Below are 559,523 nucleotides of genomic sequence, written 5' to 3'. Positions count from 1 at the left end.
TAAGCCTAGAGACATCAGAGCCAAAGTGTCATGTTTAGCAATGGAGATATTCTATGAGGCCATCTTGTAATATTGGAGAGAATGGAGAATGGGGAGATTTAAGGAACTGCATCTAGTAATGTTGTCCTATCCCCATTCTTCCTGAGTGGCAAAACATGTATCTCGGTCTTGATTTCTTCACTGTGTGGCCCTACCCTTTTCAGCAAAACCTTAATTTGGCTCATTCATTCCCATGGCTCATCTGCACTCATGGCCAGCCATCCAGAAGAACACGGACCAAGCACAGGAATGAATGGGATGAGCAGGGCACATACACAGCTATGTATTTTACTACCTAGGCTTCAGAGAGGGAGGGAGTTGTCCGTAAACCTCACGTATAGTCTCTGTGAGTCCTACAAGAAGTGAGGGGTGTTGGTTGCCTCCATGATTGTAAGGCACAGACAGCAATAAAAACATCAGATGTTGTATCCCTTCCACACTCTACTGAAAAGGTGTTTTCGTGTCCCTGTTGGAGACATTTCCCATCACTTCCTGTCCTGACAGGAGTTGAACGCCCAACTGTACCCTTTTTTAAATCAGCTAAATACATTCCAGCTTCATTCCAACTTCTTATGGTTAGTGTTCTTTCTAAAGCAACCACAGTACGAGTAGAAAAGCCTGTTCCCTGCCAGAAACTGCAGAGTGAAACTCTTGCACTTTGTGTGGAAACAGTAGTTTCATTTCAGATGTCTGACACATCTTCTACTGAGTCTGACCTATTGTTCTGCAAGCAACAAAGCCCCCCCGATGAATGGAAAGCTCAGCTGACCCAGTAGATGATGTGTTGAACCTCTGCAAAGAGATCACTGCTTCCACAGAGAAAGCAAAAGTGCCACTCTGTAGCATGCAGCCAGGTGGTAGGCATTTCTACTCAGACTGTGGCTGCTTTCTATAGAAAACTAATTGTACATCTTTGCACTTGTACTTAGCTAATTTAAACCAAAGGTTCACTTGATGTTACTGAACAGGGATATTGCAATAAAAGTATAAGATAATAGATTTGCCACTTTTGCATGACTATTTTGGCGTGCGTGGTGATGTCACAAGCGCGAACTCCTCCCTACGCAGTTTGTTAGAGTTGACGTCATGATAAAACGCGTAGGACAGAGTCCAAGCTCTTGATGTCACCACACAGGCCAAAACCATGAGATGGTGGGATTGGTTCCTGGGACCAATGTTTTTATTTACAGGCTGAATTTTATCTTCTCCAATGTGACTTACTAATATTATGTTATTTTAACAAATATGCTATACAGTTTTACGCTATGTGGCCATTTTCCATTCATCCATAATGTACACCATGATGACGTCTTCCTTATTATAAGTTTTGGTACCACTGTTTCCAGTAAGGAGGCAATTTTTACCTTTGGTGGAGGTGCACTCTGGTGACTTACTGATTGATTCGTTATCCACACCCACAATGCATGTACACTATAAGAGTTTTCAATTATTGGAAATTGCACTTTCTGATCTCCTGCAAGGAATACTTTAATGAACTACTTTGTGCATAGAACTTATTTTTTGCCACTTGTTTTTGATCACACTACTATTTTTTTTATCATACTATCCATTTTTTTAGCGCGGCAAACCTGTTAACTTAAACTTACCAATCAGAAATGTATCCTATTGTGTTGTTGCTAGCAGCTTGTTTGTTCTACCAGCGCAATATATATATATATATATATATATATATATATATATATATATATATATTTATATTGCAATAAAAACCTAAAACTTTAACCTATCCCTTTCTCTGTTATGGCACTGTTGCATATTACAGATAAGATTGCTTCATAACAGAAAGTAATTGTTTGTTTTCAAAAGCTTCTACTGTACATCATAAAAGCCTGAAACAGCCTATAAATCTAGATATAAAATATTACAATCACTATTATCCTCGCAAGGCCTTTGATGTGCTTTCATCAGAAAAGCACCGTTTGTAACGCGTGCGTGGCTTTATCATTAAGAGCAAAATTTATCTGGTTCTGGATACTTTTTTAAAGTAGGTTTGTTAAACTTTCTTTTAGTGAAATCTTCCTGAAGATTTTTAATTTTAAAGCCACATAAAAAAATATAAAGTGTGACAAACTTGTAGCTTTTTTTTACCCTTTCATCCTTTTTAATTGGTAGCTGTAGCATTAGTTGCACTAATTATATTTTCTGACTTTATAGAAAGGTGGTGAATATACAGTATATACAGGGAACTCGTTACGCAGAAAAATGGGAGCTGCCATTAACTACTCATAAAGTGGAACTCCAGTCATCATTTTTTTTTGTTATTTCAGAGTGGGGAAGGGAACAACTGTCAGGTTTTAATTTTTGGGTTTTTTTCACATTTTTCTGAAAAGTATATTGTACCTCTGAGATGAGAAAGGGGTTGAAAGTAGGCAATGGACACACCCCTGCCACCCCCTAATTGTGGAGCACCCAAAGAAGTAATACGCCAAAAATGGTTGTTTAAACCTAAAGCTGCTTTTTTTCACTGTATTGCGCAATTGGCTGCAGCACTTGTAGGCAGGTTCAGTTTGGCCTCCCTGCACAGGTGGTGCTGGAAGTGGGAGAGCCTTCCCAAAATGGAGATAGTAATGAAAACTCATCTGAGGTTTTAGGGCTCGTTTATATGTGTGGCTTTGGACACGCTTTTTTAAAGCTCTCTGAACACGTCAAAACCCCTGTCACTAAATAAAATGGTTAGCTTACAGTCATGTTTACCTCTTGCATTTGCTTTGCTTTGCTTCAAAATTTATGCCTGATGTCGCTTTAGTGGTGCTTCAAAGTGTCTTCAAAGCCTCCATAAAAGTCTATGACAAAGCTCGCTTGAAGCACCTGAAGCTTTTGAGAGGCTTGCATTTGTCTCTTGCATTTGCCTCTTGCATTCTCAAAAGCTTCAGGTGCTTCAAGCGAGCTTTGTCATAGACATTTATGGAGGCTTTGAAGACACTTTGAAGCACCACTAAAGCGACATTGGGCATACATTTTGAAGCAAAGCAAATGCAAGAGGTAAACTATTTAGCTTTTGCTTCGCTTTGTTTTGGAGAAATTGCAGGTATGAGATATCAACACAAACACACAGGGCATCTGCCAAGCTTCATTAAAGCTTTAAAAAAGCACCACCAAAGCATCATCAAAGCCTTTTCGAAGCATCACAGAAGCATCAAAAACAGATCAAAAAAGCATGTTGAAACGGTAGGCGCTTTAATGTGCATTGAAGTCGAAGCAAGTGTAAATGAGCCCTTAAACCTTTTTTTAAACCCCTTCTGTAAGTTTCCCATCATTACCTTTAGACAACAATCTCACGGTTGGTGTCTGCACTGCCTAGTAAGACCAGACAAGGGTTCGTTTACACTTGCTACAAAACATTGCTTCAGACATGCTTTTTTTAAAACTCTCTGAAGACTAGTCAAAGCTCCTGTCACTAAATAAAAGGATTAGCTTACAGTTCTGTTTACACCTTGGTTTTGCTTTGCTTTGGCTTCGCTTAAAAAGTTATACCCCGTGTTGCTTTAGCGGTGCTTCAAAGTGTCTTCAAAGCCTCCTTGACAAAGTTCACTTGAAGCACCTGCAGCTTTTGAGAGGCTTTGATTCAGCTTTTGATTCACTTTGTTTTGGAGGTATTGCAGGTATGAGATATCAACACACACACACAGGGCATCTGCCAAGCTTCATTAAAGCTTTTAAAAAGCATCACTGAAGCAACATTGAAGCATCACTGAAACATTGCAGAAGCATCAAAAATACTTAAAAAAAAGCATTTTGAAGCGGTAGGCTTTTTAATGTGTGTTGAAGTTGAAACAAGTGTAAATTAGCCCGATCTCCTATCTTAAAGCAGGATTTCGGCCAGCGAAAATTTTTTTTTAAAGTCAGCGGCTACAAACACTGTAGTTGCTGACTTTAAATAAGTAGACTTACCTGTCCTGGGTGCCCGCGATGTCGGCAGCCCGAGGCCGACCCGTCCCTCGGCTCTCGGGTCCCGGCACCGCCATCCTAACTAAGGGAAACAGGCAGTGGAGCCTTGCGGCTTCACTGCCAGTTTCCTACTGTGCACGCGCAAGCGGCGCAGCGCTCTGTGAATGGCCCCGTGGTTTTCTGGGAACACACACAGTTCTCAGAAGGCAACGGGGCCGCTCACCGAGTAACAGGACACGCCACGGAATAGGAAGAGGCAGATTACGAAGACTGCCTAACAACAGCGGTTCAGGTAAGTTTAAAAAATTTTAATTTTTTTTTCAAATTTTTTTTTTCAATTTTTTAAAGATTTTTGGTGCAATTTTTTTTTTCAGGGTGGCTCTCCACTTTAAAGTAGAACTACCTAAACCAAAACTTTCTTTCCATTTTGTATAGAGTAAAAAAAAGGTTATAACTCCATCTTTTTTTTTTTGTGTTCTATCTGTGTTCCTTTGGGACATTTACCTCCACTTATTGTCCCATAACCACAACAGTAAGTGAAAAGTAATCCCTCCAAATTAGAGAAAATCCCTGGTTGTCAACAGAGTTAATGGGGTTGATTTACTGAAGTCAAATAAACTCTGCACTTTGCAAAGTGCAGTTGCTCCAGAGATGAGTAAATTAACAGAAGCTCTGCCGACTGCCATCATCCAATTATGTGCAAGCAAAAATTATGTTTTTTTTATTTTCCTTGCACGTGATTGGGTACTCTTTGAAAAGTGAAGCCTTACCTCATTTACTAAGCTCTGGAGCAACTGCACTTGCAGAGTGCAACTGCACTTAGCAAAGTGCACAGTCTATTTGCCTTCAGTAAATCAACCCCAATGTATCTGTTGGAAGATTTACCTTCTATTCCAGGGGTAGGCAACCTGGGGCCCTCCAGCTGTTGCACAACTACGAGTCCCATCATGCCTCTGGGAGTAATTGTAACTGCCAGCCTTGCAAATACCTCATGGAAAATGTAGTTCCACAACAGCTGGAGGGCCCCAGGTTGCCTACCCCTGTTTTCTGGTGACCACTCAAATGTTAGGTCTCTCTTTCACTTTTGATGATAATGATCACCAGGATAAATAGAGGTGGTGAATCTCCCTAATGGGAACACACAGCAAAAGCAACCAGGCAGGTGTCCTCTCTAAAAACTAGAAAAAAGTTTTGGCTGCAGTTGCACTGGCCTTAGACAGCTCAAATGATGTCTGATTTCTGCTGAATTGACCATCATTTGAGTTGGGGGTGGCCCTGTCAATACCACCTGGCTTGAAAAAAGTTAAATTAAAAATGGACTGAGCTGGGTGGAAAACAATCAGTCAAACAGTGATTTCATCGTATCGGATACAGTCACTGCTTGCTTTAAACGTTGGGAGGGTAGGCGGTGGTTAGCAGCACACTGGATGTAGTGGTGTGGCAAAGACCACAGAGAAAAAAAAAACAATAGTCTCAGAAAATGTGGTCACACACACATCAAAATAAAACAACCATAAGAAAGAATAATAGACCATTTACACAGAAAAAATATAGATTTTATAGCAAGCAGTGTCTGCTTGGTATGATGTTTTATTATTATTCCTTTTTAAAATAAACCAGATATCATCATTGTGCCAACATTACACTGATATGTATACAGATAATATTTGGGTAATAAACTATATACATACACAGATTTAGTAAAATTCCTTGTCTCGCAAATAATAAATAATTTTAAACATTGCACATTGAAGTCACAAGAGTTTCACTCTTTCTTCAATTCACATGAAGAATCTGATTTACTAAAGTGGGAAGTGAAGTGCACTTCAGACAGGCAGTCATATGTAGGGCTGTATGTAGACACCACGCTTCCTGAGCCCTCCAGAATGATGATGTCGTGTTCTACAAGCTCCATCCCTTGTTTCATGTTATTACTTTAACTATAATCTACTTCTTGGAAGCACTATTGGAGGCAGCATGGAGGCATGCTTCATACACTGGAAGCTACCAAACAAGAGAAAGGAGACATGTTTTTATTTTACCAACCTTTAAAGAGTCTTCTGATTCCTTTTAACATCCCCTGCATCCCCTTTTCCCCCTACAATTGCTGTATTTATTCCCATATGTCCAGAGGAGTGCCAAACATAGAACAAAATAAGAAAATGTTAAAAAAATAATTACATTTTGAGTCAAAAACTGGCCATAGAAGATTTTGACTGGTTCCTGATGAATTGGGCAAAATTCAAGCCATGGGTTACCCTGTTGACATCCTCCTGCTCAACAGACAGGAACCAGGAGGAAAATCGTAGGCCAAACAGTGGCTGCATCCATTCAGATGCAGCCACTGTTCAGGTATTCTGACAGCTGTGGGAGCCAGCTGTCAGAATACAAGGACTGGGAGGGGAGCCTCCTCCATCTATGCTGTTTAGTGCATTTAGGGGCTGAAAGAGAGAAATCTTACAACGTATGGCCAGTGTTAGTGCTGCAATAATAACTGTGCTGCCATAGGCTCTGACCTTATTCTGTATAATATGATGCAGCCACTGTTCAGCTGAAAGTTTTTTCAACCAACAAATGTTAACCAGTGAACCACTGTTGTTCAGCCCTCATTTTTTTAATTGACAGATGTTGGACGACAAAAGGGTAATAGTGTATGGCCATCTTAACTCTCCTTTAGGCTTTCTTTTGGTTCGTTAAATATACAATTGAAACTATTTTGTTATATCTGATAAATACCAAAAATACCTGTGGATCTTGCCAGAACACTTGTGAACTGATAACTGCTGCCTTTACTGACTGTTATAATAATAATAATAATAATAATAATAATAATGATAATATTGATGATATTTTCTGCTTTTTCTGATTGTTATCAGACACTATTGTAACTTAAGGCTAGGATTACATCTGTGCTGGTGGTGCCACTGTGGGACTCGCACAAATACTGGCACCCGCAACCACTCACACAGAGAAACGCGGGACTCGCTGGCAGGTGCCATTAATGCTAATGGCATGGCGCCTGTACTGGAAACCACATCCGTACTGGGAACCAAGGTTTCTGTGCAGGCTGCAATGAATGGGCTCTCATGCCCACACAAACTGGCCCCTAAAGTGATTGTAAATTTTTTTTCTTTTAAAATTACAAACATGTTATACTTACCTGCTCTGTGGAAAGGTTTTGCACAGAGCAGACCCAATCCTCTTTCCCTGGGGTCCTCTTCTGGCATTCTTGGCTCCTCCTGCCTTTTGAGCGCCCAAATAGCAAGCCACTTGCAATGTGGGGGTACTTGTGCACACTGGATCCCGAGCCGAACTGTGTGCGTCCATTGACACACACAGTGCTGCATGGCCCTGCCCCCCTGCTCCCTTCTTACAGGATTCGATTGACAGCAGCAGGAACCAATGGCTCCCACTGCTGTCACTGAATTTAGTGAGGAGGGAGATAGAGGGCAGCGCTGCTGCTCTCGGGTACAGCACCAGCTTGAGATCTGCTCAGGTAAGTATTTAGGTGTGGCTGCAGGAAGCTGCACATAAAAGGTTTTTTGCCTTAAAGTGGATGTTAGCCCTCACATATACCAAGTGAAGTGAACAGCCTCAGACGATACACAGAGATGAAACAAATCTCCCTACATAAGTTTTATGTATATCTGCTGTCTTCAGCTTTATATACTGTTTAGAAAGTGCACATCCTGTTAGAATTTTCTCTTCCTGTTCCAGAAGGGAGAGGGAAGTCTTGTCATACACTGTGAGACAGCTGATTGGAGGAAAGGCACACACACCCCCTCCACATAGGCAGAGATTTGCAGAGCTGTGCTGTGAATTGACCAGCTGTCTGCTAATCTATTGCTAGCACCCACCCTGACACAAATTTCAGCCTGATTTTATCACATGTGTCAGAGAACGTGTCAGAAGTTATCATGTTGATAACAGAAGAATGGAGCAGGAGAAAGCCACGGGACTTAGGGCTTTGGAGAGAGATAAGAAAACACTGAAGATATATGTGCCCAGCTCACATTTCATGAATCAAGTTTACATCCACAATGCAGAGAATGCATTAAGGTAAAAAACCTTTAGCCTTTACAACCACTTTAAGGAACTGCAGAACTAAGCCCCTCTATGTTATGAAGAAGTTAATGGATAGTAGAGTCCTATAGTCCTATCCTGTTTCTGTTGTCCAGATACAGTATGCTGAGTGTTGTCATCCTAAGACTGGAAGTGTATTACTGGCTGCACCAGGTCAAAGAAAACTGGTAAAAATACTGACACCAGGGAAAAACAAGGGGAAAAAAATACTGCCACCTTATCTAAGGACTGTTGAGCTGCAACATTATAATTTTTTTTGTTTTTGGGGTTTAGATACACTTATAGTGCACTTCACACTTCAGTAGAACAGACTGACTAAAAGTGCTCAGACAGAAAACACACATTTAATATTCGTCAAATTCTTCATCATCCGAATCAAGCTCGTTGAGAAAGGAAGACTCGACGGCTACGGCAAAGTTTGCCACCAAGGACATGAACTCTTTGAAGTCAACTTGACCAGGGTGCTTCCTGTCCATGTTTTGAAGGATTTCTTTGAATTGACTGTTGCCTTCTAAACACTTTGAAAGAAAAAGAATAAAATGATAAGATAACTGGGAAATAAGGCACTTACACAGAAACATCACAGAAAATAACAGTGGCACCCCGCTAGCTTCTGAGGATCACAAGATTGGGTGAACGCAATCACAAGTCTTTTGGAAGAGGGACCAGTTTACATATGAGTATTTCAAGTGCAGTTCGGCTATTTACGAATTATGTATCTAATTATGGTGACTCTTTGAAATACATGTATTATACATGGCGGTACTTTTTTATGGCAACCAAGGTGAATATGCTAAAATGCGCAACCCCCTATCCTCCCTCTGAGTTGAGACAGGTGGAGTTTGCACACCCAAACATACAATAGGTGGTCTGGTGCAGAGTGCAGAAATGAGAGCTGATGTCCACTAGTTCAAGGGTTGCCACATTTTGGTCCATGGAAAACCAAGCAGGATAGGGGGATATGTTACAATGTCAAGATCAATTCGATTTTGTCATAATTTAGTTATTACAAGCACCATCAATTTATGCAGTGCTATCTTACAAGCACACATACAGTAACTAGGGCCAATTTAGGCAGGTGCTAATTAACCTACCAGCAGGTTTTTGGAGTATAGAAGGAAGCTCATGTAAGCACAGGCAGAACATGCAAACTCCATGTAGATAATGTCCTGGTTGGGACTCAAACTGATGTCCCCAGTGCCACAAGGCAGATGTGCTAACCATTGGACCGCTGTGCTCATAACGAGCATAGGGAAACAGAGCCAGGTTCCCATCATGATTATCAAAAGCAAAATTTGTTATTTTGGCAATGAAAATAGGTTATAACTCATCAAAGGTGCAAATTATATTTTGGGATCTATCCAAATTATAAAGGTTCTACATTTATGTTTTCCAGTACAAAGCACTTAATTTAGAATTAAAAAGCAAATGGAATTTCAACGTTTTACTGTACAACGGAACAGAAATCTTAAAAAAAAGGGGAGATGGAAATGAAATTGAGGGGCCCATTTACACCATATTGTATTGTATTGAATTGTATGGTACAGTCTCCCTTATATTGTATAGCGCTATGCAAACAGTTGGTGCTATAATAAATCATATTAAAAATAATAAAATGCATTGGGTTGTGCTGGGCAGCCTTGCCCAATGCCGTCCTAAAGTATAGACAAGGCAATTTGCCTTATGTTTTAGTAGTTCATCTCACATCACTGCACTGCACTGCAGTGGTGTATGCCGAAAAGAAGTAGGATATGCTGTACTTTTTTTTCAGTGCAGCATGTTGCAGTGCATTACACTGCATTACAATATTCTGCAATGAATAAAGATGAATAACTTTGTGGCATTTCAAGTAAAAAAAAAAAAAAAGAAAAAATTAAACTGCGTAATGTGTCATATATGATGCATCTGTATCACTTCCTTCCTAGTGCACACCAGTGGCCGTGGTATAATGGTATAACGCAGCTGCTGGCATACATCCCTTAATAAAAACTAATTAGAGGTAACTGAGAGAAAATAAGGGACTAAAACTTTCTTGCAAAAAAACTTTTTTTGTCTGAACTTTACATATAAGGCCCCTTGCACATGGGGCCAAGTAGGTGAGGTAATAGGGTTGCCACCTCATCCCTTTAAACCCAAACACATATTAATTACACAGGTTCTGTGGCTGATTAACCGCTTCCCGATCGCCTGACACAGATATACTGCGACAGAAGGGCACAGACAGGCAGATTAACGTACCTGTATGTTGCCCTTTACAAGGCAGCTCGCGGGTGCGTGCCTGCCGGGAGCTCTGTGACCGTGATCGCGGGTCCCGCGGACCCGATGTCCGCGGGGATACCCGCGATCGTCTCACGGTGAGGAAGAACGGGGAAATGCTGATGTAAACAAGCATCTCCCCCTTCTGCCTAATGACACTGTCACTGCTCCCTGTAATTGGGAGCTGTGATCAGTGATGTGTCACACATAGCCCCTACAGCGCCACCTAGTTTGGTTTGGCTGTACTTCTCCTGTGGACTCCTATAACATCATAGTGCCGATCCAGGCTCAGGAAAGATCGTGACCATATGGTCAGGATCCGCCCACCTGCTGGGACTGACACCCGGCTCAGCCTCTCAGCAAGCTGCTGAGTGCCTGAGCTGTCTGTTCTCGCCCCCTTCACAGGCCGGCGTTCCAGTGAGCGCAGGGGGGCAGAGCAGAGAGGCGATGACTGACAGTCACCAGCTCTCCGATCAGGGAGCTCTGAGAACCAAGCAAATGGCGGTCATTCATCACTCGGTCTCAGTGTAAGTGCCGGACCGATGGACTGATTGGACCGCTGCCGCATCCACCTAGGTAAGTATGATGCCAAAAAAAATAATAATAATCTCATACTTCTCTTTTATTGGCCACAAACCGAGCCATATTCAGATTGGTTTACAGACATAGTGTACAGAGCCAATCTGAGTGGCTTTGACCATGTGAACACTCTGATGACCAATCACAGCAATCGCAGATGCAAACAGTGCAGTGCTACCGTGTGAGAGCCTGCACCTTCCACTTACAACTGATGAAGGGGTGGAAGGAGGAACTAATGAAATAAATACATCATTCATTATTTCCAGATCAGCAGCTTCAGCAGATTCAGGGTCAGTGGGTTGGTTGTGGGAATGTTTTTTTTTTAACCCTTTCAGAGGCGGCTCTAGACTTTGTGAGGCCTTAGGCAAAACTTAGACATGAGGCCCCACTCACGCCACAAAGATGCAGGAGACAGTCAGAGACTATGCAGACAATGATACAGGAGACGGTCAGAGACTATGCAGACAATGATACAGGAGACGGTCAGAGACTGTACAGAGAGTGATACAGGAGACGGTCAGAGACTGTGCAGAAAATGATACAGAAGACGGTCAGAGACTGTGCAACCACGATAACAACAGAATGAGCATCGTAGATAACTTATCAGTGTAATGCTTCTTCATTATCAGCAGGTTTAGGGAGAAGGTAAATAACACTGCTGTATTACTTAACTGTAATAAAGAAGGTGGTGCACCATTCTGGCTGTACTGTCTGGCAGAGGAATATGAATCACAAAAATCGCAGCACAGAATTATAAATCTTTTGGTAGATGAAACATTTCACATATGTGTGTGAATAGCTGTTTGCCTGGCGTTCATTTTGAAAGCAAAACTGCAGCAAGATGAATAAAAAAAGCCCATTAAATAAAATAAGCCCTCCAGTTTGAACGACAGCCAGCCTCATTCAACGGCCTTCCTCGAAGCCCACACTGGAATGTACATGCCCTCAGCCTGTCATTCAACAAGTAAGGAGAAGCAGCACAATGATGATCCCATCCATTGGCAGCTGGTGCTCAAAATTTTTGGGGAGGCGCAAACAAACTGAAAAATTCAGGAAAAAACATCAATTGCAGCTTCAGTGTGCCCATCAAACTCAGCCACTGTGCCCATCAAACTCAGCCACTGTGCCCATCAAACTCAGCCACTGTGCCCAATCAAATGCACCCTCACTGTGCCCATCAAATGCAGCCTCACTGTGCCCATCAAATACTGCCACTGTGCCCATCAAATGCCGCCACTGTGCCCCATCAAATTCTGCCACTGTGCCCCATCATATTCTGCCACTGTGCCCCATCAAACGCAGCCACTGTGCCCCATCAAACGCTGCCACTGTACCCCATCAAATTCTGCCACTATGCCCCATCAAATTCTGCCACTGTGCCCCATCAAACGCAGCCACTTTGCCCATCAAATGCTGCCACTGTGCCCATCAAATGCCGCCACTGTGCCCCATCATATTCTGCCACTGTGCCCCATCAAACGCAGCCACTGTGCCCCATCAAACGCAGCCACTGTGCCCCATCAAATGCTGCCACTGTACCCCATCAAATGCTGCCACTGTACCCCAAACGCAGCCACTTTGCCCATCAAATGCTGCCACTGTGCCCATCAAATGCCGCCACTGTGCCCCATCAAATTCTGCCACTGTGCCCCATCAAATTCTGCCACTGTGCCCCATCAAACGCAGCCACTGTGCCCCATCAAACGCAGCCACTTTTCCCATCAAACGCTGCCACTGTACCCCATCAAATGCTGCCACTGTGCCCATCAAATGCTGCCACTGTGCCCATCAAATGCCACCACTGTGCCCCATCAAATTCTGCCACTGTGCCCCATCATATTCTGCCACTGTGCCCCATCATATTCTGCCACTGTGCCCCATCAAACGCAGCCACTGTGCTCCATTAAACGCAGCCACTGTGCCCATCAAATGCCGCCACTGCGCCCATCAAACTCTGCCACTGTGCCCCATCATATTCTGCCACTGTGCCCCATCAAACGCAGCCACTGCGCCCCATCAAATGCAGCCACTGTGCCCCATCAAATGCCGCCACTGCGCCCATCAAATGCCGCCACTGCGCCCATCAAATGCCGCCACTGCGCCCATCAAACTCTGCCACTGTGCCCCATCAAATTCTGCCACTGTGCCCCATCAAACGCAGCCACTGTGCCCCATCAAACGCAGCCACTGTGCCCCATCAAATGCCGCCACTGCGCCCATCAAATGCCGCCACTGCGCCCATCAAATGCCGCCACTGCGCCCATCAAACTCTGCCACTGTGCCCCATCAAATTCTGCCACTGTGCCCCATCAAATTCTGCCACTGTGCCCCATCAAACTCTGTCACTGTGCCCCATCAAACTCTGTCACTGTGCCCCATCAAATTCTGCCACTGTGCCCCATCAAACTCTGTCACTGTGCCCCATCAAACTCTGTCACTGTGCCCCATCAAATTCTGCCACTGTACCCCATCAAATTCTGCCAGACTGCCACTGTGCCCCATCAAATGCCACCACTGCGCCCATCAAAGTATGCCACTGTGTCCCATCAAATGCCACCACTGTGCCTAATAAAATGCTGCCACTGTGCCCCATGATGAAACCATAGACAGACACAGGATACAGATAGCATGTAGTGAGATGTACCTACCTGCTCCTCGCGTCGGTCCCCTACTAAAGGCAGCAAGAGAAGCACATGATGTTCTCTCTGAGTGCCCTGCAGTGCAATCTGGGAGTTGTAGTCTCTGCAGAGCACAGGCACCAGAGGGCCAAGTTTAAGTCTGTGCTGTGGAGAACTACAACTCCCGCCATGCATTGGGGCCGCCGACTGTGGGGGGAAAGGCTAGGAGAACGGCGCCGCGGCGGTGGAGCCTGCTATTGGACGAAGCAGCAGCCGAGATGACGGTGTGTTCTTCTCCCTCGGTGGCTCAGCTCAGACAGGCGGCCGCGGCGTCAGTCTGTGTGCAGCGCCAGCCGCCCGCACACTCCGCCGGCTTGCATGGGCTGCGCAATTCCTTCCACTCAAATTAGGCGAGCGCGAGGCCCTTCTGGGGGCGAAGCCTAAGGCAAGTGCCTAATTTGCCTAATTAAAGAGCCGCCTCTGAACCCTTTCACCACCCCCTCATTTCCTGTACATGTAATCTGTATCCAGTCTCTCAGACCGGTAAATTAAAGCGGAACTAATCCCTCCTAGCCTTTACAGCCAAGGAAGCTGCCATCTTGGCCTCTGTTTGATCTGCTAATGTCCCGGTGCTGCACATGTGGACAGCTATGACACCAGCCATTTGATGGCTTCTATTGAGAGCATAAGCAACTGTGACAGTTAATGTTCACAGCATGCCTTGAATGTAAATGTTTTGGGAAACAGTTAAACCAAAGGATTTAGTTCAGTTTTAACCCCTCGCCTCCCTTATCCTGCACATCTGTACAATAACCACTACATCTCCATCTCACACTGTATGTTACCTTTATAGTACTCCTTCACCTCCTCCCTCTGTGTATAACTAATGGCACGTACATACATGCAGAATTTCCGACAGAAAGAGTCCGATGGGAGCTTTTCATCGTATATTCCGATCGTGTGTATGCCCCATCTGACTTTTTCTGTCGAAAATTCAGACGGACTTAGAACATGTTCTATATTTTTCCAATGGAACAAATTACTATCGGAAAAACTGATCGTCTGTATGCTGTTCCGACGCACCAAAAATGACGCATGCTCTGAAGCAAGTACGAGACGGAAGCTATTGGCTACTGGCTATTGAACTTCTGTTTTCTAGTCCCGTCGTACGTGTTGTACGTCACCGCGTTCTGGACGGTCGGAATTTGGTGTGACCGTGTGTATGCAAGACCGCTTGAGTGGAATTCCGTTGGAACTTCGTCAGAAAAACCTTCAGAGTTTATTCCGACGGCAAAACCGGTCGTGTGTACAGGGCATTAGTGTACCATTACCAAGCTCCTTGTTTTAACTGCATCAATGCCACCATTTCTACATTTGCAAAAAAAATTGATAAAAAAATTTGATCCCCTTGGGGTGTCTACTTTTCAAAAAAAGCACCATCTCACGTGGCATTTTCATTTTAAAACAAAAAGCAAGTATAGCAAAAAAAAACAAACAAACAAACAAAAAAAAACAGTGGTTATTAAATGCCACCAAAAGAAAGCTCAATCTGCCTGGTAACGAAGGGATAATACATGTCAGTACTAAAACAGGTAAAGAGACGCTGTCCCTTTAATTTCCATAAAACAGAAAATCTGTTTGGGGAGTATGGTAAAATTATTATCGAGTTTATAGAATTTGTCATTGACCAATTAAATTAAAGCTGTGGCCATCGGTCATTTTTATTTTTCAAAATAAAATTAACTTTTATTTCTTGGCAGATTAATTACTTGGTTCTTAAATTTCTTCCATAAATAACAGAAGATCTACAGATTATCCCATCTATTATATCATTTGCAATGCTCAATAGAAAATGTTGTTTGTTTCTTGAAAACACAGCACAAAATATCATTTTTGAATATACTGGACATTGGCTCATTTAATAATACCTTCCAGGAATGCACTGAAATATGTTTACTTGACATATTTAATATGTACAGATTAAAGAGGATCTTTAGCCTGTTTGCAATAAAAATAAATGTCAGAAGCTACAAATACTGTAGCTGCTGACTTTTTATAAAAAAGACACTTAACTGTCCAAAGACCCAGTGCCGTCCTCACCTGGGCCATTTCTTAATTGGTCTTCCGGTCCCTGGCACTGGCATGTTTAGTGTGCGAAGCCGGCTGTGACTCCTTGTGGCTTCAAGCCGGGTTTGCACTGTGCATGCATGAGCTGCGCCATGTGAATGGTCCCACAGCCTTATGAGACCTGGGGGAGGTAGAACTTCTGGTGGAATCGCCTAAGCGATTCATCCGAAAGTGGGAGCAGATACCTACAAATGCCCAAAAATGCTAGGAGGGGGGCATAAAGCATAATTTCCCCTTTAGGGTGATGTTCTGCTTTAAATATATGCCGTGAGCACTTAATTAATTGCCAATTTATTTTGGTCAAAATCTTTGACCATGGCTGATGATGACACTTGACAGATGAAGGCGCATGACATGAGATATTACATGACAGATGATATGACATTGTAATTCCCTCCTGTAATGATAAAAAAAGTACACTGTCGTTGTTGAGTTGTCCTGAAAATTCTTTGACTTCGATACTTTCACTGGCCTGTCAGATTTTTTTTTCGCCATCTCTGTCCCATTGTGCAGATTTACCTTCACTTCCTGTCCCATAGCCAAACAGGAAGTGAGAGGAAATCCCCAAATGAAGGGTATTCCTTGGGGACCCTCAAGTCACCAGAACCAGTGTCCCCATTGGAACATTTCCCCTCTATTGCTTTTTTTGGGACAACCCAAAATGTTGGGATTTTCTTTTACTTTCACTTTCAATGATAATGGTAAACAGCAGAATTAGAGAGCTTGCATCTCCTTAATGGGGGAGCAGACAGCAATACAAATTGACAGGTGATCTAATCTATCTTTACTTTATCCAAAACTAAAATAAAGTTTTGCCTTTAGTTATACTTTAACCTGACAAAACTGTTATAGGACAATTTCTCCATATATATAGTTATCTATATAGTTTCTGAAAGCAATAATTGCATTGAGTTGCTTTGAAAAACAGGGATCTAAGCTGGTCATACATTATACATTTTTCGTATACAATTTCCTTTAGATTTGCCTTCAACTATGTAGTGCAATAGCCTGACTGATTGCATACAAATGGAAAGTGTTGTTTAGGTTTGACTTCATATTATTTGGTTTTGCTAAATCTAAAGTAATATTATACAAGAAAATTCTTTAATGTATGGTAGGGGCATATGTACAGGGGTCGCAGGTGGGGCCAATTCCCTTCCCCCCCCCCCGTACGCCTGAATAGGTGGATGTAGAGAAACCAATCCCTCTATGCAGCTGCTGAACCCACCTCTGGCTCCCACAGACATTCAGGAGCTGCAGGAGGGAAATGGAGGGCATCAGCTCCTCCACGTGCCTCTTTTGTCACCTCTCTAGCCCTGTCCTGCTGCTGGGTTCCCCTCTCTCACCTCCTGCCGGCTAATGCGGGGATCTGTCAGGATGGAGAGCAGGCAAGGAGCCGGTAAATGTGTAATTTACTGGCCCCTTCCTTGTTTTAAGGAATAGAGTCAGTGATCCCTCTGTTATTTTGTTTTTTATTTAATTTATAGCTAGGGCATAGGAAACTATGTTTATGAATGAATGGGAAGCTCTGTTCAGAGCTATTCCTGTTCATTCATTCTGTAAAGCTGAGGCTGCAGAGAAAAGGACTGATGAATATGTCCTCAGTCCCTGAGACATCAGGGGTCTTTTTGGACCCTTGATATCTCACAAAAGCACCCAACAGGGGTCCTAGAAAATATGTAAAAAAAAAAAAAAAAAATACAAAAATAAATAAATAAATAAATATAATGGTAAAAAATAATTAAAAAAAAAAAAAAAGAATGACACCAGTGGCAGAACTACCAGGGCCAAACTTGTGACTGGGCTCTGGCGTTCTGGTGCCATGGGGGGGGACCCAAGACGGCAGGAAGTTGGCCCGGTGTGGGACCGTAAAAAGAGGTCCTACGATGGGAGTATAGGGCCCCGGGATCAGTGTGAAGGGCCCCAGTTGGAGGCCATGGGGGCTTTCATGATTTTTTGCACTGGGTCCCTAAAATTTAGAGTTTGGCTGAGCAACCCTTGGTGTGATACGACACCTCATCCCAATAGTTTGACAATCAAATCAGAGGGGGAAGAAGTATAGGGATTATGGCGGTGCCAAGAGAAACAGGATACAGTACTTGAGAATAAAAAATTGTATTTATTTAACAAAAATCAATAAAATTCGACATGACAATCACATAGACAAGGTGTGCGGAAAATTCTAAAATCAATTCTGTAGCAAAAAATATTTCACATCACTTGGCCTGATGATTGTGACAGCCAGTTCAGTGAGTGGGTATTCAAATGCCCGACATGTTTCGCCAGTATTGGCTTCTTCAAGGACAGTTGTTTGATACCTAAACGCTACAGAGTTTTCTGCAATTCACCAGGGATGGATGCTGCATGCCTCCGGAGCAAGGCCTCAAAAACAGAGATCACAGTAAATGGCTGCAGGGGACAATAAGAGGGACCTGACGGAGAATATGCAAGTAAGCTATTCAAATTGAGAGACAGAACACCGTAAAACAGCCATTATTAGGGGTGGTTCATCATAGGATGAAAAGTGTAGAAGGTGTCACAGTAGTATAATCAAGAGTGGAAAACTATGGCTGAAAGGAAAGACCTCCAGCCGATAGAAGCACCAATTGGACCAAGCCGATCGTGTGGCAGTTAATATGACCGTGTCCTGTGATTCCCTGTAGTTCTACCTACATTAAAGAAAGAAAGAGAAGAAGCAACGCCTAAGTGCAGTATTGCAAATGGACAGATGGGGAATAGGACACAGCAATAGACAGGTGACGTCCCCCGGTGACGTCACATCCTCCCGTGAGCTCCATGCTGGTTGGTGTGGATTTCCTGGCTTTCCCCAGGCTTTCCAGCCTGAATACACCATCTACAGCTGTTGGGAAATCCACTGGCGGTACAGAACTACACCACATCTATTACAGATGAGCTTGTTTTAACATTTTATCCTGTGAGTGTTCTTAATCTTTGCAATAAATAAGCATTTGCAATATTGCACCTTTCCCAATTTTATGTTTTCACAGAGTTGGCTCAATCTCTGAGGATAGCAGCACCCAGCGCATATTGTTACCCCCCCCCCCCCCCCTCCACAACACCAAACAGTGGTAGCATTATATGTCATAGTAATAATAAGCATAACAATCTTACAGGATATAGTGTTGGCATCTGTTTCCTTAGTAGCTGTCGCAGCTCCATTGTCTCCAGGGAGAGGGGATTTCCTCCCTTACCCGCATACTTATAGAAGACCTTAATCAGGGTAACAATTGCTTTCTCTGACCGGGTTTGGGCCCCAAACTTGGGAGGTCTGGAAAAAAAAATGAAACTCAAAAACTGTTTTAATAAAGAGACAACTAACAGGATTAACATCAACTATAAGAGTAACACCAAAAACAAAAGGAGACAGTTAAATATATAGTCCAAGAATGACGGGTCTTGGGGAGCGGGACATAAATTTCTACAGGTTATCAAAAGGCAGATTAAATCATTACTTGAGTGAGATGGCTTGTGTTCAGAAGCTAACCACAACTGGGGACTCCTCGAGAGAGGAGGTTCTTCTGAATTGATAAATCCAGTTGTAATAGGTCATGGGGGAGTTTTTGGCCCCTAAAATGTGCTGGCTGTTATTTGCTCTTCTTGGTGTAACCAGATAAATAATGAAACAATTAAACTCTCATTGATATATTACAAATAAATACAGTAATTGAGAAAAAGTGCTGCTCACAAAGCTTCCAAAGGTCTCAGTAATACCTTAACTTACCTTCTAGCCGAAACTTTTTAAAACTTTGGATAGAGTTTTGAAAGATTAGAGCCATCGATTTTTAGCAATGTGCGTGTTCCCCTCACTTCCTGTGCTGTCTGTCGCACACCAAAAAGACAGGAAGTGGTGACACATGGCAAAAAACATGACCTAGGTTCTAACCCTTCTTCACTCGATTCAATATTTGCAAAAGTTAAGCTTTACGCTAAAGGTGTGTTCAGTATGTGGAGGTGATAGCTCATGGTGGTGAGCCTTCACAACCTTCATAACCTAAAACAATCACAAGTTAGAATCACGAATTAGCCAGTGGAACAATATTTGAAAGTGCTTCAGAAAACTAGAGGTGCCGCTTAAGGATCCTTCATCACAATCCAGTGACTCGCATTGTGGGTGCTGGCTGGGGAGAGGCTTCCCGGCTCAGTGCACTGAATCCAGCAAAGAAAATGTCCCGAACGCCGCAAACCAACGTGCCTGAAGGTCACTTGAGTAAAAGCAGTCTCAGTCCAGCCCTGCCCAGGCTACGCCCCTGATATATTTCGCCCCACCCACGGGGCTAAGTCATGAAGGACTTTAGGGGGTGTGGCCTAGAGGGAGCGGGGCCGAGGCTGCTTTTACTCAAGCATGTCGGGCATGTTGGTGTGCAGCATTTGGGACATTTTCTTTGGTGGATTTTTTAAAGTGGTTATCACTGGTTAAAGTGTAAGTATCCCTTACAACATGCCCTCCATTGGTCTGTTAAATATACCATTGAAAGCATTTTGTTACATCTGTTTAGATACAAAAAACACAGTCACTTCCAGTGGTAATAGGTCTTCCAAGGTGAGGAGTAACAGATGTCAGATAAAATGGTGGTGTGAAAGGTATATATGGTATCCCAGAACTAGGTAGATGCTACCTTCCTCAGATGGGGTAATAGTTACATAGTTACATAGTAGGTGAGGTTTAAAAAAGACACAAGTCCATCAAATCCAACCTATGTGTGATTATGTGTGATCATGTGTGATTATGTGTCCGAAAGGAACTACAAGAAAAACAGAAACACACGAAAAACAACTTCCATTTCTGTTTTTCTTGTGTTATATCTGTTCGTGCAAAGAAAATATACCTGCTGATCATGCCAGAAATTAATGAGCTTGTAACTTATCTCAAGAAATTTTATCAGCTCAGCCCAGTTTTCCCACTAAAACTACACAAACCTCCCCTTAACTTATGGAGATAGGGTGGAGGAAGGTTTCTGTAGGCCCGTCCTACAGGAAAAAAGCTCCTTCATAGAGACAGTAGACTTGTCACCCTGGCACAGGAAATGTAGTACTGGAAGGATTACAAGGTAAAAAAAAAATGGGGAAGTCTTAAAAAACAAAAACAAATACAGCCATCACATCTATGGATTGGTAAGCTCAACATATCAAATTCTTGTTCATGGTTTTAGATGCAAAGGATGTTCTCTTTATTTCCCTTTATTAAGAGGGTGTGTTTTTTTATATGTATATTTAGGGTAGCTTAATTCATTTCATTTAGTGTTCTTTCTATTTCTGTTTTTTCCATACAGTATGCACTTGATTGTTATTAAAGTGTTACTAAACCCACAACAGTAAAATCAGTCCGTATATGCAGTAAAGCATGCTTGTTATACTCACTGTGAAACATAAGCGGTTAATCCTCCACATTGTTTAAAAAGGCTGTGTGATCCTGTCTTCTCTGATCCTCCCCTTCTTCCACTGTTCCCAATCCATCTGCTGATGGTATAGAGCCTTGGGGGCACTCTGCACATTCTCAGATTGATGTGTATTGCTAGAGAGTTTTTTGTTTTTGTGGGAGGGTGCATGTGATTGGTACGGGGGGGCAGCAATCAGCACTGTCCAGACAGAGGGTCAGGAGTCTTTGCCAGTGCTTGGCCAGACACTGATAGAAGTCACAAGACAGCTATATACTGCTGGTGTGAAAAGGTATTTAGCAGCTTATATTTCTAAAATAATTGCATTTCCATGTTCTGTGTACTGTGAGAGACCAGATATAGGGAATGCAGGGTCCTGGGTTTAGTAATACTTTAATATCCTGTTGCCTTTATTTTTATTTTTTTTTTCCCCACTGAAGCTAAGGAAATGCCTTTTTGGGCACACGAACAGGTCCAGTATAGTTTGGTAATCCCACGCCACACAGGCTAGCTATACAGCCTATATAAATAGGCAATAATTTGTAGCTCAGGAATATTTTATTATATTTTTCCATATCTAGGATAACTAAAAGGAGCCTCTGAATCCCCCAGGAACTTTTTTAAAGCTATGTACATTCTTAACGTGACTCTGAGTGAAAGAAGTATGAAGTTAGCCATTGTTGCTTGTTGCTTGGCTGTGTCTGGTGTTAGACTTATCCCTGTAATTTTGATGGTTAGTGACTCAGGTCAGACAACAGTTAAAGAGATCTCTCATAAGTTAGCTTCCTAGGATTGCAGTCTGTGGCCACTAAAAGTTTGAATACTTTTGGCCTGATTGACTAATTTCAAAAGTCAACCTTGAGGTTGTAGGCTCTGCTCTGTGGCAATGCAGAATTTATAGATCCCTAATTAGATGGTGTAAAACTTCTGCAAATTTTCGAGGCTCACATCTGGAGTTTCTCCCTGTAGTGATTCTATAAAAAACTCTCATCTGTTAAGAATATTTCATTGCAATTTGTAAGTACTGATCATTATGATCTACATTAACCTCATGACCAGTAATTACAGAAGAGATAGGAGGCCGCTCCCCTACTGAACTCCTCCGCCTTTGTCTCTAGCTGAAAAAAATTCAGTTTCAAAGAAAAGTTGGAGCCTTAAAAAGCAGAATAATGACTGCACAGCTTTTATAATCCAGCCAAATGTATGCCAGTGCTATGTGCTTGGTTTCTGTGTTAGCAAATCGTTAAAGTGAACCTGTTGCAATGCCAAAGAATTGCTACAAGTTTACTTTAATCCCCCCACTGAGTTGTTAGGGACAGCAAGAAAACGATGAGTTGCTTAGATCGTAGCTTATGCAGGGCTATAGCCTGTCCCCAGGGGCTTGGTGTCTGGCCCATCTCTGTCATATGGAGTGAGTCAAATACTCCTTCATACCCAAAAATTTACCAAGCCACCCCTCATGCTCCATACCCATTCCCCATGGTGCAATTGCAGAACTGTACTTTGGGTCCCACTCCGTGCCAGGAGCACCTGCTGTGACCCCTGCACAAAGGAAGTCTGCAACTTGCTCCATTCATAAATAAATTGTTGCAGTATTACTATTTTTACAATATACTTTGTGTAGCAATGAAAAGTTAGGGCAATTCCAAATGTCTCTTTTATTGGTACACCGCTAGTACACACTGCAATAGTCTTCCAGGTCCAGGTGTTAATGTCACACATATGGGTGGGATACTTTTCTTTGTCCAAAGAAAAAATCACATTCTCATGAGTGGTTCACATAACTGGAAAGAAAGAATGCAAGGGAAACCCTCATGGCTTGATTCTTGTCCAACAACTGAAAACTGAACTTGTATTGCTTTTCAAGGTTAGGCGATATATATCATTGATGTATAGCAATCCATTGAGTACATTGGTCAGTGGATTTATGTGCTTCATCTATTCAGACTTATGTTGTGAAGGTTCTCATTTATGCAGGTAGTAGGTAGTACCATTTAATTTAACTAGAATTTTTTTTTTTTAACGCTGCCACTCATGGCTTCCTCAGTTCTAATAAGTAGCTCGCTAGGGTTGGAGGCAACACTGGGCTGACTCAATCAGTCACTGGTCACTGGTGGGTGGTGAGTAAGAGCAACATGGAAGACTTCACTTCCAATGGTTTATGCCGAACTTGAAAGCAGGTGAAGAGTAGCCCTTTTTTGGGGCCTGGGTTGCTACCTCTGGGTATGGCCTTATGGTTGTGTTCACATGTGAAATAAGAAGTAGGTAGAAAGTGCCCGGTGTCCAGTACATGCAAATATAAGGTGAGTTTAAAGGCGTTTTTTAGAAATCATAACAAGTATGACAAGCCTACTTGTCATACTTGTGATTTCTAATATAGGTCTTCAAACTCACCTTCCATTTTTCAATTTCTAGACACCAGGCGCTCCTTTCTACCTACTCTTCTCAGCTCTAATAAGTGTCATACCCCAACATTTATAACCACATGCATAACTCAGCCACTTTTATCCATTCTAATGCCCTGTACACACGGTCGGACTTTGTTCGGACATTCCGACAACAAAATCCTAGGATTTTTTCCGACGGATGTTGGCTCAAACTTGTCTTGCATACACACGGTCACATAAAGTTGTCGGAAAATCAGATCGTTCTAAACACGGTGACGTAAAACACGTACGTCAGGACTATAAACGGGGCAGTGGCCAATAGCTTTCATCTCTTTATTTATTCTGAGCATGCATGGCACTTTGTCCGTAGGATTTGTGTACACACGATCGGAATTTCCGACAACTGATTTTGTTGTCGGAAAATTTTATATCCTGCTCTCAAACTTTGTGTGTCGAAAAATCCGATGGAAAATGTCCGATGGAGCCCACACACGGTCGGAATTTCCGACAACACGCTCCGATCGGACATTTTCCATCGGAAAATCCGACCGTGTGTATGGGGCATAAGAGTGCCCATGTGGTTATACATGCTGGGGTATGTTCCTGACACTCATTTGATCTGAGGAAGCCTCTTGGACAAGTAGTGAGATATCTTTAATATTATAGATCAGGCATAGGTTTATGCTCTCTATTGTGTGTTAGCGACAGACTCGCTTTCCGCAATGGAAGCGTATTTTTCATGACAAGTCAATTATCCACTGAGCAGACACTTTATTGAAATGAGTTCAAGGACTGCAAATGAGTTTTCAGATTAATAGTGAGCAGCATTCCATCAAATACAATTAGAAGGGAATAGCTGAGCCACTGAGTTTCAAATGTCACTAAAACCCTCGTGAATCTGATGAGAACTTTAAAGGATGCCAAGTCCGAGAAATGCATTTCTTTAGCCCTGAAACTTTTTTATTTTAATTTTTTTCATTTATACAGTGCCGGGAATTCTGCAACGTTTAAAAGAGATTATAAAAATATTCATCAGTTCTTTCCTTTGAAGGAGCTTACAGTCAAGTGTTTCTAGATCACACAGAGATACACACTAGGATTAATGTCTAGTTGGAGTAAATTAAACTATCAGCATGCATTTGGGTTGCAGGAGCAAGGTGGGGTACCAGGAGAAAACCTACACAAACACAGGCAGAACATACAATCTCCATGGAGAATTTGTCCCTTGTGGAATCTGAACCCCCCCACCCACAATTCTACAGCGATAATCACTAACTAATCAAGTTGCCTATGTGTGGTAATACTATCTAAAGAAATATTATTATAGTTATTTAAATTATACATGTCCTTTGGCTTGTAGTATGAATGCGTTAGAAGACTTCATACCTACAGTAGATGAGATTCTAATATTCTACTTTAACAGCAAGATTCGCCCATCCACCAGGGTGCATATCGGTTTTTAAAAAGTAATGCACCTGTTCTGCTTTTCAATGAGTGACTTTGGACATCCCTAGGAATCATATCAGTACAGTGTATCAAGGGTATCTGGGACTTTTAGGCAGTAAATCAAAGAACACATACATATCTTCCACAAATGTTACAAATTTTATGTTTACATAAATTAAAACATTCAATGCAAAAGCTGGCTGCTATAACAGTATCATTGCTTATCTCTTATAGATACCACTTTTCTTATGAACTTTAAATGTCACTTTAAATGTAGTTATGTCTAAGGAAATTTCCACGCAGTATGCCCACCGCGTTTCAAACAGACCTTCATCAGGGACAAAACAGCGTTGATTTATTTACCAAGGAAAGGTAAATACCTAAAGTGTTACTAAATCCTCAACAGTAAAATCAGACTGTATATGCAGTAAAGCATGCTTGTTATACTCACTTTGGAACCTAAGGTGTTTATCCTCCGCATTGTGTAAAAAGTCTGTTTGAACCTGTCTTCTCTGATCCTCCCCTTCTTCAGCTGTCCCCAATCCATCTCCTGATAGTACAGATCCTTGGGGGCACTCTGCACATGCTCAGGTTGGTGTGTATTGCTAAAGAGTTTTTTTTTTTTGCTTGGGAGGGTGCATGTGATCAGTACAGGGCCAATTAGCACTGTCCAGACGCAGGGTAAGGGGACATGCAGCCTCATAGGACGGTTAGGGCAGAATGAAAATTCCTCCTACAAGCTTTAACCAGACACTGATAGAAGTCACAAGACTGTTATATACTGCTGATGAGAAAAGGTATTTAGCAGTTTATATTTACTAAAATAGTTGCATTTTCATGTTCTGTGTACTGTGGGAGACCAGATATAGTGGATGCAGGGTCCTGGGTTTAGTAACACTTTAACAGTCATGTACAGATAAAAACATTCCAGCCTGCAGAGCTAGAGAATTCCTAGATGAGTGCGTGAGAAAGGAAATGCAGACGAGGACCTGGGAGCATATCCATACATGTGTAAGCCTGGCAATATAGAGAATGCAGGCACACTTATGAGTGATGCTGGTCAGGACTCCTGAGTTTGCCTGCCATCACTATATTGCCATACTTGCATGTGTATGGATATGCTCCAGGATCCTTGCATTGATTTTCTTTCTCACGCACACTTCCAGGCATTCTCCAGGTCCACAGGCTAAAATGTTCTCTGGCAATATATCAATGCTATTCTACCCTGATGAAGATCTATTTGAAACGCGTTGGTGTGTTGCATAGACTTCTTCATCGACATAACTACATTTAAAGTTCATTGCTAAAGTGGTATGTTTGTATCTATGAGAGATGAGCAATGTTACTGTTATAGCAGCCAGCTTTTTTATTGATGTTTTTTATTATGCATAAATAAAATTTGTAATATTTATGGAAGATATTTGTGTGTTCTTTTATATAATGCCTCCCAGATACCCTTGATACATTTTATTGATAAGAAGAGATCGCTTAAAAGACAAGATTAAGAGCCAGGCATGGAAGATTTACTTTGCTGAGATTTTAGCTGTTACAATGCATCAGCAGATGTTGAGAGAATCAGCTCACTGTTCTAAGGCCTTGACAGTTTATGGGCACAAAGAAACGATGGGCAGGATATTCCTCCTGCTCTCTTTGTATGGTTTCCCTTTATGTGAAATACTTGGTGACCCTGACAGTCCCCCTGCTTTCTTATTTGAAACTAACCACACTAGGCATAGAAGCGCATGGTTAGTTTTCTGGCTGTGCTGGGAGAACAGCTCGCCTGTTTTCCAATGGCCAAGACATGTCCCCATACATAGCCATTTACTGAGAAGATCAGTGTACTGCTGTTTCTTCACCTCTACCTCTGTAACTCCCATGTGCAGCTGAGAACAGAGGTTATGGGATCACTTATAAAAAGGGAAAAGGGTACTTATATTGTTTTTCTATATATATTTTTTGTATATATACTGTGTATATATATATATATATATATATATATATATATATATATATATATATATATATATATATATATATATGTACACACACACAGATGTTTTTCCTTTGATTTCTATTTTAAAGGTGCCCATGCAACAGTCTCTCTCAGCCTTTATAACCCAGAAGAACTCTTTAAATAATTTTCTGGCCTAGGAAACCCCTGATATTTATAAATAAAAATGTGACCATTGCAAGAGGTGCACCTTTATATTGGTGATCATCAGTAAAGAAATGCAACCTGAACCTTCTATGCTGGGAGAAGGCCCACTTACATTTGTAGCCAGTGAAGAAAATTCCCTTTATATTGTTGAGCAGTAGAGAAAGGTCCCCTACACTGGTATTTAGTGGGATATGTGTTTCCTTACTTTGGGGTCAATGGAAAGACTGCCCTTTTTATTGGTGGCAGTGAAAAAATGCCCCTCTTACAAACAGATTAAAAGTTAATTGATATACATAGTTATTTATCTGGTCCCATGCAGCTTGCTCTTGCGCAGTGAAGTCAGCTCTGGGAGTATATAGGCACCATCAGATGGTAGATCAATCCTGCACTGATAAAAGAACCCCAACCAACCTTTTTGAGAAAGGCTTCCATAAACATTATCCTTCTGGTTCCTTAGAGAGAGAGAGAGAGAGACAATCAGACATTGACAAGCTGGAACCAGGGGGACCTTCAAAGATGCCTGGGGAAAGTAAAATTTTGCTTACACTTTGACTACCTTCTAATATCTATTTGCTGATATTACAAGTCTTTAATCCCTTAGGGGAAACAAGATTTCTAGTTCATTGTATTCCTCAAGAAAAAGGCAGTTTTTAAAATGATACTTAGGAAAGCCTCCTTTAGAAGCTACCTTGTCATACCCTGGCAAAGTTCAGCTAGCTCCTGAATACGACTCTTGTCATATGAGGGCCCACATGCACTTCAGTTCTTAACCAGTCCCCCTACACTCTTCTCCTTCAGTACACCTAGTGTGACAAACTTGCCTACTCTTAAATGATCTTAAAGTTTGAAAACTTACTTTTTGAAGACTCCCACACATTTACTCCCTTGAATGCAGTGACGCATATTCACTATGCACTGTAAGTAGGCACTGCTGTGTCACACATTTCATAGAACATGCTGGCTGAACTACAGAGGTTCTTGGAGGAGGAGTTTCATAAGATAGAAACAGTACAGGAATCTCTGCTGGAAGGCAACAAGGTATCATTTCTAGGGATGAGCCGAACACCCCCCGGTTCGGTTCGCACCAGAACCCGCGAACGGACCGAAAGTTCGCACGAACGTTAGAACCCCATTGACGTCTATGGGACTCGAACGTTCGAAATCAAAAGTGCTAATTTTAAAGGCTAATTTGCATGGTATTGTCCTAAAAAGGGTTTGGGGACCCGGGTCCTACCCCAGGGGACATGTATCAATGCAAAAAAAACTTTTAAAAACGGCCGTTTTTTCGGGAGCAGTGATTTTAATGATGCTTAAAGTAAAAAAAAAAAGTGAAATATTCCTTTAAATATCGTACCTGGGGGGTGTCTATAGTATGCCTGTAAAGTGACGCGTGTTTCCCATGTTTAGAACAGTCCCTGCACCAAATGTCATTTTTAAAGGAAAAAATCTCATTTAAAACTGCTTGCGGGTTTAATGTCATGTCGGGTCATGGCAATATGGATGAAAATCAGTGAGACAAACGGCATGGGTACCCCCCAGTCCATTACCAGGCCCTTTGGGTCTTGTATGGATATTAAGGGGAACCCCGCACCCAAATTAAAATAAGGAAAGGTGTGGGGCCACCAGGCCCTATATACTCTGAACAGCAGTATACAGGCGGTGCAAACAAGACAGGGACTGTAGGTTTGTTGTTAAGTAGAATCTGTTTGTAATTTTGAACATTTTTAACGTGTTTAGCTCCAGCCAAAAAATCTTTTCTAAGCTTTTTGGAAAACATAGGGAAGGGTTATCACCCCTGTGACATTTGTTTTGCTGTCTTTCCTCCTCTTCAGAAGATTTCACCTCACTTTTTTGTCCCAATGAAAAATGTTTTTTGAAAATTTGGGTTTTTTTGTGGAACAAGGATTGGAAAGCATCAGTGGAAAGGAGAAATTGTTTTCCCATATTAACTCTTACAGGAGAGAATTTCCCTTCCTAGGGGTAGATTTCATCTCACTTCCTGTTGTCTCCTTCCGTTTGCAAGTAGGAGTCGTTTGTAAGTTAGATGTTTGAAAGTAGGGTCCTGCCCTATATACTCAGCAGAAATTTGGGCCTTAGGTGTTGCTGTGGCCACAACACTGTAAGCCCTCACAGGGCCCTGCTGTGAAATATTAGATCAAGAATTGTAATTACATGCCCCTGTTGAACAGGAGCTGAAAAATTAGGCCTTAGGCACTGGTGCTGGTGCCACAACACTGCAACCCCTCACAGACACTCTAGTTGGAACGCAGGAACGAGCCCTGCTGCAAAGTATTGCATCAAAAATTGTAATTACACGCCCCTGTTAGACAGGGGCAGAAAAATTGGGCCTTAGGCACTGGTGCTGGTGCCACAACACTGCAACCCCTCACAGACACTCTAGTTGGAATGCAGGAACGAGCCCTGCTGCAAAGTATTACATCAAAAATTGTAATTACACGCCCCTGTTAAACAGGGGCTGAAAAATTGTGCCTTAGGCACTGGTGGTGGCGCCCAGAACCAAAAATGTTCTTACAAGCTATCAGCGTGATGATTGAGGAGGAAGAGGATAATTACTCAGGGATAGTCACTCAGCATCAGCATAGGCAGTCTTTGAAGGGATCTGAGATTTCAAAAAAAATTATTCGGTTACATCAGCATCAGGTGCTTGGTAGCTGGTGGTGATCCAAGACTCATTCATTTTTATGAAGGTCAGCCGATCGACCGAGTCGGTGGACAGACGCACCCTGTGATCGGTTACCACGCCTCCAGCAGCACTGAATGTGCGTTCCGAAAGAACGCTGGATGCAGGACAGGCCAGTAGCTCAATTGCATACTGTGCAAGCTCTGGCCAGTGATCCATCCTCAAGACCCAGTAACCCAGAGGATATTCGGTGGGAAAGGTGTCCAAGTCTGATCTTGCCCCTAGGTATTCCTGCACCATGTAAAACAGACGCTGGCGATGGTTGCTGGAACCGATCATACCATGGGGCTGCGGACCAAAAAATTGTCTGAACGCATCGGTCAGACGGCCACCTTCTCCACCGCTCCTTCTTTGACTGACCGAAGCCTCAGCAACACGTTGTCCAGAAACAGGAGTTTGTAACCTCCCAGTCTCTGGGAACGCGTTGCACAGACCTTTCTGCAAGGCCTCCCGAAGATGTTTCATCCTCTGCTCCCTCTGCGATGGCAAGATAAGGTCCGCAACCTTACCCTTGTAACGTGGATCAAGGAGGGTTGCCAGCCAGTATTGGTCCTTCTCCTTGATACCACGAATACGAGGATCCTTACGCAGGCTTTGCAGGATCAGGGAGGCCATGCAGCGTAGGTTTGCTGAGGCATTCGGTCCGGAGTCCTCTGGGTCACTAAGAACGACATGGTCCGCAGCCACCTCTTCCCAGCCACGTACAAGTCCATGTGTTTCTTGGGACTGATCCCTTAAAGACTGCTGCTGATGCTGAGTGCCAGGCTCCACCTCCATACTGACACAATCTTCCTCCTCCTCCTCTTCCTCCTCGTCCTCTTCCTGTGTGATCGGCGGGCACGCAGGAACACTGTCTGGATAAAGGGGGCCTTGAGAGCTAAGGAAGTCCTCCTCTTCTTGCCTCTGTTCTGCCTCAAGTGCCCCGTCCATTATTCCACGCAGCGTGTGCTCCAACAGGTGGACAAGGGGGACAGTGTCACTGATGCATGCACTGTCACTGCTCACCATCCTCGTGGCCTCCTCGAATGGTGACAGGACAGTGCATGCATCCCTGATCATGGCCCACTGGCGTGGGGAAAAAAAACCAAGCTCCCCTGACCCTGTCCTGGTGCCATAGTCGCACAGGTACTCATTGATGGCCCTCTGCTGCGTGTGCAGCCGCTGCAGCATGGCCAACGTTGAGTTCCACCTGGTGGGCATGTCACAGATTAGGCGGTTCTTGGGCAGGTTAAACTCCTTTTGGAGGTCCGTCAGCCAAGCACTGGCATTATATGACCGGCGGAAATGCACACAGACTTTCCTGGCCTGCCTCAGGACATCCTGTAAGCCCGGGTACCTGCCCAAGAACCGCTGCACCACCAAGTTAAGGACGTGAGCCAAACAGGGCACATGGGTCATTTGTCCCTGTCGGAGGGCAGAGAGGAGGTTGGTGCCATTGTCGCAAACCACCATTCCTGCCTTAAGTTGGCGTGGCGTCAACCACCTCTGAACCTGCCCCTGCAGAGCTGACAGAACCTCTGCCCCAGTGTGGCTCCTGTCCCCCAAGCACACCAGCTCAAGCACCGCATGGCATCTTTTGGCCTGCGTACTTGCGTAGCCCCTTGAACGCCTACGGAGCACCGCTGGTTCCGAGGAAGAGGCCATGGAGGAAGAAGAAGAGGAGGGGGTGGAGGAGAGAGGTGTGTCACAATCAGCATTTTGGAGGCGTGGTGGCGGAACAACCTCCAACACTACTGCACCTTGTCCTGCATCCTTCCCAGCTGCCAGCAGAGTCACCCAATGCGCCGTGAAACTTAGGTAACGTCCCTGTCCATGCCTGCTGGACCATGAGTCAGCGGTAATATGCACCTTACCGCTGACCGCCCTGTCCAGCGAGGCATGGACATTGCCTTCCACATGCCGGTAGAGAGCCGGAATCGCCTTCCGTGAGAAAAAGTGGCGTTTGGGTACCTGCCACTGAGGAACCGCACATTCCACAAACTCACGGAAGGGGGCAGAGTCTACCAACTGAAAAGGCAGCAGTTGAAGTGCTAGCAATTTTGCCAAGCTAGCATTCAACCGCTGGGCATGTGGATGGCTGGGAGCAAACTTCTTTCGGCGGTGCAGCAGCTGGGGCAGGGAAATTTGCCTGGTACAATCTGACGTCGGTGTACCAAAAGCAGATTGCCCACAAGTACTTGGCTGTGACACACCTAATTCTACACCTTCATTCCTCTCACTGCAGGTCTCAGAGAGGACTGAAGGTCTAGTGGGGTTGGAAATCTCAGCTGATGAGGAGCAAGGAGAGATCCTCTTTGTTCTTTGGTGTGGGTCTTTTAGATACGCTTGCCAACGAACTGCATGGCAGGTCAACATATGTCTGGTCAAGCATGTGGTACCCAAGCGGGAGATGTTTTGGCCACGCGAGATACGCTTGAGACATATGTTGCAAATAGCAGCGGTGCGATCTGATGCACTCGTCTCAAAAAAGGCCCACACCAAAGAACTTTTTGAATAACGCGCAGAGACTGCAGCGCCCTGCACATGTGGAGCTTTGGGGTGTGATGCAGTCAATGTGCTGCCCTTAGGCTGGCCCCTGGAGGGCATCCTGCCTCGTTGGTGATGTGCCGCCGCCTCCTCCTCCTCCTCCTCCTCCTCCTCTCTCCTATCAGGCACCCACGTTGAGTCAGTGACCTCATCATCCCCTCCCTCCTCATCACTGGAGCAAACCTGGCAGTATGCTGCAGCAGGGGGAGCATGACTGCCAGATTGCTGTCCTTCTTGGGCACCCCCTCTGTCCGTGCTCATGTTACTGCCTTCATCGAGCTCAGTATCGTCATCAGAGCCTTCCAAACGCTGGGCATCCTCCTGGAGCATGTACCCAACACTGTGGTCAAACAGTTCGAGGGAATCCTCATGAGGACATGGTGGAGCTAGGGAAGGAGTCACTGATGACATTGAGCTGAGGGAAGAGGCCGCTGCTTTGCCAGACAAAGCACCCTGGGCATGGGTGAGAGAGGATGAGGAGGATGAGGACGGCTTGGTCATCCACTCGACCAAGTCTTCCGCATGTTGCGGCTCAACACGGCCAGCTGCCGAAAAAAAGGCCAAGCGTGTCCCATGGCCACATGCTGATGAGGATGCACCGTCTCCACGACCAGCACTAGACACAGAGCCTGCTTGCCCTCTCTTATTGGCTTGTGACTGTCTGCCTCTCCTTCTTGGCCTTCCAGACATACTAATGGCCTGTAGCTGCACTAAGCTGGGATAGAACACCTGTAATTTTCTTCAAGTAGCTTTATATACTGTAACCAGACAAGCCTGCCTGTCAGTAGGAAGATAACAGGAACGGATCTAGCTGAACACTGTGAGCAGGACGCACTGTACTAAATGTAAATAGTCTAGCTGCCTGACCGTGGTACTAATAGGATCAAATAGAACACCTGTAATTTTCTTCAGGTAGCTTTATATACTGTAACCAGACAAGCCTGCCTGTCAGTAGGAAGATAACAGGAACGGATCTAGCTGTACACTGTGAGCAGGACGCACTGTACTAAATGTAAATAGTCTAGCTGCCTGACCGTGGTACTAATAGGATCAAATAGAACACCTGTAATTTTCTTCAGGTAGCTTTATATACTGTAACCAGACAAGCCTGCCTGTCAGTAGGAATTTAACAGGAACGGATCTAGCTGAACACTGTGAGCAGGACGCACTGCACTAAATGTAAATAGTCTAGAAGATAACAGGAACGGATCTAGCTGAACACTGTGAGCAGGACGCACTGCACTAAATGTAAATAGTCTAGAAGATAACAGGAACGGATCTAGCTGAACACTGTGAGCAGGACGCACTGCACTAAATGTAAATAGTCTAGAAGATAACAGGAACGGATCTAGCTGAACACTGTGAGCAGGACGCACTGCACTAAATGTAAATAGTCTAGAAGATAACAGGAACGGCTCTAGCTGAACACTGTGAGCAGGACGCACTGCACTAAATGTAAATAGCAGGAACGGATCTAGCTGAACACTGTGAGCAGGACGCACTGCACTAAATGTAAATAGTCTAGAAGATAACAGGAACGGATCTAGCTGAACACTGTGAGCAGGACGCACTGCACTAAATGTAAATAGCAGGAACGGATCTAGCTGAACACTGTGAGCAGGACGCACTGCACTAAATGTAAATAGCAGGAACGGATCTAGCTGAACACTGTGAGCAGGACGCACTGCACTAAATGTAAATTGCAGGAACGGATCTAGCTGAACACTGTGAGCAGGACGCACTGCACTAAATGTAAATAGTCTAGAAGATAACAGGAACGGATCTAGCTGAACACTGTGAGCAGGACGCACTGCACTAAATGTAAATAGCAGGAACGGATCTAGCTGAACACTGTGAGCAGGACGCACTGCATTAAATGTAAATAGTCTAGATAGAAGATAACAGGAACGGATCTAGCTAAACTGAATACAGTGTATATATATATATATATGCAACACCTGGGATGCATATATATACACAATACACTGTAAGTGCAGCTAACTGACTGACTGTTCTGCCTAATCTATCTAACTCAAATCAAATGACACTGTCTCTCTCTCTCTCTATCTCTCAGCACACCGGAACACACACTACACAGGGCCGCCGTGCAGGCGGCCTTATATAGTGTGGGGTGTGTACTAAATCCCCTGAGCCATAATTGGCCAAAGCCACCCTGGCTTTGGCCAATTACAGCTCTCTCTACTGACGGCGCTGTGATTGGCCAAGCATGCGGGTCATAGTGCATGCTTGGCCAATCATCAGCCAGCAATGCACTGCGATGCCGCAGTGAATTATGGGCCGTGACGCGCCACACGAATTTAGCGCGAACGGCCCATAACGTTCGCAATTCGGCGAACGATCGAACAGCCGATGTTCGAGTCGAACATGGGTTCGACTCGAACACGAAGCTCATCCCTAATCATTTCCTTCTAAATCAAAAGTAAACCAAAAGAAATGAGCATAAGAGAAGCCACAGAGCATGCCAGGAATCCAGGAGGTTGTTGAAAAACATGGCCAGCAGATAGGATGCACCCACAACATTTTTTGAGTAAGCTTATATTGGATTGCTAGAAATAGTTAACATTTGTATTGCTGCTAAAATGCTGATGTTATAAAAATGAAAGTGTATACTGTGACTTTAGGATTGACACCTTAATACTGGCTTTACAATATCTTTCCAGTTCATAATATTGGTAACAGGTCAAATCAGCCAGGTGGTGATCCTACATGCAGGTGAAGTGTAACATTTGTGTTACCCTGAAGTCTTTCATAGTCCATAACATGCAATTGGAGTCAGACCCAGCCTTCACTTCCAATCCCAATAAGATAAAGAAAAAATGAACAGAGGATTCCCCTTGTCTCAGGGCCGTTCAGGTAGGGTGTGAGGTGATCATTTCTTGACACCGTTTGGATTTTACAACCCAGGAAAACAATTAGGTCATCATGAAGCATGCATCCTATTTCTAACTTGTCCTAGACTTAAGCAATGCCCAGGCCCACAGTATGTGTCTTAATCTGATATCCATCTAAAGCTTTTTTCCTGATTATAAATACTCTGTGACAAGCATTTGAATCCTGGACTGAACATTGATTACCTTGCCACACAGCGGATATTTGGATCTTTCCAGTCTGTTACCTGCCTTCTGATCTTCAACATATTTGACGATGCATTCTACCTTGTAAATAAGATATTACCTACTATTGTGCTGCACCATTTTGGCATTGCCTCACCAGATCTTTGTCAAGATCTTACCATCTCAGCATTTTACATTAATCCAGCCAGCATTGGCAGTCACCAGCGGTGGCCCTACCAGGACATTGTTCTGGTGTCATCTGGAGGTGCTGCGACACCTGAATCTCCAGTTAAGCAGACATCTAATAAAGCTAAGTATGACATTTTTTGATAGAGTCCCATTTAAGAAAAAATACAAAAGCACTTATGTATTCCTTCAAAGGTCTTGAAGCTGTTTTTCAGTTTACTTAGTGTAGTTACTTAACCAATAATAGCCTAATTTTCCTATATAAATAATCCTATAAAATGTCTGCACAAATTGCAGTCATAATTGTATGACTGCAGAACCCGTGTCACAAATGTGCTGTCTGATTCTAGCTCATGTTCCCCTGAATCATTTATAGCCTGATGGGAAACATAAGCATGTCTTAAAGATTTACAGGCTGAAAGATTTAGCACCACAGCAACCGTGTGACTTGATAATAGACCTATAATGACTTTTCTTTTGTACTTGACAGCCAAGCTGTGGCAAGCCAAGTCTTCTATTCTTGGTGGATATCAAAATACAACACGCCTGGGCTTACTTAAAAAGGGACTCCAATTAGTAATATTGAGTGAACCTAAAACTCCAGGCTCTCATGCAATTTCAGAACTGAAGGAACATGAAACAATTTGCATTAGGAGGAGCCCAAACAGATGGGGAATGTCCCATTATAAAACCTTTAAAAAGCTTTAGGCTTTAATACAATCTTAGAGCTGAGGAAATTGTAAAGCCTCTGCAATAGTCCTAGGGTTCTTTAAACAGTTTGTATATGTTTTTTATAAGTTTCACAGCCATCTTCACCAGAGAGTGACAACTCTTATGCCGCGTACACTCGGTCAGATTTTCCAATGGGAAATGTTGGATGTGAGCTTGTTGGCTGAAAGTTCAACCATGTGTACGCTCCATCGAACATTTGTAGGACTTTGCACCAACAAATGTTGGCTAGCAGGTTCTCAAATTTTCCACCAACAAAACTTTGTTGTTGGAATTTCTGATCGTGTGTACACAAGTCCATCGCACAAAAGTTCACGCATGCTCGCAATCAAGCAGAAGGAGCCGCACTGGTGTTCATAATTGTTGGCCAACATTTGTGTGACCGTGTGTATGCAAGACAAGTTGGAGCCAACAACCTTAGAACAAAAATCCACGGTTTTGTTGTCGTAAAGTCCGATCGTGTATACGGGGCATTATACTAAACTGCATGGTCAGCTGGCTTGCCAGACAGACTAGTCACAAGACACTCTCAGGCACCAACAATTACTACTCCCCCCCCTCACCATTTCCAACAAAAATTTAAAAGTGTGGAAACTTTTTGAAGGCCCCTTGTATATGGGGGGAAGGGGAAAGCAAATAGGGAATTTACCATTATACCCCCTTTGAAAAGCTTCAGGCTCTCATACAATCTTAGAACTGTAGGTATAGGAAATCCTCTGCATTAGTATAAGTAAGAGCGTCAACAAACTAGGGATTTCCTATTAAACCACCTTTAAAAGCTCCAGGGTCTAATGAAATCTTAGAGCTGAAGGGATAGGGAACCCTCAGTAGTAGTATAAGGTGAATCCTGAAACAGATGGGAAATTTCCAATTATGCCACCATTAATAGTGCCTAACATGATCTAGAAAATGTTTTTGTAAACATTTGGCTATAACTATGACCTTAAAATATATAAGGTGACAACAGGTCTGTTTTAAACGTGGACTGGCAGCTACCAATCCTAAGGACCCTTGTTACAATGCAGTAATATGTCCTCGTTTTTGATTTGTGGTGGACCCAAGGAAGGTGTTTACTTTTTTCTTGGAGCGGAAGTAAGGTGTGCAGCTCTGTGGGAGAGTGACTCGTGATTTGCTACTGTGAGTGACACTGGTTCGTCTATTTGGCAGCTAATAGGGTAGATTGCTTGATGGAGAAGTGATTTCCGAATGTTCATGATGGTAGTTCTTGCTAGTGAATGTTGACTGGGTCCATGCAATTTCAATGAACTTTAAATTGCTAGGACTATCCGTAGATCCCTGCTTAGGGATCAGGAGGCAGTAGAACATCTGTCCAATGTTCCCAGAAGTTCTAATTTAAAAAAAATTAAGAGGCTGTGCCAAAGGGCTTTTGTTCTTGTCAGATCTGTATCTCTCCCTACACCTGCCAAAATGCAGCTTGAAGCAGGATTATGCAGCTTAGAAGGAAGTCAAATGCATGTCAGAAGACTGTCAACTGCAGGCCAAAACAATTGTCATTGAACTCGGTATGATCTAAGAAGCATCTCAAATTGATCTCAATTACAATCTGAATGCACCTAAAAGCAAGTTGCATTTGTCCATTCACAAACGACTTTAATGTATATACAACAGTTCTTTTTTTTATAGCTGTCTCTTGAATGGCTGGCATCAGAAAGAACTGGTATTGGTCTATAAGGGAGTAAATTGCATTTTATTGTGATGTTGAGATACAGTATATGTATTACAAGAACTACTGTACACTTTTGAACTGAATAAAATAATGATTTGCATGGCTTCTCCAACTATCCTAAAATAATACACTCCTTATTTTTGGGGTTGGAGATGGAATGAGACGGGCAGATATCTTTCAGCTAAAGCTGGCTATTCACTGATCAAAATTGAATTAGTGTGTGGCAGTCCACCCTTGACAAAAGTTGCTCCTTTGATCATTTGAACTTCTGTCAAAGGGACATTGGGAATTTTTCCTTAATCAGCTTCCACTGGGGAAATTGCTTTATTTACAGTACCTCAATTGTGTGGATGGAGGAACCTGTTTGTTTTTTTTTCATTTAGCCTTTAACAAACAATGTATTGCTAGCTTAAGAAGGCTTTATTGTGCTTGCTTAGTGGAAGGCTTTTTGGTTCATTCTGACCCACTTCTGTGTGCTTTCTACCTGGTTTTCAAGCTCTACTCTATAAAAAGCTATTTTTTCCATGTTCTGTACTGATTATGGCTACATAAAACTGTTATATGCAGCTTGGGATGCATGAGTCCTACAATGAAGAATAACCCCCTTATTTTTAGGATTTGTTATGGAATGAGACAAGCAGATCTCAGAAGGCTTTACTTTGCAAAACTTTCGAACTAGAAGTTGCTAGGGGAAAATAAAGCATATCTAAACACAAAAAATGCAATATATTGCAGGTTTGGCAGCCCTTAGATGAGGTGGCTGCATTATTTATCTTTTTTCTGGTACAATGATTTTTATTGGCATATAAAGAAAGAACAAATATAACATTCACATGCAGGGGATATGAACATTAGACAAAATACAGAATTTTCTTATAAACACAGAAAAAGATGTGTCACAGAGTACAGACTATTAACTAACAATGATCCACTGACCCAGGTCGGAGACCAATGCATAGTGCCTGAGCCATAGGACTCAGGGGCTAGAGTAAGCAAGGGAAACAGACGCGTCCACCACAGGTGGGGCGACCAAAACAAAACAGAAAGACAACACAAAATTAAAAAAAAAGGGGGGGAGAGATTGCTAACTAAAGCAGGAGGCAAGAAGAGGGAAAGAAGAACAGAGTCGCCTACTGGGAGTCCAGAGAAGAGAAGGTGGGTAGTGAGAGAAGGTGGAGAAAAGGAGAGGAGCAGAGGAAGGAAAGGGGGGGTTAAGGGGGATTAGTTTGGGAGGCCTAGGCTGGTTGGCAGCAGGTTTGGAAGGGTGTAAGACCAACATGGAGTCCACACTTTAAGGAAATTTAGCATGAGTATCATTGACATTTTTTCGTGGATCACGAGGGTCGTCAAGGCGCTCTTTACCTCTGCGAACGAGACAGCCATTTTCTTCCAGGCCCTTGCTATTGTATGTTTAGCAGCTATAAATAGGTAGGTGGCCAAATGCTGCTGGTAGGAAAAGAGGCCCAGGATCAGACAATGGAGCAATGCTAGTTTGGCATCCTTGTGTATGGGTACATGGAAAAGGGTGAACAGAAGCCCGAAAACCCCTGACCAGAATCCAACCAAGCGGGGACAGGGCCACCAAATATGGATTTGTCTCCTTGCTGATCGCAGCCACCTATCACTATAAATGGATTCAACTTGCCAATGTGGGCCAGGACTAAATACCATCGAAGGAGGACCTTATAGGCTGCCTCCAGCATAGCTCAAATCTGCAAGGTCAATTGGGGATAGATCTCACTCCCACTTAAGCACATAGGAATAGAGAAGCAGAGGTGCTGCTAGAGTTAAGGGAGGAACATATCATAGAGATGGTGCCAGGGGCGAGTGCAGGCATGTTCGAAGGTGGTTTTCTGATTGGGTAAAGAGTCATGGTGGTGAAGGGAGGTGATCCAATGCCACAGCTGAATATAGCGAAATAATTTGACCAAAGGAGCTTCATGGGTCTCTTGGATCGAGGACCAGGAAGGAAAAGTGCGAGATTCGAGAAACTGTCGGACCTGCGAGAACCCATGAGCAGGCCACCACGAGAAAACATGTGGTTGTTCTAAGCCAGGTGAAAACATGGGGTTCTTCAGGTGGGGGAGCAGTGGGAGAAACGGCGACATAAGCTTGTCGGAATACCGTACCGAGTCCCACAGTTTCAGGCTATGTGCCATTAGGGGACTAACAGAGTAGTTAGTAGTTTAGGAGTTTAGGAGGAAGTCACAAAAGGGCGGAAATGGGGACCGGTGCGCAGTTCGGGACCTCCAGGTGGACCCAAAGAGGGGTGTCTGATAAGACGTGGAGCATGGTAAGCTGAGAGATTTGCACCGTTTGATAATATTTGGAATGCCCAGTCCGCCTCGCAGTCTATGGACGTATAAAGACCCTGGGGGGCTTGTGGGTCCAAATGAAAGAGAGGAGTCTGTTCTGGAGGAGATGCAGGTAGAATGCCAGGAGTCGAACAGGCAGAGTCCTGAAAAAATATAGGCTCTTTGGGAGTTTATCTTTTTTCAGGCTTTCTTTCTTTTATGTTCTCCTGGTAATCTTGTGAACATGACAGTCTGTCCTAGAGTGGCTAAACACACTCTTTCTATATACCGTATGTATGTAATGCAGGGTGAATTTAAAATATGTCTTTTTCTGTTCATCTCCTTTATGTGGTTTGTGATTTTAGTTCAGCTCACAGGAAGTTACAATGACACCGCCCTTCTTGCAAGATCAACAGATATTTTCCAGATCTAGTAGGCTGCAAAATATAAAATGTTTATTATTTGGTTAAGATATCCTTTAAAGAATTACTGGCCTTGTTAATGGCAGTAACTCTAGGTTCACACTTGTATGGAGTATTTGTATACACACTTCAGGGGTACAGGGGCCCTTTCATTTGAATGGACTCCTGCAAGAAACATGGGGAAAGAAGTTCCTGGCCCCAGTGAAACACCTGGTGCTGGTGTTTTTATGATGCATGGAGGTACCTTTAAGCATTAATGGCACCCCTGCATATCTGTTAAACAGCAGAACCTAGCCCAGGGTGTATCCGGTGCAATATATATTTAGAAGTGTGCAATCTTTCTTTTAGTTGGGTGTTTTCTGCTTAAAAATGTGAGGTTCAGTAAAAAAAAAAAATCTTTAGTTTAGGACTGAATTGTAAATATATTTAATTCTTAGACATGTTATCCTTTTGTGGCCAGTTGTGTTATTGCTTGGTTAACAGCAGACTTTTCGCAACCCTTTACTTGCTATCCAAAAGGGTACCTTAAACTGCCTCCCTTCTATCACAAAATTATTATAACCTGTGTTTGCTGCTTTTGCTTTCCTAGATACTCACATTTATAACACTTTTGCTTCTCTTTTTCAGCAGTTTACCTTTTGTATCTCCGGATATTATTCAAGTACATGCTCTGGAGCTCAGTGGTGATGTCCGTTATGAATTCAATGAACTCCATGAAGTCAACCTGCCCATCACCATCCAAATCCAACATTGCCATTGCATCATCCTAAAAGGAAACATGTGAAATGTTAAAATGTCTCATTCATAATTTCATATCATAAAGAGGGGTCATACTGAAATTAGGAAATTAAATAAATATAAACAGGGAAAGCAAAGGTCCTAGACAGACAATGGTGAAGACACATATGGGCCCTTCTTCTGCTGTAAAGGGTCCTGAAGTAAATACCTTGCCTATAGTTTTGCTATACTGTACTGTCATAGTAGCCAGTGTACCTGTAATATGCAAAGACAGCTCAGTGTGGCATACTTCTTCCCCTTTCTGAAAGCTTCCTTTGTGGAGTACTGTACTCAGTATACTGTTTTGCTGTCATTTTCAAACATGCAAAGGAGATCTACCAAAAAATAAAACTTTTACAGTAGTTAAAAAGTGTACAAAAATCTAGATTGGGGAAGTTTTTGATAAAATTGGGGAAAGGATAGACCTCCTGTCAGGTGTGTTATTGCTTGAATTGAGAGAAAGTATGAGGACACTAAGCTGTAGGGATTAGTCCAGATACATCTTATCTGGACCAAACCTATGGCTTGGTGCTCCTATCCTTTCCCTCCATACAAGTTAACTCTCCTATAAACCCAATTAGAGATCAACATAGACAAAACTACCACCAAGCTCTGAGTCCAGTGCTCCACCACACCAGTTCCTGAGGTTTTTATTTATGTTTGTGTTCCCACTCTGGAGATTCAGCCTTGTATTCATTCTTGTGACCAAAAAGTGAGAATAAATCTAACTTTTTAAAAATTTCACTCGAGTAAGAAATTAAGAAAAAGACTTCCAATTGGGACACCTCTTCCAATGATAACTCTAAGATAGGAATTATGTTCTCTTTGGAAAATATTTTTTCTCGTTTCCTGTTTTGTCTCCAGGATAGGAAGTGAAGAGAAATCTCCCCAGTGGAACACAAGCAGCAAAAATAACCTGATAAGAGTTCCCTTCCCTACTTTAGCTGAAATAAATAAAAAAAAAATCACCCTGTTGCATGTCCTTCCAGTGAAGGTCATAGCAATGATCATTGCATAGGCATGTTCTGCAAAGAGGATACTGGAGATCAGCAGTACTGATATGCAATAAATTCTAAAAAAAAAGGTAAAAAGACATGCCAGTTGTTTATGATACATTGTGCTTTAGAAAAATAAATGTTATTCATTTAGGGTTTACATCTACTGTAAAGTAGACCTTGAATTTTACACATACTTAAAAAAGGTTTTTTTTTCTAATGTTACCTGTGATTCTCTGAATTCAGTTGCATGCTCATAAACAGTACATGTAGAATGGGCCACGTGGGGCTTCTTCTCAGAATTAGGCAGTCCAGTCTCATTAAATCATATCTAAACCCAGAAGCAAAATGTGTAATATATTGCAGCTTACGAGTACTGGTGTGGTGGCTGCATTTGTTTTCTTTTCTCAGCCTTTTTATCTTTTTATTTACATTGCGTATTCCTGAATATATAATATACTTCCTATCCTGTTGTGGCTCACTTATCCACTGTATCTATAGAAGGAGCCATGATTATCAATGGACTTCAGAATGTCTGCCTTTGTTCGTCTCCATTACAAGCTAAATGAGACAATGGTGCTTTTTTTAGACTCACAGAAAGTGACAAGGACACTGCATTATTGGCAAGACCAACAGGTTTTCTGTACTTACTGAAAAACATTTGTAGCCACCCCATCAAAGGACTGGTAAGCTACAATACATTCAAATTTAGTTTTTGGGTTTAGGTAGAAATAATGGGTAGACCAGTTGGGTCATCCATATGAAAATAAGTTGTAGCAATTATTTGAGAGTTGCATACACGCATCAATATGTCCCTCAAATGTTCATACTTTTCATCTGAGTGAGTCAAAAGTCGGAGAAGCCCCCACATGATTTTATTATTCTTTAGTGCAGGTAACCTACAGCACGTTCTTGTGCACCACGTCTGAAGGCATCTAAGGACATACAGTAATTGCTGGTCAGATCAGGCTACGATTATTATATCTACAGTTGGAAGCAGTAACCACCTGGCAAATAGTTCTCAAGGAAACAATGGATAAGAAAGGTTACGTTTTTTTATACATTGTGTGTGGGGGTGGGGTGTTTAAGGCAATTTTAGCCCTTTGGAGGTATCATACATTTCATAGTATATACAGAGGGTGCAAAAAAGTAGGACTTTGTGTATACCTCCACAGGTATGATACAGACAGACAATTGAATTATATAAAATATTAATTAAAAAAAAACCCAATAAAGTGTTGTAAATATATTCTATATAATTTAATTGTCTGTCTGTATTATACCTGTGGAGGTATTCACAAAGGGGTTGATTTACTAAAGGCAAATAGACTGTGCACTTTGTAAAGTGTAGTTGCAGTCTGCAAGTACAGTTGCTCCAAAGCTTAGTTAATGAGCAGAAGTTCTGATGACTTCCATCATCCAATCATGTGCAAGCAAAAATACAGTTTTTTTTCTCTTTTCTTGCATGTGATTGGGTATTCTTTACAAAGTAAAGCTTTAACTCATTTACTAAGCTCTGGAGCAACTGCACTTGCAGAGTCTATTTACCTTTAGTAAATCAACCCCAGTCCCACTTTTTTGCACTCTCTGTATATACATTTTTTTTTTACACTTGGTTCAGTTTTCTGTTTGAAAGTGGTCCACACTTTCCTCCAGTGTTTGACAACCAACCACTATGTGATGTCTTCTGTGTCTAAATTGGGGCTCAGTTTGGAGAGCAATGATCAAAATGATATCATTCAAAAAGGCTATATTGCATGTGAAGACAGCAATACTCACCCGATAACAACAGGGCAGTTCACTGGCAAGTAATGTAGACAGTTCTGACCGATTCAGTTTTAAATTATCTCCCTCCTCGGCTGAGTATTTGTGAAAAACACCCAGGAGATTGTAGACTGCAGATTCCACCGCTGCCATGGTTCAAACTCAATTCATCGCCCTTCACTGAATGTCTATATAATCGAGTAAAAGCTTGATGAACACCAATAGCTATCACAACTAATGTGTCTTCTGGTCACGCCTATTGTCACGTCACCTTATAACAAGTAGACAGCTGAAGGCTACAATATTAAATGACTTGATTGTTAATGTATATGTGACACTGCCAGCAGTACTACAAAAGAACTGACTGTGGGCCTCAAGTTTCAAAACGCCATTAGATATCAACACTGTAAAAAATGTAGGTCAGAGAGCAAAAGTATCCCAAGAGTATGAAAACATACCTTTGTCTAAGGACATGTATAGTCCTACATGTATTAAAGAAGTATGAAGGCTGCCATTGCTAATCTCACCTTTTGAAAATGCTAGTTCCCCAGATGTCATGCTGATCCAGTGGCTTCATTACTTTCTAAGTCAGTGACAGCCAAACAGAATAAACAGAGCAGGACCTATTACTGAGCCTTGCGGCACATCTCTAGTGACTTGACTCTGTTCCAAATGTACCCCCTTTACAACTACACTCAATATGTCTCCTTTAGCTAACTGCATTTCTACTAAACCATCCAGAAGTCCTAGCTTGTACAACTTTTTTATGAGCTCATCATGTAGAACCATATCAAATGCTTTATGGAAATCATGATAGCTGCCCTAAAATTTTCCACTCGCCTACTCGCATTTTGCGAGTGAAAAATGGTTTCTGGCGAGCGTGGGCTGCCTTAGAGCGGGGGTGGGGGGGGGGGGCGAGCACTGCTGGCAGGTGAGGTTAAATGGAAGCTGTTCTCCCAGCTCCCAGTGATCGCACCTGGGGTAAGAGAGAGTGGAGGAAGAGGCGAGCTGGCTGGATCACAGAGCGGGGATTGCCTGCCGTAACAGCTTACATCTGAATTACCGTCCGTTCATGGTCACACACAGCCCCGCCTCCTGACACCTGTGACAGACAAAACACATCCCAGCATTGGACCGGCGTTCTGTCTGTCACAGGTGCCGGGTCAGGAGGTGGGGCTGCGTGTGACCATGAGTAGACGGTAATTCAAATGTAAGTTGTTATGGCGGGGCAATCCCCACTCTGTGATGATCCAGCCACCCTCTCTCTTCCTCTGCACAGGTCACGTTGCAATGATGGGCACAGGCGAGGCTGCATTGGTGGGCACTGATCACGCTGCATTAAGGGGGACTGGTCACGCTGCATAGATGGGCACAGGTGAGGCTGCATTGATGGGCACTGGTCAGTCTGCATTGATGGGCACAGATGAGGCTGCATTGATGGGCACTGGTGAGGCTGCACTGATAGGAACAGGTGAGGCTGCTTTGATGGGCACAGATGAGGCTGCAATGATGGGCACAGGTGAGGCTGCGTTGATGGGCAATGGTGAGGCTGCATTGATGGGCACTGGTGAGGATGCCCTGATAAAGTTGTTGTTCATATTTATTTTTGTAACTTAATTCTGCATAAAACATTTAAGTGTCATTTCATGAGATGATTTAGAAGGGCATGTTTAGGGGCGGAATTAGGATCTGGGCTGGGTAGGAGTTCTGTGGTGCAACTGGTGGCGAGTAACCCTTAAGGTCTGACTAGTAGCTCAGGACTTGAAATTTTGAGCCCTGATGATGTTAACAGCACCACCCTCCTCCAAAATATATGTAATATAGACAAAAAAAAAATCAGGGCTCATTCTGTTATAAGCAGTCCATTGCTTTGTGTTACTGCACGTGTGATAAGATGTCAACTCCATGGACAAAACACATAACCAAACTGTGCTATTGTTGTAATGCAGGTCACAGGCCATGTGTTTTGATGTGCCATAGAGCAAGCATGTTGGCAGCTACTGCATTTGTGAGTAAGGGTCCAATTCTAAATAATGGCACTGCAATGCCTCACAAAAACATCATGGGCCCCTGGGCAAAGTAATGCAGTGGGGCCCTTACCAGCCTGCCCCAATATACGCACCTACTTTCAAGAATTAAAGTATAAATAGTTGTTCGAATTAAACATATATTTATTAAAACTTTCAATAAAATCGATTTTAAACAATAAGAAAACATACCATAAATCAAAGACTAATCAACACAAAGGGCACAGTTGAGGGGAGGAGGCAGAATGGCACAATACTGGGATCCAGAGGGCACAGTACAGGTTCCAGGATGCTGCCTATGACACAGCCACCCAGGGACAGCTTAATAGAAAGTCTGACTATCCCAGCAAATTCGGGACAGTTGACAAGTATAATGTAATCTAAGATTATCATGGGGCCCCTGGGCACTGCCAATGCATTAAGACAGCCTTGCGATTGTGTAGCCCACTGTAACATACACAGGTGTGATACTAGCCATAATCAGATTAGTCTAACTTTCTGGGATTTCCAGAAGGTAAATTAGTGGCCTGGGATTTTTAATTGCCACCAATTCTGTTGTTGGATTCTGGATGCCTATCGATGTTGTGATCCACTCTTGTTGAGACCATTCAAGTTAACTTCAATGAAGCCTTTTATATTACATCTTGCTGAAGCGAGGGCCACTCGGTCACCAGCAGCCCTGAACCTCCCGCCATCAACCGCCGGAATGGACACAGGCTTACACAGGCTCTCCACAGAGGGAGAGCGCACCTGTCAGTTCCTCCCCCTCCTTCTCTCACTGGCTGACTCAGGAATGCGAGTGGCGTTCGCACAGGCATCCGCCCGCTCTGCTCTCTCCTCTGTGTCCCTATTGGTAGGGAGAGGGAGCCAATCAGGAGCCAAGGAGAAGCAGCAAAGGACCCTGGGACATAAAGTCTTATCTAGTGAATTGAGAATAATTTTGCAAAGTAAACCAACCCCATTGTTTTTGCTGTACTTATCTTACCTCAGTGTAATACAGTGTTAAAGAGAAAATGCTTCCTGTAGCCTAATAATATTATACAGGATTTATATAGTGCCAACAGTTTGCACAGTACTTTACAACATGAGATCAGACAGTACAGTTACAATACAATTCAATGGCAGATGAATAAGAGGGCCCTGTTCATTAGAGCTTACAATCTATATTTTAATACTTGTCCTGCCCACTCACCACCATTATTGTTGTCTTAAAGAGCTAAACAGGCTTAAAGTGATACGAAAGAGGTTTATATTTACCTGCTCTATACAAGGATATTGCACAGAGCAGTCCCTTACCTCCTCTTCTAGGGTCACACGCCAGCATTCTCTGCTCTTCCTTTTCTGTGTGCTATGGGGACACACATGCAGGCATCCTCCTTAGCTCGGCTGTGTGCATCTATATACACACACAACATAGCTTAGTCCTGCCCCTCACACTCTCTTCACTGGATTTGACTGGCAGCAGCAGGAGCCAATGGCTCCCGTTGGCATCAGGGTCTCCAGTGAATACAGGAAGAGGAGAGAAGAGCTGCTGCAGACAGCACAGCGCTGGATTGAGAATGGGCTCAGTTAAGTGTTTAAGGGGGGCTGGAGGAGCTGCTATTGAAAGGCTTTTAACTTAATGCAGAGAATGCATTATTATTATAATTATTTTTATACAGGATTTATAAAGCGCCAACAGTTTGTGCAGCACTTTACAACGTGAGGGCAGACAGTAGAGTTACAATACAATTCCATGCAGGAGGACTTAAGGCATTAAGGTAAAAACCTTTTAATTAGCACCAATTTAAAAGTCTTTAACATTTGTCTTACTTCCACTAGTGTTGGATGCCTGACCCCCCACTTTGCGCTGTGCCTCCCTCACCCACCCTTGCCGGAAACGGTGGTGAAGATTTGCAGGATGGGCGGTGGAACTGATACGTATTACGGCCCCTTTCACTTGTGCGACTTGTCCTGCGACTTGGGACTGCAAAGTCACATGATAAATTGTACCCCATGATTTCCAATGAGTACTGTTCATATCTGTGAAACTTCAAATTAGTCCCTGCACTACTTTGATCCGACTTTAATGCGACTTGACTCAACATTACACAGGCATTGCTTCAAGTCGCGTCAAAGTAGCACAGCAAAGTCACGTCAAAGTCACACGACTTTCAGGTTGCACAAGTGTTAAAGGGGCCTAAGTCTCTTTTTTAAGAGGGATCAACCTAATTTATATCCATAATGATTACCCAAACACGGTGCAATTTTTTTTGTAACTTATTTTATCTGAGTTATCAATTAGGAAGGTTGATGACTGTGCTATTGGAGAATGTAACAGCCTCTAGAACAGAGGCTCCTAACCTTTTCACAATTAATGACCCCCAATCGATTTGTCAATAAATATGTCCCTATGCCCCCTTCCTCAGACTGTTAAAATTATCATCTTTACCAGAAGAATCATAAGGATTTATTAAAATAAAAATGACAATTTAAAAATACACAAGCTATCTACAACTAATGAGATTTTTGCAGTTGTTTTGTGCCATCAATACATGGAATGGAGGTCAATTACTCACAATTTTACTCATATACCATCAATAATGCAGAGCATTCTGATTCAATATTGTTAAATTATTCAGAGATCCAAACCTATAATTCCATCATTTGATTTCCATAACCCCAAGTGGTATAGCTACCTCTTGATAATAATGTCTGATCTAGATGTTAGCACCTACAACTACTATAGTACAGTATAAAACACGTGTAAAATGCGTATATATGCATTAAAAATGGCTTTCAAGTCCATTCCAAGTTTTTATTCCAAATCCGTAATTACTAAAACTGCATTTTAGATTTCCTTTAAAGCGAACCAGTTAAATCTTCAGAAACACATACCCTGCAAAAGAAGGGTGTAAATACTCACCATTTATGGTACCCACACTGCCAAACGTCACTCTACTCCAGCGGAACTGTCCACCAAAACCAACTGGGAAACCAATACTTCTAGAAGTGTCAGTTTTCTTGGTCCCAGGAAGCTCTCATTCAGGCTATCAATAAAGAGGAATTAGGTCAGCAGAAGAAACCAATGAGAGCGGTTTCCTCAATTTTGGGAACCAAGGAAATTGTTAGTCAATAAGTTTCCAGTTTCCCAGTGGACTTTTGGGAGCCATTATTACAGGGAAAGTAAGTATTCATAGCATTCTTCTGCAGGGTATTTGTTTTGGAAGATTTAAAGCTCAGGTCGGGTTTGCTTTAAATGACATCTCAACTACACTTATGAACTTCTTGACCTAAAATTATTTTTTTTTACCAGGATTCTTCTCAAGGATTTAAGTTCTGGAAAAAAAAATGATGTATGAAATAAATGGATCTTTCCAGGGTATGAGAATGAAAATTAACCTAGGCAAAGGGATTTCACAATGCCGTTAATAGTACAATATAAGCCATAGACTAATACATTTTATTTTGTATTCTTAGTTTGTCTGATTTCCAGGAAGAGGTCAGATATCAACAATACACTCAACAGCAACACCACAAAGTCTTCAAAGCTCATAAGTCCTTCACTGTCTTTTTCCAAGTCTTCCATTAGTTCTTTGTACTTTGGTTTTGTATCTTGACCCTGCAATGAAAACAGAGCAGCTGTTATGTTTAAAATGACATTGTTCAAAAAAATTAGCAGTCAGCCATGACACCTTCTCCTGAAAAACGTCTAAAAGGTTAACAGTGGAAGAAAGAGGATTACAGAATAAAAGTCTATATGAGGTTTACCAAGAAAAGTGCATATCCAGTGAGGCAAGAGGAGGAAAGAAGGAGATTAATCAGCTGAGAAGCCTGGATATATACCCCAGAAGAGGAAGGCCTTTTTAGCCCTGGAAACAGGTCTATATTGGAGGTGAGTGCAGTGGTAAAAGGTGGTGGGAGTCACAGCACATTAATGCTATAGAAGTCTCACAAGGGTGAAGGACTAAGGAAGACTGGCACAAGATGTACATCTAGAAGGAATATTATCATTTGAGTGGAAGAATGATGTGCCGCACATGAACTGTGTATTCACATATGGATTGTGTATCTTATTTTTAGTTTTAACACATGAAGGAATGGATCATGTCACTGAATAATTTATTTAGATTTATTTGAATTGATTCTATACACACACACTTAACGTTTAATTTGTTTTTCCAGTTATGAAAGACGCAGCCGATATATATATAATTTTTTTACTTAGTGGGAACACAATAATTTGGCCTGCTGCCATCTGATAGCACTTATCATTTTGAAACACATAAGGTAAGGGAGCGTGGGATAATACACACTGGTCTAATAAAATGAACATATTGAAGTTATATATGATTTTTTCCCCTTTCTTTATTATGCTTGGAACAAAAATAAAATTTTTAAAACTATATATATTTTTTTTTGGTCAAGTAATTTATTGCATATGGATATTTTGTGTTTTGCTTTTCATCCAGAAGGAAAAGCTCTCATCCCCTTTTCAGTTTTTCATCTGTTTATTTTTATCTGCTCTGTTGAAAAAGGCTTTCGGGCTAGTTTATACTTGCTTCAAAACATGGCTTCAGGCTTTGTTAAAGCTCTCTAAACGCCAGTCAAAGCCCCTGTCACTAAATAAAATGGTTAGCTTACAGTTTACACCTTGCGCTTGCATGGTGCTTCGATGAGGCTACGGTGGTGCTTCGATGGGGCTTCAATGAGCCTTTGGTGGGGCTTTGATGAGGCTTCGGTGAGGCTTTGGTGGGACTTTAAGCAAGCTTTGCCATAGACTTCTATGGAGACTTTGAAGATGCTTTGAAGCACCACTAAAGCTACATGGGGTATAATTTTTGAAGCGAAGCCAAAGCAATGCAAAGCAAAAGCAAGGTTTAAACAGGACTGTAAGCTAACCATTTTATTTAGTGACAGGGGCTTTGACTAGCGTTCAGAGAGCTTTAACAAAGTGTGTCCGAAGCCTTATTTTGTAAACTAGCCATTAATGTGTGTTGAAGCCGAAGCAAGTGTAAATGAGCCCATACATATTTTGATAGATCAAGTGGAAATTGACAAATACAAAGAAATGATTTAGACCCCTTTCACACTGAGGCAGTTTTCAGGCATTTTAGCGCTAGAAATAGCGCCTGTAAAGCGCCTGAAAACTGCCTACCATGCCGCCTGAATGTGAAAGCCCGAGTGCCTTCACACTTGGGCGGTGCGCTTGCAGGACGTTAGTATAAGTCCTGCAAGCAGTATATTTGGGGCAGTTTGGGAGCGCTGTATACAACGCTCCCAAAATTCCCCTGCCCATTGCAATGAACAGGTAGCGCTTTTGAAGCGCTTGAAAATCGATTTGGAAGCACCGCAACATGGGCGTTTTTAACCCCTTCTTCGGCCGCTAGCGGGGGTTAAAAGCGAGCGTCACTTTACCGCTATTGCACTGCGGGCCCCAATGTGAAAGGGATCTAAGAGCAGTATCTCTCCTCTGCCTTTTCCTGACGAAACCTTGATTTTTTTACTCATAGAGCAAGAGTCTGAAGGCAAACAGCTTCTGCTGTGGTCTTTTTTGACAGTGACGCTAGCGCCATGGATTCACCCTGCATTCAAATATTTATTTATAAAACAAATTATGCACAAAAAAGCAAATATAGCACATCACTTTAACAATGTATCAACTTAAAAAATTTTAATAAAAAGTGTAAGTATATTTTTTTTAAAAAGCGCAAGAGATGTTATTTATTATCAGTGTGATGTGTCCTTTGTGCTGCTGTCTTTCCAGAAATCTTCCACCCCTGATTTCCCTCATGCTTGCCACCATATTATTCTAAAGAGATGGGGGTAAATAGAGCTGAGAGAGCTGTGACAGGCAATCATGCAGAGTGCCGACTATGTCCCACCTATATTCAATGTAGCACCCTCAGTGTACAGAGTAGGAAAATTTAGTTGGGCTCCCCTATAAGCAGAGGAGCTGGGGTTAATTTGTTTGTCTTAGCTGAGCAGAGCTCCAATGGTGGGGCCTCTGTTATCTCCCCCTGGTTTCTAGAACTTACTGGAGGTAAAGCCCTGAAGGTGGGGAGACTGACCACAAATGTTCTGGAGGTCCAGGGTCCAATTGCCTGGGGGGGGGGCTACTGAAAGAAAGAGAGAAAGAGCTGCAGACTCACACCCCTTTCCAGCCTTCCAGCCTTAGCTAGGCTTAGTTGGAGCTACCTTGACAGTCAGGAGCTGGGCCTGTTCAGCAGGAAGTCTGCGCAGCAGCCATCTGGACTTCAGGATTAATTCAACAGGGATTTAGTGAGTAACCTTCATTTTTCACACTCCAAGCTTGGACAGAGGTGGGGGGGACAGCAGGGTGCAATACTCTGCTAGCCTGTAACCCGGAGACAGCTTAGAGACAGTTCACAATTGTTAAAGCCATCACACACCTCTAGCCTGGGTCCAAAGTCATCCGGGTGCATCAGCATATCCTTATGGATCAGCACCTGCACTCAACAGTTGGGACTTTCTTTTTGTTATTTGGTTAGCTGATCTATCAATCCTATGGGAGGACAGCATATTGATGTTAATCTCTAGCAGCCAGAGAGAGTATCAGGTCCTCAAATTTGTTTTCAAGCTCCACAGTTTGGGCAACCCATGCTCCCATTCCCCATCCACATTTTAACAAAATACCCTGGACTGGTCCTTGAAGTCTGTGTTAACGTTGCAAAATATCTGTTGCCTGGCTGTATGTGTAAGGGGGAGACGAAAATCAAGCGGCCCTTACTATAGTTTCTATGAATGAAAGGCAAGCTAAAGAACGGAGGATGGGGAGAAGAGCCTCAATTCATGGATGATAAAGATTTCTACTAAACCAGGCTTTAAAAAATAATTTTCACCTATCTTAATAATGTAACACAAACCTCGACTGTAAACATGCTGATATCTTCAATAGATAAAATACCTATTTGAGATCAAACCCTGCCTCCCTACAAAAAACTCAAAACAAAGCAAAACATATGTTGTTCAGTTTTTTTGAAGAATAAATGATGTCTGATGAAAATATTGTAATTTTGCTAACTGCCAAGGAGGCACAGCTACGCTATATAGCCAAAAGTAAGTGGACACATGACCATCACACCTACAATATAAAAGCTTGTTAAATATACCATTCCAAAACCATGAGCATTGATACACAATTGAGCAGCACTTTGGGGCTATAGCAGGTTCCACTGGAAAGCGTGTCAGGGTCTGTGGCCCATTTAGTAAAAAGAACATTTTTTTTCAATAGGGTAGAGGTCAAAGCTCTGTGAAGGCAACTCAAGTTTCTCCATACCAAGCTCATCAAACGATATTGTTATGGACCAGACTTGTGGGCACTGTCATGCCCAAAAACTGCCATCACAAGGTTGGAAGCACACAATTGTATAAAGTGTTTTTTGGATGCTTTAGCATTAACAAGAACCCCTTATTAAAAACACCTGAACTCAATCATTTGGAGGGCTGTCATATACTGTTCGACCATATAATGTGTGAGATTATCAGGTAGCCACAAACTTTTGATCATATAGTATATGTATGCTTACTGGATGTGTACTGCAGTGACACAGTAGAAGGGAATCAGTTGAAGTTCTGTGGTTTCTTGTTTTACATAAGTTTAATTTGCACTGATTTAAAGTTAAATGAGTCCTAGAAGTACAGTGGGAATGTTTGAATGAAGGTACCCATGATGATACATAAGGCTTGAAGGTTTCTTCCATACACACACAGTAGTGTACATTGTCTGCAGAGATTCACTGAGATTCATGCTGCAGTTTAGTATGACAAGTGCTCTTGCTGAAATGTGATCTTTGATGGCTGGAGCAACTTAATGTACTGTACAACAAGGGTTATTATAAACTCACTTCCAAAGGGTGGAAATAGGGTAGCAATGTGCACATAATGCAAATATAGAGATATCCTTTATTTCAATAGCAACATTTTTAAATTATGCAAAATCTCAAATACTAGTGCATTTCCGGAGGGCATTCCTGTTGTAAACTGAGAATCCCCTGTAGGAACACAATACTGAACACGCTAGCTGTTACAAAGTAACTGAAGCAGGTGGCTGGAACAGTGAGTTTTGTGACCTTGTGGGAAACTGACACAGAACAATGACAAGAAATCTGGTTTTACTTCCACGATCTTTATTTTTGCTTGTACATGTAGTTCCACAAAGGAGAATAATGTCAGCTTATAATACTGTCTTACAACACTGCACATTGCCCTGAACGTTGTGGGAATGCTTTTCTTCAGCAGGGACAGGGAAGCTGGTCAGAGCTGATGGGAAGATGGATGAAGTCGAATACAGGGCAATCTTAGAAGAAAACCTGTTATGCCGCGTAAACACGATCGGACTTTTTACCGCAGACTTTGTCAGGCGGACTTTTCGACGGACTTTACGACGGACTTTCCAAATAAACGGACTTGCCTACACATGATCAACCAAAGTCTGACGGATTCGTACGTGATGACGTACGACCGGACTAAAACAAGGAAGTTCATAGCCAGTAGCCAATAGCTGCCCTAGCATCGGTTTTTGTCCGTCGGACTAGCATGCAGACGAGTGGACTTATCGACCGGACTCGAGTCCATCGGACAGATTTGAAACATGTTTCAAATCTAAGTCCATCAAACTTTTGAGAAAAAAAAGTCAGCTGGAGCCCACACACGATCGAATTGTCCGACGGACTCCGGTACGCCGGACCAAGTATGCCGGAAAGTCCGCTCGTATGTACGCGGCATTAGAGTCTGCAAAAGACTTGATACTGGGGCGGAGGTTCACCTTACAGCAGAACAACAACCCTATACATACAGCCAGAGCTACAATGAAATAGTTTAGATCAAAGCATATTCATGTGTTAGAATTACTCAGTCAAAGTCCAGACCTAAATCCAATTGAGAATCTGTGGCGATACTACTATTTATTTGTAGAAAAAATTTGAAAACCATTTATCATTTTCCTTCCACTTCACAATTATGTGCGACTTTGTGTTGGTCTATCACATAAAATCCCAATAAAATACATTTACGTTTTTGGTTGTAACATGGCAAAATGTGGAAAATTCAAGGGGTATGAATACTTTTTCAAGGCATTGTATGTCATACATTACATATATGACCATAACGTTTTATTAGAATCACTTTCAATCATTGTTTTTTGAACATATATGAATTTGGTATTAGTGCTGCACTAATACCAGTTATTACTTATAATATTGTCTTGAAGGTGCAAGTTCCCTCTGAATGGTAGTTTCATGATGGGTCTCTACACCAAAGTCATGTGAAATTGCAGGTGTGATGTAGATCATACTCAACAAATTGGAGTAAAATAAGAGTACATAGTAAATAAGACATACACAACACCTAGCAGCCCCTATAATAACCTCTAAACATGGCTCTCAATTGGCAGTATGTTTGCTTTCAGTGCCCAGTACTGGTATATTTTGGCACAGAGCCCCTGGCTTAGAGAGGGATATCCCACTGTAAAGCATCCCTCACACTAACCATTCATGTAATCCTAGCCATAACATTACCTTCCATGTAACTCTAATGCCGCGTACACACGATCGGACTTTCCGACAACAAAACAGTGGATTTTTTTCCGAAGGGTGTTGGCTCAAACTTGACTTGCATACACACGGTCACACAAATGTTGGCCCAAAATTCCGAACGTGAGAATGCGGTGACGTACAAGACTTACAACGAGCTGATAAAAAGGAAGTTCAATAGTCATGTGATATCTCCATTACGAATGCTAGTTTTACAAGACTGAGCACTTCCGGCTCGTACTTGGTTCCGAGCATGCATGAACTTTTGTGCGACGGACACATGATCAGAAAGTCCGACAACAAAGTTTTGTTGGCCGAAAATTTGAGAACCTGTTACCCAACATTTGTTGGCGGAAAGTCCGACAACAAATGTTCAGCCAACAAGCTCACATCCAATATTTCCCATCGGAAAGTTTTATGTGTACGGGCCTTAACACTAACTCTGGTCTGTCTCAACTATTGTCTCTTCTGGTCCTATCTACTGTCTCCTAGTAACAAACAGACAGCTGGAAGATATGGGGTTAAATACCTTGATAAATAATGTATACATGTCACTCCCTACTGTCAAAGTGTCTGTGTCAGAAACACATGTAGATCTATAAAAGACCTGACCGCGGGGCTCAATTTCCAACATGCCATCAAATAATAGTGTTATCCATGAAAAAAAAAATGTTGGAGTTGGATTTTGTATTAATAAACTCCTGGCCAACCATTGTTAACATTCCAGGTGGAATGCCTGTGTCTTGATTTCATAATTTAAAAAATTCACTAAGCCCCACTTATATGTAAATCCCAGTTTTAGAAACTGAGAAAAAAAAAGTTAATTGGCGGTATTAACAAATACAAACATATTTAAATTTACAGAAACTATCCTTATACTCATATTAAAGCGGACCTATGCTTTATGGTTTAGCTCTGCTGTATGATAAAAATAATGTCTTAAAGGGAGGCAAATTGCAGATAGGGCAGTCCTGAATTGATTAAATGGACCTGTACCTTGTAGGCAGCTAAGGATGAGCCGAACACCCCCCTGTTCGGTTCGCACCAGAACATGCGAACAGGCAAAACATTTCTTCGAACACGCGAACACTGTTAAAGTAAAGTCTATGGGACTCGAACATGAATAATCAAAAGTGCTAATTTTAAAGGCTAATATGCAAGTTATTGTCATAAAAAGTGTTTGGGGACCTGGGTCCTGCCCCAGGGGACATGTATCAATGCAAAAAGAAGTTTTAAAAACGGCCGTTTTTTCGGGAGCAGTGATTTTAATAATGCTTAAGGTGAAACAATAAAAGTGTAATATTCCTTTAAATTTCATACCTGGGGGGTGTCTATAGTATGCCTGTAAAGGGGCGCATGTTTCCCGTGTTTAGAACAGTCTGACAGCAAAATGACATTTCTAAAGGAATAAAAGTTATTTAAAACTACTCGCGGCTATAATGAATTGTGGGTCCGGCAATACACATAAAAGTTCATTGATAAAAACAGCATGGGATTCCCCCACAGGGGAACCCCGAACCAAAATTAAGTAAAAAAAATGCGTGGGGGTCCCCCGAAATTCCATACCAGGCCCTTCAGGTCTGGCATGGATATTAAGGGGAACCCCGTGCCAAAATAAAAAAAATGGCGTGGGGGTCCCCCTAAAAATCCATACCAGACCCTTATCCGAGCACGCAACCTGGCAGGCCGCAGGAAAAGAGGGGGGGACGAAAGAGCGCCCCCCCCCTCCTGAACTATACCAGGCCACATGCACTCAACATTGGGAGGCTGCTTTGGGGTAGCCTATGAAGATAAAATTCGCACCGCGCCATAAGAATTCGCATCACACCGCAGTCAACACGCACAGGACCTTTTTTTTTTCTCGCACCAAAGTCGCAACGCATAGATGTGAACCAAAGCCATGGAGTACTATGCTTTTTACATGACCTGCGAATCTGTGTGTTCCTAAACGCATCAAAGCCACTGTAAATTTGCATCAGTGTGAACCCAGGCTAAATAAAGAAGTATGAGAATCTTCACTCAAAAATTGTGTGAGTAGTCACTTAATTTATCCAACCATGTAAAAAACTAATTCCCATCAACTTTTAATACCCAATCATGTGCAAATGCTTTTCATACAATTAAATTGTTGAATTGAATATTTACACAATTTTTGGAGTCCAGATTTTTAGCTAATCAGTCCAACCGACACTTTCTCTGTTAGATATCACGGAGAAGACATTTGGTCCACATGCAAATCCTTATTATATGGCCTTATAAAAATTACAGTGAGACCAACAATTATCAAAAGATGTACTTTGATATGTTATTAGTAAAATGACATTAAAGTAGAGAAGGGATTGAGAAAGATTGACTATAAGAATGCTGCTTCTGCATCCGTGCTTTAGAAAGTACTGAAGTAAAACACAGCTAGATAACTAATGTTTTTAGATGGAGATCAGCAAAGGCAGATTGCATAGGAAGAAGTGGCAGTTACAGTTGGGAAAAAAAATCACAGGCTGCCAAACATTGGCCAGCTTTTATTGAAGTGGTTTAAACCCTTTTTTCTTAAAAAAAAAAAAAAAAGTCTATAGCTGAAACTTTTTAACCTCTTGCCATACATATACTGCATGGCAGAAAAGAGGGTGGCCTTTAACCACTTGCTGGCCAGGAATTTTCTGAAACTTTTTGTTCCACAGATTGCTCCACAGAGGCACTGAACGGGGATCTGCCAATGTAAACAAAGCAGATCCCTGTTCTGTCAAGGGAGTACAATGTGATCGTCTGTTCCTAGTGATTAGGAACGGCGATCTCTCTGTACTCCCAGTCAGTCCACTCCCCCCCACAGTTAGAAACACCTCCCTAGGACACACGTAACCCTTTGATCTCCCCCTAGTGTTACCTGCTTCCCTGCCAGTGTCATTTATACAGTAATCAGTGCTTTTTTATAGCACTGATCGCTGTATAAATATCACTGGTCCAAAAAAAGTTTCCGATCTGTCCGCCTGCAATGTCGCAGTCCCACTAAAAATCACTGACCACCACCATTACTAGTAAAAAAAAATAATAGTAATAAAAATGCCATAAATCTATCCCCGCATCTATCTGATGTGGAAAAATAAAGGATTAACTGAAAGAATTCAACAGGTCTTAAAACTAAGTTTCAGGGGAGGCTCAGAAGAAAAACTGCAGTGTTAATATTACGGACTAACCACATTATATATATTTAATTTTAAATTTGCTCATAGTTGCACTTGAAGATTTGATACAATTTTTAAATGATTTAAATTTAAGGAAGTTATAATTGTATTAAATAACAGTCTTTAATATCTGTCTGGAGATCAGGTTTATTATTTTATAAATTCAAATTTAATAAAGAAGTCTTCATTTAATTGTTACGAAGACCTCTATTAAATTAATTTAACAGAAAAGCTCCACATAGGTTATTTTAAATGTTGGGAACAACTTGGCAGATGCATATTGTTATTACCTGTATGAAGTGCTGGAACTGTGTGTGCAGCAAATCCTTAGCACAAGCCTTGCTTATTTTCCCATCGCTGTCTGCGTATGAATTATAAACAAGCACCATGGTGGCCACGGATTTCTCCAGCTCCGAGCCTTTCCCCAGAGCTAGGTAGGAGACAAGAGAGGAGAGATTGAGTGGAACGGTTGGTTTATAGCATTCTGTTCTTTTGTTCTTTTCAGCCTATAATTATTGCACAAAATCTGTCAGAAAGTTGTCAGTAACAAAAGAACTTGATAACAGAAATTATATTAAAAGTTCTTGCATTATGTAATCTCATTTATTATGGTACTTAATTTTGTTAAACTTGAAATATTGTACAAGAAAATTATGTTTTATATATTCAATGGCATTAAACGTCGGTTTCTTCCAAAAATAAAATTTGGTTGGATTAGGGGGCATTATTTCTATTTTACTACCTACTGAACATCATGGACTTTCTATCGGCAATGGACACAAATGGCATGATTATTGGAGGGTATGCATAAAGGCAACTGTATAAGCATGCCCCCACTTTGGCATTAAAGCAGAGAGCGAGGGCATGCATATAAGTACTGCTGGTAACAATTGTATCATGTAGACGTGCAGTAATGACTGATTTAGATTGTTGGAAGTAATTGCTAATAACTGCAAAAAAATGTTTGTACCTGCTTTTCTATGGAGAAAAGGGAACAATATTTTTACTGCATGGGTGCTGCATCCATCAGCCAGTTAGGTCTAGGTACGTCATTCTTGATGTGGCACCTGCCCAGGTATTGTGACATAATGGCAACCGATCATTTTTACCACTTGACCTCTGGAAGATTTACCCCCTTCACGACCAGGCTATTTTTTGCGATACGGCACTGTGTTATTTTAACTGATAATTGCGCGGTCATGCGACCCTGTACCCAAATAAAATGTATGTCCTTCTTTCCCCACAAATAGGGATTTCTTTTGCTGGTATTTGATCACCTCTGCGGTTTTTATTTTTTGCTCTATAAATAAACAAAACCCGACAATTAAAAAAAAAAAAAATATATATATATATATTTTTGACTTTCTGCTATAAAACACATCCAATAAAACGTGAAAAAACCTAATTTCTCCACCAATTCAGGCCAATATGTATTCTGCTACATACTTTTGTTAAAAAAAAAATACCAATAAGCGTATATTGATTGGTTTGCGCAAAAGTTATAGCGTCTACAAACTATGGGATATTTTTAATTTTTTTTTTTTTTACTAGTAATGGCAGCAATCAGCACCTTATAGCAGGACTACAATATTGCAGCGGACAGTCAGACAATAACTGACACATTTTGGGGACCGGTGACACTAATACAGTGCTAAAAATATGCACTGTCACTATACTAATGACACTGGCTGGGTTAACATTAGGGGCTTTAAAGGGTTAAATGTGTGCCTAGCCAGTGTTTTAATAAACTGTGGGAGGTACTTTTACTAGAAGAAGGCATCTTTGAAGGATCAATGCCTTCCCTACTGACAGAACAGCAATCTGCCTTGTTTACATAAGCAGACTGACGTTTTGCCTGTGTAACGAACGATCACCGGGTGCCGATGGACACGGAGTCCACGGTACCCGCTGTGTATAATCACAGCAGGAGCGGGTCACTGGCGGCACGCCTGCGCACCCCCAACTTGAAAGTGCTGGATCATGTACTAGGTACATGATCTAGCGTAGTAGAGCCGCCTTGCCGCTGTATATCTAAGTGATACGGTTGGCAAGCGAATAATCAGCAAAAGTAAAGGTGCGCATGGGCTGGGCAATACACTGAACAATACAAATATTCACCCGCATTCTGCCTAGCTAGTCAGCACAAAAAAAACAAATTACTGTTTCAACATCTCAGGTTTTTTAAAAAAAAACCTTTACAAAATATTTTTTACTAACCCGAACTATCTGAGCTTTCAACATGAAGAGCCAATTTGCTCTTTCGTGAACTGGTGAAGAGGTCCTTTGGACTTCCAATTATAAGTGAGAGCCCCAATGGGAATTTTTACTCCCAGAGGGGATTATGCATTGGGATCCCTTGTCCCCAGTGTTAAATTTGGCAGCAAATTTCGATTTAGTTTTAGTCTGACTAAATTATCACTGCTTGTCCCCTGTAACATTACTGCCCTGATACGGATTCACCATACTTGATTATTCGATGAGCAGTAAGGGGCAGGGAGACGATGCTCCTAGATGGAGTGCAAATTCCCTCAGAGAACTAGTAAAGGGTCAGAATAACCTCTCTACTGGTTTTCTATGTGTCTGGCAGATTTTTAATATCTGGCAAGTGATTTTTGCTATTCACCGGTGATGACTCTTCAAGCCCAATAGAATGCATGGCATATGTGTTACTAAACCCACAACAGTAAAATCAGTCTGTATATGTAGTAAAGCAGGGGTAGGGAACCTCGGCCCTCTCCAGCTGTGGTGAAACTACAAGTTCCATGAGACATTGCAAGATCCTGACAATCACATGACTCCTAGAGGCAGAGGCATGATGGGATTTGTAGTTTCACCACAGCTGGAGTTCCGAGGTTGCCTACCCCTGTAGTAAAGCATGCTTGTTATGCTCACTGTGGAACCTAAGAGGTTAATCCTCTGTATTGTGTGAAAAGGCAGTTTGATCTCGTCTTCTTTGATCCTCCCCTTCTTTTACTGTCCCCAATCCATCTGCTGATAGTACAGAGCCTTGGGAGCACTCTACAACATGCTCAATTTGGTGTGTAGTGCGAGAGTTTTTTGTTGCATGTGCATGTGCAGGTGCATGTGATCAGCAAGGGGTCCAATTAGCACTATTCAGACAGAGGGTCAGGGGTCATGCAGCCTCATAGGACAGGCTGAGGAGTCAGAGGAGAGTCCTCCTACAAGCTTTAATCAGTGCTCAGCCGGACACTGATAGAAGTCACTAAACTGCTATATACAGTACTGCTGATGAGAAAAGGTATTTAGCAGTTTATATTTACTAAAATAATTACTTTTCCATGTTCTGAGTACTGTGGGAGACCAGATATAGTGAATGCAGGGTCCTGGGTTCAGTAACACTTTAAACTGAGTAAATCTGGAAGGGGCTTAATAAACTACTTATCCACCGATTCCTCACCAAACACAATAGTGTTTCTTTTTGGTTACAACAGACAACACACAGAGTGTGTATTTTTTATGCAAATAACCGTTTATTCAATATTAGAAGGCATTTCCCAAATGTACAATATAAAATGGGCGGTTTGTTTGCCTTGTTAAAGAAGAATCTCAGGTATGGATATGTTTACAGTTTCACATGACATCACTGCCCCAGCTCTCCACTCATCCAATCAGGAAACACTTTGCATTCTTTGAGAATGGCACCCGTGTTGAGTGGGAGACCTTTTGTTTTCATAATGCAGCAGGAAAGCCACTCGGCATGGGAGACCCGGAAGCATGTGGAGTTTAATGTAGAAGTGGTGTTTACTATAGTGATTTCCAGCTTCTAGCGAGATCCCACGGCCACGGGTATGGTATATGAATGGTTGTATGAATAGTTACATTTGTTTGAACTGGATCAATGTAGCTAAAAAAAATCCATACCTGGAATTTTTTGTTTAAAGGAAAGATGTACTGATGGATAAATATTAAAACTGCTATTGGGGTGTACAGTGGGGCTTGGGGAGCGGCAAAGGGAGTATTGGGCAGTAATAATATTATACCTCCCAACAGTCCCGGACTGAGCGGGACTTTCCCGCATTTCTGCTTCTGTTCCGCTGTCCCGCTGTACAAGGGCTTCAACTCGGAGCCCTGAGAACCATCGGAGCGAGCGAGCCATACACACCAGCGATCTGGATCACACTGAGAGGTCACCCATGTGACATGCCTTTATCCATTTCTCCTTTGTGAGTTGCCACTTTTTATTTATCAATAAATCATGTACTTTATATGACCTACTACACTCAGATGAGCGCTGCTGTGTCTCTCTGCTTTATTGAAACTGATATTGCAGATCTAAAAAAAATGACATGTATCTGGCTGTCTCTGGGCTCAATCGCTCAAGACACTGACCTAGACCAAGCATACAGATTATGAAAGTCACATAGAAGTCAGTTTATCTCATGTGCATACTTGTTATGAGCCATTGACTAAGAAAATACTGAAGCCACGGGATAATTATGACAACCGAATAACTAGCATGATCAAAAGCAGAGATCAGTGGTCAGTAATGCTTTCTCACTACAGGTTTCCTTTAAATGCGTAGCATACGTTCCATGAGCTGTTTGAGGATCAGACCCACCTTTGATAGAGGCCAGCTGTTTGGCGATTGGGATTGTGTTGCTGCATTATATGAAAGAGAAAAGAAAGACATCAAAGTGAAATATGAAAATCTGAATATTGGTGTTAATTTAAATTCATGAATCTTTTTATTTTCTGCCGTGATATATGAGAAGAAATTGAGACATGACAGGCATCAAACCCCATGTCTGAAGAACATATCGTTAGAATTAAACTTGTGTATTTTTAGATGATATTATATCTTGTCATACAATGTATTACTCATAAATTGCTGTGTGGGAATTAAACATTACTTTTCATTTTTCTTTTGTTTGAAACTAGACATCCATGAAAAGGTATTCTGTACATCCATCTGTATTTTAAAGGGGAACCAATCATATATTTGGCACCAGTACTGTAAAGTTTCACATTCAAGGGGTGGGTTTGTAATTGTCCCTTTTAAATTAATGGTGTATAGTCCAACCACAAACAGTATATCATAACATCTATAATATATCCTAAGTTGGCTCAATACAAGCACACATTATATGTAAGATACTGGCTTAAAGCTTTTAATTCATTATTGTAATAAAGTGGTAAAGTAAAGACAATCTAAATACTAAATACTAAAATCTCATGCAAACTTTAACATGGTGATGTAATTTAAAAATAACTTTTGAACACACGCACATATATATATATATATATATATATATATATATATATATATATTTTTTTTTTTTTAAATCTGCAGCTTTAATAAAAAATAATATTTAGTGATCCGGCACTTCCCGTTATAGGATGACAACTCTCTGTCTCCTAATTGTGCTCCTGCGTTGTCAGTGTCACCCTGTCACATAGATTTCTGATGGAAACCCAGCTTTAATAACGTTTATTTGTGTTGAGCACTGTTAAATTGTTTCTAAATGTAGCAGTGTCGCTGAGTGTAGTAGTTCCACTCGTCACCCTGCTCAGCCAGGCATTCACTTCCAGTCACACGTTGACAGGCAATAAACAGTCCTTGAGCTTGTTTTTGTTGTTTTTATTGAGGGGATTTAGCTTGGATGGGAAAAGGGATACAGGATGCCCAGATAATTGATCTTGTTAAATTGAACAAAGGATTTTGGATCCATATTGGCAGTCTCTAAAGCTCCTTACTCCTCCAGCACATCACTTGAGTCAACTCCACATTCTCTACTGCGCAATCTTAGATTCCAGTCACAGTTAGCACATGGTTAGGCCTCACTCTAAATAAGTCCCAACTGTTCAATATCTGCCATTTGCTGGCAAGGGTCTGAAGCCCCCTTTGGTGTAGCAACCAATAGCGATGAGAAGGTACTTTTGTGCTAACTGAATCTTGGTGGATTACTGATCCCAGAAAGTCCAGGTACAAGTCCTGCCAACCCTCCTGGCTGCAGCAACTTGACTCTAACACTTGCGTCATCAGAGTCTCTCCCTCTGGCTTCACATCCAATCCTGGCATGTCTCTCCCAGAGCTTCTCACTGTGCCTGTCACTCACCGACCCCAAAATGGATCCCTCCTAGTGACTTGCACGGCAATTCTCCCCGCTGTCCTCTTCCTGCTCCTGTTCAGGACACCCTGAGATAGCGTTGTATGAAGGGGTTCCTTCCCAGCTCCCAAGCTACAGGCCCAAGGTCAACCCCCCCCCAAGAAAGGGGGCTTCCTCCAAGGCCACAACAGCCTAACATAACACTCCATCACTAGTTCTTCCACCTGACAACAACTCCTCCCACAGCAGGCTGACCATGAGTATACTGTACAGTGGGGACGGAAATCATTCAGGCCCCCTTAAATTTTTCACTCTTTGTTATATTGTAGCCATTTGCTAAAATCATTTAAGTTCATTTTTTTTCCTCATTAATGTACACACAGCACCCCATATTGACAGAAAAACACAGAATTGTTGACATTTTTGCAGATCTATTAAAAAAGAAAAACTGAAATATCACATGGTCCTAAGTATTCTGACCCTTTGCTCAGTATTTAGTAGAAGCACCCTTTTGATCTAATACAGCCATGAGTCTTTTTGGGAAAGATGCAACAAGTTTTTCACACCTGGATTTGGGGATCCTCTGCCATTCCTCCTTGCAGATCCTCTCCAGTTCTATCAGGTTGGATGGTAAACGTTGGTGGACAGCCATTTTTAGGTTTCTCCAGAGATGCTCAATTGGGTTTAAGTCAGGGCTTTGGCTGGGCCATTCAAGAACAGTCAGTGAAGCCACTCCTTCGTTATTTTAGCTGTGTGCTTAGGTCATTGTCTTGTTGGAAGGTAAACCTTCGGTCCAGTCTGAGGTCCTGAGCACTCTGGAGAAGGTTTTCATCCAGGATATCCCTGTACTTGGCCGCATTCATCTTTCCCTCAATTGCAACCAGTCGTCCTGTCCTTGCAGCTGAAAAACACCCCCACAGCATGATGCTGCCACCACCATGCTTCACTGTTGGGACTGTATTGGACAGGTGATGAGCAGTGCCTTGTTTTCTCCACACATACCTCTTAGAATTAAGGCCAAAAAGTTCTATCTTGGTCTCATCAGACCAGAGAATCTTATTTCTCACCATCTTGGAGTCCTTCAGGTGTTTTTTAGCTAACTCCATGCGGGCTTTCATGTGTCTTGCACTGAGGAGAGGCTTCCGTCGGGCCACTCTGCCATAAAGCCCCGACTGGTGGAGGGCTGCAGTGATGGTTGACTTTCTACAACTTTCTCCCATCTCCCAACTGCATCTCTGGAGCTCAGCCACAGTGATCTTTGGGTTCTTCTTTACCTCTCTCACCAAGGCTCTTCTCCCCCGATAGCTCAGTTTGGCTGGATGGCCAGCTCTAGGAAGGGTTCTGGTCGTCCCAAACATCTTCTATTTAAGGATTATGGAGGCCACTGTGCTCTTAGGAACCTAAAGTGCAGCACACGTTGTTTTGTAACCTTGGCCAGATCTGTGCCTTGCCACAATTCTGTCTCTGAGCTCTTCAGGCAGTTCCTTTGACCTCATGATTCTCATTTGCTCTGACATGCACTGTGAGCTGTAAGGTCTTATATAGACAGGTGTGTGGCTTTCCTAATCAAGTCCAATCAGTATAATCAAACACAACTGGACTCAAATGAAGGTGTAGAACCATCTCAAGGATGATCAGAAGAAATGGACAGCACCTGAGTTAAATATATGAGTGTCACAGCAAAGGGTCTGAATACTTAGGACCATATGATATTTCAGTTTTTCTTTTTTAATAAATCTGCAAAAACGTCAACAATTCTGTGTTTTTCTGTCAATATGGGGTGCTGTGTGTACATTAATGAATAAAAAAATGTACCTAAATGATTTTAGCAAATGCCTGCAATGTAACAAAGTTTGAAAAATTTAAGGGGGTCTGAATACTTTCCGTTCCCACTGTATTTAAGGCCCCTTTTTACACAGGCCGGATCTATTTCTCAGCAGGGGTTCTGTCTGTTGATTCCCTGCTGAGCAGAGTGGGCGGATAACAGGTCGGCGCCTGTTCTGCTTATGCTGATGATTTTAGCAAATGGCTGCAATATAACAAAGAGTGAAAAATTTAAGGGGGTTTGAATACTTTCTGTCCCCGCTGTATATAGGAGGCCTGCCCACTACCAATCCTACTTGGGGATTGGTCAGGGCTCCCAGATACACTCCATGCCACTCCAACCCTCTGCCCTGCCTCTTTTCCAGAACCTTCCAGAAACAGAGGAGGCGCCAAAGAGATTAAGTACATGTCAGTCACCTGCTGCTACTCTCAAAACCACTCCCAGCCCCCACATCAAAAACAAACAGGCCTAGTTCACAGCTAGGCCTCCCTAAATTTACCTGCACTGACTGTAAAAACAAAACCACAACCTCTAGCACAGTGGTTCTCAACCTTCCTAGTGCCTTGACCCCTTGATAAAATTTCCCAAATTGTGGGGACCCCTAACAGTAAAATTATATTTGTAGCATGGATTGTCAGCACCCAAGGCAAGACAAGTAATTTGCGCCCCTAACCCATGGACATTTAGCGCTCCCTGAGTCCTTTTAATGGCAACTATAATCACAGGTAGTGTAACTCACTGTGCCTCCGGCTTCACTGTGTCTCCGAATTTGTGATGTCTCATAGTAGTGACACCTATGCCGAAATCAGGAGATAGGGTCTCCTCCAGCCCCTCCCACTTCAATTTCCTCACCAGTCAGCTGACGTCTAGTCTCTGCCCCCCCAGCCATGCCGTGAACTGAATGGGTGCCTGCGAAGAGGCTGAGTGGGCAGCCACGGGCTCCAGGAACAGCCCAGCTGGGCGGCCACAGGCTCCAGGGATAGGCTGGGAGAGTGTTGCGGGCTTCAGGAACAGCCCAGCATTCGTTGACCCCTGGCAAATCATCATTCGACCCCCAATGGGGTCCCGACCCCCAGGTTGAGAACCATTGCTCTAGCACATCCTACCTACATGAGGTAGAGAGTGCTACATAAAGGTACATGTCTTTTTTTTTACAAAAATAACAAACATGTCATACTTACTTGCTCTGTGTCATAGTTTTGCACAGAGCAGGCCCAATCTTTCTCTTCTCATGTCCCCCGCCGGTGCTCCTGGCTCCTCCTCTCCACCCATTTCCCTCAATAGGAAGCCGCTTCCTATTGGAACATTTGTGGGGCTAATTCATGTGCCTGCGTCCATAGATTATGGGTTCAAGGGTTTCCCAAACTGGTACATTTCTGCAAATTATGCAGAACTACTTTCAATAATCAGGCCCCTTTTGCCACCTGTAGAATGTGATCATTGCACACAAATGTTTTTCAGCTCTAATGGTAAAGTGGGGAGGCTGGAAAAAAAATCTGCTGTCACACAATGATAGACCTCCAGAAATAGGATTCAGGACAGGAAGATAACCTCATGTACAGGATAAATTATTATTATTGGCCACCCAAAACTAAGCCCAGGTTTGCACTAACACTGAAGAGAACAGAGGCACAATAATGCCCCACTATAAAACACAGCATGTAACCACAAGAAAATATTGAATATATAGGGAGAAGACCTCAGCTCAGAACTGGTAGATTTTGACACTAATCTTTCAGGTGCTGGATAAAGTAAACCTGATGCTATAATTAAGTGGACAGAAAGTGTGCAAAAAAATAAAAATAAATGGAAAGTTTGTCATTTTCCCGAACCTTGTGGCAAAATATAAAATATTCCTTGGACTCAACATGCTTATCAGCAAATATCTTGGAGTGTCTACTTTTCAAAAAGGGGTCATTTGGGGGAGTTTGAACTGTCCTGGCATTTTATGCACAATATTAAAAGCTTGGCCCAACACATCACCCACTCTTCTAACCACTTGAAGACAAAGCCCTTTCTGACACTTTTTGTTTACATGGAAAAATATTTTTTTTCTTTTGCTAGAAAATTACTTTGAACCCCCAAATATTTTATATATTTTTTTAAAGCAAATGCCCTACAGATTAAAATGGTGGGTGTTGCAAATTTTTTTTTCACACAGTTTTTGCGCAGCGTTTTTTCAAATGCAATTTTTTTGGAAAAAAAACACTTTTTTTTCATTTTAATGCACTAAAACACACTATATTGCCCAAATGTTTGATGTAATAAAAAAGATGACCTTATGCCGAGTACATGGATACAAAACAGGACATGCTTTAAAATTGCGCACAAACGTGCAGCGGCGACAAACTACATACATATTTAAAAGCCTTTAAAGGTTACGACTTTAGATTTACAGAGGAGGTCTACTACTAAAATTACTGTCCTCGATCTGACATTCACGGTGATACCTCACATGCATGGTGAAATTGCTGTTTACATACGACAGGAGACCGACGCTTGCGTTCGCCTTTGCGCGTGAGCACAGGGGGACAGGAGTGTTTTGTTTTTTTATTTATTTATTATTTATCTTGCTTTTTTTTTTTAATCAGTTTTTATTTGTTATCTTAAGAAATGTAAATATCCCCTATGATAGCAATAGGTAGTGACAGGTACTCTTTTTTGAAAAAATTGGGGTCTAATAGACCCTAGATCTCTCCTCTGCCCTCAAAGCATCTGACCACAGCAAGATCGGTGTGATAAAATGCTTTCCCAATTTCCCAATGGCGCTGTTTATATCCGGTGAAACCTAAGTCATGAAATACTCGTAGCTTCCGGTTTCTTAGGCCATAGAGATAATTAGAGCTGTTCTGGTCTCCGATCAGCTCTATGGTCAGCTGGCGGAACCACCGGTTGCATTCTCGGGTTCCCTGGTGGGACAGGAGAGCCAGAGAAAACCATTGAAGATGATGGGGGGAATGTTCCCTCCCACTGCTTGTAAAAGCAGTCTAGAGGCTAATTAGCCACTAGGATTGCTTTTACATTAAAGCTGACCACTGGCTGAAAAGAATAATACCGAGATGATACCTAAACCTGCAGGCATCATTCTGGTATAACCACTCAAAGTCCAGCAACATAGCAGTACATTGCTGGTCCTTGTTGGGAATATATTGTAATGTTCTTTTTTTCATGCAGCCTGTGGGTATGCCCACCATTAGATTACCGCCCTTCATCCATCCATTTCTAATGATGGGCATACATGCACCATTTTTTTTAACTGTGGTGGTGAAATCACCTCTTACGGCGCAGGAGTCGCTGATTTATGTATCATAACAGCAAATGCTGTTGCTGTCAAGATAAATAAATCAATGCTGCAGCTGAATGGTGAAGCTGAAAAGCAAACAATGGTAACAATAAAACATTAACTCAATAAAACAACTTACTTTTTTATCGCAATCTGTGCCTAAAAAATATATACTAAAGCATGGGGCAATCCACCCCTAATGTTTGGAGCAAATCGGCCCTCCACCCCTGCCCCCATGCTTTGGCATATATGCTTTTTTTTTTTAACTGTGGTGGTGAAATCACCTCCTACAGCGCTGGAGTCACAGCTTTACGTATCATGGGAGCAAGCGCTGTTGCTGTCAGAATAAATAAATCCATGCTGCAGCTGAATGGCATACCTGCTAAGCAAATGATGGTTGACAATAAACAAAGTAACATTACATAACAACAGTAAGATATACCATACCTGCAAAGCAAATACAATAAAACACAGTTAAAAAAAAAAATTACAGTTCTAAAATACAGTAAATAGAGAGAGAACAATAGATATAGAACAATGGAGAGCGAACAATAGAGCAGACAATAGAGAGCGAACAAAAGAGAGAGAACCATAGAGAAGGAAGAAAGGTAAAACAAGAACTCTTTTTGGCTTTTTGTTTATTTTTTTGTGTTTTTTTTATGTTTTTTATTTTTTATTTTTATTTTTTGCACTTTTATAAACTGTAACTGTAAATGTTACAGATTAGGGTCTCTCAAAATGTGATGGCCATCTCATCTTTCGAGACCCTGTGTAAGCGTGCCCTAGGACTGTGTAGTGCTGTACCCTACGCTAATACTCCACTAGTGTGTGGTAGCATTTAAAACAGTCACCGATGCAGAGACCAGGTTGGTCAGGACAGGAGGGACAATAAAAGCGGGTTTTGCCTAAATCCGTGTTTTCTGCAGACATGACATCTTCTTTGGGGTGTTCTTTGGGCAGGGGTAGCAGGGAGGAGATACGAAAAATGCATCTCATGCAGCCGGATCACTGCATTTGCGTTGGGAAGTTGGGCCACAGCACCATCTGTGCCAATTTCACAATCAAAAAGGTGACTAAAAAGTGGCACGCTTGTGTAATAATTGTCCACATATAAGTGGTACCCCTTTCCGAATAAGGGTGACACCATGTCCCACACAATTTTACCAGCGCTCCCTATATAGTCTGGGAAGTTCTCCGGCTCCACTTGACTATCTCTTCCCTCCGTAAACCATAAAACTATATGTATAGCCTGTTGCCCTGTTACAGAGCTTATACATCTTGACCCCATATCTGGCACGCTTGCCGGGAAGATACTGTTTGATAGACAAGCGGCCAGAAAATTTAATCAGGGACTCATCAACGCAGACAACTTGATCAGGAGTAAACAAGGCTGCAAACTGTTGGTTGAAGTGGTTTACGAGGGGCCGAATTTTGTAGAGCCGATCAAATCCAGGGTCACCCCGAGGACGACAGAGTTCATTGTCGTTGAAGTGCATAAAACACAAGATCTGTTCATATCGTGTCCTGGTCATGCAAGCAGAGAACACGGGCATATGATGAATTGGGTCAGTGGACCAATATGACTGCAACTCACTTTTTTTAGTTATGCCCATGAGGAGGGATAGGCCCAGGAAGGTCTTAAATTCGGAAACCGTAATAGGTTTCCAATCTCTGGCAAGGGCCAACTGGGGATTAGCGGCAATGAATTGACCAGCATACAAATTGCCTTGGTCCACAATAGATCTATAGAGATCTTCCGTGAAAAACAGCAAATAAAAATCAAGTGATGTAAAATCAACTGTTTCCACCTGAATTTCGGGTTGGCCAGTGAATGGGGGAAGTATGGGCGCTGCAGAAGTGGTGGGCTCCCAATTCGGATTGCAGCGGGAAGGGCACTATGCGCTTGACGGGCCTGTGTTTGTCTTCTTGGTGGCTGCGGGACACTACTTGTGCTAGCCACCGCACCAGTTTGAACTGCACTTATGGGACTCACCACATCACCAAGTGTTACTGCAGTGCTGGATGTACGACCAGAATGTACTAGGCCGCTGGTGCTTGCCAGTTCACCAGAAGGATGAGCGGCACTAGTACTGGCTCTCTGCTCCATATGAGAGCCCTGCGGTTCTTTCACTTTAACAACAGCAGACGAACGGGGTCAGGTACACCTGACCTTGGCAGAGAACACTACTCCGTCGTCAGAGCTATCTGTCAGGGTGCTGCTGCTGTCTACCGGTTTGTATTCTGAGCCTGAATCTGACAAAGCCTGAATCTGACACTATGGTAACTCCGCCGGTACCATACTTCAGTAAATTATTAGTGAAGTATGGTAAAAGTAATCCTCAGTGCCTGCAATTTACCTTCACACCTCTTATGCCACTGCCTGCTCTGTAACTGACCCTGGCTTCTTATTCGACCACGCTTCTGCCTGCTGATTCTGTACATACCTCTGCCTGATCTGGAACTGACCCTGGATTTTTATTCGACCACGCTTCTGCCTACCGCTTCTGTACATACCTCTGCCTGATCTGTAACTGACCCTGGACTGTTATTCGACCATGCTTCTGCCTACTGCTTCTGTACATACCTTTGCCTGATCTGGAACTGACCCTGGACTGTTATTCGACCACGCTTCTGCCTACCAATTCTGTACATACCTCTGCCTGATCTGGAACTGACCCTGGACTGTTTGACCATGTTTTTTGCCTGCCTCTTGGACTGATCTTGTACCCTGCTACTGGACTAGTGGGATTCAACATAGGGATCTCACATATGTGAGGGGCTCCAGAATTGTTTTTCTGGTTGAAGAAAACAATTTTTTTGTTTTCTCATTCCTAGATTAGGGTCTGGAGACTCAGAGGCTTCAAAGAGATTTGGGTGGGAGAAGCCTCTACCCCCGTCCCCATTCTGTCCTGAATGAGGCCCTACTTCTGCCTGCTGCCTGTAGGACTTACTGCCATCATGCCTCTGCCTGTCTCACTGACCACACCACATGGACCATATCTCTGCCTGCACTGACCCTGGACTGTATATGGACAGTATCCCTGCCTGCTGCCAGGACAAATGTGTTCGCTGTTGCTGACCAAGTCCCTGCCTGCTGCCTGGACCAGTGCTATCCTCCTGTGAACAACTGCGCTACTAAAACCACAGGTAATCTTTTGTTTACCCTTTGATCAGCATAATGTATTTTGGCATGTAATTCTTGGTATGTGCATGCTATGTGTCCCTGGAACACCTGACGGTGTTCCTTGCATGTTGGGCCTCTGTTTGTTGCCAGGCTATGTAAAAGTCTCACACATTTGGTATCGCCATACTCAGAAGGAGTAGCAGAATGTATTTTGAGGTGTCATTTTTGCTATTTAAATGCTATGTGTTGGAAATATCTTATAAACGGACAACTTTGTGTAAAAAAAAAGAGCTTTCCTTTTTTTTCCCACATTTTCCAAAAGCATCTGGAAAAAAAATTAACCGTTCAAAAGACTCATTATGCCTGATTATACGTTGGGATGTTGGCTTTCCAAAATGGGGTAATTTTGTGGGTGTTTCCATTGTCCTGGTGCTCCAGGGCCTTCAAAATTGTAATAGGTGGTTGAGAAATTAGATGTGTAATTTATGCTCCTAGAATGACTGAAGGTGATACTTCAATGTTGGGCCTCTGTATGTGGCCAGGCTGTTTAAAAGTCTCACACATGTGGTATCGTTATACTCAGGAGGAGTAGCACAATGTATTTTGGGGTGTCACTTTTGCCATGTAAATGCTATGATTTGGAAACATCTTATAAACCGACAACTTTGTTAAAAAAAATGCGTTTTCATTCTTTTTCCACATTTTTCAAAAACTTCTGGAAAAAAATGAACTGTTCAAAAGACTCATTCTGCCTCACAGATTATACGTTGGGGTGTAAGTTTTTCAAAATGGGGTAATTTTGTGGGCGTTTCCATTATCCTGGTGCTCCAGGGTCTTAAAAAATGTAATAGTTAGTCAACAAGTTAGATGTGTAATTTATGCCCCTAGAGCACCTGATGGTGCTCCCTGCATGTTGGCCCTCTGTATGTGGACAGGCAGTGAAAAAGTCCCACACATGTGGTATCGTCATACTCAGGAGGAGTAGCAGAATGTATTTTGGGGTGTCATTTGTGGTATGCACATGCCATGTGAGAGAAATAACATAATAATGACAATTTTGTGGGAAAAAAAAATCTTAATTTTGCAAAGAATTGTGGGAAAAAATGTCAACTTGCAAAAAAACTCACCATGCCTCTTACTGAATAACTTTGAATGTCTACTTTCCAAAAAGGAGTAATTTGGGGGGCATTCGTCTCAAGAAATCAGATAGGCCGCCAGTACATCAGATATGATAATTTTTTTATGATTTGCATCATAGCTTGTAGACTCTAATACTTTCACACAGACCAAATAATATCCACTAATTTGGGTTATTTTTACCAAAGATATGTAGCAGTATAAATTGTGACCAAAATTTATGAAGAAAAAAGACTAATTTGAAATTTTACCGCAGAAACTAAGAAAAATGCATTTTTTTTATTTCTATTTATAGCGCAAAAAATAAAAAACCCAGTGGTGATCAAATACCACCAAAAGAAAGCTCTATTTGTATGAAAAAAAGGGACAAAAAAAATTATTTGGGTATAGTGTTGCATGAGTAATTGTCATTCAAAGTGTGAGAGCGCTGAAAGCTGAAAATTGGTCTGGGCAGGAGGGGGGGTTTAAGTGCCCAGTAAGCAAGTGGTTAATGAATTTACAACATTTAGCAACATATTGCTACACTTAGAGGCGCCTCAATTCTCTTTTATACTCTGTAGCTCCTGCTGGATTTTGCTTCTATTCCCCTTGTAGAGGCTTCCAATTTGTGGATGGACATTTTATGGTTACACAACCTGGTCACATTGCTATAATCTTTTTATATGGACTATAAACTGAAGGACCTATGATGGTTGTGGAACGAATCATTTGAGTTTCCATTATTTCTTATGGGAAAATTCGCTTTGATATACAAGTGCTTTGGATTACAAGCATGTTTCTGGAACGAGTTATGCTCACAATCCAAGGTTTTACTGTGTGTATATATATATATATATATACATACATACATACATACATACATACATACACACACACACACACATGCATATATAAATAATAAAATATTAAATCCAGTGGTTCCCACTGCACACAGCAAAGCCTTTTAGTACATACAGTTGAAAAGAGAGCGCGGCATTCACGGGTCTTGAGAGGTGAACGCACAGTGAAGATTTCATTTTGATGTTTCGATGAGGCACAGGGTCCTGAGGAAGACTAGCCTGTGCCTTGTCAAAATAAAATCTTCGCTGTGCCGCTCTCTCTCTTGGGCTATATACTGTCTATATATATATATATATATATATATATATATATATATATATATATATATATATATATATATTCACATTCATATATCCACACATATAAGTATCTACAGTATAGTATATATATATATATATATATATATATATATATATATATTTATTTATACAGTATTTATACACAAAACGGCTATAAATGTATTTCAAGAAAATGCTCAGATTTTTCTCTGGAAGTAAATCATATGTTCCTCAAGCCATGAATAGCTAACTCAAATAAGTAACCTATGCCTGTCACTCAAGGGATGCCTATTGGGACTCTGAGATCTGATTAGCTAGTGGTACACCTCCGAATATATATAATATAATTATGAAGATATCCTTTGTGGTAGCGTATAAGCCACCCTCCCAGTAATGAAGACTTAACCCCTACATTACCTCTTTGGCATGTTTCTGAGTTGGTGCGTTCCTTGGGATCTAATGGAAATTCCTCTACGCTGCAGCAGGATAAATCATAATTACGTCTTGGGTTTTTTTTTTCCTCTGCCTGATTTTTTGTTGACTTGGTAATTTTGCTAAGCAACTGCTGCTTCAGAAAACACGGACTGAGCAAAGTGTACACAGCGGCATTAATTATATTTACTGAACGTGTCCAAGGTTTATTTAGCTTTGTCTAAGAAGAAAAGCTGCCAATGGTATACAATGTTCATGGTAAGAGCCAGCTAAAGGTGTGGTAATAGTCATTTGTCTGACTGTGAGGTAACTGCTGAAGAATGCATTGTTATTAACAAATAGGAATAAATACATTTAGTACAGTTCAAGTCAAGCTGGAGAACTATGGATTAGTTAAGGTTAGCTTCAAGTAGATTAGATTTTATTTAATAAACTATCAATGGAAACATACCATTGTTAATGTAAATAAGAATTGATGGAACAGCTTTAGTTTTGTGAATGGCTAAGTGAGATGTAGTTTTCTGGCTACCATAACACCAGTTAGAGATGGTAGATGGTATTCAAGCATACAGCTATTCTCTAATTGTATTTTTATATTATACCTGTTATTAGGGATCCCTGTAGATATTTATAGTGGAAATTACACCAAAAATAAATCTTTCATCTCCTTCCTTCCCGCTTCCCCCTTTCTAAAATATATATTTTTTTAATTTTATAGCTAATAATCAAATAAGCTGGACTAAGGAAGAGCAGAACACCACACTTCAAACAAAATACATTAATATTACATTATTGATTATATTGGCTTGAACCTTTGTATCTGTTAAACTTTATTTATCATCATATCTGTTTTTTGGATCGTTTAGTGGCTCCTTTAGATTTCCTTAATCGTGGCCTAGGCAAGGTTGACATGTATTTTCCCCTCCCACTGCCTCTGGGGATAACCCATATCCCAGGAGGCTGTAGTCTCCATTCCCCAAGAATTCCCGCAGTATCTTGCTCCTGGCACTGGATAGAGAGATCTGGTGGAGAAGAGGAGAAGAGAACAAAGCAGGATCACTGCTCTTGTAATAGGTTTATGCTGCAACAACAAGCACCAAACATAATGATGATAGAGAGAATCATTTTTATCGGAAGGTGCAGGGTCTGCTTTAAAATAACTCTTTCTTGTTCCAAGAAACCACTACCAAATTTTAAAGCTTAACTCCGAGCAAAAATAACAAATTCAAAGCAATGATCTAATACTGAGTAATAGTTCCCTTAAAGTGATATTAAACTCTCAGTTTTAAGACACCTTCAGTAGCTGATATAATGAGTATGCAGCTTTATCTTATGATCGTTTTCTGTCTTCCAGTTGGTGTCATGACTGTTTCCCCAGAATTCCCGTTTCACAGTTGGTCCTTTCTCTTGCAGCATCCTGTGGAGCCACTCTTGCATGCAGAGACTAGAGTTATGTGCCCCCGCACTGTGTGCATCAATAGAAACACACAGCCCCATAGCCTAGGATAGAAAAGCACTCTACTGCTCCTCCCTCCTCCTAGCTAACAGACTGGCTGGAGACTACACTGCCTACTGTTAACTCTTTACACTGAAGACTAAAAGTTCATGGAAGCAGCACTGGTAGAGCAGAAGCCATTTGCATTGAAAGTTGCAAACTACAGTTGCTGGGGTGAAAAATTCTAATAAATTGCTGGGGAATGTTTATTTTGTTGTGCTCAATGTGTTAAACTAAAAAGTGACAAACTCAATAGGGATGATTCACTAAAATTGGAGAGGGCAAAATCTGGTGCAGCTGTACATGGTAGCTAATCAGCTTCTAACTTCAGCTTGTTCAATTAAGCTTTGACAAAAAAAACTGGAAGCTGATTGGTTTCTATGCAGAGTTGTACCAGATTTTGCACTCTCTGGTTTCAGCAAATCAACCCCATTGTGTATCTAAACAGAGGAAAAAATGAATATATGACAGCTTACCTGTGTGTTTTTTTTTTAGACTTTTCCCTTCTTCTTTCTTCTGGTTATCCTACCAGTAATAGTTTTTCTACGGAACATCACCCCCTTTTCGTATCTTCATAACATAGAGGGGAAATTTTCTCTAGTCTACAGAAGTAAACTGGGCAATGTATCACAAACAGCAAATACAGGATGTTGGGAGTCCACTGAACTCTGTCAGGATCAACGGGTATTTTTTGCTCTTATGAAATGTATACCTACTGTATAACAAAAAGATTTCAGGTGTATATATTTTTTTTAATAATCATTGTTTATTGAAAGTTTGTACAAGACAATAGTACAAAAGAAAACACACATGTATCAAATAAAGATAAAAAAGGAACAACATTTGAAGTATAAGTCCTGACAATATACGATAAGACAGAACAACAGGGTAGAGTGCATATCAACAGATTTTTCCCATAGGCCAAACAAAGTACATCAATCGATATACTTACCCAAATCCAACCTGTAAACTGGAAGGACATACCCAGATAGGGGATATCATATATATCGTGGGTACCGTCATCCATATTAAAATGTACCATACGGGACCATCACTAACATACGGTTGATAAAGGGAAAAAGAAAATAATAATAAGAAAAAAAAACAACTATGATCTCAATAGGGGTACACCCAATACCAACCACCAGGGATTAACCAGTTCCAGAAGAACACAGATCTAGAGGCAGGCATGTACTGGCCATCGGGACTACCGGGAGATTCCCAGTGGGCCGATGGCTCAGTGGGCCAGTCAGGTGCAGTCCTGGAGCCGCTCCTCTCTGACAGTGAGTGATCGCAATTTCACTCCTGTCAGGAGGAGCAGCTTCCGTCATATGCTGGAGAGAGCATTAGGCTTTCTGCTCCCTCCAGCCTGCAGGGGGAGATAGACCAACGGTAGACTTTCCTTCCTCTCTCCCCTTAGCACTTGTTATCACATGACTGGAGAGAGGAATGTAAGCTGCCTTCAAAACTGTGAGTACATGTGGGAGGGGGAGGACACTCTGATGTGAAGGGGGCTGCTGATGGGGGCTCTCTGATGTGAAGGGGGCTGCTGATGGGGACTCTGATGTGAAGTGGGCTGCTGGTGGGGACTCTGATGTGAAGTGGGTTGCTGGTGGGGACTCTGATGTGAAGTGGGTTGCTGGTGGGGACTCTGATGTGAAGTGGGTTGCTGGTGGGGACTCTGATGTGAAGTGGGTTGCTGGTGGGGACTCTGATGTGAAGTGGGTTGCTGGTGGGGACTCTGATGTGAAGTGGGCAGCTGGTGGGGACTCTGATGAGAAGTGGGCTGCTGGTGGGGACTCTAATGTGAAGTGGGTTGCTGGTGGGGACTCTGATGTGAAGTGGGCTGCTGGTGGGGACTCTGATGTGAAGGGCTTCTGATGGGGACACACTAATGTGAAGGGAGCTGCTGGTGGGGACTCTCTGATGGGGACTCTGATGTGAAGTGGGCTGCTGATTGGGACTCTCTGATGTAAGGGGGATTCTGTTGGGGACACTCTGATGTAAGGGGGATGCTGTTGGGGACACTCTGATGTAAGGGGGGCACTGTTGGGGACACTCTGATGTAAGGGGGACGCTGTTGGGGACACTCTGATGTAAGGAGGACGCTGTTGGGGACATTCTGATGTACGGGGGGCGCTGTTGGGGACACTCTGATGTAAGGGGGATGCTGTTGGGAACACTCTGATGTAAGGGGGACACTGTTGGGGACACTCTGATGAAAGGGGGACACTGTTGGGGACACTCTGATGAAAGGGGGACGCTGTTGGGGACACTCAAATTTAAAGTGGGCCCGTCATGAGGAAGTCCAGGGCCAAATTTTTGTCCCAGTCCAGCCCTGTGTAGAGGGGATGAACACCTTGAAATATATAACAGAAGAACAAAACCAGGAATGGCTGTGAAGTATCAGGAATGCTTCAGCAAGACCTAAAACTGCATAGAGGCCTAAAATTCAGAGAGGGATTAAGATGTGGACGTAGAGGGGCTACTATTGAATCCAAAAAGGATATAATTAAGCATCAAGGATCAAGGAGTAGTACATCCAACCTGACCAAATATCACAAAAATAGTCCAGCTGTCAGGTGTCCTAATCCCTCCCCACTCAAAACTAATAAAAGTTTTGGACATTGTTGATGGGAAAAATAAGCAACCTGTAGTGGAAAGAAAGTTGCAAAATCTCTGGCCTACTTTAGTTCACCTTTCCAAGAATCTGATGAAGCCAACTGTGTACTGTGATTAAAGCTGAGTTATGCCCCTTCTGTTGGTGTAGGACAGGGGTAGGCAACCTGGGGCCCTCCAGCTGTTGTGGAACTACATTTCCCATGAGTCATTACAAGGCTGGCAGTTACAATTACTGCCAGAGGCATGATGGGACTTGTAGTTCTGCAACAGCTGGAGGGCCCTAGGTTGCCTACCATTTACGTACCTCTCAGAGATGCGCCTATCCTTTCCTGCCTTAATGCTAGTATATTGCTAAGATAATTCCTGTGCATGCGTTGTTTGTGCTGTCCTCGGTCAGAGGAGCACTGAGCTTAGAGCTACTGTGACTGAGGGAGTACACATGTGCAGGGATTTGTAAGTAGTAACGCCAGGGATCGCCCTAGCAACATTCTAGCAACAAGGCACACAATATTAGTACAACTGTTTTATCAATTTTCAGTAAAAATACACTACTACGAAGTTAAAAGTAAGTTCTCACTAAAGGTGAACCTTCTGCAGACAGCTATATACCCTTCTAGCAAACTTTACATAAAAATAGGGATTTTTAGTTCACATGCATTGCAATGCATGTTTAAGCTGGCCAACTGCGTCAAAGTAATCCCTCTCTGGCCAGGCCCTACACTACACTATACTAAGCTACACTACACTACATTACACTAATTTACTCTACCCTAATCTGCTCCACCCTGCCCTAATCTTCTCCACCCTGCCGTGATTCACTCCACCCTGCCCTATAACCCAGCCGTAGTCTGCTCCACCCTGCCCTCTAACCCAGCCCAAATTCACCACTTTCTTAATCCCCTCCACCCTGCCCTATAATCCAGCCCAAATCCCCCCTGCCTTAATCCCGTCCACCCTGCCCTATACCCCAGCCCAAATTCACCCTGCCTTAATCCCCTCTACCCTGCCCTATAACCCAGCCCAAATTCACCCTGACTTAATCCCCTCCACCCTGCCCTATAACTCAGCCCAAATTCACCACTTTCTTAATCCCCTCCACCCTGCCCTATAACCCAGCCCAAATTCCCCCTGCCTTAATCCCCTCCACCCTGCCCTATAACCCAGACCAAATCCACCCTGCCTTAATCCCCTCTACCCTGCCCTATAACCCAGCCCAAATTCGCCCTACCTTAATGCCCTCTACCCTGCCCTATAACTCAGCCCAAATTCACCCTGTCTTAATCCCCTCCACCCTGCCCTATAACCCAGCCCAAATTCACCCTGGCTTAATCCCCTCTACCCTGCCCTATAACCCAGACCAAATCCACCCTGCCTTAATCCCCTCTACCCTGCCCTATAACCCAGACCAAATCCACCCTGCCTTAATCCCCTCTACCCTGCCCTATAACCCAGACCAAATCCACCCTGCCTTAATCCCCTCCACCCTGCCCTATAACCCAGACCAAATTCGCCCTACCTTAATGCCCTCTACCCTGCCCTATAACTCAGCCCAAATTCACCCTGTCTTAATCCCCTCCACCCTGCCCTATAACCCAGCCCAAATTCACCCTGGCTTAATCCCCTCTACCCTGCCCTATAACCCAGACCAAATCCACCCTGCCTTAATCCCCTCTACCCTGCCCTATAACCCAGCCCAAATGCACCCTGCCTTAATCCCCTCCACCCTGCTCTATAACCCAGCCCAAATTCACCCTGCCTTAATCCCCTCCGCCCTGCCGTATAACTCAGCCCAAATTCACCCTGCCTTAATCCCCTCCACCCTGCCATATAACCCAGACCAAATCCACCCTGCCCTAATCCCTTCCACCCTGCCTTAATCTTAATAAATATACATTTTTACATATATAAGCAAATTTTTTTTGTTTTGTTTTTTGTGTACACTATACTATTATTGGCTCCTCCCTGCCCTAATCCACACACATTTTTTTATAGATGTAAGCAAATATACAGTTGTGTTTTTTTTTTTTTTTTAATAGTGTACACCGGGCATCACTAAATGGCGGGCCGAATGCAGACCGAGTCACTGTCCCATCCGGACCGCTGCGGTTCCACCATTTAGGAGCCAGTTGTTTATCGCTGCTGTCATCGCGGCATGGCAGCCTCAGGGACAATGCTAGACATAGATTGGGAGACAAAGCAGCTTTGGATGGAGGGCGGGGACTGCTGGAGTTACCATTTTAAGTGTCCCAGCAGATGATTTGTTAGGATGAAGGGCTATTCTAGCAATCAATCACCTGCTAGGACACTTGAAAAGTTAACTCCGTCAGTGCCTGCCCCTGCCCTCCATCCAAAGCTGCTGTGTCTTTTGCTGTATAGAGCTGAGTGGGGCTGCGCTGTGAATGAGGGTATAGAGCTGAGGTGGGCTGCACTGTGAATGGGGGGGACAGAGCTGTTGGGTCATCTGTAATGTGAATGGTGGGGGCAGAGCTGTGGGGGGCAAAGCTGAGGAGGGCTTCCCTCCTTAGAGGGAAGAGCTTAGAGGGGCTTAGAGCTTAGAGGGGCTGCATTGTGAAGGGGGTCAGAGCTGAGAGGAGCTGCATAGTGACTGAGTGGAGCAAAGCTTAGGGGGGCTGCAATGTGAATATTAAGAGCAGAGCTTAGGGGGGCTGCAATGTGATAGGGGGGCAGAGCTGAGGGGGGCTGCAGTGTAAATGGGGGGAACAGAGCTGAGTGGGGCTACAAGGTCAATGGGGGGGCTGAAGAGGTAAGGGGGGCTGCAATATCAATGAGGGGCAGAGCTGAGGGGGTCTACAATGTCAATGGGGGAGAGGGTTTAGGGGGGCTGTAATGTGAATGGGAGCAGGGGACATTGCTGTGGGTGGATGTGAAGGTGGGAGCAGAGGACACTACTGGGGGGGGTTGATGTGAAGTGTGGACAAGGGACACTACTATTAGGGGGGAGTGATGTGATGGGGACAGAGGACACCACTATCAGGGGAAACTGTGGTGTAAAAGCAAGATTGTGATTTCAAAAGAGGGGACTGTGATGTAAATAATCTTAGTCATCGCACAAACAGGCGATTAGTTCGGACCTCGGCTGGAAGAACATTTTATGGATTGGACCTCCGTGAATTTTAATTCAATAACCCTGGTGTACAGTATAATATACGCTCTACCCTGCCCTAATCTACTCCACCCTGCCCTAATCTGCAATGTTGTAACAAATATACATTTTTATAAAGTTAAGCAAACATTTTTATAGACATAAGAAAATATACATTTTTTTGCTATATAATGTATACACTATACTAAAATCGTCTCCACTGTAAACTACTCCTACTCCTCTGTGCCACTCTGGGCTGCGCTCCATCCGCCTAGTACCCCTCCGGACTACGCTCCATCCGCCTAGTGCCCCTCCGGACTGCGCTCCATCCGCCTAGTGACCCTCCAGGCTGCGCTCCATCCGCCTAGTGCCCCTCCGGGCTGCACTCATCCGCCTAGTGCCCCTCTGGGCTACGCTCCATCCGCCTACTGCCTCTATGGGCCACGCTCCATCCGCCTAGTGCCCCTCTGGGCTGCACTCCATCCGCCTACTGCCTCTACGGGCCACGCTCTGTCTGCCTAGTGCCTCTACGGGCTGCGCTCCATCCGCCTAGTGCTTCTATTGGCTGTGCTTCATCCGCCTAGTGCCTCTACAGGCCGTGCTCCATCTGCCTAGTGCCTCTATGGGCTGCGCTCCATCTGCCTAGTGCCTCTACGGGCCTGGCTTCATCCAGTTAGTGCCTCTATGGGCCTGGGTCTATCCGCCTAGTTCCTCTACGGGCCTGTCTCTATTCGCCTAGTGCCCCGCTGGGTCTGGCTCCATCCGCCTAGTGCCCAGACGGGGCCTTGCTCCATCCACCTACTGCCTCTACGGGCTGCATTCCATCTGCCTAGTACCTCTACGGGCCTGGCTTCATCCAGTTAGTGCCTCTATGGGCCTGGCTCCATCCGCCTAGTTCCTCTACGGGCCTGTCTCTATTCGCCTAGTGCCCCGCTGGGTCTGGCTCCATCCGCCTAGTGCCCAGATGGGGCCTTGCTCCATCCACCTAGTGTCCAGATGGGGCCTTGCTCCATCCGCCTAGTGCCCAGACAGGCTGCACTCCATCTACCTACTGCCTCTACGGGCCGCACTCCATCCACCTAGTGACCATCTGGGCTGCGCTCCATCTGCCTACTGCCTCTACGAGCCACGCTCCATCCGCCTAGTGCCTCTACGGGCTGTGCTCCATCTGCCTAGTGCCTCTACGGGCCATTCTCCATCCACCTAGTGCCTCTATGGGCCATGCTCCATCTGCTTAGTGCCTCTACAGGCCTGGATCCATCCGCCTAGTGCCTCTACGGGCCTGGCTCCATCCACCTAGTGCCTCTACAGGCCTGGCCCCATCCACCTAGTTCCTCTACGGGCCAGTCTCTATTTGCCTAGTGCCCCGCCGGGTCTGGCTCCATCCGCCTATTGCCCAGACGGGGCCTTGCTCCATCTGCCTAGTGCCCAGATGGGGCCTTGCTCCATCCGCCTAGTGCCCAGACGGGGCCTTGCTCCATCTGCCTAGTGCCCTGCCAAGCCAGGCTCTATCCAGATAGTGCCCCGCTGGGCCTGGCTCTATCCACCTTGTGCCACTACGTACCTGGCTCTATCCGCCTAGTGCCTCTACGGGCCTGGCTCCATCTGCCTAGTGTAGAAAAAATGATCCGCACGGTTGTTGCTCTTAAAATTCCTTCATTTTATTGAATAGCAACACCGAACAAATGCAGATTAAGTCAGTTGATGCGTTTCAGCCTATAAGGCCTTAGTCATAACCACCTAGTGCCTCTACAGGCCTGGCTCCATTCGCCTAGTGCCCAGCCGGGCCTGTCTCCATCCGCCTAGTGCCTCTACTTGCCTGGCTCCGCCTAGTGCCTCTACATGCCTGGCTCCATCAGTCTAGTGTAGTGCCTCTACGGGCCTGGGTCCATCTGCTTTGTGCCTCTATGGGCCTGGCTCCATTTGCCTAGTGCCCAGCTGGGCCTGGCTCTGTCTACTTAGTGCCCTGCCGGGCCTGGCTCTATCTGCCGAGTGCCTCTACAGGCCTGGCTCCATCCGCCTAGTGCCTCCACGGGCCTAGCTCCATCTGCTTTGTGCCTCTACGGGCCTGGCTCCATCCGTCTAGTTCCTCTACGTGCCTGTCTCTATTCGCCTAGTGCCCCACCGGATCTGGCTCCACCTGCCTAGTGCCCAGACGGGGCCTTGCTCCATCCACCTAGTGCCCAGATGGGGCCTTGCTCCATCCGCCTAGTGCCCAGACGGGGCCTTGCTCCATCCGTCTAGTGCCCCGCCGAGCCATGCTCTATCCGCCTAGCGCCGGGCCTGGCTCTATCCACCTTGTGCCACTACGTACCTGGCTCTATCAGCCTAGTGCCTCTACGGCCCTGGCTCCATCCGCCTAGTGTAGAAAAAATGATCCGTACGGTTGTTGCTCTTAAAATTTCTTCATTTTATTGAATAGCAACACTGAACAAATGCAGATTAAGTCAGTTGATGCGTTTCAGCCTATAAGGCCTTAGTCATAACCACCTAGTGCCTCTACGGGCCTGGCTCCATTCGCCTAGTGCCCAGCCGGGCCTGTCTCCATCTGCCTAGTGCCTCTACTTGCCTGGCTCCGCCTAGTGCCTCTACATGCCTGGCTCCATCAGTCTCTCTCTACGGGCCTGGCTCCATCCGTCTAGTGCCTCTACGAGCCTGGGTCCATCTGCTTTGTGCCTCTATGTGCCTGGCTCCATTCACCTAGTGCCCAGCTGAGCCTGGCTCCATCTACCTAGTGCCCTGCCGGGCCTGGCTCTATCTGCCTAGTGCCTCTACGGGCCTGGCTCCATCCACCTAGTGCCTCTATGGGCCTGGCTCCATCTGCCTTGTGCCTCTACGGGCCTGGCTCCACCTGCCTAGTTCCTCTATGGGCCTGTCTCTATTCGCCTAGTGCCCCGCCGGGTCTGGCTCCATCTGCCTAGTGCCCAGATGAGGCCTTGCTCCATCCACCTAGTGCCCAGATGGGGCCTTGCTCCATCCGCCTAGTGCCCAGATGGGCTGCGCTCCATCCGCCTACTGCCTCTACGGGCCGCGCTCCATCCACCTAGTGCCCATCTGGGCTGCGCTCCATCTGCCTACTGCCTCTATGAGCCACACTCCATCCGCCTAGTGCCTCTACGGGCTGCGCTCCATTCGTCTAATGCCTCTACAGTCCATGCTCCATCCACCTAGTGCCTCTACGGGCTGTGCTCCATCTGCTTAGTGCCTCTACGGGCCTGGCTCCATCCGCCTAGTGCCTCTACGGGCCTGGCTCCATCCGCCTAGTGCCTCTACAGGCCTGGCTCCATCCACCTAGTTCCTCTATGGGCCTGTCTCCATTCGCCTAGTGCCCCGCCGGGTCTGGCTCCATCCGCTTACTGCCCAGACGGGGCCTTGTTCTATCTGCCTAGTGCCCAGACGGGGCCTTGCTCCATCTGCCTAGTGCCCAGACGGGGCCTTGCTCCATCTACCTAATGCCTTGCCGGGCCTGGCTCCATCCATCTAGTGTCTCTACGGATCTGGCTCCATCCACCTAGTGCCTCTACGGGCCTGGCTCCATCCACCTAGTGCCTCTATGGGCCTGTTTCCATCCGCCTAGTGCCTGTATGGGCCTGGCTCCATCTGCCTAGTGCCTCTACGAGCCTGGCTCTATCTGCCTAGTGCCTCTACAAGCCTGGCTCCATCCACCTAGTGCCTCTACGGGCCTGGCTCCATCTGCCTCATGCCTCTACAAGCCTGGCTCCATCCACCTAGTGCCTTTACGGGCCTGGCTCCATCCGCCTAGTGCCTCTACAGGCTTGGCTCCATCTGCCTAGTGCCTCTATGGGCCTGGCTCTATCCGCCTAGTGCCCAGACGGGATGCGCTCCATCCATCTACTGCCTCTATGGGCCGCGCTCCATCCACCTAGTGCCCATCTGGGCTGCGCTCCATCTGCCTACTGCCTCTACGAGCCGCGCTCCATCCGCCTAGTGCCTCTACGGGCTGCGCTCCATCCGCCTAGTGCCTCTACGGGCCATGCTCCATCCACCTAGTGCCTCTACGGGCCTGGCTCCATCTGCCTAGTGCCTCTACAGGCCTGGCTCCATCCACCTAGTTCCTCTAAGGGCCTGTCTGTATTTGCCTAGTGCCCCACCTAGTGCCTCTACGGGCCTGGCTCCATCCGTCTAGTGCCTCTACGGGCCTTGCTCCATCCGCCTAGTGCCCAGACGGGCTGCGCTCCTTCCGCCTACTGCCTCTACGGGCTGGGCTCCATCCGCCTAGTGCCTCTACGGGCTGCGCTCCATACGCCTAGTGCCTCTACTGGCCATGCTCCATCCACCTAGTGCCTCTACGGGCTGTGCTCCATCTGCTTAGTGCCTCTATGGGCCTGGCTCCATCCGCCTAGTGCCTCTACGGGCCTGGCTCCATCCGCCTATTGCCTCTACAGGCCTGGCTCCATCCACCTAGTTCCTCTACGGGCATGTCTCTATTCGCCTAGTGCCCCGCTGGGTCTGGCTCCATCCGCTTAGTGCCCAGATGGGGCCTGGCTCCATCTGCCTAGTGCCTCTACGGGCCTGGCTCCATCCGTCTAGTGCCTCTACGGATCTGGCTCTATCCGCCTAGTGCCTCTATGGGCCTGGCTCCATCTACCTAGTGCCTCTATGGGCCTGGCTCCATCCGCCTAGTGCCTGTACGGGCCTGGCTCCATCCGCCTAGTGCCTCTACGAGCCTGGCTCCATCCGCCTAGTGCCTCTACGGACCTGGCTCCATCCGCCTAGTGCCTCTACGGGCCTACCTCCATCTGCCTCATGCCTCTATGGGCCTGGCTCCATCCACCTAGTGCCTTTACAGGCCTGGCTCCATCCACCTAGTGCCTCTACAGGCCTGGCTCCATCTGCCTAGTGCCTCTACGGGCCTGGCTCTATCCGCCTAGTGCCTCTACGGGCCTTGCTCCATCTGCCTCGTGCCTCTACAGGCCTGGTTTCATTCGCCTAGTGCCTCTACGGGCCTGGGTCCATCCGCCTCATGCCTCTATGGGCCTGGCTCCATCCACCTAGTGCCTTTACAGACCTGGCTCCATCCGCCTAGTGCCTCTACAGGCCTGGCTCCATCTGCCTAGTGCCTCTACGGGCCTGGCTCTATCCGCCTAGTGCCTCTACGGGCCTTGCTCCATCTGCCTCAAGCCTCTACAGGCCTAGCTTAATTCGCCTAGTGCCTCTACGGGCCTGGCTCCATCCATCTAGTGCCCCTACGGGCCTGGCTCCATCCACCTAGTGCCTCTACGGGCCTGGCTCCATCTGCCTAGTGCCTCTACGGGCCTGGGTCCATCTGCCTAGTGCCTCTACGGGCCTGGGTCCATCCGCCTCATGCCTCTATGGGCCTGGCTCCATTCGCCTAGTGCCCTGCCGGGCCTGGCTCTATCCGCCTAGTGCCTCTATGGGCCTGGCTCTATCCGCCTAGTGCCTCTATGGGCCTTACTCCATCCACCTCGTGCCTCTATGGGCCTGGCTCCATCCGTCTAGTGCCCCTACGGGCCTTGCTCCATCCGCCTAGTGCCCAGACGGGCTGCGCTCCATCCGCCTACTGCCTCTATGGGCCACGCTCCATCTGCCTAATGCCTCTACGGGCTGCGCTCCATCCGCCTAGTGCCTCTACGGGCCATGCTCCATCCACCTAGTGCCTCTATGGGCTGTGCTCCATCTGCTTAGTGCCTCTACGGGCCTGGCTCCATCCGCCTAGTGCCTCTACGGGCCTGGCTCCATCCACCTAGTGTCTCTACAGGCCTGGCTCCATCCACCTAGTGCCCCGCCGGGTCTGTCTCTATTCGCCTAGTGCCCCACCGGGTCTGGCTCCATCTGCTTAGTGCCCAGATGGGGCCTTGCTCCATCTGCCTAGTGCCCAGATGGGGCCTGGCTCCATCTGCCTAGTGCCTTGCCGGGCCTGGCTCCATCTGCTTAGTGCCTCTACGGGCCTGGCTCTATCCGCCTAGTGCCTCTACGGGCCTTGCTCCATCTGCCTCGTGCCTCTACAGGCCTGGTTTCATTCGCCTAGTGCCTCTACGGGCCTGGCTTCATCCGTCTAGTGCCCCTATGGGCCTGGCTCCATCCACCTAGTGCCTCTATGGGCCTGGCTCCATCCGCCTAGTGTCTCTATGGGCCTGGCTCCATCTGCCTGGTGCCTCTACGGGCCTGGGTCCATCCGCCTCATGCCTCTATGGGCCTGGCTCCATTCGCCTAGTGCCCTGCCGGGCCTGGCTCTATCCGCCTAGTGCCTCTACGGGCCTGGTTCTATCCGCCTAGTGCCTCTCCGGGCCTTACTCCATCCACCTTGTGCCTCTACGAGCCTTGGTCCATTCGCCTAGTACCTCTACGGGCCTGGCTCCATCCGTCTAGTGCCCCTATGGGCCTGGCTCCATCCACCTAGTGCCTCTATGGGCCTGGCTCCATCCGCCTAGTGTCTCTATGGGCCTGGCTCCATCTGCCTGGTGCCTCTACGGGCCTGGGTCCATCCGCCTCATGCCTCTATGGGCCTGGCTCCATTCGCCTAGTGCCCTGCCGGGCCTGGCTCTATCCGCCTAGTGCCTCTACGGGCCTGGTTCTATCCGCCTAGTGCCTCTACGGGCCTTACTCCATCCACCTTGTGCCTCTACGAGCCTTGGTCCATTCGCCTAGTGCCTCTACGGGCCTGGCTCCATCCGTCTAGTGCCTCTATGGGCCTGGCTCCATCTGCCTAGTGACTCTATGGGCCTGGCTCATCTGCCTAGTGCCTCTACGAGCCTGGCTCTATCTGCCTAGTGCCTCTATGGGCTTTGCTCCATCTGCCTCGTGCCTCAACGGGCCCGGCTCCATCTGCCTAGTGCCTTTACGGGCCTGGCTCTATCCGCCTAGTGCCTCTATGGGCCTTGCTCTATCCGCCTCGTGCCTCTACGGGCCTGGCTCCATCTGGCTAGTGCCTCTACGGGCCTGGCTCTATCCGCCTAGTGCCTCTATGGGCCTTGCTCCATCCGCCTCATGCCTCTACGGGCCTGGCTCCATTCTCCTAGTGCCTCTATGGGCCTGGCTCCATCCATCTAGTGCCTCTACGGGCCTGGCTCCATCCACCTAGTGCCCCTACGGGCCTGTTTCCATCCACCTAGTGCCTCTACGGGCCTGGCTCTATCCGCCTAGTGTCTCTACGGGCCTGGCTCCATCTGCCTAGTGCCTCTACGGGCCTGGGTCCATCCGCCTCATGCCTCTATGGGCCTGGCTCCATTCGCCTAGTACCTCTACGGGCCCGGCTCTATCCGCCTAGTGCCTCTACGGGCCTTGCTCCATCCACCTCGTGCCTCTATGGGCCTGGCTCCATTCACCAAGCGCCTCTATGGGCCTGGCTCCATCCGTCTAGTGCCTCTACGGGCCTCGCTCCATCCGCCTAGTGACTCTACGGGCCTGGCTCCATCTGCTTAGTGCCTCTACGGGCCTGGGTCCATCCGCCTCATGCCTCTATGGGCCTGGCTCCATTCGCCTAGTGCCTCTACGGGCCTGGTTCTATCCGCCTAGTGCCTCTACGGGCCTTACTCCATCCACCTCGTGCCTCTACGAGCCTTGGTCCATTCGCCTAGTGCCTCTACGGGCCTGGCTCCATCCGTCTAGTGCCTCTACGGGCCTGGCTCCATCCGCCTAGTGACTCTATGGGCCTGGCTCATCTGCCTAGTGCCTCTACAGGCCTGGCTCTATCTGCCTAGTGCCTCTATGGGCTTTGCTCCATCTGCCTCGTGCCTCTACGGGCCCGGCTCCATCTGCCTAGTGCCTTTACGGGCCTGGCTCTATCCACCTAGTGCCTCTATGGGCCTTGCTACATCCACCTCGTGCCTCTACGGGCCTGGCTCCATCTGGCTAGTGCCTCTACGGGCCTGGCTCTATCCGCCTAGTGCCTCTATGGGCCTTGCTCCATCCGCCTCATGCCTCTACGGGCCTGGCTCCATTCTCCTAGTGCCTCTATGGGCCTGGCTCCATCCATCTAGTGCCTCTACGGGCCTGGCTCCATCCACCTAGTGCCCCTACGGGCCTGTTTCCATCCGCCTAGTGCCTCTATGGGCCTGGCTCCATCCGCCTAGTGCCTCTACGGGCCTGGCTCCATCTGCCTCATGCCTCTATGGGCCTTGCTCCATCTGCCTCATGCCTCTATGGGCCTGGCTCTATCCGCCTAGTACCTCTACGGGACCGGCTCTATCCGCCTAGTGCCTCTACGGGCCTTGCTCCATCCACCTCGTGCCTCTACGGGCCTGGCTCCATTCACCAAGTGCCTCTATGGGCCTGGCTCCATCCGTTTAGTGCCTCTACGGGCCTCGCTCCATCCGCCTAGTGACTCTACGGGCCTGGCTCCATCTGCTTAGTGCCTCTACGGGCCTGGGTCCATCCGCCTCATGCCTCTATGGGCCTGGCTCCATTCGCCTAGTGCCCTGCCGGGCCTGGCTCTATCCGCCTAGTGCCTCTACAGGCCTGGCTCTATCTGCCTAGTGCCTCTACAGGCCTTACTCCATCCACCTCGTGCCTCTACGAGTCTTGGTCCATTCGCCTAGTGCATCTACAGGCCTGGCTCCATCCGTCTAGTGCCTCTACGGGCCTGGCTCCATCCACCTAGTGACTCTATGGGCCTGGCTCATCTGCCTAGTGCCTCTATGGGCCTGGCTCTATCTGCCTAGTGCCTCTACGGGCTTTGCTCCATCTGCCTCGTGCCTCTACGGGCCTGGCTCCATCTGCCTAGTGCCTCTACGGCCTGGCTCTATCCGCCTAGTGCCTCTATGGGCCTTGCTCCATCCACCTCGTGCCTCTACAGGCCTGGCTCCATCTGGCTAGTGCCTCTACGGGCCTGGCTCTATCCGCCTAGTGCCTCTATGGGCCTTGCTCCATCCACCTCGTGCCTCTACGGGCCTGGCTCCATTCACCTAGTGCCTCTATGGGCCTGGCTCCATCCATCTAGTGCCTCTACGGGCTTGGCTCCATCCACCTAGTGCCCCTACGGGCCTGTTTCCATCTGCCTAGTGCCTCTATGGGCCTGGCTCCATCCGCCTAGTGCCTCTACGGTCCTGGCTCCATCTGCCTCATGCCTCTATAGGCCTGGCTCCATCTGCCTCATGCCTCTATGGGCCTGGCTCCATTTGCCTAGTGCCCTGCCGGGCCTGGCTCTATCCGCCTAGTACCTCTACGGGCCTGGCTCTATCCGCCTAGTGCCTCTACGGGCCTTGCTCCATCCACCTCGTGCCTCTACGGGCCTGGCTCCATTCGCCTAGTGCCTCTACGGGCCTGGCTCCATCCGTCTAGTGCCTCTACGGGCCTTGCTCCATCTGCCTAGTGACTCTACGGGCCTGGCTCCATCTGCCTAGTTCCCGCTGGGCCTGGCTCCGTACACCTAGTACCCCTCCAGGCCTGGCTCCATACGCCTAGTGCCCCGCTGGGCCGTACTCTGTGCCCCACCCTCCCCACAAAAATAAATTTTTATTGATAACAGCAAATATACGTTTTTTTAAATATATCACACAGTACTACACCACAGGAGCAAGGTAGTTGGTGGTCCTGTTTCCCTCTTTATTGCGGTCTTAGCAGGTGTCATCTGATTTCCGGCATCTAGACAAACAGAAGAGATGTTACACATAGAAAACTAAGTTGGAATTGCCAAATTCATCAATTTCATAGAAGAAACCAAAGTTGATGGCGTCTTCTCCACTGAGGAAGGGTATATCCCAGAAGTCGATCCTCCGGATTTCTCTTCTGTTGACATCCTGCTGAGGAAAAAAATCAATTATTGCTCTGCAAAGAGGGCAGGTATTGCTTTGTGCCCTCCATGTATCGATGCAGTTTGAATGAAATTGGTGGGAGCAGGGTAAGGTAGTGTCCTCTCCCACTTCAATTTCACTTAAACAGATGGTACATGTAGGAAGCGCCTGATACTCCCTGGCCGGTGGTCTGGCCGGTGCTGGCTGGTCCTCAGCAACGATGCGGTCTCTTGGAGATCGACTTCTATTGGACCTGGCGTTCTCCTGTTGCTGTCGGCGAGCTGTCCTAGACCGTGTGCGGTTTGCAATGGGTGAATCCATGCCTGTAATAACAATGGCAGAGATTTCAGCATTTCTGTCATGTAACCCATTCTATCACAGTTTTAATCATTAAATGACTAAGGCAATTTTTAACAAATTTCAAGTGCGCATGTGGCTGTCTCATAGGCAGGGGCAGACTGACCATTCGGGGTGCACCTCATCCCAACAACGAGAAAAAAAAAGGGGAGGAAGCGGAGGCAGACTAAGGGCACATCGAAAATGGTGAGGTTGCAATTGATGGGCACTGGTGAGGCTGCATTTGATGGGCACGTAACATAATGTCGTTTCGCCCAGCCATGCCATTCTGCTGCAGTAAAACTGCTGTGGCTGGTTGGCAAGTGGTTAAGTACCGTAGTTTGTCGCCATCCACGAGTGTGCATAATTTTAAAGCATGACATCTATCTATTTACTTGGTGTAACATCTTTCACATCTTACAAACAAAATGGGGTATATATTGTGTTTTTAAAAAAAAATGTATTCATTAAAATTATTTCTTTCTCCAAAAAATTGCATTTAAAAAATTGCTGTGCAAATAGCATAATAAACATAAAATATGACATAAAAAAATGCAACAATCTCCATTTTATTCCCTAGGTTCTCTGCTAATAAAATGTATAATGTTTGGGGGTTCTAAGTAATTTTCTAACAAATACTGATATAAACAAAAAGTGCCAAAAAAGTCTGGTCAGCGAAAGGTTAAAGCATGTTGTAGTTAATGTTTTTTCACAACTATCCATGACAAGGGATACTTGTTTCTTATTTTACCATCAGGTATAAAAAATAAATTGGCAATGTCTGGAACTTATAAACATAAAAGTGTTGATACAAAAAGAAAATTAAGTAGGCAAAGAAGACAAAATGAGGCATCCACTAGCAAAATTGATTCATTCTTTGGTAAAAAAAAAGATGATGTTCCTCATGAAGATGCTCCTGTTGAGATCAGTGATGAACCAATGGAATCAGTGGCAGAAGAAGATGTTGTAGATCTTGAAACAGAGTTAAATGTTGAAATTGATCTACCGACTGGAGAAAATACACAGGAATCTCTGCCTGCCAAAATGCCATCTGGAGTAGAGAAATCACCATTAAAAGAAGACTACTTTCTTTTTTCCCAAGACTTGCATAAAGCAGGAATTTCCATGGAAATGTTTTGGGACTTCCGTCCTAACCAGCCCACAGAAAACATACCATTTAATCGTAATGTTGTTTATTACCGAAAAGGCATACAAGGATCCAGCGTTCAAAGAAAATGGGTCACTGTTAATGAGAAAGAAAAACTGTGTACATTGTTCCATCTGCATACATTATGGCCAGGAAAAGTATAAGCAGACTCAGTTAATACAAGGTTGCAACGACTGGAGACACATCACAACAAGATTATTGGAACATGAAAACTCTCAATGTCATAAACTTGCAAGTAATGCTTATTTTGTTTATGAGTGGCAAATCCATTAAGCACAAATTGTTAAGTATTCAGATGTCTCTAAGAAATCAGCAAGTACTACAACGTTGTGCTATTGTAAGCCACATAATCAATATTGTTTTTTTTATTGGTGTTCAAGCATTGCCTTTCAGAAGCAGTCATTTAGAGTCTGTGGCAGGTGTGTTTGACGAGGACCATCTTGAAAATCAAGGTAATTTTTTGGCGATTGTGAAACTTCTTGCTGACTACAGTCCAGTCTTAAAGAAGTACCTAACTAATATTGTAGGGAAAGCAAAGAGCCATGATACAGTGAAAAAGGGAAGAGGGAAGTTTGTAACTTTCCTTAGTAAATCTACTATAACAAAGTTATTTGTGATTCTTGGTGACATGATCAAGGAGGCAATAGTAAAAGAAGTGGAGAATTCTGGACTATTTTCAATTCAAATGTACTCCACACAAGATGTGTCAACTCAAGATCAGTGTGCTATTGTTGTTCGGTATGCTGCTGGTGATAAAGTTAAGGAAAGATTATTACGTCTTGTTACTATTGCAGATTCCAGCAGTAAAAGCCTGCATGCCTTACTCACTGAATCACTGTCTGCTTTAGGACTAAATCTAGAAAAGTACATAGGTGATTATTTTGATGGAGCAGCTAATATGAGTGGAACTTAATCAGGCTTGCAAGTTTTAATGAAGGAAGTTCGCCCTACGCACATTCACACATGGCGTTATGCACATGTACTCAACTTGGTTATTAGCAACCTATCAACGTTTTTCATGGATTCATACAAAAGGATGAAACGCTGGAAAGACCTGATGAAAAAAAAGACTGGCAGTTCTAAATTCAAAAGCTGGAACATATTGGCAGAACAAGGTGGTCAAGCAGAGCTAATGCACTTCGAAAGTTATTTGGAAGCTTTGATGATCATTCCAAAGAGTTATGCTCTGATCTCATAACTATCTTAAAGCAAATAAGCGAATCCCCTGATTTTGGACCCTCTGTTCGCCACAAAGCTCTGAAATTAATTGAGAATCTCTGTAAATTTGAAACCATCCTGGTAGCTTTAACCTTTGTTCACACTTTTGACATCACTACCCCAGTATCAGATTATCTGCAATCAACAGGTCGTGATTTTATCCAGGCATGGAGAATGGTGGATGATGCTGTTAAGCCTTTGAATAAAATATGCAGAGACTTTGCTGGAGTTTTGCAGGCAGCAACTGATTTTATAGATTTTATAAATGAGAAATTGGCAAGTGAAAACATCTGTTTGAAAAAGAGAGGCCAGGAGTAATGCCGCACATATTCAGCATGGGGGCCGGCATGACAGGGGTTAATGGGGCGGAGCAACAAGGGGAAGTGACAGGCAGTGGGGGGCTGGCAGATCCTGGATGTATAGTTGGACAGGAAGGGGAGGGGCCAGTCAACACGAGGAGCCGTGAGAGTAAGGAGCTTCTTCCTTCCCTGCGGCCGCTTCTTACTGTCTTGCGCTTTCCCCTGTCTGCCAAGTGGAGTCGTGTGGGTAAGGAGCTCATTCCTTCCTGGCGGCTGCTTCTTGAGTCACTGGCTGCCGTTCCAATCGTTCAGGCCGAGTCATGGTGGACGTGGAGTGGCTGCTACAGCAGCTGCGGGCGGCAGCGGCTGTGCATGGCACCGATTGGCTGCACGCCTAGGTTGGGGGGTTACTGATGGGTGCCGGAGAAGGGGGTGATGTCCCTATACCCCCTGCTGCATCACGGGTTAGGAGGTCTAGGCCTCCAGAGCGCCTCAGCCTGGAGATTTTGCCCAGAGTCCAGTGCCACACTAGGAGCCCCACAGAGCAGGTCTCCAGGGACCCTCCGGCGCCCACACGCAAATGACGATCCCGGCGGTGGTGGCAAGGGAGGAATCCACTACCTAGGTGGGCCTTGTGGGATGGGGTCGCCCGTGGCCCATTCCTCCTCAGGGGATCAAAAGTGCAGTGCCACCTGGGCGGCTCAGCGGGGGAGAGCTCAGGCCTTGGGAACCGGCCTGGTGCCTGGAACGGCTGGTGTCCCTCCCATCCAGGAGGGGGGGCCAGATGTCTGATGGCAGTGGTGCAGCTGGGGGCATTCGGAGTCAGCCTGCGAGAAGTGTGGGGAGAGCGGCGCCGTCCCCACCGACCATGGCGAGTGCCCATCGTGTCAGTGATGAACAACAGCCTGGGCCCTCCTGGAGACTGTCAGGGAGTGACGTCATGGACAGCTGCAGTGGTTTCCAGCAGCCTTCGGGTGTTATGAACCGGGGCAGTGGTGGAGATCGTGAGGACACTCCCTTGTCCGAAGGGGAGCTGGAGGACGGGAGCGAGGATGAGTCCGTTGTGGTGCCGGCAGCGATGGAGATCGTGGCGACAGCTCGTGGAGGTCCACTTCCGCGGCAGCCTGGTAAGCGGCCATGTGGCCAACCCTCTTTGTCTTCTATGTGTGCGCCTGTGGTTGGGGGAACGAGTGCTGTGGGGGGTGCATGGTGTGTCTGTGTCAGGGACGCGGGGTGTTGGATTCTGGAGGGTCAGCGTCCGCTGCACAGGATCTGGCGCAGTTACTGGCGGGTTTGAGAGATGGCTGGCTCCGATACCGGGGGCTGGGTTGCCCACAGCGGGTTAGGTCCCCCATTCGTATTCGGGCGCTAGTGGAACGGGGCCCCAGGCAGTGGCCGGGGGCTCGTCGACGGTGGGTACGGTGTCCGTCCCGCCGTCAGCAGCTGCAGGGGCGCCTCCTGCCCTGGGAATGGGGGGGCATGGGTGGCGGGAGCTGGGGAGGTGAGTACGGCGGACAGCGGTCAAGGTAAGACACCGGAGAAGGAGGTGGAATGGGTGCGTTTGGCGGACTCTGTCAAATGTGAGGTGTATGTTTGTTTCGAGGGGCCGCTGGGAGCAAACCTCAAGCAGGAAGTTCGGGAAAAAATATGGCAAGGTGAGTACGTCAAGATATTTTCCCTCCTTCTGCTGGAGAAATTTAATCTGGACAGAGGTAAGTTGGATGACAGCAAGAAGGAGGAGGAAAAGAGGAGATACAGGCTCATTTCCTGGTCATTTGCAAATTGGCTTCAAGCGTTTGCAATTTTAGCTACTGTGGTGGGCGAAAAAACACAATAAATGCAAATTTGTGAACAATCTATATAATACAAGCAGCGATTCCTCTGCACAACAAAAACAGTGTATATAAAAAGAAAATAATGGAATCGCGCTACAACATTAACGAAATAATGTAATCAATCAATGATACTATCCGTGAAATATAAATGACATGAAAGAGTCACCACAAAGAGATGTGGTAAAACATGAAAAACAAAATAATCATTGAGAATAAAATTTGAAGAATTAAACGAATAAATATATAGTGTCCAAAAATATATATATAGTGATTCAACACCAGTGATCAAATAAAAACTATATGTTGAAAAAAAGAAAGTCCATCAAATAATGATGCATATGTAGTCTTCCATAGCGTGAACGATACTGTGTTAAATCCACCACCAATGATGAAAATTAGCCGCTTACCAGAGCCCCATGACCCCCCACTACAGAGGGTCCGGGGAAGCTTGTACAGAGATAGCCCTCCGGAGCTAAACAGATAAACTCAGATCCAGAGTTTTTTTCAACCTGATACCCCTGTCGTTATTATTGAGCGACGTCATGAAGCTGCGAAGATCAGATTCACAACCGTCCCATAGGAGGAGGACATCTTCAATATACCTAACCCACAGGACCACTTCTGGTCTCCTGGGGGCATCGATGATGTCCTCCTCCCATTTGGCCATAAATATATTGGCCAAGCTGGGGGCATATTTAGCGCTCATGGCAACTCCTTTGTCTTGACGATAAAACTGGTGTTCAAACCAGAAGTAATTGTGGCTGGCAGCATATTGCAATACTTCTAATATAATGTCGATTTAAGGTAATACCAAACTGGAATCTCTAACTAAAAATAACTTCACTGCTTCCAGGCCTAGATGATAAGGGATAATGGTATAGAGTGAAGTTACATCCCCAGTGACCATCCATAGTCCTAATGTTAGAGAGTATGTTGATAACTTGTTTGGTGTCCTTGATGTAAGAAGGAACTTTCTGAACCAACGGTTGCAAATAATGGTCGATGTACGTCACTGAGTCTATGCCACTCACTATGGGGCATCCCAGGGGGCAAGTCTGATCCTTATGTAGACGGTATATGTTTCACTATCACTCAAAATGCGATGCATCTCTTTCAGATAATCGCATCGGTCTAGAACCACAATTCCCCCCCCCTTTATTGGCTGGTCTGTAGCTAAAGTCTTGTTGTTGCAAAGTGATTCCAGGCTGATTTCCAGATCCCTCTGCATTTTAACTTTCTTGACTTTTATCAGGTCAAGGTCTCATAAGACAACATCCCTAAATACCCATATGGCTGGGGCCAGGGAACGCGGGGGGTTGAAAAGGGAAGAGTTAGAAAGGTTAGAGTGCTGATACTCCATTCTGATCGTACTATTCTCCCTTAGATTCTTCTTAGATAGCATATACCATTTAATGTTTAATTTCTGGATGTACTTGTGTACGTCCATGTTGGTTTGGAATTTGCTCAGACTCCTTGGTGGAGCAAACTTCAAACCTTTATCCAACAATTGTTTTTCAGAGTCCGTCAGTACTTGTTTGCTCAAATTAAAAATGCCTGTTCCTATGTTCTTTTTCTTTTTGATTGACCGCGCCCTCCTCCCCCCTCTGACTCCTCTCTTAGTTCTACGGGACGTTTCATGCCCTGGGAAAACCCCAGCCCTGGTTGTTCCTATTGATAGGAGGACCAGAGTACTGGCTAGGTCTTGAATGATTGTACTCTTGTTGATAATTTCCCAGGTGGAAACCACCTGCACCGGTGCAGGTGGTTTCTGGTTTCCTGGCTTCCCGCCCAGCTGGGCCGGCATGACAGGGATTAACGGGGCGGAACAACAAGGGGAAGTGACAGGCAGTGGGGGGCTGGCAGATCCTGGATGTATAGTTGGACAGGAAGGGGAGGGGCCAGGCAACATGAGGAGCCATGAGAGTAAGGAGCGTCCCACCCACCCGCCCTATGTTTGGGGGAGTCAGAGGCTTTAGCGACTTGAGGCCTGAGAAGTGACTAGCAGGTACAGTTATGGGTTATGCCTAATGGACCTTGTGCCCCATTGTTGTGATAAAGCTGGATGTATATATAAAAGGTTATTGTTATTGTTATTATTATGTTAATTATGGAGATTTATATATTTGGTTAATAAAATGACTGCTATGGCCAATTCACTCCACCTAAGTGTTGTGTGGTTATTAGAGGAAGGGATGGTGTTATTGGATAGCAGTATAAGCTGTAGTTAATACCATAGTCAAGAGCTTTTCTGAACTAAGATCCACAAGAACTGCAGAAGGTACAGATAATAGGAAACATTTTGAAATTTCTTGTTACAATGTTATCCTCGACACTGTTACAGAGAGTGTGAAGTCAAGATTTTCCACTCATGAAGAACTTTATAAGCAAATTTCTTGCTTTGATCCAAATAGGTTTCAAGCAATACTGGCCTCTTCAGACAAAATTCAGTTGAATTTTATATCAGAAGCAATACCAGAGATAGACCCAGTTGCTCTACGCGAGGAACTACTGTATTTATCGGCATATAACATGCACAGGCATATAACACGCACCTTCATTTTTGGGGGGAAGTTTCAGGAAAAAAGCTCAAATTTTAAATAAAGAACTTTGAAGCAAAATAAGGGTCAGTGCCCATCAGTGCAGCCTGATCAATGCCATCTGCAGCCTCACAATTGCCGATCAATGCAGCTTGATCAATGTCCATCTGCAGCCTCACAATTGCCCAACAATGCGGCCTGATCAATGCCCATCTACAGCCTCACAATTGCCCCTCAATGCAGCTTGATCAATGCCCATCTGCCGCCTGATCAATGCCCATCTGCAGCCTCACCTCAGATTACTGCTGCCTCGGAGGGGACAGGGAGGGGGGCGGGACGAGTGCCACCAGATTACATACAGCGAGAATCTCCTGTTTACTCGGCGGCCTCTTTAATACAAAGTCCCGCCTCCTGGACCGGCTTCTATGATAGACAGAACACTGGCCCAATGCCAGCCCAGGAGACGGGACTTCCTATTAAAGAGGCCGCTGAGTAAACAGGAGATTCTCGCTGTATGTAATCTGACAGGGCTCGTCCCGCCCCCCCGTTCCTTCCAAGGCAGCCCAAATTGCAGTATCGGCGTATAACACACACTATTTGCACCCGATTTTCAGGGTGAAAAAGTGTGTGTTATACGCCAATAAATACAGTAATCTCTTTTGGGTCCAACTACAAAAATATTCATAAAGGCCTGTTGAATGACAGTGATGATGAAGAGAGTGAAGAATTGGATTCAGATTTGGAAGAGCAACAGACCAGCTCTAGTGCTGAGCCACCCACTTCTACAGCTGCTGTAAAGAAGGACTCCTGCAAGAACTGTGTGTCAAACTTCTTTATCAGTACCGACTGTGTTCAGTGGCCTTTGAGAATCTCTTTTTGGCATATAAATATATAAGTACACTGAGCACTACACAGTGTACATGTGAAAGATGCTTTTCCAACTTAAAAATCTTAAATTCAAGATTAAGATCATCATTGTCACAACAAAACCTGGAGTCATTGATGCTCATTGCAGTAGAAAAGCACGTTGCACTAAACAGAAAGAGTGACAAAGATAAAATCAGATTTGCCAAGATGTCACCTGAACTTAGTTCTTTACTGCTTTTGTAACATGCTGGTCATGTATATATATATTTTTTTATTAAACTGTTCAGCTAAGAAGACATTTGTTGCACCTGTTATGTTGTGTACATTTATGAAAACCTTAATTTTGAAAATATACCATTGTTGCAGTTTCTTTAATGTAAGTTTTATTTTTCTTTAATTCCTATAATAAACATTTATTTTGAACATTAGTGTAGAGAAATTCTTTGAACGCATGCAATGTGAGCAGTGCAATATGTAGGTGGGACTTTGTGTGGATGTAGCTTAAAGAGGAGTTCCACCCGAGGGCCAGTCAAAAAAAAAAAAAAATTAAAAGTCAGCAGCTACAAATACTGCAGCTGTTGACTTTTAATTGGACACTTACCTGTCCCAGGGTCCAGCGATGCAGGGGAACGAAGCCCCGCTGGTCTCCCCCTCCGTTCAGCGGCACCGGCATTGCAACTGTGGGCGCCGGGCTGTGGCTTTACAGCCTGGCACCCACTGCGCATGCGCGAGCGGCGCCGCGCACCGTGATTGGCCACTCAGTCACCTGGGACCTGTAATGGGTCCCAGATGATTGACAGGAGGGAGGGAGCAGAGCTGAGCCCTTCCTGTGCCGAGGGGAAGTGATGTCACCAGCCCAGGCACTGGAAGAGGCAGACTACGAGGAACCACCTAGCAACAGGCATTTAGAGGTAAGTAAAAAAAAAAAAATATCCAAATGTTTTTTTGTATTTTTTTTTAGGATTTTTTATGTAGTTTTTTTTTTTGGGTGGAACCCCACTTTAAGCATGGGTGGGGACACAGGGGGCCCCATGATCTCCTTTTGCCTGGTGGCCCCATGAGCTGTCAGTCCGCCCCTGCTCCATAGGTAAACCAGAAAATTTGATATTATTTAAGACTTAAAGTGGTTCTGAAGGCAGGTTTTTTTTACCTTGATATGTCCTCTGCACTAAAGTAAAAAAAACCATCTGCATGCAGCTCTTCCCCTTATACTTACCTGAGCTTGATCTCAATGCAGCTCTGTGCTCTAGATCAGAGGCTCCTGTAAGTTAATTCTAGTACACAGTATAATACCCGATATTTATTTATTTATTTTTTAATAATATGAAAGATGTTTCTTCAAGTAAATCGATATCAAATGTCAATATTTAGAAGTGCGTATTCCTGTGAGATGGCAACAAACTACAGTACCTGAAATGTTCCATAAGCAACACTTGAAAAGCCTTTACAGGTTATCCATTTAGAATTACATGTGAGCTCTGGCTCTAGAATTATTGCTCTCACTATGAGGTTCGCAGTGATACCTGTATACATGTGTGATGCAATCACGGTTTACATAAGTTTGCCAATCTATATGTGTGATTGCATTTGCATTGAGGGGGGGTGCTTTACTTTTTCGTTTTGTTTTGTTTTATACTTTAAAATAGTTTTTTCCCATCCAACTTTATTACAAGCGCGTAGACAAGACCCCTTGTGATAGCTTTGAGCAGTGACAGGTATTCTTCATAGAGTGATCAGGGAGGCCTCCTCTGCTCTCCAAGACAGCCGATCAAACAGAGGTTTGAATTTAGTACACAGAAACACAATATAATACCCAATCCAAAAGATTATGCTGTGTTTAATAAATCAATAACAAAACCCTTTTTATGATTTAGAATTGCGCACTCCTGTGAAATGGTGACATCTATGGTACCTAAAAGTGCCCATAGGCAATGCTTTAAAAGCCTTTACAGGTTATCAGATTAGAGTTTAACATGAGCTCTAGCCTTAGAATTATTATTCTTTGATGTTTGCGTCGGTCCCTCATGTGTAATCCAATCATTGTTTTACATATGCGTGCCAGACCTACATGCGCATTTGCACGGGGACAGGGGTGGTTGAAATTTGTTTCCTTTTATTTTATAAATGAACAAAAGTGGTTGCGCGGCTGTAAAATTTGATACTTGTATCATGGTTGCTGCTACACCCATTAAAGAGGAAGTCAATTTCCATCTTTAAATTTTACCTATAGGTAAGCCTATAATAAGGCTTACCTAAAAGTTGTGTAAATATCTCCTAAACATGCACCGTTTAGGAGATATTTACTGTACATTCAGCCAGCGACATCACTGGCGCATGCGCTCTGAAGGAACTAGCACATTATGCCTATGCCTTGCAGGTAAGGAAAAAAAAGTGCAGTGGTTTACAACCGCTTTAAAAGATAGTAATTTTTTTACAAGGGTTGAAAAAAAAAGAAAAGTTAGTTTGTAAGTTTAACTGTATATTTTTAAGACCTTGTGTACCACCACCAAAAAAAACCTACACAATAAATTTCTCCTATTCCTGACGATACCACATATGTATGTGATTTGTTTTTTGTGCCCATAGTAGGGCCTAGAAACAATAGTACTTTTTCTTTTTTTGTCCTAGCTAAACATACTGACACTAAATATAAAACATTAACACTGCCACTGAAACCTACATTGACACCAACACTCTCTACACTAGATCAAGCCCTAAACAAATTCATTTCTTTATTAACAGATAGATTTTTATTTTTTTTAATTGCAGACAAATCATCTAGCGAGGAGGAAAACCACAAAGAGCAGGCTACAGATTGAATGATCACTGTGATAGCCAATTAGAGGCCATCACAGCAATCATGTGTGGTTGGGATCCAGTCCCCCCCCCCCCAGCTCCATCTCAGTATAGATACAGTATAGATACATGAACACATATATGCAGTGCCCAGGTTTAAAGCCCACTTCCTGGACACCTCATATATGTCTAGCACGGTTATGAAGGGGTTATTATGGTATAAATGTCATACCTGTTGGGTCCTCCACACGTGATGGTCTTTCACGGTTGTTGCGCCTTGGACGTGGCATCCTGATGGTATAAGATGCTGATGGAGCTGAGTCACTGGTGTACCTAGAAAACACTCTAATCTATTATAAGGCAGAAAAATGTATTATAATAATATATAATCGCTGGAAATCGCTGGAAATCACTGGAAATCGCTGGGGTTGAGCTTCAGAGACTGCTCGGGGGAGGTCCTCTTTCGCTGTGTCCGGCTAGAGAGAGACTGATGAATATGTAAACAACACTGGGCCCTCTCACCTCACAACAGCTGCCCTGATCATTTGCCTGGCAGTTATTGGGTCATACAACACAGTACCCTAACGAACTGGTACCATTTTTATTAGACAAATACAATTTAAATATTACTTTAGTATTTAATAAACACTGGGGTTTATATTTTCACTGTTTAAAGGAACTGTGACAGTTGATCTGGTATCAGGCAGTGAGAAGGACAAACTGTGGATCCTTTGTGGGGTCCTGAGGGCCTTTAGGGGAACCAGGAAGTGGGTTATGAATGGAGTTGGGCTGAATGTTGATCCAGTCAGTACATATATCTGTGTTCTGTGTGTGTAGTACTGTGTATGGAGGGGACCCGGGTCACGTCTGTCCACAGGCAGGCTTGGCTTTCATATTGTGTGGTGACTGAGCCCTTCCATGTCTCAGAGAGGGGTGAGTGTCAATGGTAACCATAGCAACGGTGTATACACTTCATCCCTATGTGTACTACATAACCCTGTGTGTGTATGGAGCCCCCTAAAACATACATACCTACCTGTATACTGTGTGTACAGAGCACCCAAATCTACCTTCCTGTATACTGTATATATAAACCCTGCTTCTGTATACCTACCTGTATCCTGTGTATATAGAGCCTACTCATATATGTAGGGGTGACAGTGATGTTCTCTAGGGATGGGAAAGAGATGACAGGTCACAATGTCCCCCTTCCATCACCCTAATCCCCCCAGTGTACACAGGAGGGCAGTGTTTATACAGAGGGGGGCGATGTGCACGGGGGGGGGGGGCGGTGTGTGCAGAAGAAAAGGGGGGTTGTGTGTAAAGTGGGGAGGGGGGTTGTGCTGAGTAAAATGGTGGCAATGTGTACAATCAGTGAATGTCTTTTTTTGTTGTAAAGGTATGATGTCACTCCCGGCCATGATACATTGTACTGATCTCTACGCCCATGTAAATAAACTCTTCTTTTTTTACTAACATTCAGATGTACCACCAGAGCATCAATATAATCTGCCAGAGTAGTGCTAGGTATACATGTGCAATTTAGGACATGTATCCCTTTACATGTTCCTTTGGTAGGTGTATTTCATCAGTTTATATATTTGCCAGTTCAGCTTGAGCCTCGGTTCACACTAGATGCAGTGCGAACCGATTGTGGAGTGTATGTTGAGTGTATATTAACCACTTGCTTACTGGGCACCTAAACCCCCCTCCTGACCAAACCAATTTTCAGCTTTTAGTGCTGTCACTCTTTGAATGACAATTGTGCGGTCATACAACACTGTACCCAAATTACATTTTTATAATTTTTTTCCAACAAATTGAGCTTTATGTTGGTGGTATTTGGTCCCCTCTGGGTTTTTTATTTTTTGTTAAAAAATGAAAAAAGACAAATTTAAAAAAAAAAAATACAAAACAGTTTTATATTTTGTTAATAAATTTTGCAAACAGGTAATTTTTCTCCTTCATTGATGTATGTTGATGATGCTACACTGATGGGCACTGATAGGCTGCACTAATGGGCACTGATAGGCTGCACTGATGGGCACCGATAGGCTGCGTTGATGGGCACTGATAAGGCGACACTGATGGGCACTGATAAGGCGTCACTAATAGGCGGCACTGGTGGGCACTGAGGGGGTGACACTGGTGGGCACTGATAGGTGGCATTGGTGGGCACTGAGAGGTGGCACTGATGGGTGGCACTGATGGGCGGCACTGAAGGGCATTGATAGGTGGCACTGAAGGGCACTAATAGGTGGCACTGATAGCTGGCACTGATAGGTGGCAGTGATGGGCACTGATCTGCATTGGTAGGTGAAACTGATAGGCAGCACTGCTAGGTGCCACTGATGAGGCACTGATTGGCACCACTGGTGGGCATTGGTAGTTGGCACTCGTGGGCATTAATAGGTGGCACTGATTGTTGGCACTTATGTACTGGAAGGATTTACCCCCTTAATGACCAGGCCATTTTTTGCGATACGGCACTGTGTCGCTTTAACTGACAAATGCGCGGTCGTGTGGCGCTTTACCCAAAAAAAAATTGACATCCTTTTTTTCCCCACAAATAGAGCTTTCTTTTGGTGGTATTTGATCACCTCTGCGTTTTTTATTTTTTGTGCTATAAACAAAAAAAGCACGACAGTTTTGAAAAAAACACAATATTTTTAACTTTTTGCTATAATAAACAACCCAATTTTTTTTTTTAACAAACATTTTTCCTCAGTTTAGGCCGATATGTATTCTTCTACATGTTTTTGGTAAAAAAAAAATCACAATAAGCTTATATTGATTGGTTTGCGCAAAAGTTATAGGGCCTACAAAATAGGTTATTGATTTATGGCATTTTTATTATTTTATTGTTTCACTAGTAATGGCGGTAATCTGTGACTTTTTATTGGGACTGCGACATTGCACAGGACAGATAGGACACTTTTGATTCTTTTTTGGGACCCTTTGACGTTTATACAGCGATCAGTGCTATAAATAGCCACTGATTAGTGTGTAAATGTCACTGTCAGGGAAGGGGTTAACACTAGGGGGTGATCAAGGGGTTAAATGTGTTCCCTCAGTGTGTGTTCTAACTGTGGGGGGATGGGACTGACTGGGGGAGAAGAGCAATCGCTGTTCCTATATACTAGAAACACACAATCTGTCTCCTCTCCCCTGACAGAATGTGGATTTTTGTGTTTACACACACAGATCCCTGTTCCTGCTATGTCAGGAACGATCGCAGAGTGCCAGGCGGACATCAAGGCCGCCAGGCATGCACATCGGCTCCTCAGTGATGCGGTGCACACATGGCCCCTATACCCCTTAAAGCGGCCGATACAGCTATGGCGATTCTTGCAGGGGAGCCATACTGCCACTGTCAAACAATGGCAGGCGGTCGGCAAGTGGTTAAAGTTTTCTTCTTTAAAGGCTAAGTCCACCTTCTACACAAAAAATAAAATCACGATGGCACCCACTGATCTGCTTCTGCTGTGACTAATCACAGCAGAAGTGGCGCAACCCATACCAGGAAGTGCATAATCACGTATTCTACACAGAACGACTGCTCTGTAGCAATAAATCTGCTATGGGGTGGTTGTTAACTGGTTAATAAAATCAGATACTATTTCTTTTGTGAAACATGTGAACTGCACTTTGCAGAATTAGCAGTAAGAAAAATTGTTAGGCCAAAACCATCAGCCATTGTGTATCTCTATCAACTTTCATGATATACAGTTAGGTCCATATATATTTGGACATAGGCACAATTTTCATACTTTTGGCTCTGTATGCCATCAGAATAAAATTAAAACGAAACAATCCAAACTAATTTGAAGTGCAGACTTTCAGATTTATTTCAAGGGTTTGAACATAAATATCAAGTACAAATTTTAAGAACTGCAACAATTTTTATACACAGTCCCTCCATTTCCAGGGGCTCAAATGTAATTAGACAAATGAATATAATCATAAATAAAATGTTCATTTTTATAATTTTGTTGAGAATCCTTTACTGGCAAAGGACTGCCTGAAGTCTATAACCCATGGACATTACCAAAGACTGGGTTACCTCCTTTCTTATGCTTTGCCAGGCTCTAACTGCAGCTGTCTTCAGTTGTTCTTTGTTTGTGGGTCTTTCTGCCTTTAGTTTTGCCTTCAGCAAGTGAAATGCATGCTCAATTGGGTTGAGATCAGGTGATTGACTCGGCCAATGCAGAATATTCCACTTCTTTTCCTTCAAAAGCTCCTGGGTTGCTTTTGCAGTGTGTTTTGGATCATTGTCCATCTGTACTGTGAAGCGCCGTACAATCAACTTTGCTGCATTTGGCTGTATCTGGGCTGACCGTATATCTCTAAACACTGCAAAATTCATCCAGCTGCTTCTGTCACATCATCAATAAACACCAATGACCCAGTGCCAATATGAAGCCATGCATGCCCATGCTATCACATTGCCTCCACCATGTTTTCCAGATGACATTGTGTGCTTTGAATCATAAGCTGTGCTAAGCCTTCTCCACACTTTTTTCTTCCCGTCGTTCTGGTACAGATTCATCTTAGTTTCATCTGTCCAAAGAATGCTTTTCCAGGACTGGGCTGGCTTTTTTGGATTTTTTTTTGGCAAAGTCTGATCTGGCTTTTCTATTCTTCAGGCTTATGAATGGTTTGCACCTTGTGATAAACCCTCTGTATTTGCTCTTGTGAAGTCTTCTCTTGATTGTAGACTTTGACAATGATACGTCCACCTCCTGGAGAGTGTCTTTTACTTGTCTGGATGTTGTGAATGGGTTTTTCTTTACTATAGAGAGGATCCTGCAATCATCCACCACTGTTGTCTTCTGTGGACATCCAGGCCTTTTTATGTTGCTGAGCTCACCAGTGCATTCTTTTTTCCTTTAGAAAGTACCAAACTGTTGATTTGGCCACTTCTAATGTTGCTGCTATCTCTCTGATGGATTTGTTTAATTTTTGAAGCCTTATAATGGCCTGTTTCACTTGCTTGGACAGCTCCTTAGCATGCATGATGTAGGTTCACAGCAATAGATTCCAAATGCAAATACCACACTTAGAATCAACTCCAGACCTTTTACCTGTTTAATTGATTTTGAAATAACGAAGGAGTAGCCCACACCTGGCCTTAAAACAGCTTTTGATTAAATTGTCCAATTACATTTGGTCTCTTGAAATAGGGGGATGACTATTTTTAAGAGCTGTAATTCCTAAACCTTTCTTCCGATTTGGATGTACATACCCTCAAATTAAACCTGAAAGTATGCACTTTCAGCCCATATCCATTATATATATATATATATATATATATATATATATATATATATATATATATTCATATATTCTAGCTTGAATATGTTTTGGTAAATACCTGAAGAATACTAAAATTGTGCCTGTGTCCAAATATATATGGACATAACTGTAACTGTGGTGTCTCCTCAATATTTAGATTCAGATTTGCAGTGGAAAATAGATGATGGAGATCTAAAGTTTGATGTTGGTTCTCCCTACCTGTTTCCAATTGTTCTTTTCATATAGTGCAGCTAAGTCACTCAGGGACATACGATGCAAAGTGAAGGAAGTTATAGGGGATAATTGATTAGGTGTGGAGGAAGGGGTTTTTGTATCATTATTTTACAGGCTTTTTTCTTTTTCTGATGAGTTACTTTGATTGATAAAAATGTTGATGTTATCCCAAATGACCACGAAAAAAACACTTTTGCCTTCCTGGCCCCTCCTGTTGACTGCTAATTACCCCATCCTTTTCTACCAACTGTATCTGATCTGAGTTTAGTCACACTGATCTAATTGTATGCATAAATATAGGTTTGGGCATTGGACTTTATGGGCACAATAATCACTATTGTATATTAAAAAAAATAATAATTTATTCAAAATTTGTTTTTTTTAAAAAGAAGCGAGAGTACAAAAAGGACAGATACAGAAATCAGTTCATAGAAACACAATTACAATTATACACTCCATACATAGCTCTATATTGTAAAAATGGGTTAATGAAAAAGGAATACCAATCCTTCCACTGTGAAGTTATTTTGTAGTTATAAAAGAGCTATGCAGTTGATAGTAATCGATGTCTATAGCTTGCTCAACATGTTGCACGCCAGAGCGCCTCTTCAGGAGAATAGAACAGATTACTGAAATGTACAAAACATCCAATAAATATACTTAAAATACAATAACTAGAATAACAATAATCGAGTGGTAACAAAATATTGCGAATTTGATATCACTGAAATGGGAACCCACAAGGAGGTGCCAGTCCAGCAAGGCCTAGGAAGTATTCATACACTATGGGGACTATGTAACATAATAAATATGGAAATAAGTGGTAATAATTATACTTAGATAAATGCATAGATGTGGCTGCAAATACGGTGGTATTTAACTGAGTGAATGAGAGAGAAATGAGAGAGAAAAAGAAAAAGACAGAAAAAGAGGGGGGGGGGAGGAGGGGGAAAGGAGGGGGAAAGGGGAGGGAAAGGGGGGAGGGGAATGGAATCAGAAGTGAGGAAATATAGGAGTATGCAGCCTTGCCCCTGTGCAGTCTTGTTAGTGCAGCCTTGCCCCAGTGCAGCCTTGCAATCCCCGCCGATCTCCGCTGATTGTTTGCGATCGCGCCGACATACACATCTGAGTGTACAGAAATATGGCGCTGGCGGACTCGGCAGAGCAGAGCAAGCGCCACCGAGATCGAAGGGACTGGGCGGAGCCGAGATACACATAGCCGAGAGTACTCAGCTCTTCTCGGCTCTGCTCACAGTCACGCCCAGTCCCGCCCTATGATGGACATAACACAGGTCCAATGGCGGATTGGGCGTGACTGTGAGCGGAGCCGAGAAGAGCCGAGTACTCTTGGCAATGTGTATCTCGGCTCCGCCCAGTCCCTTCGATCTCAGCGGCGCTCGCTCTGCTCCGCCGAGTCCGCCGGCGCCATATTTAAATCTGTACACTTAGATGTGTATGTCGGCGCGATCGCAAAAAATCAGCGGAGATCGGCGGGGATCGGCGTATAACACGCACCCACGATTTTCCCCTGATTAAAAACCCTTTCATGACTAAGCCTATTTTTGAAATTTGGTGTTTACAAGTTAAAATCCGTATTTTTTGCTAGAAAATGACTTAGAACCCCCAAACATTATATATATTTTTTTAGCAGAGAATCTAGAGAATAAAATGGCGATTGTTGCAATATTTTTTATCACACGGTATTTGTGCAGCGGTGTTTTAAATGCAAATTTTTGGAAAAGTGACACTTTCATGAATTAAAAAAAATCCAAACAGTAAAGTTACCCCAATTTTTTTGATGATGTTACGCCGAGTAAATAGATACCAAACATGTCACCCTTTATAATTGCACGCACTCGTGGAATGGCGACGAACTACGGTACCTTTGAATTTCCATAGGCGACGATTTAAAAATTTTTTACGGTTACCAGGTTTGAGCTACAGAGGAGGTCTAGGGCTAGAATTATTGCTCTCGCTCTGACAATCGCGGCGATACCTCACATGTGTGGTTTGAACACCGTTTACATATGCGGGCGCGACTTCCGTATGCGTTTTTTTCGCTGCGCGAGCTCGCGGGGACAGGGGCACTTTAAAAATTTTTTTTTTAATTTAATTTATTTATTTTTGTACTTTATAAATTGTGTTTAAAATTTTTTTTTTTTTTTTTTTACTTTTATTGCTGTCACAAGCAATGTAAACATCCCTTGTGACAGTAATATGTGGTGACAGGTACTCTTTATGGAGGGATGGGGGGTCTAAAAGACCCCCCATCCCTCCTTTACAATTCAAAGTATTCAGATCGCCGAAAACGGCGATTCTGAATACTGTGTACTTTTTTAAATTCGGCGCCATTGGCAGCCGAGTAAACGGGAAGTGACGTCATGACGTCGCTTCCGCATTTACAACAAGAAGGCTGGAACGAAGCCGCTCGCAGCTTCGTTCCAGCCCGCCCCCAGCCGCGAAGGCAGCCGAACGGACACCGGGCCTCCCGATCGCACGGGAGGCCCGGTAACAGCGGCGGGAGGCGGCGGGAGGGGGGGGATGTCCCCTCCCGCTCCTCCGGTATAACAGCCGAGTGGCTTTTAGCCGCATCGGTTGTTATACTCGGGTAGCCGATCGCCCGCTGAAAACAACGGTACCGGGATGATGCCTGCAGCTGCGGGCATCATCCCGGTATAACCCCGGAAAGCCGAGTACGCATATGTGCGTTCGGTCGGCGGGAAGGGGTTAAGGGGAAAAAAGTGCGTGTTATACGCCGATAAATACGGTATATATTATAGTTAGCTAACATGGTTTGTGGTGGTTGTCGTTCCATATCTAAGAGGTACAAATTGCCCATTGCTCATAGAACCCCTAGCACCTAGCAACATTGGAAGAAATCCTTGGGTTCCATGGAACTCTGGTTGAGAGAGGCTGGAATGGACTGTTGGCAGTCTAATGAAACCTCTTTAGGCTGTAATGTACCTGAAGAATATTTGTCTTTCTATCTTTGTGCCAAGGGTGCAGAGTGGTAAAGTTCTAGCTGGTGGTCTTGCCAATGTCTTGAAGTAGAGAGGCCAGCTGTGACTCTGTCCCTACCTATGTTTCAGTAAGTACAGGGGGGCTAAGAGTCTGGTTAGCCAACGACATCCAATTATATTCGAGCTATCATTTCTTATGTGCTTTATAATACACTGAAAGCTGGAATTTGGTAATTTGGTCATGCTGGAACTCACCAATAACCTTCAGATATCTGTTATAGTTCAGGTCCCTTCAGAGCAAATCAAATCCATAGACTTGAAATAATAATAAAACATGTGTAGTGAAATGTTAGTCTTCCAATGATTCTGCTTCTTATGGAGGTTGATTTACTAAAACTGGAGAGTGCAAAATCTGGTGCAGCTCTGCATGGTAGCCAATCGGCTTCTAACTTCAGCTTGTGCAGTTAAGCTTTGACAACAAAAAAAAATCCTGGAAGCTGATTGGTATCTATGCGGAGCTGCACTAGATTTTACACTCTAATTTTACTAAATCAACCCCATGGTGTCCAATAAGCTAAAATAATCTTTACTGGCTCTGTGAAAATAGCTGAATATCTGTGGACACTCTCTGACCTCACCAGATACATCCAAATTGATTCTTTTTTTTTCTTTGAAAGAGTTTAGGAAGGATGTTCCTATTTCCTCAACCAGTCACTAATGTAATTCTCTGAGATAAGCAGTGCCAAATATGTCTGTCTCCTCCATAGAAAGCATTAGTGAGTTTCTTTGCAAGTAAAGTAGTCTGAATTTTGGGGTCAGATATGAATAGACCAAGCCTTGCAGCATTTCATGTAGTTATTGGTGCAACAGAACATATTCACACAGTGTCCTATGATGTTGTCTCACACACGGCCACCACTACCACCTAGGCAGTAACAACATAATGAAATGCCCCGATTTTTAAAATGAGCAGCTTTAGTGGAAGCAAAAAAGAAGCTCATCCTGCTCAGAATATATATAAAATGGGGGGAAAAGGGACTAAGTCGCATCCATATGTTTAAAGTAGTTGACTTTCAACAGCGTCTGTTCTTTGAGCCACACCCCCATAGAGGGGTGTGGCTTAGGGCCGGGACTGCATGAGAAGCCAACTACTTTTGATTAAACCTTAAAGTGTGACTGGTGTGAGTCCGTGTAGTTTTTGCTATAGAAACAGTATTTGTTTTCCCTTTTATGATACCGTGTCTAATGTCAATTTTGTATGCTGCTTATAAAACTATTAGATGAAGATATACAAAACACTGCGCTCTGTAGTGTAAAACAAAAATATAACAGCAGCCACATACGTTGTGACATACAATGAAGATCAAAAAAAGAAAAATGCAGCGCTATAAAAGTGAAGTAAATGTATAACAATGTGTCCAGTCCATAAGTATTAACCCTGGTGGTGAATCATGTGTTAAATAAATCATAAATTCTTGTATAAAAAGAAGTCCACTTGTGTCAACACATTAAGAAAAACACTTCCGAAGTGGATGATAAAAGTCCTAGGAGGACCAACAGGGATGGTGTGAGTCCATAGATGGAAAACAACATCAGTGATATTAGACATCAATGAGTAGAGAAGGATGGGTACTCTTACCGGATGAGGTGGACTCCCCTGTCTATGACATGGAGTCAGTAAAGCAGTAAGCCCCACCCGGGCTATAGAGGGATGTCCGGAAAGCTGGAACTCGCAGGATGCACTTCAACCAATGAACCTCAAATGATCGTCAGGATGGATCATCAAGGCAGGAATTCCAAGACCGTGTAGCTCAAATGGCCAAAAATATGCAATCTGAGAGAAGAAGACCTTCCCTGCATGTTTCCTATATTTCCTTTTTTTTTTTAAAACTATTAGGTTTTAATTATTTTACAGTTTTATAATAATAAAGCAGTTCATTAACAGGAAAATTCATTCTTTGTAAGTTAGGTGGTACTTTATATCCCAGGTTCTATGAACTGCAGGTACAAGGTAGGTACAAGAGATATCCGTCCTCATAAAAAATGAACAGGATGGATATCTCTTGTACCTATTTCATTGGGAACAGCATAGAAAAGTACCCTGAGCGGAGTGGTTATCCCTTTTAATGAACCAAAGGTGTGTTTACACCAATATCTGGTGAGTGGCCAATCCATATGGTGGTGGTGGTGTTGTTACTAAATTGGTGGAACAGTTACATGGATCACAGATGTGGGATAAAAGTGCACAGAAATAGCCTATTCACAGCTGAAAGATTGCACTGGGACTTATTAATTAGCTGGCATTAGTACTCCAGCAGAAACACTGGACACTTATTTATTTTCTTTACTGAAAGGGGTTAGCGCAGTCAACTCTCTTTGTTTTCTATTTTTTTCCACCTAAAGGCGGAACATATTTTTGACAGCACCGAACAAAAATAATTTTTTACATTAGCTGGTTATATATATTTATTATATTTTTTAACTTTTGCGCCGGTGGCTCACATATTTGATGTCCATTCTATACCTAGTATGTACTGCAGACTGCTGTACATTATCTTGTACATTACACTAAAAATCTGCTATTCATACTCTACTGTACATTACATACTCTGGATTGTTGTACTCTTAATGTTGTGCTATATGTTTCATAACCCAGATCATGCATGCTGTGCTATACATTCCATAGCCCCAACTGCTGCACATTTACCTTCATACAAGATTGGATAGAATACATTTATCAACTGTAGTGTAGCACCCTCCTAGCTAGGTTGCTATAGTTGAGGCAAATTAAATTTGTGGCTCCTCTGTAAAAGAGGAACAGAGTTCAGTTGCTTTTGACTGTTCTAGGTTCTGCTGGTGCAGGTTCAACTACTTCCCCCTGCATTCCAGTACACTCTGGAACATAGTGTCTGGGAGAAGCAGACCCTAGGCTGTATATTTATGCAGCCTCAGCCAGTACCTGATTGAGGGGGTGACTGGCAAGGGGCTAGTGTGTGCATACATAGCATAGGGCCTAGAAATGCAGGGCCTTATTCCTGTGGGAGAGGACCCAACCTGAGGGCTGAGGCCCTCTGGGCTGCTAGCTGCATATTAGAAGAAATCCATCTGAGTCCCAGCTCCAGCTATAGCTCGGGAAACCACGTCTGGAGTCTCTAAAAGCAGTGCAGGAAGTCCACAGAGCACCTGACTTGGAGGCATCCAATATAGAGGCTGGCTGGTACTACAAGAGAGTATTAAAGTACCCAGGACACACTGAGTAAAAGCCTTAAGGATCCTAGAGACTCTCCTTGTCATCTTTGGGAGAGCTCACTTCTGTTCCTGACTCAGGTTATACCTTCTCAAAAAGGAGTCCCCTGAGTTGTATTTCACCAGAGACAAGATACAAGAGGGTGGATGCACCCTGAAGAGACAGAACATTTAGAGGTGTCCTCCATCACATTTCTGTCTCATTTGAAGTATCCCAAGGCTCACCCACACCCTACCCCAGATAAACAAGAAAATAAACCACAAAAAGACATGCACTGCCTGTTTTCTGAATTGAGTGACTGTGAACTACAGTGTGCCTGGTTGCCATGTGCCTAACAGGGAATGGAGCCTGGGATAATACAACCAGTCCAGTTTGGGGGTTGTGTTACAATATTAGTATGAAGGTATATCACAGTATACAAAGTGCAGCAACCTGAGATATGTAATGTATAGCACAGCATACAGGATCTGGGGTATAAAACATATAGCACAGCATTTAGAGTGCAAAAGTCTGTAATGTGTAGTGTACAGCAGAGAGGAAACAGGCACACATTTGCTAGTAACTAGGTTTGTGTGCTCTGTCCTTTGTTCCCTTACCTTCTTTTTGTTTGTTGTTTAATCAGCAAAGACCACTGAAGTATTGTATACAAGATACGGTGAATCTTTGGGTGTTTAAGTGCTCAGTTGGTCAGTTCAAGCTGTATAAGAGCATTAACAAAACACAAAATCTAAAAAAAAACTAAAAAAAACTATTGTTCAAACGTCTACTTTACAGCACTGCAAAACACATTACAGAACTTACAAAATTGTGAGTTTGGTGGAAAAAAGAATGGGCATGGGAGAAGGATTGTTTTAAAGAAATGGTGGTTTACTCTAAGCATAGGCTGGAATCAAAATGCCCTCTGTTATAAATGTCTAAAAGAAAAAAACAGAGAATGATGTAATTCTGAAAGCAGATAAGGAGTTGAATTATAAAGGATTAGAAATGATTGCCTACATGGAAGAAAACAAGTACTAGTCAACTGATAGGAAATTTGGCCCCTGCATCATTGAGTCTCAATTACTAATAACCCACTTATGTCAAGGGATAGAAATGTAATCCCAAAAGGATGAAGATCTGAAATGCTAAAGATGATACACAGAGCTCATCAAAGCATTCAGCACACCAAAGCATGTGTGTGAATTGTAATGTGCTGAATTGATATGTCTAGAGACATTGAACATATAGTGGGAAACGGCAAAGTGTTTTACGAGATGCAGATAGGACAATCAAAAAGAAACTTATGCAGCGTACACACGACCGGTTTTTCCGTCGGAAAGAACTGACGTTTTTTTTCGACGGAGTTCCGACGGAGTTCCGACGGAGTTCCGCTGAAACGGACTTGCCCACACGCGATCACACAAAAGTCCGATCGTTTAGAATGCGATGACGTACGACGGGACTAGTAAAAGGAAGTTCAATAGCCAGTAGCCAATAGCTGCCCTTGCGTCGCTTTTGGTCCGTCGGAATAGCATACAGACGAACGGTTTTCCCGATAGGAGTTGATTCCTTTGGAAAGATTTAAAACATGTTCTATTTCTAGGTCCATCAGAATTTTCGAAAGGAAAAGTCAGATGAAGCCCACACACGATTGGAATGTCTGATGGAATGATTCCATCGGACCTTTTCTGCCGGAAAGTCCGGCCGTGTGTACGTGGCATTAGACATACCCGGGCTACCATAGCACAAGCTCATCATGGATTTCTTAGAGAATTCTTGCTGATTTTTAATTATCAAACCCAAACCTTAATTTGCAAGGCACAGCTTTCCAAATTCCAGCAGAGATAGAAACTGTTGCATCGCAGTGAAGAACTCAAGAAAACATGGGTTCAATATATCCCTGGATAACACTGTCCAAAACACAAACTGGGAAGATAATTCAAACTGCATTTTTAATCATGTATTGATCCACAATTTGAACATCTCCATCTATGTATGTAATATTTATTACATATACAGTATAAAGAACATGTGTTTTTCCTCAATAGTTACTAACTGACAATGTTTAAAAGTACTCTACTTGAAAAAGAACAGGTTCGCAGTTATCAAATATTATCACTCCTGGAGGGGGACACTTCAGCAGTAATAGATGCCATGCAAGACAAGATGCAGCTAAATCTACTGCCCAGATAGCAAGCAATTGTGCTGCAAGTTTGAAAATGAGTGGCTGAGCTATTGCTAGACTTGCCAAGCTTCACAAGCTTGTTGCACAATTGCAGTAAGTCCACATTCCATGACTCCAGATCAACTTGTCTTTGCAAACATTCTACAAGTCTGCTGCAAGTTCTGGTTCAGTTATGTTGTGCAATAGTCATCCCACCACAGGGGTCACTGTGACTGAATTTTCATGCTGTAGGCTTGCAGAGCTCTTACCACTGCAACTTTGCTTTTGCTAGAGACTTGCCACGCAAATTTGCTACACATTGGAAAAGTGTCAACTAGAACTTGTGCTTCAAGTTTTCTGCAAGTGTACTTGCCAGTGAAAATGTGCAGCAGCTTAACAGACTTACAATTCAATACTGCCACAAATTTGTGGCAAGTTATCCTTGCTGTCTGGGTGATGATGAGTTATAAAGACAGAAAAATGTAAACAATCTATTTAGTTCAAATCAACTTGATCTACTAGGTAGTGGTTTGAAGACCATCTAGTTACCAAGTTGGCCATAGAAGATCAACATCCATCCTGGTAGGTTGTTAGGTGCAAGTATTACCATTATTCTGTAGGACTTTGCATAGGTTAGCACAGCCTATTGCGTATATATATATATATATATATATATATATATATATATATATACATACCCTTATAAATAATTGTAAACAAACATTTAAAAATGTATTTAAACATGGACGGTGTCAGCAGAGCAGTGGATGGTGTCACTAGGGCAGTGGACAGCGTCAGTAGGTCAGTGGATGTGTCAGTAGGACAGTGGAAGGGGTCAGTCAGTAGAGCAGTGGACTTTGTCAGTAGGGCAGAGGTTGGTGTCAGTAGAGCAGTGGAATTTGTCAGTAGAGCAGTGAACTTTGTCAGTAGGACAGAGATTGGTGTCAGTAGAGCAGTGGACCATGTTAGTAGGGCAGAGATTGGTGTCAGTAGAGCAGTGGACATTGTCAGTAGGGCAGTGATTGATGTCAGTAGAGCAGTGGACTTTGTCAGTAGGGCAGTGATTGATGTGTCAAGTTGAACCTTGAAATAAAGGACATCAACGCCAATAGAGCTGCATTCGTCTCATGTATGTTTACTTCAGAATATACACTGTACATACAGCGGATCACACCTAAATCGATCGTGATACAGATTACATAGTGGTTCAGACTTTTATAGAAACTCCTAACATTACATTCTATGGCGGGCAAAAGCCCAAAGTTACACGTCACATGTACGCATTTTACTAAGTATTTCAACACAGCTTTTGGCCAGTTTTCTGGGTCATCTTGACCTGACTATTTTTAATTAACAAATTATTTTGACAGAAAAGGAACAATAATTATTTGGGAAAGGTTAATTTGACTTTTAGACAGGGACTGTCACTGTCAACATCTACCCATATCACATCCTTTCCGAGAATTGTGTCAGGTCATTGGCAGAACATTTAATTGTCAGCTGGTCAGCCACTTGTGTTGCAATACCAAAAGAACCATCTTAGAGAAAAACAAGAATAATAAGAAATATCGGAAATACAAATTCACGTTGAAGAGGAACTCTGGATACATAGAAAGAAATGGTTCATATATTTCATATCTTCACAGCCCCTCCTGTGTTTAGAAATCTTTCAGTATCCCTTTTAAGCTTCTTCTGTATCTTTAGGTTGATCTCCAGGTATACAGACCACCATCTCATGAGCAGTTCTGACTCGAGACCTTAAGGGCTCAGAAGAACCAATATTAGTACCAGCACGTGTGATTATCTTCAAACAACATTTGCATAACATAGGTGCGCATTTAACTATCAGGATTATGAGGACTATAATTCCTACAATATATAGAATACCATGTAAAATTCCAGAAAACCATCCTGCAATACCAGAAAACCAGTTGAGAGGATTGAGCCAGGAAAGCCAGCTTTCCCAGCTACCTTCAACCCAAGCAGTTTCGGTATGTTCTTTGCGAAATTTGACCTTCATTTGTTGCACCTTTTCTACATGTGAAATGATGGCATCTTCATCTTTCCAATGTAGTTACAACAAGTAGTTCCCACTATGGTGCATATTCCTCCTTGACTGGCCGTGAGATAATCCAGCACCAGCCGGTGCTGCAAAACCTCTTTTTTGATCATTTTCAATTCTATAGCAAGGGCTATACAGTTTCTATCATACAAGGCAGTAATGTTATCCATCAGGTCTGATAAATCAATGATGAAACTGAAAGCCTTTTTAATACAACATCTATTTACCCAAGGAATAGAAAACAATGGTTTAATCTCTCTGTCATGTGATTCAATATTTTTGAAGTTATCATCTAACTTAGGATAAAATGTAGGCCTATCAGGAGAATCGTCATTTTTCACATTAATTTCAGAGTCTTCTTCTTCTTCTTGTCCTCCTGGGGTTTCATCTTCTCCTGGATCTGACTGATCAGTGAGATCCCTTTTAACAAGGTAAAATAGAAAAAAAACTGCGCTTGGAAAATAAAAATAAAATAAAAGCTGCGGTTATAAGTGAGGTGCACCAATACAGAAAAGAAATTAAAAAACCGCGCTGAAAAAATAATACAAAAATTGATAATCAAACTTAGTGAAAATATATAGTCCTATACAAAGGAATGTCCAACAATCACACAGTGAATAACCTGAAGTTCTTCAATTTTCATAGGTTGTTGGGTGAAAATTCAAATGAAACAAATCTATGTGGTGAAATGCATACCAGAAAGTAAGCCAAACAGGTAAGTGGCTTAAAACCCAGCCTGGGCCTTTGTGGAAAATGATCCAAATGAAACAGGATAAGTCACACTTGTACCATGCATTCAGATCCACGAAAGATTACCCAGAAAATATTTTAAAAAACATAGCGTAATACTGACAAAAATTTGAAATCCAAAAAAAGAAAAGAAAAATTGTGCAGCACTCAACAAAAGACAAAATCATATATACTCATAGGAACACCCAGTGTATATAAACACACATAGGATCGTTATGTGAGTGACATGCAATCATGCAATAACGTGTATAATCCCCAATAAGGGAAGAAAGTGCGTAAACCTTACAAAGAATCTGCTTACCAGATTTTATAAACAAGTGAGCATATAGCTATCCCCCAGATGAAAGGTTGGAAAGAAGTACCAGAAGGTGTAGCAAACCACATAAAAATCCTGCTTACCAGATGGCAATTTTAATGTGAGCAGAGTCCGCACAACCACAGACTATCTACCAGAAAAAGGTTGCAAAGAGGTACTAAAAAGTACAGCGAACCTCATAAAAATCCTGCTTACCAGATGTCAACTTTAAGTGAGCAGACTATCAAAAACACAGACCGAACTTCCTGACAGGAGCAGCGTAGATACGTCCTGGCATCCATATCCCGAACTCAGCAGTGCATAATGTATAAAGAAGCAGCCAATAGTGTGATACTGTATCAAACTTCATAACTGGAGAGTTTTCCACAAAGGCCCAGGCTGGGTTTTAAGCCACTTACCTGTTTGGCTTACTTTCTGGTAAGCATTTCACCACATAGATTTGTTTCATTTGAATTTTCACCCAACAACATATGAAAATTGAAGAACTTCACGTTATTCACTGTTTGATTGTTGGACATTCCTTTGTATAGGACTATATATTTTCACTAAGTTTGATTATCAATTTTTGTGTTATTTTTTCAGCGCGTTTTTTTTATTCCTTTTAACAAGGTGCACAGAGTCTTTTTTAAGAAAGTGTACAGGTATTTTGTGGAGTTGTGTTTCTTGAAAGTCATTATCCTCCATATACCAAGTAGCAGGTATGACTCTACCAAAGTAACAAACCCCATTAGAATTCAAAGGAACCCAAGAATATGCTTTTTTTCCACATATGAAATAATAACCTGGTGGGGCAGCACAAGCTTTATTGAAATTATATCCTTGCAGGCACATCAATAGCTTCATATTGTTCTGCCGGGAATGTTGACGATGTACGTAGTCATGTAATTCCTGATATTTATCAGTTTTCCACACAGTATCCTTACCATCAAACCAGTACTTGATATCGGCATTATCCATGCAGTTGGAGTTCCTAATCGGTCAGGTAGTACTCTGGTAATCCTGGGAAAGTAACTCAGGTATATAAGTTCGAGTAAAGTTAATGCAGTCTGCTGGTTTTCTCAATGGAGCATTTGTGAACAGTAGAAGTGAAATAGCTCTGTGAATCATTGTTCTACTGACTTCACCAAAGTGTGCACTGTCCTCTATTTCAGCTAAAGTGCTAGGTATTCCTAACAAAGGTATAGTCTTATGAGAAATAGGTGCATGTGTGCATTATCAGCAATTAGTGATATTCAGTTTCTTGGCAGCTTGCAGGTGCATAGATACAAAAGAGTTATGGAAAGGCTCTGCTAGTTTGGCATGATATTCATGTGCGACTTCCCTCCGTGCTCTTAGATCAGCATCTGAAACCGGTTCAAGTTGTGACATTTCTTCCATTACAGTAGCATTAAAAAGAAAAGTGTCTTGTATCTTACCCTTTTCTTTCTTGTATGTCCATTCATATGCCATGACTGTAACTTCTACCACCGCTCCACCGCAGAGGATAACACTCCAGAGCTTCACATTCATCTTAGGCCCTAGGAGATTCATTCTGCAGTTTTCTTGCTCGCACACGAGTCAGTGGAGGAGACCTGGAAGGTAAAGGTACAGAACAATTCTTGCCAGTAGCAGACCGGCTTATATTCTCTTTTGGAACCACAGACTTCTTACAGTGTGAACCATGCACCCAATACTTATAGTCTTTCAGCTTCACTGCAGTTGGAGACACAAGAATGACCTGAAATGGTCCTTTCCACTTAGGGGACAAAGTAGTACGGGGTGTGTGATTCTTAATATACACCCGATCTCCTGACTTTAGTCTATGAGTTCCTTCACTCGTGTCCACAGGTTGTCCTGCTTCGGCTCTGGAAAAAGTATCAGAAAACACATTTGCCAATTTGCGAACATATTCTATCATGGAATCTTGACCATTTATTAAAGTCACTGTCTCTGACTGCACAAGAGATGAATGTAGTCTTTTAGGCGGTCGCCCAAACAATATGTCAAAAGGTGACAGTCCATGTTTCTCTTTAGGGGTAGTCCTAATGGTCTCCAAGGCTATAGGTAACGCTTCTACCCATGTGCTTTGTCCATTAGCAGTTATTTTGGCTAAATACCTCTTCAGGGTTTGATTGCTGCGTTCCACCATCCCACTAGCCTGAGGTCTGTAAGGAATATGCAATTGCTGTTTCATACCCAAAATATTCACTACTTTTGCCATAAGTTTATTATCAAAATGTGTACCTCTATCTGAGGAAATTATTGACCCTATACCAAACCTTGGGATCAATTCCCTCGTCAGACATTTTACCACAGTTCTGGCAAACCAAAAGATACTTAAATCGACCACAAGGGGGCATATCCGAGAAGTCAATTTGCACAATTTGAAATGGCTCCTCAGTATGTGGAATATGCTTCATGGGAGTGGGCACTGACTTCCCAATGTTCAGTCAGTAGAGCAGTGGACTTTGTCAATAGGGCAGTGATTGATGTCAGTAGAACAGTGGACTTTGCCAGTAGGGCAGAGATTGTGTCAGTAGAACAGTGGATTTTGTCAGTAGGGCAGAGATTGGTGTCAGTAGAGCAGTTCACTTTGTCGGTAGGGCAGAGATTGGTGTCAGTAGAGCAGTGGACTTTGTCAGTAGGGCAGAGATTGGTGTCAGTAGGGCAGAGATCGGTGTCAGTAGAGCAGTGGACTTTGTCAGTAGGGCAGAGATTGGTGTCAGTAGAGCAGTGGACTTTGTCAGTAGGGCAAAGATTGGTGTCAATAGGGCATTGGATGGTGCGACAAGTATGTATTTAAAAAGAGTAGTCTGCACTGCTATTAAGGAGATGGAATTGTGAATGACAGCTCTGGTCTCTGGCAGCAGGGGTGTGGAAGCAAAAATGCCGTTTTTTTTTTTCTTGGAGGTGATTGTTTTTTTTTTTTTTAAAGTGAAGATTTTCTCATTTACTAAGTCCTGGAGCAACGGCACTTTCAGAGTGCAACTGCAGTGCACAGTCTAATTGCCTCTAGTAAATCAACCCCTGTGTGTCTACCTGCACCACAGGCACTATGTGATCTTTTTTAATTTTAAATAAACAATTAGTGCTATAACGGCAGCACTGATTGTTCATTTATTAAAGTAAAAGAACAGTCAGCTTAGAGATAGGGTGGGGGCTCAGTGCTGGCTGAACCTCCCCTCACAGGAACACCCATAAATTGGGCTTCAGAATGGAATGTAGATAATGCCAGCAAATGGTGCTTTTGATCTGCAATAAGACCATTAATAACAGCAAGGCCAAGCGCTTGGTCCCCTGGGGGATGAAATAAAAGCTTAATGATTTTTATAAGGGTCCTTCTTTAAGTGGCAGTTCATTAAAGCTTTGTCATAAACAATAAGCTGGTATATGGTTCTTTTATTAGGTAATCTCTTTTTCTGTTCTACAACAATGAACTGTCACACAGATGGTTGGCAGGTCTAAATGTTTCCAGAACGAAGCTGGCTGGCACTGGTGGGTATTAATGAACAGGGAGGATTACCTTCTCACATCTTTTCCTTTAATTTGCCATCTGACAGTGTCATTACCCGGATAATTGAGAAGCATTACTCGATGTTTAAACTGTACATTTCCCGTTCTTGCTTCAGCAGAATGCTAAATTACATGCTATTTTAGAGACAAGACAAACACATACATATTACTGGTGTCCATCAGAAGGAAGACCTTAATTACTGATGAAACAAAGCATTGTTATTTTCTTAAGCACTCATCTGACAGGACAAAATAAATTGTTTTCCTTTTGGTTAAAAATATTTTTTGCATCTGTTTCACATCCAGCCTGTAGAGTGGTCAGGATAATGTTATGGACAGTCAAGATGGAAAATAGTTGGTGCTAACGGGCTTATGAGCTAACATGTATTTAGTAGTCAGATTTTACATCAGGGCATAAGGTAAGGTGCAATTTTTGGCTCGGGTGGTTCCTCAGAGGAACTGACTGTAACAACACTTTGGAAGTAACACACAGCTGGAGACATTGAAAAATACTTAACTGCTAAATGTTCTCGTAAGGTAGATGTAACCTAAAGCGATGATGTCGCTGGGTGGCCCTGTCCTTTAACTTTTTGTGACAGACCCAACCAGGACATGGGGTTTTGGAAAGGACTAGGGGCAAGCATCCTACCCACTGATTATGGCCCATGGAGAGAGTAGATCATTCTGCAATGATGGACACCAATGTAATGGACGCTGAGAGCAAGGCCTGGATTGATTCTCTAAATAAGGACAATAACGCTTCCCTCCTGGAGTGGAAGGCTAATGGTCAGTGGGAATATGGTGGCCCTCCTGCAGACTGGGTTGGAGAGACTTGGGACAGAAATATTAATCAAGCATAATCCTCAAGAGATCTATGAAGATAAATGAATTCTACTGAATTAGACTGCCTGGACATTGTTTGTCTTAGGATGACTTTTCTAGTGGACAGAATACATAAGTTTGTGTCTCTCCAATTGTTAATTGGATCACCTATTGTTTCTGTCTGTCTGCTAGTATTGTGTCCATTCAGCAAACTATTGTGGGATGTTATATGTTTGTTAATTGGATCACTGGTTAACCACTTGCCGCCCGCCATATAGCAAAATGATGTCAGCAAAGTGGTTTAGTTATCCTGATCAGACGTCATATGACGTAATCAGGATAACTAGCCCATGCGCATCGCGGCAATCGGTGGTGCGGAGTGTCAGTCTGACACACTGCAACTCCAATTTAGGTAAAGAGTCTCTGACGGAGACTCTTTACCACGTGATCAGCTGTATCCAATCACAGCTGTTTACGGCGTAAACAGAAAAAGCCATGTATCGGCTTTTTCTCACTACGTCTGTCAGACACGAGGAGAACCGATAAGCTGCTCCTCTGACAGGGGGGTCTGCGCTGATAGATTATCAGAGGAGCATCCCAACCAGGATGCCCACCCAGGACCACCAGGGACACCACAGGACCACCAGTGACGCCACCAGGACCACCAATTGTGACCACGAGGTATGTCACCAATGGCCACCAGGGATGCCAATCAGTGCCCACAATTGATGCCAATCAGTGCCAATCACTAATGCCTGCCAGTGTCTGCCAATCAGTGATGCCCATCAGTGCCATCTATCAGTGTACATCAGTGCCACACATCAGTGTCCATCAGTGCTGCCTATTAGTGGCCATCAGTGCTCATCAGTGCTGCTTTTCAGTGCTCAACAATGTAGTCTATCAGTGCCCATAAGTGCCACCTATGTGTGCCCATCAATGTCACCTATCAATGCCCATCAGTGCTGCACATCAGTGCCACCTATCAGTGCCCATTGGTGACAAATATTAGTTCCCATCACCAGTGCCCATCAGTGCCATCTCATTGGTGCCCATAAATGCCACCTTATCAGTGCCCATCAGTGCAGCCTCATTAGTGCCCATCAGTAAAGGAGAAAACTTACTTATTTACAAAGTTTTGTAACAGAAACGAAAAAAAAACCTTTTTGTTCAAAATTTTCAGTCTTTTTTTATTTGTTTAGCAGAAAATAAAAATCCCAGAGGTGATCAAATATAACCAAAAGAAAGCTCTATTTGTGGGAACAAAATTATAAAAATTTTGTTTGGGTACAGTGTAGCATGACCGCACAATTGTCATTCAAAGTGTGACAGCCCTAAAAGCTGAAAATTGGCTTGGGTGGGAATGGGGGAAAGCGCCTGCTATTAAAGTGGTTAAATAAGATTACTGTTAGTTGTTAGCTGTTAATTGGATTGGTGTTTGAAGTTGCATTGTCATGCTATTTAGGGATGGGCGAACGGTTCGGTCCGAGCATAAGTTCGGGCCAGACGTTCGGCGAACAGCCAAACAAACGGGATGTTCAATCGTTTGTTTGGCCCCCCGAACCGACTACAATGCATTGCGGCACTGAACAGTGCATTGCAAGCCCTGAATGGCTGAAGCAGTGAAAGCTTCAGCCAATCAGGGCCAGTGGCGTCTCCAGCTTTCAAATTTAGGGGGGGCACATGGGGGGACAGGGACAAAAGTAGGGGGGCAACTATTAAATGCATATATATATATATTATATATATATATATATATATATATATATATATATATTTATATATATTTATATATATATATATATATATATATATATATATATATATATATATATATATATATATATATATATATATATATATATATATCCTGGGGCCCTTTACTACGACCCCACAACGGGCCCTTTCACATGTTCTGCAGTGAGCTCCCTTCCTACTGTATAAAACAAGAGATATATGTCACCAGCATATCAAGAAAATATAAGGATCCAAAGCAGTGGGAGAACTATCAGGGTTGCAAAGGTTGTCTTGCCTCCGGGCCCTGGTGTTCTGCCACTGTGGGGTTCCCCAGCCTCCTCTTGCTGTCCTGCCCCTGCTATTGACAGCTCTGGTCTGGCATCTCTTGGAATTTACAGGCTGGTCCTCCTGTCCTAAGGACAGGAGAAATCAGTCTGTTTTTTCAGTAACTGAAAGTCCTGGTGGAGTCCTTCCTGCAACTCGCTCTTCTCCCTGCCAATGAGGATGCAGGTGAAGGAGCAGATCAGGCAGCTGTGGTTGTGTGAACGCTCGCATTATGCAGTGTCAGCGAGCAGGGGAGGGGGGAGGAATCACCCGCAGGAGCTGACTGGGGACTCTCTCCCTCTTAGACATTGATTTTTTGTAAAAAAAAAAAATTTTTTTTTTTTTGGGGGGGCATATGGTGGGGCACAGCATAATGTTGGGGGGGTCAGGGCCCCCTCTGGCCCCCCCCCCTAGGGTCGCCATTGATCAGGGCACAGAGCACTGTCAGAGTCATGATTGGACACTGTGATCATGACTTTATCCAATCATGACTCATTCCCGCCTCACAGTATAAAAGTATTCTTTCAATGGCAGCCATTTTCAGTGTGATTTTGGCTTGGAGAGAGATAGAACAGGGCTCTGTTCAGTGCTATTAGTTAGTTAGTGTGCTATACTGTGCTATTTTGCTTCAATTGTCAGTGTAGAATATTAGTTCAGTGTCAGTCTAGGGATAGTGTGAGTGTAGTGACATTCAGCTTTGCATAGTGTGCAGCTAGAGTAGGGACAGCTCAGATCGTTTCACTGTAGTGTAGTGAGACCGTGTCATTCATACATACATTAGTGTAGAGAAGGGACAGCTCAGATAGTTTCAGTGTAGTGTAGTGAGACCGTGTCAGTAATCTTTACATTAGTGTATAGCTAGAGTAAGGACAGTTCAAATAGTGTCAGTGTAGTGATGGTTGTACACCGTCTATTTGTTTCATTACTGCCAGTTTAACGTCATTTACGTCTGTGTGCGTTACTGCCAGTTTAACGCCATATAGTTTTGTGTGCGTTACTGCCAGTTTAACGCCATATAGTTCTGTGTGTGTTACTGCCAGTTTAATGCCATAGAGTTCTGTGTGCATTACTGCCAATTCAACGCCATATAGTTTTGTGCGTTACTGCCAGTTTAATGCCATTTACTTCTGTGTGCATTACTGTCAGTTTAATGCCATATAGTTCCGTGCGTTACTACAAGGTTAACACCATTACACCGTTACTGCTAGTTTAAAACCCTATAGTTCTGTGCGTTACTGTACGTTTGGCGCATTATATTGCAGTATATTATAGTGTATCCATTGAGTGTGTCTGTGTAGTGTGAGTACTCAAATTAAAGTGCACCAAACACCTCTTTACATTGATTAAAGTGCATCTACGTACAGATTTCAACTTCTTCTTTGTATTTGCTTATAAGCACCACCCCCTCCCTCCCAATAATGTCTGGGAGGACAACAAGGAGAGGCAGACATTCCCATGGCACTGTAAGGGGGCCAGCAACAAATGTGTCCACAGACAAAGGTGGACATGATGGTCAGTCCTCAGGCAGGGCATAATTTCCTCTGTTTAGTGAGTTTGCCCGTGCTATCCAGCCACAGCATGCAGAGGAGGTGGTGGACTGGCTTACTAAACCTTCCTCATCCTCCTCATCCTCTGTCACACAAGTAGAGACAAGTGTGCAGTCCCCTGCAGTTCCCAGAGCAGATAAACCTGCCTCCTTGTCCACATCTATTCCTGCCATAGCCCCAACATCAGCCATTGAGGAGTCAGCTGAGTTATTTGACCACAGCGTTAGCCACTTGCTCCTTGATAATGCCCAGCCATTACTGGATTCAGATGTTGTTTCTGAGGTTGAGGATGACAGGGAGGAACACTGGTAGACAAATTGGCATTCATGTTCCCCAAGCCGCAGTGTTTTGCCAAGTTGTCTCCAGTGGTAAGGATGAAGATGGAGGAGATGATGATGATGATGATGAGGTCACTGATGCGACTTGGGTGCCAGATAGAGCAGAGGAGGAAACTAAAGGTGAGGCGGCACAACTCCAAGGAGGCCGACATTAAGAAAGAGTAGAGAGCAGCCACCCCATTCCACTGATAGGTGGCACAGATTGGCAGCACTGGGGGCACTGTTGGGACTGCACTGATAATCAGTGCCCTTTTACATAAGCCTGTTATCAGCTCTCTTCTCCCTTCCTCATGCTGTCAGCGTGAGGAAAGGGAAGTCGATAACTGCCTTCTGTTTACATCATGATCAGCTCAGCTGTGATTGGCCACAGCTGTTCATGTGGTAACGCTGATTGGCTTTTTACCTCAATCTGTGATCAGCAGTGCACAGAACGTGGCGGGCGCGATCACTGGAGAATGTCATATGACAGCCTCCCAGAACTGACCTTCTGCACTGCAGCCATCATTTGGCTATAGCACAGTTGGCAAGTGGTTAAATACCTCCTGGCCATGTCACTTTAGAAAATTATGAACTGTGCATGGGCAGTCTAGAGCCAGCCAATTAGTGAACTGCTGAGCTTGGTTTCTACTTGTGTGGTGGGGGTGTGTGAATTTAAGCCACATTCCACTGCCTGATCTGGGGCTGAGCCCAGCAGTTCTCTAATCGGCTGGCTTCAGACTGCGCATGCACAGTTCAGAATCACAGACAAGGATTTTCTTTTTCCAAAATGTTTTACTGCCAGCCACTTGTGAGTTGTGGTCGGCAAGGCCAGCAAGGGAGCCAGATGTACTCGCCGCTCGCTTCCCCTTTGTCTTGCCCGCAGAAATCGCAGGTGCAGCAGAGTGAGGGTAAGGTCCCTTTCACACTTTTCCGATCAGGTCCACCTGTTAGTTTTTCAGGCAGACCTAATCGAACCCTCCATTCAGCCATATGGAGTGGCGGATGTGACATGTCTACTGACACCCGCTGCTATCTGATCCTGTCCGTGAAATCCAGACGGATGGAGACCCTATTTTCCATCCATCTATCAGATCGGATTGGACAGGCGGTCCGTTTTCATCCAATCTCCCCATAGAGGAGAACAGGACTTTGACAGGTCCATCTCAGCACAGTAAGCAGAGACAGACCTGTCATCCGCCTGCTCAGCAGGGATCAGCAGATCGATCCCCCGATGAGGAAAGCAGAGTCCGCTGAGCGGACCGTCTGTGTGAAAGGACCCTGATAGGGGCAGAAATTGTGATGACAGACCAGGCCCCAATGTGCCCCATCTCCTATTGTAGTGTTTGAGGGAGCTCAGGGAGATTCAAAGCACCAGGTATGCAGAGAATGCAGGGACAGGAGGTCTGCAGGCTGTGAGGCAGAAAAAAAGTCAGTGTAGTGACCTCTGTTATCAAGCCCGAGCAGAGGAGGAGGAGAGCACGGGAAGGATCAGAGAGGCATGGTGCAGTGGCTGGAAGACCAGCAGAGACAGTAGCTGGCTGGAGCAGACTTCACCTCCATTATCAAGCACAAGGAGAGGAGGGGGGAGCGCGCAGGAAAGGTCACAGAGGCATCTGTTCTGCGGTTGGGTGACAGGCTGGGTCAGTGTGATATCAAGTGTACTCATGGCTTTTCTAATTGTAGTTATGCCTAAAGGAGTGAGAGAGCAGAGTCAGCAGTGTGCAGCTCCCGGTAAACCTGCAGATGGGACCAGCACAGCTCTCTCTCCATGTGTCCGCGCCGGATGTTTAGCAACACAGTCAGGGGTGGGCCCCCTAATGTCCCCGGGCCCTCGGGCAGTGCCCGAAATGCCCGAATGGTCAGTCCCCCCCGGTTGAAATACATTTATGTGAACTAATTTACCAATCACAAGGAATTCAATTTCGACGAATAGTTAAGATAAAGTCAAAACTTATCATCTGTTTCCATCATGTGATGTCATAGTCTACTGAAATATGACTGTACTCATGAACAAAGTATCTCAGTGCGGTTGATCAATACAAAACCACCAATCATTTTCCGTCCTCGCCGATCAACTCAGTTTGATCCAATCTGAACTCATCTAAATCAATCGGAAGAGTAGATTTTGTAGATTCAATCCTTTCGATTGAATGTTAAAATCAAAGCATGTATGGCCACTATTAGGGTCACCATACACATTACAAGCTGGCCATACAACCTCTGTACTCATTTAGACTTACCAAAAGTATGCAAACTGAGGGCATATGGTACCTAAACAATTAATTGCAATTAAATGAAGCAGGTCCTTGCACTACTACTATACAAAATCTTCTAGTATATGGCTAGCTTTAGGATGGCTGCTGTTATGGGGTTCTGTGAAAACAGAGGTAGTGTACAGAGCTAAGGCATACTAGGATAATCTCTATTTGAACATCTCTGGGAGGCAGGGCCATCTTTACCGCAGGGCAAAAGGGCCAGCTACCCAGGGCCCAGTCATTGTTGAGGGACCCAAAGCAGCTGCCCCTTGAGCCCCTTGTCATAGGGTGTCATGGACCGGTGGCTGCAGGAGCAGGGAGAAGCGAGAGCCTGGGAGGGAGAAGAGCTCCCTGACCACCAGAGAGTTGAGGAGCAGCAGGTGCAGCAACCCCGACGAGGCGGCACCACCCAGAGGCTGGATTCCTCCAACCTCCTCTCCACTCTCAGCTGCAACAGCCGCCCGGAGAACAGGCTGGTCGGGGGCACCAAGGACCGGTGGGAGGCGAAGGCAGCCAGGGACTGCTACTCGGGACAGTCAGTGGTCTATCACATAAAAATGGATCAGCTGGAAGGAACAGAGCCCCCTCATCCTCACTCAGAAGGAGAAGTGCCCTGCCTGCTGCTGGCCAGCACGAACATCCTAAGGAACGTAACGGGCATCACACACATCTACCCACAGACAGGGATTGGAACGGGGGGAGCACAGAAAGGTCTGAAGACATGGCTAGGGGTCTCTCTGTCTCATCCTCACCTCTCAAATCTCTCTCTCTCTTATCCCCACCCATCTCTCTTACCCCCTCACCCCCTTTCTCTGTCTCATCCACCTTCACCTCTCCCTTTGGCCCCTTCTCTCTTACCCCCTTCTCTCTCACCCCTCATTCTCTCCCTTACCCCCTCTGTCACCCCCTCTCTCTCACCCCCTCTCTCTCCCTCTGTCTCACGTCCTCTATATCTAACCCTCTCTCTCTCTCACCCACCCACCCTCTCTCTCTTTCTCACTCCCTGGCTCTCACACCACTCTCTCTCACACCCCCTCTCTCTCCCCCTGTCTCACCCCCTCTATCTCCAACCCTCTGTCTCACCCACCCACCCTCTATCTTTTACCCACCTCTTTTACCCACCCTCTCTCACCCCCTGGCTCCCACACCTCTCTCTCTCACACCCCCCCCTCTGTCTCTAACCATCGCTCTCTTTCACCCACCCATCCTTTCTCTCTCACCACCTCACTCTCACACCCCTCTCTCTCACCCCTCTCTCATCCTAGTCTTTCATCCCTCTCTCATCCCCCTCTCTCTCTCATCCCAGTCCCCTCACTCTCATCCCCCTTCTCTCACCCCCTCTCTCTCACCCCCTTTCTCTCAGCCTTCTCTCTCTCACCCCCTTTCTCTTTCACCTTTCTCTCTCACACCCCTTTCTCTCTCTCATACCCCTCTTTACCTCTCACCACCTATCTCACACCACTCTCTCTTTCCCCCCTCCCCTACTCTCTTTCACCCACCCCCCTCTCACCCCTCTCTCACCCACCCTCCCCCCTCTCTCTCTCTCTCGCTCACACCCCTCTCTCTCTCACACCCTCTCTCGTCCCCTTCACCCCTCTCTTATCCTGCTCTCACCACCATCTCTCTCTTATTCCTCCTTGTCCCTCTATTACCCTCTCTCTCTCAATCCCCCTCTCGTTCATCCCTCCCCTCTCTCTCACCCCCCTCGCTCACCCCTTCTCTCTCTCATCCCTCTCTTTCTCTCTATCTAATCCCCTCTCTCTCACCCCTCTATCTCTAATCCTCTCTCTCCTTCACCCACCCCTCTCTCTCTTTCACCCACCCTCCATCTCTATTATCCCCTCGCTCTCATTCCCCTATCTCTCTTAACCCCCCTCTGTCTCTCTCACCCACTCTCTCTCTCACCTCCCCCTCTCTCTCTCTCTCTTTCACCCAGCCCCTCTCTCTCTCACATCCCTCTCTCTCTCTCTTTCCCCCCTCGCATGCAGGCAGGGGGAACTGAGTGGACACTGACTGACAGGTGACAGTAAGTGAGTGTCACTGATCCCATCTCCACTCAGCCCTGCCACTGATCACATCCATCCCAGCACTGCCACTGACCCCCCCAGCACTGCCACTGATCCCATCCCCCCTCCTCAAAACTGCTACTGATCCCATTCCTACAAGCACTGCCACTCATCACATCCCCACCAGCACTGTCTTCACTCATCCCACCCCCCCGCCAGCACTGCCACTGATCCCATACCCTCCCAGCACTGCCACTGATCACACCCTCCCCACAGCACTGCCCCTGATTACAATCCCCCCGCCAGCACTGCCACTGATCACACCTTCCCCCCAGCACTGCCACTGATTACGCCCTTCCAGCTCCCCCCAGCACTGCCACTGATCACACACCCCCTAGCCCCAGCAACCAATGGGTGAGTGTTAATGATGTATAGTAACCTCTGGCAACCAATCAGCGAGCAGAAATGATGTGCTGTAACCCCTAGCAACTAATCAGTGAGCTTTAATGTTATGCTGTAACCTCTGGCAACCAATCACAAACTAATTTTGAGTTCAGCTGCTATTTATTGTATATTTCAAAGCAGGTGGAGAGCAAAATTTCATGGGGGGGGGGGGGGGGGGGGGGGTTAGGATAGAAGACCCATCCTTAAAAAGTCATGATTTAAAAATATCTTGGAAAATTTTGGAGGGGTTGGCGTTTGGTCTAGAGGGTCTTATTAAAAAATTATTTAAAAAGTATTAAAAAATTGGATCTGAGCAGACAACCATGTGGCAGTGTTCAACTGTAAGTCTGTTAACTTGCTGCACATTTTCACTGGCAAGATCACTTGAAGCACAAGTTCTAGTTGACACTTTTCCAATTTGTAGCAAATTTGCGTAGCAAGTCTCTAGCAAGAGCAACGTTGCACTGGTGAGTCTACAGCAAGAGCTCTGCAAGTCTACACCATAGAAAGAAAAGAAAGTTTGCAAAGAAAGTTGATCTGGACTCATGCAATGCTGACTTGCTGCAATTGTGCAACAAACTTGTGAAGCCTGGCAAGTCTAGCAATAGTTTAACAACTCATTTTCAAACTTGCAGCACAATTGCTTGCTATCTGGGAAGGACTCATTGGTCTAAAGGCTAATCCCCTCATTTATCACAGTTTCTCTCAAAACTCCCTTCCCAAGGTTCCACGGGCCTATTATCCCAGAATTTAACAACAAAATGCACCCTCTATACACTTCAGCTGGATTCCCTCTAAGTTCAGGTTTGCCAAACTTTGAACAAGATTCGTCTACCCTTTGACACATTGAACTCGGACAGATTTGTCTATTACCAACCTAGACACACAGGTATGGGTGTATGTGGGATGCAGCAGCTAATCATGGTGCTAGGCTGGAGCACTACCAGGTTTATATAGTAGCTGAAGTGGTTAACAGAGAGCTGTGATTGTTTGATAGTCTGTTCAGTATGCTCTGATGCTGATTCATGCTGTCTTGATTTCTACACTGATCCAATAGCAATGAGGCATATTGGATAGTAGGTGGAAATCTGACAGTGGAGAGCATGGATGTCCATACAGCCCTGGCCAATTAGAAGGGGATGTGTCCCAAGGAATCCTGGGTACCTGTTATTATATCTGAAGAGCATATGGGCTCCTGGTCCAGTTCCCATCCAGTCTACCTCAGAGGGAGGTCCAGGTGGGGAGGTGGGCTGCTGCCTCTCCCCAGCACAGCCTGCCATGCGGCCTCAGGTGGGAGACCTGAGGGCCAGAAATACTGAAGCTACAACCCATGGTTCTCTTGCATGCTGACACAGGGAGGATGTCTACGGGTCCTGTCTGGTATCACTGGTATAGAGTGTTGCTTGTAAATTGGAAGGAGGCTACCAGCTGTCCTGGACATTGTGTGAGTACAGACCCCCTAAAGGGATCCCTGAGACTGTGTGTGTTGCTGAAAACCCCCCCTTGGTCCTAGAAGTCAGCATACAGGGTGTGGGAGCTAAAGGAGACACTGGCTAGTTCCGGCAAATTCTCTCTGTTTAAAAAGGGACTTGTTCCACCCTATTCAGCCTGCTGCTTAGTGCTACTGATAGTCTTGCTACACAGTTCTATTGAGAAGTTGTCATTGTGAATAGTTAATTTGGAGTATCCTACTAATTCCCTTCTCCTATCCAGGTTCCAAAAAAAAAACAAAAACCCATCCCCTAGACTGGTTATTGGAAACAATGAGCAGAAGGGTGTATGCAACTGGCTGTGGAGTAATCAGTGGGAGACCCGGAAAAATTATTCAAGCAGCTCTTTCAGGGGGACCCATTACATTTGCGTGAATGCCAAGATATGTTCTTTTAAGTATGAATTAAATATGCAACAATAATAAAATAAAATGTTCTTGTGTTTATATTACATTTTATGTTGGCTTTTAGGATACAAAATTACTTTAGTTACATATTTACTTTTCTAAATTTGCACCTTTGAAAAAAAACTTTTTATTTTACAGGTACTGCTTTTTTATTGCCACTACAGCCTTGTCCACAGCACTGCTGCATGAGAAGGAATTTGCAGGGCATAAAGGATGTTGCAGTCTAAACGAATATCAAATGTTCCCCTAATTTTTTATTTTTATGTTTTTTTTTACAGCAGATAGGCTATCAAACGAATTTAAATGTATAAAAAAAAGTATTTTATTGTACAAATGTTAAAATCTGCAAAGGTTTTAACTGCTTCAGATCCGCGCTATAGCCGAATTGACGTCTATTGACGTCCTCCCCTTTGCAGGCTCGCCTCGCCCCCCTGAGGGGCACACGCTGTGATCACCCGAGTCAATGAGACTCGGGTGATCACAGATCGGAGTAAGGGGTCAAACCCGGGCCCTTACCACGTGATCAGCTGTCAGCCAATGACAGCTGATCATGTGATGTAAACAGAAGATCGGTAATCTTTTTTTTTTTCTTCTCATGCTGACAGCCCAAGGAGAAAAAAAGTCGATCACCGCCTTCTGTTTAAAGGGACATCGGTCCCGAAGAGGAACAGCCCTGTTATGTGCCCACCAGTACCACCTGCCAGTGCCACAAATCAGTGTCCACAGTACAAAAGTGCCAGCAATCAGTGCCACCTATCAGTGCCCACAAGTGCCATCTATCAATGCCCACCAGTGGTGCCTCAACAGTGCTACCTAGCAGTGCTGCCTATAAGTGTCCCCCTACCAGTGCCGATCAGTGCCCTTCAGTGCCACCTATCAATGTCCTTCAGTGCCACCCATCTGTGCCACCTCTCAGTGCCCACCAGTGCCACCTCATCAGTGCCCACCAGTGCCGCCTATAATTGCCCATCAGTGCCGCCTTATCAGTGCCCATCAGTGCAGCCTCTCGGTGCCCATCAGTGCAGCCTATCAGTGCCCATCAGTGTAGCCTCATCAGCGTACATCAAGGAAGGAGAAAAATTACTTGTTTGCAAAATTTATTAACAAAATATAAAACAATTTTGTTTTTTGTTTTTTAAATTCGGTCTTTTTTAATTTTTTAACAAGAGGTGATCAAATACCACCAAAAGAAAGCTCTATTTGTGGGAAAAAATGATAAAAATTTAATTTGGGTACAGTGTTGTATGACCGCACAATTGTCATTCAAAGAGTGACAGCACTAAAAGCTGAAAATTGGTCTAAGCAGGAGGGGGGGTTAGGTGCCCAGTAAGCAAGTGGTTAAAATATGAGCTCTGGTTACATAGATTCTTGTCTAGATATGTGCAGGACAAAAAAAAGTAGTTTTGTTTCATTTCAATTCGTTATTTAAATAAATACGTTTAGGTAAATTCGCTATAGTCGTTTCTTTCGTTTTTGGAATTCATTTGGTTAAGTTTCGTATTCAAATTCGATCGGTAATTCTAATCGGTATTCGAATTCAGAAACGCATTCAAATTCAATTTTTTTTTTTCTATTTAAATGCTGCTGTTGCATTAGACTATTGATACTGACTGGCTGACAATTCGAAAATTAGAACAGAATAGAGTAAAATAGAAAATATACATAAATATCTTCCAAAATTCGATTTTGAATAGAATAAATTAGGATTCGAATATAAATAGAAAAGAATAGAATAGAAAGTAATAGAAAAGAATAGAAAATAAAAGAATACAATAGACGAGAAAAGAATAGAATAGATAAACAATAGAATAGAATAAAATAGAAAGAATATAATATATAACTATCTTCTGAAATTCGAATTTTGAATAGAATTAATTCAAATTTGAATAGAAAAGATCAGAATAGAATAGAAAATAATCAAAAAGAATAGAATAGAAAATAAAAGAACGGAATGGAATAGAAAAACAATATAACAGAATAGAATAAAATAGATATATATATAACCATCTTCCGAAATTTGAATTTGAATAGAAAAGATTAGAATAGAATAAGAAGGAATAGAATAGAAAATCAAAAGAATAACATAAAATAAAATAGAAAAAATATAAGTTTTATTAGTTGTTGATATCCGCAGTAATCCTCAGTAATGAGCTGGTCACATGGAGGGAGGCGTTGGAGCTGTCACACGCTTTGAAAACTCCTCAGCTTGTGACAGTTACAGCCACAGCCAGGGACACCTGCACTGCTTCAAACTTTTGATTGACAGCTCAGCCAGCCAATGACAGGAAGTTTAAAAATAAAGAGTCTACTGGCAGGGTCTATATGGAGGGCTCAGCAAAACCAAATGATTGTGTGAAAGTTATTGATAATCTGCATCATATACTGTATGTAGCTGATTGATTCTGTCCATATTTCCAATATCTTCCCAAAAAGTGTCCTATTATTTTCTACTATCTGACTTCTGTTTAATATGGAGACACTCTGTACTACACAACAGGCTGAATTCAAATTAACCTCTTCAATACTGGGCACTTTTACTCCCTTTATGCCCAGGCCAATTTTCAGCATTCAGCACTGTTGCACTTTGAATAGCAATTGGCAATTGCGCGGTCATGCAACACTGTACCCAAGCCAATTTTTTAAAATTTTGTTCACACAAGTAAATCTTTCTTTTGGCGGTATTTATTCATGACTGGGTTTTTCCTTTTTTTCGCTAAATAAACGAAAAAAGACAGAACATTCTGAAAAAAACCCCTGCATTTTTCTTTATTTCTGTTATAAAATTTTGCAAATAAATTATTATTCTTCATAATTTTGGCCACAAATGTATTCTGCTCCATTCATTTGGTGAAAATAACTCAAATTCGTGTATATTATTTAGTCTGTAAGAAAGTTATAGAGTCCACAAACTATGGCCTATCTCTTTTCCTGAGGCCCACAAAGGTCAGCAAGTACAGATATCCCCCAAATGACCCCTTTGTGGAATGAAAGACAGTCCAAGGTATTTAGTAAGAGGCATGGTGACTTTTCTGAAGTTGGAATTTTCTGTCACAATTTTTTTGGAAAATGAATAAATTTAAAAACATACTGTCACCAGTGTAGTACAGCAAGTGTAGTACAGCGTCATCATATAGCTGGTGTGGCGGTGATCAGGAACACTGACTGGTGACAGTACGGGAAAAAAAAATTATAACATTTTTTTAAAACATTTTTTACATTTTTTTTTTTTATTATTTTCTTATGTTTTTTTAACACACTTGGACCAGAGCTATATAATGTTACCATAGTAACATTGTATTACTCTGGGGAACTGATCAGTATGTTTTTTTTTTTTTACACATTATGTTTGCATATAACAATGTAATACTTTGCTATAAGCAAGCATTTTACTGAATGAAATTGATTCATTCAGCTTGTTTTGTTCTGATTAGCTGTGATTAGCCCAGTCTGTACCATGTTATCACTGTGACCAATCACATTTATTAATTTAGTGGGTGGCAGTGGGTAAGTATTGTTCTAAGAGGGGAAAAATTTGGGGGTGGGGGGGATTTATGTTGGTAGGGGGATGGAGGAAAGAATATTTGTGCTAGGAGGGGGGATTTGGGGGGAATTTGTGCTGTGAGGGGGGATTTGAAGTGTGAAGGAGAAGATGTGTACTAGGAGGGGAAATTTTTGTGATAGAGGATTTGTGCTAGGACGAGTACATTTTTTTGGGGAGGAGGGGGCATTTGAGCTGGGGAGATTTGGGGGATGGGGGGGGCAAAGACTGGTGCTGAGAGAGGGATTTCAGCAGGGGATGGGGGGGAAATTTATACTTAGGGGGTCAGGGCGATCCTAGGGTCACAGACGCCTGGGTGCAGAAATGTTTCTGGTGCCCCCACGTGGGCGTGGTCATCTTACTAACTCCTCCCCTTTACAAATGTTTCAATGGCAACGACTCAAACACAGAGATGCTCCCCTAAGAACTCTTTGTTACCCTGGGATCCTCCCATGATCTTTTAACAATAAAGAAAATACAGGAAGAGCGTATACTAATGAGACCTGAAGCGGAGTCTCTCTGATGCACACAGAGAGGGCTTCTGTTAGAGAATCTGTTAGAAAGAGCCCCCAGACATGGTACAGGAGATGGTCAGAGAGTGCAGACATGTTACAAGAGATGGTCAGAGACTGCAGACATGTTACAAGAGATGGTCAGAGACTGCAGACATGTTACAAGAGATGGTCAGAGACTGCAGTTCCTATGGACGTTGATAAATAATGGCCGATTGGCCCTCTGACCCAGCGATACAGCAACAACGGTTATTATAGGAGATGGTCAGAGACTGCAGACATAATACAAGAGATGGTCAGAGACTGCAGACATAATACAAGAGATGGTCAGAGACTGCAGACATAGTACAGGAGATGGTCAGAGACTGGAGATACAATATAGGAGATGGTCAGAGACTGCAGACATAGTACAGGAGACGGTCAGAGACTGCAGACATACTACAGGAGACGGTCAGAGACTGCAGACATACTACAGGAGACGGTCAGAGACTGCAGACATACTACAGGACACGGTCAGAGACTGCAGACATACTACAGGAGACGGTCAGAGTGTAGACATACTACAGGAGATAGTCAGAGACTGCAGATATGATACAAGAGATGGTCAGAGACTGCAGACATGTTACAAGAGATGGTCAGAGACTGCAGACATGTTACAAGAGATGGTCAGAGACTGCAGACATGTTACAAGAGATGGTCAGAGACTGCAGACATGTTACAAGAGATGGTCAGAGATTGCAGTTCCTATGGACATTAATAAATAATGGCCGATTGGCCCTCTCACCTGACCCAGCGATACAGCAACAACGGTTCCTCTGATCAGGAATCAGCTCACTCTGAATTGCCCATGGCGACTCTGCTGGGTAGAGCCCAGATCTGTATTCTGGCAATGACTCCATTCCTTTCTCCACCAGGGATGGCGCCAGGCTGTGTGGCTTTCCCTCATGTGGCGCAGGTCAGCTGGGTTCTCTCTCTGATGATGTTCCCTCAGCACTGTCCTCTCCCTCTGGAGTCCTGGGTGCACTGAAAGTTTTCCCGGGCTCCTGGCTCTCTCTCTCCCATTCAGCTGAGCATGCTGTGTGGGCTGCAGTTTCTGTGTTGCAGTGGGGCTGCCAGTCCTTGGGACTATATGTCCCACAATCCTCTTCCTTTTTTTTTTCTTCCCTGGCCGATATGAAGGGGGGGAAGAAACATAGTGCGCCGCTCACTAGTACAGCAGCGTGCACGAGGAGGAGAGGGAGAGGGGAAACAAGAGCCCACGGCTGCAGTGGCGTCACTAGGGTTGGTGTCACCCGGTGCAGTAAAACATGGTATCACCCCCTCCACCAACTATAGTCGCCCCTCAGTACAGACCCCCCTCCGCTAAATATAGACCTCCCCTCTGTCAGTGCAGACCCCCCACTAAGTATAAACCCCTCCCTCAGTATAGACCCCCCAGGACAAAACACCCCCCTTTATCAGAATAGACCCCCCTCAGGACAAACCACCTCCCCTCCATTAGTACAGACCCCCCTCAGGACAAACCACCCCCTCCATTAGTATAGAACCACCCCCCTCTATTAGTACAGACCCCCCAGAACAAACCACCCCCTCCATTAGTACAGACTCCCCCAGGACAAACCACCCCCTCCATTAGTACAGACCCCCTCAGGACAAACCACCCCCTCCATTAGTACAGACCCCCCCAGAACAAACCACCCCCCTCCATTAGTACAGACCCCCCAGGACAAACCACCCCCCCTCCATTAGTACAGACCCCCACAACAAACCACCTGCCCCCTTTCATTAGTACAGACCCCCCCAGACAAACCACCCCCCCTACATTAGTACAGACCCCCCCAGGACAAACCACCCCCCTCCATTAGTACATACCCCCCAGGACAAACTACCCCCCTCCATTAGTACAGACCCCCAGAACAAACCACCCTCCTCCATTAGTACAGACCCCCAGAACAAACCACCCTCCTCCATTAGTACAGACCCCCCAGGTCAAACCACCCCCCCATTAGTTTAGACCCCCCAGGACAAATCACCCCCCCTCCATTAGTTCAGACCCCCCAGGACAAATCACCCCCTCTACATTAGTATAGACCCACCCAGGACACACCACCCCCCTACATTAGTATAGCCCTCCCAGAAAACTCCCCCTACATTAGTACAGACCCCCCAGGACAAATCACCCCCTACATTAGTTTAGCCCCCCCGGGACAAATCACCCCCCTACATTAGTATAGACCCCCCCAGGACAAACCACCCCCCTACATTAGTACAGACCCCCAGGACAAATCATCCCCCCTACATTAGTATAGACCCCCCAGGACAAACCACCCCCCTACATTAGCACAGACCCCCAGGACAAATCATCCCCCTACATTAGTTTAGACCCCAGGACAAATCACCCCTCCTTCATTAGTATAGACCCCCCAGGACAAACCACCCCCCCTACGTTAGTACAGACCCCCCAGGACAAATCACCCCCCCTACATTAGTACAGACCCCCAGGACAAAACACCCCCCACATTAGTATAGACCCCCAGAACAAACCACCCCCCTACATTAGTACAGAACCCCCAGGACAAACCACCCCCCCAACATTAGTACAGACCCCCAGGGCAAATCACCCCCCCCCTACATTAGTTTAGACCCCCCGGACAAATCACCCCCCCTACATAAGTATAGACCCCCCAGGACAAATCACCCCCTAAATTAGTTTAGACCCCCCAGGACAAATCACCCCCCTACATTAGTATAGACCCCCCAGGACAAACCACCCCCCCTACATTAGTACAGACCCAACAGGACAAATCGTCCCCCCTACATTAGTATAGACCCCCTAGGACAAACCACCCCCCTACATTAGTACAGACCCCCCTCCATCCAGGCTAATTAAAAACACCCGGGCGGCAGCTGGAGAGGAGAGGACAGTGTGCAGCTGCGCTGCCAGGGTGGAGAACAGAGCGTGTCAGGCTTGGGCAGCAGGCGGGAGTTACACACAGGAGGAGAAGTAGAACACGTCGGGCTCGGACCGCCCCCCCGTGATGTCACTGCGCGACCGCGGCTGGTCTCTCTCTGCACACAGAGTCAGCCGCTCTGGTCTCCGACTGTTTCGCTCTCCTCCTCTGACAGGAGGAGGGAGGGGGGATGGGCACAGTGGCGGCAGTGGCGGTGACAGGCGGAGAGAGCTGCCTACGGACAAGGAGAGGAGGAGGGAGGGGAGGACCGCTTCAGCGCCCCCCCCCCTCTGTGGCGCCTGGGTGCACTGCAGGATCGGCCCTGTAGGGGGTAAGCATGCAGATTAGCACTTTAGTGCTCAGTGTTTTTGTGTGGGGATTTTTGCTGACACATAATGCGCATACATCTTTGGGGGGGTGGGGGGCACAATTTGGCATGTTCGCCCTTGGCTCTAGATGACCCTGTCCCGGCACTGTGTGATGCTATCAGGATAGAAATATGGGAGCTGCCATTTTCATCCTTCGTCAATCAGAGTTACTGAGCAGGTTTGCAGGAGTTTGGACTTCGTTGTCTGCCTCCATATCTCTATCTTGGCAGGTTTTCTTTACTGGAAGTGGTGTGTCTGGGTGAAACAAAAGAGAAACCCTGAGCAGGTAGATTGTCAGATGGGTGACTTTACCACCTTTGTGGTAATATGTCTCCTGTCCAAGACTTTCTCCTGAACAGTGTTGCCAACCTCCCACAGCATTTTTTACTGACAAAACGTGAGGAATTTACTGACAGAGCACAATTTTTACTGGCAACCTGAAAAATGACAGAACTCCTATTAAAATCTAAGATAACCAATATTTAAACAGTATAAACACAATATGGAAACGGTGACGATACCGATATCAAGTAATTTGCCTGGTTTACACTTTAAAAGTCATCAGCCCCTGATATTTACAGACAGTTGTAAAAAATTACAGATTTTTACAAACTCTCCATAAATTTACTGACGGCTAGACATTTTTTCTTCTTCGTTTATTTCGTATTACTTCGGATAATTCATAACTTCAGATGCATTCGTACTCGTTACGTTCACTAACAGTTACTTAAGACAGGTTGCTTAACCACTTCAGCCCCGGAAGGTTTTACCCCCTTCCTGACCAGAGCACTTTTTACAATTCGGCACTGCGTCGCTTTAACTGCTAATTGCGCGGTCATGCAATGCTGTACCCAAACGAAATTTGCGTCCTTTTCTTCCCACAAATAGAGCTTTCTTTTGATAGTATTTGATCACCTCTGCCGTTTTTATTTTTTGCGCTATACACGGAAAAAGACCGAAAATTTTGAAAAAAAATGATATTTTCTACTTTTTGTTCTAAAAAAAATCCAATAAACTCAATTTTAGTCATACATCTAGGCCAAAATGTATTCGGCCACATGTCTTTGGTAAAAAAAATGTCAATAAGTGTATATTTATTGGTTTGCGCAAAAGTTATAGCGTCTACAAACTAGGGTACATTTTCTGGAATTTACACAGCCTTTAATTTATGACTGCCTATGTCGTTTCTTGAGGTGCTAAAATGGCAGGGCAGTACAAAACCCCCACAAATGACCCCATTTTGGAAAGTAGACACCCCAAGGAATTTGCTGAGAGGCATGTTGAGCCCATTGAATATTCATTTTTTTTGTCCCAAGTGATTGAACAATGACAAAAAAAAAAAAAAAAAAAAAAAATTACAAAAATTTGTCACTAAATGATATATTGCTCACACAGGCCATGGGCATATGTGGAATTGCACCCCAAAATACATTTAGCTGCTTCTCCTGAGTATGGGGATACCACATGTGTGAGACTTTTTGGGAGCCTAGCCGCGTACGGGGCCCCGAAAACCAATCACTGCCTTCAGGATTTCTAAGGGCGTACATTTTTGATTTTACTCCTCACTACCTATCACAGTTTTGAAGGCCATAAAATGCCCAGATGACATAAAACCCCCCCAAATGACCCCATTTTGGAAAGTAGACACCCCAAGCTATTTGCTTTGAGGCATGTTGAGTCCATGGAATGTTTTATATTTTGACACAAGTTGCGGGAAAGTGACAAATTTTTTTTTTTTTTTTTTTTTTTTGCACAAAGTTGTCACTAAATGATATATTGCTCACACAGGCCATGGGCATATGTGGAATTGCACCCCAAAATACATTTAGCTGCTTCTCCCGAGTATGGGGATACCACATGTGTGGGACTTTTTGGGAGCCTAGCCGCGTACGGGACCCCGAAAACCAATCACTGCCTTCAGGATTTCTAAGGGCGTACATTTTTGATTTTACTCCTCACTGCCTATCACAGTTTCGGAGGCCATGGAATGCCCAGGTGGCACAAACCCCCCCCAAATGACCCCATTTTGGAAAGTAGACACCCCAAGCTATTTGCTGAGAGGCATGGTGAGTATTTTGCAGCTCTCATTTGTTTTTGAAAATAAAGAAAGACGAGAAAAAAAATTTTTTTTTTTCTTTTTTCAATTTTCAAAACTTTGTGACAAAAAGTGAGGTCTGCAAAATACTCACTATACCTCTCATCAAATAGCTTGGGGTGTCTACTTTCCAAAATGGGGTCATTTGGGGGGTTTTTTTGCCACCTGGGCATTCCATGGCCTCCGAAACTGTGATAGGCAGTGAAGAGTGAAATCAAAAATTTACGGCCTAAGAAAGCCTGAAGGCGGTGCTTGGTTTTCGGGGTCCCGTACGCGGCTAGGCTCCCAAAAAGTCCCACACATGTGGTATCCCCGTACTCAGGAGAAGCAGCAGAATGTATTTTGGGGTGTAATTTCACATATTCCCATGGCATGTTTGAGCAATATATCATTTAGTGACAACTTTGCGCAAAAAAAAATAAAAAAAATAAAAAATTGTCTCTTTCCCGCAACTTGTGTCACAATATAAATTATTCCATGGACTCAACATGACTCTCAGCAAATAGCTTGGGGTGTCTACTTTCCAAAATGGGGTCATTTGGGGGGGTTTTGAACTGTCCTGGCATTTTATGCACAACATCTAGAAGCTTATGTCACACATCACCCACACTTCTAACCACTTGAAGACAAAGCCCTTTCTGACACTTATTGTTTACATAAAAAAATAATTTTTTTTTGCAAGAAAATTACTTTGAACCCCCAAACATTATATATTTTTTTTAAAGCAAATGCCCTACAGATTAAAATGGTGGGTGTTTCATTTTTTTTTTTCACACAGTATTTGCGCAGCGATTTTTCAAACGCATTTTTTGGGGAAAAAACACACTTTTTTACATTTTAATGCACTAAAACACACTATATTGCCCAAATGTTTGATGAAATAAAAAAGATGATCTTAGGCCGAGTACATGGATACCAAACATGACATGCTTTAAAATTGCGCACAAACGTGCAGTGGCGACAAACTAAATACATTTTTAAAAGCCTTTAAAAGCCTTTACAGGTTACCACTTTAGATTTACAGAGGAGGTCTACTGCTAAACTTACTGCCCTCGATCTGACCTTCGCGGCGATACCTCACATGCATGGTGCAATTGCTGTTTACATTTGACGCCAGACCGACGCTTGCGTTCGCCTTAGCGCGAGAGCAGGGGGGACAGGGGTGCTTTTTTTTTTTTTTTTTTTTTTCTTTATTATTATTATTTTTTTATCTTATTTTTAAACTGTTCCTTTCATTTTTTTTTTTTTTTTAATCATTTTTATTGTTATCTCAGGGAATGTAAATATCCCCTATCATAGCAATAGGTAGTGACAGGTACTCTTTTTTGCAAAAATTGGGGTCTATTAGACCCTAGATTTCTCCTCTGCCCTCAAAGCATCTGACCACACCAAGATCGGTGTGATAAAATGCTTTCCCAATTTCCCAATGGCGCTGTTTACATCCGGCGAAATCTAAGTCATAAAATGCTCGTAGCTTCCGGTTTCTTAGGCCATAGAGATGTTTGGAGCCACTCTGGTCTCTGATCAGCTCTATGGTCAGCTGGCTGAATCACCGGCTGCATTTTCAGGTTCCCTGTTGAGACAGGAGAGCCAGAGAAAAACACGGAAGACGTTGGGGGGGGAGGGGCATTCCCTCCCACTGCTTGTAAAAGCAGTCTAGAGGCTAATTAGCCGCTAGGATTGCTTTTACATGAAAGCCGACCGCTGGCTGAAAAGAATGATACCAAGATGATACCTAAACCTGCAGGCATCATTCTGGTATAACCACTCAAAGTCGTGAATGGCGTACCTGAAGACAAAAAAATGGTTAACAATAAAGCACAGTAAACGGTAAGGTATAAAAAATTGCATACCTGAAAAGCAAACATGATAAAACATAATAACAATAAAACATTGCAGAATAGAATACAGTAAAAAAGAACAGAACAATAGAGAGAGAGAATAGAGAGAGAAAGAACAATAAAACGACAACTATTTTTTTTTTATTTTATATTTTTGTATGTGTTTTTTTTTTTTTTTACACTTTTTTTTGTAACTAACTTTTATAACTGTAACCGGTTCCAGGTTCGGGTCTCTCAAAATGCGATGGCATCTTGGGAGACCCTGTGAAAGTGTGCCTAGTCTGTGCAATGCTGTACCCTACGCTAATACTCAACTAGTGCATGGTAGCGTTCAAAACATTCACCAATGCAAAGACCAGGATTGTCAGGACAGGAGGGACAATAATAGCGGGTGTCACGCCTATATCCGCGCTTGCTGCAGACACGACATCTTTTTTGGGGGGGGGTTCGTTGGGTAGGGGTACTCGGGAGGACATAAAGAAAATGCCTCTCATGCAGCCGACTGCATTTGGTTGGGGATGTGAATGGGGGAATTACGGGCGCCGCAGAAGCGGTGGGTTCCCAATTAGGATTGGCGAATGCAGCAGGAAGGGCATTATGGGCACGACGGGCCTGTGTTCGTCTTCTTGGTGGCAGCGGGACACTACTTGTGCTTGCCACCTCACCAGCTTGAACTGCACTTATGGGACTCGCCACGTCACCAAGTGTTACTGCAGTGCTGGTTTGACTACGACCGGGGTGTACTAGGCCGCTGGTGCTTGCCAGTTCACCAAAACGCTACCAAAAAAACTGTTAGCGATCGCAAGGATCAGGCCTGACTCTGCGAACGCTGCAGTTATGCGTTTAGTGTTTTGTAAGTGACAGTGATCGATCGATACTGCACTTGGGTGGGCTGGGCTGGGCCGGGCGGAGGGGCAAAACGCAGGTGCTAGCAGGTATCTGGGCTGATCCCGCTAACACTGCGTTTGTGGGAACCCTAAACTGCTGGGGACGCTAGTATAGATCTGATCAGATCAGATATTGATCCGTTCAGATACTATACCACTAAGGGAGGCGTATGCTGCGTGCGTGGGTGTTAGCGGTACTGGCGCTAACCTGACGCTGCCTGGGGCTGGTGCTTGCCAGTTCACCAAAACGCTACCAGAAAAACTGTTAGCGATCGCAGTGATCAGGCCTGACTCTGCGAACGCTGCAGTTATGTGTTTAGTGTTTTGTAAGTGTCAGTGATCGATCGATACTGCACTTGGGTGGGCCGGGCGGAGGGGCAAAACGCAGGTGCTAGCAGGTATCTGGGCTGATCCCGCTAACACTGCGTTTGTGGGAACCCTAAACTGCTGGGGATGCTAGTATAGATCTGATCAGATCAGATATTGATCCGATCAGATACTATACCACTAAGGGAGGTGTACGGTGCGTGCGTGGGTGTTAGCGGTACTGGCGCTAATCTGACGCTGCCTGGGGCTGGTGCTTGCCAGTTCACCAAAACGCTACCAAAAAAACTGTTAGCGATCGCAGGGATCAGGCCTGACTATGCGAACGCTGCAGTTATGCGTTTAGTGTTTTGTAAGTGACAGTGATCGATCGATACTGCACTTGGGTGGGCCGGGCAGAGGGGCAAAACGCAGGTGCTAGCGAGTATCTGGGCTGATCCCGCTAACACTGCGTTTTCGGGAACCCTAAACTGCCGGGGACGCTAGTATAGATCTGATTGGATCAGATATTGATCCGATCAGATACTATACCACTAAGGGAGGCGTATGCTGCGTGCGTGGGTGTTAGCGGTACTGGCGCTAATCTGACGCTGCCTGGGGCGACGCATATCACCGCCGGGCGATCAGGGGGCTAAACCTTTATTCGGTAATAAACGGCGGGTGCCCTGACACTATAAAAAATAAACAAACTAACCAGCGTCACTCGTAACAGTTATACGGTGATCAGTGGTGAAAGGGTTAACTAGGGGGCAATCAAGGGGTTAAAACCTTTATTAGATAGTATATGGGGGTCCCTGACGCTATAAAACGCTGACGGCGAACCTAAATATTTACGTCTCTAACTATCGTCACCAGCGACACTAATACAGCGATCAGAAAAATGATCGCTTAGTGACACTGGTGACAGGGGGTGATCAAGGGGTTAAAACTTTATTAGGGGGGGTTAGGGGGGTATCCTAGACCTAAAGGGGGCTACCACTCACTGCCCTAACACTGTAACTGTCACAAACTGACACTATGCAGTAATCAGAAAAAAAAAAAAAAAATACTGCTAATGTCAGTTTGTGACGGGGGGGGGGGGTGATTGGGGGGGGGTCGGGGGGCGATCGGGGGGGGATCGGGGGTGTAAGGTATGCCTGGCATGTTCTACTGTGTGTGTTTGTGTGTTGTGCACTTACATGTCTTCTCTCCTCGGCGCTGGACGGAAACTGCCAGACCGAGGAGAGATGACATCACATCCTCTGCCTGTGTGAAACTATACACAGGCAGAGGAGGATTCCCATTGGCTGGGAGCGATCGCGAGGGGGGGGCCACGATCGGATGGTCTCCCCCTCGCCTCCCGACGCTCCCAGTCAGATGCCGACCGCCGATGGCACCGGGGGGGGGGTCCGATCGGACCCCCCGCCCGCGGGAGGCAGATCACGTACAGGTACGTGATTCTGCCTGCCCGTGCCATTCTGCCGACGTATATATACGTTAGGCGGTCGGCAAGTGGTTAAGTAAGCCCAAAGCAGCTGACCCTTATGCCCACACTGCCTGCAAATAGTTGATAAGTGGATTCAGTGGGGAAAGTGTTTGCCCAGGGTCCAATCAATTAAAGACGACAATGCCTTCACATCACCAAATGACCGCACATAAAATTCACTGACTATTCATTATCAGAGACAGCAGACACACATCCAAGAGATGGTCAGAGACTGCAGACATGATACAAATGATAGTCAGAGACTGAGGACATACTGCAGGAGCTATCGGAGACTGGGGATATGCTTCAGGAGCAGGGTTGCCAACCGTCAGTAGACATGTGCAATTCGTTTAGTTACAAATTCATTTTCGTATAAAATTCGCCATATTCGTTCATTTGGAAGCATCCGAATGAACAAAAGACTCTTTTGACGAATGCATATGAAAATGAATTGTCAGATAGGTGGAGGTCAGGTGGACTGAAGTGAGCCCACCCCTTCTTAAAAGGTATAGGAGCACACTGAACACCTAGCAAGTCGCAAAAACCCTGTTTTAACGCATACTGTTAGATAGGTTGATTCGGTTGTCAGCGGGCTGGCCTGTGAGTAAGCTTGGATCTTTCCTTGGATTTATCCGTGGCCTTGTTTATATCATATGTTGCCTTTCAATGCTACTTGCTGCAATGGCCAGTTATAGGTGGGGGGTAGTGGACACCTTTTTTTTGTATTAATATTACTGTTATATTCAGGTCAGGCAACCCACTGACACCTTTGCAACCTTTAAGAAGGGGGTGGCTCCCCTTCAGTCCACCTGACCTCCACCTATTCATCAAAATGCATGTGCTTCCATTGTGGAGTCACTCATAAGCTAGTGATAGGACCACAGATACCAGGTGTGGCTTACGCATGTATTTGCAAATGCGTGCAGACTAAACCCCTGTTTTAACGCATACTGTTAGATAGGTTGATTTGGTTGTCAGCGGGCTGGCTGGTGAGTAAGCTTGGATCTTTCCTTGGATTTATTCTTGGCCTTGTTTATATTAGTTGTGAAGGCACTCAGACCTGGGGAAACTAAATCAGAAGCTAAGGTCAAACCCTATAACAGGTGACTGGGGACCATCTATTTCTGTCAGTCCTCATAGGTTCTCAAAACAGGGAACTAACATATATGATGAGCTTCCTTCTTCCTGAACTGCCTATTTAAATTGCCAGTACATGCCATCAACTGGCCTCTAGGATATCTTAGGATGATCAAAGCCCATTTGTGTAACTTCAGAAGCAGAAATATCTGTAGGTTATAAAGCAATATCCTTGCCCATGTAACCCCCACCTTCTTCTCCAACCTGTTTACACTCTTTGGCCCCCACCTTCTTCTCCACCCGCTCCCAATCTTCTCCTCCTACTGTAGTCCAACAGAAGAATTCCCCTGCTCCTCCATACCTTCAACATACTATCTTCCCTTACTCCCACACTAATAGCTCCCTTGGTCAAGCTCTGTGACCCACCTTTTTTCTTTGTTGCATTTTGTATTACCTAAGTGTTAATAACACTAGATACCATTGTTGTAATGTGCATATTAGACTCCTTACATAATTGCATTCAATACAGCTCACAGCAAACCCGGAAAAGAGGCAACACGTAATGGTAAATATAAAGAAAGTTCAACCCTTCTTATTTAACATTACAGAATCTTGCCAAGAACTAAAATGATCAAAGAGTTATTTTTAAAATAAGGTATATCAAAATTCAATTTTACTTTATTATTTTCTCAGCTGTGGTGGAGGTGGAGCTCCACTTGGACCTTACCTTAAAGCGGTTGTAAACTTAGGGGGAAAAAATTAAAAAACCCTGCAAGACAAAGGCATAATATGATGCATCGCATCCTAGCACTTTATGAAATACTCACCTTAGAACGAAGCCCTCTCAGCGGTGCCCAGTCACCGCTGGGAGGGCTGACATCTTCTCCCGTTCTCCCTTTCCGGGATTGCGGGATCCGACGTGGGGGGTGTCCAGAGCCACGATAATAATACAGTATTTACTATGTCACAAGGATCCCCTAGAAATGTTTATTGTTTCCTGAAAGTTATAGCTTTAAAGTGGTTGTAACCCTAAAAAAAATTGATCCTCTTCCTTCAAAGCATGAATAACAGCACAGTGCTTGTGCTGTGTAATTTGTCCCTTTCTATCATCTAAAATACCTGGTTGATCCTGCCTGGTACTGCCTTGCCCTCTGTAAACTGACCACATTTATCATGGCTGCTGAGCCCTGACACCGTGGTCAGTTTATGTGTCTCCGTCATCCCGCTGTCTTTACTTGCTCCCTCTCTTCCCCTTCCTCTCTGCCTGTCAGCTAGTTTCTCCTGATCTGTTCTCCGTCCCTCCCCTCCTGCAGCTAAACTAACTTTGTTATGTTCATACAATCTCGTGTTAGATAACGCTATGTGCTCCAGTGTATGTGCTTTATAAAAAATATGCAGATTTATACCTTATTTCGGAGCACCGCTCTGCACTCACATGACTGCCCGCCGCTCTCCTCCTCTCCTCCCGGCTGACATCAGTCGGGGATTCTCAGCCCCTTCTGCTGTAGTTGTCAGATTGGGAGAGGAGAGCAGCGGGCAGTCATGTGAGTGCCAAGCGGCACTCTGAAGTAAGGTACAAATCCGCATATTTTTTATAAAGCACGTACACTGGAGCAAAAACATTACTTCAGATTACACATTACACACTACACACTACATTACAAAACATTATCTAACACAGGGGATTGTATGAACAACCTTTACAACCATCTTAAGCCAGCCATACATGGATCGAATTTCATCCGGTTCAGCAAGATTTGATCCATGCATGGGAAGGCTGATTGTACCCAGGTTGATCCATCAATCAATTTGGGTAGAACCAGCCTGTTGGATTTTTTTACATGCTATTACTGCTGGTGGCTATAGCCGCCAGCAGTAATCATTCTGTTCTGCCGTCCAGGAGGGCTCCCCGTGCCCCCCGCTGCCAGAACACAATTGCGCTGCAGGAGGCACAGTCAGTTCCTTCCTGTGGTGGAATGAAAGGAAATTGAATCATCTATGGTCTACCTTAGTATGAAATTCCTCATGAAAAATAACAGTGCCCTACATGCTCCCTGTATTGAAGGTTCTGGATGCACCATTAAGTCTTCTGATCCACCTTACCTATACATTGTACAACCGTTTTGTATGTTAAAAAACCTCAATAAATATAATTCAAACAGAAAAATAACAGTGCACTTCCTCTGTGTAAACACTCCTGTGTTTTCAGCCTAATAGCTGTATACCTGCTGTTTTAAAGCTGCTAGTGTCATGAAGTTTACAGTGAGATTTGGTTGATGTCACTACTGTGTAGGGATGAGCCAAACACCCCCTGGTTTGGTTCGCATCCAGAACATGCGAACAGGCAAAAAATTTGTTCGAACATGCGAACACCATTAAAGTCTATGGGACACGAACATGAATTAATCAAAAGTGCTCATTTTAAAGGCTTATATGCAAGTTATTGTCATAAAAAGTGTTTGGGGACCTGGGTCCTGCCCCAGGGGACATGGATCAATGCAAAAAGAAGTTTTAAAAACTGACTTTTTTTCAGGAGCAGTGATTTTAATAATGCTTAAAGTGAAACAATAAAAGTGTAATATTCCTTTAAATTTCGTACCTGGGGGGTGTCTATAGTATGCCTGTAAAGGGGCGCATGTTTTCTGTGTTTAGAACAGTCTGACAGCAAAATGACATTTCTAAAGGAAAAAAAGTCATGTAAAACTACTATTGCTAGCGTCGGCTATAATGAATTGTCAGTCCAGCAATACACATAAAAATTCATTGATAAAAACGGCATGGAATTTCCCCACAGGGGAACCCCGAACCAAAATTTAAAAAAAAATGCGTGGGGGTCCGCCTAAATTCCATACCAGACTCTTCAGGTCTGGTATGGATTTTAAGGGGAACCCCGAGCCAATATTTAAAAAAAAATGGCATGGGTCCCCCCAAAAATCCATACCAGACCCTTATTCGAGCACGCAACCTGGCAGGCCGCAGGAAAAGAGGGGGGGGACGAGAGAGCACCCCCCCTCCTGAACCGTACCAGGCCACATGCCCTCAACAATGGGAGGGTGCTTTGGGGAAGCCCCCCAAAGCACCTTGTCCCCATGTTGATGGGGAGAAGGGCCTCATCCCCAAAACCCTTGCCCGGTGGTTGTGGGGGTCTGCGGGCGGGGGGCTTATCGGAATCTGGAAGCCCCCTTTAACAAGGGGATCCCCAGATCCCGGCCCCCCGTGTGAATTGGTGATGGGGTACAAATGGAGGGTGGGATCACCAGGTGGCCCCCGTCCTCCGTTATATAAGAAGTGTCAGAAGAACCGAAGCGTCACACGACGGTAGACTCCCACTGAGGCGGATCGTGCGGACGGAGCGGAGAAGAAGCCGGAGGAAGAAGAAGATGCAGAAGAAGAAGATGCACAAGAAGAAAAAGACCAGAAGAAAGAGGATGGAAGAAGAAGCAGAAAGAAGAAGAAATTAATAAAGGTCAAAAACCGTTTCTTGTGTTTTTTAATCTTTTTGACACTTTTTTTGTGAAATGGTAGGGGTACATTTGTAGCCCATTACCAATTCACACGGGGGGGCTGGGATCTGGGGGTCCCCTTGTTAAAGGGGGCTTCCAGATTCCGATAAGCCCCCCGCCCGCAGACCCTCACAACCACCGGCAAGAGTTGTGGGGATGAGGCCCTTCTCCCCATCAACATGGGGACAAGGTGCTTTGGGGGGCTACCCCAATGCACCCTCCCAATGTTGAGGGCATGTGGCCTGGTATGGTTCAGGAAGGGGGGGTGATCTCTTGTCCCCCCTCTTTTCCTGTGGCCTGCCAGGTTGCATGCTCGGATAAGGGTCTGGTATGAATTTTTTGGGGGACCCCACGCCATTTTTAAAAAAAATTTTGGCGCGGGTTTCCCTTAATATCCATACCAGACCTGAAGGGCCTGGTATGGAATTTAGGGGACCCCCACGCATTTTTTTTTTCAATTTTGGTTCGGGGGTTCCCCTGTGGGGAAATTCCACGCCGTTTTTATCAATGAACATTTATATGCATTGCCGGACCGACAATTCATTATAGCTGGCGTTAGCGATAGTAGTTTTACATGACTTTTTTTCCTTTAGAAATTTAATTTTGCTGTCACTGTTCTAAACACGGGAAACATACGCCCCTTTACAGGCATACTATAGACACCCCCAGGTACGAAATTTAAAGGAATATTACACTTTTATTGTTTCACTTTAAGCATTATTAAAATCACTGCTCCCGAAAAAACTGCCGTTTTTAAAACTTTTTTTGCATTGATAAATGTCCCCTGGGGCAGGACCCAGGTCCCCAAACACTTTTTATGATAATACCATGCATATAAGCTTTTAAAATGAGCACTTTTTATTTCTCCCATAGACTTTTAAGGGTGTCCCGCGGCTTTCGAATTTGCCGCGAACACCCCAAATTGTTCGCTGTTCGGGGAACTGGCGAATAGCCAATGTTCGAGTCAAACTCATGTTCGACCCGAACATAAAGCCCATCCCTACTACTGTGTTGTTCACTGTCCTCTTTGCTGGAGAGGCAGCTTCACCTTGGACCTGCAGTGCAAGAATCTCCCTGCTTCTTCTTTATCCTTTCTGTGGATCTGTGCTTTCTACATCAATCCTGTCCCTTCTTAAATATTACCCCGTCAGTCATTGGGGTTCAGCCCTAACATGAGTAAGCAAAGCCACCACGACACAGAGACACGGTACAGAATAAGATATGGTAAGTCAGTATTGGGAAAGAGATCAGCTGTACAGAGACCATAGGCAATACTGCCTACCAGACCTTTTCCCACAGGTTGCCTTTTTTCAGCACACCTTCCACAGCCGAGGCATTTTTCAATAAACACACCAAGTAAATCTTTTGTGTACATTTTATGCAACAACTTTATTTGGGTCATAATGCAATTACAATATAGATTGTCCACTTAGATCAATACATTGTTAACATAATATGCATTTAATAGTAACTACACCATTTGTGCTCAGATTTAGCCAAAAGTACAGCAAAATGTACAACAAATCAATGGACTAGGTAGATCACATCATCTACGATGCCCTGGGTTAGTATTAAGAACTAGTATATTCATTACTTACTTATAAATTGTTCATTATTGATATGTTTTCATTTAAAAAAATCAAAAACACGGACCACCAAATCAATGGCAGCCAGTCGCCACAAGGCCAGATTATAAACCACATTGCTGATGAAAATACAATAGAACCTCTTTATTTCTGTATAAATACCTCACATGGTCTCTGGACAGGACAATTTCATTATTATGTGATCCAGACACTAAAAGACCCAGTTCCAAGATATGGCAATAAGGTTGTATTGCACCAGCTTACAGAAAAACAGACAGCTAGTGTCTAATGGGAGCACAGTTCAAAAGACGAAGAAGTTAAACAGCAGAGGCAGCCATTTTGGAAGCTGGCTAAAAAGTTGTGAAAATGTGACCTATTAATTTATTAGGGACAGCTGTACAGCTGAACAAACCTCCCAACCTTCTTAGAAGGGTTAGAGGTACACAGTTTCTTGCTCAAACTTCATAGAGGAAAAGCACACTCCACTACTACAACCCTAGTTACGAGGATCAATGGGATTTCGGATGCAAAAAAAAGATTGGTTAAAGCCCAAATTCATGTTTTCTAAGCCCCCCTCCTTTAAGCATCTTCCATGCTACAAATCTCACTTTATACATACCTTAAATTTTGTAGTCTTTTGGTGATATTCACAGGCTCCTCTAATGGTGGTTGGGTGGTCTTCATTCCTGTACAGTGCGACTCTTGCATAATGACATGTGAGCACTGTGCTGTCCTAGAGCACTTTGAACCTAGGCCGGGGTGATGTTCATGATGGGTTGGGCCCACAGGATGAGTTAAATGATGCTGGTTATTACTACATCATGAAATGTATTTTTGAATGCAAGCGGAGTAATGCCCCGTACACACGGTCGGATTTTCCGATGGAAAATGTCCGATCAGAGCGTGTTGTCGGAAATTCCGACCGTGTGTGGGCTCCATCACACATTTTCCATCGGATTTTCTGACACACAAAGTTTGAGAGCAGGATATAAAATTTTCCAACAACAAAATCCGTTGTCGGAAATTCCAATCGTGTGTACACAAATCCGACGGACAAAGTGCCACGCATGCTCAGAATAAATAAAGAGATAAAAGCTATTGGCCACTGCCCCGTTTATAGTCCCGATGTACGTGTTTTACGTCACCGCGTTCAGAATGATCGGATTTTCCGACAACTTTGTGTGACCGTGTGTATGCAAGACAAATATGAGCCAACAACTGTCGGAAAAAATCCTAGGATTTTGTTGTCGGAATATTCGAACAAAGTCCGACCGTGTGTACGGGGCATAAGTATCTGAAATCAACTTGGTATCTCTTTTTTGCAAGTCCCTGTAAAAAAAGCTCAGATTGGGAGAGGAGAAGCACCCTGTTGTGCTGCAGTATGTCATGTCAAAGAGCATGCTGCTGGGAGGAGAGAGCAGAATAAAAAAAGATGAGCTCATCAGTCTATTGGTTCTCTTTCATTGGCCAGTCACAGGCTGTGGAAAGGACAAGACCTGTAAGTGTTACTTAACTGCTGCACAGAAAAATCAGGTCTCCTGCCCAGCCAGGACTGTGCTGTGTGGCAGAGCTGTGTAAACCACAAGACTGGATCGCCAAATATACAAATCAAAACAACTTACATATATGTGTTTAATCTGCATTTAGCTGTTTGCCTGGAGTTCGGCTCCAAACCCACTGATGATTTGTTTCATCTATACTGATGTTTCTTTGAGATCAATTAGAGCAGCCATTGTCAAAGAGAGTTCCATTGAACCCCAGTTTTCCTCCAGAGGTTGGCAGGGATTCCTTGAGCAGATGCTGATTGTCCTCCCATCTGATGGTGTCGGCATAGTTCCAGAATCAGTGCCACTTGGCAGAGCCAGATGCATGAGCTTTTTAACTGTCTGTAAGAGTGGCATTCTGACCACCTCTGTAGGGGGCATTTTTCTCACTGTCCACCAATAAATTTTTTTTTCAAGAGTTCCCAGAGGCCTGAAAATTATTTCAAGGGTTCCTCTGTGGTGAAAACATGACAAACTGAAATATAGGGACAAAAGAGAAGGGAAGGACACAGGGATTCCCTAAAACAGGGAATTTTTTGGAGATATAGGACAATACTTAGATAAAATTGTAACCACTGACAAACTGAAATATAGGAACAAAAGAGAAGGGAAGGACACAGGGATTCCCTAAAACAGGGATTTTTTTTGAGATATAGGACAATACTTCTTAGATAAAATTGTAACCACTGAGAATAAAGAGAGGTTCAACTGTCCAAGGAACTATGAGATATTGGGCCCAAGTGTAAGGTGGATGCCCATTTATTACTTGGTTGGTTATGTTATATTATGTTGGGGCTTGATTTATTAAAGGGTCAAGTGATATGGGATAAGATGAAAATAAGTGAACCTGCGTCTGATTTACCACAGTATTGAGGTCAAGTCAACCTGTTTGCACTCAAACATCCAATCATGTGCAGAGGAATATAAAAAATTATTGAGCTTCTTTCCACCAAATGTTTGAAGTGATATGGAGGAGGAAATAATAGGGCCCCAATTAAAAGTCCTTCCATGGATAGAACCCCATTTAAAACCAAAAAGAAGCGAGCTGACACTATTTGTAAGTGCCACGTTAAAGGTGTGGGACGGTATAATGAAAAAGGGGAAGCTCTCTACAATAATAGGTCCCATGACTCCTATGTTTTATAACCCCGAATTCCCTCTAGCAATGATGAGTAGACATTTTTTTAAATGGAATAGGTTGGAAGATACAAGATTGGTTCAAGTCTTGGAGAATGGGAAAATACCCACATTGAGGGAAAAGGGAGAGGGAAACGAAAAAAATGGCTGCAGTACCAACAATTACAGGCATTTATTGAACCCAAAATAGTTAGGATAAATAGACCATTGACCAGGTTTGAAAAACTATTGCTGGGAGAACAGGTCCCAATCAAGAAATTATCGAAAATATATGACGAATTTATTCCGAGTAGCCCCCTCAAAGAGTTAACAAGCATAAGGATATGGGAAGAAGTAATAGGAAGACCTTTATTGGAGGAAGAATGGGAAAGGGTTTTCGAAATTATGCACAGAGGGACCATTGCAAATAAATATCAAGAGAGAAATTATAAAATCGTGATGAGGTGGTATAGGTGCCCAGTTACCTTAATTTCAATCAACAAAGGAAATACAGATTTATGCTGGAGATGCAAAGTAGAAAATGGAACAATGGAACATATATGGTACGGATATCATCTGGTGAAAGGATTTTGGAAGAAGATATACGAGATCTATTATAAGGTATCAGGAGTGGAACTGACCCAGAGTATGGAAATTTCATTACTGTCTGATACCAAAGTCAATAAAATCAATTAAAAAAGACATCATTCACCATATGACATCAGCAGCGAGAACAATAATAGCAAAAAACTGGAAAAAAACAAAGAGTCCAGCCTTAGCAGATTGGATATGTGAGATGAACGAAATACAATACATGGAGGAACGTATCAGAGAGGAAGGAAATATAATAAATCAATTACCCGAGAATTGGAAAAAATGGGAGGAGTTTCGGTCATCGAGAGCGGTAGTAGAATTTATATAGGGAAGGAGGAATGAGGATATGTAGACCTTTTGAAATTTTTTTTTTTTCTTTGTATGAATGAAGCATGTATGGGAAGATAGGTAAGAGGGGGGTGGGTAAGGGTAAGAGGGTAAGTTGTTTTTTTAGGGGTATAGAAAGAGTAGGATAGGATTGAAGGATGTAGGCGCTTACAGCCTGTTAAAAAGTAAAATCTTTTATGTAATAGAAATAAGAAGAACATGTTGTAAAACGCTTGGTTTAAATGGGATGTAAGGATATTTATGATTGTTTTAAATGTAATGGAAAACTTAATAAAGAGAGATTGAAAACAAATGTTTGAAGTATAAACAGGTTTAGTTCACCTCACACCAAACTTAACCAGGCCTGCTCTGTGAATACTAAATCAGCCTTTCTCTATCTCGCAATGGTTCTTCCTGCCAATAAGGACACTTATTGTTCAAGCTCATTGGACATGTTACACTTTTTGCTAAGTTTTCAGTAAGTGAAAAATGTATGGACAATAAAATACATAATTTATTGTATCCCCACACCTTTCATGGGCCTACAAATTCATCAGGGCTAAAACAACAATAAACTATAAACCCTTATTGCAGTTTTAGCCCAGATGAAAGGGGTATTTCTAGGCTCCTGAAGCACACTGGCATTCATTATATTAGGAAATAAATGTCTTGTTTTACACTTATAACAGATGTTTTGACCGCCACCTTGGTGGCCTCTTTTTTACGTTTATTGCTGTTTTGCTGGGTATATTGTACTTCCTTTCATAGACATTCTCTATTAAAAAGGAACCCAACACAGGATCCAGAACATCTGATCTACAGCTCCACAATTATAGTAGAGGCAGGCCTTGGTAAGAATGCCCTCTGTTAAGTTCTAGGTCTGTGGAAAGGTCACATAGGCTATGGCTTTGGTAATCAGATGCAGACTTTCCCCTGCAGTACTCCATGTTGGCCCTAACTCTTTCACGACCATAGGTCGGTAATACCTAGAGACCCTGGCTAAATTTGACAGTGTTAGCATGCGTTGGTTACCTTGACAATACTTTTATAACAAACTTGCATGCTTAAATCATTTTTATATGATTTTTTTAGGCATATAAGGCCTTTGGTACACTGTTTTAACAAAAACCCTGTTTTATTAAGCAGGAAGCTCTGCTTCTGTCTTATCAGTGCTGAACAGTGCTGTGCCTTTCTGATCCTCTTACATCTGCAAGTCAGGTGTATCTGGCTCAACACAATAGACAGTTTGACATGTAACATCCAAATGCTCATGGTAACCAGAGACCATTTGATATCTGCCCTGGTCTTATTTTAATTGCAGTAGCTCTAGAGCAGCAGTTTTTTCTACTCATATACAAAAGAATTTTGCTACTTGGCATATTTTATGATATCATAGGTGTGTGCAGCCTATTGCATTTGGATTTGCACCCCAAAGCTCAAACACACATGCGTGTGTGTGTGTCTATATATATGGCCCTGGCACATTGCTCTCCCCTGCTGGCACAGTGAAAGAGGAGTGCGTAAGCACTTCTCTTTTGGCAGAGTTGGTAAGAGGGAGATCTTTCCCATCTCCCCACTGCTACACAGAGTGATAATGCTAATGCACACTAGGTTATTAGGGTGTGCTCAGGCACAACTGGCACACGCCTATGAATGATATTGTTATTTGGTAATGTTGTGCCTTACAGATTCATGTTTAATGTGAGTTTTAAGAATAGGCCCAATTTAACATATTATAGTGTACAGATGCCAAAAGTGGCGTTCATAGTCATCAAAGGCCCCCTGTGCATGTAGAATTTTTGTCCCCCCCCCTATTAAACTTTTCCCCAAGTGAAAACACTTATTCACTTGTACACACATGCAGGTAAAGAGCAGCCTTTTTGATTCCCTGAATTCTCTAGCTGGGGTCAGACAGAACACTACTCATAACCAAGCACCCACCTGAACCACACCTATTATAAACGGACCCCTACCTCCCAGGGCTTCCTTGTGCAGATGCACAGTTTGCACCAATGACACGTTCTCCTTAGGTATCAGTAAGATACCTGGGCCTGTTCATAGCCATATAAATCAAAATTATAAAGTCCAAGGTCCTATTTAATCTCTGATTCCTAGCCCTCATAAATAAGCCGCACACTCTGCCATGAACATTGGCTTGTCTTCGTCCTCCTCTGCTTAGGTGTTGTACTTTTATTGTGCTTTAGTAAATATTTTTTGTGCTCTTAATGTATACATATATTTATATATCTATATTTATATTCCCTGGAGAGTAGCTACAGTATACCATAGACTGTAAACATATACCACAGTAACTTGGTCCTCAATTCACACATACAGTGGAAATCACAACTCATTGGATAGACATTGGGTGATGCTGATGTCTGCTTCTGAAAGATTGGTAAAAGTACAAAGACTTCACAAGTGTTCCTAACCTACCAGAAAAAAGATCCATATTGACATGGATGTTATTGGGTTCACATGCACAAATTTCAATTCGTGGACTAGAATTGGAGTCTGGAAAGGCTCTCAAATGTCCCAAGGTAAGTAGTTCCATATACACAGGTCCCCATTTACGCTGGGTGAAAAATATTGTGAGTTTCGCATATAGAAATACCCAAAACTACAACGAATAGTTCAACTCGGCACAATGATACGGCATATATGGTTACAGTACAGCATCTGTTTCATTTAACTGTTAAAAAGTTATAGTATGGAGCAATAGTAACAGTGTCCAACCATACTTTACAGGATCATGCGGAAAAAAAAAATGCAGGCAAAATAGGAGTAACATCAAACACGCAACTTCTGAGAATAATGTAGCATGCGGGAGTCGAGGGAAAGGTACTATTATTAGCACAATAAAATTAGCATTTTTTGTCACATATTAGGATGTCTAGGTAAAACACAAAGAACTGGTATTTTCTACATTACTGATCTTCACCGTTTCCTATACGTACTAGAATACCATGATTCACCATTTGTACTGTGGCAGGTTCAAGAAACTGCACCGAATTTGAAAAACACTGTATCATTCCTCCTGGAATTAGATTTCGTCAAGGTGTCTGTGGTCGGCACAGAGGAACACATTAAATCTGATTGGCAAAAGATGTTGGGCCAGTTTGGTTATACCGTGACTGGTTATAGTTTTGTTGTCCAAGTCCAACGGGCTGTCCAAAACTTGGCTGCTGGCCGAAGCCTGCTTGTGGTTGATTATATGGTGGAGTTGGTCCATAGGGGTCTTGATTGTATCCACCCTGGTTTAAAGATTGGCTACCAGACTGTTTCTCCACTGGCTCTTGGGGATATCTACTCCCAGAAGCGTGCCAGCCTGTCTCCTTAAAGACAAACCATATGTTTCCAGCCCACAGAATAAAATTCAGGAACCCAAACACCTGAAAGTAAAAAAAAGAAACTATAAATATGACAATGTATACACATATAAGGCGGAATTGAACCAGAAATTCAGAACTATGATTATTTTGAAGCATCTCATATTTTGTGTATATATTGCCAGGATTTTTACTATTGTAAAGAAATTAAAGATCCAATGAAGTTTGTTGAAAATCTCCATAATGACCAGTTGATATTCCTTAGTGAAATTGTTGTGCGTTTAAATTTAATGTATACTGGTATTGTATTTAGTTTTTTATTTACTGTCTGGAAAAAAACAACATTTTTAGAAAGATTTTTTTTTATTTTTAGTTAGGTAATTATGACATATCACATGTTAATATTTTGATTTCTGCTTTTGCACCAGCAGGTGGAGCTTTAGGCTGCGTATAACATTTTCCAATCTCTCTATTGCTTCTTTGATGTGAAGCATTTTGTTTAAGCTGGTCACATGGTAGAATACTCACTGAAGGACCGTATTTAAAAATAAAAGTTTTAGGCTGACCTAAGTCTCAAAATAGGCAGCTGCTGCTATGCTGTCACCTTATCTAACCCATAGTACTCTAGAAATCCTTTTGTTATGTAGGAAAGGGCAAAATGGCAGATTCCCTTTAAAGTAAACCTCTACTGGCTAAAAAAGTAGTGAACTACCTTGTAGCATATATGGACAAATGTTTCTGGACAACTGGCCATCATAAACTATATAAGCTTGATGAACATCTTATTCCAAATCCATGGCCATTGAAATTAAGTTTTTCCCTCCCCCTATGTATCTATAACACCCTCCAATCTTCTGGGGTGGCTTTCAACAACATTTTGATCCAATTTATCCCACAGGTGTTCAGTAAGGATGAGGTCTGGCCTCTGTGCAAGCCACTCAAGTTCCTCCACACCAAACACGTCAATCCACATCCTTATGGAGCTGGCTTTGCCCACAGCAGCACAGTTATGCTGGAATAGAAAAGGGCCTTCCCAAAACTATTGTCACAAAGTTGGAAGTAAACAATTGCCTAAAATATTATTGTATGCTATGCCATTACCTCTACCATTCACAGGAAACACAAACTCAATAATTTGGAGAAATGTCCACATACTTTTGGTCATAAAGCATGCATGATGGTCAGGTTTCCAAAAACCTTTAGCCATAGAGTAGAAACAATATTGCGACCATGCCTTACATCAGAAGCACAATGACTCTTCCACATGAACATAATAATTTACTGATGTTTATATGTAGGATCTACAGTTATGATTCTAAACACCTCTCAAAAGAAGGGGCACTTTACATTAAAATACCACATGGAAATGGCAAAAGAAATTGGCAAGTATTTACAGAAGGGTCCTATTGACTACAATTGACACGCATGGCAAGCAGCCCCACATGCCAAATGCAACACGCTGTATAAAATTTGCCGAATTGTAATGTAGCTGCGACAATGTGTGCAAACCTGAGCATGCTTAGACAATGCATGATTGTAGGTAGGTGGAAGGGGGCAGGAAATTGAAGAACAACCACCTATTTTTACTGTTTCTTTGCTCCCCGTGCCAGCGAGGCCTAAAAGGAAATCTCTACTCATCAAATCTTTGGATTAGTTTTGGGGAAGGATTCTTTAAATTGGACTGGAATCCTTTTTCTTACAACTAACAGCATTTCCAGCTCTAATTAGAAGAATGCATCAGCTCACTAATGGGAATTATTCTGACTGCCGTTGACGGAGTTAAGGAACGTTTTTCCCTCTGGGAGGATAAACTGTCAGCAGCGATGCCGTTTTTTGATTTTCCTTATTTCTGGATCAACAGCATCAGACTAAGAATTGTAAGGACTTCATGAAGCGTCAAATATTTTATTATATCATAAACTAAATATAGTATAATATAAATGTACAGAAGGTTTGTAAAGAGAGAGCCAAACATCTTCTACCCTTTCTAAATCATTGGGCAGATTTATAAAAATCGTGACGTAGCAACCACTTACAAAATCTGTAATTTTTTTAAAAAGAAAAACTGGAATATGATTGGTTGCCAAGATGGGCACTTCATTCTTCCACTAATTCTAAATGATTTTAAGGTCATAGCAGATGCTCCTTAATGACCCTTAAATAAATAATAATAATAAACCTATAAGAGAACACCTGGTTAGCATTGGGATCGGCGCTCCTACAGAGAAAGGATGTTTTATCTCCACCAGAGAGCACCCCAATAAAATAAAGCGTTTATCAGCTTTGTGCTGTTCTGCGGAGATGGTGTATAGTGTTACCTTTCAAGTTCAAATTGAATTTGGTGATGAATGAAGATGTGAGTGACTCCCTCATCTATTATTCATCTCCCTGGTACATCTGTCACACGCCTGGCATTTATATTCAAATTATTGAGTGTCACAGGAAAATGTAATCTTAAATGCTTTTTAGATTAAATTTCTAGACTGTATGTGTTCTAGGGGGGATTATAATTAGTTAACCTTGACACTGCGTGATTTATTGTGCCTAACCCAATTCAAACGACTCCAGAAGTGTAAAATGTTCCTATAGCTGGGTAAAATATTTTGTTTAAAGGCACTGAAATATTTGTATAGTAATGATGTTTGGGACAAGAACCAAGTAACTCAGTAAATAAATTCCTGGCAAACATCTAGAATGCTTTTCTGAGTGTTTAGCCCCATTGCCTGTCAAAGTCTATGACATGATGAAATATGCTGCGACTGGATGCAGCTGGACACTGTACCAAGTTGTACTACAGGAACACAGGTAATATGCATTCTGGGCATAGTTCCTGGATCACATAGGGCCCTAAGCACGGGCACCACTCAGTGTAGCATAGAATTTGACAGGCTGCAAGCAGCAGGGGTTGGATGCTACACCTGTGTCTCCCAGGTGCATGAAAAGCTGTGATTTAGCACACAGGTGCTAAACGCCCAGTGTGAATGTGGCCTAAGAGGATGTTTTACCTACCAAAGGCTTTGTATTTCTATCCATAAAGTCCTGGGATTTACACATATAGCGCTAACCCCCATAGGAGCTGCTGATTTGAACTGATTATTTCCCAGACAGTGAAGAAGCCACAAGTCACACAATCAACAGTCTATTTACTTCACCTATTTAGTCTACTCACTTTGGTTTCAATAATCTAGGGGATGTCTCCAAAACATTTAAGCACAGTTAATAGAGGACACAGTCTATCTCTCACAGCTGGGGACCATGAGATAGTTTGCAGAACAGTCTATTGGCACACAGCTGGGGACCATGAGATAGTTTTCAGATCAGTCTATTGGCACACGGCTGGGGACCATGTGGTAGTTTTCAAAATAGTTAAAGTCTCAACTCCTTGAGCAGATACATCCATACGCTTGATTCTCTTGATAGAATAGCTCAGCAATCAGTCCAGGGACACCTCAGGAGCAAGCAGCCCTCTGAAGCTCAGATTCATCCCTCATAGGGAAAAAGACAGTCTGCTCCAGACTTCAACTTATTTATCACCCTCCCAGACCAGCTCCTGGACACACCTCTCCAAGGATTTCCCAGGGTATAGTACATATTCAGGCCAGTAATTTGAATTTACCACCCTAAGCTCTGGAAGCTTCTCCCAGAGGCAGGGGGAAACAATCAAACTTCCAGCCTGTAAAACCATGAACAGACCAAAGCAAAAGATGACTGCTCCTCTAAATACAGAGCAAACCAAAAACTAAATTTACCTAGCATCTATACTAGGAGGGTGCTATACACAGCTGTGCCACACAGCATTGCCAGTTGGATGATACTACTCACTCTGTCTCTCTATTCCAGTACAGGAATACAGTGATGCCATCTTTTTTACCCTTAGCCTGCTGAATTGGACAGTAAGGCCCCTTTCACACCAGACTGATCAAATTTGCCTGTCCGTTTTTCAGGCAAACCGGATCGGACCACCCATTGTTCTCTGTGGTGGCGGATGTCAGCAGACATGTGTCCGTTGTCACCCATCGGCATCCGGTCCACTAAAAACAGACATATAGGGATACGTTCACAGTCCGTTAGGCAGATCGGATCGGAAGACAAATGGATGGAAATGGACATGCAGTCCTTTTTCATCACACCTCCTCATAGAGAACAGGGGGCTGTGCAGCGCGGACACGGACCTGTCATCCGCCTGCTCAGCAGGGATCAGCGGACAGGTCCACGCTGTGCAGGCGGATCCGCTTGGACAGATTCCATCTCGTGTGAAAGGAGCCTAAAGGAGCAGCGGCTGACTAATGAGGTCATCTCTCAGCTCAGTCTGCTCTCTCATCCTGTCAGCTTGTTCTTTGTCAGCACCTTGACCTACAGCATATCTGAGTGTCTCCCGAACCTGCCCCTCCTTCTCCCTGTGCTGCTTTACAGGGAATTGCAAGAAGCTGTTACCAAGGGGCAGGTACCCAATAACGGTTGTGTATAGATATTACTATACATTTTATAGTGCCAAGTCTCCTGTAACATTAGGCCGCTTTCACGCAGCTGCAGGGCGTTAAACAAGGGGACCCCTAGATCCCGGCCCCCCCTGTGTGAAATGGTAAGGGGGTACTTCCCTACCATTTCACTAAAAAACTGTCAAAAATGTTAAAAATGACAAGAGACAGTTTTTGACAATTCCTTTATTTAAATGCTTCTTCTTTCTTCTATCTTCTATGTTCCTTCATCTTCTTCTGGTTCTTCTGGTTCTTCCTCCGGTGTTCTCGTCCAGCATCTCCTCCGCAGTGTCTTCTTCCCTTCTTCTCCTTGGGCCGCTCTGCATCCATGGCATGGAGGGAGTCTCCCACACTTCTCTTCATCTTCTTCTCTTCTTCATCTTCTTCTCTTCTTCAGCTTCTTCTCTTAATCTCTTCTTCATCTTCTTCTCCGGGCCGCTCCGCATCCATGGCATGGAGGGAGGCTCCCGCTGTGTGACGTTTTTCCTCTTCTAACGGTTCTTAAATAACGGGGGGGCCACCCGGTGACCCCGCCCCCCTCTGACACACGGTGACTTGATGGGACTTCCCTGTGACGTCACGGGGAATGCCACAGGGAAGTCCCGTCATGTCCCGTGCGTCAGAGGGGGCGGGGTCACCGGGTGGCCCCGCCCCCGATATTTAAGAACCGTCAGATGGGACTGGAAACTAGCTCCGAGTGTGCGTCCCACCTCTGGGACGCACGCTCGTAGCTAGTTTCCAGTCCCATCCTTGCCTTTAGCTGTTTCTGTATTGGATCTACGATTTGTTACACTTGCATATTTTAATAAACTGGACATACTTCACGACGGAAGCCCCCTGTTTCTTTCTTTTAGTATAACGGAGAATAAAACAGATTGATGGTGGGAAGAAGTGGAGGAGCCCAGTTTTGGAACGCACGGTCGGAATTCTAAATCATTGGAGGGATCTTAAAGAGCAGAGAAACGGAAGCAGTACCTGGCCGAATAACCACCCCAAGTCACCCACTCTGTCGCTCGGTACCCCTGTGGGGGTGATTGTTTCTGGTGAGTGGGGAAACACGGGGGGGCGAGCACCTCAAGTCACCACCTGATATGAGCACAGAAGTCACTGCTTACTGTTCCTGATATCCCAGATCTGCATATTTATCAAACTTTGCTCCTCATTCAGTTTGGCCATAGAGACTTTCTGTTTTTTAAATAACATGTTTTAGAGCCTTATCTATATCTGCTTATGCATATACACGGCTGGATAATTTAAGTTTGATTTTATGGTATTTGTATTTCACTGTGATTTAATATATATTAGCACAGAGGCCAAGACACTAATAATATTTTTGGGAGTCACATATTTGCTCTGATATTGACACCTAATATCTATACATTTAGTTCATTTAAGTGGCACTGGTCCCCCAGGGGGCGCTACACTGTCACAAAACTTTAGAACTCTGGGGTTAATTTTTTTTATAAAATAATTCACTCATTTATTCACAATTTTTACATATGTAGGCACATAACTATGTATATATATGGCACTTATGCTCACTGGTTTAACACATATAGACTATTTAGTCCCAAGGAGTTGTATTTATTTATTTTTCACACATATGGCTATTTTATTTTTATTATTTTTTTCAGATCACAATTAGGTGCCCAGCTGGTTTATAGTAATTTGTTTAATTAATTTTTTATTTATATACGGTACTGAGTACAGCTCGTGTTATATGGATTCTACATCCATAAGTAATTAAAGAATGTGAAATAGGGCAGCACCAATTTTTTCCAATTTTTCAATATATTTATCAATTAGCCCCTTCGAGGAACTAATTAGGGAAAGGCAGTAGCTCTTTTTACTGTCCTAAGCGTGGATTCTTTAATTTATATTATAACATGTGTTTTATGATTGGTGGACCTTCCAGTAGTGTCAGTGTATTAAAGTGGAACTTAAATCCCTCAGCCAGAATGAACTATTTTGTATCCTTTTGCTGATGGCATTAGTAAAACTATAGGAAGGTATATTATATTTACTTTAAAACTTTTTTTTACATTTCTTGAGTTGCTTTCTGGTTTCTGGCTTAGGCCAAAATGATCTTATATGTCCCAGGAGTCTTCATGGGCATTTTTTTCTTTCATCTGGAGAAGGGGGGATGGGCTTTCTCAACTAAGCATGGCTTCCTGTCTGCTTACTATACAGCATAGTCCCACTATAGGCCCTCCCATGGATGGGAGGAGCCTGTTTTAGGGTTACATGGGTCTCTGCCAGACCACTATAAAAAGACCAGCTGCATGCATTCCAAATTCAGCTCTAAGGAAGAGGGGATACTCCTTGAAACACATCAGCTCTTTTGGACTCTCATCTCCAGATTGGGACTTGCATAGCAGACCAGGCTGGGCTGCACACCTCTTGGACTGTATTAGGCTTGATTCATATCATTGTTTGTGAGTATACACCCATATTTATTTTAACAAATAAATTGTGGCAAGGGTAAAGGGCTAGGCTGGTGCGCCCTCTGTTCCTATCTTCCTGTCTGCATGCCTGAGCTAAGGGCAGATTGATTCCAGGAAGTAAATGGTACTTACCCCTTACTCAAGATGGCCGTGGCTAGAAATTCTAGGAGGGTGTTTTTCAAAGCGATTTCTCAGCAAAATAAACCATGGAGACATGGATAGATGGGTGAGTTTGCTTTGAATGGTAATAATGAATATAATAGATTTTTCAGCTTGTGGTGCTTAGATACAGTTTAGTACTGGCCAGAGCTGCTGGAACAGGAAAGGAGATCAATGTAATATTTATCTCATGTCAATTGCAATATTCACCTTCTGTGCATGCCTAACATTTAGAAGGTTGCTGCTGCTGTAGTTGCCCATGCGATTGATAAACAGATTGGTATAAAATAATTGGGGGTTGCTGTTTGTATAGTGCGATATGAACATGCAGCAATACTGCCTTTACTCTGTACTTCCAACAAAAAATATTAGAGTAATATTTGTTGTTCTATACAGTATACAGCAATAAATGCTGTGCTCATTTACTGTAAATCTGAATTCAAGGCGGATATAAGAGACGCAAATGAATGCACTTTGCATTTAAAATTGCATTCACTGTAAGAACCTGGATGTGACCTGTTTTTAGCCTATTGCAGCAGGGCTGCTGTGGGAGAGGGTGAAGCAGCACAAGGAGCCAATCAGTTCATATACTGACAAGAAGCATGCTGATAGTCGGAGAAAGCAGAGAGATGAGCTAATCGCTGTGCTGTTTGCACTGGGATTTATAGATAGGTCCTAAAGGTCTTTACCAAGTTGCTCAATGGTGAAGTTTAAGGCTTCATGTACACTAGCAGCTCCTAAACTTGAGTTTAGGAGCTTTTGGTGTTTTTTTTGCCCAAGCTCCTAAACTCAACTCCATAAAAGCCTGTGGGGTTAATTTACTAAAGGGAAAAAGTTGCCTTCTTCAAGAGCAGTTGCTCCAGAGCTTGGTCAATGAGCAGAAGCTCTGCTGACTTCTATCATCCAATCATGTGCAAGCAAAAATGCAGTTTTTTTCATTTTCCTTGCACGGGATTGGGTACTCTTTGCAAAGTGAAGCCTTACCTCATTTACTAATCTCTGGAGCAATTGCACTTGCAGAATGCAACTGCACTCTGCAAAGTGCACAGTTTTTTTGTCTTTAGTAAATCAACCCCTGTGTGTCCATGTACACATAGGCTTTTACCAGAGTCTAGGAGCTGCTCCGGATAGGTGAGGTTCAACCTCTTCCCTCCTGAATGCGGAAGAATCATGTTCAGGATAGGAACGTTTTGACAGCCAGCAGCGGGAAAACGCAGCAAAACAGATTTTGCTGCGTTTTGCATTTTCCAGCAGCCGCAGTAAAAGATGGCTGAGTGTACATCCCTTAAGAGGTTTTTGCACAACATTTTTAAAGGTAGTCCCTACATGGCAGTGTAGGAGTTTTTGTTTTCTTTCTTCTAATCAATCTTTGTTTTGCCAGACCACAACATAAGAGGTGAAATATTTACCTACTAGTTGGCCACTGGGAGCAAAGTCATGACCATGAGCTTAGGCATGGCTGAGGATTTTCACCCTGCTTTTGTGTGACAACGCTTGTTACCACCCCCTTTCCACAGGTTTGTCCAAGGCTTTGAAGTTGAAATTCAACTTACAGATACTCCAGTTATAGGAGAGTGAGAAACCCAGGTCCATTTTTGCGGCACACTACTTCCCGGTCCAATCCTGTCAGGAGATCCGCTTGTCTTGAGAGGCTTCTCTATTCTGGTAGCTCCAGGGAGCGTGCAACTGTCCACCCTGACCACCGGGATGAGTGGTCAGCTTCAGTTAATTGCAAACCAAGGTTGACTCCAACACAGAGGGGTTGATTTACTAAAACTGGAGAGTGCAACATCTGGTGCAGCTGTAAATAGAAACCAATTGGCTTCTAACTTCAGCTTGTTCAATTAAGCTTTGAATAAAAAAAAACGAAAGCTGATTGGTTTCTATGCAGAGCTGCGCTAGATTTTGCATTCTCCAGTTCTAGTAAATCAACACCAGTCTCCTACTTGGGCAGGCCAACTACCCGTTCCCCACAGGGCCCATCAACAGCCTCTTCAGCCAACCACTGGCTACACCATTGCCTTCTCATAAATAATGAGAGACTAATCCATCATACTTGGCTGCAGCAAACTTTTCCTTTGCAACGTGTTGAAAGCGTACATCTTCAATGACTTCTCATAGCAGCAAAGAACTGTCATTAACAGCGCTGAGCACAAAAATTTCAATATCTAGGTTCAGGGCACATTTTACTTACTCCTCAAATGGCATTGTCAGTGGCAGGAGAGTCCCTGTACCTACATATGGTGTACAGTCTCCAGTCCTCTTTTTCATCTAAGAAGTAGTTCATAAAGCATCTGTTCCCAACTGGGGTAATTTTGAACTTTTCCCAAGAGGAAAGCAATTCAGCACAGCTACATATTAGTGGTGCAGGAGTAGTGCATGAGGTCCAGGAGGGTGGGTCTTTTCTGTTTTTGACAGAAACTCTCTTCCTGACCCCTCCCATAGAAGGCTTTTTATTCCCCCTTAGTGAGCATGGATAATTGAAAGGAGGGTACCCTAGCACCCCTAAGTGGGACTATGCTGTAAAAAGGGGATTTACACCCCATTACACACTGTATCCCTGAGCAACCAATTACCAAGCCTCAATATTGTCATATGGGAAGAAGGGGAATGAGTTATATGCTCATTTAAAAGTACAAGTATTGCCTTGCCCTACATGAGCATAGCACAGATACACTATCAATGAAACCTCTTACCTTTGACACCAATTGAACCTAATCTCTAACACAAGATTAGCCCACAGCAATAATTACCTTGTTCTGTAGTTGAAGAAGCAGCTCCAAAAGTAACCCAGCTCATATCAGACACAACACCAAGATATCAGCACTGCAAACCACTGATCTACTTTATCTTAGATTTGACATGCTTAAAGCCCAACTCCTACCAAGTATATGATGATATATTTGGTCACCACATGACCTTGTTTTTTTCCATTTCTAACAGTTATGACAGCGGGAGTACCCTGCTTCTTCACTTGCCCTATACACTGTATACTACTGGCCGATAAATAGGGTCTTGAAGCATATTTCCTCTAAAGTTTAAAAAACCTATGCCAAAGGCTGTATGCCTACAGAAGTGTCAGGTGACGTTCTCTCCAAATGAAACCTGTAGTACTGGGTTGTCAGTCTGGCAGCTCAATGCTGCACAGTGCACTAGGCACCTGTTGAGCAGGAGGTCCGGTTGTACTGTCTTATAGGGATGAGCCAAACACCCCCCTTGGTTCGGTTCGCACCAGAACTTGCGAACAGGCAAAAAATTCGGACGAACACGCAAACACCGTTAAAGTCTATGGGACGGGAACATGAAAAATCAAAAGTGCTAATTTTAAAGGCTTATATGCAAGTTATTGCCATAAAAAGTGTTTGGGGACCTGGGTCCTGCTCCAGGTGACATGGATCAATGCAAAAAAAAAGTTTTAAAAACTGCAGTTTTTTCAGGTGCAGTGATTTTAATAATGCTTTAAGTGAAACAATAAAAATGAAATATTCCTTTAAATATCGTGCCTGGGGGGTGCCTATAGTATGCCTGTAAAGTGGCGCAGTTTTCCAGTGTTTAGAACAATACCACAGCAAAATGGCATTTCTAAAGGAAACAATTTACGAACGGCAAATCCACTTTGCACTACAAGTGCACTTGGAAGTTCAGTCGCTGTAGATCTGAGGGGGACATGCAAGGAAAATAAAAAACAGCATTTTAGCTTGCACATGATTGGATGATAAAATCAGCAGAGCTTCCCCTCATTTCAGATCTTCCCCTCAGATCTACAGCGACTGCACTTCCAAGTGCACTTGTAGTGCAAAGTGGATTTGCTTCTCGTAAATAACCCCCTATGTCATTTAAAACTGATCATGGCTGTAATGAATTGTCGGATCCCTTCAATATAGATAAAACTCATTGAAAAAAATGGCATGGGTTCCCCATCAGTCAATTACAAGGCCCTTTGGGTCTGGTATGAACATTAAAGGGGAACCCCGTACCAAAATTAAAAAAAAAAAAATTGGGTGAGAGTCCCCCTAAAATCCATACCAGGCCCTTCAGGTCTGGCATGGATATTAAGGGGAACCCTGCGCCAAAATTTAAAAAAAAAATGGCGTAGGGGTCCCCCTCAAAATCCATACCATACCCTTATCCGAGCATGCAACCTGGCAGGCTGCAGGAAAAAAGGGAGGACGAGAGAGCGCCCCCCCCCCCCCCCCCCCTGAACCGTACCAGGCCACATGCCCTCAACAGGGAGAGGATCCTTTGGAGTCGGGGTTCTGCGGTTTTCGAATTTGCCACGAACACCGCATAATGTTCATTGTTTGCCGAACGTCCGAACAACCAAAGTTAGGCCCAAACTTATGCTCGGGCCGAACCGTTCTCCCACCCCTACTGTCTTATTGCAGACACTGATCCTCTTCTGTCTCCACCTGCAATGCTGACAGCTTCTCCTTTTCTTTCCTCCTCTGGCTGCACTGCAGGGGGATTGGTTGCAGTACATGCGCCCCTTCCATCTGCTGTCCGGACCCCCTTTGTGTGCCCCCCCCAGCACTGCCGGCTTTCCTCCTTTCCTCTCCCGCCGGCAGCTGCTGCGGACACAGAGGGGGATGTTTCAAGATAGAGAGCAGGGGAAGGGGCCAATAAACATACCGGTCCTTTACTGGAACCTTCCTTTCCTAAATGAACACAGTGAGCGATCTGTACCAATCACTCTTGTGACCATTCATCATCGAAGCACAGTAAACTGTATTTACACTGCTTGAGTTTGTGAAAGCCTCGGAGTGCTTCCAATTCATTCATCTGTGCAGCTGAGGCTACAGAGAAAGGGACTGATAAATCTGTCAGTCACCTTCAGACAGGGGCAGGGGGCTCTGTCAGGTAAGCTGCATAGCGCCCCGTGATTTTTAACAGCAGCCCTGCCTGCTCTAGTTGTGTAAAAATGGACCCCCTTAGCTATCGTTGGTCAGATCTGTTCCAAGAAAAAATCAAAATGCCAAATTATTTTATTCTTTGCTAATAAAAAACATAACAATTTGTGTTCCTACTGACTTTCCTCAGTTCTGGTTCCTCTTAAAAAAAAAAAAATAAAACTCTAATCTTTGCAGCTAACTTTATGTATGTTTAGTTATAAGCCAACTTGACCTTTAAAGTCATATCCATGAGTCATGGCACGACAAGGTGGTAATACAATGCTTACAGTCTTCCCCCTCCACCCTCCTGCCATCTGAAACCAACTTACCACTGAAGTATTCAGGCTTGACATGACAGGACTCCGCACTGATGCACATTTGTTCGACGGTTGTTTACAAGCTGATATCAGTAACAGAACTTCATCAGGATCTGTGGCCACTTTTACATCAGAAAGTCCTTTAGCCCAGGCCGATGAGCTTACAAGCCACATGAAGGAGAAGACCACGGTTACGATAAAATCCTAGGACAACAGAAAAAAGGTTCAGCACAGGACCCAGGAGCATGTACATCACTAGAGTAGTAGTGTCTACTACAGCGATTTCCAAATTCCATGGGAATTGGCCATGTATACTATATACATAATCACATTGGTCCGAGCTGGAACATACTGATATCTGGAATTCTTTACATTTTCCATTTAAATCCGCTGAATACATTTCAGGTTTGTTTTCTTTAGAAAGCAGCCACAGCCCAATCTGACTGCATACTGAGAAGGATGCTTGCTCTCTGTATGGAAGCAGTGCTCTTTGTCCAGTGGTCCAACATGCCCATGTGTTGTGTGTGCGATATGTGTGCCTACAATGTTCAGGTGTCGTGTGTAGGCATATGCACCTACATATATGTGGGTATTCTGTTATTCAGGCATGTGCTATTTTTGTATAGTGAGTCCATGTCACACAGGCATTATAGTTAAGGGCCTGGGAGACCAACTTTATTAAAAGGGAAAAACAAAAAAAAATTTGATCCAGGTTCTAACGCAGGGGTTTCAACGTCAGTAAACCCAATTACAAAATACAGAGCCACCTGGCTCTTTGGTGAGCAGTACCTCTGCTTGTTTTGATCTCCCAGACTACTTGCTATTCAGGGTTTCTCATGGCCTATGTGGCAGCCCCTTGCTGGTCAGGCCCACATGGTCTCTTGACAAGGTTTTACTTCTGGATTCTCTCCAGCCGCTGGACTCACTGGCCTCCGCAGCTTCCATAGTCTCCAAGACCCACTCTTGGTCTCTCTGGCCAAACTTTATCATTCCTTGGGCATGGAATCCCCCTCACACAGGCTGCAATCTCCACAAGATACTCCCAGCTCACCTGACAGGGTCCTGTCTTCAAACAGCTCCAACTCCCACCATCTACTGCTCTAACCAGCTCATCGTTAAAGGGCCAATCCAATTTGTTATAGTATATGTATGTGGCAAGCCTCAGCCTGTGCCTCTCTGCAAGCCAAACCCTCTGACGTGTTTCGCCCCACCCATCTGGGCTTAGTCATAGAGGTAAAGGGCAGAAGTAGGAAAGAAGAAGTTATACATCACATGGCCATGAAAACCATTTGTGAATAATTGCAGTGATGAGGTGAAGTAATGAAAAGGGGAAATAAAGTGTGAAAATGAAGGGAAAAAAAACGGACAATATACATAAAAGGAAAAAATATACTGAGAGATGTGGAATGTATGAAATGAAAAATAAAAAATAAAAGATTATAGAAAATATATATATATTTTTTTTAAGGGAAATTAAGAAAATTTTTCCTTTAAAATGGTCTTAAAGTGGAGTGGTGTTGGCTGAGGCTGCCACATACATATACTAATAATGATCAGACCGGTAGAGCGGGGGCTTTTGCTTACGAGATTTCTTGCTTGTTCTGTCCACCGATCTACAGTGTGGCACAAAGCAAGTACACAAGACCGCAGAAAATAGAAGTGCAAGAAAGGCATTTAACCAAAATATTTCAATCTGATCTTTAGACTATTGCTTCTATTATTATGTCACCAGGTGAAAAATATCAAATAGTTTAAATAGATTTATTGACGCTTTAAAAAAAAGAAGAAAACCAAAGTAAAGAAAAATCAATGTCATCGGTATAACACACGTACTTTTTTCCAATTCTGCCTTAGCGGTCTATTTATAAATTATCACACAAGATCCATACAACTTTTTACTTAGGATTCACACATTTTTCTAATGTAATCCATTTAGAAAAATGTGTGAATCTTGTGTGAAAACATATAAAAGTAATACTTATATTCTCAGCAGTTTCTACCAGTGATGACAACCAGTCATCTGTGCTACACAGTGCCAGATGAACAAATGCAAAGCCACTTGGCGTAATGATGAGGCGTGAAGCCTCCAGCACTTTGCAAGCTTCACTGATAGATGTCTTGTGCTGTCTTCTTGCTGTGTTTGATGTTCGTTATCTGTGCTGGGGGGTTCCCATTTACCTTCCTGGCACAGCTGGACAGCGGTGAAAAACCGGAGACATGACTATTTTTAGGCTTGCAGATGTCACTATAGAAATAAAGGTATGGCAACTCGATTCTCAAAAGTGCCAAACACTAGAAGGAAAAATCAGTATATACAGTACATTAACTGTAGCTTTTCTGTAATGCTGTTACATTTATTAACATGGTCACCTGGAAATTTTTTTCCTGATTTCATCAGAGATTATTTATAACTAGGAATGATCCGATACAACTTTTTTTTAGCAACGAGTACGAGTACCAATATTCTTTTTTTTTTAAGTACTTGCCAATACCAATTACCGATACCTATTGCTGGCAGTTAGGGAGATCAAGATGAAGATGAAAAGGAGGAGCAGGAAAGGGAGTCTCTATCATCTATCAATGTGCTGTGTAATATTGCCATCTGGCTGAGACCAAGTGATGAAGAAACACAGCACTCCCAACACTCAGCACTGCCGGCCCCACAGCTAGGAGGACCATGCTGTCATCCCAATTGATCTACCGCCCCATTCTTCTCTTCTTCTTTCAGCATAAACATTGTCCTTATTATGTTAATTGATGCCTCTCACCTCCTGCCCCTGAGCCAAGCACCAATCATGGTTATCTACAGAGCCTCACCTGCATCCCACATCAGGACGACATCACAGTGTTCAATGTGCATGCCTGTTGCTCCTCCCCTTCTTCTCCCCCTGAGCCCTGCTACCATCTGACTGCTCATGTCCCTGGTGGCTGGAGGTAGAGGAGGAGAGGCGATCACTCACCGAGCTGTCAGTGCAGGTTAGGGAGAGGCCCCGAATCTACACTGACCAGCGGAGGGGGAATCTGTCATACCACACCTTGGCCGCTGCATCCATGGGCGCTGACATTTTCTATCATTGATTCCCCTAATGGCCTCAGGCCCGAGTGCCCGAATGGTCAGTCCACCCCTGACTTTATTTCCACTTCAGCTGTTAGCAGGAGAACCCCTTTGACAGCTGAATACATCATTGGTTGTTAAGGACATGGCGGCCCCGCTTCTTAATAACCAATAATTGCCACCATTCTTTTGTTTACATTTCGGCTGTTAGCGGGGGGATCCCACTGACAGCTGAAAGAACCGAGCCTGAAGGTATCAGTTTTAAGTATCGGTGCATTTACATGAGTACCGTTATTGAATGGGCTGTAAAGGCAAGGCAGTTGTCAGGGCTGGGCTCAGCCCTTCCTTCTCTGAGCTGGCCACTCAGCTGTCGGCTAATTGCCAGCTCCTATCTCTCCACAGTGACTCACCTGTTGATGATATCCTGCTCGTCAGTCCTGCTTACTTAAGCCGTCCAGCCCAGATGATCTCTGCCTTCGCCTAGGTCAACATCACAGAGACTTTCTCCAGCGCTCCTGTTAAAGATTTGCTTGGCTGACATTCCTTCTGGCTCCAGATCCTGCTTGCTGTTCCACTACGCTGATTCCTGGCTTCCTGACTTTCTGGCTTGTCTGACTATCCGTTCCGGTTACCGAACTTTGGCTATGTTTTGACTACGTTTGTTCTATATACTTTTATTATTAAACAAGAGTGATTTAACTGTACTTCTGTCTCGGTCTGATTCATAGTTTCTGACAGCAGTGATGCCAGAGAATGTCTTGAGTCTCTCTATTTCCCTATTAAAGCTGATCTCCAGGAATTATCTGTAATGCACACTTACATTGCATTCAGCTTGCATCATCGTATGCATATTTTATACACGGTAGGCTGCATATTGCATATGTAATGGACTGCTGGAAAAGCTGAAAATCGCTGTAGTAGTGGCTGCTATCTTCTGGGTCCTGTTAGGGTTCTGTGCGAGCAGCCCCCCCCCCCCTGCACGCTGACCACAGGGGATTGTGTGCTTGGCACTGCCACCATTCATAGAATACCTTTTATTTTTTTCAGTGAAAAGGGCCTTCTTTGATTGGACCAAGGCAGAGAGGAGGGGCAGTGATGTCTCAAAAAAAAAGTCTATATGTATAGTTTGTAATGGTATTTGAACAAGGAGGAGGCCACATTAGCACATTGCATAATTCCTGCCCTGATAGGCCAACAGTCTGTTGCTATATTAGAGGTTTCTGAACATTTTGACATCACTTTAATTTAAAGGCCACTCAATTTACTTATATGTGGAGTTAGCCGTAAGCTTCTTATATGTAAATTCACCTTTTTCTCCTTATTTGTGTTTTTCTTTCATGTAGTGTTTTTGCATGGGAGGGTCTAACAGCCTGGTGCCCATCCTGAGGCCGAGGGCGGTATGCAGACCTTTAGTATATGATGTGCGGCCCTTAGACCGTAGTGGGAACATTAATTAGGGTAATAGCATTTATTGCTACTAGACCCGTGTAACATATTCCCAGCATCAGATTTTCTGCTGTAGCGGGTCTCCAGACAAAAATGTAGCATGTCCACACTCTCTGACTCTCATTTCCTCTGTTAGGTCTGCGTTTTCTGACAGTCATCTCAAGCATTACATATATTGAACATTATGCGTGGCACTTTAGTGATATTAGGGGCTGCATTTGAGGCCCCCTTTAGTTCATAAATTAACAACCACCAGTCTAACTAATATGTGGGTCTTGCATTTTGATGCAAGGTGCACTATTACCCATAGACACAAGGAAATTGTTGCCTGACCCAGCCAATCACATTTAAATTGTTAAATTACTGAATATCTCTAGGTATTCTGTCCTATTTATGGAGAGTATTTTTTTTTTTTTTATACATTAGATTTAAAATTAAGTCATAGAACCGAATATACTGATGAGAGCATCCAAAGCCTGACACTTCCTCCGCCACTTGAAAGCGTGGAACATAAGCCTGTTCAATTATCCAATAAAGGTAAAGGTATCACTTTAGTTCTTGTATTCTTCTTCTCCCATTATTAGCATAGATGTTTTGCTACTCCACTTCCCTATCAGTCCCTTAACCTGATAAAACAAATTAAATATTTATTCACGTGTGCAAGCATTCGCTGTTGTTCACACCACCGACGGAGGACTTTAATTACGGTGCTGGGCTTATTCCAATCCTCTGACATCAGAATGAAATCAGACTCTTTGGAGTACAGCGTGAAGCTACCATTAATGAATTAATGAATTCTGTTACTGCAGCTCTGCTGGGACCAAGATAAGATATGAAATAAAGCTTAATACTTAAAGATACTCCACTGATTATTTCAGCATAACCTTTTTGCAGCGTGGGCTCTGGTGCAAAACAACAGCCTTTAGAGCAAAGAGTGTTGTGTATTCCTAGTCTGCATTGTTTTTTTTCTATTTGGCATTCCATTTTTTAAAGTAGATGTTTCCCAACTCTGAAATAATGGAGGAAAATGTCAACTGAATTTTAAGATGTGGAATTTTTGTTGGCTTGGTCTATTTTTACTGAAGTAAATCTAAACCCTAACTAGATGACATTTAGATTGCTAAATCACTATGTCTATACTGATTTCATTTTTTTTATATCCTTTTTTGCATCTAGGTATTGCTGACGTCTTCCAGCCTCTTTCAGTTACTCCCTGTTTGAAAGCACTTGCTTCAGTGTTGATTACACATGATTGTTCAGGACTGGCTTTCTTATAGTAACAACGATGGACAATACCTGTGCAAAATGCCTCAACACGGCTGCTTGTAGTCAGTGATGCAGAAGGTCAACTCAGAGTTAGCCCACGTTCACATTGGTCCAATTTGGCATGCGATTAGACATGTGAAACCGCATGCCAAATCGGCGGCTATTGCCATCAGTAGGGATGAGCCAAACACCCCCCGGTTCGGTTCACACCAGAACCTGCGAACGGACCGAAAATTCGCACGAACATTAGAACCCCATTGACATCTATGGGACTCGAATGTTCTAAATCAAAAGAGCTCATTTTAAAGGCTAATTTGCATGGTATTGTCCTAAAAAGGGTTTGGGGACCCGGGTCCTGCCCCAGGGGACATGTATCAATGCAAAAAAAAGTTTTAAAAATGCCCGTTTTTTCGGGAGCAGTGATTTTAATGATGCTTAAAGTAAAAAAAAAAAGTGTAATTTTCCTTTAAATATCATACCTGGGGGGTGTCTATAGTATGCCTGTAAAGTGGCACATGTTTCCTGTGCTTAGAACAGTCCCTGCACAAAATGGCATTTTTAAAGGAATAAAAGTCATTTAAAACTGCTTGCGGCTTTAACCACTTCCCTACCCGCCCATAGTCATATGACGTCCTGGGATGGGATCTCCCATCCTGGGTGGACGTCATATGACGTCCTGGGATTCCCGGCCGCCTAGGGGGCGCGCGCGCGCCGCCGCGTTCCTCGGGACCCGGTGCGTGTGCCCGGCGGCCGCGATGTCTGCTGGGCACCCGCGATTGCCCGTTAACCGGGCCGGCATGTGGATCTGTGTGTGTAAACACACAGATCCACAGCCTGTCAGCTCTGAGGAGAGCGATCTGTGTTCCCAGAACGGAGGAACACTGATCGGTCTCCTCCCCTTGAGCGTCCCCTCCCCCTTCAGTTAGTAATCACTCCCTAGGAAACATATTAACCCCTCCCCGCCCCCTAGTGGTTAACCCCTTCACTGCCTGTCACATTTACACAGTAATCAATGCAATTGTATAGCATTGATCGCTGTATAAATGTGAACGGTCCCAAAAATGTGTCAAAAGTGTCCGATGTGTCCGCCATAATGTCGCAGTCATGAAAAAAAATCGCGATCGCCGCTAAAAAAATAAATAAATTTTTTTTTTTAAAAATGCCATAAATCTATCCCCTATTTTGTAGACGCTATAACTTTTGCGCAAACCAATCAATATACGCTTATTGCGATTTTTTTTTTTACCAAAAATATGTAGAAGAATACGTATCGGCCGAAACTGAGGAAAAAATTTGTTTTTTAAAAAAAAAATTGGGATATTTATTATAGCAAAAAGTAAAAAATATTGTGTTTTTTTCAAAATTGTCGCTCTTCTTTTGTTTATAGCGCAAAAAATAAAAACCGCAGAGGCGATGAAATACCACCAAAAGAAAGCTCTATTTGTGGTGAAAAAAGGACGTCAATTTTTTTTGGGTACAACGTCGCACGACCGCGCAATTGACGTTCAAAGTGCGACAGCGCTGAAAACTAAAATTTGGCCTGGGAAGGAAGGGGGTGAAATTGCCCTGTATTGAACCGGTTATTGTAATGTCGGGTCCTGGCAATATGGATGAAAATCAGTGAGACAAACGGAATGGGTACCCTCCAGTCCATTACCAGGCCCTTTGGGTCTTGTATGGATATTAAGGGGAACCCCGCACCCAAATTAAAAAAAGAAAGGTGTGGGGCCCCCAGGCCCTATATACTCTGAACAGCAGTATACAGGCGGTGCAAACAAGACAGGGACTGTAGGTTTGTTGTTAAGTAGAATCTGTTTGTAATTTTGAATTGGTACATTTTTAACGTATTTAGCTCCAGCCAAAAAATCTATTTTAAGCTTTTTGGAAAACATAGGGAAGGGTTATCACCCCTGTGACATTTGTTTTGCTGTCTGTGCTCCTCTTCAGAAGATTTCACCTCACTTTTTGTCTCAATGACAAATGTTTTTTGAAAATTTGGGTCTTTTTGTGAAACAAGGATTGGGGATAAAGCATCAGTGGAAAGGAGAAACGTTTTTCCCATATTAACTCTTACAGGAGAGACTTTCCCTTCCTAGGGGTAGATTTCATCTCACTTCCTGTTGTCTCCTTCCGTTTGCAAGTAGGAGTCGTTTGTAAGTTTGAAAGTAGGGGCCTGCCCTATATACTCAGCAGAAATTTGGGCCTTAGGTGTTGTTGTGGCCACAACACTGTAAGCCCTCACAGTGCCCTGCTGTGAAATATTAGATCAAGAATTGTAATTACATGCCCCTGTTGAACAGGGGCAGAAAAATTGGGCCTTTGGTGGTGGTGGTGCTGGTGCCACAACACTGTAAGTCCTCACAGTTACTCTTGATGGGCGCAGAAACGGGCCCTGCTGTGAAATATTACATCAAGAATTCTAATTACATGTCCCTGTTGAACAGGGGCTTTTTTCGGTGGGAAAGGTGTCCAAGTCAGATCTTGCCCCTAGGTATTCCTGCACCATGTAAAACAGACGCTGGCGATGGTTGCTGGAACCGATCATACCTTGGGGCTGCGGACTAAAAAATTGTCTGAACGCATCAGTCAGACGACCACCTTCTCCACCGCTCCTTCTTTGAATGATTGCCCGAAGCCTCAGCAACACGTTGTCCAGAAACAGGAGTTTGTAACCACCCAGTCACTGGGAACGGGTTGCACAGACCTTTCTGTAAGGCCTCCCGAAGATGTTTCATCCTCTGCTCCCTCTGTGATGGCAAGATAAGGTCCGCAACCTTACCCTTGTAACGTGGATCAAGGAGGGTTGCCAGACAGTATTGTTCCTTCTCCTTGATACCACGAATACGAGGATCCTTCTGCAGGCTTTATAGGATCAGGGAGGCCATGCAGCATAGGTTTGCTGAGGCATTCGGTCCGGAGTCCTCTGGGTCACTAAGGACGACATGATCCGCAGCCACCTCCTCCCAGCCACGTACAATTCCATGTGTTTCTTGGGACTGTAAATGATCCCTTAAAGACTTCTGCTGATGCTGAGTGCCAGGCTCCACCTCCTCCTCCTCTTCCTGTGTGATCGGCGGCATGCAGGAACACTGTCTGGATAAAGGGGGCCTTGAGAGCTAAGGAAGTCCTCCTCTTCCTGCCTCTGTTCTGCCTCAAGTGCCCTGTCCATTATTCCACGCAGCGTGTGCTCCAACAGGTGGACAAGGGGGACAGTGTCACTGATGCATGCACTGCCACCATCCTCGTGGCCTCCTCAAATGGTGACAGGACAGTGCATGCATCTCTGATCATGGTCCACTGGCATGGGGAAAAAAACCAAGCTCCCCTGACCCTGTCCTGGTGCCATAGTCACACAGGTACTCATTGATGGCCCTCTGCTGCATGTGCAGCCGCTGCAGCATGGCCAATGTTGAGTTCCACCTGGTGGGCATGTCACAGATTAGGCGGTTCTTGGGCAGGTTAAATTCCTTTTGGAGGTCTGCCAGCCGAGCACTGGCATTATATGACCGGCGGAAATGCACACAGACTTTCCTGGCCTGCCTCAGGACATCCTGTAAGCCCGGGTACCTGCCCAAGAACCGCTGCACCGCCAAGTAATATAGCTGCCTGCGGTAGTGATAGGATCAGGAAAACACCAACCATCTACAGGTAGCTTTAGCTGAACACTGTGCAGAGGTCGCACTACACTAACTTGTAGCTTTAGCTGAACACTGTGCAGAGGTTGCACTACACTAACTTGGAGTTTTAGCTGAACACTGTGCAGAGGTCGCACTACACTAACTTGTAACTTTAGCTGAACACTGTGCAGAAGTCGCACTACACTAAAAAATAATGTAGCTGCCTGCGGTAGTGATAGAATTAGAAAACACCACCAATCTTCTACAGGGAGCTTTAGGTGCACACTGTGCAGAGGACGCACTACACTAACTGTAAATACTGTAGCTAATAGGACTAATAGGATCAGAAGAACACCAGCAATTTTCTTCAAATACTTTAACAACACCTGCCTGCCTGTTAGTAGGAAGATAATAACAGGAATGGATCTAGCTAAACTGAATACAGTGTGTATATATATATATATATATATATATATATATATATATATATATACACAACACCTGGGATGCATATATATACACAATACACTGTAAGTGCAGCTAACTGACTGACTGTCCTGCCTAATCTATCTAACTTAAATCAAATGACACTGTCTCTCTGTCTCTGTCTCTCAACGCCGGAACACACTACACAGGGCCGACTTGCAGGCGGACTTATATAGTGTGGAGCATGTACTAAACCCCCTGAGCCATAACTGGCCAAAGCCACCCTGGCTTTGGCCAATTACAGCTCTCTGTACAGACAGCGCTATGATTGGCCAAGCATGCGGGTCATAGTGCATGCTTGGCCAATCATCAGCCAGCAATGCACTGCGATGCCGCAATGAATTATGGGCCGTGACGCGCCACTCGAATTTGGCGCGAACGGCCCATATCGTTCGCAATTCAGCGAACGATTGAACAGACGATGTTCGAGTCGAACATGGGTTCGACTCGAACACGAAGCTCATCCCTAGCCATCAATGGCACCGTCCGAATAGGTGCGGCGCAGACTCCCAAAAGTAGTTGCTGTACTACTTTTTGGTGACTTTGTGGGGCGATTTGCATAGATATCTGTGCAGGAACCCGCACAGATGTCTGTCAAATCGCCCCTGAAGTCGAACTGCATATCCGGTTTGAAATCATGCGAGTTCAGCTGACCTCGCATGATTTCTAACCTGCAGCAATGTAAACCTAGGCTTAGTTGTCATGGATTATTATTGTTCATTATTGGAATAATAGGAAGGGCTTTAGGAAGGAACCTCATTGCAAGATCAGCAGGTGTTCTTTTAATATGTCTGGGGTTTTTCCAATAAAGACAGCATGACGGGTCTTCTAAATTTTTAAGTCAGCAGGTAACTAGAAACCAGCATATACTCTCCACTGCAACCTTTTTCAACCAGGGTGCCCAGGCACCCTGGGGTACCTTCAGATTTCTTCAGGGGTGCCTTGGCAAAATGCCTAAAAATTGCCTAAAAAATTGTATACAAGACAGCTGGTGGATCAAGCCTGTCTTTTAGTTACACAAATCCACATGTTTTCATTGTGCACCATCACAACCTTGTAGCCACCGGTGTCCAAACAACCGATGATGTTATCGGTTGATAAGGAGGAGGTTGAGCGCCTACACGGCATCCTTGTTTGCCCCTCCCTTGCCCCTCTCCGTCAACACTGGGGTCACATTAGGTGAGTGAGGGAGAGAAACTGAAGAGAAACAGTAGTCAGTACCAGTGTGGAAATATGTATTTGCTTTGGAAGAATAAATCGCCTCTAACGTTGGGTGTCCTATATGTGTGGATGTTTCTGCATTATATAAATCTATTATGTAGCAAAGTCCCGGGGCCCCTGAAGCCCAATGGTGACCTCCAGAGCTTAGGACAGCTGACATCCTTCAGTGTAGAGTGGGTTACAAGGCATGGTGGGTATAATGCAAGATGAACAGGTGGGCGTCAGACACTTTTGGCTCCCCTTCATTCCAGCACTGCAGCCTTGAAAAGACATTTTGGCATTCTACTCTTCCAGAAGTGTTGAATGCATGTGCCCGCCCCCCCTTCCTTCCTTTCCTTGTTCCTACCTCTGACCCTTACATAGTTGGTAAGGTTGAATAAAGACACCAGTCCATCCAGTCCATCCAAGGCCAATTTTGGACAGAAGCCAATTAACTTACCAGCATGTCTTTGCGGTGTGGGAGGAAACCAGAGTACCCCCACGCAGGCACAGGAAGAGCATGCAAACTCCAGGCAGGTAGTGTGGTGGTTGGGATTCGAACCAGCGACCCTTTTTACTGCTAGGTGGGAGTGCTATCCACTACACCACTGTGCCGCCCTTACATTACTGCGAAGTCCTGGGTGTCCAAGGAAGGAACCAACATGCAGTGGGGGTCCAACATTTCCAGACGTATTGAATGCCAACAAGGCTTTTTTGGTTGCAGCTTTGGAACAGAAGAGAAGTAGGAAAAGCAGGCCACTGGAGATGTGAAATCTTCTATTGCAGGGAGCTTCTGGCTTAAAACATTTAGGGCCCATTCACACAAAAGTGATTTGTTTTGGTGCATTAACGCACCGGCATTAATGCATGTTGTGGTATGCTTCAACTTGTGTGGCATTAAGGCAGCTTATTCATTATGATTGAACTAGCAATGCACCACTATTGATGAAAAAACGTGCATGACCCTTTTTTCAAAATGCAACAATTTAGAAATTGGATGAAAGGTTTAGCACTGGGGAATATTTTATGAAAGATAAATAGTGCATTTTATCTACAACTAAATAGATCAGACCAAAATGAGGGACAAATGAGGAAAGAAGAACAGGGGGACTTTGTTCCAAATCAGGGACATTTGGAATCTATACCTTAAGGGGTATAAGACACAAAAAACATACCCTTGTGCTTTCCTCAATATTCATTGCCAATCAGATCTGTTAAGGGGGGGAAGCTTGGGGGGAGCTTGTAGCAAGCCTTTGAATAAGTCATGACTTGCATAGTTCAGGGGATATCGACTGTGGACTGTGGCAGTTAACGAATATCTAAACCCAACTTTTCATATTCCTGATATGTGCCTGCTGTACCATAAACTTGTATGAAAAAAGTATCTTGTTCTCTTTATATTGCTTCTTTTGTGTGAAATACCTGTTGTTCCTGCTAGTCCCTCTGCTTTCCTATAAAAAGCAAACTGGCCACACCAGGCATGATCAGTTCTCTAGCTGACCTGAGAGCTCAGTGTGCTCTCCTCTAATGATCAGACTTGTTCTGACACACTCCCCCCTCCGCACAGCCATACACTGCAAAGACCAGTGTGCTGTTGTTTCTCCTTCTCTAGCTCTCTGAGCTCCTTATTCAGCTGAGAACAGAGTGTATGTGATCACTTATAAAAAAGGGGGGGGGGAGGTATATAAGGTGATAAGGTTTATAAGTGTGTGTATATATATATATATATATATATATATATATATATATATATATACACACAATGTGTGTGTATATGTATGTATATTTATACATGCTGTACATGCATACATACACTATATTGTCTAAAGTATTGGGATGCCTGCCTTTAAATACACATGAACTTTAATGGCTTTACAGTCTGATGCCCCGTACACACGGTCGGACTTTGTTCGGACATTCCGACAACAAAATCCTCGGATTTTTTCCGACGGATGTTGGCTCAAACTTGTTTTGCCTACACACGGTCGCACAAAGTTGTCGGAATTTCCGATCGCCAAGAACGCGGTGACGTCAAGCACGTACGACGAGACTAGAAAAGGCCAGTTCAGAACCAAGCGAGGCACCCTTTGGGCTCCTTTTGCTAATCTCGTGTTAGTAAAAGTTTGGTGAGAGACGATTCGCGCTTTTTCAGACTTGTGGCTTTCAGATCGTTTTCTGCCGTTCAGTTTGTGCTTGTGGGTTTGTATCTGCTCTTCAGTGCGTGCAGTCAGTTCGTATTGGAGCTTTCTGTGCGATCTTGTCCGCTCGTTGCTGTTTTTCAGGTCGCTCTTCACAGGCCTTGCTGTTCTTCAGTGCGTTCTGTTACTTCGTTCTGAGCAGCCGACCGTTTTCTAGCCATGTTGCGTATGCGTACTCCTCGTAGAGTTCGTGCTGTGCGGGGGCTTGGTGTTGGGGTCCTGACCTTGACACAAGTCCAGTCCATGAACAGGGTGGGGAGGAGTTCATGGACCAAGAATTGGTTGCTTCAGCGTGACCAGTTCTGTCATATGCCTTTGCTCCGTGAGATCCGTGAGAATAATCCTGATGATTTCAGGAACTTTCTCAGGATGACGGACCCCGTATTTCACCGTTTGTTGGCTTCGCTGACCCCCTATATCAGCAGGCAGGATACCTGCATGAGGCAAGCCATCACTCCGGAGCAGAGGTTGGTCGCTACCTTGCGGTATTTGGCCACAGGGAGAAGTCTGCAGGACTTGAAGTTCTCGACAGGCATCTCCCCCCAGGCTCTGGGGATCATTATCCCAGAGACCTGTTCTGCCATCATCCAGGTCCTACAGAAGGAGTATATGAAGGTAAGATTTTTATCCTTTTATATCACATTTTATTGTATTGAATGTTTGATAATATATTGTATTTCTTTCCTCATTCCCTAATTACCATGATTGTATTATGCTGTGAATGTCCCCTTTGTCCTCATGCATGCTGGATTTTTATGTAATTATTATTTTAGATCCTTCATACATATTTGCCCTTCAATAACCTCTCCAGCATGGTGTCTCCTGCCCTATATTCACCTCATGTAGTTACTTAACAATGTATTTTATCAGCTCCATAGTAGTGCTTTACCCCAAACACCCCCTAAAATGTTTTGAAATGTTATTTTTGATTTAAATTCAGGCAGAGGGCCAGAGGCTTTTTTTTGTGGTGTCCCCAAATTTTTTGTAACCCTCCCTCCCCCAACTGCTAAGTCAGCTGATCCCAATTCTCTATCCTCAATCATCTATCTGCTGACTTTGCCAAACCCATACACACTATACCCATCTCTTTAGTGCTCAGATTTATGGATGAATTCCCCAAAGCATGTAGTGCAAGGGCCTGCCTGTATACTTTCCAATGGTACTGTTTAAAGTTCTTGTATCCTATTATGATCTTGATAGGTAATAGCAGAATGTCCAAATGTGCTCAAATGTGTACAGTGTGTATTTATATCTTTGTATTATGACACTTCTTACCTGTCCAGTGGTCTGCCAATAGTGTAACTAAGGAGGGGCTGTTCCAAGTAATACCCTGTATTTAGGCATTCATCTCTCAATGAAGTGAAGAGGGTTACCTGCCCAAGAGTTCCCCCCCTATAATGTTAGAAATGGCCCATGAGAGGGGGGGGGATATGATAGGTGTACCTTATACTTTGTTGTTGTTAAATTCCCCTTAATAAATGCTATCTGGAGGTTGACCCATAATGTTTGTCTCTAATCTGCTTGGCAGGTTTCTGTGAAAAAATAGTAATGTTTATTGTTTTTTCCTCAACAGTTTCCTTCCACGCCACAGGAATGGCAGACTGTGGCCTCCCACTTTGCCCAGCGGTGGGACTTTCCTAACTGCGGAGGGGCAATTGATGGGAAACACGTCCACATCGTCCCACCACCCAACTCGGGGTCGTACTATTATAATTACAAGGGGTTTAATAGTATAGTGAAGTTGGCGGTGGTGTCGGCTAATTACGACTTCTTGTATGTGGACGTGGGGAAGAATGGCCGGATGTCCGATGGTGGAGTGATCGCCCAGACGGAGTTCTACAGGCGTCACCAGAATGGCAGCTTGGACTTGCCACCTCCAGAGGACAATGTTGAAGGTCTCCCATTTGTGTTCGTTGCTGATGAAGCATTTGCGCTGGGGGACCACCTGATGCGGCCATTCCCGATGAGGACCCTCACCCCGGAACAGAGGGTTTTTAATTACCGGCTGGCCAGAGCCCGAAGAGTGGTGGAGAACACATTTGGAATCCTGGCCAGCCAGTTCCGATTATTTATGACACCCATCCATATGGCGGAGTATAAACTGAACCATATAATACTTGCCTGCTGTGTTCTCCATAATTTTCTACGAAAACATTCAGCCAACTATGCTGGCTCAGTTGGGCCTGAGGCCGGAATCCCAAATACATCAACAATGACGGCACTTGAAAGCGGCCGTCCTGGCTTGCCCTCCCTGAATGCCCGTGATGTCCGGTTACGATACCTGGAGTTCTTTGCGGGTAGGGGGGCTATCAATATGCCAGACAATATGTGACACCTTTTTCAAATAAAAAACAACCCAAAGAAATTCTTGGTGGACATTTACTGCTTGTGTTTGTTTTAGCTGACCCTGACAGAAATGTGTTGAGTGCAGAAAATGTCGTGATTGGGTAACCTTATAAAAAACAGTGTTGGCTGGTACTTCCTAAATGCAAAAACACATTTCACTACAAGTGCACTTGCAACTGCACTGAACCTGCACTTGTAGTGCAAAGAGGATTTGCCCTTAGGAAATAACCCCCATTTGTGCATAAAACAACAATTACATCACCCCAAAAGTGTTGTAGTGTTGAGACAATAATCCACACATTCTTGAGTAAGACACTTTTTTATACCTGCACAATCACATGCGCATTTACCAAAGGTTTTTAAAACAAACCAACATGTTTGTTGTATAACAATGTTTGCAGTAGCATTATGAAAAATCAAAATATCCATTTCAGATAAAACAGGCCTGTGTAAAACCAACAAGAAAGCCAAAAAACTTGAACTTACAAAGTTCACATTAGGTAAAACCTGAAGGCTATATCAGACATCAGTATTTAGGAACTGGGTTTGATATAGCGTTCAGATGGGGGGAAATCACCCCTGGAAAAGCCAAATTTGGAAGATGCACACCAATTTACAAATGTCCACATGTGCTATCTGCCATCAGGGGGGATCAAGGGACGTGTTTTGGGGGAGCAAGCCCTTCCTCACTGCGACTTTATAATTGAGGAAGGGGTTGCCCCCCCAAAACGCGTCCATTGATCTCCCGTGATGGAAGATAGCACATGTTGGCACACTGTGTGCATCCTCCAAATTTGGCTTTTCTAAACATTGAAAAAAGTTTAGTACGATAAAACAGGTGATTTTGTGGGGTTTAAATTCGCCCCAAAACATCAATGATGTTATTATTTTTTTTAATAACATCACTGATTTGTTGATGTATGTTTTGCAATTGGAGATTACACCCCATGATCTCCCCGATCAGTATCTGGGCACTTTCAGATGTAAAGCGTTCTGGATCCCTCACATCACGATCACCTAAAAAGAGATAAAGAACAAAAAAAGGTCTCAAACATCTGCCACCAGCCATCTCTTTTACCTGAGTCTGTGGTCGCAGACACTCACCTGTTGTGGTGCCAATCTCCACCACGTCTTCTTCTTCCTCCTGCTCAGCTTCTTGGGTTGGTATTTCCCCTTCTTCCAGAGAGGGGGGGTCTCTGGTCTCCTGGGATGAGGGGTGTCCGAGTCTTTTCTCCGCTATGTAAAACAAAAATGGTATACTTAGCACACAGATATTTGATGGCAGAACTATAGAAATAGGAAACATTGCTTGGAAGTGGGGTACAATTGTCTATTTTAGCCGAGTTCCAAGATGTATATTTTTTATTGCCCTTTGTCAAGCTGCAATACTTTACCTGTTTGGTACAAGCTTCACAGATGGAGACCCCCCAATAGTATACACTGGAGCACCTGTGTGGCCCCCTAATAAAAATGGTGTTCTTGTGTCCCACACTAGTGCTCCAGTGTCCAGATGTGAAAACAGCTGCTCAGTGTCCTCTCCTTACACACAATCTAGTTTGCATTTCATTCTAGTAACAAACCCATCTACACAAACAAATATTTGGCATCCAAGTAGGCCCCCAAAAATGTGTGAAAATGCATATGGCCTAAACAATGGTGTTCTAGAGGCCGAAAGAAAAATGTTTGATACGAACGAATAATGTGCCCATGAACATTAAAGTTGACCTTTGGAAACGTTACAACTAATCAAAGCATATGGAGCAGAACGAACGTAATAAAGACAGAAAGAATAGGAACACAGCACAACTACTTACTTTTTTGCAGCACTCTCCGGATCTTTCGGTACTGCTCTGGCTCTCTCAACTTCAGGTCCGACCACCGCTTCCTGAGCTGATCTTTAGACCTTCGTACCCCGAAATTCCGCTCTAGACTCCTGACCACTTTCGCCATGATTTTGGCCTTTCGGATATTGGGGTTGGGGTAAGGCCCATATTTTCCGTCATAGTCGGACTTCCTCATGATGTCGACCATCTCCAACATCTCCCCAAACGACATATTTGTGGCCTTAAAACGTCTCCTTCTGGATCGGGACGTGCCTGGATCCGGCCTTTCCTCCTCCTCCTCCTTGCTACAATTAGCCCGCACCTGCTGTATGTCCGCCATCATGCTCTTCCCCCACTGCGCCGAACGAAAAGGGGCGGGGAATACACTAGAAAGAACGTCAGGGGCGGGCGGAGTTACACGCATGCGCAGTGTATATAAAGCGTAACACGCGTGCGTATTACGTTTGATCTGTGAGCGGAGGAAGGAGCATTGAACGCGGCGATCGTAAGAACGAAGGTAAGAGACAAACTTGGGCCTATACTGCTTCTATAGATTGAGGCCTATATTGTAACAAGATTAGGAGAGTTCGGTGTGACATTAGGCTTTGTCTTGTGTTGTGTCTTGCAGTGAACATGGATATGGTATTGAAAGATCAGGACTTCATTTCAGTCTTCATAGAGATGCTAAGGGAGCTGCCCTGTCTGTGGGAGATTAAACACCCCCATTACAAGAACCAAGCAAAGAGGAAGGCAGCACTGGAGCAATTGTGTGAAATTGTGAAGCAGGTGATCCCCACGGCAGACATCACTTTTTTAAAGATTTTCATTGGTGGCCTGAGGAGCACATATCTGAGGGAGCGCAATAAAGTCCTGGATTCACAGAGATCCGGAGCAGCAGATGACATCTATGTCCCCAGGATGTTGTACTACGACAGGCTGCACTTTCTGGCAGGCCAGACTGAACCCAGGTCATCACTCTCCAGTCTTCCTTCCACGCTTCCTTCCCCCCCGGCTGAGGCTTCTGACGCCCAACCTGGGCCTTCCAGGCCACATGTGGAGGAGCCCAGATTGAGCCAGGTATAGCATTCCTCTAAATATTTCTGCTTGTCCAATCAATGATGTGAACTATATGTTAGTTGGGAGTACTAATTTATGATTGTGATTGATGATGCAAAAACTAAAACCATGTCCCTTTTTCATACACAGGGAAGTCTCAGCCAGGAGGTGGCCGGGCCGAGCCGGCTGGCTGATCTGCAGGTCCCTCCACCACCCCTGGAAACAGAAAGTGGCAGTAGGAGGAGTACCCTAGAGGAGGCTGCTATCAGATTTTTTTGTAGGGCTACAGAGGTCCTGGGAGCACCACACACCAGGCAGGAGAACATTGCTGCATTCATAGCCTATAAAATGCAGAGGATGGAGGAGGGCCAAAAAGCCATGTGTGAGGCCCTCATATCAGAGGCTCTGGCGAAAGGTATGAGGGGCCAAATTACACCTCAAACACACCTTTGCGATGGTCCTCCTCCTGCAGGTCCTACTCCTCCTCCAGGTCCTACTCCTCCTCCTGCCACATCTCCAACTGCACAGCCACAGCCCGGAAGGAAGTGTGAAAGGAAGACCAGACAGTGAGGACCCTGGATCCAGTCTGGTCGGCCAAAAGATGCAGCCTCTTGTGGTACCACAGCCTGGGGACACTGATGTCATCTGCTGCTATCCGGATCTCTGTGAATCCCAGACCAGACTGCCCTCCCTTACATATGGACTCCTCAGGCCACCAATTTTGAGGTTTAAGAATTGATGTCTGCCGTGGGGGTCCCAGGCTTCACTAATTTCTCCTGTTGATCCAGTGTTGCCTTCCTCTTTGTTTGGTTCTGAGCCCTTAATAAAGGATTTTTGTTTTGAATTATACTCTCCTATGTGTTTTACTTCAAAAATGATGGTTTGTTTGTGAGGATTCAGGTACATTTCTAATATACAATGTGAAATGAACAAGGGACACCAACAACAAAAAATCTCATGGAGATTAAATAATAAAAGATATCAATGGTGTTGGGGTAACTTGCCACACAAAACACACACAAAAATATTCTGGAGTAAAAATAAAAATAACATTGAACAAAGATCAGCCTTGGAAAAAATCCAAACATTAAAGAAAAAAAAAGGCTTAAAAACAAAAAAAAAAAAAAACATAAAAAATATAAAACTGTCAGATGTGACAACTAATAACAATATATTGAGGGAATCCCACTAAAAAAACACAAATAAAACTTTGTGAGAAGTGTGTGTGAATATGAGCAGCAAAACTACTTAATTCTTGTCACATTATAAAGAAGAAGAGAGTGCGCTGTATTAAACCATTTTTTACATTGCAGCGTGACGAAAGTGCTGTATCCATTGCGAACGCTAAGTTTACCAGAACGAGCTGTCCCGTGTCGGAATTTCTTCTGAGCATGCGTGGCACTTTGTGCGTCGGAACAGGCCACACACGGTCGGAATTGACGCGATCGGATTTTGTTGTCGGAAAATTTTATCTCCTGCTGTCCAACTTTGTGTGTCGGAAAATCCGATGGAAAATGTTCGATGGCACCCACACACGGTCGGAATTTCCGACAACACGCTCCGATCGGACAATGTCCATCGGAAAATCCGACCGTGTGTACGGGGCATTAGTCCGTAGGGTTTAATAATGAGTTGGCCCACGCTTTGGAGCTATAACAGCTTCAACTCTTCTGGGAAGGCTGTCCACAAGGTTTAGGAGTGTGTCTATGGGAATGTTTGACCATTTTTCCAGAAGCGCATTTGTGAGGTCAGGCACTGATGTTGGACAAGAAGGCCTGACTCGCAGTCGCTGCTATAATTAATCCCAAAGGTGTTCTATTGAGTTGTGGTCAGTCAAGTCATGTTCCCCCACCCCAAACTTGCTCATCCATGTCTTTATAGACCTTGCTTTGTGCACTGGTCCAAATCATTTGGTGGAGGGGGGATTATGGTGTGGGGTTGCTTTTTAGGGGTTGGGCTTGGCCCCTTAGTTCCAGTGAAGGGAACTCTTATGGCGTCAGCATACCAAGACACACTAAGACAAGATATGATGCACTCTCTTCCATTACGTTCATATCTACCCACCGCGGTCTGTGGGTATCGTAGCCCTGAGTGTTCATTTTTAATTGCCTGTCTGTGTGCTGCAGGTTTCTCGGGCTCACTCATTCCATACACCATAGGTCAGATTGGTCACTTATATCATTTCACGCGCTGTTGGCCTGTCACCACTACACTCACACATTTGTACTTTGTAAGGCACCTAGGGGTGTTCTTGGTGATACAGTTCATTTCGTTCTTATTTTATAAGTTCATTTTTCCTTAGATATTGTTATGTCACACGTGTCAGAGAGCGACAAATTTGCGTATATCCCACTAACCCCTCGTAGGGATCTGGAGCATGGCAGCTCACCATCGTTAAGGAGTTGGACTGTACCTAGACTTGTTGCAGAGCTTCGTCTAGCTACAGCTAGGAAAGTGAAACTCTTTAGGTTATTATTTCCAACTCAATCTCAACCATCTATCAGCGCAGAACACGCTTCGGAGCACAACTCATTGAAGCAGATACATGTGGTGTTAAATACACTCTCTACCTCCATGCTGCAGTTGCAGGATAGAATGGAGGTGATTGAGGCCCGTGCAGCTAGTGCTGTGGTATCAGTCAGTGCTGGGGTGTCAGCGGCACCCCCAGCTCCTGCTCTTCCAAGCTGCAGGTAATGTCATAGCTTTACCTTCGGCAGCGCCTTCACCATTGGCGGCTTTGCATTCTGTGTCCCCGGCCCATTTCATTCCTGCCAATATCAAGAAGCATATTTTGGAAGGGAAGGATGTCAACTTGGCCTCGCTGCTAATAGCGGCCCAAGATGTTACTGAAAAAAAGTCATTTGCTTGGGAGGTGTCGGTGGTGCTCAAAACCAAAGATCCCAGGATTAGTCTCAAACTCAGTGTGCTGGAATTTGTACTGGCATTTGGCATTTTCAGGGACCTTGTCTGTTCGGTCAGTCCGGGTAGGAGGGCAGAATTTAAACTATACCTTCACAGTGGGTGGACTTGGCAGACAAGTACGGCAGTTTAATTTTTTATGATTATCATTGGTCCTTTGCCGCAAAAGTGGCTGCCACTTGGGCTCAGTTCCAGGTGGTGACATGTTGGGGCAATATTGATATGGAGCTGTTTTGCAGGGATTTCGCCAACCAGAAATCTCCTGTATGTGCTAACTGCCAGTCATCAGCACACACCACAGCCTAGTGTCCAAATTGTGAGTCCTTTAGTCAGATGGGGACCTTCAAGCAGACGGCCGGTGGTTCTTTGGGATTTTCAGGTCAGGTAGATAAAATGGGTAGACCCATCCATTATCTGGGTAAGGCTCAGCTATGCAATAATTAGAATTACACAGTTTGTAACTACAACCATTGCAGGCTCTTGCACGTTTGCTCTAATTGCTTCAGAGCTCACCCTAAGTCCGCCTGTCTTGTCAAGTCTTTCAGTACATCATGACTATGCAAAGTCAATATCTCCTTGCTAGGGGATTACCTGGAAAACCACCCATCCCCAGCGTTCAGGCAGTTCTTGCTGGAGGGTTTTTCAACAGGCTTTCACACTGGCCTCATCACCCTTCCTCCCTTTCGAATGTAATAATTTGATGTCGGCGGAGAGTCACCCTGCTATTTTCGATGAGTTACTGCAGGCAGAACTACCTCGTTCATCTCACATTCCTAGCGTTAATTCTCTTATCCCCTCCGAGGAGTTTTCGCTGAAGTATTCATCAGTGGATTTGGCTATCCAGCACATTTTACAGTTAGGCAGGGGTGCTTGGCTTTCCAAAGCTGATATTACTGATGTGTTCAAGCTGCTTCCTATTAGTCATGCTCTCTGGCAATGGCATGGCATCAAGTGGCACGGTCAGTATTATTTCGCCACTAAGTTAACTTTTGGGTCAAAAAGCAGTCCTTGTTTGTTTGACACCTTTGCCCAAGCTCTTCGTTGGATTTTGGGTAATTGCAGTGGTTGTCATAGGATAATTCGTTATCTTGATGACTTCCTGCTGTTGGAAAACCCTGGTGACCGGCCGCAGGGATCTGCAGGTGCTTACAGGACTGTTTTCAGAGTTAAATGTCCCTTTAGCTGCACATAAGATGGAAGCTCTGACCAAAGTCATCACCTTTTTGGGGATCATGCTTGATTCCAATCTCATGGTTGCAAGTCTGCCTTTGGAGAAGTTGGTCAGGATACGCTAGACCATTCATCTGTTTGTCCAATCCCCAGTCTGTTTCAAGAGGGACTTGCAGTCTCTTTTGGGGATGCTAAATTACGCCATGAGGATCATTCCTCAGGGTAGGGCGTTTGTTTCCAGATTGCTGGCCCTCCTTCCCCAACATCAGGATTCTGACTCGGCTGACAAGTTACTAGCAGATGCCTGAGCCGATTTAATCATGTGGGATCAGTTCCTGTGTGACTGGAATGGCATCTCTATGTTTATCCCGCATCCAACAGATAGTTCTCCCAGAGTGTTTTCAGATGCCGCCGCTTCAGTCGGTTTTGTGGCCATTTTTGGCCATGAATGGTTGGCCAGCCATTGGCCCCCAGAGGTTTTCCATCTGCCTAAGTTTGCTCTTACTTCAGCATTGTTCAAAATCTATCCAATTCTGGCGGCAGCAGTCACATGGGGTCCAGTATGGACAGGAACCTCGGTCATCTTCTTTAAGGATAATTTGGCCACAGCCAAAATTGTCAAAGGTAGATCGGGGTCCCTTCTAATCATGTCCTTTATGCATAGGTTGACATGGCCAGGCCTGACGTACAAGTTTAATTTTCGGGGTGAGTTTATCAGTGGTGATTGCAACGGTGCGGCTGATGCTTTATCTCATCTCAATATGCCTCAATTTTTCTTACTGCATCCGGTAGCAGAATGGACGGGCCAGCCAGTTCCCCCTTACTCGCCATTAGTCATGGATTAAACACATTCTGAACTCAGGCTATCGATCTGGCTAATAGGTCTTTATCCAGAAATACGCTGAAAGCATACACAACGGGTTGGAAGACTTTCCTCAGGTTTATGTCTTTATACCCTTGCAGTTGCCCTGAGGATATCAACTATGTTATGACTTTCACTGCGTATTGCCACATAAGTAGGCATTGTCTGCTAAAACCATCAAGCTGGATTTGTCAGGTTTTCAGCACTTCAGGTCCCTGCGTACGCCTGACAGTCCATCCATTTTTGCGGCTCACCCTCTGAAAGCCATGCTAAGGGGTATACAGAGAACCCAGGGGAGATCTCAGTTGTCTCGTCAACCTATCACTGCCCAGATTTTTTGTGATATGTCAGACGTACTGTCTCCTTCCCCTTTTGGTGCAGGTCTCAGCCTAGTGCTCAAGGCAGCTATTTATCTCAGTTTCTTTGGATTACTCCGACCCGGAGAAGTGTCCCAAGCTAGCTGTCATGCACCTGTTCTGCTCAGAGGTAGTCTCACCAGATTCCCTGAGCATTATGAATTACAGCTTCCCAACAACAAGAACAGACAGACAGGTCAGGGGTTTGTGGTAAAATACTGCCAAACCGACAGTAATTGGTGTCCTGGTTGAAGTGCTTGACTCTCTCTGCATTCTTTTTGTAGCAGCTCCACTGGATAGCCCTCTGCTCCCCTTTCCCATGCATCCTATCACATCAAAACAATTTATTTCTTATGTTAGGATCTTACTTGCCAAATTAGGTTTAAATCCAAAGCAATTTTCTGGACATTCGTTCAGGATCGGGGCAGCGTCTGCAGCTTCTAAGCAGGGTGTCCCGTCGTACATTTTTAAGTACATGGGGTGTTGGAGGTCCTCCTACAGCAGGTACATACCCGAACCCCATACGGAAGTTAGCAGAGCGTATGCTACTTTATTGGATTAATAGTTACCTGTCTCATTAAAGCTTTTCATGCTTTACCTACCTTTGTGTCTTTTGCCCTCTTTTAGGCGTACCGACCAGCTAGACTAGGGCATATCTCAGGTCTTGGTAGTTAGGGTTACCACATTTTCCAAGTGAAGACTCTGACTACAAGTTAGAAGGCTGGCCAAAGGCCAGCCTGGATTTGCAGGAGGAGTCTGGGGAGGGTATATATCCCTCCTCCTCTCTCAGGTCCCACATCGGCTCGTCTTCCTGGTTCCCACCCTCCCGTTCCCCAAACTTTCATTCCATATAGATCATACATTTCTCTATACTCATTCAGGGTAAGCCCTCTTTTAGGCGTACGGACCAGCTAGACCAGGACAAATCTCAGGTCTTGGTAGTTAGGGTTACTGCATTTTCCAACTGAAGACTATTCTGACTCTGATTGTTGTGAAGCGATTTATCCCTTGTGAGACCTCTATGCCTGGCCTGTATAAGATATAATTACTGAGGACAATCCTCATCAGATAGTTTGAACTCACCAAATACTGATTCCATCCACAGAGGTGCTTTTATTCTGAACATCAGGTTACAGCAGATTACAGGATACAAACAGATGAATAGGTTGTAGTATTTATGCGGTCAAAAGATGATATTGTCTGTAGCTTACTATGCAGAATACATGTGCCCTGCTACATGTGGCTTGTAGATGCATTGATGACACAGGAAGTACAAAACACAGGAAGAAGGGTGGAGTATTACATACAAAAGGAAGTGTGTCATAATATAAGGGAAAATAAACTTGAGAAAACAAGTGCATTACCACAAAAGGTCAGTAGATAGCAGCATGTGAACTAAATATAAACGTCCATAGAAAATAGTTAGGAAAACAGTCTATATAAATTCTATGCCCCGTTGGGGCAGCACAGAAGACTCTGACTACAAATATATATATATATATATATATATATATATATATATATATATATATATATATATATATATATATATATATATATATATATATATATATATATATACACATATATACATAAACACACACACACACACACACACACATTTTGCCTTTCATTCTTATTTTAAACGGAATTGGGTTGTTTTGCAAGGTAAGGGTTATACTTTAATTGCAATAGACCCTCACTCTTACATTGCAATTTTCCTCCATGACACAAGGGAAATTTCAGTACGAACTGAGAATGATACATTGTGACTACAAAGCAGTGTCCTGTAATGACACATGATAGCCCATTAATAAAATGCTATAACATCTGCAACATAAGAATTATGATAGCAGTTAGCAACAGTGTCTGCAAGTAACAGACAACAGAGAAGAACGCTAAAGACAAACCACAGTTATTCCAGGACTGCTCACTGGTAATTAAAGGCTTTGCTTCAAAATGCTAAAATAGAACTTCCCTTTGAACATTTAATATATCCTTCGCACCATTTTTTGCTTGTATAGGGACATTTTGCTTGCATGTTACTAGATAATAGGGAGCGATAATTACAGTTTACACAATAAGATGAGTGCATGCACGGATGTCACACTGCAGAAAACCATTTAAACAACAAACAAAGCAAAAACTTTGTTTAAAACTCCAGTCAAAAGTTTTTCAATTTAGATATGTACAGAAGGGATTGAACCTCTTTTAGCTTTTTTTATTGCTGCCCGTGTCTTTATAGAATCAATTTCTCTTCACTTCCTGTTATGCCAAAAAGGAATAGAGGTGAAATCCCCCTCATGGGGACACATATAACAATAAAATCTAGACAAAGGTTCAAAACCTCTCTCAGGCTTGGTTCACACCTATGCAGTTTGCTTTCGACCCATTTCTGAAGTGCTTTTTGAGCTGTATTTTTGCACAATTTTTTTGCGTATTTTTAATGCGTTTTGCAGTTTGCATATTTTTTTTCTCATTCAAATATTTTATTGAAAATACAATAATAAAACAAAGTTCAAATGACATAGCAGAACAATACAAAACAAAATAGAGGGGAGTAGCCCCATGGAGCAATACGGAAAGGTTACAAGTAATATGTCAATAAAAATGACAGAAAATGGCGAGCATGCTCAGTGTTGAGTTTGTGAAGCAACAATAGAACTAAAATGTAACAATACGAGGTGCAAGTTAGAGCATGTTTCCATAGTATTGTAGATCTTAACAAACAAAGAGCTTGTGTGCACCTGTTTACAGCTCCCTGGAATAGGGTTTAAACATAAGAACAACTGTGGTGGGTGGGATGCCTAGTCGGGCAGGCTGCACCCAGCTTTGGGAGGCTGAACATATCACGCTAATTTGGATGGGCTGGTCCAGGGGACAAATCCCATGGATGAAGGAAGAGGCCAAAGCATTATCAGAAAGAGAGACGGAAAGGAAGTGACCAGGAATGGTAAGGAGAAAAGAGAAGAGAGATAAAGGGAGAGAGAGTGGGAGAAAAGGGAGGGGTCGCCGGGAAGGAAAGGGGAGGACTCGGGGAGTCTGGTGTCAATGAACAATCAAGGCCTAAAGGGGGGTGAGTTAGGGGAGGAGGGTACTGTCAAAATCAGGTGGGAGGAAATGGTTCACCCAGGATTGTCAGAGTCGCTCATATTTGGAGACTCTATCAAGGACAACAGCTTCAACCTTGGCATGAATCATTGCCCTGGTGATTCTATGTTTGACTTCAAGGGTATGCAGACTGGGGGTTTTCCAGGCTTTTGCAATAATTTCCTTAGCAGTAGTGGTAACCTACAAGAGCAATTTGAACTGAAGGCGGGATACCTCGGGGGCTTCATGTTAAGCAGGGCAGTAGAGGGATCAGGCTGGAGAGGCACGCCTGCCAAAGTAGAGATGATTTGAAAAATTTTGGTCCAGAATTCTTGAGCTGTTGGGCACTCCTTTCCGTTGCAGCCTCAAAAAGCATGTAGGTGGGTAAGAAGACAAGAATTTAGAAATCTAAGCAGGGACCCAGTACCAGCGCATTAGCACTTTATAATTAGTTTCAGAGGTCGCTACATTCTGAGAAGCAGACTTCGTAGCTAACTAAATATCCCACCAGTCCTTAGCCTCTAAGTGGAGGTCCAAATCTGATTCCCACTTAGCGATATAGCAGAGAGAAGTATGAGTGGGAGGGTCTAGTAGATGGGCATAAAGAAGGGAGATCAGTCCTCGTGCATGGGGGTCATTTTTACATGCATGCTCAAAGGAAGTCATGTCAGGTAGAGATGGGTCCATACATAAGCATGGGATGAAGAAGTGTTTGAGCTGGAGGAAGCGGAATATTTTGGCACTAAGGAGACCGTATGACTCACATAACACAGCAAACACCGTAAAAGCGTTGGGACTGGTGAATGAGTGGCACGAATGAGGCCAGCATTAGACCAATTGCGAAAAGAGGAAGGGGGTTGTGGGGGGGGATTGGCGTTTGTATTTGAATTTAGGAGTGTCCCCCATCTGCAGGGAATTGCGTGCCACCGGGTATTTACTGTTTTGCGGTCATTTGGGTGTAGCCAAAGTAAGTTAGCCACCAAAAGTGGGTCACAATTGACTGACTCTAACGCCACCCATAGGGGGACTGCATTTTTCATTTTTTAAGGTTTTTCTTGGCCAGTTTGTTGTTGGGTGGATTAAAAAACGCAAAGCGCAAATTGCGGTAAAAACGCACTACATACTTTTGAAATCTATTGAACCAAAATGCACCATTTTGCTTAAAAAAAAGTCCCTGACTCTTTCCAAAAACAAGCATAGATGTGAACGTGTCCCATAGGAAACCATGTTAAATGGACTGTAGTGCATTTCTGCAAAAAGCAATAAAAAATGCATAGGTGCGAACAGAGCCTCTGACACCATCAGATAGCCAGGAAGTGAGGAGAAGTCTCCAGATTAGAAACATAAGCAGCAACAACATCAATAAAAAAGGAATAGTTCTACCCCCTTCCCACCTAATCCAAAACATCCAAAAATGCTAAATTTGGACTTTGACTAATTAAACCTTTTGAAAATAAACAAATAAATGAATAAATGTACCCATAGTATTTAAAAAAAAAATGTGCATTTTTTTTTTATTTGTTTACACTGGAGCTAGCAAAGCATTGCAACTGATGATCAGTGGACCAGGTGCAATGTTTAGGCTCCTGCCGACTATTCAGAATAGCTGCAGGTCTGTTCTGAGGTTGGGCAAAAAATAGAGAAAAAAATAGAGAACACAGTTCACTTTATTTGGCACCACATCATAGTTCAGGGGATAAAGCAAATTGGTCATATTAGTCTGGTATATTCCTGGAGTGTTTTTTTCAAGAAGGTGGCTCTGTTTTTTGTTCTATGATTCCTATTTTCCTATTCCAATTTTTTGGACCTTTTGGATTCATTGTATGATTGAGGCCATCCATAAAGAAGCCTCCACTGTTCCACCACAAGTCTATATTTTTTTCTTCCTCTTCTGCCTGGGCTGTTTGGGGTACTTTACCATTGAATGCAACTCTATTCACACATGGTTTACGGGTGTTTTCATATGAACTCCCGATAAAGCAATCATGCACCTCTTCCTACAATTCTGGCCCTATCTGTTTGTCAGGGCTGGGCTCAGCCCTCTCTTCTCAGTTCTTAGCTGTCGGTTAATTGCCAGCACTTATCGTTCCTCAGTGCCTCACCTGGTGATTATTTCCTGCTTATCAGCGAGCCCCTTCTGGCTATTTAAACTGCCTGGTTCATATCTCCCATGCCTTCGCCTGGTCAACATATCTGAAGATTCTCTGCTGTTTTCCTGTTAAAGACTTGCCTGGCTGACGACCCTTCTGGTTCCTGATCCTGTTTGCTGTCTCCGTCTCCGCTGATCTCTGGCTTCCTGGTTTACTGGCTTGCACCGACTACCCGCTTTGATTATCGAACCCTGGCTATGTTTTGACTACATTTACTATTTGCACCATTTTTACCACTATATTAAAAGGTGTGATTTTTTTACTGCATTTTCTGTCACCGCCTGATTCATGGTTTCTGACACTGTTATACTTTAATATCTATATAGTTCTATGATTTCTATTTATATGATATATTGGGCCAGGCAGGACTAGTGCTCTATCAGGGAATACATTTTGTTTTCATGTAGTTGCACCATGTGTTTTATAATCTTATAATAATATGATGTAATAAGATGTTTTGCTTTTAAATATCTGTTTATCTCCTCTCTTTTTCTGGGGTTATGGTTGGCACTGTAAAGTCCATACTGTACAGAGGTTGGGACCTTCAATTACAGAGCTGGGCAAGTAACTTGTTCTCCATTGAAAGCCATGAGTGCCTCTGCTGTAGTGGTAGATGGGACTTTCCAGTGAATGAATGATGCAGCTGTGCAGGCGATGCAATTCAGAGCAATGCCAAATACAAAAAAAAATACAGGACCCTGCAGGGAGAAGAACCACCAATTTTGCATGATGGGGCAGTTTGGGGGTGGGGGGGGGGGACTGTGACCACGTTTTATGCTACAACCTAAATATTGATGAATGATTAGTGCTCCTAGAGATCCTTCAGTCTCATAGAGGTTCTGCAGAGTATTTAGAGATCAGCAAGACCCTAAAGTTTCCATTTAAGGACTTTACACATTTCCTGCTGAACTCTATTCACAAAGGCTTTATACATATGAGCATCAACTGATTCTATACTAGTGCATCATGACCACTTTATATGTGATTACAATTATTGGCAGCCCCTCTGTAATAAAAAGATATACTGTGCAGTGTCTGTTTTTTTTTTTTAATTTTGTAGCTAAATATCTTCTCTCACATCAATGGTCACGTGACCGGCCGGCGCTCTTCTTTCCCGATCTACAGTGGGAGGGGCTGAGGTTCCCCTCTGACGTCAGCTGGGGGGGGTCACGTGACCGTACACCAGTGAAAGAAGGTATTTAGCTGCATGATTTATAAAAAACAGACACTGCACAGTATATCCTGTTATTACAGGGGGGCTGCCAGTAATTGTAATCACTAACTTTACAGACACATGTAATAGCGGCCGGAGGGGAGTGGAGGACATGGCTCACACACTAGGAACTGACAGGTATGGAGGGAGGGGGGTAGAGACTCTAAACACAGCAGGATGACAGGGGCATGTAAACTGACCACGGTATCATGGATCAGAAGCCATGATTACTGTGGTCAGCACACAGGGGGACACAGGAACAAACAGAATCAACCAGGTATTTTACACCACAGAAAAGGGACAAATGCCACTGCACAAACACTATTCTGTTATTCATGCTTTAAAGGAACAGGATTTTTTTTTTTTTAGGGTACCACCACTTTAATAATAAGTGGATGGGCATAATTTAGGTACTAGCCATTTGTATTTCTTAGGCTTTCCCCAGTATTGCCATTTTTGCAAGCCACACGATGGAGAATTTCTTCTCCAGAGAAAGCATTAGGTTTATCCTGCTGCCTTCATGATAATGGAAAATGAATTAAAAAAGGGAAAAACAAGAAAGACAAAGATCACTTCTAAAGGCTGCAAAAGTTTTTTGTTCTCTGTAGGGCAGCTATATATATATATATATATATATATATATATATATATATATATATATATATAATTTTTTTTTTATCAGAAAAAAAAAGTTTATTGTGCCAACCAAGACATAACACATTTTACATACCACCGTACATGAAAGAACATACGTTACTTCAGCACATATATATTGTACGCAGCTATATATTTAATTACATAAGAAGGGAATAAAAATTACATTTGCTGGACATACAGGGATTGAGTTACTAAAACTGGAGAGTGCAAAATTGGGTGCAGCTCTGCACAGAACCCAACCAGTTTCCATTTTTTTGGTCAAAGCTTAATTGAACAAGCTGAAGTTAGAAGTTGATTGGCTACCATGCACAGATGCACCAGATTTGGCATTCTCCAGTTTTAGTAACTCAACCCCACAGGCAGCCACTTTTTGGAAAAAGTACGCATTTGAGCATTAAAAAAATAATAATAATAATAATAATAATAATAATATTTCAATTACACAACAGTTTCCTCTTCGGCTAAAATAGGAGAATTAAAACTATATTGCAGGCAGCAGTGATATACTACATCCTAGTTGACTTCAACCTCATTCTAATCATGAAACGAAAGGTGTCTACTAGGATATATGTGACCAATGAAAAATGCTTCATATGTGTGATGTGTTTATACCTTCGGACAATACGCCCCTTAAGTAGTCTTTAGGGTTGTGCCCTCTGAAATTGTTATTGCCAAGATAGCATTAATAATCTAATAGCGGTTATAATACCTTCCCACTCCATCCAACACAAAGCATTTTGGTTGGACATACAGTACACTTTAACTTCCACATCTACTTTGTGTCTCATTTGCCAGGCCTTTCTCAGAAAATTACTTCCATCATCTCCTTTCTGTTGTGTTCTACGACTAAAGATAGAGCGCAGGAAGAGGTATGTTTGAAAAGGTTACTTCTGATGAGGAAATGTTTCCAAAAAGCTTCTTCAGCTGTCTGTTCCCTTGGAAACTTGCTTTCTGTGTTGCCCAAAGGCTCCTTCTGTCCAAACCTTTTAATCCTGTCCATAATCCTTGTCACCGACTGTTCGGAGAAGGGCTCTGTGCACTGAACTTGATGAAACATCAAATATTAAGTGATCATCGCACAGGCAAGCTTGAAACATAATGACATTTCCACTGTCTGCTGGTGGCTCTTACATGGTCGCCTCAACAAAAGAGGAGAAGATTGAATTGTAGGATTATTTCTGTATGGTTGTGTCATCAACCCTCCCATCCTTCTTAAAGTATACTGTACAAAATGATGGCAAACCCTACTTCAGCCTCAGACTGCCAGGGGGGCCTTGTAAGCATTAAACAGCTACATGCAAAGTGCATCTTCACACTCGGCATTATTCGGATCATTGACAGGTTCCCTCTGCTTTCCCCCTATTATTTATTTTTTACAGGCAGGGCTTTCTTCTCAGAGAATAGGTGCAGGAACTCCCTTCTTCTGAGTAACCCCTTGTCTCCACCCCCTACCAACCTCTGAGCACCGTTCCTTGGTTCCACCCCCTACCCACCTCCCAGTACCACCCCTTGTGTCACTTTTGTAAACATCCCTTGTAATAGAAAAAAAGCATGACAGAACCTCTTAAATATGAGATCTAGGGTCAAAAAGACCTCAGATATCATATTTACATTAAAATGCAATAAAAAAACAAAAAATAAAAATGTCGCTTGAAAAAAAAAAAAAAGAAAAAAAAAGTTGCTTTAAGAGCTATGGGTGGAAGTGACGTTTTTGACGTCGCATCCACCCTGCATTCGTATGGAGCCAGGTGGGGGCCATTTTCCCCTCACTCAGCTCCATACCTAACACGGAGAAGGATCCAATCGCCTCGGCCGCTGCCGGCGGCTCCAGTAAGCGGCGGAGGGCACCGGAGTGGGGGGGCCCTCTCCAGTCTTCTGATATAAGTGATCTCGTGGCGAATCCGCCACAGAGACCACTTTTATCTGAACCGCCTGCTGAAGAAGAGGATACCGGGGTTATGGTAGCTGGCTGCTGTCATAACAACGATATTCCTCTTCAAAGTCCATAAGTGGTTAAAAAAAACAAAAGAAACAAAAACAAAGGAGGAATTTATGATTAAGGCTCCTTTGACACTGTCAGTTTTTTAGACAGACCCGAACAGGCCATCCATTGCCCTATATGGAGCAGCAGATGTAAATGGACATGTGTCTGTTTACACCCGCCAACATCCGATCTGATCCTATCAGCTAACAACAGATGGATGGGGGATCCATTCCCCTTCTGTCTGGCGGATCGGGTGACAGCTGGATGTAAAGGGACATGCGGTTCGTTTACATCCGACTGCCTATAGAGGGTGGCTGTGTCAGTGTTTGCTCTGCATAAGCGGAACGAACATGGATCTGTCATCTGCCTGCTCAGCGGGTATCAGTGAACAGATTCCCCGCTGAGCAGGCAGATCCACCAGTGTGAAAGAGCCATGGGGGATGGTTTACCTAAAGGCAAATAGACTGTGCACTTTGCGAAGTGCAGTTGCACCAGAGCTTAGTAAATGACGTAAAGCTTCACTTTGCCAAGAATACCCAATCACGTGCAAGGAAAATAAAAAATAATGCATTTTTGCTTGCACATGATTGGATGATGGAAATCAGCAGAGTTTCTGTTCATTTACTAAGCTCTGGAGCAACTGCACTTTGCAAAGTGCACAGTCGATTTGCCTTTAGTAAATCAACCCCATAAGTTTATAAACTTGTAACCTGCCTCATGGTGCATCTCACTGTTTCTGTTCAGCATTGCTTTACCATATGTGACAGAATTGATAAATGTCCCCTATTGTGACTTTTTTGGAGAAGGTATAGCTGCAGGTATAAAAAAAGGAGAAAGAAGTGCAAGTACACAAATACTATGTATGTTAAATTGGTATGATGTATCCTACTGATGTCCTCGTTTTTATGGGAGAATTAAAAAAAAACAAAAAAAAAAAAACACTTCAGCCTGATTATATAATTTGGAAGGATTTATAGAAAAACTGATTACAGATTCTTATCTGCTTCTGTTCTGCAGATACTAAAAAAGACCAACTTCCTCAGACTGAAGTGGGAGCATTAGCATCTGTTTGCTCAATTCCCATTACCGTAACAAGAGAAACACTGCATCCCCAAAACCCCTGTCAGTATATAACTAAATTATCACCAGTGATGAAAGGTATTCTGCAGTAAACCTTGGAACAGTGCAGGGGATGCCTGAAATTTTACCACAAGCTTTGCGCACACTTTTGTGGAAAATAAGGAGCCAATTATAAAAGCAATTCTGTGAACATTCTGTTCAGAAACCTTGCACAGATTTCTACCATTACTGTCATGGTTTCAACAGAACAAAAACCAGAATTTTTTTGGCAGTTGTAAGTTACAGCTGTGGGAAGACTGACATGGAAATTTCATTTTAATAACATTAAATTGCAATAAGGATAGTGTAGCAATCATAAGCTTTCTTTAAGCATTAGTAGAGTTTTCATTGAGGTTGTGGTACACTGCTGTATACAGCGTTCCATGGCATTGCTTTACTATTTTGGGAACAATAGAGTGGCATTTGCACGCACATTATACGGTGTTAATAACCAATAAAGTGACTGCAAGACTTACAATTAGGGGCCCCCTGTTGTTCTCCCGATACTTGTTCTGGAAGAAGATGTAGACTACTGTGGCGGCCAGAGAGTAGAGGAAGGCAAACACAGCAATTGTGACAAAGAACTCAGCAGAAGATGAAAAGTCTCCGCTCAGCGAGAGATTTTCCCTTCGTTTCCCCTCGCATGTGGGTGCATCAAAATTCACCTGATACAACCTAGAATAAACACAAAAGATATAAGATGTAAAGATAAACAAACTGGTCTTGTGAAATGTATGGCTTTTTCTTTTTGCATGGACTTTAAAATAAACTCCTTATCAATATTGATTTACTTACCCAACTTTTAGGATGTGTAGCAAAATCTTGTCACATACATCATGTTGTGGTAGAAGTAATGGGTTTTCCTTTTGTAGACAGCTCTTAGAGAGCAAAGCACCAGACACATTTGTATAGTCCAGAAGTTAAAGTAGAAATATAGGCAATTTTTTTTTTCATTTTTGATAGAGCAAGGGAGGATTATAACCCCTGTCAGATTTTTTCTTCGCCATCTGGGTCCCATTGGGGGAGATTTTCCCTCACTTCCTGTCCCATAGCCAAACAGGAAGTGAGAGGAAATCCCTGCAAACTAAGGGAATTCCTTGGGGACCCCTAGGTCACCAGAACTATTGCCCCGATTGGAAGATTTTTTACTGTCACTTTCAATGATAATGGTAAACAGGACAAATAGAGAGGGTGAATCTCCCTAACAGTTGCACAGACAACAATGAAAACTGACAAGTGTTCTAATCCCTTTCCACTCTATCCAAAACTTTTAAAAAAGCTTTGCCTTTAGTTATACTTTAATGTAAGGTTGAGCTTAATAAAGAGCCAACATGTTTTGGGAGTTTTGAAGATCCTCATTTATCAGGGCTTAACTTCAGGTAGAAAGCAGAAGCTGAACTGTGTAATAGTGAAGTAATTCCACAGAGGAGTTTGAAGCCTACTGAAAGTGACAGGTGCTGCAAACTCTACTGCTCCTCCATCCCTTCACAGCTCTATTCTCCAGCCGCAGGAAACAGTCCCACTCTGGGCCCTGTCACCTACCAATAGTGGTCAAAATAAAGATGTCAGGCTGCACACCGCACACCTTCTTTATTTGCATAGTTTTATTGAAAAGTAGCAGAGACACCCCATCCTGCTTTGAGTCATAAAGAGGTTAGTGGTGCGCAACCTGACATGATTACTTTGACTTGTCTAGCCCTGATGAAGGAGGGCATTCAGAACCCACAAAACACTCTAATTTTTTTGAATCAACTTATGGACTTTACCAACATGTCTGGTGCTTTCCTCACCAAACAGGCACAACCAGCTGCCTCATCTTATGTGCCATTAGGGGGAATCAGTGACCAGTTTTTCCTACAACCCTCAATAGAGTACTCCTGATTGGCCAATACCTAGACCCAGGAACAGTCACATTGGAGAGAATGCAGAAATATGAGAAAATGTTTAACATATTTTAAAACATTGTACCAACCTAATGAATATACCACAAACAAATATTTATTATTCTTATTGAATATCTTATCTCTGAAGAAGGAGTCCTAATTTCCTGAAATGCGTTGGCTTTATTCTATTTACCAAATAAAGCTTAGAACCAAATGCTCTCGGTGTATAAAACTCTTTACTCTAGAAGTTGTATCTGTTGCACAACTTAAAATGTTTTCCCATAGTTCATGTAGGGTGCTGTAGAGACTTTGTGTATGGCACCACCATACAATCATAAGAAAAGAGAGATCATCACTAGCACACCTTGGCATAATGATAAGCTTGTAATTTCTAAACATACCTGGACAGGCAACACAAGCCGACATTTCAGAACCTCGCCCGATCCCTTTCTCAAGACAGAGACTCTTTACTTGAGGTGATCCTCAAAACACACACATACAAGCTTCTAACTTGAGGAACCAATACACGGCCAAGAACCTCCAGGAGTTAAGTTGCCTAGGACCCTGTCAAGGTTTTATTAAACATCCACCAGCAAGCCACCAAGCCTGAGCCCTGAGTTGTGACAAAACCGATAAAGAACCCTGTCCAGTGAATGCTGCATGCATTTAGTCCAAACCTAGGGTTTAGAAGTCCAAGAGTATATATTTCATTATAGAAGGCCAAAGGTAACAAGCCAATGTGTTTTAGGGGCTACAACACTCCTCCGTCGTCAGGGCTAAATCACATATAAAGATTGTGTATTGTGAGACACTGGCTGGCAGTCTTATGGACAGTGTGTATGTGTCATCTAAGATTTACACATACAAATTTCAAGGGGTTTCAGGGTTTATCACTGATGTGGAAGAAACACATTTTTTGTTTTATCAGAAGCTTATTAAGTTATATTCTGGGTCCTGGAGCGCAAAGACTTTGTTAAGCACTGAGTGGGATAAAGCCTGCATTCCAAGGTCCACATCCTACCTAGTAGCCAGACCTCATTATTAATCTTGGCTGTCCACTGGCCTTTATATATGTGAGCTAACTAAAGCTTAGGGTTTTTTCTCTCACTCTGTTAGCTGTGAGAGCCTTCTCCTGGGTGAAAAGGCTGACTGCCGTGACTGAGCAGCCTGTATGTTTGGGGAACCCTTTAAAGGGCACTCTGTTATTCAGGAACTTAGCTGAGTTTAGTTAGTGGCTTGGATGAGTGGATGTTTGGTTTGTTTTATGCCCACCTGCACTGAAACTGTTTGCCACCTTGCTGAATAAAAGTGCAGGACAAACTTGTTTGGACTGTTCCTAGATTTTCCTATCTTGTGTATGGTTAAATATATATATATGTGTGTGTGTGTGTATATATATATATATATATATATATATATATATATATATATACACACACTGCTCAAAAAAATTAAAGGAACACTTAAATCACAATTTTCCAATCACAGCAGGAGCCAGAAGTGGTGATAACGTACAGGTATGTGATTTCACCTGTAGGAGATGCCCCCCGCAGTACATGCACGTGGGGCAGTTGGCAAGAGGTTAAAGTAACAAACGTGTTAAATGCCCCAAACCTCCTCTTCTGGGGTCCCCTGCCGGCACTCTTGGCTTCTCCTCTTCTCCATGTGCCACCATAGGAAGCCATTTCCTATGGCGGTGCACGTGCAAGCTTGCTCCTGAGCTGGGCTGAAGCCTCCCCTCCTGCTCCCTGCCCACAGGATTTGATTGACAGCAGCAGGAGTCAATGGCTTCTGTTGCTGCCTCTCTGTCCTGTGAATGTAGGGAGAGAGGAGAGGGTTGCTACAGCTCTGGATTGAGTAAGGATTCAGGTAAGTATTTGGAGGAGGCGATACAAATACTTGGACATTTTTTACCTTAATGAAGGGAATGCATTAAGGTAAAAAATGTCATGCCTTTACAAGCAGTCTGGTATCCCAACAAGTCTGGTCTGGTTTAAGTCTGGTATCCCAAATACAAACATGTGTAGCCGTCTGCTGGCTGTTAGATGTAAATGCAGATTCTTCTGTCTTCCCCTTCCCTGCCTACTTTGTTAAGCTGGAAGCCTTTGAAAAATCCTCTTCTCCTGCTTTGTGTGAGACTTCTCCCTTCCTGGCAGCAGCAAAGGACCAATCAGGGATAGCCAAACAATCTCATGGACTGTAATACAGCGCTCTTGGGATCATGAGAGATGTAGTCCAAAATGGCATCTCTATACTACAGGAATTGACTTTCTGAACTACAAATCCAGATAAACTTTGAGACTTAGGAGGAGAAGGAGAACACAGGACTGCTGCAAAGCATGCTGGGACATGTAGTACCTTGGAGACAAACCTGCTCTGTGTGGGATGGCTGCAGAATTAGAGTTCCCAGTAGTCCCAGTTGGGACTCAAGGAGGAGATGAGGGGGTTGTCTTTATAGTCACCCCAGGAAAACTTTGAGACTTGGTGCCAGAAGCAGAAAGAAGCAGACCTCCAGGGAGAGTGTTGAGCCCTAGGGCCCTCACCCACTAGTGCAGCCTACTTGCTTGCACCCACAGCAGGTTTGCTGGTCATTATCAGCGGCTGTAGCCACACCATGAGGAGCCCCTCCGCCATTGGTACCTACAGCTGAAGCGCAGAATTGATGAGAGTGTTGCCAATCCACGAAACACATTGTACCACAAAATCAAGCAAGACTCGGATTTACGAGCGCCCTAATAGGGTGGTACATCTCTGTGTGACAAACACATTTTCGTGTTTAACTATTGATTGAAGTTGATATTACGATAAGCTATTTTGCTGGTTATGCCTGTCATTGATATATTGATATCACACACATACGCTGTGGGACCTTATCTTATCCCTATTTTGAAACTATTGTTTGTGTATGAGTTGTATACGCTCCCTATATTTCATAAAACCTTAATAAAAACATTGAAATAGAAAACCAAGCAAGACTCTAGCTAACACAGTTTGCCATCCAGTTCCATAGACACTACCATACTTATGAAGCTTCCCACTGAGCAGTGCCACATCACCTGTTCTGGATTACCCTAATACCTCAGATCCACTTAACCCTTCCCTGCACTAGCTGCTTGCCCTCTTCATTACTGTTAAGCCTTGTTCAAGTTATTCGTGCTAGAGTTCCTCCTCAAGTTCTCACCTTCTTGAACTGGGAGTATCTGGAAGCCATTCAGCATCATCATTAGTGCCGCACTGAAAGGGCTCCAATCACACCAGCTGAGAAAAGTATTTTTTCCCCTCATTTCAGGAGATTTTTTTTCAACCTACTTTGTGGTGTTTACATAGACTTTAGCAATTTTCACCTTCCTGAACACTAAGTCCCGCAAGCAGACTTGGCCTAACAAAGTAACTACAGCGGCAGCCGTTTCTGGTTGCCCTTGTGATACTCTAGGTGACAATTTAGGCTAATTGGTAAAACCTGGGCCCAGTTAATCATCCTGCATTTTATGTGTATTATTACCATTCTTATTCATTACATTATTTTAATGAGTGGTGGCCCGTCCATTAGGGGTGCCCGGCCGCCGCCCCCCCATCCTCTCCACCCCCTATATGCAGTGGATAGATTCATTCATAGCATTGCAACACTGATCCTCCTCCAGCCAATCTGGAAGCAGGTATGAAACCTGTTTCCCGATTGGCCAAAATGTCAGGCGATTCTATTGGGCCGGGAGGAGGAGAGAGGAGACACAGCGGAAGCTGCTCCAGGAGAGGACACCTGTCACCGGAAAAGCTTTCCCCGAGCCTGCCACGCTCTCACCGCCCACATCCAAGGTAAGGACAGCGGGTGGTGGCCCAAGGGGTGGTGGCCCAAGGGGGAGGGGGGTCACCCCCCCCAAAAAAAAAAAACTCCACCAGCCGCCACTGCTTTTATTCTTGTCTGCCTTTTCCCACTTTATTCTATACGTTTTTATATTAAGTTTGTCTTACTAATTGGTACAATGTGTGCATTCTTTAAAATAGCATATTAGCTGAGTACTATGTTACTGCCAGTAATTTCTCTGTGAAATTTAGTGTTTGAGTACTCAGCCTGATGTGTCAGAGGGGCTGAGGTCTTTGAGAAGGTCGAGGCCAGCAATAGAGGACCCATCTTAGTGGCACCTATGGGGGTAGCGCTACAAATGAATCAACAAATACAAAGTTAAAACCAGGAACTGGACTAAGCACAATGATATATAGCTAATCTGTATTCCACAGCAGTTATTGTTGTGTTTGAAACAGAGAAGTAAAAGTAGTGTGCCGTCGGAACTCCTCTGTGTTTTATTGTTCTAATGTCTGACACATTACCTTTACTTCTCTGTTTCAAACACATCAATAACAACTGTGGAATACAGATTAGCTATATTTCATGCCATTTTCAAGTTTTTAGCTTTGTTTCCACTGTTACACTGATTTATAAGGACACCAGCTGTCTAATACAGTGTTTTACTACATCAATATGTTCACAAAATCCTTCCTGTTCACAATATATCAGTAGAATATTGTCACATATGTCTAAGTGTTCACACATCAATATCCTGTACCTGTTGTAATAATATGCTGCAAACGGTTCTTTTTTTTTTACTTACTTGCACTTTATCCCTGACATTCAGCGTAATAGGGCGTACACACGGTCGGACTTTGTTCGGACATTCCGACAACAAAATCCATGGATTTTTTCCGACGGATGTTGGCTCAAACTTGTCTTGCATACACACGGTCACACAAAGTTGTCGGAAAATCCGATCGTTCTGAACGCGGTGATGTAAAACACGTACGTTGGGACTATAAACGGGGCAGTGGCCAATAGCTTTCATCTCTTTATTTATTCTGAGCATGCGTGGCACTTTGTCCTTTGGATTTGTGTACACACGATCGGAATTTCTGGCAACGGATTTTGTTGTCGGAAAATTTTATCTCCTGCTCTCCAACTTTGTGTGTCGGAAAATCCGATGGAAAATGTCCGATGGAGCCCACACACGGTCGGAATTTCCGACAACACGCTCCGATCGGACATTTTCCATCGGAAAATCCGACCGTGTGTATGGGGCATAACAGTTTTTTTTTTGTTTTGTTTTTTTTTTTTTACAGTTTTTATTGCACCAAACTTATGCTTTAAAGCAGATTTTAATGGACAATTAATACATTTATTTTATTGATTTTATTTCTGTATTTTTATATCCATACCTACAGTACTTCCAGATTTACATTTTCTATTTTTTACATTTGATTGCATTTATTATTATTTGCATACTGATCATTTACCGTATATACTCGAGTATAAGTCGACCTGAATATAAGCCGAGGCACCTAATTTTACCACAAAAAACTGGGAAAACTTATTGACTCGAGTAAAAGCCTAGGGTGACAAATGCGTAGCTACTGTAAGTGGAAAAGAGGCTCAACAATACCCATTTGCAGCCTCACTGTGCCCATTTGCTGCCTCACTGTGCCCATTTGCAGCCATGGGTCCCCCAAACTTCAAACTCGGTAGTTAAGGGTTCCTAGATGCCCCCTAGCTGCAGCCAAAATTTGGGGTCTCTGGACCCAAAGGGTCCCGAAATGACATTGCTGTAGATGGACACAGTTGACCGACTTTGGGGCCACGTATCTCGGGGCCACTTGGTGCTAGGAACCCCAAATTTGGCGTGCAAACCCAGTGGAACTAGCACTACAACATATCTAAAGCTGGGGTTCCTGGCACTTTTCTGCAGCAGAGAATTACATTTTCTGAACCAATTTTGGGGTCCCATATCTTGGGGCCACTTGGTGCTAGGAACCCCAGCTTTGGATATGTTGTAGTGCTAGTTCCACTGGGTTTGAATACCAAATTTGGGGTTCCTAGCCAAGTGGCCTCGAAATCGGTTTGGAAAATGTCATTCTTTGCACCAGAAAAGTGCTTGACTCGAGTATAAGCCGAGGGGGGCACTTTCAGCACAAAAAAAGTGCTGAAAAACTCGGCTTATACTCGAGTATATACGGTATGTCCCTAAAACTTCCTCCTCATTGGTTTACTTTTATATAGGCTATCCCCCCTTCAGTCCATCAAGAATTCTGCTGCCAGGCTCATCCTCCTTACCATCCGCTCTGTGTCTGCTACCCCTCTCTGTGAATCCCTACATTGGCTTCCGCTCACCCAACAAATTACATTCAAAATACTAACAACTTACAAAGCCATCCACAACTCTGCTCCCAGCTACATCACTAGCCCAGTCTCAAAATACCAACAAAATCATTCTCTTAGTTCCTCCCAAGACCTCCTGATCTCTAGCTCCCTCATTACCCCCTCCCATGGTCACCTCCAGGACTTTTCCAGAGCCTCTTCCATCCTATGGAATTCCCTACCCCAATCTGTCCAATTATCTCCTACTCTGTTTGCTTTTAGACGATCCCTGAAAAACATCCTCTTCAGAGAAGCCTATCCTGCCTCCACCTAACAACTGTACTTTTATTTTCGCCATCAGCTCATCTCCCCACCGTTATTACCTTTTGTATCACTTGACCCTCCCTCTCAGATTGTAAGCTCTAATGAAACGAGCAGGACCCTCTGATTCCTTCTGTATTGAATTGTATTGTAACTGTACTGCCTGCCCTCATGTTGTAAAGAGCTGCGCAAACTGTTGGCGCTATATAAATCCTATTTAATAATAATATTAATTTTTATATTTATAAATTGAGGCCATATTAATTTCATACATAGCCTTTTGGTTTATTATAGTCAATGCTGGGAAAGTGTAGGCTGTGAGCTAAACACCCCCCTGGTGTAACGGCCCTTACACACTATCAGCAAATCGTACAAAAAATACTGCTTTCAAAGTGATCAAACAATATTCTGATCATCAGTACACGGCTTTCGAAAGCTAATCACGACAATTCATGCAGAATTATCTGATAAGACAAGCAAGAACATTTTTCTCATACGATACCAGATCAGATTAATCTGTACAGTTGTCGTTCAAAAATACAATACAAATACAGTACAACACATTACATCACTTCCGAATTTTTATTCTGTTCTACGAGAACTTTCCTAATTTTAGTAAACTTTTCATTTTTGATATGAGATTGGCATGCAAAAAAAAAATAACAACGCTCATTCGTTCGATAATCTCATTGTGTGTACACTGGTGACGGTGCTCCCTGTATGTTGGGCGTCTAGCAGAATGTATTTTGGGGTGTAATTGGAAGTATGCTTATGCTGTGTGTGAGAAATAACTTTTTATTATGACAGTTTTGTGTAAAAAAAAAAAAATGTATAATTTCTCCAAGTATTGTGGGAAAAAATTAGAACTTCAAAAAACTTGCCAAGCCTCTTACTGAATACCTTGGACTGTCTACTTTCCAAAAATTGATCATTTGGGGGGTATTTGTACTGTCCTGACATTTCAGGGCCTCAAGAAATTAGATAGACCATCAGTACATCAGGTGTGATCAATTTTCAATGATTGCCACCATAGCTTGTAGACTCTATAACTTTCACACAGACTAAATATACATTTGGGTTATTTTTACCAAAGATATGTAGCATTACAAATTTTTTCCCAAAAATTTGACAAAACGACAAAATTTTATAATAGAAATGAAAAACAAAGTTTTTTTTTTTTCAAAAAATTTTTGTTCTTTTTTCACTTGTATCGCAAAAAAATAAAAAACCCAGTGGTGATTAAATACCACCAAAAGAAAGCTCTATTTGTGTGAAAGAAAAAAAGATAAACATTTTGTTTGGGTACAGTGTTGTTTGACTGAGTAATTGTCATGCATAGTGTGAGAGCGCTGAAAGCTGAAAATTGGTCTGGGCAGAAAGGAGGTGAAAGCGCCCTGTATTAGAGTGGTTAAAGAAGAAACTCCAGCACCATTTGCATGTTTCAGAACACCCTGTGTGTAACTCAGTCAAACAGGGGTTATCTTTTTAATAGAATAGACTTTGTACGTCTCTTATGCCAAAAAAATCCTTTACCCATCTCCTGCAATATTTTTTTCTGCATACAGTGCCTGCAGCACATGCACTCTTGGCCCACTTTGATCACCTACAATATGCAGAGAATGGAGTTGGGTGCTATGATCATGTAACTTCAGCACACAAGTGCAGGTGTGACATTATCAGTTGCTGAAGCGAGAAGAGTTGGCGCAGAAGAAGTGAAGTAGAACGTGGCACAGAGCCTGCAACTGTCAGCACTAGAGGACAGCAAACCACGGGGTAGGTTTGTCATAATGTCCCCCCCACAGATTAACTCTGTCAGTGGGGAGCAGGCAGGGCTGGTGCTACCACTAGGCAAACTAGGCAGCCGCCTAGGGTGCTAATTTGTAGTCCTGTGAGCCTCCAGGTAATTGACCAAATCTGGTCTCCAAAATAGTATATCTTTGCAAATGATCAGCTGCTAACGTTACGCATGTCTCATAACCACGCAAAATAGTTAAACCAAATTGTACACACGCTGCGCTTATCAAAATAAAAAATAAGAAATTTCCACTAAAATATTAATAAAGTGATATTGTGCTTAACATATACAAAATCTATTAATAACTATTAATACTATGCTATACGTTAATGTGCAATAAATTTCAATGAATGAATAAATAGGTAAAAGTGCTCCAATAAGCCTGTGTATTGCAAATATTCCACAAAGCTTGTGCAATTTTCAAACATTAATAGATAATTCAACACAAACATCCATGCGATTTAGTGTTGCATCCAAGCATATCAGTACTGCATCTATGCAATATGGTGTTAGTGCAATGTTCGAACAATAAAAAGTTAAAATATACAAAAAAAACGCATCCATGCGATTTGGTGCTACATCCATGTGATTCTATTCAATTCAGTGCTGTGTTGCTGTGCAATGATTAAATTAACAGTCCGATTTAGTGTTGCATCCATGCATTTCAGTGCTGCATCTATGCAATATGGTGTTAGTGCAATGTTTAAACAATAAAAAGTTAAAAAATACAAAAAAACACATCCATGTGATTTGGTGTTGCATCCATGTGATTCTATGCAATTCAGTGCTGTGTTGCTGTGCAATGATCAAATTAACAGTCCACAGATCTTCCACAATCCATTCATGTGTTATGGTGAACACAAACTAAAGTGCTGTGCACTGGGTGCACTGCTGCCTAGGGCGCCCGGCCACTGGTGTTCCTACTCTTTACTTTCTGCAGCAAGCAACTAAATCTCAGCATCAGCAAGCAGTTGTGTGTCTCTGTGTCCTGACTCCCGAATAAATGGAAGCAAACATTCATTGATGGGAACTGGTAGGCTGCATTGATTGGCGTTGCTAGGCTGCATTGATGGGCACTGGTTGGCTACATTGATGGGTCGCTGGTAGGCTGCATTTAATGGTCACTGGTGAGGCTGCGTTTGATGGGCGCTGGTGAGGCTGCATTGATGGGCACTGGTGAGGCTGCGTTTGATGGGCGCTGGTGAGGCTGCATTGATGGGCACTGGTGAGGCTGCGTTTGATGGGCGCTGGTGAGGCTGCATTGATGGGCACTGGTGAGGCTGCATTTGATGGGCTCTGGTGGGCTGAATTTGATGGGAACTTCATTAAAAAGGTGGGGTATACATGGGCAGGGCAAAGGGGGTGGAGTCAGGGTGGAGCCAGGGGGGGGCGGCAAAATGAGATTTTGCCTAAGGGTGTCAAAAATCCTTGCACCAGCTCTGGGAGCAGGAGTGTGTTCCGAAGTTGCGAGCAACTCTGCAAGGTGTGCAATCTGATTTTCCTGCTCTACAGGTCTATTTCCCAGCAAAAGTTGTCATTTGAGGCCTCCGAAAACTAATGGCTAATCGACACCTGATGGCTTAATTTGGTGAATATTAAAAAAATCATATACCAGATTTAATAATTACCAGATTAAAAAGAAATAAAATAATTTAACCATTTAAGTCCAAACATAACAGATAAACTATAAAAACACAATACATTCCTTAATAATATTCAGCAAGTAGATTGTGTCTCTGAGTCAGTTTAGGAAAGCTCAGTACTGTGAAAATATGAACACTAAAGTTTCTTCCCTCCACCCTGTATACCTCCTGAGACTTGTAGTTTAGGCCGCTAGCAGCACAGCACGTATAGCTGAGACTTGTAATAGAGCTGCTCATATATAATCTTTTTTCAGTGTGTTTATTTAAATGCTACAATTCATGTTTATTTAATGAAATATATGAATCGGCTCAAAAATGCTATTGGTTTTTATAAAATGTTATGTAAATTGCACATGGAGCCTGCTTGAGCATGATGTTTAAATAATAAATAGGATTTCAGAAGTTTGCACACAAAATACCAGAAATGCAGATTAAGTGTGAAAACATCAGAATGAAATGCTAATGTTGATATGAATATGGAACTCAAAGATAAATCCACTTTTTTCAGCTATGTGCCCATTATATAATACTGGGTAAGCAGAGTTCTACTTTTTGAACTACTTTATTTTGTATTTTTCAGTTAAAAAAAAAACATGGATCTGGATTAAAAAAGTCTAGTCAAAAAAATTAAAACCAGTTTTAAAGAAGCTGTAAAATATATTAGCTGGTAGTTTAAGATATTCTGTACTGAGAAGTAAAAAACCTAAAAGAATATTTGTTTTGGTTTTGGATTAAAGAAGGCTGAGAACCCATGTCATTCAGAGACAGAATAGCAAGCAATGGTTGATACAGTGGGGTTGATTATTAAACGAGTAGTGAATTTTCACGTTGCAAAGGGAATTGTCACTTAGCTTTGTTAATGAGATGAAAACTCAATTTGCAAAGAATACCCAATCAAGTGCAAGGGAAAAAAATAAACAGGGTTTTTTGCTTGTATGTAAGCAATAAAATCATCGAGAACAAAACATAATACCACCAGATACCCAAAAAAAAGTCTCTAATCACTTATTGCAGCAGCGCTATGTGTCAAGATAGTTAAAACACATGAGGAGTGACATTAAAACTTTTAACAATAAAGGAGATCCAGGAAAGTTCAAGTAGCTGTGGTCTATTGTAGTGGAGAGCCTCTTTCACCAAGAAAAATCACCACGTGCAGGGGGTATCACCCCAATGGACTTGCACTCACCAAAAGATCAGCATACATAAGCCTTTATAATAAACGCTTCCTTTCTCCTTCATCCAACCACCAGATGTCAGTCATATTCTTAGGTAAACCGCATTACATAGGGAGGAATAAAATAGCCAAATAGTGTAATATTGCTAAACAATTTTTATTAAACTATTAAAATGTTCCCCCTTTAGCTAACATGCGTACCAGATATATAAATAAAACGAGCAATTGTTAAAGTGCACTGTGCCTGCTTGTCCTGTCTCCCGGGAGGTCCTCTGGAACGTTAACTGGATAGAAAACCAGCCTACTTCCTTGTTCCCCTCGGGTGCGTGGAACGCACGCATCACTTCCGGTGAATTACGTCCCTGACGCGTTTCATCACTTCCGGACGTCGTCTGAGGGCGCAGAGGAGTGGGGGATAGAGGCGATTACATCTTCCACTTTTTTAATTTAATTTTTAGGGTTTTTTGCTTGCAAATGATTGGATAATGGAAGTCTGAAGAATTTCACATAATTCATTAAGCTATGTGAAAGTTCCCTTGTGCAGTGAAAATTCACTTTGAACAGTCTATAGTAAATCAGCAGCATTGAAACCAAGATAGGAGGTTGTAACCCTTCCCTCCTCTATCCAAAATTGATAAAACAAGTTTTACACTTTTATGCACTTTTGCACTTTATGTCTTGTGTTATACCCAGGCCCAGCAAAACCAGTGTTTTTTGGTTAACGGTATGTTAACATTTTAACATTTACGGGTTTTTAATTGTTTTGTATTCTGTTTTAAAATTACTGGAAAAAAATACAAGATACATTCATGACACTCAGGGGGTTATTTACTAAAGGCAAATCCACTTTGCACTACAAGTGCAAACTACAAGTGCAAAGTGCACTTGAAATTGCACTGAAGGTGCACTTGGAAGTGCAGTCGCTGTAGATCTGAGGGGGACATGCATGGAAAATAAAAAACAGCATTTTAGCTTGCACGTGATTGGATAATAAAATCAGCAGAGCTTCCCCTCATTTCAGATCTTCCCCTCAGATTTACAGCGACTGCACTTCCAAGTACACTTTGCACTTGTAGTTTGCACTTGTAGTGCAAAGTGGATTTGTCTTTCGTAAATAACCCCCCCCCCCCCCAGTTTGCAAAGCACACAGCCACCCTCCATATAACAAACTATGCAAGATGGTCTGGTCTCTTCGGAAGAGGGAGGGAAACTGTCTCTTTAGAGCGATTCACTCATTAGTGTTTGTAATCTAAACTTTCCTGCTCTCTGGGTCTGTTTCACAAGAGATCTATAACGTGAGCTTGCCAAAGCTGTTATTGCTGCAAGTGGTACATTTGAAACAATCATATCTAATATTAATAATTTACCATTAAAAAAAAGATAAGATTTTAAACTCATTACCGTAACAAAAATATGTTAAATCAAAAACCTTAAATTAACTTGTAAGCTTTAGTAAATGTATTGCTGCAGTTCTAGATCAGAAATAAATTGTTAACTGTAGCCGACCTGACTATATTTAAAGCGAATATATGTCCCCTTATACTTGTTGTGAACAAGGCCATTATGGCTGAACGCATTAACTTCTGCTGTACACATTTATCTTTTATGGAGTTAATAAAATTTGGACCCATTGAATAGCATGTATGGAGTTGCGGATTGTCTTCTATCCATGTCCCGTAATATTGGCTCCTTAATGTAACGAACAACCGATAACAGGCATCTGCTGGGGGGCCAGAATGGCAGCCACTAAAGCTGGTTGGTGATATAATTTCCCCATCATTGGTATTAGTTAAAGGAATAGTGCTCCATCTTTGGTAATAGTTGAAGGAATAGTGCCCCATCATTCATATTAGTTGAAGGAATAGTGCCCCATAATTGGTATCATTTGAAGAAATAGTACCCCGTCATTGGTATAGGTTGGAGGAATAGTGCCCCATCATGAGTATTAGTTTGAGCTTTATTGCCCTGACATTGGTATTACTTATCATTGGTACTAGTTGCAGGAATAGTTCCCCATCATTGGTATTAGTTGGAGTATTAGTGCCCCATCATTGGTACTAGTTCTCATTGGTAATAGTTGGAGAAATAGTGCTCCATCATTGGTATTAGTTGAAAGAATATAGCCCCCCTGTTGGTATTAGGTGAAGGAATAGTGCCCCATCATTGGTATTAGTTAGAGGAACAGTGCCTTATTATTGATATAAGTTGAAGGAATAGCGCTCCATTTATGTTATTGAATAAATAGTGTCCTATTATTGATATTGGTTAGAGGAATAGTGCCCCTTCATTGGTATTTGCTGAAGGAATTTTGCTCCATCATTTGTGTTAGTTGGAAGAATAGTGTCCCATCTTTTGTATCAATGGGATGGAGAGTGCCCTATTGTTGGTGTCAGTGGCACAAATTATGCCCCACTGTTGGTGCCCAGTGGGAAGAATAGTGCCTCTAGGGCCAGATAAGGGCAAGCAAAGGGCCACATAAAGCCCACGGGCCACAATTTGGAGACCATTGTTAGAGAAGATTATCAAATGCAATATTTAACCTAAGGAGTAAGTTCACCTTTTTAAAAAATGATCTGTACATTCATTATACACTATAGCACCACCATATACTAATCACATTTTAAAAACATAGCTGGCCATACACTGGTAGAATTTCTTTACAAAATCTTTGTTTTCAGGACACTAGTTAGGTTCTCTGATCATTAGTGGGGTCAACTCACTTTTCATTTTTAACTGCAGTTTAAGAAAATCTGACGGCGCAAAATGGAAAAATTTTCTGGAACAAACCAATTTCTAAAAGTGTATGTTGTTTTTGTTCAGTTAAGTCCATTTGTTCCAAAACTGAAAGTTAAAAGTAAATACAATTTTTAAATACTTTTAAATGGCATTTACTAAGTCACTGAATTTTCATTTAAATCAAATGTTTGTAAAAACGTTTAATGCGAACATGGAAAAAGGAGCATCTGGTGTCAGGAATAATGTGACTCTTGATGGGAGACTATAATAGTTACTTAAAGTGTAGCGGACCCTCCCTTAAGGGCCGCAGATGAACTGGGTGTCCCCACCCTGCACAGCCAGGCACAGCAAATTTTCACAAGCACTCTTGAGACAGAGAACAGACCATGACTGTTTTTGTTATCCATTGAGGGTAATAACTTGGATAAGGGTGGGAGGCCACGGGATGCCCATTGACCTCAACATCCACCTCGGGACAACTTTCTATATACAGTCTCCATATACAGCTCATCCTCCTCCCCCAGCACACACCCGCCTGGAGAACCCAGCTGGATCACCATAAAGATCCAACAGTCACCCAGTCAGACAAAAGGTGATAGCCCATCGCAGGCAGGAACCCAAGGCCCCTTGTTGTGTAACAAAAATTACAGTGTCCTGCTTGTACTATTCCTCCTGTGGCTATAGATCCCAGCACCACCTCTTCAAGCACTGCCAACCCACCTGGCTGCAGCTGCCCCCTTTCACTAGCCCTCCAGGCTAACATCTCAGTCCTCTAGACTGACACTCATCAGCCCACCTGGCTGACTCTCAGGAGATCTCCCAGTAGTGCTGACCTGCTCCTTCTGTTCTTTCTCCTTGCTCCCGTGCCTCCAGGAAGGGCTTCCTCTATGTGGTATGGTAGGATCCCTCCAACACCAGAGCCCTGGCCCGAGGTCATCCCCCTAGGCTAGGGGGCACCTTCAAGGGCCACCGACAGCCTCCTCAGCCCTCCATCTCCATCTTCCACCAGACTGCCCCTTGCTGGCATGACTCATGCCTATTTATGAGATGGCCTGCCCCCTGCCAGCCCTTACTGGGGATTAGCTGATGTCCGCATAAATATTCCAAGCAGCTCCTCCTAGCCTCCACCCACTATGTCTATAACATTCTCCAACATTGTCCCAGAAAACAGTGTGAGGCACCTTAGAGGCTGCTAGGATGAGTCATTCAGCCCCGAGTAACTGAACCCTGTCCCAGATTCACAGCCCAGGCTTAGCCCTAAGCTAAACTTAAAGTGATTGTAAAGGATCATTTTTTTTTGTTTTTTTTTAATAACAAACATATCATACTTACCTCCACTGTGTAGCTCGTTTTGCACAGAGTGGCCCCGAACATTCTCTTCTGGGGTCCCCCGGCGGCTCTCGCGGCTCCTCCCCGCATCAGATAACCCCTTTAAATTTTCCTACACTAACAGCTACACTAACAACTAGAGGGTGCTACCAAAGTATAAAAACATACAGATTAAGCCAACGCATTTCAGAGGAATTGCCTCCGCCTTCTTCAGGGCTGTTTGTGCGTGCTTATTGATGGTGGTGGGTTCCAAAGTGGGTCCGAAATTTGGACTGTAGTTTGGCACAGTACTGGCTAGTATTGATGCAGTCAGCAAGCATTTATTCAGAAATCTACTAATGTATGGCCAAGTTTAGCCTCTGTTCTGCTAACTAAACTATAGTCCCATTTTGCTAAAACTTGCTGGGAAAACTGCAAATGCTTTTCATGGCTCTATTCTGTCTTCTTACTAGAACAGACAAGCTATTAGGATGAGTGCCCCCCCAAACAGGAAGCAGCACTGACCTTTTCCTAAAGGCTGCACATGTACAGTGTTCCCTTTCTCTTCTGTTGCAGCCTGCTGAGCTCATCCAAGCCATCAGGGGCTCGATATCGGCCTCCAGCAAGGCTGGAGTGTGAGAGGAAGATGCAGCACAAGTAGCCAATGAGTTTGTGTGCTGACAAGGAGCATGTTGATAGGAGAAGAGAGCAGAGTGACACATCAATGAGCTCATCACTCTGCTGCTTCTTTTTTTCACGATATAGTCCTAGGCCGGGGCAGGTCTGGATGACCTGAGTTTAGAAGATATGGGTTAAATGATGTGACCATCAGACATCCAGTGGCAAAAAAAAACATTTTGCATGGTAAATCTCTGGATTAGGTGAAAATGGGGGAAAATACTGCGCTAAACCAACAATAATATACAGTGACAGCTGCTAACACTAGGTTAAAACAAACAAAGTCCAGATAAATGTGAATAAAAACAGTGTAGTGCTAAATGGTGAAATACCTCTAAACAAACAGGGGTAAAAAAAACGAATAAAAGAATAATGGTGTGACACCCATTAAAAATAAATGTGAAAAGATATGTCTGCTGACATGAAACATATCATAAACAGTGAACCATGGTAAAATAGTGCACAAAAAATATATGATAAAACACTGAAATGCATACAAAAAAAAAAGATCATTGTGAAATAGTGGAGCGACACATAATGTGCATATCCAAACACACCATAGTCCAAAACAGTGCCAACAGTGAAGGAATCCACTTCCGGAGATGATTTTTCAAAAGCAATACCAAATGGAGTGGCTCAGATATATGTAGAGAACTTCAAACACAGTAGTCAAATGGAGAGATGGAATACTCTTACCAGATGTGGTGGACACACATACCATGCGGCAATGGGTCAAATAGGCTCTGGGCGCTGACTCATAGCGCTCTATTGGAATGAAGCTGGAGAGGCCAGACGGAACAGGACAATGGATCCCTTGGCTCGAAACCATACGATCAGGTGACAACAATGGACCAACTCATAAATCAATCCGAAAAGTAGCCGAAGAGATGGACATTCTCAGCAGGGGCCAAATAAGCAGAAAGTGCATATGCACTTTCTGCATATGCATAGTTGCCCCAGTTGAGGACCTATTGTGTTGAAAAACGCATCGGGATTGCTTATCCTATGCCTTCCGCATTGCTTTTTTATTAGATATTTTTGTGATCACATTTTATCGTCTCTGCATCTGTTCTGTGATGTATGATCTTAAATAAATCTTTTTGATTGACCTGCACCATTGGGAGCCACTCTTTTTTACATTTTTCTGCATATTATTTTTGGCCTAAATTCTGCTATGTTAACTGATGTCCTTGGTGTTCTCTTGTAGCTTATGTCAACTCCAAATGTGAAAGAATTGCCCACCAAATACAATGAGATTTCCGACTCGTACTATAATTGTGCCTCATAAATCTAGTGCTATTTTTACTGAGGTTGTGGCCTTTCGTTATAGCTGGAAAAGTATGATAAATAATTCTCTTGTTGTGACAGAACACGGCAACCTGAGCTCATTTACCAAACAACAGAAAACACTGCACGTTCCCACAAATTCTGTACTCCTATTCCTGGACTCATTTTCCGAGCTAGAACGGATCTTTTCTCTTTATCGTGATTTAAGATGTATGGCCCTGCTCAGTATTCAGGAAATAAAAGCCTGTAATATGTCACCTCATCACCATATATCTTGCCTGTGTTGGGAGGGTTGACAAGGAAAACAATGCGCAATTTGTGCATCGCTTTTAGCTAAATTACTTTTATTGTGGGCAAAACTGTGAGCACTAGAAGAGGCAATTGGTTTGCCTGTAAAATATAAGCATATGAGGTTAAAACGTCACTTATTGCAGCAATACATCATGAGGAAGGTGCTTTGCGTTCAATTCATCTTTAGGTGTACTGCATCTTTGCAAAATGTGCGTTTTTTTTTTTTTTTTTTGTCATTTTGTAATTAGGATTAAAATAAAATAATCATATAAAAAGTGACCAAACTAACAATGCTGCTAACAATTTCTGTTGGTAATTCAAGATAAACTCGCCCCCACTCAAATTACCACCACTGCTCCACAGGACCGAAGACCTATCTAGAAGCTGCCACTTTAAGAATAATAGAATGTGAGCCGTATTTTAACCACTTATCAAAAAAATATGACAATAGGAAAAAATAGTGGCGCTAAATATATGCTGAAGCAAGTGTTCGATCACCCCAAGGTGACAAATAACTAAAAAACACTACATAAACATATGAATAAATGGGTGAATAATAAATAAATACTGGTTACACCCTGTGACAAGTGAAAAAATAAAAAAAATAAAAAATATTCAACACAAAATGAGTCCATAAAGTGTTCAAATGAATCCAGAATCGATGTGAAATCCTCTTATTCCATCCACCACACCAGTGCATCAGTGATTCCACTCCCCTAAAGAAAAGCACTCACCGGAATCCAATGCCTACACTCTCGTGTTCAACAAATGTATATATAGTGTAGCGCTATGTGTATGAGTGGATCAAGGTGAAATATTAAAATTGAGCCATCTAGCAATGGCCAGAAAACAGACAGAAATTGTATATAAAGGTGAAAAATGGGAAATTAAATTGCACAAATACAAAATCATATATAGAGCATAATGGAATACACCTGTGAAAAAGTAAAAACACAAACACAATATAAAAACAACCTTCAATAAATAAGATGTGTCCTTAATGGAAATCAATAGAGGCCACCACCAACAGTCTCTGAGGGTAGGTTGATGAGGGCAGCAACAGGATGTTACTGGTGAATGAAACCGAGGAACACCAAATCCAATGTAACGTCTATGTATGTGTCAGAACCACCACCATAACATCTGAGGAGGCTTACCGGACGTAGAGGACTTGCAAAGACATACGTCTTGCAAGTCACGAAAAGCTTGTTTAGCCACCAGGGCTAGCAGGGTGAAAACATCTGATATCCAGAACTTCAATAAGTGAGGAGGGAAGATCTATAGGCAACTTCAACCGTCCAGAGGTGTCAACAGACCATCCGGATGTATAATTGGAACCATGAGAGAAAGAAGACTCACATGGCGTGATATCGTTTTAAAAGACATGCATTTATTAAAACATTAAAAGAAAAACACTCACATGGTATACGATCATAAACAGCTTAAAAGATATCGGACGCGGTGATCATAGGAAGTCCACCCGGGGACTTCCTATGTTCTGACACATACATAGACGTTACATTGGATTTGGTGTTCCTCGGTTTCATTCACCAGTAACATCCTGTTGCTGCCCTCATCAACCTACCCTCAGAGACTGTTGGTGGTGGCCTCTATTGATTTCCATTAAGGACACATCTTATTTATTGAAGGTTGTTTTTATATTGTGTTTGTGTTTTTACTTTTTCACAGGTGTATTCCATTATGCTCTATATATGATTTTGTATTTGTGCAATTTAATTTCCCATTTTTCACCTTTATATACAATTTCTGTCTGTTTTCTGGCCATTGCTAGATGGCTCAATTTTAATATTTCACCTTGATCCACTCATACACATAGCGCTACACTATATATACATTTGTTGAACTTTTTACTTCTTTGTCTTAGAGGTGTGTTAGCTGCTTACTGTATTATATTTCTTTAGCATCTCCGTAGCAGCGCTGTACTTATCCCTTATCTGTCTACACTCTCGTGTTAGGCTAAGACGCTTTTAAAGCACATGGACAGGGTTTCAAACAAGTATCCAAATTCCAACCGTGTGTATCAAATAATTCAGAGAAAATTGACCCACTAACCACGCGTAGGTCAATAACTCATTTCATACAGATCCAGCTTACATTCACAAAATCTTCAATTATATAAATAGGCAGATGGGATTCTCACCAGATGAACATGGCCCACTATTATATGGTCAAAATAGTGTTTCTACACAGATCTCATCTGATCAAATTCTCCACTCCATTTCTTCCACATGCATCCACACCCTTGGTAATTTCCTCCACTTTATCCCCACGATCAGTCTGCACCCTCCAGGATCCCTGTGCTGTACTACAAGGCCCTTATGGCCCCCTTTCTCTCTCTTCGTTGGCAACTTCAACAACAAATCCAGTTCCTGGTCTCTGGGGACCCGGGCCCTTCTCCCTTATATAACACACAAGATGGGAGGCCAGAGCCAAGAAAATCCTGTGAACTTAGCCCAGGGGAGGCGCTAAAATCATTAACCCCTTCCCCCTGGCTAGGGCAGCCAAAATAAGTTATCTTACTGAAGGCAACCTGCCTACAAACATATAGAACATTATAAATGCTACTGTGACCATACATACCAAATAAGAACAGACAATGTACCCTCATACAGTGCACCATCATATTCTTCCCCCATATCATCATAAATTGCTTCCAAATATATTTTCACTATGTAATCATATACTGCACCCCATATACTGCTCGTATACCCTATAGCATACTACCTTGTACCGCCCTCATGTCACCACTCATTGTTCTCCCAGCCTGTAGAAGAAGATCCTCTATACCTACCTTTCCAGAGACCCATGTGTTAAAACTCTGCTATATTGCTGATCCTGGCTACTGACAGTATCCAACATTGTAAATATCTGCTACCCCTGCCACTCTCTGTGGTTTCTCTCACTGGCTTAAATGTTACTACAGTACATATGAGCTGGTGGGAGAAACCACAGCATGTGACAGGGGTAGCATGTATTCAACATAACGCAAACTGCTGAATACCTGCAGTGACCTTGAATCAGCAACGTCCTGAGTTTGAATACATGGGCGCTAAATAGGTGTAAACATAAAGTATGTCCTTATACAGGATGGGGTTATTTTACTTTTGACTTGGCCACTTTAAGCAAACCTGTTACTTTGTCTAGTATGGAGAAAGTACTGATTTATTTTAAATGGAGCCAAAGACGCACAGGACTCCTGTGCAAGCTGCTCCGCAGCCGCCACGGATCTATGTGAACCGACTCCATAGAGAGACGGTCACAATCTCCTGTCATGTGAATTGGATGCAGGGAAACCCGCATCCAATTCGCATTAGTGTGAACCCAGCCTTAGGCCAGGCTTGCTGATTGGTCAATGGCTTAGCACACTTGGACTGTGACTGGGAAAGCCGTTACTGCAAGAGAACATCCAGGCCTGTAAAATCATTAATTAGGAAGCCATCAAATATCTTTTCTATGCCTAATGGATAAAGGCCAGATTTGTGGAGTGCACGGCTAATAGATGTCCTGTGGACAGAACTGAACTGTGAATCTCTGCAGCTCCTCCAGAGTTACCATGAGCTTCTTGGCTGCTTCTCTGATTAATGTTCTCCTTGCCCGGCCTGTCAGTTTACGTGGATGGCCATGTCTTAGTAGGTTTGCAGTTGTGCCATACTCTTTCCATTTTCGGATGATGGATTGAACAGTGCTCCATGAGATGTTCAAAGCTTGGGATATTTTTTATAACCTAACCCTGCTTTAAACTTCTCCACAACTTTATCCCTGACCTGTCTGGTGTATTCATTGGCCTTCATAATGCTGTTTGTTCACTAAGGTTTGCTTTACAGAACAGCCATATTTATAGTGATTGAATTACACACAGGTGGACTTTATTTACTAATTAGGTGGCCTCTGAAGGCAATTGGTTCCACTAAACTTTAGTTAGGGGTATCAGAGTAAAGGGGGCTCAATACAAATCCATGCCACACTTTTCAGATATTTATTTGTAAATAATTTTGAAAACCATTTATCGTTTTCCTTCCACTTCACAATTATGTGCAACTTTGTGTTGGTCTATCACATAAAATCCCAATAAAATACATTTACGTTTTTGGTCGTAACATGACAAAATGTGGAATATTTCAAGGGGTAAGAATACTTTTTCAAGGCACTGTATTAATGCAGTGGACATTTATTACACGACACACCAGGTCCCTATGCAGCTTTTCTCTCCTTTCACTGCAGCAGTGAGCAGTGTCTGTTGATGTCTATTGTCCTGTGATGGTGTTCATTAACAGTGGGTGGTTTGATGTGTAAAATTGTCTGAAAGGGACTTTAGGACATAATACCCTACTTTCCCTGGTGTATGGTATCAGTATTACTAGTGGTTAGTGACAGCAGATCCTTGGAGCTTGTGATTTTGGAATTTTATTTGTAAGATTTGAAGATTTTTCATTTAGAATCTCCTTCTTTGCCACAGAAGTTTGAATTAAGTCCACTAGGTCTCGTGATTTTCAGATCAGGTTCATGTAAGTGCCAGCCTGATCAATCCTGCCATCTTCTATGACAATAATAAGGTTCACTAGACAAAAGGAGGTGAGGCTGCGTGTCAGCAGGATCCTTGTTTTATTTTTTTAACAGCCCATTCTGTCCAATGACTTCATAAAACAGATTCTTCCCAACAAGAACATCAACAGCAGACAAAGAGTAGCAGCAGACAAGTTTGCACCCCTCTCTTGGTTTGGTCTTGATGTGGTAAGAGCTCCAGATCAGGAAGAAGGGACTCTCTCAAAATTTATTGAAGACCTGTCCAAAGAGAATGTTTTCCTGAAACAATGCAGGCTGTATCCATGCTTGTGGTGATGTATAGGCCACAAAGCCTTTTCTCTGAATGGTCCCATCCAATTTTTTCATCCCCCCTAGAATTTTGTATTTTTTGAAGGTGCAATGATCTTTGGTTTTGGTTTTTGGTGGTAGTGAGGAAAGGTTTTTTATTGTCCATATTTGTGAAATTTTATCTCACTTCCTGTCTTGATGACCAAAGGAGAAGTGTCTTCCTAGTGTGGATATGGATAGCAATGAAAATCTGTCGCTAACAGCGGCATTATGGTGCCTAAAGGTCCTTGTCCCACATCATACTGGTTGGCAACACAGGTCATATAGGATGCCAATCAGGCTACCTTTAGTGCCATTAGAAGATGCTAATCTTCATCAAGCCCTAACGAAGGTCCCTTATTGCATACTGTCACGATTCTCTTAACATCAACTGCTCAAGCCTTGAAAAAGATACTTTTTTCCATGAAACATGTTGCCTGTATTTGATGCTTTTTACTATTAAATGTTGAAAAAAGTGAAATGAAAATTTACTGGGTGCTCCTTCGTATTCCTCCAATATTATAGGATATCAAGGAAAATGTCCAACTTACATTTTATCTCATTTTTTGCCCTGGTGACCAAAGAAAAAGTGAGAGTAGTAGTTCCTCAGTCCCCACTATAAATAAAAAGCATTAAAAAATGCCAGGTTAGCAATGAGGAAAGCACCAATAGCAGAATGTGTAAGGTCCAGAACAGAGCAGAGAACAGTGACTTAAATCAACAGTCATGTGATCACTCAGTTCTCAGGCTTGGAGCCGGCAGGCAACATCAGACCGAGGTGGGTATGTATATATTTTTTTTTTTTTTAACTAACCCCAAACTTCTCCTTTAAACCTAAGCTTTGTCTGTTGAGTTTTGCCATTTTCCTGCTTGCACACCCAGCCCCTACTCAAGCATAGAGTCGATCTTAGACCACCACTCCTGGGAGAGTTATCCAAGGGTAATCATACCATCTACACTGCTAAAGACCTGGAGAACACCTACTGCTTTGCGAAAATTCACTTCCTCTTCTACTTTGAGCAATAAAAAGAAGTTTTTCCACTCTATTAAACACATATATAATATATATTACTATCTGTCCACACCCCTTGGTGACCACACAAAGTGAGGGGAAACCTTCCTATTGGCTACTTATGCTCCCCATTGGCTACTGGAGTTATGTTCTAATTTGGAAGCAATTTCTTTTGCTCTCACTAGCGTCCAATTTACATTAAAAAGATAATTATTTCATAAAGTTTAATTAAAATCCATAAACTTTTTAAACACATCACTTTAGCTTTAATTTCTGCCTATACACAACCAATACTCTGTGTATTGCAGAGATTCCAGCTGCAGATGGCTGTGATCTCCCCTATCATCAGTCACCAATAAATATCACAATTAGCCAAGGACACAAGATAAACTGAATCTAACAGCCCTCGCTGAGATCCTTCAGAAAAAATATGAGCCGATCAGAGTCCTGCAAGTCAGTTCCAACCTGTTGTGGAGATATTAATTATAGCCCAAGCTTAATCACCGCATGACTCTAATGTGAACCATTCATCAAATGGAGAGAGTTCAGGACTCATGGTTAGCAGAGGTTAGGAAGTGTTTAAGGGACATGAATACATCACTGACCTCCTAAAGAACCACATTCTAATTAAAAAGTGGAAGATGGTTTTGAAATGAGGGGCTGGTGAAATCACAAAATATAAGCAATTAAAACTTTGGCTTGTTATGTAACAATCTCAGAAACCATGCGTTTATACTCATCCCTTCTATATTGTACATAAAGCCAAGTCACTAATTTGAGCACCCAAAACTTTGTGCAGAAAATTTGGGCTGGAACATTTCACTATTGAGAACAAATGTACATTTCAGAATTACTTTCTATTACCCAAAACTATCACCCATACATAATGCCTTTCTGTCACCTTAAGACTTAGCAATGTTTTGTGTTTGGATTGGTAATTGCATAAAGAGGCTCATGATGGCATTTCCAGCACAGTATGGTGATGTCTTCATACTGTCATTTTGATGAGGTCATCCTGCTCCTCTCCATAGGGTTCCAAGGGTTTTTTTCAGCGGGATCATGGGGGAACACGTCTCTGCACCTCCAGCACTGACTGTATGTAATGGGAAGGGATGCTGGGATGTGCTGCAAGGTCTAATGATGCTGGCTGCTAGAGGATTTATTCTAGCTGGAGGGGGACCTATATTTGCAGGGGGGTCCATTGTTGCTGAGAAGGTCTATTGTTGCTGGTGGGGGACCTACTGTTGCTGGGGGTGGGTCTTATATTGCTGGGGGGTCAGTTGTTGCTGGGAGAGATCTACTACTGTTATCTACTATCTGTTGTTGCTGCTGGGAGTCTATTGTTGCAGGTGGTGCATGGTTGTTGGGGCGGGGGGGGTATATTGTTACTGTCTGCAGGGGATCTATTTTACTGCTTTTTTTATCATTACCAAATTTCATACAAATTACTTAGCACCACAAAATGATACTTGGTTCTGGTGGGTAGAGGGTGGAACCAAGGAATGGGGCTCGGAGGTGGGCAGGGGTGGGGAAAAGGGGTGACTTGGAAAGGGGGAGTTCCTGCACCTATTCTCTGAGAAAAAAGTGACAGTTTCAGGGTTTGGGACAAACTGTATAACACTTTAAATGGTCAGCATTATTAGAATTATTATTATTATTATTATTATTATTAGAAGTTAAACTTCTTTCCCAAATGAAAAAAAAAATCTGTTGCTATAGCAGTTTAAAAAAGTTAAGCTGTGTTTTAAAGCAGAACCTGGGCCATCTAAGAATACATTTAAAGCAGCTTTAAACCCCAAAACAGACATGTTATATATTGCGGTTTACAAATCCTTAAATGTGGTGCATTGATTTTCTTTTTTAGGCTTTTTTTAATTATTTTAACCTGATGATCCTGACAGTAATAGGGCGTACACACGGTCGGACTTTGTTCAGACATTCCGACAACAAAATCCTAGGATTTTTTCCGACGGATGTTTGCTCAAACTTGTCTTGCATACACACGGTCACACAAAGTTGTCGGAAAATCCGATCATTCTGAACGCGGTGACGTAAAACACGTACGTCGGGACTATAAACGGGGCAGTGGCCAATAGCTTTCATCTCTTTATTTATTCTGAGCATGCGTGGCACTTTGTGCGTCGGATTTGTGTACACACGATCGGAATTTCCGACAACGGATTTTGTTGTCGGAAAATTTTATCTCCTGCTCTCCAACTTTGTGTGTCGGAAAATCCGATGGAAAATGTCCGATGGAGCCCACACACGGTCGGAATTTCCGACAACACGCTCCGATCGGACATTTTCCATCGGAAAATCCGACCGTGTGTACGGGGCATAAGTCTGTTACTTTTCAAGTTTCTTGAACCACTTGCTTACTGGGCACTTAAACCCCCTTCCTGCCCAGGCCAATTTTCATTCTCCAGCGCTCTCACACTTTAAACGACAATTGCGTGGTCGTGCAACACTGTATCCAAATTAAATTTTTATTATTTTTTTACACAAATAGAGATTTCTTTTAGTAGTATTTAACTCGCTGCTGAGTTTGAAATTTTTTGATAAAAAAAACCCCAGTTTCATAGTTTGTTATAAAATTTTGAAAACAGGTAATTTTTCTCCTTCATTGATGTGCGCTAATCAGGCTGCACTGATGAACACTGATAGGCTGCACTGATAAGGCGGCATTGATGGGCATCCACACTATATTGCCAAAAGTATTGGGCCACTCTTCTAAATCATTTGGTGGAGGGGGGATTATGGTGTGGGGTTGTTTTTGAGGGGTTGGGCTTGGCCCCTTAGTTCCAATGAAGGGAACTCTTAAGGCGTCAGCATACCAAAACATTTTGAACAATTTTATGCTCCCATCTTTGTGGGAACAGTTTGGGGATGACCCCTTCCTGTTCCAACATAACTGCACACCAGTGCACAAAGCAAAGTCCATAAAGACATGGATGAGCGAGTTTGAGGTGGAGGAACTTGACTGGCCTGCACAGAGTCCTGACCTCAACCCGATAGAACACCTTTGGGATGAATTAGAGCAGAGACTGAGCCAGGCCTTCTTCTTCTAACGTCTAACTTCAGTGCCTGACCTCACAAATGCTCTTCTGGAAGAATGGTCAAACATTCCCAGACACACTCCTAAACCTTGTGGACAGCCTTCCCAGAAGAGTTGAAGCTGTTATAACTGTAGAGGGGGGGCCAACTCAATATTGAACCCTACGGATTAAGACTGGGATGCCATTAAAGTTCATGTGCGTGTAAAGGCAGGCGTCCCAATACTTTTTGCAATAGAGTGTAGATAAAGATAGGGAGACTTAAAAATATTGTAATACTCAGTGATTTCTAGTCCTGCTCCTGCCTAAAACACTATCTTTACGTATACATTATGTTAGTAAGGCACAGTAAGATATCTTGATTTTAATTTGTTCTTGCAAAGTTCTCCATTGTCTTTGGCCTCACTGTGTTTACCTTCAGCAGTGGGCTTACAGGTCATCTATTAATAATAAATGGCTGGAAAGTGTTACCTGAATGGGTAAGCCACTTGGATGTCAATGCGGCGGTCGCTCTGGGTTCTGTTGGCGCAGTCCACGCTGACTCTTAGTTCTCCGGAGTAACCACCACATGTTGCAAATGCAAAGATTGCAAAAAGCTGAGGATAGAATGGAGAATTTAATGAATCATACTTGTTAAAAGAACCTTGGATGAACTTAATAATCGTGGTCCTAAAGAGAGGGAGTCCTCCCAGAAACGTAAGGAAAAATGGGACCCCTTCACAATTACAGACAGCACCTTCTCAATTCTGTAGCAATAACACATAATTCAGTAGAATATTCAATTACACCAAGATTTAAAGGGGCGTATTCATAAAGCAATGAATGTGGCGATCAAATATTCACTGCAGGGGAATCTTCCTGGTAAATTTGTCTTAAACTACAGTGATTGATTTGACTGGAGTAAATGTTTGGTGAGTGACACATTTACAGCTTTATAAAACTCTCCCAAAGTGAACTTGTGGCCAGGCAATAGACATTGAAAGCATTTGTTACCCCAACACTTCATATTCCTGATATGTGCCTGTTGTACCATGTGCTGCACTTGTGTGAGAGTGTCCTGTTCTCTTTGTATTGCTTCCTTTATGTGAAATCCCTGGTGTTCCTCCCAGTCCCCCTGCTCTCCTATTAAAAACTGACCACACTAAGCAAGAGAGCACACTGTGGTCAGTTCTCTAGTTATGCTGGGAACTCAGTGTGCTCTCCTCCAATTATCAGACTTGTCCTGACACGCCCCTCCTGCACAGTCATTTACTGGGAAGCTCAGTGTACTGCTGCTTCTCCTCCCCGCAGCTCTTGTGCAGCTGAGAACAGGGAATGTGATCACTTATAAAAAAGGGAAAAAAGGTATTTATAATGTATTTTTAGATCTATATAAAAATGTTTGCCTTTCATATTTTAAACTGAATGGGTTGTTTTACAAAGTGATCGGTTACAATCACTTTAAGTATTGACATACTCATATTGGTAAACAGGTTTTAAAACAAGCCCTCACTGACCTCTGTAACAGTGAGCGCTGTGGTGCAATTTATTCTCACCAGTTCACACCAGAAGCAGCAATGTCATTCTTTTAACAGCTCCCTCCTAGCAGTGACTCAGCAGCTCGGCTCACTCTTCCTGCCCCTCCCAGCAGTGACTCAGCAGCTGTTATCCCTCCCGGTGTGGCTCCGCAGCACAGCTACCCTTGTACCCCCTCCCAGTAGTGACTTATCAGCCCACCCTTCTCCCAGCAGTGATTAAAGAGGAGCTCCAGTCTGTAAAAAAAACTAAAAAAATAAAAGTCAGTAGCTACAAATACTGTAGCTGCTGACTTTTAATATAAGGACACTTACCTGTCCAGGGATCCCGTGAAGTTGGCACCCCAAGCCTTCTGAGTGGTCCTACCATCTTCTGGGACCTAATTTTCCCCCAGAAGGCAGCAGGGGAAGGAGGATGAGCCAGAAATTTTGTAGATTGCCGGTGGCGATCTTATCCAGAAATGGGAGTGGGTACCTGTCAAAACCAGGTATCTGCTCCCCCCTTCCCCCGCCCCAAAAAGTGCCAAATGTGGCAGTGGAGGGTGCAAACAAGCGGAGCTTCCCCTTTTGAGTGGAGCTCCGCTTTAGGCAGCTCAGCTCACCCTGCTCCTCCCTTCCAGCAGTAACTCAGAAGTTCAGTTCTCCACGTCCTCTTCCTTCCTTTCTCCATTGTAAACTCAAATCAGGCACTATAGAATAAGGGGCAGGGTGAGATGAGCTGCTGAGAAAAGGACTCTGAAGCTTCAGTGCTTCTCAGAATAAGCAGATCTAACTCGGTTTTTAACGTTATTTTTCCAAAGCCTTAATGCGCTTAGTGACTGTTTTCCTTTCTTTTGACTCTTTGGTATAGATATGGACTTGAGCTATATGCCTTGTTGACCATACAGAAAGTTATTTGACTGTCTCTTGTTACCCAGCTCATCATCATGGTTAACTGTAGGTAAAATATAGTATTGTGGTGTGACTGTAAAGATACAACTCTATCAGAACCATTATACCTGAATAATACCTGAAATGATCTGTGGAATATTGTTTACAAAGGGGCTACAAGAGGTAAAAACCCCTATGTGCAACTATGAGAAGCAATTCTTAGAAGGTGAGGAGTTCCATTTAAAATGCAAATTTCCTGTAGTTCTATAAAAATAGATACATCACCACCAGTGTTGATTTAAAAGATTTTCATTGACGAAATTAACTAAAACAATTCAGATGATTACTATACCACTAAAACTAAAATGGCATTTTAGTCAAAAGTCTATGAATAAAACTAAATCGAAATTTGACATCAAAATTAATACTGGTGTCCAGTTCCCCATGGCAATGTCCAGTTCCCTATGGCATTTCATGAAAATATATGGCTTTTTAGCTGAAAAAATGGCCAGAACTTAACAACAAGACACACCCTCCATTTCTAAGGGATAAGCTGCAAAAATTCGAGTTAGGAAAATATTTAAATGCTTGGTGAATCGCACCTGGCCAAATTAGCCCATCACTAGTTCTGAGGATGCAGGTTTTCAATTTTTCTACCCATGTAATTATAGGACTATAGTGATGGGCCCAAAGTGAAGCATGGGAGCTGTGCCAAAGTGAAGACTTCTTAGGTAAAATTTGCTTAATAGAGTATACAGTCTATCTACAGTGCCTTGAAAAAGTATTCATACCCCTTGACATTTTCCACATTTTGTCATGTTACAACCAAAAACGTAAATGTATTTTATTGGGATTTTATGTGATAGACCAACACAAAGTGGAACATAATTATGAAGTGGAAGAAAAATGATAAATGGTTTTCAATTTTTTTTACAAATAAATATGTGAAAAGTGTGGCGTTTGTATTCAGCCCCCCTGAGTCAATACTTTTTAGAACCACCTTTCACTGCAATTACAGCTGCAAGTCTTTTTGGATACGTCTCTACCAGCTTTGCACATCTAGAGAATTACATTTTTGCCCATTCTTCTTTGCAAAATAGTTCAAGCTCTGTCAGATTGGATGTAAAACATCTGTAAACAGCAATTTTCAAGTTTTGCCACAGATTCTCAATTGGATTTAGGTCTGGACTTTGACTGGGCCATTCTAACAAATGAATGTGCTTTGATTGAAACCATTCCATTGTAGCTCTGGCTGTATGTTTAGGGTCGTTGTCCTGCTGGAAGCTGAACCTCTGCCCCAGTCTCAAGTCTTTCGCAGACTCTAATGCCGCGTACACACGATAGGATTTTCCGATGGAAAATGTGTGATAGGACCTTGTTGTCGGAAAATCCGACCGTGTTTAGGCTCCATCACACATTTTCCATAGGAATTTCCGACACACAAAGTTTGAGAGCTTGCTATAAAATTTTCGTTGTCGGAAATTCCGATCGTGTGTACACAAACCTGACGCACAAAGTGCCATGCATGCTCAGAATAAATGAAGAGAGGAAAGCTATTGGCTACTGCCCCGTTTATAGTCCCGACATACGTGTTTTACGTCACCACGTTCAGAACGATCGGATTTTCCGACAACTTTGTGCGACCGTGTGTATGCAAGTTTGAGCCAACATCCGTCAGAAAAAAACCATAGATTTTGTTGTCGGAATGTCCAATCAATGTCCGACCGTGTGTACAAGGCATAACAGGTTTTCTTCTAAGATTGCCCTGCATTTGGCTCCATCCATCAACTCTGACCAGCTTCCCTGTCCTTGCTAAATAAAAGCATGCCCACAACATGATGCTGCCACCACCATGTTTCACGGTGGAGAGTGTGTTCAGGGTGACATGCAGTGTTAGTTTTCCGCCACACATTGCGTTTTGCTTTTAGGCCAAAAAGTTCAATTTTTGTCTCATCTGACCAGAGAACCTTCTTCCACATGTTTGCTGTGACCCCCACATGGCTTCTCGCAAACTGCAATCGGGACTTCTTATGGCTTTCTTTCAACAATGGCTTTCTTCTTGCCACTCTTCCATAAAGGCCAGATATGTGGAGTGCATGACTAATAGTTGTCCTGTGGTCACATTCTCCCACCTGAGTTGTGGATCTCTGCAGCTCCTCCAGAGTTACCATGGGCCTCTTGGCTGCTTCTCTGATGAATGCTCTCCTTGCCCGGCCTGTCAGTTTAGGTGGACGGCCATGTCTTGGTAGGTTTGCAGTTGTGCCATACTTTTTTCATTTTCAGATGATGGATTGAACAGTGCTTGGCCTTCATGATGCTGTTCGTTCACTAAGGTTATCTAACAGACCTCTGAGGGCTTCACAGAACAGCTGTATTTATACCGAGATTAAATTACACACATGTGCAATTTTTTTAGTAATTAGGTGATTTCTGAAGGCAATTGGTTCCACTAGATTTTATATGGTAAACGTTCCGCGCTACCCCCAACTGTGATAAACCAATGTGACATTTAAATTAGTGAAAATCTATTTTAAAGTGCACAAAAAACACACAAAATGGCAAATATATGAAACATAATCATGTGTCAGGGAACCATTGTCTCCTTCCTTTTCTGTAACAAAGGAATTATATTAGTAATTTTTGGTTGCATGGGGATTGTTGGATTTTTGGGACAATTAATTTTAATACATATTCAGATGTTGTCCCTATTTCATAGTAAATTCCCTTGAATGACTTTGGCTCATAGATATGGGTTAAGGAATTTATAAATAATTTTCCTGTTTTGTTTTTTGAATAAAGTAAAAAATAACTTTGGAGGACAGTGTTCCTGATTGCCGCCTCTGAAATTTCAACTACCTGGCGTGGAGGGAAGTCTGTCTGTACTCAAAGACCAGCTGTTCCTGACCCCGAGAGGAGTTTGTTAAGGCTCGCATGAGCTCTGTGGTGGGGATCCATCAAATCTGGTAAGCAGCCCCCTTTTCCTATTTCTGCACTGTCTTAGAAGATCCATAGAAGATTTACTGAAGACTTAAAGAGGAATCACACCTCCGGTTTATGATACCATCATTTTCCATATGAACTATAATTTTTTCATTTTTTTATATTCACATTACTATTTGGTTATAATTTGAGTAGCGCACTGAAGTTTTTTCTTTATTTTGCACTAGATTTCAGTTAGGGGTATCAGAATAAAGGGTGCTGAATACAAATGCACGCCACACTTTTCAGATATTTATTTGTAAAAAAAATTTGAAAACCATTTATCATTTTCCTTCCACTTCAAAATTATGTGCCACTTTGTGTTGGTCTATTACATACAATCCCAATAGAATACATTTATGTTTTTGGTTGTAACATGACAAAATGTGGAAAATGGGGTATGAATACTTTTCCAAGGCACTGTATCCAAGTATCTATCTACCGTGTTTCCCCAAAAATAAGACCTACCCCGAAAATAAGACCTAGCGTTATTTTCCAGGAGGGCTGTAATATAAGCCCGACCCCGAAAATAAGACCTAGTTTAAAATGCTTGTAAAATCGGATAATCCACTCTATCACAGTAGTATGTAATGTACAATGTGTGTTTCTGTTATATAATTGCGGGGAAGAGAGCTCCGGCGGGTCACAGAAGCGCAGAGCGGCGCTATAACGAAGGTATTTGGCACAATTATATTACAGAAACACACACATTGTACATTATATACTACTGTAATAGAAGTGGATTATAGGATTTTCCAAGCATTTTAACTCTGGGGATTCCGGTCAGGCAGGGAGAGAGAGGGGGAGAGAAGACAGCACATTACATGGTAAGACCTACCCCGAAAATAAGCCCTACTGTGTCTTTTGTTGTCAAAATGAATATAAGACCCGGGGTTATTTCTGGGGAAACATGATATCTATCTATGTTTCTATATTTACACACATTATGAAAATACACGAATACAAACAGGCCACTAGGAGAGAACATATCTCTAATCAATACTTACCCATCAATGTTGCTGACCACAGTTTATTCTGTCTAATTGCAGGTATAATTCTGGGTCATTTTTCTTTTCACACTCCGGTAAAAGTGTTAACACCAGAAACTATCTCAGCCTCTATAACGTAAGCTGCCAACACACTTCCTTTACATGATCTTAGTGACAAAACATCAATGAAAATATCAATATCCAGAATGGGTGATATTACCAGAGATGTCACACATGTCTTCTTGCCATAGGATGGCAGAGATCTGTATACAGGGCTAGACTGCAAAAGTAATATTCACTCATTAATTGCAGCACAAACCTATGAGATTTATTAGGTAGTAAATCTGATTCTGATGTATGTTTCGAAGCATATAATAGGCTCAAAGTATACATTTAGTTACAGCAATAAATCTACAGTCATTGAACTCTTGTCACTGGGAGCATTAAAGCAGTAATACTATCCCATGGTACATTGATGTTCTATAATTACTGTTCAGTATAGGCAGATTGCAAATGTAAATGTATTATCTGACAAGTTCTTTTAACTATGTCATGGCTGGAGGGAATTGAAACCTTATTGACCAGATCTTTTTTTTTTTTTTTACTTTGTATAATAACATACCTCCCAACATTTTGAGATGGGAATGAGGGACACCTACCAGCAAACATATGTAGGCATAGGACACGCCCGCTGCTATACCCCAATAAAGCAGAATTAACCAAATACAAAAGGTTAATTAATTCCCACAAGGGCTTTTTTTACCACTACTATTCCTTTATATTGGCTTTTAAAATTTACAAATGCAGCAATTTAAAATTTAGATGAAAGGTTTAGCGCTGGGAAACACTTTTTGAAAGATAAACTATAAACTAATATAGAGTTGAGTTGAGTTGCATCTTGATATAGCGCGGTCCTTTACACTGCAGGGTCCCGACGCGCTTACAAACACATACACATATACTAGGGCCAATTTGTAGACAGGATCTGATTAACTTACCATATAGATCATAGTTACATAGTTATATAACCTACCATATAGATCATAGTTACATAGTTATATAACTTACCATATAGATCATAGTTACATAGTTATATAACCTACCATATAGATCATAGTTACATAGTTATATAACCTACCATATAGATCATAGTTACATAGTTATATAACCTACCATATAGATCATAGTTACATAGTAGGTGAGGTTGAAAAAAGACACAAGTCCAACCTATGTTGTGCAATTTAATGCCAGTATTACATTGTATATCCCTGTATGTTGCTGTCGTTCAGGTGCTTATCTAATAGTTTCTTGAAACTATCGATGCTCCCCGCTGAGACCACCGCCTGTGGAAGGGAATTCCACATCTTTGCCGCTCTTACAGTAAAGAACCCTCTACGTAGTTTAAGGTTAAACCTCTTTTCTTCTAATTTTAATGAGTGGCCACGAGTCTTGTTAAACTTCCTTCTGTGAAAACGTTTTATCCCTATTGTGGGGTCACCAGTATAGTATTTATAAATTTAAATAATATCCCCTCTCAAGCGTCTCTTCTCCAGAGAGAATAAGTTCAGTGCTCGCAACCTTTCCTCATAACTAAGATCCTCCAGACCCTTTATTAGCTTTGTTGCCCTTCTTTGTACTCGCTCCATTTCCAGGACATCCTTCCTGAGGACTGGTGCCCAGAACTGGACAGCACACTCCAGGTGCGGCCGGACCAGAGTCTTGTAGAGCGGGAGAATTATTGTTTTATCTCTGGAATTAATCCCCTTTTTAATGCATGCCAATAGTCTGTTTGCTTTGTTAGCAGCAGCTTGGCATTGCATGCCATTGCTGAGCCTATCATCTACTAGGACCCCCAGGTCCTTTTCCATCCTAGATTCCCCCAGAGGTTCACCCCCCAGTGTATAGATTGCATTCATATTTTTGCCACCCAAAAGCATTATTTTACATTTTTCTACATTGAACCTCATTTGCCATGTAGTTGCCCACCCCATTAAAAGATCAGATTAGATCAGACCAAAATGAGGGACAAATGAGGGACAGAGGGACAGTCCCTCAAAATCAGGGACAGTCCCTCGAAATCAGGGACAGTTGGGAGCTATGCAATAATGGCAAACTGACACAGCTACCAAATCCTTCGAGGATCATGTCCCCGGCTGTCGGTGCTTGTCTGCTCCCCAAATTGTAAGTGTTAGAAAGTAAACAGCCATGCTCCAGTCAACCAACTTTGCATTAAATAAACTTTATTGACCTATGAACATGCAAAAAAAATGTTGTCTGGATCCCCCCCCCCCCCCCCCACTGACATGTTTCACCCAGCAATTAGGCATAATCGTTTTCATTTTCAGTGACCACTATAAATTCAAATATTCCTGTGATCACTGAAAATGTCGCTGCCGCTTTAAACCGTCGGTAGCGGTGGAGGCGATTGGATCCTTTCCCTAGCCTGACATGGAGACGAGTGAGAGGAAGATGGCCCCCACCCATCTCCATATCATTGCAGGCCAGAAGCGACGTCAAAACATAACTTCCGCCCATAAATCGTAGCCTCCCTGGCGGTTTTCCCGAGTGTGGCTCGGGGTTAAAATTCAGTCCCATTGGCGGTAACCCTGAGCCACACTCGGGATCGCATTGCAGGATCCTGGTGCGGCGTTACTTACCTTGTCCCCAGGATCCTGCGATGTCCTCCGCAGTGTCCGTGGGCTGTGTCTCCTCCGAAGCCTCTCCTTGCCAGGCTCCGTTCCCTGCGAGCGTCGCGAAGCACGGGGGCGGAGCCTGGCGGCAAATTCAAAAAATTGTAAAAATCATAACACATACAGTACACTGTAATCTTACTCTTAATCTTGTAATCTTGTATGAAATCATTTCACATCCCTTTTGTACCCAGTGCTTTGTCCTATGCCCTGCATGCAGTTTTATATTATATATACTGTTCTTTCTGCCTGGAAACTGGAGATTGTCCATAGCAACCAAAAAGTGTCCCTTTACGTCAAAAGTGGCTTTAGACCAGCTAGAAAACAGCGATAGTAAATTAGAACACTTGCAGAATTGAGCGATAGTGAATCGTGGGCAAATTTATTTTATTATTATTATTTTTTTTTTTTTTTAATTATTTATTTTTATTTATTATATTGTAATTTATGTTTTTGTGTTTCAAACTTTATCATACCCGGGATATCTACTAGACTCTTGTTTGGACATATTTAAGTGTATTATTGTTAAGAATTACAGGCCTACAATATAAAACGCCAAATTTCCATGCAAAATAATTGTACGGCTTTCAGCACCTAAAATCCGAAATAATCATACCGCCAGGGTGGTTAATGGGCCATTTTTTTTGTATTTTTTTAAATGACAATTTTTTTTAAATTGCATTTTAGTGTAAATATGAGATCGGAGGTCTTTTTGACCCCAGATCTCATATTTAAAAGGTCCTGTCCTGGTTTTTTTCTATTACAAGGGATGTTTGCATTCCTTGTAATAGGAATAAAAGTGACACCATTTTTTTTTAAAAGAACAGTGTAAAAATAAAAAATAAAACTTAAAATAAATAAGAAAAAAAAAAAATTTTGAACGCTCCCCGTCCCGTTAAGCTCGCGTGCAGAAGCAAACACATACGAACCACACATGTGAGGTATCGCCGCGATCGGTAGAGAGAGAGCAATAATTCTAGCCCTAGACCTCCTCTGTAACTCAAAACATGCAACCTGTAGAATTTTTAAAATATCGCCTATGGAGATTTTTAACAGTAAAAGTTTGTCGCCATTCCACGAGCAGGCGCAATTTTGAAGTGTGACATGCTGGGTATCAATTTACTCGGCGTAACATTATCTTTCACAATATATTCTCTAGGGTGTTCGAAAAAAAAAATGTATAATGTTTGGAGGTTCTAAGTAATTTTCTAGCAAAAAAAAAAGTTTTTAACTTATAAACAACAAATCTCAAAAAGAGGCTCGGTCCTTAAGTGGTTAAGATGGCCATAGATGTATCGAAATTCAACCGGTTCAGCAGAGATTGGCCAAATTTCGATCCATGTGTGGCTTCTGCCACTCAACAGAAGTCAATTTTTTGTTGAATGAACTTGGTGGGAAAAAACTGCTTAATCAGCAGCTGCAGTCGATAGCTGCACTCCCTCCGCTGTCATAATACAATAGTGGAGTGGAGATGATTCCTCCATCCATCTCAAAAGAGTGGTTGGGGGAATGGGTTCAGTTTTGAGCCATGTATGACTAGCTTTAGCGCCCTCCCATAGCCATAGGCCATCCTGTTACAGTGGGCCGCACACCAGGATAACGCCTTTTCACCTGCCAGTGATATTTGTCCTGGCACTGACTACACAGCTATTTGGAGGAAAATAGAGTAAAACACTGATATTTTCCCCCACCTGTTCTTATAATACATTACACTTTACTTGCTTCATCAGAATGCATGGAGAGAAAACAGCTGTATACTTCGTGAGGCCTCGCATACTCATGATCCAGTTCCAGTCTATAGGAGAGTTGTACTACGCAGCTGGCCATAACATAGGGTCCCTGTCACTGAGAAGGTTAGACCATTTAGTCCACCAATACACCCCTCTAAAAGAACCTCCATCGCTGGGTACCACCTCCTCCTTGCCCAGACTGGCTGCTTGTCAGGGCTGGGTTCAGCCCTTCCTTCTCTGAGCTGGCCGCTCAGCTGTCGGCTAATTACCAGCTCCTATCTCTCCACAGTGACTCACCTATTGATGATATCCTGCTCATTAGTCCTGCCTACTTAAGCCGTCCTGTCCAGATGATCTCTGCCTTCGGCTTGGTCACATCTCTAGAGACGCTCTCCTGTGTTCCTGTTAAAGACTTGCTTGGCTGACATTCCTTCTGGCTCCAGATCCTGCTTGCTGTTCTACTACGCTCATTTCTGGCTCCCTGACGTTTTGGCTTGTCTGACTATCGGTTCCGGTTATGTTTTGACTACGCTTACTCTGTTTACCTTTTTTTTTATTATTATTAAACAAGTGTGCTTTAACTGTATTTCTGTCTCAGTCTGATTCATGGTTTCTGACACCGCTTCTTCTTTTACTTGTCTCTCTTTGCCTTACTGAGAAAGTTAACATTTAGGCACAAACTTTGTTCTTCATTCCCATACACTGTAGGATTTTCACTTGCCAATAATCACATGGCAACGCAAGTCTCAAACCAATATCGCTCATCTAACTTTTGTAGGAATTTGTTGGGCTATGCTGTGGTGTCTTATACCTTTTAGCTTGTAATAGATCCAAATGAAGTTTGCTAATGGTCCTACTTCAGGGTCCCATCAAGGGATGACCCTATCCCGATACAACATTACATCTCCCTGTGTATGGTCCTTCTCTGACCCAAAGACCAAATCCACCTTTCTCCACCCGCTTAAATGTCCCAGCTACGGGAACCTCAGAAGGCCACCATAGCAAGTTAACTCTTACATTACCACACAGCTTGAATAAAAATTACAAAATGGCAGTAATGGCACCTGCCTACAATCTTAGAAAATGAGTTGAAATAAAATGAAAAAAGCTTTGCTTTTCAGAGCTGTTGGAAGGGGTTTAGAGTTCCTGGTCATTTCATAGTGAATGCGTACAATGAACATGGCGGCCATCGAACTAACAACTTCTAAAAAAGTTAGATCACTTTATGTATGCTTTAAACATACAAAAATATACAAAAACCTTCAATATTAGAAGCAGAAAGGTCCTCCATCGCATTTCATGGTATTATGTATATTACTACATGACAAATATGTGATTTACTTATTTCTACAATAAATCTTTTACCTGGAGAGACAATATTCTATATTATCCATCCATCCAGCCTCTAGCCCTTTGTAAGAAAGATTCCAGATTACTTATTAAAAATACATGAAAGATTTCTGAGCTTTTTTAAGGGCCTCTCCCGAAGCTACCACTAACTGCATTAACACTAATGGACTATTGATGTATTTCACTAGCTGCATTTATTTCAATAAATGATATTCTGTAATGAAACTTATATAAAAAAGTATAGCATGCTTTATGTTTCAGAGGTGTACAGTATTACACTCCTGTTTGTGAACTGAGAAAAAAATATTGATATGGTTGGAATAGTTTAATTAAGCTGAAGTTTAATCTGCTTATATTTTGCATTGCCCGGTCCCGACTCTCCCCTTCATTAACATGCTAATATCATTTTTAAATAAATCCTTTCCATTTTCATTACATATCTTATTTTAGACCAAGTGATATAATTAATGGGTTTCTGTGCTTCTCTATTCAATGCAGTCAGATCATAGCTGGTTGGAGGGGTTGTCAGGGTGCTGTACATGCCTCAGTCTTCCTTTCGAGAGCCCTCAACCTTTATGCATGAGGTGGGCTGGCTCTTGGGAAGAGTTAGGGACAAATGAGGGGGAAAGAGGGACAGAGGGACATTGCTTCAAATCAGGGACAGTTCCTCGAAATCAGGGACAGCACAGAGCCGGAGTTCGTGGCTCCAGAAGGAAGAGGGGTGAAGATGGACGCTCACTGCTAGTGGGGACAGCGGTGACATCGCGGGCTTCGGTTTCAGGTAAGTGACACATAATGGGCTACTGTGCGGTGCATAGTAGCCCATTATGCTTTACCTTTGCAGGGAAATAAAGAGGAAGTAAAACCCACCAGGGTTTACTTCCTCTTTAAGTGACTTTAGCATGTGTCGTGCATGACCATGTCACCATTGTAGGGGGATTAGAATGTAAACTCAATGGGTATATGCTGGTGCTATCAAGGGAGACTTGAAATTAGACATGCCTGAACCACTTTTTACTAAACATTTACTTTTACTAAACATTTCTTATCTCCCCAAATCTTTATTTTATTTATTTATTTATTTATTTATTTTTAGAACAATATGCACCAGTTTATTAATCACAAACTGTCAGAACAACAAAAAACATAGGAGCCAAAGTAGTGGCTGCAATAAAAAAATATCACATGTTATACAATATAACATAGTACATCTGTCAATAAAACAACTACAATATGAAATGTCTTATTTCCGAAAAAGGGAAGGAAATAGCTGAAGATATGCCTCTTTTACTTTAGTTTCCAAGCACTGTACAAATCAGTCAACAATTTTGCTCCAGATAATATAGCACAGAACCTGAAATAGGCTCATAAGAATCCACAACGTCAAGGTTAAGATGTCAAAAAAGGTGTCACCAGTATGTCAAATTATTTCTCTAAAAACTGTGAATGAAGATAGATCATATAAAGATAGATTGTATAAAAACGAAAATAATTCCGCGCTGGGGAAGATTTTAACACCTAAAAGCAGCCTACACCAATTTTTTTCATAATTTTTTTGCTAGAAAATTACTCAGAACCCCCAAACATTATATATGTTTTTTTAGCAGACACTAGCAGGGAATACAATGGCGATTATATAGGGAATACAATTGCAACTTTTTATCTCACATGGTATTTGCGCAATCATTTTTCAAACGCCTTTTTTTTTGGGGAAAAAAAACGGTTTCATGAATTAAAAAAATAACAAAACAGTAAAGTTAGCCCAATTGTTTTGTATAATGTGAAAGATGATGTTATGCCAAGTAAATAGATACCTAACATGTCATGCTTTAAAATTTCGCACATTCATGGAATGGCACCAAACTTCGGTACTTAAAAATCTCCACAGGTGACACTTTGAAAATTTTTACCGGTTACCAGTTTAGAGGTACAGAAGAGGTCTAGTGCTAGAATTGTTGCAAATGCTCTATCGCACGCGGTGATACCTCACATGTGTGGTTTGAATGGCGATGTGGGCGGGGCTTGAATGTGCGTTCGCTTCTGAGCGCAAGCTACCGGGGACAGGGGTAAAAAAAAAAAAAATTATTATTTTATTTTTTATTTTTACACTTTTTTTTTACATGTTTATTTTTTTAATCACTTTTATTCCTATTACAAGGAATGTAAACATCCCTTGTAATAGAAATCTATGTGACAGGTCCTCTTTATGGAGAGATGCGGGGTCAATAAGACCCCACATCTCTCCTCCAGGCTAGAAAGCATGAGATTGTGAAAAAAAATTCACCGATCTCATGCTGACAGCTGCGATCGCGGCTTTGTTGACATCTGTGATCCCGGGCGTGACGTCATAACGTCGCACTCGGGCCTCCGACGGTCATAGAGACGACTGGTGACCATCTGACCAGACATCTCTATCGTCGTCCCCCGGCGCCGGCCGATTCTTTCTCCGTGCCCCCGATGGCACGTGAGAGCCTGGAGAAGCACCAGATGGCGGTGGGGGGGCGTCCCCTCCTGTCATTATAAGAACGATCAAGCAGCGAAACTGCCGCTAGGATCATTCTTATCGTGCACAGAATCGCCTGCTGGAAAGAATGATATCTGAATGATGCCTGTAGCTACAGGCATCATTCAGATATCCACACTCAAATCAAGGGTGTTTTTTTACTTTAGCCTGGTTTTGAAGTGGAAACACACATAATAAACATAATAAAATTAGTGTGTTGAAAAAACAATATTCAAATCCTTTAAACAAATAATAAGTCCCAATTCATCAAGGAAGTCTGCAGCGAGTCCCTGGCCCTGCCCAGCATTTTTTTTTTAAATTTGCTTCCTTTTTTATTGATTTTCATATTACAAAATATAAAAACATACAGCATCGTAATTTAACAGGCAGTAGCTCATAATATAAAAGAAAAAAATAAGAAGAGAACCTATTATTATTTTATATTTCCTCATCCACCCTCCATGTCACCATTGAAGGGGGATTAGAATGTAAGCTCCAGGGCCACGGACTGATGCAAAGGTTTCCATGTTCTCTGTAAAGAACCTGGGTATGTGCTGGTTCTATCAAGGGAGACTTGAAATTAGACATGCCTGAACCACTTTTTACTAAACATTTCTTATCTGACCAAATCTTTATGGCTGTGCAGTTGCTTGCATGTTTCTTCACACTTCGGCTAGTATTCTAATTTAATGCATAATAAGCTTTAATAAGAAAACTCATAGCATTCCCATAGTTCTCCAGTGAACAATTAATATTTTTTTCTGTACACACACCACAAACAAACATTCTGTGGGTTAATTAGCCCAGGTTACACTTTCTGGGTAATTGTACGGTCGGCTGCCTCTGTGTGTCAGTGAGTGAGCCTCAGACACACGGCAGATGCTGAACAATACCTAGTAATGGTCCAGCCATTTATCTCTGAGTGATTTAACAACACTTCAGCACTGTTATCAATTATGGATGAAGAATACAGCTCTCTGGGTATAAATATTCAGTGTAACACTGAGCACTTAAACATTTAAAAATAAGAATTGAAAACCAAGGAAATGGCTGGCTTTCCAGGGGCTGTAAATAATAGATTAGATCACATTTTGATTTTCTTACAAAGGGTTTATCCAATCCCACCCAAATTTTCACTGAGTTTGAAGTAAAAAACCAACAAAAGAAAGCAGAAACTGAAAAGACAGGTTCGTCAAAAAAGAAAAGATAAATGTCTGTCTATCTATCTATCTATCTATCTATCTATCTATCTATCTATCTATCTATCTATCTATCTATCTATCTATCTATCTCACAGTGACTGTCCAGTTATGTAGGCCAGGTCTGGCCTGATTAAAACTTCACACTTTCAAATTTAGATCAAGTTTAGATTTTCTTAGCAAAGGGTTTATCCAAGTTCACCCAAATTTATACTGAGGTTGAAGTAAAAAATCCAACAAAAGAAAGCAGAAAGACCGGCTCATCAAAAAAGAAAAGATAAATTAAAGTCAGTCAGTCTATCTATCTATCTATCTATCTATCTATCTATCTATCTATCTATCTATCTATCTATCTATCTATCTATCTATCTATCTATCTATCTATCTATTTACAGAAGTGGCATGCGATCCATTTGCTGTGCATTTTATAAAGTAGTGCATTTACTACATTTGGTGCGGTGTGGAGAAATCACACTGCATCCGGATCGCATGTGAATTGCACAAGTTCACAAGGGGCCTAATTCACTAAGAATAAACAGAAAAAGTAGTCACTTTACATTTAGTTATTCCCAGTTAAGCCAATTAAGACCTCAACTAGGTGAACATGGGAGCGGAAAAGTGAATAAGTGAGCATTAGTAAATTCCAATTCGGCATAGTCGCCGTTCCATAACTGGCAATTGCCAGCGAGTTTCCCATATGGAACTGCACTGCAGTATTTAGCTAGGATCATGTGTGAACATGTATGCCAATAAATATGGGGTGTGCTCTACCTCGTGTGTGGCTTATTATTTAAATTACAATTATTGTACATTTGTTTTCTTTTGCTAACAAATACTGTTCTGAATGATTATTACAGAGTAATGTCTGCTATTCCGTGAGGTTACATATATTTATCATTTACAGTTACATATCTGTTATATGTAAAAAAAAATGTTCATGTTACATTTCTTTTTTAGGAGACTATAGAGTTTAAATTATTTATGTTCATTCTTTATTCATACTAAACTATTATGCAGGTCAAATTGTACTCAGCACATTGGCCTAGTGCTCTGCACTCATGAACAAAAAGTGCCTAGGTCAGGAGTTCAAATTCCACCTGTGCTAGCACCCCGTGTGTTCACTAGCGTTTGATTATTTTATTTCCACACAATAATATTTTTTCTAAATAACATACCACTGTATGCAATTGAGCATGCAAATTATGGAAACAACCATGCTGATGTGGCAGTGGCAATTAGGCGTTTGCCTATTTTCAGCATACTATGCTGTTTAAAATTTAAGCAGGTGATACCATGCTTGGGATTTGAACCCATGGTCTGAGTCTTTCTAGGTGGGAGTGCTACCCACTAAGCCAGGGATCTCCAAACTTTCTAAACAAAGGGCCAGTTTATTATCCTTCAGACTTAAGAGGAGCCAGACTGTGGCCAGCAGGATTGGGATATTTCCTGGCATCAGTGAGAGGAAACATTGCCATTGTAGTGTCACATATGCTACCCGCTGGAGTGCGCATGCGCGACGCCACCATATGTGTTCCAACACTTTTACTACAAAACTCCACACCCCTCGCAGGCTCACTTCGGGCACGGCCTCGCTTCACTCAGCATTATTATAACCTAACTCTATGTCCACTTGGAGGGTGGGGCTTGAACCTGGACTTAGGGGTGGAGTTTTGTCGTAAAAGTGTTGGGACGCATATGACGCTACCCCATGTTTAGCCAGAGATATGGCTCAAATGGCAAAGTGGCTGAGCATGCTCAGTGCAACAAAATATATTTCACAAATGGCAAAGTTCCTGGGCATACAGAATGCACATTGCAGTATATACACAAATATATATACTGCAGAGAATGCATAAAGAATGTCTATCTATCTATCTATCTATCTATCTATCTATCTATCTATCTATCTATCTATCTATCTATCTATCTATCTGTGGAAAATTTATAAACCTGCCATCCAACATTTGTTCACGGAAAGTTGGCCAACAATTGTCCAATGGAGCGTACAAACAGTTGGATTTTCCTCCAACAGCCTGTCATCACACAATTCCCGTCGAAAAATCCGATCGTGTGTACGAGGCTTTAATCTCAAAATTAAAATGTATGTTTTTGTGGAAGTAACAGTTATACAATGAAAATCAATGGTTGACATTGTTTGCTAGCTCTCACAAATTCCCAATCGTGAACGCTCGTTTGGCATTCCCACATTTCGGAATGTACTATAGCATGGGACTAAAACAAAATGAGAGTAGGATTGTGACTACTTTTCAGTCTGGCCATGCTCAGTTGTGTCTGTACAGAGTCCTAAAAACAGGGTGAATTTATCTCTTCTCAGACTTTCAAGCATATTTCTGCTTTAACAACAATATTTAAAAAAAAATTAAAAGCAGATCATCTCCAAACAATATACCACATGTTTAGGAACCATTTAATCTATGAGATTAAGCTCTAAAGATTATTTCCATGTGCAATTCCCATGCTTCTACCACCACTACTGATATAGTTGGTCACTGACTTATGTGACCTATAGTGAATTTGTTTTCACGACTATGTATTCCCCGCGTGCTATAGTGAATACCTTTTCTGACTAGATTTAGTCGTTTTCCTATGAAGTTTAGTCGCTTGTGATCATTTATTCACCCATTTGCCGACTAGGTGCTATAGTAAATAAACCCCATGGTGTGAACTTGCCCCAAAGGGATAAACATGGAAAAATGTGCATGTATTGCAGAGATGTAATGCATATGTTTATTAGATATTATTTTGCCCTGACTTACACAGACACAAAAGCCATCATTTAACTATTTTAATCAGCACCTATAAAGGCTTCAAATCCACTCTGTGTACACCAAATGCTTTGCAAACCCATATGTTATCATGTATAGATAGCAGTGATATCATCACTGTGCTGTAGATACTAGACATGTGCATTCGTTTTCGTCCAAATGCATTTTCGTCCGAATTTCAGCTATTTTCGTTATCGTTTTAACAAACGAGAGTCCGAAAAACGAAAGATCCGACATAAACAAATGCTTTATTTTCGTTTTCGTTGCTACAACAGTTCGATATAGATAGGAGATTTGACATGATGATGACAATAACAATCTGTGTCCATCAAACCTGTGGTCGAATGTGCCTAACCTTAACTCTATTAGTCCAAGATTATTCTACATAGAGAGAAAAGATTCGACATAGAGAGAAAAGATTCGACGTAGGGGAGGAAAGATTCGACGTAGGGGAGAAAAGATTCGACGTAGGGGAGAAAAGATAAATAAAAATAATGATGATGATGAATGTTATTGGCTGATTGTAACCAAAGAGGAGGAGCAGTAAAATAGCTAGAACTAAGTACACACGTACTTTGGCTTATGGTGTCTGTTGAAAGTTCTAAGAAGATTCGACGGAGCAGGTAAACTATATGGCGTCGCACAGTTTAGCTGCTCCGTCGAATCTTCTTTGAACATTCGACAGACACCATAAGCCTTCAATGACAGATTCGACCTTAATTTGGATTTTCGGACGAATGCAATTTTTAAGGAAAAACGAAATAAATAAAAACGAATTTCGGGAGTAATTAAATAAATTTATTTTTCAGACGAAAACGAAATTCCGAAACGAAATATTTCAGTGTGCACATGTCTAGTAGATACCCTGTGCAGGGAGCACAGCAATGGCAGGGGACCAGCAGCTCCACCCACTACTGGCTACCTGTAGACAACTACAAAAGGGGGTGGAGATAAGACCACTCACCCTGCACCCGGACAGGGAGCAGAGGTGACTGGTCTTCATTACATTGCACAGAGGCGATGGGTAGGAGTTAAATCAAATATGTGAGCCACCGGCGCAACAAAAAATATATATAAAAAATGAAATAATCGATGGTAAAGTTATATAACATAAGTGGTGTATTTAGGAATACAAAACAGGGGTTAGCGCAGTTAACACTTGGTTGTTATAAATGGGTAGGAGTTATTTAGTTCTGGATCACAGCACAGATCTGGAAGAAATACACCAAGGGCACCAAGATCCAAGTAAGAATACACACAGTCCTTAGATTTTATTTGTTTAGCCTGGAGTTCATCATTAAGTAAGATTCAACAGTGCTAGACAGTCTTCGTGAATAAGTGTAAAAAAATATCCGCGCTTAGTAAAAAATTAAACAAAAACAGCAGCTGAGCACTATAACACAAATATTGGGCACCAAGTCAAATGTGAAAATATAAAGTGCAGCGCTAAAAATTCTAAATAATACATAAGTGAGTATAGCATCTAATAACTATAAAGTGCAAATGCAAAAGTAGCTGTAACTGATATACAATAATAATTTCATGTGACCAACATAATACAAAAATACTGTACAAAGAAAGGCTGCGCTGCTGTTGATTAAGTGAGTGTGATCATTAACTATTTATATGACCATAACATGTGCACCCATATGTGTTAAAAGACAATTAACGATATTTAAAAAAAAAGGAATAATAATTGTTGGGACGAACATTAAACTTAATTACCACAAATTGAAACATATGTGATTACTCTATATATATGAACAATCAGACATCCAGTAAGTTATGCAAAGTCCATACACAGACATTCCTTTGCTGAAAATGTCTTTCACCAGTAAAAAGAGAAAGGATAAAACACCACTCTTCTGATGATGTGAAGCATGCAATGTTGTCACCCTGAAGAGTGTGATGATAGGGAAATTCCTCCACCAAAAAACGATCTGCCCCTTACCAGATCTTTTGATCTCTTGTTAAGGAGATCGTATGTGCAGGTGGCTGTGTCCCCCAGCCACTGGGTCTCTGTCAGAAATATGGCTCCAAGGGTCACCTCTCAAGGGGTCCGCTGGATGATATACTGGCACTCAGATCCCAAGGATAGATATAAAAAAAAGGAGCTCCATAGCGTGATACTGATATATTCTATCACAAGAAATACACTTACTGTGTTGTAGCTTTAAAATCGCGTGTGTGCACAAACTATGCCGGCCGGCTCACAGCTGCTGCCCGTCACTTCCGGGATCAGCGGTGGATGGTGGTGATGTCAGCACGTCGCTCCTCCCTACGCCGTTTCGACAAACCTGTCGTCTTCCTGGGGTACGGGCGGCGTGCTGACACACCACCTATATACATCCAATCAATTGTACAGGAACGCCCTCTTCTGAGATCAAGCCATCCGAAGCCAAATTCGCCATCTTTAAAATGGGCTAAAAAAAACCCATTCTATTACATGAAACCATTTCCATGCCGGAATAGTCCACTATGGTACTTGTTCACATATATTGCTCCATATTTAAACTTCCGCGCTGGGACCGAAAGTCCCTACACTGAGAGAAAAAAATAGATAAAAATATGAATGGGAGAAGTTATAAAAAATTCCTTTATTTCTAGAAATGAACAACCTCTATTTAAAATGAATAAAAAATGAAGAATGAAGAATAAAACTTTTATTCTTCTTTATTTTCTTTGAAAAAGACTTTCATATGAGTAGTCTAATGCCAAAAGTTTATTAATAGTAATCAAAGTATATACAGAGCCCTCAAGCCCGTTAGCCCCGCAGAGGCACCGGACTATGCTGAAAAGAAAAAGAAAACAAGGAGAGAGAACCCTGTGAGTGTGGGGATCTCACCACGCCTGTTCACAGAGCATAATGGATCGATAATTGTCTCCACACAGATTGATACATGGATTATACTCAGATGATTAAACTCTTGTAAAGGCAAATTTCTAAAAAATTTAATTAAAAGATAATTAAAAAGAATAACAAAGGAAGGAAGCAAAGCACATTTATATATATAAATATTAACTGTGTTTTATTATATATCTAAAAAACGCAATAGCTCTTTGGACGCGCGGCTGTCAAAAATTGACAAAAAATGGGCAGTCTTGCATCCAGAGACAAAAAACATAAAAACGTCAAAACTGACTATAAAGCAATATGTCGCTTAAAAGGGGGCACAGTAACATCTAAAATAAACCTCCATGTTGTGTCTAAACGTTGCTCTCCCATTTCAATAGGGGCTTCATAAAGGCTAATAGTATATCGAACATTATAGGTTGTGAAAGGAAGGGTTCATCCAATATAATAAACCCTTGTTGAACTGAACTCCCCAAACCTCCAATTGAGGCTAGATAGAGGAGTGTCCTGTGTATCGTATTCCCCCAAACCGGATGCCTTGATCTCAAAGTAAGGCCAATATCCCAAATGTTAACCATTATCGATGAATGCGTTTACATCGGTATCAATGTTCAGGCCATGGGGGGTATAACATCGGACACGATGGATCCAAGCCATTTCTAATCTAGACAGTTCCCTGACTAGAGATCCACCCCTCCAGTGAGCACTGTATCTATCTATCCCTAAAAATAGGGTATTAGCCGGGTTCCGGTTATGGTGTAACGCATAGTGTTTAGACACCGAGTGGAATTGGAAACCATTTTTTATATTTGTAATGTGTTCCCCTAGGCGGACTTGCATGGGACGTTTGGTCCTGCCTATATATTGCAGCCCACATGGGCATTGCAATAAATAGACCACCCCTTTTGAGCTGCACGTAATAAAGGGCTCTATTTTATGAACCCTAGATGTACTGAAAGATGTAAAAGACTCGGTTTTCCTCTGCTTATTCTTGTTTAGTGAGCAAATCTGACATCTGCGGCACTGATGGTAACCAGATAGATTCTGGAAGAATGACACCTTTTGAGTAGGTGGGCCCACTACATTGGGAGCAATTCTGTCTCGCAATGAAGGGACCCCCTTGAAGACAATTTGTGGTTTACTAGGCAGAATTGTTTTGATGACTCTATCATTCTCCAGGAGGTGCCAGTGTTTCTTTAGAATCTTAGTGATCTGGTAGTGTTGTGTGGAGAAACTGGTGATAAACGGTAAAGAGGGTCCCCCCGAATCACCTCTAGGGGCCTCCCTCAACAAGGTGGCTCTATCAATAGATTCCACTTGATTCATTGTTTCTACCAGCAGGTTCTTATTGTATCCCTTTTCCTCCAACCTTCTTAAAATGATACCAGCCTGTACTCTGTAATCCCTAATATCTGTGCAGTTACGCCTCATGCGTATGAACTGGCTCTTTGGGACTGACCTAAGCCACGGATCATGATGGCAGCTCCCGATGGGAATGAAAGCATTCCGATCTGTTTTTTTAAAAAAGGAAATTGTTTTAAAAGAACCTTTCTCCTTCGATATGGTGAGATCAAGGAAGTTGATCCTCTCATAACTGCCTTCATGTACAAATCTTATCCCCCTATTGTTATTATTGATTGAGGAAAAGAAATCATCCAGTTGGGAGATAGATCCATCCCATAGGAGGAGGACGTCATCTATATACCTGGCCCAAAATTTAAGATGAGGATCTTGGTCTTTATAGATGACGTCCTCCTCCCATTTGGCCATAAATAAATTGGCCAAACTGGGGGCATACTTTGCCCCCATGGCCACGCCACGCTGTTGGCGATAATAATGATGACTAAACCAAAAATAATTATGGCCAGCTGCGTATTCTAGCAGTTCAACAATGTATGTCTGTTGTTCTTCATGTAAAGACGAAAATTTATTCAAAAAGTATTTGACTGCAGAAATCCCTAGATTGTCACCAATAATGTCTGGTCGCTGGGCCTTACACATCCCAAGGTATTTTTAAATGGTAAGTATTGCAGTGCTGCATACAAGCATTCTGACTCAAAAACGAGTCTCCAATACAAAATGAATAAAAAGGAATTCCTTACAAATAAAAAGGCCACAAGAGTGTGGAGGCGATCGAGCATGCGCAGAGTGTGTGAGCGTGGCATCCCAACGATCATTTTGTCAGATGTGACGTCACTATACTTCAAGCTGGCACACTCTGTTTGCAGCAGACTGAGAGGATGAGCTCACAGTGCCTCTCCTCACTTCTTGTCAGAGGCAGTGAGCTCAATAAACAGCTTGGAGTCTTGGACCAATGGTAAAGTACCATTGGTCCCAGCTGTCCAATAAAAATGCTGCAGTGGAGGCACGCCTCTCACTGCATTGTCATAGAAGGGGCATGTGTCTAAAAGACAAATGCTCTCTTCCAGCCCAGCTCTCTTAACTACAAGGAAAAAACGTGTTTATTTGTATAAAATTTACCCACAATCCCATGGTTTTTCTCACACAGTTAAGAGGGAGAATGAGAATCTGCTGCCTGCTATAAAGGTACTGTTATATTCAAGCTAAATAATATATCTATTTGCTATATGTTATAACATCATTTATTATTATTATTATTATTATTATAATACACGATTTATATAGCGGATATATAGGAACAGCACAATTACAGTACAGTTCAATACAGAAGGGACAGGAGGGCCCTGCTCATAGAGCCTACATTCTAAAAAGGAGGGGGTGGCGGTACAAAAGGTAATAGATGCGGTGAATGATTTATTATTTATCTATTTACTGTGAAATTACTGGTTAGAAGTTATAACTTTAAACTTTAGTAATTTGTCTGTTAAGCCACCTGCTTGAGTACAGATTTTGAAAATAAGCCCTTGCCACCCAGGCCAATTCTGACATTTCTCTCCTACATGTGAAAATCATATTTTTTTTGCTAGAAAATTACTCAGAACCCCCAAACATTATATATATTGTTTTAGCAGACAACCTATGGAATAAAATGGCAGTCGTTGAAACTTTTAATGTCACACGGTATTTGCGCAGCAATTTTTTCAAACACTCTTTTTTTTGGGGGGGGGGGAAACAGTTTCATGAATAAAAAAAAAACACTAACGTTAGCCCCATTTTTTTTTTTTTTGTATAATGTGAAAGATGATGTTACGCCGAGTAAATAAATACCTAACATGTCACACTTTACCACTTACATGACCGTTCTGCTGTCATTATACGGCGGCTCCTTGAAGTTGAATATCGTTATCGCAGCAGCTAGCTGCCATAACACCGGTATCCACTTCTACAGTGGGCGGTCTGCTTTCAGATAAAAGTGGTCTCAGCAGCAGATTCGCCGCAAGATCACTTTTTGATGGCGGAAGAGGGCTCCCCCCCCTCCCGCCACGCTCTGGTACCCTCTGGTGCTTACTGGAGCCGCCGGCAGTGGCAGGGGCGATCGGGTCCTTTCCCCTGCTTGGCATGGAGCTGAGTGAGGGGAAGACGGCCCCCACCCGGCTCCATACCATTGCAGGGCAGAAGCGAAGTCAAAACGTCACTTCCGCTTATAGCTCTTAAAGAGACATATATCTTTTTTTTTTAATTGCATTTTAGTGTAAATATGAGATCTGAGGTCTTTTTGACCCCAGATCTCATATTTAAGAGGTCCTGTCATGCTTTTTTTCATTTACAAGGGATGTTTACATTCCTTGTAATAGGAATACAAGTGACACATTTTTTTTAAAAGAACAGTGTAAAAATAAAAAATTAAATTAAAATAAATAAGAAAAAAATGTAAAAAATTTTAACGCGCCCCATCCCGATGAGCTTGCGTGCAGAAGCGAATGAAAATAGTGATCAAACCACACATGTGAGGTATCACCGCGATCGTTAGAGCAAGAGAAATAATTCTAGCCCTAGACCTCCTCTGTAACCCACAACATGCAACCTGTAGAATTTTTTAAAATGTCGCCTATTGAGATTTTTAAGGGTAAAACTTTGTTGCCATTCCACGAGCGGGCACAATTTTGAAGCGTGACGTGTTGGTTATCGATTTACTCGGCATAGCACCATCTTTCACAATATAAAAAAAAATTGGGCTAACTTTACTGTTGTCTTATTTTTTAATTAAGAAAAGTGTATTTTTTTACAAAAAAAAGTGCACTTGTAAGACCGCTGCGCAAATACGGTTTGAAAGAAAGTATTGCAATGACCACCATTTTATTCTCTAGGGTGTTAAAAATAATGTTTGGAGGTTCTAAGTAATTTTCTAGCAAAAGAAACTGATTTTATTTTTTGTGACTGAATGAAACCTATACTTACTGAAATACACTATAGCTTTCCAATAAAAAAGCCCATCAAGCCATTATAATGCAAACACAAGAAAAAAAACGGGTCACTGGATTTGGATTTTTTAAGGGTCTCACTGGGCGCACTGGCTCCGGTATGGCAGCACTCTACAAAATGGGGACCTTTCTCAGGAAAAAGGACCTAAAATTGAGAACCCACACACATACAATCTAATGACAGCACCAAACAAACATCCAAGAGTCCAATGTAATGTAATCATAACGTTTATTTATAGCAGAATACAGCCAATGTGTTTCGGGGGGCCAAACACGTTCCCCCTTCATCGGGACTGTAATTTACTGCTTGGAAAGCTGCAGGAGGGGAAGTAACGCCAGTGTTAGTGAATGCAGCAATCACTAACACTGGTGTAACCTGTAGTAAATCACAGCCCTGATGAAGGGGGAGTGTATTTGGTCACCAAAACACATTAAGTCATTATAATGGACAGTGAGCAGCTGTGAAAATCTTCTGTGCAGGCCATTCTTGGTTTCATAATTGTCCCCTGGGAAATATGACTGCTTTGGGTACCATACACATAGAAATCAAAATCAGGTGCACATAACATATTCCTAATGATTCCTAAATGCTTCCTCAATTAACCCTCTGCACAATTGTCTACACCCCATAACAGCACCATATGTCCATATATACTATATTACCAAAAGTATTGGTACACCCGCCTTTACGCGCAGCAATGATGTTGGGGTAACACCAGACCTTGGATCATTTATGTTTTTACACACAGCAAGGTCCATAAAGACATGGATGGACGAGTTTGGGGTGGAGGAACTTGACCGACCTGCACAGAGTCTTGACCTCAACCCAATAGAACACCTTTGGGATGAATTAGAGCGGAGACTGCGAGCCAGGACTTCTCGTCCAACATCAGTGCCTGACCTCACAAATACACTTCTGGAAGAATGGTCAAACATTCCCATAGACACACTCCTAAACCTTGTGGACAGCCTTCCCAGAAGAGTTGAAGCTGTTAAAGCTGCAAAGGGTGGGCCAACTCAATATTGAACCCTACGGACTAAGACTGGGATGCCATTAAAGTTCATGTGCTTAAAGGCAGGTGTCCCAATACTTTTGACAATATAGTGTATTAAGACATAAGTCCCAACTTTTAGGCTTCATAAAACTGCTGTTTTACATTGTTTACAATGTTTACATTCCTTGTAATAGAAATAAAAGTGACACAATTTTTTTTAAAAGAACAGTTTAAAAAAATAAAAGGTACGGTAAAATAAATAAGAAAAAAAAAAAAATTTAAACGTGCCACATCCCGCCGAACTTGCGCGCAGAATCGAACGCATACGTGAGTAGCGCCCACATATGAAAACGGTGTTCAAATCACACATGTGAGGTATCACCGTGATCAGTAGAGTGAGAGCAATAATTCTAGCCCTAGAACTCCTCTAATGCCACGTACACATGGTCGGACTTTTCGTCTACAAAAGTCCGACGGACGCCGACAGACAAAATGCGGCTGACAATCCGATCGTGTGTGGGCTTCCCCGGACTTTCAGCGGACTTTTCCAGCCGCAAATCTGACGGACTTTAGATTTGAAACATGCTTCAAATCTTTACGTCGTAACTACGCCGGACCCAGAAATCAGCTCGTCTGTGTGCTAGTCCGACGGACAAAAACCGACACTAGGGCAGCTATTGGCTACCAACTTCCTTATTTTAGTCCGGTGTACGTCATCACGTACAAATCCGTCAGACTTTTGTGTGATCGTGTGTAGGCAAGTCCGTTCGTTAGAAAGTCTGCCGCAAGTCCGCCAAAAGTCTGCCAAAAGTCAGTCGAAAGTCTGTCGGACAGGCTGTCGGACTTTTGTAGACGAAAAGTCCGACCGTGTATACGCGGCATAACTCAAAACATGCAACCTGTAGAATTTTTTAAACGTCGCCTATGAAGATTTTTAAGGGTAAAAGTTTGTCACCATTCCACGAGCGGGCGCAATTTTGAAGTGTGACATGTTGGGTATCAATTTACTTGGCGTAACATTATCCTTCACAATATAAAAAAAAATTGGGCTAACTTTACTGTTGTCTTATTTTTTAATTCAAAAAATGTATTTTTTCCAAAAAAAGTGCGCTTCTAAGACCACTGCGCAAATACGGTGCGACAGAAAGTATTGCAACGACTGCCATTTTATTCTCTAGGGTGTTAGAAAAAAAATGTATAATGTTTGGGGGTTCCAAGTAATTTTCTAGCAAAAAAAAAACCAAAAAACTGTTTTTAACTTGTAAACAACAAATCTCAGAAAGAGGCTTGGTCCTTATGTGGTTAAACGGGAAATTGAGTTCTAAAACAGGAATTCTAGCTTCTGGAATTATTAGATTCATTGCTTCAGATTTTGCTAGATTAATTTTATATAGTTTGATAGTTGTGAGTAACAATCGAACTCTCTGATCAAGTTTGGTAAGAATATTTCTGGGTTGGTAATGAAAAACAGTAGGTCATCTGCAAATGCAGCTACTCTATGGGATGTCTTCCCAACCTGTACACCTGATATATCTGGGTTACATCTAATACGTCTCGACAGAGCTTCCAATGTTAGTATAAAATGAAGCAGTGATAATGGACAACCCTTTTTGACTATTTAAATAAAAAAACGCTTTTAAACGCAAACGCGGCTAAACGTAGCAAGACGGTCGTTCGGGAGAGGTTGTAAAACATACTGTATACATTGAGCGTCAGAATATTTATTTAGTAATGTACAGAATTACCTGGATAGTATCAGAATTTCTGTTTTGATTTTGTAAGCTATTTGATCACTTCTCGCTCTTCTCAAAAGCTGCTGGCCAATGACATCAGCAGACATTGCTGGACTTAAGAATATTGCTTAATCCAGCCAAACATGTTGTCTAATGTCTCTTGGTACCTTTATGTATGGCAGGTTAAGCTCCTGAGGAATGTCAAACAGCATGGTAATAGGGCAGGCACAACATTTTTTATAATGTTAGATGCTAAGCTAAACACAGTTACCCTCCCGGTGTAAGGGAACTATGTTTAAATGTTAATGGATTATATTTATTGATTTTAATAAATCCATGTTTGAAAAATATCTTATTCATGTCCTTCTTGAAAGCTTCTTTAATAAAACAACAATGCGTTTGCCGAAGGACTTGACCAGATTCATAAATAAACCTGAGATCATTGACAGACCAAAGGCACTTTGCAGGGCGAGGGAATGATTATTTGCATTACCACCAACAGCAAAGCAGGCTCTCAAGCTCTCTTATCCCACTAAATCTCACTCTAGGATTATTCATTAGTTGATAGAGCTCAATGTACAAAGCACAGGATCTATAACAGCTGATCAGAATTCATATTTCACTTTTCTGGCTGCTATTGATTGTGCCTCTTTGCACATATTTTTTACTCAGTGAAGAATTTAAATGACAAAGGCCTTTAGCCATTTAAAGCTCCAGGCAAAAAAGGAAATCTAAAGAGAGCATTGTGCATCAACTACTTTAAACCTCAGCCTTGACTTCTAATACCTGTTCACAAGCAAACCTGCAATGTATGGATTAAAGCAGTGGTCGCCAACCTCTCAGACCTCATGGACCACTAAAGTTACAGTTTTGAACCCTGCAGACCACTAACGTGATGGTCTCACCTCCTTATCCCTTTCATGACTAAGCCTATTTTTGAAATTTGGTGTTTACAAGTTAAAATCCCTATTTTTTGCTAGAAAATTACTTAGAGCCCCCAAACATTATATTTTTTTTTAGCAGAGAATCTAGAGAATAAAATGGCGATTGTTGCAATATTTTATGTCACACGGTATTTGTGCAGCGGTGTTTTAAACTCAACTTTTTGGGAAAAGGGACACTTTCATGAATTTTTAAAAAACCAAACAGTAAAGTTACCCCAATTTTTTGTATAATGTGAAAGATGATGTTATGCCAAGTAAATAGATACCAAACATGTCACGCTTTATAATTGCACGCACTCGTGGAATGGCGACAAACTACGGTCCCTAAAAATCTCCATAGGTGGCGCTTTAAATTTTTTTTAAGGTTACCAGGTTAGAGTTACAGAGGAGGTCTAGTCCTAGAATTATTACTCTCGCTCTGACGATCGCGGCGATACCTCACATGTGTGATTTGAACATCGTTTACATATGCGGGCGCAACTTCCGTATGCGTTTTCTTTGCTGCGCGAGCTCGTGGGGACAGGGGCGCTTTAAAAAAAAAAAATTTTTTTCTTATTTATTTTATTTAATTTTATATTTATTAATTGTGTTTTTTTTTTTTTTTTTTAAGTGATCACTTTTATTGCTGTCACAGGGAATGTAAACATCCCTTGTGGCAGTAATAGGTGGTGACAGGTACTCTTTATGGAGGGATCGGGGGTCCCCGATCCCTCCTTTGCACTTCAAAGTATTCAGATCGCCGAAAACGTTGATTCTGAATACTGTATATTTTTTTAAAACCGGCGCCATTGGCAGCCGAGTAAACGGGAAGTGACGTCATGACGTCGCTTCCGTGTTTACTATTAGGAGGCTGGAACGAAGCCATTGACGGCTTTGTTACAGTCCGTCCCCAGCCGCCGGAGTCGGCCGATTGGTCATCGGGCCTCCCGATGGAACGGGAGGCCCGGTAAGAGCGGTACGAGGCGGCGGGAGGGGGGACGTCCCCTCCCACTCCTCCGGTATAACAGCCGAGTGGCTTTTAGCCGCATCGGTTGTTATAACTGGATAGCCGATCACCGGCTCTAAAAGACAGTACCGGGATAATGCCTGTAGCTGCGGGCATTATCCCGGTATAACCCCAGAAAGCCGAGTACGCACATCTGCGTATGCTCGGCGGGAAGGGGTTATCCATCCATGTGTTCGATCCCTGTGCTCCCTCCCACAGTCTTGGAAGTCCTCTCCTTCTTCACCTCCCGCTCTCTGCACTACTCCCGGCTCCTCCCTCTGAGTTCACAAGAGCTGGAACTACAGACTAGGCATTGGGTAACAATGCACGCTGAAGGTATTGACTGTGAGCGTGCATTGAGAACAACACTGGAAATAACATTGGGCGGTATACAGCCACCACAATGTTGATTTGCGGCAGAACACCTGAGGACCGCCAACATTTTCTAACGAACCATCAGTGGTCCACGGATCACTGGTTGGGGACTGCTGGATTAAAGCCACAGATTCCTCTATAAGCCTGACTATTTTACTGCCCTGGGGACCAGACATTATTCCCTGCTCATTATCTTCTTGGGTAATGGTCTCCTTACTACTTTCGTGAGTTTTCCTGCCTATGATAGAGGACCTGAATGCTGAAAGTGTCATCTCCACCAATAGTAGGTGTCCACATCACGCAAGGATGTGGACACCCAAAGAAGGAAGACACCCAGGAAGTAAACAGAGAAAGAGGGAAGGATCGCCACGCCCACGTGACATGAACAATTCCCAATGTTTTATTTCGTTTAGAAGTACAAGTACAAAAAATATCTTTTGCACTGCCAGAAATCCAGCATGTTCCTAACTTCCTGTTTGAGCTGACAACTTTGTCTCTGCTGCACTGGAAGCCCAAGCAGTATTGTCAGACCTGCCAATGAATCTTCTAAAGGACTAAGGAACACCTCCCACTCTCCTCATCTCCATAGCATAAGAAGAGTGTTCTGTGATCCACAAAAGAGAAAGAGGAGTTATGTAGTCCAGTAAACGAGAACTGGGCAGGGTTGTCAACACTGCTTGGCATTTCAGTACAACACAAGCAGAGCGCTATGGAAGTTGGGAGCTCACTGGAGTTCTGCTGGATCAACACTTGGGTAATTGGAGAGGAGCACTTTGCGTCCAGGAAAATGTCTCAATGGATGTTTTTTATAGTTGTTTATTGAAGATAAAAGTATACAAGTGTTCCCTGTGGTAACGCCCTCATTGTCATTATTAGAAATTTAGCAGCCCTGGACCCCAAAAGAGTTTATCACCTAGAATTGGGATATGATCCATTGGAAGTGATTCCCTCTATACCCTCCCTATAGCTAGGAACAACAGGTACTTTTCAGTACTTTATGCATTTTTAAAGGCAGAAAACATGGACAAATGTAATGGCTGAGATGTACTGTATATTTTTTTTATTTTATTCAGACATTCTCTTTACCCTATATTTTTAGGTCATTTATATTGAAAAACCTACATAACAGCAAAAAAGGGAAAACGTCATCTTCATTATGGAACAATCATTTTTTGTAATTGTTTGGTCTCCAAACTGTGACCTGTTGTGACCCTTTATCTGGCCCTTGGGGCACTATTCTTCCCACTGATACAAGGCACCATTCCACCTACTGACATCAGTGGGGCATAATTCCTGCCACTGACGCCAGTGATGGGGCACTATTCCTCCCTTTGCGACCAATGATAGGGCACTATTCCTCCTACTGATACCAATGATTAGGCACTATTCCTCCCACTGATACCGGTGAAGGCGCACTATTCATAAAACTGATACCAATGATGGGGCACTATTCCTCCCACTTGTAACAATGGTGGGGTACTATTCCTCTCACCGATACCGATGACAGGGAACTATTCCTCCCACTGATACAATGATGGGACACTATTCCCCCCCACTGATACCAATGATAGGGCTCTATTCCTCCCACTGATACCAATGATGGGACACTATTCCTCCCACTGATACCAAAGATGGGTCACTATTCCCCCCACTGATACCAATGATGGGGCTCTATTCCTCCCACTGATAACGGTGAAGGCGCACTATTCCTCCAACTGATACCAATGATGGGGCACTATTCCTCCCACTGATACCAATGATGGGGAACTATTCCTCCCACTGATACCAGTGATGGGGCACTATTCCTCCCACTAGTACCAATGATGGGGCACTATTCCTCCCACTGATACTAGGCACCATTCCTCCTACTGACACCAACAGCGAGGCATAATTCCTGCCACTGACACCAACGAGGGGGGAATTTTCTTTCCACTGATACCAATGATGTGGCACTACTTCTCCTCTTACTGGTCACAGGCGCTATGTAATGTTTTTTACTCCCACTGACCACCAAACCAGAGACATTGTTTACTCCAGGGGTCTTCAAACTGCGGCCCTCCAGGTGTTCAGGAACTACAATTCCCATCATGCCCAGTCATGTCTGTGAATGTCAGAGTTTTACAATGCCTCATGGGATGTGTAGTTCTGCAACAGCTGGAGGGCCGTAGTTTGAGGATCCCTGGTTTACTCCCACTGATGCTGGGACATTTTCTGCTCCCACTGGTCACAATCCAACCACCCTTAAGTCAGAAAGAGCATAAACTAGCCTTTTGTTTAGAAAGTTTGAATACCCCTGGCTTAGACCAACTAACGGGAAATAACCACAGTCATCATGCAGCAGAGAAAACAATGGAATTCATATATGGGAGTTTGGTGGTCTAATGCATCATAAACTGTATATCATTTTCACAGGAAGAGTTGCACTGGGCTTTGCAGGTTGATTGCTCTTTGCTCTGCCTTATTAAACAAGCCAAAATAAGGCCGACCTTCACTCTCATTTTATTGCACACTGAGCATATTTGAAGACAGATGTTTAGGTTTATTTTTCCACCCATTGTACTTGAAGGAAAAGAAAAGGCTGGGCGCATTTAGGCAAAACAGCATTATTTAAGATTTGCCCTTTTGCAGAATAAAAGATCACTGAACCATACATGTTTCTCTTGTCAGTCGAATTAGATAAATATTTGCAATGACTATGATGAAGAGATAATGAAGCTTAAAAAATGACAATACTAGCTGTTTCTGGGACTGTGTTAGAATATACACATAGCTGCAAACCAAACTCTGTTAGGACAAATTTAGTTTCATTAGCGAGCAATGATCTGCTATGAATACTGAGAGTTAGTTTACCTAAAGATTTTGCTGTTTTTAAAGGTAGTCCCTATTTAAATACACAGGAAATGTGTTTCCTTAGAGATTAGAGGCTCACAATTTTATGATACAGACATACTGGGAGTTAGATAGGCCATAGATGATGGGATTTTTTTCCTGCAACCGTAGGTCCGTCAGTGATGATGGTGTAATTTCTCCTGTGGCTGGGGGCACACAGGGAGATGTCTCTGCTGGGAGAACACAATGATTATTCCTAATGGCTATAGCTGCTGGCAGTAATAGCATGCTAAAAATCCGAAATGATGGTTGTACCCAAGTCGATCGATGGATCGACTTGGGTACAATGAGCTTGCCCATAGAGGATTCAAGTCTCGGCAAGTAATTGCTGAACTGGTTGAGATTCAAAACTTCTATGGCCAGCTTTATGGTTACCCACAGTTGGAAGCCCACAACCATGGGTGTGTATGGGGATTCTTTAACCACTTAAAGACCGCCTACCACATATACACTGCGGCAGGGTGGCTCTATTGCGCAAAATCACCTACCTGTACGTGATTTTGTGCAATAGATACTGTGCAATAGACACTGCACACGCCCATTGTACAGAGGGGGAGCCAATCAGCAGGTCCGGTGGACCCGATGTCCGCTGGCCACCTGCGATTGTTCCCCAGAGAGGCAGAACGGCGACCTGCCTATGTAAACATACAGTTAATGTGGTGCCCGCAGAGCCCTATTCTCAACATCTTTGAGTGTGTCTGGGATTACATAAAGAGACAGAAGGATTTGAGGCCGCCAGAGAGCCAGGTGGCTTCCCAAATCATCACTGACTGTGGAAAATTTCATTTGGAAATCAAGGTCCCAGAGTCTGGAGGAAGACTGGAGAGGCACATAATCCAAGTTGCATGAGGTCCAGTGTGAAGTTTCCACAGTCAGTGATGATTTGGGGAGCCATGTCATCTGCTGGTGTTAGTCCACTGTGTTTTATCAAGTCCAAATTCAGCACAACCCTCTACCAGGAAATACTAGAGCACTTAATTCTTCCCTCTGTTGACCAGCTTTGCTGAGATGCTGATTTAACTTTCCAGCAGGACTTGGCACCTTCCCACACTGCTAAAAGTACCAATACCTGGTTTAATGATCATAGCATCACTGTGCTTGATTGGCTAGCAAATTCGCCCGACATAAACCCCATAGAGAATCTGTGAGGTACTGTCAAGAAGAAGATGAGAGGCACCAGACCCAACAATGCAGATGAGCCGAAGGCCGCTATCAAAGCAACCTTCGCTTCCATAACACCTCAGCAGTGCCACAGGCTGATTACCTCCATGCCACGCTGCATTGGTGCAGTAATTCATGCAAAAGGAGCCCCGACCAAGTATTGAGTGCATACTATACTGTACATGGACATACTTTTCACTAAACCAGCATTTCTGTATTAAAAATCCTTTTTTCTATTGGTCTTATGTAATATTCAAATTTTCCAAGATATTTTGGGTTTTCACTAGCTGTAAGCCATAATCATCGAAATTAAAAGAAAGAAATTCTTAAAATATAACACAGCTATATAATATATGAATTTCATTTTTTGGAATTGAATTACTGAAAGTAAATTAACTTTGTATGATGATATTGTAATATATATATATATATACTGTAAGGAGGACAGGCTCAACTGGTAGTATTAGCGGTTAACCTAGCAGAAACAAAACACAGGTTCAGTGAAGGAGGGCCTTGTACAGCAAGCCCATAGCAAAAAAAACAAACAAAACATCTGCTCATATGAGAAGCCACAAATTAAACCTAGATCAGTTCCTGACTAACAGGATGCCCCCTATTGAGTTCCCAAAACAAACAGGCAACACATGTCCTTTTAGTGTTCTGTCAGCAGTCAGGCTTTTCAGCCAGCAGCAATCTCTCAAAGCAGAGAGAGTGAAAGAAAGAGAGCCCCCAAGTATCAGTCAGCTCACATATAAACATGCCAGTGGAAGGTTGAGCCTAGTTAATGAGGACTGGATAACAGTAAAGATCTCCCCCAGCTAAGACCCCATGTCAACAGGTACAACTGACACTCCCCCTATTCAAATCTGCTACTACAGATGAAGTTGCTAAACTCCTTTCTATCGCCCACCTAACCACCTGTCCCCTGGACACTATTCCCTCTCATATGCTACGTCACCCTCTGACTCCATCCTACACTCTCTAACCCGCATCTTCAATCTCTCCCTCACCTCTGGCATCTTCCCCAATGCTCTAAAACATGCACTGGTCACCCCCATACTTAAAAAGCTGTCCTTGGACCCTACCAATCTTAACAACCTACACCCTATCTCCTTGCTCCCTTTTTCCTCTAAACTCCTTGAAACACTGATTTACAACCGAGTGACCACCTCATTAAAAACAACCTTCTTGATCCCCTTCAATCTGGATTTCGCCCTCAACACTCCACAGAAACTGCTCTTTTAAAACTCACAAATGACCTACTAACTGCAAAAACCAACGGACACTATTCTGTACTCCTACTTCTGGATCTTTCAGCTGCTTTTGACATGGTTGATGACCCCCTCCTCCTCAAAAAACTTTACTCCCTCGGTCTCCGTGACTGTGCTCTTCAGTGGCTCTCATCCTACCTATCCCAACGCACCTTCAGTGTCACTTACAATTCTACTTCCTCCACTCCTCTTCCCTTCTCTGTCGGGGTCCCCCAAGGTTCTGTTCTTGGACCTCTTTTATTTTCAATCTACACCTCTTCCCTGGGTCAGCTGATAGCCTCTCACGGCTTTCAATATCATTTCTGCGCTGACGACACACAAATCTATCTCTCCACCCCTCAACTTACTCCATCAGTCTCCTCATGCATCACTAACTTACTAATCGACATATCTGTATGGATGTCACACCACTTCCTCAAACTCAACTTGTCCAAAACCGAGCTATAATATTTCCTCCCCCCACGTGCCTCTTCCCCTGACTTGTCTGTCAAGAGCAATGGCACAACCATCCACCCGTCCCCACATGTCAGGGTGCTAGGTGTTATCCTGGATTCTGAACTCTCCTTTCGGCCTCACATCCAATCACTTTCCAAAGCTTGCCGCCTCAACCTCCGCAACATCTCTAAACTACGTCCCTTTCTAACCAGTGAAACCACAAAGCTCCTGATTCACTCCCTGGTTATCTCTCGCCTCAACTACTGCAACTCCCTCCTCATTGGCTTACCTTTAGATAAACTATCCCCCCTTCAGTCCATCATGAATGCTGCTGCCAGACTCATCCACCTTACAAACCGCTCAGTGTCTGCTACCACTCTCTGCCAATCCCTCCATTGGCTGCCACTCGCCCAACTAATTAAATTCAAAATACTAACAATAAGTTACAAAGCCATCCACAACTCTGCCCCCAGCTACATCACTAACCTAGTCTCAAAATACCAACCTAATCGCCATCTCCGTTCCTCCCAAGACCTCCTGCTCTCTAGCTCCCTCATCACCTCCTCCCATATCCGGCTCCAGGACTTCTTCCGAGCCTCGCCCATCCTCTGGAATTCCCTACCCCAATCTGTCAGACTGTCTCCAAATGTATCCACTTTTAGGCGATCCCTGAAAACTTTTGCTCTTCAGAGAAGCTTATCCTGCCTCCATCTAACAACTGCAATATTTTCTCCATTAGCTCATCCTCCACAGCTATTACCCTTTTGTATAACTTGACCCTCCCTCCTAGATTGTAAGCTCTAACGAGCAGGGCCCTCTGATTCCTCCTGTATTAAATTGTATTGTACTTGTACTGTCTGCCCTAATGTTGTAAAGAGCTGCGTAAACTGGTGGCGCTATATAAATCCTGTATAGTAATAATAATAATGTTGGTCTAAGAATGGAGGTTTTATCCCATCCAAAGCTCTACAAAGCCCCCAGGCTCTGGGATCTAGACCAGAATAAGATGTAAGAAAAAAAAATCACATATACAATTATATCAGTTAGAACATGCATGAATGACAAATCACCAAAGTGTCAGGTTATATGCTATAATTAAATATGTGGAATTTTATTATCTGATAGAGTTCACATCTTTAGACTTTTTTTTTTCAAACATGATTACATTTTACTCAGTTTAAAGAATTGAAAGTAGCAAGAAAAAAAGAGAAATAGGGAACTGAATGTGAATGCAAAGGAACCCTAAAGTTTTACTCCTACTAAGGCTTTAATTGATCTTAATTCAGAACTGAATTGTAGTCAAGAAAGGTGGCATTGGATGGGAAAGACACCACCTGCCATGTTCCCTGTTTGGTCCTAATCCGGATGTGGCCCAGTCCTTTACAAGGCTCACAGAAAATCAGATTCCCACCTAGAGTAGCTGAACAGTGATAAAACTTTAAGACAAAGCAGTGCAGGCCTCTAAAGGAAATGCAGTTCATGGTATCCTCTCCAACTAGGGCAGGGGTGTCCAACCTGCAGCTCAAAACGGCTCAACACAAAATCGTAAACTTACAGACGTTGATTATTTTTAAATTATTTGTAAAAATGCGTTTACACTTAGCGAGCACATGCAGCCAAAGAAATATTTGACAGTGTCTCTTTACTGGACTTTTATACGTTTTATATTTGCAAAGAAAAATATCCCAGTCTTCACAACCACGCCTTATTTGTGAGATTTTGGCAGCATCTATAATTGTGAGAAACTATTTTCAAGGATGAAGCACATGGGCAAAATTAGAAGCAAAATATCTGTTGGGCACCTTGAGAATTCGTTGAGATTTGCTACTACATTCATCCAGATATTGATGCGTTAGTTTATCACATAAAGTGTCAAATACCGCACTAGTATGTTGCCCTCTATTACTTTTATAATAAAAAATATTTTTTAAAAACTAAGTTTTATTACTCAGATAGGTACAATATCTATATTATTGATCGTTAACTTGTGATCTGCCCAAGTTTTTCTGCTCATCAGCTATTCCTATTGTTCATGTATTTTATGTGTGGCCCAAGACAATTCCTCTTCTTTCAATGCAGCACAGGAAGGTCAAAAAAGGGGGATGCTGATGCCTAAACTTTTTTTACCTTAATGCAAGGAATGCATTAACCACTTCAGCCCCAGAAGAATTTGCTCCCTTCCTGACCGGGCCATTTTTTGCGATACGGCACTGCGTCGCTTTAACTGACAATTGCTCAGTCGTGCGATGCTGTACCCAAACAAAATTTACCCCCTTTTTTCCCACAAATAGAGTTTTTTTTTGGTGGTATTTGATCACCTCTGCGTTTTTTTTTTTTTGCGCTATAAACAAAAAAAGACAGACTATTTTGAAAAAAAAGCAATATTTTTTACATTTTGCTATAATAAATATCCCCAAAAAATATATAAAAAAACAAATTTCTTCCTCAGTTTAGGCTGATATGTATTCTTCTACAAATTTTTGGTAAAATAAATAAATAAATAAATAAATAAATCGCAATATATAAGCGTATATTGATTGGTTTGCGCAAAAGTTATAGCGTCTACAAAATAGGGGATAGATTTATGGCATTTTATTATAATTTTTTTTTTTTTTTACGAGAAATGGCAGCGATCTGCAATTTTTATTGGGACTGAGACATTATGGCTTTAAGAGCATTGGGCCGAAGTGACGTTTGACGTCGCTTTCACCCTCCATCTTTCCCTCATTCGGCATCCAGGCTGTGAGGGGAGCAGACGCGATAGTCTCCGCCCAGTGGCTGTGCGTCCATAAGGGCCGCCCCCTCTCTCCTGCCACCCCCTCTAGCATTGCATGAATCTATCCATGGCCGCCACTGCAGGGGCGGATCCAGGGGGGGCAACGGGGCAATTGCACCCCCCGAGAACATACGAGCAGGTGAGCTGAGCCCTGAGCTGGCGGGTGAGCAAGTAATCATGCCGCCGGCCCGAAACGGGCGGCTGGCGTGTGACTGAGGCTGAGCGAGGCCGAGGCAGCAAGCAGGCAGGTGTTGAAGCCACTCCCCTTCTGATAATGTGACTGAAGGGACGTTGCGTCGCGGCCATCTTGGTACTCCCGCACTCGTCCACAGTAAGCCTGGTGTTTGTCGGCAAGCGAACATCTTTATACACCCACCAGAGTCTTGCTTATCACAGTTATTTTTAACAGTAAACTCAACTTATATTTCACTAAATAAGCTGAGTTTACTGTTAAAAATAACTGTGAAAAGCAAGACTCCAGTGGGTGTATAAAGATGTCTGCTTGCCGACTTCTAACTCTAGTCTTACTGCTGACAAGGAAGTGAAGGTGTACCAAGATGGCCGCAATGCAACATGCTTTTGCATGCATATTCTGATTTACATGAGGTAATGAGTTACAATATCTCACTGCCCGCCCTCACTCTGGGACACATCCACTGGCAACTTGGCAAGTGACAATCCGCATGTTGTGGCAGGCGACATTGGCAAGTGACAATCCGCATCTTGTGGCAGGCGACATTGGCAAGTGACAATCCGCATCTTGTGGCAGGCGACATTGGCAAGTGACAATCCGCATCTTGTGGCAGGCGACATTGGCAAGTGACAATCCGCATCTTGTGGCAGGCGACATTGGCAAGTGACAATCCGCATCTTGTGGCAGGCGACATTGGCAAGTGACAATCCGCATCTTGTGGCAGGCGACATTGGCAAGTGACAATCCGCATCTTGTGGCAGGCGACATTGGCAAGTGACAATCCGCATGTTGTGGCAGGCGACATTGGCAAGTGACAATCCGCATCTTGTGGCAGGCGACATTGGCAAGTGACAATCCGCATCTTGTGGCAGGCGACATTGGCAAGTAACAATCCGCATCTTGTGGCAGGCAACATTGGCAAGTGACAATCCGCATGTTGTGGCAGGCGACATTGGCAAGTGACACGCTGCATCTGGTTGCAGGCGACGGTAGCAAGTGACACGCCCAGGGCTCCCAATGATTCTGCATTATGGTGAGTTGAACGATTTCATTTTACATTACAATGTAATAATATAAATAATGCGCCTCAATCATCCTGACACCATAACAACCATGGTGCTGTGATGATTGAAGCGACAACACCAGCCATTGCCCTGACAAATTGCCCACAAAATTTTATGGCAGTGCCCCTCCCGAGACTAGGCTCTGGATCCGCCCCTGCGCCACTGCCACCCCCTATTCAGGCGCCCGGCCCCTTTTCGGGCGCCTGAATTACAGCGATGGGGGGGTGTTTTTGAAGCACCTAATTAGATCCATAGGCTCTAATAGGTATCAAAAAAGGTGACCTGCGAGCGCCATACTCAGCTGTGTTACAAAAGTGAATGAATATTCGCTTTCCTAACACTAAACCGCCTCTCCGCCAATCAGGTGCTCAGATCTGGTACCCGTAGCCTGATTGGCTGAAATGACAGGCGCTGTGATTGGATGCCTATCAGGTGTTCAATCATAGCAGAGGACGGGAAGAGAGGACGGGAGAAAACATTGAGGAGCATCGAGGAGCTATCCTACCAAGACAGGGTAAGTGCAGATGGCGGGCGGGGAGCACACTGGCAGCATTTGATATGGCACAGGGGGAGCATTTGATATGGCACAGTGGGAGCATTTTATAGGGCACAGTGGCTGCTTTTGATGGGCACAGTGGCTGCGTTTGATGGGCACAGTGACAGCAATTGATGGGCACAGTGGCTGCGTTTGATGGCACAGTGGCTGCATTTGATGGCACAGTGGCAGCAATTGATGGGCACAGTGGCTGTGTATGATGGTACAGTGGCTACAATTGATGGTACAGTGAGGCTGCAATTGATGTTTTTTTTTTAGAATCTCAGTTTGCGCCCCCCCCCCCCAAATTTTGAGCACCTGCCGCCAATGTCTCCTCCTCAACATTTAGCAACTCACAACATTTAGCAACTCACATGGTTGATGATTAAAAGAGGCACATCTAAGTATGCAGGCATCCGGGGAGTTGCTAAATGTTGTACCTTTATTAAATGTAACCATATTGCTACACTTAGAGACGCCTCTCTTCTTTTTTATATTCTGTAGCGCCTGCTGCAGTTTGCTTCTAATCCCCCTTGTGGAGGCTTCCATTTGTGGATGGACATTTTACTGTTACACAGCCTATCACATTGCTATAATCTTTTTATATGGACTATAAACTGAAGGATTTATGAATAAATGGTTGTGGAACGAATCATTTGAGTTTCCATTATTTCTTATGGGGAAATTCGCTTTCCTATACAAGTGCTTTGGATTACAAGCATCTTTCTGATACGAATTATGTGTGCTCGCAATCCAAGGTTTTACTGTATCACTTTAATTGAACAAGTTGAAGTTAGAAGCTGATTGGCTAACATGCACAGCTGCACCAGATTTTGCACTCTCCGTTTTTTAGTAAATCACCTCCATTGCGTCCCTGTTGAATCTGCTCTCCTGCTGAGACCTTTCACCCTTCGTTAGGGCTTAGTCAACATAGATGAATTTTGGTGTACAACTAATTTTATCTTGTTGCTCACTCAATATACTAAAATCATAGGATAATTTTGACAGTCAAGCAACTCCATGTTTCCTTCCAGAAACATTACCTTTAACTAATTAAAAGCAGCTTGTGGAATCATTTTATACAGTACTACACATTACTAATCTCTCCAAGACATTGCAAATGGAATTTGCCCCCTACAAACAAATGGAATTTGCCCCCTACAAACAAATGGAATTTGCCCCCTACAAACAAAAGGAATTTGCCCTCTACAAACAAAAGGTATGATATGTAGCATCACCAATTTTGTCTGTTAGTACCCAGATTAATGCTACAATGCAACAATAAATTCAGTGTAGGCATTACCATTTTGAAATATTATTTGCAGTGCCTGAGCAAACATCAAAGCCTATGCAACTCCCCATTGTACAGTCAAAGGTATACATAGAGGATTGCCAAAATCACAAATTTTCAACTACAGTTTGTGCAGTGATAGCAGTATCAACATAAGAAGGTGCTAAAAATCAGGCTGTCCATTCAGTTTGTCTTAATATATAATCCCTCTAATCCCATGAAGCAAGGATCCACAGAGCACCTCCAAGGCTAATGGGAAAGTACCACCTGAAGTGTACTGATTAACCTCACAGCTACATTTTTGAATGAGGGTTACCTTTAACAACGGTCTCTAACCTTAAGATCTCCATAAATAAAATAGCTTTAAACAAATCCTAGCAGAACAGTTATATCATTTGTTAATGTATTATTTCAATCAATATCATTTATAAAGAATTCATGAGATCAGAACTAAAAGGCTATGACAATAATACAGAATTATGGTTTCAGTGACTTATTTATTCCATATAATAAATGTCCAAGAATCTTATACAAAGCACAAGGGTTTACTCTCATTTTGTCACAAAGGATTAAAGAATTAGATTATTTTTAGACAAAGCTTCAAAGCAATCTCTGAAGGAATCCCCACAGTCTAAGGAAATTCAACTCGACATGTTCTAGTTATAAACTATAAGGCAGAAATGAAGAAATTGGACACTAATTAAATATAGCAGATGTATGAAAAACATACAACTACTATTGAATCTTCTTTTGTAATCCTGGTTTTCATAACTATCCAATTGGGCTACCAATCCATAAATTCATTTTCAGGTTTACCTAAGACAAGGAGCAAAAAAGTCGTATTCCTTTGCCACCAATCAGCAATTGTCTTTCATTGCTCTGGTTGTTCCGAGCCATTGAAAGCTGAATGTGATTGGTTGATTTGTATCATTGCACTTTATACTAATTGTAGAACACTGAAAATACAAAGTAATTTGGGTAAATAAATATTGGGTAAATAAATATAATAAATATTAGTTAAATATTACATGCGAGTTACCAATGTAAAAATTCAAGCAGAGTGCAAAAACCCATAGCAGCCAATCAATAGTCAAGTGTCTTGTTGTTCTAATTGGTGAAAGAAGGATTCCAATTGGTTGCTATCGGTGATGGCACTTTTTACATCCTTGTTGCTTTTTCCTCTTTTGTCTAATAAAAAAATCCTCGACTCTATGCAAGCGTTGCACGTCATTTGGATGAATAATGATATAGAAAACTGCAAACACAAATCTTGCATTGTTTAAAACATTCTTCATCAATAGACACCTTTGATTTCATAGCACATATTTGTATTTTTTTACAATATACAATATAAAATGTTATATATTATGATACATACTATATCACTTTACAAAATATGTTTACAATGTATGTAAGAATTATAATGTATATAAAAAAATTATAATATATATAAAAATGATTAAAATAAGTAAAATAAAAACTGTATGTAAGAATTGTAATGTATATAAAAAAATTATAATATATATATAAAAATGATTTAAATAAATACAAAAACTGTATGTAAGAATTATAATGTATATAAAAAATTGTAATATATATAAAAATGATTAAAATAAATACAAAAAAACCTGTATGTAAGAATTATAATGTATATAAAAAAATTATAATTTTATATATATATATATATATATATATATATATATATATATATATATATATATGATTAAAATAAATAAAAAAAACTGTATGTAAGAATTATAAAAAAACTGTATGTAAGAATTATAATGTATATAAAAAAATTATAATATATATAAAAATGATTAAAATAAATAAAAAAAACTGCATGTAAGAATTATAATGTATATAAAAAAATTATAATATATATAAAAATGATTAAAATAAATAAAAAAAACTGTATGTAAGAATTATAATGTATATAAAAAAATTATAATATATATAAAAATGATTAAAATAAATAAAAAAAACTGTAAGAATTATAATGTATATAAAAAAATTATAATATATATATAAAAATGATTAAAATAAATAAAAAAAACTGTATGTAAGAATTATAATGTATATAAAAAATTATAATATATATAAAAATGATTAAAATAAATAAAAAAACTGTATGTAAGAATTATAATGCATATAAAAAAATTATAATATATATATAAAAATGATTAAAATAAATAAAAAAAACTGTATGTAAGAATTATAATGTATATGAAAAAATTATAATATATATAAAAATGATTAAAATAAAAAAAAAAAAACTGTGCGATGCAAAAGAAGCATAATTCTAATATAAAGCATAGTAGTTTAAAAAAAATAAAAGCAAAGACAGTTTTAGTGCTATGATATCACTTACCGGAGCAAATATCACCATACACATTTACAAAGAAATTTATATTCCGACTCTTTCCTCTGGAAATTAAGCAAAGGTTGTTGCATGCTAAAATGAGCAATGTTTCCAAAAGCTCTCTTGCAGAAAGATGCGCTTGCCTGTCCTTTGCATAAAGTACAGTAACTCAAGGGAAGCAGGAGTGTAATTGATGCCGAGAAAGTGAGACGTTAGACCAACCAAGAAAAAAAAATCCCCGCTTTCCTCTTGGCAAGAATTGTCATAACATTAGAGATTACTGTGCAAAGCCCTTTGTAAGGCTGTGAGATCTGCGAGATACTTAAACTTGCTGCAGAAAACCTCTTCTGCCTTTGGAAGCTTAGCTGTACTCCAGGTTCATAGCACAAGCCAAGAACTGAATTCTCTATGTATAGATTCACAAATACATCCAAAAGAGGAGGAGACATTTACTGGGTGGCTTCAGCATCATGCTGGAAAGAAAGAACTTTTCTTCCAATGAGCTAGATTGGATTTTCTAGTTACAGTTTATGAAATGATTAAAAAAACAATTACTTTAAATGATGTTAATGTTGTTAACACTGTTATGCTGAATTACATCTCTCACATAGTAATTGTGAAATATGGGCACTATCTCTGCTACACTGCTCATCACCGCTAGCAGGCATTTTTCTCTGCACAGTCATGTATTTGAATGCCCCTGTAAAGTGCGGTGGGGTTTAATTACTTCCCAGATAGCGAGCACTTGTGCTGCAAATTTGAAAATGACTTGTTAAAGAGGAGTTCCGCTTAAAAAAAAAAAATTAAAAGTCAGCAGCTACAAATACTGCAGCTGCTGACTTTTAATAATTGGACACTTACCTGTCCCAGGGTCCAGCGATGCGGGGGATCGAAGCCCCACTCCTCTCCCCCTCCGCTCGGCGGTGCCGGTATTGTAACTGTGGGCACCCGGCTGTGGCTTCACAGCCGGGCACCCACTGCGCATGTGCGAGCGGCGCTGCGTGCCGTGATTGGCCGCGCAATCATCTGGGACCTGTGATGTGTTCCAGATGATTGACAAGAGGGAGGGGGCAGAGCTGATCTCCCTTCCTGCGCCGAAGGAAGTGATGTCAAGAGCCCAGGCGCTGAAGGAGACTACGAGACTACGAGGGACCCCCTAGCAACAGGCATTTAGAGGTGAGTAAAAAAAAAATTTTCTCCAAATGTTTTTTTTTACTTTTTTTTATGCACATTAATTACATTTTTTTGGGGGGTGGAACTCCACTTTAAAGGGGTTGTAAAGTTTTGTGTTTTTTCACCTTTTTCGCATTAAGGTGAAAAAAACACCTGTCAGTGACCGGCCCCCAGCCCCCCCCCCCCGGTTTTACTTACCTGAACTCTCAAACTTGTCCCACGGGGATGCGCTGTCTCTCTGCCCGGGGGTTCTCGGCTGTTGATTGGATAGATTGATAGCAGCGCAGCCATTGGCTCCTGCTGCTGTCAATGAAATCCTATTATGCGGCCGCCGGGGGGGCGGGGCCGAGTCCTGCATTCGGCGTCTATGGACGCCGAATGCTGGACTCGGGAGCGCTCCTGAAAGTTAACCCCCCAGGAGAGCACTTCTCTCAGGGTGTTATCTGATGCGGGGAGGAGACGAGAGAGCCGCCAAGGGACCCCAGAAGAGCAGATTCGGGCCACTCTGAGCAAAACTTTAAGCTATTGCTAGACTTGCCAGGATTCACAAGTTTGTTGCACAATTGCAGCAAGTCCGCATTTAGGGTTGCCACCTGTCCAGGATTCACCTGGGCAGTTCAGGTTTGGAATCATGCGTCCGGGTTTCAGACTGGCTGAAACCCAGACACATTATGCAGTCTGCACTATGGCTTCCCAGCAGGGTTCCTGGCTGCAATTGTCTAAGCTGAGAGTGTCTGTTATACTCTCTTTCATGCTGCCCAAAGCTAGCACTAACAATCCCCCCCTCCACACACACACAGACGGGAGAGGAGAGAGGGCTCGATCTGCACCTTTTTCTCCTGCCCCCTACCCCTCTGTGTCTGCCCACACTCCCATCCCCAGGGCTGTGCCTCAGAAAAGGAAAGTGGGGCCAGAAATTTGAAGTCCAGCAGCCTCAGATACATCTGGATGAGAGGCGCTGACTGCCAAGGGGTGAGTGAGCTCACCATCCATCCCTGTCTGTGACTGAAGTCTCCCCCCTTCTATCTCCTGCCTCTGAGTGAGTACACTAAGGTAAATCTGAGTTCTCAGAGCACCCCTTACATCAGAGTTCCCCTTTACACCAGAGGTCAGAGTGTTCCCTCTTACATCAGAGTTCTTTCCGCACATCAGAGTTCTCTGTGTTTCCCCTTAAATCAGGGTTCCCAGAGCATCCCTTATGTTAGCATCCCCCAGAGTTCTCCCTTACATCAGAGTCTGCAGAGTTCCCCCTTACAGTGAAAGGGAACTCTGCTAGTTCAGATGTAAAAGGGGAACTCTGTGGACTCTGATGTAAAGAGGACTCTTGTTACTAACTTCATATGATTATAAATGTTATTTATTAGCAAAATATATGTATAAAACAAAATTGCTGTGCGCCGCTAAAGTGTTCGGGTTTGACTTGAAGAAAAGGTGGCAACCCTGTCCGCATTGCATGACTCCAGATCAACTTTCTTTCCAAACATTCTGCAAGTTCTCATTCAGTTATGTTGTGTAATAGTCATCCCACCACAGGGGGCACTGTGGCTGAACTTTCATGCTGTAGACTTGCAGAGCTCATGCTGTAGACTCACCACTGCAACTTTGCTCTTACTAGATACTTGCCACGCAAATTTAGAACTTGTTTTTCAAGTGCTCTGCGAGTGTACAGCTTGCCAATGAAAATGTGCAGCAAGTTAACAGACTTACAATTCAACACAGTAATCCTTGCTATCTAGGTTGACTCCTGGATAATTTACCGCCCTTCATGACCAGGCCATTTTTTTGCAATACGGCACTGCATTATTTGAACTGACATTGCGCGATCATGCAACACTGTACCCAAATAAAATGCATGTCCTTTTTTTCCCCACAAATAAAGTTTTCTTTTGGTGGTATTGTATCACCTCTGCGGTTTTTATTTTTTGTGCTGATTAAAAAAGATCAACAATTTTGAAAAAAAAACAATGTTTTTTACTTTCTGCTATAAAACACATCCAATAAAAAAAACATTAAAAAAAATCTAATTTCTTCATAAATCTTGGCCTAAATGTATTCTGCTACATATTTTTGGTAACAATAAAAATCCCAATAAGCGTATATTGATTGGTTTGTGCAAAAGTTACAGCAAACCAATCAATATACCAATATACCATTTTTTTTTTTTTACTAGTAATGGTGGTGAATGTGATCAGCGACTTGTAGCGGGACTGTAGATATTGCTGCGGACATTCTGACACTAACTGACACTTTTTGGGGACCAGTGACACTAATACGGTGATCAGTGCCAAAAAATATGCACTGTCACTGTACAAATTACACTGGCTGGGAAGGGGTTAACACCAGGGGCAATCAAAGTGTTAACTGTGTGTCTAATCAGTGTTTTACTATACTATGTGAGGTGTTTTTACTACGGGAAGAGATGGAATTTATTCCTTGCTTTGCAGGGAAACAAGCTCCATCTCTTTCCTCCTGTCTGTGTGTAATCACAGTGGGAGTGAGCAGCTGGCAGGCGCCCCCTACCCAGAAGTGCGGCATCACACATGATCCAGTGCACAGCTGCCGCCCTGTAAAAGGCTGGGTAGAGTGGCCCTATTGGGATAGTGTATGGATGATGGGTGGACCAGCAAACCATGGGCTAGATGTGACAAAATATTTGTGCCAGGGTAGTCAATGAACTAGCAAAACCAGCTGAAAAAAGATGGTGGCAAAAAGATAGAAGCATAGATGGGGAAGAAGCCAATAGTCATTGCCATGGAAAACTAGAGGTGAGCGTCAAAAATCAAGTGATGCCCTGCTCAGTAGTAGACCCCAGCTCTGCTTACCCCTCTCTCAGTAGCAACCCCCAGCTCTACTGATCCCCCGCTTAATAGTAACCCCCAGCTCTGCCGATTCCCTGCTCAGTAATAACCACCAGCTATGCTGATCCCTCGCTCAGTAGTAGTTCCCAGCTCTGCTGATCCCCCCTCAGTAACTTTCAGCTCTGCTGATCCCCCGCTCAGTAGTAACCCTCCAGCTCTGCTGATCCCCCGCTCAGTAGTAACCCCCCAGCTCTGCTGATCCCCCTCTCAGTAAATCCCAGCTCTGCTGATCCACCACTCACTAGTAACCCCCAGCTTTGCTGATCCTCTGGTTTTCTGATCCTTCTCTCTCTCTGGTCCCTGCTCACCTCCTGCTATATTGCTCCCATGTCACCACGTGTGACATCTGCTACTTTCTCCTGCTACAGTCCCACAGCTCTGCTGTTCCTCTGCCACTCAGTCCTCACTTTCCAGTCCCGTTCACCTTCCACTATAGCATCAGGGGCGGATCCAGGGGGGGGGCAACGGGGCAATTGCACCCCCCGAGAACATACGAGCAGGTGAGCTGAGCCCTGAGCTGGCGGGTGAGCAAGTAATCATGCCGCCGGCCCGAAACGGGCGGCTGGCGTGTGACTGAGGCTGAGCGAGGCCGAGGCAGCAAGCAGGCAGGTGTTGAAGCCACTCCCCTTCTGATAATGTGACTGAAGGGACGTTGCGTCGCAGCCATCTTGGTACTCCCGCACTTGTCCACAGTAAGCCTGGTGTTTGTCGGCAAGCGGACATCTTTATACACCCACCAAAATCTTGCTTATCACAGTTATTTTTAACAGTAAACTCAACTTATATTTCACTAAATAAGCTGAGTTTACTGTTAAATATAACTGTGAAAAGCAAGACTCCAGTGGGTGTATAAAGATGTCTGCTTGCCGACTTCTAACTCTAGTCTTACTGCTGACAAGGAAGTGAAGGTGTACCAAGATGGCTGCAATGCAACATGCTTTTGCATGCATATTCTGATTTACATGAGGTAATGAGTTACAATATCTCACTGCCCGCCCTCACTCTGGGACACATCCACTGGCAACTTGGCAAGTGACAATCCGCATGTTGTGGCAGGCGACATTGGCAAGTGACAATCCGCATCTTGTGGCAGGCGACATTGGCAAGTGACAATCCGCATATTGTGGCAGGCGACATTGGCAAGTGACAATCCGCATCTTGTGGCAGGCGACATTGGCAAGTGACAATCCGCATCTTGTGGCAGGCGACATTGGCAAGTGACAATCCGCGTGTTGTGGCAGGCGACATTGGCAAGTGACAATCCGCATGTTGTGGCAGGCGACATTGGCAAGTGACAATCCGCATCTTGTGGCAGGCGACATTGGCAAGTGACAATCCGCATGTTGTGGCAGGCGACATTGGCAAGTGACAATCCGCATGTTGTGGCAGGCGACATTGGCAAGTGACAATCCGCATCTTGTGGCAGGCGACATTGGCAAGTGACACACTGCATCTGGTTGCAGGCGACGGTAGCAAGTGACACGCCCAGGGCTCCCAATGCTTCTGCATTATGGTGAGTTGAACGATTTCATTTTACATTACAATGTAATAATATAAATAATGCGCCTCAATCATCCTGACACCATAACAACCATGGTGCTGTGATGATTGAAGCGACAACACCAGCCATTGCCCCGACAAATTGCCCGCAAAATTTTATGGCAGTGCCCCTCCCGAGAATAGGCTCTGGATCCGCCCCTGTATAGCATTGCCATGTTTCACACCATGTGTGCCATCTGCTAGTTGCTCCTCTCCAGTCTGGACCCTGCTCACCTTCTTGCTGCTCCATGATGCACACCAGATGTGAGGTCTGCACCAGACACTCCCAGAATATATACACGTCAACCAAAAGTGACTGCTGATGATGTCTTTTCCAGTTCGTTTGTTGGTTTCCCAGTGCATCCTGGGATATCTCATACCTGTAATTCCTCCTAAACAAAGTGAAGCTAACTCTGAAAAAAAGTCTCAAAAGTTGCAGGTGCTGTTGGTGAACTTTGTTAGACTTCTATGGAAGCTTTGGAGATGCTTTGAAGCACCAAGGAGGGGACATGGAGTGTAATTTTCGAAGCAAAGCAAGGCAAAGCAAATGAAAAATGTGTGAATAGGACACATTTTGAAGAAAGTGTAAATGAGTCCTAACAATGCTTGGTGGCATTCACCATCATCAGTTTGAGTGCATGCTCTTCTTCATACTATTCTCTTTTGCAGTGACCATATCCAGCTCAACTTGTCTCTTCAAGAGCAGAGGTCTACAAACTTTTTAAACAAAGGGCCAGTTTACTGTCCTTCAGGCTTTTTTTTTTGGGGGGGGGGGGGCGTCAGAGAGAGATCTCAGCCCCTCCTGCAGAAGCCATGTCTCGGAGCTGAAAAGTGGTGGCGTGTCACGTGACCAGCCTGGAGGCAGCTCTAAATAGGTATTCACAAGCATTGCTTTTAGAAAACACATATACAGTGTGCTATGCCTGAGTATCATAGAGGGGCTGGCATAGACTTATACTTGTGCCTTAACAGACACTTTAAAGGAACTTAAAAACCAACAGATTTACTAGCTAGACCACCAGGTGAAAGGGGAAAAAGTCTTAAAAGAAAACTAATTCAGCTACCACATCTAAGAACTGATAAGCTGCAATATATAACATTTTGGCTTCTATGTTTAGATATACTTTAACAACAAGATTTTGATAGATCAGGACTTGAACCTGATCACTATGATCAGAATAGATGTAAACCGTGGGTGTAATAAATTCTCTCTCCAGCACACAGTAAACGGCACGCAGTGATTCCCTATTATTGCGTGATGCCAGATTTCTCTTACACTTTGCTAATATGTGTAATTTAGGATCTGCATGATTGAGTTTACTGGATATTTCCCAAGCTAGACCTTATGTACATCTGGGATCTGAGACTTCAGAGGTGCCAATCAAAGCCTTTGAACCCATTCATATTTTGCATGCTGAACTGACAAGTCTTGTAAGCTTTGAAAAGAATGTTCTGTGCAGTTAAAGGGGCGGTGATATCGACAAGCTGTACCTTTTATTCATTTGCTTGAAATAGATGTAATTCTTCAGTAAACAACATTTAGTTTGTTAAAACACTGCCAGGACAGTTCAATGAAGCAGTTGCAACACTTTTCTGGTGGTATGGCCTTATTACAAAGTCCCACGCCAAATTCATAATACCCTTTCGACAGTTCCGTTCCGTTCTGTCACGTTCAACAAATTTAGGTTGTTCTTAAGTGTGACAGTTTAACATTTGTGTCTCTATAGTTGGGACAAATTGAAAAAAAAAAGTGCTGCCATATTATTAATAAGGTAAAATGTGCTAAATAAGACATATTTAATTTAAGAGTAAACAGGATTTGGGCAAAATGGTGGCTAATCTCTAACTTTTATTAACAACTGATAACAGCGATTACTTAAAGAGGAAGGAAACCCTCTGAAAAAAAAAAAATATACCCTGCAAGACAAAGGCATAATGAGCTAGTATGCATAGCATACTAGCTCATTATGAATTACTTACCTGAGATCGAAGCCCCCGCAGCGGTCCTCGTTCCCCTCCTCCGTCACCACCATGTCTCCCTTAGTGACTTCCGTGTTCGCGGACTCCAGCTGGTACAGTCTTTTTTGCAAATATCTCCTAAACCGTGTAGGTTAAGGAGATATTGCAATCACCTACAGGTAAGCCTTAATCTAGGCTTACCTGTAGGTGAAAGTTGTCCCTGAGGGTTTAAAACCACTTTAAAGCAGGACTAAACCTCCAGAAATACTTACCTCCACCTTACAGCGATGCAGCTGTTACATCCCTCGCTGACCGCTGTCCAGTGTTGCCAAACTACCAGATTGAAATTTACTGGCACGACAACCAAAATTTACTGCAAAGCCAAGTTTTTACCGGCATTTTCAAAAGTTGCAAAATTACAGTTTTAAGTGCAAATGTCAGTATTTAGGCTACAAACAAGTACAATATGCAATTAGCAATGTAAATTTAAAGTACAGCCGTGGCCAAAGGTTTTGAGAATTACACAAATATTAATTTTCACAAAGTCTGCTGCTTCAGTGTTTTTAGATCTTTTTTGTTAGATGTTACTATGGTACATTGAGGTATAATTACAAGCATTTCATAAGTGTCAAAGGCTTTTATTGACAATTACATTCAATTTATGCAAAGAGTCAATATTTGCAGTGTTAAACCTTCTTCTTCCTTCTTCCTCTGCAAGTCGCCCTGACTTGCTGTCAATCAACGTCAAGGCCACATCCTGACTGATGGCAGCCCATTCTTGCATAATCAATGTTTGGAGTTTGTCAGAATTTGTGGGGGGGGTTTTGTTCACCCATCTCGAGGATCGACCACAAGTTCTCAATGGGATTAAAGTCTGGGGAGTTTCCTGGGCATGGACCCAAAATTTTGATGTTTTGTTCCCCAAGCCACTTTCCCTTGGCAAGGTGCTCCATCGTGCTGGAAAAGGCATTGTTTGTCACCAAACTGTTTTTGGATGGTTGAGAGAAGTTGCTCTCAGAGGATGTTTTGTACCATTCTTTATTCATGGCAAAATTGTGAGTGAGCCCACTCCCTTGGCTGAGAAGCGACCCTACACATGAATGGTCTCAGGATGCTTTACTATTGGCATGACACATGACTGATGGTAACGCTCACCATTTCCTCTCCGGATAAGGTTTTTTCTGGATGCCCCAAACATTTGGAAAGGGGATTCATCAGAGAAAATGACTTTACCCCAGCCCTCAGCAGTCCAATCCCTGTACCTTTTGCAGAACATCGGTCTGTTCCTGATGTTTTTCCTGGAGAGAAGTGGCTTCTTTGATGCCCTTCTTGATACCAGGCCATCCTCCAAGTGTCTTCGCCTCACTGTGCGTGCAGATATACTTACACTTGACTGCTGCCATTCCTGAGCAAGCTCTGCACTGGTGGTGCCCCGATCCCTGTCTACACACATGAAATTGTGTGCACAGCAGCACAGATGATAATGACACTTCATTGACACAACACGTTCCCTCCTGAGTCACAGTGACAGTCTCTCTCCATGCCAGGTGGTCCCTTTAGTCTACTCCAGTCCAAACAGCGCTGACAGTCCCACTCCCTGGTTGCCTTGCTCCCGTCCCAGAGAACCGTACATGAGGCTCTGGCCTCTTGGCTCGGCTCCCTTACATCATTACATCACACAACACGTTCAGGCACCGCCTCCGCCAGACCTGCCCCTGGCAGGCGCTGCCCGAACATACTACAGCAGGCACTTGGACGGTCTTGACCGGCTGCATGCGCAGCTCTGAGCCGAGCTTCACAGCCATATTTCTTTACTGGCAATCTTTTGCTGTCACTGGCATTTACTGGCAGGAGACAAGTGCCAGTTTTTTTACTGGCTGACCGTAAATATACTGAAGATTGGCAACACTGCCATTGTCATCTTCTTCTCAGCTATTTCCAGGTCCTGGCATTTTGGCCTCTTGATTGGCTGGTGGGGGAAAGACGTCATCCCTTGCACACCTGTGGGAGTCAGTTATTCCAGCACAGTCGGAGGGAGCTGGGAATGTACACTGAGCTGTGCATGAGCAGAAGGCAGGTAGGTGTCTGTTATTGCAGAAGAGACATAGCAAGCACTGCCTGCTCACAGTTTTTTTCTACATAAATTTAGTTCGTTGAACTCCAAGTCTGATTTTAATTGCATAGTTAAATTGGTCCAGCTTGGATCAATGTTAGTATGACCATAGCGCCCAACTGTCCCTGATTTCGAGGGACTGTCCCTGATTTGGAGCAATGTCCCTCTGTCCCTCATTCCTCCTCATTTGTCCCTCATTTTGGTCTAATCTATATAGCTGTATATAAAATGCACTTTTTGTCTATCAAAAAGTGTTTTCCAGCGCTAAACCTTTCATCTGATTTCTAAATTGCTGCATTTGTAAATTCCAAAAGCCAATATAAAGGAATAGTAGTGGTAAAAAAAAGCACTTGTGAGTTTAACCAACCATGTTTTTTTGTACAATTCTCCTTTAAGGGGGCGTGGCCAGGGTGTGTCCTATGCCTGCATACTTTTGCGGATAGATGTTCCTCATTCCCATCTCAAAATGTTGGGAGGTATGTGCACATCTCATATCTGAGGTACCGCTGTGGAAGCTGTAAATCACTGTAGGGAAAACCCCTCACCTCCTGAAGACTCCTGGAATGTATCATGTTTACATCATTTGCTTAGTCCTGGAAACCAGGAAGTAACTGTAGAAATGTACCAAAAAAAAGTTTAAAACAAGTAAATATGATATTTTTTCCTATCTATTTACTAATGCTAGCAGCATAAGGATTAAAATAGTCAATGTTGCAGAGAGTGAAGCTTGCTTTAATCCGGTGAAAAATCCAGGAGATAAACATTGCAATCCGACTAAACCAGAGATTGTGGGTTTGTGTCCCATCTGGGGTGCCAAATGAAATAAATATGGAGTGATTTTGGATTTCCCCTATTTATTATAAATGTGTATTCTCTTGTCTAGTCCTATAGTTAGCTAGTCTATCAAAGCTTCTGATAAGGTTAACCTCCCTGACGGTATTCCCGAGTGTGGCTCGGGGTGGATTTTCAGCACCAAAAGCGGTAACCCCGAGCCACACTCGGGATCGCATCACAGGATCCAGGTACAGCAAACTCACCTTGTCCCCAGGATCCTGCGATGTCTCCCCGCTCTGTGTGCGAGCCGTCCTCCGCTCAATCTATCACAGAGCCGAGCTCCGTTTCCTGTGAGCGTTGCAACGCACAGGGACGGAGAATGGTGTCAAATTCAAAAAGTAAAAAACACACAATACATGTACAGTACACTGCAATCTTACAGATTACATTACTGTATCAATGTATTTCACATCCCTTTTGTCCCTATTGGTTTCTCCAGTGTCCTGCATGCAGTTTTATATTATAAATACTGTTCTTTCTGCCTGGAAACTGGAGATTGTCCATAGCAACCAAAACCATCCCTTTACATCAAAAGTGGTTTTAGACCAGCTAGAAAGCAGCGATAATAAATTAGAATCACTTGCAGAATTGAGCGATAGTGATTTGTGGGGAAATCCGTCAACAAACACTGAAAGTAATGACAGCGACAATTCTGCAACTGAGAAAATTTCTGTGTTTTTGATTTGATTACATTATTGAATAATTTTTATTATTATTATATTATTATTTGTTATAATTATTTATAGTTATTTATTATATTATAATTTATGATTTTGTATTTCAGACTTTATCATAACCGGGATGTCTATCAGACTCTTGTTTGGACAGATTTCAGTGAGTTATTCCTAACAATTACAGGCCTACAATATAAAATGCCAAATTTTTGTGCAAAATAATTGTACCGCTTTCAGCATCATAAATCTGAAATAATCATACCGCCAGGGAGGTTAATGATGAGGATACAATGTTAGCTAAAAAAATAAACACACTGCTTAAAGCGGTTGTATACCCGCAGAACAAAAAAACAAAAAACAAAAAAAAAAAACCTGTAAGGCAAAGGCATAATGAGCTAGTATACTAGCTCATTATGAAATACCTACCTTAGAACGAGGCGTCGGTATCTCCCCCTCACTCTGAGGGAGCTGACATTTTGCCCTCGGCGTCTCTTCTAGGTTCGCGGCTCCGGCCACTCACAGCGCCGGAGTTTTCTTCCCGGCAAGGTCCAGCAGCGTCTCCATGCAAAGTGAATATCTCCTAAACCGTACAGGTTTAGGAGATACTGTATTTATTGGCATATAACACTCACTTTTTCACCATGAAAATCGGGTGCAAATAGTGTGTGCGTGTTATATGCCAATACTTCAATTTTAGCTGCCTCGGAGGGGACAGGGAGGGGGGCGGGACGAGCGCCATCAGATTAAATATTGTGAGAATCTCCTGCTTACTTGGCGGCCTCTGTAATAGGAAGCTGCTGCATTGAAGGTAATGGTGAGGCTGCTGCATTGATGGCAATGGTGAGGTTGCTGCATTGATGACAACGGTGAGGCTGCTGCATTGATGGCAGTGGTGAGGCTGCTGCATTGATGGCACTTGTGAGGCTGCAGATGGGCATTAATCAGGCTGCATTGATGGCAATGGTGAGGCTGCAGATGGGCACTGACCCTTATGTTGCTTAAATATTAAATCCTTATTACATTTTAATTTTTTTCCTGAAACTTCCCTCTTATAATTAATGTGCGTGTTATACACCTATGCGTGTTATACGCCGATAAATACGGTATTCATTTTACCTACAGGCAAGCCTTATTATAGGCTTACCTGTAGGTAAAAGTTAATAATTTGGGTATACAACCAATTTAAATGAGCAAGGATCTCATTTATTATAAAAAAGTAGAAAACTAACACAAAAACACTAAAAGAATAATACAGAGCATAAAAAACAAAAACATAGAGGATACTTTACGTATGATTGTCCTCAAGATGCTGTCTCGGCTATGCTCAATGGAAAAGAGGAAGAACTCGATCTAGCCATTACCTTTTAAATCGAACTCAGACGCCAACCACACAAACACCCTCTGCCCACCTGTCTAGTCTTCTGTCCAATGAAAATGCATAAGAGGCCCTCCTTCCTTATCACCAGGAAGTATATTCTTCTCCTGCCCATCTTCCAGGAAGCATGCTGTAGTCTCCTCTAGAGGCAACATTAGTTCATGAATCACTGCTTTTGACCCGGGTCATCTTTCAGTAACAGCTGGGCTTTGATGTTGCTCTAACTCAGGAAATCGTCATTTTAATTCGGACCTCCCCAGGAGATCTTATCTGATGCTCCTCTACCCCCATACATCACATCAGGAGGCCTACGTGAGAACATTTATGATTGCTTGTTTTCGAACACCATGCTGAGTAAACTTGCTGTAATGGCATTCCAAGACGACAATTCCCAACATAGGCCAAATGTCCGTATCAACCAGGCAGTAAAACTCCAGAAATATATGATAAAAAACCATGTTGCCTTCCAACACCGATGGTGACACAATGTGGCAATAATAATATTATGTGATGTTCAACATGAAAAAAAAGATGCTCAAACACCATCACTTTACTCTCCCTGTTCTCCTCTCCACTGGCAGATGCCACAATTGTACACTGAGCTGTGTGTGAGCACCTTGGTGTACATTGCAAATAGGCAGGTAAGAAAAGTTTAAAGAAGAGGCATTGTTTTTTTTTTTACTGTTTTCATAAGGTTTCAATTTAAAAAAAATAATATAGCAAATAAAACTATTACACAACCTATTTTGTATTTTAATGTTAATAATAAGCTCCAGAAGATTTACCCCCTTCATGACCAGGCCATTTTTTGCGATACGGCACTGCGTTACTTTAACTGACAATTGTGCAGTTGTGCGGCGCTGTACCCAAATACAATTTATGTCCTTTTTTTCCCACAAATAGAGCTTTCTTTTGGTGGTATTTGATCACCTCTGCGGTTTTTATTTTTTGCGCTATAAACAAATGCTGGACTCGGGAGCGCGCCCGCAAGGTAACTCCCAGGGAGAGCGCAGCCCCGGCAGCCTGGCCGGTCAGGAAAGGGGGTGGGGACGAGAGAGCGCCCCCCCTCCTGAACCGTATCAGGCCGCATGCTCTCAACATGGGGGGTGGGTGCTTTGGGGCAGGGGGTCGCCCTGCGGCCCCCCCACCCCAAAGCACCTTGTCCCCATGTTGATGAGGACAAGGGCCTCTTCCCGACAACCCTGGCCGTTGGTTGTCGGGGTCTGCGGGCGGGGGGGTTATCGGAATCTGGGAGCTCCCTTTAATAAGGGGGCCCCAGATCCTGGCCCCCCACCCTATGTGAATGAGTATGGGGTACATCGTACCCCTACCCATTCACCTGGGGAAAAAAAGTGTCAATAAAAAAACACACTAGACAGGTTTTTAAAGTAAAGTGCCATCATGTAGTGACCGATAAATCATTCAGCGGACATAATGATTGCATTTTTTGTTTGTTTTTTTACATATACCTAGTGCAGACAGTTCGGACGGGAAACGCATTAACCTTTCAATTTATCGTTCGTTTGGCAGAAAATTTCCAAACTTGTCCTTCGTTCGGCTCAAAAACGTCCCAACGATTATCGATTTTGTGCCCATTAACTGGCCGAAAAACGAACGAACTGTCTAAATGACCGAATTTCGTCCGATTTTTCGTATAGCGTATGGCCAGTATAACACTTACGAGAAAGTCGGTCTAATAGGGGACCCATACATTAACATCTTCAGGCTGATTGGTGACAATGGGAGGAACCCATTAGTGAACATGCCTTCAGAAAAAGATAGTTTCCAGGTTGTCTTACTGACAATGGCTGGCAATACTGGTAATGGAGCCACTGAAACATGAAAAGGTGTGACCACACTCACATGTTTGAAGCAAAAGTGAAGACTTTATTGGAGATAAAAATCATCAAACAACATCGTAGACATCATGATGACACATGTAGACACAGACACATAGACATCATGTGACACATGTAGACACAGACACGTAGACATCATGTGACACAGGCAAACAAGTAGCACTTTCAAATGGAGGCTATGGTGGTTCCCATATTTTTGTCTTACGTACTACAGATTTTTCCATTACTTTCCAGTGCATTGTGGAGATTTCCCTTCACTTCCTGTCCTATAAACACAACAGGAAGTAGGAGGAAATCGCTTCAAAGTGAGAGAAATCCAGCAGGACAGTTGAAGTATTTCTCCTTTATTCTTGCCCTGGTGACAGCTCAAAAATGTGGGAATAATCACAATTGTCCTGACACTGGTCACCAGGCCAAAGGGAGAGAGAGTGAATCTGTGTGTGTGTGTGTGTGTGTGTGGTGGTGGGGGGGGGGGTCAATAAACACCTGATAGGGGTTCTAATAATTTTCTATTGTATCCAAAACTAAATAAAACATTTTTGGCTTTAGATACACTTTAAAAAAAGGTGTAGCTGCAGCTTGTTATACTATTCGATACTGAACATAAAGATTCTAAAGATTACATACACCAAGCACAATTCCAACTCCCTGCCTGTCAAAACACTAAGCACAAAAAAAATCCAAAAACATTGCAATTCCAACTGCTCTTTAGACATTGCAAACAGAATTTGCTGGCTTAATCACATTTGGGATGACCATCGCATTAAAAATAAATCTGAAAGATTACTGTCTTTATCTTCTGTTTATTTTTTTCTGACACATCCGATACACTCGTGACGAATGTTTACCTTTGCCCAATTCCCACACATATTTCAAGGGTTACCTTTGAAAAGCAGAAAGCTGGCCAAAATGTTCAAGTACAACCTATTTAGATGCCATTTGATGGTCATCTGTTGGGAATGTTCATGCATTATAAACATGCAGATGTCTTCACAATCTAGACTAAATCTTCTTATCTGTCAATATACATCTGCTGTCTATGGCTGTAAGACAAACAGCATACTGAAAAGTGTTGCCATGGCATGATTTAATGATCTGACAACTATTAGCTGAGTTCCGGTGGCTGCACATAACTATTGTGTTTTACATCTAATATTAATGGAAACCTGTGCTGAAAGCAGAGTTGCCACCTGTCTGGTATTTTAACAGACTTGCCAGCAAAATAGGACTTGCCAATTTTTTTAAAGCAGAATTAAAATTACATTAAAGTTGACCTAAACTCAGGATGTGACCAGTCCCTATGTGCAATGATATCTTACACACTCCTTCAAAATTTGCATAGCTGTTCACCCATCGAAACTGTATGTAAATTTGGTTTGTGTGTATGGCGTAGCGTTGAATGTTCTCAGGCTATATTCTCTGCAGATCGATTGTATGAATGGGTTAAATACTTCTCCGTTGCCACTAGATGTGCTGAGGAGCATACTCAGTTCCTATCAGGGGTGGACTGGGCCGCGGGCAGGGTGGCAATTGCCCCCCAGGCCGCCCTAACTTACATGCACAATGGCCACCCACAGACGATTTTTTTTTCTCTTGGAGGAAGTCAGGCCGGGGGTGGGGGCATGGCAGTCCCAACTAGCTGATGCTGCTGCATTCTGGAAGTTGTAGTCCACTCTGCACACGCTCAAGCTCCCAGCCAGTGGAGAAGCAGCACAGCAGTGCCAGGAAGCTACATCTCCCGGATCTTGGACGCAGGGCACACCAGGGAGTCGGGACTTAGAAGCATGTGGCTCGGGCTGCAACTTTGCTTGACCCCAGGACAGGAGCATCACCCCCCAGGACTGGAGGAGGTCATGCAAGGACCTGCAGAGCTTGCACTAGCAGCTACCATCGCTGAGGTGAGAGACTCTGACACCCCCAGGGCCAGCTGACCCCAACATCCCATCTATCTCCCCCATACACCCCATTTACCCTGCTCCAGTGCCCACCCAGTAACCTCAAAATAGCCCTCAACACTGTGGGTCCTGCTGGCCACTGGCTCTGGCCTGTGGGTCCTGCTGGCCTGTGGGTCCTACTGGCCACTGGCCTGTTGGTCCTCAAAATAGCCCTCAACACTGTGGGTCCTGCTGGCCACTGGCCCTGGCCTGTGGGTCCTGCTGGCCTGTGGGTCCTACTGGCCACTGGCCTGTTGGTCCTGCTGGGAACTGACAATGGCCTGTGGGTCCTGGTGGCCTGTGGGTCCTACTGGCCTGTGGGTCCTGCTGGCCACTGGCCTGTGGGTCCTGCTGGCCTGTGGGTCTTACTGGCCGCTAGCCTGTAGGTCCTGCTGGGAACTGACAATGGCCTGTGGGTCCTGCTGGCCCATGGGACCTACTGGCCACTGGCCTGTAAGTCCTGCTGGGAGCTGGCCAAAGCCTGTGGCCTACAAGCCATGGCCATCTCCCAGCAGGACCTACAGGCCAGCAGCCAGCAGGACCCACAGACCATGGCAAGGGGCCAGCAGGATCCACAGGTCAGCGGCCGGCAGGACCCACGGGTCAGCTCCCAGCAGGACATAAAGACTAGCAGCCAGCAGGACCCACAGGCCATGGCCAGCAGGACCCACAGGTTAGCGGCCGGCAGGATCCACAGGCCAGCAGGTCCCACAGTTCAGTGGCTGGCAGGATCCACAGGCACTTCCCAGTAGGACCTACAGGCCAGCAGCCAGCAGGACTCACAGGCCAAGGCCAGCTCCCAGCAGAACCTACAGGCCAGAAGCCAGCAGGACCCACAGGTCAGCGGCCGGCAGGACCCAGAGGTCCGCAGCCAGCTCCCAGCAGGACCCACAGGCTGTGGGTCCTGTTGGGAGCTGGTCATGAACCTGTGGGTCCTGCTGGCATGTTGGTCCTCCTGTCCAGGGCCTGTGGAGCCTGCTGGCCACTAGCCTAGGGTGAGCAGACATCCCCGATTTCCAGGGACGGTCCCCAAACTGGATCAAGTCTGTCTCCAGGTTTTGTCTGCGTTTGCAGGGCCAATCCTGGGCAGGTGCACCGCAAGCTGGGGCAGAAGGGGGCTCCCTAAGTCAACCCTACCATAGGTCCTGCCGGGCCCATTGGGCTGCCTCGGAAGGGAAGGGGAGGGGCAAGTGCCGCTGGATTACACAGAGCGGAGTTCTCCCACTTACCTAGTGGTCGCTGTCCTACGTACTGCCTTACTGCCTCCTGGACCGGCTCCTATGATAGACAGCACACCGGTGACGTCCATCATAGAAGCCAGTCCAAGTGGCTGGACTTTGTATGACAGCGGCCGCCAGGTAAGTGGGAGATACCCGCTCTGTGTAATTCGGCGGCTCTCCTCTCTCTGCATTGGAGGCTGCATTGGATGGGCATTAGTGAGGCTTCATTGATGGGCGCTAATCAGGCTGCATTGTGGGCACTGATCAGGCTGCACTGCTGGGCACTGATCAGGCTGTGCTGATGGGCACTGGTGACGCTGCACTCATGGACACTGATGAGGCTGCATTGATGGGCACTGATCAGGCTGCATTGATGGACACTGATGAGGCTGAGCTTTTTGGCACCGATGAGTCAGCATTGATGGGCACTGATGAGGCTGCACTGATGAGCACTGGTGAGGCTGCATTAATGGGCACTGGTGAGGCTGAATTGATGGGCACTGGTGAGGCTGCATTGATGGGCACTGGTGAGGCTGCATTGATGGGCACTGATCAGGCTGCATTGATGAGCACTGATCATGCTTCATTGATGGGCACTGGTGAGGCTGCATTCATGCAATATTTTTGTTAAATCTCCTTTGTTGCTATTAACATTAAATTATGTTACCACATTATATCATATTTGTCTTGCTTCATAAGATCAATATCCATTATAAAACCAGGTGGGCATGGATGGTGAGCTGATTCGTGGGTTCAATGGGCCACTTGATTGGACTTGGCCCCCAGGCCTAAGGCTGCCAGCCCTCCCCCTGGTTCCTATGATAGTCATCGCCATCTAGTGGCCATAACGCTGCATTTTACACATTCAATTTACAGAGAATATACATAATAATAATACATTTTTTTTGATCACTTTTATTGCTATGACAAGGGATGAACAACATCCCTTGTCATAGCATGGGCAAAAATATTTGTTTTTTTTTGGAGACAAAATAATGGTATTTCTCTCTGAGTGCACAGCAAATGTGGATTTCAACTGGTTAAATAAGTAAGGCAAGTTGTGCACCATACACAGCCTGTTAGATGAGTGGTCCACCTAACTATTCAACATCAATGGCCACTCCACAATGTACCATAAATAGAGATTGAGGTCTTGTAATAAGCATCCGTGATTCTATTCCTGACACTATCCCTTTGGCCAATGCAGAGAGTGAGTGATGAAAGTTGGGATACATTTATTTTGACTCTTCAGGTTCCTTGTCCTCTTGGTATTCATCAGTTGAAGTTATATCATTTGACTTGTTAGGTTGCTTGCCCTCTCGGTAAATCAAAAGAAGTTACATTCGGTGTTCTACAAAAGGCTTCACGCTTTGTGACATCTGTTAAGGTTGCAGTTTTAGTTTGTACTGCATAATGGGGTCTATAAACTGCATCAAAGACACTCATGGTATGGGCCATAAAATGTAATAGCTACTATTCATGACCATATGTGGTTGCACTCATCGATTATCACTTTTTGGACCACTGAACTTCTTTGGTCATTCCCCAGTGAGCAAAAGATTTCTCCACTTGGCCTGAGAGCCATCAATACTCACAGACCTTATCATTTATGAGGTGAGTACTCTGGTTAACCATTTCATGGCCAGAGGTTCATGATATTATAGATGACCAGACCAAATTATCATCAGGGTCATTATGTGTTACGAAAATGTGTCATTTTCCTACCTATAAGGATGTACACTCACCAGCCACTTTAATAGGTACACCTGTTCTATTGCTTGGTAACACACATTGCTAATCAGCCAATCATATGGCAGCAACTCAATGCATTTAGAATTTGGCGTAAATAACATGAAAGCATGGATCCATCCTGCCCTGTATCAATGGTTCAGTCTGGTGGTGTAATGGTGAGGGGGATATTTTCTCAGCACACTTTGGTCCCCTTAGTACCAATTGAGCATCATTTAAACGCCTCGGCCTACCTGAGTATTGTTGCTGACCATGTCCATCCCTTTATGACTAGAGTATACCCATCCCAGAAGGATAATGCACCATGTCACAAAGCTCAAATCATCTCACCACTGGTTTCTTGAACATGACAATGAGTTCACTGTACTCCAATGGCCTCCACAGTCACCAGATCTCCATCCAATAGAGCACCTTTGGGATGTGGTGGAATGAGAGATTCGCATCATGGATGTCAGTGATGGCTGGTGCTCAAAATTTTTGGGGGGCGCAAACAAACCCCATCATTTGCAGCCTCACTGTACCATCAATCGCAGCCACTGTGCCATCAAACGCAGCCACTGTGCCATCAAACGCAGCCACTGTGCCCCATAAAATGCAGCCACTGTGCCCATCAATTGCCGCCACTGTGCCCATCAATTGCTCCCACTGTGCCCCATCAAACGCAGCCACTGTGCCATATGCTGCCAGTGTGCCCCCCCGCCGGCCCGCCGTCTGCACTTACCTGTCTCAGTGGGACAGCTCCTCGATGTCTTCTCCCGTCCTCTGGTATGATTGGACGCCTGGCAATCTGGCCTCCAATCACAGCGACTGTCGTTTCAGCCAATCAGGTGACGGGTAACAGATCCAAGCACCTGATTGGCGCCCTGTGTCCGAAAAGGGACCGGGCGCCTGAATAGGAGGTGGCAGGGACGGCCATAGATAGATTCAATGATAGATAGATGCAATGCACACAACCACCTTGATGAAATTAGCGTCACCTCAAAAGCCCCTTCAAATAAGAGGTTCCCCCTCACATCAGAGGTCCCCCCTTTACTTCAGAGGCCCCCTTTCACATCAGAGGTTCTCAATCACATCAGAGGCTCCTTGTCATATCAAAGGTCCCCAATCACATCAGAGGTCCCACCTTCCCTTCAGAGTCTCCCCTTTACATCAGAGACCCCCCATCATATCATGAAGTCCTCCATCACATCAGAGGTTCTCAACCACATCAGAGGCCCCTTGTCATATCAAAGGTCACCAATCACATCAGAGGTCCCCCCTTCCCTTCCGAATCAGAGATACCCTCTACATGAGAGTCCTTCTAGGCAAACTGAATCCTATGCTTGCGGCAACCCAGACGGCAGCCTTCTTGAGAAACACTGGTCCAGGGAATATCTGATTGCCTGCTGGAGATTTAGGATGGAATTTATTTTCCACCCACTGGAGCAAATTGGACCATGGTTTATAGGGTTTTTGCCTTCTTCTGGTTCAACTGTAGGTATAGGGTTGATTGTAAGCTCTTATGAGCAGGGCCTTCGCAACCCTCTTGTATTTTATTTATACAGATTATTGTATTGTAACTGTACTGTCTCCCTTTATATTGTAAAGCTTTGCGCAAACTGTTGGCGCTTCATATCATGAAGTCCTCCATCACATCAGAGGTTCTCAATCACATCAGAGGCCTCTGGTCATATCGAAGGTCCCCAATAACATTAGAGGTCCCCCCTTCCCTTCCGAGTCCCCCCTTCACATCAGAGACCCCCCATCATATCATGAAGTCCTCCATCACATCAGAGGTTCCCCCATCACATCAGATTCCCCCTTCACAGCAGAGGACCCCATCATATCAGAAGTTCCCTATCACATCAGAGTTCCCCTCCTTCACATCAAACTAATTTCTTCACATTCAGGGGCCCCCATCACATTAGAGATCCCCTCTACATGAGAGTCCTTCTGGGCAAACTGAATCCTATGCTTGCGGCAACCCAGACGGCAGCCTTCTTGAGAAACACTGGTCCAGGGAATATCTGATTGCCTGCTGGAGATTTAGGATGGAATTTATTTTCCACCCACTGGAGCAAATTGGACCATGGTTTATAGGGTTTTTGCCTTCTTCTGGTTCAACTGTAGGTATAGGGTTCTTTAATCACAAACAAAACACAGATGAATTGCAGACCCATAGGTGTGAACTGGCCCTAAAAGTTGGAGTAGATAAGAAGCCACTATGTTATTTTTCTTCTAGTTTGGGAGTGAAGAGTTAGATTGATTGTAAGCTCTTATGAGCAGGGCCTTCGCAACCCTCTTGTATTTTATTTATACAGATTATTGTATTGTAACTGTACTGTCTCCCTTTATATTGTAAAGCTTTGTGCAAACTGTTGGCGCTATAATATAAATACTGTATAATAATAATAATTTAGTAAATATACTGGTATTGTAAGTACTTCAAAAAGGTCCAACACAGTTTTCCCGTTCCAATTCGTAGGTAAACACGCACTCGGCGAGAGACTAATTATCAGCATTTGTTTGCAACCTTTTGCCGGAGCTCAGAAAGCCTAATTACTGTCACCAGTGTTTAAACCTGTGCAGATAACTGGCCTTCAGAAAGTTGTTAGGAATAAGTGAATAATGCATTCTCCATCCTGCCTCCCACATGAAAATCATTATTTTACACGCACATTATTGGCTTCTAAAGAAAGCATGTCAATCACAAGAACATTCCCCGCACATACCCGCCTGACAGCCGATGAGGATTGCTCAGACTCACTTTAATATCATTTATTTCAGGGAAAAGTTTCTCTGCACCTTCCTTCCCGTTGCAAACAGAGAAAAAAATGTATATTTTAGGCCAACTCAATTATGTCTCCCCTTCCCACCCCAGGCCCCGGTTAGCCTTAATAAAGCTATAACAGGATTGGAAGTCAGATTCGCACGTAGTCCTTTAGTTAAAAGCAAAACCCCAGGCAAGTATAAAAAAAATATAATAAAATAAAATAAATAAATAAAAAAAATACTGCTTAAAGCTAAGCTCTAGGCAGATATAAAAGACACAAATTACTGCAACTCCGTAATTATTAATAGGGTGACTTCACTTTAGTGGAAAAAAATATAGCAAAAAAATAAAATAAAAATCAATATAGCATTAACAGACAAGCATATTGTAATTTAATGTTTTAAAAAAACGACCTTTCCTTTTCAACCTGCAGCTGCTGTAATTTTCTGTAAAATGCAAAGCAATATGGCTACCTGGAGGTGTTCTGCACACAGATGGTATACAGAACTGCCCCCAGCTATGTTGTTTCCTGCTTGTGTGATTGGCTCACAGATTTTCCCAGAAGTCTGTGCTAAGATACATGTCAGGTTTTAGGCGTCCTCTGCAATAGGAATTTTAGTTTTGTGGAGATGTTTTTCAGTGGAACTAAGGGGCCAAGCCCAACCTCTGAAAAACAACCCCACACCATAATCCCCCCTCCACCAAATGATTTGGAGCAGTGCGCAAATCAAAGGTCCATTAAGACATGGATGAGTGAGTTTGGGGTGGAGGAACTTGACTGGCCTGCACAGTCCTGACCTCAACCCCAATACTGGGAACTCAGCCTGCTCTCCTCCAATGATCAGACTTGTTCTGACACGCCCCCCCCCCGCCACAAGCCTTTCACTGTGAAGCTCAGTGTGCTGCTGTTTCTCTTTCCCTAGCTCTTATGCAGCTGAGAGCAGAGGCAATGTGATCACTTATAAGAAAGGTGAAAAAAAGTTTTTTATAATTTTTTTATATCTAGCAAAACAGCACAAGGGGATCCTGCAACTGTAAACTGTCCTGTGCAGGTGCGATTTCCTTTAGGTAGTCAAACGTCCTTCTAGCGCCGCGCAGCAGCCTCAGGAGGATATAGCAGCCAGACTCCGCCCAGAGAAGAGTTAAGCTGAGTCAGCTGAGTGTGGCTTCCTGCTGGATTGCACTCAACTCAATATTGAACCCTACGGACTAAGACTTGGATGTCATTAAAGTTCATGTGCATGTAAAGGCAGGCGTCCCAATACTTTTGGTATTATAGTGTATCAATGAATGGAAAAATATATAACTATTTGATATTTATAAAGCTCCTTATGGGGGTGGTCCAAGAGTAATCATGGCTTTTGACATTATTGTATATTATTTCATATCATGTTATTTACAGGGTATTGGGCCATGTGGTCCCTGTGATGAAAATGTAGCGCTGGAGAGGTGTACTCCCTTGTCAGTTACGGAGAAGACATATGGTATTTCTTTTTATCATGACTGTTATAATCACACATGTACAATGATGTAAGTGTTATACAGGAGATGATCCTGAGTTCTATTACAAGTTATGTTATTGGATTTTAAATTAGTTTTTTTTTTCTATTTCAGAGAGGTACACCTTCAATCCTGAGGAAGAATAAGAAGATTTGAAACTCGTTGGGTTGCCCAGTAAAATGACTTGTTGATGACCACAAAGATAGTTGTTATATATTTTAAGTCTGATCTGGGGGGGTTTACCACTTATGTGAATGTATATACTGTTCAGCCAATTATACCTAGGAATTTGTGATGCTGTAAGGTTTTTATCTGTGCAATTGTAAATATTTTAAACAAAAAAAAGCATATATTGCAGAGATGTAGCAAGTTTTGTTTTCTTTTTTTCTTATTTTAATATGTTGCCTTACCATACGGTTTAGGAAAACTATATACAGTAAGGCATGATGCCAAACTAGAGCCGCACGATTCTGGCTAAAATGGGAATCACCATTTTTTTTCCCTCAGAATAAAGATCACAATTCTCGTGACGTAACATCTTTCACATTATACAAAAAAATTGGGCTAACTTTACTGTTCCATTTTTTAAAAAATTCATTAAAGTGTATTTTTCCCCAAAAAAATTGCATTTGAAAGACCGCTGCGCAAATACAGTGTGACATAAAATATTGCAACAACCACCATTTTATTCTCTAGGGTATCTGAAAAAAATATATAATATTTGGGGGTTCTAAGTAATTTTCTAGCAATAAATACTGGTTTTAACTTGTAAGCAACAAGTGTCAAAAAAGGTTTAGTCTTTAAGTGGTTAAACTGACCTCATTTACAGACAGAAGAAGTTCATCCCTTTGATCTAAAAGAACTAAATGTTACAATGTTTCTGTTTAGCAATGTTGTGAGAAACTTGGCAGGCTGCCTGTTTTTTTTGTTTTTTTTTTTTTTTTTTTTTGACAGCTGTCGGCTTGAGCAGAGAGCTCTCTGCACTAAATTAAGCAAATTTTTTTTAAGATTGGGAGGCGGTAGAATCGTGATCTCGATTCTTTAACAATTAATCGTGCAGCTCTATGCCAAACATACTGAAAAATAGACTTTTAGGTTTACATACAGGTTAGGCTTTTAAGTAGTATTAAACCCTCAGTGTTTTGACCATTCTTTTTTTTTCGTAATCAAAATGTTTTATTTCCAATTTATAAATACAACAATCCATACATCATTATATAACCCTCCGTTCACCAAACCCATAAACAAAGACTACACAATTACAATACATCCTTTCACAATTACACCCACCTATCCCAAAAAAAAAAAAAAAAATTATTATATATAAAATACAAAAAAAATCCCCAATTTCCCCATTCCCTCCCCCAAATTCCTCTCCTCCTCCTCCCCCCACTTTTTCCAATACCAATCAGGGGTCTATCCATTGCTTCTCACCATACCCCCTGTGTACGTGCATAATTACAAAAATAAATACATAAATTTGAGTTTTAGTGTTCGTGTATTTATCAATTAAATATTAAATATTAAAAAGTGTAAGAGGCCTTATTGGCCAAACTATCCAGTTATCAATTTACCCTCGTGTAATTAATATATGAGGCTTTTTATGGCCTAATTACCCCAACTTGAACCCATGTGAAGAAAAAAAAAAAAATTTAAAAAATTTAGTTTCCCCCCACACCATAAGTCTAGGATACCCCGATCAGCACCCACTTCATGGAGGAGGGGGGGAGAGAAAGAGAAAAAAAAAAAAAAGGAAACCACAATAACCCCACACACCAACCCCCCCCCCCCATGTGAAGAATCAGCATGTTAATATCAGAGCTTCTTTTTCAATGTCAATCACTTGTGTTTGCAGCATCTGTATTGCTCTGTATTAAAGCAGAGTTCCACCCAAAAGTGGAACTTCCGCTCATTTGTCTCCTCTCCCCCTCCGGTGCTACAATTGGCACCTTTAAGTATATGTAGCTACTGGCTTTTATTTTTTTATTTTATTTTTTATTGGGGCGGACCTCCACTTTAAGTATATCTTTGGTCCTCAAAGAGTCAAGAATCATTCATCTAATGAACATCCAAACCGGCTTCTATACTCAAAATATCCCAGAAGCCTGCAGGAGCACAAACAACTGCCATCTGTCAATCCAAATCAAAAGATGCCATTGTCTTCTTCTCCTCTGGCCTTCTAGGCAGTAAATGAATTCGCTGTGATTAGTTTCCACTAGTTTAGAGAAGAAACTTCAATGTAATGCCACTAACTTATCAGCCCTCTGAGTGTTAGCCAATGGCTTCTCGGCCAGAACATGGACTTCTGCTGACACAAGGAATCCACCAACAGAAAGCAGACACAGCATTTTCCATAATATCACTGAAATTGGGTTCCATTACAAAAGAAATATCTAATTACTTTATACTACAAAAAAAGCTTTATTCTCTAGGCTTTCAATGGTCTTCTCATTTTTTTGCTCTATACAAAGAAATCTACTTAAAATGATCAAGTGTCACACAGTAGTCTATTATGAGACTTTACTACTGGTTATTTATGTCTTGAAACTATCTTTGATCACTTTTATCTTGCACCAAAGCTGAACTACAGGCAGATATAAAAGACACAAGATAATGTAGCTCTGTATTCATTATTACATCCTTACATTTTTTTTTTTTTTTTAAATACAAGCAGCGCATGTACCTGAATTTGAGTTGACATCAGTATCTTGCAGTCTATATATAGAACAACTAAGACTAGAGGAGGAAGAAGCAGCACAATGAACCAATTTTAGATGCTGCAATGCAAGGAGCCATTCAGTTAAAGTGCATGCCGATAGGAGAAGAGAGCAGAGTGACAGAGAGATGAGCTCATCAGTTTGCTGCTTCTCCTTTCACTGTCCAGTCTCAAAATAAGGTCCCCTGTCCTGCTAGACAGCACTGTACTATGTGACAGAGCTGTGTAAATATCAGGAAAGAAGCTGCCAAATATATGTAGATCATCAATGTATTTAGCGGTTTCTGGAGTTCAACTTGAAAGCTTAAAGTGTTACTAAACCCAGGACCCTACATTCACTATATCTGGTCTCCCACAGTACACAGAACATGGAAATGCAAGTGTGTGAATTAAAAACGAAGGATGGCCGCACTCCCATAAATGACAATTACAGTTTATTCTGGAGACAAAGAAAAACAACAGCACTGTCAGGGCTGGGCTCATCCCTTCCTTCTCTGAGCTGGCCGCTCAGCTGTCGGCTAATTGCCAGCTCCTTTCTCTCCACAGTGACTCAGCTGTTGATGATCTGCTCGTCAGTCCTGCCTACTTAAAGTCGTCCAGCTCACTTGATCTCTGCCTTAGCCTTTGGTCACATCTCAGAGACTTTTTCCTGCGTTCCTGTTGAAGACTTGCTCGGCTGACGTCCCTTCTGGCTCCTGATCCTGCTTGCTGTACTACTACGTTGACCTCTGCCTCTCTGACATTGGCATTGGCTGACTACACGATCTGGTTACTGAACTCTGGCTATGTATTGACTACGCTTACTCTGTTTACCTTTTTATTATTATTAAACAAGTGTGATTAACTGTACTTCTGTCCCAGTCTGATTCATGGTTTCTGACAAGCACTCAATGGTGTACAGGCTGAGGGAAGCAGGTGACGTGTTTGAGTCAGTCAGTCAGTTTCACCTACATCCTTCGATTCTGCTCACATGCTCTACTGCAGTGACAGGGCGCGCACCCCATCCTACAAGCTGTTCATTTGGATTGCAGCCTTGCCTACTTACTTGGAGCAGCTGGATTTGTTTCTCTTACTTGTGTAGCACCCTGATGTTTAGGCAGGGTTGCCATTAAATTTATTTGCCAAGTAATAGTTGTCTTGGCCAATTATTAGGCGGTCAATTGATTTCCCCCTAATTCTGGAATTGCTGCACTTCTCTCTTCTTTCGCTAGATGGCCGGGTATCTGGTGACATTAGATAAGACAAGGGCATTGCAAGGACAGATTGAGAATGAATGGGGTGTCTCAGCCAATGGGCAGGGATTTTCTTGGGTCCCTTGGCCTGCTGGGAGAACCTATTTATGTGGATGGAGTCAGATGATCGGGGTTCTGTGCCACCTGGACGGCTGTCTGGGTGGACGTGTGCTGTATTGCCCCGGACTGCTAGGCCAGAAACCTAAGGCCTAGCCTGGGGACATCTGGCTGCTAGGCTGTCTGAGGGCCTATCCAGAAGCAGGAGAGCAGTGTAGGGTTGGGACTTCGGGCTTGTAGTCCAACCAGAAGTAATGGTTCCGCCGGCCGGGGAACCAGTCGTGGTCGGGGGTAGAAGGAAAGCTGTCGCCACTAAGGGACATCCAACTTGCTACCGGAGACTGCTGTGAGTAAGCTGAGGCCAGTACCAGAGCAGACTACTCGCCAGCCGTGGAGTGCTAAGCCAGGGACCTAACGTGTCAGCAGGGGTGAAGCATTAAGAGTATCTGTGAGTGTCAAGCCAGAGACCAGCAGGGAAGCAGGGGTGGCGCTTCAGAAAGATACTGAGAGCTACAATGAAAGAGCTCAGGGGATCCAGTGGCTAGTGGATCTGAAGTCTAGTGAGAGAGACTGGGAGCTTGTTGAGTGAAGACCCACAGTGAGTGAGTGTGGGGTAAAGAGAGTTGTTTGTGTTGCAGATAGTTGAATACCTTTACCGTTAGTAACAGCTACAAGATTGTTGCCATAGGAGACAGCGGTCCTACCTATACAGAAGTGGTGTCCGGCTGGAGGCCTTCACCTGTATAGCTGTCTATCTATAGAAGTTTCGGAGTCTGCTAATTATCTTTGCATCTACTAAGGGTGTCCTGGCCCTAACCCTCTCTCCCACAGTTCTGTTTAAGAGGCAATAAATCTCTTTGCATTCAAAAAGTGTCTGACGCCCACCTGTTTATCTTGCATTACACCCACCATGCCTTGTAACCCTCTCTACACTGAAGGATGTCAGCTGTCCTTAACTCTGGAGGGAACTATAAGGCCAAAAGAGGCACGGGGATTTGCTACACATGGAAATGCAATTATTTTAGTAAATATAAACTGCTAAATACCTTTTCTCATCAGCAGTATAGATAGAGCATAACTCCCAAGTGTCTCTGATTTAAAACAAAGTTTCTCTATCCCTCTTTCCTTCTCCTCATTTGGCCCTCATTTTGGTCTGATCTTGATCTTTATACAGTTGTATATAAAATACACTATTTATCTTTCAGATTCAAAGTGCTAAACCATTGATCCAATTTTAAAATTGCTGCATTTGTAAATTCCAAATGCCAAATTAAAAGGAATAGCAGTGGTAAAAAAGAGCACTTGGGGGTTTAACCAATCATTTTTATTTGTACCAATCTACTTTAGGGGGGGCATGGCAGGGGATGGGTCCTATGCCTACATACTTTTGCTAATAGGTGTCCCTTATTCCCATCTCAGAAAGTTGGGAGGTATGATAAAGCAGTATTGTCACTTCTATCAGTGTCCAGACGAGCACTGGTTAAAGCTTGTAGGAGGAGTTTTCATTCTGCTCTGATTGTCCTATGAGGCTGCATGGCCCCCGACCCTCTGTTTGAACAGTGCTCATTGGCCCTGTGCTGATTACACGCACCATCCCAAAACAAAAAACACAACTCTCTAGCAATACACACCAAACTGGGCATGTGCAGAGTGCCTCAAAGGCTCTGTTCTATCAGGAGATGGATTGGGGACAGTGGGAGAAGGGGAGGATCAGGGAAGACATAATCAAACAGCCTTACACAATGGGGAGGATAAACCCCTTAGGTTGCACAGTGAGTATAACAAGAATGATTTTAGACATGTGCAATTCGTTTAGTTCTGAATTCGTTTTTTAATGAATTTTGACAAATTCGTTAATTCCGAATTTTCCAAATGTTTCAATTTCCGAAATTTCCAAATTTCTGGAATTTCGGAAATTCAGAAATTTGGAATTCAGAAATTTGGAGATTCAGAAATTCGGAGATTCGGAAGTTCGGAAATGTGAAAATCCGAAAATAAGAATGAAAATCTGGAAATTCAAAAGAATGAAAATCCGAAAATTCGAAAGCTCGAAAATCTGAAATAACTAATAACAACTATTAGGCTTGATTCACACCTATGCATTTCTAGTGCTTTTTGCATTTTGCATATTTGCTCTACATAACGTGTTCCATAGGAAACCATGTTAAATGGGCTGTAGTGCAAAATGCAAAAGACATTAAAAATGCATAGGTGTGAATCAGGCCTTACATTATAGGTATTGGAATTCCCTTTCAAATTTGGCTGTTAGTGAACGTAACGAGTACGAATTTATCCAAAGTTACGAATTATCTGAAATAACGAATGCCGTATCTAAAAGAATGGAACATAACGATCTAATAATAATAAATAACAATAATAATAATACTACTACTAATAATAATAAAACCGTATTATTATTATTATTTATTATTAATTAGTTCCATTCCATTTGTTTAGATGTGGCATTCGTTATTTCGGATAATTCGTAACTTCAGATAAATTTGTATTCGTTATGTTCACAAACAGCCAAATTTGAAAGGAAATTACAATACCTATAATTTAATAGTTAGTTACTAGTTATTATTTTGAATTTGACTGATTTTCTCTCTTTTTGTCCAATTTTCAAATTTTGAAAATTCCGGAAATTCAGAATTAGAAAATTCGAAAAATTTGAAAATTCGGAAATCCGAAAATCCCGAAATTCGTAAAATGCGAAAATCCGAATTTTCAGATTTCCGAATTTTCGAAAAAAGTAAAAAAAGGAATGAAACGAAAACGAACACATTTTTTGTCGCTACAAATTGCAGCTATACTCCAGCTAACACTTTATAATCAGTTCCCCTTTTCCTTTTGGGATAAAGGTTTTGCATGAAAAGGTACCAGCTGATCATTTTATACTCCCCGGACAGTGTTAAATTGTTTGTCTCATCTGTGTAAACTGATATATTTTGTTGAAGAACTTGAGCTTGTAAAAAAAAAAACCAAAGGACTTGCTGGCTGGATCACCAGATGAAAATAGAATAAAAAATAAGAATTGATAAGCTGCCATATAATAACATTTTGCTTTTGGGTTTAATACTGCTTTAAAACCTCCGGGTTTTTTTTTCTCTCTCTTATATAAGAGATGTTTGCATTTCTTGTCCCTGAGATACAGTGGGAAGCAAGAGGAAATTTATCCAATGTAAGGGGAAACCTCCTTTCAGACAGTTGTCATGGCTGGATTAGACAGTTGGCCCTAGATATACCAAAATCTGGTTAGGGATTCTTTAACCACACCAGCCCCAGAAGATTTACCCCCTTATTGACCAGGCCATTTTTTGCAATACGGCACTGCATTATTTTAACTGACAATTGCGCGGTCGTGCAACGCTGTACCCAAATAAAATGTATGTCCTTTTTTCCCCCACACATAGAGCTTTCTTGGTGGTGTTTGGTCACCTCTGTGGTTTTCTTTTTTGCGCTATAAACAACAAAAGAGCGTCACTTTTAAAGAAAAAAAACAATCTTTTTTACTTTCTGCTAAAACACATCCAATAAAAATAGTAAAAAATCTAATTGCTTCATCAATTTAGGCCAATATGTATTCTGCTACATATTTTTGGTTAAAAAAAATCTCAATAAGCGTATATTGATTGGTTTGCGCAAAAGGTATTATGTCTACAAACTATGGGATAAATTTATGGAATTAAAAAAAAAAAATTGTACTAGTAATGGCGGCGATCAGCAATTTTTAGCGGTACTGCGACATTGCGGCCAACAAATCTCACACTAAGTGACACTTTTTGGGGACCAGTAACACTAATACAGTGATCAGTGCTAAAAAAAATGCACTGTTACTGTACTAATGACACTAGCAGGGAAGGGGGTTAACATCAGAGGCGATCAAAGAGTTAACCGTGTTCCCTGGGAGTGCATGCTAACTGTGGGGGGGGGGTTGTTCTGACTGGGGGAAGACAGATATTGGTGTTCCTGCTTAGCAGAAACACACGATCTCTATCTTCCCCGCTGTCCGCCGGACCCGCTGATTGGCTCCCACTCTGTTCAATCGGGTCTCCGGTGGCGCGCATACACCCCCTAGAGGCTATTGCACTAAATGACATACATGTACGCGATTTTGGACAACAGAGCAACTCTGATACAGAGCAAGGGGGTGTCACACAGATCTCCCAGTGTAAATTGCAGGACAGAGTTGTCAGTTTGACAGCCCAGTCCTGCACAGTACAGGATGGCAATGTAGAGGCGGGCGAGGATCCCAACTCAGTTGCGCCCTCCACAGAATGGTGCCCGGAGGAGGTGTCTGTTGTACCTCAGCCCAGCCCTGAGTGTATGTAATCTTGCATGGAACATACATACAAGGTGTCTAACAGCCTATGCCAACAAGCAGTACTGATCGCTCTAAATCTCATTACAAAGTCACAATCTGTGTACTGTATTTCTTTGCATTCCCTTTAACAAACTCCAGACAGAAAAGAGTTTCCATCATTCTTGCATTATCTTATCCTTTCTAAATTTAGTGCATCGATCCAAACAATGTCCTCTGGGCAGAAGTCCCGGGTAACTCGATTTATATCATTTTTTTAGTTTAAAGAAACATAATTTTCTAATTATATAGTTGTGCTGTATGTGCGCTTTCTAGAAAATTTAACAGGTGAACATTAAAGTGGTGTTAATCCCAAAAACAAACATTTTAAATATTGCAGCTTAGACATTAAATGCGTTTTTTTTTCCAGAATTTTTCTTTTTAGTTTCACATGGTGATCCAGCCAGTAACACACCTCCTGCCTTAACCACTTGAACCACTTGCCTACAGGGTGTTTTTTTTTTGGGGGGGGATGCCCCCCCCGTCTAGGTAGGTAGGTCGGTCAGTGGTTGGGTCACCTGCATCCCCCCTCGGTCAATTGGTCGGTCATCAAGCCCGGCACTTACCCCATCTAGGCAGGGGACCGCGGGCGGGTTGCGGGTTCCTATGGGCAGTAGCTCCAGTGTCCTCTCCTCCTCTTCTGCATGACAGCGGCTTCCCTCCTCCTCCTAGGCATCCAATAGGATCGCCTGTTCTTTCAGACAATCTGGTGAATCGCGCTTCATGATTGGCCATTCGCCATTTTTGCACAGCTGGGTGGGCTCGGAGCGCCCGAGCCCACCCTTTTTTGAAGCCTCAGGCTCTAATCACCTTCTTCAACCCCCCCCCCCCCCGATTGAAATCCATGACATGTAGATCGGGGGCTGGACGTATGGATAGAGGGGGCGGCGCCCGTGCGCCCCTAATGGACGGGCCGCCGCTGCATAAGAAGATCAGTAAAAATATTACACTCACATACATTTATCCTTAGGGTGACTCCACTCTGGATGGAGGAGCAGTGGAGAAACCTTTGGATGGCAGTATTGTCAGTCTGGGGGGAGGGGAGTGTTAGATGCACTTGCAGATTTAGACTTGACTAACAAATTAAAGCTGAACTCTATCTAACACTTTATAAGCAGTTACAGCAGTTTTTTTTCTATTTGGGATAAACGTTTTATGGAAATGAATAAAAGCATTATTATATTATATGGTTATTATAAGCAGCCCTGTCAGGGGTTAATAGTTTGACTCACCCTCCAACTACCACTTTTGCTGGACAGCTTAAAAGTAAGTTGGAAAATCACAGACTTACTGGCCAGATCACTAGGTAAAATAAAGAAAAAAAGTCTACGTGAAAGGAAAACGAATGCAGCCGTCACATCTAAGAATTGGTAAGCTGCAATATAATAAATATTTGTTTCTGGGTTTAATACCACTTTAAGTGAACCTGTCAGCCACCCTAAACATTGAAAAGGAAGAGTCCTGCTATGGAACATATACAATAACATGTGCGCTGATACCTTTAAATAAACCTCTCTTCTGTACTCCTCTCTAGAAATAAGAGACTCTGCCTTGGTTTAGGTCATGAATGTGAACCAAATGAAGTCTATAGTGGTGACTCTTGTTATTGAATTCTGCCCATTTGTAGGACTAATACGCAAACTATTGTCAAACAAAACGCATTGGGCTGGAGACATATAGCAATGGCAAAATTAAAAAAGCAAACAAAAAAAAAAACAAAAAAAAAAATCCCAGTGTATTTCCCTACAAAGAATTGTCAGTTCTACCTACTAGCTCCAACACACACTGACAATATGGCTGCTGTGAGCCCACCCTTTAATAGTAAGGGGATTGGGTTACCAGCCAACTTCTCCCGACATTCAGCCCGTGCGTACCAGGCTTAAAGCTGCATTTTGCAAATGCATTTAGGCGCATCAAGCATTTGGGCGTTCATACATTGCATTGGCCAGAATATTCATTTATCCTCTCATTCCATACATTTCAATACACCGTGTTGCGATGTGGTGTAGTTCCATAGAAACGCAGCATGTCCTACTTTTTTACATGAACTGAATCAATTCAAATTGTCATGTCTATGCATTGGGACTGCTTTGGCCAACACCGCTCAACACATATGGTGTAGAAAGGCCCTAAGTAAGGGACCAGCCCCCTGTTTTGCCCCAATACAAATTTCAAAAGTTGTCCTCATATGCCTCTAAACCAGCTGGTGGCTTCCGAAATGACTAGTACTGCGGGATAGATGGCTTCTGTCGTTATTAATCAAGGGTTAAAGAGTGCAACACAAAGTCCTCAGCAGCCATCACTCTGTGACATAATACCAATATTTAGATGGCGGAGTTCATTTGCTCATGCTGATGACATTTTTGTTTTACAGAGAAGAGTGGACTTCTATAACACAGTGATTTTGTCTCTTCTTTTGTTACGAAAGCCCTCACATTGTTCTATATCCTCACTATAATTTTCTCAGACAGACCATTCTTCTGCTTTATAACACTATTACCATGTCATTCACAAGCTATTCCCAACGACATAATCACTGTAATTACTGTTGACATCTAATTAACATTCAGCTTCCTTCCCGCAGCAACTTCAGCTGAAGAAACCTCCAGTATTTCGCTATAAAACTAATGCACCGTGCTGCTCGTTTTCACAGTGACAGTGTTAAGGGTGAACTTTGCAGGCTGGATTTTAGTGTTATTTAAGGGGAAATTATCTTGTATTTTGGGAGTATTAAAGTGCAATTAAAGCCACATTGTGTTTTTAGTTTTTGATAGATTAGAAAAGGATTAGAACCTTTGCGGGGTTTTTTTTTTTTTTGCTGTCTGTGTTTTCACTGGGCAGACTTTACCTTCTCTATTCATACTGGAGTTCATTATCACCAAGATAAAAAGTGATGGAAAATGCAAAAATAACAGGAACAGCAGGAAGTCTTCCAATGAGGAGGTAAATGTTGGCCTTAGCCACAGGTTTACTTGAGCGCTGTTACAATCCATAAAGGTGAGTTCAGGTGAAGCCACTTATTGGCTGGCTAGGAAGAGCCAACCAATCAGTAGCTTTGCCTGAACAGACTTCCTGGATGGAGAGGTTAATTTGACCACCCCACCCTAGTCAGTCATTCTCAATCATGCAGCAGCCATTCTCAACCATGGACCAGCCATTCTCAACCATGGACCAGCCACTCCATGGAGCCCTGGCTGTGAAAAGGGTTGAGTAAACTTGTTGGAAATCACAAAGCCACTGACTGGCAGAGCTGGCCAATTAGCGATTTTGTTTAAACAGACTTCCTAGGTGGGGAACATAACATGACCACCATCTATCCTTGACCAGTCATTCACAACCTAGGGTTCTTCCAGAGGTTACTAGGGGTTCCTTCAGCTGTGGATAACTGGCTTCCCATTTGATGGTGCTAGCATAGGTCCAGGCCCACCCTACTTGGCAAAAAAAGCTTCATGCCACCAATTATCTTCTAATCTGCCTGTAAGAGTGAAATCCTGACCACCACTGTAATGCTTTCTACACACGATCAGATTGTTGGCCAACAAAACCGTGGAATTTTGTCCGAAGGGCGTTGGCCCAAACTTGTCTTGCATACGCACAGCCACACAATTGTTGGCCAACAATTACAAATGTAGTGACGTACTAGACTTACTACGTGGTTTTTCAGCTCTTTAGTACCACCCTTTGGGCTCCTTCTGCTAATTACATGTTAGTAGAAGTTTGGTGAGTGTTGAGTCACGTTTTTCTTTTCGCATTTTTCATTTAACGCTTTTCAGTTTGCGCTTTTCATTTCGTGCTTTTCAGTTAGTTTCTGAACGGCCGTTCATCAACCAGACATGTTGTGGAGTTGGAGGAGAAAACGTGTTATTTATTATTGGCCTTGGAGTTATTGCTTTGACATTATTTTTTTGGTTGAATAATGATTTGATTTGGTATATTTTCTATATTTTTGGATGCATAGAATGCACTTTTTGGTTAAAGAGGAGTTCCACCCAGGGGGTCCATTAAAAAAAAAAAAAACAATTTAAAGTCAGCAGCTACAAATACTGCAGCTGCTGACTTTTAATTGGAGACTTACCCGTCCCTGGGTCCAGCGATGCGGGGGATCGAAGCCCCGCTCGTCCCCCCCCTCTGCTCGTCGGCGCCGGCATTTCAACTGTGGGTGCCGGGCTGTGACTTCACAGCCTGGCACCCACTGCGCATGCGCGAGCGGCGCCACGCGCCGTGATTGGCCGCTCAATCACCTGGGACCTGCAATGGGTCCCAGATGATTGACAGGAGGGAGGGAGCAGAGCGGAGCCCTTCCTGTGCCGAGGTGGAAGTGATGTCACCAGCCCAGGCAAAGGAAGAGGCAGACTACGAGGGACCACCTAGCAACAGGTATTTAGAGGTAAGTAAAAAAAAAAAAATATATCCAAATTTTTTTTGTTTTTTTTTTAGAATTTTTCAGGTATTTTTGTTTTTTTGGGTGGAACCCCACTTTAAGTTCTATTGGCAGATAACATGTCTAATTTTATTTGTTTTCTTTTTTTAATGCACAATCAAAAAAATTGTGTAGAATATTACTTGGCTATGTGTTTTACTTCAAATAACAGTTTGGTAGTAGGCAGTTACATTTTAAAAAATACAATGTAAAATTGACAAGGGACACCAACATAGTTGTATCTTTGATCTTAAAAACTAGGGGATAATGGTGTTTGTGGTAAATTAAAAAATAAAAAGCATAATAATATTATTCTTGATATCACTAGAAAAAAAAAAAACCTTTGAAAAATTGTTTGCAATAACTCCATCAGTACCACCAGCAAAGCAGCTTCATAATTGTCCCATTAAAGAAGAAAAGAATTGTGCGCTGCATTTGGAGATTTCATAATTTGCCACGTCACGAATGTTAATTCTCCATTACGAACGCTAGTTTACAAGACCGACCGCTTCTGGCTCGTCCTTGCTTCCGAGCATGTGTGTTTGTATTTTGGACTTTTGTCCCACGGACTTGTGTACACACGCTTGGAAAATCCAACAACACACATTTGTCTGTGGAAAATTTGAAAACCTGCTAGCCAACATTTGACAACAATCGTCCGATGGAGCATACACACGGTCGGATTAACCATCAACAGCTTGTCATTGCACATTTCCCCTCGGAAAGTCCGATCCTGTGTACGCGGCTTAAGGCTCTGTTTCCACTAGTGCGACTTTTCATGCGACTTGGGACTGAAAAGTCGCATGACAAATTGTTTCCCATGATTTCCAATGAGTACCGTTCATATCTGTGCGACTTCAAGTCGCAGCGACTTCAAAGTAGTCCCTGCACTACTTTGGTCCCACTTTGATGCGACTTGAGGTCCATAGATACAGGCATTGCTTCAAATCGCGGTAAAAAGTCGCGGTAAAATCACGGTAAAAAATCGCGGCAAAATCGCGCGACTTTGGGGACGCACTAGTGGAAACATAGCCTAAGGGTTGCGTTCTTCCCAATGTACGGGACTATTTTCCAATTGACCTCCAATGAATTTGTTTTAGGAAGGGTTCCCCCCTTGCTAAAATGGTTGTGACAGACTGCACTAGACTCAAAGCTAAATAAGTTACAGTGCCTTGAAAAAGTATTCATACCCATTGAAGTTTTCCACATTTTGTCATGTTACAGCCAAAAACGTAAATGTATTTTAGTGTTTTTTTTTTTTTCCTGTGATAGACCAACACAAAGTCGCACATAATTGTGAAGTGGAAGGGAAGTGATAAATGGTTTTCACACTTTTTCACAAATAAATATGTGAAAAGTGTGGCGTGCATTTGTATTCAGCTCCCTTTACTCTGATACCCCTAACTAAAATCTAGTGAGCACAATTGCCTTCAGAAGTCACATAGTTAGTAAATAGAGTCCACCTGTGTGCCCTATTCATCTCCATTCTATCCAAAACAACAAAAAAAGAAAAGTTTCCTCTGGAGTGGGAGTTTAATATTTATATCACACAGTAAAATGATAAAACGTCGGCCTCAAAAGGCCACTTGCCCACCAGCTTTGCCCTCGGCAGTAGGGGATCAATTATTTTACTGGAAGACGTGCACTTTTCTCACTATTCAATGTACATACAGCTGACTGAGTTGTAGCGATGTGTCAGCTTTGTCTTGGATGGTTATTGAACTATAATTCTGCTTAAAATGATTGCTGACACTGAATGGCATTTTATTTCCACTCTTTCTGCATGGCTTGTTCAGTTTTATGCTGGGAGGAGAGGAGATAGGTCGAGGTTTTCTCGGTGGAGGTAAGAAAGTTGATCAAATTGAGACAGATTGGTGAACCGCCTGACATTCTATCAGTCTGGAGCTGTCCAGAGAGTTCCAGCCGTAAATAAGAACAGTCTACATGACAATGCTCAGTTCTCATGTGCCTCTCCCCTCCTTGGCCCGCTGAGAAGGAAGGAATTCATTAACAACCAGATTCTGGACCATAATGAGGCCCCACCATTCAGGGTGTTCAAAATGTTCAACGTACTAATCAATAACACAGCCTATGCATTGTGCTGGATGTTCAAACTGAATGAACTATGACCAAACGCTGGAATATCACACTTGCATCTGGCTTTGAAGGAAAGCTTGAGTTTTGTTTTAAATTAATATATCATACATAACTATTTTGGCCACAGCAGGGCTTTTTTTCAGCGGGAACGCAATTGCGGCACCTCCAGCACTGAATGTATGCAACGGCAAGGGGTGCTGGGCTGTTGGGGTGTGGTAGAGCGTCCACTGAGGCTGGCTGCTGGGGGATCTATTGTTGCTGGAAGGAATCTATTGTTCCTGGTGGGGGACCTTTTGTTAATGGGGAGTCAATTGTTGCTGGAAGGGAGCTGCTCTTTAGGGAGGGGTCTACTGTTGCTGGCTGCTGGATAGTCTATCAATGATGGCTGCTGGGAGATCTCTTGTTGCTGCTGGGGGTCTGTTGCTTCTGGTTGCAGGGGATCTATTTTTTTGCTTTTCTTGTTATCATTACCAACAACCATACAAATTACTTAGCACTACAAAATGATACTTATCTATATATATTTTCTAAAAGGGGCCAAACTGGGAGCTGGATAGGGTGTGGAACCAAAGATCGGTGCTCAGAAGTGGGTAGGGGCAAAACCAAGGGTCAAAGGGCGGAGAGAAGGTCGGTGCCATTGTCGCATACAACCATTCCTGGCTGAAGCTGGTGTGGAGTCAACCACCTCTGAGCCTGCCCCTGTAGGGCTGACAGAAAATTTGCCCCAGTGTGGCTCCTGTCCCCTAAGCAGACCAACTCAAGCACCACATGGCATCTTTTTTGCCTGACTGCTTGCGTAGCCCCTTGAACGCTTATGGAGCACTGCTGGTTCAGAGGACAAATCTGCAGAAGAGGCCATAGAGGAAAAAGAAGAGGAGGGGATGGAGGAGAGATCTGTGGCAGAATCACCACTAGCATTTTGGAGGCGTGGTGGCGGAACAAGTTTCAACAATACTGAACCCTGTCCTGCATCCTTCCCAGCTGCCAGCAGAGTTACCCAGTCCATTGGGAAGGAAAGGTAATGCCCATGCCTGCTGGACCATGAGTCAGCGGTAATATGCACCTTACTGCTGACCGCCCTGTCCAACGAGGCCAAAACATTGCCTTCCACATGCCGGTAGAGAGCCGGAATGGCCTTCCGTGAAAAGAAATGGCGTTTACCTGCCACTGAGGTACAGCCCATTCCACAAATTCACAAAAGGGGGCAGAGTCTACCAGCTGAAAAGGCAGCAGTTGCAGTGCTAGCAATTTGGCCAAGCAGACATCGCAGTGCATTATGGGGCATTCCGTGGCACTCTAATTTGCCGTGAATTCCCCATAATGTACGCTCTTCGGTGAACGGGCGAACACCTGATGTTGGAGTCAAACTTATGTTCGACCCGAACATCAAGCTCATCCCTACAAGAGATGTTCAGAGACTGCAGAACGGATACAAGCGATAGAGACTGCAGACATGCTATAGGACATATGAAAACCAGTGAAAATGAAATATATACCAAAGTGTATATATAGCAAAATTCACAGTAGCGCAGCAAAAAACACCTAATTAATTCAGTGTTCAATACAAAAATGTAATGATCGAATATATATAATATTCCATGTGCAAAGAAAATATAAAACATTATAGAAAAGATAATAAGATTAAAATGTTTTAAAAACAAAAAAAAAAACATTAGTCCAATAGCAGTCCTCTCTATACAACAAAAAAAAATGTGATGATATTCCCAGTGATGTCCTAACAAAGAAAAAACACGTTAAAGTATTCTCCACCATAGTGTCGCAGCAGACCTGTTCCCAATCAGGTGTAAGCTCCCCAAATATAATTGCCTACCATTCACGGTTAGGCTAGTAAGCCATAAGAATCAGTTGTTCAAAGATTCCTTAATAAGCCAATCCACTTCTCCACAGTTCCTTGTAAAAAGGTGCATATCCATGGCTACATGAAAAAGAAAGGCTCCACTAGTATAAGATTGTAAATCTCAATCTGTGATCTAAAAACAATACCAAGTCCACTCACATTTAAAACATCTTATATCAAACATTGTATAGCTCATAACATGACCGAACGATCCCCTTCAGTCTCACCACCTCCACACTTGCTGACGACTATACTGGAAAAGGCCAATGGCTCTCACAGTGTTGGACGGCAACCAAAATCATCGCATTAACATTGTGAGAGACATTGGTGTTTCCCTGGATACATACTTGTGGAGTCTCTTTTTCATGTACCCATGGATATGCACCATTTTACTAGGAGCTGTGGATGGGCTTATTAAGAAATCTTTGAACAACTGATTTTTATGGCTTACTAGCCTAACCATGAGAGTGTTTTTTATTTATTCGGACATCACTGGGAATATGATTAACATTTTTTTTTTCTATAAAGAGGACTGTTATTGGACTCATTGGTTGTAATTTTTCTTTGTTATTTTGAGCGCAGGAGATCCTTATTACATACATGTTATAGGACATAGGTGTGCGCAGCCTATTGCATTAGGGTGTGCACCCCAAAGCTCAAACATACGTGTTTGTGTGTGTGTGTATACTGTATATATATATATATATATATATATATATATATATATATATATATATATATATATACACACACACAAACACATTCTTATAAATAAATGTAAACAAACATTTTTAAATGTGGAAGGTAGGGCAGAGGATGGTGTCAGAAGGGCAGTGAATGTATCAGTAGAGCAGAGATTGGTGTCAGTAGGGCAGTAGACGGTGTCGGTAGTGTTTTGTCATCCTACTTTTTTTTATTTTTTACAATTTTTTTTACATTTTTTTTGAGACAGAGAAAGGGACTGGGGACAGAGATTTTCCAGTCCCTTTCTCTGCAGCCTCAGCTGCATTGGACAATGAATGAATGGGAAGTGCTCTGTGCTGAGCGGCATCCTGTTCATTTACAAACTGAAGCAAAGTAAACACAGTATGCTTCAGTTTTGAATGAACACAGTGAGTGATCGGTACCGGTCACTCACTGTGTTCATTCAGAAAAGGAAGGGGCCGTTAATGGGTTGGGCAGCAGGGGAATCTGCGCTGCAGAGGGTGATTAGGGTGTGCCCAGGCACCCTGTGCGCACACCTATGCTGTAGGAGTAGCTGGAGACTGGGGACATGCTTCAGTACACAGTCATAGACTGGAGACATATTACATGATGCTGCTAGAAATCATTACTATAACTGGGCAATAGCAAAACACAGATTAGTATCTGCAGGGGCTGTCAAATGGATGCAGATTGGGCGTCCGGGATCTAAAAGGGTTCCCTGGCATCCCCTCAGGTGGGCACAGCGCTGGACAGGTGAGTGTCTGTTTATTAAACGTCATCAGGTACAGTTTCTGTAGCTGCCGACTTTAAAATTTTCATGACAGGAGCTCCGCTTTAATTAGTATGATTCAGTGCCCCCCCCACCCCCTTCCCTCTTTTTGAACTGACTATGCTTCAGCCTGTGAGCACCGGATTATACAGCTTATTCCTGCCTCACATCGTTCCAGGAACAATATAGGAAGAAGCCAGCTGGATGGTCATGGTGGCAGCTGGGTCATGTGAACAGCGGGTGCCGCTGGCTGCTGATGAAGGGACACATTGGCGCTGTACAATAGTTAGTGATTTTTACCATGCATCTCCCTCGCCTGTCTCTGCATCACTGCTAATTGTGCAATCTCCATCCCATTACGTACAAATCGCGCCATTATTCACTGGCTGTCAGTGACACTTTGCAGACCCCAACATTAGAGACACATGGTAAAAGGCACTAAATATTTTACAAAATAGCATGGAAAATTGTAGGATGCACTCTGGATTTATTCACAAACTTATTTATTAGACTGCTTAGGCTTGCTTTATTTTTTTTTTAATGTCTTGAGCTTGAGAGTATTCACCCTGTCTCCATAGCCATAGGTCCTCCTTAAGGTAGACCTGTAGACTATAAAATCAGTGTAGGCTGACTAGTAAGACCGGGATCTCTGTTTTTCTAAATACTCCCTGGAACACTTGTAAAGACCTGGTGTTCCTGCTATTAGCATCACTGGAGAGGCACCTACTACAGTGACAACACTCTTCCTTCTGCAGTGAAATGACTGCAGCGTTATCATCTTTGCTGCTGTTTTAGCTGCTTAGATGTTGGCATCATTGATAGTTCCATCAGTGAATAAAAATGCCTTGCTCCACCAACAGTCCTTTAGATTGAGAACACATTTACTGTATTACTGATATGTAAGCCCCCCTTAGTCCTTTTCACCCCTTTCAGTCCTGAGATGCAGATGGGAGCTCCCTAAAGGTCTGGCTAATTTTTCTGGTCAACTGTCTATCCTTATGCTGATAATACATACTGGGGGAATTCTTCCTTGAGGCCTTCACCCCAAAATTGTCAGTGCTTGTGCCAGATTCATGAATCTTCAGGAGCCCAGCACAGATATTGGAGTATCCTTATTGGCCACTCCTTGTTTAGTGCGCTCCCTCCTCGCTTACTGCTCCCTTCACACAAACTGGTGTATGGCCAATTCATTTTGCACTATAGTGGATGAAGCCTGATGGCGAACTGAGAGAACTATTCCCCATAAGGTCCTCCTTGCTGTTGATTGCCAGCGTGTGGTAGAGTCTACTGCCCCCGTGCAGGTGAGGTAACACCTTGCCCCAAGGCATGCTCACCAATGCCGGGGACCAGGTAGAGGCTGCGGTCATGTGAGAAATCAGACATTAAGGCAGTCCCTAACTCAAAGATGAGCCATTTGTGTGCAACAATAATATATAGAGTTCTTCAGTGAGATATTTTATCCCATGACTCTAATGTACAATATGTTGCATTAGGAGGGACATGCGGAGCTTTTGCCCACTCCACCAGCCCAGCATACCTCTGTTATCCCAGTAACAGAAAGTAGTCCCGCCAGACACATAGCGGGCCCCATGTGTGCTTATCAACTTTTTCCTTCCTGTACCTAGTGGTCAGGCCTTAGATCTCCATAGCGCTAGTCTGCTCAGTGACTGGAGTATACAGATAGCTAGGGAGGGAGTAAGGACACCGATACCCTCCCCACCAGAGGACCTGTCACCTAACCAGGTACCACGCCAAAGGACTGGTTGCTGTAGCTGTTCTTCCCTTCAGTTACTTATGGCAACTACCTTTGCCTTCGGTTGTAGAGGTGTTCCACATACCCCATAGTGCTATTACAGACCAAGGTTCTATAGGAATATGCCAAGACCCAACATGCACTCCTTGAATAACTTCAGACCAGGCTCAAAGTAATTGAAATAACTTTACTGGAAACTCAGCATGCCCAATGCAACAGGGTAAAACGTCCTTTTCCTAGCTATCTCTAATTGTGGCTGTCCAAGTGTACCTGCACAGGTAAAGTCCTTATGGGTAAAGTCCATAATTAGAGAATCCAGGATGGACGTGTCCATTATCACGGGGTCCCAATGAGTCTGCGTTCCTGTTGTGGACCGCAGGTCCCAGCAACCTCCTGCAATTGTTCTCATCCCATCCGCGCCCTGGGGACCCAAAAGAGGCCGGACTCCAAAAAGCCTGCAAACTTGTTCAGGATAGGCGGCAAAAACATGAACCCCTTCCCTCTGGCTTGGGCAGTCGAGCTGGCCATCTATATATAGTAGGCAATCTACAAGCACATGGCAATGGGTGGATCCCTCACCACTATTCAGTCCAATAGCAGTTTTTGAAACACTGTTAATCAAAAGTAAGGCACACCTAATGGGGAACTAGCATTATTTCAATTCCCCATCAGGCTCCTCCCAGACTCAAGTCATTTTCTAAATATGGGCATTGTCCACTATCCCCAGTCCCTTTGTTCACATATAGCTTCCCTGGCCAACTAACAAATTGTGCAAGGGATAGAGCCTGCTCCTGGAAGCTGCCACATTCATGACAACTTTCCAGCACAGACATGCCTCTCCCAGAGGGAGCTCAGAGCTGGTCATATGGCCGTTGAAGATGTGGCCCTTGTGCTGGGGTCTGGATAGTGTGTATACCGTTGGGGTCATATGGTTTACATATGGGGAAGCTGATCCTTGTAGTAGCTACTGTATATATATATATATATATATATATATATATATATATATATAAAATAAAAGGGTGATTTTATCCAATTTTTTTTACTTGATTGTTTGATGCCTTAAAAATCAATTTCTTAATTTTTTTCTTTTGAAGAAGCTGTCGTTGCCACCTTAGGACTACCTGAAGCTGGTGCATGTGTTGCTAATGTTACCAAAACTGGTGCAAATGCTTGCCTAAATTAGGCACAGGTAGTTCTAATGGAAGATACTACCAGAAAAGTACCTAATTGAATTCCTTGTCTTTTAGCTCCCAAGTAGCCATAACAGTTCAATAAAGCCCAAGTTCTCCTCCCCTCTAGTTTTAGGCTCTACCCTCTGTAGGTCCTCCCTCCCAGAATGCCTCCTGCGGTAAATTTGAAACATTCTGACATTTAGCGGAATTCTTAATTTTTTGTTAATATATATCATATTTCCCTATTGGCACTAGCCCATCAAAACTCACAAGTAGAACAATGCTAAAATACCTTTACATAGTTACATAGTCAGTGTGGTTGCAAAAAAAAAAAAAAAAAGACACTAGTCAATCCAGTTCAACCAATAAAACTAGGACTTTATATATACTCCCAGGAAAATCCAAAGAACCCCCCACAAATATTTCTTACAGTAAAATCTTTTTTTTAATAAATAATAAACACAGCCAAAGAGAAGGCCCTGCACAAATAAAAAAAAATATGTCAGACATGTATATGAACACTGTTCTGTGGACTATATACAAATATGCATTTAAATTTGTCAACACGTTTCATGGACTTGCCACTTCCTCAGGAATAGGACACACAACAATGATCTCAAAATCTATAATTCAACAATCTATTTATAAAGAAAAATATTTCAGTAAACCAGGTACAAAATATGTTTACATGTTAACCACTTGCCGACCAGCCGCTGCAATTATACTGCGACAAGTCCGGTCTGGCGCTTTGTGTAATAGATACAGTGGGCACGGTGCTGGAACTGATGCGCGTGGCCGGCGGCCACGATGTCCACTGGCCACCCACGATCGCTCCACAGAGAGGCAGAATGAGGATCTGCCAATGTAAATACAGCAGATCCCTGTTCTGTCAGGGGAGTACAGTGTGATAGTCTGTTCCTACTGATTAGGAACAGCGGTCTCTCTGTCAGTCCACTCCCCAACAGTTAGAAACACCTCTCCAGGACACACTTAACTCCTTGATCACCCCCTAGTGTTAACTCCTTCCCTGCCAGTGTCATCTATACAGTGATCAGTGGATATTTTTAGCTCTGATCACTGTAATAATGTCACTGGTCCCAAAAAAGTGTCAAAAAGTATCTGATCTGTCCCGCGCATTGTCGCAGTCCCACTAAAAATCACAGATCACCGCCATTACTAGTAAAAAAAAAAAAATGTTATAAATCTATCCCCTATAATATACAGTTATTGCGATTTTTACTTTTTTTTAATCAAAAATATGTAGAAGACTACATATCGGCCTAAACTGATGAAGAGATGTGTTTTTTTATATATATTTTCTTGGGATATTTATTATAGTAAAAAATATTGGTTTTTTTTTCAAAATTGTCGGTCTTTTTTTGTTTATAGCACAAAAAATAAAAACCGAAGAGGTGATCAAATACCACCAAAACAAAGCTCTATTTGTGAGAAAAAAAGGACAATATTGTTTGGGCACAACGTCACACGAAGTGCAATTGTCAGTTAAAGTGACGCAGTGCCGTATCACAAAAAATGGCCTGGTCATTAAGGGGGTAAATCCTTGCAAAGCTGACGTGGTTAATATATGTCTGACAGATTTTTTTTTGTGTGCAGGGCCTTTTCTTTGGACATTTCTATTTAATTAAAAACTGAAAATTTATTATCAAATACTTACCGTAATTTTCCTTTCCTGATGGATTCCATGGCAGTCTACGTGTGGGTTAACTCCGCCTCCTCTCCAATGATATAGGACCCCACTTCCATAACCAGCCAACTCCTGACCAATGGGTGGCAACTCTGTCTGGAGTCCATCAGGAAAGGAAAATTATGGTAAGTATTTGATAATACATTTTCAGTTTTCCTGACAGTCTCCATGGCAGTCTACGTGTGGGAAATAATTAGCTAAAGCACACCAGTGGGTATGCTGATCAAAAATACATTTAATTTGCCCCGTCAACCAAAGTTCACAGAAGATAGAGAAGCAGGCTCTATGCAATAATTTGACATAAAGGTATTAATGGAGGCCCACGAGGCCGCTCTGCAGATGACATCTGGAGCCACATCCCGGGCTGCCGCCCACGAAGCCACCATACCCCTAGTGGAATATTTCGCCACCGCCTCTGGAGAAGCCAAGCCCTTAGCCCTATAAGCCTGCTGGATGGATTGAATGATCCAGGCCACAATTGTTCTGGTCGACGCTTGCTTTCCATTGTTATTTCCGGAGTGCAGGATAAACAGGTAGTCAGAATGTCTAAAGGAGAAAGTAACTTGCAGGTATTCCTTCAGTATTTCCCCTACCTCCAGAGGGTGCTTTGGTGGACCCTGGGGCCCTGAATGTAGGTAGGACAATTTCTTGGTTCTCATGGAACACTGAAGTAACTTTCGGGTTTGAGCCGAGCATAGGAATGAGGACCACCCAGTCTGGGAAGAAAGTCAGGACTGGTTCTTCATGACCCAAGGACCCGATCTCAGAAACCCTTTTGGCCGAAGTGATGGCTACTAGGAAGGCGACTTTTGCGGAAAGATCTTTGATAGAAAGAGGAGCAGATCCCGCTGTACTGAGTCCAGTCAGTGAGTCGAGAACAAGGGGAAGATCACATTTGGGGAATCTTGGCCTTCTTTGGGGCCTAAATCTTGCCGCCCCACCGAAAAACTGCTGGATTAGAGGGTGAACGGCCCACGATGTTCCGGAGAAGGTCGACAAGGCTGAGACTTGGACCCCAAAAGAGCTGATGGATAGAGACAGATTTAGGCCGGATTGAAGGAAGCTGAGTATATCCTGGATTCCTGGATCTCTGAACGATCTACCTGTAGAGGATGAGAATTCAACAAACTTGACCCATATTCTCCCATAGACCTTATTCGTGCTTGCCTTTCTCAAGCTCAAGAAAGTGGAATTCACTCCTGACGTGCACCCGAGGGTTTCCAGCCTCTCCCTCTCAAGAACCAGACCATCAGTCTCAGTAACCCTGGGCAAGGGTGCAGGACTGCCCCATGAGAAAGAAGGTCCGGCCTGAGAGGAAGAGGAACCGGGTCCCGGAAACCAAGCTGGGTCAGGAGGGGAAACTATGGCCTCTTCGGCCAGTAGGGTGCTATCACCACCACCACCTCGACCGCTTCTGCTTGGAGTCTCCGTAAAAATCTGAGAATGATCGGGAACGGAGTAAAGGCATATGCCCTGTTGAAGCTCCACGATCTGTCAGGGCATCTATTCCAAAGGCCTGGCTGCAATGGCCCCGAGTGTAATACTTCCTGATTTTGAAGTTGCAGGGGGATGCAAATAGATCTACTTCAAGATTGACTCCCAAGGACAGGATCCACTCGAACGTCCCCACATGAAGGGACCACTTGTTCTTGTCTAACTGTATGCGAGACAGGAAATCCGCTTGGACATTCTGGACTCTGGGAACGAAGACTGCTGAGATATTGGCTAGGTTTTTCTGAGCCCAGGACATGATGGGCTCGACTTCTTGGAGCAAGGTGGAGCTATGGGTGCCCCCTTGCCTCTTCACATAGGAGACTGCTGTGATGTTGTCCATTCTCAATAAAACTGATTCCCCTTACAGGAGGTGAGCGCAGGTTTGAAGGGCACACCAGGCCACCCGAAGTTCCAGGACGTTTGAGCCCGGGTTGTGAACACGGGCATCCCACCTGCCTTGTGCAAGCTCTGACCTGCAAAGGGCTCCCCATCCAGCACTGCTGGCATCGGTCATGACACAGAGTCATGTCATAGAGACCATTGTGCCGATAATTTTTAGGCACTGTGAGGCCCTCAGGTGTGATCTTCTCCACTGGGAGAGAGATGGTACTTTCCACATGTTGAACTGGGCACCTAAGTATATCAGGCGCTAGACTGGTTCTAAATGGCTTTTCTCCAGGTTTAGGAGCCGAATTCGAGCAGTGTGATGATAACCTGCTGCCTGTGGATCAGCAGCTGCACCTTGTCTTGGGATAGTAGCAGGACGTCGTCGAGATAGTGATACAAGTGTATACCTTTGGTTCTGATGAGGGCCACCATGTCCAGAAGAACCTTCGGAAAGACTCAGGGTGAGGTTGTCAGCTCAAAAGGGAGGCAGGTGAACTGTATATGTTGTTGCCCGACCCTGAGCCGGAGGTATTTGTGGACTTCTTCCTCCACAGGTACGTGGAAGCAGGCATCTTTTAAGTCGATTCAGATTAGCCAATCGCCTGGCTGCACAGCTTGCTAGATAGTAGACAGAGTCTCCATTTTGAATCTTTCGTATTTTATAAACTTGTTTAGATAAGTTAGGTCTATCATGGGGCGCCATGAACAGTTTTCCTTCTGCACTAAGAAGAGAGGGGAGTATACCCCATGGAACTCTTCGCCTTTTTGGGACCGGCACCACGGCTCCCTGTGCTAACAGCGAATCCACGTAGGACAGTAACACCTGCTTCTTTTCTTCTGACCGTGGTAGCAGGGTAGAAATAAATCTGGGGGGGGAGTACTGGTGAAGGACCATGTGCGGCCTGTGGAGACCGTCTTGATGGTCCAGTAGTCCGAGATTGAGGCCACCCAGATGTGCCTAAAGAGAAGCAGACGTGCCTCAACCCGACCCACCTGGGCGGGCCCAATCTCAAAACGACTTAGCCGGCTCACATCCACTGGATGCCTGACTTTTAGTGGGCTTTTGGAAGGATGTCTGCCCTCTGCTCCAATTCCTTCTGAAGTCTCAGCCAATCCTGTAAGAGCGTGCTTTCCTTGAATGCTCAGTACTGCGTCTTCTCTACTGGGGCCTCTTCAGGTCGAGCAGAGGCCTATCCTGGGGAAGAACCCGACTTCTCACCCGTGGCCCAGGCTATGGCACTATTCAGCCTGTTACCAAACAAAGAGCGCCCCTCAAAAGGGATCCTACACCAGGCTTGCTTAGATGCTGGATCAGCGAGCCAAGGGCGTAACCATAAGGCCTGCTTAGCCGTGACAGAGTATAGCATAGTCTGGGCTAACAGGCGGATCATGTCGATAGAAGCTTCCCCCAGGAAGGCCACTGCCAGCTTTATTCCTGGACTGCCGAGCCCCTGGCCAGTTCTTCTGAAGCACCCTTGAGCACAGAGTCCACATTTTCTATCCAGGCATCCATCGCCTTGGACATGGCCGCAAGGGCCAAAGCGGGTTTACAAGCCATACTGGATAGCCCATATATCCTCTTGAGGTCTTGATCCATTCTCCTTTCAAGCCCGTCCTTAAAGGATACAGTGTCCTCTAAAGGAAGAGTGGCATGTTTGGCTAATCGCATCAATGCTGCGTCTACCAGGGGTGTGTTTTCCAGATGCTTCACTTCCTCTGCCTTGAAGGGGTATAATCTGGAGGTTTTGCTTGACAAAGAAGTTTTCTTGTCTACTTTGCTCCATTCTTCATCAAATATAACCTTTAACTCTGAAAGGAGAGGGAAATTGGAGCGTTCCTTCCCCAGATGCTTAAAGAACTTCCTTTGCTTAGTCGGGGGAGTGGAAGGATCTTCCCACTTAAGGGCCTCTTTGACCGCTTTAATTAGTGGATAAACAAGAGCGAAGTCGAAGCCTCTGAAAATTCGTCTCCCTCTATCTCACTGTCTGAAGACCTGGGATTTCCTCATACAGCTGGGATGGGCCTGGATCCTCCTGGGCCTTGTCAGCCAGGGATGCCAGCTAGAGTGGTGGACTGGCTCCGCGTGCAGGATGTACCTCACTCCTTTCCCTGACTGTCTGGGCATAACATGGGTCACACAAGGACTTGCCTTCCGGGACTCAGATCCCACATCCCCAGTAGGCTCTGCGATCAGAGCGGCTGTCGTGACAGTGCGTGCGGTGTCTGGAGGAGGAATGGGAACATCTCCTCTGTTGATGGGTCCTAGATGGAGAGTCACGTCTGGACCTGGATGAGGAAGGTTGAGGTTGCAGCCTGGCAAGGTCCCTGTCATCTCGCACAGTGAATTGGCGGTCCGACCTGGAAGGGCTCAAAAAAGAAGAGGGGGGTAGGATCCAATTGTGGACCTGGCCCCTCCCCCTTCCTCACACCCCCACGTATCTAGAGTGTGAGGGCTGGCCGCACGGAGGCGGTGACCTGTCCATGGAACCCTGGAGGACGAATAGGTGGTTGATCCTGCAGACTTGTAGGAACACCAATGTCCTAGGAGAAAGGAGTAAACTGGCAGCACAGATAAGGCACTTCCCCTTTAAGACCCATCTCTCCCCCACCCTGCCCATTCCTGCAACACAGACCTGGGCTGAGGGCTTACCTTGTCCTGAGTGCTTGGTGCCTGGGGGAGCTGCCGCAGACTGCCCACAGGATCCCCAATGTGACAGGGGCTAGCAGGGGTTTAAATCCCCTGCCATAATGACGTCACCACCGTGCCCCCATCTGCACCCGCGCAGTGGCGACCCGCCGTAGACCCACCAATGGCTGGACCCTGGGCTGTATCGCCACGGCTGGAAACGTATGCCTGACACTTGATTGATTTTTGGACATCCGTAAACGTAAGTGCATCACTTGTAGGTCCAAAGAGGAGGACAAAAAAGGAACGCAGTCTCTTGCTGTGAGCTCAAATTTATGGGAGTGGGGTCCTATAGCATTGGAGAGGAGAGGGGGTTACCTCACACGTAGACTGCCATGGAGTCTGTCAGGAAATGAGATTTTATTGTAATAAATATTTTTCAGGGGTTCCTTGGATTCCCCTGGGAGCACATATAAAATCCTAAAATTATTTTAGCATTTTGTTCTACTCATAAATTTGAACCATTTTTTTACCATACTGTTGGGGTACAGAATTGTATTTTGTGCAACAACTACTGTACATCAATATTTAGTAGAGATATATACTTAAACCAGTAGATGGCAGTGCTAATAAATTTGTAGCTGCATCTTTGGTATGCTCTATGTCTTTTTCCCTGAATAAAAAGTTTCCTGTCTGCAGTTAAGCAGCAAAGCCCATGTGGACTGTGCACTGTCTGTTCTGTAAGGCTATAGTGTATACAGAATTTCTAACACATACACACCTAAATTCTTGATGTCTTCTGGCCATCGTGAGACTTCCTCTTTACCTTCAGCCTTGTGATGTATGAGCGCCATTCTATACAGCATTTTCCTGCATGAGTCCAGGCTGTGTGATAATAGACCCCAGGGGGTGTGTCCATGACAGCATGGGCTCACAGGAAGTGGTTGAACGATGCTCAGTGTCATTTAAACCAGAAGAGGAATAGTAGCCAGTGGTGGAGGAGGCAGAAGAAGAAAAAAAAAGAATCTTGAGATCGGCTTTAATTAAAGGGCTCTTTTATGTGATATGGTGAGTATAATCAGTAATCAGCAGGGAGTCAAACATCTGGCAGAGCGATACTTTTATACTTCACACATGACTGCGCACCTCTGCCTTCCAGAGCCTGGAGTCATAATAGAAAAAAATATAAAACCTGCATAGATAACCCCGCACACTTATAAGAAATTAAAACTGCATTATTTTGAGTGATCTATACATTTTATTCTGTTACACGTACTAAAACGTGTCTATTTTTTATCTTTATTACGTTTTAAGGGATCAGGGAATCATTGTATTTTAAGGGGATGAAGTTGAATATGTGATTATTTAAAAAGTCTGATGGTGCTCTGAGATATTTTAATGCTCAGTCTTTTACAAGCTGTCAACTCCACTTATACTGATAATTGCAGTTATAAAGTCTACCATTTTATAGCTAAGTGATCTGTGGCACATAATAGGTTTTCACTTTGAATTATGGTGAATCAGCCTAGCAGTGATAATGAGCGATGATCAACTTCCTATAAAATGCACAAGAGGGGGATAAAATCCTTTGTACCGAACTGGAGGCTGCATGCTATCTAATTGTCCTATGTACAGTGTATCTCCTATACAGCAGCTTAGAGAACAATAGGATAACATCATTCTTATTTATCATATGTACTTGTCTGAGGCTCATATCAAACATTACCTAAACAGTGCCAAATAAAAAATATATTACCAGCTAGATCAGCTTTTTTCAACCGTTTCAACACAGAGGAACCCTTGAAATACCCTTCCAGTCTCAGGGAACCCCTTCTAAAAATGACTATATCTACAACTCATGATACATTAGTCTGATGGTCAGTGAGAAGAATGTTCTTTACACATGTGGTCCTTGAGAAGAATTACCCCCTTACAGATAGCTAAAAAAGATCAATGGTGTCAGTGGGAACTTAACAAAGAGGCAGAAATTGCTCAAGGAACCCCTAACAACCTTTGCAGGAACCCTACTTGAGAAACCCTGCTTAATATACTGTAATAGAAACACAAAGCTGAACTCCAGACTAAACATACACTATATGGCCACAAGTATTGGGACGCCTGCCTTTACACCCACATAAACTTCAATGGCATCCCAGTCTTAGCCAATAGGGTTCGATATTGAGTTGGCCCAGCTATAACAGCGTCAACTCTTCTTGGAAGGCTGTCCACAAGGTTTAGGAGTGTGTCTATGTGAATGTTTGACCATTCTTCCAGAAGCACATTTGTGAGGTCAGGCACTGATGTTGGACAAGTAGGTCTGGCTCGCATCCCAAAGATGTTCTATCGGGTTGAAGTCAGGACTCTGTGCTGGCCAGTCAAGTTCCTCCATCCCAAACTCGCTCATTCATGTCTTTATGGACCTTGCTTTGTGCACTGGTCCAAATCCTTTGGTGGTGGGGGGATTATGGTGTGGGGTTGTTTTTCAGGGGTTGAGCTTGGCCCCATATTTCCAGTGAAGAAAACTCTGGTGTCAGCATGCCAAGACATTTTTGAAAATTTCATGCCCCCAACTTTGTGGGAACAGTTTGGGGATGGCCCCTTCCTGTTTCAACATGACTGCGTACCAGTGCACAAAGCAAGGTCCATAAAGACATGGATGAGCGAGTTTGGGGTGGAGGAACATGACTGGCCAGCATAGAGTCCTGACCTCAACCCAATAGAACAGCTTTTGGGATGAATTAGAGCGGAGTCTGCCAGGCACATAAGTGCCTGACCCCACAAGTGCGCTTCTGGAAGAATGGTCAAACATTCCCATAGACACACTCCTAAACCTTGTGGACAGCCTTCCCAGAAGAGTTGAAGCTGTTATAGTTGCAAAGGGTGGGCCAACTCAATATTGAACTCTAAGGACTAAGACTGGGATGTCATTAAAGATTATGTGCGTGTAAAGGCAGGTGTCCCAATACTTTTGGCAATTTGGTAAATCTCAGTGTAAAACTCCGCCCAAAACATTTTATTATAGTTTCCAGTAGAGAGAGTATCAGTCAGATTTTGATCGCTCATGAGTTGAGGAAGTAGTAAGAGTCCAAAGATTGATTTGTTCCCTTAAAAGAATATGTGGACCTCTGCGCTACTAAAAAATGTAAACTGTAAAAGTGATACTCAGGTGTCCAAAAATCGTTGAATAAGTAAACGGACAATGATGAAACTCCAAAAATTATAAACGTGAGTAATAATAAAAATCAAAAAATAATGGATCATAAAATATATTCGAAAAATATTAAGTAAAGTCAGTCAATAAATAAGTCCAATAAACATTTTGACCTGGATGTTCGTGAATCTTCTTCAAAAATAAAGTAGGTGATATGGGCAACACTGGGTGACATCTGTATAATAATGTGCTCACAGAGCCCTTACCTCCATAGGCATAGATAAATGTCTTAGTGCTCCAGATGATGGACGGCAACGGAGACCGATGGATACCTCAGATGAATGGATGTCAATCATAGGGCTGGGTCAGGCTCGTCTCAGGTTCCGGATATGTATATGCAAAGAAAGGGAAAAAGGACAGCCTCCTATGGTGTAGTATAAAAAATCCTTTACTTATTCAACGATTTTTGGACACCTGAGTACCTTTACTATCACTTGTATTTTTATTCCTTTTGTGCGCGAAATCACTCTATTTTCTCTTTTTGATTTGTTCCCTTAGAGCATAACTCCACTTTTGTTGGTAATCTATGTACATTGCAAGGATTATAACAACCTTTGTTGCAGATTCCTACCTTTTGTTATTTTGAAGAAATCCATGTGTGTTTATCTGTGCCTCCGTGTTGAGTGGGTCTAATGGGGGTGGTTTCATAATTAACTTTCAGGTGTGCAGCTGCAGGACACTAATGAGGAAATCTGCTGGGCCTACATCCCTTTAGACACGCTCCTATTGAAAGTATCTTTCCAAAATTTTTGTTGCAGGGGATGCCTGAAATCTGACTTGTATCTTAGGCAGAATCTGGGAAAATTGGTGAGCCAATCACACAAGCAGGAAATGATGTTTCTAGGGAGTGGTCAGTATACATTCTGTGTACAGAACACCTCCAGGTAGCCATATTGCAATGCATTCTGAGAAAATTGCAGCGGCTGCAGATTGAAAAGGAAAGGTACGTTTTAATAACATTCAATTACAATATGATCTGTGTCACAATTATATGTGCTATATTATTTTTTCTTTATTTGCTATTTTTTTTTTCCCCACGAAAGTGGAGATACTCTTTAAAGCAGAACTTAAGTTTCACTGTAAAATAACAGAGAGCGGGCAGCCTTTTATTCCATAAGACATGCGGTGTCTCTTCTGCAGTAAAATGCCCCTATTTGCCTGCTAATTGTCTTCTCCAGCCTGGTAAAATGAGCTGCGCATGCACTGCTCTGCTTACAGTGATGTGCTGGTCTCTGAGTGCCAGGATGACTGGTACTTGTGAATGCGCAGGAGCAACGTCATCTGCAATACTGAATGAGCTGCAAATATTTCGAGTTTAGTGACAGGACTTGTTCGGACATTGGTCAATGGCTGGTAATCAAGACTTTATATCCGACCATTGTCTGAAGCATTCCCCTCCACTCTAGCAGTGCGCACATTTGCCAATGCAAACATATACTCTTATTCAACACTTGTTAGAGCAATTGGTTACATTATCTGTGGGGCCAAGCACCTTGGTGAGAGGGTGACAACAGTTGGTGCGATTATTCGCAAATGAAAGAAACACAAAATAATTGTCAATCTCCCTCGGTCTGGGGCTCCATGCAAGATCTCAACTCGTGTAGTTTCAATGATCATGAGAACGGTGAAGAATCAGCCCAGAACTACATGGGAGAATCTTGTCAATGATCTCAAGGCAGCTGGCACCATAGTCACCAAGAAAAAAAATCGATAACACACTATGCCGTGAAGGACTGAAATCCTGCAGTGCCGGCAAGGTACCCCTGCTCAAGAAAGCACATGTACAGGCCTGTCTGAAGCTTGCAAATGAACATCTGAATGATTCAGAGGAGAACTGAGTGAAAGTGTTGTGATCAGATGAGACCAAAATTGAGCTTTTTGGCATCAACTCAACTCGCTGTGTTTGGAGGAGGAGAAATGTTGCCTATGACCCCAAGAACACCATCCCCACCGTCAAACATGGAGGTGGAAACATTATGCTTTGGGGGCGGTTTTGGGGGCGGTTTTCTGCTAGAGGGTCAGCACAACTTCACCTCATCAAAGGGGCGATGGACGGGGCCATGTACCATAAAACCCTCGTTCCCTCAGCCAGGACATTGAAAATGGGTCATGGATGGGTATTCCAGCATGACAATGACCCAAAACACATGGCCAAGGCAACAAAGGAGTGGCCTACAAGAAATGTCTGACCTATGTGATTGAACCAAAAAAGGGTTTTGCCACCAAGTACTAAGTCATCTTTTGCGAAGGGGTCAAATATTTATTTTACTCATTAACCACTTCAATACCGGGCACTGATGGGTGGCACTGATATGCAGCACTGATTGGCATTGATAGGCGGCACTGATGGGCACTCATGGGTGGCACTGGGTGACACTGGTGGGCATTGATAGGTGACACTGACGGGCACTGAAAGGCTGCAAAGATGGGTTTTAATGGGTGGCACTGATAGGTGGAACTGATGGGCACTGATGGGCACTGATACGTGGCACTGATGGGCACTCATACGCGACACTGATATGAGGCACTGATAGGCATCCCTGGTGACACTGGCAGTGGTAGGCATTGTAAGTGGGCATCACCGGGTGATGTTGACCACGCCCCCTAAAACATCACAGTCCCAGCATGCCCAGGGACTGTGACGGCATAAGGGGGCGGGGTCTCCGCCTATATAAGTCACAACGGAGCGCTCAGAGAGCAGTCCAGCCGGAGAGAGCGTCGTGTCAACATCTGGAGTAGAGAAGAGGGAAGAAGACAAGAAGCCCAGAAGTCCGGACCTCCGCTGGCAAAAGAGCGGCATGAAGACAGCGGAGGAGCTGGCAGAAGAACTGGAACACCGGGAGAAGAGGCCAGAGAGAGCGGAGAAGAACCAACCGGACGCCAGGAGAAGAGGAACCGGAGGGACCCCCGAAGCCGGAAGAAGACCCCCGAAGCCGGAGAAAGACCCCCGAAGCCGGAGGAAGACCCCCCCGGAGCTGTTTAATAAATTATTTTAAAAACCTGTGTAGTGTGATTTATTATTGACACTTTTTCTCTAGGTGAATGGGTAGGGGTACCATGTACCCCATACTCATTCACATAGGGTGGGGGGCAGGGATCTGGGGGCCCTCTTATTATAGGGGGCTCCCGGATTCCGATAAGCCCCCCGCCCGCAGACCCCGACAACCAATGGCCAGGGTTGTTGGAAGAGGCTCTTGTCCTCATCAACATGGGGACAAGGTGCTTTGGGGTGGGGGGGCCCCGCAGGGTGCCCCCTCCCCAAAGCACCCACCTCCCATGTTGAGGGCATGCGGCCTGGTACAGTTCAGGAGGGGGGGCGCTCGCTCGTCCCCACCCCCTTTCTTGACCGGCCGGGCTGCGTTCTTGGATCGGGGTCTGGTATGGATTCTAGGGGGGACCCCACACCGTTTTTTCAGCGTAGGGGCTTCCCTTTAAAATCCATACCAGACCTAAGGGCCTGGTATGCCCCGCGCTCGCCGCAATAGGAAAATTTGTTTTTCCTATTGCAGCGAGCGTGAAATGCAATACCCTGCCCTTGCGTCGTATCTGGTCCGTTGGACGAGCATACAGACGAGCAGGCTTTCCGTCTGACCAGCACACAGACGAGCGGACTTTCTGTCAGAAACTGAGTCCGACGGAAAGATTTAAAACATGTTTAAAATCTAGGTCCGGCTGACTTTTTGTCCGCCGAAAAAGTCCCCTGGAGCCTACACACGGTCGGATTGTCCGGCGGACTCTGGTCCGCCGGACCAAGTATGCCGGAAAGTCCGCTCGTGTGTACGGGCATTATTGTTTACACCATACAAGTGTATTGCAACCTGCTTTAGTGCATAGATTTGAATGGAGTGTGCGTTTACTAACTGTCAATAACGTTGATGCAAACAGTGAGAGCTCATTGGCAGTTAGGTTGTCATGGTGATGCCCAGGGAGATGGTATAAGAAGGTGCAGGCAGAGCAGAGCTCGGTGTAATATAAGACTTCAGTATAAGCTGGGATATTAGTACAGAAACATAACATAACGGCTGCTCCATAGACAGACAGCAGAAGGAAACTGAAAAGTGACAGTTAGAATCGGTTGGCTCTCATGAGATTAAAAAAATAACTAACTGTCAGCTGGCTAAAGAAAAAAACAAACTCTTTATTCCTGTATTAACCACTTGCTGTCCAGAGCAATTTTGATAATCTCCTATTATCAGTATTTTTTTCTTCATGCTAGAAACATACTTTGAACCCCTCAGAGTCTAATGAAGTGTGCGTTTGTTCGCTTTAAATAAAGTTGAAAAATTGAAAAAAAAAAAAACGGTCTGGTGATGACATCACAGAGCAAGGCTTGATAAACAGCTCCAGGGAGAAGCAGAGCTCAGTGTATTCTCCGACTCTGGTCTGTGAACACACCTCTTTGCTTTCTGCTGCAGAAAGTGCGTTTTGGATTGCGTTTTTTTAAACCGATCTTTTCCTATTTTGATCTTCGTTCATTCTATTCATTCAAGTAAGTCTTTTTTCATCTTTCTATATTATTTTTATGATTTTTTTTTTTTTTGTCCTTTTCACACCAAATACACTCAGACATCTCATCTCCCTGGCAGCACAGCAAACCCAATCACCCTCCCACAATACACAGGGGGCATCAAAGTGACAGTTATATCCAATGAGATTTGAAATGAGCAAAAATATGAATATAACAATCTTTCTTCCTATATTAACCACTTCAGCCCCGGAAGGTTTTACCCCCTTCCTGACCAGAGCACTTTTTACAATTCGGCACTGCGTCGCTTTAACTGCTAATTGCGCGGTCATGCAATGCTGTACCCAAACGAAATTTGCGTCCTTTTCTTCCCACAAATAGAGCTTTCTTTTGATGGTATTTGATCACCTCTGCCGTTTTTATTTTTTGCGCTATACACGGAAAAAGACCGAAAATTTTGAAAAAAAATGATATTTTCTACTTTTTGTTCTAAAAAAAATCCAATAAACTCAATTTTAGTCATACATTTAGGCCAAAATGTATTCGGCCACATGTCTTTGGTAGAAAAAATGTCAATAAGTGTATATTTATTGGTTTGCGCAAAAGTTATAGCGCCTACAAACTAGGGTACATTTTCTGGAATTTACACAGCCTTTAATTTATGACTGCCTATGTCGTTTCTTGAGGTGCTAAAATGGCAGGGCAGTACAAAACCCCCACAAATGACCCCATTTTGGAAAGTAGACACCCCAAGGAATTTGCTGAGAGGCATGTTGAGCCCATTGAATATTCATTTTTTTTGTCCCAAGTGATTGAATAATGACAAAAAAAAAAAAAAAAATTACAAAAAGTTGTCACTAAATGATATATTGCTCACACAGGCCATGGGCATATGTGGAATTGCACCCCAAAATACATTTAGCTGCTTCTCCTGAGTATGGGGATACCACATGTGTGGGACTTTTTGGGAGCCTAGCCGCGTACGGGGCCCCCGAAAACCAATCACTGCCTTCAGGATTTCTAAGGGCGTACATTTTTGATTTTACTCCTCACTACCTATCACAGTTTTGAAGGCCATAAAATGCCCAGATGGCATAAAACCCCCCCAAATGACCCCATTTTGGAAAGTAGACACCCCAAGCTATTTGCTTTGAGGCATGTTGAGTCCATGGAATGTTTTATATTTTGACACAAGTTGCGGGAAAGTGACAAATTTTTTTTTTTTTTTTTGCACAAAGTTGTCACTAAATGATATATTGCTCACACAGGCCATGGGCATATGTGGAATTACACCCCAAAATACATTTAGCTGCTTCTCCTGAGTACGGGGATACCACATGTGTGGGACTTTTTGGGAGCCTAGCCGCGTACGGGGCCCCGAAAACCAATCAGTGCCTTCAGGATTTCTAAGGGCGTACATTTTTGATTTTACTCCTCACTGCCTATCACAGTTTCGGAGGTCATGGAATGCCCAGGTGGCACAAACCCCCCCCAAATGACCCCATTTTGGAAAGTAGACACCCCAAGCTATTTGCTGAGAGGCATGGTGAGTATTTTGCAGCTCTCATTTGTTTTTGAAAATAAAGAAAGACGAGAAAAAAAATTTTTTTTTTCTTTTTTCAATTTTCAAAACTTTGTGACAAAAAGTGAGGTCTGCAAAATACTCACTATACCTCTCATCAAATAGCTTGGGGTGTCTACTTTCCAAAATGGGGTCATTTGGGGGGGTTTTTTGCCACCTGGGCATTCCATGGCCTCCGAGACTGTGATAGGCAGTGAAGAGTGAAATCAAAAATTTACGGCCTTAGAAAGCCTGAAGGCGGTGCTTGGTTTTCGGGGTCCCGTACGCGGCTAGGCTCCCAAAAAGTCTCACACATGTGGTATCCCCGTACTCAGGAGAAGCAACAGAATGTATTTTGGGGTGTAATTTCACATATTCCCATGGCATGTTTGAGCAATATATCATTTAGTGACAACTTTGCGCAAAAAAAAATAAAAAAAATAAAAAATTGTCTCTTTCCCGCAACTTGTGTCACAATATAAAATATTCCATGGACTCGACATGCCTCTCAGCAAATAGCTTGGGGTGTCTACTTTCCAAAATGGGGTCATTTGGGGGGGTTTTGAACTGTCCTGGCATTTTATGCACAACATCTAGAAGCTTATGTCACACATCATACACTCTTCTAACCACTTGAAGACAAAGCCCTTTCTGACACTTTTTGATTACATAAAAAAAATAATTTTTTTTTGCAAGAAAATTACTTTGAACCCCCCAAACATTATATATTTTTTTAAAGCAAATGCCCTACAGATTAAAATGGTGGGTGTTTCTTTTTTTTTTTTCACACAGTATTTGCGCAGCGATTTTTCAAACGCATTTTTTGGGGAAAAAACACACTTTTTTAAATTTTAATGCACTAAAACACACTATATTGCCCAAATGTTTGATGAAATAAAAAAGATGATCTTAGGCCGAGTACATGGATACCAAACATGACATGCTTTAAAATTGCGCACAAACGTGCAGTGGCGACAAACTAAATACATTTTTAAAAGCCTTTAAAAGCCTTTACAGGTTACCACTTTAGATTTACAGAGGAGGTCTACTGCTAAAATTACTGCCCTCGATCTGACGTTCGCGGTGATACCTCACATGCATGGTGCAATTGCTGTTTACATTTGACGCCAGACCGACGCTTGCGTTCGCCTTAGCGCGAGAGCAGGGGGGACAGGGGTGCTTTTTTTTTTTTTTTTTCTTTATTATTATTATTTTTTTATCTTATTTTTAAACTGTTCCTTTCATTTTTTTTTTTTTAAATCATTTTTATTGTTATCTCAGGGAATGTAAATATCCCCTATCATAGCAATAGGTAGTGACAGGTACTCTTTTTTGCAAAAATTGGGGTCTATTAGACCCTAGATTTCTCCTCTGCCCTCAAAGCATCTGACCACACCAAGATCGGTGTGATAAAATGCTTTCTCAATTTCCCAATGGCGCTGTTTACATCCGGCGAAATCTAAGTCATAAAATGCTCGTAGCTTCCGGTTTCTTAGGCCATAGAGATGTTTGGAAGCCACTCTGGTCTCTGATCAGCTCTATGGTCAGCTGGCTGAATCACCGGCTGCATTCTCAGGTTCCCTGTTGAGACAGGAGAGCCAGAGAAAAACACGGAAGACGTTGGGGGGGGGGGGCATTCCCTCCCACTGCTTGTAAAAGCAGTCTAGAGGCTAATTAGCTGCTAGGATTGCTTTTACATGAAAGCCAATCGCTGGCTGAAAAGAATGATACCAAGATGATACCTAAACCTGCAGGCATCATTCTGGTATAACCACTCAAAGTCGTGAATGGCGTACCTGAAGACAAAAAAATGGTTAACAATAAAGCACAGTAAACGGTAAGGTATAAAAAATTGCATATCTGAAAAGCAAACATGATAAAACATAACAACAATAAAACATTGCAGAATAGAATACAGTAAAAAAGAGCAGAACAATAGAGAGAGAGAACAATAAAACAACAACTATTTTTTTTTTATTTTATATTTTTGTTTGTGTTTTTTTTTACACTTTTTTTTGTAACTAACTTTTATAACTGTAACCGGTTCCAGGTTCGGGTCTCTCAAAATGCGATGGCATCTTGGGAGACCCTGTGAAAGTGTGCCTAGTCTGTGCAATGCTGTACCCTACGCTAATACTCAACTAGTGAATGGTAGTGTTCAAAACATTCACCAATGCAAAGACCAGGATTGTCAGGACAGGAGGGACAATAATAGAGGGTGTCACGCCTATATCCGCGCTTGCTGCAGACACAACATCTTTTTTGGGGGGGTTCGTTGGGTAGGGGTACTCGGGAGGACATAAAGAAAATGCCTCTCATGCAGCCGACTGCATTTGGTTGGGGATGTGAATGGGGGAAGTACGGGCGCTGCAGAAGTGGTGGGTTCCCAATTAGGATTGGCGAATGCAGCAGGAAGGGCACTATGGGCACGACGGGCCTGTGTTTGTCTTCTTGGTGGCAGCGGGACACTACTTGTGCTTGCCACCTCACCAGCTTGAACTGCATTTATGGGACTCGCCATGTCACCAAGTGTTACTGCAGTGCTGGTTTGACTACGACCGGGGTGTACTAGGCTGCTGGTGCTTGCCAGTTCACCAAAACGCTATCAAAAAAACTGTTAGCGATCGCAGGGATCAGGCCTGACTCTGCGAACGCTGCAGTTATGCGTTTAGTGTTTTGTAAGTGACAGTGATCGATCGATACTGCACTTGGGTGGGCTGGGCTGGGCTGGGCCGGGCGGAGGGGCAAAACGCAGGTGCTAGCAGGTATCTGGGCTGATCCCGCTAACACTGCGTTTGTGGGAACCCTAAACTGCTGGGGACGCTAGTATAGATCTGATCAGATCAGATATTGATCCGATCAGATACTATACCACTAAGGGAGGTGTACGGTGTGTGCGTGGGTGTTAGCGGTACTGGCGCTAACCTGACGCTGCCTGGGGCTGGTGCTTGCCAGTTCACCAAAACGCTACCAAAAAAACTGTTAGCGATCGCAGGGATCAGGCCTGACTCTGCGAACGCTGCAGTTATGCGTTTAGTGTTTTGTAAGTGTCAGTGATCGATCGATACTGCACTTGGGTGGGCTGGGCCGGGCGGAGGGGCAAAACGCAGGTGCTAGCAGGTATCTGGGCTGATCCCGCTAACACTGCGTTTGTGGGAACCCTAAACTGCTGGGGACGCTAGTATAGATCTAATCGGATCAGATATTGATGCGTTCAGATACTATACCACTAAGGGAGGTGTACGGTGCGTGCGTGGGTGTTAGCGGTACTGGCGCTAATCTGACGCTGCCTGGGGCGACGCATATCACCGCCGGGCGATCAGGGGGCTAAACCTTTATTAGGTAATAAACGGCGGGTCCCCTGACACTATAAAAAATAAACGAACTAACCAGCGTCACCCGTAACGGTTATACGGTGATCAGTGGTGAAAGGGTTAACTAGGGGGCAATCAAGGGGTTAAAACATTTATTAGGTAGTATATGGGGGTCCCTGTCACTATAAAACGCTGACGGCGAACCTAAATATTTACGTTCCTAACTAGCGCCACCAGCGACACTAATACAGCGATCAGAAAAATGATCGCTTAGCGACACTGGTGACAGGGGGTGATCAAGGGGTTAAAACTTTATTAGGGGGGGTTAGGGGGGTATCCTAGACCTAAAGGGGGGTAATATTCACTGCCCTAACACTGTAACTGTCACAAACTGACACCATGCAGTAATCAGAAAAAAAAAAAAAAATACTGCTTGCTGTCAGTTTGTGACGGGGGGGGGGTGATTGGGGGGGGATCGGGGGGCGATCGGGGGGGGATCGGGGGTGTAAAGTATGCCTGGCATGTTCTACTGTGTGTGTTTGTGTGTGTTGTGCACTTACATGTCTTCTCTCCTCGGCGCTGGACGGAAACTGCCAAGCCGAGGAGAGATGACATCACATCCTCTGCCTGTGTGAAACTACACACAGGCAGGGGAGGATTCCGATTGGCTGGGAGCGATCGCGAGGGGGGGGCCACGATCGGATGGTCTCCCCCTCGCCTCCCGACGCTCCCAGTCAAATGCCGACCGCCGCTGGCACCGGGGGGGGGGTCCGATCGGACCCCCCGCCCGCGGGAGGCAGATCACGTACAGGTACGTGATTCTGCCTGCCCGTGCCATTCTGCCGACGTATATATACGTTAGGCGGTCGGCAAGTGGTTAAGGATTTCCTAATGATGTCTATAGTGATTTTAATGAACCAGAGTAAGCTGGGTTTTTAGTAAGCACTCAGAAACATTATGGCTGCTCAATAGACATATAGCAACACTCCAGCAAAGGGACTGAAAAGTGACAGTTAGAGTCAGCTGACTCATGAGATTCAAAAATAACTATCATTTGGCTATAAGAAAGACTCCTTGTTCCTGTGGTAAAGTCTATTTATAGCCCCCAGTCAGCATTAACAATGAATTTATTCACCCCAAAGAATTAATTAATCAAATTATTAATTAGAATTATTATTGATATTTAATTGTAATTAATAATGAATTAATTCTTAAGTATTATTTACCTAATTTTAATTTCAAATTATGGATATTTAAATGTAATTGATATTTGATTCACTCCTAAGTATTATTTACCTAATTAATAATTCGAATTCTTATCATATTTAATTGTAATTAATAATTGATTCACTCTTAAGTATTTTTTACCTAATTTTAATTTCAAGTTATGGATATTTAAATGTAATTAATATTTGATTCACTCCTAATTATTTACCTAATTAATAATTAGAATTATCTTTCATATTTAATTGTAATTAATAATTGATTCACTCTTAAGTATAATTTACCTAATTATTAATTCAAATTATTATTCATATTTAATTGTAATTAATAATTGAGTCATCCTTAAATATAAATTGCGTACATTGCCAATTTTAAAGCACTTTTTCGTCCGTTTTTACACAAAAAGTGCCATAGGGATCCTCTTGGGGCAGGATCGCGTGCACTTGTGCAAATGCGCCGATAGTAAAACCGGAACCTTCAGACTTGGTTCACATATGTGTGGGCCGCTTTGCAGTGCGATTTTAAAGCCCGGTATGGTGCGATTTCATTTAGCGGTTCAGATGCGATTCGAATGCGAATTGTAGCGTATGAGATGAGAAATCACACCTGAACCGGACTGAAATCACACAGGACTCTTTTTCAAAATCACACTGCGGACGTCCCGTACAAATGTGACCATACTGTAAAAACTCACTGAAACAATGAAAACTGATATCTCTGCAAGTGAAATCTCTGCGGTTTTCCCATCAGTTTTCATGCATGTTTGGTGTGAACGAGCCCTAAAAAAAACAGTCACATGACACTAAAAATAGGCATTGGTAATTGGTATTGGCGAGTACTTGAGAAAAAGTATTGGTACCCGTACTCGGTCTTATAAAACTGATATCGGTGCATTCCTATTAAATATTAATTATTAATTACAATTAAATATGCATAATAATTCTAAGTATTAATTAGGTAAATATGTTGAATTTATTAAACTCCTCAACTAGGAAAAATCAAATTTTTTAACACACTAGAAACCCTTTTTTGTTATAATTTCACATGGTGTAAAATCACATTATTAATCTTGTCTCTCTTCTCTCTATCCCACAGAATGAATAGAATGCGGTTGGCCACCACCTTTCCTGTAAGCATCTGTATCGGAAGGACCAGGCGGCTTAAGACCAAAATGGCTTCGTGCAAGAGAGGTAAGTAAATATTTTAGACTTAAAAAAAAAGGTTTTTTTGGCATTATTAATATCTCAGAGCTGATATGTAAGCAATAATCTCATCATATCACGTGTGAAACTGAATTGTATTCATTCAGTTTCATTCAGTTTCATTCCAAATTCGTTTTTTAACGAATTTCGACAAATTCGTTAATTCGGAAATATAAACGAAAACCTATTTAACACATTTTTCCGAATGTACGAATATGCGAATGTATGAATTTACGAATTTACGAATGTGCAAATGTACGAATGTGCAAATTCGTACATTTGCACATTCGTAAATTCGTAAATTCATACATTCGCATATTCGTACATTCGTACATACGTACATTCATAAATTAGTTAATTTGTAAATTCTGAAATTTGTAAATTCAGAAATCTGAATTAATAATTAACTAATAATAACGTAACTATTACTAACTATTAAATTATAGGTATTGTAATTTCCTTTCAAATTTGGCTGTTAGTGAACGTAACAAATACAAATTTATCCGAAATAACGACTGCCGTATCCAAGCAAATGGAACATAATGCATTAATGATAATAAATAACAATAATAATAGTAAAAAAATTTTATTATTATTATTAATTGTTATTAATTTGTTCCGTTCCATGTGTTTAGATGCGGCATTCATTATTTCGGATAATTCGTAACTTGGGATAAATTTGTATTCTTTATGTTCACGAACAGACAAATTTGAAAGGAAATTACAATACCTCTAATTTAATAGTTGGTTACTATTTCAGATTTTCAAATTGTCGGATTTTCAAATTTCCAAATTTCTGAATTTTCTAATTTACGAATGTACGAATTTACGAATATACAAATTTTCTAATTTACGAATGTACAAATTTACGAATTTACGAATGTATGAATGTGCGAATGTACGAATTTACTAATTGCGATCATAACGAATGACCCGAAAAACGAAAAAAAAAACGAATGATACGAAAACAAACAATTTTTTTGGCAGTGCACATGTCTAATTATTAATTTGGGCCTCTACCTAGAACAGGGATCTTCAATCTACAGCCCTCTAGCTATTGCGGAACTACACGTTCCATTATGGCATTGTAAAACCGACATTCACAGACATGACTAGGCATGATGGGAATTGTAGTTCTTGAATAACTGGAGGGCCGTAGTTTGAAGTCCCATGACCTGGAAGAATGGAAAATCTAAGCGGATATTCACTTAAAGGAAATTTTTGCCAAGGGAAATATATTGGATGTTATCGGTGAACTCCTTATGAAGATGCTAATCACCTGTTTGTCATGTTTGAGGGCAAATATCCCATCAATTGACATTTTCAAAAATTTGCAATGAAAACCTACTTTACTATCTCAGCACAGGCTTCCTTGAAATGAAGGAACAGGAATGTAAAACAACTATCATTGTTCCAATGAGAATTTTGTGTATCATGAAGAAAATTGTATCAGTTGATTCTTATAGGAAAATGTTTTCAGAGTTACAGTACCTCAGAGTTCTGTGCATAGGCGTGCGCAAGGGGTGTGCCGGGTGTGCCTGGGCACACCCTAATCCTGGGGTTGGCAACCTGTCAATGGTGGGCAGGTGACAGGTAAATCACAACCCTTCCTTGCCGACCCTCAGAACCTGGACAGGAGAGGTGGCGTGGGTGGAATTTAGCGGAACCGATCTGTATTTTCCTCCTGCAGCAGGTGAAAGTAGGCTTCTCCTCTCCCTTTTTTCAACATTCAGTTGCCACAGGAGGAAAATATAGGGGATTGGTACTAATATATGCCACCCCGCCACCCCTCATTTCCCTGTTCCTCTTCCTTCTGTTGCCCGGGTCTCCCATGTGCTCCCTTGCTCCCCCTTCCTCCTACTGTTTCAGGATGGAGAGTGGGGAAGAGGCCGGTAAATATGTCAAGCGCATATGTGTTGGAGCTTTGGGTTGCACACCCTAATGCAATAGGCTGCGCACACCCATGGTTCTGTGATATACACCCGGCCTTGAGTTTTAATACAGTTGGATTAGATTGTGTGCATCCTCTAATATTCTTGTAGTTTATAGGAGGGGGCGCATTTTTAACATAGAAATACTTTGAATATGAAGCCAGTATCATTATAGATGTGTCTGTACAGTTCCAGATTGACTGATCTCTTGTTTTATCTGATTCTGCAGGAAAGAAACAACCATCCTCCAGCACAGAACTGCCACAAAATGAAGCTGCTGTCCATTTAACACTCCAGGAGGACAGCGCCATTCTTTCCACCGTTGTAAATGTACCATCACTTTCTGAAACAGTGGCTCCACAACATCAAGCCATTGACCACCCAATTTTCCAGGAGGACAGCACCATTCTTTCCGCTGTTGAAAATGTACCATTGCTGTCCAAAACAACAGCTCCACCTTTGAAGCTGCTGTCCATCTAATACTCCAGGAGGACAGCGCCATTCTTTCTGCTGTTGTAAATGTACCATCGCTTTCTGAAACAGCGGCTCCACAACATCAAGCCATTGACCACCCAATTTTCCAGGAGGACAGCGCCATTCTTTCTGCTGTTGTAAATGTACCATCGCTGTCCGAAACAACAGCTCCACAACATGAAGCTGCTGTCCATCTAATACTCCAGGAGGACAGCGCCATTCTTTCCGCTGTTATAAATGTACCATCGTTTTCTGAAACAGCGGCTCCACAACATCAAGCCATTGACCACCCAATTTTCCAGGAGGACAGCGCCATTCTTTCCGCTGTTGTAAATGTACCATCGCTGTCCGAAACAACAGCTCCACAACATGAAGCTGCTGTCCATCTAATACTCCAGGAGGACAGCGCCATTCTTTCTGCTGTTGTAAATGTACCATTGCTTTCTGAAACAGCGGCTCCACAACATCAAGCCATTGAGCACCCAATTTTCCAGGAGGACAGCGCCATTCTTTCCGCTGTTGTAAATGTACCATCGCTGTCCGAAACAACAGCTCCACAACATGAAGCTGCTGTCCATTTAATACACCAGGAAGACAGCACCATTCTTTCCGCTGTTGTAAATGTACCATCACTTTCTGAAACAGCGGTTCCACAACATCAAGCCATTGAGCACCCAATTTTCCAGGAGGACAGCGCCATTCTTTCCGCTGTTATAAATGTACCATCTCTTTCTGAAACGGCGGCTCCACAACATCAAGCCTTTGACCTCCCAATTTTCCAGGAGGACAGCGCCATTCTTTCCGCTGTTGTAAATGTACCATCGCTGTCCGAAACAACAGCTCCACAACATGAAGCTGCTGTCCATTTAATACTCCAGGAGGACAGCGCCATTCCTTCCGCTGTTGTAAATGTATCATCACTTTTTGAAACAGCGGCTCCACAACATCAAGTCATTGAGCACCCAATTTTCCAGGAGGACAGCACCATACTTTCCGCTGTTGTAAATCTACCATCGCTGTCCAAAACAACAGCTCCACAACATGAAGCTGCTGTCCATCTAATACTCCAGGAGGACAGCGCCCTTCTTTCCGCTGTTGTAAATGTACCATCGCTTTCTGAAACAGCGGCTCCACAACATCAAGCCATTGACCACCCAATTTTCCAGGAGGACCGTGCCAGTCTTTCTGCTGTTGTAAATGTACCATTGCTTTCTGAAACAGCGGCTCCACAACATCAAGCCATTGAGGAGAGCGTGACTCTTCCTGCTGTGGAAATTTGGCCTTCACTTTGGGAAGCAGCAGCTCCATACCATCAAGCTGCCGTCTACCCAGTCTTCCAGGAGGAGAGCGCCACTCTCCCTGCTGTGGAAATTTGGCCTTCACCTTGGGAAGCAGCAGCTCCATACCATCAAGCTGCCGTCTACCCAGTCCTCCAGGAGGAGAGCGCCACTCTCCCTGCTGTAGAAATTTGGCCTTCACCTTGGGAAGCAGCAGCTCCATACCATCAAGCTGCCGTCTACCCAGTCTTCCAGGAGGAGAGCGCCACTCTCCTTGCTGTGGAAATTTGGCCTTCACCTTGGGAACCAGCAGCTCCACACCATCAACCTGCTGTCTACCCAGTATTCCAGGAGGAGAGCACCACTCTCCCTGTTGTGGAATACTGGCCTTTATCTTCGGAAACCGCAGCTCTACACCATCAAGCTGCCGTCTATCCAGTCTTCAAGGAGGAGAGTGTCATTTTCTATGCTGTGGAAAACTGGCCTTCTCCTTGGGAAGCAGCAGCTCCACACCATCAACCTGCCATCTATCCAGTCTTCCAGGAGGAGACCGCAACACTCACTGCTGTGGAAAACTGCAATCCACCTTGGGAAGCAGCAGCTCCATACCATCCAGCTGCCATCTACCCAGTCTTCCAGGAGGAGAGCGCCACTCTCCCTGCTGTAGAAATTTGGCCTTCACCTTGGGAAGCAGCAGCTCCATACCATCAAGCTGCCGTCTACCCAGTCTTCCAGGAGGAGAGCGCCACTCTCCCTGCTGTGGAAGTTTGGCCTTCACCTTGGGAAGCAGCAGCTCCACACCATCAACCTGCTGTCTACCCAGTCTTCCAGGAGGAGAGCACCACTCTCCCTGTTGTGGAATACTGGCCTTCAGCTTTGGAAACCGCAGCTTTACACCATCAAGCTGCCGTATATCCAGTCTTCCAGGAGGAGAGCGCCACACTCCCTGCTGTGGAAAACTGCCCTTCAGCTTGGGAAGCAGCAGCTCCATACCATCAAGCTGCCCTCTACCCAGTCTTCCAGGAGGAGAGCACCACTCTCCCTGCTGTGGAAATTTGGCCTTCACCTTGGGAAGCAGCAGTTCCACACCATCAACCTGCTGTCTACCCAGTCTTCCAGGAGGAGAGCACCACTCTCCCTGTTGTGGAATACTGGCCTTCAGCTTCGGAAACCGCAGCTCTACACCATCAAGCTGCCATCCACCCAGTCCTCCAGGAGGAGAGTTCCACTCTCCCTGCTGTGGAAATTGGGCCTTCACCTTGGGAAGCAGCAGCTCCACACCATCAACCTGCTGTCTACCCAGACTTCCAGGAGGAGAGCACCACTCTCCCTGTTATGGAATACTGGCCTTCAGCTTCGGAAACCACAGCTCTACACCATCAAGCTGCCATCCACCCAGTCTTCCAGGAGGAGAGCGCCACTCTCCCTGCTGTGGAAATTTGGCCTTCACCTTGGGAAGCAGCAGCTCCACACCATCAACCTGCTGTCTACCCAGACTTCCAGGAGGAGAGCACCACTCTCCCTGTTGTGGAATACTGGCCTTCAGCTTCGGAAATTACAGCTCTACACCATCAAGCTGCCATCCACCCAGTCTTCCAGGAGGAGAGCGCCACTCTCCCTGCTGTGGAAATTTGGCCTTTACCTTGGGAAGCAGCAGCTCCACACCATCAACCTGCTGTCTACCCAGACTTCCAGGAGGAGAGCACCACTCTCCCTGTTGTGGAATACTGGCCTTCAGCTTTGGAAACCACAGCTCTACACCATCAAGCTGCCATCCACCCATTCCTCCAGGAGGAAAGCGCCACTCTCCCTGCTGTGGAAATTTGGCTTTCACCTTGGGAAGCAGCAGCTCCACATCATCAACCTGCTGTCTACCCAGTCTTCCAGGAGGAGAGCACCACTCTCCCTGTTGTGGAATACTGGCCTTTATCTTCGGAAACCGCAGCTCTACACCATCAAGCTGCCGTCTATCCAGTCTTCAAGGAGGAGAGTGCCACACTCTCTGCTGTGGAAAACTGCCCTTCAGCTTGGGAAGCAGCAGCTCCATACCATCAAGCTGCCATCTACCCAGTCTTCCAGGAGGAAAGCGCCACTCTCCCTGCTGTGGAAATTTGGTCTTCCCCTTGGGAAGCAGCAGCTCCACACCATCAACCTGCTGTCTACCCAGTCTTCCAGGAGGAGAGCACCACTCTTCCTGTTGTGGAATACTGGCCGTCACCTTGGGAAGCAGCAGTTCCACACCATCAAGCTGCCATCCACCCAGTTTTCCAGGAGGAGAGTGCTTATCTGCCTGCTGTGGAAATTTGGCCTTCAACTTGGGAAGCAGCAGCTCCACACCATCTACCTGCCGTCCACCCAGTCTTCCTGGAAGAGAGCGCCAATCTCTCTGCTACCACCGGACACTACATTACTGTTTCCACAGCTGGCCAATAACTATTCTATATAAATGGGATAATGCCTGGTCAGGCAGCGTAGGGGAAGAAAGTGAATTCCATAAAAAAGGTAAGTAGATATTTCTGTCCAACAAAAATTTAATTTTTTTGGGTTTGAAGAATTTCGATATCACAGTGCTGATATGTTAGCAATAACATTATCACATCACATGTGAAAATTGTATTATTACAACTGTACCTCTGCCTACAAGGATAAAAAATCTGAACTGTGATAATATCATTCCTGACCTCCTCCTGGCAATGCTGATGGCATGCTGTTCATGTCATGTATTACAGTCCATCAATTAGCATAAAAGGAGAGGTCAGCAATGACAACCTACGTAACTGTCTCAGCACAGGTTTCCATCAATGAAGTATTATTATATAGTTAGTTACATAGTTCGTTTGGTTGAAAAAAGTCCATCTATTTCAACCAATAAAAAGGGAAAAACAAAGCAAAGCAAAAAAAAAGTTTACAATCCAGGAGAAGGAAAAAAAACAGCAAAGCATGATCTAGTTTGCTCCAGCAGGGAAAAAAAATCCCTTCCTGATCCCCCAAGAGGCAATCAGATATTCCCTGGATCAAGCAATGACAATGTATAACAAACAGCATTGTTCCAAATGGAGTCTTGTGTATTATGAGGAATAATGGTCAGTTTACTCTGATAGGAAAATATTCTCAGAGTTCTGTAACATACATCTAGCCTTGTGTTTTATAATCACCTGAGTGCGACTTCTAATATTCTTGTATTTTAAAGCAGGTACATTCTTCACAATATAAAATTAGTACACAGTATAATTAGTCAATATATTTACAGATAGGCCCATGAAGTTCCAGTTTTGACATTTCTTCTCTTGTCTTCTGCAGGAAAAACAACATCCTTCCAACAACCGGACAAGTCCATTGTCTCTATAGAGCCACAACTCATGTTCATCAGTAAAATGATTCAAGAAGATTGTTCCATCACATCAGTTTTAACACTGGGCTGGGGGGGTTTGCAGCTTGTCAACTGGGGGGGTTGGTGTGGTGGTTTCATCCTGTCACCTCGAGGAGGGGAATGCAGCTTATCACCTGGGGGGAGGTAGTTTCAGGATGTCACCTTGAAAGCTAAGGGGGGTTACAGCCTATCACCACAAACGGGGAGGGGTGTGGTTGTCAGTGGCGTAGCGTGGGTTGTCAGCGCTCGGGGCAAGGAAAGAAATTTGCGCCCCTTAACCTGCAGACTTTCGGCACACTCTGAGTCCCTTCCCTTCCTACAATAGTACTGACCAGCCAACCCTCCCCAGTTGACAAGTCCATTGTCTCTATAGAGCCACGACTCCTGTTCTTCGGTAGAATGATTCAAGAAGATGGTTCCATCATATCAGTTTTCACACTGAGCTGTGCCATCACTTCACCTCTACAACAGAATTGGACCAGCAGCTCAGTGATAGCCAGGGACAATCCCATCATTGCTGCAATAACAGCTCCCTGCTAGCCTTTAGAGGGTTTACCAGTACATTACTGTTCCGCAGCTGGACAATATCTATCCTGTACCAATGGATTAATGCTGGGCCAGGTGGCATAGTGGAAGAAAACAATTTGTGCAAGAAATGTAAGTAGATATTTCACGCCAACAAAAATGTAAATTTTTTTGGTTTGAAGAATTTTAATATAAAAATGCTGATATTTATTATGTACAAATAACAGAAAATAGATACTAATTTTTATATGCTCTTCTCTCCTTCAGGAAAGAAACAACCTTCCAACAGCTGGAAGAGCCATGACTCCTGTTCTTCGGTAGAATGATTCAAGAAGATGGTTCCATCATATCAATTTTCACACTGAGCTGTGTCATCACTTCACCTCTACAACTGAATTGGACCAGCAGCTCAGTAAGAGCCAGAGACAATCCCATCATTGCTGCAATAACAGCTCCCTGCTAGCCTTTAGAGGGTTTACCAGTACATTACTGTTCCACAGCTGGCCAATATATATCCTATACCAATGAATTAATGCTGGGCCAGGTGGCGTAGTGGAAGAAAGCGATTTGTGGGAGAAATGTAAGTAGATATTTCAGGCCATCAAAATTGTTTATTTTTTTGATTTTATAGAATTTTATTATAACAATGCTGATATCTATTATGTACAAATAACAGAAAATAGATACTAATTTTTATATGCTCTTCTCTCCTTCAGGAAAGAAACAACCTTCCAACAACCGGACAAGTCCATTGTCTCTATAGAGCCACGACTCCTGTTCTTCGGTAGAATGATTCAAGAAGATGGTTCCATCATATCAGTTTTCACACTGAGCTGAAAATATTCTGCATTTTGCAGAGCAGAGTAGGGACTGCCCAGAGAGGAATTATTTTGACACAGTTGGCCAGCTTAAATATGGACTGCAATACATGTGAACTAAAAATCCCTGTTTTTATGTAAAGTTTGCTAAAAAGGATGTATAGCAGTGTGCAGAGGGTTCATTCAGAACTTTTAGTGTGTCTATTTGCCCCATATTGGCAATATATCCACTGAAGTATTCTGAAAGCAATTAAATATTTTGCAAAGTAGAGTAGGGACTGGCCAGAAAGGGATTACTTTGACGCAGTTGGCCAGCTTAAACATGTATTGCAATGTATGTGAAATACAAATTCCTGTTCTTAGGTGTATAACAGTGTGCTGAGGATTCATTCAGAATCAGGAGTATATATTGAACAACATAACACATAGGGTGCAGAGGTAAGGAATGAGTAACATACAGAACAGCATACTGGGTGCTGCATTTAGATAAGCTTTAATAGATACTTAGAGCCATAGCGTAAGTAATTGGATGGAGACATCATTAAAGGGGCTGTAAACCCTCGTGTTTTTTGACCTTAATGCATCCTATGCATTAAGGTGAAAAAGCTTCTCACACTGACTGGCCCCCCAGCCCCCCCCCCCCCCCCCCCCGTTTTACTCACCTGAGCCCTTCTCAGGGTTCTTGGCTCTTGATTGGATAGATTGACAGCAGCACAGCCATTGGCTCCCACTGCTGTCAATCAAATCCAATGACGCGGGTGCCGGGGGCGGGGCTGAGTCCGGCATTCTGTGTCTATGGACGCAAATGCTGGACTCGGGAGCGCGCCCGCAAGGAAACCCCCTGGTACCTCTCCCAGGGGGTTTACCGATGCAAGGAGGAGCCGCGAGCGCCACCGGGGGACCCCAGAAGACGAGGTTCGGGGCCACACTGTGCAAAATGAACTGCACAGTGGAGGTAAGTATAACATGTTTGTTATTTAAAAAAAAAATGAAGGTTTACAACCACTTTAATGTTGTTGAAAGGCACGTTTGTCATTTTTATTCATAGTCCATCTAATCCAATGGAATCATTCAGTGTTAAAGAATAACTAAAGGCAAAAACCTTACTTAGTTTTGGATAGAGTGGAGAGAGATTAGAACCCGTCACAATGTTACTGTTTGTTTGTTAGGGAGATTCACCCTCTGTGATGTTTACCATTATCACCAAAATTGAAAGAAAATCCCAAATTTTGGCTTGTCGCCAGAACAGAAATAGAGTGGAAATCTTGCAATTGGGGACATTAGTTCTGGTGACAACCAGAGATTTCCTGTCACTTCCTGTTTTGGCTATGTGACAGGAAGTAAAGAGAAATCTCCCCAATGGGACACAAATGGTAAAAACACTGATAGGGGTTATTACCCACCTTTACCCTATACAAAATTAAAATTAAAACAAGTTTTGACTTTAGTTCTACTCTAACTTACACTTCCACCAGGCAATCCATACGCCATTTAAGCATTTACTGTATGCTTTGTTCATCATGTCCAAGGTTTACAACCACTTTAACCACTTCAATACCGGGCACTTTCCTCCCTTCCTGCCCAGGCCAATTTTCAGCTTTCAGCACTGTCACAGTTTGAATGACAATTACTTAGTCATGCAACACTGTACCCAAACACAATTTTTATCATTTTGTTCCCACAAATAGAGCTTTCTTTTGGTGGTATTTGATCACCTCTGGGGTTTTTATTTTTTCCTAAACAAATAAAAAAAGACTGAAAATTTTGAATAAATAAAACGTTTTTCTTTGTTTCTGTTATAAAATTTTGTAAATAAGTACGTTTTCTCCTTCGCTGATGGGCACTGAAAAGGCGACACTGATGAGGCACTAATATGCAGCACTGATGGGCACTGATAGGTGACACTGATGGACACTGATAGGCGGCACTGATGGGCAATGAAAGGCAGCACTGATGAGCACTGATAGGCGGCACTGATGGGCACTTATAGGTGGCACTGATGGGTGGCACTGATGAGGAGGCACTGGTAGGCATTACTGAATGTCACTGACTGGCATCTATAATGGGCACTGATTGGCACCTCTAATGGGCACTGATTGGCATCCCTGGTAATCATGGGTGGTTACACCTGGTGGTCATGGGTGGACATCGTTGGTGGGCTCTAGTGGGCATCCTTGGTGGGTCTGCACTGAAAATCAATGTGATGATTATCAGCGCAGACCCCCCTGTTAAGAGAGCAGCGGATCGGTTCTTCTCTACTTGCCTCTATCAGTGTGAGTGGAGGAAAAGCCGATAAACATCTTTACCAGCTGATCACATGGTAAAGAGCCTACATCAGAGGCCCTTTACCGAGATCAGAGATGCGGTGTGTCAGATTGACACACCACCGATCACCGGGCTGCGCGCCCCCATGGGCACACGATTGCGACTTATCCTGCTGGATGTCATATGATGTCCAGTCAGGATAATTAAAAGTTTTGGGCTGCACACATAAAATAAAAATCTTATTTTTTACCAGTCTAAGACCTTTACAGTGCTAATTAAGGGATTGTCTTTCCCCACAGATCTGAAAAACCCAACCAACACCCTGTGTCATCCGAACACCTCCGCATACTATTATTTGTCGGAGAAAGCTGACATGTACTTCTTAAACAAAATGTCACCTGGGTTTATAAAACAGGCCCACTCATTTTATTTTAGCCTCCACCTCTCCAGTGTGTTAAAGTGAAACTTTACTGCTTGATAAAAAAAAAATGAATAATAATATATACAGTATGTATACACTCACCGGCCACTTTATTAGGTACACCTTGCTAGTACCGGGTCGGGCCCCCTTTTGCCTCCAGAACGGCCTTAATTCTTCATGGCATAGATTCAACAAGGTGTTGGAAACATTCCCCAGAGATTTTGGTCCATATTGACATGATAGCATCACACAGTTGCTGCAGATTTGTTGGTTGCACATCCCTGATGCAAATCTCCCATTCTACCACATCCCAAAGGGGCTCTATTGGATGAGATCTGGTGACTGTGGAGTCCATTGGAGTACAGTGACCTCATTGTCATGTTCAAGAAACCAGTGGTGAGATGACTTGAGCTTTGTGACATGGTGCATTATCCTTCTGGAAGGAGCCATCAGAAGATGGGTACACTGTACCTAAGGAATGGGCATGGTCAGCAACAATAGTTAGGTAGGCCGTGGTGTTTAACCGGTTCAATACCGGGCATTTTCACCCCCTTCCTTCCCAGACCAATTTTTAGTTTTCAGCGCTGTCGCACTTTAAACGACAATTGCGCGGTCGTGCGACGTTGTACCCAAACAAAATTGACGTCCTTTTTTCCCCACAAATAGAGCTTTCTTTTGGTGGTATTTGATCACCTCTGCGGTTTTTATTTTTTGCGCTATAAACAAAAGAAGAGCGCCAATTTTGAAAAAAACACAATATTTTTTACTTTTTGCTATAATAAATATCCCAATTTAAAAAAAAAAACAAACAAAATTTTTCCTCAGTTTCGGCCGATACGTATTCTTCTACATATTTTTGGTAAAAAATAATCGCAATAAGCGTATATTGATTGGTTTGCGCAAAAGTTATAGCGTCTATAAAATACGGGATAGATTTATGGCATTTTTAAAAAAAAATTATTTATTTATTTTTTTTACTAGTAATAGCGGCGATCAGAGATTTTTTTTTCGTGACTGTGACATTATGGTGGACACATCGGACCCTTTTGACACATTTTTGGGACCATTCACATTTATACAGCGATCAATGCTATAAAATTGCATTGATTACTGTGTAAATGTGACAGGCAGTGAAGGGGTTAACCACTAGGGGGCGGGGAGGGGTTAAATGTGTTTCCTAGGGAATGCTTCTAACTGTAGGGGGAGGGCACAAGGGACGCACAAGGGGAGGAGACCGATCAATGTTCCGCTGTACTGGGAACACAGATCGCTCTCCTCTGAGCTGACAGGACTTGGATCTGTGTGTTTACACACACAGATCCACGGTCCGGCCCGGTTAACGGGCAATCGCGGGTGCCCCCTAGGCAGCCGGGAACCCAAGGCCATCATATGACGTCCACCCAGGATGGGAGATCCCATCTGTGGACGTCATTTGTCTATGGCCGGGTAGGGAAGCGGTTAAATGATGCTCAATTGGTACTAAGGGGACCAAAGTGTGCCGAGAAAATATGCCCCACCCATTACACCACCACCACCAGCCTGAACCGGTGATACAAGTCAGGATGGATCCATGATTTCATGTTATTTACACCAAATTCTGACCCTACCATCTGAATGTCGCAGTTGAAATAGAGATTCATCAGACCAGGCAATGTTTTTCCAATCATCTATTGTCCAATTTTGGTGAGCCTGTGTGAATTGTAGCCTAATTTTCCTGTTCTTAGCTCACAGGAATGGCACCTGGCGTGGTCTTCTGCTGCTGTAGCCCATCTGCTTCAAGGTTCGATGTGTTGTGCGTTCAGTGATGGTATTCTGCATACCTTGGTTGTAACAAGTGGTTATTGAGTTACCGTTGCCTTTCTATCATCTTGAACCAGCCTGCCCATTCTCCTCTGACCTATACAAGGCATTTTTGTCCACACAACTGCCGCTCACTGGATATTTTCTCTTTTTTGGACCATTCTCTGTAAACCCGAGAGATGGTTGTGTGGGCGTGAAAATCCCAGTAGATTCACAGTTTTTAAAATACTCAGACCAGCCCGCCTGGCACCAACAACCATGCCACATTCAAAGTCACTTAAATCCCCTTTCTTCCCCATTCTGATGCTCAGTTTGAATTTCAGCAAGTCGTTTTCACCACGTCTAGATGCTTAAATGCATTGAGTTGCTGTCATGTGATTGGCTGATTAGCAATTTGTATTATCAAGCAATTGAACAGGTGTACCTACTAAAGTGGTCGGTGAGTGTGTATATATATATATATATATATATATATATATATATCTATATAGATATATATATATATATATATATATATATATCTATATAGATATATATATATATATCTATATAGATATATATATATATATATATATATATATATATATATATACACACACACACACACACACTGTATAAATCATAGCAATAAAAAGATTTTTTTTTTAATTATTATGAATATTGTTATTATTATTATTAATATTATTATTTATATAGCACCAACAGTTTGAACAGCCCAATTCAATATAAAGGGAAACACTGCAGTTAAATAAAATTCAATGCAAAAGGGCTGGCTGGGCCCTGCTCATGAGAGCTTACAATCTAATAGGGGAATACATAAATATGTATGTATACTGTATACACCATAACAGTCAACATCTGCACTAAAAATATGACACAATTGAAATACACACACACACACTTTGTATATATCATAGCAGCATAGGTGTGCGCAGCCCATTTTATTAGGGTGTGCACCCCAAAGCTCAAACACACGTCTCTTTCTCTGCAGCCTCAGCTGCACTGCACAGTGAATGAATGGGAGGAGCTCTGTGCTGAGCAGCTTCCTGTTCATTCACAAGTTGAAGCATACTAATCACAGTTTAAAGAGGAAGTAAACCCTAATGGGTTTTACTTCCTCTTTTTCTCGCTGCTGCAGCCTGCAAATGAAAAGCATAATGGGCTAGTATGCATCGCATACTAGCCCATTATGTGCCACTTACCTGCAAAAGAATCCAGCGATGTCCCCTGTATGGGCAGAGTCCATCTTCTCGCCCTCTTCCTTCCGGCCGCGGACTCCGGCTCTGTGATTCGCTAGAGCCGCGTGACATCACTCCTGTGCATGCGCACGGGAGCCACGACTAATGGCATAGGCTAGGGAAGAAACGGCACTTAGTTTAGTTTCTTCCCCGCGCTTGCGCCGTTGGAATTTCCGGCAGACTTCAAGTGAAATATCTCCTAAACGGCGCACGTTTAGGAGATATTTCCACTACCTATAGGCAAGCCTTATTCTAGGCTTACCTATAGGTAAAGGTCCAAAAAGTAGGGTTTACAACCACTTTAATATGCTTTAGCTTTGAATGAACACAGAGAGCGAGTGTGTTCACTATGTTCATTTAGAAAAGGAATTATAGAAAGGGAACCACTATGGAGAATGAGAAAACTCAATTTTTTGTTGCCAACGTCCCAATATATTGTATTGTTAAAGAAAGAAAGTACCCCCCGTTACTATGGAACTTTAAAGTGGTGTTCCGGCCGAAATTATACTTTTTAAATAAAAATACCCCTATAATACACAAGCTTAATGTATTCTAGTAAAGTTAGTCTGTAAACTAAAGTCTGTTTTGTTAGTTTATAGCAGTAGTTTGTTATTTTATAAACTTACAGCAGGTCGTGGCCATCTTAAGTGTGGGCATCTGAAGCCAGACTGTATTTCTTCCTGGATCTCATCCTTGCAGATCTCGCACATGCTCAGTGCAGCACAAGCAGTGTAATAGGTTTCAGGTCAGGTTTCCACAGCAACGGCAATTTTAGAGGAAGTTGCCGCCCCTTCCCAGAAGGCATTGCAAACAGGAAATGATGCGATGGGCCGCGGCCAGGGAGGAGGAAGTGAAAAATGAATACAGCAGATATACAGTAGGTGCTGAGAAAAAAAATAAAAAAATATCCAATTTGTTTACAGTGCACAGTTTAGTGAGGGATGCTGAAGAGTTGTAAAAGTGGGTGGAACTCCACTTTAAGGGCGAACTTTTGAAAACAAATATTTTGAAACATAGAAAAATGTATTATTTTATAAGTTAAAAAGTGTGATGGTATGAAACAACACCGTAAATAAAACAGTACATAATATACATATAGTATGAGAGAAACACCGACGCGTTTCGGGGTGAATCCCTTCTTTCTTTTTGCCTCTGAAGAAGGGATTCACCCCGAAATTCCCAGAACGCGTTGGGCTATAGGAGAAGTGTTTCTCTCATACTATATGTATATGATGTACTGTTTTATGTACGGTGTTGTTTCACACCATCACACTTTTTAACTTATAAAATAATACATTTTTCTATGTTTCAAAATACTTTGTTTTCAAAAGTTCGCCTTTAAAGTGCCATAGTACCGGGGGGGGGGGTACTTTCTTTCTTTAACCATTTAGAAAAGGAAGGGGCCAGTAAATGACATATTGACTAGCCTTTGGGTGCTCAATCTGTGGCCCTCAAGCTGTTGCGGAACTACAAGTCCCATCATGCCTCTGCCTTTGGGAGTCATGCCTGTAACTGACCGCAGCTTGCAATGTCTCATTGGACTTGTAGTTCCACAACAGCTGGAGGGCCACAGGTTGAGCACCCATGGGCTAGATCCTTCTCCTGCTCTCCATCCTGAAACATCCCCCGTAACAGCCAGGGGGAGAGGAGAGGAAAGAAACCAGTAGCACTGCGGGGGGCAAAACACAGAGGGAAGCCTGGGCAGTAGGGGAAATTGGCACTGCACAGAGTGATTAGGGTGTGCCCAGGCACACCTGGCACACCCCCTGTGCACGCCTATGCATAGCAATCGATAACTGTACCAAAGAACCAAAGAACTGAATTAAGGACAAAACTGAACGATTGCCAAAAAGGACCATAACACAGTTCTTCCTTTAGACACATTGGGGTGGATTTACTAAAGCAGTATCATGTTCAATATGCAAAGTAAATGTTAGTGGATAAGATGAAGTTGAGCTCACTTTCAATAATCGTTCATGCTAGAAAAAATCCTTTGTTTTTGTTCATTTTTCCTATAAATTATTGGGTAATAGAATTGAACGCAACTTCACCTTATACACTAACATGAACTACACAATGAATGCAGATTGGCATCCATTGCTTTGTGTTTCTTTGGATGGTGTCCTACCTACATGTAAAACAGTTTTCCCCAAGGGGAGCCTACCGAGAAATAAATGTCAATAGACTGGCATTGGTTGGCATGCTATGAACTAAATCAAAGCACCAAAACAAACTCTGTACACACTTGCAATGCCATTGGCAACTTTTTCCATCCTGGTATTAGGGAGGTCCTCTGAGTGAACTGGACACACACGGAGCTCCTCAATTCAAAACATGCACAAACAAGGCATAACAAGATCTTCTGTTTGGTGTTATTAACATCTACATGTTAAATTATATATAACCGGAGATCTCCTTACACCTCCGACATGACAGAAAACATGACCTACATTCGCTGGGAAGATCAAAAGCAGCTCTTTTAATTACTCCAGCCAGAGCATTTACCGGCCCTGCAAATTAACTGCCTTAATCGTGAACCACAACAGATGTTTCTAGTCAAAAAATATATTAGAATGTAGTATATAAATATTAAAGCTGAACTCCAGGTAGATATAAATGGCACAAGATAATAAAGCACACATTATTAATATATCTTGACTAGGGTATAAAAGATGCTTTGTTCTCCTGACTGTTGGACTACCACTCCACCACTATAAGCCCAAGATGGAGTTAAATGGCTGTAGCAGCCTTTTATTAACAACATTAAAAATAACATATCAACATATAAGCATTTAAACCTATAAACATATGCAACATATGAACATCCAGAACAGTCTGACAAATAGGAGTCACAAGGTCCTACTTCTAGTACCTGCATAACCACTGTAAATGTTTAGGCCTCCAGCCGCAACAAACACTGACTTGGAGACAAACAACTACTCGCAGATACCACCAACCATAATAATGGGAGCCGTACCAAGGACGGGTCCCAACCATAATAATGGGAGCCGCAACGAGGACGGGTTCCAACCCTAATAATGGAAGCCGTACCGAGGACGGGTCCCAAATATAATAATGGAAGCCGTACTGAGGACAGGTCCCAACCATAATAATTGGAGCCCTTTCAAAGACGGGTCACAACCATAATAATGGGAGCTGTACCGAGGACGGTCCCAACCATAATAATGGGAGCCGTACCGAGGACGGGTCCCTACAAAACCTATATAAGTACCTTGCACCCCGCCTGCTGCTGCGACAATGCTGACAGATTGCGGTCCAACCTCAGACCCAAACCACTGAAGACAGTAAGGGCGGGCAGTTGTCTCAAGCATGCTCTCCTTCCGACTGAAGACCTGAGACCCTTCTACAGATCTCCCCTTTCTGCAGCCCCACTTGTTACCGCCCACTCCACCAATGTAAGTGCTATTTTAATGATGCTAAACTACCCAGAAACACCTTCCCCATACCAAACCTCTTTTTAACTCCAGGCCTTTCTATACATGTATTATATAGATGCACTTGTACAACAGAACTCAGATTGGCAAGAGAGAAGCAGCACAAGGTGACATTGAATTGTTCTGCAGTGAAAGGAACACGCGGACAGGAAAAGAAAGCAGGGTGCTGCTTCCCTTTCATTGTCCAATCGCAGGAGAGATCTGTAAGTGAAAGTAAAAAAGCAACAGAAAAAGATCAGGTCCCCCATCCTGCCAGGTAGGAATGTGCTGTGTAGGGATGAGCAAGCTTGAGTTGTGGCCAAACATTGGCTGTTCGCCCGTTCGACAAACATCCGAATTATTGGGGCATTCGACCGTTTGTTCGGCCCGCTGAATGACCACAATGCACTGCGCCGCCGCACAGTGCATTGGAATCCCTGATTGCCTGAAGCAATGAAAGCTTTCCACAGGGCACAGAGCACTGTCAGAGCCATGATTGGACACTGTCATGATGACTCTATCCAATCATGGCTCATTGCTCTTAGTCCCGCCCCACACTATAAAAGTATTCTTTCAATGGCGGCCATTTTTAGTGTGATATCAGCATGGAAAGAGATAGAACAGGGCTCTGTTCAGTGCTATTAGACAGGTAGTGTGCTATTCTGATTATATTGTCAATGTAGAATATCAGTTTAGTGTAAATCTAGTGATAGTTCAGTCAGTGTGAGTGTAGTGACCATTCATTTTTACATTAGTGTCAGTTTATTTTGTCTGGGCAGGTTTACTGCAGTTCAGTGCGTTAGTGCACTTTTAAAGCAGTATATTTCTGTGCGTTACATGGCGTTTAACACAGTATATTTCAGTGCGTTACTGCAAGTTTAATGCCTTATATTTCAGTGCGTTACGTGCCATTTAACGCAGCATATTTCAGTGCATTATGTGCCATTTAACGCAGTATATTTCAGTGCGTTACGTGCCGTTTAACTTAGTATATTTCAATGCGTTACATGCCGTTTAACGCAGTGTATTTCACTGCATTACTGCGAGTTTAACGCGGTATATTTCAGTGCGTTACTGCAAGTTTAACTCCGTATATTTTAGTGGGTTATGTGCCATTTAACGCAGTATATTTCAGTGCATTACGTGATGTTTAACGCAGTATATTTCAGTGCGTTACGTGCTGTTTAACGCAGTATATTTCAGTGCGTTACGTGCTGTTTAACGCAGTATATTTCTGTGTGTTATGTGCCATTTAACGCAGTATATTTTTGTGCGTTACGTGCTGTTTAACGCAGTATATTTTTGTGCGTTACTGCAAGTTTAACGCCATATATTTTAGTGCCTTATGTGCTGTTTAATACAGTATATTTCAGTGCGCTACGTGACGTTTAAAGGAGTTGTAAAGGCAGAAGGTTCTTTTGATCTTAATGCATTCTATGTATTAAAATAAAAAAACTTTCTGTGTATAGCAGCCCCCCTGGCACCCCCCAATTACCTACCTGAGCTCCTTCTCTCTCCAGCGATGGCCATGATCCCCTCAGCCATCCAGTACACTTCTCCTGAATGGCTGAGACAGAGCAGTGGCGCTATTGGCTCCTGTGGCTGTCAATCAAAGTCAGTCAGCCAATCAGGGGAGAGAGGGGGGGGCCAGGCTGGGGTTCCGTGGTTAAATGGATAAACGGAATTTTAAGCTTGGGTGACCCCTGTAGCAAGCTGTTGGCTGAGGGGCACTCAAAAGAGGGACTGGGAGCAGCAGAGAGGGACCCGAGAAGAGGAGGATCCAGACTGCTCTGTGCAAAACCAACTGCACAGAGGAGGTAAGTATAACATGTTTGTTTATAAAAAAACCCAAGCCTTTACAATCACTTTAAAGCAGCATATTTCAGTGTGTTACTGCAAGTTTAACGCCGTATATTTCACGGCATTATGTGCTGTTTAACGCAGCATATTTCTGTGCATTACGTACCATTTAACACAGTATATTTCAGTGCATTACTGCAAGTTTAACGCCTTATATTTCAGTGCATTATGTTCACTAACGCAGTATACTTTTGTGCGTTAGTGCATGTGTAACGCAGTATATTTCAGTGAGTTACTGCAAGTTTATCGCTGTATATTTCAGAGCGTGGTATATTTCATGACTATGGTATGGTATACCATATAATACTTATAAATACCTAATACCGTACTTAACCTCTAAAATAACCAGACCACCCATTTGGAGTAAATTGGCCACACTTGGCCACTTTATTAAACATTTTTTAACCATAAGTTTTCCATAACTTTTCTTAGGTAAAAAACACCATATACTATCAGAAACATTTTAAACCATTGTCAGGGATCCCTGGAGGCACCGACCACATATCACCGTATCAGCGTATCCGAACACGGCCGTCAGTCGTGGCCGCTCCGACTCAAACGACATTACTCAAACTTACCCGCTGATACCCATCTCCCAATGGCAGCTAAACCTTAGTTAACTGGCATCAACAAAGGATACCATACCGATAATGGTTCCCACTTCCATCACTTTATTCTTAATTTCCAATGCCTCCAAGGATCCCCAACCGCCACAGACCACAGGTGTGAAACTTCACACCAGTGGGCGCCCCACACAACGCAGAGCCCGCTGTACCCCATCCTCCAAGCCCAGACTCCACAAATCAATTCCTACCGCATTAAGGTGGACCCCATCTCCCCTTAGGTACCTGTAAGTCTCCACCTCCAGTTCCCGATGTCGAACCACTAAACCTTCATTGCGTACTAAAAATCGACCCACCTCCTTATTCACTTTGATCCGTGTTTTGTTGAGTTTTTCTATAGATCTAGCAAACCGCCAGGACGTACGGCCCATAATGTCTGACCACACCACCATAATCTTGGGAAAATCAGTACGGATCCTAAGGACATCAAATTTTATATCCCTAATAAGGTGACGCATGGATCTAACCCCCAAATCATTGCCCCCAACATGTAGTACTAACACATCCGGGGCGCGATCCAAACGGGCGTACTTGTGGATTTCCAGTATCACGCTGCTCCACAGCATGCCAGGAACTCCGATCCACCGCACCACAGCGACCTCTCTTGGCACTCCCAACTGGCGACCATTTGGGCGTACATCCGCCCTTCGAGCCCCCCAAAAAACAAATGAATGTCCCATAATCCATACGAGACCAACACCAGCATCTGAAATAAAAAATTATGTAGTATGTAGAAACAAATAAACAACAAACCCCCAAACTTATACACAACGGAAAATGACTAACCTAGTTCATCTAAACCAAGTGAGGGCGTATATAAAGTTTAAACCGCTCCGATTCCCACCGCCCTATACGCTTAATGACTGAACTGTCCAAACCCCACCTGGCTGCTTGCGTGGCAGCCCCAATGCGGAAGGAGTGAGAAGCGTAAGGATCATGACCTGCCGATAATAAACAACGACGAAAAACGGAAATGAACTGATACCGGGATAACGAAGATCCATCCAGATGAACCAAAAAGGAACCCTCGCTCACAGGGCGGCAACCCAAAAACTGCCGTATAGCCGCAACCGGGCAGGACGCCCCACCAGGGATAGGATACACATACTTACCCTTACCCGCCCGATCTGTTTTAGACCTGCGAAGAAAGAGAGCTGCAGATGCAGAACCACAGTGAACATCCCCAAACTGAAGTCCCCCATGCGCACGCCTAGAAGGACTAACCAGCTCACCTAACCTAAATGCCCCATTTTTATGTTCTGGCTTTTTTAGCCAGAACAAATGCAACTTTGAACAACACAGCTTCATAATCTGAAGTACACACTTTACTTACCTCCCCAGCAGCTGCTCCAGTATGGACAAAGTGACCGGGCGCCTGCTGTCTCTACTTTTTGCCCCTCTCCTGTACCCCTTCAAGGCTTGCCTGACCATAAACTCTCTTGTGGCATCCCCTTGCCCCGTCATTTTAAACCAGAACGCCAACCCTGCCATTTTGCGATCCATAGCTGAGGCTGACACCCCTCGTTCAAAATTCAACCCAATGAAGTACAATAAGGCTGTCACTCTTCCTACTCCAACTCCACTGTCCACCCGTCCCAGCAACCCACACCATTCCCGCCAAACTTTAGCGTAAGCTGCCCATGTACTCGCACAAACCGACTTCCTGATCAAATCCATGATGATTCCAATGGTATTTGCCACAACTCCGGAGGACAGGGATTCCCGTGCTGCTCCACTGCAGGTGCCACCGCCCGGAATCTGTCCCACTGAAACCGAGACAAAGCATCAGCAACAGTGTTAGATGTGCCAGGAATATGCAAGGCGTACAGAAAAACATTAAACTGCAAACAACGCAACACTAGGTGCCGCAACAAACACACCACTGGCATTGAAGAGGCCGTCACTTGATTAATGACCTGAACTACCCCCATGTTATTGCAATCTTATTTTCCGATTCCGGAAAACCTCCCCTCAAATTTCCACTGCCACGATAACTGGAAATAGCTCTAACAAGACCAAACTTCTGAGGAAACCTGCCTTACGCCACTCCTCCGGCTTCCGCTCAGCACACCACCGCCCCCCAGGAAAGCCCCTAAGCCAGACGACCCAGCCGCGTCGGTATAGAATTCCAGGTCGAGATTACTAACCGGGCCCTCCATCCACAACGCCCTGCCATTATAGGAATCCAGGAAGGCATGCCAAATGCGCAAGTCCTCCCTGTGCTCCCGCCTCAGCGTGATGTAATGTATCGAGGATGAGACACCTGCCGTCGCCGCAGACAAGCGGCGACAAAACACACGCCCCATGGGCAAAATCCTGCAAGCAAAATTCAACTTCCCCAACAGCGATTGCAACTGGCGCAGCTGAATCTTGCGCTTACCCACCACCAGGGCTTTTTTTCTCAAACAATAGGTGCTGGAACTTAACCACTGCCCCACAAAACCCCTCCCCCTACACACACCCTCCAAATCACATCAAATAGTGGGTGTTAACAGTAGGAGGGTTTTAAAGGGGCATTAAATACCAGTATTGCATTACATACAGAGTGCAGAGCTGTCACCTGTAAACACAGAAACCAGACTTCTGTGTTTACAAGTGATTGTGGTGAGCAGGCACCAAAGGGTCTGAGCCAGAGGTGGTGGAACTGAGTTCCACCAAGTTCCCCCTGAAAAAAAGCCCTGCCCACCACACATCGAATCTCTGCCTGGAGGACCAGCAGTTTGTTCTCCGGTAATCGGCATTCCATGGCCCGGGAATCAATCACAATACCTAGGAAACTGAGTTCAGTGACTGGACCCACCATTTTATCCGAAGCCAATGGTATTCCAAAACGCGCCGAAATGTGCTGAAGGGTAGCCAGCAAATTCCCGCACACCTTAGACGAAGGAGGGCCGGCACACAAAAAATCGTCGAGATTGAATGATGGAATTAATTCCCGACACATTGCGTACAACCCATTCCACAAATGAACTGAACGTCTCAAACAGTGAGCATGAGATAGAACAGCCCATTGGCAGGCACGATCGACATAATATTCCTCCTCCCATTGGCAGCCCAAAAGGTAAAAACTGTCAGGGTGAAGCGGAAGTAACCGAAAAGCCGCCTCAACGTCAGTCTTTGCCATGAGGGCCCCCCGGCCATAGCGCCGAACCCAATTAACCGCCGCATCGAACGATGTATATGACACCGAGCATGCGTCAGGAACAATGGCGTCATTGACAGACCCCCCCTTTGGAAAAGACAAGTGATGAATCAACCTGAATTGACCCGGCTCCTTCTTGGGTACCACCCCCAAGGGAGAAACCACCAGGTCTGCCCTAGGGAGGGATGAAAAGGGGCCGCTCATCCGACCCAATGCCATCTCTTTTGCTAGCTTCTCAGATACTACCGCAGGATGTTCAAAAGCCGACCGCAAATTCCTGGCTTCAGGAGGAATATTTTTCAACGCACATGGAATACGAAAACCCTCGGAAAAACCCGACTCCAACAACCGGCAGCCGCCCGATCTGGATATTTATTTAGAAAGGGACGCATCTTTTCCACTCTCACCGGAGTCCTCCCTCTTCCCTAAAGAATCCCCAAGCTTGCCTTTCCCTCTTTTGAAACATTGGGATAACATGTGCTCGCCCCGACAGCCTGAGCATTCATGCTTGAAACGACAACCGCTTCCATACCTACAGGCCCCCTCATTAAATTGCCAACACACCCCTTTAACTTTTGGGGCCGGCTGTCCCGAGGCATCCGCACCTCCGACCCTGCCTGGAAATAACGTAGAAGCAGGCCGAGCCACAGACATCAGCTTCATCCACAAGCTGATGTCTTTATGGTCCCAGCGTATGGAGGGGCGAACCGCCTTCCTCTGACAAAATTGCTTGTCATATCGGAGCCAAGTCTGACCCCCATATACCCTTTGAGCTTTGCCAATTGCGTCCAAGTAACAAAAAAATGCAGAGCAGCACTCTGGTTGTTTTTCTCCAATCACACTGTCTAAATTAAATTTTTCAAGCGGCAGTAAGGAAAAAATCTCCACGTACTCACCTTTCCAGATTTTTTTCCCGCACCTCCGTCTTGAGATGGGCCCCCAAAGGACCTTCGAGGCAAACATACACTTCACACTTGGCTGCGTCCGCCAAACGTACAGTGTCAACTGCTTTACCTGATTCCTTACTCGTCGCGGGCTTGTCAACACTCCTGCACCCCACCCTTTTCTCCCTCCACAGTAGACAACCCCTCGCCTGTCCCCGGAACTGGAATCCCCGCCACCGGCGGAGCTGTCCTCGCCAGGCTGGGCACCCACCCCTGCACAGGAGAAGAGGCAACTGAAATCAAAATGTTGAACCAGCGAGCGCAAACCCGACAGGAGAATTTGTAAATCTGACCCCGCTTTTAACGCTGCAGCCCCTTGGGTTGCTGCCTGAGGAGGGGGTGCGCTTGCCAATACCGGCGCGGGAGCGGATGCACCCTGCCCCCCGCTGTCCCCCGCTCCCAAACCCAATAAACCACCCAAGACCACCTGCAAGGGATATAGAGTGTTAAGATTGGACTCACCAGGCTGCACAGGAAGGGATCCCACAGCTGCGCGTCCGGTCTCGACCGCTGCTACCCGAACCGGCCTTTTGTCCTCGGAGCTAGACAACTCCCCCTCTGACCGTGAGAAAGTCGCATCCGGTTGGCCCGCTGTATCCGGGATCGTAACCGCTGAGGCCACAGGCACGGGTCTGGAAGTGTTGGTCCGGGCCCCGCTCTGCGCCTCGCTCCCACGCTTCCAGCGCTTCTCCTGCTGGGGCCTGCTGCCAAGGGACCGACCATATTGGATGTTGGACAGAGGGACACCGGTCGCTCGAACCGACTAACCAGTCCCCGCATGGCGACCTCTCTCACGCTGGGCCGACTCCCTAGAAGGGGCCACATAAGGTGAGCTGGCCGTGTGCTCCCATCTACCGTGGCGGGCTGGCGCCGGGGATTCCTCCCGGTGCTCGCACCGGCCGCCGGAGTGGATGGCAGAGCCGATGCTCCCGGAGGGTCCACCATGGGTGGGCTCCCTAATTGGCGCAAACCCCGGGGAGGAGGGGGGTGAAAAGCGTTCCGGAGGCCCGTGCCCCATATGTACCTGCCACCGGTGAATCCTCCTCGGTAATCACCTCAATCTGTCTGTGGAGCCATTCAGGGTCGTGAGAAGCAGCTGCGGCCCTCAGTTGAAGAAGAAATTCCTCCATCCTTGCCATGCTGAAGGGAGAGAGACACACACTGCAGCTGCTTCCTCATCCGGTGGCAAGAGACTGAGCAAAGGCCCTTAGCTCCTCCTACCCCCTCCGGGAACACTAAACCTAAGCACCCCCTTTCCTATAGTCTATCCCCTCTCATTCTATTAACCCCTATCCTTGCCGGTTTTCCTTGGCTCCCATGTCATGTCAGCCATGCATTAAGCCTGCGTCCCACTCCGGGCTTCTCTGTGTGTTATGTTCACTAAGCAGTGTATTTCTGGGCATTATTGCAAGTTTAACACAGTCTATATTTCAGTGCGTTACTGCAAGTTTAACACCGTATATTTCAGTGTGATATGTGCCGCTTAACGTAATATATTTTAGTGCATTACATGCCGTTTAACACAGCATATTTCAGTGCGTTACTGCAAGTTTATTGCCCTATATTTCAGTGCGCTACGTTCACTAATGCAGTATATCTCTGTGCGTTAGTGCACGTTTAATGCAGTATATTTCAGTGCGTTGCTGCAAGTTTAACAACGTATATTCCCCACGCCACTGACTGCTCATAAAGGATGCATGCATTGTACTGTCACCATTTGAGAAGGCCACAAGGATGGTGAGCCGTGACAATGCATGCATCAGTGACACAATCCCAGTTGTGTTCTTGCTGAGCAGACTCTGTGTGGTATTATGGACAGGGCACTTGAGGCAGAGCAGCGGGGGGAAGAGGGCTTCCTTTCCTCTCAAGGCCCACTTTATGCAGACACCATTGTTCCTACACCACAGAACACACAAGAGGAGAGGGAGGAGGAGGATTCTGGCAGTTTTGGAGGCATTGAAGCAGAGGAAGACATGCATCAAACAGTAAGAGATGGTTTTCCATCCCCAGAATAGGAGTAGTACAAGGTAGGAGGCAGTTCCAGATGCAGACTCCTCGGGGTCACTGAGGATTATAGTTTCTCATGCCCTCTGCAAATTTGCGGTGCACGGGCTCCCTCGTGCTTCAAAGCCTGCAAAAGGACCCAAGAATACGTGGCATAAAGGAAAGGATCACTATTGGTTGGCAACCCTCCTTGACCACCGTTACAATGGGAAAGTCTCAGAACTCATCCTGTTCCCACAGAGATTACAGAAGATGAAAGCTCTTGAGGACACCTTAAAGAAGAGTTTAACTAACGCCTTTCCCGGTAGGTTGCATTGTCATGGAAAACATAGTTTTGAGGCTTCTGTTGGTCAAGAGAGGAGCGGTGGAGAAGGTGGCATCTAAGTGATGCATTTCACAATTTTTTTAGTCCTCGCCGCCCAGGGCCGTCAGCTCCCCATCGGCAGCATCTGCATCATATGGTGGACGGTTATCTGGAGGCAAAAACAGAGATGGAGAGCTTTCCAGTTGACGATCCACTGGCTTACTGGGGCATGAAATTAGACCAATGGCCTGAACTTGCCCAGTATGCAATTGAGCTGCTGGGCTGCCCTGCAACCGACACCCAAAGACCAATATTTCCACACCTGTTTAACAGGTGCATATCATTAAAATTTTTGACAGCAGGGCCAATTCTTGCTTTTATCAAGAGAATCTCTATAGGATTACAGCGTGAAAGTGCCACGGACACCCAAAGACCAATTTTCCGCACCTGTTTGACAGGTGCATATCATTGCAATTTTTGACAGCAAGGCCAATTCTTGCTTTCATCAAGAGTACCTCTATAGGGTTACGGTGTGAAGGCACCACAGCCACCCAATAACCAATTTTTTGGCAACTGTTTCACAGGGGCATATCATTGCAATTTTTGCCAGCAAGGCCAATTCTTACTTTCATCCAGAGTACCTCTATAGGGTTATGGTGTGAAGACACCACTTATAGCCAAAGACCAATTTTTCTGCACCTGTTACTTCTATCCAAAGTCTATGGAGGATTCACCAGAATTTATCCAAAAAAAATCTCTAATCTTGTTCCCAGTGCACTACATTGTGGCCTCATCATATAGACTGCCCCCCCCAACCCGTTGCTTACAAAATATAGAAACCTTGCAGGGAAACTTTATTTTTTTTTTTACTTTATAAATGCAATTATTGCTGCAGCAGCTTCTATACACAGTAGAGATGTGCCACTTTACAGATAGACTAAGGGGACCCCCCAGGCACTATAATAAAAAGGAATTTTTAATTTTCATGCTTTCACTTTAAGCATCAATAAATCACTGCTCATTTAAAAATGATGTTTTTTACAAACTTTTTTTTCATTGATACATGTCCTCCAGGGCAGTATCCAGTCCCCCATAACCATTGTTTGCCCAATTACTTGCATATAAGCCTTCAAAATGGGCACTTTTGATTTTATCAGTTCGTGTCCCATAAACTTCAATTGGGTTTGTTATTCGGTTCCGAACTTTCTCAGTGTTCGAAAGTTCTGGTGCAAACAGGGGGTCGTTCAGCCCATCCCTAGTGCTGTGTGCTCTATGAAAAGCGATTCACAGTGGATCGCTTTTCAGAGACATCCAACAGGCTGCTCAGAGGTGATATTACCTTCTCACTGCCTGTGTTAAGCATTGAAAGTCTGCAACACTGCAACCCTGTGCATTACACACAGTTGCAGCATGGTTGATGCGTGGCTACGTTCATTTGAATGGGTCATGTTTGGCAGTGGTACTGCCTCCTGATTGAGAGCTAATGTATAAATTAAGCCACACTGCACCGCAACCGCGGCAATGTGTACTAACATGACTGCCAGCTATGTTAACTTGCAACTCAGCAGTAGGGGGCGGTACAACTACTTATCGACCACATTACCTTATACAGCGACCTACTGAGCTCTAGTCTACCTTTGGAGCGGCCAAACAGCATTAATTGATCAAAGTTTCATTTTAGCTGCACATGCCATCATTTTTTTAAAATTAGGGAATACAGTTGAAAAATTGATTTCACCACAAAATTAATTCAATTGCCGAATTGCAGTGGATTTTGCATTTGTCCTGGATTGTTTGGTAAACAGGACCGCCAAGTTAGAAAGCTGATGGTGCCCCTAGTAGGTTCAGCTTCCAGTGGAATTGTTGAATTTCCTTGGGCATGACTATTATCCCATCTGGCACTCTGCATCTTAGAATTTTGACATTCCTAAAATAAATAATAATTATACTCAGAAAAAATGGCTTAATACTGTAACTTGCTCTTTTTTTTGTAAATGGCATTCTGTCTGTGGTATTTCATATTTTTCCCATTTTATTTGCAAAATGTGCCAATTAGAAGGAGTTATGCTGAATTGAAACAGCCACAGTGATAACCTACGAGGGCACAAATACAGCTCTTCACTGCCCTCTTGTGGTAAAGTTGTGCACAACACCACTGCAAAGTCACAGTAATGCGAAATCAAAGTGCAAATTACTAAACAAACTGAATTATTAAGATCATGTACCTTGAGTCCATGTTTCCAGTGCAATAACATTTTATAAGCTGACTATCTAATGCACAGCTGATGATTTTCTTTTATAACACACATGTCAGGCAGTGTATTTTGGTTTTGTGCTGCCCTAGGCAACACTAAAATTGGGCCCCTCCATCTAAATTTGTCCTACTCCAGCCGCGGTATACCATTCTTGTCTCAAGGTCTAATGAGGAAGCTGCAGCCATTCACAGTAAACAGCAGCGGCTTCCTCATCAGACCCTGAGACATGATTCATCCAAGTGCCACACATGGTCAACGGGGCAGAGGATGGGGTCAGTAGGGTATAGGACAGGGGTCAGTACGGCAGAGGATGGGGTAAGTGGGGCAGGGGATGGAGTCAGCAGGGCACAGGATGGGGTCAGTAGGCTACAGGACAGGGGTCAGTAGAGCAGAACATGGGGTCAGTGGGGCAGGGGATTGGGTCAGCAGGACAGAGGATGGGGTCAGCAGGGTATAGGAAAGGGGTCAACAGGGCAGGGGCTGGGGTCAGCAGGAGGACAGGGGTCAGTAGGGCAGAGCATCGGGTCAGTGGGGCAGGGGATGGGGTCAGCAGGGCACAGGATGGGGTCAGTAGGCTATAGGACAGGGGTCCGTAGGGCAGAACATGGGGTCAGTGGGGCAGGGGATGGGGTCAGCAGGACAGAGGATGGGGTCAGCAGGGTATAGGAAAGGGGTCAGCAGGGGATGGGGTCAGCAGGGCAGAGCATGGGGTCAGCAGTAGGACAGGGGTCAGTAGGGCAGAGCATGGGGTCAGTGGGGCAGGGGATGGGGTCAGCAGGGCATAGGATGGGGTCAGCAGGGTATAGGACAGGGGTCAGTAGGGCAGATCATGGGGTCAGTGGGGCAGAGGATGGGGTCAGCAGGGCAGAGGATGGGGTCAGCAGGGTATAGGACAGGGGTCAGTAGGGCAGAGCATTAGGTCAGTGGGGCAGGGGATGGGGTCAGCAGGGCGCAGGATGGGGTCAGCAGGGTATAGGACAGGGGTCAGTAGGGCAGATCATGGGGTCAGTGGGGCAGAGGATGGGGTCAGCAGGGCAGAGGACGGGGGTCAGTAGGGCAGAGCATGGGGTCAGTGGGGCAGGGGATGGGGTCAGCAGGGCATAGGACAGGGGTCAGTAGGGCAGATCATGGGGTCAGTGGAGCAGAGGATGGGGTCAGCAGGGCAGAGGATGGGGTCAGCAGGGTATAGGACAGGGGTCAGTAGGGAAGAGCATGGGGTCAGTGGGGCAGGGGATGGGGTCAGCACGGCAGAGGATGGGGTCAGCTGGGTATAGGACAGGGGTCAGACAGGCACCTTCCACTGTCAGCAGTGTACGAGCTCGCCGCTCATTTGGTTATATGCGCCCTCTGCCGTTTTTACTGAGTACCTTCTTTTACCTTTGAATAAAGTTTAGATATTTTAAAAATTACTACACTATATGGCATCCTTTTTCCCCTTTCGGCCGCCATGCCCCCTGTGGACCTGAGGCATATAGAGACATAGTCCGGGACCCAGGACCAACCTCCATAGGAGCTGCCATAAGCGGTGACTGACTTATGCTGTAACCTCAGTATAATGAGGTAAGAGGCCATTATCCACCAGTGTAGGATTGCTGCATGAAGAGGACTGGTCTATACACTTCACGCTTTTCACCTATTCAAAGTGACTGATTTTAGAATCAAGTTTGCTGCTTGCATCTCACTGTTTGGCACTTTGAGGATTGATGAATAATTGGAGATTTTGCTGTTACACAAGCCACCTTTCTTTGGACTGTATTTATGTCTTTAGACAATTTTTTGAGCACTTGTTTGCATTTCCACAGGCATTGTGATCTCTCCGGACGTACAGTGTAACATTGCACTTTTTTGTTTTATTTTTATTTTTCTGGAAGTTGTATATTGTGCTATTAATGTTTTAGTCACCCACTTGCCTACATATGCACTATATGTTTAGTCCGACACTGCATGCCTTTTAACTGCTTATGTTGATGCTATTATTGCAATTTTCATAGTCCGGACACTTTTACCCAATTTAGTCACTTTTTACACTGGGCGGAGTATATTTATATTTTTATTCTCTTACAATGGTGTTTTATGATTTTTCACACGCCACGTTCACGTTAGGCGACTAGCCTCTGATTCATCAACATTGTAGCACGGTTGCACTCATGCATTTGTTTAGTTACCAGGATTAGCGCAGCACCACAACCACTTGCTAGCTTACGTCTCTATTAGGGGCCAGGTTGGACCCCATCCGGTGCAAGCAGCTTCTCCCCTTAGTACTATACTGACTACATGGTAGCGCGGGAATAATACACTTTACAGGGTCCCCAGAGAGCCCCTCCTTACATCAGGGTCCCCAGGGAGCCCTCCTTACATTAGGGTCCCCAGAGAGCCTCCCCTTACATCAGGGTCCCCAGAGAGCCTCCCCCTTACATCAGGGTCCCCAGAGCTCCTCCCCCTTACATCAGGATCCCCAGAGCTCCTCCCCCTTACATCGGGGTCCCCAGAGCTCCTCCCCCTTACATCAGGGTCCCCAGAGAGCCTCCCTCTTACATCAGGGTCCCCAGAGAGCCTCCCTTACATCAGTGTCCCCAGAGAGCCCCCCCTTCATTAGTGTCCTCAGAGGGCCCCTTTCTTACAATAATGTCCCCAGAAAGCCCCCCCCTACATCAGGGTCCCCAGAGAACCTCCCTTACATCAGGGTCCCCAGGGAGCCCTCCTTACATCAGGGTCCCCTGGGATCCCCCCTTACATCAGGGTACCCAGAGAGCCCCCCCCCCAAGACATCAGGGTCCCCAGAGAGCCCCTTCTTACATTAATGTCCCCAGAAAGCCCCCCCCCTTACATCAGGGTCCCCAGACTGCTGCCCCCCCCCCCCCCTTCAAGAGGCTCCCCATGTACCTGGCTGGTGGAGGTGGAAGGCGGCGATCGGCAGCTCTATGGTGTCCACAGGCAGGGAATCTCCATGAGGCTTGTAGTTCTTCTCCCGAGTGTATACAGTGCAGAGGGGAGGGGCCTCTGACCCGGGCATGTATCAGCAGCACAAGCAGTGCCGACTCACTGAAAGTGAAACTGATACCTGCCCGGGCCCCTCCCCTCTCCACTGTTTACACTGACACTCGGGAAGAGAGAACTACAAGCTGCAGGGAGATCCCACCGTCCACAGGAACAATAGAGCTGCCGATCGCTGACTCCCCCCCCCACTGCATTCCAAACGGCAAGCCAAAGGTGCAGGGAGAAATGCCAGGTCTTGGGCCCCCCCACAGCGGCAGAATGGCAGGGCCCAGTCGCAAGTACGACTGCAGCGACCCCTATAGTTCCGCCACTGCTAAATGGTACTCTAATAACACACACAGTCTTTTATTTCGGGAAATATGTTTACATTTAAAATTCGACTGGAGTTTGATGTAAAATTTGATTCGAATTTCAGTCTGAATTTCCAAAATTCATACGAATTTAATTTCGTTATTCAGGGCATTCGGTAAAATTTGTTTATAATGTGATTCGGGAATTCACATATATCCGAATTCCCGAATAACCAAAAATTTGTCCGAATATTAATTCGGAACAAAACGAACCGCACATGTCTAGTTCTAGGGTGACAGTGACCAATTACCTTAGCCTATGGGAAAGCAGCATTGTCACCCTAGGAAGTGTTTTAGGACCCTCTCCTCTTTCTCGGGGAGGGGGTTATGTATTTCACAGAGATAGCTGGGAAAAATGTAACTGATAAAAGTGCAGCTCAGGCTAAGTGCACAGGAAGTTATCAGCTCACAAGATTTCTGGCAGGATCAACAGGTATTTTTTGCACTTACTTTTTACAGATATAACAAAATCCAAGGGGGGGGGGGGGTAAAAAAATAGAGGTTCCTTGTTAGGCTGCATGCACACCTGAGCTTTTCATGAATGCACACGAAAAAATGCACGTTTTTGCTCGTGTTCACAAACTGCATGGAAAGCATGGCACCCCAAACACGGCAAGCAGATGTGTGTTTTTGCATGTGTCAAACTGCGTGACAAACTCTGCAAAATAAAAAAAAGATAAAAAATGCAGCAAGCTCAATGACCACAAAGGCACGTGAGCGACTTTGGTGCACTTGTTACATGTAGGGCAGCCCAATGAAATGAATGGGCTGCCCTATGCGTACAACCCAAAAATGCGCACACAATTCTGCATCCACGAAATGGTAGGTGTGCCTTTCCTTTCTTTTCTTGCATTAGAAAGTACACAGAATATAAACTGAATTTCCTGTCCTCAAAGAAGCTTACAGTCTAACTCCCCTAATACAAGGCCTGCTCCACAAAGCTTTAACCACTTCAGCCCCGGAAGAATTTACCCCCTTCCTAACCAGAGCACTTTTTGTGATTCGGCACTGTATCGCTTTAACTGACAATTGCGCGGTCGTGCGACGTTGCACCCAAACAAAATTGAAGTACTTTTTTCCCCACAAATAGAGCTTTCTTTTGGTGGTATTTGATCACCTCACTGCTATAAACAAAAAAAGAGCGATAATTTTGAAAAAAACGCATTTTTTTTTACTTTTTGTTATAATAAATATCACCCAAAAATATATAAAAAAAAAACATTTTTTTCCTCAGTTTAGGCCGATATGTATTCTTCTACATATTTTTGATAAAAAAAAAAAAAAAATTGCAATAAGTGTATATTGATTGGTTTGTGCAAAAGTTATAGCGTCTACAAAATAGGTGAAAGATTTATGGCATTTTTATTATTATTTTTTTTTTTTTACTAGTAATGGCGGCGATCTGCAATTTTTATCGTGACTGCGACATTATGGCGGACACATCGGACGCTTTTGACACATTTTTGGGACCAATGACATTTATACAGAGATTAGTGCTATAAAATTGCATTGATTACTGTAAAAATGTCACTGGCAGGGAAGGGGTTAACACTAGGGGGCGCTCGAGGGGTTAATTGTGATCCCTGGGAGTTGATTCTAACTGAAGGGGGAGGGGACTGACTAGAGAAAATGACAGATCGTGGTTCCTAGCTAATAGGAACACACGATCTGTCACTCCTCTCAGAACAGAACAAGGAAGTTGTGTTTACACACACTCGTCCCTGTTCTGTCGCTCCTGCTCACGATCGCTCATGACCGGCGGTCATCTCGACTGTCCGCCACAAGCACCAGCACCCCGCTGTGCAGCGGGCGCGACTGCTTTCCCGACCCCGCGAGCCGACGTATAGCTACGACGGCTCGTGCAGGGGAGCCAACCTGCAGCATAACTGCGGCGGTTGGTCGGGAAGCGGTTAAATCGGTATTAAAAACCCAAAACCTAAAATGTAATATATTGCAGCTTACCAATCATTAGGTGTGGCGGCTAGTTTTCTTTTTTTTAGAGTTGTTTCCCCTCTGTTTCATCTGGTGATCTGGCCAGTAGCACACCTACTGTGTGCCCCTACTCTGGATGAAGGAGCACGGGGGGACCTTTGGACAGCAGCATTGTCTGTCTGAGGGGAGGGGAGTGTTCAATGCAGCCACTACATCTAATGACTGGTAAGCTGGGATATATTATTACATGTTTGGTTTTGGGTTTATTACTGCTTTAAACATTTACAGTTTGATGTCACAAATGTGTCACACTCATCTTCCTGTCTGACAGGGTTGCTAACCTCCTGCAGCATTTTTTTTACTGACAAAACCTGGCAAATTTACTGGCGGAACACATTTTTTACTGAGAAATGACAGAACTTCTATAGAAAACTAACACAGTAAATATTTGAACAGTATAAACATGATGTGGAAACAATGACAATACCAATAACAAAGTAATTTGCTTGATTTACACTTAAAAAGTCAACACAGCATGAAATTATCAGCCCCTGATATTTACTGACAGTTGTAAAAAAATCGCCGATTTTTTACGAACTCTCAGTAAATTTACTGGCAGTTGGCAACCCTGCTGTCTGATCCTAAATGTACCATCAGAAGACTTCACAGAGAACTATCGGAACATTTATAAGACATTACTGACATCTGCTGGACATAATCATAACTGCAGCTAGCAAGCGTGTGTTTCTCTATCCATGCAAACTGTGACCAAATACAAGGTAAAGTAACAATAAAAACATAATAATTCATCTTTTTAACAAAGTACAAACACATTTATATATATATATATATATATATATATATATAAAAGAAATAAAGAAAATCGCTTGTGCATATCTGATGGGTGCAGAGAGGTGTTCATTATCCTCTCGGCAACCACAAACTGACATTTTGATTTAACAGTTCCCCACACAAGAAAAACCTTAAAGTGGAGTTCCACCCACTTTTACAACTCTTCAACATCCCTCACTAAACTGTGTACTGTAAACGAATTGGACATTTTAAAACTTTTTTTCCTCAGCACTTACTGTATATCTGCTGTATTCATTTTTCACTTCCTCCTCCCTGGCCGTGGCCCATCGCATCATTTCCTGTTTGCAATGCCTTCTGGGAAGGGACGGCAACTTCCTCCGACACTGCCGTTGCTATGGAAACCTGACCTGAAACCTATTACACTGCTTGTGCTGCACTGAGCATGTGCGAGATCTGCAAGGATTAGATCCAGGAAGAAATACAGTCTGGCTTCAGATACCCACACTTAAGATGGCCACGGCCTGCTGTAAGTTTACAAAATAACAAACTACTGCTATAAACTAACAAAACAGACCTTAGTTTACAGACTAACTTTACTAGAATACATTAAGCTTGTGTATTATAGGGGTATTTTTATTTAAAAAGTATCATTTCGGCCGGAACACCATTTTAAACCTTAAAATTAAAGTGCCGCTGTTCTTCTCCCCACTCCTGCGCCTAACAATTCTGATGTTTTTGTTTTTTTCTTATTTATATAGGGAACGAGTACCTTTTTTTTGGCAGGTACCTGCTCCCACTTGCTCAGCTCTTGCCAAGGTGAGAATGACATTGGCATTGGACTCCCCATGCCCACATACCCCATCCGCAGCCTCCCGGTACACTTCACACATTCCAGGAAGCTCCAGGACTAGTCTCACAGCACTCACACCGATCTTGCGCATGCACAGCGGGGAGCCGGCTGTAATTCCTCATAAAGTCACAGCCAGCAACCAAATCCAAGAAGGTGGCTCCAGGGACCCTCAGCAGTAAAAAGAGCAGAGCTTTGCCTGCATCATCGTGACGTAACCTCTGCCAGGCATAGTCTTTGAACAGGGACCCGAGCCGCTCTCCTGAGCACGAGAACACTACGGTGGGCCCCGCAAAACAACCAATGCTGCAGACACCGGGTGCCAAGTTCTAATCAGCACCATAAAGGTGAGTGTAATATTTGCCCTTTTAAAAATACACTTGTTCACATTGTTATCCACTATGGGCTTCCTTTTATCATTTCCCTCTGAGTGGTACTATTGGATCTCCAGTATCAGACGAACCCAGCATAGGGTTGCCACCTGTTCGAGATTCACCCGTACAGTTCGGGTTTGGAATCATGTGTCCAGATTTCAGACTGTCTGAAACCCGGACACATTATTCAGACTGGACTATGGCTTCCCAGGGTTGCTGGCTGCAGCTGTCTAAGCCAAGAGTGTCTGTTACATTCTCTTTCACACTGCCCAAAGCCAACACTAACAACCCCCCCCCACCCCCACCCCACACACACACACACAGGAGAGGAGAGGAGAGAGGGTTCGATCCCTCCCACCCCTACCCCTCTGTGTCTGCCCACACTCCAATCCCCAGCACTGTGCCTCAGAAAAGGAAAGTGGGGGCTGGAAATTTGAAGTCCAGCAGCCTCAGATACATCTGGATGAGAGGTGCTGACTGCCAAGGGGTGAATGAGCTCACCATCCATCCCTGTCTGTCACTGAAGTTCCCCGCTTCTCTCTCCTGCCTCTGAGTAAGTACACTAAGGTAAATCAGGGTTCTCAGAGCACCCCTTACATCAGAGTTCCCCTTTACACCAGAAGCCACAATGTTACATCACAGTTCTCAGTGTTCCCCCGTAAATCCCTTATATTAGAGTCCCCAGAATTCTCCCTTACTTCAGAGTCCCCAGAGTTCTGCCTTACATCAGAGTCTGCAGATTTCCCCCTTACAGTGTAAGGGAACTATTCAGATGTTAAAGGGGAACTCTGCAGATTCAGATGTAAAGGGGGAACTCTGTGGATTCAGATACAAAGGGGGACTCTTGTGATTAACTTCATATGATTAGAAATTTTATTTAATTGCAAAACATATGTATAGTTTATACTATAAAAAAAAAAAAATTGCTGTATGCCGCTAAAGTGTTCAGGTTTGACTTGAAGAAAAGGTGGCAACCCTAACCCAGCACAAATAGACAATGAGTTTAAAGAGGACATGCCCCACAAGAAAGCTTGACCACACTATAGCTGGTCAACAGATTCTGGTGAGTGCAATTTTGTGTGGGGCACCATATTCACAAATTGGATCAAGCACCAAAGTCACTAATGTTACAGAGCACCTTTTTTTTTATAATCTTTTCTGATATTATTGAGTGTGGACACCAATTTATGTTTTTTTTCCCTTTGTATTGTGATATTTAAGAGCTGCTAAGCACCTCATATGAAATTTCTCTTATGCTAATTTAGGTGGTTATTGATATATAAGAGACTTGTGCAGTTGACTATTATTATTTATTAGGAAGAAGAACTGGCTGCAGGAAGACAGTACTGGACTCCAAGTACTGGTAAGTACCTGATTTTTAAAAGTCAGCAGCTGCAGTACGTGTAGCTGCTGCCTTTCATTTTTTGTTAAAAAAGTTCCTTTTTAAGTCCAAGTATCCCCTTCCCGACCGGCGCACGCCGGTGTACATCGACAGAATGGCACGGCTGGGCAAATGGACTTACAGGTATGTCCATTTGAATTTCCCGCCGTGCCATTGCGTGCGCGCCGCCTCCAGCGCGCGCACGCGCTGGCCGGGAGCTCCGTGAGTTGGGTCGCGGGTCCCGCGGACTCGATCGCCGCGGGGATACCCGCGATCGCCTCATGGAGAGGACAAACGGGGAGATGCTGATGTAAACAGCATCTCCCCGTTCTGCCTAGTGACAAGTGTCACTGATCTCTGCTCCCTGTCATCGGGAGCAGTGATCAGTGTAGTGACACTGCTAGCCCATCCCCCCTACAGTTAGAAACACTCCCTAGTACTGACTTAACCCCTCCTCGCCCCCTAGTGGTTAACCCCTTCACTGCCAGTGTCATTTACACAGGAATCAGTGCATTTTTATAGCACTGATTGCTGTATAAATGACAATGGTCCCAAAAATGTCCGACATGTCCGCCATAAAGTTGCAGTCACAATAAAAATTGCTGATCGCTGCCATTACTAGTAAAAAAAAAAATTATTAATGCCATAAAACTATCCCCTATTTTGTAAAACGCTATAACTTTTGCGCAAACCAATCAAAATATGTAGAAGAATACGATTGGCCTAAACTGAGGAAAAAAAATGTTTTTTTTAATATATTTTTGGGGGATATTTATTATAGCAAAATATAAAAAATAATGCTTTTTTTCAAAATTGTCCTTCTTATTTTGTTTATAGCGCAAAAAATAAAAATCGCAGAGGAGATCAAATACCACCAAAAGAAAGCTCTATTTGTGGGGAAAAAAGGACGTCAATTTTGTTTGGGAGACATGTTGCACGACCGCGCAATTGTCAGTTAAAATGATGCAGTGCCGAATTGCAAAAAACGCTCTGGTCAGGAAGGGGGTAAAATCTTCCGGGGCTGAAGCGGGTATAGTCAAAAATATTTTTTATTAGACTGCTCACCCTGAACCATTTGATGCCTGCAGCATTGTAGCACGGGGACACTGGAGACCCTGTCGATAGGCCTTGTGATGTTATCACAGGGGCTCCAGTGCATTTCTGGCCCCTGGAGGTTGGGTGGGAGACAGGCATGGTCAGCAATGATTGGCTTTGTGGAGGACTGGGACTCCTCCTCCTGTATGTTCATGATGGCGTAGCACTAGACAGGGTGACAACACTGCAGCCATTTCATTGCAAGGAAATTTGTTGTCATCCTGTTGAAGGAAGTCCCAGTCACTGGCAGGATCAACAGGTTTCCTCTGACCTTTATGACATTTATACCCTTTGCATGGTTTTATTGTGATGGTTCTGATGTTATTTAACAAATTAAAAAATATAGTTCTACCTTAGTTACAGTGTATTTCAATCTGGATACACTGAGGAAAGGTTAGAACCCTGTCAGGTCTGGGTGTTGCTAGGTGGGAAAAAGACCAGGGGCTTCAACCCGAAGGTAAATTTGATAACCCCTCCCACATTTTAAAACCTGGCATCATGGGGGGGGGGGGGTTAGGCTCACTTGCTAGTTGCTGCCTGGCTCACCAGTGCCCATCAATGCAGCCTCACCAGTGCCCATAAATCAATGCAAAATCACCAATGCCCATAAGTGCAGCCTCACCAGTGCCCATCAATGTAGCCTTACCTGTGCCTATCAACGTAGCCTCATCAGTGCCCATAAATGCAGCCTTATCAGTGGCCATCAGCTCAGCCCACCAATGCCCATCAATACAGCCTGATCAGGGCCCATCAGCTCAGCCTGATCAGGGCCCATCAGCTCAGCCTTACCAGTGCCCATCAGCTCAGCCTTACTTGTGCCCATCAATGCAGCCCTACCAGTGCCCATCAATGCAGCCTGATTGGTGCCCATCAGTGCAGCCTTATCTGCGTTCATCAGCTCAGCCTCACTAGTGCCATTCAATGCAGCCTCACCAGTGCCCATCAATTCAACCTGACCAGTGCCCATCAATGCAGCCTGATCAGTGCCCATCAATGCAGCCTGATCAGTGCCCATCAATGCAGCCTGATCAGTGCCCATCAATGCAGCCTTACCAGTCCCCAACAGCGCAGCTTTACCAGTGCCTATCAATGCAGCCTGATCAGTGACCATCAATGCAGCCTGATCAGTGCCCATCAATGCAGCCTGATCAGTGCCCATCAATGCAGCCTGATCAGTGACCATCAAATTTGATAACCCCTCCCACATTTTAAAGCCTGGCATCATGGGGGGGTGTTTAGGCTTACTTGCTGGTTGCTGCCTGGCTCACCAGTGTTCATCAATGCAGCCTCACCAGTGCCCATCAATCAATGCAACCTCACCAATGCCCATCAATGCAGCCTCACCAGTGCCCATCAATGTAGCCTTACCTGTGCCCATCAATACAACCTCATCAGTGCCCATCAATGCAGCCTCATCAGTGCCCATAAGCTCAGCCCCACCAATGCCCATCAATGCAGCCTGATCAGGACCCATCAGCTCAGCCTTACCTGTGCCCATCAATGCAGCCTGATCAGTGCCCATTAGCCCAGCCTTACTTGTGCCCATCAATGCAGCCCTACCAGTGCCCATCAATGCAGCCTTACCTGTGGCCATTCAATGCAGCCTCACCAGTGCCCATCAATGCAGCCTGACCAGTGCCCATCAATGCAGCCTGATCAGTGCCCATCAATGCAGCCTCACCAGTGCCCATCAATGCAGCCTCACCAGTGCCCATCAATTCAGCCTCACCAGTGCCCATCAATGCAGCATGACCAGTGCCCATCAATGCAGCCAGATCAGTGCCCATCAATGCAGCCTCACCAGTGCCCATCAATGCAGCCTCACCAGTGCCCATCAATGCAGCCTGATCAGTGCCCATCAATGCAGCCTGATCAGTGCCCATCAATGCAGCCTGATCAGTGACCATCAATGCAGCCTGACCAGTGCCCATCAGTGCAGCCTTGCCATTGCCCATCAGTGCAGCCATGGGAAGAGGAGAACCGCCAGTTTACAGAGCAGGGAACTCCCGCTTACATGGCGCTTGCAGTCACACAAAGTCCCGCCTCCTGAACCGGCTCCTATGATGGACATCACGTGTCCCGGCATTGGACCAGTGTGATGTCCATCATCGTTCGCCCCAACTTCCCTTCAGAGGAAAAAAACCTTCTGCCTTTAGAACCACTTTTAAGCAAAAAAAAAAAAAAAATTTTTATATATCAAGTAAGCTTTCTATTTCGATCCATTTCAAATGTAGCCATTTTACTGCCACACCCCAGCAACAACCGCCCATTACCCCACCCCCGCCATATTTCCCGGGTTCCACATGCCCAATTGTCAGGCTTGGAAGTAATGTAAAACGTCGCTTCTGGGTCCATGTGTCACTTTCCCCAGCCAGTATAGCTAGGGAAGCAATCTAAATACAGTGCAGACCGCACTGCATTAAATTAATTGAAGGACAGGTGAGACATCTGGGGTAAAGAGAACCTGTCACCAAATGTGCATCACAAAAGTGAAAAAAATTTAAATTACACCTGAGCGTGTAAAATCCCCCCCTCAAACATTTTTGAGCCCCCCCCCCCCCATTCACGCACAAATGTAAATGCATGGGTCGAGGGCACCTATACACGAAATTGCACTACACTAGACCCATTATTTACAGTTCACTCTAAACTGATGACCTGTAGGAGCTTTTAAAGCATCACCTATGGAAAATAAATATAGGGTACGTTTCATGGACAAATGCACTTTTAAGGTTTAACATGTTTGGTATCTATTTACTCATCTTTTATATTTTACCAAAAAATTGGGTACTGTGCTGCGTTTATGTGCCCTAAAATTCACCTTAGTGTGTTATTTTACTGAAATTTTGCAATTCATAAACTGTTGCACTAATATCATGTGACATAAAAAAGTGAAACTACCACTATTTTATTCCCTAGGTAGTCTGCTTTCAGATATAATATACTTTTGGGGAGTTTTACATAATCTTCAGGCCTAATTTAAAAAAAAAAAAACCCGCACAAAAAAATATATGCAAAAAAGGTTCCGGCAGCAAAAGGGTTAACGTTAATGGTTTCCTCCTGCTGTGTGTCTGCAGAACAGACATGCATTGTGCTTACAAAATATGTATCCAGAAGGTCATTGGACAACACTAACAAGCAGACCAAGTGGATTAATGTAACATGTCCCGTCTTGTCCTGAGGTCAGTAATCCACTCCCGCGGTGTTATAATAACTGTGTTATAGAGAATATTTGTTCCTTGCAATGTGATAAGGAAAAATCCTCACCTGCTGGTTTATTGCTATCCTGACCGCTTAGAGTAGAAAATAATACAGACTGGTATGTAGTGAGTGGAATGATGGGGGATGGGATGGGGGATGGGATGGGAGGGGGGGGGGTAGCTATATAACTCTAGACTGAGCACTTCCAACCTACAAGGCTGCTGTACAGAAAAAATAATAATAATAATAAAAGAGCAACTATTTATTCATTAAATATTTTTTTTTAAATACAGCATGTAAGTGAATCCGCTTTGTATCAGCTGTACTTGCCTAAGCAACCCGGCAGCCAATTAAACTCAGCTGACACGCTGGGAGTTACTGGAAAAAAAGAAGAGAACAGAGAGTGGACCTCAGCAGTATACTGCTGATCTTTTGTTGACCAATGAGCAGTTTGTGAGAGTGGCCTGGCCCAAATTGTACTGCTTTAGACCTGGTTTACACCTATGTAGGTTCCAGTTTGCACACCCCAGGTGCATGTTGCGTTTTTCAATACACGTTTTTGATCCATTGATGTCTATGGAACCAAAAACCAGAAAAAGTCCCTGGCCCTTTCCATAAAATGTATAGATGTGAACATGACCCCATAGGAAACCATGTTAAATGTACTGTATTGTGTTTCTGCAAAACTGAAAATGCACAAAAAAATGCATAGGTGTGAACCAGGCCTAAAGTAGTATTAAACATTTGGTTTCCCCATTTGCACCAAAAGAATGTGCCAGCAGTTTTGCATTGAATTGTTATGCAAGACGCATAGTAAAGTCCGAATTTCTGGTCTGAAAACTTGTTTGAGTTAGTAAATCAAAATGTTGAATGAAGCCAATCGGATACACATGACAAGAGGCGAAAGTAGAGGGCAGATTCCTGTCAGTATAGGATGCCTTTCCTGCCACCTGGTGGCTGCAAATGGTAAATACAAAACAATAATTAATTCCGTTTTTTTTCCCTGATAATAACATTTTTTTTAAAATATTGAGATAATAAAATGTCTCTCTGTTTATTAGGATACACATAAAAACTGTATAAAAAAAGTGCAGTTCCAGTAACAGAATTGGACTTCCAAATCAAGCATTCTTACTGCTTCGATATAATCAATCAAGAGATACAGGGGTGGATTTACTAAAAGTAAATAGACTGTGCACTGTGCAAGAGCAATTGTTCCAGAGCTTAGTAAATGAGCATAAGCTCTGCTGACTTCCATCATCCAATCATGGGCAAGCAAAAATGCTGTTTTTTTTTTCCTTGAATGTGATTGGGTAGCCTTTAGTAAATCAACCCCTAATGCTGCGTACACACGAGCGGATTTTCCATCTGAAAAATCTTGGATGGTTTTTCCGACAGAATTCCGCTCAAGCTTGGCTTACATACACACGGTCACACAAAAGTTTGCTGAACTTTCGACCGTCAAGAACGCGGTGATATACAACACTACGATGAGCCGAGAAAATTAAGTTGAATGCTTCTGAGCATGCGTCGAATTGTTTCCAAGCATGCGTAGGAATTTTGCGCGTCGGAATTGGTATAGACGATCGGAATTTCAGATCTAAACTTTTTCGGACCAAAAAATTGAGAACTCGCTCTCAATCTTTTGCTGGCAGGAATTCGGCCAATGGAGCATACACACGGTCGCATTTTCTGACCAAAAGCTCACATCGGTCTTTTGCTGGCTGAATTTCTGACTGTGTGTACGCGGCATAAGAGTACAGATATAGGGAATGTTCTCTTTACTTGTATATCAAGTACACACATTTGCATATCACAATAAAGTAATGCAACTGGGCTTTGCGCTCATGCACTTTTTCAGGATATATCTATCTATCTATCTATCTATCTATCTATCTATCTATCTATCTATCTATCTATCTATCTATCTATCTATCTATCTATCTATACCTGAAATAAATAAATAAAAAATAAATAAAAATAATATATATATAGATAGATAGATAGATAGATAGATAGATAGATAGATAGATAGATAGATAGATAGATAGATAGATAGATAGATAGATAGATAGATAGATAGATAGATAGATCTATATATATTTGTAATTATAAAACAGCATTATTTCCTATTTCACTGCCAAAAATTTCAAAAGTTAGTAGACACAGAAGGCGAGACATGGTTGACGTATCCTGTACAGCGCTACAGAATCAGTGGGTGCCATAGACAGTAAATAAAATTATGAGAAATGTGCCTGTACACTTCAGCTAGAGAGTTATCCAAGGAATTTATTTTAAACAATAGCTAATATGTCTCCGCTAAAAAAGAATCTGACGTTTGTAGATGTTCAAGCAACAATTAAACTTGCTTGCACTAATTGCAGTAATCACAGCAGTACATTGTACATCATGAGAGATGATTTTATTATGACAATGTCAAAAAATATGCAGATATACAGCAAGTCAACACTGTGAAGTCATTCCTGTCTTTTGTTTTAGTTAGATGCAAGTTATTGGGACAGTGTTGAGGCTAATGGTAGTCAAATACTCCAATGGGGCATGAATGGGGGTTGCAACTGTTATGCCCCGTACACACGGTCGGATTTTCCGACGAAAAATGTGTGATAGGACCTTGTTGTCGGGAATTCCAACCGTGTGTAGGCTCCATCACACATTTTCCATCGGATTTTCCGACACACAAAGTTTGAGAGCAGGATATAAAATTTTCCGACAACAAAATCCGTTGTCGGAATTTCCGATCGTGTGTACACAAATCCGACGCACAAAGTGCCACGCATGCTCAGAATAAATAAAGAGATGAAAGCTATTGGCTACTGCCCCATTTATAGTCCCGATGTACGTGTTTTACGTCACCGCATTCAGAATGATCAGATTTTCCGACAACTTTGTGTGACCGTGTGTATGCAAGACAAGTTTGAGCCAACATCCATCGGAAAAAATCCTAGGATTTTGTTGTCGGAATGTCCGATCGTGTGTACGGGGCATTACAGTTGTACCGTGGAGTCCATGGGGGTAAGGTGTACTTCCCAATGTTCTGAGATGGGAAAAAAGTACCCCTTGTAGCACAAAGTATGGAAGCAAAGGACACACCCCTGCTACACCCTATTTATAAAAACGATGACAAATTAGTAAAATACGATTGGTTAAACCCACGAGTGCTTTTTTTTTACCCCAAATTTAACTTTATGTAAACTTTTTAAAGTAGTAAAAATTATAATTTAGAGGTTGGAAACAAATGTTTACTGTAATATAACCCTCATGATAGGTAAAGGGTAAGTTTTTTATGGTAGGTAAAGAGTAAGTTCACATTTCATAAAAAATGGCAATGGCAAGACTTTGCAATGGTCAACAAGGTCACATGGTCACTGACCAAAGAGCACATGCCATTGTGAGTATTGTGATGGATACTGGTGATGTGATGATGGTGTACGGACCGCCACATCGACAGTACTGACTATTGAGGTCACTTTTTGCAGTGGGGCCCAGAGGGGTGTCCAGAATATTTGGAGGTAGTTCATCTTTTCATATTTCATGAAAGGTGAACTTACCCTTTAAATAGTTCCTTTTTATAAAGGTCTATACATCATGTCAGTAAGAGGGACAACTGAAGAAGTAAGAGGGACAGTCCCTCCAAAAAAGGGACAGTAGGGAGCTATGTATAATAACAAGCCAGCCCAGTCCTAATTGTGCTCCTCTTATACTACACTGAACCAGATTAACCACTTCCTCAAAAAGGATGTACCCGTACCTCCTCTGGTTGAAGTGTTTATATTGTGGCCATGGCTGTAGCTGCAGTCCTGACCCCGGTATCATTTTTTTTCTGCTGGCGATGCTCTTTCATGTAAAAGCAATCCTAGCAGCTAAAAAGCAGCTGGATTGCTTTTACATGTCGCGGAAGGGGGTTCCCCCGCCTCCTGCTGCCTTCCTGGGCTCTCCCATCCAATTAGGACTGAAGCCGGAGGCTCCACTGTCAATTGGGATGCACCCAGGGTGCGTTTGGGGCCATGCACCCTCACCCACACGGATGTCAGATTGGGAGCATCGGCTGTTTCTGCAGCGGCAATAGGACTGCCTTTACGGGGATGCTCAAAACACAACTGTTACATGGGGCATAGATTTATACGCCCCGTGTAAACGAGGGATGCTTCCTCAATTTTATGACCATCTCTCAGTTGGCCCTAATTCCTAGCCATGAGTGCTTGTTTTAGATGTTTGCCTGTGCCATCTAGTGGATGTTAAAGGAGAAGTACAGCCAAAGCTTGTTTGGCTGTACTTCTCCTGTGGATCACAGGAGTGCAATTCGTTTTACACTCATGTGACCCGTTTTCAGCACTGAGCGAGCTGAAGTCCGCTCTCTGCTGGCGTCACAGAGTCAGTCCAGACTTGGGCGTCATCAAGACCATCGCAAGCTGCTGAGAGCCTGAGCCGGCCGCTCCCGCTCCCTCCACAGCCCAGTGCTCCAGTGAGAGCAGGGGGGGTAGAGCAGAGAGCCGCTGACTGACAGTCACCAGCTCTCTGCTCACAAAGCTGTGAGAACCGAGCAATCAACAGTGTTCGATCGCTTGGTTCTCAGTGTAGAGGCGCTGGGGGACAGATGCAGCATCGGATGAAACTGCATCCACCTATATACAGTATCTCACAAAAGTGAGTACACCCCTCACATTTTTGTAAATATTTTATTCTATCTTTTCATGTGACAACACTGAAGAAATGACACTTTGCTACAATGTAAAGTAGTGAGTGTAAAGCTTGTATAACAGTGTCAATTTGCTGTCCCCTCAAAATAACTCAACACACAGCCATTAATGTGTAAACCGCTGGCAACAAAAGTGAGTACACCCCTAAGTGAAAATGTCCAAATTGGGCCCAAAGTGTCAATATTTTTTGCAGCCACTATTATTTTCCAACACTGCCTTAACCCTCTTGGGCATGGAGTCCCACCAGAGCTTCACAGGTTGCCACTGTACACCTCTTTCCACTCCTCCATGACGACATCACAGAGCTGGTGGATATTAGAGACCCTGCGCTCCTCCACCTTCCATTTGAGGATGCCCCACAGATGCTCAATAGGGTTTAGGTTTGGACAGGGCTTTTTTTCTCGGAGAATAGGTGCAGGAACTCCCCCCGTCTAAGTCACCCCTTGTCTCTGCCCCCTACTCACCTCTGACCACCGTCCCTTGATTCCACCCCCTACCCATCTACCAGTACTGCACATTTTAGAAAATACAGAACCAAGTATCATTTTGTGGTGCTAAATCATTTGTATGGAACATGTTAATGATAAAAATAAAAGCAGTAAAATAGATCCCCTGCAGCCAGGAATAGAATCCCAGCAATAGATCCCCACACAACAATAGACTCCCCCAGCAACAATGGACTCCACCCAACAACAATAGATTCCCTGCAGCAACAGTGAACCACCTACAACAAAATATCATTCCCAGTAACAAAATATCCACCCAAGCAACATTAGACCCCCCCCCAGCAGCAACAACAGATCTCCGAGCAGCCAGCATCAATAGATCCTCCAGCATCCAGTAAAAATAGACCTCTCCCTCAACAGTAGATCCCTTCCAGCAACATAAGACCCCCCAGCAACAATAGATTCCCCATCAGCAATAATAGACCCTCACACAAAATCAGATCCCCACCAGTGACAATAGATCCCCCAGCAGCCAACATCAATAGACCCTCCAGCATACCCCACACCCCATGCTATTACATACATTCAGTGCTGGAGGTGCCGGGACTGCATTCCCCCTTATTCCCGCTGAAAAAAAGCCCTGGGTCTGGAGATATCCTTGGCCAGTCCATCACAATCACCTTTACCCTCATGTTCTTTAGAAAGGCAGTGGTCATCTTGGAGGTGTATTTGGGGTCGTTATGTTGGAATACTGCCCTGCGGCCCAGTCTCTGAAGGGAGGGGATCATGCTCTGCTTCAGTATGTCACAGTACATGTTGGCATTCATGGTTCCTTCAATGAACTGTAACTCCCCAGTACTGGCATCACTCATGCAGCCCCAGACCATGGCACTCCCACCACCATGCTTGACTGTAGGCAAGACACACTTGTCTTTGTACGCCTCACCTGGTTGCCTCCACACGCGCTTGACACCATCTGAACCAAATAAGTTTATCTTGGTCTCATCAGACCACAGGACATGGTTCCAGCAATCCATGTCTTTAGTCTGCTTGTCTTCAGCAAACTGTTTGCGGGCTTTCTTGTGCATCATCTTTAGAAGAGGCTTCCTTCTCTGATGACAGCCATGCAGACCAATTTGCTGCAGTGTGTGACGTATGGTCTGAGCACTGACAGGCTGACCCCCCACCCCTTCAAACTCTGCAGCGATGCTGGCAGCACTCATATGTCTATTTCCCAAAGACAACCTCTGGATATGACACTGAGCATGTGCACTCACCTTCTTTGGTTGACCATGGCGAGGCCTGTTCTGAGTGGAACCTGCCCTGTTAAACTGCTGTATGGTCTTGGCCACTGTGCTGCAGCTCAGTTTCAGAGTCTTGGCAATCTTCTTATAGCCTAGGCCATCTTTATGTTGAGCAACAATTCTTTTTTTTCAGATCCTCAGAGAGTTCTTTGCCATGAGGTGACATGTTGAACTTCCAGTGACCAGTATGAGAGAGTGAGAGCAATAACACCAAATTTAACAAACCTGCTCCCCATTCACACCTGAGACCTTGTAACACTAACAAGTCACATGACACTGGGGAGGGAAAATGGCTAATTGGGCCCAATTCAGACATTTTCACTTAGGGGTGTACTCACTTTTGTTGCCAGCGGCAGCTGTCAGCACAAGAGGAGGGAAGCCAGCAGCACTGCGGGGGAAAAGGGCACACAGGGGGGCCTGGACAGCAGATGAAAGGGGCACATGTGCTAGAACCAATCCCCTTGGGAGAGGTGGCTCTCCTCAGGAGGTGCCTGGGCCCCCCTTTTGAACTGATGGGGCCCAGGCTCACTACAGGAGGGCTGGCTGTACTGCCTTATCAGCGGCCCTGGTCCTGTACCACACCTTGTTCCTGACATTATCAGGTGCTGGGTGCATCTTGCTGGTTTACACGCCAAGCCTGTCCTTCTCCGACCACTGTGAATGGAAACGTATAGCATTCTGGGGTATGTGATGTACATATCCCAGGAGGCGTCAATGCAAAGGAGACGACATTCTCGCCTAAGCGAAAATGGCAGCTGGGACAGAAAGCAAAGAAAAGAAAAGGCTGATTTATATTAAAGGGGATAGGGAGGTTGCAATGATATCAAGGGTGTAAGGATCTACAATGAAAAGTATCCACTTGCAAATGCTCTACTTCCTTTAAAAGAGATGTTTTTTTGTTTTGTTTTTAGATTCATACTTACAGTATCTCACAAAAGTGAGGACACCCCTCACATTTTTATACATATTTTATTATATCTTTTCATGTGACAACACTGAAGAAATGACACTTTACAGGGCGGTGTTATTTACTGGCCCCTTCCTTTCCTGAATGAACACAGTGAGCAATTGTTACCAATCAACCCTGTGTCTATTCATTACTGAAGCATAGCAAACTGTGTTTACTATGCTTCAGTTTGTGAATAAGCAGAAAGCCTCAGAGCGCTTCCTATTCATTCATCTGTGCAGCTGAGGCTGTAGAGAAAGGGACTGATAAATCTATGTCCTAAGTCACTTTCGTGACTCTTCATTTTCGTGACATTTCGCTGTATGGGGACCTCATGATTTCTAACAGCAGTCCTGTACAGGACAAGGCATGGTATCTCAGGTATAAATGGCATCAGATTATTCAATTAATAAGTGCCAATTGAAATGAGGTGTGTAGTAATACACGATTGCTTGCCTATGGGTTAAAGCACTTTGTACACCGTCTTTGCTGTTTGCATGGTCTTACTGAATAAACCTATATATCTGCTGTAGAACAAATCCCTCAAATGAATCATTTCAGTGTATTCATATGCATGTCCCAACTGTGAATTATGATCGTGATTAGCCGCTGCTCTATAGCACAGGGTCACACATCTGCTGGAGGACGCCATGCTGCGGTCAGGTGAAATGACTGCCCAATCCTTTCAATGACAAGCTTGCAGTGTCAATGGCTTCTCAGGAAGTCCAGAACAGTAAATGGGGGTTAAAGTGGACCTGTTATCCTGGCGCAGCCCTGGCTTTGTGCCCTTTATAAAGGTTTTATTGTATTTTACAAAGGTGCTATTAAAGCGACACGGTCACTAGATATCAACAATTAAAAAAAAACAAAAACAAGTAGGCCTTTTTTTTCCACTTGCAATTGCAGGGGGGTAAAACCCTGCAATTGAGCCACATTTTTACCACCCTTCAGCTTCTCCCCGTGTTGCTGCTAAGGCAGCGTCCCAGGGTGCACACATGCCGCTGGCGCATTGCTTCATTTTGTGGCCATGGCAGAAGTTATACTCTCTCTCTGTCAAACTCGGTGGGCAGTACCGCCTGCTGAGCGTGACCTATTCAAGTGAATAGGGTCGCACTGCAACCGCCCACAACTGCACACAGCATGTGCGGTTGTCCGGTAATTAGGGGGTTAACATAGGTGGTGAGGTGGCAATACAAGACCTCCTTGTCTGTCTAATACTGTCTGAAGCACGATTCACGCTTCAGACAGCAAAGCAAATCTGAATGAGGTTTTAAAGAGACCCTGACCCCAGACCATTCATTTCAACAATCATCCTATAAGAATAGTTGTGCATTTATTGTATTGATGTATGTTATTTATGTGCAAGCCCTGAGAGCGCCGAGCCCTGCCATTTTGGCTGTTATATCTAAAGACTCAGAGCTGATACTAAAGGGACACTCTGTAATAGTCCCCTTTGCTCCTCCTAAAAGGTTAGGTAGGGAGGTGATGGGAGGAACAGAGGAGCTGTGCCAGCACAGACAGTAGTAGTTAGACACTCCTAGGAGAAGAGATGGCTATGACATAGGAAGGGCAGAGGAAGAATTGTGGCTGTGTTACACTTTCTAGCAAGTTCAAAGGCACATTACAAGTGAATACAAATCATTTGGGTAAAGGAAAACCAGCGTTTTAAAACTCTTCTTTTGATGCTGTGGAGGTTAATACAAGCCAAGATACAATAGCCTTAAAGTGGTTGTAAACTCTCCAGTTTCACTTTAGCTCATTCTAATCTACATAGATTAAGCTGCTGATCACTGGCTGTGAATTTTCACTTACTGTTACAGTCTCTTCAGAATCCGTCCAGGAATGTTTAATGACGTCACCGACGCATGCGCAGTCCATACTTTCGTTAACGGCACGCTATGTGTGCCTTTCTATATACTCAACGTGCCAGGTTTTTTTCCTCCCACTGAAAACGGCACAGAAAGGAAGCCTCGCGATAGTGTGCACTCCCCCTCCCTACCTTCCTGGTTACACACGACGCCGCATGCGCGAGATTTAGACAGGGAAAGAAAGGAAGGGCGGAAATGATGTCCACACAAGAGCCAGAAATCAGCAGTAAAGATGGCGCAGCCAATTCCTGGAAGAAGATATATTTTCTAAAAGTAAAAAAAAGGTATTTGATTGGTTGAGACAACCTAGTTACCCATTACCTGAATTTTTGGTAATCCATCATTCTAATGCCAAAAGCAACAGTGCCACCTCTTGACAGAAGAGAGAGACTACCCCAAACTCAGACTTAGGACAGGAATCAGTGGATCAACCTACCAATTAGCCAGGCTAGTTACCACCTAGTACAACTAGATTTATAAGCAGCCCTGTTTAGGACCAGGGTGCTACATACATAGGATTATAAAGCTGGTCATATTTACACGCAGATTTACAATAAACCTTAATTTAAAAAAATAAACATATAATAAAATCAGCTTCCGTGCTCCATGCAGCATTTGAATTTACCAGGAATGGGGGGCAGACAGAAGGCTGCACTTATTGAGCTACTAATGGAAAGCTTTTAAAAGAGGTGACACAAGTGACAGAATTATTGGTGCCACAGTGCTAACTCCTAATGGATACAAGAGAGCCTGGGAGAACTCTGGCAGACAATAACAGGAATGTTTAATGCATTGCCCCAGACAAACACAGTCTCTGGGTAATGAGCACCTTTCACATGGAATGTCAAAAGGCGAAACGACAGCGGTCTATAGAATAGATGTGCTGTGCCAACAATCTGTAGGACATTACCAGGGCTAAAAGCTGAACTTCTCAGATGAGTAATAGAGAAGGCAGGTTTTTAGAAATTATTTATTAAAGTGTGTGAAATGTGTCTTCCTTCAATCAACTGCTGATGTGCAGCAGCTGGAAAATATCCAGAAGCATGGCTTAAAATGAGTCATGTGATTTGTTATCATCTGCTGTATGGATTGGTTCTCAGAGCTGGCAGTACAGTGCTGGTAGTTTTCAGCACAAGACTACAGAGCTTTACTATCTAATAGGGTTGTCCCGATACCACTTTTTTAAGACCGAGTACAAGTACCGATACTTTTTTCAAGTACTCACCGATACCGATTACCGATACTTCTTTTTAATGTCATGTGACAGCGGCACATGTGTCAGTTTTTTTTTACAATGTATTTTATTATTTTTTACAATTTTTTTTTTTTTTTTAATGCTTTTTTTTTTTTTGCATTTTTTAGTGGGGGGGGGGGGGTCTGTGTGTTTTTGATTTTAATTTTTAATATTTTCTTTTCCCTGATATCTCCCCCTTGAAACATAGAAAGAGACTGAGGACACAGATTCCCCAGTCCCTTTCTCGGCAGCCTCAGCTGCACTGAAAATGAATGGAGAGGAGACAGAGACTCCTGTTCATTCATAAACTGAGACATCGTAATCACAGGTTACAATGTTTCAGTTATGTGAATGAACAGAGTCAGTGATCACTGACTCTGTTCATTTGAAAAAGGAAGGAGGAGGATATGGAGGGGGACAACAGAACAGAGGGGGAAATGGAGGAAAACTGGAAGGGGACAGCAGCAGAACGGACAGGGACACGGAGGAAGAACAGAGGGGGACACGGAGGGGGACTGGAGGAGGATGTGGGGACAGTCAGCGGTGATCGGTGCATGGGGGGAGTTACAAGCACTGATCATCCTGTAATAATTTCACTAAAGCAGCTGAAAGCTGTGGAAGGGAGAAACGGCTTTATTGAAATCTATACAGCGGTGATCGATGCTTGTAACTCCCCCCCACGCATCGATCACAGCTCACTGTTAAGGTATCAGGTGAAGCATCAGAGCATTTGCCCGAGTACAAGTACTCGGGCAAATGCTCGGTATCGGTACTGATACCAATACTTGTATCAGTATCAGGACAACCCTACTATCTAAAAAAGTATCTCCTGCACTAAAGTGTTCCTCTAGCATTTGATTTTTCACAATTTTTTAATCCGTTTAACCCGGAAACCTAGGTATTTAAACCCATCAACCCACATAAGCAGAGTGGCTGTCACAGTTTCCTGTGCCTAGAGATCAGGAAGGAAAAGAACAGACTTCAGCCAGTTGATTTGGACGTCCAAAAACCTCATCAAAGAATGCAAGCGCAGCCCATAAGGAGGAATTTGCGTCATTTAGATATAAAAAGGCATCATCCGCAAAAAGTAAAATCTTTTCCTCTCCAGGACCAACCTGCAGCCCCTCAACAAGCTGGGAGCTCCGAACCAAAATGGCCAAAGGCTCCAAAACCAGGGCAAGAAGGAAGGTAGACAGGGGGCAACCCTTATGAGTCCCCCACTGCAAAGGAAAGGCCTCAAAAACTCTATTTGTATGTATATGAAAGCCAGGCGCCCGTTAAAGCATACGCAATCATCTGAGAAAACTAGGCCCAAACCCAAATATACGCATCACCTCCTAAAGGTATCCCCACTCAACCGAGTCAAAAGCCTTCTCTGCATCTAAAGAAAGCAATGATTCTTGTTCCACTGTTGTCCCTCCTTACCTTGGTGTATTCACATTCCCTTACATCAGTTACCCACCCACCACCCCGCAGACCTTGTGTGGCCGCTGGAGGCTGGAGCTGCCTGAAATACTGAAAAAAAAACATATCTGACATCTTGCAGACAGATATGCCCAGCCAACCCCAATTTTTCACATGTTGTCATGTTACAACCAAAGACATAAATGTATTTTATTGGGATTTTATGTGATAGACCAACACAAAGTGGAACTTAATTGTGAAGTGGAAGGAAAATAATAAATGTTTTTCAGAATTTTTTACAAATAAATATCTGAAAAGTGTGGCGTGCATTTGTATTCAGCCCCCCTTTACTCTGATACCCCTAACTACTTTTACATTTTTGGTTGCAACATGACAAAATATGGAAAATTTCAGGGGCTATGAATACTTTTTCAAGGCACTGTACTTCTTATGCCATGTTTGCTCCAAGTTGCTTCTCCAGTCCCCATGCACCGTAACCATTGACCTGATCACAGCCAGCCCAGATGACTCCCGCTCCTAAATCCCAGCTCCTCCCCCTCCTGTCCTACCCTGGCTGCTGTTCATAAAAGGCGCACGCCACTGCAAACACAGCCGAGCTGAGCTGAGCTTGGCCAAGCTTCCCTAAACCAGGCTGGCTTCGGAACTGCGCATTTTAAAAAAAAAAAGATAACAAACATGTTATACTTACCTGCTCTGTGCAATGGTTTTGCACTGAGCAGCCCTGATCCTCCTCTTCTCGGGTCCCCCTCCAGTGCTCCTGGCTCCTTCCCACTGCCGAGTGCCCCCATAGCAAGGCACACTGTGGGTCCATAAGACACACAGAGGGGCTCGATCCTGCCGCCCTGCTCCCCCTTCACTTGCTGTGATTGACAGGAGCAGGAGCCGCCGTCTCTGAGCCAATGGGGAGGCAGAGAGCTGGGACAGTAGCTGCTCTCGTGCACATTGCTGGGTTGAGATCGGGCTCAGGTAAGTATTAGGGCTCTTTCACACGGGGGATCTGTATGTCCGTTTTTCATCCTTCCATTTTGGGATGAAAAACGGACATACATGTATCCCTATGGAGCATCGGATGTCAGCGGTGACATGTCAGCTGACATCCGACCCGCTCCAATCCGAAAAGTGTAACGGTGGAAAACCCTACTTTTCCATCCGTTTTCGGATCGGATCGGGTGACGACGGACACTACGGTCCGTCATCATCCGATCCCCCATAGGGGAGAGCGGCACTCTGACAGGTCCGTCGCTGCACACTGTGCAGCGATGGACCTGTCATCTTCCTGCTCAGCGGGGATCGGCGGAGAGATCCCCGCTGAGCAAGCGGGTGTTCACGGGGCGGATCATCACTGATCCGCCCCATGTGAAAGAGCCCTAAGGGGTGGGGTGGGGGGGGGGCTGCATACCGAGGGTTTTTTTCATGAAGAATGCATGAAGCTAAAAAACCTTCAGCCTTTACAACTACTGTTCTAGAACCTATAGAAAGGATATCCTGTTTCTTTAAAATCACAGAATAATGAAAAAAAAAATGCAGCCTCTGTCGACATCTTGTGCCAATCTAGAATAAATTGATAGTTTGATACTTCTTTCAATATGAACATCTGCAACTGTAACAAAAAAATACACTAAATGCAATTAGGGGAATTGTTTCAGAGAAGTGCTGAAGGCAGACACATGGTGCTCTCAGACAGTTTGATCCACAGCAAAAGGCGATCAGCTTCTTGTGGAATACACAGAGAGATTTGGAGAAAGACGCCTGCTGAGAGGCAATGACTGCACATCAGTGAATGGAGAGGGTCTCAGAGATGCAGCCCATAAAACAGCTGCAATATAGTAGCAAAAAAATGGCATTTAGTATCCATTTTGCTAGCAATGCTGTGAAAGAGGAAGTCAAAATGGGCTAAAACTAAAATCCTCACAAACTTCAGCATTACCAAATCACATCTTTTTTTTTTAGAACAGCAAATCAGATTGCAAGAATCAGCATTTACAAACATAAGTTTGGGTATTTTTGGGGGGCTGCTTCATTCTAGAACTGGTTAAGTGGTCTAAGGCAGGGGTCCCCAAACTATAGCCCATGGCCCACATGAAGGCAGGTACTGGCGGGTACAGGCTGTAGGTGGCATTGCACCTCTTCCTGAGGTGAAGAGGGCTTCAGTAAGTGATTTTTCTCCCCTTGTGGGCTCCAGCAGCCATCCTGGGGGGGATGGTTGACAGCAGTGGCGTCGCTAGGGGGTGGCTTTTGGGGCTATAGCCCCGAATCTAGGGACCATAGCCCCGAGTCTCTGCAGGGGTCCCCAAGGGGAGGGGAGGCTCTCTGGGAACCCTGATGTAATTGGGGGGGCTCTCTGGGGACCCTAATTTAAGGTGGAGGCTCTCTGGGGACCCTAATGTAAGAGGGGCTCTCTCGAGATCCTGATGTAAGGGGTGGCTCTCTGGGGATATAGATATACACACACACACACACACTATATACATGTGTATGCTCGCCCACGCATATGACTTTCTTTACTACACTGCTATGGGCTCTAGCCCCAGATCTTTTGTAGACCTAGCAACTCCCCTGGTTGACAGACTTGATGCTAAAATGCTGCAAGATCTTTGGTGGCCATCTTGACAGGGAGACCTGATAAAAGGGATGCTTCTATGTCAGTGGTCGCTCCTGGAGCGTGTGTGAGGATAGGAATGGAGAACTGCTAGCTAGGGTCAGGATTGATAGAGCAGGGAGAGGTTCCGGACAGGGACAGGGCCTTTTGATGTGTATATTACACTCTGGAGAATGAGACATGAAAAGTGGACAGTCTCATACATCACGGAGTTGTGTTGTCAGCCACATAGTCTGATATTACCTACCCTCCAGTGGAAGCACTCCTCTGGTAATTGTAACTGTGGAACAATCCAAGTGAAAGGGCATTCTGTTATAGCTGTATTGTGCCCCTCTCATCAGTGCATTACTAATACTGTTGTAATCCTGTTCAAAGCAATACAAGATAAATTCAGTGTGACTTTGTGGTGGTTTCCCCCAAGTTGGGTACATTTTTCCTAGGCCCTGCCTACTCTTAGCTAGGGTCAGTGGTGTATCCCCACACACAGATTGAGGATTAAGGTAGGCATAGGCTGCCTATGGTCTCTGCTTCAAATCCCCCCCCCCATGTAACGAGGGGACCCTTATGTCAGGCAGACTCTGATGAGGACCCTGAAGATGTCGCTCCGGTCCTCCAAGGCCAAGGAGGGAATCAAAGCAGATGTACTCTGATCGCCTCATTGACCAGCTGGTGGCACCGTCGGATCATTTCTTGGGCGAACCAGCAGGAATGGTAGGCCCGAGAAACACCAGCGAGTGGCGGCTCATGAGCTGCTTGGAACACTTTCATGAGAAAGCCAGCCGTCAGCTGTAAAAAAACGATACCAGGGTTATGGCTGATAGCTTCAGCCATAATCCCGGTAAACCACTTGCAAACCGCAACGTATATATACGTATTGAGGTGGTTTGAAGCCCAACTTTGGGCTATTTTAATTATTTATTTATTTTCTCTGAAAGGTCCCCGAGCTCTGGCTGCCACACTCACTTCCTCTCCAGAGCTGTCCCCTGCTGTAATCTCAATGTCCCATTATGGACCCTACACTTAAGAGGGCATCACCAGGACACCCCGCACTCACTGTGAATTAATGCAAAAGCGTGGCTTACATCATGACGGTAAGTCTGCGGGTGACAATGCCAGAGAGGAGGTGAGTATTGCAGTGAGAGATGCTCTTTTTATTTTAGCACTGCCTTTTTTGTACTGTGAGGAAGCTGGAAAATAGCATAGTGAAGCAGACATTTCCCATTAAAGCTGAAGCAGCCCTTGAAAGAGTCAATTGTACTTAGCACCAGGAGAAACTTTTCATGAATCTGTTATCTGAATCACAGCCTGCAGCCGCCAGGCACTTCATAGGGCACAATTATTGCAGGTCTTCTCCAGAATGATCTCAGCGTTTGTGACAGGGAGACTTGGAAACCATCAGCGCAAGACAAACAATGCTATTTCAGGGTTTGAAAAAATGATGTAATCCTATTCCAGATGTATTTTATTAAAGGGGAATACATTGGTTTTTTAAATGTTTTTTATAGATACATGTAAAAGAGATCATCTTGATCTAAACGATAATATCAGGTTGTGTTAATGTTTTAAAACCTTGTTTATGAGTATAATTTACATATACACAATGTAGCACCCTGATGTTTAGGCAGGGTTGCTATTAAATTTACCTGCCAGGTATAGTCGCCTTGGCCAATTGATAGGGGATCAATTGATTCCACCCTAATTCTGGAATTGCAGCACTTCTTTCTTCTGTCACTAGATGGCCGGGTATCTGGTGGCATTAGATAAGACAATGGACAGGGATCTTCTTTGGTCCTGTGGCCTGCTGGGAGATCCTATTTATTTGGGTGAGGTCAGGTGATCAGAGTTTTGTGCCACCTGGACGTCTGTCTGGGTGGATGTGTGTTGTGCTGCCCCGGGCTGCTAGGCCAGAGCCTGAGGCCTATCCTGGGGACATCTGGCTGCTAGGCTGTCTGAGGGGCTTATCCAGAAGCAAGAGAGCAGCGTAGGGTTTGGACTGCGGCTTGCAGTCCAACCAGAAGTGACGGTTCTGCTGGCCGGAGAACCTGTCATGGTCAGAGGTAGAGGGGAAGCTGTCGCCACTAAGGGACCATCCACCTTATTACCAGGTACCACAGTGAGTAGCTGAAGTAAGTACCAGAGCAGTATTCTCGCCAACCGAGGAAGGTGAAGAATTGGGCAACTTCAGCAGGTGTCAAGCCAGGGACCTAGCCAGCGGAGGTGAAGCTTGAGGAGTATCTTGGATGCCCAGCAGGGAAGCAGGGGTGACGCTTGAGGAAGATACTGAGTGAGAAGGTTGGAAGAGGTCAGGAGATCCAGTGGCAGTGGATCAGCAAGCCTAGTGAGAGAGACTGGGAGCTCAGTTGAGTGAAGATCTACAATAGGAGATTGTCGAGGAACTGAAAGAGTTCATTGTAACCTTTGTTAGAAACTGTTCAAGATTGTTGCCATAGGAGACAGCGTGTCTACACATACAGATGTGGTGTCCAGCTGGGTGCCTTTCCCTGCATGGCTATCTACCTATAGAAGTCTCAGAGTCTGCCAATTAACATTGCAACTACTAAAGGGTGTCCTGGCCCTAAACCCTCTCTCGCACAGTTCTGTTTAAGAGACAATAAATCTCTTTGCATTCAAGAAGTGTCATGCACCCATGAATCTACCTTGCATTACACCCACCATGCCTCGTAACCCACTCTACATAGAAAGATGTCAACTCTCCCTGACTCTGGAGGTCACCATTAGGCTTCTGGAGGCCCGGGACCTTGCTACAACTATGTTACCAAAGGTATTGGGACGCCTGCCTTTACATGCGCATCCCTGTCTTAGGCTGGCCATACCTTATACAAATTTCCTTTAGATTTCCCAAAACCATACAATATGAAGTCACACCTAAACGCTTTTAATTTGTGTGTAAGCAGGCAGGTCCTTGCACTACATAGTTGAACATAAATCTAAAGGAAATTGAATAAGAAAATTGTATAATGTATGGTCAGCTTTAGTCCATAGGGTTCAATATTGAGTTGGCGAACCATTTGCAGCTATAACAGCTTCAACTCTTCTGGGAAGGCTGTCCACAAGGTTTAGGTGTGTTTCTATGGGAATGTTTAACCATTCTTCCAGAAGCACATTCATGAGGTCAGGCACTGATGCTGGACGAGAAGGCCTGGCTCGCAGTCTCCACTCTAATTCATCCCAAAGGTATCAGGGTGAGGTCAGGACTCTGTGCAGGCCAGTCAAGTTCCTCCACCCCAAACTCATCAAGGTCTTTATGGACCTTGCTTTGTGCACTGATGCGCAGTCATGATGGAACAGGAAGGGGCCATCCCCAAACTGTTCCCATAAAGTTGGGAGCATGAAGTTGTCCAAAATGTCTTGGTATGCTGACACCTTAAGCGTTCCCTTCACTGGAACCAAAGGACCAAGCCCAACCCCTAAAAAAAACAACCCCACACCATAATCCCCCCTTCACCAAATGATTTGGATCAGTGCACAAAGCAAGGTCCATAAAGACATGGATGAGCGAGTTTGGCGTGGAGGAACTTGACTGACCTGCACAGGTTCCTGACCTCAACCCGATAGAACACCTTTGAGATAAATTAGAGCGGAGACTGCGAGCCAGGCCTTCTCATCCAACATCAGTGCCTGACCTCACAAATGTGCTTCTGGAATAATGGTCAAACATTCCCATAGACACATTTTCAAACCTTGTAGACAGCCTTTCCAGAAGAGTTGAAGCTGTTATAGCTGCAAAGGGTGGGCCAACGCAATATTGAACTCTGCGGACTAAGACTGGGATGCCATTAAAGTTCAGGAGTGTGTAAAGGCAGGTGTCCCAATACTTTTGGTAATATAGTGTATCTACATTGGGGTAGCTCAATTCTCAATGCATATGAAATCCTTTCTTTCTGCTTTTCAGCACTGCACGATGGTCTGGGGCTCAGGTGGCTAGCCTGGAAGGATCCTGACAACAGAAGACGTTTGGAAGGAGAGAGAAAGAGGAGCGGCACCACTCTAAGTGCAGTATGTCAGTTAAAATGCAATGTTTAACCGCTTCAGCCCCGGAAGATTTTATCCCCTTCCTGACCATGGCGTTTTTTGCGATTCGGCACTGCGTTGCTTTAACTGACAATTGTGCGGTCGTGCGACGTTGCACCCAAACAAAATTGATGTCCTTTTTTCCCCACAAATAGAGCTTTCTTTTGGTGGTATTTGATCAGCTTTGCGGTTTTTATTTTTTGCGCTATAAACAAAAAAAGAGCGACAATTTTGAAAAAAACGCAATATTTTTTACTTTTTGCTATAATAAATATCCCCAAAGATATATAAAAAAATATTTTTTTCCTCAGTTTAGGCCGATATGTATTCTTCTACATATTTTTGGTAAAAAAAAATAAACGCAATAAGCGATAACGATCTGTCTGTTCTCCCCCCAGAGAACCGGAAACTGTGTTTAAACACACACAGATCCCGGTTCTCCGTGTGCCCCAAGCAATCGTAGAAGCCCAGCGGTGATTGCAACCGCCGGGCACTCGCATCAGCTCCGTGGGCAAGCAGGGGGCGTGCACGCGCCCTCTTGTGGCCACAGGGCGAACTGACATTACATAACGTTGTTTCGCCCAGCCGTGCCATTCTGCCGCAGTACAGCTGCAGCGGATGGTCGGCAAGTGGTTAATAAAAGTAAGATCAACTCACATTTTGGTGAGATATATCTCACCAAAATGTGAGTTGATCTTACTTTTATTAAACATTGAATTTTAACTGACATACTGCACTCAGAGTGGCGCCGCTCCTCTCTCTCCCCCATATCCACAGAGTCGCTTCTGCTCTCTACAGCTGGCTGTCCACATTGATACACACCAGAACCCCTAAACCCTGGTCTGGTCTCAGCAGTAAATGAACTTTGCCTACTGGCACACCTGAAACTTGGAACAATTTCCATATCGCACTAGCTGCGTTTATAGTGCTCCATCTTTTTTAATTTTGAAATTTGGAAGGAGTCTTCCCTGAGAGGCAGCGGGAGCAAGGAGGACAGTGTGAGTACTACAGCATGGTGCAGGGACCTACAAGGGGAGAGACTGTCACATGTAGCAGGTCATTTGGAAGATAGCGGTGTGCTTATCTCTTCCCTACCTTTGCCCTGGGAGATTGCCAGAGAGTCAGTCGGGTAGACTGGTGAAGAAGCAGCCAGGTGGGCTAGCATTTCCTCCAGTGGTAGAGCTGGGACCAGTGTCCACAAGTGAGTTGGAGGGGCTCCAGGATGCAATTCACAACACATTGTGCTACTTTCTAAGGGACTGAGAGTTCCTAGCCTGTAAGGGGCGGTTGCTAATCTAACAAAGACTGTTAGCTACTAAAGGAGGAATCAATCAGAGCTGTACAGACCAAGGAGGAGGAATCAGCTGGCGTAGTACAGAGTAAAAGAATCAATTGGAGCTGTAAATAGGTAGGAAGTTGTCCCTGGTTTTGTTACTATCAAGTTGGGCATCCCTTAATTCCTATCCCCATCCAAGTTATTACCCCTAATAAAAACACAAAACAAAAGTTCTAGACTGTTCACTGTGTTCGGATGAAAGCTGAAGCTGTTGTGTGCCTGGCTGGGCAGCAGTGGGGAACCCTGTCATTTGCAACCCCTACAGGGGTAGCGATACATATCTGTCAAATGCCAAATCATTAACAGGCATTTAAAGATGCAAGGTAAAGGAAATCCTGAAAACATAACCTGTTGGGGGTACTTGAAGAATCAGATGAAGAACCATTGCAGTAGACAAATAAATTTCCGATAGGTTGAACAACAACTCAAATGTGTAATAAATACACCCCCCAGTTTCCCTTTAAATCTCTGCCAACAAATGAACACATCCAAGGGATCAATAGTTATTTTTAACAGCAGAAGACGTAATTAGTAGGCATCGGCCTTCATAATGGTTTCCTCTGATTTGGCTCTCGAGCAAGTGGCTCCATCATCGTGGGATAATTGAGTGATAATTGCACATCTCTGTGTGGTTAAAACAATGCACCTGCTGGGAGCTAAAACAGGCCAGAAAGCAGGAAACTACTGCAAAAGATCTGACGGCTCCTTTTGGCGAGATGTCAGCTGAAAGAAATGTGGGTCCCAAACACAGAAAAGCAGCCTCCTAAAGGGAAGATATATACATTTTTCTTGACTTGCAGAAGGTGATTGGACAGACTCCTTATTAGGTCCCTAATGATGCTCATATCTTACACAAGAATTTTTATAGTATTTTCACCACTTGCAGCTAGATTTCAATTGCAAAAGCATTAAAACAAATTAAAGAGACTGTGTACAGAGATAGATATAAAGTGCAGACACTTAGACATGCCTATAAGTATCTGCAGGAGCTTAAAAAAGCCAACTGATATGGCTAAGTGCCAGTCTGTTGGGTTTGCTGAAATTCGGCCACTCCTTCCTGTCTTCTGCACATTTCTATTGGCCAGTGAGGCCATCCATTATAGCGATGGGCCAAAAGAAATTGGAAGGGGCATAGATGCTTAACGATTCTCTATAGCTGAAATTGTAGACACTATTAAACTGCAATATGATGAATACTTGCACCCTAGCACTGATGCAATTAGTACACCCCCAACACTATGGGAAACATACAAATCTGTGATGTAATGCTATTTACTACAACTTTCTTGAAGAAGGAAGAGAGAGCATGAAGCACTGATTAAAATAGAGCATGATCTATCACAAGCTATACTAACAGTGTCCCTCCTAGAGATGTAAAATTACTGTAAATTTTAAAGCCATGGGAAGAAAAGAAAAAAATGTTCCTGGAAAAATGGAAATTTTATGAAAAATTGAAATAAAAAATTCAGTGTGGAGTAGTTCTACAAATTGAAAGTAACTTTGTCATACAGTGATAGATGTTTCAGGGGATGTAGCCAACGGGGAGACGAGATCCATATCTGGTGGTCATGCCCACGTTTGGTGGGATTTTGGTCCAGGGTCTATGGCCTACTTTTGACACTTTTTCATGTACCCTTCCATAAGGAAACCCAGCATGCACTTCTTCACTGCCCCCTGCCAGTCCCTTTCTCATATCAACAAAAACTGTCCGCCTACCTCTTCATTGCTGCAAAGCGTGCTATTGCCAAAGCCTGGAGGAAGCGCTTAGTTTGCAGAGGTGAAGAGCATTCTGACTACCCTCATGTTGCATAAGAAGATGACCAGTGTACTTCATGCTAAGTTCCTTAAAGTGTGGAATCCCTGGTGGTCATATGCTCTCCCCACTCTGCCCCTGGCCAGTTTGGGTATTCCGGACCGTGTTAGTATACCATCCAACCATCAGGCATCACTCTCTCTTTCAGCCTAAGCCTACATCCTTTTCTATTTCTGTCTTAACCATCTCTTTTTCTCCCCCTGTCTAGGCCCATATCTCTTTCCTTCCTTTCCTTATTCCACTTGGTTCTCACCTTTGCTCCTTCACCCTGCTTCAACCTCTACTTTAATATCCCTCCCTATTCCACCTGCCCCCCCTTTTTTTTCCTCTCTTTTCTTATCCTCCCCTTCCCCCCTTTCCTCCACCGTGGGACGACAATTCCACCCCCGCTGCCTCACCATGTCTTGGGGCCCAGTGCCCAGTTACTCATTACCACCTCCGATACTAGTGCCAGATGCCTCTACTACTCGCTTTAAAACATTGCAAATGTGCTTTGTTTGTATTCACAAGCAATTCGATGTTTGTTCCCCTGTGTGGGATCATTTTGCCTTCTTTCTCCTCAAGCCTGCAATTTGGCTTTGTTTCACCCAATAAAAACTATTATACCAGAAAGTCATTTTGTTACACTGGGATTGTGAAATGCAGTGTAATATGAAAGTATTATACTTGAAATAAAAGTACAGCTTACTCAGTGAATAACCTATACTTGCCTTTTAAAATTGTATTTTTTATTACAAATGGTAATACAAGAACTGTATATCTTAAGAACATTTCCCCTATACATGAGAACAGGTACCCCCCCTACACCCCCCCCCCCCCCGTTTCCCACATAATAATGTAAAAGCTTACAGCCAATATGCATTTCCAGTTATTGACACTGCTGATCCAAAAGCATATATTGCTCTTGCAAGAGCTTGATCAATGTTTTTTTTTAATGATTTTTAGGTGTCATTTTATCTATAAATGAAGAGATTGTGTATTTTTGGGAGGCCGTGGTTTGTAACACTTCCTTACTTGAAGATGCTGCTGGTGAAGAAACACTTTGTGATGATCCAGAAGCAGCAGAAGTAGCGTTTCTGGACTGAGAACTCAGGAAGGAAAAGCTAGTTTCATTCTGGTCCTCATCATGCATGCAAGGATGTGTTTTGTAATCTTTGTAGCATTTGGAAAAGAATATTCCTTCTTCCAATATTTGCAAATTGCAGCTTTGCTCTCAGTAGAAAGTGCACTGTGGAAATGTTTCCAAACTCTAGATGTTGGAGAGGAGGAAATGAAAAACCAATTTACTTACCAAACTATAGGGAAACATTATCCTGTGTTCGTGGAGAACATGATTAGGACTCATTTAAAAGGTTATAAAGAAAAAAACTAATTTGTCTGACAAATTTTCCCTCTTACCTGTCTATTAAGGTCTGGGAGGACAGAAACTATCATCTACTGTATCCCAACAATCACCCAACTGTAAGAGGTACAAGATGGAGCCCACAAGCAAACTAAACTGGAACCTTTCCCCCAGTGGCAGAAATGCTTATTTCTTTTGTTTGAGAACTGCTTTGAGAAGTACAGTAAAACCTTGGATTGCGAGCATAATTCGTTCTGGGAACATGCTTATAATCCAAAGCACTCGTATATCAAAGCAAATCTCCCCATAAGAAATAATGGAAACTCAGATGATTTATTCCACAACCATTTATTTATAGGTCTTTCAGTTTATAGTCCATATAAAAAGATCATAGCAATGTGATAGGTTGTGTAACCATAAAATGTCCATTTACAAATGGTAGCCTCCACAAGGGGATTAGAAGCAAAATCCAGCAGGAGTTACAGAATATAAAAGAGAAGAGAGGCATCTTTAAGTGTAGCAATATGGTTACATTTAATGAAGGTACAACATTTAGCAACTTACATGGTTGATGATTAAAACCGGCACATCCAGAAGGGGTGTGACCGGCCTGTGAGCAAGATGGCCCGAGAGGCAATGTCGGTGAAAAGGAAGGAAGAACGGCTCCCCCGCAAGCTGACGGCCTTCATGTATCAGACGACCATGAAGCACAGCCAAAATGGCGTCGCGGCCGGAACAATGAATGCAACGCCAGCGGCTCCTCTCTCCCTGCATATCGAGCATACCGATCGCTCTCTAATGCCCCAGGACACCTCTCAGCTCACAAGGGTGGAACCCCAGCTATCTCCCCCAGGCACTCCGATCTCAAGCAGCCCTGCAAAAGCTAAAATGTGCTTGGATGCCTCCATAGCTAATCATGAGGTGAGTCACATCCCCTCACTCTCAAATACATCACCTATGCAAACAATCCAGCACGATTCCATAGCCGCATTTCCCGCTATGGGACAGCCTGTACTGGACAATACACTAAAGGACATGTTAATGTCCTTAAGGAGTTCCCTGCAGGCTGACATGCTCTCTCTTATGCATAGATTTGGCCACAGCATAGAAGTCCTAGAGGATAAAGTAGCCCATATTGAAACTAACATAGGAAATTTCACTCACACTGTGAATAACATCATTGACGCTCAAGAAGATCAAGCCTGTGACAATATTTGGATTAAAGATAAAATAGCGGATATTGAGGACAGGTCACGACATAATAACGTTAAAATCCGCGGAATACCGGAATCTGTACAAACAGCAGATTTATCCCCATATGCCAAAAGTCTAATTAAAGCTATTCTGCCTGAAGCAAAAAACATCGAACTGGTCATTGACCACATTCACAGGTTACCTTTACCTACATTTCTATCGGAGGCGGTGCCTAGAGATATAATCCTCCGTATTCACTTCTATCATATTAAGGAGCAATTTATGCAGAAAACACGAGCACTAGGCACCTTTCCTGACCCCTATGGCCAACTGCAAATCTATGCGGATCTATCCCAGCACACTCTAAGCCGACGCAGACAACTCAACACTATCACCAAGGCTTTACATAATAATCATGTCCAGTACCAATGGGTAGCACTGGCAAAAATTTCCATCACCTATAACGGGCTAAAGCATACAGTGACCTTGGTCCAAAATGGTTTAAGCCTCCTGCAAGATTGGGGCATTATCCCTGACACACATGCAACAACTCCTATGGCTCAAAGCAATGGAAGGGACAGGCAAAATCAGCCGTTACCACAGAGATCCAACAGGAACCGTCAAACTATCTATCAGACACAGGGATGTCCGCATAATGCGGCCTAACGTGATTTTTGCTCATATTCGGTCTAGTGAACTTTTTCCCCCAATCTCGCATTCCTTGGCACCGGTTCTGCCTACTCACAGGAAGCGATACCTAGGTGTTGTCCTAGGGCTGTTCTTGTTTATGTTTTTCTTTCTTTTTTTTCTTTTAACGTTACTAGTTCTACCAGTTCATCATAGCGACTGCATTAGGTTGCTAAGCATTACCAACTGAAATTCTGGACTTTAAGATCATCACTCACACGAGTCACATAAAGTGCCTCTTATTCCAATAATCCGAGATATCTGTTCTGCTTAAGTACCAAGATCTACTTTACCCTACAAATGCTTAACTTCTTCTCCGTATCCGCTGCACCCTCAACATGACCATAAAAATCCTATCGATCAATGTCAATGGCCTAAATCACCCAACTAAAAAAGCGTCATTTTGGAAATTAGCATCACAATCTAATTGCGACATTATATGTGCTCAAGAAACCCATTTCTGCGAGTCTAATCCTCCTTCATGTAATAACAGGAACTTCCCTGACATCTTTATGGCCAATGCCCCACATAAAAAAAGGCACCTTGATAGCCTTTAAAAATATCCTTCCAACTTCATTCCTGCACTAAGGATCCAGAAGGGCGCTACCTTATAGTTGTAGGAACTATCAACACTTCCCAATACACCATTGTATCTGTTTATGCGCCCAATGTACATCAATTGAGATTCATCCGCAAGTTACACAAAAAAGTTCTCACTGTTCAACAGGGTGCAATTGTGTGGGGCGGTGATTTCAATATCACACCGGACCCCCACATGGATTCCACATCTCTCCCTAAACGTGGCAAACCTGCCTTAAACCCAATGATGTCTAACTTAAGATTGTTCAATGTCTGGAGATGTCAACACGTGGAAGAACGTGATTACACATTCTTCTCCACCTGTCATAACTCGTACTCCCGCATCGACCTCTTTTTGCTGGACCAGTGGACCTTATAAAAAGTCTCATCATCATCCATCCTACCTACCTCCTGGTCGGAGCACTCCCCAATATGCATCACCATTGAAGACAACCCTTTGTCATCTCCAGCCTATATTTGGAGAATGAACACCCGCATTCTACAAACCAAACCTTATTTAGCCTCATTACATAAGAATATAGAAGACTTTTTCGCAAATAATGCAGGATCAGTAAAGAACTCTCATACAGTATATGCTGCGCACAAAGCTTTTGTGCGGGGCCTCGTTATAAAGTTGGGACACAGGATAAAAGGCAGAGGAGGCAGCGCATTGATGAGGTATTAGCCGACATTCAGACGACAGACTCCCTCAATAAACAGAGTCCCACAGTAGAATTCAAATCCAAAATTATCAAACTGCGACTTAAACTTCGCTCACTTCTTTTAGATAAGTTTGAGAAAACCCAAAAGTGTGTAAACATGCAATCATATGTTTGTGGTAACAAACCAGGGAAACTACTAGCCAGTCAAATTAAAGAATATCACTCCAAAACTCATATTCCTTTCCTATATCACCCCACTATTAAGCAAAAGCTAACTGACCCACAAGCTATTGCAAACGCATTCAGTATATTCTACAGTAACCTATATAACCTGAAGGATGACAAGCTTACAACCCAACCTGATAATTCCTCTATCCAGAAATTCCTAGACTCTGTCCAACTCCCCAAATTATCTGATGCCCAACTGATTACCCTAAATGCCCCATTCACATCTTCAGAAATAGGAAAAGCCATTGATACCTTATCAAACAATAAAGCTCCCAGACCAGATGGTTTTGTAGGGGAATATTACAAACAGTTCAAAACCCTACTTATTGAACACATTACTCCTATGTTCAATGAAGCTGCCTCCTCTGCCTCATTCCCTCAGGAAATGTTAAGAGCATTGATCATCACCTTGCTGAAGCCGGGGAAGTAGCCCACTACCCCCCAAAATTTTCGACCAATTTCTCTTCTTAATCATGACACTAAATTGTATGCGAAGGTAATAGCCAGCAGATTATTTGATCTTCTCCCAAACCTAGTTCACCCGGATCAGTCAGGTTTTACAAAAGTGCGGCAAACCTCAAAGGCCACTAGGAGGATGATAAATATTGTCCACCATGCTGAGTCCTGTGGAGTGCCTTCTTTGCTCCTATCTTTGGACGCGGAGAAGGCATTCGATAGGGTCCACTGGGTATACTTAAATCAGACACTGAAAAAATGTGGTTTTCAAGGCCACATTCTATCGGCAATATTAGCGTTATATTCCTGCCCTTCAGCTCAAGTTTATTGTTCCTCTATGTTGTCCACGACCTTTATCATCTCAAGCGGAACAAGACAAGGGTGCCCCTTCTCACCCCTAATTTTCAACTTAATGATGGAACCATTAGCAGAAAAAGTTAGATCATCACAAGAAATCAAAGGTCTAACAATCGGACTACAAGAACATAAAATAAACTTGTTTGCCGACGATGTAATACTCATTTTATCCAGTCCCAGTTCTTCCTTGGCTTCAGCAGGGAACATCCTTGAAACTTTTAGCAGAATATTCTATTATAAAGTGAATGCCACTAAGTCATTCATACTCCTTCTAGAAATATCATCGAAACAGAAGTCTTCTCTAAGTAGGCAACACCCATACATATGGGCCGAACACTCAATAACTTATCTAGGAATCAAACTAACACAACAAGTATCCTCCTTATTTCAAGCTAACTATATCCCATTTATCGATAACCTCACTAAAGATCTCGTAAAATCTCCAGATCTCACCTCACATGGTCAGGCAGGCTGGCTGCCTTCAAGATGCTTAAATTACCACAACTCCTTTACATTTTTAGGTCCCTTCCCATCCCAGTACCTATATCCTACTTTGCATCGCTACAAAGCATTCTAGGCAAATTTGTATGGAACAAGGCTAAAGCCAGAAGCACCAGGGCCAACCTAATAAAAGATAGATTAGTAGGAGGTGCAGGATATATTAACATGAAAGATTACTATTACGCATCCATTCTATCACAACTCAAAGTTTGGGTTACAAGCAACGCAATCAGTCCTTGGAGAGATATGGAATCATCCCAAATCCCAGGCCATGACCTTTAGGTCTGGCTACTAAGCAACCCCCATCTTAAATCCAGTAAATTGCAATACTCACCTACCATCTATGCATCAGTTGCAGCATTTATTTACTGCATTACTAATGCCGCGTACACACGAGCGGACTTTACGGCAGACTTTGCCCGGCGGACTGGATTTCGTCAGACAATTCGATCGTGTGTGGGCTCCAGCGGACTTTGTTTTCTCAAAAGTTGGACGGACTTAGATTTGAAACATGTTTTAAATCAATCCGTCGAAATCGAGTCCGATCGAAAAGTCCGCTCGTCTGTATGCTAGTTCGACGGACAAAAAGCCACGTTAGGGCAGCTATTGGCTACTGGCTATGAACTTCCTTGTTTTAGTCCGGTCGTACATCATCACGTATGAATTCGATGGACTTTGGTGGATTGTGTGTAGGCAAGTCCGTTCATTCAGAAAGTCCGTCGTAAAGTCCATCGAAAAGTCCGCCGGGCAAAGTCTGCCGTAAAGTCCGCTCGTGTGTACGCGGCATAAGGCCTACAAAGGTGAAAAACCCTTCCAAATCCAGGTGCCTGTATCTGTACTACCTCACTTAATACCTGACCTTTCTATACGAAACTGGCAAAATCAGGGTATCACATACCTATCAGACTTATACCTTAAAGATTTGCTTAAATCATATACCGTGCTACAAGAAGAATTCTCCATCCCTTCTACTGACTATTTTAAGTATACCCAAATAACTCACTGTCTATTTCGTAATCCATGCCTACAAATTTATGTCCATGGAAAAATATGGAAATACCTATCTAGCATCTCTACGAACACCAAGGGTATATCAATATTTTACAATCTTCTAGACGCTAAAAACACCTTCACCAAACTACCGCCAATGCTAAAATGGGAAAGAGATATTAGTAGGTCCTTCAGCCCCTCCCAATGGTCCATAGCACTGTCATCTGGCTACAAAGCAACTAGAGCTTCCAATCTTAGGGAACTGATATTTAAGGTAAACCTTAGATGGTACATCACTCCAACCCAAACGCACGCCTACGACTCATCTGTAGCACCTACATGTTGGAGGAATTGTGGGTTGATAGGGAATCTACTGCACATTCTATGGGGTTGTAACAAAATTCTGGCATTTTGGTTAGATGTTTTTGCACTAATCGGTAATGTTATCAAAACCCCAATAACCCCATCACCTCAGCTGGCCTTATTAAACTTAGAAATTGATTACTTAACCCCCCAACTTCAATATGTGACTACTCACATCCTTTTAGCCGCAAGACTCACCATCACCAGACATTGGAAAACATCTGACCCATTACGACTAGAAGAGGTAATATCCTTAGTTCACACACATAGCTCTTATGAATGCATGTTTGCATCCTCGATAAATAGACTAACCTCCACCAACAATAGTTGGAACTCTTGGTTTGAATGGTCTCAAAGTAACACTTGTATTTAGCCCTTTATAATGTTATGTAAAGGTATTAAGCATTACCTATGTTTTCTTAGCTGAATGTTTATATGTTCTGGTACTCATGACAAACTTATATTCATGTTATAATATGCATAGTGATTAGCAACAATAATTACTCGACCTTATTTGCTGTTCTAATTTCTGTATTATGATAAAATCCAATAAAAACTTATTGAAATTAAAAACTGGCACATCCAAGTATGCAGGTATCTGGGGTAAAGCTGTCCATATAGACCATCCTCCGCACCACCGGCTCTCACGGTTGTCAATCTACAATCATGACTGGGAAGACTACCCTGCAGTAGAGCAATCTGAAAGTGAGGCTTGAAGATCTTGTGGAGCGCAGCGTGAAAGAGATGACGTCGATGGTGGTGCGGAGGATGAGTTGGGAGGATGCGAGTTGCTAAATGTTGTACCTTCGTTAAATTTAACCATATTGCCACACTTAGAGGCACCTCTCTTCTATTTTATACTCAGTTGTGACTTGACGCTACTTGTATATGAAGACATCGCTTGTATATCAAGTCAAAATTTATGAAAAAAATGTGCTTGTCTTGCAAAACGCTCTCAAACCAAGGTTGTAAACTGTATTCCAGGATTTGCTTGTCTTCAGCTGAGATTCAATAATTTAGGACTTTACATAAAGTCTCAGAAATCTTTTATTAAGGTCTTCATGTTATATAGTTTGAATATTACACCATAGATATATTATTTATCATTGTAAAAGAACATATTCCACACATATTTTTTTCCTACATTTTTTTTCCAGAAAAAATAAAATAAAAACAGCTTTGAAAAAACAGGAAAAACATTTTTTTCCCAATTTTTCAGTTTTCTTATTCCAGGCTTTCCCATCTTTAGTCCCTTCCAGGAAAACCTCCATAAACTTGAGAAACCTAGAACTGAACTAAACTGATGTCAAACAGATAAGGCTAAACAAAAGATCCTCTGGCTGAAACTGAGTTTTTATGACAATGGCAATTTGCCAGACTCAAAAAAAAAAAAAAAAAATGTGTTTCAATACTACCATTCAATTTAAAACCTCAAAAAGTCCAAGCACTAGCAATACAATTAGGAGGAGTTATGATTGCTAAATTATATTTCGAGCCCTCAACTTTTTATTTTTTAGCCCCTAACCTTTAACCAGAACTTCTCTAAAAGTCCAACTTCTCTGCGTGCAGGAGCCCTCAGTTCCGGCACAAAGCTATGAAGGTCCAAAAAGGTATGCCGGACCTTCAGAGCGCATGCGCCGGTGACGTAACCAGCTGAATTCAGGTCGAATGTCTCTGAAAGGGTGCACATTTAGGAGATACTCATTTTTCTTATTATAGGCTTACCTGTAGGTAAAAATCACAAAGCGGCCTTTACTACCGCTTTAAAAGTAAAACTATAGGCACAATTTTTTTGCATTTTGGATAGAGTTTGGGAGGGTTATAACCCTTATCATTTTTTTTTGTCATCTGTGTCCCATTGGAAAATGTTCCCTCTATTACTTTTCTGGGGACAACACAAAAATTGGGATTTACTTTTACTTTCAATGATAATGGTAAACAAATATAGAGAGGGTCAATCTCACTAATAGAGGCACAGACAACAAAAAAAACCTGACAGGTGTTCTAATCCACCTCCACTTTATCCCAAAAAATGTCCTTTAGTTATACTTTAACCCCAATATTTTCCATATTTATTTTTTATGCATTACTGTTGAGAGAACTGATCCAAAAAGGTAGATACTACTCAAAATTGGCTATTATATATTTACATTCCTTAAATACCGCAATCCTGGACCACTACTTAATCGCTGCATGCATTTAATTACTTATTTCCTTTTATGAACTGACTTTTCATGTGGTATTTACTGACAGTTTTGAGCGTTTTTTGCAGTAAATACCACTAAACAGTATAGTCAATTGACAATTTCATGATCACATGCGATATTTAGTGAAAAAGTGTCCAGACACCTAAATACCGCATGCAAGATGCTTTTGTGAATGGAGCCCAGTGTGATGGTGCCAGAACTGGATAAAGACCCATTCTGGCCTAATTAAAGGCCTGTGTCATTACTTAATATTGAATTTAAAATATTTTTTTTTTGTTTTTGATATTTTTATTACGTCTTCAATATAGACGACGTAATAAAGGTAAGGTCAGGTTATTCATATTAGCTGTAAGAAAAGATTGTGAATATGATAGCTTTTCTTACAGTGTTGAGCCTAGTACACATCACTAGTTTTTTTTTTTGTTAAACCAAAATAACTGACAACTCAGGTCAGAGCCATTGTACTAACAATCCGATGTTAGTACAGCAATCTCCCCTGCTGTTCCATTGTGTTCTGACAGGGGGAAAGCCCCCCAATAGAGCACTCCAGCCGATCGGGAGCCTTCAACAGAACGGCTGCCATACACACTGAATGTTGGCGGGTTTATACTGAACTGGCCAATGCCGGCTCACATTCAGCCCATGTGTACTAGGAGCTAATGAATTGATTAGTCCCTCAAGAAAAGGAGGTGGGAGACCGCGTTTCTCATATTGCTCTCTGAGATCATGACCAAACATTGAGTATAAAAGGTCCAATAGGAAAGACAGAGAAAGGAGTAGAAAAGGCAGGGCCATCTTTAATATTCAGTGGGCTACCCCCTCACTGATTGGTTGCTAGAGGTTACTTCCAATCGTTTCTGCTCACTGATTGGTTGCTAGAGGTTACTGCACATCCTTACCGCTCACTAATTGGTTGCTAAAGGTTACTGCACATCAATACTGCTAACTGATTGTTTGCTAGAGGTTACTGTATATCATTATTGCTCACTGATTGGTTGCTAGAGATTACAGAAGATCACTACTGATAGAGATTATTGCACATCACTACCGCTTACTGATTTGTTGCTAAAGGTCACTGCACATTATTACCACTCACTTATTGGTTGCTATAGGTTACTGTGCATCATTTCTACTTACTTATTGGTTGATAGAGGTTGCAGTACATCATTATAGCTCACTGGTTGCTAGAGGTTTCAAAACATCATTATGGCACACTAATTGGTTGCTGAGGGTTACAGCACATCATCTCTTCTCTGCCTGCACATCATGGACTGGGGAGGTGAGGGGACCCACAAATAGACAGAAAACTCCTAGAACTTGTTATTAGCAATGAGCAGAGCAGAGCCCACACAGCTATGAAGGTTAACTGAGTGCAGGTAAAAACAAAACCCAATGTGAGCATCATCCTCAAGCATAGGCTGCCAGGAATAAATGACTAGTCATGCCACCTGCATGTTATATAGAACAAGTGAGACTTACACAAAGTTTGTCAAGGTGCATACTTAAATAGAGCATGAGCCTACTCACTGAATGCACAGCATACATATGCCACAGTTATACCTTATACCTTCAAAATATACTTTAAATATTGTGCCACAAGCAAGATGCTCAAAGACGCACATAAACCTCAGCACAATCATTTTAAAAAACTGAAACTTTTCTATTACATACTATATTGCCCATACAATACAGACATAGAGCTAACACTTTTGCTGAGCCTACCTAAAGGAAGGACTTTATTAAAATAGTTGAGAACGAACTAGCAACCAGCAACTGTTGAGACAAAGAACACTGGTCAGGAGTAAGTAACTACAGTAAAGCATATAGAGTGCGGAGTTGGGAGTTTATAATGTACACAGTATAGTGGTTTGAAGTACAGTATGTCATATACTGCTGCTCAGCATACAGACTGCAGTGGTCAGGGATATATAATGTATACCCGTACACATCATAATACTTAAAATATAATTTATTCAATTATTGTTAAAAACAATGTATGTATACATATAATTAATTAGAAAATCATCATATGACAATTTGCCTACATAGCACTCATACCGCCAATTACATCAATTAGTACCATATACAGAAATGAAGAGTGTCCTAAGAATGGACAAATGCTGTTCCAAGTATTTTGATGTGATTATGGTTGAGGCATATTGTAGGTTTGCTCTACATGTTGTGCACGTCAGCGCTTCTTCAGGAGCCTGAGAATCTATCATGTATAAAAACAGGTAATAAGTTTAACATTTATTAGAGCATAAGAAAACAAACATTAAATAAAACTAGTAAGTTGCATGATGATTGTCCATAACCCAATGTGTAAATGGCCCACATACAACATAGTCCGATCACAGAAAGAAGCACAGCCTAGTTATGGGGAAATAAATAAACGATCAAGGGGTTAATATGGCGCACAATGGATGTAGCCGAGTACATATAACTAAAAATGGTGGGGGGAAGGGGGTGGGTTGGGGGTTCCTGAGAGGGGGAACTTGGTGGTGGTAGTTATGTTTCACAACAAGTTCAGGTATTAGTCCATGTAAGGATAAAATGATGCTGAATAAATGGAAGGCAGCCAGTCTATAAAAGCTAGAAGAAGCTCTGGAACAATAAAAAAGAAAGAAGGACGACCCTCTAAGTGCAGCATGTATGTTAAAAATATTTATTACAATAGATAAAAACACTCACATTTGAGTTGCTAAAAACCAGCATATAAAGTAGTTTCATCCGTGTGCTCTCGGAGGATGTGGGTGTCATGTGCCGGTGGGGGGTTCCTGGGATGTGAGTCCTTTGACCTGGGTCCTGGTAGCTGTTCCGGTGGTGCCGAGGGTCCTCAGAGCCTCCGGGCGGCCAGGATGTCGGTCATGATAGCCTGATGAAGGAGCACGCATGCTCCGAACGCGAAGCACCGCCCGCTTCACCCTGCTCCGGGAAGTGAAGACGCAGGTCAGCACGGCGCTCCGCGGAGGATCCATGACTGACATCCTGGCCGCCCGGAGGCTCTGAGGACCCTCGGCACCACCGGAACAGCTACCAGGACCCAGGTCACAGGACTCACATCCCAGGAACCCCCCACCGGCCCGTGACACCCACATTCCCCGAGAGCACGCGGATGAAACTACTTTATATGCTAGTTATGGGGGCGTATGTAACATACTCCATAACCCATAAATGATATAGGTAAAGTAGAATAAAAAGTGACACACCAATGCAATCAATGCGATGTCAACAGTAAGGGATAAAAACAGATAGCACAGGATCACAATCCCTCGGCTGTCCAAATGTCTAAAGAGATAATTATAGAATATAGCTATAAGAGAAATAGAATGTATCTCTGTGTACATTATATGTATACAGCACAGCTAGTATCTCTGTAGACAATAGCTTATGCCACTGAACATATCATAAGATGTAATAATGATGTATACACTTACCAAAACATTGTACACTAGTGTCAAAAGTATACAGCCAGTATGTTGAGCCTTTTAGGACGACGATGGAAACAACCACCCAAACAAACCAATTCAAAGAGGATATAGGTTTAAAAGGTAGATGATCCATAAGAAGTTATAGTTATCAAGTAACCAATATTGCCACAACAGAGTCTGCAAAGGCTCAGTTGTTTTCAAGCTATTAAATAGCTATTATATTTTAAGTAATATGATGTGTACGGGTGTGCCTATAAAGTCCATTTTCTTTTTTTTTTCAAATATCAAGTTTATTCAACTCCAAACAGGGGTGGGGGCCCCGATACAAAAAACATAAACAATAAGCACTTTGTCATGGTCATTATACAGGGGTCAAATTAGTACAAAATATGATACAGTACATAGTTAGGTCTGCAACTTCCGAGTATATGAATATTTCAGGTAGGGAATAGAGAAACCCGAGACAATGTGCTGATATCTACAGCTCCGGGGTACTCCCCCCCCCAACTTTTTCCATATTTCTAAAGAAAATGGGGACCGAAGTCCCTAGACTAGAGATGAGGTGGGAAAGATAAGGGAAAGGGTTTTAGAAGAAGAAAGAGAAGTAATAGAGAAGTAGTGGGAGGTGGGAGAAGAAGGAGACATGGCGGTAGTTAAACCAGTACACTGGTCCCAACGGAGTCCACCTAAAACGTGTGGGGGAGAAGTTATGAGCCAAGTAAGCATTGTCCTTCCTCGGAAAAAATAAATGCGTTCCATATGTCCCATGTTTTTTTAAAGGTTTCTTGTTTATGTTGAGCAGTAAGGATCAGGTCTTCCATATTCTTTATGTCCTCCACTCTCCGCAGCCACATCGAGAGGGCTGGTGGAGAGGGTTGTTTCCAGCAAAGTGGGATACATGTCTTTGCTGCATTGAGCAAGTGGCGTGTGAGAGATTTCTTATATCTCTTGATGGGGATCGAGGAATAAAGTCCATTTTCAATAAATGTACAACAAATTCCTAATAGCTAGGACATTGGCACAGGTCTATCTATGTACCACCCTGTGATGATAAAATTTATCTAACTTTAATCTATAGTCCAGAGTACAGAGTGCAGTGGCTATAAGTATGTAAGATTCAACAATAAAAAAGGTATGTACCACACCGCACAGCATTCAGACTATAATCAGGAGTATGTATTCTACATTGTATGTTGCATAATCCTGATGGCTGCAAACTGTATCTGTTCTACATTGCATACTCCTGACACTACCCCTTTATACTGTTCTATACATTTTATAATCATGACCCCTGATCTCTTCACACTAGGCTGTGTGTTACATACTTCCGACCACTATACTCTGTAAGCTGCGCTATACATTACCTACTCCTAACAAAGAGTTGTGAGGAATATTAAATGTATAGACCTGCAAACAGAGTGAAGTAGTCAGGATTATGTAATGTACGGCTCTGTGCACAGAATGCAGTGGTCTGAAGAATGTAACATCCCAGCCTGCAGAATGCAGTGATAAAGAGTATGTAAAATGCAGCACAGAAGGGCTCAAAAATATGTAACATACACCCTGTACAGAGTGCAGTAGTACAGTCAAGCACTGCTCTTCCACCGCTTACCTCTGTGCCCCCCATCCTCTTGGGGGTGGTTATAGTGTAGCTTTGTTTATGCTGATCTAGATAGCATCTGATGTCCACTGCTATCTGGAGCTGCATTGTCCAGCCACTATGCAATATTTGTGGCTATTGTCTCTCAGATAATACACTCAAATGTTTATTTTGAGATAAAACCTGCCTTGTCTCTCCTTCTTATATTGAAACTTAGGTAAGCTGTTTACATGCTGTTCAACATCCACTGATCAATTAATGAGAGCGTATGTTGCTGCGCCTAGTGACCTTAGTAGTGTCAGTAAAAGAATTGTGTTTAATTATAAAGTGCAAACAAAGTCTAAAACCTTCTTCCTTAGTGTCCTTGGTAACTAGTATTGGTGAATACACAAATAAAAGTGGATCATATATAAATATCGATATCATAAAATCAAACACTGGTTCCTAGATATACTCTAATGCAGTGATTATAAATGAGAAGCATAATGTGTACTGTGAAAAAAATTGCAACTGAATGGATACTCCTGAGGAAGTCATGTGACCGAGATGACACGCGTAGTGTGAGTCAAGTGACAATGCTGCACAGAGGAAGTGATGTGGGAACCTTTATATCCTGCTGTTCTTTACAGGAGTTGTTTGTTTTAAACTTAAGGGAAGGGAAGCCAGCTGTGACTTCCTACTGCGCTTTGTGATTGGTCCTGCAGCCTCTTGGGACCCCTGACATTTCCTAGAAGATTGTGGGCAGGGGGGCAGAGAACTTCTGCTCTGATCGCCTAGGTGGTCAGAGCAGAAGTGGGAGTGGGTACCTGTTAAAACTGTGTACCCGATCCTCCCCCCAAAAAAAACTCCAAAAGTGGGAGAGGAGGGGGGAAGATGGTGTAAAAGTTGAGTTTTGCTTTTAGGGTGAAGTTCCACTTAAAGATATTAAAATGATGCTCAGAGTTGGGCTTTAAGAGCTCTTTTTGTTTTGGCCATTTTTATCCTGTCTGTAGCTCTAAATAAACATACATTATCAATTAAAAGCAAACATAGTCAGCTGATCCGGTGCTTCTGGACAAATTACATTTTAAAACAAGAAATAAGTGAAATATGTGAGCTGCTGCTATAATAAACTATTACTGATAAAAAGCAATCTAAAAAGTTCATATTTGTAATTCATAGGTTGAAGCAGCGCTTAAAGGTGATATAAATAACCACCGAATGGTGATAAACAGCCCTATGAAGGGCAAGTCCAGTAAAGACTTCAAGGAATCCTAAATAGTGTTCATATGGGATCTCATCAAAAAGGATGACAGGCCTTCATCGCACCACATGACACCGCTCCCCTTAAATTTAACACTCACCGGAAGGATCTGATAACACAGCTTTAGTGTATAAAAGGGATCTTTAGCCAGCAGTGACTCCAATTCCTTGAGTCCTTATTTGTAGTCACAAGGGATTAGTGCACCATTCCCAATAGGTACGATCAATCATCAAGGATTTCCACATAAAGGTTAATTGCTGGCTTATTGGCTCATAAGGAAAAAGAAACAATCCTCATAGCGTGAACCTGTTTGAAAAGTTTGATTTCCAGCAAAACAAACCTCTCTTTAAGAATTACACCTACAAACTGTTATGACACACGAGCGGACTTTTCGACCGGACTGGTCCGACGGTCTATCTGACAGACTTTCGGCGGACTTCCCGAACAAATGGACTTACCTACACACGATCACACCAAAGTCTGACAGATTTGTACATTACGTGATGACGTACGACCGGACTAAAATAAGGATGTTGATAACCAGTAGCCAATAGCTGCCCTAGCGTCAGTTTTCGTCCATCGGACTAGCATACAGACGAGCGGACTTTTTCGATAGGAACTGGGTCCGGCGGAGTTCCTGACGTAAAGATTTAAACAGGTTCCAAATCTAAACTCCGTCAGATTTTCGACCGAAAAAGTCCGCTGCACGTCCGATGAAGCCCACACACGGTCAGATTGTCCGCCAGACTCGGTCCATCGGACCAGACGCTTTTCGTCATTATGTCTTTCTCAACAGGCGTCAATTGAGAAAGACATAATGACGAAACGCGTCTAGGTGTGACCAGACAGCTTGTTGTATCTGTCAGCTGCTACGATCTCCACCCGGGCATCACCGTGGGTGAGAGAGTATCGTGCTGTGCTGCACAGACCAGATGGTTATACCATGAAATGAATCTAACAGTTTGTAAGTGTAATTCTTAAAGAGGGGTTTGTTTTGCTGGAAATCAAACTTTTAAAACAGGTTCATGCTATGAGGATTGTTTCTTTTTCTTTATGAGCCAATAAGCCAGCAATTAACCTGTATGTGGAAATCCTTGATGATTGATCATACCTATTGGGAATGATGCACTAACCCTTTGTGACTATAAAGTGTGACTCAAGGAAGTAGAGTCACTGCTGGCTAAAGATCCCTTTTATACACTAAAGCTGTGTTATCAGATCCTTCCGGTGAGTGTTAAATTTGAGGGGAGCGGTGTCCCGTGGTGCGGTGAAGGCCTGTCATCCTTTTTGACGAGATTCCTTATGAACACTCTTTAGGATCCCTTGAAGTCTTTGCTAGACTTGCTCTTCATAGGGCTGTTTATCACCATTCGGTGGTATTTATATCACCTTTAAGCGCTGCTTCAACCTAGGAATTACATATATGAACTTTTTAGGTTTCTTTTTATCAATAACTATACATTACTTTTCAGCAGCACTGCTTACTAACATATGTCTAGAAGCAGTGGCGGCTGGTGCTCAACATTTTTGGGGGGCACAAACAAACTGAAAAATACTGAACCCCCCCCCCATCAATTGCAGCCTCACTGTGCCCATCAATTGCAGCCTCACTGTGCCCATCAAATGCAGTCATTGTGCCCATCAAATGCAGCCATTGTGCCCATCAAATGCAGCCACTTTTGCCCATCATATGCAGCCACCTTTGCCCATCAAATGCAGCCACCTATGCCCATCAAATGCAACCACCTGTGCCCATCATATGCAGCCACTTGTGCCCATCATATGCAGCCACCTTTGCCCATCAAATGCAGCCACCTATGCCCATCATATGCAGCCACCTGTGCCCATCATATGCAGCCACTTTTGCCCATCATATGCAGCCACTTGTGCCCATCAAAATGCAGCCACTGTGCCCATCAAATGCAGCCACTGTGCTCACCGACCCCCCCCCACTCGCGGGCTCGCGACTCTGGCAGTGCATCCAACCCCCCGGCGCGGCTCTGGCAGTGCATCCAAACCTTCCCCACGTGCGTGCGCGGCTCTGGCAGACCCCCCGACACTTACCAGGCAGCAGTTCCTCTCCAGCACGTCTCTCCTCTGCTCCTCTTCCTAAGCGCCAGGCATCCAAAAGGGTGGCCTGGCGCTTTGGCCAATCAGGAAACAGGTCTAATGCCCTGCCTCCTAAATGGCAAGGAGGAAGGTTAGTTTGAAAATAGCGAAAATTAATTAGCTATCGTCACACAATTGGGTGGGATCAGGGCGTACTTTCTGCGCCCCAAGCCCACCATATTTTAAAGCCTATTAGAGCCTCTGGGCTCTAATAGGCTTTAAAAAAGGGTGGTCTGGCGCTTTGGCCAATCAGGAAACAGGTCTAATGCCCTGCCTCCAAAAGGGTGGCCTGGCGCTTTGGCCAATCAGGAAATAGGTCTAATGCCCTGCCTCCTAAATGGCGAGGAGGAAGATTAGTTTGAAAATAGCGAAAATTAATTAGCTATCGTCACACAATTGGGTGGGATCAGGGCGTACTCTCTGCCCCCCAAGCCCACCCTATTTTAAAGCCTATGGCTCTAATCAGGTGCTTCAAAAATACCACCCCCTCCCGCCCCGCCATAGGAATCCATGCATCCGGCGTCCTGAAAGGGGCCGGGCGCATGGATGGGGGGGGGGCTGGGCGTTGGGGGGGGGGGGGGTGACGCCCATGTGCCCACAGTGCACAGGCCGCAAGAATGGCATAATTGTATTCCTATGTTCCAGTAGCCAAATGTTGTGTTTTTAGACCATTGTAAAAATCTGTTTGCATCAAGTATCACTCTTCAGCAGTTAACATTTCAGACCGACTTCAGTGTAAAATTATTATGAGAGAGAAGTTAATTGCAATCCTGATCTGATTTCCTGAATTCCTTTGAAGTAGGCAATAAATATTTGTTATCAGATGAGGCCTATCAGTCTCGTTTTATGTAGCTACATGTCTTATGCTAATTCCATTAATAATCATCTTCAGTGTGTAATTAAGTAACATGGCAAAACTCCTGCTGTCAGTAGATACACCATACTGGAAAATGTGCCTTACTTTGAAGAAAACTGTAGTTTGATATACCGTATGTGCACAAAATAATGCACAGCAATCCCAGCTACTCAGCATTTAATGCACTGCCATCCTAATTACTCAGCATTTAATGCACAGCCATCCTAACTACTCAGCATTTAATGCACAGCCATCCTAACTACTCAGCATTAAATGCACAGCCATCCTAACTACTCAGCAAGCTATTTAACAGTCACCCATCTCCTCTCTGCCCCTCTAGCTCACAGTAGAGCACCCAACTGGAGAGGGGGCCAGAGAGGCAGGTCCGGCTCCCAGTTAGAAGCTAAAAGACTGAGCCAGCTGTCAATCAGGCAATGGGGTGGATTCCGACAATATTGTCGGGATCCAACCAAAAAATAAAAAGTGCGCTATCATTGTGCTAGGAATAAGTTAATAAATCACATAAGAGACACAATAAAAGTGCATTAAATATATGATGAACTCCTAAATCCTAAATTGGCATACCTGTGCAAATAAAGTCCATATAAAATGTGCAAACACTGTGCACAAAAATATATTATAAGGATGGTGCTCCAATTTTCTAAACTTCGATAGTCGCCTACAAGCGATTAAATTAGCTCCTTACCAGCTGCTCTGATCCCACATGGATACCATCAGAAGCCTTGCTGCATAGCAGCCATATACACCACGATTTCGCATGCAAGGGTTCCTTGATCTCCTAAGCCAAGATAGACTCCATGGAGGTTTTTTTGCAAGCGCACAAATATTATCTTGGGTTTAATATTGTCAGGATGCTTCCTGAGCCTGGAGTGGCTCTGCTCCGTCAGCTGATAAGGGGGAATAGACCACTATCAACTGACTCTGGGTCACAAAAGGACAAAAATAGTTGTACTCCTGTGACCCAAATAAGCTTTGGCCATACTTCTCTTTTGTGCAACAGATATCTGTTGAGCCTGCCAGAAATCTTGTTAGCTGATAACCTCCCTGCTCTCTGCTTCTAATGCACCCTTATCAATTACATTGTTCCCAGCTATCTCTGATGACAGAACCCCTTCCTTCTATGTTATGATAAGGGAGAGAGGGGGAGGTGTTTGCAGTCCTGTGCTATTCTGATAGTGCTGCTTCTCAATAGATGCAGTAGGTGAGTGAGCGTTGTCAACCTAGGACAGAAGCAAGGCTGGACTGGGACAAAAAATTGCCCATGGACTTAATCCAGACTGGCCCACTTTAATTTTGCAAACACGCATAAAAACAGTATATAAATTATACACAATTGCACAAAAAATAAGTAGCATAATATAAGGAGTCCTCACTCACCTCTTTTATTATTTACTTACATCAGAGTCCCCAGAGAGCCCCCCCCCTTACATCAGAGTCCCCAGAAAGCCTCTCCCTTGCAGCAGGGTCCACAAAGAGCCCCTTCCTTACCTCAGAGAACCCATACAGCTCCCCCTTTCATCAGGGTCCTCAGAGAGCCCCCCACTTACATCAGGGTCCCCTGAGAGCCTCCCTCTTACATCAGGGTCCCCAGAGAGCCCCCTTACATCAGGGTCCCCAGAGAGCCTCCCCCTTGCATCAGGGTCCACAGAGAGCCTCCTCCACTTCCATCAGGTTCTTCAGAGAGCCCCTCCTTACCTCAGAGTCCCCAGAGAGCCCCCCTTGCATCAGGGTCCCCAGAAAGCTCCCCACTTACATCAGGGTCCCCAGAAAGCCCCCCTTACATCAGGGTCCCCAGAGAGCCTTCCCCACTTACATCAGGGTCCCAAGAGGGTCCAAAGAGAACTCCCCCTCACATCATGATCCCCAGAGAGCCCCCTTACATCAGGGTCCCCAGAAAGCCTCCCCTTTGCATCAGGGTCCCCAGAGAGCCTCCACCTTACATCAGGGTCCCAAGAGGGCCTCCCTCTTACATCAAGGTCCAAAGAGAGCCCCCTTACATCAGGGTCCCCAGAGAGCCCCCCCCTTACATCAGGGTCCCCAGAAAGTCCCTACTTACATCAGGGTCCCCAGAGAACCTCCCCCTTGCATCAGGGTCCCCAGAGAGCCTCCCGCACTTACATCAGGGTCCCCAGAGAGCCCCCCACTTACAGTATCTCACAAAAGTGAGTACACCCCTCACATTTTTGTAAATATTTTATTATATCTTTTCATATGCTCACTCAGGGGTGTACTCACTTTTGTTGTCAGCGGTTTAGACATTAATGGCTGTGTGTTGAGTTATTTTGAGGGGACAGAATTTTTACACTGTTATACAAGCTGTACACTCACTACTTTACATTGTAGCAAAGTGTCAAAGTGTCACATGAAAAGATAGAATAAAATACTTACAAAAATGAGAGGGGTCTACTCACTTTTGTGAGATATTGTACATCAGGGTCCCCAGAGAACCCCTCCTTACCTCAGGTTCACCAGAGAGAGGACGGACAGTGAGAGATAATGTAATCTCTCTGCTGCCCGTGGCTGCACAGTGAGAGCGGAACAGCGATGATGCAGGGCGGGCGGTGAGAGATGATGTAATCTCTCTGCTCTCTCGACCGGTCCCGTGCTGCCTGCCTGCTCTCCAGTGCTGCCTGCTGCACTTGCGGCCCGGCTGCAGAGAGGCCGCGGCCATCTCTGAGAGACTCGGGGCTATATCCCCAAAAACCACCCCCTAGCGACGCCACTGGGCAGTACAGCGGTGCTCAAATTATAATATAAAAGAGTGCGCTTACAATCTATGCAAACAAGTGATATTAAAGGATAAATAAATTTGCATGACACAAAATATATTGGAATATAGCAAACAAATGCATAAGCTAAAAATACAGCAAACAAATGCATAAACAAAAATGTATGTGAAGTGAAAATTACTCTAGTCATATATGATACGACCTCAAATATGATACGGCTCAAATTAATGGCTGCTCGAGCTGCACAGTCATTACTTTGACAGGCTGTCACTGAAACCGGCCTACTGAGCCATCGGCCCACCAGGAACCTCCCGGTAGCCTCGATGGCCAGTTCATGCCTGGACAGAAGCGTGTTACTGGCAGGGTTACCTGGTCAAAATCAATGAAAAAAAAAACAGGAAAAAGCAAAAAGCCACCACATCTAAGGACTGGTAAACGTCAATACAGTGCCTTGAAAAAGTTTTCACACCCGTTGAAATTTTCCACATTTTTGTCATGTTACAACCAAAAACATAAAATGTATTTTATTAGGATTTTTTGTGATAGACCAACACAAAGTGGCACATAATTGTGAAGTGGAAGGAAAATAATAAATGGTTTTCAAAATTTTTTACAAATACTTATATATTACAATACTTTGTAGAACCACCCTTCTCTGCAATTACACCTGCAAGTCTTTTTGGGGATGCCTCCACCAGCTTTGCACATCTAGAGAGTGACATTTTTGCTCATTCTTTGCAAAATAACTCAAGCTCTGTCAGATTGGATGGAGAGCGTCTGTGAACAGCAATTTTCAAGTCTTGCCACAGATTCTCAATTGGATTTAGGTCTGGATTTTGACTGGGCCATTCTAACACATGAATATGCTTTTATCTAAACCACTGGATTGTAGCTCTGGCTGAATATTTAGGGTCATTTTCCTGCTGAAGGGGGGGGGAACCTCCACCCCAGTCTCAAGTCTTTTGCAGATTCTAACAGGTTTTCTTCTAGAATTGCCCTGTATTTGTTTTTTTCCAAATACTTTCCCAAATCCTGCTCATTTCATCCCAAACCTTAACCATTAAGGACAAGCTGAGATTTTGGCATACCGTTACCATCCCCCCTGCCTCAAGTTGCGCTAACAAGCGATATTTAGTAGACCTGGACATTAATGGAACTTGAATGGGATCTTGGGCATTAAGAGTTCCCCAACCAGAATGTTGCATCTGAGATGCCAAAAAATAAAATCGAGCAGAAGGGACAGCCAGCCCTCCACCATCTTTAGGTAATTGCAGAATGGGCAGACTTATTCTAGGTTGTTTCCCCTTGCAGATTAATATACGGAAGAGGGAATCTATCTTTTTAAACCACTGTTGTGAAACCCATACAGGGGTGTTGTGTAGAATATATAATATTTGGGGGGCCCAGATCATTTTTACTAAGTTCGCCCTGCCCACAACTGATAGAGGAAGTTTACACCATACCTTACTTTTTATATTTAAATTTATCTAAGAGTATTTGAATTATATTTCAAATAGTCGTGTACATCAGGATAAACCCAGACACCCAGATATTTGAACCCAGAAACAACTTTTATTTGTTGTGCACAAAAAAGGGAGAATCACCTGCTGAGTATCTAGCAAGAGAAGTTCCAATTCATAGTAAATCCTGAGAAAGACCCAAAAGTGGTGATAAGGGACAAAAGGGAGGAAAGGGATTCATTAGAATCTCCCAAAAATAACCGCGCCATTCGCATATAAGGCCAATTTCTCTTCTGTTAGTCCCTGTTTAAACCCAACAATCAAGGAGGATCGCCATCAGCAGTGGCTCAACTGCGAGGGTAAATAAAAGGGAGGATAATGGGTACCCTTGGCGTGTTCTCCTATGGAGAAAAAAAGTCTCTGACTGGGAACCATTAATCAACATATAGGCCTGAGGGCAGGAGTAAAGTAGCTGAACCCTTCTAATAAAACTGGACCCCACACCAAAGCACTTAAATAGCTCCCACAAGTATACCCATTCCACGCTATTGAACGCTTTGGCGGCGTCCAGTGACAGAATAACCCTGCTACCCACATTGTCTGATGGGATTTGCGGATTGAGGAATAATATGTGGATATTAATAGATGTTGACCTGGTGGGAATAAAACTGGTTTGGATGTACCAGCCGCTGCATCACCTTACTAAGTCTATTGCCCATTACTTTTGCAAGGAGTTTGACATACGAATTAAGCAAAGAGATAGGGCGATACAATCCTTGCCTGGTTTCTGAATAGCTGTTATGCCTGCCATATTCATAGATTCGGGGAGGCAACTAGATTTGTAAGCTGAGTTTAGAACCTCTAACAATTCTGGCAGAAGAATATCTCCACACTGTTTATAGATCTCTGATGGCCTGGTCAAGATTGCCCTGTATGGCTCCATCCATCTTCCCATCAACTCTGACCAGCTTCCCTGTCCCTGCTGAAGAAAAGCAACCCCACAACATGAAGCTGCCACCACCATGTTTCATGGTGGGGATGGTGTGTTCAGGATGATGTGCAGTGTTAGTTTTCTGCCACACATAGTGTTTGGCTTTTAGGCCAAAAAGGAAAATTTTGGTTTCATGTTTCCTGTGTCCCCCAAATGGCTTCTCGCAAACTGCGTTCTTTCAACAATGGCTTTCTTCTTGACACTTTTCCATAAAGTCCAGAAATGTGGAGTGCACGACTAATAGTTGTCCTGTGGACAGATTCTCCCACCTGAGCTATGGATCTCCGAAGCTCCTCCAGAGTTACCATGGGCCTCTTGGCTGCTTCTCTGATTAATGCTCTCCTTGCCCGGCCTGTCAGTTTAGGTGGACGGCCATGTCTCTGTAGGTTTGCAGTTGTATCATACTCTTTCCATTTTCAGGTGATGGATTAAACAGTGCTTTGTGAGATGTTCAAAGCTTGTGATATTTTTTTATAACCTAACCTTGCTTTAAACTTCTCCACAACTTATCCCTGACCTGTCTGGTGTGTTCCTTGGCCTTTGTGATGCTGTTTGTTCACTAAGGGTCTCTAACAAACCTCTTAGGGCTTCACAGAACAGCAGTATTTATACTGAGATTAAATTACACACAGGCAGACTCTATTTACTAATTAGGTGACTTCTGAAGGCAATTGGTTCCACTAGATTTTAGTCAGAGTAAAGGGAGCTGAATACAAATGTACGCCACACTTTTCAGATAATTATACGTAAAAAAAATTGAAAAACAGTTATCATTTTCCTTCCACTTCTCACTTATGTGCCATGTTGCGTTGGTCTATCACATAAAATCCCAATAAAAAAAATTTACGTTTTTGGTTGTACATTAAAAAATCCAATTACACATACCATGTACACATCAACTATCCAGCATACAGTGCATCTCATTTGTCTACCTTAAATTTGGCCATCATTACAGACATTGGTGGTCATTGCAAGAATGCCCCTTATATTGGTGGTCAGTGAGAAGAATACCCCTCTTATTGGTGATCATTGGGAAGAAAGCTTTTTACATTGGTGGTCAGTGAGAAGAATGCTCCACCTACATTGGTTGCTAAACTGCCACCTTTAAAGAGAAGCTCCACTCAAAAGAGGAATTTATGCTTCAAGTACTCTTCCCCCCCTCCCCTGCCATATTTGGCATGTCATTTTTTTTTGGGGGGGGGTATCTAGTTTAGACAGGTACCCGTCCTCCCTGCAGTCCTCTGGGACATGTCACAGGTCCTAGAAGACTGCCGGACCATTCAGCAAGCGCAGCACAACTCGCACATGTGCAGTGCACACCCAGTTGTGAATCTGCAAGCTGTCATAGCCGGGTATCCATAGTGGAAATGCCGGAGCCCGGGAGAGAAGCGATGGCTCGGGTGAGCACATCACTGGATCGTGGAATAGGTGAGTGTGTGTTTCTTAGAAGTCAGCAGCTATACTTTTTGTAGCTGCTGACTGTTCATAGACATAAAAATGACTGTAGCTGCTCTTTAACCACTTCCTATCCAGCGTATGTATATTTAAATCCTGGATGGGAAGTGGTTATATCAGGATTAATGCTGCAGCTAGGTAACGATGATCCGAGTGGCTTCACAGCCACCCAATCACTTTCACAGTGCTCTCTGTTTGTTTAAATGCCTTGGAGGGCAGAGGATGGACTTACAGACCCCTGAGCTCCCCATAAAGAGTACCTGTCACTGCCAATGCTTTCACAACGGATGTATTTCATCCTTTGTGATAGCAATAAAGTTGAATGAAAAAGAGTAAAAAAATAACAAAGAAATATAAATAAATTTATAAGCAAATTTATAAGCACTTTCATCCCCCTGTGCTTACGTGAATGCAAATTAGCCTGTAGGCCTGGTTTGCATATATACAGTGTTTGCACCACACACGTGAGGTATCGCCGTTAATGTCAGAGTGAGAGCATTCATTTTACCACCAGAGCTCATGCTTAACTCTAAACATTTAAATTGTCTGTAAAGGTATTTTTTTTATAAAATAACAAAAATCTGTATACTTACACTGCACAGAGCGGCCCAAACCTCGTTCTCGGGTCCCCCGCAAGGCGCTCGACTCCTCCTCTACATCCGATGCCCCCACGGGAAGCAGCTTCCCATGGGGGCACTTGTGCGTGATCGCTTCCTAACCCCACTGCTACGTCCATTAACATAGACAGCTGGAATTGACCCCACCCCCTGCTCCCTCAACACTGGCTTTGATTGACAGCAGTGGGAGCCAATGACTCCCAGTGCCCCAGCAAAGCCAGTGATACCTGGAAATGAGGGGAGAGAAGAGCTGCAGACATGCACAGTGCAGAATCGAATGAGGGCTCAGGTAAGTAAAAAAGGGGGTGAAGGGGGTACTGATGCCTAAACATTTTTTATTTTAATGCAAGGAATGATTTAAATTAAAACATGTTTATGCTTTAGAACCACTTTATTGGCTTTTAAAGCATTGCCTATGGATCATTTTAGGTACTATAGTTTGTTGCCATTTCACAGAAATTTTAAATCTTGACATGTGTTGTATCTACTGTATGCACATACTCGCCAACACACCATGGATCTTGAAATGCAGTCTATGCTTTTATTGCAGAGAGATCACGTTGCAAAAGAACAAGTGAAACGTTACGGAGCCATGCAGGACCCCTTCGTCGGGCATGTGATGACGACATGCCTGACAAAGGGTTCCTGTGTGGCTCCAAAACGTGTTCTTTTGTGATGTGATCTCTGTGCAATAAACACTTTGGACTGCATTTGAAGATCCATGGTGTGCTGACAAATATGTGTGTAGCAAGGTGATTGGAGAACAGCCATTGTAGCACCAATATTTAAAAAAAGGGCAAAATATATTTCTGGGAATTACAGACCAGTTAGCCTAACAGCAATACTATGCAAGCTCTTGGAGGGGATGATAAGGGACTATATACAAGATTTTAGTAATGAAATTGGTATCATTAGCAGTATTTAACATGGATTCATGAAGAATCATTAATGCCAAACCAAACTATTAGCCTTCTATGAGGAGGTGAGTTGCCACCTAGATAAAGGAAGGCCCGTAGATGTGGTGTATCTGGACTTTGCAAAAGCATTTGACACAGTTCCCCATAAACGTTTACTGTACAAAATAAGGTCCGTTGGCATGGACCATAGGGTGAGTACATGGATTGAAAATCGGCTACAAGGGCGAGTTCAGAGGGTGATAAATGGAGAATACTCAGAATGGTACGAGGTGGGTAGTGGGGTCCCCCAGGGTTCTGTGCTGGGACCAATCCTGTCAAATTTGTTCATAAACCACCTGGAGGATGGGGTAAACAGCTCAAACTCTGTATTTGCGGACGATACTAAGCTAAGCAGGGCAATAACTTCTCCGTAGCATGTTGAAACCTTGCAAGAAGATCTGAACAAATAAATGGGGTTGGCAACTACATGGCAAATAAGGTTTAATGTAGAAAAATGCAAAAATAATGCATTTGGGTGGCAAAAATATAAATGCAATCTATACACTGGGGGGAGAACCTCTGGGGGAATCTAGGATGGAAAAGGACCTGGGGGTCCTAGTAGATGAAAGGCTCAGCAATGGCATGCAATACCAAGCTGCTGCTAACAAAGCAAACAGAATATTGGCATACATTAAAAAGAGGATTAACTCCAGGGATAAAGCGATAATTCTCCCACTCTACAAGACTCTGGTCCGGCCGCACCTGGAGTATGCTGTCCAGTTCTGGGCGCTAGTCCTCAGGAAAGATGTACTGCAAATGGAGCGAGTACAAAGAAGGGCAACAAAACTATTAAAGAGTCTTGAGGATAATAGTTTTGAAGAAAGGTTGCAAGCACTAAACTTATTCTCTGGCCTAGCAGCCAGTTGCCCCCGGGATAGGCCCAATCTTCGGCCTAGCAACCCACGCACATGACACACGTTCACCCAGACAGCCGTCCAGGTGGCACAGAACATTGATCACCTGACTCCACGTGAATATATAGGCTCTCCAAGCAGGGCAAGGGATTCAAGAAAACCCATGCCCATTGGCTGAGAGACCCCATATACCCAAAACCTGACCTTGAGCTGTCCTTCTCATATCTAGTACCACCAAGTGCCTGGCCACCTAGTGGTAGAAGAAAAAAGTACAACCAGGCCAAGCTTAGGGAGAACTCAATGGATCTCTAACAATTGACCAGGGTAACTACTCCTGGCAAGTAAATCTGCGAGGAGCATCCCTGACTAAACCCCATTGTGCTACATGTATAGTGATATCCAAAGTCCAGCTGGTAGTCGCTACAGCACCTGCTACAGATGAGCCTAGTGATCCAGGAATATAGACAAAAATGTTTGGTATCTATTTGCTTGGTAGAACATCATCTCTTATTTCACTAAAATATTGGGTAATATATTGTGTTTGTGTGCAGTAAAATTAATTAAAGTGTGTTTTTTCCTGAAAATTTTATTTTCCTCCTTTCAGAAAATATATCATGTTTGGGCATTCTAAGTCATTTTCTAACAAACAATAAAGAAAATGCTGATTTTAACATCTATGTGAAACATGTCAAAATTGCCCCAGATGTACAGAAAAAAATATCATTGGTGTCATGCTGTTGGCTCTGCAGAACTATACCGGCACCATCAGAGAGGATGGATCAATCTTCCACAGCTCAAGGAAACTCTAGTGATCTCTGAGGGAATCCTAGGGTTCCACGTAACCCTTGTTGAGAATGGCTGCTTTACCATCTCAATGGTGCATTAGAAACTTGAATATGAAAGCCTAATTGGTTCCTGTGACCATAAGAAGAGTTTTGCCCCGGGCAACTTGATCAAGAGGCCTAGTGTGAGAAGGACACCCACATCCAGCTGTAATGTATCCATATATTACTGCCTGCTCTCCCTAGACATAGTTACTGACTATGCACATATCATACTCACGTTCCACTATGGCCACTTTCTACATGACTGGCCATCCGGCATCATATATTCACTTTACTTTTCTCCCTATCAGTTTCCCTTTTGTTTCAGTCTGCAGCTAATTCTTCCAGACATCTTTCAATCTCCTCCTTTTGTATCCCTACGGAGATCATTTTCCCCTGGAATTCTGTACGGCTTATTGTAAGTCATTGTGCAATGCCAGCTTACATCCTAACTGGGTGAGAAATAATTCATATTCCACTTACAAACTTCATTTTCACTGCTGTATGGAGAAATTATGTTCGGTATAGCTTTAGGAACAAATATAAGAAACTTTCTTACATATTAATAGTAAATACATTTTTTATATAATATAGGATGTTTTATGTTGTCTTTATATTGGTGGAACTTAAGGAGCAATGTGCATGATTTGAGCTTTTCTTATGATCTGGGCATGTAATGGTCTGGGCATGTTTGCTGCAATTTTCTTGAAAACCCAACTACAGTTAAAGTGTACCTAAATCCAAGAACAAAAAAGTCTGTTTCACCTGGTACTTCTGTCATTAACATATTTCCTGGGGTGACAACGCTCGCTATCTGTACTGTATCTATGGAGTGTTGTCAGCCTAGGACAGTGGTCTCCAAACTGTGGCCTCTGGGCGGGATGTGGCCCCTTGCAGTGGGGCGTAGTTTCTGTCACTGATACTTACAATGGGGCACTATTCCTCCCATTAATACCAACGATTGGGCACTATTTCTCCCATTGATACCAACTATGGCACACTATTTCTCTCACTGACACTAATGATGGGGCACTTTTACTCCCATTGACACCGATGGGAGTAATGAACCGATGAAGCACTATTCTCCTGACTGACACCAATGATGGGGAACAATTCCTCCCACTGACACCAATGATGGGACACTATTCCTCCCATTGATGCCAACAATGGGGCACTATTCCTTCCACTGATACCAACAATGAGGCACAATTCCTCCCACTGACACCAACAAAGACACTATTCCTGCCATTGATACCAATGATAGGGCACTATTACTTCCCCTAATACAAATCATGGGGCATTGTTTAGTCCCGCTGATGTCAGGGTATTTCTCCTCCCACTGGCCACAGTCCGGCCCCCCTAAAATTTTAAGGACAGTAAACGGGCCCTTTGTTTAGAAAGTTTGGGGACCCCTGCCCTAGGAGATGACTACAAACCCCTCCTCTTCTTCTCTTCTTTTCCATACGGGGGGGAAGCGTTCTGTAGTCCTCTGAGATAGCTGGGAAAAACTGAACTAATTTGCAGCACAAGAAGTTATCAGCTGACAACATTTTCGGAAAGATCAACAGGAAATTTAAGTGAAATCTCACCAATGGGGAGAAAGACAGTGTCAGAAACAGTTTTTAGTAGAGTGGGGAATAGTTAAAACCTCTATAAGATTTTTATTGTAGTGTGTGTTTTCCTGTCTCAATAATACTCTCCCCTGCATTTTTTGTCATGGTTAGGTATGAGCCTAAAAAAAAAAAAAAAAAAAAAAAAAAAAAACGCAAAAAAGTTTAGATGCCTATTTTTAGGGCAAATAGCCAGGGGGTTGATAAAACATAGCTATGGGGATAAGGGAGGTGGGCACTTCTCTGGGAAATATGTACCAATGCAAAAATAATTCCAAAGTTACATTCATCAGGGAGCACTGATTTCTTAAATCCTTAAAATGGAACATTAAATATGTCAGTTCCTTTAAAAAAAACATGCCTGGGGGGTCTTAACCCTGCCTGTGAATGGGGCACATCTCTATTATATAAGGAAAGTGCTGCAGCAGCACTGACATGTACAAAGAAAAAAGTGTTTTAAAATGCCAGCAAACGACCTTTCCCTGCTGTTTTTTTTTTTTTTTTAAGTCACACAGACCCCTTCAAAGGGTCGTCAAAATACATAGCAGACATAGGGTCTGTGTTTTAATTTTAATTTTTCTTATTTTAAAGAAACTGTCAATTTAATGTAATTTGCTGGCAATTTAAACTGGATCATTTTTTTCTCTTTGTAAATATCACAACCACCACCAGATCCCCCATCTGAACCATGCCTGGCCACAGGCCCTCAACATTGGAGGGTGCCTTGCCTCTAGAGCAGTAGTCATCAACCCTGTCCTCAGGGCCCACTAACAGACCAGGTCTTATGTATTACATTGGGGAGATGCAGACTAGAATACTGCAATCAATGAGCAGCAAATGATATCACCTGTGATGTATTTCAGTTATCTTGCAAACCTGGCCTGTTAGTGGGCCCTGAGGACAAGGTTGATGACCACTGCTCTAGGGGACACCTTGCCCTTATGTTAAGGATGACAAGGGCCGCTTCCTTACAACCCTTGCCCGGTGGTAGCGAGGGTCTGTAAATAGGGGGGGGGGTTATCAGAGTAAAAAATAAGGGGGTCCCGAAATACTGCCTTTCCTATGTGAATGAGGGGAACATAGTCCTCTACTAAAAAATGCAAATTCCCAAAAAGTCCCTTGTTCTAAATCCATAGTTAATCATGATGCCCGTCACCTGACTTGCCAAAAGAAAAAAAAATGCTAAATGATAGTTCCCTGTGGCCATGGCCATATTTGGTCAAGGTCACCATGTCATGTCACCGCTATCAATGCCCCTTTTGTGTATGTGTAATTCAATGGTGCTGGTAAGCTGGTATTTAGCTTTAAAATAACAGTAGCTAACAGTGTTTTACATCTTCCACCATTTTGTTTTAGGCTTTCTTTTTTTCCCATTAAATCAAACTTCTCCTAAGTAAGACCAGAATGGTCTTTTTGCAATTGGCAGGAATGGAGATGTGAGGCTGAATCTGTTCTAAATTCTCTTGCCCTTGGAGGCTTGAAATCTGGAAGTTTCTTCTGTGGCAGCTCTGATTGCAGTACATAGTGAGAGACATTTTCTGAGCATTTGAATTCACTGCTGGCAGGGTCCAGGTAGCCACACCCAGTGCCGGAACAAGGTAATCTGCCCAGGGCAAAGATGCCAAAAAGAGCTCACTCAAAATGTATGAGCATTATGTGTCTATGTGTCAGCAATAATCTCCCCTCCCAAAAAAATTCAAGCACTAATCTTCACACTTACCCTCTAAGCATAAATTCTCTTTACGAGCCAACAATTTCCCCAAAACAAAAATTCTCCCTCTTCCAGTACAAATCCCCCCTCCCAGCTCAAATTCTCTCCCTCCCCAAATCTCCCCTCCTCCTAGCACAAATCCTCTTCCCTTCAAATTTTCCCTCTGAACATATATCCCCCCCCCCATCCAAATTCTCCTCTCCCAGCACAAATACAAATCCCCGGAAACCCCCTCTCCTAGCACTGATCCCAATCCCCCCCCCCCAAATTTCCCCTCCTAGCAGAAATCCCTCAATCATCCCTACTAGTACAAATCTACCCCCCCCCCCCATCTTCCTTTCTAACACAAATCTCCCCCCCCCAATCACCCCTTCTAGCAAAATACCCCAAATCCCCACTGCGCCCAGGGCAGCCGTCCCTTCTGCTCACCCCTTGTCACGGCCCTGGCCATACCGCAATCATACTTCAGTCATGTCGCTCTCATTAACCTGTATTGTGATGCCCTCCATAGAAACATTTTAAAAGCCATTACAAGTTATCAGTTTTGAGTTAACAGCAAATGATGGCTCTATAAAGGATTGCTTTCACTCAGACTGAGGCGATAGCTGTTTACATACACGCATGCGCTGCATGGGCGCGTTTGCAGTCATTTGCATGTGTGCACGGGGTAACGGGATTGCTTTCATTTTTTTTTTGTTATGTTGTTTAGAATTATTTATATATATATATATATATATATATATATATATATATATATATATATATATATATATATACACACACACACACTTTTTTTTTTTTTAAACTTTACTGCTATTGCAAGGAGGCTAGCAAGCCCCCCCCCCCCCTCGTGTGAGGGATGGACAAGTGACAGGTACTCTACATGGAGACCCCTGATGTCACCTCCGCCCTCCACTACAATTAATCAAGCATATAATATATATATATTATATATATATATATATATATTTATATATTTATTTATATTATAAATACATTTGATAAGTTGTAAAAAAAATCATCGTGTGACTGTCCACATAGCCGCCATGAATAATCTCCGTAATTTGTCTATTATGTTTATATTCTATGATTGAATACTGAATATCGTGGCCATAATTTGGTATTTTTCTGAACTAACTCAATCATGAAAATACAGCATTATGGCCACTAGATGGAGCTGATGATCATAGGAATAAAAATATTAGGAAAATTACAGGGATTTTTCATGATGTGAATATTTGAGACATTTTATATAAATAGACCTCATGGACATTATTTAGCATATGCATACACTTAGACTCAAAAAATATATCTGATGCCAATCTATTGCTATCAGCAAGACTATCCCCTTTCACTGGAAAAAAAAACTTGCCCCTAATCCTTCAGAAGCTGAAGGGCACTGGCTTTGCACTCCGGTGCATTATCAGCCTTTGACAAAACTTGGAAACCGTGGCTTAACTGGTATAATCACTGAGAACTATATGTAACTCGTTTTTGGATGTCAACTTTCTCCTAAATGAGCGACTGCACGTGTACTCGATCTCCACGATTAATTTTATAGAGGCACATTTAACCCAACTTAAACATTGGGTTTCCCCCTCCAGCGAAATCCCATGGAAAGACATAGAACAGGCTTCCAACCCTGCTGGCTCATTCCCTACTGGTAGACATATGGCACCCATATCCACTAAAGAGCCTCCCTCTACCTACCCAAGTATCAATAATGCCATGGAATGCTTTTCATGCACCAACCCCTTCAACTCCACATAAAACTCCACTCTTCATCCCACTCACTGTCATAGAATCTATCATCTTCAAACAGTGGTCAAACAAAGGGATTACCTCTCTAGACAAACTACTTTCTCAGAATACTCTCAAACCCTTTCCTCAAATCCAACAGGAGTTCCACATCCCCTTTACAGACCATTACCTCTATCTCCAGCTTTCCCACTTCCTTAAGTCAATTACCTCCCCCGAAATATGTGTACCCACACAAGGCTGATCCCTTCAAAACTCCTCACCCACTACAAAGGGTACCTCTCTTTTCTATAATTTATTTAAGAATAAATTCTCATTCAATAAATCCACTCCATTTATAAAATGGGAAGCTGACCTAGGAGAGACCTTCACTACCAAACAATGCAGTTTGACTTCAAATCCATATATCAGACATCCAAGTTTGTCAACCAGTGGGAACTGTCCCAAAAGATTGCCCTTAGGTGGTACCTTACTCCTTACAGGATTTCTAAATTCCTTCAATCCCAATCTCATTTGTGCTGGAGGGGGTGGGACTTGGTGGGACAATTGATGGATAGCCTTTGGTCCTGCAAAAACGTAACAAGCTTCTGGAACCAATAGTTCAATACAATTTCCGATATCACTGGGGCCCTTACCAAGCCCTCCCCAGCATTGGCGATCTTAAACTTGGGTATAGACCAGTTCCCACCTGAAGGTCAAAAAATTGTCACTCATATGCTGCTAGCAGCCAGGTCACTCATAGCCAGAAGATGGAAAACAAACCTGTCATCCAATATATCAGAGGTGATAGATATGGTGAAACAAAATTACACTTATGAAAGCTTGCTGGCCTACAAACATGGTGGCAAACAAAGATTTGATTATCATTGGAACCTATGGAATATGTGGACTAAGAACCACTAAACACATTTTGTTATGTCTTTGCATATGTCACCCCTTACAACTATAACATTGTTTATTCAGTTAACTACTATATACCTGGCAATTTTTGGTATCATATGTTTTATCAGACCACAACCCGTTACAAAAAACATTGCAAAGCATATGCTTCCCTTTACGTTCCTCTTTGTTCTCTCTCTTTTTCTTAAAGCGGGGGTCCACCTATCTATCGTTTTTTTTTTTTTTTTTTTAGTTCATTCACAAACTTTTCTTCTCAGCATTACATACTCACATATTGTGTGTAATATGTCTGCCTGTGTCAGATTTCGTCGGAAAGAATAACTTATATTATTCAATGCAGGCGGTTTCCATCTTCATTGTGGGCATTTGAAGCCCACAAGCATTTATTTCCTGGATGTGGTGAATGCTGTGCTCCCAGCATTCACTGCTCGTTCCCACACATGCTCAGTGGCATCCTGGGAAGCCTGAGACTAGCTCCCAGGAGTCTGGGAGAGGCTGGAAACACGCCTACTCCCACGGGAGGAGAACCAGGAAGTGCAAAGTAGAATAGAAAAATAAAAGGTAATTACGGTGATTTAAATTTTTTTAAACGGCATGTCAGCATCTAGGCAAGGAAGAGAATACATACAGATATTGTTCAAAATTTGGGTGGAACCCCACTTTAAGATAACACTCCCAAATTTGTTAGATAACATAGAAACCTGAGCACTTTGTATTGACGAACTGTTTATGGCCATATGTCTGTTAATATCAATTCTAGCTCCTTGGAGTGCATCCACCTTACTGTATCTGTTGTATTTTTTTGTAACACTGTCTTTACCACTGTATTTGTTGTATTTTTTACAATCTTTAATACAATAAAAACTAATGAAAGAAAAAATTAGTATATATATATAGATATATATCTATATATAGATATATATCTATATATAGATCTAGATATATATAGATATATATATCTAGATCTATATATATATATATATATATAGATATATATATATATATATATCTATATATATATATATATATAATCTCCACTGGATGGAGCTGGTGATCATAGGAATAAACATATAAAGCAAATTATAGGGATTGCTCATGATGACTGTGTGAATGCTTGGGACATTTTTTATAAATAGATTTGGACATTACATAGCATGCATACACTTAGCCTCAAAAATATATCTGATGCTAGGTCCACTAAAGGAGCTTGATAAATTTCATCAACAAAATAAATATGATCTACATTGCACACTCACACCTGCATGGTAGTGAAGGCTGCTGTTCTGTAATGTTTTATTGGCCACCAGAGGGAGCTGATCATCAGCTCCATCTACTGTCCCTAATGCAGTATTTTCCTGAAATAACTCAATCAGGAAAATACAGCATTATGGCCACTAGATGGAGCTGGTGATCATAGGAATAAACATATAAAGCAAATTATAGGAAATATTTGTGATGGCTTAAGATTTTTTATAAGTCGACCCCTTGGACATTATTTAGCATACATACACTTAGCCTCAGAAAATATATCTGATGTTATGTCCACTAAAGCAGCTTGATAAATTTCATCAACAAAATAAACCCAACCTCTCATTGCACAGTCACATCTGCATGGGAGTGAAGGCCGCTGTCCTGTAATGTTTGATTGGATAAACATTGCTAATGTGAGCTGACATGCCTTCACAAAAGTAATTAACTAACAGACAGTGTTGGAATCAGTCATAGTTCAAACACTAAGGTGATTCTGTTTTGTATTACACTACACACAGCATCTGCAGCGGGGCTGTCAGATCCCTCTGTTTCAATGCCCTATTAATGCATTTTTCTCTAAGGCTTTTCCATTTAAGCTTAAACAAATGTGGCAGCAACGATTCCGTTTATACAGTCCGAACCAAATAAAATAATAAACCGAGATAAAACCGACTCATCTCTGCGAGGGACAAACAGCTACAAAACCTGGGAAATAATTAATACATTATAATCTTTATATTTCTATGAATTGGGCACATTATGAGTGCCACCATGTAATACAATGAGGTCAATTCACACAGCTTTACCACGTGCGTTATGTGCATATTTTTATTAGTAAAGGAAAAACAAAAAAAGGAAGGCGCGGACACCTAGTGCATTACCAATGACATTTAATAAATGAAAAAATAAAAAGTGGGTACTCACAAAAAGCAACCCTCAATGAGCCATAGAATCACAGCCTAGCTCAGAGGAAGGGGGGTGCGCCCCCGAAACATGTCAGCTTATACCCCGTGATGTGTCAAGCACATGTGTCCCCGCTATTCCACATTGTGTGATTTTATGGCTCATTGAGGGTTGCTTTTTGTGAGTACCCACTTTTTATTGATTTTTTTTTCATTTATTAAATGTCATTGGTAATGCACTAAGTGTCCGCGCCTTCCTTTTTGTTTTTTCTTTAGTTTACATCGGATTACCCCATCTGAGGAAATCAGCATCCACTTAGTCTTTGAATACTGATGTTCCTGTCGCTCTTTACCATAGAAGACCCCTTAGCACTGGAAGCAACTGTCTTTTTTCGTGTATTTTTATTAGTGTAGAAAAATCTGTGCCATTATACCAGAGTGTCCTTTTAATCTGTTGATGCCCATGTAATGCATATGTATGGCAGCAAAGCTTAATGGCCACGCAGCTCTCATATGCATCCATGGAAGCTGGGTATACACTAGTAGAACTTCGTTCTACATTTTTCATTGTAGGACCATTTGTTCTAATCATTAGTGGGTCAAACTGACGTTCATTTTGGACCGCGGTGACAAGAAAATTCAAAGGAGCAGGATATAAAACTTTTCGCGAATGTATGAATTTCTATGTGTATTTGGTTTTGTTCGATAAAGTCCATTCATTCAAAAATCTAAATGTTAAAAGCAAAGAAAATCTTCAGAACGACATTTCACTGCGTATTAGCGCAACGCAAATATTGACATCTTTTTTGCTACTTTCCCTGCTGTCAGATTTACAGTGTTATAGACCCAACCAAGACAGGGGCTTTTGGAGGGGACTGCAGCGTAGCCTAGTGCCTACTGACTATGGGCCCTGGCTTTTGATAGGGCTCTATTCTTGGAAGGTATGTGTGCCTGGGGGGACCCTCGGAGTGGTCTTGCTTTGGATTCAAGTCCATGTCTCCCCGAAAAACACAGACTCCGGGAACCTAGGACCTGGATACAGATTAGGGCCTTTGTTCCCATACCAGCAATGACTATTTTAGACTGTGGATGTTAATATAATCAGCTCAAAATAACCTAATGCTGGGGTCTACTGCTATAGTCTGTTTAATGCGTTATGTGTTAAGTGTCTTTGCCCCATTGTGTGCTTTCTAGGTGTGAATTCCCACTGTTAATTGAGTCACCTATTGCTTCTGTCTGTCTGCTCATCTCTTGGAGATGTGATTAGTATTGTGTCCACTTTATCTTGTTATCAAATCATTGTGGGATGTTATGCGTTTATGTTTATGGTAATAGTAAAGGTACTAATATATCCAGAAGCAAGAGAGCAGCGTAGGGTTGGAACTGTGGCTTGCAGTCCAGCCAGAAGTGACGGTTCTGCCGGCCGGAGAACCTGTCATGGTAGAAGGTAGAGGGAAAGCTGTCGCCACTAAGGGACCAACCACCTTATGACCAGGGACCACAGTGAGTAGCTGAAGCAAGTATCGTAGCAGTTTTCTCACCAACCAGGAACGGTGAAGAATGGGGAAACTTCAGTAGGTGCCAAGCCAGGGACCCAGCCAGTGGGTGACGCTTGAGGAGTATCTGGAGTGCCAAGCCAGGGACCCAGCAGGGAAGCAGGGGTGATGCTTACTGAGTAAGAAGATTGGAAGAGCTCACGGGATTCAGTGGCAGTGAACTACGAGCTCAGTGGGCTAAGAATCTACAAGAGGTGATTGTAGGAGGAGTAAAGGAGTTTGTTACAACTGCTTTACTGTTATAGGACTGTTATATACTGTTATAAGACTGTTGCCATAGGAGACAGCGCTCCTACACATGCAGATGTGGTGTCTTGCTGGATGCCTTTCCCTGCATGACTGTCTACCTGTAGAAGTCTCAGAGTCTGTCAATTAACATTGCAACTACCTAAGGGTGTTCTGGCCCTAACCCTCTCTCCCACAGTTCTATCCAAGAGAAAAATAAATCTCTTTGCATTCAAGAAGTGTCTAGCGCCCATAAATCTATCTTGCACTACACGCACCATGCCTGGTAACCCACACTATATAGAAGGATGTCCCCTGCCCCTGGCTCTGGAGGTTCTCATTGAGCTAAAGGAGGCCTGGGACCTCGCTACATTTGTGTATCCAGGGTTGTGGGCTTGTTGCCGGATTGTCTGGGAACCCCCTGACTATTCAAGGCTTGCAGTTAATTAGCATACTGTGTATGTTTGTGTTAGCTGTTCCTTAGCTAATTGTGTAGGATAATGTGATCAAGCTCTTACCTGATCTTGCATGGTATATATTCTGTGTGAATTTACAATAAATTCAGTTCCAGTTCGCACCTAAGCTAGTTTCATCTAGATCTCGGGTGCTCAGCTTTAATACCTGGTTACTGGATGCAGACTGGAGGAAGCTGTATCTTGAAGGAGGCACCCAAGCTGGGTGCTGGACGGTCCGTCACACAGTATATAAAGTAAGACCTGAAGTAAGAGAAGGGGAAGCCTAGACTCAGGGCCAACATGACTGTGGTTGAAGGGGTTTGGCATGGGGGGGTCTTCTAGTGGGTTAAAAGTAAACAGGATTAAAATGGTGCTTACCGGATTGGTGGATAGGGCTGGAGCAGGTGGGTCTTTAGTTGTTTTTTTGTGTTGCCTTTTGGTATGTTGCGTCGGACAGGATTTTTGTGTGGTCATGTCATGGCAGCTGGCAGGGTTCTGGCTCTATGTGTTTCATTATAGGAAAAATATGTACGTTTGTAGGGTCATGTCTTGAATAAGGCTCCCATTATTCTGGTTGGAGGTACCTGCAAGTATTGGTTTGTCTCTGAGTCAATGTTTTTGCGACTAGAGGCCTAATTTTTGCTTGTTATACAGGTACTTGAAGTACATGCCCACAAGGACCTTGGGGCTCCAGTCATACTGTACTGAATTTTAAAGTGATATTAAAGGAAATAAAAAAAACATACATGTTATTCATACCTGCTCTGTGCAATGATTTTACACAGAGCCCCGATCCTCCCCTTCTCGGGTCCGACGATGGTGCTCTTGGCTCCTTCTCCTGCAGAGTGCCCCCAGAGCAAGCAGCTTGCAGGCATGCTCCCAAGCCGCTGCTCTGCATATCTATTCACACACAGAGCCGCGGATCTGCCCCACCCCCTCTCTCTCCTGTGATTGACAGCAGCGGGAGCCAATGGATCCTGCTGTCCCAGCCAATGAGGAGGGAGAGTCCACGGAGAGCAGAGGCTCTTGTGCACATCGCTGGATCGTGATGGGGCTTAGGTAAGTATTAGTGGTGGCTGGGTGGGGGCTGCACACAGAAAGTTTTTACCTTCATGCAACCTTCAGCATTTACAACCACTTTAATATGTTGATTATGTTTTGATAATAAAGGGCTGCTATGGCTATTAAACTCCAGCCTGTGTCTTGTGTCCTTACTTAGGTAATGGTAGGTGGTGGAGTGGTGGTCAAGCAGTATTGAATTTGCTCTGACTTCACTTTCTGCCCAGGGCCAATGGTTTAGAAAATATTGAGGTTACAGACCTCCGGGTAACTCACATTTTCAGAAGGAGGTTGGTGGCTGGCCCCTCCAAGGGAGTTTTCTTTAAAGTGTTACTAAACCCTGCATTCATTATATCTGGTCTCCCACAGTACACAGAACATGGAAATGCAATTATTTTAGTAAAAATAACAGGATAAATACCTTTCTCATCAGCAGTATATAGCAGTCTTGTGAATTCTATTAGTGTCCAGCTGAACACTGGTTAATGCTTGTAGGAGGAGTTTTCATTCTCCTCTGGTTGTCCTATGAGGCTGCATGACCCCTGACCCTCTGTCTGGACAGTGCTGATTGGCCCTGTGCTGATCACCTGCACCCTCCCAAAAAAAACAACCTCTCTAACAATACACACCAAACTGAGCATGTGCAGAGTGCCCCCAAGGCTTTGTGCTATCAGGAAATGGATTGGGGACAGTGGAAGAAGGGGGGGATCAGAGAATACAGGGTCAAACAGCCTTTTTACACAAAGTGGAGGATTAACCCCTTAGGTTCCACAATGAGTATAACAAGCATGCTTTACTGCATATACAGTGGGGACGGAAAGTATTCAGACCCCCTTAAATTTTTCACTCTTTGTTATATCGCAGCTATTTGCTAAAATCATTTAAGTTCATTTTTTTCCTCATTAATGTACACACAGCACCCCATATTGACAGAAAAACACAGAATTGTTGACATTTTTGCAAATTTATTAAAAAAGAAAAACTGAAATATCACATGGTCCTAAGTATTCAGACCCTTTGCTCAGTATTTAGCAGAAGCCCCCTTTTGATCTAATACAGCCATGAGTCTTTTTGGGAAAGATGCAACAAGTTTTTCACACCTGGATTTGGGGATCCTCTGCCATTCCTCCTTGCAGATCCTCTCCAGTTCTGTCAGGTTGGATGGTAAACGTTGGTGGACAGCCATTTTTAGGTCTCTCCAGAGATGCTCAATTGGGTTTAAGTCAGAGCTCTGGCTGCGCCATTCAAAAAACGTCACGGAGATGTTGTGAAGCCACTCCTTTGTTATTTTAGCTGTGTGCTTAGGGTCATTGTCTTGTTGGAAGGCAAACCTTCGTCCCAGTCTAAGGTCCTGAGCACTCTGATGAAGGTTTTCGTCCAGGATATCCCTGTACTTGGCCGCATTTATCTTTCCCTCAATTGCAACCAGTTGTCCTGTCCCTGCAGCTGAAAAACACCCCCACAGCATGATGCTGCCACCACCATGCTTCACTGTTGGGACTGTATTGGACAGGTGATGAGCAGTGCCTGGTTTTCTCCACACATACCGCTTAGAATCAAGGTCAAAAAGTTCTATCTTGGTCTCATCAGACCAGAGAATCTTATTTATCACCATCTTGGAGTCCCTTCAGGTGTTTTTTAGCAAACTCCATGCGGGCTTTCATGTGTCTTGCACTGAGGAGAGGCTTCCGTCGGGCCACTCTGTCATAAAGCCCCGACTGGTGGAGGGCTGCAGTGATGGTTGACTTTCGACAACTTTCTCCCATCTCCCGACTGCATCTCTGGAGCTCAGCCACAGTGATCTTTGGGTTCTTCTTTACCTCTCTCACCAAGGCTCTTCTCCCCCGATAGCTTAGTTTGGAAGGACGGCCAGCTCTAGGAAGGGTTCCGGTCGCCCAAAACATCTTCCATTTAAGGATTATGGAGGCCACTGTGCTCTTAGGAACCTTAAGTGCAGCAGAAATTTTTTTGTAACCTTGGCCAGATCTGTGCCTTGCCACAATTCTGTCTCTGAGCTCTTCAGGCAGTTCCTTTGACCTCATGATTCTTATTTTCTCTGACATGCACTTGGAGCTGTAAGGTCTTATATAGACAGGTGTGTGGCTTTCCTAATCAAGTCCAATCAGTATAATCAAACACAGCTGGACTCAAATGAAGGTGTAGAACCATCTCAAGGATGATCAGAAGAAATGGACAGCACCTGAGTTAAATATATGAGTGTCACAGCAAAGGGTCTGAATACTTAGGACCATGTGATATTTCAGTTTTTTTTTTTTTTTTTTAATAAATCTGCAAAAATGTCAACAATTCTGTGTTTTTCTGTCAATATGGGGTGCTGTGTGTACATTCATGGGGAAAAAAATGAATGATTTTAGCAAATGGCTGCAATATAACAAAGAGTGAAAAATTTAAGGGGGTCTGAATACTTTCCCTCCCCACTGTACAAACTGATTTTACTGTTGTGGGTTTAGTAACATTTTAAAGAGAATATAAAGCTTTTTCAATGTTTTTAGAAAAGTTTGCAAAATAGATCATATTGGAGTCACGTGATATGAAGGTCACGTGACTCATTTTTCAGAAGTATCGCATGAGATAATAAAAGAGTTAATTCATCAAAGTAAAATATTGAATGTGAGGTAAATACCGCAGAAAAAAGAAAAAAAAGGAGAAATCATTAAGGCTGCATTTACACTTTTGCGTAGTGGAAACAAGCGTTCCCACTTACAATTTTATTTAAGCAATTTGCATGCGATTTTGCGCATCACATAGGAATTCACTGGAATGGGCTGCCCTATGTACATTTGTCGCCCGAAAAGAAGCTCCCCCTCTTTTTTGGGGCGACAAGCCTCATGCGATTTGTAAAGGCATGGTATGTCGCAATTGCCACACGATCCTGTCACGTGACAATTGTGGCAGAATTGCATTACGCTTGGTGTGTCATTAAGGGATAATTGTGCAGCGATCGGCATGCGATTCCAAAATGTGAAGTGTGAATGGAGCCTAAAAAAACACTCACATTCAATATTTATCACCTGGTGTAGGCAGCCGGTATTTTAGTAATGCACAAAACAACAATGAAGGGAACTCTGCACTGGCTTGTAAATAAAGCCCTGGTTCACACCAGTGCGGCTTTGAAATCACGCTGCTTCAGCACCATTTCAAAGCTGCCCGATCAGTGAGATTTGGATCTACAATTTTAATTGTGGCTTGCGACTTTATTTAACAGAACTCAATGCAAGTCGCAATGAAATTGCAAAAAAAGTCGTGCTGCAACTTGAGTCCCAACAATTTGAACAGTTCCATTGCTGGCAATGGGGTACGACTTGTCATGTGATTTTGAACTGTCAAATCGCACGACAAATCGCACTGTTGTTAACCAGGGCTAAAAGTATATTTGTTTTTGTTTTTTATTTGTTTTTTTTGTTTTTTTTAGAGAGTGCAGTGTTTTTGTATATTTCTAAAAGTATATAATGTATCAGTGTGGAAATGTTCTACCCTGAGCTCAGGAATGAAAGCATTCTAGAATATTTTCACAGTTTAACAATATTTCTGTGTGCATTTATTTACAGAATTATCATCTGGTGCAGTGTTAGCATGTTAAAAAAATTTGTGAAATGAAAAATAACACAAATTTTAGGTGTTAAATATCGCAAAACATAAATATTGAAAGCATTTGTTAAAAAACGCATATTTGTTCGTCAATTAAGATAAACACAAAATAAGTTATTTTAACTCAAAAATGCATCTCTTAGTGAACTAACCCCTATATTGATGTTAATAAATGTATCTGTTATATCTTATAATGTTTTCAGAAATGGCTTGTAACTTGTCAATGGACACACAGAGCCGCCTTGGGAGCGAGCACACACAAATGCCCCCCATGGTGGCCAGTCAGAGAGGGGGGGAGCCAAGAGCTGTGGCAGGCAGGAGACCAAGGAAGAAGAGGATTGGGGCTGCTCTGTACAAAATGATTGCACAGAGCAGGTAAGTATAACATGTTTGTAATTTTTTTCCTTTAGAACAATTTTGGGAGGTCTACTTAAGCTGGCCATCTGTGGATCGAAATCCAGCCAGTTCTGCAGCCGATCTGTGCATGGCCACTGTGGTTGAACAGAAATCGATCTACTGACTGGCTACTGTTCAACTACCTTGTCGGATTTTAGCCGTTCAATCAGCATTGTAGGCTTTAGCCTGCAGCCAGGGGCGTTGCTAGGTCTACAAAAGATCTGGGGCTAGAGCCCATAGCAGTGAATTAAGTCATACGCTTGGGTGGGCATACACATGTATATAATATACATGTGTGTGTAATATATAATAACGTTACATATCTGAGAGCGGATCCCATGGTTTGTTATTATTGATTGGGTCCCCAGAGCCCTCCTCATTACATCAGGGTCCCCAGAGCCCCCTCATTACATCAGGGTCCACAGAGAGCCCCCCTTACATTGGGGTCCCCAGAGAGCCTCCCCTTACATCTTACACGAGGGTCCCTAGAGAGCCTCCCCTTACATCAGGGTCCCCAGAGAGCCACCCCCACCTTACATCAGGGTCCCCAGAGCTGCCCCTCCTCTACCATTAAATATAAGCCATCTAAAGGACATGTGGACTGGCTGTGGACATGGCACAGGGCTGTGGACATGGTGCAGGAGATCGTGGGCTGTGGACATGGTACTGGGCTGCGGACATGGTACAGGAGATCATGGGCTGCGGACATGGTACAGGAGATCATGGGCTGCGGACATGGTACAGGAGATGACATGGGCTGCGGACATGGTACAGGAGATGACATGGGCTGCGGACATGGTACAGGAGATGACATGGGCTGCGGACATGGTACAGGAGATGACATGGGCTGCGGACATGGTACAGGAGATGACATGGGCTGCTGAGAGAGAGAGAGAGAGAGAGAGAGAGAGAGACAGAGAGAGAGAGAGAGAGAGAGAAGCATGCCTTGTTTTTTTTTTTTACTAGCTAACAGGTACCTACTTACTGCAGCAGGTGAAGCATGGTGTAAGGCTCGAGCCTTCAGTTCGCCCATGCTTGATAGCACCACCTTCTTAGTGTGGGCGCTGCACTCCAAAGCATATCACTCCACCAGGCACCAGTTCTAATCGAGTGGGCGGCGCCGGATGCTGCTCTTGTATAGAAAAAAAAAAAGAGAAAATCCCAGAGCGCACTGATGCACTCGGTAAGAGACTCAGGGCTATGGACCCCAGATTCGGGGCTATAGCCCCAGAAGCCACCCCTAGCCACGCCACTGCCTACAGCACTGATCAGTGCATTCTGACATTAGGGATGTCTCACTGCTGTCAGCATACAAAGACATACCAGGGAGGATTCCCTTATCCACCTCAAATGTGTGGATGGGGGAATTGGGTCAATTTTTTGTGTTCAACCCGCTGGTGGGATGCCTAAAGCTGGCCCTACACTAGGAAAATTTTGTACGGACATTCATACAAACATTCTCATCAGAACATTCTTAGATGTTCTTTCTTGCCACCATTGAGTTAACTAATTTAATTTCAGAGCCCTTAACATTTCATCCAGACCCATTTGAATGGAATCCGAGATGTATTTTTCCAAAACAAAAACCACATTCACAGTGAGGCCTTATGCATCATGGGGCATCTGTAAAAGCTCCTCTGAATGCCTCCTAGCAGGAAAATGGTGCTAAAAATGCACTAAAAGCTGCGTATTACACATTTAGGCGTGTCAAGCGTTAATGGATTCCATTAGCCTTTTTCCTTGATTGCAAATTGGGAGGTTCCTTCTTTGGTGCCTGTGACGGACCATCCAGTACTCGGCTTGGGTGCATCCTTCAAGATACAGCTTATTCCAGTCTGGAACCAGGTATTATAACCGAGCATCCAAAGACTAAATGACACTAGCTTAGGTGCAAACTGGAACTCACTTTATTGTAAACTCACACAGACTATATACACCACACAAAATCAGATAAGAGCTTGATCGCGTTATTTAAACAGTAAGATAATTAAGATAGATAATTAAACAGTAAGCTAACTAGTCACCTAGAGAAGCCTAGGTGACTCAGTGCCCACCCAGACCGTTTGGCACCAGTTCCCCAGTAAGAAGACCTCGGGCTGTCCAAATCTCCAAAGCAGGGATCTCCAAACTACAGCCCTCCAGCTGTTGCAGAACTACATGTCCTATGAGGCTTTATAAAACTCTAACATTCACAGACATGGCTAGGCATGATGGGAATTATAGTTCCTGAACAACTGGCGGGCTATAGTTTGGAGACCCCTGCTCTAAAGGATTAGCAGACAGACAGAAACAATAGGTGCCTCAATTAACAATTAGAATCCATGCCTCGGAGGCGCACAATGGGGAAATTATACTATGCGGGAAAGACACCTTTTAGATTATAGCAGGAGACCCCAGCATCAGGTTGTTTTGAGCTGATTATATTAAAGCAGAGTTCCACCCAAAAGTGAAAGCTCCCCTTATCTGTCTCCGCAGGTGCTGTTTTTGATAGGTATCTGTCCCCATTTCCAAGAGATCTCTCCGCGGCAAGATCACGCAGAAGTTTTGCCCCCCTCCACCTTCCCCCATTCAGAAAGGGCAGCACGCTTCACGCATGTGCAGGAGATAGCCAGCTGTGAACCTGAAAGGCTTCACTGCCAGTTTCCCTTACCACGAATGGTGGCTACAGTACCCGAGAGCCGATGGAAACATCTGCTGGGGTTGCCGACATCGCTGGATTCCAGTACAGGTAAGTGTTCTATTATTAAAAGTCAGCAGCTATTTGTTGCCGTGGGGGGCAGAACTCCAGTTTAATATCTGCTCTGAGTCTCACAGTCTAAAGCAATCATTGTTGGTTTGGGCACAAAGACCCCACATCTGTATCCAGATCCTGGATTCCCAGAGTCTGTGTGTTTCAGGGAGACATGGACCTAAATCAGAAGCAAGACCACTCCGAGGGTCACCCAGGCACACACCTCTCAAGAATAGAGCCCTATCAAAAGCCAGGGCCCATAGTCAGTAAGCAAGAGGCTACCCTGTAGTTCCCTTCAAAAGCCCCTGTCTTGGTTGGGTCTGTCACAGTGCCCCTGTCACTGCATGGTGAACATCTCCCATAGATTGTCAATTGACAGTGTGGGGTGCTGTGATGATGTCACACAGAGGGTGCTGTGATGATGTCACAAAGAGGGGTAGCGACAAGACTGGTTAAGACCCAACACTGGTGGTTCACATGGCAGCTGGAAATAAACTTGGGGGAACCAGATGGTAGCAGACTTTAAATTTTGCCTGGACATGGGCTTTAAAATTACTAGTGTAGTCTCCCTTTATTAACAGCACACGACTGTATCCTTCGGTTGCTTCTTGGTATAAAGATTGTGTTTTTCCAAAGACTCAGCTACTCATAAACACACTTTTCCTGGGCACAGAAAACAGTCTAGAGATCCAGTGCAAGTTTTTGCCTTTACAATAAATCCGGCGTGTGCCAGAGCCATATGTTTCCAAGGTGATAAGCTTTTCATTTTTTTTGCAGAAGACTTCTGAAATAGAGCATACGTAGATGAATCCTCCCTGGAGAAACCAAGTACATTTACTAATTTTCGTACATTTAGATGCAATAATTAGTCTGTTGATATTTTTCTTGGCTTTTTGCTCGACTCAGATCAGAGCCGTCCCGGAACATGAGAGATCTTTGCATTCTGTTATCACATCACTCAAAGACAGACAGATGATGGAGGACAGAAGAATGAAAACGTAAGATAGGCAAAGGGAGAGAGAAAAAAAGGAGAAGAGGAAAGAGAAAGGGAAACTGAAAGCGTGGGGGTTATGAATTAGGAACATTCTGAGCCAGCCATAATCAACCAGGATTCCCTAGAACCATACGATTCTTCCAGAGGTTGTGAGTGTTCCTTGAGCTGTGGCTGAATGACTTTCCATTTGATTGTGCCTACATACACTATATAACCAAAAGTATTGTGACGCCTGCCTTTACATGCACATAGACTTTAATGGCATGCCAGTCTCAGTCTGTATTGTTCAATGTTGAGTTGGCCCACCCTTTGCAGCTATAAAAACTTCAACTCTTCTGGGAAGGCTGTCTACAAGGTGTAGGAGTGTGTCTATGGGAACATTTGACCATTCTTCCAGAAGTGCATTTGTGAGATCAGGCACTGTTGTGGACGAGAAGGCCTGGCTCGCAGTCTGCGCTCTAATTCATCCCAAAGGTGTTCTATCGGGTTGAGGCCAGGACTCTGTGCAGGCCAGTTAAGTTCCTCCATTCCAAACTCGCTCATCTCTGTCTTTTTGGACCTTGCTTTGTGCACTGGTCCAAATCATTTGGTGGAGGGGGGATTATGGGGTGGGCTTGTATTTCAGGGGTTGGGCTTAGCCCCTTGGTTCCAGTGAAGGGAAGTCTTAAGGCGTCAGCATACCAACTTTGTGGGAACAGTTTGGGGATGGCCCCTTCCTGTTCCAACATGACTGCGCACCAGTGCACAAAGCAAGGTCCATAAAGATATGGATGAGAGAGTTTGGGGTGGAGGAATTTGACTGGCATGCACAGAGTCCTGACCTCAACCTGATAGAAGACCGACCTTAGGAATGAATTAGAGCAGAGACTGTGAGTCGGGCCTTCTCGCACACATCAGTGCCTGACCTCACAAATATGCTTCTGGAAGAATGGTCAAACATTGCCATAGACACACTCCTAACCCTTGTGGACAGCCTTCCCACAAGAGTTGAAGCTGTTATAGCTGCAAAGGATGGGCCAACTCAATATTGAACCCTACAGACTAGGACTGAAATGCCAATAAAGTTCATGTGCATGTCAAGGAAGACGATCCAATACTGCAGTTTAGGCACAGCTCCCGACTGTCCCTGATTTGGAACAAAGTCCCTCTGTCCCTCTTTCCTCCTCATTTGTTCCTCATTTTGGTCTGATCTATATAGTTGTATATTAAATGCACTACTTATCTCTTAAAAAAAGTTTCCCAGTGCTAAACCTTTCATCCAAATGTTAAATGTCTGCATTTGTAAATTCCAAAAGCCAGTATAAGACCCCTTTCACAATGAAGGTGCTTTTCAGGCATTGTAGGGCTAAAAATAGTGCCTTAAAGCACCTGAAAAGTGTCTTTAAAGCCCCCCTAGTGTGAAAGCCTGAGTGCTTTCACACTGGAGCGGTGTGCTTGCAGGACCGAAAAAAAAGTCCTGCAAGCAGCGTCTTTGGGGCGGTGCGGGAGCGGTGTACACACCGTTCCTAAACCGCCCTTGCCCTTGAAATCAATGGGCAGCGCTGCCAAATCGGGCGGTTTTAACCATTTCCTCGGCCGCTAGTGGGATTAAAAGCGCTGATCTAGCGGCCAAAAAGTGCCGCTATAACAGTGGTAAAGCACAGCTAAAACTAGCGGCGCTTTACCGATAACGCGGCTGCACTAGTAGTGTGAAAGGGGTCTTAAGGAATAGTAGTGGTAAAAGAAAAAGCACTTGTGGATTTAACTTTAATTTTTTTCTGTATAATTGTTTTTTAAGATGGGGGGAGGGTGTGTGTCTTATGCCTACATACTTCTGCTAATAGGTGTCCCGCGTCCTCATCTCAAAAAGTTGGGAGGTATGGTTTAGGGAGGCCTAGGCAAGAATGGCAGCAAGAGGCAGGTGAAAGGAAAAAAAAAAAAAGGAAAAAAAGAAAACAAAAATAAAAAAATGTTTTTAAAGTCTGGGCACCCTGGTTGAAAAGCTCCATCTAAATGGCCCTATTGTTGCACTTTCCTGTAATACTATAATCAGGGATTATTGGGACTCCTGTGTCAATGCTGAGATCAGATTTATAAGGGGGCAAAAGGGGCAATTGCCCAGGTCCCCCCTGACAGAAGGGCCCCCCTATACAAAAAATTGATAATTTTTCAGGACGCCTGAATTACAGCGACGGGGGGTGTTTTTTTGAAGCACCTGATTAGAGCCATAGGCTCTAATAGACTTCAAAATAGGGTGGCTCGTGGCGCAGAGCATTGCGCCTTGAGCCCACCTAAGTGTTAAAACAGCGAATGAATATACATATATGGGTAAGTGCGACCGACCGACCATCCCACCCACTGACTGACCGATGGGAGTGGGGGTGGGGGGGTCATACTGTTTGCCGCCCCCTCCCCCAAAAAAAAATCCACCGGCCGCCACTGATGGCACTCCAAATGCAGAAACAAACACACATTTTGTAACGTGAAGAAACAAGCGACATACGCAGCAAAACAGACAGTGAAAAATGTGCAAACCACCTCTAGCCAAAATGTCCCATGAGCTACTTTGCCATGTGCATTGTGGGAAAAAACGAGCCTTGTTTACCTGTGGACCCTGTGGATTCATCACACTTTGTGTGACCCTGTGGATTCATCACACTTTGTGTGACCCTGTGGATTCATCACACTTTGAGTGCCATTGCATCGTGATAAATCTGGGTCAATGTCTCAACAGGTGCAAGACTCTACTTTACCGTGTCTGATCTGAAGCAAGTGCTTGAATTGGTCTCAATACACTTTGCTTGTGGGAATGCCAACCTATTTGTACGTAGCAGCAAACCTTATGCATAAAAGCTGAAATAGAAGACTAGCAAAGGTGTCACTTATACCATTCCATCAGTTATCAGCGTACTTTTAAAGCTGAACTCAAGGCAGATATAAAATACAAAAATGAAATACTAACTCCGGGTTTAATTTCAGCTTGTTTGGGTGAAGCAGCAACATACAGTATACAGCGTTATGTTCCGGCAGTGGTACAGGGACTTCCCGCCCTGTTTCCGGAACCAAATTGGATCAGGCTGAGTGCCACTCAGCCATTCATGGAAGCTTTGTAGTTTTATTTTTATCAATAATATTTTTTAATGTAGTACAAAAAAAAAAAAGAAGAAGAGGAAAACATAGAAAAGAAACGATAAAACAAAAAGTAATGGTCATCCACATAAGAAAGATCCACAAAGGAAATGGGGAAAAGAGAACACCCCCCCATCGTGAGTGTCAGTAGAAGAATTAGGGCTCCATTGTTGGTGTCAGTGGCAAGTATAAGGCCTCAAGGCCTGGATAAAGGGAAGCAAAGGGCCACATCCGGCCCCAGGGACGTGGTTTGGAGACCACGGCTCTAAACCACTAGGGATGAGCAGAACACCCCCCCGGTTAGGTTCGCACCTGAACTTGCAAACAGGCATGGGACACGAACTGAAAAAATCAAAAGTGCTCATTTTAAAGGCAATGCAAGTTATTGCCATAAAAAGTGTTTGGGGATCCGGGTCCTGCCCCAGGGGACAAGGATCAATGCAAAAAAAGTTTAAAAACGTCCATTTTTTCAGGAGCAGCGATTTTAATAATGCTTAAAGTGAAACAATAAAAATTAAATATTCCTTTAAATATCGTGCCTCGGGGCAGTCCTTAGCTATATAACAGCTGTCATCGCGAAGAGGCTTCAGTCAGCGGAGCCTCTCATGAAGGCGGAGTTTTTTCCCGTGTTTTTTTTAATCGGGTGGTTGGACGCTGTGATAGAAGATGAATGGACATCGCGGGACAGTTTCTTTTTATTTTTTATTTTATAAAGTCTTCAAAAGAACACTGTTACATCTGACAAGTATCTCCCTTGTGTTGTCCCTTCACCGTGCTGATCTACTCACTGTCTCTCTTTGTTCTCTCCCGCTGCCTCTCTTGCATGAATCCCTCCCACTGTCTCCTGTGGTGAGATCCTTCCAGGCCAGCCTTCCGAGCTCCAGCCCGAGGTAAAACCCCTCCCCAGCAGGGGTCCCTCAAGGGCATCCGACAGCCTCTGCTTAGCACTGCTTCTCCATCTTCCACCCAACTGCCCTGCTGGCATGGCTCATGTCTATTTATGGGCTTCCTTAGTTCCCTACCAGGCCCACTCCTGGGGATTGGCTAAGGGCCCATAAATATGCAGAGCAGCTCCTCCTTACCTTCGCCCACTAGTTCCAGAACATTCTCCAATTTTCCAGATACCAGGGGGGAGGCACCAGAGAGCTGCCAGGGTGAGTCATCCAGCCCTGGCCTCTAGTGACCCTGACCCAGATTTAAGACTCAAGTCTAAGCCAGAGCCAGCTATTTTTTTCTTACTTTCACTACTAGTAGCACACACTAGAGGGTGCTACATGAGTTAAAACTTCTGAAAATGTTTCCATTTCTCGTCCTGGTGTCAAAGGTACAGGAAGTAAGGGAAAATCTCCCCAATTTAATCGCAGACAAAAATAAAAATATATCCAAAGCAAAAAAATAGGCTGGAGCTAGGGGTCAAGCATCTGCCAATAAAAAAAAAAAATCATTGGGTGGAATGACCCTTTAATTTGCTCACAACTCTACAGATATGTTTCCCTCTGCTAGAATGAATTCAGTAAAGGAAGTATCTGAGGTTACAGCCGCTTGAATCATCGAGCTGTTGATATTCGCACACATCACACCTCAGTGCTGCCCTGAACAGACAGAATTCCCACTGACTCATCACAGGCGATGATCTATGTGCAGCAACACACTCACACATGAATGACTTAGAGAGGAGACTGACTCCTGTAACATTCAGATGATGCAGCTTTTATATTAGGAAGACAAATGTTACAGCGGCCACAAAACAGAATGATGAAACCTAAACAGACACCACGCCAGGTGGGTAAGGTGGATACACTGATGTCATCTTAGCCCCTTTCAAACCTTGATTTCCTAAAGGAACAGAAACTTCACTTAGGGCACATTTACGCTATAGCACTGTGGTAATGCATTACATTTTACATAGTCACATAGTAGGTAAGGTCGAAAAAAGACAACAGTCCATCAAGTTCAACCTGTGTAGATGTACGTATGACAGTGTCTATAATTATTCCCACACACTTGTACATTGTGTTCTTTCAGATGCACATCCAAGAATCTTTTAAAAATATTCATACTCCCCACTGCCACCACCAATTGTGAAAGAGAGTTCCACATCCTTATTGCCCTGACAGTGAAAAAAAACCCTACAAAGTGCGAGAGTGAGAGCCCCTGTCTCTGTGAAAATGAGGGTAAAATGGACACAGGACTCTCAAAGAGGCAGTTTGAGAAGTTCCAGCAGAAGATTTGTGAGCAGAGAAAGCTATGCTTTAAGTTTTCTTTGGATTTTGTAAGTCTTGAATTGGGGCTTGAAACTTGAAGACTTCAAAGAGCATTGGGAGAGATGGAGTCTTCAGTCTTGTGTCTGGGCTTTCCAGAAATTCTGCAGGTTGTGTGTGTGTGTCCAGGTGCACACACCCGTTATAAGGCAGAGCTGAGCAAAGCTCAGAGGAGGTGGGAAAGGAGTTGGTGTTGGAGCAGCCAGGAGGGAGGTGTGCTACTATTTAAGAACCCAGGCCATACCCTTGAGACGGCACTCCATGTGGGAGAGGTTCCAGGTCAGTGGACTGAGAGAGTTGGACCAGCTGAGAGAGTTGGGGAGACCATAGCTGAGACAACAGGAACAGAGAGTCTTGGGGACCGTGAAAGCCTGGAGTGTCAGGAGAACCCCTTCTTAGAGGCCAAGAGTGGGCCTGTGCAGCTTTGTACTGCGACCAAGGCTGAGTGAGCCAGGTGGCTTGGCATTTTAGTTTTTGTTGTAAATTTTTAGGAGAAGAACCCCTGTGTGGGCAACCTGTGCATGTATGAACTTTCATTTTTGTTACCTTCAATAAAAGTGGGTTACCACACCCTTAAACTGAAGTTTCTGTTGGCTGTGAACTCACTGAAAATGCATCTACCATGGAGCTAGACATCCCCCCAATATCACAGCGGTTTAAGGTTAAACCGTTTCTCCTCCAATCTCATTGTGTGACTCCGTGACCTGAATAGTTTTTTTTTCCTATGCTGGGATCACCACTGAGGTATTTGTAGATCGCTATCATCTCCCCTCTCAAGCGTCTCTTCTCCAGCGAGAATACATTTAGTGCTTGTTGAGGCCTGGTTCACACCTATGCATTTTTAGTGCTTTTTGCATATTTGCACTACAGTCCATTTAACATGGTTTCCTATGGAACACGTTCTGTAGTGCAAATATGCAAAATGCACTAAAGATGCATAGGTGTGAATCAGGCCTTAGGCTCCATTCACACTATCGCGTTTTTTGACGCATTTTGCAGAAATGCACGGGAATTTTTTAACATGGGTTCCTATGGAACATGTTCACATCAATGCCTTTTTGTTTCTCTGCATTTTTGGAAAGGGTCAGGGACTTTTTTTCATGCAAAATGCAGCGTTTTGCATGTAATAGAATTCAATGGACAAGCATCAAAAACGCAAGTGCACCGTTTTTGCAGCGTTTTTGATGCGTTTTTGCCGTTTTTTTTTTTTTTTTTTTTTTTTTTTTTAATTTTTTTTTTTAGACTGTAAAAAAAAACTGTAAAAAAAAAAAAAAAACGCAAATCGCGGCAAAATCGCGGCAAAAACGCCGCAAAAACGCTGCTCAAAAACGTGGCAAGCATGAAAAAAAAACCTCCAAAAACGCCCGAAAGCAACATGCATAGGTGTGAATCGAGCCTTTTGAGCAGCGTTTTTGCAGCGTTTTTGCCAAGTTTTTCGTTTTGCGTTGTTTTTTTTTTTAATGTATACAGTCTAAAAAAAAAAAAAAAACGCAAAACGCTGCAAAAATGCTGCAGTTGCGTTTTTGATGCTGGTCCATTGAATTCAATTACATGCAAAACGCTGCATTTTGCATGAAAAAAGTCCCTGACCCTTTCCAAAAATGCAGAGGTACAAAAAGGCATTGATGTGAACATGTTTCATAGGAACCCATGTTAAAAAATTCCCATGCATTTCTGCAAAATGCAAAATGCATCAAAAAACGCGCTAGTGTGAATGGAGCCTTAGGCTCGATTCACATCTATGCATGTTGCTTTTGAGCGTTTCTGCAGTGTTTTTTGTGGTGCTTGCCGCGTTTTTGAGCAGCGTTTTTGCCGCGTTTTGCGGTTTGTTTTTTTTTTTTTTGTTTTTTTTTATACTGTATACAGTCAAAAAAACAAAAAAAACAAAAACAAGTCAAAAACACTGTAAAAACGCTGTACTTGCATTTTTGATGCTGGTCCATTGAATTCTATTACATGCAAAACGCTGCATTTTGCATAAAAAAAAAAGTCCCTGACCCTTTCCAAAAATGCAGAGGTACAAAAATGCATTGATGTGAACATGTTCCATAGGAACCCATGTTAAAAAATTCCCATGCATTTCTGCAAAATGCAAAATGCATAAAAAAACGCGTTAGTGTGAATGGAGCCTAAGAACTCTCTGCATGGATGAACAATTTAAATGCTGCCCAGCAACTGCACTCAGTTAATGCACCTGCAGTGAATTCGGAATGATCTTGGAAGCTTTGCAAATTGATGTTAAAAAAATGCTGCATTTGCAGCTCAAAGCCTATCAACACAGGCATAACTGCACCAGTCAATGGACCCTGAATGACCTCAGAAGAACCTCAAGCTGATTTCAAATACAAGCAAAATGTACCAGAAAACAAGTTGCATTTGCCCAGCGACACAAGTCCAAAGCCTGGTGACATTTATGTGAGTGTAAAGCAACGAGGGGTGGATTCACAATACTAAATACTCACAGGATGTCCCAAGTTTTCTGAGTTGAAAAATACTGGATATCTTTCGACCTGAAAGACTATCTTTCGACCTGATTTTAAACATCTAGGTTTGGAAAGGAACTAATATGGAGGGTGCAGTGCTGGGAACAAGGTATGTATTGCAGTCACAGCTACCATAGCCATAGCAAAGCCATGCCAAAGCCTGTTTACTTTTGTGTACTTGGTATGTTTCCCCTCCTGTTTGAGGAAAATTAGTTTAGTCCTTAGCTAAACGCTCCTTAATTCTCACTCTACTGCTCAGTCTAATTGCACTTTCCAAGCATAGTTTAGGAAAGTCATTGTCCTACACTGGATAAACATCCCCTGTACTGCACTTTATTGATATAAAACTAAACCGGAATAAACGTTTGTGTCGTATTAAAGAGTTAAGCTGTCTGTGGCTTGTGCCAAGTAAGCAAATGGCCATATTGCTTGTACAAGGTTTAAGGAGGTATGTCATTGCATATATCGACATTTGAACCAGTTATGGTTTATACATTTTTTGTTTTTTTTAACAATGGTGTTTTTTTTTTTATATGTTCACAACTGAAAACAAAATGAAGACTTAACTGGTGTATGTGTTTCCATTTTTCCAGTAGCCAGGTGGATTTTCTGCTTTTGTCTAAATAAGTGAAAAACCAGCAATGGAATGTTTATCTGGATACAGCCTTACGTGTCCATATAAAATAAACTGATGAGAGTAAAAATCCTTCTCACTTGGGAAATGCTGATCTGGGAGGTTTTGGAAAGATGGCGTTCACAGGACGAGAGGCTCAGTGAGTGAGGATTATAGAGTGGTCTGCAATTTCATGTTTACATATCCATTAATATAAGTCAATAAGACATTTCTGACACACCCAATTCCAGACCTTGAAGAAGATTCTACATAACTATCTATCCTTGTTAAGACCACCATGATGGTGAACGTCACAGCACCCAATCACATTTGAGCAGAGGCTTTACAATCATGGGAGAATTACTTAAATATAAATACAGAATAAATAAATACAGCTGCAGTCCGCTTGCTATAGACAAGACCCATTGGAAATTGTGCAGAAACTGCACTTAGCCTTAGAGAATATACAGAGCTGCTAGCACTTCACTAGACAAATAGTGCATCAAACATAAATATACAATATAGTGCAGCACTAAAATTAAAGAACAAGTGCATCAAACAAAAAGAACCCTTAATGAATATGGCGTAAAGGAAATCCAATAAATGAAAATTTGTAAACAAAAAAAAACAAACAACAAAACACTGTAAGCCATTTAAAGGTGTGAAAAGTGATCCACACAATAATATCTCAATATTCCAGTACAAAAAAATAGACATAAGTGAAAAATTCAATAATTGGATAGCCAAGCAAGCAGTAATCTTCCAATAGAGCAGTGTTTCTGAATTCCAGTATTCAAGGCGCACTAACAGGTCAGGTGTTCAGGCTTTGCATTATTTTGCACAGGTGATTTGATCAGTTTCACTGCCTTTAGTAAGTACCACAGTCTTTTCATCTGAGGGAAATCCTGAAAACATGACCTGTTGGTGCGCCTTGAGGACTGCTGTAGAGAATAAGTCCCAAATAGAATCAAATTGGTATCACTCATGAAGGAATATCAAAGAAAATCCACCACCAAAGTGTAAGGTTAATGCACTTACCAGAACTAGTGGACTTATATACCAAAGTATTGAGTCAAACAAGCGTTGTGGAGGATCTAAATCACTCCAACAGCATCCAAACTTCCTGATGGCTGGTATGGATGTCATACCAGCATATGATTACCTTCATCAGAAAAGTTCCCAATTCACAAGTACAAAAAAAACTGGACATCATCTGGGGTGTGACACCCCAGATGATGTCCAATAGGACAAAACGCGTTGGGTAGAGTTTGTGTAAATTATGTCACTGCGATTTGCTTGTTTCTATTGATATTTCATGGATTTGGTATACATTCTCAGAGTGGTTTACAAGTGGACCTGTGTAAGTGTATACCTATTTTTTTTTTTTTTTAAATAAAACGTTTTAAACAGTTTTACACCATGTGCGGATGCTTGCTGTTTTTCCACATGTACCATGGAATATCAGTAGAAACAAGCAAATCGCAGTGACAGCATATACACAAACCCCAACTGACGCGTTTCGTCCTATTTGACATAATCTGGGGTGTCACACCCCAGATGATGTCCAGTTTTTTTGTACTTGTGAATTTGGAAATTTTCTGATGAGGGTATCCATATGCGGGGAGCCTGTCTTTCGAGAGGTGATATCTTCTAGATTGATCTGACATACATACCAGCCATCGGGAGTGTTTGGATTCTGTTGGAGTGATTTAGATCCTCCACAACCTTTGCTTGACTCAATACTTTGGTATATGAGTCCACTTATTCTGGTAAGCGTACTTGCCTTACACTTTGGTGGTGTATCCTCTTTGATATTCCTTCACGAGTGATACCAATTTGAATCTTTTTGGGGCTCATTCTCTACAGCAAGATTACTGCTTACTGGGTTATCCAATTATTTAATTTTTCACTTATGTTCATTTTTTTTGTACTGGAATATTGAGATATTTTTGTGTGGATCACTTTTTACACCGTTGAATTGCTTACAGTATTTTTTTTTTGTTCACAATTTTCGTTTATAGGTTTTTATTTTGCGCCATATTCATTATGGTTCTTTTGTTTGATGCACTTTTTCTTTAATTTTAGCGCTGCACTAGATTTTATATTTATTTAGACAATACCTGCTAAACAGAAATGGGGTTTTTAAACCAAAGCCTTGGTAACGTTTGCAGGAAGTAAAGGCAGACACCTAAGGGCTTTCGAACTTAAGGGGGCATTTACCATACAAGTCAATGTGATTACAAAAACAATTTAGAAGCAATATAAAGAAATGACTTGAATACTGCAGAGTTGAATTGAAGCAACTCCAAAGCAAGTCAAAGGAAGTCACAGAAACAACGGAGAGCATATAGGATTTGATAAATTTCTTAGACTGATGCCCTATGTACCTTTCGTTGTCAATGACTGCCTTAGTGGCCCTGAAAATCACCAGGGCTGTCTGCAGCATGCCCGCAATCTCTAATGCCATGTACACATGAGCCAACTTTTCAGCATCAAAGATCCGACGGTCTTTCCGAAGGAACTTTCGACGGAGTTATGATGGACTTTCGAACGACCAGACTTGCCCACACATGAACGGACTAAAGTCCTTTAGAAAGCCCATTGGTTAGAACGTGATGACGTACGAAGGGACTAGAATATGGAAGTTCATAGCCAGTAGCCAATAGCTGCCCTTGTGTCCTTTTTTGTCCGTCGGACTAGCATACAGACGAGCGGATTTTTCGACCGGACTCAAGTCCATCGGAAAGATTTGAAACATGTTCCAAATCTAAAGTCTGTCTGATTTTCGACAGAAAAAGTCAGCTGAAGGTCCGATGAAACCCACACACGGTCGGATTGTCTGACGGATTTGTTCCGTCAGACCAGTCCGGTCAAAAAGCCCGGTCGTGTGTACACGGCTTAACAGTCCACTGCAGCATGCCCGCAGTCTCTGATAGTCCTCTGCAACAAGTTCCCGGACAGTGAGGGGTAATGTTGCTTGTCCTACCCACAATATGTGTCCAGTATCAGTAAGATGCTGTTATTGCTAGCGAGGAAGACATACTACAGCCCAAAACTAAACTGCCCAAACATTACAGAGATAAAACTTTGCACGTAGAACTCTGCTGAACAGTCTTTACAATGAAAGATTTTTATACAAACATGCAAGGTGGCACAGTGCAAACTATAACAGCAACTGCCTCCCTCAGGTAAATGATTGTAGCTGTCCAGGAAAGTCCAACCAGTCATCTTCATCCTGCGAAGGCTTGGACAAGCAACACTGGCCAAGGTTATGGAGATGCCTACAAACGCACGTTCCCTCTTCCAACAAATTTATGGGTGAATGTCCTTAAACATAGCCATTTTTCACTGTCAAAATAACACATGATTAATAAAGATCAATTCAGTCAGGCCCATTTTTGATGTGGCGTGCTGCCTGTCTTTGCTGTCCCAAGGTGTCCATCTTTTTCAAGTTCCAAACGTGGGAGGTGTGCATTTAGAAATAAGGCCAAGGTTGCAGAGATGCCTTCAAAACACAAAAAATCCCCATCTTCTGACCTTTTATGGTTGAATGTCCTTTAATGTAGTCCTCTTTAGGGCTTGTTCCTACGTGTGGCTATACTTCTGCCCCTCTAAAAATGTATCTATGGTGGAACGCTTTTCATAAGGTGTTTGACAGCTGGTGAGGAGGCGATATGTTGGGCCTTGCCCAGCCCGAGTTGTTAGCAGTTAAAAGCAGCCTCAGCTTGATTTATCCAGACCACGCCCACAACACGTTTTACCCCACCCTTGGGCTTAATAATGGGGGCAGGGTGAAACATGTTGGGGACATGGCCTGGATGAATCGAGCTGAGGCTGCTTTTATCTGCTAACCACTCGGGCTGGGTGAGGTGTGCGATAACTGGGCTATCTCTTCCTATTTCTACAGCATGCTTTGGGTCTGGACAAACCTTTCTATACTAGTCAGCAGCATTATATTCATCAGACCTTGTCAGACTGAGCTGGGGCCTCTAAGCATCTAAGCAAACTATTGACCCACCACGCTGTAACCATGTGCATGGTTGCTGGGCAGTTGCAGTATGGACCCATTAACTTGAATGAGCCACATTAGGTGGCTGTATTTCTTAGGTAGGTGGTTGGGGGTGGTAAAACTGTGGCTCAGCCACCTCCTTATACCACCCTCGACTGCATGTATGAACAAGTGATTACTGTCCGAGCACCCCCTAAAATAATAGCAGCCAGCTTAGCAGAGGTGAGAAGAGTATTGGACATTAATTTGGCCGTGGTGTCATAGGAGTAGTAACTTCTCAGGGATGTGGGTGAAATATCCCTTTTGTACAGAGGGCTCAGAATTACACATCTGCTACCAAATCCTAATAAAAACAGTATAAAAACATGAAAAGCCAAAAATATTATAAGGCGCATCTTCAATACATAATAACACTAATATAAACACTAACACTAATATAAAAATAATAATTAAAAGAAGAATAAAATCTGTCTAATATTGCAATAAATGTGATGTTTAATCTCTAATAAAATAAAAAAAGATAAAGACACTTTGCTCCTATACACAGCTTTGCTCTATTTCCACATACCACCCTGTAGATATCCAGTATGTCCCTAGCTAAGAAAGTCTGATTAATGCCATATGACGTGCTCTGAACTTTCCGTTCAGCTGCATTCTGCGGGACTTCAGCCCTACTGGCGATGGAAGTCATGTGACCTGCAGATATCACCACGGATAAAGATCAGAGAAATAAACAGTGACATTGTTCAGCCAGCCAATTACATATCTTCTTCATTGTTCTGCCGTAATAGACGCACCACACCATCATAATTATAGGAAGGTCTACCAACAAATCCCTCTGTAATTATAGGAATAAGAAAAGATTTTCTATCAATCGAATCCTTATATCTTTCTCATAAAATCTATCTACCTACGTTCTTTATCTATGGTATCTATCTATGGTATCTATCTATGGTATCTATCTATGGTATCTATCTATGGTATCTATCTATCTATCTATCTATCTATCTATCTATCTATCTATCTATGGTATCTATCTATCTATCTATCTATCTATCTATCTATCTATGGTATCTATCTATCTATCTATCTATCTATCTATGGTATCTATCTATCTATCTATCTATCTATCTATCTATCTATCTATCTATCTATCTATCTATCTATCTATCTATCTATCTATCTATCTATCTATGGTATCTATCTATCTATCTATCTATCTATGGTATCTATCTATCTATCTATCTATCTATCTATCTATCTATCTATCTATCTATCTATCTATCGTATCTATGGTATCTATCGTATCTATGGTATCTATCGTATCTATGGTATCTATCTATCTATCTATCTATCTATCTATCTATCTATCTATCTATCTATCTATCTATCTATCTATCTATCTATCTATCTATCGTCAAATTCATCACACTAATAAAGCTGGCCATACATTATACAATTTTTTTGTTCAATTTCCTTTAGATTTACCTTCAACTATGTAGTACAAGGTCCTGCCTGATTGCATACAAATTGAAAGTGTTTAGGTCTGACCTCATATTATATGGTTTTGGTAAATCTGAAGGAAAATTGTACAAGAAAATTTTATAATGTATGGCTAGCCTAAAGCTGGCCCTTATACGGATGTATTTTCAGACTATTCCTGCTGAATTGCCCACAATTATTTCTGTGGGTGGCCCTATTGGCCATCCCTGACTTCACAAAAGTAAATTTATCAAGCAACTTTTGGAAAACAAGTCGGCTGGAAAATTCTCGGCTGCACCCAATCAGATGCAGGCACTCTTCGGGTATTCAGGCAGCCGTGACTGCTGTGGCTGTCAGAATACAATAGCTGGCACTATTGTGATTCGTCCATCCACGCTGTTTAGTGTGGATGGGGGAATCTAGAGATTGTTGAGATTTCTTGAAGATATGAGTCGTGTATCGCAATGATTAGCACATCGGCCGATGACATCATTGTGTATATATAGCCAACATATAGGATATGATATAGAGATTGTACAATCAGATTGCCATAAATGTAGGGGCTGGCCCCTTACCTCCAGCAAACGTGGGTCTACATCGGTATCTTTACATTACTCCAGATTGTGGTGACGGCTGGCCTCCCCTGGTTATACCATACCTCCCACATTTAAAGTGGTTGTAAACCTCAGACATGAAATATGAATAAAGCATCTCCCTCTATAGTGTGTACTATTAAGTGCACTAAGTGTCATTTCTGTCTGCTGTTATCAATATGAATCACTTCTGACAAGTTTTCCTGACACCAAGAGAAAAAAAGGTGACAGGGGAGGGATCTCCAGCTGATTGACACCCTCAGCTCTGTTCCTGTGTGCTGTGTGAAGGGAGGTGTGTCCCTTCCCTCCAATCAGCTCTCAGAGCTCTCCTCACTGAGCGCCTAATGCTCTGTACACACGGTCGGATTTTCTGATGGAAAATGTGTGATAGGACCTTGTTGTCGGAAATTCCGACCGTGTGTAGGCTCCATCACACATTTTCCATCGGAATTTCCGACACACAAAGTTTGAGTGCAGGATATAAAATTTTCCGACAACAAAATCCGTTGTCGGAATTTCCGATCGTGTGTACACAAATCCGACGGACAAAGTGCCACGCATGCTCAGAATAAATAAAGAGATGAAAGCTATTGGCTACTGCCCCGTTCATAGTCCCGACGTGTGTGTTTTACGTCACCGCGTTCAGAACGATCGGATTTTCCAACAACTTTGTGTGACCGTGTGTACGCAAGACAAGTTTGAGCCAACATCCGTAGGAAAAAATCCTAGGATTTTGTTGTCGGAATGGCCGATTAATGTCCGACCGTGTGTACGGGGCATTAGAGTGTAACTTCAGCTCTCCGCCCACTTTTGAACTTCTGAACTCTCAGACAAGCTTTATAATTCAGACTGGATCTAGAGAAGAGATGGCAGCAGATACACAGGTACAACTTATGTAGGAGGATTTGTTTCCTCTCTGTGTATGACCTGAGACCACCTGAGACCAGTCACGCACTGGACTGCATGTGGTGTGAACTGGCCCAGAAGCACTTGAAGCCATTTGATCACCCTGACAGCCAGGAAACTGGCCTTTTCTAAAGAAGAGATTTTCATTTATACCAAGTTTCCTTTTTTAAACCTTTTTTTTTTTAAAATGGCCTCCCATTTCACTCCACGTCACAGAGATGGTTATATACACAACCTAATAAAAGCAAGCAATTTAAAGTGATTGTAAGCGGTCACCTTGTAAAACAACCCATTCAGTTTAAAATTGAAAAGAAAGGCAAAACTTTTGTATAGATATAAAAAAAACATTATAAATACATTTTTCCCCTTTTTTTTATAAATGATCACATTCCCTGCTCTCAGCTGCATAAGAGCTGGGGGGAGGAGAAGCAGCAGCACATTGAGCTTCCCAGTGAATGGCTGTGCAGCGGGGGTGGGGGTGGGGCGGTGACAGGACAAGTCTGAACATAGCTAGAGAACTGACCACGTGTGCTCTCCTGCTTAGTGTGGTCAGTTTTTAATAGGATCATCAGGGATTTCACACAAAGGAGGCAATACAAAGAGGACAGGAGACTTTCTCATACAATACAATATGAAATGTTGGGGCAACAAACGCTTTAAGGCCTTTTGCACAATTGGATCTGGGTGTGTTTGCATTGTCAGAAGCAATCGCTCTCACACAATGAGATTTCCCAGCATGCTGGAGAATCTTTGTGCAACCAATTCTTTCATTTTTAGCTGAGAATACAGAACAAAAAAAAAAACTTGCACCACACGTATGCATCACAGTCTATTACCTATATCAGAAAATAGCGCACTATTTGTGATCATAGGTGTGCGCAGCTTATTGGATTAGAGTGTGCACCCTAAAGCTCAAACCGAAGAGAATAGACATGTCTCTGATGGTAGAGCCGGTAAGAGGGAGATCTTTCCCATGTTCCTGCTGCTACACAGAGCGATAACACGAATGCACATGGGATGATTAGGGTGTGCCTGGGCACATCCGGCACACCCTGTGTGCATGCCTATGTAGATCTTACCACTAGTAATTGTTGGAAGTGATTGCTGTCACACAATGAGATTTCCCAGCATAAATATATAAACATTTTAAAATGTATTAAAACATGGATAGTGTCAGTATTTATTTATTTTTATTATTTTATTTTTCAATTATTTTTTTAATAATATTTTACAAATTAATTTTTCTTCATTATTTTTTATAATATAATTTTTGTATTAATTTTTACAAGTGTTTTTAGGAGCCCCCCTGGGGGACTTTGGTGGATTACAGACCCCTGATGTTCCACTTTTGAGACAGAAAAGGGGAGTGAGGGCAGTTATACTTCAGTCCTTATCGCTGCAGCCTCATCTGCACTGGACAGTACTGTGCTGAGCGGGTTCCTGTTCATTCACAAACTGAAGCATAGTAATCACAGTTTGCTAGGCTTCAGTTATGGATGAACACAGTGAGCGATCAGTACTGCCCACAGCAGCAGCTGGCGGAAGAGGAAAGGAGTGAAGCCAGCAGAGCTTAGGGGGGTACAGCAGGGGGGATTTGTGCTGCATGGGGTGATTAGGGTGTGCCCATGTACATCCGACACACCCTTTGCGCACACCTATGCAGTCTGACATCCAGCACAACTCTGCCTGCACCAGCCGCTCACCTGCAGATGTATGCAGCTCCCTGGAGGTTTAGGGATGACATGAACACTACCAACTTTGAGGGCCAGTTCACACCACATGCAGTCCAGTGCATTTTTTTTTCTGCATCAAAAACGCATTAGAAAGTAGGTCACATGGTTTTCAATGGCATTGTTCACACCAGTGTTTGCAGTTCCAGAAAAAAAAAAAAGAAAGTAGAACATGCTGCATTTTTCCTGGACTGGAACGCTGTAAAATGCATCAAAAACGCATTGGAATGCACATGTTCTTATTTAAGGTTAAAAAAAAGAGGAAAAAAATGCATTGCATCAAAAACGCATATGCAGAAAAGCACTCTGGAATGCATCCGAACTGCGTTTCTGTGGTGTGAACTGGCCCTTACTTCATGAGTGCAATCTTTTCATTGATAATGTCACCTGTATATACAGTGTGCACTTAGATGAGGCGCCCTCTTTTGCTTGCTCCCCATTGCCATCCTTTACCTATATCAGTAAATGTCATGCTATTTGTTTTATAGATTACTGCCAGTAGTCATTAGAGGCGGCTAACCCAAACGATAGCCAACAGTTTCCTTTCCAGCGCCGAAAAGAGAACAAAACTTAGGCTGACCGTAGGTGGATCGAGTTCCCCAATCTAAACAAGCGAAGTGGATAGAGGAATCCCCCCCCCCCCCCCCCGCTGTGTTCTTGTATTCTGACAGCAGGGACTCCTCCACTATCAGAATACACTGATCAGCGCTGCAGCTGCTGATCAAATAAAAAAATTTCCAACATCATATTCAACAAAAGTCATCTGTCAGATTGACTTCTGTCGAGCGGGAACAACCATAGATGGATCGAAATTCGTCCGGTCACTGCTGAACCAGTCGAATGTCAATCCATCTATAACCAGCATTACTCCACACATGTGCATCACCATCCTTTATCTATATCAGCAACTAACACACAATGGGGGAGATTTACTAAAACTGTGGCACACAGAATCTGGTGCAGTTGTGCAAAGCAACCAATCAGCTTCCAGGTTTAATTGTCAAAACTTAATTGAACAAGCTGAAGCTAGAAGCTGATTGGCTACCATGCAGAGCTGCACCAGATTCTGTGTGCTCCAGTTTTAGAAAATCTCCCCCTATTTGTGATACAGATCTTCCCACCAGCAGTTTTATATGATACATCTGCCTGTGTCTATTCAGCCTATGGGCGTGCGCCCCAAAGCTCAAACACACACACGCGCGCATGCGTGCGTGTGTGTGTGTGTGTGTGTGTGTGTGTGTGTGTGTGTATATATATATATATATATATATATTTATATTTACTGCCGGTGTCAGTAGGGCAGGGATTGGTGTTAGTAAAGCAGTGGATGGTGTTAGTAGTTTTTATTTATTTTTTTTACAATTTTATTTTTATTTTATTACAATTTTATTTTTTTACAATTGAATTTTTATTTTTTTTTTACAATTTTATTATATTATTTTTATACAATTTTTTAGGAGCCCCCTTAGGGTGCTTTGGTGAAATATCAGGGGTCTAAACAGGGGGAATCTGCACAATACGGGATGATTAGGTGACCCTGTGCGCACGCCTATGACGAATTCTATGCGGATCAGATGCGCTCTGAAAGCATAAATTCGCATTTGTCTTTTAAAAGAAAGCATTATTTCCAATGAAGGCTGTTCCCATATATGCAAGGCCAATTTCATCCGGTTTAATAAAGGGTCCTGTGCGAGTTTAGTGCGAATTTCAGCTCCATAGACTTCTATTGGACCGGATAGAAATCGCAGTCCAGTGTTCACATCACTGCGAATATTTTTTTTTTTTTTTTTACTAGGTTTTATAGAAAATAAAATTGCAGATGTGACCACTCCTCTCACAAATTCGCACTTAAGCCTCATTCACACGATCGGATTTTCCGCAGACAAAACATCAGACTTTTGTCTGAAGGGCGTGTGCCGGGAACTTGTCTGGCACACAATTATCGGCCAACAAACACGAACGTAGTGAGGTACTACGTGGCTTTTCAGCTCTTTGGCGCCACCCTTTGGGCACCTTCTGCTAATGTTGTGTTTGGTGAGCATTGATTCCGAGCATGCGCGTTTGTACTTTGGACTTTTGTCTGACGGACTTGTGTGCACACGATCGGAAAATCTGACAACAGACCGTTGTCTGCAGAAAATTTATAAGCCTGCCATCCAACATTTGTCCGCGGAAAATTTATAAGCCTGCCATCCAACATTTGTCCGCAGAAAATTTATAAACCTGCTATCCAATATTTGTCCGCAGAAAATTTATAAACCTGCTATCCAATATTTGTCTGCGGAAAATGTATAAACCTGCTATCCAACATTTGTCCGCGGAAAATCCGATAACAATTGTCCGATGGAGCATACAAACGATCGGGTTTTAGGCCAACAGTCTGTCAACGCACAATTCCCGTTGGAAAATCCGATCGTGTGTACGAAGCTTAAGTTTGCATGGAAACCCCACATGCTAAGCAGAATTCACATTGCGATCTATTCGCACCCAATTTGCACCACATTGGTGTGAACCAGGGCTCACGGTAATTGGTTTAACAAAAATAAGCAAATTCAAGACTGTGATTTTTTTCGTATCATACTCTACTTTGCTATACATTACACATGTGTATGTCAGAAGTAGGAGAACCTCACTCAGCGACTAGCTGATCATTTCCTGTTACCTGGCCGTTATCCGGCGCCAACAGCCTTCAAAGAGGTTCTGCAGCAGCTGCACTCTTCACAGACACAGAGCTCTGTTAGCATTCCCTATACCCCCAAACGACACCTGTCTGTGCTGCCGAAGCTCAGCTGGGATGACGTCATGTGAATGTATATAGTGAACCGCTGAGCATCTCTCGGATTCTTCATGTTCTCCTTAACCTATTTCCAGCAGAAAGTGCCTGCTTGGCTAGAGATAAAAGTAGCTGAAGCTATCTATGTGTACCATACCGTACGTGACAGATCAGGGGGGCTTTGATGTTCAACAAAAGCTACTGAGAAGTGGGCACACATGCTAACAAGCAGGGGCTTGTAGTAAGATGTACACAACACAACCTATATACCTCCACCATGGATGGTCAACACTGGTGGGGCTCATAGTAAGATGTACACAACACAACCTATATACCTCCACCATGGATGGTCAACACTGGTGGGGCTCGTAGTAAGATGTACACAACACAACCTATATACCTCCACCATGGATGGTCAACACTGGTGGGGCTCGTAGTAAGATGTACACAACACATAACCTATATACCTCCACCATGGATGGTCAACACTGGTGGGGCTCATAGTAAGATGTACACAACATAACCTATATACCTCCACCATGGATGGTCAACACTGGTGGGGCTCATAGTAAGATGTACAAAACATAACCTATATACCTCCACCATGGATGGTCAACACTGGTGGGGCTCGTAGTAAGATGTACACAACACAACCTATATACCTCCACCATGAATGGTCAACAGGATGGTCCATCATGGTCTATAGCCTAGATGGATGTGAGATGTCACCATCTACATCACCTTCTTCAACGGAGAGGAACACTATTCAATGGTGACAGCAGGAGCTACCAAATATCACCCCAGGCGTTCAAGGGGCTGCAAATGTAAAATAAAAAAGGAGGGGGGGGGTTTAACCGGTAACTCACCCATTCCAAGGTCCGAAGGAAAGACAGGGGTTCTTTAATTAGCCGAAAAGAGCCAGATGCTACAAGCTAGGGGAGAAAAAGGGGACAAAAACAGACACCATTTGTTGACATCTAAACACACATTACAGGTTCCAAAAAAAAAGACAAGACGGATTCAAAAGGAAGGAAGGGACACTTACCTGATCGAAGATGTCCATCCTCGCCAAACTCCCGGCAAATAAGTTTAAATGTTCCTAATATAAAGGCACCCACTCAGTTGCTTCAACAATACACTCAATGAAAGGCTGCGCTGATAGTACACTTTTATTCCAACACAGCCAGCAAGACAGCCAGAGCGAACGGAGAAAGTCCAACATCCCTCTGGGTCCTAGAGGAAGCGGTGTCAGACGCAGAGCTTACGGGAGCTGCATGTCGCCCCGGCTCAGCATTCTCGAAAAAAGAAGAGACAGTTGGCTGGGCCACAAATAATTGATTAGCTGAAAGGCGCTCACTGGCTAAGTGAAGCTTCGGGAACGCCGGTCAACTGTCTCTGTTTCAATTATGTGGAGAGCGTTGTTCACACGATCGTGTTTGCGTCACGCCAAAATGTATCCGGCATGTAGCATTTGGTTGGCTCTACTGCTCCCCAAACACCTCCATTCATGTCAATGTAAACGTGCTGCGAACGTGCCACAAACACCTCTATGGCTTTTTAGACAGTGCGTTTGAGATGCGTTTAGAAAGCCAGCACAGAGGAAGCGTCTGGAAAGCGTCATTTAACACTACACTGAAAAACAAAGTAATAACAAATAGAGATGCGGCCGAAACATATCAGCTGAAAATGGTGTTGACATTTTGCCGATAAGAGGAAAAGGTAGCGATAATGGTGCCGAAAACGCCTGCGATTTTGCAGAGATTTTACCGCGATATGCAGCGATTTGACCAAGATTTTATTGTGCCCATTATTGTGGACACATTAATGGGCGTCCACAATATCAAACATTTCAAATCTAAACCAGAAGAACCGCACCCTCGTTTAGGTGCCATTGAAAATGAACGGCACCTAAACAAGCACGGTGTGCAAATTATTGGGCATCCGCAATATCTAAAATTTCAAAGCATATCTAAAGTTTGCAGAAACCCACTACAGTCCATTTAACATGGTTTCCTATGGTACCCGTTCACATCTATGCATTTGGCAAGAGAAAAAAAAAAAACGTGAAACGCAAAACGCATGAAAACTGCATGCAAAAACGCATAAAAAAATCGGAGGGTTTAAAAACGTAAAATGCACTGCAAAACATGCCTGAAAAACTCATCAAGCATAGCTGCATAGATGTGAACCTAGACTTAGGCCTGATTCACACTTATGCAGGTTGCAGTTTGTACAATCCAGGTGCATTTTGCGTTTTTCAATACACGTTTTTGATCCACTGAAGTCTATGGAACCAAAAACCAGAAAAAAGTCCCTGGCCCTTTCCATAAAATGTACAGATGTGAACTACATCCATAAGAAACCATGTTAAATAGACTGTAGTGTGTTTCTGCAAAACTGAAAATGCACTAAAAAATGCATAGGTGTGAACCAGGCCTTAAAGGGTGTTTGTTGGTGCAGCAGTTCACTTAAGCCTCGTGCACACGATCGGATTTTCCGCAGAGAAAACGTCAGACTTTTGTCAGAAGGGCGTTGGCACGATCGGAAAATCTGTCAACAGACATTTGTCCGTGGAAAATTTATAAGCCTGCCATCCAACATTTGTTCACAGAAAATCCAACAACAATTGTCCGATGGAGCGTACAAACAGTGGGGTTTTAGGCCAACAGTCTGTCAACACACAATTCCCGTCAGAAAATCCGATCGTGTGTACGTTTTTAAAGCTCGGTTCACACTATGAACCGCATGTGAATCGCACAGGAACGGTACGGTATTCCTGTTCAATTCACATGCAATTTAGTGCGGTGTGATTTGAGCTCATTCATTTTGAATGGGCTCAAATTACATCACATTGCGCATGCAGCCATTTTGGAACCGCACTGCTGCTGGATCACATGATCGATTTGTACAATGCGATCTGGTGCCAGCAAAGGCACTGTGTTTGGGGTGTTGTATAGATTGCAATAACACCTGTGTCAGATCGCAAGGATGGTATGATCTGATTGCGGTGCGGTAATTGCGCAGGGATCGCTGAGTTTCCCGCACCGCATTGGTGTGAATCTAGCCTAAGGACTCGTTTACACTTGCAATTTGGGGGTCGTTAAAACCCAGCGGCTGAGTTGCATTTTTACCACCCCTCAGCTGCTCCCATTTTTCCTGCAGAGACAACCAGGGGTGGAAACATGCTGTAGCAGTGGAGCTTTGCTTGGTGACCGGGGCAGAAATGATACCTCATGTCGTGCTTGGCGAGTAGTTGCGGTGTGGTTATCTGGTATTTAGGTGGTTAACACAGATGGCAATACAATGCCTCCTTACTGCTTGTCAAATGCCTGCCTTCAGGTCACTCCTCAGAAAGAAAGCAGGTGTGAATGAGCCCTTAAAGAGTGTTTGTTATGCTGCCTACACACGAGCGGACTTTCTGGCATACTTGGTGGACAATCCGATCGTGTGTAGACTTAGACTTAGATTTGAAACATGTTTTAAATCTTTCCGTCGGACTCAGTTCCTGAAAGCCCGTTCGTCTGTATGCTGGTCCGACGGACCAGATACGGCGCAAGGGCAGGGTATTGCATCTCGCGCTCGCTGCAATAGGAAAAACAAATTTTCCTATTGCGGCGAGCGCGGGGCATACCAGGCCCTTAGGTCTGGTATGGATTTTAAAGGGAACCCCCTACGCTGAAAAAACGGTGTGGGGTCACCCCTAGGATCCATACCAGACCCCGAGCACGCAGCCCGGTCGGTCAGGAAAGGGGGTGGAGACGAGCGAGCGCCCCCCCCCCCCTCCTGAACCGTGCCAGGCCGCATGACCTCAACATGGGGGGTGTGCTTTGGGGGAGGGGGCGCCCTGCGGGGCCCCCCCACCACAAAGCACCTTGTCCCCATGTTGATGAGGACAAGGGCCTCTTCCCAACAACCCAGCGGAGGCCCGGACTTCTGGGCTTCTTCTCTTCTTCCGATGTTGACACGACGGTCTCTCTGGCTGGAATGCTCTCTGAGCACTCTGATTTGACTTATATAGGCGGAGACCCCGCCCCCTTATGCCGTCACAGTCCCTGAGCATGCTAAAAAAGCATCCTAAAAAATTGCAGAGTACACAGGCATAAAAAGTATCCCCGTTTTTTGTCACTTCCTGTTTCCTGTTTCACTCACATGCAGCAGTTTACTTCGTTCAAGTTGACATTAATAATGGATACTGGGAGATCTTTGGTGACACAATCCCCCATCCCGGCCATGTCTGCCCCCCCCCCGTTTGTACTCAGTTGGTTCGGTTTTTCCTCTGCCTCCTCAGCTCCCGAGCCAAACGCTCATTACTGCCGCCTCTGGGTATCAAACAATTGGTAGTCTGATCCAGCCTTTGATGTACTACACATGCATCTACCTCTGATGAAGCGAGCATAGTCTTGCAAAATGCGTTGGGATCCTTTTTATGCCTGTGTACTCTGCAATTTACATTTTATACCATGATACGTGTATTGACATTTTCTACTGTATGTATCATTTCAATGGCTTGGCTATGATTCATGTTTATGTTTGCATGACTATTTAAATAAATTTTGGGACTGCATTTACTCTGTCAATTGTTGGTTAACCGCATTCACCTCATTTAAAGTCCCAGGGCGATTCCTTGTTTTTTAAAGAGTGTTTGTTGGTGCAGCAATTCACTAAAGGCTCATTTAGGCACACTTTGAAATTTTAGATATCACGGACGTCCATTAATGCCCCTATCATGTTAAGCTATGTTATTGATGTGTTTTGCACGTGTTTTTTACATGTTTGCGTTGCGTTCAATAAAGCATTCCAGACGCCTCCTCTGTGTTGGTTTTTGTTTGCATGTATCATCTCAGTTATAACACTTTTTAAATGCATCTCAAATGCACAGTAAATGCCAAAGGGGTGTTTGTGACGTGTTTGTGGAACATTTGTAGTGTGTTTACAAGACCAGTGTAAATAAGATGTCCCCAACTTTCCTTTTTCCTGCCCGACCATAAATAATCACCCCACCCCTTCTCATTACCTAGATTAACAAGACCAGACATGAAATGGAGTACAAATGGCCATAGCAGCCTTTTTATTAACAAACACTTATTCAAATAACATTCTTTACATCAACGTCACAGACAGTCACAGACCAAACTACCACTACCACCTGTAAGGGTGCCATGTCTGCCCCCCCCGTTTGTACTCAGTTGGTTTGGTTTTTCCTCTGCCTCCTCAGCTCCCGAGCCAAATGCTCATTACTGCCGCCTCTGGGTATCAAACAATTGGTAGTCTGATCCAGCCTTTGATGTACTACACATGCATCTACCTCTGATGAAGCGAGCATAGTCTTGCAAAATGCGTTGGGATCCTTTTTATGCCTGTGTACTCCTTAAGGGCCCCTCCACACCCTTAAGGCATGTTGAATCCCATCCTGCAGCCCCAGGGACCACATATCTATCCCCACCGCCAATAGATAGACACCATCCCCCCTTAGTTACAGCCTGGTATCCGACTCTAATTCCATATGGTGAATGACCATGCCCCTATTTCAAAATAAAAAAATCGGCCCACCACTTTATTTAGTTTAATGCGAGTCTTGTTGAGTCTTGCAACCGACCTCGCCATGTTCCAAGTCGTCCGAGCCACCATGTGGGACCACAAGACCAGCATATCAGAGAAAGCCGTAGGGAGCCGCAGGAAATCTATCTTGATATCCATGATAAGTTTCCTACTTGAACGAATCCCCAGATCGTTACCTCCAACATGGAGCACTATAATGTCAGATGACCTGTCAAGGCGCACAAAATGATGCACCTCCGGCACCACCCTGTTCCACATCATCCCTGGTATGCCTAGCCAGTGAATACACGCCTCTCTCCTTGAAATACCTAGCTGCCTGCCATCCTGCCTAACATCAGCTCGCCTGGCCCCCCAAAATACGTATGAGTGGCCCAAAATCCAGATGAGGCATATCTGCACTCCATCTAAAAGAAAAGAAACGAGAACCACAGGATAAGACCACCATGACTGACTCACCTATCCATTATCGGTCACCCCCACCCCTCCATGATCGGCTAATCAGCTAACAAATGCGTGCAAATGTAGGTACGAAATCTCCTTGAGTCCCACCTACCAATCCTCCTCACAGCCGCCTCGTCCAGCCCACACGAGCGGCCTTCGTGGCCGCCCCGATATGGAGTGCGAGGCATACTGTTTTTCTTCCAAACCCGCCGCCTGAAGACTCTTCCTGAAAATGGCGATGAACTGTAACTTGGACAACGACGACCCATCCCGTGTAACAGAAAGGGCTCCGCCACACCCAGACGCACATCCAGGAGTTACCATACAACCCCCGCTGGATACACCGTGGAACCTGGCAGTTGAAACCACGCGCCCTTGCATGCCTGGTTTGTCTTGGACCTGCGAAGCAATACCTGCAACCTGTCCCTCTCCCAAATCACATCTCTCGCCAATATTCCCCCCGGAAACTTCCTAGAAGGACTGAACAGCTCACAGATCCAGAATGCTCCCAAAAATGCCAAAGAAAAAGCCGCTTAAACAAAGATACCCCATACCTGGAAGTACAGATGGTGCCCAACTGCACAAAAATGGCCTGCAAGATAGCAAACCCCTTCTGTGTTCCGCACCAATTCCAACCATACCTTGGTATTTACCACCCACTCACCGACCTTCTGATCCATCCAGCGACGGCTCCAAGGCAATCTCCCACAATCTCCCACAGCCAACCCCCCGTTGTTCCGCTGCTGATGCCAGCTCTCGGAACCTGTCCCACTGAAACCGAGACAAGGAGTCAGCCACAGTATTGTCTATCCCCAGGAGGCGTACAGCATACAGAAAAATATTCATCAGCTGGCAGAGGACCACCATGTGGCGCAGCAGCCGCATCACAGGTTGTGACAACACTGATATGCGGTTAATGACTTGGACCACACCCAGGTTGTCGCAATTCAACCGAAGTTTCATATTCCAAAATGTTTCACCCCATTTGACTGGGGGAAAACAGAGATCCATGTTTCTGCTTAGCAGAAACACAAGATCTCCATTTTCCCGTCTGGCAGAATGGCGATCTGCCTTGTTTACATAGGCAAACCGCCGTTCTGCCTCTCCTCAGAAAGATCGGCATGTCCCGGCAGACATTGCTTCCACGGGACTCGCTGATTAGCTCCCACTGTGTCCAATCACAGCAGAAGCGGGTCGCCGGCAGTGCACGCGCATGCGCATGCGCACGCCCCAGACCTCATGCACAAAATCACATACAGGTACGTGATTTTGCGCAGGAGTGGTTAAGAATTTCTTTAACCCGTTCGCGCCTAAGCTTTTTTCAGACATTTGTTGCTTACAAGTTGAAATTCGTTATTTTTACTAGAAAATTACTTAGAACCCCAATAATTATATATAAATATATATATATATATATATATATATATATATAAATATATATATATATATATATATATATATATATATATATATATAAATATATATATATATATTAGTGGGGAAAGTATTCAGACCCCCTTAAATTTTTCGCTCTTTGTTATTTGCTAAAATCATTCATTCAGAGTTCATTTTTTTCCTCATTAATGTACACACAGCACCCCATATTGACAGAAAAACACAGAATTGTTGATATTTTTGCAGATTTATTAAAAAAAGAAAAACTGGAATATTACATGGTCCTAAGTATTCAGACCCTTTGCTGTGACACTCATATATTTGTGCTGTCCATTTCTTCTGATCATCCTTGAGATGGTTCTACACCTTCATTTGAGTCCAGCTGTGTTTGATTATACTGATTGGACTTGATTAGGAAAGTCACACACCTGTCTATATAAGACCTTACAGCTCACAGTGCATGTCAGAGCAAATGAATCATGAGGTCAAAGGAACTGCCTGAAGAGCTCAGAGACAGAATTGTGGCAAGGCACAGATCTGGCCAAGGTTTCCAAAAAAATGTCTGCTGCACAGATCTGGCCAAGGTTATAAAAAAATCTCTGCTGCACTTAAGGTTCCTAAGAGCACAGTGGTATCCATAATCCTTAAATGGAAGACGTTTGGGATGACCAGAACCCTTCCTAGAGCTGGCCGCCTGGCCAAACTGAGCTATCGGGGGAGAAGAGCCTTGGTGAGAGAGGTAAAGAAGAACCCAAAGATCACTGTGCTGAGCTCCAGAGATGCAGTCGGGAGATGGAAGAAAGTTGTAGAAAGTCAACCATCACTGCAGCCCTCCACCAGTCGGGGCTTTATGGCAGAGTGGCCTGACGGAAGCCTCTCCTCAGTGCAAGAAACATGAAAGCCAGCATGGCGTTTGCTAAAAAACTCCTGAAGGACTCCAAGATGGTGAGAAATAAGATTCTCTGGTCTGATGAGACCAAGATAGAACTTTTTGGCCTTAATTCTAAGCGGTATGTGTGGAGAAAACCAGGCACTGCTCATCACCTGTCCAATACAGTACCAACAGTGAAGCATGGTGGTGGTGGCATCATGCTGTGGGGGTGTTTTTCAGCTGCAGGGACAGGACGACTGGTTGCAATCGAGGGAAAGATGAATGCAGCCAAGTACAGGGATATCCTGGATGAAAACCTTCTCCAGAGTGCTCAGGACCTCAGACTGGGCCGAAGGTTTACCTTCCAACAAGACAATGACCCTAAGCACACAGTTAAAATGACGAAGGAGTGGCTTCACAACAACTCCGTGACTGTTCTTGAAAGGACCAGCCAGAGCCCTGACTTAAACCCAATTGAGCATCTCTGGAGAGACCTAAAAATGGCTGTCCACCAACGTTTACCATCCAACCTGACAGAACTGGAGAGGATCTGCAAATAGGAATGGCCAAATGATCCCCAAATCCAGGTGTGAAAAACTTGTTGCATCTTTCCCAAAAAGACTCATGGCTGTATTAGATCAAAAGGGTGCTTCTGCTAAAAACTGAGCAAAGGGTCAGAATACTTAGGACCATGTGATATTTCAGTTTTTCTTTTTTAATAAATCTGCAAAAATGTCAACAATTCTGTGTTTTTCTGTCAATATGGGGTGCTGTGTGTACATTAACCACTTTAGCCCCGGAAGAATTTACCCCCTTCCTGACCAGTTGCGATTCGGCACTGTGTCGCTTTAACTGACAGTTGCGCGGTCGTGCGACGTGGCTCCCAAACAAAATTGATGTCCTTTTTTTCCCACAAATAGAACTTTCTTTTGGTGGTATTTGATCACAAATGCACTGATTCCTGTGTAAATGACACTGGCAGTGAAGGGGTTAACCACTAGGGGGCTAGGGAGGGGTTAAGTATGACCTAGGGAGTGTTACTAACTGTGGGGGGGCATGGCTACATGTGCCACATCACTGATCTCTGCTCCCGATCACAGGGAGCAGAGATCAGTGACACTGTTTACATTAGCATCTCCTTGTTCGTCCTCTCCGTGGGGCGATCGCGCGTATCCCCGCGGCGATCGAGTCCGCGGGACCCGCGACCCGACTCACGCAGCTCCCCGCCGGCGCGCGCAAACGCAATGGCACAGCGGCAAATTCAAAGGGATGTACGGGTACGCCCATTTGCCCAGCCGTGCCATTCTGCCGACGTACATCGGCGTGCGCCGGTCGGGAACCGGTTAATGAGGAAAAATACTGTATGTATATATATATTTATTTATCAGAGACCCCAGAGAATAAAATGGCGATTGTTGCAATATTTTATATCACACTGTATTTGCGCAGCGGTCTTTTAAATGAATTTTTTTGGAAGAAATACACATTCATGAATTAACCGCTTGCCGACTGCCGCATGTACATATACGTCAGCAGAATGGCACGGCTGCGCAAATGGGCGTACCTGTACATCCCCTTGAATTTGCCGCCGGCGGCATGCGACCCTGCCGCGAGCTCTGCGAGTGTGATCACGGGTCCCGCGGACTCGATGTCCGTGAGATACCCACGATCGTCTCACGGAGCTGAAGAACGGGGAAATGCTAATGTAAATAAGCATTTCCCCGTTCTGCCTAGTGACAGGACACTGATCACCGCTCCCTGTAATCGGGAGCGATGATCAGTGATGTGTCACAAGTAGCCCCCCCCCCACAGTTAGAACACATCCCTAGGACACACTTAACCCCTGCAGAGCCCTCTCCTGGTTAACCCTTTCACTGCCAGTCACATTTACACAGTAATCAATGCATTTTCAATTGCACTGATCGCTATATAAATGTAAATGGTCCCAAAATAGCACCAAAAGTGTCCAATCTGTCCGCCATAATGTCGCAGTCACGATAAAAATCGCTGATCGCCGCCATTACTAATAAAAAAAAATTAATGATAAAAATGCCAAAAAACTATCCCTATTTTGTAGACGCTATAACTTTTGTGCAAACCAATCAATAAACGCTTATTATGATTTTTTTACCAAAAATATGTAGAAGAATACGTATCGGCCTAAACTGAGGAAAAAAAATGTTTTTTTTATATATTTTTTGGGGATATTTATTATAGCAAAATGTTAAAAATATTGCTTTTTTTTCAAAATTGTCACTCTTTTTTTGTTTATAGCTCAAAAAATAAAAAACGCAGAGGTGATCAAGTACCACCAAAAAAAGCTCTATTTGTGGGAAAAAAAGGACATCAGTTTTGTTTGGGAGCCATGTCACACGACCGCGCAATTGTCAGTTAAAGCGATGCAGTGCTCTGGTCTTTGGCCAGCCAGCTGTGTCAGGGCTTAAGTGGTTAAAAAAAAAAAACAGTAAAGTCAGCCCAATTTTGTATAATGTGAAAGATAATGTTACACTGAAAAAAAAGATACCTTACATGTCATGCTTTAAAATTGCGCACGGTCGTGGAATGGCAAGTACTACTGTACTTAAAAATCTTCATAGGCGATGTTTTAAAAATGTTTACAGGCTACCAGTTTAGTGTTACAGAGGAGGTATTGCACTAGAATTATTGCTCTTACTCTAGCAATCGCGGCGATACCTCACATGTGTGGTTTGAACACTGTTTACATTTGCGGGCCTGACCTACATGTGCGTTCACTTCTGAGCATGAGCACGGAGGGATGGGGCCCTTTAAATGTTTTTTTTTTTTCTTATTTATTTTATTTTATTTAGTTTTACACTGTCCCTTAAAAAAAAAATTCTGATCACTTTTATTGCTGTCACAAGGAATGTAAAAATCCCTTGTGACAGTAATAGGCAGTGACAGGTACTCTTTATGGAGGGATCTGGGGTTTATAATCCCTCCTTTGTGTAGCGGTGTCCCCGACCCCTAAAGGCATAGTGGTGACCTCCAGAGTCAGGGAGAGCTGATGACATCCTTCCTCAAAGTGTGGGTTATTAGGCATTGTGGGTGTAATTCAAGTTGGAAACATGGGTGCCAGTCACTTTTTGAATGCAAGAAAAAGAGATTTATTGTCTCTTAAACAGAGCTGGTGGAGAGAGGGTTAGGGCCAGGACACCCTTAGGCAGATGCAATAGCAATTGGCAGACTCTGAGGCAAAAATAATAAAAATAATAGGCAGACAGCTATACAGGTGGAGGACCCTTGAGCTGGATTCAGCAACTGTATTTGTAGAACTGCTGTCTTCTATAGCAACTGAACTTACAACAGTCAATAGAGATCTTTACACATAACTCACGGTAACCCATTACAGATCTTCTCTCACATCTCACAGTATCCCAATGTAGATCTTCATTTACTGAGCTCCTGGTCTCTCACTAGACATCAAGATCCCAGACGTCACTGGATCCCCTGGGCTCTTCCACAGCTAACCCGCTGTATACTCCTCATGCTTCACCCCTGCTAACCCACTGGGTCTATGGCTTGACACTCTGATGAAGCTTTGCCACTTCTTCACCGTCCCCGGCTGGTGAAAAGGCTGCTCTGGCACTTATTCCGACTTCCATACACTTGCCTCTGATAACAGGAGTGGTTATCCCTTGGTGGCAACTGTTTCCCCTTTACCTCTGGCCTTGATCCTCACTTGCCCCTGGTGACAACAGTGGTCGTCCCTTATTGCAACGGTTTCTCCCTCACTGCTGGCAACAATTCAGTTCCCCGTCCGGCGGAACCTCTGCAACTTGGTTGGGCTTCCTGCCTGAAGCCCCGACCCTGTGCTGCTTCTCTCAAACCTGGATAGGCCTCAGACAGCTTAACAGCCAGGTGTTCCAGGGATAGGCTTGGGCTTCTGACCTAGCAACCTGGAGCCTTGTAACACACATCCACCCAGACAGCCATACGGGTGGCAAAGAACCCTGATCACCTGACTCCTCCTGAATAAATAGGCTCTCCCAGCAGGCCAAGGGGCCAAGGAAACACCTGCCAATTGGCTGAGACAACCCATCCACTCCTAGTCTGAATTCACTATGCTAGGGGTGTCCAAACTGTTTTCAAAGAGGGCCAGATTTGATGAAGTGAACATGCGTGAGGGCCGACCATTTTGCTTGACATTCTTTGAACCATTAAAGTTCGGTCTAATGCCCTGTATACACGACTGATTTTGCCGTCGGAATAAACTCTGAAGGTTTTTCCGACGGAATTCTGAAGGAATTCTGCTCAAGCTGTCTTGCATACACACGGTCACACCAAAGTCCGACCATCAAGAACGCTGTGACGTACAACACGTACGACGGGACAACACGTACGACGTCTCGTACTTGCTTCAGAGCATGCGTCATTTTTGGTACGTCGGAACAGCATTTTTTCCGATAGTAATTTGTTCCGTAGGAAAAATATAGAACATGTTCTCTATCTAAGTCCGTCTAAATTTTGGACGTAAAAAGTTTGGAATATACGATGAAAAGCTCCCATCGGACTTTTTTTGTCGGAAATTCTGCTTGTGTGTACGCACCATTTGTGTGTTCATTCAAGCACTAATACACTGCCCAACAAGAATTCTCTTGCCTTTGTGGCTGTGTGTGAGTAAAGAGATGAGCTTGGGCGTGTTATTTGGATATACCGTACTTAATGGCGTATAACACGCACCTTAACTTTAAGAGGGAAGTTTCAGGGAAAAAAAAACGTTCCCTGAAAGCGATTGGCCCCCGGGCTGGACTTTGGACATGCCTGCACTATGCCCTTGTCATTCTAATGCCACAGGCAACAATGCCACCTAGTGACAGAAGAGAGAGGTGCATCAAATCCAGAGTTAGAAAAAAGTGAGTAGATCCCCCTAACAATTAGCCAGGCTAGTTACCACCTAGCTAACTAAATTTGTTAGCAACCCTGACAACCAGGGTGCTACATTTGCACCCTCCAAGTTTGGCAGTTTAGAATGCTGTCATTTATTTTTATCTGGCACCTTAAAGTCTTCTGTAAACCGGAAGTGATGTAATGAATTCACTTCTGGGTTACTAGATCCAAGACCCAATCAAAGCCGTTTCTGGGTCCGTTCAGGTCTCTGGTCAGCTGGCGGACTTGTCAGGTGGTCGCTTGGGCCTCCCAGTGGGACGGGAGAGCCTGGGCGAGCAGCGGAAGATGGCTGCTACTTGGAATAACAGCCAAGCGGCTTCTTAGCTGCATTGGTTGTTATCCCAAGAAAGCTGACCGTCGGCTATAAAAAACGGTACCGGGGTGATGCCAGCAGTTGCAGGCATCACCCTGGTACAACCCCTTCAAGCTGAATCCGCATATTTGCGTTATGTCAGCGTGAAGGGGTTTTTAATCTGTTAAGAGAGAAAAAAGAAATGTCAAAATTGTTTTCAACCTGACACTGGGATTGTGCTTTCCGTGTGACAGATTCACATTGAAGTAGACATGAATGAAGTGACATGCTGCTTTGTGAAGGATGGAAAAATGGTTGTTAGAACTTCATGTAGCTTTGCCGTATTCTGCAGCATTGTAAGAAAAAACTACAATATTCACACCCACTACAGCTTGTAGGCACAGCCAAGGTTGGCCCGAGGGGAAGCCTCTCTTGACCTTTTTAGCAAGAAAGAACCCTTTAAATGATTTATGTCTCAGGGAATCCTTACTGAAATTATTAAGACTACAGCCTGTGGTACAGTACGTTTTATATTTAGCAATGAATAAAAGGATAGGCAGCATGGAGTAGCTAGGATTTATAATACCCGGCTGGGATCATTCTTTAACACCCCTCTGCTCTAAATGACAACTTTCTTTCAAATAATAACCATGGAATACAACAAAAAAAATAATGGCCAATGGCCAGAAGAGCAGACTATAAAAATTGTAGTGACCCTTTACACTGGTGGTCATTAAAGGAATGCCACCTTACACTGGTGGTCAGTGTGAAGAATACCCCTTAACATTAATGGTCAATGAAAGAAGGGTCTCCTTATAATAATAGTAGTCAGTGGAGGAATGCCACCTTACATCTGTGGGTTATGTGAAAAATGCTCCTGAGGATTGATGGTCAGTGAAATAAGGGTCCTCTTACATTGGTGGTCAGGGGAGAAATGCCACCCTACATCGGTGATCTGTGTGAAAAATGCCCCTTAACATTGGTGGTCACTGAAAGAAGGGTTCCAATTACATTGGTGGTTACTGAAAGAAGGGTCCCCTTATAATGGTGGTTAGTGGAGGCATGCCACCTTACATCAGTGGGTAAGGTAAAAAATGCCCCTTCAAATTGATGATCAGTGAAAGAAGGGTCCCCTTACACTGGTGGCCACTGAAAGAAGGGTCCCCTTATATTGTTGGTCAGTGAAGGAATGTGTCAGGGCTGGGCTCAGCCCTTCCTTCTCTGAGCTGGTCGCTCAGCTGTCGGCTAATTGCCAGCTCCTATCTCTCCATAGTTACTCACCTGTTGATGATATCCTGCTTGTCAGTCCTGCCTACTTAAGCCGTTCAGCCCAGATGATCTCTGCCTTCGCCTTGGTCACATCTCTAGAGACGCTCTTCTATGTTCCTGTTAAAGACTTGCTTGGCTGACATTCTTTCTGACTCCAGATCCTGCTTGCTGTTCTACTACGCTGTTCTCTGGCTCCCTGACGTTTTGGCTTGTCTGATTATACGTTCTGGTTCCCGAATTCTGGCTATGTTTTGACTACGTTTACTCTGTTTATCTTTTTTTATTATTATTAAACAAGTGTAATTTAACTGTACTTCTGTCTCAGTCTGATTCATGGTTTCTGACAGTAGGCCACTTTAAATTGGTGGTCTTTGTGAAAAATGCTCCTTAACATTGGAGGTCATTGGAGGAATGCCACCTCAGTGTAAAGAATACCCCTTAACATTGATGGTCAATAAAAAAAGGGTTCCCCTTACATTGGAGGTTGGTGAAATAAGGGACCCCTTACATTGGTGGACGGGGAAGAAATGCCATTTTACATCAGTGGTCTGTGTGAAAAATGCCCCTTAACATGGGAGGTCAGTGACTGAAGGGTCTCCTTACATTGGTTGTCAGTGAAGGAAAGTTTCCCTTACTTTGGTGGTCAGTGAAAGCAGGGTCCCCTTATATTAGTGGTCAGTGTGAAGAACACCCCTTACATTGGTGGTCATTGAAAGAAGGACCCTCCTTTATTGGTGCTCAGTGGAAGTTCCCCTAAAATTGGCGGTCAATGATATAAGGGTCCTTTTATATTGATGGTTAGTGGAAGAAGGACACCCTAACATTGGTAGTCAGTGAAAGACTGGTAACCTAACATTATTATTATACAGGATTTATATAGTACTAACAGTTACAGTGTATAGTGCCAATGGTTTGTGCAGCACTTTACAAAAAAAAAGGAAGACAGTACAGTTACGATATAATTAAAGACGATAGAGTTAGGAGGGCCCTGCTCGTAAGAGCTTACAATCAAAATGGTGGTGGTGATGGTTGGGGGGGGTGGTGGAGTGCTAAGAAAGGTAAAAACTGTGTGGGGGAATTGTGTGGGAAAGTAAAATGCAGTTAGGTAGAGGCAAGATGAAGAGACACATTATTAGGGGTAGCCCAAAGGCAGAAAGAGTAGTAGATAGCCATACAAGTTGGGGTAGGATTTCCAGAGGATGGGAGGGGCTCTGGAGAAGACCTAGAGGTGAGCACGAGAGGAGATGAAAGAGTAGCTGGAGAACAGCAGGTCTTGGGAGAAGTGAAGAGTATGGTTGATATTTGAAGATGAGGTTGGTGATGGGGGCAGAGTTGTGGATGGCTTTGTCATTGCTCATATTTTGAACTTTATTCATTGGGTGATATGAAACCAGTGAAGGCATTGGCAGAAAGGGGTGGCAGATGCTGAGCAGTTGGTAAGGTGGATGAGTCTGGCAGTAGCATTCATGAGACTGAAGGGGGGATAATTTATCTAGTGCTCATGAAGAGGGAGTTGCACTAGTTAAGGCAAAAGATAACAAGTTAGTGAATTAGGTGGGGTAGTTGGTTAGGAAGTCACGTGTTTTGGAAATGTAAGGTGGCAAGATGTGGAAAGTCATTGGATGTCGGGCTGAAAGGAAATGTCAGAGTCCAGGATTATACAGGTACCTAGGACCCTAATATTCCTCTGACATTAGTGGTCAGTGGAAGAAGGGCCTCTTTACATTGATGACCACTGGAAAAGCGCTTCTTTACATTGGTAGTAAGTGGAAAACAAGCGCCCTTACTTTGGTGGTCAATGTAGAAGTGCCTCCTTACATTGGTGACCAATGGAAAAGTTCCCACTTACATTTATGTTGGGTTGAGAAGGGTTCTCATACCAATGCTAGTTAGCTGAGGCGGGGTCTGTTACATTTGTAGTCAGTGGAGGAGGACTTCCTTACATTGGTAGTCAGTGGAGAAGGACTTCTTTACATTGGTAGTCAGTGGAGAAGGACTTCCTTACTTTGGCGGTCAGTGGCAAAAGTGCCTCCCTTGTTTGGTGGTTAGTGAAGGACCCTTTTACATTGGTGGTCAATGTAAAGGGATTCTTTACAATAGTGGTCAGTGTGAAAGTGTGCTTTGGCTACTTACCTGAGAGGAGAGTCTCTACTGGTCCTTTGCCACTGACTCTGCTGAGTGATATTGTGACGGAATTATACAGGTACCATCAGGTGGGAACTCAAACTGTCATTGCTCAAGGGACCTGTAGCTGCCTCTGAAGGAACCATGGTTGAGCAAGGCTGATGAAGGGTTTCCTGATATGATTTTAATTTGTAGGATAAAACATATTAACTCTGGAAGAACCTGCCAGCTTAATTTACACTGCAGTACACTAGAGAAGCCCAGTGCTGCCCGCAAGGCTGATTTGCTAAACAACGAGACAACACAATCATTGCTTTTCCATGACTGTCTCCAATGTGTTGCTGAGCTCCCATCACCATCCATGCTCTTTGATCCTAATCTAAAAGTCATCCTGTATTTCTTGGAAGGCTTTGTTTAATTTCCATATATAACATATTTGTTTTGTTCGGTTTATTTTTCCTCTTTATAGAACCATTTTGAAAATTTTGCTTTGTCTCTGCAGTGGCTGCCACGAAATCAGCTTATCCCAGACCAGTAGCAGCAAGCTGATGGTTTTAGTGCCAAGTAGAAGCTTACAAAGGAGCACCGAGGAAGGGGAATCGGACTGAGAATTTCACGGGCAAAGCTTTCTCTGCAGATTTTTAAAAGCAGAAAGAGCAAGCCTATTTAGTCACATAATTAAGTACTGGGGTATTGCTCAGTTGAGAAGAAAAATGTAATACTAAAATAGGACTTGCCTTTGGCGACTTGTTTTGTAGGCGCAAGTTCCAAGGCCATCATCTTGACCCTTGGCTAACTGCCTGGTGTGTCACAGACCTGGCTCAAGCATATTGGGTGTCTGATATGCCCAGGCTTTTTTCTTGTCCTTCACTGTCTAAGTACAGAAGGAATGTTTAGGATGGAAGTCTTGCAGCATGCACCTTCCAAAAACAGTCATGAATTGCAAATTTTATATTTCTAGTCTGACAGCTTCCCCTTAAAGAAATGTGGGCTGAGAGCATAGGGGGCGCTATTGCTTAACCTTTCAATGCTAGTTGTCTGGCTGTCATACTGACACATAGGATTCTGGGCCCATTTATACCTCTCCAGTTTGCTGCATTGTGCAACCCAATACACTGACCACCATGCATTCTAATAGGGCGTACACACGGTCGGACTTTGTTCGGACATTCCGACAACAAAATCCTAGGATTTTTTCCGACGGATGTTGGCTCAAACTTGTCTTGCATACACACGGTCACACAAAGTTGTCGGAAAATCCGATCGTTCTAAATGCGGTGACGTAAAACACGTACGTCGGGACTATAAACGGGGCAGTGGCCAATAGCTTTCATCTCTTTATTTATTCTGAGCATGCGTGGCACTTTGTCCATCGGATTTGTGTACACACGATCGGAATTTCCGACAACGGATTTTGTTGTCGGAAAATTTTATCTCCTGCTCTCCAACTTTGTGTGTCGGAAAATCCGAGGGAAAATGTCCGATGGAGCCCACACACGGTCGGAATTTCCGACAACACGCTCTATCGGAAAATCTGACCATGTGTACGGGGCATAACTCTGGAAATTGAGAAAGAGGGACATCTTGGAATGGAGAAGGCAAGCAGTGCGTTTGGCTTACAGAAGCACGAATAACCAATTTAAGACCGGGCCTATTTTTCAAACTTGTTGTTTACAAGTTAACATAATTTTATTTTGCTAGAAAATTACTTAGAACCCCAAACATTATATATATTTTTTGTCTAACACCCTAGAGAATATGGCGGTTGTTGAATTAAAAAAAAAAGACAACAGTAAAGTTAACCCAATATACCCAACATGTTACGCTTCAAAGTTGCGGTTGCTCGTGGAATGGCGACAAACTTTTACCCTTCAAAATCTCCATATGCAATGTTTACAAATCTCTACAGGTTGCATGTTTTGAGTAACAGAGGAGGTCTAGGGCTAGAATTATTGTTCTCGCTCTAACGATCGCGGTGATACCTCACATGTGTGGTTTGAACACCATTTTCATATGTGGGCGCTACTCACGTATGTTTTCGCTTCTGCACGCGAGCTCGGCGGAACGGGGCGCATTTAAAAATGTTTTTGTTTTGTTTCACTATTTTCGTAAATTAGTTTAATTCGTTTTCAAAATTTGTTTATTCTAATCGATTCACATTTTCCGAATTCGGTCGAATTGAACGCAATTCAACCAATTTCAGAAAATTCGTATTTTGCTATTCTGTTCTTTTATTTTCTATTCTATTCTTTCCTTTACTTTATAATTTTCTATTATATTTTATTTTTTTCTATTCTATACAAATTTGAATTTTTTCTATTCAAAATTCAAATTTTGGAAAATGGTTATATTGTTATTTTCTTTTTATCCTATTCTTTATTCTATTATTTTATTCTCTATTCTATTCTATTCGAAATTCGAATTTTGAAACATGGCTAATTTCCTATTCTATTGTTTTTTTCTATTCTATTCTATCCTTTTATTTTCTATTGTAATCAATTCTATTCTTTTATTTTTATTCTATTCTATGCAAATTTGAATTTATTCTATTTGAATTTTGAGAAATTGTTATATTATTACTATTGTATTTTTTAAAATTCTTTTCTATTTTTTTCTATTCTATTCGAATTTGAATTGATTCTATTTGAAATGTGAATTTCAGAAGAAGAAGGTTACATTCTTTCTATTTTATTAAATTCCATTTTTTTTCTATTCTATTCTTTTTTTTATTCTTATGTATTTTATTCAAATTTTTTCTATTTGAAATTCAAATTTCAGAATATGGTTATATTTTATTCTATTCTATTCCTTTATTTTCTATTCTATTTTTTTCTATTCAATTTTTTTCTATTCTCTTATTTTCTATTCTGTTCTACTGTATTATATTCTATTCTTTTATTTTCTATTCTATTTGTTTCTATTCTATTCCTTTATTTTCTATTCTATTTTATCCTATTCAGAAATTTGATTTGAAAATGATTCAAATTCAATTCAAAAACTATTAGAATTCTATTTGAATTCGAATTTCGTCCGAAATTTTGTTTAGTTATTTTGGATTCGTTTAAATTAGTTACTATTGTAATTCAGAAATTCAGATACATCCGAATTTCCGAGTATCGAAGAATAAGTCTGAATTTCAATTTGGAACGAAATGAACTGCACATGTCCAACACCCACAAAATACTCCATAATTACAAAATTGTGGTGAGGAAGAATAGTGGCCACTGGGAGGTGGGGAGGAACAATAGCACTCAGTGGTGGGTGGGGAAGAACAAAAGTCCCCCGAAGGGGACAATAATGCCCAGTGTGGAGTGGGGTGGAATAATCGTGCCCAGCGAGAGGTATGAGAAAACAAACATACTCAGTGAGGGCTTGGGAAGAACAACAGGAGCCACTGCCCAGTGGGGGCGGGGGGGGGGGGGGTTTGTAAACATCGATATTAGTGAACACAGAAATCTGTCATGTGCTGCAGTTCTCTTCCTCCTCCTTCTGCTGTCAGGACTATGCAGACTCTGTTGGTCAGGAATCAATCTGCCCAATATGCCTGCATAGAGCCTGCGCTAGGTGCTTAAACAAACTCTCTAGCACTTGCAGGACACCAGGATTGTGCTGAAAAACCAGGACAGTCCCACAGAATCTGGTACAGTTGGGGGGTATGGCACTTACCCAACACACCTCTGAGACACATCTTGCAGTGAACAATAATGCACGGTAAAATACTACCATGTGTTATGGTGCACCGTGTCGGAAAAAAAAAAACGGCACATATTCACTTTTTAGTCCAATTTGGTACTAGCATTTACCAGCTGTGAAGTTCCACTTTGCCTTCTTGCACTTTCACTTCCTTCTTACACTCATTTCTTGCAAGCTGTTTTTTTTTAATTGGCTGAGAAAAATAAAATTATTCCAGTGTAGCGATGTGGACTACAGTCATAACATGGTACAATTCCCCATCATTCTTTACCTATAGACATATCTCTCTAGTGTTGGGCGCCAGTGACTGTCATCGCATCTGTGAGCCCAACCAGAAAGGATTGTGGGATTAGTAGCCTTTCAGACCGGCGTTTCCTTGGCTTGATATGACATCTGGACCACACATTCCAGGGATACTTGCTACAACTCGAAGAGACTCCTTAGAGGAACTATAAAAGCGTCCGGAGTCTCTTCTTCCTGGGCTTTGCTGTGTCCACATCTCCCTGTGCGGAGGGGAGAGGTTGCGGCCTACCATGCGGTGAACGAGTGATTCCAACCTGGCTCCGGAGCGCATAAGCCTGCCTGTTGTTCGTCAGATATCCACACGGCACCTACCCAGCAGATCTGCAGTACGGTTGGCTGCATCCATCAGCCGTGGGTCATCACCGGTCGTTTGCTGAAGGACGTCTCTTCCAGGGTCGCTGTCTGCAAAGTGTAAGCCGGTCTGGTTGTTGGTGAGAGGGCAATTGCCCATCCTTTGCAACCCTTCTTTACTACTACATCTGAACACTGTGTACAGACACCTTTACCTTGGGAACACTTTATTGCATTACTGTTTGAAGCACTGTACATAGACACATTTACTTAAAACCACTTCAAGGTGTATCACTGGCTTGTTTAAGCCCCTCAGCTATTATCACACCACTGTGTTTTAACAGGTACAATCTAATGAGATCCAACTGCTGGTGAAGACAATCAGGCCTGCATCTTGGACACTGCTGTTAATACCATAAAAAAGGGCCCTATTCTATCCCCTATTTCCTCTGATCTCTCATTAGGTTATAAAGGTTGAATAGGGGTTCCCCTTTAGTGTGAGACTGCCTGTCCTAGATAGCTAACCTTTTACTGTCTTTACAGGTTATGCTGCAAGTGGTAATTCATTGTACATATACAGTATGTAAATTGTGCTGTTGTACTGTTATAAGCTGCCTTTTAGGGGAATTATTCTTCCGAGTCTGGGCTGTTATCCAGCACTCGGCTGTTCAATTCCCCTTTTCTGTGTATCAATTCAATACCACATCACTTACTTCAGTAAAAGTATATATACTATAAACATATTTGACTTGTGTGATGTGTCATTTAAAGGTGTTGTGGAAGATGCCTGAACCCAGAGTGTCAGGTGGGTTGGAGTGGAGATGCAGAAGAACAGGTAAATCCAAGCAGTCCCCAAGGGGGCCATGCTACACCAGCCTTTCAGAAAAGGAGTGATGATACAATTGCATCTGGGCAGACAAAACATATACAGAGTGGAAATCAAACTTTTGAAGATAAAGTGGATTTTTACACTGAGTTTTCACAGCTGCTCCCTAATGATTGCTGTAGAGCTAAGAATTTTGAGGGTTGAATTTTTGCCGCTTGTGTCTCACTGGGGAGATTAACTTTCGCTCTCACCTGTCCTGGAGATGCAAAAGGAAACAAGTAAATCTAACCAAAGTGAATTGAATTCCTGTCTTGGACAGTTGTCACTGGAACACATCTACAGTTTCCCTCACTTCTTGCTATGGTAACAATTTTGAAATGTTATATTTTCCCTCATTTTCTGTCACATTGACAGTGGTCACCAGGATACATAGAAGGGTGAATCTCTGCAATGGGAACACCTTCCCCAATCCAAAACGAATAAACTAATAAATTAAAAAAATAATACTAATACAAATTTTGCCCTTGCATACCCTTTAGCTTCATGACTTTTAAACTTTAGGCCTATGTTGTTTTGTACCTTGCAAAAATGCAAGTGAATGTGCCATAAAATATGTATTTGTACCTAAAGATATGCCTGCAACATGTGTATGTATGCATGCACTTCCAGAGCATACATGCCCTGGAAGTGCATGCATGCATACATACAAATGCATAAAAGCATGTACTAAACATATATATATATATATATATATATATATATATATATATATATATATACAGTATAAATTTATTATACATTGCAGACTTGTCATTTGAGATTTTTAGAGGAAAGCCAATGCATTTTGGATTTAAAAGGCACCCCTTTCTTCAGGGCTATAAATTATAAAACATGATAATGAATCAAACGGCACCAAATCTTTAAAAAAATGGAAGGATCGTAATAACACTAATTTAGGTCCTTATTAATATAAACTTAGATTGAAAACAAAATGAAGCTTTGCTCTAGTCACACAGGCATAAAATATCCCTGGTCATGAAAGGGTTAAAATAAAAATAATAATACACAGCAATCCTAATAAATGAATGGGTTCTGCACCGCCTTTTGGTCAGATACAGTACTGCAAGGTTAAGGCATGTTACTGCAGTGTCCGTAGTTTACACACAGATTTCTTGGCCAAATTCTTCTTCCTGAAATAGAGGTTGGAAGCCTGGATATCACAATCCCCTGGAGCCATTGTACTTTTCAGAACTAATACCACAATTTAGTTTTAAATTAGAACTATAGGCAAAACTTTTTTTTTTTATATCGCCTGTAAGGTTTATTTTTGCCATCTGTGTCCCATTGGGGAGATTTACCTTCACTTCCTGTTTTATAGCCAAACAGGAAGTGAGAGAAAATCCCTGAAAATTAAGCAAATATCCAAGCCCCCCCCCCCCCCAGGTCACCAGAACCACTGTTCCCATTGGAAGATTTTCCCTCTATTACTTTTCTGGGGACAACCCAAAATTTGGGATTTTCTTTTACTTTCACTTTCAATGATAATGATAAACAGGACAAATAGAGAGGGGGAATCTCCATAATGGGGGCACAGACAGCAATAAAATCTGACAGATTAGACAGATTAGATTAGGTTATTAGTTATACTTTAACCACCTCCAGCCCCAGAACGTCTTTGACTTTCAGTGGGGATATCTGAATTATGCCTGCAGCTACAAGCATCATTCAGGTATCATCTATTAGAGCCAGCGATTCTGTGCACTGTAAGAATGATCATAGCGGCAGTTCCACCTCTTGATCGTTCTTACAGGCGACGGGAGGGAACCCCTCCCGCCATCCTCCGGTGCTTCTCCAGGTTCTCCCGTGCCAGCGGAGACCTGGAGAAAGAATCCGCCGCAACTGGATGTTGAGCATAGAGATTTCCAGTGACCAAATCGTCACCAGTCATCTCTATGACCGTCAAAGACCCGGGCGCGACATTATGACGTCAGGTCCAGGCAGCGGCTGTAAACAAAGCGGCGATCACGGCTGGAAAGCATGGGATCATTCCTTTTATTTTTTTTTTTTGATCTCCATGCTTTCTAGCCTGAAGAAGAGATATGGGGTCTTATAGACCCCACATCTCTCCATAAAGAGGACCTGTCACGCACTATTCCTATTACAAGGGATGTTTACATTCCTTGTAATAGGAATAAAAGTGATCAACATTTTTTTTTTTTTAAAAGAAAGTGTAAAAAAAAAAAAAAAAAAAAAAAGTAAAATAAACAATAAAAAAAAAATAAATGAAAGCGCCCACATATGTAAATGCCATTCAAACCACACATGTGAGATATCGATCGCCGCGTGCGTTAGAGCGAGAGCAACAATTCTAGCACTTGATTGTTAGAGAGTAGTGAGGCGCTGACAGTTAACTCAATCTAACCAATCTGTGACGTGAACTCTTGTGGTAAATAAACCTACTTATTCACTCTAATAGATAACATCAAAATAAATATAAAGTGACTTCAGTGCATAAACCAACTGAATGTTACTTGGTGTAACCTCAGGGCTAAAAGCAATCACTCTAATCACTCTCTGATGCCCCTAGTCATCCAGCGATCGCCACACTCTTCACACTGTGTTAAATCAGCAGCAATAAAAAATAGGTGTATAAACATGCAATATAGATAATGATTCAAAACCTGTAATAAAAGTGATCCTAGTGCATAAATAATGACTTGTGTCTCAAGGCTGGACACCTAACACACAAATCTAAACAACAATATAATGGTGCATGTCCATAGATACAAGTCCTTATATAAAATGTCCTTTTTGTGAGGTAGTGCACAATATCTCTACACCCTTAGTGGTGATTATTCATAATATAGGTGACAATCTTGCTCCCACATCACTTCCGTGCTCTCTAGCCTCTCACCTCAGGTAAGTATTAAATCAGCATAGTCTATGGTTCCTTGGACAGTGTACTGGTGTGTAGTCACCTCATGGGGTCCTCTATAGTTGTTTCCGATGATCTGCTCTCACATATGTTGTGTCTGATTACTCTCAGGAGGTTCCCGCTAATGTCCTCTCAAAGGGGTATATACAGTATAAAGGAAGAAGAGCGCTCTCGTAGTGTAGTAACTAATGCCCCGTACACACGGTAGGATTTTCCGGCGGAAAAAGTGATCTAGGACCTTGTTGTCGGAAAATCCGACCGTGTGTAGGCTCCATCACACATTTTCCATCGGAATTTCCAACACAAAAAGTTTGAGAGCAGGATATAAAATTAAGACACAAAAGCTATTGGCCACTGCCCCGTTTATAGACCCGACGTACGTGTTTTACGTCACCACGTTCAGAACGATCGGATTTTCCGACAACTTTGTGTGACCGTGTGTATGCAAGACAAGTTTGAGCCAAAATCCGTCAGTAAAAATCCATGAATTTTGTTGTCAGAATGTCCGATCAATGTCCGACCGTGTGTACGGGGCATTAGAATGAATTTATTAAAATCATAACATTATACAGTGCACTCACATTAAAAAGCAGAGTAACGGCGTATATCCACGAGCTCCGAGCCTACAACATTAACCATTTCAGCCCCGGAAAATTTGGCTGCTGACCAGGCCATTTTTTGCGATTCGGCACTGTGTCGCTTTAACTGACAATTGTGCGGTCATGCGACGTTGTACCCAAACAAAATTGACATCCTTTTTTTCCCACAAATAGGGCTTTCTTTTTGTGGTATTTGATCATCTCTGCGGTTTTTATTTTTTGCGTTATAAACAAACAAAGAGCAACAATTTTGAAAAAAACACAATATTTTGTACTTTTTGCTATAATAAATATCCCCATTTTTTTAAATAGCAATTTTTTTCTCAGTTTAGGCCAATATGTATTCTTCTACATATTTTTGGTAAAAAAGAAAAATCACAATAAACGTATATTGATTGGTTTGTGCAAAAGTTATAGCGTCTACAAAATAGGGTATAGATTTATAGCATTTTTATTATTATTATTTTTCTACTAGTAATGGGGGCGATCTGCGATTTTTATCAGGACTGCGACATTATGGCGGACACATCTGACACTTTTGACACATTTTTGAGACCATTGGCATTTATACAGCGATCAGTACTATAAAAATGCACTGATTACTGTAAAAATGTCACTGGCAGGGAAGGGGTTAACACTAGGGGGCCAACAAGGGGTTAAATGTGTTCCCTAGTGTGTGTTCTAACTGAAGGGGGATGGGACTGTCTAGGGGAGATGACAGATCGCTGTCCATACTTTGTATGAACACATGATCTGTCTCTTCTCCCCACAGAGAACTGGTTCTCGCTGCGTCATGAACGATCGCGGAAGCCCGGCGATCATCGCGCCCGCCGGGCACTCGCATCGGCTCCGGGGGCGAGCAGCATGCGCACGCCCCTAGTGGCCACAGGGCGAAGCGATGTAACATAACATCGTTTCACCCAGCTGTGCCATTCCGCTGCAGTAAAACTGCGGCGGCTGGTCGGCAAGTGGTTAAAAAGCCAAGTAACAGCGTATATCAACGAGCTCCGAGCTCATTCCATAATATACAATAACCCAGCATGCACTGAGGCACTTTCCTCCAATCACCAGGGCTGTAACTATGCGCATGTTCTCATTTGTCAGGTTTCCTCCAATTGTCCAATATTCCCCCTTATTGGACCAGTGTGAAACACTCGGACAACATGAGCAGCATACGAGCACAATGAGCAGAACCTACCAATGGATACCTGCTTCCTGGTAGGCAGAGAGCATCTAAATTTACCTGGCAGCCTTCCTGATAAACAGAAAGAACCCAAAACTATACTCTCTCTTCTAGCACCTACCTAGGAGGTTGCTACATTCCTAATGGGACGTACACACGGGCGGACTTTCCGACCGGACTGGTCCGACAGACTTTCCGACGGACTTTTGACAGACTTCCGCCAGACTTTTTTTATGAACGGACTTGACTACACACGACCGGACTGCGGACGGACTTGCCTACACAGGACCGGACTTTCTGGCAGGCTATGTCTGCCGGTCTTCCCGACAGAGTTACGACGGACTTTCCGAATAAACGGAATTGTTCACACACGAACAAGTCCTTTCATTTTGAACGTGACTCGGGTACTGCGGCTCCCCCACCCCAAAGCACCTTGTCCCCATGTTGACGTCATAAGGGGGCGTGGTCAACACCACCTGGTGACCACGCCCCCTTATGAAATCACAGCCCCAGCATGCCCAGGGACTGTGATGTTATAAGGGGGCGGGGTCACAGCCTATATAAGTCATTGCGGAGCGCTCACACAGCATTACAGCGGGAGAGAGCGTTGTGTCAAAATCGGAAGAAGAGAAGAGGGAAGAAGACGACGCAGAAGTCCGGGCCACCACTAGCAAGAGAGTGGCAGAAGAACCGGACACCGGGAGAAGAGGTCGAACACCGGGAGAAGAGGCCAGAGAGCAGGAGAAGAATGGGACACCGAGAGAAGAGGCCAGAGAGAGTGGCAAAGTCGGAAGAAGACCCCCGAAGTCGGAAGAAGACCCCCGGAGCAGTCTAATAAATTACTTTAAAAACCCGTGTAGTGTGTTTTTTTATTGACACTTTTTCCCTAGGTGAATGGGTAGGGGTACGATATTCCATAGGACCCCATACTCATTCACATAGGGTGGGGGGCCGGGATCTGGGGACTCCCTTAATAAAGGGGGCTCCCGGATTCCGATGAGCCCCCCGCCTGCAGATCCCGACAACCAATGGCCGGGGTTGTCGGGAAGAGGCCCTTGTCCTCATCAACATGGGGACAAGGTGCTTTGGAGTGTGGGGGCCGCAGGGCGCTCCCCTCCCCCAAAGCACCCACCTCCCCATGTTGAGGGCATGTGGCCTGGTACGGTCCAGGGGGGGGGGGTCGCTCGCTCGTCCCCACCCCCTTTCCTGACCGGCCGGGCTGCATGCTCGGATAGGGGTCTGGTATGGATTTTGGGGGGACCCCACGTCGTTTTTTCGGCGTAGGGAGTTCCCCAAAAATACATACCAGACCCAAGGGACATCGTCGCCTTCCCCTCTTGCTCGCTGCAATAGGAAAAATTGTTTTTCCTATTGCAGCGAGCGCGAGATGTAGTACCCTACCCTTGCGTTGTATCTGGTCCGTCGGATCAGCATACAGATGAACGGGCTTTCCGTTAGGAACTGAGTACGGGCGGAGTTACGACGTAAAGAAAACCTGACAGTTATTCTAATTCCTCTACAGTATGGAACTCACCCAAAAGGGAAAGTTCCACTTTAATGCCGCGTACACACGAGCGGAATGTCCGACAGAAAAAGTAAGACGGAAGCTTTTCATCATATATACCGATCGGGTGTATGCCTCATCTGACTTTTTTTTTTTAAATCTGACGGACCTAGAAATGGAACATGTTCTAAATCTTTCCAAAGGACCCAATTCCTATCGGGAAAACCGATCGTCTGTATGCTGGTCCGACGGACCAAAAAAGACGCATGCTCTAAAGCAAGTACGAGATGGAAGCTATTGGCTACTGGCTATTGAACTTCCTTTTTCTAGTCCTGTCGCAAGTGTTGTACGTCACCACGTTCTGGACAGATGGACTTTGGTCGGACTTTGGGTTGACCGTGTGTAGCCAAGGCAGCTTAAATGAAATTCCGTCGGGGTTCCGTCCTAGAAACCTTCGGAGTTTATTCCGACGGCTAAACCAGTCGTGTATATGCGGCATTAGGCTGGGTTCACACTCATAGCAGGGGTCCGGTGCGTCCCTGTTCACCGTTTTAGGTCCAATTTCAGCCAAAATTTTTGGCTGAATTCAGACCTGAAATGGACCAGAAGTCACACAGGACCCGGTGCAAATTCACACCGGAGCCGCTCCAGAGATGTGTGAACCCGCTCCATAGAGAGACAGTCACAATCTCCTGACATGCAAATTGGATGCGGGGAAACCTGCGTAATAGTGTGAACCCAGCCTAAGTCCTCCTCCCCTCTATCATATTTGGCATTTTATTTTTTCTTTGGCGGGGGGAGCGGGTACCTAGCTTTGACAGGTACCTGCTCCCAGTACTGCTTAGATCGCCTCGGCAATCTTGGTGGAAGTTCTCCCTCCCCCCTCCCTCCCCACAGTCTCCTGGGACATGTCAGAGGTCCCAGAAGACTGCGGGACCATTCACAAAGCGCAGTACGGCTCGCGCATGGGCAGTCAGCTATGAAGCCAAAAACTCAAAGGCTAGTGAAGAACTAACCCGGATGAGGACATTGTTGGATCCCTGGACAGGTAAGTGTCCTTATATTAAAAGTCAGCAGCTACAGTATTTGTAGCTGATGTCTTAATTTTTTTTTTTGCTCAGACCAAACTGCCTCTTTAAGTAGGAAAAAGAAGACATTTTTTTCTAGTTTTGGATAGAAAAGGGGAGGGTTAGAACCCTGTCAAGTTTCTATTGCTGTGTCCCCATTAGGGAAAATCACCCTGTCTATTTTTAGTACTGACCATCGCCACTAAGACTGAAGGTGAAGGAAAAATCCAACATTTTCAAAGAAGAGATCTTCCAATTTGAAGGGAAATCTTCTAAAGGAGACACCTGTACTGGTGAGATCTGTCTTATTTTGGAGAGCTATCATCTCCCTTTCTGTTGTGTCTACAACACAGGAAAATAAGGTACGTTTTCCCAATGAGATTTAGATTAGAAAAAAAATGACGACGGGGGTTTTATCCAATTCATATAAAATAAAAAAGACAACCAAATTTAGGCTAAATTTTTTCTTCTCTATTGTTCTTTTCATAATGGGGTGCCCTATATACACAGTTGAAAAGTCTCCCTCTAGTGGCTATTTTGAACAGTGCGGTCATTACCAGACATATGACTGCTAAGATAAAATAAGTTACCAGATAAGACACCTATAAACAGGCATTGAAGGGAAACAGTAGAGCAGAAGAAATGTACAATATGTGTAAAATATCTAAAAAACACTTTTAAAAAGCCTACTTACAACAATCTAAAAATAGTAACGTTTTTGGAAAAGCAGTTCTTAGTATTTATATAGCTAAATATTAATGTTCCATACTCATACAGAATGCATACAAAATACTGTACCTTGACTAAATAATTTTTTCATTTATACCTGTTCTTCAGAGTCTGAGAGCATGTTGAATTTGTTTCCCTGAAAGGCAGGCCTATCTATCCTCTCATTTGCCAGCATGCCTCTCTCCTGATAAAGTGAACTTAAAATCTCCAAAAAGAAATATGCTGACGGTTGGGATTTTTATGACAGAACTGCCCCTATTGGTCTCTTCTGTCATACCTGCTTCTCCCTGCCTCTCAGATTTAATATACACAGTTATGCACAATGAAAAAGAGATTCCCTGCACTTTAGTGGCGGCCCCTCCATTAGGTTTTGCCCCACCCACTGGGGCTTGGTCACAGAGAGTCCTCTATGACCAAGCCCCAGTGGGCAGGGCAAACGCATCAGGGGCATGACTGGAGCAGCCATACACCATGACTATATTGGGTCAGTTTAAGCTGCATCTTTTCCTTGGTTCATCCAGACTTCTGAATTAATGATTAGCACCCACCTGCTTGGTATAATTGATAAAAGTGATTGTAAACCCTCACCTTGTAAAAGCCATCCCCTTTAAAATAGAAATGAAAGGCAAAACATTTGTGCATAGATATAAAACAAAAATTAGAAATATCTTTTCCTTTTTTTTTTACATTCCCTTTGTTCTCAGCTGCATAAAAGCTGGGGAAAGAGAAACAACAGCACACTGATCTTCCAGTGAAAGGTGGGGGGGGGAATCAGGACAGGTCTGAACATTGAAGGAGAGTAGCAGAGTTCCGAGCACAGCTAGAGAACTGACCACGATGTGTTCTCCTGCTTAGTGTGGTCACTTTTTATTAGGAGAACAGAAAGACTAGCAGGAACACTGGGGATTTCACACAAAGGAAGCAAGACAAAGAGAACAGGATACTTTCTCATACAACTACATGGTACAGCGGCCACATAACAGGAATAAGAAATGTTGGGTTTACATATTCTTTAATCATACAATCCTTCAAAATCTCTGACTAAGTGCAAGTTTGAAGCCAAAGGGTAGTCATACCAAATATTGATTTGATTTATATTTTTCCTCTGTTGGCTTACTTTGCATTTGGTAAATTAATAAAAATAAACAATTATAACATATACCTTTTTGAAACCATTCTTACTTTACAGCTTTTTTTTTACACTGGCCTAAAACGTTTGCACAGTACTGTATATGTATAGGTAAGATTTCACTTGTAAGCCGATACAGAAAAAGAAGAAATTGACTCCTGCGCACAAGTGGTCAACCAGATGGATGGAAGGACGACACAGGCCTTGCTGCCCTCAAGGATGGGGAATCCTAACAAACAAAGAAATAAAAAGAGAGAGGGGCGCACCGGCCATGTGCATTATCTTTTGTAAAACATTTATTGAATAAAATGATAAAAGAAATTACTCACAAGCAGTAGTAAAATCTGGTGTCATAAAACTCGAGCAACAACAAGCAGCTTGGTGGTGATGATGAGCGAAGCCTTCCAAAGGTCTTAGAGGAACATGTAAGCTTCACTACTAGCTGACGCGTTTCGAAGGGCACGTCCCTTCTTCATCAGAGCTCAGCAGTGAACCTGGTGCGCTGGTGCGCCCCTCTCTCTTTTTATTTCTAAGATTTCACTTGATCTGAGATTACTAGAGAGCTGTGATATGAGACGGGGAGCGCTTTCTACAGCCTTTATAAATGGGTGCTGTTATATTGGATAGCAAGAGAAATGGCAATGGGGCATTTTAATTCGATCTAAAGCTCAACTTAAAGTGATTGTTATTTAAAAAAAAAAAAAACCTTTACAAACATGTCATACTTACTTGCTCCGTCCAAGGGATCCTCCTATTCTAGGGTGCCCCGGCTTCGCTCCTGGCTCCTCCTTCATCGGGTGCCCCCCTTGGAGAGCCGCTTTCCATGGGGGCACCTGTGCAGGCATGCTTACAAGTCCCGCTGCTGCATCCATTGACACAGACAGCAGGACTTGGCCCCGGCCCCGGCTTCCATGCCACTAGATTTCCCAATGGCTTCTGCTGCTATCAATCTATCCAATGAGGACCCGAGACAGCGTCTGGAGCCGCTGGGCTCATGTTTGTTGCTGGGTTCAGGTAAGAAAATGGGGGTCTGGAGAGCAACTGAAGCACAGAAGGTTTTTCACCTTAATGGATAGAATCCATTAAGGTAAAAAAAAACCTTGAGACTTTACAACTTCTTTAACTCTGGGTTCATTTTTTATTTTGTAAGAAAAATGTTCCCTCGCAAGCGTTAATAAAAAAGTAGCACAAAAGTAATATTCAGGGTTCATGCACACTGGGCCAGTTTCCTTAGCAGAAAAAAACGTTAATATAGTGTTTTTTTACAGGTATTTAGGAGCGTTCAGCATTTTATTTCTGCCAGAAACCTGCTCTCGAAAACACAAACCAGAAGGGTTTTTATTTTTATGCCTCTAAACACTGAGCTAAACCATACCTCCCAACATTTTGTGATGGGAATGAGGGACACCTACTAACAAATGTATGTTGACATAGGACACGCCCCCTGCCACACCCCCTTAAAGGAGAATTAACCCTCAAAAAAGGTTAATTAAATCCACAAGTGCTTTTTTTACCACTACTATTCCTTTATATTGGCTTTTAAAATGTACAAATGCAGCAATTTAGAAATTGGATGAATGGTTTAGCACTGGGAAACACTTTTTGAAAGATAAAAAGTGCATTTTATATACAACTATGAGGATCAGACCAAAATGAGGGACAAAGGAGGAGGAATGAGGAACAGAGGGACATTGCTCCAAATCAGGGACAGTCCCTCCAAATCAGGGACAGTCCCTCCAAATCAGGGACAGTCCCTCCAAATCAGGGACAGTTGGGAGCTGTGAGAACGAGGCTCTGCCAAAGTAAACAAGGCAGACCTCCGTTCTGACTGGGGATCACTCAGAGATCAGGGACAGTCCCTCCAGGTATGGCTAAACCACTTCCTGCCCATTGGATGGATTGGTTATACCAGGATAATGCCTGCAGCTACAGGCATCATCCCGGTATCAAAATTTGCAGCCTGTGATTCCCTCTTAAAGGGGTTGTAAACCTTTGTGTTTTTTGACCTTAATGCATCCTATGCATTAAGGTCAAAAAACTTCTGGCAGTCACCGCCCCCCCCCCCCCCCCCGTTTTACTTACCTAAGCCCTGGAATTCACTCGGCAGTGACGCGCTGTCCCTCTCTCCATGGGGTCCCGACTTTTGATTGGATAGATTGATAGCAGCGCAGCCATTGGCTCCCGCTGCTGTCAATCAAATCCAACGATATGGGCGCCGGGGGCGGGGCCGAGTCTGGCATTCGTGTCTATGGACGCAAATGCTGGACTCGGGAGCGCACCCGCAATGTAACCCCAGGTTCTCCTAGGGGGTTATCTGATGTGGGGAGGAGCTGCGAGAGCCAGAGAAATTGATTATCGGGGCCACTCTGTGCAAAGCGAGCTGCACAGTGAAGGTAAGTATGACATGTTTGTTATTTAAAATAAACAAAAAACAAAGATTTACAATTACTTTAAGCAGAAGTGATTAGCTGTTCAGCCACTCTATCACATCTGTGGGTGGCGGAAGGGGGTCCCCCTCCCGCTGCCGTCTTTCCCGGGGTCTCCCATCCGCTCATGGAGCCTGGGAGCACTGCGACTGGCGGCGACAGCTGCACTACATAGTGAGAGAGCAATTGATGTTCTTCCTTCCTCTTTGTGACCCTGGAAGCGATGAGGATTTTGTCATTTCTGGTTTTGGCTCTTTGTTTACCTGGCCATTAGTGGCCAGGAAAGCAGCCAATCAGACCGATCTGTGTCTGATCAGCTGCATTGGAGGCCAGAGAAGAGATTTGGGGTCACGGCCCATGCAGTGTTGTTCATCCCTTGTAATAGCAATAAAGTTAATACAAAACAAAAAAAAAAATGAAAGAGGCAGCGTAAAAAGAATGTTTTCAGATAAAATAAATAATAATAATAATGAAAAAAAAAGGAAAGCATTCCTGTCCCTCCGTGCTTATGTGCAAATGCGAATGCATACGTAAGTCCTGCACACATAAAAGTTGCACCAAACTTGTGAGGCATCATCGTGAATGTCAGAGCGAGAGCAATAATTCTACTACTAGACCTCCTGTGTAACTCTAATTTGGTAACCTGTAAAGGCGTTTAAGGCATCTCCTATGCAGACATGTTAGGTATCTATTTACTCCGCGTAACATCATCTTTTAGATTTTACTAAATTGGGTATTATAATGTGCTTGTGTGCAATAAAGTTCATTAAAGTGTATTTTTTCCAAAAACATTGTGTTTGAAAAACCACTGTGCAATTACCTTGTGACCTAAAAAAAATTGCAACACCCATAATTTTATTCTATAGGGCCTCTGCCAAAAAATAAAAATAATGTTTGAGGGTTCTAAGTGATTTTCTAGCAAAATAATATAGATCTTTACATGTATGTGGCCAGTAAGGAAGTTGTTAAAATATGGCTCTAAACTTCCTAGTTTGTGGACACATAGGATAACATTGAGCTACTTCTACAGACAAAACACAAAACTGTAGAAGCAGCGTTTTTTAAGCCCAGTGTGCATGGACCCTCAATCTGGAGCTGCCCCCACAGTACTCTCATTTGGCCATAACATGTCCTCGTTCTTCCAGACTAAATGATGTCACTCAACCTGGAAGAACATAATGTATGTTAGAGCAACCACCCACTGCTAGGAAAAGACCAAAAAGTTCCCAACAGGTCATCTGACATCTCGAAGACTTCAAAAAAGAGCTACATATTAAAAAATAAACTAGCACAGAATATTGCTGGGGGACATTCATGGGGTTAGCTCTTGAAGGGAGGGTGGTTGATCCTGGAGATGACCTGTAGCACCCTCTAGTGTAGAATAGGTTAGATGTTAATGTAGGAAATTTGACCTGGCTGAGAGCCAGGCCTGGGTTGAATCTGGGTCAGGGCTGAGTGACTCAGGGAGGCTGGATGACTCAGCAGGCAGCACCTCTGCTAACTCCCCCTGCTCTCTGAAACCTTGATGAAGCTTCCAGAAGTAGAGGGTGGAGTTTAGGAGGAGCTGCCTGGAGTATTGATGAAGGCCCGAGCCAATCCCCAATAAATGGTCTGGCAGGGGGTGGGTACCTTATAAATACTCATGGGTCAGGCCAGCAGGGGCAGTCAGGTAGAAGATGGAGAAGGAGTGCTGAAGAGGCTGTTGGTGGCCCTCGAAGGTGCCCCCTAGTCTTGGGGGGGGTAACCTCGGGCCTGGGGCTTGGGTGCTGGAGGGACCCTCTACAGCACATAGAGGAATCCTTCCTGGAGGCATGGGAGAAAGGAGAGGACAGCAGGAGCAAGTCAACACATCCAGGAGTTCTCCAGAGGAGTCTGCCGGGTGGGCTGGTGAGTGAGCAGTCTGGGGGGACTATGGTGTCAGTCTGGGAGGACTAAGTAGAAGTAGCCAGGAAGGCTAGTGAAAGGGGCAGCTGCAGCCAGGTGGGCTGGAAGTGCCTGAAGAGGTGGTGCTGGGAGTCAGTAGCCACAGGAATGTAAAGCTGGGGACTGACTTTTGTTTGCTACACACTTAAAGGGGGGCTCAGATTCCTGCCTGCAAAGGGCTATTGCTTCTAAATCTGACTAAGTGCCTTTGTCAGATCCACCAAACAGTGTGCCAGTTGGAGTTCTACAAGCAGGCTAGTGCTGATGGAATAGAGGGAGTGTATATAGACTGTATATATATACGAAAGTTGACCCTGAAGTTGTCTGAAGTCAAGTGGGCATCCCATAATTCTCCTAATCCCTATCCAAGTTTTATCACCTCAATAATATAAAAGAAAAAACAGAGCTCTGTGCTGTTTTCTGACTCTTTGAGATTGTGGAAATTTGGTGTGCCTGGCTGTGCAGGGTGGGGGATCCCAGTTCATCTCCTGCTCCTAGGTGGGGTGCACGCCCATTAATTGAATGGGGCTAAAAATAATGTTGTCTGTTCATCATCAGGAGCAAAATAACCAGTATAAGTTTAGGGGAAGATTTGACTCCTTCCTCCCACATAGAAGCTCTGGTGCATGACCATTGTCTGCTCAAGAATCAGTCCTGCCCCCAGGGGGCAGAGAATCTTTAGCCCTCCTTAAAGAGGAAGAAAACTTCTTCTGCTGACATGTACCCATAGGTAAGCCTATAATAAGGCTTACCTATAGGTAGTGAAAATACCTCCTAAACGTGTACAGTTTAGGAGATATTTACATTTCATGCAGCCAGTGAAATCACTGGCGCATGCGCTCTGAAGGAACGGCCATGGGTGCTGTTTCTTCCAAGCCCCGTGCCGCGTGCTGACCGCTCTGGCCAATCACAGCGCCAGAGCCCGCGAACCTGGAAGAAACTCCGGGAAAGATGTCGGCCGTGTGCGATGCATACTAGCTCATTGTGCCTTTTGTCTTGTAAGGGTTTTTTTTTTGTTAGTTTTTTTCTGAGGTTTACAACCCCTTTAAAGCGGAGCTCCACCCTATTTTACACGTTTTGCTCAATCACATACCATAACTGTATTGAGTTATAAACGGATATTTTTTTTTTTTTTTTGTTCGTTTGTACCTGTGTTTTTTCAATGTCCATCTCTGCTTCCTGTCTTAGCTCCCTGCAGATATGGGCGGGTCATCTGCAGCTATTTCGCAATTTCCTTTGTAGCTGCAATGTCTCCTGGGAGCTCCTGTCATTATTCCCAGGAGTCATTGCGGAGGCCTGCCGCGATTTCGCGCGGGATTTCGATGATGACGCCCGCCTGTTGTAATGGCAACCCTGAAGTTTACAGGGCTGCTCACCGTAAATACTGAGCATGCGCGGGAAATAGCAGCGAATGCTGGGAGCTCAGCATTCACCAGATCCCGGAAATCCATGCTTGTGGGCTTCATATGCCCACAAGCAAGATGGGAATGGCCACGATCGAGATTTATAAATATTTATTTAAAACGAAAACGGACAGCAGCAGCTTAAAACAACTGAAACAGCGAGTGTCACTTTATGATTTTACATGTGTCGGAATGATTAAAAAAAAAAAAATGGGAATGGTCGCGGGAACCCCGCTTTAAGTGTCAGGTAGGATTGACTTGGAGTCTGCACACATCTCCCGGCTCTTGATGGCAAATAGAGCATGGGGGAGCAAAGGTAAAGTATGTTTAAACTAGTGCAAGGGTTGGATTTAAAATGAACTTGACCAAAATTGACTACAATTGGAGACATAAATTTAATTGCAATGAAGATATTCAGATATTCGGGAATTAATCATACAGTGGGGACGAAAAGTATTCAGACCCCCTTAAATTTTTCACTCTTTGTTATATTGCAGCCATTTGCTAAAATCATTTAAGTTCATTTTTTTTCCTCATTAATGTACACACAGCACCCCATATTGACAGAAAAACATAGAATTGTTGACATTTTTGCAGATTTATTAAATAAAAAAAAACTAAAAACGTCACATGGTCCTAAGTATTCACACCCTTTGCTCAGTATTTAGTAGAAGCACCCTTTTGATCTAATACAGCCATAAGTCTTTTTGGGAAAGATGAAACGAGTTTTTCACACCTGGATTTGGGGATCCTCTGCCATTCCTCCTTGCAGATCCTCTCCAGTTCTGTCAGGTTGGAGGTAAACGTTGGTTCACAGCCATTTTTAGTTCTCTCCAGAGATGGTCAATTGGGTCTAAGTCAGGGCTCTGGTTGGGCCATTCAAGAACAGTCACGGAGTTGTTGTGAAGCCATTCCTTCGTTATTTTAGCTGTGTGCTTAGGGTCATTGTCTTGTTGGAAGGTAAACCTTCGGTCCAGGCTGAGGTCCTGAGCACTCCCTGTACTTGGCCGCATTCATCTTTCCCTCGATTGCAACCAGTCATTCTGTTCCTGCAGCTGAAAAACACCCCACAGCATGATGCTGCCACCACCATACTTCATTGTTGGAACTGTATTGGACAGGTGATGAGTAGTGCCTGGTTTTCTCCACACATACCGCTTAGAATTAAGGACAAAAAGTTCTATCTTGGTCTCATCAGACCAGAAAATCTTATTTCTCACAATCTTGGAGTCCTTCAGGTGTTTTTTTTTTTAGCAAACTCCATGTGGGCTTTCATGTGTCTTGCACTGAGGAGAGGCTTCCGTCGGGCCACTCTGCAATAAAGCCCCGACTGGTGGAGGGGTGCAGTGATGGTCGACTTTCTACAACTTTCTCCCATCTCCCGACTGCATCTCTGGAGCTCAGCCACAGTGATCTTTGGGTTCTTCTTTACCTCTCTCACCAAGGCTCTTCTCCCCCGATAGCTCAGTTTGGCCAGACGGCCAGCTCTAGGAAGGGTTCTGGTCATCCCAAATGTCTTCCATTTAAGGATTATGGAGGCCACTGTGCTCTTAGGAACCTTAAGTGCAGCAGAATTTTTTTGTAACCTTGGCCAGATTTGTGCCTTGCCACAATTCTGTCTCTGAGCTCTTCAGGCAGTTCCTTTGACCTCATGATTCTCATTTGTGCTGACATGCACTGTGAGCTGTAAGGTCTTATATAGACAAGTGTGTGGCTTTCCTAATCAAGTCCAATCAGTATAATCAAACACAGCCAGATTCAAATGAAGGTGTAGAACCATCTCAAGGATGATCAGAAGAAACGGACAGCACCTGAGTTAAATATATGAGTGTCACAGCAAAGGGTCTGAATACTTAGGACCATGTGATATTTCAGTTTTTCTTTTTTAATAAATCTGCAAAAATGTCAACAATTCTGTGTTTTTCTGTCAATATGGGGTGCTGTGTGTACATTAATGAGGAAAAAAATTAACTTTATATTACATTATAACAAAGAGTGAAAAATTTAAGGGGGTCTGAATACTTTCCGTCCCCATTGTATATTATAGTTAAGCTGGGTACGCACTATGAAAAAATCGGAAGAAAAATTCTGTACGAGGCACGATCGTTCAATTTTCGTATAGGGTGTACACAGGGCCGGTGCTACCACTAGGCAAACTAGGCAGCCGCCTAGGGTGCCCAGCTGCTGGTTTCCCTCTGCGTCTGCATGCTCTGCAGGCTGCAGCATATAACTAACTCAGTCTCAGGCAGCTGCTCCGTCCGACCGATAGTGTAATTAGAGGAGCAGCACAGCACAGCACTGGAGCCTGGAGGCCTTCTGATGTGGCTTGCCACCTCCTACTCTGGGATGGTGGGTCGGCAAGACCAGATTGCGGGTTCTCGACTCGGCATCCCCGAGCATCAGTGTGAAAAAGGGGCCGCCACTAGAGGAAGTAGAGCTGATGCTTTCTGTAAAGCGCCGCCTCCTGTCACATGGGCAGGGCAAAGGGGGTGGAGTCAGGGGCAGAGCCATGGGGGGGCGGCTAAGTGAGGTTTCGCCTAGCGTGTCAAAAATCCTTGCACCAGCCCTGGGTGTACTACACATCTTTCGACATCCAAATTAGACTTTTCAAACTAACATTTCCGAAGGGGCAAGTTCCAAAATGTTAATTTTACATGAAGAGAACTAATGATTTTCATTTAATGTGTAATATTTTCATACAAGAACAGATAAGACATGTATGGAGCAGAGGAGGAACGGAATAGGTGTAGTGCATACATGACAGGGTGAGAAAGGGAACCGGTCGTAAAGGGGTTAACATATGTTAGTACTAGCAATTACCTTATTGGCTCAGAGGAGGTTGTGGAGGGGTGGGGCCAGTAGTCAGTTGTCTGGGAAGGGAAGGTCCCGGGACACTTGCTGTGAGAATAATCGTCAGAAGAGCATCCTGCTGTCCTAGTTGAGGCATTTGCCATTTTGGCCAGCGTAATTGGGGAAAAGGCGCCTGATAATTGTTCGGCACTTTTTTGTTATTTGGATGCGATTGGTGAGGCGCATAGAGTGTATGGCGGTACGGTATGGCTCCGTTATGACGAGCAATTTCGCCAGCGAAAAGCCATCAGGTCATCTATTCATTGGGATCATAAGGATATCGGCCTATGGATAAAGTTGATGACTTCTGCAAGGGCGGGTACTTCCTTTTTTCCAGGAGGGGCTGCCAGGACTTCCACCTCTGGTACGCCAGCCGCTAGGAAGAAGGGGTTGTGCTGGCAGTTTAATGACAGTTCCTGCCGTTTTGGCAGCTCCTGTCGTTTTAAGCACGAATGCGCAGGATGTGGGGGCAGCCATTCGCTCTCACGTTGTTTTAAGCAAGGAAAAGGACACACTTTCCTCTGGAAAGAGGGACTACTCCGGTGTGGGTGAAAAGGATGGTTCCTTTTCTAAATATGTACCCTGATCGGGAGGCAGCTCGACTCCTGGAGGCAGGTTTTCACATTCCATGCAGTTTAAATGCTGTTCCACCATTGGCGAAGAACTTACGTTCGGCAATGCTTCACCCAGAAGTGGTATCGGAGAAACTTTTTAAAGAGGTGGCTCTGGGGCGCATGAGCGGCCCCTTTTCATCTCTGCTGTTTCCGGGTTTGGTTGTCTCGCCTTTGGGGGTGGTCCCAAAGAAAGACCCCGGGAAATTCAGGATGATCTATCACCTTTCTTATCCTAAGGGAGCCTCTGTCAACGATGGTATTGATCCGCTTGCGTGCACGGTTACCTATACATCGTTCGATGCGGCTATTTCTTGGGTGCGTTGATATGGCTGCGGTTCCCTATTAGCCAAGACGGATGTGGAAGCAGCTTTTCGGCTGCTTACGGTTCATCCTGACAGTATCCATTTGTTGGGCTGTCACTGGCAGGGCTTGTACTTTGTCGATCGTTGTTTACCAATGGGTTGTTCAATTTCATGTGCCGTGTTTGAGACTTTCAGCTCTTTTGTTGAATGGGTGGTGCGGGATGTGTCGGGTGTAAACTCTGTCATCCAATTGGTTGCAGGGGTTTGCCATTTTGGAACTCTGTCATCCATTATCTGGATGACTTCCTTTGCATCGGGCCTTCAGATTCTCGTATTTGTGCGATTCTTTTGGGGACCTTACAGCATATATCGGAACGCTTCGGTATACCGTTAGCCCCAGACAAGACAGAGGGTCCCACAATGGAACTGGTTTTTCTTGGCATTACGATTGATTCGTTGGCTATGGAATGCCGGTTGCCGTTTAATAAATTGGTGGCGCTAAGGAGGGAGGTCAAGGAAGCCTTTGGTCGACAGAAATTGCAGTTGCGGGAATTGCAGTTGTTACTGGGTAAACTGAATTTCGCTTGTCAGATCATTCCGATGGGCAGGATTTTCAGTCGCCGGCTGGCGGCAGCGACTTCAGGTGCTAGTGCACCACGGCACTATATACGGTTGACCGGAGAGCTCCGGGCCGACCTTCAAATTTGGGACCTATTTTTATAATCCTATAATGAAACCTCCCTCTGGATGACTGGTCCAGTGAGCAACGCAGACTTGTTTTTTTTTACCGATGCGGCAAGTTCAGCTGGCTATGGAGCATTTTTCCAGGGGAAATGGAGTGCAGAAGGGTGGCCAGAGAAATGGCAGTCAGCTGGCTTTCTCAAAAATCTGGTACTGTTGGAGCTATTTCCAATTGTTCTGGCGGTTGAGATATGGGGGGAGGCTTTTCGCAATAAAAAGGTTTGCTTTCACTGTGACAATATGGGAGTGGTGTCAGCGATTAACTCTACATCTGCTTCTTCTCCACCAGTGGTGCGCCTCTTGCGTCATTTGGTTTTGCTCTGTCTTCACCTAAATACTTTCATTTATGCTGTACATATTCCGTGAGTTTGCAACAAAGTGGTAGATGCTTTATCTCGATTTCAGTGGCATGAGTTTCACGTGTTGGCACCGGAAGCGGAGCAGCATGGGAAGCCTTGTTCCCAGGGGCTTTGGAGGATCGCTTTAGAGTCGCAGCTGGATTGAATTGGGATTCGTTGAGTACTGCAACCTGGGAGGCTTACTCAAGGGCCTGGAAGGAATGGATTTCCTTGTTGGAGGAGGTAGGCACTGGGGGGGGGGGGTGGACATTTCTTGGTTGGGCCTTTATTTTGTGAGTCGCAATTTCGGGAGGGGTATATCGGCTTCTGCTGTGGACCGGAAATTGGCCGGCCTGGCTTTTTGTTTCAAATTTCTGGGGGTACAGGATTGTACTAAAGCAATTGCGGTATGACAGGCCATGAGAGGGTATCGTAAGGGTCGCTGAGCGATCGATTTACGGCGCCCTGTGTCTTTTTCTGTTCTAGAGGCTATCTTGGGTCAATTACGTACGGCCTGCTCGTCCTCTTATGAACAGGCATTGTTTAAGGTGGCCTTTCTGGTGGCCTTTTTTGGGGCTCTTCGCATTAGCGAGCTGGTCAGTCCTTTAAAACGGGTAGCTGGGGGTTTGATGGTGGAGGACGTTGCTTGTTTCATTTCCTCAGTTAGGATTTGGATTTGGCGATCAAAGACTGACCAGAGTGGCAAAGGCTTGCTGGTACGGCTTTTTGGGGGTAATGGTCCCCCTTTTTGTCCGGTGCTTGCCTTGGAACAATTTTTGCTGGTTCAACCGTGGACCGGTGGTGCCCTGTTCATACATTCTGATGGCTCGTGTTTATCTAAATTTCAATTTGTAGTTGTCTTCCGTACATGCCTGGTGGCAGCTGGGTTTACTCCCCTTGAATATGCTTCTCACTCCTTTCGTATTGGGGCGGCCACTGAGGCGTCCCGGTGGGGATTGGATGAGAAAATTGTTAGGCGCATTGGTAGGTGGGAGTCCAACCGATTCCGCTTGTATGTTAGGCTGCATTTGTTGTAGAAATTTTTATGCGGATGGGGTTTCTTCATTCTATTGTACTGCTGTTTTATGTTGTTGTTTCTAGTTCCTGTTGTGGTGCACTGTGTTTGTTTTCTTTTCAGGTGTCCCGAGATGTCTCCTTTGGATATTGGGACATTCTTTTGTGTTTTGGGAGGCTAGGAGGGCAGAGGTTAGACACAATGGCAGGCAGTTAGGTCTTCCTCGTGTTTTGGGTAACGTACGCTAGATCGGGGTCCCGGGCATGCTATGTGGCCGGGTAGTCACTCATTTTGCCAGGTTGGATAGGGCCCCCGATATTTTGATTCTTCATGTGGGGGGCAACAATTTGGCCCTCTGCTCTGGTAGAGAGCTTATCAGGGACGTGAAGTTTGATTTTATTCGACTTCGAACTGCGTTCCCTGGTATGCTTATTCTCTGGTCAGATGTCGTGGCTCATACGTCTTGGCGGATGGCCAGATCAGTCGAAAAAATTAATAAGGCACAGATCAAGGTGAACAAAGAAGTAGGGAGGTTTATTGTTCGGAATGGGGTTTTAGTCATTCGCCACATGGATTTGGAGATGGACACCTGGCAGTTTCTTAGGAGTGATGGTGTCCACCTTAATGCAGTGGGGACTGATCTTTGGCTGTTAGATTTGGAGGATGGGCTACAATGAGCTGTTCAGGTGTGGAGGGGCGCCCAAGTGTAAGGCTTTACTCTTGGGGCGCTGTGGTGATTGGGGTCCTTGACAGATGTCTATTCATGGTTTTTGGAAAAACGGTGGGGATCCATCTGAGGTATGGAGTCCTAGAGTGGGTACGGTACAACGCATATCAGTGTTAAGACCGGAGAGTGTCTGAGGTCAGCTGGTTTAGGCTCCGAGCCGGTATTTGCGTCTGGGGTCGCAGCCCAGCTATCTGGTGTCTCAGACACAAAATAAATTTGGCAAGGTGGCATCAGCAGGGACCTCTAATCTTGATAACTGGATAAGTCAGTTATGGTTAGGTTATGTTTATAAGAAAGTGTATATTTAATAAATAGGCCGTATTCGGCTATTTTAACTTCACTTATGTCTTGCGTGGTCATTAATGTTAATTAATGGAGGGAAGGGGGGTAAGTGGGTATTACAGAGGTGGTGTAGTAGCAGGTGAGCTCTTACCTACCCTAGTCATGAAAGACTACGCACGATCAGAAAAAAATAAACAATTAAAAAATAAAGTCTTTGTCATACGAGAATTTTCGTACATTATTTCCATCCTCAGTTCGGACTTGCTGTGATGCATCGGGGAAAACCGGACGATCAGTTAGTCCAACTGACCAAAATTGACTATAGCTGAAGACAATCATCTTGTTGCTATGTGTACTTAGAGGCTTAGTAGCCCTTTCAAATGGAACTTTAGTGACTCTCTAATAGGCTTAGAATGAACGCATACCCTGTACAATCCTTCATGCACAGTCTCTAATACCCTAAAAATTAGATATCCTTTATGTGCCAATGTCTTTCAACATTCAGATGAAAAACTTCACTGTGGATGTACTTCTTACATAGTATAAACACTGCTTAATCTCCAGGCAATTAGCTTGTACTTTAAAAAATAGGATAGACTGAGGGGATATAGGCAGCAGCTGAAGTGCTTATAAATGACAACGCAGTTCTTTCTTTGTCAACAGCAGGATGAGGACCTTGACTGCAGAAAAGGAAGACGTGAGCGCCTATAATTAAACTTTTTATGTGATAAGTATCCACTTTGTGCTGCCTGCAGGAATATGATAAAAGGTTGAGCATCTCCGAGATGTGGATTAGCAAAGCTTTCTATCCCGGCACTAGAACATGGAGTACGACGATTAAAGCTGTGGAATGTATCAGACAGATATGATCTTTTGAAGACCACAGAAAGGTCAAATTGTTTCTTTCATCAACGAGAATGTGTATTTTGGCATTCATCATCAACATACAGTAAAGCTCAATGAGAAAATTTCACCAATGTGTTCGTTCCTACTAATCCTCATCCTGTTGCTGCAATGTTTGTGTGGGAGAAAAGTGGTCCCTGAGCTAGAGGGCCATGACCAAGTGTAGCTTCAGATCAACATCTTCATCTCATAATTTAATCTGAAGAAAATGGCTGATGTACTTGTCATAAATGTCTACCAGCTAAAGGAAGCATAGAGGTAGCAGGCAGGTTTAGTCTACATTGCTATCCAACTTTACTTTGCTGTCTGAATTGACTTTTGAAGACCCTCTATGTGTGGAGATTATAATAAGTCACCTACCTTGTGTACCTAATGTCCACCAAGCACTCTCCGAAGAACTGAATAAGTCTGGCCATACAGTGGGGAAGGAAAGTATTCAGACCCCCTTAAATTTTTCACTCTTTGTTTATTGCAGCCATTTGCTAAAATCATTTAAGTTCATTTTTTTCCTCGTTACTGAGGAATGAGCACCCCATATTAACAGAAAAACACAGAATTGTTGACATTTTTGCAGATTTATTAAAAAAGAAAAACTGAAATATCACATGGTCCTAAGTATTCAGACCCTTTGCTGTGACACTCATATATTTAACTCAGGTGCTGTCCATTTCTTCTGATCATCCTTGAGATGGTTCTACACCTTCATTTGAGTCCAGCTGTGTTTGATTATACTGATTGGACTTGATTAGGAAAGCCACACACCTGTCTATATAAGACCTTACAGCTCACAGTGCATGTCAGAGCAAATGTGAATCATGAGGTCAAAGGAACTGCCTGAAGAGCTCAGAGAAAGAATTGTGGCAAGACGCAGAGGAAGGCGAGAAATAAGATTCTTTGGTCTAATGAGACCAAGATAGAACTTTTTGGCCTTAATTCTAAGCGGTATGTGTGGAGAAAACCAGGCACTGCTCATCACCTCTCCAATACAGTCCCAACAGTGAAGCATGGTGGTGGCAGCATAATGCTGTGGGAGTGTTTTTCAGCTGCAGGGACAGGATGACTGGTTGCAATCGAGGGAAAGATGAATGTGGCCAAGTACAGGGATATCCTGGACGAAAAACTTCTCCAGAGTGCTCAGGACCTCAGACTGGGCTGAAGGTTTACCTTCTAACAAGACAATGACCCTAAGCACACAGCTAAAATAACGAAGGAGTGGCTTCACAACAACTCCGTGACTGTTCTTGAATGGCCCAGCCAGAGCCCTGACTTAGGCTGGATTCACACCTATGCAGTTTTAGTGCTTTTTGCATTTTGCAGATTTGTACTACAGAACATGTTCCATAGGAAACCATGTTAAATGGAATGTAGTGCAAATCTGCAAAATGCATACTTGCCAATAGTCCTGAATTTCCCGGGACATTCACGAATTCTGGAGCCTCGTCCCGATTTTTTAATTTCCCGCGATTTGTCCCGAATTTCGGAGCTTGTCCCGGAGGATCGGAAATATTTTTGGGCAATAAAGTGTTAATTAGCATCGCCACAGCCTTGGTATCCTCCCCCCTTGCCTCATTTTGTCCTCCTCGTCCTCTATTGGACAAGGAGGACACCTGCTCCTTCTGCCTGCCTTGATTTGCCAAGTATGGCAAGCAGGGGCGTGGCTACTTTGCAGTCGGAGCACATGGATGGATGGGGGAGGAGGTGCGCACCACTGTGTCACGCTGACTGCTGCTGTGTCAGTGCCAGGACTCTCACTCGGAGGAGGAAGTTTGCCTCCTTCTGTTTACACAGCACTGAGGAGGAGAACGTGAAAGGTCCGATGGAGCCCGAGGCCGGGACCACCAGGGAACAGTCGGCGCCACGTGGGGGGAGCTAGTGTGTCACTCGGTAAGTCAAAGTGCTCCCAGCTTCTGTTTGAGGGGGAAAAAAAAAATTCTCCCTCCCCTCCACTGCAATGTCTGATGTAAGGGGGGCTTTGCTGGCAATGTCTGATGTAAGGGGGGCTTTGCTGGCAATGTCTGATGTAAGGGGGGACTCAGCTGCAATGTCTGATGTAAGGGGGGCTTTGCTGGCAATGTCTGATGTAAGGGGGGACTCCGCTGCAATGTCTGATGTAAGGGGGGACTCCGCTGCAATGACTGATGTAAGGGGGGACTCCGCTGGCAATGTCTGATGTAAGGGGGGACTCCGCTGCAATGTCTGATGTAAGGGGGGACTCCGCTGGCAATGTCTGATGTAAGGGGGGACTCCGCTGGCAATGACTGATGTAAGGGGGGACTCCGCTGGCAATGTCTGATGTAAGGGGGGACTCCGCTGCAATGTCTGATGTAAGGGGGGACTCCGCTGCAATGTCTGATGTAAGGGGGGACTCCGCTGCAATGTCTGATGTAAGGGGGGACTCCGCTGCAATGACTGATGTAAGGGGGGACTCTGCTGGAAATGCCTTTCACTTATTCACATATTGTTCATTATTATATTGGTTTGTACTGTATAATTTTGGTGGGTTTAGCGCTGCTACTTCTTGGTTTATTTATTGTTGTGTGTATCTCACTTTTAGCAGCAGCTTTTTTGGTTATTTGTAATTAGTTTTTTAATTTATCACAGCGTGGTATTTTTGTTTATTTATTAAGATAAAAAAACCTTTTGCCTTTACAACCTCTTTAAAAACCTTGCTAAATAAAAATGTTTTCACAGGTTCTTTAGCACTTTTTTTTATCCAATCTTTTTAATTCCTTTTCTTTTCTAACCATTTTCCATTAATTTATATCCCTATAGTGAATCATCCATCAGGCTATTCACATCACTTTGTATCCTTAGGGTTCCATATGTAGTGCAACTCCCATAGGAGCTGCAGGAATCACTTGTCCAGGTCTTTCCAACTTCAGCCCTGCAGTCAGGCACACAAAAAGCTCATTCACTCTTTTTCCAAAGACCAGTCCAGGGGACGTTGTTGTTGTTGTTTTTATTTTTGGAGAACTTGGATAGGGATGAGGAAAGTGGAATAAGAATAAGAACTATGTACAACTGAGGACTTAATCTTCCTTTTAGTTTAAAGCGGGGTTCCACTGTCTACGTTTTGTTTTTTTGGGGGAAAATGACAAAGATTATTTGATTTAAATATGTTACTCACGTGTTCCGTTTTTGTTGCTTTAGGATGTCAGTTTTCTCCCAAAAAATTAACTTTTAAATATTTTGACTGATGGTTCTCATCTTGCCTGTGGGCATGTGAAGCCCACAGGCATCCTCTTCCGGAATATTGTGCCGCTGATCGACCAGCATGCACCGCCTGTTGTATCCCCAATCTTGTGCATGCGCAGTAACCTTAAATCGGAGCGCCGTCAACAGCTCAGGTTGCCATCACAATGGGCGTCGTCATCGGAAGTCCCTCCCTGTTGTGATGGCAACTGAGATAAGCAAGGCCGCCGCACTGACTCCTGGGAACAATGACACAAGCTCCCAGGAGCCAGTGCGGCTAATAGGAAATGACGAGTTAGCCGCACTATACCCACCCATATCCAGGGCCGGATTTCCCACAAGGCCACTGAGGCTAGGCCTCGGGGCGGCAGTGGTACAGGGGCGGCGCCGCTCCTGCAACGAATTCTCGGCCGCCCCCCACACTAACATAGCAGCATGTGATGCAGCTCACCCGGGCGCCAGAGAGGTGGGGGCGCTGAAGCACTAGAGTGCTCCTCTCCCTCCTCTTCCTCCTCTCTGTGTGTGTCCAGACTGAGGCGGCGTCCTCCGCAGGTCACCGCCGCTGCTGGTTTTACGATGCTCAAGCCTGTCCCCCCTCCCTCCTCCTGTCAGAGAAGGAGAGCAGCCGAAGGAGATCGGAGCGGCTGGTCTCTGTGCGGGGGAGGGGGGGGGGCGCGTGTTCTCCTGTGTCCTCCTGTGTCTCTCACTCCCGCCCAAGCCTGTCTCCATCTGTACACTAATGGAGGGGGGTTGTCCTGGGGGGTCTGTACTAGTGAAGGGGAGGTTTGTCCTGGGATGTCTGCACTAATGGAGGGGGGGTTGTCCTGGGGGGTCTGTACTAGTGAAGGGGGGGGTTTGTCCTGGGATGTCTGCACCAATGGAGGGGGGGTTGTCCTGGGGGTCTGTACTAGTGAAGGGGGGTTTGTCCTGGGATGTCTGTACTAATGAAGGGGGTGGGGGGGGTTGTCCGGGGGGGTTTGTACTAATGAAGGGGGGGGGTTGTCCTGGGGGTCTGTACTAATGGAGGGGGGTTTGTCCTGGGGGGGTCTGTGCTAATGGAGGGGGTTGACCTGAGGGGGGGTTTGTACTAATGGAGAGGGGGTTGTCCTGGGGGGGGTTGTACTAATGGAGGGGGAGTTTTCCGGGGGGGGTTGTACTAATAGAGGGGCGTTTGTCCTGGGGGGTCCGTACTAATGGAGGGGGGTTTGTTCTGGGGGGGTCTGTACTAATGAAGGGAGGGGGGTTTGTCCTGGGGGGATCTGTACTAATGAAGGGAGGGGGGTTTGTCCTGGTGGGGGTCTGTACTAATGGATGGGGGTTTGTCCTGGGGGGGTCTGTACTAATGGAGGGGGGTGGTTTGTCCTGGGGGGTCTACACCCAGGAAAGTACACCCAGGACTCCAGAGGGAGAGGACACTGCTGAGGGAAAACCATTAGAGAGAGAACCCTGCTGCCCTGCGCCACCAGAGGGAAAGCCACACAGCCTGGTGCCATCCCTGGTGGAGAAAGGAATGGAGTCATTGCAGGAATACAGATCTGGGTGCTACCCAGCAGAATCGCCACGGGCAATTCAGAGTGAGCTGACTCCTGATCAGAGGAACCATTGCTGTATCGCTGGGTCAGGTGAGAGGGCCGATCGGCCATTATCTACTAATGTCCATAGGAACTGCAGTCTCTGACCGTCTCCTGTATCATGTCTGCAGTCTCTGGCCGTCTCCTGTATCATATCTGCAGTCTCTGACCTTCTCCTGTATCATGTCTGCAGTCTCTGACCATCTCCTGTACTATGATTGCAGTCTCTGACCATCTCTTGTATCATGTCTGCAGTCTTCGACCGTATTATGTCTGGGGGCTCTTTCTGGTGGTGTGTGTGTGTGTGTGGGGGGGGCGTCATTGAAGGGCCCGGCCTTGGGGCGGCAAAGGGAGTAAATCCGGGCCTGCCCATATCCGCAAACTGCACATCCAGGAAATAAACAAGATGATCTGCAAAACAAAGGTACAGTGAAAAAAAAAAAAAAAAAAAGTTCAGTTTTTACATTAGGACATTGCGGTAATCCTCTTGAGCTATTGTCATAAAATCGGGTGGAGCTCCGCTTTAAGTAGTGGGGTCGGTAGAGCAAAGTTCCTTTAAAGCGGAGTTCCAACGACATTCAATATATATTTTTTTTAAACCTTTCATAAGCTTATAACATAACATTGTAACACTCACGTATTTTGTAAAATTCGTCCCCCGATGTCCGGATTCATATCAGAAATAAACTTAGATAATTCATTGCTGTCCGTTTTCATATTGCTTGTGGACATGTGAAGCCCACAAGCATCCAGTTCCGGGATACGGTGCTGCTGCTGGACCAGCATGCACCGCCCGTTCTCTCCCTGACCTCGCACATGAGCATTCTGTCATTATCGCAGCACCGTCAACTACTCAGGTTGCCATCACAACGGGTGGTGGCGTCGGAAGTGCCCGCCCCGTTGTGATGGCAACGAAGCCATCGGCGCTGCCAACTGACTCCTGGGAAATTATGAAAAAACATCTCCCAGGAGCAATAGCGAGCGGAGGCGCCGAGGGAAGTGACGTAAAGATCCGTGGTGATGAAGAAGGAAGGTTTCAAGGGACCACATAGCAACAGGCATGAAAAGGTAAGTTAAAAAAAAAAAAATTCTCTAAATGTTTTTTATTGTATTATTTCATGCACAGTAATGACATTTTTTTTTTTTTTAATGGGCAGAACTCCACTTTAAGGACAGAGCTTCTCAGGACACCAGCCGGTGTCCTCTTTAACAGACCCACAGCGGACTATAACTAGGCACCAGAGGGGTAGCTAGAGCACGAGGTCCACAAGATCTCTCCAATGTCTGTACTCACAAGGCCCAAGAACAGATGGATGCCTTCTTGCAATCTTATAAGCGATGCCCTCCATTGATACCAGACAGATCTGTGGCAGACAGCTCCCCTCCGTCAGCTTCTTCTAACCACCCGTGTCTCTGCATTCCTTCCTTAGGTCGCCCACCTGAGGCCTCCACACGGCAGCCTGTGCCTGAGAGGGCAGCGTCCCCCCCCCCCCCCCCCCCCCCCCCCCAGGCTGAACTCCTCCACTCTGGGAGAAGACGCAGAGCTCTGTGTGCTCTAAGAATAAATACAGCCTCCCAACCCGCCTTCAGAGACTGCCTTTCTGGGATAGGCCAGGGCTTTATCAATATTTATGCTGCTATCTGCCTAGTTCCACACCTATCATTCAGAAACTTCTCAAATCGCCTGGATACAGAGGGAGCTATCCAGCAGACTAGCAGCAGCAGACTGTTGTAGGGCTTGCATATATTGGCATTTGTTCATGCAAGAACTGCTTTTCTCCCTGTGCAAGCCAATAGGAATGCAAGAGCAGCCTAAAGCAGCTCAGTACAGCTTGGAAGGAGGTCAGAAGCACCTGTAAAAGGAGCTCAATACAATCAAACATTCTTCTCATACTGATCTCAAATGCAAGCTGAATTCACCTGAAGGCATGCTGTATTTGCCCATTTGCACAAGTGTTGTCTGATCTCTCTTTATCATAAAAGGAGACTCCCCAGGCAAAATCACAGCCAGTTGGGTGGAGGTAGTTTCACTTTAAACCAGGTCTCCAAACTATGGCCCTCCAGTGGTTTAGGAACTACAACTCCCATCATGCTTAGTCATGTCTGTGAATGTCAGCGTTTTACAATGCCCCATGGGACAAGTAGTTCCACAACAGCTGGAGGGCCGTGGTTTGGATATCTCTGCCTTAAACAAAGGGGGTTGGAGAGCACAACTGCTGAGTAAAGCCTAGTACACACCATGAGATTATCTGAATCCGAATAATTGTCCATTTTTTGTATGCTAGTCTCCAGATCAAAAATCAAGAGGTTTTTAAAGTGGAACTTCAGTCATTTTTTCATCTTTCCATCCATTAAATCTTCTGCTCTTGTTGTTTTAACTTTGGATAGTAAAACATTTTTTTTCTGCCAGTAAATACCTTATACAGCCCGTTTCCTATTTCTTGTCTGGTAAAAAAGCCTAGGCTTATGACATCATGCACAGCTCTCTCTCTCTCACTCTTGTGAGAGTTTGCCAGGAAGGGAGGGGGGTGAGTCATAAGAGGGCCAATGACAGCTGCAGAGCTGGAGGTGTGCCTCTGTGTGTCTGTGTTAATCCAGGAAGTGAACAGGAAGCAGCTTCAGCTGCCCACAGTTAAAAAAAATGCAGCTACACTCAGTGGAGGGAGATTTCTGCAATATATTTGGCAAGTACAGAATCACAGTATACATAAAATAATATGCAAAGTGGTTGGAGGGAAGCTTCAGAATGGCAAAGATGTTTTTATTACAAATTATGTGAGCAGACTGCAGTATCTCTTTAAAGTATGAAAATTCTTGCACGATAGTATAAAAATTGTAAGTGATGTCATGTGTTGTAGTGTATTTGTATTGTATTTGTATTGAATTTTCGCATGAAAACTGTACTGATTAAACAAAAGTTACGAATTATGTATGAGAAAACTGTGTGCTAATGATCAGATTATCGTACGAAGCGGTATTTTTTTTCTTTACAATTTTCTTATCACATGTGCCCTAATAGTGCTCCTGTGCAGCTGTTTTTCCTGGTTGCCATCGGGTAATACAATAGTAATACTTAAAGTTTCTTCGGAGAAAATATACCAGGTGAAAAGGCGAACGGCCATTAGCCTTATAGCATGATCTCGATGGATCCAAGCCCTAGTAAAAGGTGTCTGCCTTCTGTTGTATATAGATTATGGAAGGGTAAATACCATTGTCATTTTTATTTTTGACGTCTCTGTCACATAGGGTTGATTTATCTTCATTTCCAGTCCTAAAATCACAGCAGAAAATGGGAGGAAATCTCTCCTAAGTGAGCTAAATCATCCCATAGACAGTTGACACAACTAATGTCTCTATTGGATGATTGCCCCTGTAGCCTGATCTGATGACAATTCAAAATGTGGATTTCCTTCACTTTCAGTCTTGGTGACAAGGGTCACCAGGACATATAGAGCGTAAATATTCCTGATTGAGATATTGTATAGACAGCAAATAAAATCTGGGAGAGGTTCTAACCCCTTGCCACTGTATTCAAAACTACAATAAAATAGCTTTGGCTTTAAATTGTGGGGCACATTAACCACTTAAGGACCGAGCCTCTTTTTGAGATTTGTTGTTTACAAGTAAAAAACATTTTTTTTTCTAGAAAATTACTTAGAACCCCCAAACATTATACATTTTTTTTTTCTAACACCCTAGAGAATAAAATGGCGGTCGTTGCAATACTTTCTGTCACACCATATTTGCACAGCGGTCTTACACTTTGCAGCAGACTTGCACTTTTTTTGGGAAAAAATACACTTTTTTGAATTAAAAAATAAGACAACAATAAAGTTAGCCCGATTTTTTTTTTATTGTGAAAGATAATGTTACGCTGAGTAACTTGATACCCAACATGGCACACTTCAAAGTTGCGCCCGTTTGTGGAATGGTGACAAACTTTTACCCTTAAAAATCTCCATAGGTGACGTTTAAAAAATTCTACAGGTTGCATGTTTTGAGTTACAGAGGCGGTCTAGGGCTAGAATTATTGCTCTCGCTCTACCAATTGCGGTGATACTTCACATGTGTGGTTTGAACACCGTTTTCATATGCGGGCGCTACTCACGTATGCGTTTACTTCTGCACGCAAGCTTGGCAGGAGGCGTGTAGCCTCCCTGGCGGTTTTCCCGAGTGTGGCTCGGGGTTAAAATTCAGTACCATTAGCGGTAACCCCGAGCCACACTCGGGATCGCATTGCAGGATCCTGGGGCGGTGTTACTTACCTTGTCCCCGGGATCCTGCGATGTCCCCCGCAGTGTCCGAGGGCTCCGTCCTCCTCCGAAGCCTCTCCGTGCCAGGCTCCGTTCCCTGCGAGCGGCGCGACGCACGGGGGCGGAGCCTGGCGGCAAATTCAAAAAACTGTCAAAATCATAACACATACAGTACTGTAATCTTACAGATTACAGTACTGTATGAAATGATTTCACATCCCTTTTGTCCCCAGTGCTCTGGCCCATGCCCTGCATGCAGTTTTACATGATATACACTGTTCTTTCTGCCTGGAAACTGGAGATTGTCCATAGCAACCAAAAAGTGTCCCTTTACGTCAAAAGTGGCTTTAGACCAGCTAGAAAACAGCGATAGTAAATTAGAACACTTGCAGAATTGAGCGATAGTGAATTGTGGGGAAATGTATTTTATTACTATTTTTTTAAATTTTTTTTAATTATTTATTTTTATTTATTATATTATAATTTATGTTTTTGTGTTTCAAACTTTATCATACCCGGGATATCTACTAGACTCTGGTTTGGACAGATTTAAGTGTGTTATTGTTAAGATTTACAGACCTACAATATAAAACGCCAAATTTCCATGCAAAATAATGGTACCGCTTTCAGCACCTAAAATCCGAAATAATCATACCGCCAGGGAGGTTAAAATAAATTTTTTTTTACTTATTTATTTTACCTTTTATTTTTACACTGTTCTTTAAAAAAAAAATGGTGTCACTTTTATTCCTATTACAAGGAATGTAAACATCCCTTGTAATAGAAAAAGAGCATGACAGGACTTCTTAAATATGAGATCTGGGGTCACTTTTGTGAGATACTGTATATGCGGCCTCTCGGTGTTAAGGCTCACCCGCCAAGAGGCTGCATATACAGTATCTCACAAAAGTGAGTACACCCCTCACATTTTTGTGAATATTTTATTATATCTTTTCATGCGACAACACTGAAGAAATGACACTTTGCTACAATGTAAAGTAGTGAGCTTACAGCTTGTATAACAGTGTAAATTTGCTGTCCCCTCAAAATAACTCAACACACAGCCATTAATGTCCAATCCGGTGGCAATAAATGTGAGTACACCCCTAAGTGAAATGTCCAAATTGAGCCCAAAGTGTCAATATTTTGTGTAGCCACCATTATTTTCCAGCACTGCCTTAACCCTCTTGGGCATGGAGTTCACCAAAGCTTCACAGGTTGCCACTGGAGTCCTTTTCCACTCCTCCATGACAATATCATGGGACTGGTGGATGTTAGAGACCTTACACTCCTCCACCTTTCGTTTGAGGATGCCCCACAGATGCTCAATAGGGTTTAGGTCTGGAGACATGCTTGGTTAGTCCATCACCTATACCCTCAGCTTCTTTATCAAGGCAGTGGTCGTCTTGGAGGTGTGTTTGGGGTCCTTATGTTGGAATACTGCCCTGTGACCCAGTCTCTGAAGGGAGGGGATCATGCTCTGCTTCAGTATGTCACAGTACATGTTGGCATTCATGGTTCCCTCAGTGAACTGTAGCTACCCAGTGCCAGCAGCACTCATGCAGCCCCATGACACTCCCGCCACCATGCTTGACTGTAGGCAAGACACATTTGTCTTTGTACTCCTCACCTGGTTGCCGCCACACATGCTTGACACCATCTGAACCAAATAAGTTTATCTTGGTCTCATCAGACCACAGGACATGGTTCCAGTAATTACAGCCATCCAGACCAATTTGATGCAGCGTGCGGCGTATGGTCTGAGCACTGACAGGCTGACCCCCCACCCCTTCAACCTCTGCAGCAATGCTGGCAGCACTTATACGTCTATTTCCCAAAGACAACCGCTGGATATGACGCTGAGCACATGCACTCAACTTCTTTGGTCGACCATGACGAGGCCTGTTCTGAGTGGAACCTGTCCTGTTAAACTGCTGTATGGTCTTGGCCACCATGCTGCAGCTCAGTTTCAGGGTCTTGGCAATCTTCTTATAGCCCAGGCCATCTTTATGTAGAGCAACAATTATTTTTTTTTAGATCCTCAGAGAGTTTCTTGGTCATGAGGTGCCATGTTGAACTTCCAGTGACCAGTATGAGTGAGAGCGATAACACCAAATTTAACACACCTGCTCCCCATTCACACCTGAGACCTTGTAACACTAATGAGTCACATGACACCGGGGAGGGAAAATGGCTAATTGAACCCAATTTGGACATTTTCACTTAGGGGTGTACTCACTTTTGTTCCCAGCGTTTTAGACATTATTGGCTGTGTGTTGAGTTATTTTGAGGGGACAGCAAATTTACAGTGTTAGGCCCCTTTCACACTGTCGGACCGTTCAGTTTTGACGGTGGCCTGAACGGGTGCTCCATGCTAGTCTATGGAGCGACGGATGTCAGCGGTGACATGTCTGCTGACATCCGGCCCGGTCCGATCTGCTAAAATCAGACAGATGCACCTACATTTGCATCTGTCTCTGGCGGATCGGATCGGGTGAGATCTGATGAAAACGGACATCCTGTCCATTTTCGTTCGATCTCTCCATAGTAACTAGTGGTGCTCGACAAGCCCCTCCCCGCTCAGTGAGCAGAGAGAGATCTGTCATCCGCCGGCTCAGCAGAGATCAATGGAGAGATCTCCCACTGAGCTGGCGGACAGAGGCGGACTCCGAGGCAGCGGATCCGCCTCGTGAGAATGATGCCTTTTACAAGCTGTACAATTACTACTTTACATTGTAGCAAAGTGTCACTTATTCAGTGTTGTCACATGAAAAGGTATAATAAAATATTTACAAAATTGTGAGGGGTGTACTCACTTTTGTGAGATACTGTATGTCTACCACCGGCATGAAGAGGTTAAGAAATAATGTCACCCCTGTGCAGTGCTTTTCTCTGAGTGTCGGGAAAGTGTGTGATTTTGTGCTCATTGCAACAAGTAGATATGTGAACCTAGCCTTAAACCCAACAGTTTTACTTTTCCATATATTGAAACATTTAGTGTTTCTTGTTAGCATCTTGAAAATCTTCTAAAACTGCACTGTTATCAAGATTTACATGGCGGCTTAAGCCAATGATGCCACTTGTGTACCTGTAGTTCACTTTGCATTCATGGCACATCACCTGTTCTGTGATTGCAGAGTGTGCCATGCCGAGGGGCGGACTGACCATTGAGTGACTCGGGCACTGCCTGAGGGCCCTGGGCCACTAGGGGGCCCCATCAGGGTTGCCAGCCTCAGTAAAACCAGAGACAGTATGTAAAATCTGTGTTTTTTTTTACATCTGTCTCTGAAACGTCCCTTGCCTACATCCTTTTGGTCTAAAAATCCTGAGATTATAACTGCCCTACCTCTCCAGTACCTTCTCAGCCAATAGAAACATGTCTGTGTATAGTGTGTGATTGTATACCGTGTGTGTGTATACTGTGTGATTGTATACCGTGTGTGTGTATACTGTGTGATTGTATACCGTGTGTGTGTATACTGTGTGATTGTATACCGTGTGTGTGTATACTGTGTGTGTGTATACTGTGTGATTGTATACTGTGTGTGTATACTGTGCGGCCCCATAATCTCTGATTGCCTGGGGGCCCCATAATCTCCTATTGCCCGGGGGCCCCATGAGTTGTCAGTCCGCCCCTGGCCATGCCATATTGGTGACTCCTATGCACAGGTATGGGAGTGATGTTGTGAAGGCCGGCCATTCAAACAGCCAGAGAGCGCAAACCCAGAAGGAGAACCGAGCGAATGTGGAAGTGCCAGGAGTGGTGACAGATCAGCGCTGGAGGGCTTCATTTAACAGGTAAGTCTGTCATAATGTGCTAATGTGCAGTGCATACTAATATATTATGGCATAAACAAGCACAAAAAAGGGGGGGGGGGATAATTGCTTTTAAAATGATAGCCTGCATGGTTGTAAACATTGGTTTACCCCCTAAAATGGTTGCCATCTCAAATCTGACAAATCGTTTTAAGTGTCGTAATGGACGTTCCCCGTACAGTATATTTCCAGGCTCCATACAGTACATTTAGAACATAAGGCTGCAATTTATTTCGTCCATTCATTTCCATCAAAATGAAATGACTAGACCCATTCTAATGTGCCATCTGTGAGGTTGAGATAGCAGAATCATCGTGTCTCTCTGGGGCAGTGTAATTAGCGTGAGCAGATATCAGGCAGAAGGAAAAGCTAATGAAGTGTTCCCTTCCTATAGAAAGGTGGAGTCCCCGTGGCTCAGTTGTTGGCTATCGCTCCTGCAGAGAGGGTTAACATCCATAGCGCTCTTCAGCAATTGACTGCTCACTGCGTATTTCGGTTCTTTGTGCGATATTGTAGCTGTTTATAGTGTAATCCCCATTTTTGAGGCAAGCTTTAAAACATAGGCTGACTAGAAGGGGGTAAACAGGGTTAGATGACCTAAAAGGAACCTGTCCTGTGAGAAATATGTGTACTGCCATTGATGGTCTACGTTTGAAAATCCTAGCTGCCTACATGGCAGTCCCTTGGGTCTCACATTTTCAGAGTTCCTGACCCTGTAAAAGTACACAGCAAGAGAAGTCAGTGTGAAATCAGAACTTCAAATCTGCATACTTATATCCTGAGGCTCCCATTAGATATGGAGATACCGAGGGATGTGCCAACGTTTCCAGACTTGAACAAAAGTTGAGGATTGGTTGCAGCTTGGCTTGGGGGATGCATAGGTGAAGATCGGAATAAGTGTATTTATAGCTATTGGACACAGTAGGGAAGAGTTAAAGTGATTGTAAAGCTTTTAGTTTTTTTTAATTTTTCATTAACCATCTCAGTATAACGCATTTTCACCTCCTTCCTGCCCAAGCCACTATTCAGCTTTCAGCACTGTCACAGTTTGAATGACAATTGCGCGGTCATGCAACAATGTACCCAGATGAAATTGTTATAATTTTTTCCCCACAAATAGAGCTTTCTTTTGGTGGTATTTGATCACCTCTGCGGTTTTTATTCTTTGCGCTATAAACAAAAGAAGAGTGACAAGTTTGAAAAAAACGCAATATTTTTTACTTTTTGCTATAATAAATATCCAATTTTTTTTTTAAACATTTTTTTTCCTCAGTTTAGGCCAATATATATTCTTCTACATATTTTTGGTTAAAAAAAAAAATCGTAATAAGCATATATTGATTGGTTTGCTCAAAAGTTATAGCGTCTACAAAATAGAGGATAGATTTATAACATTTTTATTATTATTATTATTATTATTTTTTACTAGTAATGGCGGCAATCTGCGATTTTTATCATGACTGCGATATTGCGGAAGACATATCGGACACTTTTGACATATTTTTGGGACCATTCACATTTATACAGCGATCCGTGCTATAAAAATGCACTGATTACTGTATAAATGTGACTGGAAGGGAAGGGGTTAACACTAGGGGGTGATCGAGGGGTTAATTATGTTTCTAGGGAGTGATTCTAACTGTAGGGGGCGGGGATTCACAAGGGGAGGAGACCGATCGGTGTTCCTCTGTACTGGGAACACACCATCGGTCTTCTCTCCTCTGACAGGACCGTGGTTCTGTGTGTTTACATACACAGATCCACGGTCCTCCTGTGTTACCGGGCAATCGCGGGTGCCCGGCGCGCATCGAGTCCCCAGTGACACGGCGGGCGTGGGAGCACCCTGGCGGGCCAAGAAGGCGAGGGCGTCTTATGACGCCCTCTCAGAACAAGAGCCGCGTTGCCTGGCCGTCATATGACAGCTGGTGGGCGGCAAGCGGTTAAAAATATAAAAATGTTATACTTAGGGTGTGCTGGGAGGGCTGCTGCACACAGAAGGTTTTTTTACCTTGAAACAAGTGTCCCCATTGGAAGATCTTCCTTTACCTCTTATTCTCAAGACAACTCTACAACTCCATTCACACCAGGAGGTGTGTGCTTTTTTGAGTGTTGCTTTTAGAGCAGCCCAATTTTTTGGGCTTGCTGTGGCTTGGGCAAGCTGCTTGCTGTGGGGGCACCCAGCAGGAGGGCAGGGCCAGGAGCGCCGGCATAGAATCCAAGAAGAGAAAGATTTGATCTGCTCAGTGCAAAATCATTACACAGAGCACGGAATTATAACATGTTTTGTTTTTAAGAAAAACAAGGCTTTAATACCACTTTAATTTCAATGGGCTGCCCTATGTGGAAGTAGTGTGCATAAAATGACCACAGTACCATGCGTTTGGAAAGTACCTTTGCAAAATGCATGGGGAGCCATTAAGAATTAATGGCACTGCCACATGTCTGCAAAGGGAAAGCCAGTGTTTGCGCACATTCCTGCAACCCAATGGTGTGAATGATCCCTGAATGTAAGATTTGCACTTATTTTCTCTTTAGGTGGCAATGGTCACCAGGACATATAAAGATGAATCTCTCCAGGGGGGACACAGATGGTAATAAAACTTTGGCCAAGGGTCTAACCCTTCCCCATTCCATCACCAGCCATTTCATTTCTAGGGAATATCTACTAGCAGAAGAAGGAGCCATTTGAACAGGAAAGACAAACTATTCATATGAGAAAATAATAATTCATAATAAGAAATAAGTCCCTGCAGTGGTTGAACAGCTGTTTCATGCAAAAAGATAAGGGTTTTCACACCTATTTGATATTTGTGCATGCAAATTGCAAATGAAAAAACAACTATGTGATAAAATATCAAGCACGGTTAAAACGCTACGCTATAATAAATAATAAAAAAATGGTGCCCCAGCTGAGTAAGAACCAGTGGCGGCTGGTGCTCAAAATTTTTTTTTGGGAGGGGCAAAATTTTTTGGAAAAAAATCATCAATTGCTGCCACTGTGCCCATCAAACGCTGCCACTGTGCCATCAATCGCTGCAACTGTGCCATCAATCGCTGCCACTGTGCCAAACACTGCCACTGTGCCAACTAAACGCTGCCACTGTGCCCATTAAACGCTGCCCCTGTGCGATCAAATGCTGCCACTGTGCCCTTCAAACGCTGCCACTGCCATCAAACGCACAGATCCTTGCACTGTAATGATGCAGAGAGCTTTGCTAAGCTGACCATATTAGTGCAAAGAAAAGTGGTAAAAAAAAAAACCTGTCTATCACGTGACCTGCCTGAAGAAAAGGGTAAATATAAAAAAAAAATAAAAGAAAAATAAAGCTAAAATATACTGCTTGAGGGCCTCCGGGGACAAGGTGATTGGAGGGCAGGGGCTGTACCCGGCTTAGTGAACTGACCCCGATATGTACAGTTCTATTTATAAAGCTGATCCCCAAATCTGCTTTGTAAATACACAGCTTTTGGAAATAAATAGGTTTTTCTTCAGCAAATATGAGAACTAAAGTGCCCCACATTTATCTGCTGAATTTTTGCGTGCTAATCAAACATCAATGTATTTATTTTATTAATTCCTGCCTCCTAATTGTACACATAACATCTTAAAGAATAAAAAAAAAAAAAATCCTGCCAAGTAGTTGTTTCCCAAAATTATCCACTGGTGCTTAATCATCCAGTATCTGCATTTAATCAAGACGGTACTTAATGAATATTCAAGATGCTCTAATTATGAAAGCAAAAGATAGCAAACTGCTTAAATGTGCAAAGAGTCATGCAGAAGCCGGCCGCGCCGCTCCCCCATACCGAAAGAGCGCTAATCAAATCACTGACATTTTAACATATCAACTCCGAGACGAACGCAAACCTAAATGTACATTAGGAAGAGCAAAGGAAGGAAAAGACCGCTTGTGAAAATGGGTCAGCGTGGATTATATGGAGTGTCCTTCCTCTTGGCAAGGTCGTGCAGTGTGACTGTGCGTCTTGCGGAACGCTCCAAAGCTGTTATTCTCAGTAACGGGCTGCCTCTAATCACTACAGAGAGGTAAAAATTAGAGTGATGATGAAGTGTTACTGCTATGTGCCAAGGATCTGCATCACAGCCAGCACCGATAATCAGCCTGCAGCTAAAGAGACTATAGACTCCCAACCATTATTTCAAATACATTTTTTGTTAGGTCCAGATGAATACGGCTGGAATAAAAAAGTGGACTGGGTTGCATTAAAGCTAAACTTCAGGCCAACAGCTAAATACACAGAGGAAATACATACTGTGTATGAGAACTATTTTACCGGCAAAGGATTTGTATTCAAGTTTATCCAGTTCTGAAATTTACATAGCTCTGCCACCCATCACAGAGCAGGAGAGCTAATCTTTCTCTGCTGTAGTTATTCAACAGAATAGGTAATCAGCCAAATGATTGGACTGCAACTGTAATTTGCAGCAGTGTTAATTTTGGTAGCGAATTTCAATTTAGTTTTAGTCTTAGGACTAAAATGGCATTTTAGCGTTATGCCCTGTACACACGGTCGGACATTGATCGGACATTCCGACAACAAAATCCGTGGATTTTTTCAGACGGATGTTGGCTCAAACTTGTCTTGCATACACACGGTCACACAAAGTTGTCGGAAAATCCGATCGTTCTGAACGCGGTGACGTAGAACACGTACGTCGGGACTATAAACGGGGCAGTAGCCAATAGCTTTCGTCTCTTAATTTATTCTGAGCATGCGTGGCACTTTGTGCGTCGGATTTGTGTACATACGATCGGAATTTCCGACAACGGATTTTGTTGTCGGAAAATTTTATAGCAAGCTCTCAAACTTTGTGTGTCGGAAATTCCGATGGAAAATGTGTGATGGAGCCCACACACGGTCGGAATTTCCGACAACAAGGTCCTATCACATATTTTCAGTCGGAAAATCCGACCGTGTGTACAGGGCATAAGTCTCATTTTAGTCTTCTGCAATTGTTTTAGTTTTAGTCGTATTTAGTCGACTAAATCTCCAGTACATTTTAGTCGACTAAAACTCATTTTAGTTGTCTAAAATCTAATGGGTGTAATTAAATTGTAATGCATTAGTTAACATTTCTCTACAATTTTCAAACTCATTATATACTGCTGGAGTGAAAAATCGAGGATGTTATGGTAGCGCCCTGCTCCCGATGGGCAGGTGCTATCTGTGTAAATTTAAGGTTGTCTGAAGCTGTATTTTAGCTCAGACTAATTATGGTAAATTTACTGGTTTCAGTATCAGTTCAGCTGGGTTGTGTCAGTTTCCACTTGACCATGGGTGTCGCTGTGGCTACCGGTAAGTGTTGGAAATGCAACAGGCTGGATGCATTGGGTACCCTTTTTTTACTCAGAAACAGCCGGTGGGAGTGGTTTACTCGCTGTGCATTCTGGGTAAGGGTATTTAAGGTACAGGCACCATTTTTTGGGGCTCTCTTTTCATCGTGGTCCCTGACCTGAAGGCCCTTCTGGCCTAAGGGGGATGGGCGGCCCTGCTGCCATGAGGCCGGCTGGCCTGAGGCGCTGCTACTACAGAAGTAGGCCCAGTAGCTCTGGGGCCTGCTGCTTCAAAAAAGGGTGGTCCTCTGCTGTCTTGCCTGCGGGGAGAAGCCGATCGGTTGGAGGAGACCAGGGGAGGACTTTTCCTGGAGGTGACCGAGCAAAGTATGCTGGTATCTCGGGAGAAGCCTGGAAACTCAATCGAAGGATGCAACCTGGATCACCTGTCTCACAGTATTGCCGGATCGGCTGAATGAAACTGGTACTGTGCAGCTAAGCTTCGAATCTAGCAAATTTTGGTTACACCATCCTGTGGCAGAGGATTGTGTAACGATCGCAACGATTATTATATCTCGTCAAGTCTGTGGCAGAGACCGTGTCCGAGCATTGCACCAGTTGCTAGGTCAGTGATAGAGATCTAACCGGTGGATGCTACCTCCTGTTGAGGGAATCATTTGTTCTCTGGAGAAAGGAAATACCCTGATCCGCAATACAAGGTACCTGAATTCCCCTTAACCCTCCATCTCTCTACCTAACACTGAAGAATAAATGAATTGCAAAGATAAAATAACGAAGTGTTTGGTTCAGACATTATTGAATCTTTTCTCTTTAATGGGACCCCCCTTTGACGGACGTGAGGTAACGGTAAGCCCAATTTAAACCAGCAGCTCCTTCGGGGGTCAGTGCTACATTATTATTTATTGTATTGAGGTATGAACATGCACTACAGACCAGTGTTAATTTTGAAGTCAAATTTCAATTTAGTTTTAGTCTTATGCCACGTACACACGATCGGAATTTCGGCCCGCAAAAGACCGATGAGAGTTTTTCGTCGTAAAATGCGACCGTATGTATGCTCCATTGGACTTTTGCTGGCCGAATTCCAGCCAGCAAAAGACTGAGAGGTTCTCTAATTTTCGGTCGGAAAAAGCTCCTATCCAAAAATGCGATCGTCTGTGGCAATTCTGACATGCAAAATTCCTACTTATGCTCGTAAACAATTTGATGCATGCTCGGAAGCATTGAACTTCATTTTCTCGGCTCATCGTAGTGTTGTACGTCACCGCGTTCTTGACGGTCGTCATATCTTTTTCAGACGAGAATTCCGACCGTGTTTGTACGCAGCATTAGTCTTTTGACTAAATGGCATTTTAGTTTTAGTCCCATTTTAGTCTTTTGACTCAAATTCCATTTTAATTTTAGTCGCATTTTAGTCATCTCAATTGTTTTAGTTGTATTTAAGTCGAATAAAATAGTATTAATTTTAGTCGACTAAATTAACACTGAATTGCAGTTTACTAAACAGGTGCAAAGCTAAAAGCAATAATGCAAAACCAATTCAGGATGGCAAAGAGCATGCATACGGTGCAGAATACTACAAAACTGATCCTGAAAGCTGAACAAACATGGATTGGATTCTTCACAGCAATGTCTCTGTGACTTAAGCAGGGCTCATGGCTTGTGGCTGCGTAGAATAGTCTTTAACTGCTTCAGATCTGCGCTATAGCCGAATGATGGCTACAGCGCGGACCTACTTTGCCGGGAGTATGTCTATTGACGTCCAACCGTGCCAGAGCAGCCTGCGCGCACCCTGCAGGGCGTGCAGCGCGCTCTGTGATCAATGAGTCTATGAGACTCGGCTGATCACAGATCGGAGTAAGGGGTCGGTCACGACCCCTTGCCATGTGATCAACTGTCAGCCAATGATCATGTGATGTAAACAGAGCCGGCAATCGGCTATTTTTTCTCCTCGCGCTGATAGCGTGAGGAGAAAAAATTGCCGATCACCGGCGGCACTCAGAGGGACATCAGTCCCGATCAAGGAGAGGTCCAGCCAGCTCATCTGTGCCCACCTGTGCCACCTGCCAGGGCCAACTACCAGTGCACAATAGTGCCCCCTACCAGTGCCCACAGTGCCACCTACCAGTGCCCACAGTGCCACCCATCAGTGCCCACAGTGCCATCCATCAGTGACACCAATCAGTGCCTCAAACAGTGCTGCCCATCAGTGTCACCTACCAGTGCCCATCAGTGTCACCTACCAGTGCCCATCAGTGCCACCTATCAGTGCCACCTCTCAGTGCCACCTATCAGTGCCATCTATCAGTGGTACCTATCAGTAATGCCTATCAGTGCCCTTCAGTGTCACCCATCAGTGCCACCCATCAGGACCCATCAGTGCCATCTTATCAGTGGCCATCAGTACTGCCTTATCTGTCCCCATCAGTGCTGCCTTATCTGTGCCTATCAGTGCAGCCTATTAGTGCCCACCAGTGCCGCCTCATCAGCGCATATCAATGAAGTAGAAAAATTACCTGTTTGCAAAATTTTATAACAAACTATGAAACATCCCCAGCTGTGATTAAATAAAACCAAAAGAAAGCTATATTTGTGTGAAAAAAATTGATAAAAAGTGTTGTATGACTGCACAATTGTCTTTCAAAGTGCGTCAGCGCTGAAAGATGAAAATTGGTCTGGGCAGGAGGGGGGTTTAAGTGCCCAGTAAGCAAGTGGTTAAACCAATGTTTCTCAACCTTTAAATTTATAGACAATCTCAACGCACCCTTTAAAATTATAGACAGTCTCGAGGTACCCCATTCTAAAATGTAAAAACTATTCTAATAGCTTTACATAATGCAGTAACATCCACACACGTAGGACACCCAACATTACAGGTGATTTATTCTTCCACAGCAAACACACTTTTGCACACTGATACTGACTAGTATTCCAATGTTTCTCTTCTCCCTCAATTCTCTCCATCAGTCAGCTAATGTCACCCCAGTGCTGAGGGAGAGGGGCACAGGTGGGTCAAACAAGGATGCTGTGGAGACAACAGACATCCTTGAATCAAAAGTTGTTGAATCAAATGGCTGACAGGTGGGGTATTTATGACAGAAGACCCTATTGGTCTCTTCTGCCATAAATGCATCTTTCCGCCTGCTCATGCGCAGCTCAGTGAACATTTACGGCCCCGATCTGTGCCCCTGCGCATGGGCATGAGTGGCGTCATCACGGCCTAGCCTGTCATATGGCCAAAGGCACGGGACCCGGAAGGGAGAACAGGCAAAGATGGAAGCGCCGGGGAACCACTGGATCGGTCTCAGCGCTGTGCTGGAGGACACCATATGACAGGTAAGTCTGCCATAATGTACTAATATGCTGTGCATACTAGTACATTATGGCATAACCCACCCGAGGGGCCTTACAAAATAAAAAATTTTTATAGCGGACTTTACTTCCGCTTCAACGAATGATCTCATTTGTTGTCAGGATGCCAGTGTCTAGAAAGTCATAATGGTGCATAATGAAAACCCATGGCTTTGTGTAACATGCCACTTTGTTGCATGACATCCCATGGTGTTTGCAATTTCCCTTGCTGGTGTGCACTTCTAAGTTGGATTAACACTTTATTCTCAACAAAGTCTAAAGCTTCCAACTCATCTTTCTCCAGTCATTTCAAACAGTTGGACATGCATAATTTCTACTCCTGAATCCAGGAAGTCGGAGTGTGTTCAAATGTTTGTTTGGCCAACTGTAAACCATTGTACTGTGGCTCTCCCAAGAGTATAGCCAAATATAACATGGTAGGGTGAGTGGCCTGTCAAGGAATGTCTTGATGGACTGGTTGCAGGTCATTGCTGCCACAGAAAGTGGTCCACCATGGCTATAACATGATGGTCCTTTCACTGATACCAACAATGGGTACAAATCCTCCTACTGACATCATTGATGGGGCACAATTCCTCCCACTGACAACATCGTTTATAATTCCTCCCACTGACGCCAACTACATTTCTCACACCGGCACAATGTTGGGCATTATTCCTCTCACTGACACCATTGATGGGGCACAATTCTCCCCACTGGTACCAAGGATGGTTACAACTCCTCCCACTGGCATCATTAATGTGGCATAGTTAATAGATGGGGCATCATTTCACCTGCTGACATCAAAAATGGGGCATAATTCCTCCCAACAATATCTAAAATTCCTCCCACTGACATCAACATTGGCTACAATTCCTCCCCATAAAACCAACAATGGGCACTATTTTTCACACTGACACAACAATGTGCATTATTACTCCTACTGACACCAACAATGGTGCATGTTCACACTCAGAACAGTTGCTTGGTCATTTTTCAGTACTTCTACTGACATACAACTCGAGAAAAGCACTTTTTCTTCCACTGGCCACCAAGCCTAGGATGTTGTTTACTCCCAATGACCACTGCCAGTGGAGCATTTCCTACACACACTAGGCACAATCTGGCCCATCTAAAGTCTGGCTCTGAAGAAACCAGCGCCCATTGGCTGGTGAAACGCGTCAGCGGTGTGACGTCAGCACGTCATCGGAAGCCGCGCGCAATTTGATCTGCCTTGTCCTTACACAGATTCAACAGCTGATGTCAGTCTCCCCTTGCAGCCACGCACCATACTGAGGCAATTGTCTTACAGCGGCTCCACAGCGAGGGACGGCTCCTTATCTATCTGTATTCCATCCGAGCCACAACAGCGGCATCTGTCCACATAGAGACTCAGGAACAAAGGATCACTACAATCTGACGACGGATATAGTGCGGTTGGTGAGATCCCCCTACTCCATTCAGCACCTCAAAAACGTATGTCAATTTTCTTTGAATTTCCCTATTGCTGTCTCCACGGACATCTACTCTGCTGCCTTTGTAGATTAATCTACAATTTCCCTTGCTGAAATCTGTGAATGGTCTGACTTGCAATCTGTCTATTAGCTGTTGTTTATACAACTTCCTTGTGAACTGATCTTTTATGAGATCGATCCATCTGTGTTAAACATCAATACAATTTATTTCATGGTCAGATCGTTCACCCACTTACATCACAAATATACCATCGGTATAAGAACTGTCCTTGTCATACTGGATACTCCAATTTAGGATAATTCCCTACAACTAATTGATATTCCAACTGGGCTGGACTTTTTCTATATTACCATACCCTATTATATATGGAAGATGTTTGAATGATGTGTATGAGTGGGTCTGCACTTTAGTCAGGGAGCTCCTCACAAACGTACTTGCCAAGAGTAGTTATCTTGGTCGATTGATAGGGATCTATTGCTTTCTCCCTAAGCTTGGCATTGTTGCAATTTTCTCTTCTACCACTAGGTGGCTGGGTACTTGGTGGTACTAGATACGAGAAGGGCAACCCAAGGTCAGGTTATGGGTATGTGGGTGCCCCAGCCAATGGGCAGGGGTTTTCTTAAATCCCTTGGCCTGCTGGGAGAGCCTATATATTCAGGTGAGGTCAGGTGATCTGTGTTCTGTGCCACGACGTGTGTCGTACGCCCCGGGATGCTAGGCCTGAGTTTGGGCCTATCCCGGGGCATCTGGCTGTTAGGCTGTGTGAGGGCCTATCCAGAAGTAAGAGGGCAGCACAGGGTTGGGACTGTGGCTTGCGGTCCAACCAAAAGTGGTGGTTCTGCCGGCCAGAGAACCTGTCAGTGGCTGGAGGTAGAAGGGAAGCTGTCGCCATGAAGGAACCAAACACCTTTACCAAGGACCACAGTGAGTAACTGAAGCAAGTACCAGAATCATATTCTCACTGAAGGGCACAGTGGAGAATCGGGAAACTTCAGGCGGTGATCAAGTCAGGGACCCAACCAGTGGAGGAGACGCTTGCAGAGCAGCCTTGTGTGTCAAGCCAGGGACCGAGCCGGTTAGCAGGGGTGAAGCCTAAGTAGTATCTGGAGTGCCAGGCTAGGGACCCAGCAGAGAAGCGGGGGTGACGCTTGAGGGGATACCACCGCAAACCTTGGAGGAGCTCAAGGGATTCATAGTCAGTGAATCAGTGGGTCTAGTGAGAGGCCAGGAGCTCAGAATTGAAGATCTACAAGGAGCAGTTGTAGCAGAGCTGAAGAAACTGATATGTGTGAGTTAGGAATTGTTAAAGGATTGTTGCCATAGGAGACAGCAATCTTCACGTGCAGACGTGGCACCTTTCTGGGACCTTTCCCTGTACGGCTGTCCTACTGAAGTCTTGGAGTCTGCCAATTGAGTTTGCAACTATCTAAGTGTGTCCTGGCCCTAACCCTCTTTCCCCCAAAATATATAAAAAAGACTGTTAAAAGAAATAAAACCTCTTTTACATCCAAGAAGTGCCTGGCGCCAAATGACTTTCACCATCTTTGCACCCACTATGCCTCACAACCCACCACATATTGAAGGATGTCAGCTATCTTTGGCCTTGGAGGTTCTCATTAGACCAAAAGAGGGCAAAGACCTTGCTATATGTGTCTCAAAGCCAGTCTATGTGAGTTATAGACTGACCTACGGTCATTACTCCCTGCACAGCTGCCTAAGAAGAGAATTCTACCAATACCAGACCCAAGACTTACCTGGAACAGTTACTAGAACAAACAATCCAGTGCCCTACTGTCTTCTTTGAGCTTCCACATGTCAATTTCCTTTAAAAGGAAATCTGACTTTCATGTTGATCCAAAACAGTTTGCATTATGGCCCTGGAATAAGGCAGATCAGGAACCCTTAAATTGCTGTGTGCCGGTTATAAAACAGTAACAAAGTATTAAACCCAGAGGCAGCCAGCTTGTTGGCATTTTCAGGAGGATATCATCAATGTCAGCCTCTGCATTTCTTTCGGTACAGTTTTTGTCAAAATCTTTTTTCTAAATATCATTTGTATTTTTGAACACTAGACGGCACTTGTGAGCTTCCATTCGTATCATTTACAGGTTTGTGTATGTCAGCGAGCGGAGCCATTCTCAGCGTGCATTAAGTATAGCTGAGCACATATGGAATGTGCAATTATGTAAAACCGTCTCGGTTCACCCCAGTGTGAAGGCCGCAGTGCATTGCTCCTTTACAGCACACTCAAGCTGCAAAAGCATATTGCCTTAAAATGACACAGGCCCGGGCTTTCATTACAGAGCAACAAAAACATTCGAGAGAACTCAAGTTTAATGTACAGCGAAGGGAAGAAATCTTGACATAAACATGGTAATCTGCGCATTGTACCATAAGAGCACTTCATAGGAGAAAAGCACTTTAAAATGTACACTAAACAATGGCACGATGAGCGTGAAATGCGGCGTGTATTCATAGCGATGTCTGGAAGCCATAGCTTGTGAACAAATATTGGAACATTTATTGCACCTGTTTCATCTTTGAGCAGAGGCACAACCATAGCTCCCAACTGTCCCTGATTTGGAGGGACTGTCCCTGATTTGGAGCAATGTCCCTCTGTCCCTCTTTCCTCCTCATTTGTCCCTCATTTTGGTCTGATCTATATAGTTGTATACAAAATGCACTTTTTATCTTTCAACAAATGTTTCCCAGTGCTAAACCTTTCATCCAATTTCTAAATTGCTGCATCTGTACATTTTAAAAGCCAATATAAAGGAATAGTAGCGGTAAAAAAAAAGTGCTTGTGGATTTAATTAACCTTTTTTTGGTTAATTCTTCTTTAAGGGGATGTGGCGGGGGGCGTGTCCTATGTCTACATATATTTGTTAGTAGGTGTCCCTCATTCCCATCTCAAAATGTTGGGCGGTATGGGCACAACTACAAATAACTCTTTCCAAATCATAGATTAATGCATTCTAACATTAATCCACACTAAATTACTATTACAGTTTTGTAAACGTTAACAAGTTAAAGTCTAAGTTTAATTAAACGTTGTTTTTTAAATCAGCACAAGGAATAGAACTTACATGTAATGAGAAGTGTCCCTTGTGCTTGTGCTGGTTGTCCTTATTGAAATCTTCTGTCTTCTGCCCTCCCTCCACACACACCGCATTAGCAATAATCTCTCACTCTTACAGGGGTTAATCCACTTGCTGGACCTCTTCAGTGCCGGTGTTCTGCCAAATAAGTTCCGCTCGGCGGATAAGTTCCTCACTGTACTGCGCGTGCGCAGTACGATCTGGCGGAAATAGCCGAAGCGGAACAGCTGAAAATCAGCTGTACACGGCGCCTGTAAGAGGGCCCCTCGCGGGCTCGCTTCGCTCGCCACGCTTCGGGCACGGCCTCGCTGCGCTCGGCTCTTTTAGATTCCCCCTCTAGGTCCACTTGGATGGTGGGGAAGGAATCTGGACCCAGAGCGCAGGCGCCGTGTACAGCTGATTGAAGCGTTTGAGCTTCGGCTATCTCCGGCGGCTGACAGTAGTTGGTACTGCGCAGGCGCTGCGCCTGCGCAGTACAGGGGAGGAACTTATCCGCCGAGGGAACTTTCTCGGCAAGACACCGGGACAAGGTCATCCAGCGCCCAGGGCAAAGATGCACTACTGCGCCCCCTCCCCCCCATTCATGATGTGTAAGCTTAGGGGATCCTATGCCCAGCAGCCACTCACTTGTCAAAATTACTGCCGCTGTCAACTTTTGTCAGCCTTGTAACAGAAGGAAGGCGCCCCCATCCCTACAGTAAACCAATGCACCCAGGGCAGGCGCCCCTCTCACCCACCCCTTGTCCTGGCCCTGGATTTCTCATGGGCTTTTGTGCCAACGTTGCCCACCCTTTCTGCCCCCTCCTCCATTCATAGAAACTGTACTGCAGCTTCCATCAATGAAAGTGCTCAGTGAAGGGAGGAGGTGGACTTTTCATTCATCTGCCCATCCTTCAGCCGTAGATCGCTTTTCATTGATCAAAGCTATAATACAGCCTCTGTGAATGGAGGGAGGGGGGGGGGGCAGAAGGGGTGGGCATAGTTGGCACTCTTGATGAATGTCTATGATAGGTCCAATGGTTGTACTGACCCCCATAGATCAGAAGAATACCTCTGTGTGGGAATGGAGGGGAGGAGAGGACGGAAGAATATAATTAGGACCACCAACACCAGTACAAGTACAAGGGAAACTCTTCATTGACCACCTGCTACCCAGGCCAATTCTGACACTTCGTTCCTACATGAAAAAATCATAATTTTTTTGCTAGAAAATTACTCAGAACCCCCCAACATTATATATGTTTTTTTTTAGCAGAGACCCTAGGGAATAAAATGGTGGTCATTGCTACTTTGTATTATTATATGTTATATGTATAACATATAATTATATGTATTTGCGCAGTAATTTTTCAAACATGTTTGAAAAACAAAGAGTAAAGTTAGCCCAATTTTTTGTAAAATGTGAAAGATGATGTTACGCTGAGTAAATAGATACCCAACATGTCACGCTTTGCAATTGCACACACTCATGGAATGGCGCCAAACGGCACTTAAAAATCCCCATAGGAGACGCTTAAAATTTTTTACAGGTTATCTGTTTAGAGTTACAGAGGAGGCCTAGTGCTAGAATTATTGCTCTCGCTCTAACATTAGTGGCGATACCTCACATGTGTGGTTGGAACGTCATTTACATATGTGGGCGCGACTTACATATGTGTTCGCTTCTACACACGAGCACGTGGGGATGGAGGCGCTTTAAATTTTTAATTTTTTTATTGTTTATTTTACTTTTATTTATCTATTTTGACACTTTCCTTTTACTTTTTTTTTCTGATCACTTTATTTTTTTTTTTGGATGGGTGCATATGATCAGCACAGGGCCAATCAGCACTGTCCAGACAGAGGGTCAGGGGTCCTGCAGCCTCATAGGGAAATCAGGGAAGAATTAAAACTCCTCCTACAAGCTTTAACCAGACACTGATAGAAGTCACAAGACTGCTATATACTGTTAATGAGAAAAGGTATTTAGCACTTTATATATACTAAAATACTTGCATTTCCATGATCCATGGTCCTGGGTTTAGTATGTACTTTTGCCTGGTCGCTGAGCCCAGGGATGAAGCGAATAGAGCTCAATCAGTGCTTCATTATCTTTAGTGGAGGGCAGGTGAGCCATCAAGTGTCTAATAGACCCCTGATTTCTCAATAAAAAGAATCAGTCACAAGACATTTGTATTATATAAGGGACTTTTGATCCCCTATGTGATATAATAAAGCTTTAGTGAAAAAATGTAAAAAATAAGTTACACCCAAGCCCAGCCATGCCCTACTCCCCACATACAGGCAAATATACTGTAAATGCAAACACACCCTCAGGGGAGCCTACGTACGAAAACGTTGATTGCGATACAGACTACATATTGCTGCACATACCGGAGTGAGAGCAATAATTCTAGGGCCATTATTTATGGTTACCACTAAACTGGTGACCTGTAGAGTTTTTTTTAAAGCATTGCCTATTTAGGATATTGAAGGTTTGTCATTGTTTTACGTGAGCAATTTTAAGCCTTGACATGCATGCAACATTTTTAAAAAGGCTCTGGCAGCGAAAGGGTTAAGAGAAGCTGTCACCTGCCCTATTTCTTCACAAGAGTTTATGGAGTATTTTTGCACGTATGCACTTTAATATCCGAGGATTTGAAGATTACTGAGGACGTTGTTTTTTTGGACACATTTTATTCAATGGAAGGATTTTTTTCACTGTGAACTTGCTTGATTAACTAATTTTCGTTGCACCATATTTTATATTGATTTCTCTTTTTGTATACTTAGTTTTGAGGGTATTGCAAGGATGGAAGGATTTTTTTCACTGTGAACTTGCTTGATTTACCAATTTTTGTTACACCATATTTTATATTCAATTCTCTTTTTAGTATTGGTGTTATTGTAATAGTATTTTTTATCATTAAGGCTATTATTGCACAGCGCTGCATTCTCTTTGCTATTTTTATTCGCTATATCTGGTCTCCCACAGTACACAGAACATGGGAATGCAATTATTTTAGTAAATATAAACTGCTAAATACCTTTCCTCATCAGCAGTTTATAGCAGTCTTGTGACTTCTATCAGTGTTAGCTTCTCGGCCTTTTGGCTAAGATCAAGTGTAGTATCTGTTCTTATCAGTTACCAGTAGGAGGCGCTGTGCTACTGTCCCGACCATAGGGTGAGGTTGGGGGTGGCGGTGGCTATGCAAATCCACTGGTGTAATGGTAACCTGGAAGGTTAGTATCGATAGGAACTGAAACCGGTATGCCTGACGAACTGGGGGCCGGGAGTTGGTCCTCCCCAAGAAAGCCGGAAGGATTACTCCTGGTAGGGACGGGGCTGCACTTGTCTGGCCGAAGGCCAGGCTCTGAAAGAAGCCCATGGTGTATGTGCCCCTGGAGTAGCAGTCCAGGGGTGCCGTAATTTGCACTGTGTGTGAGGGACACTTTGAATTTTACTGGCACCAAGGTCATTGCACTATGGTGTACACTTTTTTATCACACCTGCCCCTAGGGCTGAGCTTTTTGGCTAGGACCAGAGGAATTTTTTTATTCCTGGCCAGAAGGCCAGTCATTGTATTGCACAACAGCACCTTATGCACTTTCTCCACTAGCCTCACTTTTATGTGTGTTTGTAGTGTTTGTCACCTTTGGTTTTTTTTGGGTTGCGTGGTACACGTTTCAGGATTGATTGGTAGGGTATAGGTCCTCTGGCCTGCCTTGAAAGTCTTGGGGGGGTGGGGTGGACATGGCCTTCTGGCTTGGTTCGCCCTCTATCATGGAGTCTACCTTTGGGGGAGCCCCACCTAGTAATTGGGTTGGTCTGTTTCGGCAGACCTCCCAGAGAACGGGGACCGCCTGGTTTAGGCCAGGTGGACCTGTGAAGTACCCCAGTCCCCCTCAGGAGCCTTCTGCCCCGGGGATCAGGACCAGGGTGCTTTCTCTTTGGAGGAGGACCATGTGTACACCTTGTGCACGTTCTGTGTTTCACTTTTTGGTGTGCACTTTTTTTTGCACCGGGTGAAGTCACACACCACGGCTTAAAAAAGAAGAAAGAAAAAAAAAATCAGTGTCCGGCCGAGCACTGGTTGAAGCTTATAGGAGGGGTTTTCATTCTCCTATGACTCTCCTATGAGGCTGCATGACCCCTGATCCTCTGTGTGGACAGTCCTGATTGGCCCTGTGCTGATCACATACAACCCCCCCCCCAAAGAAAAATTAAAAAAACTCTCTAGCAATACACACCAAACTGAGCATGTGCAGCCTGACTCCATAGACTCTGTGTTATCAGGAAACTATCAGGGCACAGTGGAAGAAGGGAAGGATCAGAGAAGACAGGATCACACAACTTTTTTACACAATACGGAGGATTACCTCCTTAGGTTCCACAGTGAGTATAACAATGATGCTTTACTGCATATACAGACTGATTTTACTGTTGTGGGTTTAGTAACACTTAAAGTGTACTTTCTTACTGAAAACGTGGGTTTAATAAACAGTTGTGCTAATATCATGTGACACACAAAATTACAACCATCACCATGTTAGTCTACATTTTATTCTACAGGTCCTCAGCATTCAGGATATACGTATATAATATTTATTATATCATATATAATGTTTTGGGTTTTCCCCTCAGCGTGTCTAAATATGAGGATGTTCGTTTATGCTGGGTTTAGCTTTGAAGAGGGTGCGCCCCAAGAAACGCATTAGCTTCCTAGCATTGTGGTGCATTGGATGGAGTGACACCATCACTGATCTTTTATCGGTGTGATACAATTCTTATGCAGCGTACACACGGTCGGACTTTTTGACCGGTCTTGTCCGACGGACGCCGACGGACCAAATCCGGCGGACATTCCGATTGTGTGTGGGCTTCACCGAACCTTCCGCTGACTTTTCCAGTCGCAAATCTGACGGACTTTAGATTTGGAACATGCTTCAAATCTTTACGTTGTAACTCCGCCGGACCCAGAAATCCGCTCGTCTGTATGCTAGTCCGACGGACAAAAAGCGACGCTAGGGCAGCTATTGGCTACTGGCTATCAACTTCCTTATTTTAGTCCGGTTTCTGTCATCACGTACGAATCCGTCGGACTTTGGTGTGATCGTGTGTAGGCAAGTCCGTTCGTTAAAAAGTCTGTCGGAAGTCCCCTGGAAAGTCTGTCGGACCAGTCCGGTCGAAAAGTCCACCCGTGTGTACACGGCCTTACATTTTTTTCTCCTTTGTAAAGATGGATTTGGCTTTTCTGTTCAGTTTTGAACCTCTTAAGCCACGGAAGATTTGGCTACTGAATAACCAGGCCATTTTTTGCGAGTCGGCACTGCGTCGCTTTAACTGACAATTGCGTGGTTGTGCGATGTTGCACCCAAACAAAATTGACGTCCTTTTTATCCCACAAATAGAGCTTTCTTTTGGTGGTATTTGATCATCTCTGCGGTTTTTATTTTTTGCGCTATAAACAAAAAAGGCAATTTTGAAAAAAAAACACAATATTTTGTACTTTTTGCTATAATAAATATCCCCATTTTTTTTTTAAAAAAAGCAAATTTTTTCTCAGTTTAGGCCGATATGTATTCTTCTACATATTTTTGGTAAAAAAAAAAATCGCAATAAGCGTATATTGATTAGTTTGTGCAAAAGTTATAGCGTCTACAAAATAGGAGATAGATTTATAGCATTTTTATTACTATTTTTTTTTTTACTAGTAATGGCGGTGATCTGCGATTTTTATGCTGACTGCGACATTATGGTGGACACATCGGACAATTTTGACACATTTTTGGGACTATTGGCATTTATACAGCGATCAGTGCTATAAAAATGCATTGATTACTGTAAAAATGTCACTGGCAGGGAAGGGATTAACACTAGGGGGGCGATCAAGGGGTTAAATGTGATCCCTCGTGTGTTTTCTAACTGAAGGGGGGAGGGGACTGTCTAGGGGAGATGACAGATCGCTGTCCATACTTTGTATGAACACATGATCAGTCTCTTCTCCCCTCACAGAACCGGTATCTGTGTGTTTACACACACAGTTTCCGGTTCTCGCTGTGTCACGAGTGATCGCGGGAGCCTGGTGGTCATCACACCTGCCAGGCACTCGCATCAGGTCGGGAGACAAGTAGTGAGCTTGCCCCTAGTGGCCACAGGGCGAAGCAATGTAACATATCGTTGTTTCGCCCAGTAAAACTGCGGCGGCTGGTCGGCAAGTGGTAAATAAATCTTTTGGATAATGCACTAGGCGTGTGCGCCCTCCTGTTTGTGTTTTTCCACTGTGTACAATGCCCGGTTGGTGGGCATTCTGAGGGTTAAAACAAGCAGTCAGCAGGTGACATATCGCCTCCTCACTGCCTGCCAAACCCCCTCTAAAAAGCAATCCACCGCAGATCGCTTTTAACAGCAATAACAGCGTGGATGAACCCTTCCGACACTTACGGAATCCCATCAGGTAAAGTCTACGGTAATAAAACCTTCGCCATAAATGTATCCCCATCGGAGGTTTGTTTTTCTGAGCAAAACTGAAGTTTCCCTTTAATAGTGACCTACTCTCTGCAACTAACTGCTCCACATTAATCCTGAAAATACAGCAAAATATTCAGCAAGACCTCGAAGATTTGCCTCGCAGGAAGAGCGGAGGAGAAGAAACGAAAATCTAGCAATGATATGAAGGAGATAATTTTCATGCTCTACTTCTCATTCCGTATCACAGGCTCTGCTGGAGATGTTTTATGAGTCGAAGAAACTCAGTCAGCCTGTAAAACGCGCTCTACTATTATTGTTATTACTTTTATTATTATGTATTCTATGGTTTATATTAATATAAGCAGAACATTCCAATGCATAATGCAGTGTAGAAAATCCCAATGAAGGTAAGCCCCACCCACTTATATGTCAAACTCCGCCCATCTGGATGGCTTGCTATACTGCAGATGAAACATAATAAACAGAATAATTGAAAATAACTATGCAAACCCGAGAAAATACAATCACTAATGCCACTTCAATATTCTTACATAAGAAGAATAATAAGAAGAACTAAAGGCAAAGGCTTTTTTTTTTACTTTGGACAGAGTAAGTTTTTTTCCATCCCATTGGGGGGATTTCCCTTCACTTTCTGTCTCATAACCAAAACAGAAAGTGAGAAGAAATCCCTCCAAAGTGAGGGAATCCCTGGTTGTCACCAAGATCATCAGAATTTGTGTCCCCGTTGGAAGAGTTCCCCTCTATTAGGCATACCACAGTTGAGGTGGGGCGCAGATCTGAGACTGAGGGGTACCTGTGTTTTCCATCTACAGACAACCAGGTTGGCTGTCCCTGCTATACCCAGATAATTATTGGTTGATGACTATTGCTCTGGATACGATCCGATGCCCACCAGACCAGATCAGTGACTCTGACCTGATCATTGATCAAATTACCGGGTGAGGGTTCATTCTTTCTTTTTTTGTGATGCTGCAGGTTGCATGGAATTAACATTATATAACATGATGCATGTTGAGCTGCCCAGAAGAAGCAGATAAGGATTCTGCGAAACGCGTCAACTTACTGTATACACAAGCATCGTTCAAGCTTTTACATGGGCTAAGTATAATTTCTGGTCAATGTTCAATATGACCTAATGCTACTGTCAATACATTTTATGCTTTTGTATATTTTGTAATAAATTTTTATTATCACTTATTGTGTATGTGCTTACCTCAGAAACAGTGACATATCCCTGAAAGTCCCATCACCTTATGGGAGAGCGGTGATTTCTCCAATCTTCTTCTCTTCTCCTCTATTACTGTTCTGGGGACATCCCAAAATTTTAGATTTTTTTTACTTTCACTTTTGATGATAACTGTAAACAGGAGGGTGAATCTCCCTAATAGGGGCACATACAGCAATAAAAACTGACAGGTGTTCTTATCCCTCTTCACTCTTTACAATCGAAAAAAAAAAAATGTTGCCTTTCGTTATACTTTAAATCAGTGGTCTTGAAACTGCGGCTTGTGGGCCGGATGTGACCCTTTGCTTGCCTTTAGCTGCACCTTAGGGCATTATTCCTCTCACTGACACCAATAATGGGGCACTATTCCTCCCTTTAATACCAATGATGGGGCACTATTCCTCCCTCTGACACCAATGATGGGGCACTATTCCTCAAACTGACACCAATGATGGGCACTATTCCTCCCTCAGACACCAATGATGGGGCACTATTCCTCCAGGGCCGTCTTATCGCATGGACACGCTGGGCAGTTGCCCGGGGTCCCCACTTGCCTGGGGGGCCCCACCTGCCCAGCGACCCCAGCCAAGGCCTCCTGCACTCAGTGCCTGTCAGCATACCGGAGCAACCATACCTCCGAGATTGGCCGCCGTTTGCACGTAGCAGTGATTTGCCTGGGAGGGGCATGCTAATGTGGGCGTACACATCCCGCATCTTGTGTGGGGTGCTTGCTGCCCCACGCAATCTCAGCCCAGCTCTTCATGGCAGCCAACATCGCTCCACGCCGGCTGCCTCGCTCACTGGCTATGCACAAAGTGCCATGCCGATGAAGCCGCCCCCTACCACGCCTCCTCCGCTCTGACTATCACACACACACTATAGATGACACTTGCGCGGGGGAAGCCGATATAAATGAATACTTGCAGTGATTTGTGTGGGGGGGGACCCAGGAGAAGGTACTGCATGTGCTAGAAGGCGTTTTAGGAAAATCTGCCCCCCCCCAGCACATGTCCTCCCTCCTCCCAAAGTGCCCCCTAGCACATGCAGTACCCTTTCCGCCACCCCTGATTCAAAGAGATGCTGGCTGCTAACAGGGCAGCTACTCAGGGCACCCCGCTAGACATGCAGGACAATCGCCCCAGGTGACAACACTATTGCACCCCTGCCAGGCAAATCAGTGGAGCCAGGTGGTGGAACTTTTTCCATCACTTGGCTCCAGGACTCATAGCCGGTTCACATGATGAATCACACAGGATCACATGGTGTTCCTGTGCGATTCACATGTTTTCCAGGTGCAGTACAATTTCAGCCCATTCATTCGAATGGGCTGAAATTGTACTCGACCACACCAAGAGTTATAAGACGCACAGGAACTGGATTGCATGGTACTACTGTACCGTACGATCCAATACAGGTAAACACATTACATTTGGGATCTGCATTTATGGTATCATTAAGTTAACATTGACCCCAACTGCAGATCACAACTGGAGCGCATTTTGAATGTAGTGCAAGAAACGCACATGGAACGCAGGTTTCCAGGAATCCAGAAGTGTGGGGAGCTGTGTAATGTAAAGGGGTCCAGAGGTATGGGGACCAGAGGTATGGGGGCTGTGTAATGTAAAGGGGTCCAGAGGTATGGGGGCTGTGTAATGTAAAGGGGTCCAGAGATATGGAGGCTGTGTAATGTAAATGGGTCCAGAGGTATGGGGGCTGTGTAATGTAATTGGGTCCAGAGGTATGGGGGCTGTGTAATGTAAAGGGGTCCAGAGGTATGGGGGCTGTGTAATGTAAAGGGGTCCAGAGGTATGGGGGCTGTGTAATGTAGAGGGGCTCAGAGGTATGGAGGCTGTGTAATGTAAAGGGGCTCAGAGGTATGGGGGCTGTGTAATGTAAAGGGGCTCAGAGGTATGGGGGCTTTGTAATGTAAAGGGGTCCAGAGGTATGGAGCTGTGTAAT

The 559,523-nt window shown here is 43.5% G+C and overlaps 2 protein-coding genes and 1 pseudogene across 3 annotated transcripts; 1 reads left to right on the top strand and 2 right to left on the bottom strand.

The window, feature by feature from the left end:
* Positions 1-46,353: 46,353 nt before the first annotated feature.
* On the bottom strand, positions 46,354-76,008 carry SNTN (sentan, cilia apical structure protein). Its single transcript, XM_073592172.1, has 4 exons — positions 75,865-76,008; positions 63,472-63,512; positions 59,183-59,322; positions 46,354-49,781 (listed from the first exon to the last, which is right to left on the bottom strand). The coding sequence occupies exons 1-4, from the start codon at positions 75,873-75,875 to the stop codon at positions 49,623-49,625; spliced, it is 351 nt and encodes a 116-aa protein (XP_073448273.1). The 5' UTR covers positions 75,876-76,008; the 3' UTR covers positions 46,354-49,622.
* A 79,629-nt stretch (positions 76,009-155,637) lies between these two features.
* On the bottom strand, positions 155,638-480,423 carry SYNPR (synaptoporin). 2 transcript variants are annotated; one of them, XM_073592170.1, is made up of 6 exons: positions 480,199-480,423; positions 480,020-480,085; positions 237,716-237,840; positions 209,547-209,745; positions 175,070-175,261; positions 155,638-162,833 (listed from the first exon to the last, which is right to left on the bottom strand). In XM_073592170.1, the coding sequence occupies exons 1-6, from the start codon at positions 480,214-480,216 to the stop codon at positions 162,528-162,530; spliced, it is 906 nt and encodes a 301-aa protein (XP_073448271.1). In that variant the 5' UTR covers positions 480,217-480,423; the 3' UTR covers positions 155,638-162,527. The 2 variants fall into 2 exon arrangements, with proteins under 2 accessions (XP_073448271.1, XP_073448272.1); XM_073592171.1 differs by lacking the exons at positions 480,020-480,085; positions 480,199-480,423 and adding an exon at positions 282,070-282,724.
* A 72,516-nt stretch (positions 480,424-552,939) lies between these two features.
* On the top strand, positions 552,940-553,068 carry LOC141103973 (U2 spliceosomal RNA; annotated as a pseudogene).
* Positions 553,069-559,523: the final 6,455 nt, after the last annotated feature.

The sequence above is a fragment of the Aquarana catesbeiana genome, linkage group LG07 (genome assembly GCF_042186555.1).
Source record: "Aquarana catesbeiana isolate 2022-GZ linkage group LG07, ASM4218655v1, whole genome shotgun sequence".
Lineage (NCBI taxonomy): Eukaryota > Metazoa > Chordata > Amphibia > Anura > Ranidae > Aquarana > Aquarana catesbeiana.
Note: the sequence above shows the minus strand (reverse complement) of the source record. Positions and strands in the feature narration are given on the sequence as shown.

Bases quoted from the DNA above. Each gene is read 5' to 3' on its own strand.
- SNTN (XM_073592172.1), bottom strand. The intron at 59,323-63,471 runs GTGGGTCTGATC...TCTCCTACCTAG, and splicing joins ACAGCTGGCCTCTATCAAAG to CTCTGGGGAAAGGCTCGGAG. The intron at 49,782-59,182 runs GTAATAACAATA...TTTTCATTGCAG, and splicing joins AGTTCCAGCACTTCATACAG to GGTCAAGATACAAAACCAAA.
- SYNPR (XM_073592170.1), bottom strand. The intron at 209,746-237,715 runs GTAACACTTTCC...TGTTTATTCTAG, and splicing joins CAAGTGGCTTACCCATTCAG to GTTGTATCAGGTGAATTTTG. The intron at 162,834-175,069 runs GTAAGTTGGTTT...TTTTACTTTCAG, and splicing joins CAAGCCTGAATACTTCAGTG to GTGTTTGGGTTCCTGAATTT.